Source organism: Triturus cristatus, chromosome 9 (assembly GCF_964204655.1).
Source record: "Triturus cristatus chromosome 9, aTriCri1.1, whole genome shotgun sequence".
Classification (NCBI taxonomy): Eukaryota; Metazoa; Chordata; class Amphibia; order Caudata; family Salamandridae; genus Triturus; species Triturus cristatus.
The window spans coordinates 717,028,471-717,605,186 of NC_140592.1; the positions used below are offsets into that span (position 1 = coordinate 717,028,471).

General features: G+C 44.5%; 1 protein-coding gene and 2 long non-coding RNA genes across 5 annotated transcripts; 2 read left to right on the top strand and 1 right to left on the bottom strand.

Moving 5' to 3' along the window:
* Window positions 1–35,808: 35,808 nt before the first annotated feature.
* On the bottom strand, window positions 35,809–232,812 carry LGALS12 (galectin 12). Of its 3 annotated transcripts, XM_085625901.1 has the most exons (10): window positions 232,627–232,753; window positions 231,942–232,017; window positions 183,552–183,668; window positions 148,400–148,610; window positions 111,439–111,558; window positions 100,282–100,320; window positions 92,370–92,396; window positions 73,583–73,671; window positions 62,415–62,580; window positions 35,809–39,720 (listed from the first exon to the last, which is right to left on the bottom strand). In XM_085625901.1, exons 3-10 carry the CDS (start codon window positions 183,590–183,592, stop codon window positions 39,574–39,576), a joined length of 840 nt encoding a protein of 279 aa, XP_085482027.1. In that variant the 5' UTR covers window positions 183,593–183,668; window positions 231,942–232,017; window positions 232,627–232,753; the 3' UTR covers window positions 35,809–39,573. The 3 variants fall into 3 exon arrangements, with proteins under 3 accessions (XP_085482027.1, XP_085482025.1, XP_085482026.1); XM_085625899.1 differs by lacking the exon at window positions 231,942–232,017 and having other exon boundaries at window positions 183,580–183,668; window positions 232,627–232,812; XM_085625900.1 differs by lacking the exon at window positions 231,942–232,017 and having other exon boundaries at window positions 232,627–232,804.
* On the top strand, window positions 184,442–312,717 carry LOC146798591 (uncharacterized). Its single transcript, XR_014968729.1, has 4 exons — window positions 184,442–184,550; window positions 189,670–189,738; window positions 293,607–293,694; window positions 312,601–312,717. It is a non-coding gene; the product is annotated as an uncharacterized LOC146798591 (long non-coding RNA).
* A 142-nt stretch (window positions 312,718–312,859) lies between these two features.
* On the top strand, window positions 312,860–464,334 carry LOC146798592 (uncharacterized). Its single transcript, XR_014968728.1, has 5 exons — window positions 312,860–312,987; window positions 333,448–333,576; window positions 372,817–372,939; window positions 455,862–455,958; window positions 462,984–464,334. It is a non-coding gene; the product is annotated as an uncharacterized LOC146798592 (long non-coding RNA).
* Window positions 464,335–576,716: the final 112,382 nt, after the last annotated feature.

Here is a 576,716-nt window from a genome sequence, read left to right on the forward strand (position 1 = left end):
TAAATCAAGGCATTGGCCATGAGAAGGAATATTTTTTCCCTGTGGTGGTTTCACCTTACAGGGAGATGTAAGCGATCCAGTGACTGTTACATTTTTTTTTTTAATGAATCACTGAACATATGCCTGCCCTTGTCTGCAGCTCACTGAAAAAGTTCTTGTTACTCAGCGGGGCTAAGGCTGACCCTGCAACGTCCATCACCTGTACACAGTTAGATCACCATGACGTGAGGCATACAGAAAGATGTCTCAAAAATAAGATAAACATGAAGTGAACATTTCTGGGGTATTTATTAAAGTTGGAGAGGCAAAGCAATGGTGTGACATTAGGAATATACATCATCCATTCAGTGGGGCTCCATTCACACTAAGGCCAATGACCATCTGTGAGATATGGGAGACTGAGGGGCCGCGCCTTACATTCTGCAGTGGGGGTCCCATCATTGTGCGTTTCGCCACTTGGTGTGGGCCATCGTGGCTTCCCAGAGAGTCAGGACAGGCCCGATGAGCAGGGGTTCCTCGGATTTCTCAGCATCATTTGCGAGAGGACCAGGGGCGGGGGATGGGGGGCTGGGATGACAGAAAGATGTGCACTGGGACCTTCACAAAGCAGATGCCCGAAATGTTAACAAAAATTAGCAGAGCTGCCTAGAAGCAGAGTCCACTTTGAACAGTTTTGTGACAGAGACAGATCCCTGGGCTGAATGTGTACTGCAGCAATACATCACACAGACCTGAAACTGAAGAATTGCAACTGGTCCTGTGAGAGGCACCCGTAGGGACCTGGGAGCCAGCATGCCCTTACCCTCTGCAGGCAACCATCATTTTATGCTGCATGCAATAACAACTAGTAAACTAGGGAGTGTCTGCTGCCCATCTCTGCATGCACCAAAGGAGGAGAGCAGACACACATGATACAAACATGTTAGGCAAAGCACAGCCACTAAGGAACGCTATGGATTTTACCATCGTCTAACTGGTAAGACTCCATCTCCATCATGATTAAAGGCTTAAAGGCAAGGCTCAAGAAGAATCCATTCAGCTGCCACGGCGTTGTCTCCCCACAGCATTGTTCCATGGGAAGTACACCTTATGGTACTATGACATAACTTGGATGCACCCCTTGTGGAGCAAAGCCTTGTGCTCTGCTAAAAAACAGCAAAGAAAGCAAGCCGCAGTCTTACCGGATGCTCAGTTTGTCGAGTGTGCTGAATGAAAAATAACAGGGCATATCATGAACAAGCATTCACAAACAGGTCTTGCTTGCATTTAGAGTCCCCAATGAAATGTTTCTTAAAAGCCTACTGCAATGGGGGGGGAAAAGACATATTGTTTTGTGTATAAGATGCATCTGTTTACCACAGAAAAGTGCATTTCCAGCTTCCTCCACACGTAGGTCACTACAGCACTGAACAGTGCTTGCAGGGCTGGTGGGGTTCCCCAGGAAGGCGATAATTCTCCAATGCTGGGGAGGGGGCAGGCAGCAGCGGATGCAAGGATAGTAGAAGGTCCAAGTTCACCGTTACACCTATCTGCGACATCTCGAACTATGGAATGGCACCATGTGGTTCCATGACTGATTATAGGTAGATACTTCTAACACAGGGATACCTTATACTTTATAGCATGCTCCCTGATTGGTGAATATTTCTCAGAAACACTCGCTTTGTCACACCGTATCATGTGTTTCCTTCTGTCTATGCAAGACCAACCTTTACATAGGTTGTACCATCATCCCATTTCCCATCACGAGTATTTACTCACCTGTTGCGGTACAACATGTTTCTTGGCATCACATCCACTTTTGCACTTGATAACTTTTAACTGGTATATTTACCTATCTCCTCCGCATGACATAACATGCAAATACAATCACTGGGATTGTTGCATTATCACGTTTGATGAGCTTGTCTAAGATACTGTATATGATTTTGCAGCCTTTAAGAAGTCCTGTGGATGAAACACGTGTCAGCTGCTTGTAAGATCTAATTGTCCACACTACAATATATATGGAACAATAAATGGAGAGGTCACATTGAACCAACAAACAACTATTCCACCTTTTTCTCATCAAGGAAGCTATTGATTGACAAGTGTGTGCTTCGATGCTATATTGAAACTTGTCCCGACTGTTTACACAGTACAGAAAAACGTCCCCTGGGTGATGTCACCACCTGAGCACCACAATTGGATTACCTAATTCTCCTTCGTGATCGTTAGCCTTTGTATATGTTACATTAGTACACTTATTCTAATTTCACAAACAATTGCACACTATTGATTGATGTGCAGATAATTGGCATAGCCACCACGATTGTGTATTATGAGGTGTGACTGCATGCCTCCTGGATATGCTGGCCATATACTGTAAATAGAGCCCTGCCAGTTCTTGCCCGTGAGGGAGTCACCACTGGGGGGGGGGGGGGGGGAGGAAGAAAGCCAGCTGGCTGTAGAATGTCTTGCATTTTCCAGGGAAGAAGGGCATGTACTTGCTGCAAGAAAAGGGCACAAGTGGGTGGGGGAAAAAAAAAAAAGAAATGACGGCGGGTGTAGAGCGATGAAACAGGGACAGTGTGGGAGATGAAACAGGGAGGGGTGGGAGTGAGGAATGAGAAGTAACAGACGGACCTCAAAACATAAGTTTTCATATAGAGTGCTTGAAGAAGAAGAAAAAAAAAGCAGCTTAAAAAACGGGAGCAGTGGAAGGACACGCGCAATTTGTCCTTGCTCCATGGGAGGGAAAAGCTCAAGACACAGCATGATACATGCATGCCATGACAAACAGAAAAGATGCAAATAAATGCAATGCTACAGCTAACCAATGGTAAGCTATGGGTGGGCTGTAGCCTACTAAACTGTAAACAAATGGTCCTGAAGACACAGCACATGCACCGTCTATGCGAGACCTGAAAATAAATGAACAAAATGCTTTTATCCAAAGTAATGTTTTTTGGGAATTTTGGAAAAAAAAGCCAGTGACGATGTAAGAAAAAACACAAGAGCAGACATGAAATAAGTATTGAACTGCATCCATTTTCACCATCCATAAGAACGCAAATGTAAGAGCCCGTTTATTAATAAGAAGTATTATATAAAGTTCTACATGTCGCCTATGGCACTTCTGATCATTAGCCAAAAGATAACACTGAGATTAGAATGTAAATCCATCTTCATTGCATCATGCAACCCACTATAGCAAGATTAAGTGGCTCTGAAAAAAAAGCTGCTGACTTTCAGCTGGGGAACCAGGTTTGAGTCTCAGTGCTGGATCAACATCCTATGACTCTGGGCAAATCACTGAATCTTCCTGTGTCTACACAAAATGAATGTCTCCTGTGTAAAGCGCTCCAAATACCTTTGGGTTGACAAAATCAAAACAAAAACAAAAGTCAGCGTCTTTCATGAAGCAGGCCAGGACAAAGGCATCTGACCTCACAAATCACTCATTGTGCTAGGTGGGAGGTCAACAAGGCAGTGGGAACACAGGGGAAGAAGCAAACACAGATGGTCAGAGGGAGCAGATGGGAGACTAGCTACAAAACATGCTCTCTGCAGCACGGCTCAACAAAAAGAAAAATATAGCTCCGAAAATCACGAGCAGTGCAAGGACACAATTACTTTGGCCAAGCTCTAGGCGAGGGCTCCATGCAAGAAAAAGGAAGTGCTGACAGCAGAGCTGACCAGCAGGAAGCAAGCAATCGAAAGTGGCTTTGAAGCCCACCAATGGTAAGTAATAGGTGGTGCTCAAGGCCACTAAGGGGCCGATTGCAAGTTTTAGCAGTGCAGGACCGTGCGGTACACCGCCGCCGTGCCCCCGCACTGCTAAGACTCACCACTGAATTACGACTTTAGAGTGGTCTGGTGAGTAGGCAGTGTGGAGGTACAGCAGCAGTGCCTTTGAAAAAGGCACTTCAATGGGACCGCACAAGGTTCCTGCATGGCATGGACTCGAAAGTCCATGCCATAAAGGAACTGTTGAGCATGCGGACCGGTGGGTGGGGGGACATGGTATTCCCCCCTGTGTGCATCCACATGTGGTGGAGGCACAGGGGGCCTGTAGGGCTCCCTTTATAGCCTCTCCTCAATGGTGTACATGGATTAGGAACCTCCATGACACCGCCGGCGGAGAGGAAACTCGTAATATGCTTGGCAGGACCCCGGCAGTCCCGCCAAGCATATGGCAGTCTCTGACCGCTGCAATACAGCCAGGGGAGGGCAGTACCCTGGAGGCGTCAGTAGTCCATCTGCCCAACTCGTAATGGGGCGGCTGGACTGCCACCGCAGTGCCCCCGCAAGTCAGGCAGTCCTCGGGCCACCAGACTTGTGATGGGCCTTAAGAGTAAACAACATGTCTCGAAGAAACTGTGCATGCGCTGTCTAGGTGAGACTTAAGAAGCACATATTGGGTCCATAGCCAATGAGCATTTCAGAATTCTGTGCAAGACACTAGGATTGGCTGAAGTGCCGACAATAAACAAGTCCTAGGTCACCTTACACATTACGATACTGCCCACTCCCTAACAACTCCCAGAGTATGTTCTGTTATCTGACTGGCTGTCATGCGAAGCAGGACATTGAAATCAAGGAATTTATGGAATTCTCAGAAAAGGACATTTTGTCTTAACCTGACAAAGTCTTATCAAGTGCCTTCTCTCGCATGCCGCTGCTTTATTACATTTGACTGTGTGTCCATCTTAAGTGAGGGGATGCCTCTCCGGAGACAGAGTGTAGCAAGTACTCTTTTTCAGTATCAGCACATAACTTCTGTCCAAGCACCGGCTGTACTCAGGAGTACCAACATCTGCAACCACCAAAGTACCTCTGTCGGCAGTTCTTCTTGAAGCTCTATTTTTGATGATCACATGAGGTCAGCAACAGCTGAGCTGTCCAGCCAGACCTAAAGGTCAAGTAAGGGAAAACTGTGGTACTTTAGGCACCTCCCGTATTAAATCTGCTTCTGTCTTGGACTGCATCAACACCCAAAATGCTCAGTATAAGGCTGTTGCTGCCCCTACTGCCACTGAGCTCCCCTTCTTTAAAATCATTGATCTGCTACATTTAATTACTTGAAATAGAATAGGAAATGTCTGAACACTGCAAGCTTTGTAACTTTTTGTGCTCAGACTCTGTCTATTTCTGACCACTAAGCAACTTGAATGACTAGAGAGGTCCAATATATGAGGCATTCCAAGTAAAAACACAAATAATCATTTATTAAACTTGGCTTTGTCTGCATCTTTTCTGACCTTGGCAAATCCCTTCGCGGAGATGCTGTCCTGTTAAACAGATCTCATATAAGAGGATTACAGTTTACGAAGAAACAATTTACGAAGGAATGGGATTAAAGGGGATGATTCAGATCTCCAAGCTGTCTTGACAAAGAAGACGAGCAAACTCAACCTATGTGCTCTGAAAAACAACTCGCGAATGGCATGCAGGAACTATCAGGAGGTGGGGTTGTTGTTGTTTTGAATCCTAACACAATCCAGAATTGGAAGATGTTCTGTTGACATTGTGCGTTAAAAACGTATCTAGGTAACCTCTAAATGTGAACATCATGCAGAATGCTGACAGCTAAATGAAAACTGGCATACATTTCCCATTTTCCTCAATGGCGCTACAATTGCTGACTTTCAGTGTTTTGTTGGGTGGATTGGACATAAATGTATTTATTTCGGATTTTTATGAGAGGCTTGATTTTCAAAGCGGTCAAGGACTCGGAAAAAACAGTGGCCATAATGGTCATTATAAATATCCCTGGCCACAAGACTTTTTTTTCTTTATTAAACACTTTTTTATTAACCCATTCGCTGCTAGGCCTTTTCCCCTCCTGTGCTAAGCCTTTTTCTGGCGATTTGGGGAAGTTCGAGCTTAGGCCCCTGCAACTTTTTGACCACATAAGGTATCCATGCCAAATTTACGGCCTTTTCTTCCAACATCATGGGGATTTTAAAGGTACCCAGGGTTTGTGGATTCCCCTGGAGGGAACCCAGAAATTAGACAAAATATAGCTACATTTTGGGTTTTTTGGGGGAAAAATGGGCTACAGATGAAAGTGTCAGTTTTTTCCCCTCAAAATGGTATCAACAAAGGATTTGTGGTATTGAAATCACCATCTTCCCAGCTTTCAGGGACAAGTAGACTTTTGTCAGAAAACCAAAATATTTTACAGTTTTTGCATTTTACTAGGACATAGTCTATTTTTTGTGCTTTCAACCTCCTTCCAGTTAATGGTAAAAATGGGTATGAAAGCAATGATGGATCCGGAAAACTATACATTTCTGAAAAGTAAACAAAATTCTGAATTCAGCAAGTGGTCCTTTGTGTTAATCCTTTAAGGTTTTCTTATAGAAACGTTTTCACCTGTAACTTCTAAGTATGACAGATTTTTTAAAGCAATATATTGTTACATCCGCTGGACACTTTTGGTTGTGGAGATATATAGGACTTGTAGGTTCACCAAGACCCAGAGGAACCCAGAGCCAATAATTGAGCTGCGTCTTGCAATGTTTTTTTATTGTGTACCGGGTATATAGCAATTAGTTTGTGAAAATATAAACAGAGAAAAATCAGTATGAAAGACACCTTTGTATTTCTGAAATGGGAACAAAATATAGAGTTTAGAAACAGTAGCTATTTGCACATCTCTGAAATTGTGGGTACCTAGTATACAAGCATGTGAATTATTGGACATTTTTCAAAGTGACTTCTTTTTTACACATTGTCTTACATTTGGAAGGCAGAAATGCATTGAAAGTCAATAGATAATACCAGTTGCTCTACAATTCTGTGTTCACCTAAGTCTCCCGAACAAAAAGGTACCTCACTTGTGTGGGTAGGTGTAGTGTTTGCAACAGAAAACGGCCCAAAACGTAACATGGACACACCACATCGTCACAGTGAAAACTGACTTTTTTTTTGCTAAGTACCTAGCTTATAGATTTTGAACCCTAGCTCTGCCAGCACCTAGGGAAACCAAGCAAACCTATACATTTTGAAAACTAGACACACATGGGAATCCAGGATGGGGTGACTTGTCTGGCTCTCACCGGGTTCGGTTACCAAGAATCCCTTGCAAACCTCAAACTTTGACAAAACAAAACACATTTTCCTCACATTTCTGTGGTGGAAAGTTCTGGAATCTGTGTGAATGCACAAAATTCCACCCACTCCGCATTCCCCAAAGTCTTCCAAGAATAATGGTACCTCACTTGTGTAGGTAGGCCTAGTGTCCGCGACAGGAAACGGCCCAGAACGCAACGTGGACACGCCACATTTTCACAGTGAAAATTGATCTTTTTTTGCAAAGTGCCTAGCTGTAGATTTTGAACCCTAGCTCTGCCGCCACCTAGGAAAAACTAAACATTTTTTTAAAACAGACACACAGGGGAATCCAGGATGGGGTGGCTTGACTGGCTTTCACCAGGTTCTGTTACCCAGAATCCCTTGCAAACCTCAAACTTTGTAAAAAAAAAAAAAAATTCCTCATATTTCTGTGGTGGAAAGTTCTGGAATCTGAATGGATCCAAAAAACTCCACCCACCCCGCATTCCCCAAAGTCTTCCAAGAAAAATGGTACCTCACTTATGTGGGTAGGCCTAGTGTCCGCGACAGGAAATGGCCCAGAATGCAACAGGAACACACTACATTTTCACAGTGAGAACGGACCTTTTTTTGCAAAGTGCCTAGCTGTATATTTTGAACCCTAGCTCTGCCGGAACCTAGAGAAACCTATCAGACCTATACATTTTTGAAAAACAGACACCCAGCGAAATCCAGAATGGGGGACTTGTCTGGCTCTCACCAGGTTCTGTTACCCAGAATCCCTTGCAAAATTCAAAATCTGTAAAAAACTAATTTTCCTCACATTTCTGTGATCGAAAGTTCTGGAATCTGTGTGGATCCACACATTTCTACCTACCCCGCATTCCCCAAAGTCTTCCAAGAAAAATGGTACCTAACTTGGGTAGGCCTAGTTCCCGCGACAAGAAACGGCCCAAAACGCAACATGGACACACCACATTTTCACAATGAAAACTGACCCTTTTTTTGCAAAGTGCCTAGCTGTAGATTTTAAACCCTAGCTGTGCCAGTACCTAGGGAAAGCTGGCAAACCTATAATTGTTTTTAAACTAGACACCCACGGGGAATACAGGATGGGGTGACTTGTCTTGCTCTCACCAGGTTCTGTTACCCAGAATCCCTTGCAAACCTCAAACTTTGTAAAAAAAAAAAAAAGAACACATTTTCCTCACATTTCTGTGATTAAGTTCTAGAATCTGCGTGGATCCACAAATTTCCTACCATTCCCTCAGGTCTCCCGATAAAAAATGGTACCTCAATCGCGTGGGTGGGTCAAGTACCAGGGACAGGCAAGGGCCCAAAATGAATTGAGGAGACATCAAAATTACCTGTTTTCCTACGTAGAATACCCTGCAAACCTTAAATCTAGCTGAAAAAAACCCACTTTTTTCTCAAACTTCTGCATGGGAAAGTTGTGGGATCACCGGGCTGACACAAATTTCCTAACACCCAGCGTTCCTCCAGGTCTCCCAATAAAAATGGTACCTCACTCGTGTGGGTGGGGAAAGTAACTCGCAACAGGCAAGGGGGGTCACCTGGGTTTTTGGCCTTGGCTCGGCGGCCATCTTGGGAAAATACCAAACCCACCCATTTCTGAATACTAGACACCCAGGGGAGTCGAGCGAGGTATGGCTTGCATGGATCACCAACGCTTTCCTACTCAGAATCCCCTGCAAACCTCAGATTTAGCTGGAAAAAAAAACAACTTTTCCACATATTTTTGGGTGGAATCACTGTGCCGGCACAAATGACCTACCCCACAGCGTTCCCCTCAGTCTCTCAAGTAAAATGATACTTCACTTGTGTAGGAGTCGAATGTGAATTGGCTAAAAACATATTTTTAAAAAAAATGTAGCACTTAGAATTCTTGGTGCTATACCCTTAATCCCTAAATTTTTGGCTCCTCCCAGTCACAGGCCCTTGCCTTACCAACACTAGTGAGGTATCATTTTACTCGGGTGACTGAGGGGAACGCTTAGGGGTTGGACATTTGTGCCTGCACAGTGATTCCACCCAAAAATATGTGGAAATGATTTTTCAGCTAAATTTGAGGTTTGCAGGGGATTCTTGGTAGGGAAACGTTGGGGAATGCACACCAGCCATACCTCATAGGACTCCCCAGGGTGTCTAGTTTTCAGAAATGTGAGTATTTGGTAGGTTTTCCTTGATAGCCACGAGCCCGGGGCCAAAAAACCAGGTGCTCCCCCCCCGCAAAACCAGGTAATTTGTCATAGGTAATTTTGAAGTCTCCACAGTACGATTTGGGCCATTTCCTGTTGCAGCCACTATGCCTACCCACACAAGTGAGATACCATTTTTATCAGAAGACCTGGGGAAACGCTAGGTGGTAGGAAATTTGTCTCAGCCCCGTGATCCTAAAACCTTCCCCCACAGAGAAGTGAGGAAAAAAGAATTTCAGCTAAATTTGAGACTTGATGGGGATTCTGGGTAGGGAAACGTTGGGGGATGGATGCCAGCCATTTCTCCCTGGACTCCCCTGGGTGTCTAGCTTTCAGAAATGTGTGGGTTTGGTAGGTTTCCCTAGATGGCTGCCGACTCCGGGACTGAAAACTCATGTGACCCCCTTGCAAAACCTCAAATTTAGCTGAAAAAAAATCACTTTTTCCATACATTTTTGAGTGGGATCACTGTGCCGGTACAAATGTCCTACCACCCAGCGTTCCCCTTGTTCTTCCGAGTAAAATGATACCTCACTTGTGTGGGTGGGCCAAAGGCCTGTGACTGGGAAGAGCCAAAAACATAGGGATAAAAAGGTATAGCACCGCGAGTTCTAAGCGCTACATTTAAAAAAAATAAATTTTCAGCTGATTCTCCATTGGACAGCCACACAAGTGAGGTATCATTTTACTCGGGAGAACAAGAGGAACGCTGGGTGGTGGGGCATTTGTGCCGGCACGGTGATCCCACCAAAAATGTATGGAAAATGTGATTTTTTCAGCTAAATTTGAGGTTTGCAGGGGTTTCTGGGTAGGGAAATGTTGGGGGACCACACAAGCCACCCCTCATTGGACTCCCCACGGTGTCTAGTTTTCAGAAATGTGTGGGTTTGGTAGGATTCTCTAGATGGCTGTTGGGCCCGATGCCAAAAACCCCAGTGCCCCCCTCTTGCAAAAGCTGGTAATTTTGATGTCTCCACAATACGTTTTGGGCCCTTGCCTGTTGTGGGTACTTGACCCACCCACACAAGTGAGGTATAATCTTTATTGGCAGACTTTGGGAAATGCGGGGTGGGTGGAATTTTGTGGATCCACGCAGATTCCTGAACTTTCCATCATAGGAATGTCAAGAAAATGTGTTTTTTCTGACAAAGTTTGAGGTTTGCAAGGGATTCTAGGTAAGAGAACCTGATGAGAGCCACACAAGTCACCCCATCCTGGTTTTTCCCTGGGTGTCTAGTTTTCAAAAATGTATAGACTTGCTAGGTTTCCATAGGTGCCAGCAGAGCTAGGGTTCAAAATCTACAGCTAGGCACTTTGCAAAAAAAAAGGTCAGTTTTCACTGTAAAATGTGGTGTGTTCATGTTGTGTTTTGCGCCGTTCCCTGTGGCGGGCACTAGGCATACCCACACAAGTGAAGTACCTTTTTTCCTCGGAAGACTTTGGGGAAAGCAGGGTGGGAGGAATTTTGTGGATCCATGAAGATTCCAGAACTTTCCATCAGCAACATGTGTTTTTTTTAACACAAGGTTTGAGGTTTGCAAGGTATTCTGGGTAACAGAACCGAGTGAGACCCACACAAGTCACCACATCCAGGACTCCCCTGGGTGTCTAGTTTTCGAAAATGTATTGTTTTGCTAGGCTCCCTTGGGTGCCAGCTGCGCTAGGACCCAAAATCCACAGGTAGGCACATTCCGAAATAAAGTCTGTGCCTAGTGGGATTTCTGCCACCCTGGGGAGGGGGGAAATCGGGGGCTATTGCCCCGATATGCTCCCAATGGGGAGAACGACTGTGGCTATTTTTTTGGGTAGGTGGGGATATTGTGATGTCCATTCTGGGCAGCCCCTATGTATAAAAAAGCCAGCATAATTGCTGGTGCCTACTGGGCTCTCTGCCCCCCCCCCCCGGGGACAGATCAGAGGCTACTGCCCCATCTGTCTCCTGGGGGGGGCAGAAAGATTGTGGCATTTTTGGGGGGGGCATTGGCATACTCATTCTGGGCAGCCCCCACCCCTAAATTGTGAAAACAAATGTACCCATGGTGCCTAATGGGCTTTCTGCCCAGCCAGGGGGCAGATCATGGGATACTGCCCCAATCCGCCTCATGGGGGAGCAGAAAGCCTGCTGTATTTTGGGGAGGGGTGGGGACATTGGCATGCCGATTCTGGGCAGCCCCCACCCCGAACTTTGGGGGAAAAAATCCCTGGTGCCTAGGGGGCTTTCGTCCCCCCTGGGAGGGCATATAAGGTGCCATTGCCCAATCTGACTCCTGGGGGCCAGAAAGACACTAGCATTTTTTAAGGGGGTGGAGTAATTGGCCTGCCAATTCAGGTCAGCCCCCACCGCTAACTATATAAAAACATAATCCCTGGTGCCTTGTGGGCTTTCTGCTTCCCGCCAGGGGGCAGATCAGGGGCTACTGCCCCCATCTGCCTCCTGAGGGGGGGCAGAAAGACTGGCATTGTTTGGGAGGTGGTGGGGGCATTGGCACGGCAATTCTGGGCAGCCACTGGCCCGAACTTTGGAGAATACAAATTCCTAGTGGGCTTTCTGCCCCCCCCCCCCCCCCGGGGAGGAGATAAGGGGCTATTGCCCCATCTGCCTCCCAGAGGGGGGGGGCAGAAAGACTGTAGCATTTTTTGGGTGGGGGCATGGTCATACCTATTCTGGGCAGACCCCACCCCTACATATATATATATAAAATAAAAATCCCTGGGGCATAGTGGGCTTTCTGCACCTCTTGGGGGGCCGATCAGGGGCTATTGCCCCCATCTGCCTCCTGGGTGGGGCAGAAAGTCTTATGCCTACTTTGGGGGGTAGTGTGGGGGCATTGGCATGCCCATTCTGGGCAGCCCCCACAACTGGCCAATAAAATCAAATCCCTGGCATCTAGGGTGCTTTCTGCCCCCCGGGGGGGGGCAGATTGGGGGCTCCTAATCACAGGCTGTCTGGCGTAATTTAATGGGGAGTAAAGGCCCTTGCCCAAGGGGCCGTACTCCCCTCCCTGGTGGCTAGATACCTACTTGGGGATCACCCTCCTGGGGCAGCAAAGATCCACTAGGGAAGGGTACCATTAGAAAGGGGAGATTCTCCTCTTTCCAACGATACCTCTCCCAAGTGTTTCAGTGCTCGGGGGGCTGAGATAGCCCCACAAGCACGAAACATTGAAACTGAAACTACATTTCATTTTCGTTTTCAATGTAATAACGACAGCGCGCCATGCGCACGATCATCATTACATTGAAAATCGTCACCAAAGGGCCAAAGGAGGTTGGGGAAGCTTTTCCCCACCTCCCGAGGACCCCCCGAAAAAGGAAATCCCTCTGCTGCTTGCAGCAGAGGGATTTAGTGCCCCTGTCCTCATGATGGAATGGTTCCGTCACGAGCACAGGAGCACTGGCGCATTTGACGGAACCATTCTGTCATGAGCACCGAACGGGTTACAGATGCTCATCCCTGGCCATAAGGCTGACTTACTCAAGCTCTCACCATAGACCACCTGCAGTCAAGGAGTGGCTGCTCCCGCTGGGAGAAAATGCAGTTGGTGTCACTGTATTCTAGAAGAAATGTGGTGCGCTTCTAAAAGGCAAGAGAAAGGGTCTGGAGTCTCCTCTGAGTGTTGGACTTCAGGTGCAATTTCAAAGTGGAAAGTCACAGAGCTTCTACAGATGGCGCCTCTATAGTCAGCACACGTCCTTGTGCGCTGAGATTCCAATACACACACGTCCCCAAAAATATAACACATACATATACAGTTATGGTTCAGCCACACTTCCTAATGAAAAGGCATTTTTTTTATTTGCCTATAACTTTGGGCCCCATAAATGGATCTGCACCAAATTTTGCACTACCTTTGTGTGTGAAGTCAAGGCTCTGAATGGCAAATTTTGTGAAATTCTAATGTGGGACAAAATAAGTTGAGGTTTGAGGGTGAAAAAGATTTGATTTCCAGTTGTAGTCTCCTTAGGCCATTTTGCTCTGACAGCAAAAGCCAGTGAACCAATTCGCTCCAAACTTAGCATGAATGTAGAACTTTACTTAGCAAGCATGCTTTTTGTGGTTCGGTGTAAATCCATTCAGTAGTTTTAGAGATATCAGTGTTAAAAAAAAAAAGTGCAATGTTGTGAGGATTAAGAATTGTTTATGTATTGGAGGCTAATCTTGTGATTTCATAAATCACAATTTCTGACCATCACATTTGAATTTGTCAAGACGTTATTGTCGTAACATTTTATGCCATATTGAAAATCATTTTTTTGGTCAAAATCACGATTTTAACATCAAGTCAACAGTACAGGTGAGACATCATGAACAGTGCTAGACACCAGAGGAGCAATAACGTAGACTGACAGGGGTGAAAAAGGGGGGGGGGGAGAACAGATTATGTGGCTACCATTTCGCATTTAAAAACAGGCGACATTTTGCCAAACTCATGTTTTTTGGAAAAACAGCAACAATTTCAGAATTTACAATTTTGAAAAACAAACATTTTATGTGAAAAACTGGTAAAACACTCCTGGTTGGATGAAAGCACTTTTTGCCCTTTTTTTACCTCACTGAGCCCACCGCTGCTCATCCCCCGTGGCCACGATCCCCTCTAGTGCCGCTTAACCACTTTCCAGCCCTCCCTAACACTACTTAGGGAAAGGAGCAATCCTGCTGACATAGTCAGTGACCTGCTTCCCTTCCCGCACAGCTACGCCCGGTAGCTGCTGCCTTTGACCCATGCAGGTCCGCGAGGTCTAGGGAGCATCTCTGCCTCGCTGCTGCTCTACCCTCTGTCTCTCTGCTTTTTCTCCTCAGATTTAATTTTCCTTAATTTCATTTTTCCTGCCTTTATGTTCACTTTCTTCTTTCTGCACTTTTTGTGCTCCTTTTCTCCTTCCCCCTACCACTGCTCTACCCCTGCGGCCAGACCCCCTCCAGTGCCAATTTCCCACTTCCCAGCTGTCCAGCCCTCCCCCTTATGCTACTTAATGGCGGCCCCTATGCGGTGAAAGAAGAAGTCTCACTGACCTGGTCAGTGAACTGCTTCCCTACTTGCATAGCTCTGCCTGGTAGCTGCTGCCCCTGACCGCTGCAGGTCCGCGAGTTCTAGGGAGCATCTCCGCTCTACTGCTGCTCTGTCCTTTGCTTTCTGCCTTTTCTCCTCTGATTTATTTTTCCTTAATTTTATTTGTTTGTGCCTTTCTGTTCACTTTCTTCTCTTTCTGCAGTTTTTGTGCCTTTTTTCTCCCTGTCCACGCCGCGGCTCGTCCCCCGCAACCCTGTCCCCCTCCAGTGCTGCTTTTCCACCTCCCAGCTGTCCAGCCCTCCACCTTACACAGACCATGACCAACTGGACTACCCTCACCTCGGACAACACCTCCAGGATCATGAAGAGCATCCACTCCGGAGCCCCCTCGGATCCCTGCCCTTACCACATTTTTAACAGTGTCTGCACCTCCATTGCTCCCGAACTCTGCTGCACCATTCAACTGATCCATCAAATCTGCAACTTTACCGGAAAACTAGAAGCATGCAGAGATCAACCCCCTGCTTAAGTAACCTTCTGTTGACCAGACGGACCTCAAGAACTACAGACCCATCTCTCTGCTCCCCTTCACAGCTAAAGTCATCGAGAAAGCCATCAACACCCAACTCTCCTGGACCTCTCCTAATTGGGCTTCAGAAGCAATAACAGCACTAGGACCGCTCTCCTCACCACTGCACATGACATCTGCACCCTCTCGACCGAGGCGGGACTGCAGCCTTCATCCTCCTTGACATTTCAGCCGCTTTCAACTCTGTCTCCCTGCACACCCTCTGCACAAGACTCCACAACACCGGCATCCGCGACAAAGCCTGGAATGGATCTGCTCCTTTCTCATCGACCGAATGTCCTGATGTAGCTCAGATTTCATCTGGATTCAGGCATCGCTCTGTTTTGTGTTTCAGACAGACTGCATTTAAAATAACACGCAGATTTTGGTGCAAGTGAAAACACATGAAACATGAAATGAGGCCTAGTCAAATGCTTTTTAAAAGTGGCACTTTTGGTGCATTTAAAGTGAAAGACATGAAATGAGGCCTGGTCAAAATGCTTTCAGTCTGAAATGCTTTAATTTAAAACCATGCTTAATTAATTAATCATGGATGTTTCATGTGTTGAGTTTAGACTTAACCCCACTATAGAATGTACATTAAATTTAGAGAATGTTTTTTTTTAACTTTTAAAAGTAGCAGATAATTGTGCTGAATTAACATGTGTTTTTGCAGTGTAGAAAACTCATGATTTCAGTTTCCTCTTTAGCTTTGAAGATAAGATCTACACTGCCAGTTCCCATCTCAAGAAACGTTGGCTTTGTTGCATATTTAGACAATACATATTCGGTTCATAAAACATCTTTTTGTAATGTATTAATTAATCAACCATGCACCAACACTACATGTGGGGCAAACGCATTTTGCATGAAAAGCTATTTAAAACATTAGAGCATGTTGCTATGAGTATGTATTAATTGTTTGCGCTTTGAAAATTTGCACTAGAGCATGTTTATGCTATGTTGTACATTGCACATTTTTGCATGATGGGCACAAGTAATAGAAAAGCTGCTTTTAACTAATAGCTTTTGCTAGGTAATAACTAATACAGGGTACTAGTATGGGTAGGTAAACATAATGGGTTTTATTTAATAAATGAATACTCTGTTGTGTTTGTTTTGCTTTTGGGCCCACCATAAAATGCCTTCCTGGGAATCCAGCATGGCTGAGAATTGTTAGCAGTGTGCTGAATGAGAGACGCATGCACAGAAGATTATGCCAGCTGCATGAACTGCCAAGTGCCTCAAGTGAAGACACATGGGTCAAGGCCACAGTGAACTGTACACTCCTGTCATTGTGCCAATGTACCAGTGTTAGTGGGAACGTGTCATCCCTGTGTGCTATGTGAAAGAGACAGGAAATTGAGTGATACATTTTGCTGCAAGATATGTTCTTACTGATACATGTTATGTATATTGTTCTTAGCATTAAGCCCCTATTGTTAGAACTGGTATGGGTTGGATTTGCAATGAGAACAGGATGGTGAGACCCTCATGTCATCTATGCTAACCAATCACAGTGCGAGTTTCTACTGAAACTGCAACATTATTAGTATAGTCAGCCAAGAATTAGAGTATAAATAATTACCCCTTAGGGGGCGTGTCGGACTAGAAGAGATAGGAGGAGAGAGGAGAGGGAGCAGATGAGACCAGACATCATATGGGTTAGGTACGTGAACGTCGCGGGTGCAGCATAGGAGGAGATTGCGTCCGAGGAGAGATAGAGGGAGGAGAGGGCAGAGAGGCATAGGCTAGCCTTGCACGTCATATTTATGGCAAGGCAGATCACATTCCTCTGTGGTTTTGTGAAGGGAGGGCAGCCTCTCTGGGTGAGAGAGAGATAAACAGATCAGGGCAGAGAGCGCAAGCAATAGAACACGTTTAGATTTAGATGCTAAAACTCTAACTTTATGCTTTGACTAACTAACTAGTTTTGAAAAGATTTGTCTTATGCATTTATTTCTCTTTATGGGAGATTTTTGCCAATTATTAATTAGCCTTGCAAAAGCTCACTCTTGAATTATATTTTCCTGAACTCTTTAAAGAATTCTGACTGACATTTTAAAAATAAATTGTTTATTGAATCGAATAGCATATAGACATACACATATATGCAATATGGATGATCATATCAACAAGAGCAACAATAAAAATGAACCAACCCTAAACCCACCCCCCCAACAATGTGGACTGCAGTACATTGACAGCACAGTAGCGCTCAGATATAAACATGAGTAGGTGGTCAGTGACCACTTATGACAGGGTCTGCATCATGAGGAGTAACCTTGCATTAAATGGTAGGAGTACAGTATAAATCATTCACGTCAAGTTCGGCTGAGTGCGTAAATAGGCAGTAAGGGGTGGCCAGAAATCTTTGGGGCGTGAGGTTTCAGGTAGAGCTTCAGCATATATCTCCAATTTGTCTCTGCAATAAAGCAAATCGCGAATCCAGTTTTTAACAGTGGGTGTAGTTTTCGCCCCCATCAAAGTGCTACAGACCGTTTCGCAAACAAAGTGCAAACAGCGTTTATCCGCCTATTACATGGCTTTAACTGTCTCACATAACCCAGCAGGCAGAGCTCCGGTTTGCAATGTACAGGTTCCAACACAACCTCTGTGAGAATATGCTTAATCTTAGACCAAAAAGCAGAGATTTCAGGACATATGCGAAAAATCAGCGTCAGCATGCCCACACCTCACACAATTAGCATGTTCACGCAAACCATACATATGAAGTTGCAATGGGGTATAATAAAATGGGTGCAAATATTTAAAATGCATCAACCGCAGATTGCAGTTCACCGTGAGGCGACCTGTTATCACACAGCAGTCTTTCCACATATCCAGTGTAAGTGCAGATCCCAGTGCATGTTGCAATCTGCAATAGGAAGGGTGCTCTTCAATCTCCCGCTCACGCAATGAAGCATTATATAATTTGGTGATGAGGCCTTTTCGTTCCTCCACACCCAGCCTAATCTGCAATGCTTGCAAGGCAACAGGTTCTGCCGGGTAGTCTCAATAAATAGTTTTAATAGCTTGCCGCACTCTAACATAAGTGAAGCCCAGCATGAACCCCCGATCTGTGGAACCCTGTATTTCATGCAAGGACTTGAATCGTCCGGGTGTGTAAAGCTCTCCTAGTCGGGATATACCTACAGTCGCCAGTTCCTTCAGGGCTGGTGTCTCCCTTGCCGCAGAAATGTCTGGGTGAGAGGCCAATGGTAACCGCTGGGCATATATATATGGAAGTCCTGCCCGTTTGGCAAGCATTTTCCAGGCCCAAGCAGTGCATAACACTGGGTTGATCTCAGTTCTGGGACCTCCCGATCCCCCAGAGAGGGTCGCTGCTTGCAAAGGTAAGGGTAGGACAGCATCAGATTCAATCGCAAGATGAGGCAAAAATTGTGGCGGATAATGCCAATAGTGCACAAATTGCGCCTGGGCGCATAAGTAATAGAGGCAAAAATCCGGAGCTTCAGACCCACGACGATCAAATGGTTGCACTAACACCTCCCAGCCACATCTGGGCTTCTTCCCGCCCCACATGAATTTAAGAAGAGCAGATTGTAACGTCTGGAATAGGGCTATATTCAGTTTGATGGGTATATAAACGAAAAAATATAAAAGCTTAGGTAGGAAGGTCATTTTAATAACTGCAAGCCGATCCGCAAGGGAGAGCGGCAAGCGCGCCCAACGCTCCGCTTGCTCAGTAATACGTGTAATGGCCCGGCCATAGTTTTCTGAGATCACGGGGGCGTGGCCTGATGCCGATGTAGGTGGAAGCGGACCTCAGAGCTCCTCCATGGCCTCCCTCCGCTGCCATTAATACTGTGAGCCTATGGGGAACCCCACATCCCCAATCATGCCAGGGAATACCTGGTGCCTTGACTGGAGTTCCCCCCGACGACGTGACTGCCTGTTTAGTGGCGCACAACGAGAATATTGTCCCCGCATCGGCGCCGGCCGCAGCGACCTAAAATGGCGGCCGCGACCTAGGGAAGACATCGCCGCGCACTGCAGCGACTGGTGAGCCGGGAGGTGCCGCTGTGGAGTGGTGGGGGGTCCTGCCTTTGACCCTGGTGTGGCGGCGGGCGGTGGCATTGGCGGCAGAGAGGGGCACAGGGAGAGCAGAGACCCGCGACCTGCCATGCTGGCTTGACCCTGAGATGGTGGCTGGATGCTGATACCGCAGACCGGACTGATTGCGGCGAAGGTAGGTGGGAGCCTGGCCTTGGGATCCTGCGGAGCGGGCTCACTGTCGGAGCTGCATGCTGCTGGCTGACTCCTGTGGGGACCTGAAGTGCTTGTGGGCCCCTTGCGGAAACACTGGGCACTGGCGGCGGGGTGTGCCTTCCCCCCCGCGGTGTGGACGACGCTGAGAGGTGGCAGCACCAGGTCACGAGTTATCTGACACTGAACTCGCCTGGGGCATCTTCCCTCCCCCCGGACTATATCGGTGGACCGGCCCCGTGTGAAGGTGGGCTGATTGGTGTGGGCTCCATCTGCAAGGACTGCCTGTCCCGATGGTGGGGGCGAGCTGCGGGCGTGAGGCTGGAGGTCCTGTTCTGGCTGTTCCTGCGGGGTCGCCTGACCTGTGGTGACCACTTGCAGGCAGGTGGGGTTCCCATGGGGGGAGTCTGTGTGGTGGCTGGGCCTTGGGGCTGCCCGTATGTGTTGCTCGATACCCGAGATCCACTACTGCATCAAGGGGGACGTGTGGAGGTGCGGCGAGCTGGAGAGCCTGCACGTGTTACTGACTGGCCCCTGGGTTGCACTCTCTGGGTGACGCCTCATCGCCCAGCCCCCTGACAGCGGCCGGAGAAGGACGGAAGCTGACCCCTGGATGCTACTGACCTGTTCAACCCCGAGGCGGAGGACGGCGGTCTAGAGTGCGGCTTTCCATGTGGGGGGTTCTCTGCCCTGGCTGTCCTGCTGGGCAAATCAGCGACACAACTTGGGCGCCGGCGGGACTGGAGGCGCCTTGTGGGTGGTGGTGGTTGGCGTGGCACCGGACAGACGACTGAGATGGGCCGTACGTCAAGGAGAAGGGGGTTCACTGCCCTCCAGGTGGAAGATGAGGGGCATCAGTCTGACGATGAGGAAGCCGAGACGCGACACTCTGGAACGGAGGCTCCTGGCGGCCCTACTCTGGTGGGCATAATGCAGGCTATCACTGCATCCCGAGAGGCCCTCGAAACAAAGATAGACACTATTGGGGTGGATCTCGCTTTGCTCAAGGACGATCATAAGAAGCTGAAGGAGTGGGTGAAAGCGACTGAGAAGACATTGGAGGAGGTACCAGATAGGGTGTCCGCCTTGCAACATTCCCTGAAGGAGATGGAGGGCAGGGGCAGGGTCCGGGTCTTGGAGCTCCGGGTGGAAGACAGCGAAGGATACTCTCGCAGAAATAATATCCGCTTAGTGGGGATTTCAGAGCGTGTGGATGATGCTGGTGGCTACTTGGAGGGCTGGCTCCGCTTGGAGGTGGCCCCGGAGGGACTATCTCCATTTTTTGCCCTTGAAAGGGCCCACAGGGTCCCAGCTAGACCTCCTAAACCGGGAGCACCCCCGAGGCTGATGGTGGCACGTTTGCTGCACTACCGAGCCAGAGACCACCTCCTGCAGCGAGCTCGAGAGAAGCAACATTTGCAAATTGACAACTCCAGGGTGATGCTTTTCCCGGACTACACCAGGGAAGTTCAGAGGTAACGTGCTTCCTTCGTTGCTCTCAAACGGAAATTGCAACAACTCCACATTAATTAAGCAATGCTCTTCCCAGCGCGGCTGCGGGTGGTGGATGGTTCCAGCACACTCTTTTTCACTACTCTGCAGGACGCGTGGCAATGGCTGGAAACCAGGCAGGCGAGATCGGGGCGGAGTTCGCCAACGAAAAATGCAGACCGTAGATCGCCTGAGGCTACAAGTCCGTCAAGGGCTCTCACACCACTGGACCGTCAGATGGAACGAGACAGAGCACTGCAGGCAGTGGTGGCGATCAGCCAGAGTGGAACTAGTCCGGCTTCTGCGTCCTCCAGCCGAGCACTGGAGGGTCCTGGGTCATCTCCGGCTGGAAGCGCGAATGGAGATTCTGGGACTGAATTACTGGAGATCACACCACAGACGGATTTATTCGGCTGAAACTGGAATTTGATGGCGGGGGGAAGACACCCTTGCGATGCAGCCCAGCTTTAACTGTTGGGGGGGGGGGGGGGGGGGGGGGGGGGGGGGGGGGGGACTGCCTTGAGGGAAGGGGAAAGTCGGCACCAATGGCTCACTGTTACAGGGGCCCCCAGGGAGCTCTTTAACACTGGGCGGGGGAGTCCCACGGGGTCAGCACACGTCTCACTACCCATTTTGGCACAGTTGATGGTTCTTTCAGTCTGGATGGGGGCTAGTTTCAGGGTAACTATCCTGGGGAGTGGGAGTTGGGGTGCAGGGAGGGGGGGGAAGAGGGTGGGACCAAGCATGTTGCCATGGGGGGGGGGGGGGTAGGGGTAGTAACATTTCTTCACTGCGTCATGGCTACCACCGTAGGTCTTAAATGCCGCTCTTGGAACATTAGGGGATGCATACCATGGCTCGCCGTCACAAAATACATGCTTACCTTACGAGGCGTTATGTTATGTTAATAGAAGATTGTAAAACGCACGGTCACCGGGAGGGTTCATGGCGCTGATCATTGAATGTGTCAAGGCGAGACCAGCTATGCGTAGGCTTGCTCAGGTTTTCGTGCATACTGATGACCATTGGTAAGGAGTTCCAAAATCTAGGGGCAAGGTAAAAGAACCTGCACCCTCCATGGCGTTTGAGTTTGATGACCGGGATAGTTAGTAGTTTAAGATGGGCAGACTGTAGGTTACGGAGTGGGACATGCTTTACAATCATATGGCTAATGAATTTGGGACTCCTGCAGTGCAAGGCCTTAAAAATTAGGCCTCCGGTCTTGAAAGCTGCACGTTGGGCAATAGGTAGCCAATGCAGTTTGGCTAGCAGGGGACTGGCCGATTGCCATTTAGGTTGTTTATAGATTAATCTCGCTGCCTGGTTCTGTACTATTGTAAGCGTTTAAGTAGGAACATAGGCAGACCGAGATAGATGGAGTAGGAAAAGTCAAAACGCGATAGTACGAGGGCTATCACAACCTGAATGAGAGCTGAGTGAGTCAGCAGTTGGGCGATTTTCCTCAATTGGAAAACACAGGCGGAAACTACTGTCCCCACTTGCCCACTAAGCGAGAGATCGGCATTTAAGGTGACTCCCAGACTTTTCATGGAAGGAGAGGGAGTGGGGGGCGGTCTTAGATCAGTCGGCCAATAGTGTGGGCCCCAGGCGATCTCGTTCTTCCCCGGCAAGACTAATTCTGTCTTGCCGGGGTTGAGCTTAAGGTGGGTGAGATTAATCCATCGCTGAATATGAAGCATAGTTGCTTGGAATTCAAGGGCAGAGTCCGGGGAGTCCAATGTAAAGACGAACTGAAGATCGTCCGCATAATTGAAGGTGGTTATCTTCCTTTTTTTTAAGGAGTTAATCAAAGGCTTTAAATAAAGATTAAATAAGTGAGGGAAAAGGGGCGAACCCTGAGGAACACCGCATGAGGTGGTGTACAATGGACGGAGCTGCTCTACAGTGTTTCCACTGCCAGAGTGAGGACTGGGGGCTTGATTTCTGCTACCTCCACAGTTGCTCGGGGTACGAGGCAGGGCTGCCCATTGTCCCCTTTATTATTTGCCCTGGCAATGGAGGCCATGGCCGCCCACGCTCGGGCAGGGCAGTATTTCCCGGGACTTTTGGTGGAGGGGCGAATGCAGCATATAGCACTATAAGCGGCCGATCGCCTCATGTTCCTGTCGGACACTGGAGACGCCTTACTGGGTGCGAGGGCCCCATTGGAGACCTTGGGGAGGGTGGCGGGACTCCGGGTGAATTGGACAAAGTCATATTTGTTTCCTGTTAGACCTGACAGGGTAGACCGCCCGAGGGCAGGTGATGTTCCATGGGAAGGCCGATGTTTGCCATACTTGGGGACTCGAATCTATCATGATCCAGGAGACCTTTTGGAGGGTAACGTGGGGCAGGCGGTGAGCGGGACGAGGGCCTGCTTTGCTTTTTGGGGGACTCTTTCCCTTTCAGTTGCCGGCAGGGTTGCATTGGTGAAGATGGTCATACTGCCCCGGTTCCTCTAATATTTTGGGACGCTTCCTGTTTGGATCCCAGGAAAATTTTTGCTCAGCTTAACACTTCGATTACTGGATTTATTTGGGGAGCTGGGAGGCGGAGGGTAGCTCTGACCACTCTCCAGAGGCCGAGGGAGGCCTCGCATTGCCAGACTCGGAGGCCTATTATCATGCTGTGCAGTTTCAATAGTTTACAAAGTGGGTGGCGGGCCATATTCGGCGCCCGGAGGAACAGGATGGGTCGGATCCGAGCTGGCGCCACTTGTCCTGTGTGCTGCTATGGGCCTCGTTGCGAGGTGCCTTACTGCAGCTGGATTTACACGCGGTGAGCAAGTGTTGGGCACGTCTGACCAGGAGAGCACGTCAAGACTCATATGCGCCCGAGATCCCGCTGCGGATGTGTGAGGTGTTGCCCCATGGGAGGGATTGGAGTCAGTTACTGGCCTGGGAGGAGGTGGGGGTTACGGCAATCGGTGACCTCTATGAAGACGGTAACCTTCTCCCTTTTAATGACCCTCGAGAGCGATCTCCCGTGAGGGGATTTCCTCTTCCACGCAGCCTTGACAGCGGCTATCAGACGGCACTGGGGAAGGGGACTCTTGGAGCCAGATATGTCTCTCGCGTGTCAATATGTGGTGATGGCCACGGGTACCTTTAAGGCAGTGAACTATCTCTACCGCCGGATCACCCGCGATCTGAGACAGCCACGATCTGAGACAGCCACGGACGGCGTTGCGCCTCAAATGGGAGGTGGATCTGGGGGAAGCCCATTGTAGACAAACCATGGGAGAGGATTGTGGAGCGGCCATGGAAATGTTCTCGGAATGCGCGCTTCCAGCTCATTCAATTCTATGTTTTTCATAGGGCCTACCTCACACCCATTAAAATTGCTGAATTCTTTGGGGTGGCGACCACTTGCCCCCGGTGCGCCCAGGTTGGGGTGAGATTTCTCCACGTGTTTTGGGAATGCCCGTGGGTGGGAGACCTCTGGAGAGGGGTGATGGCTGTCCTGCTGGCTGTGACGGAGAGGGAGATAGCTGTGACTCCAGGGGTCTGCTTGTTGCATTGGTTCCCCCACACTGTCAAAACTAAGGTTACTAACAGGTTCATTGACTAAGGGTTGGTCTTGGCTAAGAGAGATCTTACTTCCCACTGGAAAATGAGGCAGGTGCCTAGTCTAGTGCGCTGGAATAAAGAGCTGGTGAAATGGGCAGAAAGCGAGGGGAACAATAGGCTCTGTATGGCCCAGCATAATGGGAGTGAGAAATCATTGGGAATGGCCTGGGCATGGGTAGCACTCCTGGAACTGGTCAAGCAGTCGGCTTTGGAGGAGGAGGATACGCTTGATGGGAGGATTGTGGAACGGGCCCCTTGAACAACCTTGCCCACCTGTGGGAATGCAATGTGCACTGAGCCCCCTGCGAGTATGATAAGAGGCTTCCCCCGGTCTCTCTGATCCCCGTGCTGCCTCGACCTCCGAGGTAGCGAGACTGATAGGTGGTGTGGGAGATTTGCTTGCCTTCTGGATGCTGCAATATCTGGCGACATGCTTGGGTGGGTGAGCGATGTTGGGGGTGTTTGGAGTATGGGAGGGGAGGGAGGGGGTCAGGAGTTCTTCTTGTAGCTTCGCCTCATTGGACTGGGTCAAACATGCTGACGGACTGAGCTACATCACGAGTACTTGGTGGGGGCTGGGCATGACCTTGTGCCCTGCTTGTCATATTAGCTATAGTACTGTATGTTGACTTGCTCCCTTGTACATCCAGAGGACCACAGATTTGAATGTATGTTTACTGAAACTCAATAAAAATCTGTTAAAAGAAAAAAAAAAAATGTTTTCTGAGATCACCCTATCAGGGTCTCTATGCAGCCAGACCCCAAGATATCGTACCGGTTCCTGAGTCCACGTCAGAGGGAAATCTAGGTCTATATCCTTGGTACCAGCCGTCAGCAGGAACACCACTGACTTTGACCAATTAATGCCCAAGCCTGAGTAACGCTCAAATTTCACACATTCCCGCAAAAGAGCTGGGAAAAAAGTGGCGGGCTCTCGGACATATGACAACATATCATCGGCATAGAAGGAGACGACAAGTGGTCTTTGCCTGAATCTTAATGCTGTGGCCGCATGTAATTGTCTGAGCTTACATGCTAATGGCTCCAGGGCCAGCGAAAAACACATTGGTGACAGGGGGCATCCCTGCCTCGTGCCTCTTTCTATGGGAAACGCCGGGGAGACCCACCCATTAACACGCACTCGCGTGGCAGGAGCCATATAGAGGACCCGGAGCCATTGAAGAAAAAATGGAGGGAAGCCCATACGTGTTAAAAGTGTAAACATGAAGTTCCAATGAAGGGAATGGAACGCATTGCTGCATCAAGCAGCACAGCCACCGCTTGAAAGTAGGGTTCAAAGTAATGTAGCGTGGAGAATACGGTGCGCAAATTATGCGTAGTAGAGCGCGCAGCCACAAATCCGGATTGGTCTGGCAAAACTAAAAGAGGAATCAGGGGTTGCAGCCGGGTAGCGACCATCTTCGCCAGAATTTTGGCGTCAATGTTTATAATTGAAAGGGGCCTATACGATTCACATCTGTTTGGGGGTTTATCGTGTTTGAGTAAGGTTACCAGCAAAGCCTCTCTAAGAGTGGGCGGGAACTCCCCTTTATCATAAGCCTCTGCAAAGACTGCCAATAGTCGAGGCGCAATATCATCTACATACATTTTATAGAATTCGCTAGGGAATCCATCCATACCGGCCGCTTTGCATGTAGGCAGTGCCATAATAACAAGTTTGACATCCTCCTCATCGAAAGGCTGCACTAAATATTCTCCATGTGTCTTGGAAAGCCACCCCAATGCCACGTCATCCAGATAGGAGTCTACTTCGCCTGGCGGAGGGCCTTCTTTGGCTGCATATAGAGCAGTGTAAAATCTTAACATATCATCACTGAGCTCAGAATTCAAATAATGCGCTTCCCCTTCCTCATCCACTAGTTCCTTAATATACTCTTGGCTACAGGGTTCCGACAACCGCTGTGCTAATGAGCGACTGGGACGTCCCCCCTCACCATAATAATGAGCCGTCGTTCGACGAGAACGGTGCTGCAACTCCTGGTCAACAGTGTCATTATGTTCAGATACCAGATCTCTAATCTTAGCTAACAAATGCGGGGAGGGATTTGACTCATACTCACGTTCAAGTGTAGATATCTCAGACGCCAATTTATTGATCCTGCACCTGATATCTTTCAATACTCCAGATTGAGATCCAATACAGGCACCCCGTACCGTCACTTTGAAAGCCTCCCAAAGCAAGCCAGCTCTATCAACGGACCCCTCATTTTCATGGCAAAAAAATTACGAATAGCCTCACCAATAATCTGCTTGAAAACTGGGTCTGCAAGTTCAGTGGGTTGCAGTCTCCATGTAAAGGGTGGCCTTTCACACAGGGGTATCTGCAAGTCCAGAACCACTGGAGAGTGGTCTGATAGCGTGTGGGGCGCGTTTCTAACACAGACAGTCCATGCCCCAATCGCCTCAGAGACAAACCAGTAATCAAGACAGGACCAGGTCCCATGAACCGAGGAGACAAATGTGCTTTCTCGGTTTCCTGGATGCTGAAGCCGCCAAATATCCAGCAATGGGCCCGCATCCAGGATCCCAAGAATAGTCTCTGCAGCCTGCCTACAGTACTACCCGTTCTATCCAAGGATACATCCAAACACACATTGAAGTCTCCCCCCAGATAATCTCCATCGATGGGAATCCCAAGATGCGATGCCACACATCTGAGAAAAATAAAGGGTCATCTATACTTGGCCCATATACATTGACCAGTAAAACAGGCTTACTCCCCAGCTGACCATATAAAATCACCACTCGTTCCTGGTCATCTGCATCGGTCTTAAGCAGGGTGAAGGCTATTCCTTTTTTTATTAAGGTCATCACTCCCCGCGAGTAGGTTGAATAGGAGGACTCAAGCAGCCCACCTCGTACCTATATGTTGAGCCAAGGTCTTTGTTAAATGCGTCTCCTGGAGGAGGGCTACAATCGCTCACAATCTGTCCAACTGAGCAAAAACTGAGCGAATTTTTTTCGGTGAGTTGAGTCCACGCACATTCCAAGTGACAAACTTAATCACACCACTCAGACCGTGCATCGAAGAGTCAAAAAATATCCAATGACAGTGCCACCAATGAACATGTTAACAATAGCATGAATGAGTACTACACTAGTCCACCCAGTCCACCCCACCGAACCAAACCCCCCACTCACCTCAGCGTCCCCAACAGTGCCAAAGTCATCCCCATTCGTAAACACCCCTTCCCAACAAGAACAGATGCAATGACTATGCATTCGGGGTACACCCATATGTGGGGGGTGCAGAGTGCAACTTGCCTCTCAACCAGTGAGAGGTGGCCGAGCAGGTCCACATCTTCCACCCAACTGCGTCGTAATATCCTGTAACTGACCAATGGTATAATAACTACCAGAAATGCAGTAAATCATGCAATAAATCACTCTCGATACCTTAACATCTATATTGCATTCCCTGACCAAGTAGCAGTGCTTAACATAAAAATGAGGAACATATCAAATTACAATTCCATGGTTCAATCAGTCATCTAGGGACGCATGCGCTGCCGCCTGCCTGCGTTTCAGCTGTTTCGCATGTTCCATTGCAGCTTTGGGGTTGGACATTTTTTTGAAATCGCCATCCGGTCCTATCCGCAGACGTGCGGGATACAGCATGGCATATGGTACGTTCTCCGACTGTAGAAATTTCTTAACAGCGCTAAACTCCCTCCTAGCAGATTGTACTGCAGCAGTGAAGTCAGGAAAGAATGACAAGGCATTGCCATGATACTCAATAGTCCCTTTGTCTCTGGCAAGCTGCAAAATAGAGTCCCGATCCCTGTAGTTTAAGAGTCTTACTATGATAGGACGAGGAGTAGCTCCATGAGGCGGTCGTTCTGTGAGCGAGCGATGCGCACGCTCGACAATAAACAGAGGGGATAGATGCTCAGTCCCAATATATCTTTAAATAGGGTCTCCATGTATTGCTCCATTCTCCCCACATTGGTGGGTTCCGGCAGCCTCGTCAGGCGGATGTTATTACGCCGGGACCGCTCTTCAAAATACTCATTTTTAGCTTGGATAAGGGACAGCACCTTCTCCATGTTAAGTGTTTTGCCTGCAACTTCACTTAGGCCATCCTCTGTAGCTGAAACTCGCTGTTCAACCTCCCCCATGCGAGCATTTTGTTTTTCAAGTTGCGCAGAGGTGATCTAAACGATGGTTCACTGCCTCCATGGTGCTCTGTTAGCTTGAAGGCTATGCTGCATCGCCAGCAAGGTAACTTCTAATGTAGGAAGATTGTCACCCAGGGCATCCACCTCCGAGTCCGAGGCGGCTTTTGGCGAGGACTTGGATGGCTTCCTCGCCTCAAACGTTAGGTGGGGTTGCGTTTTGTCGGTTCTCCCCATGCAGACTATGTGTAGCATGCACCGTCATGTAAAGCAGAAGCGCAGCACAGCGTCTGGATGTCGCAGAGAGTCTCTTGGCAGGTTAGTATATCTATAGCAAGGAGACCTTACGCCTGCACTGAGAAGAACGAGCGCATCAGCAAAAGCTCAAGGTTATGGATGTGGAGTGAGGCCCAAATCCAGCATGAAGAAGCATGGCGAGGGTGTCAACACACACAGTATCAGAGTACCAGCAGGAAAAAGATGCCACTCTTGCAGCGCCTCTGCCCCACGTGAAGTGCAATCAGCGTCAGGACCTCTATGCACCCAGTTGATCCGCTCGACCGCAACAGGCCGCAAACCACACAGAAGCTGACGCTGCTGCCAATAGTCCCGCTCGATGCAGTCAATCACTGACCCCCAGGCCGTGCCGGCCCACCGATACCAGCAGCAGCGCGCGGAGTACAGTGCCCAGCCAGGTGCCGTGCCCCACTCACCACCACTAGCCGTGCGGAGCCTACGGGCCGTACTCGGGCGACAGGAGAAGCTTCAGGATGCCAGAAAGCCGTTGGAGGCGTCTACTCTCGCACCGCTGTGCACTGAATCTTAGCCTCCAGAAGAAAGGGGACAGCCAACCAGGAATCTCCGCAGGCTATGTCTCGCCACTTCCCACGCTCCAGGGACCAGACACGGCGGCAGGTTCCAGCCGTTATAACGGTGCCTCAGGTTAGGCGAAACGCCACGCGCGCCATTTTGTGAGCGTGCGCAGGGCAGCGTAATCCACTCCGTTCTTGGCTACAAAGGCAGCAAAGGTCCCCAAAGCGGCTCTCAGCAGCGCAGGGTGGGTGCACTTCGCCCCCAGTCCGGTCGTGGAAGCAAGTGCGGATCTTCTGGTGCAGATATTAGATGGATTTTAGCCTGCCTGGGCAGAGCAACACTAGGGCGCGGCCATCTTGCCGTGCGCCCTCTAACGCCCCCATTCTGACTGACATTTGATGCCTCATTCCCTTCCTTTATGGAATGCCTTGTATTCAGTCTGTAATATGTTCTATATTAATTCTATTTTTCAATTCTGTAACCCGATTGATATTTGACTAATGTATAAAGGGTCAGAGAACCTTAACTAGAAACTAAAAAATAAAACCCTTTAAAAATACTCACAATTCTCTGTATTGGCTTAAATCTTAATTGCATTTTGATTTTTCATGTTTATGTAAAGTCTCCTAAAGGTGATACACGGTGGCAAAGGTCCATTCACCTTGAAAGCGGTAAACTAGGTTTTGCATTGAGAAATTACCGTGAAATTACTGCTGGATCAGTCCCACGTTGTGGTCTAAGACCACGGCTGGAGGAAGATCCATCTCCTACCTCGCTGCAAAGACCAGGAACTCCCTGCCTCTGCACCTCAAGCAATCACCATGGCTTCCACAATTCCGGAAGGACCTCAAGGCCTGGCAATGTATCTGAACCGCAGGCCCAGCCTCCCTCCACCCAGTGCCTTGAGACCCTCTCAGGTGAGTAGTTGCACTTTACAAGACACGGATTGATTGAAAGTCCTAGTTGGATGTATGGGCTGGTGTTTTCAAGGCTTGGCTGCGACCGACCTGCCTGCACTGTCAGTTACGGTTTTTATTCCATGAGGATTGGGCTCAGAGCCTATCCAAAGGGTAGGCTTTGTGGCTAAAGCCCACAACACATGGCCTAAAGTCCTGTACACTGATGGTTGCCAGCCTCGAAGGTTAGAAGCATGGCCCCTATTCCATTCATAACAAACATATTGTGAGGTTTGACCAGTATGGTGCCTGTGCTATTCATCATGAAGCTATAGTGTTTTATAATTAATTTATTGGGCTTTGGGTCACCCACCCTTCAGCCATTGCCTTCATTTGCTCTGGAACCTTCAGCCATCAGCTTGAGACATTTTCTGCCACATTTTGGATCAACAGACACACAGATGGACGGAATGCAGAGCAAATCAAACATTCACCCCCAGTCAAGAGATATGGGTTAAACCCATCGTTCTTTTGCTCACTATGCCACCCCAGTTTGGACCCAGCCATATGCAAAATGGATCAACAGCAGGTGTATTTTACACTCACTGCTTTTATATTGGCTGTTTGGATGTGTCCTTCCTTCTTCATTAGAATGCATAAGGGACTATATTTCAAACCTGAAATGTGTTGGCTAACAACCGCCAAGCGAGTGTTGACAAAAAAATCTGAAAAATGGATGCTACAGAGAACAAAACAATAATTTTCTGTAGCATCAGTTTTTCCAATTCTTTTGTCTCTATTCTTCAATAAAACAGGTTTGACATTTGATGGCATCACACGCTTTATTTGAACACCATACAAATATCTAACCTATTGACTGGCACTGCTTGTTTACTTAGCACTCAATGTATAAATTTTGCTGTTTATAAGTGTTGTAATCAAGAAGGATTACTGGCATCTACTTTGATTTTAATGTATTGAGTACAGAGGCCCCACGGCTCAGTTAGCTCTGGCAGGATTTAAACTTGTGACTTGCAGGTGGTACAAAGAGGTTAGTGGCAAGCTCCAAACTCAAACAGCGTTGCCAAATATACTATGCAAGGTATGTATAGGCTGCTTGCCTCTAATGTATTTGAGGAGTGAGGGTTGTGCGATGGTGGCGTTGCAGAGAATGGTAATCTTGCCTTGACTGTATCTGAGGACCAGGGGCTGTGATAAGGGCTGTGTATGGGAGCTGCTTGAGTGTGGTAGAAGTTGTGCGGGAGATGGATTTCTGGACTCACCAGCCTTTGATGAGTTGCAAGCTGGAGGTTGTTACAGGAGCAGCGTATGCATACATCCTCTCTCTATTAAGTCTGTCAGGTTCAAGTTTAAATCAACTTTATTTGGTCATATTAAATATAGCATATATATATATATATGTATTACCTACTGGCGGTCGCCAGTAGGTAGTTATAGTTAGGACCACGTTTCCATAGGAAATCCGCAACATTCTATTTTGAATAACTTTGGCGCCGGTTGACGAATCCTCGCGAATTTTTCAAAATAGGTGGGGCGCTACGCTACGCTCCTACCCTGAAAGTCTCGGGGGGATTCGTCAAGCGGGGGCTGAGATAAAAGGGGGGTCCCAAAACGCATTTTTCCCCATGCATTTTTCCATAGGACCTTTAGACACAGCTACAGCCCGAACGGCTGAACAGAATTACTTGAAATTTGGCAGAGAGGTAGTCCTCAGGTCAAGGAAGTGCCTTTTGTAGGTTTGGTGTAAATCTGTTCAGTAGATTCTGAGAAAATAGCCTTTAAATCAATATATATATCTGAGCCAGCTTACGGTGCGCTTACGGTGCGCTTACCGTACGCGTACGGTGGCGTGCGCGAGCGCGATTCTGATTGGCCCTTAGATCTTAGTAAACATTCGAATCGGTCGAAACCAGGAAGCGGCGGCCGCCATTTTCTCTCTCGCACTCTGACAGGGGGTTGAAAAACAAAGTGCAAATCATGTAAAGGGGCTGTTTACACAGCTCCCAAGCACCTAGCCATGTCGAGGGAGTCCCCAACGATCCCCCTAGTTAAAAAAGGCAATTTTAATTTTTTCGAAAATTTCGCCGATTACGCTTACCGTACGCGTACGGTATGAAATAAATAATAAAAAAAAAAAATATCCACATTCTCCCTACCCCGTGTGCAAAAGGTGCCCGAAGGTCACCTTTTGTGCATGGCTCATCAGAGATAAACAAAACATATATTTTACCTGTCACAACGATGCTCATCATATGACCTCCATGTGCGCACGGTGCGCGAAGCGCATCGTGCGTTCATGGCCCATCTAGCGTAACGTGGGCACGCGGTGCGCGAAGCGCACAGTGCGCGCACGGACCGAACTGCGTTAAGTGGGCGCGCACGCCACAAATGGCGTAAAGTAACTTAGCATTTAAAAAACCGTACAAATTCACTGAAAAAACCATAGGTTTCACACACGTTATAGTTAGGAATTAGCATTTAAAAAACCTTGCAAATTCACTGAAAAAACCATAGGTTTCACACATGTTATAGTTAGCTGGACATTTTACTGATAAAAAACCAATGAAATTCCCCCGTTATAGTTACTGTAGGCAACTATAACTCACGCGACCGTAATCCTCTGCTGTCATATGTGTCTTTATGAAAAAAAAATATTTGTAATATATGTATAGCTAAAATTTAATGGAAGAACACATGGGCAAATAAGTGTCTAAATACAGTATTAGCATCAGCAGAGGATTACGGTCGCGTGAGTTATAGTTGCCTACAGTAACTATAACGGGGGAATTTCATTGGTTTTTTATCAGTAAAATGTCCAGCTAACTATAACATGTGTGAAACCTATGGTTTTTTCAGTGAATATAGATATATATATATCTATCTCCTTAGCTCGTATCACCTCGTAATTGCTTGCGCATGAATAACGAGTGCAGACCTCCAATGGTGCCAAATTATTTTCTTTTTCTTTTAGTCCCCTGCCATAACGAGTTTCGGCCGTTCAAGCGGCCTTGATCATATATAGATATATATATATATAGAATATCTTTCTACATCGAACGTTAAAACATAGGTATTTAAAGCAGCATCCCCGTGCCCCCCCTCCCCAAGATAAAATCTTTGTGCGTACAAAAGAGGAGTTGGCCAAACGGCTAGGGCTGTCGACCTCAAATCTGGAGAACCAGGTGCGAGTCTCAGTAAGGACGTGCAACATCCTGTGATTTGGGGCAAATCACTTAATATCCCTGTGTTTAATAAAAAAAATGAATGTGTCCTTATGTAACGCAGCTGGTGCTCGTGTAAAACGCTCTGATACCCGATACCTTCAAGTCAAGTTTGTGCGATATAAAACTGTGTTAAAAATATATATATATATATATAATTTCAAAGTTTCATTTCCTGGTATAATGGAACAAAAGTAAAGCATCTACAATTAAAATGCTAAAAATATATAGATTAAAATACAAGTCAGCAGTAAAATTATTCAGCGCAGAAGACAGGATTAAAATGAGTCTGTGGCCTCAGTGCACAGAAGTATCGTTCTTATGGGCAGATTTCCATGTGTTGGGCACCAACCTCAAAAATGAATAAACAGTGAAAGCAATCTCCTCTGAGGCCAAAGACAGTAAAAAGTGTAGAGATTTTGTGCAACGTTTCAATGAGTGCTTGATTAGAAAAGGTTTAAGGACCAAGGACCTGTGAGTAGAGTAAAAGGTGCAAAAGAACATTACATGTAAAGTGTTTTGAACTGACACATGATCGCATGGGCGGGGCACAAGGTTTACACAATCAGTCATTGCGCTGGGGGAAGGTGACCAGTCTGTGAAATATAAGGCAAAACCTGAGCAAAATGAAGCGCTGACAGTGCTGAGCGTTGTATGATAAAAATGGTTGCATGCGCCAATGGTGATCAAGATGCAAATAAACAACAGAGGGGCGTGCAGACACCCTGCCCCATCTTTCTTCCACACAGAACAAATAGCATGTATCCCTCAGTGTCTTTTTAGGTATTGCAGGCATGGATCCCAAAGGCTCTTCCAAGTCCCACCTGCAAAGGTCTTGTCAAGTCCCTAACGCCCCTCAGCAAGAATATCTAGGGACTGTGAAAGGGACAGGCAGTCCTTACTTAACAGTCTCTTTAGACAGAGGGCCTCATTAACCCAAATCCTGCGCCACAGGAAGAATGGGTGAGTCCTCAAAACATCCTCAAGGTGCATAAGCCCTAACTCCCTGTGTGTGATAAAAGAGGAAATAGACTGCAGTAAACTGAATTGGTGGCATGCGAACACTTCCAGTGGTTTGTAGTGGCGATAATGTGAGTGCCCCACACCCTTGCCTTGTAGATAGCCAGCCCAACATGTTTGGCACGATAAATGGGCAACATATGAGTGAGCAATCTTTTGCCCAGTTTGGCAGCAGAGAAAATACTGTATTAATACTCCTGGCAAGCTGATTATTTCTATCATCTATCTGCAGGGACCAGGACTCCCTACAGTTGAAGGTCTCGCCCAGATAGTTGAAATTAATAACATGTTTAATGGGGACTGCCTGACTCTTGAAGACTGCCTTGGGCCTGAACTATAACCACAAGACATTATTAAAAATGTGATAGTATTAATCTTCATATCCCCTCCCCCCAATAAAGGATGCAAAAACATCCAAAAGACGCTTCAGTGCTTCCAGAGTGAGACCCTTGAGGACGGCATTGTCAGCATACAATAGGGGTGGTATTGGGCAATTTCTAAATTGGGGCATGTCCCCCAGTCCTTAGAACTAAGCCCCTCTCCAGATGGTTTATGCAGAGGGAGAATAAGTATGGTGCAAGGACACATCCTTGTCTAATGCCCCTGCTAACCTTAAACGTTTCAGAGCACTCCCCACACAGCCCGAACGTAACAGCAGCACTGGAGTCACAATAAATTTCCCTAATGGTGTTGATGACTGCCCTATCAATGCCCAAGCCTTCCATGATACCCTACAGTTTTGAATGGGATACACGATTGAAGGCACTAGGCAAATCCATGAATCCCAGGTGGAGGGGGCCACGGTTGCCAATTGTATTTTTTCCTAGGAAGAGGCAACGATTAATACACTGGTCTTCTGTTACCATCCCTCTTGAACCCGTACTGAATATCCCATAAAGTGCCACGTCCTCGGCCTAGACCTCCAAATGAGATAGCAGGATGCGTCCCAGCACCTTCACAGTAGAGATCAGGAGGGAAATGGGGCAATAACAACTAGAGTCTGTCACAAAAAGCTAAGTGGAGAATGAGAAGTCACCTGTCTTTACATACTAGTTCGCCATTTTACAGAAGGGTCTGCAGTTAAACTTTCCCTCCCCTGCTACTCCCTTCCACAGGGTCAGAAATGTGTGGAGCGTGTCGATGCTTGAACCATAAACAGTAAAGCAGGAGTTGTATTGCAAGGGCGGAGGAGTGTACGCAGACACATGAACATTTACAGTGGTGCAACTAGGAGAGATAAATTGTGGCCCAACATTGTGGTAATGTTACACATAAGGAAAAATGTCACACATGAACACCTGATAGCCCTGTTTGTGGCCAACCACTATCGATGAAAGTAGCCTTCACATATCTCAAGGGACTGCAGATGAAGCTTGTGTAGAAACCGGTGTGCATGTCACATTAGCTTTCAGTGGGATGAAGGTCTCCAACAGAGACTTGGCCCGAGGAAGAAGTCCCCCCTTTAAAGGAAGTACATTTCTCAAACTAATGATTTGACCCAAAACATGTGGATTACAGTCCTACACCTCACAAATTCATAAAGAGAGCCTTTGTTTATAAGGAGAAAAATGAACATGGGTAAACACCACTTTATTTAACAGTATATTTGCACCTTTGTCCTGGTCCATTAGCAGAAATGCATTTGATCCAGTAAATGTAAGATCTAAGTAGTCCCATATATTGAAACAATAAACATTCACTTACACACAATTAGAGCACCATGTACACAAATGTACTTTTCATTCCCTTCATTAATGTCCTCAAGATATGCTTAATATGTTTATAGTTCTGTTCTACGAATTTTATTGCTTTCAAAGTTGTTAAAAATAGGATATCAAATTCAAAATATTTTCCAGTTCACGAACTGGTTATTCCAGCACTTTGGCCCACTTGAGTATTCGAATAAAAGTTCAGATTTCTCATTCATTCTCAGCTCATCATATGCAGATGGGAACATAGATGCAAACGAGTGTTTCACCGTTGCTTAGACACCGTTTTCCCGGGGAATTCGCGTTGGATGAGCAATTTCACTGAGTGTGATGTGCTGTTCACAGGTTTGACTCTTAGAAGGTTGCTCAGTAGATGGTTTCAGAAATCCAAGTGTACCATTGCAGGTAAGGCAGCACAATTAGTTAGGCACACTTTTACAGTCAAAACTGCTCAAAGTAGAGGATCAAAGAGACTAATGATGAGCACCAATCCTAGGTGTGCTACTCCTGGTAGACAAGGGCAAGACAGCTGAACTGCCAATTGTAGAATGTACACACATTATGGAGCGAAGAAATTACAACATAACACAACACACATGCAATGTCACTGCCACTAGAGTGAGGATCTGTAGAACTAACTCAAACTTTAATTTGTCTAATGGTATTATAATGAGTACCGCTGAATTAGGTGGAAATTAACAATTATTATTAGGCCGTAAAAACAATTGTGAGTTTTTTGTGGGCTGCATGCTTGTTCATTATTAGTAGAAATATTCGACTTAGCCTAAAACACAACACACATTGTGCATTAAAGGGACATTGGATTTCGAAGGCAAGTGGGCACGTTTACATAAAAAAATATAATGCTCATTTTACAATCTCATGGTAAAGGTTTACATTTCAATGTGAACCATTAGATACAGATTGCAACTCTACTGATCAGTAAATAGTATCAATGCAGGCAAGGAATCCTAGCAAAGTGGAGATATAAAGTCATTTTGAAAGAAAAGAAGACTTGGAGATACCCTGGTATGTCCACAAACAGGTTTGTGGATAGCAGCAAAATAGATTTATTTAGGAAGAAATGCTGACTTTTTTTGTCTGCTTGAAGTCACCATCCCCAAATATTTGTATGAAGAACAAAATACTAAACTGGAGCTCTGATTGCTTAGATCTTTGTTCAATAGCATTGTCACAAAAAAACATTAAAAAATAGATGACACTTTCTTGGATTGCAAAGTTTACATTTATGTTCCAGAACAATATCAATGAACCTCACTGAAGTCTACACACATCACACCACAAAACGGCAGATGCAGCAAAATGTTTTGCTCTAAGCGCATCATAGCCAATCAAATTCCAGGTCTATTCATGAAATTCTAATGCCTACGAATGTCTAAAATCTATGACCATCCCGATCCAGAGGTATATACTTTTGGTTTTTAAAGTTACCCTTCAAACACTATTACTATTTCACCAATCATGTTAAACACACACGACTATAGCCGCTCTGAGCTTATGAAATTTGCTGAAAGTAAGATCAGACGCTTTAGACCATGGGGAATGTCTGCATCCAGTCTGTTGTGCGGTTCTCCTGTATTACTTTGGAACCCATCTGAACTAATTTCGGCACCACTTTCATGGATCACAGAAAAGGGGAGATCTTTTCCTAACAAAGTTTCCCACAAATTTGACAAATGTCACCAACACTTGCTTTTCCTATGGACTAACTGACCTATTCATAGCATGAAATAATATTGATACCTCTCTAATACCACATTAGTGGAACATTACATATTGCGTACTAGGATGCGATATGTGATGTCAACTAATGACTATCAATTGTGATGCATTATGTAATGTACGATGTCTTAAACAGCATACATCGTGGTGGAGTTAAGAATGCAGAGCTAACCATCATTGGCAATTACCTGTATTTTTAGAGGTTTAGACCGTATACACATAGCATACCAAGTTTTTAGAGGAAATCGCAGTTTGAATATCACACTTTTTTTTATCTTCTAATGAAAGATTTGCACCAATTTACGTTTTTTTAGTGAATAAATGTACAGAGATTCGTACAAAAATATTTCAAAAATACATTAAAATCAGAAATTTTAAACACCACCTTAGGTGCACTCACAAAAACAAAATACATTCCTCCACGAGTTTCAAAAACAGTTGAAAACATGCCAAATTTTTAATTCTAGGAGACTGTTACGTCTGCTGGGAAGCAAAGAATGGCAATAGAATGCAAAACAAAAAGCAAAAACAAATCAAACTTATTAAAGAGATTCCTCTTTTTAAACTTATTTTTTTTTTCTAATCCAGTGGAGGTGGTCATCTGGATGTATGAAAGAGGAGGCAGCATGTACAAGAGTTCATTCATCACTCCACTTCTAGTGCAAAACTGGGTACCAGGTCCAGATTCTCGAAACTGCATGTCCGCCATAGTACTACAGAAGGGTCGTATGCCCCTTTCTGTAATTCAGACTGTGCTTCTTGACCCTGTCCTGCCTTCAATGAAGATAATTCCCTCATTATCATGGAGGCATGCCCTCGTACAAGAGTAAATCTGTGCGCATGCTCCTAGCACCGAAGCATCCACACAAGCAAAGAGGTCGTGGAAAGGTGCGCTGAATGCGCTCTATCCAGGCGGTAACAGACCTCCCACACGCTCTCCTGGGTGCTCTCTGAGAGGGCAGTGGTGTAGCTAGCTCTCTGGCCACCCGTGGTGGTCCCGGCGTTTGACGCATTGATGAGCGGGGGCGAGGAATTTGGGGTGCTTGATATTGCCTTCCAAGACGACAGGTAAGAGCAAGGGAGGCCACCATCCCCAAAACTCGTGCCGCCAGGGGCAGATCACCTCTTAGCTATGCCACTGTGAGAGGGGACAGAGAGGTTCCCACAAACCCTCTGAGGAAAGCCAGGTGGGGAGGACAAGCAGTAACAGCGCACATTTCACACTGATCTTTCTTGAAGGAAGGAAAGGCTGTGAGTATGGTACACCCACTGTGGCTGCAAAACCAGGTCTGTGTTCTCTTTGGTAACACAAATCCCGCAAGAAACATACTTGCATCTTTTCGATGAGGTGACTTCTCCAAGCTTAAGTTACAAATGATGGCTCGCACAGACATAACCCATAACGTAAATTGTAGTGCAACTCTTTAGATCACAGAATGGCAAAAACCAAGAATGTTTTGCACGCAAACTAGTTAGTGCTAGTAAAAAATGTCACAACTATTGCATTGGAGTAAGTCACTGCAGCCCCACAGAAGAGCTCCACTGCACCAACACCAATGAGGAAAGGCAGCGCTGTGACAAGTCAACCTGCTAGTTTAGAACAGCATTATCCCTGTAAAGTGAGTGTGACATATAAAGAAGAAATCTAGATCACAGAGCATGGGAAAAAAACGAACATATCACAGTGCGTGATGACATCAAGGTGTCAGTAGAATTGTAGAAAAACACCCTTCTACATGGTTCCCAACATTTACTTAAAGAAAAAAAAAACCTGCTGTCTGGGAAATTTACCAATCCAATCCCGTATTGATATTTATCAGAGAAAATGAATAAATGTCTTTCTCCCCAGCTGTGTTCCAAGCAGATGTTCACACTCAACAGACATCAGCACTGGGCACTGTACAACTGGACATCACCAGAAACCTGGAATCGGGAAACTTCTTTCAAGTCTAGGATCGAAGGGCTGTACTCGCCCAATGGAAGGCCATTTACGGCGATCTTGAAGGATTTGGCTTCACAGAGGAGCAAAATCTAAGAGAAAGGTTGGAAACAAGAGGAAAAAACAGTGTTATATGCTCTTTCATGCCACAGGTCAACATGTTAATGGTATGGGCTGCTGTTCTTATACTCCATTCTTGGAATGCTTATCTTTGTAATCCTAAGCAGTTCAGAGGCTGTATTACATAGGGTCCAGGGAGCAAAAGGGTCATATGTGACCACTTTCAACACCCCCAGGAGCACTTTAATATCACAGAAGGGCTGCAGACACTTGTACAGCCAGTTCTGTTCCACAGATCATGCCGGGACACACATAGAACCAGGGTGATACACATAGCTTCTTCACCTGCATCCATAATACAGCACGGGCACAAAGGCAAAGAGGCTGTCAAGAGGTGCACTGACTGTGTACCACAAATAGGTGGCACACAGTGCACCCCAGAGGGAGCAACTCTGGTTCCCAGTTTGAACCAGGCCATGTGCGTGCACTGTGAAAAATGGAGTGGCTGCTCCAAGCAGTCGCTCTGCCCCCAGAAATCACAAGTTTGCATCTTCCCTGGCAGCCGTGTATTGTCTGTAAAGGGGGGGGGGGGATGGAGGGTGGTCTGCACACCTCGATAAAGGTGAGCTGCAAAGCAAACTAGCATAGTGGTGGTTTACACTATGCAGGCCGAGGTGTTCAAAACTTATTTGGGACAAGTGTCAACAAAATACCAAACAATACAATGCATTAGCTTTGGAACCCAAAGACATCTTCAAGTAGCAGTGGTAAAGTAAAAGGTACTTACTTTCAGTAGTGATATTTCTGATGGAAACATACTCCCTTCTATAGATCCCTCACTTTACAAACACTCCCCAGCTGTCACACTGGTCCAGAAAGCTATTCTCTGGCTGCCATGTGGCTCAGGCTGCATTCACCTGCCAGACATATCATCGATGTGTGATAGGCGCCAACCTGTGTGCTGTGTTAATTCCACCACCCATTGAGGGGGGCATTGAGGAATCAAGCAAATAACTATGAAAGCAACAATATCAGCACAAATATGTCTATATACCTTGGGATCTTTTTATATATTGCACTGCTTCTTCGGGGAAGGAGAACAGGCAGTGAGGAATCTACAGGAAGAATATGTATCCATACTGATCGAAAGGAAAGTAATTCTTACTTTGGATAAATACATCTTCTGCAGACTCCTCAACCTAAGAATGAGTCCCAAAGCAATACCTTCCATGAGGTGAGAATGAGTGGAGCAAATCACCTAAGGAAATCAAACATAACTGCCCTGGCAAAGTGTCTGCTACTTCATGCTCGACTATGGGGTAGCAATGTTTAGCAAACGTATGCAGAGATGACCATGTGGCTGCCAAACAGATGTCAGTCACAAGATCACCGCTTGTGTGAGCTGGGAAGCAACCATTGGCATTGTGGAGTGGACTTAATGCCTTCTAGAGAGCTTCCTACATATGATGACCCCGCAAAATACGGTGTATTCTGTCACTTTCATGCTTTTCTTGGCTCTGACCATGTCCACAGAGAGCTGATCTTCCAGTCGGTCCTGTTAAGAGCAGTTAATATAAAATGAGAATGTATGCCTGCGATCCAGTCTATATAGTCTCTCATTCTCCTTGGTGTGCTGTGAAGAGGAAAGAGATGCATAAGAAAAATAGACTTGGCTAAAAAAACATGGGTGAAACCACTTAGACAATGAATCACAAATCGAACTTGTCTAGGTAAAAACAGTAAAAAGAGGATGAACTGAGAGGACCTAGAGTTCTCATACCCCTTGCGCAGAGGTTATTGCAAAAAACAATACAGTCTTCAAAGTAAGAAGTCGAATTGGACAACTGTGCATTGCTTTATGATGACATGAAGAATGCTCAGAAAACATCAAATTCCACTGTGGAATGAGTGGGAGGAATATCTGTCAGAAAATATACCACTTAAGATGATCTAAACAATGATGACCGATCAGGGAAACATACGAATGAAAGCTGACAAGTCTGTCAGCTAACTCTTACCTGTAGCCACTATCAACACATTTTGAGTAAGTGCGAAATGCAGGATGTCTGAAAGACGTGACGTAAAGGGATTAGAGTCTTCGTACTCGCACCACTGCTCAAATTTGTTCTAGTGATCGACAAATCTATTTCCTAACTAGTTTTCTTGCAGCTAAAATGACGAGCAGTTTCATAATGGAGTGAAAATGACTTTAGCTGGCTCTCCATGTGTGTAGCTGCAGCATTGGGGGGATTTGTGTGGAGAATGTAATTATTCTATTACGACAGCAGGTACACCCTTTTCAGGAGAGGAAGGTGCGGCTGAATACTTTGCTCCATCATGTTAGTGTACCAAACCCTCCTTACCCAATCTGGAGCCATCAGGACCAGCCTTGCTGGGTTCTCTCGCACCTTCCACAGGACTTTTGCTAGAAGCGGAATCAGTGAAAACATCAAAAGCAGGACCCGATACCAGAATAACTTGAAAGTTTCCCTTTGAGACCATTAAGAAGGAAGTGTAGAGCACTAAACTAAGGACATGCAAAGAGATCCACAGGTAGGCACTATAATCTGAAGATCTCACCTTGCACTTCCAACTTGAGGTCCTCCAGTGAGAAGAAACTGAGAATGCCTGCACTCCAGTTGAGACCTACTAGAAGGACCACTGCTGTGAAAAATCACCTTCACTGTATAACTGTCAAAGGCAAATCACATTCCAACAGAGTCCATGGCATTATGCTGACAAGTCTGTTGACATTGCCCCACAGAATCTGAATGGTTCTCCCAGATATTGAAGGAAGAAACGTCTTTGCAGCGAGACAGACTGCCTGCAGTTCTAGCACATTATGTGCGGATACTTCTGCACCGTGGACCAAAGGCATCCATGGTGTCATTCAGATGGGCACCCCTACCCAGCAGGCATCTGTGACCACAGCTGCTCATGGCTAGACGAGAGACCCTGTTTGGGAGTGGAGGAGTACATCCACTTACACAGGCCCAGACGAACTGACTAGCAGATCTGTGTCAGAGCCAAAAGGCACCTTTGGGGTTGGAGCTACTGATGTCACAGGCCCCACTGGCAGGCCATCATTCATTCACCACCTGGTATGTAGAACCAGCAGGTTTATGAGGCCATGTGGTCTAGCGGATATAAGACCTGTAAGACAAGGAGACAAAGTTGTTCCAGAAATCTCAGAATCAACTCTTGAATATCCATGGTCCTCTAAGGAGAAGGAACGGAGTTCATGTGGGCCGTATATAGTATGACCCATACCAAGGTCAACCTTAGCACTGGAGTCAGGCAGTCATTTTCAGCATTGATAGTAAAGCCTAAGTAATGGAAAAAAAATACATTGCGTCCAGAAGATGTTCCAGGATCAGTGGAAAGGACTCTGCATTCGCCAGCCAGTGCACCAAGCATGGAAACACCTTGACTACTGACAGTCAGAGTAGCCACTACATCTGTAAGCAATTTCGTGACTACTCGAGGTGTGGTCTGAAGCCGTAATGGCAAGTCCGCCAGATGACAAGCACTGGGACTCTATGGTGAAGGAAGGGAAGGGTGTAGCCCTTGTGAATCAACCGGATGAGCCAGCAGACTGTTGTGATCATTTCCGAATTAGTCTTTCCTTCTCCTTAGAGGATCATGGATATTCGAGAGTGGGAAAACCTCCCCTCAATGGAAGGTGAAAGTGTAATGGGAATGTTGGGCAGTTGGAAAGGTTTTGATGCAGCAGATATGATAGAGGACAGATGATGATCAGATCTGTTGCTGGCAGCTTTTAGATCCTCCCACCAAGAGAGCAGCGGTACATTTGAGGACATGTCTGGAACAGCTGGGAAAGTCCTCTCTACTGGTATGCAGACCCCTGGAACAGCCACAATCTTTCTGCATTGACAAATAAATTGCCTTGCAGAGGTGAGGCCAGGTCTTGTGTGCAGGATACAGCCCCTCTGTCCTGGATTGCTCCACAGAGGAGACAAACTTCTAACCGAAAAGCCCCTCCCTACTGAATGGAGAGTCCAAAAGGGTGTCCTGGACATCTCCAGAAAAGCCAAGAGAACATACCCTGGCATGGTTACCTAACAAGCGCGCAGGACCAATGGACCAATGGACTGGTCCATATTATCCAAGCTATAAATCAGTACTTGTTTTGAAGCATCCGACCCACACCTCAGGATCTGTTTTGAAGCATCCATCACTAACAAATTGAATAAGGGTAGCCTACAACTGCCAATAACCCACATAGCATGGACACAGGAGCCTAGAGGGCATGCATAATTTGCATAACAAAAGTAAGGCTTTCTAACAGTTTGGAGGATGAAGACTGAACCTCAAGTTTCTCTAGTAGTAAAGCCTCATTAAATCGGAGCAAGGGCTCAGCAGACCAGGATGCAGGTCACAACATGTTAGACCTTTGCTCCTCATAGGGTCAAAGCTAGTTAAAAGTTTCTGCCACTTTACACACCACTGAGGTAAAGGATGAAACTTCTTCTGTCAGTGGCCCAGAGTAGTAACAAATGTCTCCTTCTGAAGTGGGATCTAGAACATATGGGTTTTATAGGTCAAAATAAATGCCCACATCATATTACAACTGAAACTGAGGAAGTAGCTTGTCAGCCCCAGAATCATTTTCCATGTGGCCATATTCTTTATTGGGCAAAATTATGGTTTCATAATCAAACCTGAATAACTCCTCTGTGATGCAAAGAACCGGTAGAAATTCAAAGATGGCCGCCTTGAAAAGACCTGGGCAAGAGAGCATCTAGAAGGCCTCTTTCTATTGCATGGATACAGCGAGGGTGCTGGTTAACGAACAGAAGGGGCGTGGTTGACCGCGTCTATACGGAAACAAGGTTCCCCGGTGTTTACAAAGGACACAAGAGAAGTGCAGCACATCGGCAGAGGACTGACGAGGGGAAAGAGGAACGGGTGCCTCTTTGGAGTAGTAAGCGTTTATTTATTTCTTGATGCGTGAGTGGAATTAATGCTCTATATGCACGGAATTAAGTGCTTTGATCGCTCGAAAGGAGAGACTGTGCGGGGACGAATAAACCGCAAATATTGCGATTATTGGGTAGTTGTCTTTACAAATTTTCAACTACCGCCCGGAACACACTAGGATGTGAAAGGCAAGGAAATGAAATACGCAATAGGTCTCTGACGAAAAAAGCAATTCCATAATAAGTGTCTCTATGAGCATACAAACGAGTCTTTTGCTCGGAGTCATTGACCATTTTTTTATGCAGAGTGTGACTACAAGAGCACCCGCCCCCGCAGCCCCGGGTTTAGAAAATTTTTCGTAAACCCTTGTGAGTATGTCTATGTTAATTGTATGGATGGGCACACAGAAGGGGTGAGAGAGACCATAAAAATGGGGGATGACAGTTTTTTGTATTGTACAGAGCATGTTTTTATCAATAGCGTGGGGGTGTTATTCGGATCACTATCAGGACACATAAGCACAAAGGTGACTCGTTATACCCGCGAACCTGTTGCGGAAGGGTCTTGGTGCGAGTGTTTCCCCACAGTGTGGCTACTGGGTGTGCTGGGAAATGGGCTGCAGTGTGATAACATGGTTCACATATGAAGGATGCGTGGGACATAGAATGAGGTTTCATTTTTAGAATAAGAGGTTTGGAGGGAATGACTATCCACTGTTTTCCTCTTCCTCCTATAGATATGTTCCTCCTCTTGGAATTTCCTAAAAGAGCGAGACGGGTATATTGTCCCGAACGTCTAAGGTAATAAGTACTCGACAAGGGGTACACCATAGGGACCAACACCCTGATGAATGCCAGAGTGACCCGGCTGGGCACACGAATAGCTGGCAGAAACATGTTGGTTTTAGCAGGGGGATTATAGGGTCGTTACCTGCCCTGGATACCCCATTCCTTTTATTTTAACCCTGCCAGAGGTTGACATGAATAAAGTGCGAGAGTCAACCCCTAGACAGTTTTAAATTTCTTTCTGCTTTTCTTTTGGTCCCTTGACTTTGAGAGACTATCTGTTGTCTTTCTCCTTGAGAAGCACAAATTTGTGTTGATTCTAACTATTCTGTCTTTATACTCTACCCTCACCACCATCTTTCATCATTCACTCTAAAAAAATTGCGCTCCACCAAAGGTGTTGGTCTGCACCTTGGTGTATGATGCGGCCCAATGATGAAGCATGACACTTTCGGGTGTGTGAGGGCAGTATTATAAAATCTATTGATTTTCCCACTTTCTAGCATCCTTGACTGCAAGATTTGCTTTTTTCTGTTATTCTTTGTCTCTGTTAAGTGTGATTAAGTCTGTTTGAGGGAGTCAGAGACAGTGCTGTCCCTCGTCTCTTCTACTTTGTGGGTTGATGCAAAGTCTGGCACCTGGGGTGAAGTGAATGGCACCATGCAGACAGGAGATGGTGCGGAGGTCTGCTTTTTCTTTTAGATGCCTGTGGAGGCATGAAGATGGAAGGCATTGGACTTGGAGCAGAATGATTTACCAAGACCAAAGGACTGAATCTGCCCTTTGGGAGTTGCCCAGAAGGGGTCATCCTAAAGATGCAAGCCTGGTCTAAAATAAAACTTTGCCTCACTCCCCGATTCTATTCAGGGGCATCAGGCAACACAGATCACAGGTTGTATCATCATGGTCTGATCCAAGACACTATATGCAAATGTTGTGTGGGACCTGATAAAGACATCTTCTCTCAGCACTTACAGCATCATTTGAATTCTGAACACTTTGGAGGAGACATTTGACCTAGGTGGTGTCAAAACTTGACAAAATGTTGTTTAGAAGGCCCCAGAGAGCTGAGCTGATGAGGTGTGGGAAAAAAGGAATTCAGCGTGCAGGTTGTTGCATGTTTTAGGCCGGTGGCGTCACATACATAAGCCACATTGTGTTCCGTGTAGAGCTACAGCTGGGGAGAAGTTTTCCTACCTATTGGACACCTGCCATATATTTTAATAGTGAGGAATCTACAGGAAGATGTATCCATCAGAAATTGTGAGGACAAAAAGATGGGCTTGACGTAATCTTTACACACAGAAAACATTTACAGGTTTGCAATTTGGGCATGCAGAGCAAAAGCTAACCAGAGAAGCTCAACTCTGAATGCCATTAGGCCTTTGTGCTCCAGTCTAATCTCAGCCATACATTTACAACATAATGCTTTTAACATTGAGGGACTTAAAGAAAAAGCAGTTTTTAACGAAGCATTGTATAATTTATATAACAAAAGAGGGAGGGTATTCTCAGCTACAGTAATTAAAGTGGGATACTGCATACATACACCCTTCAAATAGAAAGCGATTACTCACACAGCCATCTTCATATTTACTCTGCACTTAGAAGGCTAACAAAGCATTCTTATTACTAGTCTTAAAATAAATAAGAACAAAAATAAGACTTCATATGGAAAAAATGGAATCTATACTGACATGATGCAAGCTAGCACATTACACCTACAAAATGAACTTGACTAACTTCTGCTTGATTCCTTTCAGCTTAGTTTCTCTCCTCTCTTTCTTCAGAGACCCCTATTTAATTTCCATCCTAATTTCGGAGTACAACCTCCTCCCTGTCCAATGCCTGTCTGCCTTAATCTCTTATGCAATTCTGCAATTGGGTGATACGGCATTTCATACATGACAATCTTTCTTTAAAACCCTATCCCTGCAACCTAACATTACCTAATCTCTACCAGTCTATCTCACCATCCATTCACCTGAAACCACATACACCCACCTCCTCCAATGATCACACCTAAGTGGTATTAATATAATCCATCACAAAGTATGGAGTAAATGCTTGCAATGTTTTCTCTTGAGAGCACATAACTAATAACCAACATTTAACTACTGGATTAACCACTAACTTTGGGTTCCGGAGTAGCGTGCTACTTGCTGTAAAGCAATTCAATGCCTTATCCGGAGTAATAAGTCCTATATAAGAAACATCTTACTTACCCTAGAAGCATCTGTTCAGGGCATGTAGTGCTGTAAATCCATATGCTGTACATACTCCTGCCAGCTAGTGTTGGGACCAGATGTGTCCAAGTTGTTTTTCTTCACAGAAAGTCTTTCGAGTCACAAGGTATTGCGACTCCTCCTCTCGCTGATTAATGCACATGTTCATCAACTCCATTGCTAGATTGTTTTCCCGCACGGCAGGTGAGGATGGAAGGTGAAGCAAAGCGATTTATAGAACGATGTACAAGTGAAGAAAGAGGAAATTGAAATATATAAATGTGGCTGTAATAGGAACAGGTGTGCGCAGAGGAGGGTTGGCGCATATGAATCTACAGCATTCCATGCCACTAACGGATGCTTACAGGGTAAGTAACATTTTCCATTCAAGGCATGTGTGGCTGTACATGTACATAAAGCAGTCCTCCCATAATTGCAGGGGCTAGCTTGTGGAAATTGCAGTGGTTTCAAAAAGTGTACGTAGAACTGCCTGGCTAACATTGGCTTGTTGTCAGTCCAGTACACCCACACAATGTTTAGTAAAAGTGTGCGGACAATGTAGCTGCTTTACAAATATCAGCTACAGGAATATTCCTAAGGAAAGCTATAGATGCTCCATTCATCCGAGTGGAGTGGGCTCTAGAGGAGGAAAGTTAATGTTCTTGTGGCTTTAGCATAGCATGTTTGTACGCATATAACAATCCAACTAGCAATATCTGATTTAGAAAGGACTTCTCCTTTATGTGATTTGGAGAAAGCAATAAAGAGTTGTGCTTTCCTAAAGGTTTTAGTTCTGTCAACATAATACATAAGGGCTCGCTTAACATCTAATGTCTGAAGAGCTCGTTCCACAACCGAATCAGGTTGAGGGGGAAAAACCAGGAAACTCGATGGATTGATTGAGGTGGGACTGCTAGACCACCTTTGGGAGCAACATGGGGTTGGTGCGAAGTACAACCCAATCTTTGTGTATTTGGAAGAAAAGTTCTTCTAAAGTCTGTGCTTGCTGGCAAGTCTAATTGAAGCGATGGGGGGCAGAAATGATACCCTCCAAGAGATAAACTGTAGGGGTTCACATTGAGGGCTCATTAGTCTTACGATTCCATGCCAGACTGGTAGGACCAGAGAAGGAATAACTCAAGACCTTCCATGAAAGCTTTAATGACTTGAATTCTGAAATGGCAAATGTGTTGCACGTTATGAAGGTAAGTGGGAAAAGTTGCTAGATGCAATTTTATGGATATGAAACCAAAACCACAAGTTTGCAGATGAAGCAGGTAGGTTACCATTTCTTGTAGTTTGACTGCTAGTGGGTCAATATGATTGGACCAACAATAGTAAACAAATCTCTTCCACTTAGGTGTGTAACATACCCGAGTATTAGGCCTGCGCGCCACTTTAAGAACGTCCATGCATTCTGGTGGAAGGTTAAGGTATGCAAACTCTAGGGCCTCAGGAGCCAGATCGAAAGGTTGAGAGACTTGGGATACGGGTGTCTGATTTCTCTATGGTTGTGTGTGAGAAGGTCCAGCTGTTGGGAAGTTTCTCATATGGGACTACTGAGAGTTCTATGAGGGTGGTGAATTATGGTTGGTGTGCCCATGTGGGAGCTTCCAGGACGAGGGTGAGAGAAGTCTGCCAAAGCTTTCAAACCACAATTGGAAGTAGGACGAGAGGAGCAAATGTGTAAGCAAATAACCCTGACCAACTCATCCATAGTGCATTGCCCTTCTATTGCAGGTATGGGAACCTGGAGGCAAAATTTGGGCATTTAGAGTTTTCTGCTAGGGCAGAAGAGGTCTAGGTCCGGTAGTCGTCAGTGCTGTAAGTACTTCAGAACGACTTGAGGATGGAGTTCCCACTTGTGGACTTATTGCCGCATCCTGCAAAGGAGGCCAGCAATGCCATTGTCCGCTCCTGGGAAATATTCCGCTAACAGATGGATCTTGTGTCTGAGTGCCCACCTCCAAATGCTCTGTGATAAGTGAGAGTGCTGAGGGGATCTGGTGCCCCATTGCTTCTGTAGGTAATACATGGCTGCCATGTTGTCCATTTTGATGAGGACTAGCTTGCCAGTGAGGTGGGGAAGAAAGGCTTTCAACGCAAGGTGAACAGCTAGTAGTTCCAGATCATTTGAGTGGAGATCTTTGTGATTCAATGTCCACTGGCCTGGAATGGTCAGGTCCTGCGAGTGCCGTCCCCACCCTGTAAGGGAAGCGTCCATTGTAATGGTTCTCTGTGAAACTGGGTTGAGAAAAGGCCGACCCTGTAACAGGTTGTTGGTGTTCCACCACTGCAGAGAGCGATAAGCTTGATGGCCCACCAACACTAGATCTTCCCAATGGCGCTGGACACCACTGGCGCGTAAAGCACTCCTGCAATGGATGCATGTCTAACCTGGCGTATGGTACTGAGGATACAGAAAGCCAGCATGCCAAGGAGACGCATGACTGTCCTGACTAATTTAGTGGCCAGTTTGAAACAGAGGGATGAGTGTCTGAAAAGATTGTTTTCTGATGGTATTTGGATAGGACATACCAACCTCAGAGTTAAGACTTGCCCTCAGATAAGATTGACTCTGGAGGAGTTGGAGGTGTGATTTAAAGGCGTTGATAGTAAAGCCTAATTTGTGAAGTATGTTGAGGGTGACATGAGCGTGCAACATTTTTGATGCGCGTTACCCTTGATGAGCCAGTAGTCTAGATAAGGGAAGATGTTATTGGATGCCTTGTCTGTGTAGAAGAGCGGCCCCCACCATGAGGCCTTTGGTAAAAACCATGGGTGCTGTTGTAACTCCGAAGTGGAGAAGTCTGAATTGATACTGCTGTTACCGGACTACAAATTTGAGGTACCGGCGGTGTGCCGGATGGGTTGGAATGTGGAAATAGGAGTCCTTGAGGTCGAGAGCGGCAATCAATTTGCCTTGTTGTGACAGTGGGACGGCATCCTGAAGAGTGACCATGTGAAGCGATCTGACAATGTATTGGTTTAAGGACCTAAGGTCCAGAATTGGTCAGAGTGACCCGTCCTTTTCAGGGGTTAGGAAGTATAATGAGTAAACTACCTTGCCCGGTTGATGGTGAGGGTGCGCTTGTACCTCTTCCCTGAGAAGCTATTGGTGTTGTGGGGAGAGTTTGTGTTTCTGAGGTAGAATGTTTGGTAGTGAGCTCCAGACAGTAACTATGTTGGACAACCCTGGACTAGTATTATGTGATCAGGGTAAAGGAGAGGCAAGTCAGTGCATAGCAGTTGTGGTAGCTCCTTTGGGAGAGCCACCTTTACCTCTTCATTTGGAGTAGTTATCTCTGTAAGAGCTACGAAAATAGCCTCTGGGAGAGGTATGTTGATGTTGGTATGAGGTGGAGGTTTCTGAGGAGTTGGTTTTGGAACTCCCACAACAGGCTGCATGGCGAAAGAACCCCCAGCAGTAGGGATTTGAAGGGCACCCATTGCGATCCAGGTGTCCTTTATTTTCTCTGATAATTGGTCATTCTGAGGGTCAAAGAGTTGAGCAAATGTTGCTGAACCTCCGGTTTGTAAATCGTAGAAATGGAGCTGTGCATGCCTTCACAACAGGACACTAAAGATAAACCCCCTAGCAATTGTGTCTGCCGAATCTAGGGTGCAGCAGATGGTGGTGTTAGTTTCTGAGGGGAAATAAATCTCTATCAAGAAACCCCTTTTCTTCGGCTTCTTTGGGAGATATTGAAGGAGTTCCTCCATTTCATCCAAGTAGGCATGAACCTACCGAGAAAGCAGCCCAATGGAATAGGTAATCCACCAATGGTTGGCTGGTTGCACAGCTACCCTTTTAACTGCGGTATCTATTCTTCTACTTTCTTCATCTGGTGGAGGGGCAGCACCAGTGGTTGTGAGTTGTCCATTTTACAGGCTGTAGCGACTACTTGGTAGTCCAGTAAAAGCTGTCCCCAGATGTAAAGAGGGTCGTTTGGGGATGCCTTATATTTCTTGTCAACCCTTGGTTGGCGTGTGACGGATTATGCCTTTAAGCATGGGGAGAAATTGTGCTAAGTGGTAACTGCAGAAAAAGGGTGTCAAAATGAAAATCCTTCCCAATGGTTCAGTATGTATTTGTACTTTGTGGAAGGAGGCAGTTCTACCAATCAGGTTGTGGTAAGAGGTGACAGCATTAGGAGGGGAGAGGATGGCAGGCTACAGACCAGGATCCGAGTTATTGGTGGGTCAGCATTGTAAGTGTCTCCGGGATCCTCATACATGTGTATATTGAAGTTAGCCCTTCACCCTGTCTCCCCTCTGCCTGCCCCCCCAGTCTGAATGAGGTCACCCCTGGTGTGTATACGGCAATGGGTCGCCTGGAGAAGTGGCTGAGGAGTGAGAGTCTTGTGGGGTTGGCAGGGTGGTAGAGGAGTAGAAAAAGGGAAAGGGCTTGTAGCCTTGTCACGTGTTTCCCCTGCTTTGGTGGAGGTGGCATGTCCAGGCCTTTGTCGAAGAACAGCTGCTGTTTGCATGACTGAGCAGCAGATCCAGAGGGCAGGTAAGAATTCAGCTTGTGTGAGTATGTATCCTAAGATGCTTTTGGTGGGCCTTGATCTCTTCTTGCAGCCTGTGAGTAATCGATTTGACAGTCCCAGATACGTAACTGGACTTGCCGGTCAGAGACAAAGGTCTAGGCTCAGAAAACTGTTTTGGCTTTCACATCGAAGAAGTCTACTCTGATGGTCGGCTCAGCTCTGACGAAGTACTCATCTAAGTGGTTTCTTCGGCAGCGAGCTGGCGCTGGACGTTAGATCCGAGGAAATTGGTCGGTGCCGACCATGGCCCAAAGGCAGTGGAGGCCCAGCAGCCGGCCTCTGGTGCTTTATAAAAGGTTGCTCAGAGTGGGATTGATATTGAGATGGGGGTACTGTACACATGGCTGGCTGCACTGGTGGAAGATCTTAGACTTCCAGCTCGGAGCCGGAGCGGTCAGCGGGGGAAGGTCCCTTCTTCCGTAACTGACGCTTATGAGTGGTGTTCCCCATGGTCCATGGTGTCATCTCCGCTCCTCCGCGATATCAAGCCCAATGATCGTGTGGAGATTTCTTTGAGCTGAAGGAGCAGCAAGCTTGGCAAGCAGCCTCATCGTGCTCGGGAGAGAGACACAAGTTGAAGACCTGATGGAGATCGGTGCAAGGATATTTTGCATGACAGTGAGGACTGTATCGAAAAGGCATCCGGTCCATCACAGTAAGGACATGGTGGGAGATATACACCGGATGGAAGAAGGCTCTGCAGGGCGAAGGCCCACATGGGCCTGAAGTTAGAAGAAGCTGCTGGGTCGATTCAGGAGTCGACGAACTAAACGGGAAGGGAAAAAGAAACATGACCGATAACAGCGGCAGAGGAAAGAATGGTGGAAACTGAAAACAGTTCAGCACAACTGTGTTGAACCACAGCACACGTCCAAACCAGACGGTAGAAAGAAACAATCTTTTAGATCTTTCACAAAGGAGTCTATGAACATGCCTATTACCTGCAAGAGGAAGAGTCACAATATCTTGAAACTCGAAAGACTCTTAGAAGAAAAACAACTTGCACACACCAGGCCCAGCACTAGATGGCAGGATTATCTACAGACACACAAGCCTCAAACATACAAGTACATATCTATTTCAGCAGCTTTCTTCCAGAAAAGAACAATGGCAGCAGTTGGAAGGGTACGAAAATAACAACCGAAGCTAAAGATTCTACGTGAATCACCTAGAACTTTAAAAAGCCGGCCTGTGTCTCACAAATAAGCCAAGGTCTTTTGTCCTACTTGGCGATTGTGAACACCCCTGCTCCCCCATTCCAAAACCTCAAAGGCTGTCTTACGACCCAATCATGGGAAATTCTGGCCCATTTTGACTGCTGGTGTTAGGACGCATGCCACGCCAGAGAAACTCCTACTAATATGATTCACACAAAAATTAGTAACATAGCTCTCCCTACAAGAGGAAAAGAATTAAATCCGAAGTCTGAATAGAATAGAGTCACTTTACTCCCCACCTCCTCAAAAATATTATACTTCCTTACATCACAGCTTTCTCTTGGTCAATATATTTAAAAAACTATTATCGGCGAATATTAGATTAATAAACTAGTCAGTGTCTTAATGAAATCGCTGCTTGAAATTATGTTCTCTGAGGAAATCAACCATAACTTGCTGAACACCGGTCTATAATGCCACCGTCTATTGGACACAATAGTTTTTGAGATGTTCCTATATTTTTGAAGCACCTTCAAATTAGCTTTTTCAATGGGGTTGAATTTTAAAACACCCCGTGCTGTCGCCAACTGCTCAGCTTAAAATGTCTTTTGGATCAGTTGTTTTTAGGTGCTTAGCTTGCCCGGTCAACCGCTCTGTTTTAATGGTAGTAAAAGTGTACTTCTAAACGTAAATGAAATACACTACAATTGAAGTAAAAAACGCAATGCAAGAATGTGAAAAAGCATTTGCTTACATATAGTGCTCAGGGGCACTACCAGAGCACGGAAAGTTTCATATTCTATCACGGTTCTCTTTAGTTTACTCATCTTATCATCCTTGGGCGCATGAAGTCTGAGTCAGCCAAACAATGGACTTCAAACCTATAACCGTCACGTGGCACGTATATCCTTGCATCAGACACATTAGGTCCAGCCAATGGATAGGGGTTGTGTGCCGACGTTCAAGAAACAGGTTCATTATCTGCATTAAGCAGATTACCTTCCTGAGCTACCTGCATGTATAACCGATCAAGTAAGGGAAGGGCTGATAATCGAGGCAGGGGAAGGGGGGATGGCATGGGGTACTTGGTGGTGCAGATATACTGAAGCTCAAAATCAAGAAATTCCATCAGCCCAGGCTGTGGGCCCGCTAGGAGCAACGAATCAAACAGCATCTGATGAGAGAAATAGGAGATAAAATGGGTAAAGGTGCTGGTAAAGCAGAGCTCTGTGGTTTGCCGATGTGTAACAGACCCACATACCTGGCATCCGTCCAAAGCACAAGCATGGAAAGGAGAGACTGCACTGAAAAAGCGAGCTAAAATATATCAATTCCACCCTACTCTGTGCCTCGAAAACAAAGGGGATATCATTCGGAAGGATGCATAAGCAAAGTAATCGTCATTGGTCTCTTTGCCCCTTAAAAATAACAGGAGCAAAATCTCGTCATTAGCTGGGCGTATGGTTCTCGTCAAACGGCGCATCTAAAATACATGTGAGTCACCTAAAGCATAAGGCTGCATTAGTTGCCACCAGACTCTGCCAACTGCACTCTGCCCACGAAAGCCCCACTTCAGTCCCAATCTGGAAAGTGTTCAGAGCCGTATTACCATCTGCAATCACCTACAACAGTGAGGCCTTACCTGGTCAACTCATTAAACCATGGAAAAACTACATCTAAAAGTCTACAAAAGACTGTTTAGGTTGCCTTATTACACCAGGGGATCTTTAGTGAGACTTGAATTTGGCCTGGAGGGCATTCAATGGGCTAGTAAGGGGACTTTTTTGTAAAATACTATTATAGAAGCATCTCAGCCATGCCCTGCACCTTGAAATTTGTTCTCCAGAACATATTTAAATCTAAAAATAGTCCTGGTTTACCTATTGAATGATGCAGCAGCCACTCTCCAAATAGATCTGTCTGCACTAAACAGTTCTTTACTTACTCACACAACAGTGAAAAGATATTGAAAAAACAGATAAAATTCCTCTTGAAAATCACAGACATGGAGATCTTCAAGTCCACACTGCCACTAAAGGCCCTGGCAGCCTTGCACAACAACGACTTCCATGCCGGCATCCAAGCACAACCATATCTTAACTGTACAATCGGAAAAGCCTGCCTAACCCAAATTTTGGCTGCGAGAATGCTGGTATTACAAATTAAAGACTTCAATCCAAACTGGCCTCTCCTCTCCAACATTGCTAACTGCAGGTTGTGTAGTTACAAATGTGAAACGTTCACACACTATGTTGCAGCCTGACGCTGCTCCACTTCCAGCAAATACTACTAAAGCCACTTTTTTAACTCACGGCATAAGAACATGCAACAATTCCATGAACTGGATTTTTAGCACAATGGTCCCTTTTGAACTGGCAAGAACAGGTAAATTCTTTAAAGCGGTGCAGGACCTTCTTAAAACAATACAGCAAAGGCCAGAGATGATTGCCGACTGACAACTTCTTGCACCATGGACAATATGTACTTTGTCTGACCATCGTGCAATTGAGTTTAACAATTACAACGCCTCTTATTTAACTGAGGTAGATCTGATGAGTCTACCTGTGTTAGATTGTTCCACAATTATTTATTAACATGCTTTACTCTAGCGTATCTGTAATTGATTTTAAACAGTCATATTATCTCAATGCTAATCAATGCAGATCCAGATCATGCGTTATATCCCTAGATACTATGCGTCCGCTATATTAGATGGTACGACAAGGACTCATCCACTTTTCCTTTTATTGCTTTTTGTATAACATGCTTTTAAATGTTTTTATATTGTTACGGTGGTAATTAACCACACAATAAATTTCTGACTGACGCCCTACTTCGTTATTTTTTTTCCCCCTTGAATAAAGCAATAATCCTGAAATGGCTCGTTTTATTTAGTAACAAGCTGGGTGGTGGATCTTCGGCAGGGCTGCAGTTCCTAGAGCTCTTTGAACAGCTTCACAGTCACGAGCTCCCCTCCTGCCTGGGGACGAGATTGTTCGTAAAACTGGTTAACTCATTTTGAGCTGTGAGAGACCCTAAAAGAGACGCCGGAGCAGGAGAAATACGTGAAAATGCAGATTCACCCCAGATGCATGGTGCTAAAACAGCAGTCATCATGGCCAGTTGATGAAAGGGGCTGGAGACAGTGCCAGTGTGAAGGAGCAAGGCTTCCTCCGACTGTGGGGCAAGAAGATCATGTCAGAGGAAGGAGCTTTCCATTGAAATGAACAAGGGACTAGGGGCCAGATGTACAACCGTGGAAATAAGACCTCGCAAATTGTGAGTTTTTTGCAACTCGCAATTTGCGTGGCGCTATTTCCAATGTACAACGGTGTATTTCACACTATTAGCGATTCCCAATGGGGTCGCAAATTGAGAGGCTCATGCAAATTAATGAGCCTCTCGCAATTTGAGACCCCATTGGGAATGGCAGGCACTCCGAGGTATGGTGGCCTGCTGGGCTCAGCAGACCACCATGTCTGGGACTGCTTTTAAATAAAGCAGTGTTTTTTTTTGTTTTTTTTAATGCAGCCCGTTTTCCTTAAAGGAAAACGGGATGCATTTAATAAAGTAAAATTTGAAACGTTTTTGTTTCATTTTTTAAGGGCAGGCAGTGGTCCCTGGAACCTCTGCTTGCCATTAAAAAATATTTTCCCCTGCATTTGAAAAGGGGAAGGGGTCCCCTGGGACACGGACGCAAAACATTCTTACATAGGGTTGCGCTCGCTATTAGGAAGGGAACGCCCCTTCCTAATAGCGACCCGCAAATAGTGTTTGCGCATTCAAAAACAGCATGGGGAATGTACAAACGGGTTCGCAAACCCGTTTGCGCATGCAAAAATGGTCGTACATCTGGCCCCAAATTAGTGCTAGAATGAACCTGTGTAACAAGGTTCAAGGCTTGCATCAAAGGACTGCCATCTTCACCACTACCAGGACATAACACCCCACCATGCACACAAGAAAAGTTGGGCCCCTGGTAAAATTCGGGTAATTTGGCTCTATTGACCCTATGGAACTTCCTGTTAGGTCTATAAACTAATGGATCTGGTAATGTCTCTAATGATACAAGTCTTTCCATCAGACTAACAGAAAAATTGGAAGATGCAGAAAGAAGGGTAGATCACCGAGTAAAACAGTACCTGCTAATACATGTGTGAATTGGGCAGGCCACTAACTCAAATTGAACAGGGCCTACTCGGCTGCTCATCCTTCTAACATCAAACATACTGAAAATCAGTACCACAGTAACTTCTAGGAAGTAATAATGTCTAGTTAGTTTTCTGTAGTGACACTGGTCACTTTATGGCCCCCAACCGCACTTAGCTACAATTGAAAACACACACATGGTAAAATCTGTTTACTGTGAAATAATGAATTACCATTTTTTTTTTAGTGTTAAGCAATGTATAAAAACTCATGTGGGAAGAAGGTGGGATCATGCGGGAAGATCAAAAAGGATGGTATTTAAGGACATAAAAAGTGCAAGCTGAGGTGATCTCGAAGAGGAGCTGGACAAGCATGAAAGAGGACAGAGCTTAGAACGAAGGAAAGGAAGAGGTGCGAAAAAAGCAAGAACAATCAGGAGAACACTGAGCAGCGAACACTGGAAAGTAGAATGAAAGGGTGATGAGGGTAGAGAATGAATTGAAGATAACAGAAGAAGCAAATGGGAAAGAAGAAAGAAAAATAGTGAGGAGGTGCATTTCAAAATATCCCGACTCTCCATCTACAATACCTTTCTCCTTTGTCTATTTTATAAAATTTTAGAAGAGGTAAAAGGAGGACAACATCTGAGCAATAGCACATGTGGTAATCAGCAGGGGCCAGAGGAGTGTGATAGTGCCCTCTCCCTATCCAAGTTTCAACTAGTCCGTCTTACAATAACACATAAATAGGTCTTTATATGGCCCAATATCGCCATCAAGCGGTTTTAGGACAAACTACGAGAGCAAAAGTCAATTGATTTGTAAATGCCACCAGAACTTCAAGATGACCATATCGGACAATTTTACGTACGTTACTGGTTACATATTTTTTATATTGAACGTATATTTTGGGGGGCAGTTTGGAAAAATGTGTTTTTCAAACAGGGTATTTTTATTGAACCACTAAGGGAAATACTGAACTAGAAAGTTTGGAGGCTGTAGAAAAGAAGTTAAACAATGAAATCGATTACACTGCATAGTTTTAGAAAAAAAAAAAAGATGCTTTACATTCTTAAAATCTAATTTTATCTGGGTAAGTGAAAAGACTGTCAGAGCTGTTCTCTGCAGGGTGCAGCTAACAATGGTCATTGATTGGAATTCGAATTCTCAGGTATGGTTTAAAGTTCATGAATAGATGATCAATAAACAATGTTAAAACTCTGCAGAGTCCTGTGCACCTTGCAAATGCACGGTCATGCTTAAAGACGGATTAAATGCGACAAAGATATTCAGGCTGAAAGTGGGCCTGCCATTGGATGAAATCCACACTTCACAACAATTATGTCATTACCACAATAGTGGGTACATTTTCACTGGTGAGACATAATCCCTGTGACATATGGACTTTCTAACACTGCATTTTGTCCAATTAAAGCTGCCACATGTAATACATGTATGCCATGCAAGGAAAATACAGGTAGCCCAATAGTACAGTATTTAGTGCAACTGTATTATGAAATGCACATTCACACATTTATAAGTACACTACAAATTGCAGTTTGTCACCACAATAGAGCAAACTGGAGAATAAAACTGCAGTTTACTTTTACCATATTACACAAGTGTGGCTCAATGGTTAGAGCGGCAGACCCTGATGCAGAGGTCTGGCCCGGGACCAGGGTTCAATTCCCCGCCTCGGCGGGTCTTGGGCTCAAAATTCCACGGACCTGACAATTCTCGCCTCGGTGCCTATTCCAATCATGGAGTCCCACTCTGCAACTCTGGGCAATAGCTTGCTTAATCTCCACAACGGCCCCCACAACGCTAAGGATGCCTGACCTCCACCTTGCGGGTGCCCAGGAGTGGACGCCTCACAGGGAAAGGCAGGATGGGTTCCACAGCGGTATTCGTACAAGCGCCTTGAGTAGTGCGCTATACAAGTATCAATTTACATATCCCCTTGAAAACCTGGTTTTGGTTGAATCATTTTTTGTACAACAAATTAACATGCTAAGGTATAAGCCCTAAATGCTTTAAGCACGGAATGTAATATACTGTTTATAACCTTTGTTGAGGGAGGGAAGGGGAATCGTGAAACATTAGAGGCTTCCGCTCTGGTGTACCATGCCCTCTCCAACACCCAACAATCATACTAAAATTGTATAATTCACTCTACTTATCTGCATGAATTACATAACACTAACATACACACAATATTCCCCTTGAAATGAGAGAAAATGTCTAAATGGCTGCTCCTAGTGTTCACCTACTCTAGCACCAAAACCAACGATTGTGTTGGTGCCTAGAAGTAAAGCTCGAAGCCTTCCACTGATTTATTAATCCTCTGAAATATGGATCATTACAAAAGATAAGTATTCTTCAGGGAACACGTTTCAAACAGCCCCGGATGGAGAAGTTACCTACAGAAGTGCCTGCAAGTGCTATTAGCACAAAAATGTGCCTCTTTCACCTCAAACCATGTTCTTTAAAAAGATACCAATAGCACAAGCAGAGGAACCTTATGATGGAGGGTCAGAAGGATTGTCAAAGGGGAAGAAGGCCATATGGACTTCTATGGAAAAAATACATGACAAATTTGAGAAGATGGACAGGAATGATGGTCTTTGGGTAAGGTGAAGCATCTCCAAGCCATGGTGAGACATTGAAAAAAGGTGGAGTGTACTGAGAGCAATACAACAACATTGAGGAGAGGCCCTAGGTACCTAGAAGAGGTCTCTGCACAGAATACCAAATTCTAGACATGTGGTCTCCCTTTTGTGGCAAGTCTGGAAGAAAAAGAGGAGCACCTTGAAAATGCAAAGCAATCAAGTAATTGAAGGATCCTGAGATGGTCTCACAACCTTCAAGAATAGAACAAGGGATTCTTGTGGCTGGAGGTGAATCGCATCATGCATGAGAGATGGCTGAACATAGACCGTGAAGTACCCACAAAAAGGCTAAAGGATGGAGAACAGCATGAGGGGTTGTGGTGCATGTACTTCATGGAGGAGGGCAGTTTTAAAGCCACCAGCAGTCAATAAAAATTCATTTTTCAAGCGTGAAATTATCCTGTTGTCTAGATCTCATCCCGGAGTCGCTTAGAAAGTGAAATCAAATGAAAGAGGAACATAAGGAGTTATGGGCACAGGGGCACAAGCCTATACTTTCATGGTCAGTGTGTGGCATAAGGCAAAAACGCTTTGTTCGTTCAACTGTAGGCACCTGACAGCTATGCGGAGAGCATGAAAGTTTACAGAGATGAGCGGCAGTAGTGAGATTTCATAGGAGCCCAAGGGGTACATTCATGTAAATAGGGGTGGATTTCACAGTCACGAACGTCTAGGTGAGAGAGTAACCCAGTTGTCTTGGCTCATAAGTCCAAATGTTGATGGAGTTGTCCAATGTAAATAACAGTGCTTGTTTGCTGTTTTCGCATTTTGACTTGCACGCACATCTCACCCCTGGGGTGACCAATGTAGGAGACATGGTTTTTGGTTGTAAAGCCAGGAGTTTGCTATTGTTTGTTTATGAATTTACTGGTAAATGTGCAATCTCAATTTGTTGTTTACATTGTGTTTTTAAAAAATGGCAATAAAAAGACTTCAATCATAATTTGGTAAACTACTTGAAATTGGTTCGATTGCTCTAATGCACCTAAAACACCATGAATATGGTAGCCACTAGTATTAGTGGCAGCAATGGGTCTGAAAACCACCATTCTAGAGCTTGGCCTCTGCCTTTTTTGTTCCTTTGATGTTTTTTGCAGATTTCCATAGAATGGGACTTCCATCTATGCACAGCACGTCCCATGGGCAAGGAGGCACTGACAAGAGGTGGAACATTTTTATGAACTATTTAGCATTCCACTTTTCTCTTGTGATTGTAAATGTGCCTGTGGTTTCAACAGAAACATGATATGAGGCAAGGTAGGCCACCTGTTCTTTGCCTCTATGGTCTGCAACTATGATGGCTATTGGTCGTGTTGGTTGGAAATTTATTATTGGTCTGGGTTGGCTTCAAGTGTCTGGCAACTGGTGTATTATGATGTGCCCGGTATTTGTATTTAGAAATCAATGTTTAGAAAAAAGGTTGCATTGTCCCATGTTAATCATAGCACTTATTAAAAGCGGTGCCCTGGTACATTAATATGGCCATTATCTTTACGCCCTACCTGGAATGTGCTGGTTAGTGACCACAATGGGATTTTACCACAGCTATAATGGCAGAATTGTTTGTAATTGCAAGAAAACACAATTTCCACCTCCTCTACTGCCTTGGCCTAATCGCTGAAGGAGGTAGCAGTCTAGTGGACTCATGAAATGGTTTCCAAGCCCATGACAATCTATCTTAAGTGTCTGAAGTCATTGGAAGAAGGTTAAATCACTTTCATCCCATTCTGCTAAACCAGTATTCTGTACAACATCCACAAATCGACAAACACGCGTACATGAGAATTAGCAGCTTTCAGCCCTTTCACCTCTCCTCACAGCGGTAAACAACGTTTACCACAAATCTTTTTCCCCGGAGGGAATCACAATGCGGTCGTTACAACGACCGCTTTGTGTTTCCGCATACCACTACTTCGTTGTTCCGACTTGCGGAGGGGCCGGAGGGGGGGGGGGGGGGGGGGGGAGGTGTTGGATTTACAATCCAACACCTTCCTTATTGTCAGCACAGACTGAAGTTGGAATAGTAAATTATACTATTCCAACATCCAGCGCCCCCACTCCGCAAGTCGTTGTTCCGACTTGAGGAGTAATGGTATGCGGAATCACAACGCGGTCGTTGTAACAACCACGTTGTGATTCCATGCGGGGAAAAGACTGCTCTATAACAAAATACATTCTTCACAGCTCCTACTTGAGTTTTTTTTCTTTATTTAGCCAGAGGTGGACAATTTCTTCCATGTAACCTTACCTCAAAAAATCGTTCCGGATAAAATGGGAAGAAGGTGAGCTGGAGTTGTTTGGGCTCCTCCCAAGTCTGACTCAGGAAGGAACTGCACGCTACGACCTGTTCACTAAAGCAGGCCGACAGCTTAAGGGGAACATGGTCCGCGTCTGTGGCTAAGACCAGGAGGAGCCTGTGAAAAGGAAATAAGACTGGTGAAAGAGAGACCTCTTACTAAAGGAATTTACTGGAAATATTTAGCTTCAAAGAGTTTTAAGAATAACTGTACAATTTAACGATTCTGATCTTAACAGAAAGCAGAAAGTACCAAAAGTAAAATAATGAGTATTGCAACCTATTAACAGTAAAGGTACAATTCGTACCCACTCGTTTCAACTTACTGGCAAACTACTACATGAGAAACTAAAAATCCTGTGAAATTCGAAGGCAGAAAATAGATGTGATTCTTTGATTAGTAAGACCTTGGTCAAAGACTTAAGCATAGTGTTCAATCTTTTAAGAAAAAAATCATATTCTTTAAAAAATGCCATGTGATGTTTATCTTAGAAGGCCAGCAATTATGTCAATGCCGCCGTGTGCGTACACACTGTACCACCCCTCCACGACAAATAAGTTATGACAACTGGGAAGTCAACGTTTTTCTGAAATAGAAGTGGGTACGGTGTGCATGTTGTTTGAAGTAGAATATGGAGTTAGCAACACTATACAACCCTTAACATGGCTTAAAGACCAATGTAGAAGGTGATTTGGTGGGTGCTACCGCACCGGACAAATTTTAAATGGAATAATTTACAAATAGTACATTATAAAGCACAATAGGCCAACCATTTTAAAAAAATTAAAAATTACCCGGTACAGGACTACTTTCCAGGAGGTGTAGGGGAGGTGACAGCGGGTGGCAGTCTCCCACAGGGACGTTCGTGGTAAATAGTGAATTATAAATCACACAAGATACGTAACGAAGGTCTAAATAACTCTGGATATTAGTGGTAAGAAGTAACTTTTAAAATACACTGGATATTTAACTTCAGTCCACACATTAACTTTTTGCTGTGTGGTTGAGGAGTCTTTCCTAATGAAGATTTGGGCAGTATCAGGGCACACATTACATTTTAAAAGCACAATGGACTGACAAGCCAGGTCCAAAGTTGCCAAGGTTTTAGTAGCAATCCACTGGGTGATTTAAGGATTCACTCTCAAGGACACTGGGTCATTTACTGGATATTCGTCCATATAAAGCATGGTGGGTAAGCGATACAGTAGAAAAACAATATTATTTAATTCATATTCTCAGGCATGGTTTCCTCAAAATATTTGGAAATGAAAGCAAAAGGTTGCCTTCCAAAGGAAGATTTGGCAAATTATTGGTCTGTCGTGCGTGGTAAAGCATAGGAGTAATATCATCTAAATCTTACTATGATTTATTGACCATTTACATCAGCGTTTGAGAGCGCAAAAAAAATCAAATTTAAAGTGCACATTTTAAAGCACGTTGCATCAGTAAGACTAGTTTTGCATGATAGGATGACAAGACCATGTTACTAGGACTTTCAGGTTCTCCACAGCTCCCATTAAAGCAGATATTTTCATCATAACATTGTGCCAGTAATGTCAATCTTGCTAGCGTTGTGTCTGGCAAGACTTCTATATGTTTATTTTTCCTCCATATTATTTGCAAGGCTGGCTTGGTTGAATGTAACACAAACTATCCTAATATTTGCTGCTGCGTTTAAAATTGATGCAGTGCGTGGTAAAAGTACAGGGACTAGAAAGCAGACTACCAAGCGGCTCGTGCAGATTCTATATGCTCGGATTGCCATGTTTTTTCTTAATTCACACAAACAAGACTGGGGAGAGGAGTTGGCCTAACGGCTAGAGCGGTCGACCCCGAATCTGGGGAACTGGGTTCGAGTATCGGCAGGGACGCTAAACATCCTGTGATTCTGGGCAAATCGCTTAATCTCCCTGTGCCTAACAAAAATGAATGTGTCATGTAATGCAACTGGTGCTATGTAAAGCGCTCTGATACCCGATTCGGGTCAAGATCACGCTATATAAAACTGTGCTAAAAAAAAAAAAAAAGGACAATTTCTATTCTCTGGACATTCGCTTTTCATAAATGAAGTAGTTAATTTCAGGAAATAGGACACTGTGCGTTCCAACTCGTGTGAAGGACAGTAGCTGTAAGTTTCTTCATATATCTTAAACAAGAAGAATTGTTCAAATACCGTGTATAATAAATAATACTGGGGTCGAGCATGGGCCGTCCCCTCAGTACTCCATAGAATTAGCATGCTGAAGAAAGGTATAGGACTCTCTGGTGTCAGTGGCAGAAAAGACACATGGACCAGTTGATGGAGGGGATGCAGAAACATGCAGGCTCTGACCCGAGGCCTGAAATCATAGTAAGATATGCAGCGAGGCATTAAACGAGTTAGGATATTAAAAAAACACGTGCAACCATGTGGTAAACAGCTGGTTAAAACTTGCCTATGTGTAATGCAATATGATTGGGCCTTTATTGCCCTAATCGGTTTTATTCTTGCTGAGCTGTTCATAATACTTACAATCATAACACTTATGATTTGTAGACATTGTTTTTAATAAATGATATCATGTAAAATACCAACTATCATTTGTGCCAACTATCATTTGTGCCTACTGCCTATGGTATACAGGATACACCATCTAAAGATGAGAGATTTTCTGACATGTTTGACTCCTAACACTGCTGCTCATTACAGGCCGGGTCTGGTGGCTTAATGGGTCCACCTGTGTCCAACCTCATGGTCACAGGTTGAAATCCGGGCGGGCCCACTCAGCCTTTCATCCTTCTGAGGTCAATAAAATGAGCACCATTGAGATGGGTGACAAATAAACAGCCGTTGTTCAATGCTACAAGGCCTACTGGTGAGAGTGCGCTTTACAAATTATTATTTTATGTTATCACAGCGAGTGTGTTAAGAGTTGACTGAACCTGGCAGAGCATAACCCTTGGTTAGGGGCGTGAAAGACACCGGACAGTTCTCCTTTTCTCTGAAAAGATCAGATACCTTAAGGAGCATAGGGTATATATCGGGTGTGACCACAATAATTTGGGGCAAAATTACACCAGCTGACACTTAACCCAGTAAAAAAATAGTCCTTTTCTGAACTACGCCAATATCTAAATCATGTGTTACCACGTAGTCCTAGTAAAGCAGATACTCAGGTTCAAAATTGCCCAAGTGAAGTCCATTTTGCCCAGTGTCATATGGTACACTGCAGCTGATATTGACACATCCACATAATCGCAGTAAAGCAAACCAGGACAGTGGCCAGATTACAAAACGTACATTTAAAACAAATTTCTCTTTAAAAAAAAATTAAAAACATACAGAATACTTGCTAACAAATCTATGCATGCAAATCCATCAGGATTCATGGGCTAAAATCAAATCCCTTATAAAAAAAATACATATTATTGTGAATGTGAGTTTGAGTAGTTGGCGGATTCTTTCTCCGAATCGCCCAGATTTTCTCGCAACACCTTCTTCGCTCTTTCTTCAATGTAATGTCCGAGTTACAGGACTTCTTTCTTACAGTACTGCAACTTGGTCAGGGATACTTTATGTCCATTTTCAGCTAAGTGGTTTAGCAAGGCAATGGCATCTTGTCTACAAACCTTCTGTGTATTTGACACCACCAATAGACCGTCAATTTACTGGACCAGGACTAGGTGATAGGGCTTTATCAGGGACTCTTTTTAAAGATCTGGTTGAAGATGGACAGACTCTCCGTATACCCTTGTAGGACGCGGTACCATGCCTAAACACAGCTGGCAAACGGAAAAGCGAGGAGGAACGGACTGCCCTCATGCAACAGTAAGAAAAAGAAGGCTTTGCACAAATCAAAGACATTAAACTACACAGCATGACATGGAATTTGAAATAAAATCACAGCTGGATTTGGTACTACAAGACAACAGGGAACAACAATGGTATTAATCCTTCTAAGGTCCTGCACTATTCTGTACTTTATATTGGGCTCCTGCAAGGTCATACTGGGTGAGTTACATTGACTCACCATAATCTCTTTCAGAATGCCTTGTTAAATCATTGAGTCAATCACAGAAGTAATCCCTGCCATGGTTTCAGGGTCAGATTATATTGCTGGATTCTTAGATACTCAGCATTGGGGTTCACTGTTATGCGGACAAGTTCAACACCTTTAATGAGAGCTATGTCCTTCCCTGAAATGTTCGAGACTTCAGGTAGCACAGTCTCTCTCAGTTCTGGGGGCAAATCAACTCTTGTCAAAATGGGGCACAGTCTGACATCTGAACTCAGACTAACAAATTTGAAGACAATGTCTTCATCAGGAGGCTGGAGCTCAAAACCCTTCAGGGTACAGTAAATGGAACAATTTAAATTTCACAAAAGATCTCATCCAAGCAGATTTATGGGACTCGAACCACACAACACAAATCACTGATGCTCCTCAAAGTACCCTATTTTAAATAGGTACAGCTTCAGTAACAGGGCTAGTCTATATCCCACCGGCTCCAAAAAAGATGTTCCTATGACCAAAATATTTGAGGAAATCGAAGTAGAAGGAGCAGGATTTCCCTCAGTTATTCTAACAGGAAACTTCAACGGAAAAAGCTCAAAAGCACTCCTAGAAAAATGGGATTATGGTGAACAAGTGGAAGCCCTGTCAATTCCATTACCATTATTTTCCTTAGGGATAAAAGCAGATAAATGTGGAAAAATACTACTCTCCTCTCTACCAGCTATAAATGGAGACATCCTAAATGGATGTATAGAAGGAGATATTCCAGTGACTTATACGAGAAAAGGCATCTTTAGTTCATCGATCTTAGACTACATGATCTGTAGCCAAGATTTATTTGGGAGAACCTTAAAATTAAGTAGCAAATTCACACAGGAAAGCGATCATGCAATACAATATCTCAATACAGGAATAATACTGCAACCAATCTCTACATGGTTCATTACGCACTTGCATAGTACTGCTGTTGTAAACCAGGCTAAAGGGCAGTTGATATGGAATTCAACAACAATGAATAACTTAAATTCTGCAATTATCACTACCCAAATACTTCAGAGTGTCAATTCTTCAGACCCCAATAACAGGAAATTAAAAAATGTTGGAAACCACATGCAGGAAATTGGAAAAGAAGGACCCAAGATCAAGGATCAATTACACTGAATAAATTAAATCGCCTGCAATTTTTACAATTCTCAGACACCAGACACAAAGAAATTAAAAACTTAAAGAACCTTCGTTGGAGGGAAAAAGAAAAAGAAAAAACGAAAGGCTCAACAGTTTCAAAACTGGCTTGATAATGAAATAGCAAAAAAAAAAAAAAAAAACAGTCGGGCATACTGGAGCTTAATTGCCAAAGAAACAGGAACAAAGAAAGCCCTGCAAGCCTCACCCGTTCTTTTATCTGAATGGGAAAAATATATTCATAATTTATACAAATCAAATATGAGGCAAGAAACCTATAGCCAAGCAATAAGCAAAAGAGGAAAAAAACTCCCAAGAAATCCTTGCCCCTGCAGTTCGGCAAATCGAATATCATATATCATATAAAGAACGCCAGATCTTCAGCTGCAATGGGTCCGGATTAGATCCAGATAAAAGTACTTCAATGCAACCCAGAAGATTGGAGCTAGTTTTTAGCCCCCCTATATTGTCATTGTTATGCTACCGGCGAAAACCCTAAATCATGGGGGAGCATCATGATCCCAATCTTTAGAAAGGGCTCTAGGTTGTTTCCCTGCAATTATCGTCAAAAAGCCTAGTTGGATGCCACAGGGAAGAGCTTTGCGGCAAGTGTCCTGGAACATCTGAAGGACTGGACTTTCTCGTGCGGAGTAATCTCCATAAATCAAGCAGGGTTTTGACCAAAACATTCCGTTGACAGACCAACACTCTGGAAAAAAACTAAAACAATTAGGAATGCCTAACAAACTTCTCAATATAATAGCACTTCACACAGCAGCATGGTGCCAAATACAAATGGGGAGCGAGAAGGGCCTTACTCGACCAATAGTAACACCGAATGGCCTAAGGCAAGGTTGTCTTTTAGCCCCCCTCCTATTTCCTTTATACATAAGTGATCTCCCGCATTGTATTGCACAAATCAATCATTTCCCCAAAAAATGTCATCTTATAAAATCCAAATTCTGATGTACGCAGACGACGTGGTCATTTTAGATCTTACACCAGTAGGCCTACAAAGGAACTTACAGGCTTTAACCAGATATACAGAAGAAAGTTTCCTAGTTCCAAATACATCCAAAACAAAAATAGTGCTGTTCAGAGGAAGAAAGCTATATACAAAATTCAACTGGCAACTAGGGGGAAAATCTTTAGAGATGGTCAATGAATATACTTACTTGGGGCGAATATTTACACAAACATTACAAAATACCCCGCATCTTCAGCACTTAGGTCTCAAAGCAAATGTACATGTTGGGGCACTTCAACGTTGATCTTCCTGTTCCGGACATAGGCACTTTCAGTCCCTTTTAGTTCTAAAATTCCAACTATATTATTGCACACATTAGAATGCATCCCAATAAAACAGTGGCAACAAATACAAATTAAATAGGGGAAAATACTTTGTAAAATGATCAAAGTCCATCAAGCAGTTCCTGCACAAGCTCTACGCCTTGAGCTCTCTTTAGTTAGCTCGTATTCTAGAGCTATCACTAACATCATAAGATGGGCCTACAATCTTATACATGCTGAACAAGGAACTTTAAGATTTTTATTGAAAACGAAAATGTTTGGGATTGAATCATCGCATCATATTTTTAGACAAAATTTAAATACAGCTTTAAATATATGGAACTGCCCAATCACACTTTTGAAATCTTGGACTCCTGCGCACTTGAGACTTTTTTTTAAAACACTTGACGCCGAGAATAATTTGCGATCTAGACATCAAGCACTGCTCTAAAACATTATGAACAATATTCAGAGTCAACAGAATATAAATATCAGCAAAGATATATCCGTTTCAACTTAGGGCATGGTGTTGTATTATCTTATTACAGCTTGGGATTCTCCCTTTAAAAGTAGTTACTTCTAGATGTAACCATATTGAAAATGCCACCAGTATTTGTGATTTATGTGACGGAGGAGTGCAAGACTTATCGCACGTTCGGTTTGAATGTCCAAACTCAACGCTAGTCGAGGCCAGACACCGGTATTTAAAACCTATTCAAATCAGATCTATTATTACAGTCGCAGGGCTCATTTTGCTTCTTAAATCGAAGCATAATGTATTTGTATGTCATAATTTGTTTACATTTTTACAGCGCTTTTTTTAAAATGTTTTGAAATAAGTAACCTATTAATGTTTTATAAAAAATATAGGTTTAAAATGTGTTGCTCTCTGAAGTGAACTAAATCAAATCAAATTTGACTTGACTAGGAACAGGGCTAGTCAGTTGTTTGTTGTCACACACTACAACTTGCATTCTTTTACCAAAGAGGGGTAGGTGTGGAACCTTTGCTGTCCTAACAGTATTGCGGGTTGCACCAGTATCAATCAAGAAGGATACAGGGTGGCCATTCTCCTAACCATTCGCAAACAGTCCACTACGGCCTACCTCGAAGGTTTAGCCAAGGGCGCACTCCACCCTTCCTTCACAGGCACCATCATTGCCGGGTCAGAACTATAATCCTCGCCCGCTTTTATCATAAGGTGCTGCTGGGACATACCCTCATTCACAAAAGGATTGTTTACATTGGGAACCTGATCTGCGTAAAATCTAGGAGCATGTGCATTCATATGTGGCATTGAGGCTTGTGGAATCTGCATTACCTGGGCTTGAAAGACATTAAAATTCTGTGGTCTCTGACTCTGTACATGCTGTATCTGAATGTAATTATTAGCCTGAGGTTGTACTGATCCACCATTCTGAACCTAGTTCTCATTTGTTATTCTGTCAGCATTAAGATGACACTCCCTCTTCCAATCCCTCAACTTGCTGCAAACGTGACAAGGATTTGTTTTCTTCAAAGTAGCCAAATCCATTCATGTATTACGATCAAGTTGGACACCACAACCTCACCCTGTTGAAACCCATTTCCACCTTGCATTATCGATACACTATTGATACACTCCCTGCATGGAACCAACATTCCTGACAAACTGTGATGTCTGATTTCTATGTGCTGCTTTCATCTGTGCCACCATCAACTTATCTTCCAATTTCTTCACCTTCATCTTCAATTCATTGCTACAATACTTTGAGTACCTCAAAATTCCTCAATTGACTTATTCTGCCAACAAATTAAATGCTGCTGAAACATCATGCTAATCACAGATCTCAATCCATGCACAAACCTGAACACAAAATGGCCTATATCTTTAGTCTCAATGATCTCAGTCCCGCTATACTGCTTAAACGCCTACAGTAGTCTCATTAAGGAGTGTATTGACTATTAGGTCATTCTATCAATCATGACCCAATCAATATCTTTAGGAGATACTTTTTTTGTTTTTTAAATGTAAATCACCTTATGATACTTTCTCATCACCACTGGTGACAGTCCCTTCGATACTGGATGTCTCATAGGTTCCTTTTCAGGCCATTTCACAGCAATTTTGCATTCAACCCATAAATCATTTGGGACCACAATCTCAAATAAGACATTCAAATCGATCCACAGGACCTTTGATATTTTCACAAATCAGTCAACCTGCCTGTATCATTCCACTGGATTCTACCTCAATTTCGGACTATTGTTTGTGAATGACACAAGATCACTTCTACTCCAGGGCACGTGGACATAACTTGCACCAGGCACTTCTCTCATGGGAAGAGTGTGTATATCCGCCTCTGCTCCAGACGGAGGCAGCACTAGCCTTACCTTCTTTGGTTCTTTCTTCTTTGTCCACCTGCCTTCCCATCTATCCAGCTCACTCCCCTTTTTGATATAGCCAATTAAGTCTCTGATCTGCAAGTTCATTTCCGACGGTCTTATGTTACTGAGATCACAGTCATTAAAACTTGACTGGTAACTTCTCTGTAAGGCCTTGGATTAATTCAAATCAACTTCAAAATTGGGAGCTAATTCGGCCACCTTTCATGAGCCTGTCCAGCACATCTGGTAATATCTTTACACATAAATAATCTAGTTTTAATTTAGCCACATCTACGATCTTCTCCCTCACTGGAGTTTGCACAGCCCTTCCACCTGTTCCCGAACCTTCACCTTCACTTGGGATATCTATTCCTTTGAACAAATCATCTAATTCTGGGTCACCGAGACCAGGGTGCTCTGCATGGGAATTAGGGATTATCTCTCTTCTAGCGGTACTAGGATTTGTAGTGACTGGTGAGTTCCAAATGAACGGGTCAAAACGTGGTGAACCGAAAGGTATTCCTGTCCTGGGGGTACTGTAATAAACACTTGAAGGTACATTTGTGTTGGGCATCTAAAAAGGTGACGGTCTTTGAGGAAACTTTCCAGTCGAGGAAAACCCTGTATGATTTAAGATAGGATCTGCACTTGCAAGACAAAGAGCATTCACATCTGTTGTGACCGAAGGGATTTTATGGATTTTTCTCATCATCGAGCCCACAGGATTACCACCTACGGTACCCATCTCACTAGGAACAGCCAAAGTATGTGTATTTACTGCCAACCTAGGTTTATATGAAGGAACTACAGTGAATGAACCTGCAAGGAAAAGACACAATAGAAATGGAAAAGCAGTATTGAATAAGAAAGAAATGCAGGCCTACTTAGGTCAACTTTAAATGTACAATTCAATGGCGCACATTTAATAGGTGCTCATACACGCACAACTACAAAAAATGAAACCTCAGTACATAAATTCAGCATTAGATTCATGTTGCACTTTATATAAATGCAATATAATTTGAAATACATCAAATTATTTTTTTTTTTTTAAAAGGTGAGAAATAAATAAATAATTCAAATGTGAAAACATTAGTACACACCTTTACATAAATCCTAATTTCTGAAGCAAATACATTGTGTGAAGATGGTTTAACAAGTTCCTAAAGACTACATTTCACATTAATAAGGTTAAGGCACACAGTGCATATGAATTTCTTGTTCTACAGTGAATACACTTCAGTACTGAGTTCAAGCGCAACAACAACATTAGGACACAGATAGTATATAGTGCCAAATGCACACAATATATATATATATATATATATATATATAAATATATATAATATTTAATATTTTGGGTATTTTGTGATATGTAAGGGTGTAGTCAGAATTGTGCTGCTCCATGTACGAACACAATTTCCCATAGACACAGAATAGGTAAAAGGCTCTTGATTTGCTTGTGGCAGCAGATGTTGGCTGACTGCTCCAAGCTTGCTCAGGCGCCTGCAATTGAAAATACTCTAGATATATTTAGGAAATGCTAGGAATAAACTTGGTTGTTTCATAAACACCGGCTCTAATTTGTGTGATGAAATACCACTGACTGGCTCGGCAAATTCTGCTCAGTTTACATAAGGTGTTCAGTTTTAATATATAGTTCTTTAACCAATTTTACGGACATTATACTGACAAATCCACTCTTTTGCCATCTTATTTTAAAGACTTTTTTTGGTAGAGAAACTGCTGTGTGAGTAAGATGTGCCTGGCACACTATTAAGAATTGGGATAGTTGAATACTGTAATTTTAGAACATCTAGAAATGTAATCCATTTAAGTGAAAACCATGCTTATCAACTCATCTGGCATCGTTTTTTCATATTTTTTGTGGTGGAACTAGGGCTGGCAAACTTCGCCCAAATTCACCTAAAAATCATCACACTTCCTGCCTCAACCATTTCTATTCCAGGCTTCCTACAGGTCCCGCCACTTTAAAAGTTAAATCAAAAACAGTGGGCAATGTCCAAGGTGCGGTGGACAGTACTAGTGGTACAAACGGCCTGCCTCAGCACTGGCTGTAGAAGACACCCGCTAAGAAAAGTTTTTGGTAACCTTCATATAATGCAAAATTTCCAAAGTATTGCATATGCTGCCATACTTCAAGAGTGGCAGAAAGGCAACCCAAGCTCTAGATATCAGTGGGTGACTCAGTGGCCCAAACCTTTCACACCATTTTTAGTACCACAATGTCTGATGACCAAAATGTCATGTCTATCTGCACTTACTCCTTGGGTTCGGGGTTAACCAGTCCACGAAGCGTAATCGTTTGACCTGGCCTCAGTCTCTCTGTGAGCCTGTAGGTGTATGGCACAGTCTGGCATAGGAGACAAAAAGTGGGGAAAAAAAGGTTAACACCAGCGGATGAGGTTAGAACACAGGGGCAACAAACAAGGTGAAGCCAAGGAGAGGAAATGTGGTCTGTGGAACCAGAAGACCAGAGTTCTAAACCAGGCTTCCCCAGTTAACTCCAACAATGATTGATCTAAGGAAAATCCCTTCATTTCCAAGTGCATCATTTCTCTCAACCTTTTAAAACAGGTTTTATACAAACAATACTTTAAGAACTGGGCAGACTTCATATAGGTAATTCTCTTGGTCTTTCAGCAGACCACGGGGCAAGCAGCAGTTACTGAGCCCACCCATGGTGGCTAAGGCCTATTACTCTGACTTGTTGCCCAACCGACTATGGATCCTGCTCAACTGGGCGAAGCATCCCTTCTGCACCCAACTTTCAGTTACGTAGCACGTTGGACGAGCAGTCAAGGCTCCTTCGGGGGGGTGGGGGGGGGGGGGAGAGCAGGTACAGATCAGTGAACACGACTCATACATCAAATTGCAAGCAACATGAACAATAAATCAATGTCCACTAAAAATACTTGTTTTTTAATTAAATAAGTATTTTAATTCTAATTCTGCACATGCAGAAGTAAACCACATTCAAATGCGTTAACACAATCCTCCTCGAGGACGGCTGTCTAGTAGTTATCAGAACACTTCCTGTCCCACTAATTTAGGTGCACCTAATCAGATGTTCTTCCCCATTTACTGATGGCCACATTTAGGGAATGTAATCTATTAGGTCATACTCAAGAGTTTTCCACTTGGACTCCTTTCAGAATTTTAGTCTAAAGAGTCTACGGGGGTCGCAGTACCGATCACAGTATGTCCCCATGAGCCCCAAATTCTCAGTTTATGGCTTACCTGCTCCGGCAGTATGGAACCCCTCAGCGGCGCAGCAAAGTCCGGATTGGCAAACTCGGGTGCATGAGGTCCCAAGCAGCACCCAGAAAGCTCTCCTTCGAACCACTTCCGGCTGGATCTAGCGATCAGGGTTGTTCCCGATTCAGTTATCGCAGGTAAATCACACTTCCCTTAAATGAGGGAGGATGTTGATCTCCTTGCCCTGACCGGGCTCCAGCAATGCCCTTTAAGCCTCGTACTTACTTTGGTGCAGTTCACTGTATGCGGGCTAAACCCTCCTTGGAGACAGCAGCAGTTTCTTGTTACCGGGCCACAGCCCGAACCGTTGGCCTAAGCATCTTTGTCAGCCCCTCCTGGCATATGGGGGTCATTGCCATAGCACTCACAAGTTTGGTCATGCTGAACTGGCATTGAAGTTCAAAATGGCCCCCTCTCCGGCACATGGGGCCACCTACCGCAAGGTCGTGCAGGCCTGGTGCCCTCCACACAACCCTTGCTCCTTGGCTCAGTACACAGCGGCCTCTCCGAGCACACAGGGGTGTGTGGGGTAGCCGAATCAATTCAGCAAACGTGCTATGGCCCGATCAGTGTAAGAGTAGCTTTCTCACACCATGCATAGGGAGCCTTTAGGATAGGGCTCCCCCGGACCTTCCTCCTTCCAACTATCTCCTCTACCCGTGGCACACTCTATCTTGGCGAGCAGGCAGGCACTGACGCTCCAGGCTAGGCGGCATTAGTTTCTCTCTGCAATGTCTCCTCACCCAACACAAGGACTAGCAGGCCTGGGCCTCCAGTCCAGGTCACAGGCAGAAGTCTTGCAGAGCTTCCCCTCCTCACACAGTTTGTCTGGTTGTTCAGCGGGATGACAAAGTTTGCGGTCCCAAACTCCCTTACTTATATTCCTTCTCCAGACACAAAACGTAATTTAGTGCCCGACTCTTTAAAGTTTTATGTTGGGATTCTTCTTCTTTGAAATAGACATCTTTCACCTTTCTCCTGAATTATTTGTCACAGCAGACAGGATTCCCAAGCGGATTGACCCACAACAAGATTCAGGAGAGTGACCAAAGTTCACATTGGCTGTCAGGCACAGTGATACGTGCATCAAAAGGTTAATCCTGGGCTTCTAGGCCTACTCATATGGATTCTCTCATCAGTCCCATCTCTCCCTTCCCGCGATGTGTCCAAGCCCCTTCCTTGTGATCTATCATTGTATCAAAGAGCCCTTTCAAATGCACAGAGAGTCTGTTTCTCCCATTCCTCAAGGAATGTCCGTCCCAGCTTACAGGAATGCACCAATACACAAATTCATCTAGGAAGACTACTCCACTCCTTATAAATTCCACCAGACAGAACTGGGCTTCCCACAATGGAACCCAAGGTTCTCTATGTAATGTACCAGTGCAGGCACACTTACACTCAGTGTACCTCCACAGCACACTTACTGCACAGCACTTATCCTCATGTAGTTTGCCACCATAAGCATAACTACATGCAGCAAACACATTGAGTCTGTGCACACTGTTTGATACTGCAGCCTTTCTGTATTGTACCAGTGTTTCATTTTAAAAACACACAGTGCCAGCATACACACATTTACCATGCATGCACTTTACCACACTTCACCCCTTGTGTAGTGTACTTTTGTGAGCACACATGCACTCAGCACGCTTCCCTCATACAAGCCCTCCTACAGCTACCTGATGTAGGCCAGGGGTGAGTTAACACACAGCAGTGGAACTTTCAGAAAAGGGAAGTGAGCCTGTAGGCCTCACTCCAGTGAGGCAGGGTAAAAAGGTCCTGTTCACTACTGCAGATCACTACACCGTATGCTGGCACCACCGCACTTGTGCTGCTTAGCATCTATTGAAGTTGGTAGCCTTCCACCACTATGAGGGCAATGCTTTGGGCGCACTTCTGAGTCCAACAAGATCACAATCCATGAGACAGGCCTAGGTCATGGCGCACACGCATGATCCATGTTCGCATATGACTAAAATCGGCATTAGTGATCCAGATAACAGTACGGTTGGGTAATCAGGGCAGGGGTACATGTCTCTTACCATGCAGAGGACGTTTCCGCCCCAACATCTTTTCATTTAATGTATAAATAGAAAGAACACGGTAGCCAGGCCAAAAATAGGTGCTCTCCGTACAGAAGGATAAAGAAATTGTACAGACAACTGGTGCTCAAGGACAGGGGTTCGCTACCACCCAGCCCAACATACAATCCACCACCAGAGGGTTAATGTAATACAAAATAAATGTCCAGCACACTCAAGGTTCAAAATGAAATTGAATGTCGAATCAAGGAGTCGTAAAGTATCCATAGTTTTTAATCCGATTAACCACTTCTTTCCTTCACACTTTAGTTGCTGTACATCAATTTGTATACAACAGTAATGGAATTTGCACAGCTAACACGTGCTTCGTTGTATGGCTTATCAGCTTCAGACTTCATCAGGGCCACGATTAATTTTGTATACTTTGGTTTTGCATCCTACTAACGTTAAATGTAATATTAAAAGAAGGTCGCCCGACGCTTAGAAGCTGGTATATAAATAGCACTTCAAAATGGCAAGACTTATCCATGCCGTACACACGCACTAGGAAAGAGCACTCTCCGTGACTTATACACACTGGCGTAATGGGATTTTCTTGGTACTTTGGCTGATCGCAAATTGCTTTACTTGCATAGTGGTGAGGGAGGTTTATTTTGCAGCTAGCTAACGTGGACATGATCACTTGAAGCTTTAGATTCCGGTACATGCCTTGTCATTTTTCTGATACCATTTGATTTGCTCCCTAACATGTTGAATAACTGAAATAAGGCTTGCTATTTTGACACTGTTTTTACTTCGAAAATACTTTTGAGCACAACTGTATAGTATACAATGTAATATGCATGGTATTTTAACTCTTTTTGTGCCTTTGATTGGTACATTGTACTGTATAACGTGTTGCTGCAGCATATGAATAGCTGCGTCTACACTGTACTAGAACAGTGCACGGTTTGGTTAAGCACTTACAGCCTTTGTTTTGATGTTTCATGAATATGTCTTATTGATTTGGATAACAGTGTGCACCAAGCAATTTATTAAATCTCTTGTGGCATTATTATTATTATTATGGAGATGGGTAAACATTATTGCTTAATATATATTTTGATGCACATGTTTTCCTTCATTGGTTTTCTCATTGGCCAAATCTCCGACTACAGTGTAGTGAGGGCTTACCTCATGTTGTGCAGGCTTCTGACGATAGATACAGCTCACATACATAATAGTATTGTTTAGTGGGAGTTACGAATACTTGGAGACACGTTTATGGCACTTCTTCAACGTGGTTAAAGCTGTGAATGAATGGACTTGCCATTTTGGTGCATGTTGCCAAATAATTTTTATAATAATTGATGAAGGGGAAATGTGACACTAACTTGTGAGCAACAATATACGAGTAATGGCATTTACGTTATGAATAATATTAGTACACCTCAAAAGCAGGTTAATAGATCCAGTTACACGACTAGAGATCATTTTTGCACCATAGGTTTTCCTAAAAGTAGACTCAGTTAACAATATTCTGCCTGTATGTAGGCATTTAGATTCTCATTTGTAGATACTTGGTTTGTATTAATTATGGTCTCTTTCGTTCTTCTCCTTTAGGAACCATTTTTTACATTGGCGTCTACGTGACGACTGTACCGGACTAGCGCAGCATAAGAAATTCGAAAGATTGCTCTACTACATTCCACGTCTTCATTATACTTCTTTTACTGCCTTCCCTTTCTGGGATGGCACAGTCAGGTCATCACAACTATTTGGGCAACTGCATTTGTGGTTGTTTGCAAAACTCTTTTTTTTGCACTTACATGATGTGGGTGGTCAATCAACGTTAAATATTTGATGTGATCTGTTACATAATATAATCAAACTATAAGTTTGTCTTTTTTTAACTCAACAATTAACAATATCATGCACACGTCGCCCTCCCTTGGACATGTGTCACGTTGGATTAATTGGCTTATATCTTTAAATAACAGTTTTGGATAGTGCACTGATAGATGGGTGTTAAGTTGTTGAGTATTTCCAGTTAATGTAGGTTATGGTTTATTATTCACAGCCCTGACGAAGTCGGAGGCTGATAAGCCATACGACAAAACATGTGTTGGCTGTGCTTAGTGTATTACTGATGTATACAGATTGATGTACAACTACATTGTTAAGGAAGGAAGTGGTGAATCGGATTAAAGACTACGGATACTTTACGACTCCTTGATTGGACGTTTAATTTCATTTTGAACCTTGAGTGCTTGGACAACTATTATGTATATTTTAATTTAATTAACAGGCTGAAATCGGTTTTCATTACGGATGATCAAAACAAACCTGAAAACACAATAAGTGTGTAGAGGTACACAAACAATTTCAAAATTCATGTCTTAACCTCTTGAGTGCCCATGACGAGATGGTCTAGTCATGGGCCGCGATTGCGCTGTGCCCATGACGAGCCTATCTCATCATGAACCCCGCCCGCTAATGAAAGGGCCGGCACAGGGCGGGGAAAGGGCGGGGCACTCAAGGGGTTAAGATCGAACTCCTAAAGGATGAATTTTTTGGCATTAGACCCCAAACATTATCAAGCACACAACCATTTTATTAGAAATCATTTTTTTAATTATAGTGCTTTCAAATCAGTGAAGCAGCAGTCCTTACAACATACGTTTTACAAATTCATTAAACAATATTTAGAATTCTTCTATCATGCTACTGCACTATAATTATGGCCATCATTGGATTAAGGTATTTGTCCCTTAAGCACAATGAAACTATACGTTTAGCACAAAAAATAGAAAACAAGCATTTGCAAAGTTAGTCTTGCGTTGCCAAAGCTTGCTGATTTCCAGTTCGGACATTGACAATGCGGAGTAAGCAGTGGCAAAGCCAAAAGCCATGGGCCCTATCCAGTTTTTTGTTTTTTATAACTTCATCTCACGTTGGGCGTATAGAGTATATAAAATAATCATCTATGATGGCTAAATGATATTTTCGATATTTCCAAGGTTACTGACACTTTGTATCTACATGTAATGTGAAGGCCATCTTGGAAGTATAGAAAATATACATCTTTATTCGATCAAAAATAAGACCATTCACATCAAAAACAATTCATGGAAATAAAAACAGTTAATTACAATATTTCTTTAAAAAACGTTCGGAAAATAAAGCAGACTTGCATTTCTTTCAGTAAAAATACAAATTACCCAAGAACATACCATGAGGCCAAATTAGGATGAATTAACAAATCTAATTTTCAGAAACAGTTTTAACCTTTTTTGACCTCTTCCACCAGGCAAAGAGCAGAAATCTCGAGATAGCAAACACAAGCCATCTTGTGGTGTCTGATCTAAAAATACGTATGGCTTCACAGAGGCGATTGAAAGATAGTATACGGCAAACTGGAGTTATCCAGGTTTCCCTAAGGTCAACATATGAGGGGCAACAAAAGAGGAAATGCTCAAGGGTCTCGGGAAGGGTGTGACATGTAGGGCACGATGGAGTAACAGACATTTCCCCAGGTACTTCTTGCATTTAAAGGGAGAGCTCCGTATCTAAATTGAGTGTACAGTGCTCGTGCCTGGGGTGGTTCAATATCATCCAAAAACATTTCATAGCCATACCCTCCTTTAAAATATAAAAAACTCAGAGTTAAAGTGCCATGGGCAGTATATTCTAAACTTTCCGAGTCCATGAACTCCCAATACCTTTTTTTTTTTAAAGAGGGGAACCATTGATTTTGTTGTGGACCCTGGCTCCTCCCAAAAATGCCCCAATCCTAGTTTTAAAAACCACTCCTTAATCTTGCTGAACCACTAAACCCCTCTCTTTGCAGGCTTTATCAAATTTATTCAAGAGGGTTTGAATCCCTCCAGGGGTTCTGGCAATGAATAGTGTGTTGTGTGCATAAAACAGACAGGGCACTACACTGCCTGCCAATTTCGGGGGGTCACCGCCACAATTATACAGTTCTCCTATTAAGCCATTAATATAAAGGGCAAATAATGTTGGGGCAAGGACGCAACCTTGGCGAACACCTTTCCGGACTGATGTATCATTTGTGAGGCTACCATCGGAGTTCCACCTGACGTTTGTATAAGCGTCATGGTGTAACCGAATCAGGGTTTTAAGTATGTAAGATGGTAGTCCTAGTTCACTCAGGGCTAGCCAGAGTTGGGACAGATCTATAGAATCAAAGGCCGTTTAAAGTCCATAAATACAACATACAAGTGGACTCCTCTAATGGTCACTTCCTTCCAAATTAGCAAAATGAATCTAAAAACTTGGTCAGTGGTACTTATGGAGGCCCTAAATCCTGCCTGTAAGTTTGACAAAACATTTTCCTCAATCCAGTTTTGGATTCTGGTTAGAATAAATGAACAGAAGATTTTTTGGGAGAAGTCTATAAGGCTGATGGGCCTATAGATTCCGGGGGCCCTTTGTCTCCCGTTTTATGGATTGGGATAATCTTGGCGCCCCTCCAGGACGCCGGGATTTCACCACCGGACATGATGGTGTTAAAAACTACTTGCAGCAGGGGTCCCCATATTGTAGATTCAGCCTTGTACATGTCTCCCGGGAGCTTGTCAAGGCCGGGGGCTTTCCCACTCTGTATGGAGTTTATGGCTAGGATGGTTTCGTCTAATGTGATTGTAGTCTCCTCGGTTGCCACTAGATCAGGAAGATTCATTTGTGAGCCTGGATCACATAGAACCCCCTGGCCTGCATATAACTGCCAAAAGTAATTCTCCCACACATGGGGCTGTATATAAAAGTCAGTTTCTATTTTCATATTAGGTTACCCTTTTGAAAGGAGATGCCAAAAGAGTTGACTATTCATTTGCTTTGAAGCTTCTAGGAGCATACACCAATTTTCAGACTCCGTCCCTTTTTGCCTTAGTTTGTGCCAGCTTGTATAGCTTCCTGCTGTTTTTATGTCTATGGGAGATTTCAACTTCACTGCAACAATTAGATCATCCTGGGCTTCTTTACAGGCCTTGTTAAACCGAGGAGCTGTTTTCCGCTTTGATCGATTACTTTGTTTATTAAAGAATGGTCTTATTTTTGTGGTCAATTGCAAAAATATGGTCATAATATCATCTGGCCCAGTAGTAGTGATACTCAGATATAAAAGGGTCTGCTCTACCTCTGAATATATTATCAAGGGCCATTTGACTCTTATGTTATTACTAGTAATTACCGGGGCCCTCTCAGACCAGGGGTGGCCATACAATAAAGCTAAACCAGTCAGCGTGAGAGTCAGAGCATTATGGTCACTATCTTCCCAGATTAATACAGCCATATCTTTAACACTAGACTACAGTTCAAGATCGACAAGAATATAGTCAATCCTGCTCTTGGTTGCCCCACTCTTGAACGTGTGGCATGCTTCTTTATCAGAGTCTGTCCGGCCGGTACAGGCTCGGACCCCAAATGCAATAGTAAATGATAAAACGTGTTGCCCCACCCTAGTACATTTCTTAATGGGTGGTATCTGGAGTTTTGCAATCCCCCTGGCTTTATCTCCATCTGAGATAGATAAGGTCCTGTATATAATCAATGGGTTCAAAAGTGGTGTTAAAATCACCTGCAATTATGAGTCGGTGATTCCCCATGGCTGAAGCAAGGTAATTAGTTAGTGTTGTTATTGTCCCATATAGCCTATGGGGACTGTTAAAACGGTTACAGATATTAAATAAACTAACTTGCACATTTCCCTTACCAAAAGATCATTCCAGCCCAAGAATTTCCTCTGAGCCGAGGTGTAGGACCTTGATTTTGCAGGCTAATGTGTTTTTAACCCAAATTAGGAGACCACCCGCTGGGCGGCCAACGGTTGACTGTTTGGCTTCAATACCATATGTGGTGTAACCCACCCTGTGGACACGTCCTACTGGCCAGGTTTCCTGCAGTAGGCATAGGTGGAAGTCATCCACTAGCTTGCACCAGTCGGGGTCAATTAGCTTGTGCTTTATGCCTGCTACATTCCAGGATAGAATTTTCAAATCCTGGGGTTCGAGTAGGGATTCCTGTGTATGTCCTAAGTTGTTAATGACTCCCACGGATTCCAATTGGTGATAGTGGTGGTTACTCTTAATTGCTGGGTCGCGTGGCACAGGATCGCTGTTAGTGTGTGACTTAGGTGTATCATCAGACTGCGTGACAGATGTATCCTCGGGGGTGATTGATAAAGAGGCTATGGGTAGTCAATCTTGGGAATCTAGATCACTCAGGAGATGGATTCTAATTCTAGTTTACCAGGGGGAGAGCCTCCAGATGCATAAGGGTCATCTTACTAGGCAGTTTAATGGCCAGGATATTCCTCCCTCTGCATTCGAGATGCCTGTAAAAGAACCAAAGTGGTAAAATGTCCATCTCTTGGCCCAACGTCTGATTTATTGGGTAGGGCCCCCAGCCAAGCAGCCGACTAGCTAAGATTGGAGATCTGCAATTTATAACAACACAGTCACCGGGAAGGGACTTGCATAGCGGGCCAACCCAACTAACTCGTCTCACAAATAAAATGTTGTGATAATTTGTGTTTGAAAAATATGTATTCTGTAAAAGCCAATGGCAGGCTTTATTCTTCAGCTGGGTATGTGATTCGGTTTGGTTTTCCTGCAGGGTAGGAACATTGGTGAGGATTGCCACATAGGGACAGCACTCTGGTGGGAGAGTCACCTTATCTCGATTATCTGATCCATTTTGTATGGGGCAGTAATGAGGGGGTTGGTTGGTTTGTACCTACACTATTCCAAATAGTGGTTTTGGGGGGAATTAGGCCTAGTTTTACTATGGGACATACATATTCTGCTCAAGTGTCTGGTATGAGCAGGCCCTTGGTGCTTCTGTGCTGTTACACTAGTAGTATTTTCACGAGTGCCATTGCTCACAGGGCAGGGTAGTTGCTCATTACGTGTTGCAGAACATCCCTGAACTAGGTTTGCGCTTCCCCCATGATCAGATCCCCCATCCGTCGCTTTTGTTTTTGCCCCAACCCCTGATGATATATCAAATAACCGAAGAATGCATTAGTTCCACAGTAGACTCCAGTTTGTCAAGTTTGGCTAAAGTCTTGGTGATTGTGTCTTCTAGAAAGGACATAAGCGCCACAGTGAGTTGCGTGGAGATTGTCTCGGTGTGAGAGGGTAGTGACAAATTAGAGCCATTCATGGTGGGTAATCCTTGTAAAAGTTCTGCGAGGGGTTCTGGGCTTGAGGCCTGAAGCTTTTTCTTAGATCTGGTCCGTGTGCACCGTATGGGCTCCATATGATTTACCTTTTTTTCCTTTTGCCTACCATGTCGCTCGCAGGGGAAATTACAGGTGTTGAGCAGGGCTGGTGGGGTGGAGATGAAACCACTGAGCTGCTCGTGGGTGCATAAATATTTTGACCAATGTCAATCATTTGGACGGCCCGAACGTCAACCAAAGCCGGAGGGTCAATGATAAGACCAGCCGAACCTCCTTCCACAGATCGCCGTTCTGCAACCTCAATCTCCTTGTCAATAACTTTTGCAGCTCGGAGTAAAAAACAGTCAAGTGTGGAGTTAGACATAGTTTTTGGCGTGGCTGCCTTCCCCTCATTGATTTCAGGTTTACCGCCATACCAGTTTGGTTAAATCACAGATAATGTTCTTACTTGTACAGGAGCAGGCCAGTAATGAACAAGCAAGTGGCCTGTGTCCGCAAAGTGGGAACCAAGAGACCTGGCCCTGCCCGCCTCTTTCTGCCGCAGACTGGCCCGCCCTTGGCCCGGGCATGCCCGGGGAGCTTGCGGCCGCCTTTGTAGCACCTCCTGCCGCTTGTCGATGTGGGCAGCCGGGCGCCGCAGTTGCAGGCAATCTAGTCCTTGTGGTCCCCCCTGGGACCAGAATGGCACAATCGGGCAGGAGCACAAGCAGGGGACAGCAGTCAAAGGTGAGTGCAGCAACAGAAGAAAGTATAGAAAATAGCATTCTTATAGGAACAGCCAGGTTTTGTCGATACCAATGCAAATCTATGAGAATTCCTGACCGCGGTAGTGGTGGGCAACGGGTAGGTAGACAGTAGCAGGGGAGGGGAGAGCGAGAAGGAGGAGGAGGAGGATATGGGGTAAGACACTGAGCAGCAGCAGTGCTCATTGTCCCTGGGAAAGAGCAATATGGACGAAAAGGGTGACAGGCGAATTGACGATAACTGCAGCGCCAGGGATTGAGGAGAGATGGTCGTGTGTCAAAGGTAAAGAGAAAGGGCGTGGGGAGAGATAGCCAGAAAGAGAGAGACAGGTAATTGCAGGACATGGCAGCTCATCAAGAGCTAAATTTCAAATAACCCAATAAAAATAGTTGCATGACAGCAGTGGAAAGATACACTCAACCAATCAAAATACAGACTGAACTAAATACTCCAGTAGTGGGTCAAACAAAAGGAAAGGAATGAAAGTCCCTAATCCCAAGTTTTTCAGAATCGTGTGTGGTATTTTCTACATGTGGTAAATAGCATTACAACAGGGTGAGCTATTTACCACACAAAGTAAATACCTCCTATTCAGAGTTTTCAACATGAAAATGAACACGTAGAATTTTTTTAACACTAAATTCCTAACGTTTTGCCTTCCCCACTACCTCAGTTATTTTTCCGCTATTCTATTTTCGGTTTGACCTGCTGGAATGTGTCAGGGGCAAACTGCGATAATTATCACACTACTCGTAATTCGTAAATCCTGTTTGGACAGGTATCAGAATTCAGACCTTTAATCCATAATGTGCTCGATCCAAAGCCTGTTCCTTCCCAAAGGAACATTGCTTGATCTTTTATTAATCTATTTAGGAAGGTACTGGACTATAGTACAATATCAAAATATGGAGGTAAAAACAATACACATTGTTTCCGATGTGGCACGAGAAGACACTGACTAAACAGAGCACTGGGCACAAATTATGGTACTACACACTTCTGCTCACTTTAGAAGGACATCTAGTAGTGACATGAGGCACTTCACCATTGCTGCCGACTTCAGCAGGACATCTAGAATTTTAAAGCAACAATACAAATTTTACAATACCATTAATGAACAGCGTGTGCCATGCCCAATTCCAATTAAATGCAAGTACGTGCCCATCATAATTAGGGGGGGCATGTTCTCTTTTTCAAATTGTATTATTTTAATTCATCTAGCGTATGCTTACTAAGCATGTGTTGTATTGTGGATGAGTAATTGGGTGAATGGATAAATGAATCAGTGGTTAAATAAATTAATGCATGAGTGCCAGTATGACTGACAGAATTCATGTATAATTAAGTTCTGCTAACATACTGAGGGTATAAACTTGCCAGTAACTTAATTTACACTTTGTTATAGGCTAGACCTTTTGGCGTTACAAACACTTTTTGTCATAGTGGCAGGAGCCAGAAATATGCAGAAGGGAATTGTCAGCAAGGACCAGTGCTGTTGCCTGCAGCATCAGGTAATCTATAAAAGTGAGAGAACCGGCTTGCTACCCATTGGCACTGGGCCATGTAAGCCGCGGGCCATGGCCATCCCCGCTCCTGTTGACACCACAATTCTGAACAGCACCACATGCTATCTGCATATGCTCAACCTCGTGGAGATATTCTTCTAGAATTGTGCCCATCTTTTCACCAGACACAGATAGAGTTGCACTGGTACCAGGGGATCCTCTGTGGCCATACTGGCCATTCTGAGAATGTCCAAGAAGACTTTTTACTTTGGACTTCATTTAATGTTATTTCATCAACAGCAGTATTATACCCTTTAATGGGAGAAGGCCAACCCTGGGGACTTCGGGTGGGCAAAGCCGGTCAGATAGAAGAGAACATACTGCAAAAATGCAAGAAGACTTTGGACTAGTTTAGGCTCGCTCAGTGCCATAGGTTTTTGGGCGTTACTGACTGTACAGTGTCTTGTAATAGGAAGGTGGGATGCTTGGCACTTGTTCAATGGCTATAACCTACAGATGCTTGGACCCAGCACAGCATGTACCTGCTGCATGTCAGTCCTAACATAGTTGATGTTGGATGCTTGTGCCTTTGCAGTCTGCATTATCTTCAACAGCTAAAATGACTGCTTTTCTTATGGACTGAAACTGCTGCACAACTAGAAGGGACGCTTCATGAAAAGCATCTGTGACATTCCGCCAGGAACAGTAGTCCCATCTCCAGCATCAAAACTAGATCGAAAGCTAAAAGTGCAGTTTTTAAAGCACTATTTTCAAAGTATTTCAAACAAAAGGTGGGTTTGGTTATGGATGCAGCACAAGACATGTGTTCTGCACTGTCCACTCGCATCTTTGAAAGGCTAATCTTGTGAGAATAAATGACAAATCAATGCAAGGAGATAGCACAAATGTTAAATTGATTCTAGTGTACCATGGGTGTGCAATTGAACACTAGCATCACTTTTTTCAGGACAGTAGGCTTTAAAGACTATTCATAAAAATTAAACAAACAACTTAGTGCTTGCACACACAGCAAGCTTCAAAATATACGACTGCAAGGACCTCACATGCGATGGTTGCATCTTGAATGGATGTCGCCTGTCCTTCTCTTTTAAAGTAAACTTTACAAATGTTCTTTCCAAAATGACTAACAAAATGGTTGAAACATAAAACCGCTCTTTCGCCCTCAAGTACTTAACCATTGAGCTTTTAATTGTAAAATGGTTTAGAATTCATAAATCCTTGATTCTTAACTCCATCAGCGCTCATATAAATTCAAACAACTTCTGTGAAATTATGATGGTTCATGCACTAAATTGTTGTGGCAATGTTAACACCCTGCAATGCTGGAGTGCATAAATTCCGAAAAATACATTCAAAATTGGTAAAGAAAGTAATACGAACAAGCCTAACAAAAGCTAAAGGGTCCTCTCTATTCTAAAAAAAAGAAATAACACAAACGGTTCATGGTTGTGTAAAAGGATTGTGTGTACGCAGGCTTCACACAAAGGATAACGCATATGAGAATGTTCAAGCCTGCCTAGAATAATCTCCACTCATATACAACTAGCACGGTGCCTCATGAGCTATTTAAATTGAAAATGGAATGCTTCCACATGTATTGTTAGTATAAATAAGGCTGTTGTGACCAGGCGTGTGTTCCGGTACGCACCTTAGTGCATTTGTTTGCTTGCACACATTCTTTTATATGTATGCATGTGTCTTTCATTTGGATGACCATAATCTGTGCAAGCTTATTCAATGGACATGAAGTTGAACCCGAGACCTTGAACGTAGCATTCGTTATGTTAGGAAATTTTTAAAGCGCACGTTTACCCAAGGGTGTCTTGGCGCTATCTAAGCAAAGAGAAAGCTAGAACAAAGTGCTTCAGTTATTAAGTAGCCAAGTCTTGATCTCCTTCCTGAATGCCAACAAAGAAGGAATGGCTCTGATGTGCGACGGCAAGCTATTCCGTAACTTGTCTGTAACATAGTTGATGCTCCTGCCACCCCAGTTTGCTTTTTTTTTATTTTAGGAACAGCTGGGCTATAGGAGTCGGCAGAGTGGACATCTCTGTTGGGGATGTACCATTTGAATGCTGACCTGAGAAATTCCAGACCCCTGTTACGCAGTCCTTTATGTGCAAGGCATAAGGCTTTAAATTTTGCCCGGCTGAGGATAGGAAGCCAGTGACGTTTATGAAGTCCCTGGGAGATAGTGTGATACTTAGAAAGCTTACATTACTGGGATAAACTTACTAACTGTACCTTCCCAAGGGATGACCATGATGCTCCCTCTGCCAATCAATCTGGGCTCCTCTAGATCTAGAGGCCATTCCTTTCCACAGGAGCTGTTAAACCTGTCACCCTTAGGGTGGTCTTCCTCCAAACCTTTTGCCTATTTGTCTCCAATTGTTGCTGAAATTCGGTTTTGTTGGCCTTAGGACTCACATTGCAACTGCTAACCAGTGATCAACTGCTTGTGCTCACTCCCCTAAACATGGTTTGATTGACATACACCTGATTGGCATAATTACTTATAAGTCCCTGGAAGAGTGGTAAATTATATACTCAGGGACTGTAAATTGAATGCTGCCAGTGGGCCTGCAGCACTTATTGTCGCACCCACTTAAGTGGCACCCTAAAACATGCCCCAGGCCTGCCATTGCAGCTTGAAGACAGTGTTACACTGCCATGTCGACTTGGCATTTGAACCTCCTTGCCAAGCCTTAAACTCTCCTTTTATTACACACAAGTCACCCCTAAGGGAAGCCCTAAGTAGCCAGACATTCTGTTTTCATAATTTATTGGTTATCACAGGATAACATTGGAGATTCCTTAATACATTTAAAAAGCTGTAATTTCTAAGTGGGGGCAGGTTATATCTCATGTTTGGAATCTATCAAATTATAATGATACACCCTCTTAATGGTAAAGGTTGACTTTATTACAATTTTGAAATGCCAGTTGGCATTTTCCTTCCCAAGGCTATTTGAGGATGCCACCTGTATCAGGTCACATGACTGGGTGTAGCTGACAGACTTTGTGAATGCCTCCCAGATAGCCACACAATAGAGGCATTAGGTGTGCCTCAATGGGCCAACTGCTGGCAGGATGGGGGTGCTGAGCACATCCCCACTTACACCAGAGTAGCCGGTGCTCTGCCTTCACACAAATGGCCTAACAACCCTGTATAGTCACTGCAGCCAGCCAGGGTAGGGTTGTCAGGAAATTCAATACACTTCAAACAACCTTTTCTGAAGCTTCTCCCACCTTCCAGAAAATGGGCATCATGGAATACAGATAGGGCCTTCAGACCTGCTCTTCAGTTCACTATTGGAAGTATGGAAGGCAGAGGATTGTCTGGTGCTTTGACCAGCTCTGCACTCTGCCAGACTGCTGCTGTACATGGAAGAACTGGTTTGCTGCCTGGAGCCTGCCTTGAACCTTCAGAGGCCAGCCCTCATCTTTATCTTCACCCTCACCCAGAATTGTCAGAAGTGACTCCAGGAGCTAGTTTACTGGGCTGGCCTCCCATTCAGAGCTAGAAAGTACAAAATAGGCCCTTGGGTCTCAGTACAGAAGAAAGAGTGCTGGGGTGTCCCTTTTACAGGATGGTTTCCATCACCCACCCGAAGGTGGCATGCTTCATCATAGAGTAACCCCCTCGTGTTGTGAACCTAGTCGCAAAGCGGTCTACAACCCTCTCTCTAAGAGGGACGCGCTCATGGAGGTTTTAGTTGTAAGAAAAGAGGTATACTAAAGCTGTAGGGCTCACACTCCAGTCAACCAACAACCCAGTTTCTCACAGAAGCACTGCCTGACCTTTTGTTAAACGATTTTACTAAAGTACTGGCCAGAATACATTACACACAACTTATTTTCCTTGCAAGATTTGTTTTCTTGGTGCAGAGTTGTCTTTAACATTTTACAAAATGGAGATAAAAGGAGAGTATATTGTTAATTATTCTGATGTGGCACGGGGAGATGTCGGACTACACAGGGCATTGTGAAAAAACATTGCTACCATGCCATTATGCTGACTTTAGAAAGATATCTCTACGCCGGTACAACAGCCAAGCTTCAGAAAAGACTTCAGCGTATCCAGAACGCCTCCGCCCGTCTCATCCTGGACGCCCCCAGACGCAGCCACATCTCGAGCCACCTGAGAGACGTGCACTGGCTCTCTGTCAACAAGAGGATCACGTTCAGACTCCTCACCCACGCACACAAATCCCTCCACGACCTGGGCCCAAGGTACCTCAATAACCGCCTGACCTTCTACACGCCCACCCGACAGCTACGATCCGCGAACCTCGCCCTCGCCGTCGTCCCTCGCATCCAGAGAGCCACCGCCGGAGGAAGATCCTTCTCCTACCTGGCGGCTAAGACATGGAACTCCCTGCCCGTCCACCTGCGGCTGACCCAGGACCACCTCGCCTTCAGGAAACAGCTCAAGACCTTGCTGTTCGAGCAGTAGCAGACCCCCTCCCCCAAGCGCCTTGAGACCCTTCCGGGTGAGTAGTGCGCGATATAAATTCCATGATTGATTGATTGATATCTAGTAATGACCTGCAGTACTACAATTTAAACTTACTTCAGAGGGACATCTAGCAATAACCTGAGGTACTACTTGCTTACTCCCGACTTCAGATTGCTACCTAGCAACGATCTGAAGTAATCCACCCTTTTGGCTGGCTTCAAAAGGATATAGAACAGCAATGTGAGGCACTGAACCATCCACTGGCTTTACTGGACCGCTAGCAATGACACAGTAATAAGCTTCAAGCTCATTTCAGAGACACACATACTAATGACCTATAGAACATCACCCTTGTGCGGTTAGCAGCACAAGGAGGAAAGAGCAGATAAACACATCAGGAAGGATGGAGACGTCTAATGTCATCAGCATAAATGCAGCCCGGCTACATGCAGAGCAGTATCCTTGTGTGTAATACTGCGCTGTCAAATTAAAAGATCTGGTGTTCTAACTGCTTTGTCAAATTAAGTGCCGATTGGCCTGCAAGTGGAGGTTGGCCCCGGCTTTACCCTCTCCTACTGCATGAGGGAAGAATGCCCAGCACCCGGCCAGGTTGGTTACAAAGCATGGCAATAGGCAGCCATGCACAGCAGGGGATGACAAAACAAATGATTTCAGAAAAAATAAAAAAAACACTTCTAAATTTACTGACAAATTGTTAAAAATTGAGCTATGCTTCAGGCTTAAATATGTAAAACCAGTGAAATGTGTCAGTTCTGGTGAACAATGCATGCAAAGTATGATATAACTCACTTTGTCCGTCAAGCTATCTGCACCACAACCAATGGCAAAAGAACAAAAGACAGACCATCTAGAGAATAACATGGAGGTGGGGGTCTGAATTGTGGCATGCAATGTGCATTGCTAACAGTAACTGGGTTAATTTTAGTGGATTTGTATCACAAACTTAACTCAGTTGTTAGCTGTGTATTTTCACTGAGATATAGAATATATATATATGTATATATATATATACATACATACACACACACACACACACAAACGTACTCCACTACTGCTTGCCAGAATCGCCACAAAGACTGGAGCACGGACCACAGTTCAGTGCAAGTAATTTTCTTTATTTCTCGGTTACCACACGTCAGCCATTACGGGTTTCAGCCCCCCGAAGGGCCTTGATCATATATATATATATATATATATATATATATATAAAATCCATGTAAGATTGGTGTAACCTGTCTGAATCCATCCATGCACCCTCAACTAGTTGATTCACAATCTCAATGTACTTATCCAACCAGTTATCAATTTGTTAATTCACTTGGACTGTACTCACTTCAAGTAATCAGACCGTAAAACCACACACACACACACACACACACACACACACACACGCACACACACGTTCACAAATTAATGAAGAATCACTTTCATCACTTATAAAACATTTGGCTCGATTTGCGTTGCCAGTGCTTCTTGGTTTGGGAAGATTGGCCTGAGAAAGACACCTAAACATGGTGTGGAGTGCACCGAGTGTAAACCAATCTTGACCAACAGGAACATAATGTCTCACCTCCGGGATGGGCATTTCCATGTTCCCGATTTGTAATGAAAGCAGACATACTTTCAAACAAATAACAGAATGCCCGCCCAAGAACACAAGCAAAGCTGCATTCAAAATCTTTTTAATACTTGTTAAGTGAAAACCTTCCAAGACAGATACCTGGTAGTAATAGTCTGCTCCTACTGCAGCTAGTAGACATTTGCAGTTTCAAAAGCACTGAGGGGAGGACAACGGAGAAGTAGATCACTCACCAGTGACTTGCTGTTGAAAAGAAATGGCTATGGAAAATAGAAAAAAATAAAAATGTTTTAGGCAGAAAATTAAAAAGTGTTGGAATTATAGGTTTGCAATATTACGGTAGACCTTCACAGAAGGCACTCCATAATCTGAAATGTGTAAAGTCACCAATAAAAGTTCTCATAGGTGCCCAACTGAAACAAATTTAAACAGCCATTTTATTCAGGGTCTTACAGGGTGCAGGCATTACCCCGGGGGCACTTCACATAGTAACTGTAATAAATATTTAGCGCGCATGATTACAGAGTACACACAAGTATATTTACACAGCTTAAGAAAATATCAATACTGAAGCAGACGAGAGTGCATGATAATGTGAGTCTTTAGTTAATTCCTGAAGTGCTGCAGAGAGAGCATGTTTAAGGAACAGCTCCTTCCACCGTCCTGGGACTCAGTAAGAGAAGACCGATTCAAGTGAGGCCACTGTGAGCTGAACCTGCACCCTTCAATGTACACAAATGGATCGGTGGGTTAACAGTGCTTAATTTGTGCCGGTGTTTGCTGGGGCTTGGCACTGGCACGCATTTCTTAACACAGGCACATTTTTATGACATTCCCCACAATGGCAGCACAGTCGGTCTAATTTTAAACAGAGCATATCAGTAGCAACTTAATTCAATATACATATAAAAAAAAATCATAATACTAGCGCACCCTCGCTATTGTTACAGCTGTGGGTGACTTGGAAAAGAACAACTGTCACCTTTGTAAGTGTGTTGGTTTGCAGGTATTGTTGCCACTGGCATTTCACAGCACTGGCAGAGACAGTGGATGGAGACAGCTGTAGTTTGAAAAATATCTTGGACTCTGGCACTTGTATTTTTTTTATCATTAACAAATTAAGCACCGATGCATCCATGATATCACCCTTACTGGCCCAGGTCTGGAGAGGTGACACCCATTCTCTTCATAGGGTGTCCAGATTGGGATTTCTAAAATTCCTACGGATGCTCTGCCTCCAGTTTTGCTATTGGAATTAAGAAATGTAGATGAGAGCATCTCATTTTGTTTTTAGGTCGAGCCTGAGCAGTGCATGCTCTGCATGCTGTAATCGAGTATAGACTTTCAAGCCCCACCCACATTTTTCATTGGCTTGTCATTGTCCTTTGTAAATGCTGGCTTCTGATTCCTTAATAGGCTTGTTAGTCCCTCCTTAGTACCACCTTGTCTTCATTTGTAACCTCCCATGAAGACTGGCCCATTACAGTATGTCTTATTTCGTCTGTAAGCATAATTTTCTTTACAAGTTTCTCCTGCTGGAGGCATGTAGGCACAACATACTTTCATGCAACATTCAGCATGCCACACTTTCATGTTATAAGCAGCCCGGGACAATGGCGGCCACTTCTTTGAAATTAAATAGGTCTTGCAATTTGAAGAGTTTGAGGTTATTGGCATTGTAAATGACAATGCCTTTTATTTATGTGTTAATTATCAAAACAGATACAAAAAAGGTATGGTCATTTACAATGCCAATAGCTTCAACTCTCGCAAATGCGAGACCTATTGCATAGCAAATGCTTGTTTTAATAATGGAAAGATGAATCTAAAGAGAAAAATCATCATAACATTTATATATCAATCCAGGTCATCAAATCAGATTGAAATGTTATTAGCAAACCACACAACGGCTTTGTTATATACCAGGCATTGAGACCAAAGACATATAGGAGAGTATCCCAGGCACAAAATGAACAAGCCAGGCCCCTCCAGCAACCCAAACCTCTTCAACACCAAAGGGGAAGCATGCAGCACTCCCCCCGGCACACAAGAGTATATTTAGGGCATGGAACCGTTGCCATGTGACCTGTTGGTCACCACCCAGAGTTTCATCATGACCCAGTGCTAGCAGAAATATCGAGAGATTAAGGAAGTTTACGAGCCATCCCCGGTCACTGGACTCGTATACTCTTAATGGTGTCCCGTTCATCCCTATGCTGACCTCAAATACCGCACTAGAGTATCGCGTGCCTCCATGGATTCTATGTCAGGACCGGAGGCTTCGGATTATGCTTATCTCTCTTCGCTTTATTATTTATCCAAAACAACAGCAGCCAGAGAGATTTGTGAATGTCAAAGTAAAACCATACAAAAAACTACAACTCCCTACAACCAGGGAGATAACCTAGTAATTAGTCCATCAACTATCTCTGTGACACTGTCTCAAAGTCCTCTGTCAGCTCTCTCTCCCCCTCTTTCTTCGCTGCTGCGCAGCCAGTTAAGTGCTCTTGTTTATTTCCGGTATTAACGAGTGATTATTTGTATTTATTTCAGGTTAATTACGCGTTTCACGTTATATTTGTGGGCTCTCAGAGACATTTCCTAACACGTTGTCAGGTTTGATCAATTTCAGAGCCCTCTCCGGCCGCGGGAGCGTTCTCGCTCCTTACGCGGCCGGCTCCCCTGTTGTTGCGGCATTGTTATGCGCCGCTAGGGGCGCTTGACCGCCTTGTCGTTCTCGCGTCGCGTCTCCTCAGAGGAGGAGCGCGAAGCGAGACCAACGGTCACAGCCATCCCCTGCTGCCTCACCTTGACGTCCGCATCGCGGATTGTATGCTTTTCCCGCATTAATTAATTACTACGCCCCAGTGGGGGTCTGTATTGCGGATTTATCCGCGTTGAACGCGCTGAATACCCAGCGCTGTAAGCACCTGCTAAACACCACACATCTCGCGGAGGGTGTTATTTTTAGATTCTGGGCATTTTTCTCCAAATTTATTTGGCTTAAATAAATATTCACAACGCGGTAGGGAGGCAGCCACCCGGTCAGGTTCTTTCGGAGGGTTTTTTTCCGCGTTGAGGGTCTGGTGCAGCCCTATTGTAACCCTCTGGGCTACCCTATCTTGCAGCCTTTGGACTGCGCTTAATCCTTTATCCTGCTAAGTTTGTAAGGGTTACGTACTTACCTTTAGAGCATGGCCACTCAGTCTGAATACTATGAAGAGGAGGTGCAGGAATACTTACCTTATAGCGACGACTTCTTTGACGCGGTTGATGATTCAATCTACTGGGTGGTTAATGAAGTAGTGGGTCCGATGGAGCAGCGTCTCTCGGACAGGATAGTCCAAGAATGCAATAGATTAGCGTCGGCACGTGGCAGTGTAGCGCAGACCCCTGGGCAGGTTCCCGATGGGACCCCTCCCCCCCCCTAAAAAGCAACGCCCTGATGGAGTAGATGCGGACGCCTTTGCACGCCTTAAGACGGCGTTTCTAGCAAAGACGGCGCCGGTGGCCCCCCTTCTCCCAACGACCGATCCACTTCAGGATACCCCAGAACCCCCATCCCCGGCGACAGATGACACTCAAGGGGATACAGATGATGAGGCGGGTTCTTCCCGTCCTTGGCGACCGGCCTCGGCGTCCACTTCGGCGGCGCTTGAGGAAGATGCAGATATGCTAAACCCAGATGAGATAATGCATCCCCGGTCTTCCGCTTGGGTCCCAGGGGATAAAGTTGTTAGGTTCCTTGCCAACCGTTTGCGTAAGCCACTGGAAAAAGAGGCACGGAGTTGTTTGAGGGCGGAATGCCCGCGTCCCTCCTTGCCAGACAAAATCGCGCTTACGCCGGAATTAGATTCCGAAATGGCTACGTTCCTGGCAAAATTTGTAAAGGATCCCCGTAAGGGTATCGACAGATCTTGGCGGTCTTGTCAAGATAAACTCCTTGATGCCGTCGGTCCTATGGCAAAAATCCTGGACATGGCGGAGGAGGCTAAAGTAACGGGCTCAACTATTTCGCCGGAAGTCTTGTCGAATTGGGCCCAACGAGCCATAATATTTTTAAGCAATGCAAATTGTGCTCTTTCAACGGAGCGTCGCCGCTCTTTGTTGATTAAGTTGGACCCCAAACTTGGGGATTTAGCTTCCTCAGAGGCAGGAGCGGTTGCTCAAGGGGGCCTGTTTGGAGAACCTTTCGTGAAGGAACTGGGGAAGTTTGTCTCTACATTTACCTCCTTAGACAAGGCCCAGTCGGGTATTAAGAAGGTGTTTACCCAGCGGGTTTTCCGCGGGGCCGGTCGAGGCAGGGGCCGCTCGTCCGGCCGCGGATTCCAGCAAAATCCTCAAAGGGGACAAGGCTCTGGCCGTGGTCAATACAACTCCACTGCAAACTATACCAATTTCTATCCAACGCGAGGACAGCGTTTCAGGGGCCGTGGAGGATACAAATCCAATGCTGGAGGCGGAGCTTCTAACGGTAAGTGTCCTCCCCGCATGTCAGCTGAAGATAGGGGGACGATTGGCAAGCTTCACTCAGGCTTGGGAAGAACTAACGTCCGATGCATGGATCCGGCAGACAATTCGAGGCCTTCATGTGGAACTTCTGGGCAACCCTCATCAGGCCACGCGACCGTGTCCCTTGCAGTTCACCCTTCAGGATGCACGGTTGATCGACGAGGAGGTCGCCGAATTGCTTTGCAAAGGCGCAATTTGTCGCACAACTTTGCATCCTCACGGTTTCCTCAGCAATATATTCCTTGTGGACAAAGCGGACGGAGGTCGTCATCCGGTAATCAACCTCAAGGACTTCAATGCATGGTTGGTGTACCGCCATTTCAAAATGGAGGGAATCCACCTCTTAAGAGATCTCCTGCGCCCTTCCGATTGGATGGCGCGTCTAGATTTAAAAGACGCTTACCTTGTGGTTCCCGTGCATCCGCCCCATCGACGATTCCTTCAGTTTCGCTGGGGGGGTTTGGTATACGAATTCACGGCCCTTCCATTCGGGCTTTCCTCGGCACCTTGGTGTTTCACCAAGCTGCTTCGTCCCGTGGTAGAGTTTCTCCGGGCGCGGGGTATACGCATGATCGTCTATTTGGACGACATCTTTCTGATGGCTCAGTCTCCCCAACTCCTGGTGACGCAGCTCCAACAAACAGTTTCCCTGCTCCAAGGCCTGGGGTTTGTTATCAACACAAAGAAATCGATACTTCACCCCTCTCAGGCAGTCACCTTCCTGGGGTTTGTGGTGGACTCCGTTCAAGCGACTCTGAGTCTTCCGTCTCGCAAGATGGCGAAAATTCGACACGAACTACGCCGTACGGTGTCCAAGCCCACCATTTCCTTGCGTCAGCTCGCCAGGATCGTAGGCCTCTTGTCCTCGATCCAAGCGATTTTTCCGGGCCCCTTGCACTATCGCGCTCTACAGCGTCAAAAGGCCTACCACCTCCGACGGGGTCACTCTTACGATTATGTGGTGCCCCTGTCGGCGGAAGCCAAAGAGGAGATCCTCTGGTGGCTCAATCATATGGAGGCATGGAACGGTCGGGCGATTTTCGGATCCGTTCCAGACTTGGTCATCGAGTCCGACGCCAGCAAATTGGGGTGGGGCGCTCGATGCGGAGATTTTTCCACCGGAGGTGTTTGGTCAGCAAACGAGCGGGATTTTCACATCAATTGCTTGGAACTGCTCGCTGGCTCTTTCGCGGTGCGTTGTTGGACCAAGGACAGGGTGCAGTCTTGTGTCCTCCTGAAGATGGACAACATTTCCGCGGTCCATTATGTCAATCGATTAGGGGGTCCCCGTTCTCGGGCGCTGGCCAATCTGGCAAAGGATTTTTGGAGCTACTGCCTCGAACATCATATTTCGGTGACGGCGGAATATCTCCCGGGCCAGCACAATCAAGTAGCGGATTGGCACTCTCGTCATCTCTACGACTCCAGCCTTTGGAAGCTGGATGTTCCGATCTTCCAGTGGTTGTACAACCTCTGGGGTCCGTTCTCAGCGGATCTTTTTGCCTCACGTCTGGACAATCAAGTGCCCAGGTTCTTCAGTTGGAGACCGGATCCACTGGCTCTTGCCACGGATGCCTTCCTCCAGGATTGGAGTCAGGAGAACGGATATGCGTTTCCACCGTTCGATGATCATGAGGACAACGGCCCAGATCCGGCGTCAATGTGCGCAGGTGGTCCTGATAACCCCCCTTTGGAGGTCTCAAGTCTGGTTTCCAGTTCTTCTGGAACTTTCCTGGGATTCTCCAATCCTACTCCCCCTATATCCTCAACTTCTTCAGAATCCGGAAGGGAACCCTCATCACCTGATCTCTCGGGGGACACTCCGACTCATGGCGTGGCGTCTTTCAGGCGACGATGGTCGTTGCCGGGACTTTCGGGTCAGGCTGAGGCCCTCCTGTCAAAGGCATGGGCGGACAGTACCACAAAACGTTATAGATCCTCGTGGTCACGTTGGGTTCGTTGGTGTCTTCGACGACGTCTGGATCCCGTGGTCGCAGGAATCGTTCCTCTCTTAAATTTTTTCGCCGATTTGGCGTCGGAGGGTTTGGCTTATCGCTCCATTAATGCTATCAGATCGGCGATTTCCGCCGGCCACGAGCCTCTAAACGGAGCACCTGTCGGAGAACATCCAATGGTCTGCAGACTTCTGCGGGGCGTGCGATTGTCGCTGCCCCCGGAGCCTCGCTACTCCGTCCTTTGGGACGTTAACAGGGTACTGAATTTGTTTCTTTCCTGGCAACCTAATCGGTATCTTTCTCTGAAAGAGTTGTCTTCTAAGCTTGCTATGCTTCTCTGCTTGATTTCCTGCAGGAGAGTTTCCGATGTTCGTGCGCTTGATGTGTCGGCGCGGGTTTTTTCCCCGGAAGGGGTAGTTTTTACGATTGGACGCAGAACCAAGTCCAACTCGCGAACAATAACATATCCGGCTTTCCGGGATTCTCCCAAACTTTGTGTGGTAGACTGTTTGAAGTCTTATGAGGATTTGACGCAGGAACTCCGCCCGCCAGGCGAACGACAACTCTTGATAGCTCTCAAGAAGCCACACAAAGCAGTCTCTTCTCCCACCATTGCTAGGTGGGTGCGTTGGGTTATGCAAGAGGCTGGCATTGATACTAAACAGTTTGGTGCCCATTCAGCCAGGGGCGCTATGGCCTCGAAGGCTTTCGCGCTCGGAGCGCGTTTGGAGGATTTAATGCGTGCAGCGGACTGGTCGTCCGACTCCACCTTTAAGAGGTTTTATTTTAAGCCGATTCTTAACGTGGCACAGTTAGTGGCAAGTAAGGTTTGAACTAGCATAATCCGAAGCCTCCGGTCCTGACAAAGAATCGGAATTTGCCTAGTGCTATGACGGTAAGTTCCAATTCTATTAAGGACACGGAGGCGAGGATTATCCCGCCCGGGGCACCCTTGGTGCGAACCCCCCCCGTATAGGGGTAAGTAAGTTTTTTTCCTGGATGTTTGACAGAAATGCTTGCTTTGCTTGCTGTATTTGGTTCTATGACCGTTGCTTGCGCTCCGGATGGTTCGTTCAGTTCTCACCTCCCTGTTTGGCTTCTTTCAGGAAATGATGGATCCAAACAAGACCAATGAGGAAGTGGTGTGACTTGCGCGAAGTAAGAGGAGGAGAGAGAGCTGACAGAGGACTTTGAGACAGTGTCACAGAGATAGTTGATGGACTAATTACTAGGTTATCTCCCTGGTTGTAGGGAGTTGTAGTTTTTTGTATGGTTTTACTTTGACATTCGCAAATCTCTCTGGCTGCTGTTGTTTTGGATAAATAATAAAGCGAAGAGAGATAAGCATAATCCTCGCCTCCGTGTCCTTAATAGAATTGGAACTTACCGTCATAGCACTAGGCAAATTCCGATTCTTGTTCACTTGCAGTCACGGGCCCACGATGGCTCATTCACTCCTAGTCAGTGGCCCTGGGCATTTGAAAAATGGCCCCGTTCAATTCCAGTCACACTTAAATGGCGCTCCTGATTCCACAGACATTCCACGCTGACTCAAGCCCACCCGCTGAAAATGATACATCCTTCCCTAACAATTCGCTTCCACTGCTCGTTTCACGAAAAGCGTAAATGCTCCTGATTCTAACAATGGCCGCGTTATAGTTTCTGAGCCATAGCTTACCTGGCAGATGGGATACTCGGTTTTGTCCGCTGTATAAGGCTAAATGCAGGGAGAGAAAAAGGTTTCACATTAACAAGGTTGTAGGGATGCATCGTTTAGAAAAACAATAAAAGCCAATAGTGCTTAGGAGGACTCCACAAAAGGGAGCTGAAACAACAGTGATCCGAGACGCTGTGATCTGGTGATAAGCTCACCTGAGGACCAACAACTAGACACCTTTCCATCTGTCAGAAGTCACAGCAATCCCCTCGCAGCCCTCCACCCCCAAAGCTACATACAGACCTCAACCAGCCCTATGCTCCGCCTTCGATTTAACAAACCTGGGCGAGCCTTCCCTGCAGAAGCAGGTGGTCAGTACCACTCTGTCTGGAATAGGAGGGCCCTCTTCATTTATTAGCCCTTTAGAATGTGATTTAAGGCAATACCACAGATCGGTTTACTTTTACGTTGAGATTTTGACTGCTGGAAGCATCCGAAATCTCCAGGTGAAACTAAGGAGAAATGAGAGCTCACCAGGGTAATCAGACACAGGAAATCCCTCAGTAATTGCTCATTTCTTACTGGACCAGCAGATGTTTTAAGAAATAACCCATCAGTTTTAAAGCACCCTCTGCAGAGTTCCTTATGTGTCGGATACGTTGCAGGAAACAATAAAAAAGTCAAGATAACCTTGGTGGTTAATGTTCCTGCTAAAGAGAGTGCCAGTTTTGACTCATCATAAAGTAGAACAGAGGATTAATATGCCTGCTGCAAAGAATGTGCACCATACAGATCCCAGAACTGTATTTTATGTGGATAGCTCAGTGGGTTACTGCTTTTGACACAGAGATCCTTTTGTTACTTGCAGTTCATATGTTACAATCCTAATGCAGTACAATGCAGCACAGTAACCTATGAACTATAATTTAAGAGCTGTATGCAACTATAAGGTATATGGGTTGGATTCTTATGTTTTGTCCTAGTCTAATGTTGCTAAGAAGTGTTATTTTGGATGGAAATACATTTTTATGAGTAAAGCCAATTCCATTCACAGTGGTACATTTTAAATCCCGAGTTTGTGCTACTCCAGTCCAAACACTATTAAAATATTCTGCCTACTTGTATGGATAATATGATTCCTACACCTTATAATCCCCATTGTTTTATGTAACATTTCATATAGACCGATTTACATACTTATGATTCATTGCCTCTGAATAATGTGTATATGATGTAAAGTTTTCTGGCACCCTACACTGGTATGAGTAACACTACAAAACACATGAAATGCATGTCAGAGAGGCACTATGGAGAGATGATTGGCACAGTTGGAAGATAACAGTCAGGCAATCTGCGGAGAAGGTCACTCAGGTCACCAAACAAGGTTGTTGCACCAGACGCCACCAGCGCTAAAGCCGGCCCGACCATCCGGGTCCTACTTGTAATCCAAGTAATTCTAACACAACACCCCCGCCTCAGAATTACTGGTACCCATCTCCCTCTAGCCCCATACCTGGAATGAGGGTCCAGAACAAGGGACTTAATAGAATGATTGAGCAGCGGTTAATCATCATCATCTGTACTACCAAAACGCAGTGCTGCGTTGTTTGGACTACTGCAAACTTTCAAAACCCCCGCAAATCCTTCCTCACAAACCCCTTCAGTACTATTTGCCAATTCATTGGAAAGCACTGGAGTGCGCTTCAACAGCGACTACAGTATGAACGCTGCAATCATTGCTGCCACATAAGGAGCATTTTTCCAACACGGATAACTGAGGGCAATTCTTTTTTTTTTCTTTCTATAAATTCTTTTTATTGAAATCAAGGTATGACATTTGAGAAAGGTTGTATACACATGCAATAGCAACAAATTTATGTTACAGGGGAGACACAGAGCAAAATAATTGCAAAACAATTCTATAGTAATCACATTTCTAACGTGTTCAGCCCCCGTGCAAAGGTTCCTTCCCTCGTCAACGGAAGCTCGCATATCCCTCCCCCATAGGTGTTCCACTTGTCCCAGACCTGCGTCCCCTTGGCAGGGCACCCCCTAGCTTCATATATGGTCTTTTCTGTGACAATGCACCAGTTCATATCTTTACCCTAATCACCTATGCGTGGCGGGATTCGAGACTTCCACAATCTAGCAATGTTCCGCTTTGCCACCATCAATCCCAAAGTTACCCATATTCGCTCCTTGGAGTTTAGGTCAGTCAGGCCCCAGGCATTTAAGATGGCCAGCTTTATATAACAATCAATCTTCTGCCCAAACACCCCTTCCACGAGTCTCACTACCGCCAACCAATACCTTTGGATAATCGTGCATTCCCATAGGATGTGGATAAAAGTACCCTCTTGCCCACATTGCCTAGGACAACCGTCATCTGAACTAAATCCCATTCGAACCAGTAAGGGACCAGACAGGTAGGATCTATGCAGGAGCTTTAGCTGTATTATGCGAAGCTTGGAGGAAATGGCCACCTCCCGAGGAGAGGCCACTGCTGCCAGCCACTCTTCGTCATCCAATCCAGCTAAGTCATGGTCCCATTTTTCCAGCAGCAGGACCAGGGGATCTGTTGTGGTGTTGATCAGCTTTTTGTAAATGAGTGATATGGCCTTCTCCGGCAGGTTACCATCTAGGACTCTATCCTTGAGTGGGGAGGACTCCGGGAGTGACTCTCCTCTGGGGAGTACAGCGAGCAAAGCATGCCTAATTTGCAGATACCTGTAGTAATCAGATCGTGCCAGTTCATTTTCCTGCTGCAGCTGGGTTAAAGGAATTATGTCGCCTGACTTCCACATGTCTCCCACTCTGGATATGCCTATAAGATCCCAACGATCAAAGCCCTTCGAGTGAATCAGCCTGCCCAATTGCTCACTGTGCCAGAGTGGTGTGGCTTGTGTGATCTTGCATTACCACCCCAAGCTTTTCATAGCTGCCTTCCACACTTGTCCCACATGTCCGGTTGGGCCGGTCACGGCTTGCTTCAACGAAAGCACGTATAGTGCCCCTTCAAAACTCTCCCGGCAGAAGCCAACTATTAATCTGTAAGGCAGGGTCACCCTGCGGTCTATACGTGCACAGGCTAATTGCTGCGAGGTGGCCCGCCCAATAATATTTCCTAATGTCCGGTAGGCCAATTCCCCCATAAAACCACCCCAGCGTGAGCTTATGCGTGGCAATCCAGGGGGGGGGGGGGGAGAGGGGGGGGGGGGGGGGGAGTGTTATCCTCCCAGAGCAGGTCCCGTAGGAGACAGTCAATTTCCTTGAAGTACTAGGATTTAACATAGTGTGGAGGGTTCTGCAAAGCGTATAGGAATCTAGGAAGGGACATCATCTTAAATAGGGCCGCTTGTCCCAGAAGGGACAGAGGGAGGGATTTCCAGTGCCGGATGTCAGACTTGAGACGTAACAGGGGCAGCAAGAGATTGTGCTCATAGAACCGGGACGAGTCCTTAGAGACCCAGATCCCCAGGTACCTGAAGACATCAGTACCCTCCACAAGCTGGAATCCTAGAGGGGGCGGAGGCATCACCCCATAGAGGACATAGAATACTGACTTGGTCCAGTTTATTTTGTAACCAGCGAATCTGCCAAACATCCGGAATATATTCAGGACCCTGTTTAGGGATGCAGCTGGTGATGCCAGGTAAAGTATGATATCGTCCGCATATAACGATATACGGTCTTCCCATCCAGAGGTCCACTTGAAGCTCCGGATAATGGGGTCTCTGTGGACCCACATTGCCAGTGGCTAGAGGATAAGGGCAAAGAGAAGCGGGGACAAGCGGCAACCCTGTCTGGTGCCCCTGCTGAGAATGAAGGTGGAAGATTTCCTGTTATTGAACACCATTTGGGCCAATGGCTGCTGGTAGAGGAGCCGAACCCATCCAATGAGAGAGGCAAGGACCTTTGGCAGGATTTTAGCGACGCCATTAAGCAACGAAACTGGTCTGTAGGAGGAGCGCTTGTTGCTCGGTTTGCCCTCCTTGTGGATAACGATCGTTGCAAGTCTCTGTGCAGCGGGTAGTAGCCCCACCTCTTTACTTTTGAGTAACATGTTGGTGAGATAGGGAGCGATCTTACCCGTGGTAAGTTTAAACAATTCGAAAGGCAAGCCGTTTGGGCCTGATGCTTTCCCTTCAAGCAAATCATGGATAGCTTCTTCAACCTCCGTGGCAGTGATGTCTAGATTGAGATCAAGCTGCTCGTCCTCGGTGAGCGATGGTAACAAAATATCACGCACAAAGGAGGTTGATTCCTCCTCTGTGTGTGGAGTTTGGGACTTTTAAATGGCCTGGTAGTACTGGCCGAAACTGAGGGCAATTCTTGTTTACTACAATTTCCAACCTACAGCATAGGACACCTTGTCGAAGCTGAATTGGACAAAATATATGCAGCATCAGCTAACATGAGTATGCTACCTGCACCTTTGGGTGCTTTGTCACTGGCCTCCAAAATATATCAACTGCCCATCACCCAAAAAACCCACCAAACAAAAACATTTCACTGGTATTGCTCCACAGTGCACAATGCTACATGCTCTAGAGCCACAGGCCAGGAATCCGATACTTTGTGGTGCAAGTACCTACCTCTTGGAATGACCTCCATAAAATGCATATTCACATTAGTACTCATCATTAAAACCATTCAAAACCCACCTAGTTACTATACACCATATATGATCCCCATTCTCCAAATAGGAGAGAAATCAAAATGCACCCACAAGTAATTTGGCTTATGCCTTACAAAAAGGTATCTTAACGCAGCCAAGGGAACTTGCAATGGAGTTCACTTTGGCCAACCTTAAAGTCAATTAACAGTAAACGTCCTCAACATGCCACCATAAATGTATCACATGTACACCACAAATGCTAACCTTGCTTAATTGCAATATGGAATAAGACAAAAGAACTCTGTGAAGCTTGAAAAAATTGCAAAGCTGGGTCTGGCATATTGTTTCTGGGACCTCCCTATGTTGTGTACAAAAAGCGATGGATGGAATGCTCGAATTAATCTCAGCCACTGGTAATTAATTGGGTCCCAAATATTAGGGTGAAACAACTGTTCTTAGGTTGCTTTAATTCAGGTTGGACTATTCCAACTGGAGCAGGGTCAAGACTCTTATTCATATGGGTGGGTTCAAACTGAGGTGGCATGCTGGGCGAAAAACGATGAATTGGGATGTGGACCAAGTGATTGCCAGTAGCTGAAATTGATTTAAGCATTCCATCCATTACCATATTGTTGTTGCAGTGGATGCCTCATGTCCTTCAGTAGCTGGCATCAACAAATTCACTGGAGGTGCTGTTACCAAGCCGTTGTGGATTAAAGCTTTGTTTTGCTGACAGGGATTTCACCCAAAGTGAACCTCCAATCTAAGTCAGGATGACTACTGCGACATTGCCCCAAACTATGAGATGACTGGTGCTGCAGGCCACATAATATAGTCAAGAGGCACAGGTGATTGCATTAATACCCACGTGAGAGAACAGTCTTCTGGCTCTCACTACCAAAGATTCATCAAGCACCTTGTCTATGCGGATGTGTGGGCTATGAGAGATACGCGTGTCTTGGGTGGTTGTATGCACACTTCACTATAACTGAGTAAACAGTTATGCGCCTGCGGGACAATGGGTGCACAACACATCGGTCCCTTTGAAGGTGGCTATTTGTCTATGTAGATGTGCTCCAGATTCACTCCTCAAATCGTATTTTTTATTGTTGGTGGAGGCACGCAAGTTCTTCCTTGAAACTGGGTATTCTTCTGCTCAGAACAGCTCACACCTCCATTCTTCCTATCTTGTTGGCAGTCAGTTTCTGGATCAAATTAACATCTTGACCAGTTTAAATTAGTCAGATCCCAGGGCTCATTGCAAAGTCGTCGTCAAGGAAAAACTTAATGAGAATAACATACCTCTCCGTAATTGGGAGAAAACTTTGAATTTGGGAAAAAAACCCGACCTTTGGTTGGTTTAGGCTTCCCGCAATGGGCCCCAAAGTAGGGTAATAACGGCCATCCTTAAGGCAGTCACTTTACATTGATCTCGATCATCAGATCCAAATACACCCAAGCTAGCTTCAGAGCCTGTGATAGGTTTCTGTCTCTTTATCAAGCTTCATTATGTTGTGTGTACTGTGAAAAATCAGCAATTGAACAACCATGCAGGAAGGGGACCACAGAAAGATACACACAAGACCCAGCTGTCTGATTGACTTGCATGGAAGTTGCATCAACCAATCGAAATAAACCAAGATGGACAACATACCTGGCACCCTCATGCTCTGTCCCTTTCCGCCTCCACACATTCTTTCAAGGGGAAGCACAACCGGAATTGGAATCCTGCCCCTTTTGTAACACACACATATGAACACAGTACCCTCTCATTTGCGCACCCAATCTTACAGGATGGGAGATCCAGGTGGGTCACAGATGAGAAGGCGTAAGTGATGAACCCCCGAGCTGCTGCAAGTGTCCATTGGCAATGTATGTGCTGAGCGGGTAGTAGTGCTGTGCGCTCGTGCCACAACACAAGAAAGGTTGTCTTCCTGCCCAGTTCGTAATTGTTTCTGTTTGTACTTTACTAGTGCAATTTCATAAAATGTGCATTCTCGGTGCCATTTATAGTAATCACAAAACGTCTATGGAGGGTAAGCTTGATGTGTGAGGATGCTGCTTGAATAAGTCACCTTGGTGATGTGTCAGGGTGGATACATATGGAAGTGTTTGAATATCTGAGCTTCAGGACTGCTGAACTTGCATGATTTGCTCAACAAGCCACAATCTTTCGACGGGCTGCGGGAATGTTTCTGTGAAAACCCACTTGTCAGCGGAACCTAGGTGCCAGATCAGCTAATTTTGACTAATGATCATCTATGCGCAAGCGGTGCCCATGTGTGATGGCCACTTGCATTATAGGTACCTTTGAACCAAAGCTGCATGTGTATTAGGCATGGCTACAAGGCAATATCGGCTTAATGTCCCAGAGGTTACAATGTGCCAGTGCTACTCAATATACCAGAGGTAACCAGGTGCACTATAAAGACAAATTTTAATTAAGGTGGGAGTTGGCATCCTCTCATTCGGATTTTATCTGAACGCTCTAGTTCTTTCAGCAAGAGTTCCTGACCATATTGCTAGACAGGAAGAGCGGATCTAAGAGGAACGCAGGCCATGCAGAGGAATGCATATGAGCTGTGCTCATTGACTAACAAGTTTTCAACTGAGACAAAGTTCTGAGTCACATGCCAGGATGTCAGCAGCTTCAACGGCCAGGATAGAAGAGGTGAAACGTGGCTGAACCATTTCATTCCCCTTCATCCTAATTGTTCGTAATGGGTTGCAAGGTGTACATTTGAGAATAGCAATTTAACTAGGATACAGTGCCAGTTTGGGTTTTGCGATGTCACACAAAATGTGATTTTGTGAATCGCAAGGTTTGCAATCACAATGATCATCAAGCCCTAGTGCACTCCAGGACCCCGGATAGAAACTACGAAGTCTTTAGTACAGGAAAGAGACTCACTCACACCTAACAAATCTATGGTGCTCTAACTTTTATTTCAAGGACTACATCAACCTAACTGCAGCATATTGAGACAGCAAACATTTTACACTGTGGGGAGTTGTAGGAAAATCAAGTTACTCGCAAAGCCCGAGGACCACAGACATTAGTCACCATCAAGTCACCTTTTCAGTCTTCATCTTATCTCTTGCAGTTAATGCAGAAAGCGCTCGAACAGAAGTCTCAAAGAAATTTCCAGGCAGAAAAGTTGGGAGTCCAGAAAGTTGTACGCTAACATCAATGATTTACTCAAAATGCCAAACCATTAAACCAGACACATTTTAATTGACATGGACTAAAAGGGCAGGGTAGCTGACATGCAGCCCCTTTTCTGTACTCAACTTCTCCCCTTCTCCCACTCTTAGTTTCTGTCCTAGGTAATTTGGTTTCTTTATGTGGAGCAACACCTGTGGTAGAGTAAAAGCTAACCGAATTGGATCCAAGCCTCTACCTACCATGACACTGAACACTGCCAGTTGCCCTCAGTAAGCCGCTTGGTGCATCAGTCTCTTCCATTTACCAGTTCATCCTGCAACTGACCACCATGCCATTCTCACCCTCTCTGGCTTGACTACACTTCTGATTTGCCTAAAACAATGCTGACCAATGCAGATCCAGGAGATCTGGGTTAAAGCCTGATTTTCAGAATACTCAAATAAAATAAATGTACATACAAGGATCCTGAAAGAAAATTATTTATGCAGCCAGTGGTCATCCTGAAAACCCTGCATGAATGTGGCTCTCCTTGATCCAGGCTGGGCACCTTTGGCCTAAAACATTGCATGTGCTAACGTTCAACCCCACCGCAGTATACTTTACATTACTTCAGTCATTAAAACTAAAAAGGGCCACGAAAGCTGTTCGCAAATTCTTTCCTTATATATTGCTATGCACTTAAATTACACAATTGCATCCAATATGTTGCCACATGATTATAAAGTCTAAATTGGCAATTTACTTAAATTCATCCTTTTCTTTCAAATGACTGAAGGAGGTAAAAAAAAAAAATCAACGAAAAGGAAAAAATACTTGTATGATTCAGTTATGCGCTACTGGATTCTTTGAGTAATTTGTGTAAACTAATGCATGCATGGTGGTTCAACTACCAAAAAGGGTGTGTGGAATCTTGTACTACTTTTTTTTTTTTTTTTTTTTTTTAATCACAGCTACCTGTACCCTTATACATAAACATACTAATTCATCAACTGCAAAATACCTATTTTCATCATAATGCCAATCAGATAGATTGTGATGAATTGTCTCCCAATAAATTCCTAGTGGAATATCTCATTCAACGTGTGCAGATAGTAGGATTCGCTCAAAATGCATAAGAAACCAACATCGTACAAAGCCTTGCTTGCCAGTGTTTCCCATCGTTACACTAGTGTAAAGTTAAATAGGTGTTGATCGTTACTGAAACCGAAACCAGGAGGTTTATCAAAATTGAATTGTTCTATCTAGCCATTTGTTTCAATGTGCTTCTATAGGTATGAATCTAGGTTGTTTATAAGCACTTTACGCATAACACTCACATATTTCGACTCTGAGTTAAATATATTTATTGTAGTAGTCACTTGTAAAGCGTCATTATTTTGTCATGCAAAACGTTCCCACGTAGATATGCCTTTACGTTGACTCCACATCCTTGAGCATAATTTAATATTGTGCTTTTGCAAGCCAGACAACTACCTTTCATCTAGCGCAAAGGAGATCCATGTAATTTAGAGTGATACAAATCCGCAATTTAGAGTGATACAAATCCGCAAAAGGATTTTTTGTGTGTTGGCGGTTCTGTCAATTTACAGATAAGATACAGGTTTATCTTGAAACAGGGAGGATAAAATCCAGAGTTTGTCATATTTTGAGCAATTTGAATGCAGCAACTTATTTCATCTTATGAATGTGGATAGTTGAACCACTGTGCATTCGTTTACAGGAATTACTCAAAGTCTTTGAGATTAACCCATAATAATACGTATTGAATTAAGTTGTTGATAAGCCATACAAGTATTTGTTCTGGTCTTTCTATTTTATCCTTTTTCTGTCAATTGAAAGTAAAAGTCTAAGCCAATTGCTAATTTCAACTTTATAATCATGTGGCAACCTATTAGATGCAATTGCAGATAATTAATGTCATCACGGATGATGCAATCAGATGGATGGCATCCTTCCTCACAGGATGCACACAAAGAATCCGCCTCTCCACCTTGAACACCATCTGCAGAGTACTCGCAAGGCTCTTCCCTCAGCCACACCCTCTTCAACATCTACATGACACTACTTGCAGACATCATCAGATAACAGAACACCAACATCTCCTACACCAACGACACCCAACTTGTCCTCTCAGTGAACCCCGCCCAGATGAAGACCAATTTCCACAATTGCATGAAGAACGTTGCAACATGGATGAGAGACAACTGCCCAGAACTCACAGACAAAATGGAAGCCCTGATCTTTGGCAGACATCGTCCTCTGGAATGACTACTTGTGTCCAGTGGAGCTTGGACCCACCCCCCCACCAAAAGACCATGCCGACAACCTCAGCATCATACTGGATAGCAAACTCTCCAAGAAACAGGCCAATGCCATCCAATCAGCCTGCTTCCACACGATTTACATCCTCTGAAAAATCTTCAGATGTCTCCCCTTCAGCACCAGGAAAACCGTAAAAACAGACCCTCATCACAAGCCGGCTCAACTACAGCAACACACTCAGCCTGCACAACCTCCAAACTCCTGCAAAAGACTCCAGGCAATCTAGAACTCAGCAGGCTGATCCTCAACCTGCCCAAGAGAACACATCACACAGCACCTAAAGGACCTCTACTGGCTCCCTGTCCAGAAAAGATGCCAGTTAAAGCTCCTGACCCATGCCTACAAAGCCCTCCACAACCAAGAACCACACTTCATGAACCACCGACTGACCATCCACCAACCTTCCAGAACCCTTCGCTCCTCACACCTTGCCCCGCATCCACCGCAACCGCACCAGAGTATGCCCAATCTCCCACCTCGAAGCCCAAGCTTGGAAAACCCTCCCTCTCCACCTCCACACTTCACCTTTGCTGAACCACTTCAAGAAGTGACTAAAGACATGACTCTTTGACTGAACTACAGCACGCACCTGTTATTGCCCGGGGTGATGAGCCACACTACACAAACACTAGTTAATTGCATGAAAAAGTGGGATGTGAAACACTTTTTGGTTGCAGTTTTATATAGTGCAACCTCGAATCGAAGGTATTGGAACTCTTTATATGTGGACCAGTTACATGACACAAAACTGAATACAGTTGAATTGCCTGAGTGATAATTGGCACATAGCAATATTGAATGTATTTGCATTCTATTACAGATATAAATGACTATGGAACTAAGAGTATTAAAATGAACTTTTAAGATGAGAAATTAATAAGAGTGAAAACGTTAAGTGCATAATAACATACAGGAGAAGAATTCATGAACAGTGTTTGCGCTCTTCATTTTAAAGACTGAAGAATTTATGCCCTGGGGCATGGAGGAAACAAATACAGGAGCACCACATTTAGAGCCAGTACCATATCACAATAACTCCATTATGTCTTAAAGAATTTAGTTTATACTTTACATTGCTGTTGATGAATCCGATAGCTTTCACCAGGACATCACCGAATATTCCAAGGGTATCCACTCTTTCCAGAGGTAGCCGGTGGGGGTACTCCATAAAGTGATGGCCATTGACACTCACCTTTGGGGAAAACAATAACGTCATTAGAAACAAACCCACTGTACATGATTTTATCAAAACCCCACCAAGGCCACCCTAGGTACTTAGGCGCAGGTACAGCAAATCAACCATCTCTACACTGCTTTAGAAATGTATTTATTTGCAAGGTATAGTGCACTACAAGTGTACAGGGCGAATGCCATTAAATGCAACATTAAGTTGTATTACCAAATGTATACCCAGGTTGCTGTGTCAGCCTTACACTACAAGGGATGAATTATTGCACTGATGTTTCATGACAGGTAGATAACAGGCCCGGAACTGTGAAACTACTTCCATATCCTTCCTTCTCAACTCCCTATCTTCCAGCAAAGAAGAATTGCTGCGTCACTGCTTTTCATTCAATCGTGGGTTTGTCCTGCTGTCCCACACCACTGCTCATTACTCTTCTTTTAATGACACAGCCTGCTGATGGTAGCATCCTGTACACCATGGATATTAATTCCAGGCTCTGCCTATACCCTGGATGCACAGACACTAGAGTAGTTCTACAAGTATGGAGGCTTTTGCTGTGCAACGTTTTAGTATTCACAGTCGCATTGGATGGTAGAACACACACATAGTTCATTAGCAGGCATAACAGAAGGGCAAAAAATCTCCTAACTTAGTACCAAATTAAATTAAGTAGGAAACAGACTTCTGCCGTACCGTTTTCCTAAACTGCCCACTCCGCATACCATCCACCCGTGCCAGTTGCTCACACTACCTAGCAATGTGAGCTTCTCGCAATGCCCACCCAAACCTGCATCTCTCACTTCCCACTATAGCCAGTTCCTTATACTGTCCACCCACGTCTGATTTTTAAAGAAGCATGAAATGGCAGCTCCTTGCACTGCTGACCAGTTCAGCATTCTTCACGGCCTTCTGTGCCAACCACTTCTACTGTGCAGTAGTATTCACTCCTTAGAGTGCATACCAGTTCCAGCTTCTCCCACTACCCATCCGTTTCAGCTAGTCACACTGAAACCTTTGTCAGCCATCACACAGCCCATTAGTGCTGGCTGCTAACATTGCCCAGCAGAGCCAACTAGATAAATGAATCTAGGTGCTCTCCTAAAAATAAATATTGAGTTAAAATATTCATAGCAATCTCCTCCTGCAGTTCTAGAAAGATTAATGTAGTACAAACACATTCTATGGACATCGTAAAGTAAACAGTGCAGGACTCATAGCAATGGTTTAAATGAAATAAGGTGCCATGCAGTATTATCATCAGGCCTGGCGTAGTCCGCAGACTTTTGCTACGTGGAACTCTGCAAAGTGACAAAAAAAACCTCTGTGGAGTTCTGCAAGTGGCGGAGTGCGGTACGAGCTGGCATTCGCACTGGTATTCCTACTAGAGCGGCAGATCGCGCTTGCAAACTTACCATTCTCGAGCAGGGAAAAAAATTCGGCAGCCCTACGTGGAACGGAGTTTTCTGAACTCCGCAAGCTCTGTGGAGCGCAGAAAACGGACGCAACAGGGACGCGGCAGTTACGGTTGAAGGACACACATGGCCCTCGTCCTTACAGCGCTATACACATGGTCCCATGAACTTTGAATACTGTGACTAAACTTTGAAAAATATGTTTTGAGATTTGGACAATACTTTGAAGTGGAGCTTCATCCCAACACCAGGTAAACCTCAGCGGGGAACAACTGGATTTAATTACGCCCTGAAGAAGCCCGAATCATGGGGGGGAAACACGTTGGCTGTTTTGCACAATTTGCATGTATATTGCCAAGCAATGAATAAAAATGAATTAAGAACATATTGAGATCGATATGCCTCTGTCATCGTGATTTCGCAGGCCTGTGGACTATTCCAAGGACTGTGTTTAAATGTCTATTCATGTGCCTCTCTTTTTGTGTTGAAGCGCAGAAAACACTGCAAACTTCGCAAATGGAGAGGAGTTCACCACCCAGGCCAAATTATGATCACAAATCACAAGAGGGCATGTGGATCAGTGAGAGGATAGAAGTGACCTATCTAGAGATATTATGCACCGTTTTCCTAATCTTTATTGGTTGAATGAAGAAATGCTGTACAACTAAACAAACGTAAGGGACTGATTAAGAGGCAATATGAAGGACTGCATTAGGAGTAACGTTTAAAGGTTCCATTTAGGATATATATCAATATTCACTGAAAACACCTGAAATTCATCAGTTCTAGTTATCTCATTTAATTATAACTTGCGCCCTAAAGTAACTATAAGTTGTGCCTCGCCATCACACAGTGTTGTTATCAATGATGTCATTTCAGATGTTGCAGTGATGTGATCAATGATGTTTTTGAACAGGTCATGAGCGATGTAATAGTGCAGGGAAATAGAGCAAGGCGAGGATGCGAGTTAATTACTTTAAAAGCATGAATTCTAATAATGTTAGAGAAGTAGAACTTTGGAATTTTAGTGGTTTTGTTAGTTTTAAAACTATCTTTTAACTGACTATTTTCACCAAATTTCAATGTCCCTTCAAACTTAGATTTTTTTCAGTGAATTTCTAAGTTTAAAAAAAAAAATCTTTCAATGTAAAGTAACATATTACAAGCCCTAACTAGAACGGCACTTTAACCTTTGTTGTTTTTCAGTGAATGTCCACTTTTTCTTTTTTTAGGTTTAAATCGGTTTGTTTTAAACAAGATATGATACAACAGTCTGCCAACAGGCCAGTGGTGACAATGAAGTAAAAGACTAAAACAAACAGCCTGGAGAGAGTAGAGAATGGGATACAAAGAAAACAGGGGAATAACAAGAGAGGGGACATGTACTCGACAGGGCCTAAGATATACCCTTAAACGTGATGTTGTATATGTGGAAGAGGTCCTAGGACAAAGAGTTGGAGATGTCAAATCAGCAGTGTGGGTCCGTTGTGTGAAGCAGAATAGGCAGAGGTAGACAGGGCCAGTCAGCTCACTAAATTCCGCAGCTAGAAATCTAATAATAGATCCCCATGTCTTATCAAATTGTGGCAGCGTGTTGGTTACAGTTAGTGTTTTTTTTTTACATTCCCTAGAATTCCCATGGTTTGTGAAGCCAATCCAATTCTGGCGGGATAGCATTAGTTCCCCACTGGGACAACAGCACCTGTTTGGCGGCTTCAAAGCATTAATGTGCTCACCTGCTTTGTGAATTCAGGGGGTAAGTCAATGCATTCAGGAGGCCCAGAAATATAGAAGTAGGGAACCTAGGTAAATCTGTGTCATGTATTTAATCAATATCAGCTAAGATCTCTGTCCAGAAGTGTTGTATTTTAGGACAACACTAAACTAAATGTGTGAGGGTGCCTACTTGGCCACATTGTCTCCAGCAATGAGGATCCCCACCCGGTTTCCACTGAGCTATTCTAGCCAGAGTATAGAACTGGTAATGGGTTATTTTAAGAAACATTTTTGTCTGTCGTGCTGCAGACTAAGACTCTGACCCTATGCACTATTCTGTGCCATTCCTTAGTTGTGAAATTACGTTTGCACTCCAATTCCCATCTAAGCTGTGCTGGTAATTTATTATGCATTATGGGGGTGAGCAGGAAGGCTTAAATATCAGAAGGAATGCATTTGTCTGACTAGCATGTGATAAGTCATTTCTCAAATATTGTAAGTGGGAGGCTAGTATGGGGTGAATGTGGGGTTGCAGGATCCAGTGACGGAGAGCAAGATATTACCAATAGGTGTTGGAAGGAAGGTCATAATTGGAGCAGAGTTGGGGGAAGTCGAACATCCCATCAGCATAAAAAAATCCCCTACCCTTTTACAATTTACCTCCGGCTATGCCGGGAGGGGAGGATCCGGCTAACCTATTAATGGGTTAGGGATGATATACGCAAATACATAGCGTTTCTTGAACTCTGTCCCACACTCCTACTGTGAGCCTGGGGACAGGTGAGATAAACCCCTGGTGGATGATGTCTCCATAGCTGCCAAGGTTTCACATTGCTTATGTTTGACATTTTCATAATTTCAGTGTAATTATGAGTGGCATTCAACGACTATGAGGGACACTTTTTTGCAAGCAAAATCAAGCAATGAAGACCAGGTAAACACCTAAATATCAGAAATTACACCCATTTGAGCAACGAGAAACTCTAAGATCTTAAAACTGCTGCAAAGCACCAGAAATGGAAGGGCACCTCAGTGCCTGCTGTTAGGCCATTCGATATTGCACGACACATTGGAGCAATCATTTTGCTGAAAAACAACAGCAAGGTGCCGCCATCAGGATCCACAAGGGCATGGTCTCTACTGGATCAGCGTGTCAGGATAAATGTTTATATTTATCAAGTTCTTCACTGAGAGAAACAGAGAGGGCATACGATTTGTTCACTCTGAGCCAGACAGGGAGACTCTGGTTCATTGAGAAACTTAAAAGTTTACAGTACAATACATTCAGTGGCATAATAGCCCCTTCAGCACCAGAGGTGCCCGGGCAATGGGCCCCTGGCCTAAGTGTTCCTGACTGGGTTCAGAGTGTGGGGGCCCCCTCCATGTACTATGCAGGGGGGCCCCTTCAAGTTTTGCTATGCCACTGGATATATTCCCAAATGTTTGCAGACCATCAGCAGTGAGTCGGGTTGCACTGCACTGCAGAAGCTGCTACAATTAATCAACTTTATAATGGACAGCCTCTGCACACAACAGCAGGTACACAGAGCTGAGCACAGCTGAGCAGCACAGTGACACAGGGTCTGATTTAGATATTGGCCGATTGGTTACTTTGCAACAGGGACGAATATCCAATCTGCTTTAATATAAATCCCATTGGATATAATGGGATTTGTATTTTGGTGGACAGGATATCCGTCCCCGTTGTGACGGAGTTACTGTGTGGCAAGATCTAAATCAGGCCCAATATCTGTGATAGTACTGTACACACTAAGGGTTCCTGTACAGTCAAGTCTATCAGTGCGGCGGCGGGGGTCAGGTGGGTTGACAGAGTGGCAGTGCCGGGGAAACTACTAAGGCTTGACACGCTCTTCTGCACAGCAAGAGGATCATGACCAGACTGCCGGTGAGAGACTGGAGCAGCAAATTAAAAAATAATAATAAAGCAACATGGTTTTGAGTCTTTGAATGATTTGGGGCCATACAGTGCAGCTATAGAACACAACACAAGTGGTCTCTGCACTCCACCTGAAGAGCATACACTGCAGCTCACAGTGCTTTAATAATATGGTGAGCTCTCCTGGGGTCAGATTTAATGACCCAAGAGAGTTATTGTTTTTTTTTTTTTAAATGCAGCCGAGGGGCTTCTGTGCTCTCTGCGGCACCCCACAAAAAAAAATGCTTGTTGTAAAAACACAAAATACTTGGTGAGGTAAAAAGCCCTTGCAGGGCATTATGGGGGTGCTACTTGAAAAATAAAGGAGCGGCTCCTGCCACTTATTTAATATTCCTTTTTAAAAAAAATAAAAAAAACACTTTATTTCAGTGCCTCGGCGCCCACCTAGACACCCACACCTTTTTTAATGTTGGGGGCGGGGGGGGGGATGGGGAGAGTCCTGAGGCCGCAGAGGGCCCTGCTGGCTCCATACCAGCACCCATACTGGTGCCAGCGGAGCTACTTTCCTTTTGGTCTTTGTAAATGTTTTAAGTGAGTGTCCACCCAGGGCACCCACACCACATGGTTGATAAACTGGAGCCGGAGGGGAAACACAGCACCTCCTCAGACCCAGCTGGCTCCTGAGCCACCTCTGTGACGGAGTTGCCGTTTAATTATTATTTTTTTTTTACATGTCATCCCAGTATTTGGGGGGTGTGAGGGGAGTCCCAAGGCCCCCATGGCAACAACCAGCACCCATAGAGGAGCTGGCGGGAGTGGGCTCACTAATTTTGCTCAGGATTTTTCACTGCTCCCGCCAGTCAGAAAGAAGTTGCGTTTCCTGCCTAGGAGAGTGCAGGCAGGGTATACCTGCACGCTCCCGGGAAGTTAACAGTAGTGACCCTTGTGAGGGGGTCTCCAGGACACTGCTAAATCAGGCCCCAGGGGATGGGGTTGTCAGTGCATATATACAGCTCAGAGAGGCGGATGCACCTCCCCAACCCGAATTATAAAGATAAGGCCCCGGGGGATAGGGTTCCCAGGGTCTCAAAGGCACAGGGAGGAGCCTGTGCACCCCCTCTCCCAAAATGTAACAGCGCAACTCGGCCCCTGTCCCAGTGCCCTGGCCCACCCTGTTTTTTATATAAAAAGAAGAGCCGCGGATCCATGGCACTGATGAAACAAATTGCGGTGTTTGGCCCCCAGAGACCCCCGTTCAGGCCTAGGCAGGCAGGGTCTCTCTACCCTGCTCCTTCATAGGTTTGTTTTTACGTTTATCTAGGATAGGGGACTGAGTCTCACAGTCCTATGATGGCTGCAGCCTCATCTTTCTTGATGTGGTGGCAACTAATCAGATCTTATCTAGACATCTGTTGGCTCTGCGAATCCTTCACTGTGAGATACAGACATACATTTTAAACCTTAATTTCTCAAAAACTACTGAAGAAATATAAACCATATCACCAAAAGCATGTTTTCCAGACTGAAATCTAGTTTTCTGCCAAATTCTTTTTTTTGTAAAACATTTTTTATTAATGAGAAAGAGACATCAGCAATACAATGACATGTCAGAGGGAGAAACACATTAGGCATCATCGGTACAGTAGGTGAATCACAGTATACAGATATAGAAAGTGGAAGGTCTAGGGTGAGGGGGGGCCATAAACAATAGGAGTCAGGGGAGGTTGACAGATTATCTCCTCGATAAGAGTTCCATAAGCCCCAAACTCGAGACCATTTTTTGGGACATCCACGGGACAAGTACACAGTTTTTTCTCTGAACATTGCCCAATCCAAGTCTTTTTCCCAATCCCGGACTATAGGTGGGAGCGACGCCCCCCCATCGCTGGGCAATATTTCTCTTGGTTAGCATTAGTCCCAACGTAACCCATTGTGTCAAGCAGACGTTTAAACCGGTCGGTTCCCAGATGTTTAACAGACACCTGCGGGCTTCCACACAGAGCTGTACGGACAAAACAGTATTGATGATATCATGAATGTCGCACCAGTAGGGTTGGATCAATTCACATTTCCAGACTGTATGGAAAAAGTTTCCCAACTGGCCGCATCCCCATCTACAAGCACCCCCGTCTGCCCTACCCATCCGTACCAAATGAGGCCCGTTACATATATTTTGCGAAGAAATTTTAGTTGAGCAAGTCAGACGAGCCGGCATCGCCACCACTCTAGGAGCGGAGATGGCCTCCTGCCACCCCTCGTCGTCTAACTCTATGCCTTCTCCAGTCCACTTCTCTCAGAGGGCCTGGAGAGGATCCGAGAGGTTATTGACCAGTTTTTTTTTATATATATCAGTGAAATGGTGCTGTCAGGGATATGGCCATCTAGTATTCTATCTTCCAGTGGGGACGATTCCGGCAGTGTGGCCCCGAGCTGTAGGTGTGTGCGAAGTGCGTGTCGAACCTGTATGTAGCGGAAGCGCTCTGACTCGGCCAATTTGTACTGTTGTTGCAATGTGGCAAATGACAATGTCCGATTTTACCCACAGATCACCTATATGTGTAATACCTATGAGATCCCATTTGTCAAAACGCTTACTTCTCCACAGATTGCCCAGTTGCTCAGAATCCCTTAGTGGTGATGCGAGTGTTAGTTTACGTCTCCAACCAAGGCGTTTGGTGGCCGCATGCCAAACGTTCACTGCATGTTTAGTGGGGCCCATAAGCGGATAGCGCCGGGGCTTAGAGTAAAGGGCTCTACTGAAGGTCCCTCCAGAGGGAAGCCATCTATCCATGTTATAGCCTGGGTCACTAGGTTGGGCATAAGTGCAGTGATTAATGGAGGACAGGTGAGACGCCCAATAGTACAATTTAATATTGGGGAGGCTGATGCCCCCATCATACCAGTTCAGGGAAAGCTTGCCAAGAGCGATGAGAGGCTTGCCATTCCACAATAGATTCCTTTGAAGGCTTTTGATTTCCCGGAAATATGACGCGGGCACCAGGTCCATGGAATTCTGGAGTGCGTACAAGAACCGGGGTAAAGACATAATCTTGAAGAGGGCAGTCTTCTCTAGTAAGGAAAGGGGGAGCGACTTCCATCTGTCTATATCTTTACACAGCAGGAGCAAAGGATGCCGGAGGTTGTGAGAATAACGGAGAGAGGGATCCAGCGAAAGGAAGACACCCAGATATTTAAAGCCATCGGTACACATTTGTATGGGACACCCACGTGGCAGGACCGGCGGCTCACCTACCACCACGAACAGGAGGGATTTCTCCAGTTTATGGAGTAGCCGGAGTATCTTCCAAAAATCGTGAGGATATCTAAAACCACTATCAAAGATATTCTCGGAGAGGTCAAGTACAGAAGGATATAGTCAGCGTAAAGGGAGATACGGTCTTCCCAGTCCGGAGACCAGCGCATGCCCCTCATCATAGGGTCCATACGTATCCAGGCTGCCAGTGGCTCCAGCGCCCAAGCGAACAGGAGAGGTATATAAAACAAAATAAGTAAAGAGAAAATAATCATAATAAACCACCACCACTATATGTACTACAGAATATCATAAAAAATGGCGATTACTACCCAATCACAAATTTAAAGGTCTCCACGTCCGCATACTCAAACTTGCCCCAATAGAGATATAGATGGTTGCTTATGAACAAAAAGCCAATACAATTCTTGGCTATGTACTCCCTCCAATAAATGTACATATCAGGAGGTGTAATTATACCCAGTAAAAGATAATTAAAAACAATTGCTCGAAAGACACCACAACATCTTGCCCTTCATGGTACACAACTTACTGAGTTTGAGTTTATAAACTCGAAATGGCGGGGGAGTGAGGACAGCCGCCCACACGCACTCTCTGGGAACAAGAAAATGCCAAAAAACGAGATTTAGATAGTTAAGTTTTAAAGCAGAAAGGTATGCATTACGAACAGAAACCTCAACTCTCAAGCGCTTGATCGTGTATTAGCGCCTGTATTATTGTGCCGTCTCGTAAGAACATGTATTTCTCTTCATCTAGGAAGTAACTTCGTTGCCCATATTTATATTATATATAAACAAAGGCTTTCATTTAGAAATGACGCAATGTTGATAAACAGCGCCATAATTTTCACAAAGATCTAAAAAATGGTTCCTCCGATATTATTTGCAGAGACTTCTTAAATCAATGGGAAATGGCAGACCTCTTATATTTTGGATTACAAAGCCTCAGTTGCTCATCCTCTGGCATAATGCGTTCTTAAGTATGTGTTGACAGCCTCACGCATTCTACTCCCAGGCTAACCCCCTTGGGGACTCCCTTACTGCTTTCTAGGGCTGCTGTCCGCCAACGTATTTCGCCTCCTTCACCGCCGTGCAGGGTGCTCAAAGCGGTGGATCCTCCTTGCTTTTGAGGACGTCCCGGTAACGCCTCTCAACGCGCGTCATCCCACATGATCCGTCACATGTAGCGGTATCACGTGGGAACACTAGACCGCGTAATGTAAAATAGAGAAACTTCTTCCCTCACCTGCCTGATCCCGCCTCAAGACCCCATGACAGCACCTCCTAACCAAAAGGGGGTGGTTTAAAAAGACATCTACGCAGGGAAATGTTTTTGAGATAAGTGTATTTAAATGAAATTTCATGCTTAAGATGTGTAATAACGTGGCAACTCATGATGAGGCAATGCGACTGAAAAGTCGAGTTTTTGTAAAATCGTACAGAATGCCATGTTGTCCATTGCCTCTCACACCACTCATCCAATCAACACTTAACAGTAAGAACTCTGCACAATAGTAGAGTAATTAAGCATTTGTCACACGTGCTGTGACACAAGTACCCAAGAAACTCATGAAACTGAAGTTGAGATATTGGGCAAAGGAGGGTCCCATAGAGATCCAAATAACGCGGCCCTCAATATGACCCAAATGAAGATCAGACAGAGTATTAAAGGTCTTGATATTTATTCATCCAAAGATTAGGGGATAAAACAGAGACCAGAATAGAGACAAACCCTGGCATTCCATCTCTAATGATTACATATCTCTAATAATCCATTAGGAGTAAAAAGGTGTGGATCATACAGGAACAATTTCCAAATGCAACTAGGAATTCAGGAGGCTATTCCAGGGAATATCATTTAGTCCCCTTGTTGAACTCCCGACTCGATAAATCCATTTCTGTTCCCGTAAGAAAAGGACTCTTTCAGGATCACCACTACTTAGGTTGATGTTCGGTTTGTCTAATACAGTCCAGATGAAGTCCTCCGCCGAGTGCTTCTTATCTTTGAAATGGTTAGTGTAGGAGAGTAGGGTCTGCTATCCTATGGTCACCCCAAATGTTTGCTTTTTGCTTCACTGGTTTTTGACATATTGAGGCTGTGGGCCTGCTAATCAGACCCCCAGCCTGCTGTTCTCTCTACTAAATTGACACTATGCACTATAGGTGCATAATCAATTGGAATTGGATCACCCTGTGAGCCCCTGTACCAGTGTACACTAGGTACCCAGGGCATTGCTGTATCTAAGGCCTACCAGGGGCTGAAGCATGTATTATGCCACCCCTGGCCTGGCCTAGATATTTGACACAACTGGCTGATCACTCAGCTGGGGTAAGTTGGTGTAACCACCCCTTACTTAGGTGTAGTATACCTATACCAAACCTTAAATGGGACACATGTTAACCTATAAGTCACTCCTATGGCAGGCCTTAACAATCCTGAAGGCAGAGTGCTTGGTTACATGTGAGATGGTGCTCTGGCATGAGCTGAGCCTGTCTGCAGTGGTCGGAACAACTTCCTTCTACCGTTTCCAGATATCGCCATACCATATACTCTTAGTGCATTATGAACCTCGCGGTTAAATGCTATCTTTGGTTTGGCTTTATCAAAACATGTCGAGTAAGGTGTCATACGAATTGGAATACTAACCCCTCGCCAATTCTGGCGACGGGGTTAGCATTCCACCCTTCTAGAGGGACACGACATGTACAGTACCTGAAACCCGGGTTAAATCAGACATAGCCTCAGCTCCACAAAATGGACGCTGCCACCACAGACACAAGTCTGCCCTCCTGCTGCGGGGAGTCCTTCTAGCTTGGGAGACGTGGACAAAGGGTTTCCTGCCAGGGGAGGTGTGAGCACCACCCCAGACAGGGTTTTGTGTATTGGTCAGGTAGGGCTTGAATGGAATCAGACATGCCTGAGGCTCACAAGGAGCCTCGGTGCATTTGCCAGTTCAAACCGGTCCTGGGGCACACCAGCCCCGGACCTGGGGCGAGCTGGACAAAGGATTGGGGGTGTAACCACCCCCCTTCCTGGTCCCACCCTTAGGGAGGGACCTAGCAGGTAGTCCGGCCCCTAGAATCCGCTTAAAGGTAGGAGCTGTGTCCTAAGACTTCAGACATCCTGGAATCAACTTACTACAAAGAAGAAGACGGGAACTTCGACGCTCTGCTGCACAGAGGACAGAAGGAAATCTCCCCTATGGTCAGGGAGTGACCATCTTGCTAACGCAAGCACCAAACAGCTACTCGACGTCTGCTTTGCCGCCGCCTCCTGCCGGAGCCCGAGCCCAGAGCCCGACAAGACCTGGACCTCCAGACCTCTCACAGCCCGATCCACAGTCCCTGTAAAGAAGGAACCCGTGGAGGCACCGAGACACGGGGAGCCAGCCATCTTGAAAGACCGACAAGCTGCAAGCGCGACAACAGAGGCTCCCTCCAAGTTGTGCTTTGGGTCCTGAGAAGCCCAACACCCGAGCAGCATCTGCACCCAAGGTGAGCCCTCCAGCATCTCCACGATCTGCGTGGGGCCCCTCTGCACTTTGCATCTGGACGCGCCTGCCCGGTCCCTGGCCCGTTGGCTAGTGGCCATTTTGGCGACCTTGTTTTGAAAACTACGATGCTGGTCTGGTTGCTCCAGACTGGCCCCTGCTTCCCTCCAAAGGAGCAGCCCCTCTGACCTTGCTGGTCAGAGTAATCAGCTTTCTTCATTCTTCACGACTTCTGCTTTTGCCAAGGCTTGTTTGCTTCCTTCGAGTCGCCGACACCGCCGACAGCGAGAGCCTGCGTGAGACAGCTCGTGAACCGACTCCTGGACGTCGTCGACCTTCAGGGACCACGTGGCTGCGGAGACAAGCTACACCTCATCATCTGTTTGCACCCGACATCGCCTGGTACCTACCTGGTGCCACGCCGGTCACTGGCTAGTGACTGAACACTGTCCCCTCTGCTTTCAGGTCTTCTACAACTCCGATCCACCCTTGGATCCACCGCATCTCTTCTGGACCGACCGCCTGCAGCATCTTTGTCATCAGGCTCCATTGAACAGATAGACGAAACCAGACGCACTTCGAGACCTATGCACCCGCTTCCTGTGTGTGAGGTAAAGCTGGCACTCCGATGCCCAAGTGTAGAGAAACATCTCTAGTGTCTGTGTTTTAAGTCTTAAGTTCGTAGTCCATTCAGAAGACCCTTCTAGCAGTAACTTTTGAACTTTTACGCACCCATTGAAAACCTATGGGAGCCCGCGTGTAACTTTCCTCACTGCACACGCGACCCGTGGACCTCTTGGTCACTAACTGAAGTTAGCTCCTTGTAGGCCCAGCGATTCTAGAGGCCCTAGGCCTTTTCCGTCCGTGGTACTTATACCACTATTTTAGTATGTGGTTTGATCGGCCACCAGGGCCTATCCATATAAAGTGCAACTTCTGTATATTGTAATACTTTCTTGTTTAACGATTTGTGCTCCTGTGCTCATAAAGAGTCTAGGGGATACTTTGAGTAATAAATACATATATATTTTGAATATATATCTGTGTGGTTTCCTTTCATTGGTATAAAGGGGGGTTACATATGGTAAAACAGCTTGCTTAACACGCTTTAACGAGTTTAGCCTCAAAGACTGCTTAGCCTACGCTACCACTAGGGCAGCTAGTCCGAAAAGGTTGACTTACAACCACACCATAAGGGTTGCTTGGCATGGTACAAGGTGGTCACTTTAACTAGTGAACAGCATATACCAGGCCAACTTCTCACAGTTAGTCAAATGACTTGTCTGTTGACATCTGAAGGTTGACCTATGCTCCATGATCCTTATCTTAACTCGTCTGGTTGTCATACCAAGGTATATTAGATCACAAGGACACTTCAGTAGATAGATTACATAGGCAGAGTTACAATTCTTATGGCTACGTTGTTCCCAAGGATAAGAAAGCCCCAGTTCTATACTTTTGGTGTTTGTGGTGAGATGGCAGACATCACACATCCCACATCTGGTATGCCCTGAGACTGGAGGAAGAAAACCTATCTGGTTCCCTCCATTTCGTCCACTTGCCTTTTTCTGGTAAGTCTCGGTCTAGTATGGACCAGAATATCCTTGATATTTTGGCTCCTCTTAGATGAGAACAGTGCCTTCTCCAAATCGAGTCCCTTAGAATTTAAAATTCTCCAATTCCGTAAGATGATTTTCTGAATGTTATTGAAGGATGTGTTAAAAGTAGTCACACACACTGTTCTTTCTGTAGGTGTTTTTACTTTGGACTCCAGGAGTACCTCACGATGGCAATTAGATGTCTTTCGAGCAATTGTTTTTAATTATCTTTTACTGGGTATAATTACACCTCACCGATATGTACATTCATTGGAGGGAGTACATAGCCAAGAATTGTATTGGCTTTTTGTTCATAAGCAACCATCTATATCTCTATTGAGGCAAGTTTGAGTATGCTGACGTGGAGACCTTTAAATTTGTGGTTGGGTAGTAATCGCCATTTTTTATGATATTCTGTAGTACATATAGGGGTGGTGGTTTATTATGATTATTTTCTCTTTACTTATATTTTGTTTTATATACCACTACAGGTTCCTCTCGAAAGGCGAGAGACCTCATTTGAGGTATTTTTTCCTTGTATTTCCCAAATTGGGAGTAGGAAGGTTTCACAACTGGGAACAACAGTGGTGAGAAGTCCTGAGGAAAGCCGGGTTATTTTTTAGTGCTGGCTGAAACATGTCGACATCCATGCAGAGTGGGGGGGGTTGGAACCTCATTATAAGCTCTCCAAACCCATCACCCACGTTTTTTGATTTTTCTAATTCCAAACTGGGCACCTAATATTAAAATTGGATTAAGGTTTTCCCAGTATTGGTTTTTAATCACTACCCATCACTGGTTCTGCACTTTCAACTCACCGTTGGTTCCACGTTATTTTGTACATTGTTTGTTTGTCTCCCCCCCCCCCCTATTGCTCCACCTCCAGGCGTTTGGCTGGCGTGGAGGTGTTGTAGCAGCCCTATGATGAAGCATGACACAGCTTGCTGTGTGTGAGGGCAGTTTTACAAATTTGGTGCATTTCCCACTCACTTATTGGTCTCTACGAATTTTGTTGTGTTTTTTTCCCTCTTCTTTTTGTGATATCCCATAGGTCGAGCATACAGTAACTGCACCCATTGTATGTATTTTGGGCCAAACCCCATTTTCTCCAATACTGCCCACAAATATGGCCATTCGATGGTGTCAAACGCCATGGCAGCGTCTAAAGAGACTATAGCCGCCGGTTCCAAAACGGAGGCCGCCCTGCCCAAAACCCCGTGAACCCTACGCAAGTTCAGTGCGGTATTGAGGTGAGGAATAAAGCCAGATTGATCTGGGTGGACCAAGGCCTCAACCACCGTCAAAAGCAGAGTGGCAAGGATCTTAGCCAGGATCTTAGGCTCCGTGTTCAACAGGGATATCGGCCGATAAGACCCGCAATCTGTTTTGGTCTTCCCCTCCTTGTGGATGGTGACTATAGTTGCCTTCCGTTGGTCTAAGGGCAGGAGTCCCAAGCGTCTCGATTCCTCAAACATAGTTCTTAAGTGCAGGGCCAATCGGTCCGGTTTAAGTTTGTACAGTTCAATCAGCAACCCATTAGGGCCAGAGGCTTTGCCCGGCTTAAGGGACTGCACTGCTGCCGCTATTTCGTCATTGGATATGTTACTCTCCATGAAGTCATGGTCTACCACCGACAATCTGGGTAAAACTATATCTGTGAGCATCTGGCGGGAATCGTCTTCGGAGAAGGGGGCAGCCGAGGCGTAGACTGCCTCAAAGTGGGACGCAAAACGGTCCACAACAGCTTGCGGATCCGTTAGGGACTCTCCCTCATGTCATTGAAGCTCAGGTACTAATCTACTTGCCCAGTCTCTTATCCAACCAGGCCAGCAGTTTCCCAGCCTTGTCGCCCACCTCGTACAACCGCCCCTGCGCCGCTCTCCCAGGGCCTTAGCCAGGTCCGTCGCCAATGCCCTATAGTCCTGTTGTTGGAGTTAGAGAAGGTGGAGCTTACCAGGTGTGACATCCGATTCCAAGTCTGCCTCTAGCCTCCCCACCTCCGCCTCCAGGGCCACCAGCTCCCTCTGCTGCTCTTTCTTCTTCCCGGAAATTAGGGAAAGGGCCTGGCCCCGAATCACTGTCTTAAAGGCCTCCCAGAACATCTGCGGGGAATCCACCGAGCCCTCATTCTCATTAAAATAGTCATCGATGGTGGCGAGGAGTTCGGGATGGATATGGGGATCTCGAAGATACCACGGATTAATAGGGGCCACTCGCCCCACCTGTTCATAATTAAGCGCCATATGAAGCCAAACTGGTGAGTGATCAGAGATCTCTCACTAGGTGATTTACCTCCCGGATATGGGTGATTTGGGATGCGGGGACCAAAAAATAGTCAATTCTAGATAGGCTCCCATGTGCCCCGGAGTGGAAGGTGTATTGAAGAGTGTCAGGGTGAAAGAACCTCCATCCATCCATCCATCCCTCCATCCATCCATCCATCCATCCATCCATCAGCCCCATGGAGTCTAGGAAATCGGGCAGCCAGCAATGTGAGCGAGGTCGCGTGGAGGATGAAGATCTAGGCCACCAGAAACCACCAAATTCAAATCTCCTCCCAACATCAGGAGTCCCTCCGGGATGTTCAACAGCGTACCCAGGTCCCTGAATGTGGTGGCCTGGGGGCACATAATCGAAAGGAAAGTGACAGGATGTCCCTCCCAGGTGCCAGAGACCCCAACATACCTCCCCCGTACATCTGACCAGGTTTTCTGCACTACAAGGGGGAAGGACTTTCTCATCAATATGCCAACCCCTCGGGAACCCAATGTGAGTTTTCTGACAAATTTGATGCAATTCTGTTTAGCTGTTTTGGCAGTAGCCATGTTTAATTATTTTCTTATTAAAAAAATGAAAAGGGGTGTTATGCCTAAGTGCATTGTGATGAGGAATTTTCGCACACGTCTAGCATGATCTTTATCAACAGACTATGGGCGCAGTTAAGTTTGGGAAAATCACATCTACGGCAAGTGAACTGTGTGAGAAGTTGGCCTGGTAGATGCTAGTTATAGTGGACACCTTGTACCAGTCCAAACGACCCTTATTGATGATTAGGTTAAAGACAACCTTTATTGAAAGCTATCTTACTGGTAGCTATGGAGAGCAGTCTTCAGGCTAAGTCTCGAAGGAATGTGAAGCAGCTTGGTTTACCAGATGAAATCCTCCTGAATGACCAAATGAAATAAGAACCACACAAGGTATATATATATATATATATATATATATATATATATATATACATACAAAATATATGTATTTATTACTAAACACTCTCTACTAACCTCTTTATGAGATTAGAGAACAAGGCACACAATATTACAGTACTAGAACAGTAAATAGCACAATACACAGTGGGCCCAGGGGGAGACCAAACCATATATTAAGAAAGTGGTACAAGAACCACAACTTGACTAGACGGTGCCTAGAACATGTAGAATCGCTGGGACCCAAAGTAACCGCCCAAGGTAGTGACACAGGGGACCCACGGGGGATGCTTGCAGTGAGAACACAGCCGCAAGCTACGTACAATCCTTTGGGAAAGTCGCGGTTGGAATTTTAAAGATTAAGGACGGTTAGGAGAGGACTTTGAGCAAACCCTTTCAAACTTAGAAGGTTCTAAGGCCAGCACCCAAGTGAGCACCGGAGTACTAGTGTTACCTAACCCAGGGAAGCCAGGTGCATAAGTGTCAAATGGTTTCGGGATTCTTCGTTGTTTTCAATAGCGTGATGCTGCAAAGTGCTGCTTTTGGGAAGAGGAGAAGTGTCCGGTGTGATCCAAGCCTGGATCGGAGAGGGGAAGAACCTGAAAGCAGAGAGGAAAGAGTCTGGGTCACTTGCCAGTGACACGACAGACGAATGCCCACCGATGTCTGGTGTTTCAGGTGCGATGAGGTGAAGCTCGACTCCGCAGCCTTGGGGATCAGGAGACTTCAACCAGAGTCCGCAGGCGAGCTGTCCCACGAAGGATGTCAAGTGCTGGGGGGTCAGTGTCCGGATTGGAGACCAACAAGCCTTGGCAACTGCACCCCACGCGGTCAGAGAAAAGATGCTTCGGTGTGGACCAGCAAGGTCCTGGGGACTCCCCAAGCGATGGAGAGTCAGGGCACATCTGGAGCAACCAGGTAATCCCACTTAAAGTTACAGTTCCCTTCTTAGGGACCCACAGATCGACGGACCAGGGATCGCGAAGGGACCTCGAGAGGAATCACAAAATACCAGCCCGCGGAACACTCAGAGTGTAGGCCAGTAATCTTCGGTGGAATCACTGCTCGGGGTCTGGACTACAAGTAGCCCAAAGCACAGCCTCAGAGATCGCCAAAAAGCATATGCTGCTGCAAATGTGCATGGTGTCCAGGGGTTCGGGTTGCACGGTCCCCACGAGGGCTGCGGGGCTCAGGTTTGCTGAGAGCACTAGTTGGCCTCGGGAAAGCTTAGGAACTCACCTCCTGTGTTGCATAATCTTCGGGAGTCCGTCAGGAGCTGCGTAGATGCAAACCGGTCAGATGCGTTTTAGGTGCCTGCCTTGCAGGGGAGTAACTCCTTTACTCCAAGGGAGAGTCATTCGTCATCCAACGTAGTATAGATAGTTGAAGTACTTGGTTTCTGTAGCAGAGTTTCGTCCAGGTAAATCCAAAGTCCTGTAGCCAGGGGTTCATACTTTATACCCAAGGAAGGTATGGGACAGACTCTGGGGACCCACCTATGGGAGGGTCAGGACAGGGGGTGGCTACACCCATGTCCTTTGTCTAGTTTCGCGCTAGAGCAGGGGCTGGTAGCCCCTACAACTGGTTTGAGCAGGACTATGCACAGGGACACCAAATGTGCCCCCAGTGCAGACAGTAAAGCACTCAGAGTGCACCCACCCAGCCCCAATATACTAAAGCCTGGCTGGGAGGTGGTCACACCTCCCTGTGACAAGAAAACTGTTGTCCAGCCGTCCCCTGACGGAATTATGTCCAGCAGCAGGAGGGCAGACTCTTGTCTGTGGCTGGCAGCATCCATTTTGTGATGCCAGGGTCTGTGAAGCTGGTACCGGGTGTACCGGTGCGGTCATATTTCTCCCTCTAGTAGGGTGGAATCAGATCTTCCATACCAGTTACTGGTGTGGAGGTATGATTCAAAGGTGTTTGACACCAAACACAACATGTTTCCATGCAGCCGTTTTAAAGTTAGCATTTACCGCGAGGTTATAATGCACTTAAGTATATATGGTATGGCTGCATCACAAACAACCCTGGAATAGAGGTTCCGAAGGCTGCAGAGGGGCTCTGCTCATGCATGGGCACCCTCTCACATAAAACCCAGTACCCTGCCTTCAGGGTTGATAAGGCCTGCCATAGGGGTGACTGATAGGTTTATATGTGCAGTGATATGGATAGATATAGTGAACCTATATCTAAGTAAGGGGAGCATGCGCCACCTTACACAGGCTGCTGTAGCAGACCTGTTGTGTCATTTTGAATGGTCTCCCAGGGGTGGCATAATACATGCTGCAGCCCCGGAGAAGCCTCTGGGGTACCTATGCGCCCTGGGTATATAGTATACCATATACTAGGGACTTATAAGGGTACCCCAGAATCCAATCTGGAGTGTACCTAAAGTACATGAACAACCAATTTAGGCAGAAAGCAGATAGACTGGGGTCCTGATTAGCAGGATCCTGGGGTCCTGATTAGCAGGATCCCAGTCAAACTAAGTCGAATACCAGCAAAACATCAGGCAAAAAGTGGGGGTAACCATGCGGTCAGATTCCACCTTCCTACAAACTGCCATTAGTGTACCAGCCCTTTCAGACCTGCCCCACACAGGGAGGAGTGGGGACCAGCACAAAAAGCAGGGAGGGGCCCTGGGGACATGTTGGAATTACAATAATTGTATGTGTGTGACAGAATATTGTACATTCATCATGAGTGCTCGCAACGTGCAGGTTGACATTGCGGAGACTCGGTCTTGTTCACAGTGGGAGAAGTTCTGTGTGCTGGCCACGGAGGCAGACAAGGTCAAGACGCCCGTGCAGAAGGACTTGCGGGCCACTGGCAAGAGAGGATGCTTCAGTAGCCGGTAGGGTCCCTGGCAAATCCACCTGATGTCTTACACACAGGAATGGCAGGAGTTTTTATCTGCAAGGTGAGGCAGAGGCCTGAGGTTTGGAGCAGGGAGGAGGATGTTGGTCAGTTAATTTTGGCATTAATTGGAAAAGGTTTACCCCGGCCATGATTTCACAGAAGCTGGCTGGAATTGCCTTCATGGACAAGCTGTTATGGGGTTAAGCGCCATTGGCGGGGGAGCTGGGGAGGAGGATGTTAGCGGGGTGGATGAGGGAATCGGGCCGTCAGCTGAGAGTAAGGAGACCACTGTCTAGGATCCTCTTTGTGACATGTTGAGGGCTCTGCCGGAGACTTGCATCAGGCCGGAGGAGACTGTGCTGTTTTCATTGCTGATGTCTTGGATGTTTTGTGGGGAGTTCAAGGTCTCAGAACTGTTGGGGAGGAAAGGGTCTACGGTTTTGGAAAAGGGAGGACGCGAGTGGTTCTGGTGGCAGTTTAGAGCTGCGCTTTCGACATTCGAAGATGGATCAACTATTTAAGGGGAAAACTGAGGTGCGGAGGACATTTCCAGTACTGGGTCTATGCGCGGTGCATTGGGCAGCGAAGCTCAGGTCCATTAGTGGGCCCCAGAAAGGGGTGGTGTTTTGCCACTCTGCTGGGGCTAGGGTGACTGGTTTCCAGTAGTTAAGGATGTTGCGCAAGGCATTGGTGAACTCACTCGTTCAAGACAAAAACGTATTAGTAGGCAGATTTTCCAAACAACTAAAAACCAAACTCCCATCCCATTGATGACTCTACCTAGGCCAAGGAGATCTCTGCAACTTCATGCCTTTAATTACCCTGCAAATCAAAACATCTTTCCCAATGGAAAAACCTCCTACTGGAGCATGCCCTGCAGCCACCGCTGACCTATAACAATTTATAGTTCTACAACTCAAATCCCTCTCAATCAAGGATAAAAATATTGAAAATTCTATGGAAGTTGCTTCCACGGTATCCACAGCTCTCTCCATGCACCAACAAACCCATTTCCTCCATGCTCCAACATAACGTTTCCTTATCCCAGAAGTCCAGGAAATCTTGAGCAACTCCAGAGCTGGTTATGAAAGTCCTTCAAAATGTTTTCCTCCCCTGAAACTTCCAAACAAGAAGGTTCAACGCCCCTTTCAAAACTAGAGGATGAACCTTTCCCCCTGGACCTATCAAAATGACTTCCGAAACTGGTACAAAAAAGGCTCTTCTGCTTATTCCAACAGCCATGGAAACCAAGGTTGAGCTGTCCAGAAAGGAGTGACCAGAACAATCTGAGATTTTTCTCTCCTCACCATCAACACTCTTTAAATCATCAAGAAAGGAGGAAACTCATACCAATGGAGTCGCTTCCAACCCTGCTGGAAAGCATCCTCTGCTTTTGCCTGGGGATATGGTCTCCAGCTGAAGTACTGGAGTAGCTGGTACGTCAACCTCGATGAACAGATCCACTACCAAAGGACCCCAAACATTCTGAATTCTCCTGAATAGATGGGCACTTCGCTTCCAAATAGCTAAAATCCCGGAGATGCCTTGAATTCCAATCTGCTGTCATATTGAACATACCCAGCAAATACTCTGCCTGTAAACCTATTTTTTTGCTCTAAACAAAAACTTAAAATCTCCTTTGCAATCTGAGTCCGATTCTATGACTTGCTGCCATGCAATCAATTTATATAACACAGCCCACACATTGTCCATTTTCAACAAAACATTGCAATTCTTCAAAGTTTTCACAAAGCTTTGTAAAGCTAAAAGACCTGCCTTCAACTGCAATCCATTTATAAGACCTTGACTCTCCACCCAAGACCATCTGCCATCTGTCTCCTGCCAAAAAGGATTGCATCTGTCTCCAAAATGAAATCTGGACATATCCCAAAAATTGTTCAGCCATTCAATTATTCCAAATTGTCTAGCCACCAATTCAACTCCTCATGAGCGCCAGACGGGAGCTGAACTTGGTCTCCATACCATAAACCCTTCCTTAGGCCTTCTGACTTCAACCTCTGTAAACCTCTAATGCAGAGGACCCGGAAATGCTGCCTAGATAGAAGAAGAAAACAAACCTATAACCTTTGCTAACGTCCTCAAAGAAATTAAACATTTGTTTTAGACCCTGCCTCACCTCTGCTTTTATTTTTACCATGGTCTTCTCTGGTAAACTGTACGTTGCCTGAATAATGTTCAGCTGAAAACCAATGAACTATCTCCTGACAAAGAACCAGCACTGATTTTTTCCAAACTGATTAAGAATCCCAGCGGCTCCAACAGAAAACAAGCTACAGACAACTGTACTCTCAACACCTCCTGATACAGAGACATAAGAAGGAAATCGTCCAGATACACAATTATACTATCCCTCTCCCTTCCTCAGAAAAGAAGCCACTGGCCTCAACACCTTCATTAAACACCAAAGAGCCAAAGCCAGCCTAAAGGGTAGGCAAGTAAACTGATACAGATTTCCCAACTATTTGAACTGTAGAAATCAGCGACTTTTTCCCGCTATTGGAATGGTAAAAAAGGTGTCCTTCAAATCCAGTTTTACCAACCAATCGTTCTGTTCCAGAATATCTCCAAAAAGATGGATATCTTCCATCTTGAAATGTCTAATTCAAAAACCAATTCAAAGTCCTCAAATTTATCACAAGGCACCAGGCCTGGTCTTTCTTCCTAAAGATGTGCTCACAAAACCTGCTTCCTTCATGGATATTCTCTGTATTGCTCCTTTCTTCAACATTTTTAAACTTCCAAATCCACCAACCTTTGTTAGACCACCAGCAAAACCATCTCCTTTGGCCCCACCTGTTGAACAGATAGCTCTCTCAACTTTATTATGTATCCTTTTACTGTCTGAAGTCCCATTGATAACCTGTTAAATAATTCCAATTGCTCAAACTCTTTTAAACAATCCTTTACTTTTCCTCTGAAAGAACCAGCAATCGTCCTCGTACTTACCTTGACCTCCTTGTGAGAGAAAAGTTCTTCCTCTGGACTGACTTCCCCCGATACCTCTTCCTCTCAGAGGATAGAATCCAGTGGCCGACTGGAATCCTCTAAAGGAAGCACATCCCTGAGACTGGTAATAGGACCTTGATTTAGAGCAGCGACAGAAACGTCCCTTTGCTCCGGCCCGGTCAAAAACACAACCTCCAAAAACACTACAACGAATTCTGCGCTTTATCTAGGCTTGTGAAGGTGAGATTCATTTTCCCACACCCTTTAGTAAGCCTTCACCAAACACGAAACCCTTTTGATCCTCAATAGGCTCCTTTCTAGCAATATCCAAGTTTAGGGCTAATGCACAAAGGATCGCTTTACCGCCATTATAGCTGCATTTATATTTCCCAGGAAACAAACTGCTCTTTGCGACAGACCTCTCAACAATTAGGTATCCACCGAAACTGACTAAGACCGTGCTTCCTCAGTTCTATCTAAAATCCTTGCAAGAAGACAAAGACATCCAGCAGTCTATCATGGCACTGTTTAAGTGCCCTCTCAAGACCCTTTCTGGGATCGAGACCCATCTTAAAAAGAAAACTAATCAGATCAGGAGCTAAATCTGGTGTCAAGCATGCCTTATTCTCAATCACAGGATGAGAGCACTCAGCCTTCATTTCTGCCCACGTCTTTCTCTAAAGGCCTCTTTATACAAAACTTGATAGAGTCTGAAACATGTGATAATGGCCACTAGTCTTCTCTTCTGGGGTGCCTAATGTCTGGATTAAACATATCAACACCCTGAGGGTCTTTAACAATTCCTTTCTCCTTCCTCACTTTCTCTTCTGATGTCCACATCCATATCCCAACCACCCTCCACAGTTGTCAAGAACAATCTCATCATCGCTATCCCCATCACGAGGATAGGAATCCTCCTCATCAGGTCTTGCCTGAACCTCATGTGAGCCACCAAGGACACCCTCTTTTGTGCCGCTTAGGACGCCTTCCTTCTGCGTGGTGCTTAGACCACCTTTCTGCCATGCTAATAAACTCATCTTTGCCTCATTCTCAATATTCTTCCTTCTCACCTTTTTCTTACCTGAACCCAAGGACTTACTATGTTCTTTCTCCTCTAAGGAATAATATTAATCCTCAAAGAAATCCGAAGATCTCCTTTTTTTTCTTTTTATAACTGAACCTAAACAATCCTTCACCGAAGACCTTACCTGCTCCTGTACTATCTCCCTTAATAAATCATCATTACCCTTATTTCCCGATGGAACTCCTTGACTCCATTATGTGATACTGGTTTTATCAAATTTCTTCAAATGAGAGGGCATTTAACTCTTTCGTATGAGAAGATATATATTTTTAAACCTATTGAAATGAAATCGGTCTTAAAAATACTAAAGCGCTGTCAAAGAACGACAATTTTTTACATGAATGCGTCCTCAGACACTGAACAGGTTCTAATTCTAGAATTTTAAGTGTGGCTGAAGTTTGGTTTAAAGTGCAGCAGTTTGGAGGAGCAATAAAAGGTTATGCATAATGCTAGCCTCTGGTCTTGACATTAAATTGCAAGCTACACATCCAAATTATGCAACTCCACCTCCTCAGGAGAAATAGAATTAGGGTGAAACACTGGAAAAATGACCTCCTGCTCCCTGTGGAATACAACATTAACATTTGGGACAAAAGATGGACCAGGACGGAGTACCAACCTGTCCTCAGACATTTTCAAGAAGGGATGCCTCACTGACAAGGAGCCCAACTCCCCCAATCTTCTCCCTTAAATAACTGCTACCAGGAAGAACTTCTTCAAAGTAAGCATTCTTCGCTCAAGTTTCTTCTAAGTGAGACCTCAAGAAGGGTAAGCCAGTCTAGACAACGGCTTCAGATTCAGTAACCGATTAAAAAAACCTCTGGATTCGACCATTCTCATACTGAAGATTACCTAAAGGGTTATTAAGAACCCAATGGCTCTCCGCTCTGTTTTAGTGCAGACACCTTTAACCCTGACCAAACTCACCCTGCACAAAATCCAACACCTTAACCACCTCAAAAGGCTGCGGGACTAAGTTTTTGGGCTTACACTATCTCTGAAATGAAGCCTAATGCCTTGCATAGCTAGAAAGTGTGGAAGCCCTCCTGGAACCCTGCATAGAAGAAGACACCCTCTCCAAGACCACCACCTTTATCAGCCCTGCCCTCTCACCCTTCAGGCCGTCATCCTGCAGGTTCTCATGATTTTCATCTGAAGACCTGGAAAGGCTAGGGGAGCTAGGGCTACATGATAAAGAAACCCCTTGCCCTTCCTCACTGATTGATCAAAAGGACCACGATGAGTGATGTCATGCTGGTGCTATCAATATCACTGTAGACTTCTTTAACCTCAATTTGATCAGAAACTTGAGAAGAAGATGGAAAGGGGGAAAGCATAGAATACACCCTTTGGAAAAGGGCAAGAAAGGGCACCCGCTCCCTCAGCCTTGAACAAAATAGAGGAAGCAGGGTATTATGCTCCGACGCAAACATATCTGCACTTGGGAGACCCCATTTCTGACACATCAAGAGAAATGCCTGCCTGCTCAGCCAGAACCTCAGCGAGGGAGGAATCTCCTTGCTTAGCTTGTTTGCTCCAACATTCGACTTCGTTTGAATGTAAATGGTCTTCAGATCGAAATTATCAAGCAGTCATCCAGGCAGGGTAGAATGGAGATACCCTCCTGATGTAGCACACCATGAGCAGTGCCAAAGCATTTGTAAACACCCTTGGCACCAACTTTAGGCTGAAGGGCGGCACTCAAAGCTCAAAATGTTAACTCAATGCTAACGGCAGGAACTTTTAAGGTCATTGCTATTTGGTGATAAGTTCATGTAAGTCTGTTAGGAAGAGGAAGTCATTTTCTGACACTAAAGAAATAGCCTCTTGCAAGGAGAGCATTTTGAAGGGAATGGTCTTCATCCAGAGATTCACTCCCTTAAGGCTAAGCAATGGCCTGTACTCTCAAATGGCTTCTGCACAAGAAAAAAGATGGAGTATAACCCTTGCCTCTTTGTGCCGGAGGAACTGCCACCACTGCCTTTTTTTTTTTCTTCAAAATAGCATGAACTCCAGACCACAAAGCATTTCTTTTTTACAAAATCTGTGGGGATTATAGTAGGGGTGGTACCAGAGTCTGGAGGCTCCTTGATTCGATCACATATTCTCTCCTGACAAAACCAAGTACCCAGTGATCCCAGATGGCCTGCTCCTATAGGTCATGAATGTTCAACTGCCTTCCTCTAACTGGAATCTACACAGCCAGAAGTGAAGACTGGTCAGGAATGGGTCTGACTGACTACAGCCAGCTTGCCGGAAGCCTGGATTTTGACAATTGTTTAGGATGAATCTCCTCCTTCTTTAATACCCACTAGAGCAGGGTTCTCCAAAGTCAGTCATGGCGGGCCGGATCCATGGCAGAATTTTTAAACACCTACATTTATCTAAATGGGTATATGGTAAAAATCTGGCATGGATCCAACCTTCTAAGACTGATTTTGGAGAGCCCTGCTCTAGTATCCATCTTTGAAAAGTCCCTAAAGTCTCTGTTTTAAGACTTATAAGACTCCGAGGACAACCTTGTGCAAGGAAGAGTGTACTTTGACTCCTTGAACAACTTTGTAATGATTGTGTCCAACCGGTAGCAAAAACCTTTGCTTCCTTCACAGAAATAGAGCTAGCCACAAAAGATTTCTCGATTAAGCGTTGTGATCCACCACATCAGATGGATCAAATCCACTTTGATATTTGGAAGAAAGACTTTTTCTTCAGCCAGAGAATACATTTTCAGATTTTCTGCAGGGAGAATCCTGGGCACAATGGACTGATATACCTCCTTCCAGTGCCTGAAGAACAGATTCTTGATCCTGAATGGCCAATGTCACCACTGACGGATTTGGCATACTGATCAAAGAAACCCTAGTTCTCTGGCTAGTCTGATGATACCTCAAATCTCAAATTGCTTCAGACATGGTCTAAAAATTGTGCCAGATTCCCTCTGGAAATGCTCATCCCAGATGACGAAGGACTCAGACCCCAGACATCAATTCCTGCAAAGTGTCAGGAAAATTAGCTTCATCGTGGGAAGACTTCGACTTTTTGGTCTTAATCTTAGGCCTGGCTGCCAAAGCCTTAGCAACCACCTCCTCATTAATGGTTGGAACCTGAAACAGAGTTATGAATGCTAGACTGCTAAGAGCTCCTTGGGTCTGTTTCTTAGGTCTCAGACTCCAAAGTAAACTCACCCCACAATGAGCAGATGAGAGCAAATGCCTTTTATCATTACTATTCATACTCTCCATAAACCCAACACAAGTATACAAACTTAGCACAGGCAAAGAGCCACTGTTAATAGCCAGCCTGCCTAAGAACTTTAAGTAATACCTCAAATCTACATGTGCTTAATTCATTATAAATTGAACCTTGGAATTGCTTTGTAACAGAGCATATGTAATTGATCATTAGGCAGATACATGATCATTGACACACCAGCAAACCCCCTTAAACATCAGAGTGAGAGGCTAGAAGCTTAAAGCTAGTTTATAAATGGGTCCCATTATTCATTTAACAAGAGCCATCATTTGCAATAGGTGCCTGACCACGTAGACACCAGCATTCAAAGTCTTCAAATGTAAGCATTAGGTCATGATCAACTCAATAACCATTTCTTAAGAAATCACAAACCGCTCCCCAGCTCTCACCGACTCTTCACTTCACTTGTTCCCCCTGTAGGCACTCTGCAATCACGGGCCGCCTGCCTCCTGCCGCCTCACCAGTTGGCTGAGCAAGGAAGGAAGCCCAAAGCATGGGTCTGCACGTCTTAGCCCCGAACTATGCCAGGGAGCACAAAGGACACAGATCCCTGGTCCGCATTCTCAGCCTCGCAAATCCTGAGCTTTCCAACTTATTAAACAATATTTAAATATAGGAACTCTAGAGTCACCACTAGGCAGTGACCCATCAAGTGTCTGCAGAGACAACTAAAACATGGAAGTGGTGAGGGAAGGAGGCGCTTTAGTATGATTTGGCTTGCAAGTGGCGTGTCATTGAGGCACAAATGCCTCAATATGCAACGACTTGTGGCGAAAAATGCCACAAGGACATAAGGTTAGTAAAAACGCAAAATAAAATGGTCAAACTCAGTCTAAAAGATATTTTTGTAAAAAGGTTTTTGAAAAATCACAGAGTGAACTTATTTAAAATAACTTGGACTAGAGTATGAGGCTACTTTGCATCAACATCCCCAAGGAGGATTTCACGGGATTGGCAGAGCCTCCTTGACTTTAGATCGGGAGCGGTGTCTGTTTGTCTCAGTGAGGCGAAGCGTGGAAGCTAATTTCATTGAAGGAACATCATTAAAGACTCCTTTCACTTAAAGGGGTAATGTTCTCAAATATTTTTTACAAAAGCAGTGTCTGTGGGCAGACCAAACAAAAAGACCAATATCGAGTTCAGGAAAACTCACCTACTAACTGAGGAGTATAATGGACATGAATATACTCCTCATTCCCGAAAAAACGCATCTGCTTTAGTTGTAAACATACAAGACAGAGTGATACAGTGTACAAGGTTTATATAGTGGATTAGCAAATAGACATTTACTCCTTAGCACTCCAGTAATGCTGCAGTAAAGGAGGATCTAGTGATATGTCAACCTACGAAAGATGTAGGTCCCCTCCCCAATATGATTAAAACATGTAAGAATACATAAATGAATTACAGAACACCATTATGTAAACATTTTAGTGATTAATTATTTTGTAGGAAAAAAGAAATGTAGCAGAGATCATGAAATTCTTCTTTTTAATTCGACGAGTGCAACTGAAAGTTTTGCAGTGAATCACATGTGAAATGCTGCATATATTAATCAAAATGTTCATGTATTATAACTGTGGTAAATAACAGTACAGCAATTTATATGTGGTTCAAAACTCTGTCGAACTCTGTCACCATCAATAGCCTTGAAAAGTCCCAGGCTTGCATACCATAAAGGAGGGGGAACAGGTTTCGGCTGAATTCCAAAAACGATTTTGCAATATCGACTATTACAAACTATTCAAAAGATGCCTTAGAAAGAATAAAATATTTCAGTTAATCCCGAAATCTCAATTTTATTTTATAACAAGACTGTACACGATGATCTTTCATAACTCATTTTTGTACGCCATTTCATTCAGTAACAGCCTCTACATGAGAAGCATTTTGTAAAACGCTGAAACATAACTGAAATTGCCCTGAAAACATAAGGGTGTGGAAAGTGTTTGCACAAAGGTTCCCAAAAGTGAGGCATCGATCTCCTGAGATCTGGCATATTTTCCGATAGTTCATGTATGCTTCTACTGCAGAACCAATCGATAGGTAAATGACAAGGCTCCTACATGTAAGAGGAGACCTGGCCAGTGTGAAATAAATATGCCTTACATTTCCATCCCCATACTTTCTACCAAAGACTTTATTTGCAACGTTGATGAAACATTACATTAGATCTTGCTAATCTAGTTCAAACCCTAGGTTCTTTGTCAATTTTTGAGGCCCCAATACTAGCTTTACTCTACTTCATAAATAAATGGTCAGAGTGGAAAATTGATTTTAAATTCACGTATGTAGAACCAAATTCAAGTACATTAAATATTCAAACGTCACTACAACGACAGATGATTTCTTGTGATTTAATTTGCATCACAGATTCTTGTGATGCAAATTAAATCACAAGAAATCATGTCTTTGCAGTGACGTTTGAATTATGTAATGTATTTGAATTTGGTTCTACATACATGAATTTAAAATCAATTTTCCACTGTGACTGTTCATTTGTGTACCATTGTTTACCCGGGTCAAGTGGTCCTACGGGTCACCCCATTTATAATACTCTTACTCTACTTCAAAAAAGAAATTCTGAAAGTTATAGAAAATTCTCAAAAGTGCAAGAAAAATGAGGAGAATGGAGGAGTCATCGCTCTAGATTCCACTAATCCCTCAAAATCTAAAAGTGTCTGAGTTCTTTAGTTCATTGAGGATGTCGCTTTACTCATTATACCCTGTACATTTTAAAAACTCTTCTTGCCCACCAGTGATACTAACACCAACAGCACTTACCGGTTTCAACTTCATTATTACAGATTTATCATCTGCCAAGCCAGCAAGGCGCACTATGCAGTTCGACTCATTTTAGATACAAATCACTAAAGGGACAATAAATACTTGTTTTCAGCACCAAGCATAGTGTGCTTTACAAATACACCTTATAACTTTAAGTGAAAGACTTTGGGAATGAAGTCTTTAGTATGGCATGCAAAAGCTATCGTCTGCAAATTTTTCCTGCCCTAACTTCGGACTTTCCTCCACTGAATTTGAGAATTGCTGTTTCCTGTCCCAGGAGTTACACGTTTTTACGAGTCAGTCAACAGCAGAAGCACAGCTTTGTTGAAAAGGAAGTTCACTAAAATTACGGCTTCGACCATGGTTTGGACTAACTACTGCCCCATACCTGCCTGTGGGGTAAGTGGCTTGTTGGGAGTTAATTGCAGTTTTAGGTCACAGGTGTTAACTCCTGCATGCCTAGTGTGTATTCTGCCAGCTGGCCCTCCTCTAGAGAATACCACTACACACGACATTGACTAGGTCATCGAATGTGCACTCACGCTCATGGAGGCCATGTGGTGAAAGTGATGGAACGGGTAGTGCAAACATTTTGTATATCTCCTCTATTTTGCATGAAAATACTAATTATATAATCTATTAATTATAATATTATTAAACGAGTTTGCATGTTTATTAACCAACATTATAAATATTCGAATTACACATGGGATTTGCAATTTGCAGGGCTAAATAACCCCTGATTATACGAAGCCCTTTTCACTGTATGTGCATGAGAGAGATGGATGTGCATTATCAGTTTTAGTGCAGATGCACGGCGACAAGCAGCGCCCTTGTGCATATTTTTCGGCTGTACTTGATCCTGTTGCCCGAGCATTACCAGGGTGTTTTCGCTCGGTTGCGGCGACAGCTGTGTCAATATGCCAAAGCGAGGGAATCGTGTTATCTCACAAACTGTTGGTATTAGTTCCCCATGCTGTGGATGCCCTGCTTAATCAGACAAAGACGCAGCATTTGACCAGTGCTCGTTTAACGGGATATGAGTTGACGCTTTTGGCTCCTCATATTACGTTAAAGAGGTGTGCAACATTAAATCCAGCCACATTGTTGCCATTTCCGGAAACTCAGTCTGAAGCACGAAAAACACATGACTGTATTCTTGTGACTGAGGAACAGACAAAGGGTCGTATTGATCTCCAGGATACGCCCTTTACAGATGTGGATGGAGAACTGTGGGTGGACGGATCATGCCTGAAGCTACCAGATGGTACGACTTCAGCAGCGTATGCAATTACCACATTACAAACAATAGTGGAGACAGCACGCATACCGCAGAAATCAGCTCAGGCAGCGGAACTGATGGCATTAATACGGGCATGTGAGCTCAGTACAGGATTGTGTGTGAATGTTTATACAGATAGCCGCTATGCCTTCGGAGTAGCGCACGATTTCGGCCTACTCTGGAGGGAGAGAGGGTTTCTAACGTGACATGGAGCACAGATAATGTATGGGGAGTTAGTTCACAACCTTTTGACTGCACTAACATATCCAAAGAAGATTGCTATAGTTAAATGTAGTGCCCATAAGAAGGTGGTTGATAAAGTGGGAGAAGGGAATGCTTTAGCAGACCGGGTGGCGCGAGAGACTGCGATGCAGCCTGGTGCTACTGCAATGTATGTTGTGAAATCGCAGACAGAGAAATGGCATGATGCCAGGAGAGAAGTGTTGGAGATACAGAAGACCGCTTCCGATAAGGAACGGGAGCAATGGTCCAATGATGGAGAATTAGATGATGAAGGGTGTTGGAGAAGTAAGCAGATGGATAAATGGAAGTTACCCACAGCTTTCGTACAACCTATGGTTCAGATGGCACATGGACTAGCGCATGTCGGAGCTTCCGCAATTGTCAAATTACTCACACGAGTTTGGGAGCATCCGGAGATCGATAGTACGGCAAAGAGGGTAGTGCAGACCTGCATGATTTGCCTGAGGTATAACCCAGGAAAGGGTACACGAACTCCAGCAGGAGGATTTGCGACACCCACTGCACCCTTTGAGGTTTTGCAGATGGATTACATTCAGCTTGAGCGCTGTAACAATCTGAAGTATGTTCTAGTAGTGGTTTGTGCCTTCAGTAAATGGGTTGAGGCGTACCCTACGAAAGACAATACTGCAATGACTACAGCGAAGATGCTATTGAAGGAGTTTTTCCCTCGATATGGTGTTTGCAGATTGCTGTGGAGTGATAATGGACCTCATTTTATAGCAGATGTTATCAAGTATGTCCTGAAAGGCCTAGGCATTACGCAGAAGTTCCATGCAGTGTTTCACCCTCAGTCTGCGGGATTGGTCGAGAAATATAACGGTACTCTGAAGCTTAAGATCGCTAAGATCCAAGCTTCAACTTCTTTGACTTGGCCAGATACTTTACCGCTGGCATTATTGTCAATTAGATCGATACCGCATTCTCGGACCGGTCTCACACCCTACGAGATCGTGTTTGGACGCCCAATGAATATTTGGGGTCCACCAAAACCGCAGTCAATGTATGATGTACCTTGTGTAATGATGAGTGATTATCTGGCACAGCTAACGGATAATTTGGTTTCTATTCATCAACAGGTTCGAGAAGCGCTCCCTGATCGGTCCACAGGTGAAGGTCATAACCTCCGACCTGGCGATCAGGTTATGATAAAGGTATTCGAAAGGAAGAACAGTCTGGAACCGAGATGGGTTGGTCCTGAGCAAGTCTTGCTCGCAACGAGGACAGCTGTGCGAGTTTCCAATCGGAAGAACTGGATCCACTCCTTGCACTGTCGCAAAGTGCCGCCTGGATTGGTGGACCCTGCTGTGTTGACCGACCATCGAGAAATCCTGACTGTGGAGAAAGGCCGTGCTGTGGAACCGAACGACACTGAGGAGCTCTTCCCGGACCAAGCGATCCCTGAAGGAGGGAGATATCATCTTCGACCGAGGAAGTGATTTTTCTTTTTCTGTACCCAGATACGTTGTCAGAACGGCCCTTAGGTTAGTGAAACGGAGAGCCAATGAGGCAAGGGGGTGGGGGGGGGGGGAATCAGCCCTGCATTAGTGTAGTGACACCCGTCTTGGCCCGCTGGTGAAGAAATCAACGGCTGCCTAAGGGGAAGAGTTCTGACAACCTTTTAGTTTCAGGAAGATACACTTTTTTCTGCAAGATGGAAAAGAAGAAGATTCTTTGTGCGACAAGTTTTATTTTCATTGTAGTTATTGTTGGTATAACCACATGGTTCGTTGAGGATGTGACTCCTGCCCGTGTGTTGCTTGTTTTGACCACTCCAGTGCCTGAGGAGCACTACTTCTATACCCTTCCGTAACAAGAATTGAAGCATCGTCAGTCTTATTTGAATAACACTTTTATCCAGATGTTGCATCATACCCATGTTGCTACGAATGCTACGAACTGTTGGATATGTGGTATGATGCCAGCTCATCAGAAGAAAGGAGGAACGCCATTCATACCTCTTCCTTTCTCTCATAATGGCTCTTGTAGAGCATGGTACACTTTGCTTTTTGCCACACGGAAACCCACAGTGGGACGATTACTTTTCAGACTTAATAGGGAATGTCATCAAGATAAAGATGGCTATCCACAAGCGAATGGGACAATATGGGAATGGGAAGAATATCGACCAGACAATGAATCGATCCCCTACATCTTCACGAACACCAGAGACACTATTGGGAATGAACAATTTGTGATTCAAGTGGCACAAGCTCAAGCGGACCTGTGTGTCCAGAGTGTGGGTTACATTCCTGTTGATGTTAGCGATTGCATTATTATATTGAATATAGATGGGCTAAATAATAGTACTTTCTTAGCCTCCCATAATACATACTTTGTATGTGGGAATAAGGGTTATTATCGTTTACCAGCCGGTTGGTCCGGAGTATGTTATGTAGCGTTTTTATTACCTCCTGTATTCTTAGCACCTGCATCCTATCATAAAGATTTGAAGTTGCTGAACAATGTAACAGAATAGGTATAAACGTACTCTATCTATTGATGATGTTGATCAAACTGATACTAGCTTACAGCAGTATATCGACTTTAACTTAGGATTGTTTTTCTTTGTTGGAGCTGCCCTAAATAGTAGGAAGGTTCGAAGGTTAACGAGAGTTGTAGAGGCTGTGACGAATCAAACCGCTGCTGCTCTTGGGAATCTTACGGAAGAATTACAAATTACTAGAATCGTTGCATTACAGAATCGTATGGTACTAGATGTTATGTTAGCTGATAGAGGCGGAGCATGTAAAATTATCGGAAGTAGTTGCTGTGTGTTTATTCCTGATCATACACCATCAGTTTACAACGCTATCAATAAATTGCATAAAATCGCAGCTGAGATTCATACAGAAAATGGTACTTGGACCTTTTCTGGATGGTTTTGGGCATTGATCACTACATAGGAATGGAAAGTTTTAACTGGTCTCTGCATTATTGTAGCAGTTCTGTTTTCCTGTTGCATCTGTGTCCAATGCGGTCCTTTACTCTGTTCTTTATGTGTGTCATTTTGCATTCCTGATAAGAAAGCTATTGCCAATGTCACCCACCAGAAATATTTAACCAAAGAGGTGGAAGAGATGATGAAAATTGATATCTATGATGATTATCCTAATAAGCCGAATGTCTTCAGTAAATGCTGAAAGGGTCGTCTGTTGAAAACTAAAACGGCGATATGATTAAGCATTCACTAAAGACATGAATTCTCTCTAGTTAAAACATGTTTCTTGTCTTATGTTGACTAATGTCTGGACTCCATCTTGTATTGTCATGTCTCTACGTGCTGTGCACGAGAAGAGTCCTACCTTCTCGTTAGTTGCTCTTGTAATCTGCCTAGTAACAGTCTATAAATAGCCCCTTTGTCCGTCTGGCGCATGCCCAGACTTGACCACATCTGTAATCAGTTAGTCCTTGCTTGACCATGTTTTCGCGGGCTCAGGACAGTGTCGTCTCCGCCCACATATTGATTTTGTATCGAAAATGCCCATAAAAGGTAAAGAACTTTGCCTCATGTTGTATCCAACCACTTATGAGCCCCTCTGTTGTGTATAAAAGGGGACCGCGTACGCAAGTTCTTTGTGCTACTCTAAGCAATACTGAAGAGTGTTGTATGGGTTGTAGGACCACCCTTAAGGGTTAATAAACTTTGTCTTTGTATTTGCAGCTTCCGTGCCAACTTCCTTCTAGCTTTTGTTACAGGAGAGCGAACCCTTGTATTCTGCGGGCCTAGCTGGGGCCTGTATTCTTCACCACGAGGCGCGGAGTGAGCTGCGCAGGCGCGAGAAAACTTCTAAACCTCGTAGCGACCTTTGTTCACCATGTACCCGAACAAGGACAGAGTGGGAAGTCAGCCAAGACAGGGAACAATCGACCTTACAATAAACCGGAACAAGCTGACTTTTGGACTAACCCATGACCTCACCCCTCGAACTGAACTGAGAACCTAAAATCTTACAACTGACTATCTTAACCAGCCAATCACGACTGTCCAAAAATATGAAATTGTATCTTCTTTACTTCAATTTATTATAAAAGAATAGTAGAATAGAGAGGTTTGTTTGTTCGTTCATCTGACTGTTGCGTTGCGTTTTCCTGAACCTTTGAGGGTCCGGATGCTGCCCGATCATCTGATGACTACGAACTTTTACTAAATCCACGGGCAATAATAAATGCTTGCACGTCTCTGGTCCTTTGCTGATCTTTGGGACTGTAGCGTGCTGAGCAAAGAACTTTGTGCTTTTGGACGATTTACTGCAATAATTGATTATGCAGAGCCAATGAATTAGAGGACTCCAAATTGCCAGATTAGGTAAATATGACGTTCTGTGATTTACAAAAATTGATAAAACTTTCTAAACTTGACGAGACTAATGTGAATTCAAAAAATTCTGAAATTTTAGATAAACAATTATTGATTAACGAGAAATTAGGAGTTTCATTTAAGAGATAGATTCTGAAGTCTTAAATGTGTTTTAGCTGGTTCTAAATCACAATCAACCAATCCAACTAATTTGGTCCATTGACCGAAGTGGGAGGAGTGCCTTGATGTTTAGGATTGAGGATCTGTAGGCGAAAGGGCGTTAATATATATTTTGTAAATGACTTTTCCTTCCCTATAGGTTATAAGGTGTTCCCCTCACATGTCCGGCGCTTGAATCACTCATCCCTCCTGTGTGTGCAGACTGGTGTGGAAGTAACGTGTGAGTGTTGGTGTTATGGGCCCCACCAATGACTGCATGTGTGAATGAGTTAGTGTGACGTCAGGTCTGCGACGCAGGGAGGATACCGGTACGAGTTGTATCCCCGTTGCTAGGGTTTTGCGCTGGATCAAAAGACAGCAGCTTTGCTTTCCCTTTGTATTGGTACAGATGAGATTGGCTGCGTTTAGATCTGCCTGTCCTTGGGATGTGGTCAAAAATTGTTGTGTTTGATAAACGCATAAGGGCGGGGCAATCCTCCTTTAGTACCGTTTATCACATTTGTTGCCCACTCCCTAATCCTGGTTTACAGGGAATCTTTCTCCCTATTGAATGTAGAATGTTGTCTACGAATGTGCAAAAATGTTTGCTAGTTTTGGTTAGAAGTGATGCAGGAAGGTTGACCTGGTTTCCGAGCAGTGGGGCAAGTCTCGGGTGAACCAGTAGTTCTACATGGGAGGGGGACTAATGAATCCAGGAAAAGAAGGATCACTGGGAATATCCCCTGGTAGGACAAAAAACAAGTTGCAAGTCAGAAAGTCACCAGATCGTATAGGGATATTTTAACAGACCTTCATTCCTGCTACTATCCAGTTACAATTTATTTGGAATTCCCATGACTTGTTGAATCCATCAAGGTGATATACACCCACCTGGATGATGAGGTCACCAATGGCGATGCATGCCACAAAAATAGGCTGCAGGTCAGAAAACCACAAGATCATTGTGAGATATTTTACCAGATCTGGATCCCTGCTACTTTCCAGTAGGTCTAAAGGGTTGCGGGCCAGTACAATCAGGCAAGTAGAGAATTTGGGCTGGACTGGGTGAGGGCAGATATGGTGTTTGTCTGCTGTCGGGGTTAGTTTTAAAAGCCAGTATAGTTGGTGCAATATTGTTAGCCAGTTCCGATGTGCCACATGTAAGCTCTTTGCACACTACACTTGAGTCTGTACTTGACATTGATACCTTGCCAAAAGTGGTGAATAAATAGAACTTTACACTTTCCATTTAAAGTGTTCAAACCCTTGCCAGACAAAATGTGCGGAATGCAGTAACACTCACCTTGACACAGCTCTTCTCAAACCGAAAAAGAAGCACAAAGTTATCTCCACCCTTTAAGGGCAGTTTAGTGCATTTCTTCTCATCCTGCCATCTCTCGCCCTCCAATGTGTTGCAGATAACATGAGGCGAAGAGCTGAAGCGAGGGTTAAAGTGAAAGGCAATGTCTGCCCTGGGTTGCACACTGCAGCCGCACTGGAAATCCACCTGAAACCTAGAATTAGAGAGCAGAGACAACAGGCAGATTACAGGAGGTAGGAGTAGATTGTGAAACAAAAGCATTCGCTTTCAGTACAAAGACCTACATGCAAAGTCCACAAACTTCAATTCCTAAGAACAGACCACATTCTGTCAAGGCTTAAGGAGGGCTTGACAGATTCTTGGAGAAGGGAGCGGGCAGAGGCCACAGCCAGTACTGCTGCCTCCTGAAATAAACAAAGTAGAACACTGTAGCATACCACATAAAAGCCAGAACAAACCGCAGCAAAGAGCTCTTCGCCATCATGAAGGAATTGTTCAACCCCACAGCCAATGAGAACAACATAATTTGCTCCCAAGAACTGTGACACCTGGTGGATTTGTTCCATGACAGGATCTCAGTCATCTATGAAAACTTTAAACCCCACACAGAGAGCATCAGCCTGCTCACACCCACAAACAAAAACCCCAAACACCTGCTCACCCAGTGGGTCCCTCTCACAACTCAAGCCACAATCTCAATCATGAACTCCATGCACTCGGCAGCACCCATGAACCTTGTCCCCACCATATCTTCAACCTCAGGAGCAAGACGATTGGCGAGGAGTTCAAGAAAGTCCTGAACACCATGATCATCATCTTGGCCTCCTTCCCTCAGGACTGGAAACATGCTGAAGTGGGAACCCTCCTGAAGAAAGCATCCGCCGAACCAGCAAAACTGTAGAACTACTGGCACATCTGTCTGCTCCAATTTTCCAGTGAAGGTTCTCGAAAAGGTAATCAACTAGCAACTCACTAAACACCTAGAGCACAACAACCTCCTAGACTCCTCTCATTTCGGATTTTAAGTCAACTACAGCACCAAGATAGGCTTGATCGCAGCCACCAACAACAGTGTCCTCCTGGACCACAGCAAAATGGCAGCCCTCAACCTCCTGGACCTGTCAGCTGCCTTTGACACGGTCTCCTATCACCTCCTGACCAACAGACTCCACCACATCTATATCCAGGGAGACACCTTCAAATGGATTACCTCATACCTCACCAGAAGACCCCAGAGGATCCATCTCACACTGTTCACCTTGGAACCCAAGAAGATAATCTATGGGGTCCCCTGAGGATCGTCTCTCAGCCCCTCCCTCTTCAACACGTACATTACTCCCCTGGCCAACACCGTCAGATCACACAAACTCAACATAATCTCCCAGCTAATTCTCTCACTGTCAGAAGACCCCCTCCACCACCAGAGCCAACTTCCAAAGATGCATGAAGAACATCACTGACTGGATGAAGGACAGCTGTCTCAAGCTCAACTTGGACAAGACAGAAGTCCTCATCTTCGGGAACACCACCTCGCCATGGGATGACACATTGTGGCCTGCTAAACTTGGACTCTTCCCTGCTCCGGAAGACCACAACCTCAGCATCCTTCTGGACAGCAAACTATCCATGAAGAAACAGGTAAACGCAGTCTCACCCGCCTTCTTCCACACCTTACACATGCTCTGCAAGATTTTCTGGTGGCTGTCAGTCAACACCAGAAGAACCGTCACACAGGCCCTTGTCACCAGTAGGCTGGGACTACGGGAACAAACTATGTAGGAATCACGTCACGCCTACTGATAGATACAAACAATACAAAACTCAGTGGCAAGACTTATCCTCGACCTCTTCTAATGGACCCACATCTCAACTCCCCTCAAGAAGCTAAACTGGTTCCTGATCCAGAAGAGATGCCAGTTCAAGATGTTGACTCACTCATACAAAACCCTGCACAATGCAAGACCTTCAACCAACCTGCCAGACACATACGATCCACTTCCTTCTTCCTTGGAGACATCCCCGAACAAACAGCAGAGGACGCTGCTTTTCAAACCTGGCAGCTAAGGCTTAGAACGATTTTCCCCTGCACCTCAGGACTGGCCCATGTCTCAAGGAGTTCGAAGAAGAGATCGAGACCTGGCTGTTTGTATGAACATATCACCACAAAGCAGTTAGGTACTCCAGTGCCTTGAGATGATTAAAGCCCTGATTTATTGTTGATATGACAGACACTGTTGTATCAGTGATCCCTAAAGTCCAGCCAAAGGACAGCCTTAAATGAGGTTCTGGGAAAGAAAACAGATGTGTTTGCAGCACTGACTCAATGCCTTCACTATAAAATACCTCCCTAATCTCTCCAAAAACACAGCAAAAAGACTTAAACACCGGTTACTCAAAACAACCTGAAAACATCTCAGACCCATACTTCTGCCCTAACAAGGGAACACTAACCAATGACCTCATTTTTTATGCATAAAGACGAGCTAAATGGAGGAATATATTATACTCCATATATTATACTTCATGCTGCGAATTACCTACACCAGGAAACCAGGAAATATCCCATGGTCTTAGACTATCTGTCTCTCCTTTGCCCTACTGCAGGGAGGATATTACCATATCTATATACAACAACAAGAACATTCTATTACAATTCTCGAATGAAAAACTGACATTAGTGGACATGATCCTCCCTATCCTCAAGAAAGTGGTGAACAAAAAGATCCATCTTCCCTCCCAAAATCACACTAGCGACCTAGACAAAGCACGCTCACCCTCTTTAATGCCCATATCTACTCCAACCTCACTCAGCCCACTCCCAGTCCCCAGTGATTACTACCCGCCTTCTATGCTACCATACCCATTCCAGAGCCCTCACCTCAGACAGGGCCAGAGAATCAATCCATGAATGGCCGAACCATCACATCGGCTCCCACGCCCCTAATAAGGCAAGCATAGATTCATTCATCACTCGACCCTTTCCCTCACATGAGCTCTCTCTTTCTTCTCCTGCGCTCTCCAGCAAGGCACCCCAGGTACTCCCACAGCACCCCTCTATGCCTGGAAGCCCTATTTATCCAAACCTTTATCCCCTCATCTATCTACCCTAAGGCCTTCCCAGGTCCCCAGACCACCCCTTAATCATCCCTACTACGCCCTCTCACCCAGCACCCATTTAATACTCAGTCAGGCCCCCAACAGAACCGCCCTGACTCACAAGTACCTCAGGCTCCCATCAATACCCTCTCTCCTCAGCTGAGCCTCTCATATTGCCTCTACCCTCACCTGGATCTCTCATGTGGCTTCCCCCCTCACCTGGATCACTCCTTTCAACCTATAACTACCTGTAGACATGCTATAAAGGAAACGCGCTTCATTGAGATCTCTCATAGCTTGCTCCATCTCAAGGAAGCTCTTCAGAGACTCACATCCATCACTGCAGAGCTATGGCTCACTCAAGACCCAATAGGACTTGGACTGACTCCCAAACAGATATGCTACCATCCCATGTCCCACACTCCCAATCTTGGCTCGAAAACAATACTCTTTTCTTAACGCCTCCGCCCGACCTAAGAGATTGAGCAAAGGTCTATCTGACAATGATATTACCGACCTCCTCCTCACTTACGCCCCATGAAAGTTACAATTAAGACTGGCCTTGATCAAATCCAACCCAACCAGGCTAACCCCTTCAGAGAACACAGCTACAAATAGAGCTGTAAACAAGGACAACCTCAAGTGCATTAACAGATCTCGGGAAGCCTCGCCTCACACCAATAACCAACTGAAGTGTATGCTCCTCAATGGCAGATCGGCATATAAACCCACGGCTGATATTTACAACCTCATCCACAACCTCATCCTCACAAATAAATTTGATATCGCTATCCTCACTGAAATTTGGTTAAACATGGTCATTTCACCGTATTATAGACCTGCTAGTCCCCCCCCCTAGTCATAGGATCATTTGACTAGACAGACCTAAGAAATATGGGGGAATAGCCTGCATCTACCGCAACACCCTATCTGTGTTTCAATCAGAAACAATCACCTTGCCTGCATGTGAATATCTGTGCATCAATATCACTTGCTATAATAAACCCAGTTGTAAACTACACGCCTTCTACCACCCTCCTGCTGATAATTTTCCTTTCATCGAACATCTCATCGAGGTCATCACAACCAACGATAACTCTCAAGTGTCCCGGATTTTCCTCGGAGAGTTTAACCTCCACTGGAATGACCAGAATGACCAGGCAGTGAATAGCTTGAAGTCCTTTATATCAGACCATGAGTTGACCCAAATCTATGACAGTCCGACTCACAACAACAGTGAGACATTGGACCTTATCTCAAAGTTGGATAACATCACTTTGGAGTCCATTAGCCCCTAAGACTGAACAGACCATTACCGCATCACCTTTCTCATCAATTTAAGGGTGACCAATACACAACAATAGAAAAGGAAATTGTGATATAAACCCGAACTAATTATCCAAGCACTGTAACACCTTGACTCCTCAGACCGACATAGATGATGTTGATGACCTCAAAGACTTCTAAAATACTTCCATATTGGAAGTCCTTGACTCGATTGCTCCCCTTCCACAAAAGAATATATCCACTAAAGTCTCTAAACCCTGGTACAATTACAACTTGAACTCCAAAAGACGCAATCTAAGATCAGCAGAAAGAGTTCGGATATCTTCTCCCTCCTAGAACTCCTAAAATGCTTAAGATCAGTGAGGAACACATACAACAGAAGGATAAGAAACCTGAAAGCCAAATTATGTAGAACTCAGCTTGACCAAGCCAGAAATCGGCCCAAAAAATTATTCGAAATCGAGCAACAATCACGCAATCTATCAACCCGCTTGACATTGAAGCCATCACTCTCAAACTGTGAAGAGTTGGCTTCCTTCTTCCTGGAAAAACTAAAAATGTTGAGAACGAATTACAATCGGCAAAGGAACAACTCCCGGCTGCCTCATTCATCTTTCCACACTCCCCCTAGCACAGTGAATGGAGCGATCCACTCAGGCAGGCCCCCAAAAACAATGCTTCCTGTCACACTTTCATGTCAATGAATGTTAGTGATATTTACAACATCCTTTCATCCTTTAACCCTTTTAATCAAATCATTGACCCTCTACCTCCAACTATCTCCAAATAGATCAAAGCTATTATTCTCTCCTTATGGTCTAAGATTGTAAATGCCCCGCTACATCAAGGCACCATCCCTGACTGTCTAAAAGTAGGACAGGTAATCTCCACTTTCAAAAAACCTAGTGCAGATTGCTCATATCCCAACAACTTCCGATCTATTTCCAACATCCTCACTCTAGCGAAGCTCCTGGAAAAATGTTTCCAGATCCAACTCTGCAACCACAGACAATTTTCAACTTCTTGCCCAACACCAATCAGGCTTCTATCATGGTCACACCACTGAATCAGGACACAATCACATGGTGGATGACATATCAAAAATCCTGGATTTAAATGAATCAGGTCTTCAGATACCACTCGGCTTATCGTCTACCTTTGACACTGTTAAATACGACAGTCTACTGACCCCACTTGAAGGAAGGATGGGCTTATCAGGGGTCGTATTGCAATGGTTTACTTCCTTCCTCCACAACAGATCCCAAAGAGTCAAGAAGGATGAATCCTTTTCTAAGCATTCCACAGTCACTCTGTGTTCCACAGAAATCCGCCCTCTCACCCATTCTCTTCAATCTATTCTTGGAAGCACTAGCAGACTCCTTAAAATCTGCTTCCATTCATTATCGCATGTATGCACAGGACACACAATTGTTTCTCAAAATCTCCTCCCCAGATGACACATGCCTCAACTCCACTTTACAAAACACTCCTCTTTGGCTCAATGACTATCATCTCAAGATCAACGCCAACAAAACGGAATTCCTACTCATCTCACCTCCAAACAACATTCCCATAATCGAACTTTGGATGAAACATCTTACAGCCCTCAACTGTTGTCCTCACATCATAGATCGATCCTTGGGAATTACATTAGACAACCACCTTTAATATGCAGGATCCCATCAGTACGGTCATCAAAGGAGCGAATTATCAGATGAGCATTCCACAGGAACTTAAACCTTACGTCCCACAGTAGGACCTCAAGCATGTGGTTCAAGCTCTTCTGTTGCCCAGACTGGACTACGGTAGTGCCACACTATGCAGCCTACCTAGATACAAGTTGGCCCCTTTTGGGGCTCCCTTAACGCGGCTGCCAGACTTGTCTCTGGAACAGAAAGAAACAAGCACATTTCTCTGGCTCTAAAATCCCTGAACTGGCTCCCTTATGAGGCAAGAACTCTAAAGATTGCATGCATGACTCGAAGCCCTACATTTCAATTCCCTTAGATATTTGGCTCCAAAGCTAGAAAAATCAGTGGGTTGCAGACCATCGCGAAGCACGAGCTCCCTGCTACTGAAACCCCAATGTTGCCATAAAAAGAAAACGGGATACAGAGCTTTCTCGGGTGTCGCACCTAAGATATGGAACTCTCTGCCACCAGATGTTATACTAATCTCATCTACCGCCTCCTTCAAAATAGAAGAAAATTCATTTCCGATGAACAAGTTTTTACCCTAAGCTATCACCTCTGTGTTTATTGATTGTAACCATACCTGTGACTCTTTTGTGATGCTTGACCTTTTCATTGCTCACTACCTTTGAGAACAAGCCTAGCAATGTGTGTATTCAATGATCTGTCCTTCATTCATATATGGGACTATTTTAGTTAGCTCAATTATACCCAACTTTCCCTTCATGTAAAGCGCTCCGATACCCACAAGGGTCATGTTCGCGCAATATATAAAACTTTATAAATAAAATAAATAACATTTTTAAAAAAGGAGCTGGGCCCAGTACCCGACTGCAAACCCAAGGTCAAGAATCTCAGCATATGGGTGGACAAAAAACTGTCTTTCGACACCCAAATTACTGCAGTGTCAGTAAAATGCTTCGCAATTCTTAAAATGCTGAGGAAAATACTGTGCTTCCTGTCTGATGCAGCAAGAAAGACAGTAGTTCATGTTTTGATAGTGTCAACACTGGACTACATTAATATTTTCTAACTTGGAGTGACAGGGCAGGATCAATAAAATACAAAGTGTGCAGAACGCTGAGGCCAGGCACATAGTGAATTTGCCAAAGCGTGCATCAATGGAGGCTGTATTTAAGCAGCTTTATTGGCTCCCTGTGAGACGAAGTTTCTAATTTAAAGCGTTGTGTTACTGTTACAAAGCCCTGAATAACAAAGGTCCACATTATTTGCAACTCTTTGTCAGACCTTGTGTACATCCAAGGAACCTTAGATCAGCAGTGGAGAAAATACGTATGGGTGACAGCTCATTTGGCAACCTGCCACCTAAATCGTGGAATGCTCTCCCGTTAGCAGTTTGTCAGGCCCAGTTGGAAGACCTGTTTAGGAAAAAAAATGTAAACTTTTTTTTACCTCAGGATGTAGGTGGGATTTCATAACTGCATTGAGGCTGGTGGAAGCCTATACCTAGTGCTGAGACACCTCAAATGAGGTAGCTGTGCGCTTTAGAAATTGTATTATTATTATTATTATTATTTAGTGACAGTAGCTGAGGTTTCAGCAAAGCAAATAGATCCTGGTAGACCAGAATTCCCCATGGCTTATTCTGATAACAGCACCAAATCAAAGACAGTCGAGTTATGGACAAAGACTGCTGGAGCACTGATATCTAATGTCTGATCCAAGGAATCGAAGAGAAGCAGTTGCCACAGTGACCCAAAGTGGCCGTCACCATGTGGCACTGACTAGAAGAACATTGCCCCAGCTGACAGTGAACCATCCACGGGATGGGTTGATGGGGACTCTGACAGTTTCAAGACACTTTTCACAGGCAGGTTACAATCTCCACCATATCAGGACGGGAGGAGACTTTCCATGTATTCCACCAGTCATTTCCCTGGTGGGCTGGAGCCTATGAAACCAGTTTTGAAAGCTCAGGGCCTCTCCTGAGCCACTTTTACTTTCCCCAGTTGCCCACAGTTACTTGCTGTAGGCGCGGGGAGGCATCAAGACCGCATTACAGAGAGGGAAGATAGAGAGAAAGCGATCCAAGAGAGGAGAGAAGGAGGAGAGTGAGAGAAGGTTGGATGAAGAGAGAGAAATTGTGCGAGGATACAAAGGGAGAGAGGCTGGTTTGAGCATTTTTGCCAGGGTTGCTGTTGGCTCCCCAATCCGGCCCTGCGAAGGACATACAAGAAAATGCTCATCAACAATGGGACTGCCTCAATTAATTCCAGAGTTATTTGGCTACTTCTATCGCCAGTGCAGAATATGGTAGGTGAGGAGTGAAGTGTAAAGAGGAGCTTTAGTATGAGAAAATGGCTAAAATGAAGGATTTAAAAATGGAAAGGATATTATTTGTAGGAATAAATTTAGCTTTTATGCCCGAAGATTCCTTAGTCTTGCATGCAAATTGTAGTGTATAGTGACCCCTCTCCCAAAAGGAAGAAGCGGGGACTGACACAAACAGAGCTACAAATAGGGATGGTGATCTGTACTGTTCGGAGGATGATGTGTTCACCACCTAGCAAGTGAAACAAATATATAGTGCCTCCAATGTGTTTTAGGAACAAGGAAACATTAGCCTTCACAACACACATCAGACTTTCATACAGCTTGAAGCAACAGAAATGTTGTCTTAACATGCCATGCCCACGAGTAATATTCATTGATAAATCTATAGCTTTATGTTTGTGGGGGTTGGAAGGAGTACTAAAGCCTCCACATAAATCCAAGTCACACTTCACAAGCTTACATACTGGAAAACATCCATAATATCTAATCTAGCCACTGTTGCCTCACGGAAGAGAAATTAAGAATAGGAATGTAGGTACACTTTAGCTTCAACAGGGACCCATCCCATACGTGGCCCTACAAGCAATCTTCCGCAAGAGTATTAGACTTTGCTAGATTGTGGATAATGCCCACGTTTGCCCCCACCCACAGTGGAGGATGTTTACTGTTCCCTCATTAGGCTACGAAGAGATGCAAATTTAGTACCAACTGGTTGATTTTGCAAGAGCAAATACTTTTTATTTGTGCCCCAGAAAAGTTATCTTCTTTCACACTCTGGTCAGCCTCTCATAATTGGAATTTGTGAAAACATACTTAAAATGTATTAGTATTACATTCAGATACACCCATGAAGAGAAATTATAATTACACGTGATCACAAATGTAGCCACTTTGAATCAAGTATGAATGTCGTTTTCGATTGCTTGAAGCTTCACGTGGCACTGTACTGGACACAAACCTTTCAAGGCCTTTGACAACCTAGAACCTATAATGCTTCCTGTTGTACATTGCACCTTTTCCAGCATCGTAACCACGCTTTCAAACGTGGCAAGCGAAGTGGGATTTTGTGAGAAGAGTGGAGATAGTATTGGGTATATAAAGGATATCTTCCCTCCAAGGCTATCCTAAAACTTTTTTGGGGGGGGGGGGGGGGAACAGCTCCCGACATTGCGAAATTGGATACGTTTTTGGTTACAACAAGTTTGTCATGTGGTCAGAATACATTGACTTGTATTGAGAGGGATATTGTGTGTGTATATATATATATATTCACTGAAAAAACCATAGGTTTCAGACATGTTCTAGTTAGCGGAAATTTTACTGATAAAAAACCAATGAAATTCCCCCGTTATAGTTAGTGCAGGCAACTATAACTCACGCGACCGCAATCCTCTGCTGATGCTAATACTGTATTTAGACACTTATTTGCCCATGTCTTCTTCCATAAATTTTTAGCTATACATATATTACAAATATTTTTTTTTCATAAAGACACATATGTCATCAGCAGAAGATTGCGGTCGCGTGAGTTATAGTTGCCTGCAGTAACTATAACGGGGGAATTTCATTGGTTTTTTATCAGTAAAATTTCCGCTAACTATAACATGTCTGAAACCTATGGTTTTTTCAGTGAATTTGCAAGGTTTTTTAAATGCTAATTCCTAACTATAACGTGTGTGAAACCTATGGTTTTTTCAGTGAATTTGTACGTTTTTTTAAATGCTAAGTTACTTTACGCCATTCGTGGCGTGCACGCCCACTTAACGCAGTTCGTTCCGTGCGCGCACGGTGCGCTTCGCGCACCGTGCGCGCACAGTGAGCACGCGGTGCGCTTCGCGCACCGCGCGCCCACTTTACGCAGTTAGTGCCGTACACGCAAGGTGGGCACGCAGTGCGCTACGCGCACCGCGTGCCCACGTTACGCACCGTGCGCACATGGAGGACATATTATGCGCTTCCTTGTGATAGGTAATCTGTTAAATTTAATTTGTAAGTGATGACAATAATATGCCATGCACAGAGAGTGTTTTTTTTTTTTTATTAAAATTTTTAGCGTAAGCGTAATCGGCGAAATTTTCAAAAAATAAAAATTTAGCGTTTTTGGCCTTGGGGGATCTTTGAGGACTCAACTAACATGGCTATGTGCATGGGCGCTGTCTAAACAGCCCCATTATATGTTTTTTGCCTTTGTTTACAGCCCCCCCCTCAGAGTGCGAGAGAGAAAATGGCGGCCGCCGCTTCCTGGTTTCGACCGATTCGAATGTTTACTTAGATGTAACAGCCAATCAGAATCGCGCTCGCGCACGCCACCGTACGCGTACGGTAAGCTTACGGTAAGCGTACCGTAAGCTGGCTCAGATATATATATTGATTTAAAGGCTATTTTCTCAGAATCTACTGAACAGATTTACACCAAACCTACAAAAGGCACTTCCTTGACCTGAGGACTACCTCTCTGCCAAATTTCTAGTAATTCTGTTCAGCCGTTCGGGCTGTAGCCCTGTCTAAAGGTCCTATGGAAAAATGCATGGGAAAAACGCGTTTTGGGACCCCCCTTTTATCTCATCCCCCGCTTGACAAATCCCCCCGAGACTTTCAGGGTAGGAGCGGAGCGTAGCGCCCCACCTATTTTGAGAAATTCGCGAGGATTCGTCGACCGGCGCCAAAGTTATTCAAAATAGAATGTTGCGGATTTCCTATGGAAACAGGGTCCTAACTATAACTACCTACTGGCGACCGCCAGTAGGTAATATATATATATATATATATATATATATATATAATAAACGGAGCATTGTGGTGGTGAAACTTCCACAGGAACGGGAAGTAGGGCAGTACTCTGTAAGACGGCCCCAGGTGCAAGAGACAAAGGAGAAGTCTGTGCAGGGGAATGGAAATGGAGAAGGACCTAGCACTGAACTTAATGCGAGCCATAACGAACCAAAAGTTTAAAAAGTTTAACAGCGTAAGAGCATTTACTATTTGTTGCTCCTTCATACTGCTTACATTGTTTAAAGCTAATGTATGGTTATATTGGTGCACATAACTGTCATCAGGATAGGAGATTATTGAACAATAAAAGGAAGGCGTTTGGTAGGTAGGACTGGGAAGTGGCCAAAAGCAACAATCATTGGCAAAGCCAATAGGTCTCGCCTTTGGGACTTAATGGCTTTGCCAATACTTTTCAGCCCCGCTGAATGCGGTTTGTCTGAAAGTTTTATCTCCGGATGCACAAACAAGATCACACACATGTTTGATGAGGGTTAAAATACAGGTAGAGACTGAATGCGAGACGGTTTTAGTAACTTTTGATCTATTCAAGCGAGAAATATTTTTTTGGGGTAAAATCTGTAGATTATGCATCAGATGATGAATTTGAGTGGTAAATTCATAATTATGTGAAATAAGCCAGGGTCGCAAAATTTTATGATTACAGTGGCCCCGACTATTGCTTGTGCTCAACACAATTCAAATATTTTTTAACTAAGTATTTATCCATTCATTTATTTTAAAACAAGAGCTCCTTGGGACGGCTTTGAAAATATTAGTTTAACCATCAACAAACGTTCTGCTCGATAAACCATACCATGCACATATGCAAATATTTGTGATTGTAGAAGTTAGCTTTGTATCATCTGTTTACCCAGCCTTGACAAAGGTCCGGGTTAGATCCGTTAGCCGCAGTGCTCGAGTGATATGGAACGTGTTAAGTGACATCTAAATACTACCCTAAGCTGAACCCAGGTATGATTGAGGAGTCTATGTGGTCATAACGAACAGACAGAAACAATGAAGCGGAAATGAGAACCTGTTACTTTAGCTGAAGTTGTAACTACAATTAATTTTGTAAAACTGTACTAAGAAAGCACATTGAAAGAAATATTGAATTTGATAGTTTAACAGTGATCTATGGAGGGGTGAGACCTGAATCCAAAAGCAGCCTAGCTAATTTAACATTTGGTTAAAAAAAATATATATATATATTTAAATAAACACTGCTACAGACTGTCTGACCCGCCATTATCAGAGAACTTGTTTTGACATACAATACTGAAATGCAAATCCCAGTTTCAATCCATAAAGGCATACACCCTCTTAAGGAAACACAAAAGAACCACCTCGAAATCCAACGTCCATTCTACTATGCCAAGAGATTTTGCCTAAGCAGCAAACTGTATATTAAAGTACAGGCTTTGGCGTCAGATAAACAGTCATGTGGTGTGAGTTTCCTGAGAGATGTGGCTAAAAGAAAACATGCACTAACAGTGTAACAATGATAATAAAAAGGGAAAATGGGACTGCCAGTGCTGGGATCTGAATCAATAAAGTAAAGCTGCACTCTTACCCTAAACATTCACCCCGGCGCTATAAAGGCCAAGTAAGCGGAGGATTCTTGTACATGGTGATAGCAGAATGTAGTAATGAAGATCAGGTAGCCGAAGTGTAGTTTAAGATAAATAAATTATCTTAGTTGCAGGTTGGTAAATCCATGTAAAGCAGCCTGCCAGCTACTCAGCCCATTCGCCAACTGTCCACTTCACCTCACAGGCCCCCAGTATTTGCCTATAGTCAAATGAATACATCAATGCGCGATTAGTTGTGGTTATACAGGGCTCAAAAAATCCACTTGCCTGCTCGCTATGGTGAGCCAGATTTAATCAGGATGAGCTAATCTTAGAGCCTACTCGCCCTTTCTGGCAAGTAGGAAGACAAACTGACTTTTGACCCCGGTCTCTGAAAGTGGAGCAAATGTGACAAGATAACAAGATTTAAAGACCTATTTATTGCTCACAAAGCGAATGAGCAATAAAATGCCTTTAAATCTTATCTTGGCACATTTGCTTAGCTTTCAGAGAGAGAGGTCAAGTGCATTACAGTTAGGTCGAGTAGATTGTTTAAGTTACTAGACCTGCAGGTCTAGTAAAATTTGTATGATTTTTCAAATTCTGTAATAGCATGAACCTTATTGTCCAGGCAAGGAAGCATCTAAAGAAAACTATATATTTTATCTACTGGCGGTAATAGTTGGGACCTATTTTCCATAGGAAATCCGCAAGATTCTATTCCCAATAAGTCTGGCGCCGGTTGATGAATCCTCGCGATATTTTCCAAACTTTTGGCCAGCTCCGCTCCTACCCTTAAAGTTTTGTGGTGATTCGTCACGCGGGGGCCGAGAAAAAACACGTTTTCCCCATGCAATTTCCCATAGGATCTGTTGTCGCAGCTACAGCCCGAACCGCTGAACGGAATGACACCAAATTTGGCAAAGAGGTGGTCCTCAGTTCAGACTCGTGCCTTTTGCATAAATGGTGTGAATCCGTTCAGTAGTTCCTGAGAAAATTAGAGTTAAAAGTACATATATATCTATGGCCGGGGAGGATCCGCGCACCCTCCCCGAACCGAGCGCGCACCCTCCCGATCGCGCGCTGAATGCTAATTGGCTATCGAGTGTCTGTCTACATTCGAAACCAGGAACTGTTGGCGGCCATTTTCTGCCTTGGTAGAAGCGAGGCTGAAGAAGCAAGGGGAATAAGTGTGTAAAACATATAAAGGGGGCAGAGTGGAAATACTCTGACCCTCTAGAGGTGCTTAGGACCCCCTGGGGACCCCTTTTTTTTTTTTAAACGGCGAAATGCACGCAGGGTGCGCGCATCCTACTGCATTGGTTGCACGGATTCTCTCGCGTTTGGTGCGTGTATCCAAGGAATTTTTTTTTTTAAAAAGACAAATCATTGGTTGTATTACAACTTTCTACACTGAAAGGTAGGGTGTATATTTCTGTTTGTTAAAGGCATGATTCCGATTGGTTAACAAAAACAGTTTGTAAGGATCATTATATATGATAAGCTGATATGTTGAAAAGACAATCACACTTGCTGTCTTGTTTAGCAACATTGTGTGCTGAACTTGTGACCTGTGTGCTCAGTGCAGTGTTCCATGACCTGTTTCTATGGTAACAGGCAGAAGGCAGATTGGGGGGAAGGGTTGAAATGTTTAACCAATAGAAATGTGTTTGCTTTTGAATTTGTGTGTGAAGGATTGTGATTTGATGCTTACATGTACATGTGTGGAAAATGAAAGGGAAACTTTTCCATTCTTTGTTTTTGCTGAGAGGTGCACAGTGCAGAGATTCTGTAAAAGAAAATCTGGTGAGTGACTGATATACTTCTTAATCTACAAAAAGGTGAGTTATTAAATTGTGAGGGGATGTATGTAGACTATTTTGATTTTAATCAGACTAATGTATTTCTCCTGCTAAAGTGTAGGGAGTACTTTTTTTCTCTATAATCTTATTGACAGTGTGTGTGCATGTAGAAACCATTCTGTGATGAGCATTTGTGTTTTTCATGTGTTTGCAGACAGATAACTGTGCTGTTTTTATATTTTGGTAGAATTAGAAACCAGTCATGGTTTATAAATTTGTGAAATTAGTTATGTTTCTATACTAAAATGTAGTACTCCTTCTAGATGAAGAAATGTGTTTTGGTATAGTGCAAGGGATAGCGTTGGTCTAGAATCACACAGTGAGTACGTGTGCATTTGGGAACCTCTGTGAGAGAAGCATTTGGTAACATCGTGTATTTGCTGACAGATAACTGTTATAAAACCGGTCATGTTGTCAAGTTTTAGTAGCATTAGAAGCCAGTCTTTGCTTATGCATTGATAAAATGAGTCATGCTTTGTCACTAATGTGCTGTACTTTAATATGTAGATTGTGTGCAGTCTCCTTATCTCTTGCACAGTAGTGAATGAGTTTTGGTAAGCTGCTAGGGATAGTGTCGCTTGTCTAGAATCACACTGAGTCTGTGTGCATTTGGGAACCACTGTGAGAGAAGTATGTGGTAATATTGTGCATTTGCTGACAGATAACTGTTTTAAAACCTGTCTTGTTGTCAAGTTTTAGTAGCATTAGAAGCCAGTTTTTGCTTATGCTTTGATTAAATGAGTCAGGCTTTGACACAATAGTGCAGTCCTGAAATATGTAGATTGTGTGCAGTTCCCTTATCACTTCCACAGTAGTGAATGATTTTTGGTAAACTCCTAGGTATAGTGGTTGTCGTCTAGAATCACACTGTCAGTCTGTGTGCATTTGGGAACCACTGTGAGAGAAGCATGTGGTAACATTGTGTATTTTCTGGCAGATAACTCTTAAAACCTGTCATGTTGTCAAGTTTTAGTAGCATTAGAAGCCAGTCTTTGCTTATGCGTTGATTAAATGAGTCATGCTTTGACACTAATGTGCTGTACTTACATATGTAGATTGTGTGCAGTACCCTTACCTCTTCTAGACTAGTGAATGAGTTTTGGTAAACTGCTAGGGATAGTGTTGCTTGTCTAAAATCACACTGAGTCTGTGGAAATTTGGGTAAGGATTGTGATCGAAGCATTTGGTAACATGGTGTATTTGGTGACAGATAACGGTTTTAAAATCGGTCATGTTGTCAAGTTTTAGTAGCTTTAGAAGCTATTCTTTGCTTATGCATTGATAAAATGAGTCAGGGTTTGACACTAAAGTGCAGTGCCATGTACTATTCTCTTCACTGTGCCAGAACTGAAAATGTAAAAGTTTTACCCAGGCACTGTCCTGTCTGATGATTTAGTCAGTTTCCAAGTACTCATGTTGTGAACCATACATTACCACATAGTCTGCTTCAAATATCTATGCAGTATGCATGCAGTCTAACATACTATAAACTTGTCTTTCACATCTTCAATTCCCTAGTCAGTATCCATACAGTCCAGCAAACACCCTGCCACTCCCTTTGCACTCCCCTAGTGACCCATTCAGTACTAAGTACTAATCCATTCCCTGCGCCAAAAGCCTACCACTTATAAATTCACCCAGGCACTCTCCTTGCTGTACTCTAATCATTCAGTCAGAACCCAAGTACTCATTCAATGCCCCAGGCCTTAGCACATGGACTGCTTCAAATGCCTATCCAGTATGCATGCAGTCCTCTAACCACCTACACAGTTGTCTTTCACACCTTCAATTCCCCAGTCAGTATTCATACACTTCTAGCAAACACCCTGTTACTCACCCAGTGGGTCTCCTTATGGTACTGTAATCATTCAGTCAGTTAGCATGTAGCCTTTTAGTGAGGTAGGCTTTAGGGCATGAACTGCTTCAAAGTAGTATGCACTATGCATGTAGTGTTTTAACGATCGTCACACTTGTGGTTCAGGGCTATAGTTTTAGTCAGTTTTTATATAAAATGTGTTTGTACAGTAATGGAATAGTATAAATTTGAAAGTTATTTATATACATTTATTTGGGATTCTTTTTTACAGATACAGAACAGGAGTGTTTCTCATCTGTTTGCACTCTTCTCGTGCAAGATTGTTTGGATGAGGGGTCCTTCGGTGTTTCATCATACTTGCCGTGCGAGTATTTCTTGTTAGGATCCCCTTGCAACAGAACTCTTTTGCAAATCTTGCACGTGACCAAGGTGGCATTGATCTTTGTTTGCCCCTCGGAAAAAGTAACAAATGTCAACACCACTGAGGGAAAACGTTGTGGCATGGTGCGTCCTCCAAAAATTCATCCTTAGATTCGGTGAATATTTTAAAGCGACAGCATTTACAGTTTTTGTAAGTTAAACTTATAAAATTCTGTTAGCTGTAAGCATTTTATATATCTGTGATTTGTATCTTGTGGTATTTTGTTGAGAATAGCATGTTGGTTTTTTTTCAACAATCTTTTTGATTGTTTTTTTTTTGCCCACTGTTAAGTGAGGAGTACGATTGAAATCACTATTTTTAGTGAAATTTAATATATTCTGAGAACAGCAAAAAAGGCAAACAAATTACGTTATGGAAATTACGCTGTGTTGTAAAAAATGTATTATTACATGTTATAATTTTTTTTTCCTTTTCTTTCACAGATCCAAATTTTAAAATAAGCAATTTATATGAATTTAGATTGGAATGAAAATCTGAAAAAAATGTATACCATTTTTTATTCCTATTACTGTGAAGGTAAGTTTAACTAAGTCTCAATATGCAGAATGAGGAGGTCTGCAAGAAGCTACAAAGTTGAAACACGTTTCTAAAAACACTGTTTATACCTATGTAGTTTTGAAATCTGACCATAATCAGATATCATGTGACCTGCAAAAAAAGATTTGAGGGGTTCCTAATATTTCCGATTGTAGCTATTGAAGGACCGCAATCATTTTAATCATTCTTCTTTGAACATCTTTGCAGACAAACCTCTGTGCTTACCTTCTATCATTCGCAAGGAATTTCAAAACCGGAAATAAGTCACTTTTTGTAACATAGTTATTGTGCAAGACACTCTTTCATATTTACAAAGAGAGGAAAAGGCACTCTGTGTACTTTTTATACTCCATGTAAATACAACCTCATTATGCACACCACTTTGCATTGAAAGGGTGTTCTATAAGTGCACTGAATACTCATAGAACAAGACATGTCTAGATTTATCATAAATCATAAATCTCGATGTATGTGAATGCTGCACCATTCTAAAATTGGTGAAGGAAAGCACAACAAGTAGAATTGTTTTCATTTCTCCACATTTTTATATCTTCAATGCATGCTGAAATGTTCAGCATACATTGAAGGAGAAAAATGCATTTTCCCATTGTTTTTGTGCAGGAAGGTGTGTCTTCCTGCACAAAGGCAAACAGCACATGACACAGATATCCTTGCACTATGGTGCAAGGGTGCCTGTGTCACCACATGGCTGCAGTTTAAGCAGCCGTGCAGAGAGAAGCATAGATTTGCAACATATTTATGTACATATGTTGCAGCCCTGTGCTTCGGAAGTACTACAGCACACTGTAGTTAAAGAGGTTACTGTGTGATGCTGCAGCACTCTCTCATAGTTCTGCACTTATACATTCACCATACGCTACTAATGCATTCATTCACTCAATTACGTACTACACATACATTCATCTAAACTTTCACACACTAACAAAGAAATGTAGCTCTTTTTTTTAAACCAGGAAAGTTAGACTTTTTTTTCTTCTTTTATATTTTTTGGGGGGGTTTTCTGAACAATGTCGTTTTTTGGGGTTTTTCTGCAAAAAAAATAAAAAAAAAAAAAAAGGAAGAAGAAGAAAGAAGGAACCAAACAATGAACTTCAGGAACAATAAAAAAAAAAAAAAACTAGCAAATGTGGCTTTCTTGCCGGCGGCATATCAGATCGATCGACTGCTCACCGTAGCACAAAGTCGCATTGCACTTAGTGCAGAGCACTTTTAAATATTGAAATTGAGGACGGATGTCCAAATTTTGGGCTGATGGATGCACTCTTGAAGTGCTCGGCTGCGATGAGGTGGAAGGCGCAGTAGCAGGAGTGTTTCTCATTTTCTCATCTGTTTGCACTCTTGTCATGCAAGATTGTTCGGATGAAGGGTCCTCAGGTGCTTCATCATACTAGCCATGCCGCACGAGTATTTCTTGTTAGGATCCCCTCGCGACAGCACTTTTGCAAATCTTGAACGTGACCAAGGTGGCATTGATCTTATTCTGCCCCGCGGGAAAAGTAAAAAATGTCTACACCACTGAAGAAAAAACGTTCTTTGCGTGGTAACTCCTCCAAAAATTCATCCTCAGATGTATGAGGAGATGCAGGTGATGCCTGCTGCCCTGAAGCCATTTTTAGTTGAAAAAAGTTAGAGCCAAGTGTAAACTTAGGCTAAAAAAATCTTCTTTACTGCAAAGAGATGCTCCTCCAAAGAAGGTCAAAGAAGAATGATTGAATTGGGTGGGGTCTTTCAATAGTTAGAACAGGAAGTGTAATGAACCAATCAAATCTTTTTTTGCAGGTCACATGGGATCCGCGCACCCTGCGCTTACGCAGCATGCACCCAGCGCGGATTTGCGAAATTGAATTTAAAAAAATGATAGGATTAGATGTAAAGATATATTAGTTTTAAGACTAGTTTACAGTTTGTCTTCGATTAATATTCACATGAAATACATATATGTTTTTTTAAATGTTAAAAATTTCGCGGGATCCGTGCACCTACCGCGTCAGATGCATAAGCCGCATCGCGGAAGCGCGTAAACGTCACGTTACGCACATCGAACGTGTCGCGTATAGGCTGGGAGTCGCATACCAGTCGCATTGCAATCGCGCACTAAACATGTACCCAACGCATACCATGCGCGGATGCTAGCGCGTAGGGATCGAGAACGGTGCACATAGGGTGCGCGGATTCAAAAACATGGAAAAAAATATATAAAATAAAGTTTTGAACATGTAGTTAAAAAAATATTTTAAAAAATATTTTTTTATATGTTTGAAAAACCCATTAAATTTATAATATTTAATTTTTAAAAGAATTAATTGAAAAAATAAGTTTAAAAAAATGGTGATCAAAAAAGTATTTTAAAAAAAAAAATTAATGAAATTGACACTGAATTTGAAAAATATAAAAATTCAATCAAAATCATAAAACATGATATCTTCAAAGATAAGTTAAAGATAGGAATTAACATTTAAAAAAACTTTGAAATTCACTGAAAAAACCAAAGGTTTCAGGGGCGTTATAGTTAGCTGGACATTTCCCTCATACAAAACCCTAGAAATTCCCCCGCAATGCACTGCTGATGACGTCACAAATTACATGACTCATGACATGGTCAGTGACATCACTGATGACATCTCAAATGACATCACTGATTACGTCATCCATGTGATAAATTAGTGCATCTTCTCACACCCTAATATAACCTTTGATACACCGACTCAAAATTTCAGACGGCCATTTTGAAAACTATAGATACTCCAATACCAATAACTACACACCCACTCATTGACTCTTAGGTCTACATACTTCTCCACTCACTCACCTGTACAGTCACTCATACTTACAGTCACTCCGTACAAGACTATAATATGCATTTATACACCTATATAGACACTCACACACCGCCAATCATCCATTGAGGTACTGACACACCTAGTCAGTCATGCAAATAATTAATCACAGTCCAATCTACTCACCTATACAGTTAAACACACTCAAGTTCACTTACTCATAAAAATACTAACAAATTCTGACGCTCTTATACGAATAATGATACAAGCACACACTCATCCATACAGCCACTCCCACAATCACACACTCTCACATATAGGTAGTTATATACTCTTACACACATATACACTGCATTTCACATATGTAGTTACTGACACGTACAACTGAGATATACATTCAATCACTAACACACCCTTACATACAGTCACCCAACCATACAGTCCATCACAGTTGCACTCTTAAAACCCATGCACACATAGCATCACCCACTCTCACATCTATGCACAGAGTCACACATACCCTACCCACACAAACACTCAGGCACCCATACAGATACTCAGACAACCAATCAATAACCCATATAGACACTCATAGCTATTCACAAAACCATGCAGCCACTTATACACCAACACACAGACACATACATTCACACAGTTTAGTCACTAGTCTGCAGTAAGATACATTTAGTGACTCACTTATAGAGTCAGTTACGCACCTAGAAAATCATCCATTCACACACTTATACACCCACTCATACACCCACTCATTCTTCCATTGGCCTTTCACTATAAATATATAAAACATATTTAAACATTACAGAAGCACAGTCACTGGATGACGTCATTTGAGATATCATCAGTGATGTCATTTGAGATATCATTTGAGATATCATTTGAGACGTCGTGAGTGACGTCGTGAGTGACGTCGTGAGTGACGTCGTGAGTGACGTCATCAGCAGTGCATTGCTGGGGCGAGAGTTATAGTTAGCTGAACTAACTATAACAGGGGAATTTCTAGGGTTTTGTACGAGGTAAATGTCCAGCTAACTAGAACGCCCCTGAAACCTATGTTTTTTTAGTGAATATATATACATATATACACACACACACACACACACACACACACACAGAAGTAGTTTTGACAGCATTGTTTAGAGTAGCATATGGGAAGGAAGTCATGCAATCACAGTGTGACCTACTGACTAAATCTATCTGGCTGGAAGAACAATAAATGACAGCGTGGGAATCTCAGTTAATGAAAAGAAACATCAAGGACATCACAGAGGTGTGTATACAATCTCCATCGCTAAAGTGCAGAGAAAGGAGAGGAGAGTTTGTCGAGGTAAAGTGACATTATATTAGCAGCAATCCTGAAGAAAATGACACTCCTTTGAATGAAGCTAAAGCGTTCATAATATTTGAGCCAATTTCCATTGGTCAGCCTCAAATGCAAAAAGCGGGCCGCCCCTACTCCAGATAATTAAAATACATTGCGATCCTATCCCTGGACCTCACACTACGACCCTAATTAAGCACAAGGTCGTTCGTAAGTATCGAAGCACCAGTTACATCACACAAGGTAAAGTTTTTTTTTTTTTTTTTAAAGCCACAGGACGATTAAATGATTTGCCCATAATCACAGGATGTTGAGACAACGCCGAGAATCTAACCTGGTTCCCCCAAGTTGGCAGCTCTACCATTTAGGTCACATCCTCTCTCAGCATAGGACGCCTCCAAAACAAACAAGCTCATCTGCAGCAGCAGCTATCCGTGTCCCGAGGGAAAAAGTACCGGCCCTTCGATAGTGAAAATACTGTGCGGATTCTGGTGTGGAGCATGACGGAGCAACTCAGGGTGGGGAGAGGCAATTAAAAGCTGCAATTTGCAATTAGTTTAACTCTGCTTAACAGAAATAGTAGAATGTATTCCTGTAATGAAAGGAGGTAAGCCCGTGCACGGGGCAGGTTACCCAAGGTAGATGGGTTGCCCTAATTTCAAACGGGTGGCACGCTAACGTGCATCACCACAGAAAGGAGCACAGGCGGATATCAAAAAACATTGAACATGTGTAACGAACAAGCAACGCCCTTCCCTGTTACACTGCCAGCAGGATAGACTCCAACATCAATGATAAGCTCAGAGGGACAAATATAAAGTTTTAAAAGATGTGGATGCCCAGACAGAGGCGCAACTAGAGCCAAATTTCGGGGGGGGCTGAGCAAAAATTTCGGGGGGGCTGAGCAAAAATTTCGGGGGGGGCTGAACTTTAAGCAATAGGCAGAGTGGAGCTGCAGGGGCTCTTAGAAGGACTGAAACAACAGCGAGGCCTCATTAACATGCAAATGGTCTTTTAAAGACCTGTGAAGTGCTCGGGTGCGGCTTCTTTTTTGTCCGGGAAGGTGTCTCATCCCGGGCTGCCACACACGACGGGGGGGGCTGAAGCCCCGTGAGTCCAATGGGTGTTGCGCGCCTGTGCCCAGAGCTAAATTACACAAAGCACTTCCATCTCCCCTTGCGTATAAAAAGAAATATGATCTTGCGTAATGCAACTGGAGTTCATTTAAAGCGCTCAAATACCTACTCGGCGCTTTGCCAATGTACAGGGGCAGAGAGGGCAACAACAGGAAGAGAACAAGCATTGGCATAGCCAATAGGTCTCGCCTTTGGGACCTTATAAGTGTTTAGCCATGCAACAGTTGCATAACTAAACACTTATAAGGTCCCAAAAGCGAGACCTTTTAGCTATGCCAAGTGGTCGTGCGGCCGCAAAAGTGAAAGTGATCGCGATCAAACATCAAAGCGGCCGTGGGGTCGCTAAAGTGAAAGTAATCGCGGTAAAAGTGGCACGCGCGTCCGTGCACATGCACTGTAGCCCTAGGCTGGCCTGGTAGCACTTTTTGGAGCCCTCTCAATAAGTCTCGCCAGACCAGTGCATGCGCTGGGTCAGGCGAGACCTAAAAAAGGAGGAATGCAAAAAAGGAGGAGGATTACGAAGTGGAAAAGGGCTAGAGAGTGCCTCTGTGAAACCCTCCTCCATATGGCTAACAGCAGTGCTGGGAGGGAAAAGAGGAACATTGACAGGGATATGGGAGACAACCTGAAAACACAATCATTTGGAAGACTTTAACACATAAAAAGTAGCACCAAAATCGGAAGAAGTGGAAGGACACGTGGTACTTGGTCCATGATCCAGTGGAGGGCCAAACACAAGAGGAAGACTTGACACACTATGCCCTGACAAAAGGGAATGACGAAAAAGAGATGCTGAAGCTATCCAATGCTAAACTAAAGGTGGGCTGGCAGCCCACTGAATGTAAACAAAATGTTTTGAATAGACCATGCATGCACCATCTATGTGAGGATTGCCAGAAGCCAAAAGCATAGACCATTGAAGGTTGAACACGTGAGAAAATGAGTCCCCCTGATCTAGCCTCCAAGACAGCTTCACTAGCCTGTCTAGGTTTAACTGAAGATTTGTCTAAGAACACAAAGGGATCTTTTGGTGAGTGAAAGTTATTTTCCCACCCCTCCTCCACCAGATCATTTAGAAGAAACAGTAACTGATTGGAGCCCTTTCCAGCTTTCAATTTCCTCTCCTGCCTACCTCCACCAGATGAGTTGTGAGCACAAGGCTTGCAGACCTGTTTGCCTTCAACCAGAATGTGAATGTACTATAAGGAATTATGATGGGGACCGGCCAGTCTAAACATAGCGACAGCCACAGAAAGGGACACCTACTCACACTTTGCAACAGCAATATGGTAAACACATGTGTAAATATCTATAGGAGTGAGTGGGACTCAATCAGGACGGAAGCTGAAGCACAGACCCCTTGACATAGGGAGACTAATCTGCAGAAGAGGCTAGAAGACCCAAGGAATAAAAGTGACACCACATAGGAGCCAATCTTTATCCAGTGGCATGACGAAGTGAATAACATGTAGTCTGTAGTATGAAAGATACTCGGGAAAAGTTGAAATACCAAATTAGCGCCCTTAGAAAGGGCTAGTCCACCCCCTCTTTACACATTTCCCTAGATCACTGAATAGCACGAGAAGAAAAAGTAAGTATACAAGGAAAGAGGATATGTTGGACATATTCCACATGCCGGACGATGGGCTGTGGGCATTGCTGGTGCGGCCCTATAAATGGAGCACTATCTGCAGGACCACAAGGAGGTAACACGGAAGGGAACACTGCAGATCGAACTGCACAGCAGCCGCCTGGAAGGCCTCCCCTTCTCTTCACTCAAGCAGCGCTTTGAGCCAGTGGTTGCTGGTGGGACCCACTGGCACTCATTTTTCCTCATCACATATTGACTGTGCGCAAGAAAGGGAAAAACGCACAAGCAGGAAGGAAAAGAGAAAAATAAAGATGTTAAAAACCTCCTATGGGGAGAAAGCTGGGACAATCAAGAATGGAGTAAGGAACAGCAGGGTCTGGTAGTGGATTAAAGTGGCCTGCTGTAAATTCAAGACGAAGCAGACTGGACATTTGGAGTGCTAATTGTTATAAGCACAGACAGAGCATAACTTTGGTCAATCACATTCATTCTTTTACAAATTAAGCACAGCATCAAACAATACCGATAAGTCGCCCCTGAGCACGCTCTATTCCTGGAACTACTTTCGTCTCCTTGGTCAGAGGACCTTTATTTGTTGCATGAGAGGGAGTAAACTAATTACAAATCCAACACCAGTGTAAGAAAGTGGTTAATCAATAAGACTAAGGCTACTAACGTAGTTGAAGGGTTGTATTACAAACTCAAAAAACAAACTTATATAAATGAGTCTCGGAAGCCTATTATAGAAATAGAGTAGTATTACAAGAATGAATCTTAACCTCCTTAAAGTTCAGTCAAAATATTAAGAAAACTTGGTGGCTGCAATACAAAAGACGAGGAAAAGACTCTGGAGGTTTATTTGCAGAATACGATCTTTTTGCCTAGTCATTAGTATTTCTAATACATCTCACTTATCGTACCTCATACTAACTTTAGGGAAACCCTAGTAAGTTATGGGAAGCAAGAAGCAGGTGTCAGCATCAAGGAGTCTTTCATAAAAGTACTCCAAGCCCACCAAGCATAAGCATGAAGCCAGGCAATAGGAGGAATCACATCAGAGGTCTGTACCTCAGAAAATCCTAAAGGATTCTGCTCTGTAATAATACAACATCTATTAACACACAAGCATTCAAGGTAATCAACGTCATCACTTTTCAGAACATTTCCATCATCCAAGGCAGAAATTCGCAACATTCAGCTCTTCCTCCACACTCTCGATGAAGCTCATTTGATTGTTTTTGAGTGTCCCTCTTCGCCATGAGAACTAGTTTCCCACCTCGCGAATACAATTTAACAATTTTATGCCAAGAAATTCCTCCTGTACTTTACTATCGCTACAACGTACAATGCCTGGTTCTAGCCAACGAAGCCTTGTATCTGCACCTGCAGAAGTGAGAACATTCAACCAAAGCAACTCTCACGTGAAAGTTAAACATTGACTTTCAGAAGCTTAGGGCCTGTGGTTACGCCAAGTTAACACAGAAGTGCACTCTGACATTTAAATATACGTGCACACAATTTCAAATGAATGCATGTATGAAATATTAAGCTGGATAACTTATGGTTACATAACAATTGTGTGTTACATTTAAATCATTTGCATAATTAGGACTAAGAGCTACATTTCTAATAAAATTATCAACATTAGTATGGATGAGTATGATATGTATTAGTATGATGGAGCAGGTAGTGCAAAATTTTGTATACCTCCTATTTTGCATGGAAATACTAATTAGATAGTCTATTAATTATAATATCAAACGAGTGCTGCATGTATATTAATCAACAACAAAAAAAATACACGTGGGATACTGCTATTTGCATGGCTAAATAACTCGCATGTAACTAAAATCTGTACGCATATTAACAGTATATGTGGTAATTGTATATTGCATGATATATTGCTTTGTGATGTTTGCATCTTCGTGGAGGATCGAAAAAGGTGAATGATGGCTTTAAATGTCGCTATATGCTAGATAAATACTAACACAGAAGGGGATTAGTAAGGGGTTAACATTAGAATCATCATTTCTATATATTAATTATTCTTTTGTGCTTGTATCGCTTAAGTTGACATCTGGGCCTAATCCAAAATGGCCGCTGACACCGTACACAGAAGTGGCCACCGTCTCGTGAAGAGCGGAGTCAATTGCGCATGTTCGGACGGTATCGTGAACTTCTTAGCAACCCTTACACATCATGTTCCCGGTCAAGGATAAGAATTTGGTGGTCTGCCAAGATAAGGGAACAATCAAGAATACAACAGACCGGAACAAGCCGATACTAATGTAGACTAGTGACCTCACAACTCGGACTGAACGGAGACTCTGGGAATAAGAATCGGACGATCCCAACCACCCAATCACCACTGTTCTGGACCTAAAAATGTATCTTCTTAACCTGATATTATTATATAAAGGGTAGCAGAATAGAGAGGGGAGGGACGCCTTTTCCTGATGGTCCAGATGCTGCCTGACCGCTTGATGACTGCAAACTTTCCCAAAATCCACAGGCTACAATAGATGCTTGCACGATTTCTGGTCCTTTGATAAAACGTGGGACTGCAATGTGCTGAGCAGAGGACTTTGAGCCTTGGCCTGCTTTATTCGGACAATTTACGACAAACTTGGCTATGCAGAGCCAATGAATTAGAGGACCCCAGATAGCCAGATTAGGTAAATATGATGTTCTGCGATTTACTTAAATTGATCTCGAAATTCTAAACTTTTGACCAAACAAGTGAAAATATAAATTATGAAACTATAAACAAATATTGATTAACAAGAAAATATGAGTTTGTGGTTTTTCATTAAGGAAAATAAGGATTCTGAGTCTTAAATGCGTTTTAGCTGGTTCTAAATCACCATCAACCAATCCAACTAATTGGTCCGTCGACCAAGTGGGTGGAATGCCTTGATGTTTAGGATTAGGGATCTATAGGCGACGAATGCTAATGTATATTTGTAAAATAACTCTTCTCTCCCTATAGGTTATAAGGTGTTCTCCCACATGTCCAGCGCAAGAATTGTATCATCCCTCCTGTGTGCAGACTCGTGAGAGAGACACGTATGAGTGTTGGTGTTATGGGCCCCACCAATGAATGCATGTGTAAATGAGTTAGTGTGACGGCGGGTCTGCGACGCAGGGAGGATGGTTGTGCTCTCACTCTTTCCCCGGATTTTGCGCTGGATCATTATATTTAAAATCATTTGCATAATTAGGACTAAGCTACATTTCTAATAAAACTATCAACATTAGTATGCACTCATTAAATGAAGAGTTATCATGGGCCATTTCATTAATACATTCAAGATCTCCCCCTAGTTTATTAAAAGTTAGAACACACAAAATTAAATAAGTATTCATCTGTATAAAAACAATATAAATAGTAACAAGTAAAGGAGGATCCCTTCTCCATTTTAGGGGCTACCCTCTGGGTAGGGATAAAGTAGTGATTCAAGTACCATGAACCCCCTTTGACCTATTGTGTATAAAGAAAGAATCAACCAACATTTGTGAAATCCTGACTCTTTCAAGAAGATTTTGAGTGTGCTTGAAGTGTACAGACTCAATTGGGAAGATGTGAACCAATTGTTGTGATTGATAGGGCCAAGTGAGGCAAAAGAGATTGGTGGATAAGGCGCCATGGCAGAGTATGGCAACTGGGAATGATGGAGAATTGAATGTGGAGAAGGATGTGTTGTTGAATGCAATCCCCGAGATATGTCTGGTTAAAATGGACTAATAACATTTCCAACTGTAAGCAGAATAGGGGAGAGGCGTGAGCTAATTATTTGGACATGCACAAGGATGTGTTTGAACGATACCCCATCGAAAGGAGATCGCTCTGTAAGCTGTGGGTACTGCCTTGATGCAGAGATGGTTACCAAACCTTTAAGAATCAATTGACCACTGTATGTATTGAACAACAGTCTAAGAAATGTGCAGAGGTAGTGACAGTCACAAACCTCTGTGTTCAGTCACAGGAAAAAAAGAAAGAGAATGCTCAATTAAAATTGATGTAGGCGAAATTGCAGAACATGCAGGCGGTGAAGAGGAGTAGGACAAGCCGTGCCAAAGTGGAGGAAGCCAAGGAGGTCAGGGAGGTGGGATAGCTAGAAGAGGAAGCAGGAGGGGCCCGGGGTCAGGAAGGTCTTGTTTGGATGAGGTCAGCTCTTACACTGGAAGCAAGATTGTCCAAACACTGCTTTCAATGTACCAAGACCTCTGTATCAACTTAGGTGCTACCAAGCAGTGCAGAAGCCCAACCACAAATTTTGTGAGAGAGGTTCTGACTGCAAATTGAATACATTTAATAGCAGTAGATCATAACAGCCCATATGCAGACGGCATCATCCGTGGTAAACATACCACTTGCCTTACTGATACTTGCACAAGTCACGTGGTCTAAAAACCTCTGAACTCCATTCTCTGGCTTGTCCATAGCTTCTGTTGGTATTTCCAGTCAATGAGTTACCTAGTACAATAGAGGTCCTGTGTCCATTTCTCTGGGATATATTAGTGATAAACTTTCTTACTTTCTCAGTCCCACTTCTCCGACTAACCGGTTAGACAGAGATATTTTCTGCAAACTCAACGTGTACAGGTTGTTGCAGGACCGTAGGTCTATCAAGAATGTGGTTATTCCCTGTGGTCCCTAAACTCGTTACCATTCGTTCCTGCATCCCAGCCAGTGCCCACTGATTCACCATGGTTGATTGTTGCTCTGCCGTTTTTTCCCATTCCCATACATGAGGGGGGAGTCAGTATCTCTTCTCGTTCAGAAGGTCTAAACTTTTGTGGACTAGACTCCCACAAGCATTTACATGATCTCTGCTAATATTCTCCCAGGGCCTAAAGAAAGATGTTGGTCTTCCTCCGGGGGGGGCTACGGTGATTGAGTATGCGGACCATTTACTGCTGGCACCTGTTACTCTAGATCAGTGCAAAGGAGACTCAGTTTATCGAATTGGAAACAAAGAACATAAGACTCTAAAGGAAAAATAATGTTTTTGCCTTTTCTGAGGAAGATATCTTGGTTATGAGTTTTTTACTGCAACTGTCATCAATCTTCTGAAAGAGTTCACACATTTCATAAGTTGTTCAACCCATAACGGTTTCCCAGGTATGCACCCTTTCTAGCAAGAGCCCTGGGCAGTAAAAATCACAATTCTCTTTATGATCTTTTGATTTGCTTCCTGCTATTTTGCGGTAAACTCTAGGTAGACTCTAGACTGCCAGACATGTTGCGTTCCATTTTTAACAAATCACTTCCTTCCACTTGAATGTGTGATTTGATAATGCACACATACGACCTGCTTGGAGACCTTATGTTGTGTGAATATTATCCTCAAACATGTAACATCCAACACTAACCAATAGTTTGATACCCAATGTAAAGGCCATTTCAGGTTCCCTGTACTTGGAACAGCCCGTCTTGTTCGACTCCAAATGGCCTTTAATGATGAGCTCAGGGAAGGCATCTGACAAAACCAGGACACTCTTTAGTGCAAACCCCCTACATGCTATAAAGTACCTTCATTCTCCTAAGTCAGTGTCCCACTCCCATCTATTCCCAACGAAGGATTAGGCTTGGGATGCCGGAGCCACCAATCTGCAGCCTCCTACCCTAGAAGAAGAGTTGCTGGACTGCTTTCTGGTAACAGAAGTAATCTGGACCAGAAAATAAGAGATGGGCCTATTCTAAATGAACGTTTGCAGAGAAGATGCCCAAAGCAAAGGAGCTACCTAGAATCCACAAGGATCTTGCAGAGACAGTTGACTCAAGAGTCAAACAACGTCTGAGCACTTAGTGGGTCAGGAGATTTGGTGCAGACATTTATGGTCTCAAGTTTGGTTTAGGCTGTACTGCCCCTTAAAATCAATACGGACAAAACCGACATTTTGGTATTCGGCCCTCAAACCTCTATTTGGGCTGCCACCTGGTGGCCTGCAATCTGCAGTCCACTTCCTGTTTCAGTTAAAATGGCTAAAAATCTGTGAGTCCTCTTTGATAAGGGCCTGTCTTTTGACCCCCAGGTGAACTGCAGTTAGTACTTGCTTTTACATTCTTAAAACTTTGAAGAAGGTGCTGCCGTACATTTCCTCGGAGCTACATCTGCCCACCATCATTGCACTAGTTACCTCCCCGTTAGTCTACTGCAATGCATTATACCTAGATGCCAGCATAGGTTCTCTGAACAAGCTTCAAGTGGTGCAAAACGCAGCGGCAAGACTTATTCTTAACATTCCGAAACACCAGTCCACCAGGGAATTAATCCATGCTTTGCACTGGCTTCCGATCAGGAAGCGCATCTCCTTCAAGGCTCTCAACTTGGTGTACAAACCTATTGTTGGAAATGGCCCTTTTTGCAGGGTTATCCCCAAACTTTTTGCTTTTTACGCCTATTTTTTTCCTGACTTGTTTGACTTGATTTTAGGACTCTGGGCACTTCACCACTGCTAATCAGTGAAAAAGTGCATATGCTCTCTGTGTAAATTGTGTTATGGATTGGTGTTTCCATGATTGGGCATTTGATTTACTTGTTAGTCCCTAGTAAAAGCACTGAGTGTGCCAGGGCATGTAAGCCAAATGCTACTAGGGGGCAAGCAGCACAGATTGTGCCACCCACGAGAGTAGCCCTAAAAAAGTAAACTCAGAGCTGCCATTCCAGAGTCTGCGCGCAGTTTGTAACTGCCATGTCGACTTGGCAAGTGCACCCACTTACCAGGCCCTAAACCTTCCCTTTTCTACATGTTAGTCAGCCCTAAGGTAGGCCCAAGGTACCAATGTGGGCAGGGTGCAGTGTATGTGAAAGGTGGGACATGCCCTGGTGTGGGTGGCATGTCCTGATAGTGAATTACAACCCATTTCGTTTTTCACTATTACAAGGCTACCGGTTCCCCAAAGGACAGAATGGAAAGTTGGTTTATAACATCTTCTAAACATAACTGGCCCTGGGAACTAGGTGGAAAAATAAAGTTTAGTATGCCTGAACTCGGAATCTAAAGATGCATCTTTTAGTGAAGGTGATTTTTACATTCTGCGTTTGAAAATACCACTTTTAGAAAGTAAGTATTTTCTTGCTCAGTCATCTCGTGTCCCTCCTTTGGAATGTGGATTGCCGGTCTGGGTTTTGGATGACAGAAGGCTGGGGAGCAGAAGGGCTCCAGATAGTCGAGGTAGGGTCAGGAAAGGGCTGAATAGACCTTGACTGCAATGGGGGAAAGGGGAGGAGATTTCCTTGCACCTCAAAGGGCCGTCTCCACCTCCTGCCAGGAATTCACACCAGAGAAGGCAGAACTGGTTCTGGCTGGGCACAGACACTCTCTGCCTAAGAGATCAAAGGATTTTGGGATATAAATATTGGGACCCAGACCCCTGAACTTTAGAACTCTTGTGGATCAAGAAGACTGCCAAGAAGAAGAGCTGGAGAAGCATTTCTAAAAGGTACTGTTTGCGGGTCTTCCCGCCATGGTAGCTGGCCCGCGACGCCGCGGTCAGTCAGAACAGTGTGGATTGGTTTGCTCACCACGACGTGATAGCTCCATCCGGCACTATCGACATCAAGGAACTATTTTTAAAGCATATTTTGATAAGTGAAGAAGATTTTGAAGTACTGTATTGTGGATTTTTATCGTTTTTGGTCGTCTTAAGTATATAAAAATATTGGATATTTTTCTAAACTAGTGTGGTGTCCTTTTGTAGGGCTTACACTGTATTACTGTTGGTTATGTGCAAATGCTTTACACACTGCATCTAAGATAAGCCTAAGACAATCAATTGATGGACGGAATGCAGAACAAATTAAAACATTCACCCCCAGTCAAGAGATCTGGGTTCAATCGATCATTCTTTTGCTCACCATGCCACCCCAGTTTAGACCTGGCCATATGCAAATCAGTCTTGACCCTGTGCCTCATGGGAACAGTCCAGCCCGAACTGCCAAACCAGGTCCTCCCTGGACCGGAAACAAGCATCCTAGGACCAGTTTAGGGGTTTCACCCCTCTTCAGCCAGGATAGCTCGATTCCAGTGGCACAGTGAGCCCAGGACCCACATCTGCGCATACCTAGCGCACTTAGGGTGAGAAAGCAAAAGACACACAATTGATGGACAGAATGCAGAACAAAATCAAAACATTCACCCCCAGTCAAGATATCTGGGTTAAATCCATCATTCTTTTGCTCACCATGCCTCACCAGTTTAGACCTGGCTATATGTAAATCAGTCTTGACCCTGGCTTGGCAGTTCGGGCTGGACTGTTCCCATGAGGCACAGGGTCAAGACTGATTTGCATATGGCAGGATCCAAACTGGAATGGGATGGTGAACAAAACAATGGATTTAGGCCCAGATCGCTGTACTGGGGTGAATGTATGATATTGTTCTGCATTCTGTCCATCAGCTGTTGTTTTTGCATTTGTCACCCAGAGTGGGGCAGGTATGCCCAGACGTGGGTTCCGTGCTCTCCATGCCACTGGAATCAAGTTATCCTGGCTGAAGAGGGGTGAAACCCCGAAACCGGTCCTAAGAAGCTTGTTTACAGTCCAGGGAGGACCTGGCTTGGCAGTTTGGGCTGGTCTGTTCCCATGAGGCACAGGGTCAAGACTGATTTACATATGGCTGGGTCCAAACTGGAATGGCATGGTGAGCAAAAAAACGATGGATTTAGTTCCAGATCGCTGTACTGGGGTGAATGTAGGATATTGTTCTGCATTCTGTCCATCAACTGTTGTTTTTGTCTAAGATAATCCTGACTGCTCATGCCAAGCTACCAAGAGGGTGAGCAGAGGTTATTTTAGGAGTAACTCCCTTATCCGGACTAGAGTGGTGGTTTCTACCTGGCTTTGGCACATGCCCTAGCCTGCCAAAAATCCCATTTCTAACACCTATGCATGGCAAAGGCTCACCACATCTCAAAACCTTGTTCCAATGGTACACACCTGGCAGAGCGTCGAGATCCTCTACTCACAAAAGACTAGCCTCTCCCAGATTCCGTAGGTCTAAATGAGGTGGCCGCTCATTCTCAGTGGTGGCGGCTAAACTCTGGAATTCTTTACCCCCTTCTATCACCACGGCTGACTCGCTCCAGACCTTCAGGAAGCTTCTGGAGACCTGGCTCTTTGCCTCTTAGCTGGTTGTTGGTAGTCTCGCTTTTGTTTTGCCCAGCGCCTTGACACCTTTTGGTTTTAGTGCGCTTTATAAATATCACCCTATCTTATCCCCTGACCATTTCAATTCTACCCAGAAAAGGGGACACATTTTCTCTTTTCATCAATGGTTCCTGGGGTTTATTCTGTTTGCTGGATTGTTCATCCTAATTCTAAATGTTTGATCCTGCTCTGTAAGACCGGTAATCAAAATATTAAAGAAATACTACATTTTAAAGATGGGTTGGAACATGACCCTACAACTTACTTCTCCAGCTACATGTGGAAGCCATTAGTTGCCCTTAGGAGCTATCCTCATTAGTGCAGCAAATCCAAGGTCCCCAGAACTCAAATATGGGAGACCCACTGCAGCCCAATCAGGCCTGCCTTTTCCTACGCAACTGAAGATGGACCTTTATTACTCCAAGCAAGTTCCATAGCACCTTTGCTACGCTACTGGGTGCCCTCATCATCCACAAACGTGGCCTACAAACAGTCAGTAAAGAGATAGGGGCCTATGAAGGTTGGTATCTGGGAGAGTCTGTTTTGGAGCCCAGCTCTTAACCGGCGCCTACAGCTCACCTGCCAGAACATGGACTTTAGAAAGCAGCTGTAACTGGTACAAGTCTTATTCAGAGAGTGCCCTATAGCACCCTTCACCAACAAATAGATCCTCGGTGGCCTCGTTTACTGGACACTCAAGTTTGGTGAAACATTTTGTGACCGTCACTTTTGTGAGTAAGGAATCTTAGTCCATTTTCAGATGGGAATAGGGACTTTCGGATTTTATTTTTTATGTTTAGCTACTTCTGAACAGCTTGTGCTCAAACCCACAGAAATATCCTTCCAGATGCCACAGACCCTTTAAAACTAGGACAAACAAATGAGTCTACTAGATATATTGTAACCGTGCGTCTTATGCCTTTAGTCACTAAATTATGTTGAATAAAGCACCTAAAGTGGTCTAGCGACTGGAGTAATCACCATCTCTGGCCCACGAGACAACATTCAAAAGACTTCGATATTAAAATGTCTGTGCCAAGCCACCTACAGAGCCTCTGGCTGGTCTACATCCTATGCAGCTGGGAGGGGGGGGGGGGGGGGGGGGAGAAACGGGGGCAGGATCACTCTCCCCATCTAAGGCGATGTGCTAGTAGATCATGGAGAAACAGTTCACCCGCTGAAACTCCTGGAGTTAATCACATCTCTGGACAAAAGTCTCCCCAGTTTGGGGTCACCTAGGGCATGCTACAGCACAGCTCCTATCCTCCTCTCGGACTCCCTTCGGACTCCCTCACATTCACAACACTTTCTTTTCAGAAAGATCTCGGACACTTTTCCTCTGCGTACAGACTCATTGTATTGATGCCTCATACAAAAAGACTGCCAGGGTCTCTAAGGAAGTCCCATGTGCAGGGCAGGACTGCAACATCAGTCCTAGCAAAGATCTTCAAACCAGACCCACATTTCAAGAGGTCGTGATTAGAATGGTGCCAAAGAGGCTCACGTAAGTAATGAAATCCCATCCTGCTCTGAAAGGAGTCAGTCCCCTTGCCTGCAATTTATTAAGGACAATGCCAGATAACAATAATGGCCAGCCTTGACTTGCCTTTACGCTCCCTCCTGTTATAGGAGACTTCTAGTTAACCCACTTATTATAGGCTCTGTACTGGAGCACTGCCAACTTCTTAATCAATAGAATTAAATCATAGGGCGCTTTTCCATACACTCACTCTCGAGGGGGAGCACTTACACAATACAGCCATCTTCACACTGCATACCTCTCCGCTTCATTTGGAACTGTTCCTTGCACAAGAATCTGCTTCCCGTGATAGACACCGCCAAAGATGGTTGTAATGTAAGGGAGAACCTGAAAAAGAAAAGAAGTCAGGAGGCTGAAACTTTAGCAGGACAATGTGAGTGGGTATAACTATGAGGAGCATCATGTGCTATGCAGTTTCCTAAATTTATTCTTTCAGTGAAGCCGTGGTATTTCTGCTAGGCACGACAACAACGCAGGTGGCCCAAAGAAAATTTAAAATGGAAGCAAGAAGGCATTGTGAGGAAGGTTGAAGCTGGAAGGAAGGAAAGGAGCGTGGTATGGGAGGAGTTCTTCCAGGTGGGCTGTTACAAGAGGAAATGAGGTACTGGTAGAAGGCCAAATCCCATGTGGGCTGTGACAAGAGGAAATAAGGTACTGGTAGACCCAAGAGCGGCTGACCTTGGATAAAAGCAAGAAATGCTAAGCACAGTCTTGGACTAGCCAGAAGTAAGGATAAACAGATTGAGAAGGGACCCAAACGCCATAATAATGTTCATGCTAACTTCCACACTGCACAATGAGTGTAAGCATTGCAAGAAATATAAACCCCCTTTTTTTTTTTTTAAAGTACCAAAACATTGTTGTCGCCTGAAGCGCACACGCATAACCACGGAGGAGCCAACAAGTGAGTGCTCAGTTCCAAAAACTGCATGGCAGGCAGATAAAAATGTTCCACGCTCTGATAAATTGTGCAACAGTGGTCAACATGGCCAATCACAATTCCTATGCCAAAAGACATAACAGCAAGTTTAATGTTTAATCAAACCTTTGTACTGCTAAACTTATTTATTTAGGAAGTGTTGTAAGTCACCTATTGGTCATTACAGAGCACTAATAATCGGATGTTCCGTATGACAGCCTTCAAAGGCTCAATACCTCGGCTTCTTGTTGGATCATGGGATGCTGCTCACGCACTTAGGACTCCAGCAGGTAACTTTTTTTTATTTTTTGAAATAAATTTTTTATTGAGCAGAGCATCAGGGACATGACAATAATTATAAGTAACAGGGAAACATCATTAGATCAACAGATACCGAACATGGATAAAACCAATACAATGAAAGCGTGAAATAAGTGCAGGAAGCATTTTGCATCAATAATTTAACAGCCTACCCATTTTTTTTTTTTATTATTTTTTTTTAGAGTATTAGCATTAATATACCAACTTTGTGGATATACAATTCATTCTTACTAAAATGCTAGAGTGTTAAAGAGCGAAAGTGCTAAGGTGCTAAATCTCCCAGTGAACCCCAGAGCACATTTCCCCCAGTTCCCCCGCCTTAAAATTTAAATACTGCATATTTTGTCGAATAAGACTACTAGTCTGTACGGGTTTCGAGAGTAACTAAATATTTCCAGATTGCAGCAAACTGTTTAGTAGCGCCCACCCGCCTCGCACAAGCTTCTTCAAAAATCCTGGTCCATTTCATTTTTTTTTAACCACTTCTCATATGTGGGTGCTTCCACTGACCTCCAATTCTGAAGAATTAGGGAGCGTGCAACGAGGGAGGAAATGGCTAAAAAGGTCTCCTCCACTTTTGTCAAATTTGCCCTAGATTTACTAATTCCGCAGAGGGCAACCTCAGCCTCTAGATCTAAACTCTTCTGAATTACCCGACTTAAGGCAGAGAAAATCTCACCCCAGAAAGGCCCTAACCTAGGGCACATTAAGAAAATATGTAGCCAGGCCCCTTCCCCTTCTGCCTGGCAGTGGAAACATCTATTCTCAACTTCTGGGTATTTTTTATTGAGGGCTTTGGGTGTATAGTATGCCAACCATCGGGACAAAGGCCATTCTTTTCAAATTGGCTGGCATCCGGGCCTTGCTCCCTAGCTGGCATATGACCTGCCAATCCTGACTTGACAAGGTACATTGAGTTTCCTGGGTTATCGTTTCTAAGTGCTTCTAGACCAATAAAGATTCACTTAGAGTGCTAAAAAGACGATGCCAATTCCCCACCCCTCTTAGCTTTGCTCCGAAAAGAGCACTCACCAATTTAGACGGCAAGTTAGGCCTATTTAGAAAATGCAAAATCTGTAAATATTAAAACAAAACTGGCTTGCTCCGGTCCCTACTTCTACTCTGTACCTCTTGCCAGGTAATTACTCTGTTCTGAATTGAAAAGCGCCCGAGCTCTTCTAGCCCACAGTCCTTCCAATTTCTAAGGTGACTAGATTGAATTTGGAGGCCCAAATGTATACATTCACCTAATTTTAGATAATAAAACCCAGAAGAACCAGCTTGCCTAAAAAAAGGATTGTAATCTAAAGGAGTAATCCTTCAGAGTCTTGCATCTAGTCCTCTTGGGAAGTTTAGAAGTTTTTAGAAATATTGGGATCTGCGAGCCAGCTTCCTGCACCATTTTATCCAAAAGGAAATTGTCTATTAAACCACTGAAACCAACAAACGGGCTGTTAAATCTAAAAAGGCTGCTTTGTGATATGTACGAACATGCGGTAATGATAACCGACCCTCATCAATGGCTAGTTGTACCGGCGGGAGTTTAACCCTCGGTGTCTTCTTACCCAAAACAAACTGTTTAACATTGTTTCCAGCTCTTTAAAATAACCGATATGGATTTTAATAGGTATATTAATAAAAAGGAAAACGAGTAGAGGGAGTATGGACATTTTGATAAGAGCTACAGAGCCTATCAAAGTTAAAGGCAGTAGCAACCAATTATCCAACAGTAATCTTAATATTATCCTGCATGGCTACGAAGTTCAGCTGGTATAGCGGTTGATATTGATCAGAGACATAAATCCCCAAATAACGTATTGGGTCCGACTTAGCGGCTTGGTGTTTAAGATTTACGGGAAGGAAATTCCTGTCAGAGCTTAAAACTAGAATTTCAGTTTTATTTTGGTTTATTTTATAACCCCCAATCAATTCAAATTGGCTAAATTCTGTAATGACCAATTCCAAATTCTGGCTCTTAGATAATGTCATCCGCAAACAACTTGACATAGCCTGTATTGGAGCATTGATTGCTACACTGTCACAAATTTGGATAGCTAGGGGTTCAATAAAAAACGTGAATAATAAAGGGGAGAGCGGACACCCTTGTATAGGCTCAGGCAGTGGAATTGTTTAGAAAGTGTGATAATATCAATTTCTAAAGTGCCACAGTACCCAAAGAATCTACAATATACCCTTCAGAATTTCAGGCTCCATTGCCAGGACAGTGTCTACAGCCTTCAAAATGCAAAGAATGATTGCCATTCAAGTAAACACAATGCTCACCCGGAAGGTAAGCATCATGTTAGTGTCTGTATTCACTTGCATTAGTACGTAAAGCATCTATTTAATGGCAAAGTGCACATTGCCCCAATATATAAAGCATTGTTATAGAAGAAGCCACACTTCCTCCCTACGTACAGCAGCACTGACATGTTGAAATCTCCATTGGTCTAGTCACGCAGGGTTCACCAAAGTTGGTCCTGGAGGGCCACATCCAAGCCAGGTTTTTAAGATCACTACATTTATCTAAATGGGGGAAATGCTAAAAATCTGGCATGGATCCGGTCCTCCAGGACCAACTTTGGGGAACCCTGGTCTAGTGCATAAAACACTGTTCTCTAAAGAGTCCATGATGTTCTGGTATGTCAAGCACCTCTTTCAAAAAGAATTTGCATTATACCTACCTACCTACCCACCCACCCACACACACACACACACACCTCTCCCCCCACCAATAGCTGTCCTCCGACCTACCCCTCCCTGTATTCCTAAAGCCTGCACGCAGAGGGTGAAGCAAGTCCTAGGGCAGGGGTCTCCAACCAGTAGCTTGTGAGCTACTGTAGCTCTCCAGCTACCTCGGAGTATCTCAACTGTGTGCAGCCCAGCTTTTAAAATTAGAAAGCTTCTGCTTGGTTGAAATATTATATACAACAGTAATAATAATATTAGTAGCTCTCAATGGGTTTCATTGAACATAAGTAGCTCTCAGTACAGAAAAGGTTAGAGACCCCTGTCCTAGGGGCCGGCAGCTCGGGTCTGTGGCTGGGCTGTTCATGCTCCGATAAACAGAGCTCTTCATGGCAGCTTGTTGGGTAGCTGGCAACACTTCCAGCAACACGTCCTTCCTTTTTGGCAGAGGTTATGTATGCCATTCTGCTGCAGCGAGGCCAAGTGTGCCACCCACTCCCAGCTGTCAAAGGAAAAAAGCTTTTAAGCAGGGGTGTGCAAACCTTGCATAATTACCTTTTGTTTAATTACGCAAACGTTTGGGGATATTATGCAAAACGCAAATCTGGCATTTATATCTAGATTTTAACGAGAAACGCGTATGTGCATTTTGGACGAGAGGACGCATTTTGAGCTCAAAATTTGCGCCGCTCTCGTGCTGTTCATTCGCACTGCTCCTGTGCTTCCGCGTTAAGATTTTTACCTGAAAAGGACATGAAATTAGTCAGTGTGGCATAATGGCATAAATTTGGGAATTTCACATTACATGCATTATGTGGAATGCCACAAAATACGAAGATTATACAGGTGTAATGAAAGTGTTGCCAGCCCTACTTTTAAGGTTTATGCCAGTGTGTATTTACATGCACTGTAGCTTGTTTCACATATGCTTTACCCTTCAGAGGACAAAAAATCCTCCTTAGAAGTGCCCTGCTGTTCATACTGCTGTCTCTCTGCAGCCACTTCGATTCCCACCAACCACTCCAAGTACCAAGTGGGTGGGTGCCTAGCCACACCTATCCGTTACCCCAAAGTGGGTACAGGCAATGACGCCTGGGTGATCCACATTGACTTTTTTGCTCCCTCCTACTGCCCATTTCTAGATGGGTCAGAACCAATCCCAAGCCCCAAACCATGGAAGGTGCCAAGTTAGCCTGCTAGAATGTCTCAACGTGGAAACAGCCATGACAGTGAGACAAGTGGTATTATAGAGTTTGGATGTGGGGCGGGGAGGTTTCACAAATCTCAAACCTACTCTTAAGGACTGAGGGACTGGGTAAGGCCCGAGGACACGCTGGGGCACGGAATAGGAAAACCGGGGCACAAAGAGAGAAAGAATGGTACCACCCCTATAGGCCATGAATTTTCACATAAATTTTCCTTAGGCAGGCCATTCTCCATACTATACTTAAATGAACAATATGGAAATTTGAGGCTCACCAGCAGAGTATGTATAGTAAAGTTGTTGCCACTTTAGATCTCCAAGATGCTCATCATAATGTTATGACAAAATCAAGTTGACAACATATGAAAACAGCAATGATATTTGCTGAACCATTCAGTGATTTTCCGGCAGAATTATGCTTTCTGTGAACACACAAACTCTGCTTACAGATTCCAAGATGGGACACGTTTTACTTACCTAGCATTTGGTGAGGGATTTTTCTTAGATGGCATGGATCCTGCTAAGGTAGAGACAAAAACCTGTCCTTCATACATTGGAGGACTAAACCTGCACACAAAGAAATGCCAGGCCCACAAATAAGGCTAATTTCTTGGAGGGTCGAGTCTTAGACCGGTGTGCAATTTTGGATTTAATCAAAACCTCTTCTTAGGCAGAAATTCTAAATTATGGGCCCTCACACCCTTCGGACTGAAGATTGCCCGTGACATCATTGCAGAAACCTAGAATTGTTCTTGCTATCACTTTAAGAACCATTCATCAGATAATGACAACTTTAGGAATTTGGCATCAGAATGTGATATCATTAAAGGAACCATTTCACGAATAAAACCTGTCATAGCTCTGAAATGCCTATTTTTAACAGCAAAATCTGCCCACATGCTTCAATATTGTGGCACGACTCCAGGAACCTGGGGCAAGACAGTGACAGAAGGCCAGGAACCCGAGCCTAGGTAGTTATATAACTCCAGAATTCCTCCTCAGGATTGTGACAAAATGGTTCCATGATGTGGCCTTTCTGGTCTTGCGTGCGCATGCGCCGTTGCTGCGAGGGTTATTGTATACAATAAAGGTCTTGGGGCCGGCCCATTACTTACCATTTGCTGGCTTGATTGTCATTCTTCTTACCTGCCTAATTGCCCACCATATCCCTCATGTCACTTTCTTTTATTTCTCAGGATCATGGATCAGGTACTAATTGATTTCATTTGATGAGTGTCCTTCCACAGCTTGCACAGTGATTCAAGGTACTTTTTTCCCCATTCTTATTTCCACTTCCATGCTACACCTGTGTGGTAGCTTTTAACTTTCATCTTACAGGTTTCGTTTGTCATTGCCTTAATTTGTTTCGTAATTCAGCACTTCCTTTTTGCAGCACCAAACAAATGGCATGGAATAGTGGCTTTTTAAAGGGCCTCAATTTTGGCCAGTGCTGAAGTTAATCAATTTCGCTTTAAAACCGGTGTCCTCCGTATCATATGTATTCCACCTCTTTCCATTGTGTACAAATTATGTGTCTATTTAAAGCATTTCAGTTTTCTGCAGCGCAGTAACTACTCCATTTTTCCTTAAAACCTGTGCCCAAGTCCACATTCTCATATGTATTTTACCAAAAACGCCTTCACGTGCCCTAGATTATTATACATTTAGGTGCAGAAGATGTAGCATAAAGGCCACAGCAACACTCAACTCCAATCTACCCCATCCCATTCCATCCTACACCACTCCACTCCAACCCACCACAATCTACTACAATCTGCTCCAATCTACCAAACACGAATCTACCCCACAGCAGCCCACTTCCCCCACCAACCTTTAGCTATGCTGAAAAGTAGCCACACTAGCATACAACATGGCTAAAACACATTGCCAAATCCAACAGCTTTCGCATAGGTGAGACCTATTGGCTTTGCCAACGCTTGTTAAAGAATTTCTTATGTCCAGATGTACATCAGAGACGCTGATGTGATTGTGTATCAATCTGCACCTCAGCAGAGAGGCTAGCTCTTACCTTTCGGATTCTAAACCATGCACAGACATCCATAAGCAAACCCGGCAACTTTACTGATTTAAGTGATCGTCTATTGCCTGCGTGCACAAACAAATGCCACAAGCATTGGCAAAGCCAATAGGTTTCTCCCATGTGATCTCTTTTGGCTTTGTCAATGTTTTGAAGCCATGTTGTACTGCAGCATGGCTGAACGTTAGGGGAAAAAAGCACTATGACACTGGCCGTGTCATAGCTTTTTTTTTTTTTAACCACACTAAACAATTGACAACGCCAAACAATGTTTTGCAGTTTTATATAACACAATCTTAGCCCTTGGGAACTGGAGAACGTACAAAATCACCAGTTACATTACACAAGGTCACGTTCATTTTCTAGATACTGGATGTTAATTGATTTGCCCAGAATCACAGGATGTTGAGCCAATGCTGGGAATCAAACTGGTTCCTCAGTTCCAAAGTGAGCAGCTCTGCTGTAATGTCCCATCTAACTCCAATAAATGATTAAGAAAATAAGGATGATATACAAATTATAGGACTAAAGCATGTAAACTCCAGCAGGCCGTTTCTAATGCATCAAAGAAGGCGGCCTATTGAGCATGAGGGCCCCCCCTTAAGCGGCGGCCTATTGAGCATGAGGGCCCCCCCTTAAGCAATCTGTCTGTGCCATCAGGAAGTGGGGAAGGAAGGCTTCAGTGAGCCTGGTTGAACAAAATGCCTCATGGGAGTCTCTGCTGTGACAGGACAGGCGAGTGGGTTGCTAAATACTTAGTCTTAGAGTCAATGAAAAGCTGTTCAACATCCCTGATGCATATTAGGCAAACACAAATATAGGAGGCGACGGAGGAAGCTCCAACACACATTCCTCTGATTTAACTGTTTGGGGCCAGTGATTGAGCACCACTGCAGAGTGGTTGCTCACCTTGTGCGACAGGGCGACCAAATGCCTTGTCATTCGCTCCCAGAAGCCTTCATGTACCATAGCACTATTTAGCACCCTTAAATTCATCGAAGCTATTGGGTGAAGCAAATCATGTGCAAGAAACATAAAACCCTCTGTTCACCTGTAACCCCCACCTCACCTTGAACAATCGCACTGCCGACATTGCAGATTATTCCTCATAAAACAAGCCACTTGGGACAGGGTGAGAGAGGGCAAACAATGCAGCAGGAGGAAGACAGGGGGCAGTAAGTTGCCAAACCGCGGGAGGAGGGCGAAAGCTTAATGGGAGAAGCAACATGAGGAGAGGGTGGTAGACAGTCTGCAAGTGCGGGAGAATAAGAATTAAGAAAAAAAATATATAGGCGTCAGCGGGTTCTAACGGAGAACGGGAGGAAAGCAGGGTAGGCTTTAAAAGAACAATGGCGACGGGGTTACAAAATAATGAATGTGGGGGGCGTTGAAGCGGGGGGGGGGGGGGGGAACAGGTTGCGAGCCTCGGCGGGAGGGTCAACATCAAGTGATTGGTGAGGAAGAAGGGAGGATATGGCGTAATCACTTGAGCAGCCGCCTTTGTAGCTGGGGAACTGGGTTCGAGTCTGGGCGGGAGGCTCAACATCCTGTGGTTCTGGGCAAATGACTTATTCTCTATTTGAGCCTAAAAATGAATGCATCTGTGTGTAATGCAGATGGTTTGTGTACAGCGGAGTGCGGGGACAAAAGTAACAAGCATTTGCAATGCAATAGGTCTCGCATTATTAAAGTTTCAGCTATTGGGGTTGCATTTTTTATTAATGCCAATAGATCAAACTTTAATAATGCGAGACCTATTGCATTGCAAATGCTTGTTGCATTGGTTTTTGTACATGAAGCCAGGTGCATCCAAAATGGATCTCAGTGGCATCTGTACTCAAGCTCTCCCATACACAGAGCCCTACTACTTCACATATGCAAACACACGGAATGCCAGTGTAAGGTTCTGGACATACACATATCTGGGAACCTATAAACAACTTTACATAAGTGGGGCTTGTAGGCCACACTCACAGTAACGCAGACAAAAGGTGAGATCACACTATCAATCTCAAAAACATGCTGCCACCACCACTTTATCTCTTATACCCCAGAACAGGGACAGGATTTACCAGCCCACTTACGAGTTACCATTTGGAAGGCCCTCCAGGTCATAGCAAAGGTGCAGGACCTTGCATAGCCAGGGACATGCTTAGGCATTTGAGCAAATGCTAGATTAGTGTGATACTAGGGTCAAAATAAGAGGCAAGAAAACAGATATACAAGCAGTCAGGGCAAAGGAACACGCCCATATACCATGCAGGGAACACTCGCGGCCCAACAATTTTCCACTTGAAAAACTGCACATATACCCACCAACTCCAGTGTATGCAATGCCCATAACGTTCTACACATGAAAAAAGGAGCATCATTCTCTTTTCTTCTAGTGTGTATAAAATTATGGTTGCTCTTATCCAGACAAATATATACACAAAACATTTATATCCCTAACACACACGTAGACAATTACTGGCATCTATTATCCACTTTTCAAACATAAAAAAGCAATGCTCTTACAAAACCTATCTGGAATTAAGAGTGATTTTGGGTTTCCCACATGGGCATACTTCTTACCTTTTTCTGCACAGCCATATTCGCATCGTAGACAACCACAGACAATTCATTCCCCTCAGAACGGGTGGTTCATGAATCACCCAGGCCTTCATACTGGCCTTAATACGTTACAATAACACTTTCAGTATCAGTACCATACTGAACATGAGCTAAAACTGGATCATTGGTCAAACAGGAACGAAGAAGAAAGATAAGAAGAAGGGGAAATGACGGCACAGAGAATGAGGATGAAAGAAAAAAAAAAATGACAAAGAGGATCAAAATACCAGATGACAACGAAGGTCAGCAAACCAATAAAACGGGTAGGGCGAAAGTGAAAGTGCGTAATGCGCGCGCTGTGTTCACGTGGGGACCGAACAGCAGAGAGACGAGCCTCGCTCGCCAAAGTGAAAGGTGGGGGGGGGGGGAGCGCGAGAAGAGACGCTGCGGGTGCACATGGGATGTCCGGGGGACAGGAGATGTGCACACCGCGTGGCTGTACGTGCGCGTACACAGGCTCCAATCCGCTCTCCCTGCGCTTGCTCATCTCCTGTCCCACTTCCGAGGCAAGTCAGCAACAATAGATCTCGCTGGCAACAGACGGCACTTTGCGCTGCGTTCGCCAGGCGAGATCTAAAAAAGCATGCAGTCGCCAAACACACTGGAGTGCAAAGAAAATAGTGCCATAAAAGGAGGAGGAAAAAGTTCCACTAATACGAAAACACACAAAGAGTAGGACGAACACAATAGGAAATAGCATGCTGCAACCAACAGAAAACAAAGAAAACAGAGTGACAAGCATACCAACAAATCAGAAGTAAGGGTGGGCTGTAAGCCCCTTTTAAGATTTGATAGGACTTACCTAGGCAGTAGATGCGCCATCTCTTGAAGACATGCAGGATATAATGTTTGGTCTTTACCGTCCGGCCATCGATTTTCACTCAAGTGCCGTTCTAAAATGCTTGCTACCATCTGGTTAAAGTGTGTTGTTTGTTCTGCCATTTGGTATCTTGCTCCCTCCCGCAGAGCATGGCCCTATTACTAGTAGGCTTCCACTTTCGGCCATTTCTATTTCTTTAAGCGCACTATTTTTTTTGTTGGTTTCTGTCCGAAATACGAGCGCACATATTTTCAGTTGCTCTGTTCCTCTTTATCGTCACATTTGCTGGGACAGATGTCACTCTGAGCTCCACTCACGTTTATTGTCACATTTAACACAAGGACTCGAGTTTTGAGTTGCTTCGTTCCCATTTTTCGTCACATTCGCTGTGACAAAAGTCGCTCCAAGTTGTGATCATTTTGGTTTTTACTTTCTTTTGAGCATAACGTTTTGTTTTTAAAATGTTGCCATGTGATATAAAAATCATTTGTTCATTTTGATCCTAATAATGCTCGATCCATTAGCAGATTTGGACCACCTGAGAAGGTTCTTCAGGGGAGGAGCGGGGCTACCAACCGGCACACTACGTATGCGCATACCTCTGTGCGTGGCTCATTACTTCAGCATGCGCAGCAGCCAATTCCTGTAATGAACGGTGGAATGCTAGACATTTTGAGGCTGCCTCAAACACCGGTACTGCGAAGGCAAAGTGGTTGAATGGGAGTCAGCTTATCCTGCTTAAAAACACATTGGTGAGGCATTATAAATGTAGCGCTTTACTTATCCCCAACCGCTCCGTTTTTTCAACCCTGTGTCTTCTCCCCCTCCCACCCACCTCATCTCCATATCTTCACTATCCCAGTTTCCACCCCGACCAGATTGACAAAGCCACTAGGTCTTCCATTGGAGAGATCTACTGGCTCTGCCAAGGTTTGTTTTTAAATACAAAAGACTTCACAAGTTCATCGCAAGAGCTGTGCAGGGGAAACTTAAAAACAAAAGCATGCTCCAGAGCATCCTCAAGAGGGCTGGCTACTCAGGACTAAAAGAAGCCTTAAGAGCCAATCAACTGCAGCTATAGAGGCTCAGAATCAATGAGGTTCCAAAGGCAGGGGTGCAGGTCCAGGTGCTTGAAGCAGGGTTTTACAGAGAGTCTCCCCACGAAATCTTGATTGTGAGCGAGTCTGGAGGATGCCTCTTGCCAGGGAACTCCTGTACCAGAAGCTAGTCTTCTTGTGGGTACTTATACTTTAAGAGTAGACAATATCCCCGGTGGTAGGAGGACCGACATGCCTCGTGTTTGAGAGGAGTGCAAAGGACACAATTAATATTGTTTCAGACCTCAAGCTAAACAAGAGGTGCTTGACTGGCTCCACTGCTGCTGTGAAAACAGCTCTCAGTTTAAACAGGAGTACGCCCTACTTTTTTTCATGTTCATGAATAAAATTTACATTGTCCAGAAGTAAACCCATGCCTCGCCGAAATTTGCAGGAGGTGATAAAATAAATAAAAAAAAAAGACCGATGATCCTCTCTCGTCCTGGATTACTTCTGTACCCAACCCTGTAAGCCGCTACTCCCCCCCCCCCCCCTCTCTGAAGCCACAAGGAGTGAGGAAGACAGACAGTTTTACATTTCAAGTATCCCGTTTCCTTAATGCACAATATTACATCTAAAAACCCCATAACCAGGGCTGCATACATTTGAAATTGTAAAACACTGGAGCTTCCCAATCCATGTACCCCGGGGTGCCTTATGAAAAACCACCAACCCCTTTCCGGCACATTTTTGCACACATGTATTCTGATGTCATGAATGGCCAAGGATTGTGTGAGGTCATCATTAGTGGCTTCGAAATCCGAAAGCTCCCATCTCTTTCGGGTCGCAGATTGTTGGCTAGAATGCACAAATTCCAGGGGAAATCAAAGCCGGGCGCTTGAGTGGCAGTCGAGCTCTTCTCTTTAGCCCTTTTTCACTGCAGCCTAAAGAGTAGATAAAAACCAAGGTAGATTTTTTCCCGCCATGGCTTTAGGTTGTGAACTAAATTGCATATGAATGACCTATTAAGCTTCAGTGTCTGTCAGAGTTTCATTTATTACACCTTTAGTGTATACACATACAGTTGACTCGAAGGGTTACTTTTTTCTGTTCTAAAATTTTGTATTTGCTTTTATAAAAAGAGAGTGCAGAAAGAAAACAAAAAAAGGCACATCATACATATATATCTTTTCCCCTTTCTTCTCTTTCCGCATGGATTTTTTATCTTTTGTTCTTTCTTGCTCTCATCTTTCTCGTTGATTTCCTTATTTATTTTTTTTAGGCTTAAATGCAGATCTCATTTTGTTGGCCCATCATCTTTCTATACCATTTCTTATTTTCTATGCCTCGAAGGATTATTACTGCTGGATATAGAATGGCGCTTCCTTGGTAAATAGGGATGTACCACTGCTTCAAGTGCTCATTTGCTAGAGAAACTGGTGTTGGGACTTGTTTTGTCTCAGGCTTTACACGAATCTAGCATGTGGGCACAAGCCTGAGCATGCCCCTGACAAAATGTGAGGCCCAGGAGAGGACCTGTGACCTGGAGGGAAACACCAAGAGGGTTCCACGGGTGAGGCGGCATCACCTGAAGTGAGCCCTTTCTGCTGGAGGATCTTAGTATCAGCCTAAAGAGCCGAACAACCTGTCTACCTGCTGAGAGAGTGAAGGAGTGTACTTGGCCCTGAAGGAGTAGAGACTGTCCAGGTGGAGAATATCTGTTTATTCCTAGTGCGAAGAGCCCCAGAGAGCACAGACGAACCAAGAGAGTGATCCAGGAGTGTCCGGTGCTGTAAAGGGGTCTTGTGAACGCTTTTTGCAGGTCACCCGTGATTTGTAACAAGACTGCACCAGAGGGTCTGTGTCTCTGAAGCACGGCAGTCCACCACAGGCTCAGGAGACTGGTGGCCACCTCGTATTGATATCGCCAGCACCAAAGCAAAGAAGCTTGACCAGTGTGGCATGGGCAAGTGCCCCCCACAAGGAATGCAGCCTGGAGCCAGCATGCAACTGCCACTGCTGAGCACCTGACTGCAACTGACCATGAGGGCCACTACTACTGGAGTAGGGCCAGGCCTCAGACTGTCCCATTTATCTTGCCTCGAATGAGGCCACTGTGAGAAGTTGGCCTGATGTATGATGTCACTAGTTCTAGTGTACACCTTATATCAGTCCAAACAACCCTTATGGTGATTGGTTGTAAAGTCAACCTTATAGACCAGCTATCCTAGTGGTAGCATGGACAAGAGCAGTCTTAGGCTAAACTCTGAATGGCATGTGAAGCCAGCTGTTATACCATTTGCAATCCCTTGAATACCAAATGAAAGGACACCACAACAGATCAAAATAAAGTGTATTTATTCTAGACAAACCCTCAGCACTCTTTATGAGATTCGAGGTAAGTACAACACAGTCTTATTTATGCATACATTAAGTCACACAGGTAAGTAATACAGTTAGGCCCTAGGGGCCACGCAAACCATATACTAAGTAAGTGGTATAAGGACCACTGTCACAGAAATAGGATAGGCCTAGGGAATCGCTGGGGCTACACTATACTACCAAAGGTTAGGAAGTGGGAGGCCCACGGGATTCAGGTGCAGAGTGGAAACACTCACGCGTAATGCGTATAATCGATAGAAATAGTACAGTTTTGAATTAGATAGATTTAGGACACTTCCGGAGTAGCTAGGAAGTCGAGACTGGAAAACTAGACACTAGGATAGTCACTACCCTGATGAGCACCGGAGTACCCAAGTTACCTAGCCCACAGGCTGCGGGTGCATAGGGGTGAAGTTGCGTCGGGTTTCGTCGTCGACTCCTATGGATGCCTGAAGAAAGATGCCGACAGGCAGTCAGTGAAGAGTGTCCGGTGGATCCCAAGGCTGGGATCAGGAAGAAAGGATACCTGCAAGCAGAGGGGACAGAGTCAAGGTCACTAGCCAGTGACCACGTGGAACCAGGAAGGAACCAGGCGATGTCGTGAAGATTGCAGGTGAAGGTGAAGCTTGTCGCTGCAGCCACGAGGACCAGGGAACGTCGAGGACGACCAGGACCAGGAGGCGAGCTGTCCCACGAAGGCTCTTGCTGTCGGCGGCGGCGAAGTTGGACTAGGACTCACCAAGCCTTGGCAAGCGGAACCCACGAGGAACGGAGGACTTGCTTCTGGTGCAGACCAGGAAGGTCTGGGGTGCTTCTTCTTTGCAGAGAAGCGGGAGCCAGTCTGGAGGAGCCAAACTAGCGCTGAAGATTTCAGGGTGCGTCGTCTCAAAGGCCACTAGCCAGCGGGCAAGCAACCGGACAGACGCGGCAAGCAGGAAAATGCAGAAGGGCCCCACGCAGGACTCGTAGAGTGTGGGGGGCTGGTCTTCGGTGCAGATGGTGCTTGGGGTTGGGGCTTCTCAATCCCCGGTGCACAACTTCGAGGGTGCCTCAGAAGCTGCGCTTGAAGATACTAGCCACTTTTCCCAGGTAGCCGGTCCCACGTCTCTCGTCGCCTCCACGGATCTCAGCACGGCTGTGGATGTGGATCAGGGTCGGAGAAGTCTGGAAGTCAAGGCTCTGGTCGGGCTCTGCAGTCGGTCCCTCGTAGAACTGGAGCAAAGCAAAGGGTAGTCTCTTGATGGTGCCTGTTTGCACAGGGTAGCCACTCCTTGGCCACAAGGGAGATTCTTCAGTCTTCTTCTTTCGTCGAATGTCGAAGGTCTAGAGTTTCTGTTAAAGTTGCAGGTTCAGGATAATCTAAAGTCTTGAGGCCCAACTCCCACTCTTATACTAATCTGGGGGGCTGGGATACCTGCTAGGTCACGCCTTATGGGTGGGACCTGGGAGGGGGGTGGTTACACCCCCTTCCCTTTGTCCAGTTTCGCGCCAGGACTGGGGCTGGAGTGCCCCAGCACCGGTTTGAACTGGACTATGCATGGGACACCTTGTGTGCCCCAGGCATGTCTCATTCCTTTCAGCCCTCCCTGCCCCAATACACTAAAGTCTGTCTGGGGAGGTGCTAGCACCTCCCCAAGCAGGAAACCTATTGTCCAAGCCTCCCTTGCCGGGATCACTCCCAGCAGCAGGAGGTCAGACTTGTGTCTGTGGCAGCAGCATCCATTTTGTGATGCCGAGGCTTTGGTTAGAGTTAAACAGCAAAGTAGGATTTTAACATGTCTCTCCCTCTAGAAGGGAGGAATAATATCCTCATCACCAGAAATGGTATGGGGGTATTATTCCAAAGTGTTAAGACACCTTACACGACATGTTTTGATAAAGCCAAACCATAGTTAGCATAACCGTTTAAGATTATAAGGCACTTTAAGAGTATATGGTAGGCTATATCATAGAACAGCTATAAGGACATGGTTCCGAAAGCTGCAGACAGGCTCAGCTCATGCTAGAGCACCATCTCACATGTTACCAAGCACTCTGCCTCCAGGATTGTTAAGGCCTGCCATAGGAGTGGCTGATAGGTACACGTGTCTATATATAAGGTAGATACAGATATACTATATCTAAGCAAGGGGTGATTACACGACCTTGCCCCAGCTGAGAGATCAGCCAGTTGTGTCTGATTGGAAGGCCAGATCAGGGGTGGCATAATACATGCTGCAGCCCCTGGGAGGCCTAGGGTACACCTATGCCCTGGGTACCTAGGGTACACTGTACAGGGTCCAATAAGGTGATCCTTACCAATTGTGTATGTACCTAGGGTACATGGAGTCCATTTTAAGGAGAGAGCAGACAGCCTGAGACCCTGAATGGCAGGATCTCAGGCCAACTAAGTCGAAAAACCAGCTAGACACTAGGCAAAAAGTTGGGGGTAACCATAGTCAGATATCCACCTTCCTACAGCCACCTCAGTTCCAAATGCGAAAGAAGAATCGAGCAGTGGAGGCGTGAGTGCAACCCGTGTCTGATGAACACCCAAGGTCACCCACAAGTAACCACCAGGTAAAACAGCATTTAGCCTGTTCCAACGGACAATAAACAAGCATGTGTGAGATTTCGACATGCACAGTTGAGACTATTTACAGACGGAACGACAAAAAAACATTGAACTGAGTAGCTCATGAAGCCGGTGACGGCTTTTGAACCATCTGTCTGACGAGTGTAATCTTGCTTGGTCGCTTAGTGGGTTGGAGGTAGTAACAGAGAGATTTTCACCATAATGGAAGGAGGCGCCATTACTGGGAAGGCGGGTATGTTGTAGCATCTCATAGCACAACAACAAAACACAACATAGTACAGGTCTGAAAATCATAAGCATTGAACTGTGTAGTGTTTAGTACTGCAGTGGCATTAAAGTACTTTCTCTTGCCATAAAAGAAAATAACTGGGCTGGATGATAAGTCATGGTGTATGATGGTTGAGTTCTGATTTCCTGCACCAACACTACCTCCCTGAAAAGGTCTAGGGCTACTCACTGTTGGTACCCTGACAGCCAAATGTGGAAATGCCAGTACGTGGCACAGTTAATTCAACTGCAGTAGGACAGACCCCAGGACACCAGTGGCTAATGACCTCAACCTCCACTGTTAGAGCCCAGTAGGTCCTGCCTGCCCTTCCCCAACCAGAAGAGGTGGTCACAGTTACTATCTTATCAAAAGCCATTGGATGTTTGCTGTCATTCCACTTCCTGTGAAGGACGTTCACTACATTGCATACGGGAGTATTTTACATTTGAAAAATTCACTCAATCATCACACATTCAATTATTTGTCATACATGCACTGTACACAGAAAGCAATCCTTTTCCTTTTTTTTTTTTTTTTTTAAACAGCACTCTTTTTACTATCTTTGTCAGGACTGGAGTGCGAGCCTGACCTTATGATGGCCACCTAGTTAATTTTTTGTTTTTGTTATTTTCAAACATCGGCTGGCCTTAACCTAAAAGTATCTGTACCGTTGGGTCCCGGGGCCTGTTCAGCCCTACTTCCTTATTAATGGGGCTTTTTTGCACCTAGGCTACTGCTTGGACTTTTATACCAACCTGCAGCTCCAGTCATGCTGCCCCATTGTGCTTCCTATGGGTGCTTGAGAGCAGGTCCCAGTTCCCAGCTCTTTTTCAGCTCACACTCGGCTGTACCGGTGATGTCGCCGCAGTGGGCTCCTGCCAGGCGCTTGTGAACAAGTCTCGGCACCTGGACTACCAGCTCTAATCCCAAACGTGCTAAACAGCTCTTCTGTTGCTGGCCGCTCTTGGTTTTCTGCTGGCTCAGCTCCCTTGCTCAGTGGCTCCACCTTACCATTACCACCGCCAATACCTTTACGATTGCATTCATCATTACCAACACCACCCTTGCCACCACCATTACAAGCACTAATATTACTACAACTACTATCAGCACCACCACTATTTCCCATGTCAACATTATCACTTCATCACCGTTACCACTGGCAATGGCGGTACCGCCATCATTAGCATCCCTTTACCCTTACAAGCATCAAACCATTAGCGCATCCATTTACTTGTGTATCTACAGAGTTTGTAAATAATTACATGTCTTGCATGCTTTATCGAATTAAAGCTGATCTATTGGCTTTGTTAATGTTTGTTAGATCTACTCTCAGGGAATGGCGAGGTAGAAGAGTAAAGGGTTACTTTGGAAAGCGGTGTGGGACACAGTTATTAAGAGTGTGCTAGCACATTTATGACACATTACATAGGGTTTCCAGGTGATAGTGTCGCTTTATAAAAGACTTTATTTACATCAAGATATTATGTGGAACAATTTATAGCGGTTAATCCCACTTCTGGAAACTCTGGCTACCCTTCCGTGGATACACCGCATCTTAAATGTATTCTCTGTTGGTTTTGTGGACATTCGCAGCATTGATGCACTTGCAATGGAGACGTGCACGAGGTCAGCCTGAAAGATTGCAGGTCAGTTTCACGCACTTTGTTCCTGGCCAAGAGTTGGCCGATTCCATGCGGTGACCCTTCCATCAGGAGATCGAATGGCTTCGATCACCACACCAGGGGAATGAAACCATTGAAAGCTGGCAAATAGGCATGGCAGCGGTCAGTTTCAGAGCTAGGGCCCCTGGCATCAAATTGTGGGGAGGACCAATTTACGAGGCAGCGTGGACTAAATTTTGTGATGAGTAAGGAAAAGTAAAGTGACACATTCTATGGCCCTGTTACTTTGCATTTTTTTTTTTTATTTAATACACCTTGGTGCAAAAGGGATTCCAATGCTCTTCAAAAATACAAAGGTTTCTTAAAGAAAAGTATGTACATTCACTTGACACTATCATTTATTGACCAACAAATAATAATTTGGTCTTGAACGGACACAGTTAAGCTGTCATTCGAAAAAAATACCTTATTGTATTCAGAAGGACACAAGATTACATAGGTGTAATAAATGGGATGTCTCTTACTGCGCTTTGCAAGTGTTCTTCAGTTATGGGTTTACACTGTCAGCATTACGGGTCTCTAGAAGCAGCTCTTTCCGTAAAAAAAAAAAAAATAAAATAAATAAACCAGACATGCAGAGAAGGTTTTGTGAGAATGAGCCAAAAGGTGAATGAATGGAACATTACTGGGCATTGATGAATAGGCGATTACACACATGGATGTAGGGCACAATGAACACTTGAGTGCATTCGTGGTAGCCAGAGTAGACCAATTCTACACTGAGTCACCTGTACCTGTGATGAACTGTTGGGAACTCGGCACCAATGCTCCCAGAGAAGCAGTATGTAATAGATCAGTTTTATTGGACTTTAAGGGTTAATAGAAAATCTCTCAAATTACACTTTTAGTTCAACAAAGCTTACTCTCCAGTTACATAAAGCAATCACTTTGCTAGATTAGAAACTGAAAACCTGGGTGGGGGTTAGCATCAGTCTTTATTAGAAACAAATAAATATCAATTATTAAAAACACAGAAAATGAGGACAGAGGCTATCCACACATCTGACGCGACAACTGTGTATCAAACATGCATCACAACACAATCTTTTTAACATAGAAAGCAGTACCAGGTAAATGTTGCTTGCTATAGACCTATACTCATAATATTGTCATTTTAACATATATGTTCTCAATGCAAAGACAGCATTCATTTTCTCGTCATTTTCTCAGTTCCACTGCCCCGAAATGTGTGCGACTATCTTGAGGACGGAAAATCTCTCCTGGAATTTATGCCCCCCAAAGATGTACAAAAAATTGAAAATATAATTTACACACACAATATTATATATTCAAGGCAATAAAAAAATATATATATCCTTAACAGCTACAGAGAAGATATGACGGTACATCGCATGCCATCACAAAGCATGCCAATTCCAATGCGCTTGTAACAACGCAAGTGCTGTTACAACGAGCTACCATTACAACGCATGCCATTACAAAGCAAAAGCATGCATGGTAACGGCACATACTTGGTAAAAAGTGGTTACGCTGGAGGTGGAGGGGTGGGGGGCAGAGGGGTGTGTGTGTGTTTAATACCCCCTAAAACTCCCAAATTACCCTTCGTACCCCAATGACCATACCCCCCCTAAAATTACCCTTCGTACCCCAATAACCATAGTCACCCTGAACCGTAAAATTACCCTTGGCACCCCAAAAACCATAGTCACCCTGAACCGTAAAATTACCCTTGGCACCCCAAAACCCATACCCACCCTGAACCCTAAAATTACCCTTGGCACCCCAAAATCCAAACCCACCCTAAACCCTATACTTACATGTAAAACACATATGCCTTTACCATTCATGCCTTTACAACGGAATTCATTGTAAAGGCAAGCGGGGTAAAGGAATATGCGTTGTAATGCCATGCGTTGTAATTGCATTGCGATGTGATGGTACTTGCGTTGTGATGGTACTTGCGTTGTACTAGTTTCGTTGTAATGGCTGATTCCCCACCAGAATATATGACGGTACATCCCATGCCATCACAAAGCGTGGTAAAGGCATATACGTTGTAATGGCATTGCAATGTGATGGTACTTGTGTTGCGATGGCATTAGTTGTACTAGTGTTGTTGTAATGGCCGTTTCCCCACCAAGAACGCCCACAACATGTAAAGAATTTCCACCATTTTCCATATTGACTTTACCCCATCACTCAGTCATCTTTAGGAAGCACTCAGATTTGCACAATCACTTATTAAACCCAACTGAAAGTTTAGACTTTCCACACTATTCAGTACTCTTTGGAGCATGTCTACATTTTATTCACCACCCAGTAATCTTTATTGCATGGTTAGATTTGCACCATCACTCAATCTTTCATGTGGGCATATGACGTGTTGGGCTGGGTATCCCGGGTAGCAACTGTGTTTGGCCGCTATACCTGCGAGTCCCTGTTGTGACCGCAGCAGTGATGAGGCCGTTATGACTTCTGGCAATCAGTAAACTTGCCATGCTGCAGTCGGTTAACTCCTCTATTCCTTTCCCTTCTGCAGAAGTAAAGTCGAACACTCTGATGGAAACCATACACTCATCCCCAGTTTTGAAACGGCCCTTGCACTCCTAGATCCTATTCAGTCTCTTCCGTCCTGGCAGCCCGCAGGTCAATTGCCAGATGCCATAAGCCCGCTCTGGAGTTCCACAATTCTTCCACCCATCACACGAGTTTGGTGGTTCAAGCATCGTTCCAAAAGCAGAAACCTACCTATGGCTCCTTAAGTCAAGGAATCCAAGAAGCTTGACACCTTGGGCACAAAGTTCTTGCTTCCAAAGGCTCGCCTCTCCACACAGTTTATGACAACTGCCTTTTAGGCTTTTATGGAGAACTGGTGAAACTCACATTTCCAGGATGCCAGAGTATGTAAAAAAGCCATTCACTGACCTCAGAAGTGGTGGCCAAAAGGGTTTCTGGAGTAGTTTTGACTCAGCGGGCAGGGTTGCTGAGGCTCTGAGCAAGGCTTCATTGCTATGTCCACATTCTTGGGTGTGTACAATTGGATTTTGAGGTGATCTCTAAACATTATTCATTGACATTCCCTTTAATGGCAAATGGCTATTGGGTGAGAAAGCAGAGTCCTACTTGGAATACTTCAAGAACTCGCATCTTAGGGCAGGTCTCAGGTCTGCCCGCGCACAGCGCCAGAGGGGCCCGTCTGGTGCCCCCCTTCACACCATGGGGGCTCTTGATTCGCCATCATCAGTGCTCCTTTTGAGCCACAGGCGGCACAAGCAAGCATCATCAGAAGATCCAGTCCCCACCATCCTCTGAAGGATCGGTCACCTCAAAATCCCTCGGGCTCCACCTCTCCCTCCCCAAAAACAAACACAATCTTCCAGTGGAGGTAGGACATCCCATTTTGTCACTTAATTGGAGGTGATCACGATGGACCACTGGGTAATCCAAGTGATCCACAGAGGATACGTCCCTTCCTTCCCTTGCACCCCATAAGGACACCCCCTTGCTTTAAAGCATACTCGCCGACTTAAGCCTCGATCACGGAGCCTTAAGACATTGCAATGCTTGTATCAGGAGCAGTGGTATTCCTGAAAGAGAGAGGCACAGGATTTTACTCCCTTTACGTCTTGATCCTCTAGAAGCATAGAGATCCGAGGCCAGTCCGGGATCTACATCATGTTAACCTGTTCACCCAGCGGGGCAAGTTCAAGATGCTGTCCCTGAGCAAGATTCTGTTGGCCTGGTGTTCTTACACGCTCAGGACACGAACTCCTATCTTCGGACACATTCCGCCCACTGGGGCCATTTTAGGTCCACAGTGGCACCGCAATATTATCAGTTTGCAGTTCCACCTTTCAGGTTTTTGACAGCACCTCATCTCTTTACGAAGGTGCTGGAGGCTGTGGTAGCTTCATTGCAGAGTTCAGGAGTCCATTTATTTTCTAAGCTTGGATGACTGTCTGGTGAAGGCAGAGTCCCTGAAGCTGGTTGAGAAACAATTCCAGTGCATGAAGGAAAGGCCAATATGTCTGCCATCGACTGCTAAATCTTTCCTTTAGACAATGCTCTTGTCATTTTATATATTAGAAAAACTATACTACAGAAAGCACTACAGAAATGGACACTGGAGTGGCATGTGAGATTTGTTTTGTAGTTAAGAAATACAAAAACTACTTAAATAAAAGATGGGCGTCTGTAAGTGCACACAGGCGGGCATTTTTAAATGGGTTTTATTACAATACAAACCACTTGAAGATTGCTGCCCAAGCACACACATGAGCAAGCATAGGCGGACATTTTTCAATTTTGTTTCAATAAAAAACATTAACAGATAGCATATGCACACTTGGACGCCTCTCTCACCATAGGTGCCCTTTTAGATATAAACAAAATTAAGAATAATGAATTATGCATGCAATACGAGCTTCTGACCAGATGCGAGCACCCAGTAACAGTGTTAGTGGAAGGCTCTCCCCAATGTAAAAAATAAATAAAAAAATATTAGCTAAAATGTAACTTTGCCTAAAAAAAAAAAAAAGGAGGATACACATCTACGGAAGTCCCCAGCACTGAAGTGAGCTACTTTTTGTGCGGATGTGCACCCAGTGAAATAACAGAATGCCATCACAGTCAGTGGCTGAACAACTGCTCATGCTGTATGCTTAAGTGGCTTTTTAGAATAATGAGATTGACCGATCGACAGACTATTGGAGGAAGAGGGCGGTCTGAAGACTCCTTTTGAAGTAGATTATAAATAATAACTTTACAAAAATCAAAAAGGTCTACGCTAACGCCAAACCTAGAAAGGAGTAAATGTGTACTGTACAATAAAACTAAGGTGTGTCATGAGAATCAAATAATGTTGCTATTTAAATGAGCACCACTCACTTTTTAATTAATTAAATATTTAGTACAGTATGCCTTAACAAACAAAATTTGCATTGTATAAAGAAGCATTGGCAAAACCAATATGCCTCACGTATACAAGAGCTATTTGTTTTTACAAATGTGTGTTTGCCATGCTGTACACCAGTGTGGTACTGTTCAGAATGGCTAAAAGTTAGTGGCATTGAGTGCCCTAGAGTGGAGTGGAGGGAGTAAAGTGTTGTAAACTGGATTTTTTGGAGTAAAGTGTCGTAGAGTGGAGTAAGGAGAGTAGAGTGTCGTAGAGTTGAGGGGAGTAGAGTTCAGTGGCAGAGTGGAATAGGGTGGAGTTGGTCGAGTTAGTGGGGTGATTTGGATTGAAGTAGATTGCGATAGAGTGGGTTGGATTGAGTAGAGTGGGGAGATTTGAGTGGGTGGACCGGATGGGGTGGATTGGAGTGGGGTGGACTGAAATGGGGTGTGTTGGATTAGATTGGTTTGGAGTCTACTGGATTGGGGCAGATTGGATTAGGGAAGGGTGGTTTGGAGTGGGATGAATTAAAGTGGAGTGGAGGGGGTGTATTGGACTGGACAGGAGAGGGATGACTGGATTGGAGTGGGGTGGATTGTATTGGAGTGGGGCGGGCAGAATGGGTTGAATTGAGTGGGGTGGAGTGAACTGGAGTGGATTGCAGTACATTGGGGTGGATTGGAGTGGAGTGGAGTAGATTAGATTGCAGTGGGATGGACTGGATTTGAGTGGGGTGGATAGATTGATTGGGGATGAGTTGGACTGGACTGGAGTGAGATGGATTGAATTGGGGCAGATTATTTTGGATTGGAGCGCGGGGCAGATTGTCTTGGATTGAAGCCGATTGCTTTGGATTATAGTGGGTGGATTGGAGTGGGCAGATTGTTTTAGAACGGCTTGGGGAAGATTAGAGTGGGGCAGATTGCTTTGGTTGGAGTGGGGCAGGATGTTTTGGAAATACAAAATAGCGGAGCACCACTCACCTGTAATTAGCTACTATTATGATAAACTAATATACATGCACAACTGATTTGCATTATCATAGTATTCATTACATTACATTGATTAAACAGTATGAAGTTACTATTAGATGAATCAACTTAAGTCATTCAGGCATGTGGTGTTTTTCTTTTTACTTGAAATCCGTACCACAAAAAAGTTGTACATCATATAACTCTAAATTCCATGATAAGTTAGTCACTCAATTATACATATGTTGCTCCAACATGTATGTGCATTGCTGTTAGTTTCGTCGTTTCACAAGCACAGGAGTTGTGGTAACCCTTTGTAAATTTATTTATGTCGGTTCATCATGGATGATCTCAGCCGAATCCATGTTTCGTCCTTATAGGACTTTAAGGCTATATTCGATGTAGTAGTTTCCAGCTCACAAGTACTGGTCACACTCATTTGTGCCAGAATGGATTGAAGGCAAATCCCGGAGAATGACTACAGTTGCCTTCCAACAAGGGGAGGATTAGAGTGGGACAGACTGTTTTGGATTGGAGCGGATTTTTTTAGATTGGAGTGGGGCAGATTGTTTTAGATTGGTTTGGAATGGGGCAGATTCTTTTAGGCTGGAGTGGGGCTGATTGCTTTGGATTGGAGTGGGGCAGATTGTTTTAGATTGGACTGGAATGGGGCAGATTCTTTTAGTCTGGAGTGGGGAAGATTGGAGTGGGGCAGGTTGCTTTGGATTGGAGTAGAGTAGATTGTTTTGGATTGGAGTGTGGCAGAGTGGACTGGGTTGAGAGTACTGGAGTGGATTTGTCTGGGGTGGACTGGGCTGGGCTGCACGATTATGTGTTAAAGCATCATTAAAAAAATTATACATAATAAAGAATCAATGTCACTTTGCAATAAGATAATCATCTTTGGAGAACAGCACCATCAAGCAAAAGTGAGAAAGGAAGAGTTGGCAAAATAAAAGAAAGTTAACTACAGAAAATTAATCTGAGCAATTTTGTTTGTCCTGTTAGGCAAATGTTTGCCAGTTACATGCCTTTTTTTTTTTCACAGGGCACTAAGTGTTAAAAACAACATAATAGTACCTCAATCACGTCTGGAGCAGCAGACGGGCACCGATTAAGTTGAATTAATTAGTGCTTGGACCCTGCTTCACAGAGAGGAACAGAAATTAGGTTAGGCCTGCCTTGACAAAATATGAGGCTGTAAAGAAGAATGCCACGCAAGTCAACAAATGGTAAGCAACGGGCGGGCTCCAAGCCCTTTTTTGGGTCTCGCCTAAGCAGCACATGCGCGGTCTCTGAGAAATACAGTCTCCTCTGTGGGCTTTGAGCATGCCCATTGTTTATCATTAGTTCTTTTGTGTGCCCTTTTAAAATCCTCGATTTTTAGTGTTGCATTGGGTGCGTTGGTCTTTCCTTTTGGTTTTGATTCCCTCTCGTGGTGGCGGCCCTATTACACATGCTTGTTCCCTCCTGTCTATTTAGGTTAGTTTGGGTGCACTTTTTTTTTTCTTCTTCTAGGTTCTTGTGTTGGAATGTCATGTTTTTGTGCTTTTGGAGTGAAACCCGCTCGCAGATCAGCTGACAGAAGGTAGTGTCTTATGCATGTGCAAACAAATTTTGTTGGAGTTTAACTATACGTCCGATTTCATTTTCACCATTGCAGGGTTTATTATTTTAATTTGGAGACTGCAAGCCTATTAACTAAAAGCCCCCTTTCATTTTCATCATAGCCGGTTTCATTACTTTAATTTGGAGGCTGCACACTTTTTAACTACACCCCGCTTATTGCAGCTCGTTCTAGCTTTCTTCCCTTCGCTTACCTCCCCCACACGAAGGCTCTATCAGCGTCACCATCTCATCGCCATCTCGGATTTAAAGTGTAGCTTAAACAAGAAGAAGCCGTTTTGACTGAATGTTTAGAATTATATTTACGATTAAATTTGAAACTATAAATTCCATACAGCCTGAGGGCTTACTTCAATGTTGATGTCTTGAGTTTAAAACACATTGCTATTTTATCACTGGAAAAAGAAATCTGTTTCCATCCATCCCTTGCTGATTCGAGACTCTGCTGCCACACCCACTCCAGCAGGAGTAGTGACTGGGTGGGGTAGTTAGGGGTTTTGGAAGTTGTGTTGCTGGAGTATCCCGAACATGCCAGATATCAGCTCCTGCAGCCATGTAGTAGCCAGGAAAAACAAACATGCAGATCCCAAAGTACAGGACTTGAATGCTGAAGGTGAGACCATGTGACAAAAAATTCTTGCTGCTTCTGGAGGAACTTGTGTCGTAAGGGAAGGGGAAGCACTTGCTATTGCAAACCAACACACTTCTTCATGTAACAAAGCGAGCGGGTGAGAGTGCAGCGCAAAACACTGCACTGTGCACAAAAGACGCAAAGCATCTGCTGCACTTGTCAGGAGAATGCAGGAACAGGCTTTTGCATTGCATGAATCTCAACGTGCATAGAGTAACAAGCTGTAAAGCACTGCACAGAGGGCACACCACTTCTATAACTAAGGGATTTTTTTTTTGCACTTTTTATTTAGCGCAAACTAGCTTAGGTACGTTAAGTGAGCCGAAGCCGGCACTGGTTTTGAAAGTCCTGTTAAATAACCTTCCTTCTATCCGGTTTTCCACACCCAGCCAATTAGCAAACACAATGGGGCTTTGGGTGGGCAGCCGACCATCAGGGAGGCTCGCACCCCCAGGGGTTTTTGGCCGGGTGGTGCGGTGCGGGCCCAATTGGGCTTCTTTTGGGCTCCATGTAAGGGGTTTATTATAAACAGCCATTTCCTGAACCGTGTCACCATTTTGGAAGGTGACACGGCGACCGTTTCTGCAGCTTCGAGAAAGGGTTTTTTCCTGAAGTTGTGGTGCTAGGTCCTCGTAGGGAGTTAGGCAGAAGTTTAGTGTGGAGTTAGAGCATCACTCTCGCACCGAGGGAATGGCGGTAACCAACGCGCGAGTCCAGGAAACCATGAGGCTGCTGGCGGAGGCCGGTAGCATGGACCTCGTCCGAGGCCATATCGGAACATCAAACAGAACAATCAGGGGGATGCCCAACTGACCCTCCTATACCTGGGCATAGAAACATCTAGAATATATAAACAAATGGTGTAGAGGGATAGATCATTTTTTGCACAAGAGTTTATTAATTACCTTGGCAAAAGGACTATTTCTTATGGCAAATTTTGATAATTATTTTTTACAGGCACAAATATCCATCGGTGAGCATCAAAACGAATGGTACACAAAATTAAACACATTCATTACAAAAATAAATTACGAAACAATACATATATACATACTCATGTGTAGAGTAACTCAATCCAAAATCCTTTCCCCTAAAAATATTTTATAAAAAATGTACACTTCTTGCTCCTAGTGATGCATTCGAAGGTCGTCCTATAGGCAAAACAAGGGTATTAGCACTCTATCTTAATTTGTAATGCCAACAAACTCGTGTATTAATTCCAAAAATGGGTGGACTCCTTCATCTATGTGTCGACGCGTTCACGTTTCAGCCTCCACTTTCTTTATTGCTTCCTCAGGACGGGGATATAATCTGTGTATTCATCCAAAACTTGGATGAATACACAGATTATATCCCCGTCCTGAGGAAGCCATAAAGAAAGTGGAGGCTGAAACGCGAACGCGTCGACACATAGATGAAGGAGGAGTCCACCCATTTTTGGAATTAATACACGAGTTTGTTGGCATTACAAATTAAGATAGAGTGCTAATACCCTTGTTTTGCCTATAGGACGACCTTCGAATGCATCACTAGGAGCAAGAAGTGTACATTTTTATAAAATATTTTTAGGGGAAAGGATTTTGGATTGAGTTACTCTACACATGAGTATGTATATATGTATTGTTTCGTAATTTATTTTTGTATTTTTGTAACGAATGCGTTTAGTTTTGTGTACCATTCGTTTTGATGCTCACCGACTGATATTTGTGCCTGTAAAAAAATATTTATCAAAAATTTGCCATAAGAAATAGGCCTTTTGCCAATGTAATTAATAGACTCTTGTGCAAAAAGCAAAAAATGATCTATCCCTCTATACCATTTGTTTATATATTCTACATATCGGAACATCAGCACGGCCGGTGCAGCGGGAGGGGGTCGTGGCCACAGCTATCCTGGCGTGTTCCCAGTCGAGTGGCTTGAGAAAGAAGGCTGGCAAGGTAAATGGTGGGGGCTGCGGACAGAAGGCGGCCCCAGCGAAGCGGGAGAAAAGGGGGAGGAGTGCCACAAGGCGGCCACCCCGGTCATTTATGGAGGGAAGGGGGGGGGGGCGGTGCACACAATTAAGCGCAATGAGGGCCTCGCGACAGACACTGCTGCGAGTGCCACAAGAAGGCATGAATCTTTCTGGGTGCCTGGGGAACAGGAGACAATGGGGGTGCTTCTGATTTGCTTGGGGGATGGGGGTCAAGGGGGGACACTCGAGGTAATTAGCCAGAGAAGGTTGGTGGGGGAGGACCTCTGGGAGTTACAGGTGGAGCCTGATGCAGGGGCAGGGGGGGGGTTCGGGAGAGAAAGGAGGTTGGGTAGGCAGGGGGTCACCAGGGAGAGGGAAGCTGGGGAGCCTCTGGCAGTTAGTGAGGAGGAGGGGCAGGTGGGGCCCAGGGCTGAGGCAGTTGTGGCGCTTGATATTGGTTAGACAGGGCTCCCTGGTTGGTTAGGTATAAGTGGTCAGCAGGGGGGGGGGGGTGGTGCAAGTGTTCCCAGGGGGTGGAGTTTTGACTGGGAAGAAGGTGTCCGGCCTGGGAGGCAGCAGGCTAGCTTCACTGCTAGAATTGAGCGAGGGGGAAGGATTCCTGCCAGCCCGGGCATACGGGCAAAAGGGTGAGGGGCGGCGGGCCCGGCAAAGAGGGGAGGGGGGACATTCGGCAGGTTCGGGGAGGGGTCGGTCAGGGGGGGTTGGGGGAGTTGCAGTGTGGTCCTCTCAGGCATGCATGGGTGTTCTTAGCTTGGGGGGCTACTGGCAGTGGCGCCCGGACCAGTGGCAGGCAGGGACTAACCTCAGCCTGCCGGACCTTCCATTTGCGTCACAGGAGCAACGAGCGCGGGACGCGCATACTTCGGGTGAAGCGCATGCGGCTCCTCAATACCGGGAGGAAGTGAAAGCAGGGCCCCAGGCAGCCAGCTGGAACACGGCAAGGGACCATGGTGGAAAAGATAATTGGAGGTCCAAATGGGTCATGTCAGGGCGATAGTCCAGTGGAGGGGGGGGGGGGTTAGTTCCCTCTAGGGCGGTGGTGACAGTGTGCAGGCAAAAAAGAAAAGCTGAGGCAGGTAACAATAGGAAAATTGATAACAGAGGCCAGGCACGGGGTGGCATGAAAGGAAATGGTCACATCTGGGCGACAGCCCAGTGGGACAGTGGTGTCCTCCAGGGCAGCGGTGGCTGAGGGCAGGCAAAAAAGAAAAGCTGAAGCAGAACGCACTATAGAAAAAGTATTACAGGAGGCAAGACACACGTGGGTCACAAGAGTAGAAGAAGAGGGGGAGTGGGAGGACATCCCATTAGATTATGATGAGGACAGTCTAGAGGAGGGGGAAATAGTGGACAAAGAAAAAGGGGGGGGGCAAGTAATTGTGTGCCTAGCGTGTTGCAGGATGTGGGACAAGATGCAGAGTGCACGGCTAAGCCTCAGACGACTCAACCCTCTGCGACACTGGTGAGGCGGCTGGATCCGGTGAGGACACCGACCTTGACGCCAGGTAAGAAAGGAGGGCGGGGTAGTCCTGTTAGACCAAAATGGAGGGTTTCCACGGGGACAGATGCCAGAGGTGACGAGGGGGACAGCGTGAAAAAAATATGCAAGGGACGATATGTTAGGGACACAGGGGTGGGTACAGAAGGGCAGGAGACAGAAAAGGAGGTGGAGAAGAAGGGCAATAAAGTTGGGGGACGAGGCACGACAAGGCGCAGAAGGACTTGGAAGCGGGGAAGGGTTCGGGGAGGGCAATGGCGAAGGGGGGAGGAGTCAGTTGACAGAGGGCAAAGAAAGTAAGGAGGTCAGATTGCTGAAAATGCCGTACATGAGGGGTGATGAAACCATTGGGAGCACACCTCATGTTAGCCACAAAGGAAAAAATATGGAAAGGTGAGCATGTTAAAGCTCCTCCATAGGGAATTGCGATCCAAGGAGGGATCGAAAGAGGAGCAGATAGAGTTATCCCAACAGCCAAGGGTGCCGATGACTATAGAGAACTGGATGGCAGCCTGCAAGTGTGTACTGCGAGAAATATCTGGATAGATCTGTGGCCTTGTTTAAATACATGGATGTAGTTAAGAGGGCGCAATTGACGTATGGGGGTTACGCATGGTCGCACTACGATGAGTTCCGTGCCAGGCTAGCATGGGACCCTGAGACAAACTGGGGGGGGGGGGGGGGGGGGAGGGGGGAGAGCGACACGGATTTGTACCAGCAGATGATGGGGGAAACAAAATTCGGGAAGACCATGTACACGTCTAGTGGGTTGCCTTTAGTCTATCGCCCCTTTTAAAGTTGTCCCACCCGAGGGGGGAATACACTCCGAAAATGGGACTATAACAAAGGCACCTGTGCCCGGTAATATTGCAGATTTCGGCACAAATGCTTGAAATGCGCAGGCAGACACCCATTGGTCCAGTGTTTAGGGCTGGGGTACGTAGGACAGGGCCAGGCAGGGGCTGCAACATCAGAATGCCAATAGCGGATAGCAGGTGATGGGAGGCAGGGGAGGTCGAGGGACACAGGGTTACATTGCAGAGGCTCATACACCTATTAAGCTGGATTGCTTAGATGCCTGGTTAGCACATTATCCACAGGAACAGGAAACGCGAATTCTGAGTGCGGGTTTCAGGAAAGGTTTTAAATTGGGATACGAGGGTCCAAGGTTGACAAGATGGGCAGAGAACCTGGAGTCAGCGGCGGAGCACAAATCAGTTGTTTGGAAGAAACTGCAAAAAGAGATACGGGAAGGGCGCATGGAGAGGCCATTTGCAGTTAGCCCTCCAAGGGACTTGATTATTTCTCCTGTGGGGGTGGTGCCAAAAAAAGGCGAGATGCCAGTATCGTCTGATTCTGCACTTGTCATGGCCGCAAGGGGGAGGGGGGTGTGTGTCTGTAAACAATTTCATTCCGGATGACTTGACGTCAGTGTCGTTCTCGGTGGACGTAGCCAGGACGCTGGTAGACAGGTTAGGAAAAGGGGGCGAGATGGCAAAATCTGACATCAAGGCCGCCTTCCGGATGTTGCCAATACACCCGGAGGATTTTCAGTTGCTGGGTATTCAAGTGGACAGGAACATCTTTGTGGATAAGGCTCTACCTATGGGGTGTTCAATATCATGTGCGCTGTTTGAAAAGTTCAGTACATTCCTGCAGTGGGTTTTCTCTTGGAAAACTGGAAAGAGAGGGTGACACTACCTTGACCACTTTTTCCTGGTGGGCCGGCCTGGTTCGACGGACTGCCAGCAGCAGCTGGACAGTTTCCAGAAGCTCATAGGGACACTGGGTGTCCCTTTAGCGGCAGAGAAGACACAAGGTTCAAGCATGGTGTAGTCATTTCTGGGGATTGAACTGGACTCCGTGGCTTTGGAGGCCAGGTTGCCGGGGGATAAAAAAACTGCACATGAGGTTGTTGATTGAGGAGATGTTGGCCAAAAAGAAAGTGACAGTAAGGATAGTAAAAATGTTACTGGGGCTTTTGAACTTCGCATGCAGAGTAGTGAGGGCGGGGTGGACATTCTGCAGGAGTCTGAGCAAGTCACTGGCAGGCATCACGCTGCCACACCATCACATGCGCCTGTTGGCAGGGACAAAGGAAGACTTAAGAATGTGGTGCAGGTTCCTGGAGGATTTCAATGGGATACCCATTTCCGCACCAAAGGAGTGGGAATGGGATGTTCAGATATTCTCAGATGCCGCCGGAGCATGCAGGTTCGGTCTGTACTGGCAGGGCAAATGGTGCGCGGAAGAGTGGTGGCCTCATTGGAAGAGCGGAGGATAGTACACAAAAAGGTCACATTCAGGGTAGACAACATGGCAGTGGTGCAAATGGTCAACAGGCAGTTTGCAAGGGATGAGCAGGTCCTAGAGTTATTGAGAGTTTTCATGTTGAGTTGCTTAAAGTACGACATTCAGTTCAGGGCAAAGCACGTCCCGGGGGTAGACAATGACATTGCGGATGCTTTGTCTCGTTTGTAGTGGGAGAGGTTCCATGGGCTGGCCACGAAGGTGGAATCTCACAAGACGCCGGTACCAGAAGGGATGTGGTCCGTAGGGGAAAAAGGATACGGAAACTGGTGGTAGGGTCATTAGCGCTTTCCACAAGGAGGGCTTACGGACACGTGTGGCAGGAATTTCTGCAGGGAGGTGCGAAGAGGAGGCCTGGGACGTGGGCCAGGGAAGAGGACGTCATTCAGTTCATTTTGGACTTGATTGAGAAGGGTTTGTCGAAGGTTACCATAGCGGCGAAGCTGGCAGGGACAGCGTTCATGGGCAAGTTAATGTGGGGTTATGCCCCAACAGCAGGCGAGCTGGGTAAGTGGTTGCTAGAGGGTTGGGCCAGGGAGTCAGGTAGGGGACAGCGAGTCAGGTTGCCGGTGACTAAGGGGATGTTGACCAGAATGATAGAGGTGTTTCCAAGTATATGCATCAGCCGTCTGGAGGCGGTTTTATTTGCAGCTTTAATATCTTGGTTGTACTGCTGGGCATTCAGAGTTTTGGAGTTGTTGGGAAGAAAAGGGGCCCCAGGTTTGCAATGGAAGGACATACAGGGATGCGAAAAGGGGAGCGACGCTGTCTTCATCTTCCTCAGGCACGAATAGGAAGACGGCTCAAAGGGCGGTGGGGAAGTCAGTGGTCCTTTGGGTAGTGAGGATACCCTAATATGCCCGGTGCAATGGGGGTGCGTTTTGCGGGGAGGGGCAAATAGGGAGGTGGGGGAGGTTTTTCACAGAACCTCGGGGAGTGAAGTGTCGGTGGCACAGCTGCTATGGGTCATGAGGCGTGCTTTAAAATCCCTAGGGGAGGTGCCAGAGGCGTTTGGAACTCATTCTTTCAGGATAGGGGTGACTTCGGACGCGGCGAAGATGGGCTGGGGCTCAGAGAGGCTGAAGCAGTTCGGACGTTGGTCATCAGACGGTTATAAACGCTATGTAAAAGCTGGGAGTGGGTTGGGAGGAATGGGGATATGTGATCTTTTCTCACGCATGTGTCGTTTCAGGTGCAGTAGCAGGGCCAGAGTCAGAGGTGCTATCAATCTGGATAGTCAGGCACTCTTTTGTGAAATGGGCTTACAGACATGAACAGCAGAAAGGAAAAGGCGTAGATCTAGGATTGGACCCGGCATAGTTTAAAGTCAGTTGGCATGGAAAAGGGGGCATTGGCACAAACTTTTCCCCATTTTAAATAAGTTACTTCTTCGCCATGTTTCTCCGGATGTGCTGATAATTCATTTGGGAGAGAACGATTTAGTGGTGTGTAAGGGTTTGTCTGTGTTGAAACAGATGAAACGGGATTTCAGGGAGATTAGGAGGCAGTGGTCAGGGTGCTTCGTAGCTTGGAGTGAATTTATTCCCAGAAGGCATTGGAGGGGGGCAGTGAGGCCTATTGCCATTGATATGGCCAGGAGAAAGGTTAATAGAGAAATTAGGGGTTTTTGCGGGAGTCAGGGCTTGGCAGAGTAGAGCACCCAGAGCTAAAGCATCAGCTGTGTATTATTTTAGGATGATTGGGTACATTTGCCTCGCTTCGGGATGGAGCTGTATTTGATACACATTAAGGAAGTCACAGTTGTGGCCCATGGTACCCTAGAAGTGGGGGTTAGTGGGTCATAAAAGTCGTAGGCACTGATTCTGAGTGGCGTCGGTAGCGATTTCTTCCAGTTTTACGGTTTCAATTTTATGGTTGGGGAGATGCAGGTAATGAGGTTAGGATATACTTAGTAGATAGATCTTTAGACAGGTAGAGAAAAGGTTACAGGGTTTAAAGGATTAACAGTTATTGATTGAGTAGATAGATCTTTAGACAGGTTGAGCAGAGGTTACAAGCTTTTAAAGGATGAAAGTTATTGATCAAGTTGGTCTGTTAAATAAATTGCAATTGTGTTTGGGGGAAACCTGGGGGGGGGGGGTGGACACGTAGATGTAGCATGTATAGATAGTTATAGTTTTGTGAGGCAAAGGCCAAGGTTATGTTTTGTAAGGTGCACCTCTCTTCAATAAAGAGGCCTATTTCCACACACCTGGTGAGTCAATTGTGGTCCGTTCTGCGCTCTGTGGCCCAATGGGGCTTTGGGGGCAGGGGGGGGGGGGTGGCCGACCATTAGGGAGGCTCGCACCCCCGGGGTTTTTGGGCCAGGTGGTGCAGTCTGGGCCCAATTGGACTCTTGTTGGGCTCCATGTAAGGCGTTTATAACCGGCCATTTCCTGAACCGTGTCACCATTTTGGAAGGGGACACGGCGGCCGTTTCTGCAGCTTAGGGAAAGGTTTTTTTTCCTGCACTACCACCCACCATTTAAGGGGGGTGGGGTCTAAGAGGGGGCCTAGTTATCCTGGGGTTGTAATTTTCTGGCCTTTTCATTGGGCAACAATATGTATTTTGGTTGTCGCTTGAAGCAGGTGCGTGGCATCGGGTAGCTATTTCTTCCAGTTTTACTGTTTCATTGAGTCAATTGTGGTCCGTTCTGTGTCCTGCGGCCCAATCACCCGTTTCCCATATGCTCTTGCTCTCCAGCTTTTCCACTTTTCTGTTGCCCGTTAGCATTTGTCTGTGTATTTGTCTGCTATTTCTCTTTTGGCTGTCTGCCCCCCCCCCCCCGTTTCTTTCTATGTATTCTCCCTCGTGGTGTTCTTCCTCTGTTAACCTCTGCATCTTATTTTTCTGTGCATTAGTCTGCTTCTTTTTTTATATCTTGTTCTATGTACTGTGCCTCACATCTTTACTTTTTCTGCCCCCTCATCTTCTGTCGTTCTTGTGTTTCCAGTAGCCAGCAGTCCACGCCTGTTGTCATAAACGCGAACACATTTAGGCCACAAGCCACTTCAGGTTATTCAATCCTCGCCCCTGCCATACATACAATACCAGAGTAAATATGCAGAATACGTGGCGAGCAGCTCGGCTGTCCTCAGTCGCTCTGAGGTTGTCATACCTAAAGCCTGAAGTCTAACAAACCATGCTAATGTTGCTCATGCAGACAATCTGGCTAAACTTTTCGTGGTCATGACAAAGATACGCATCTCAGTGTATACACAACTATAACCTAACTTTGGGGTTTGCAGCAGCGTGCTGATATGCGAAGAGGGCTTCTGCGACTCTTCAGGGACAGTGCGCGTGACATGAATGAACTTATATTTAACGTGTGTGAATGGGTGTTTCTTCCCCTTTTTATGGACAAAAAAATATCATACAAGTCCAAGGACAAGGAAACTCCTGAAAAAACAATGAAGTTGCTGTGCAGCAGACAAACCATGAACTGAATCAAAAATCCTAGTGCCTTCTTATGTTGCTATCTTATTACATTGCAATTCCGTCTGGCGAGATGGGCGGATACTATTGTCGCAAGATATTCATAGCTCAGGGCTCCTTTGTTTTGCTTTAGAAGCTGCTTTTAAAAGAAAACATTTCGTAAAGTAAAAGAAATGTAGAGTTTGATTTTGGATGACAGATTATTCTACATAAAATAACACCTTAATAAAGGAAATATGTAAGTGCAGTAGGAATGTATGAGAAAATCATGGATTTCCTGAGAAGTCTCAAACTTTAGAACATCAGAAACTCCCACACGTCTCACTTAAGGGGCAATGGGCAGGGCATTACCACATAATTCCAGGCAGTTTATGTTAGTCAGACATGACCTGTACTAAAGGAATCTCACCTCGGGGCTCTGAAAGGCCCTGGCTAATCAATGAAACATACAAGATTGAACGAGCTGTTGTCAGACCCTCTTTGAGGAACACTTGGGGATATTTGTTGCATCAGGACCTGCTTATAGACTGCATTTCAAAAAGAGAGATGCATCGTTTCTCTGATATCAGTGTTTAGACAAGTTATGTAGGGTATTCATTTATTTTCTATTTTGAAAGTGCCATTGTTTATTCATTTACGGCCCCCATCATGCTAGCTAGGAAAGATAGGGGTTGCGTTGTTGAATTTATCAAGTTGTTTTTATCCTTCGGCTAATCTGTGCACTAGTCTTAGTAATGTATAATTTGTGCCAGAGAATAAATTTTTTTTTTAAAAAAACCAAAACAAATTGCCTTCAAAGAATAAATATTGCACATCACAATCTTTTTTTTTATAGTAATGCAACCATTGCAACGCATAGCCAACACTGGAAATGTTAAACTACTAAAATTAATGTTTCAGGATTTCGTTCTGTGTTTATGAACCTTTAGACTGAACCCATTCCATCAAGTGCCACAGTAGCTTAGATGTTCACTGAGTTAGATTGAGGTTTGCCAATGAAAGAGATAATTTCAGTGACCCTCTGCAGACGTAAACTGTTTACGTCCAAAAAGAAATCTTATAAAATAGTGCAGGTTGTATCTTGTAATGGAACAACATGTGTGCATTGAGTTTCTTGTTTTTTTTGTTGTTTGAGCTGTAGTGTTTTGTGGCGCACGCACATAATGCAGACCACGCCTTTTATAATTAACAGCATTTATTCATCATCTCTTCATGGCACTGAAGCCTTTTTGACGAGAGGCGGAGAAGACTTTGCTGACTGAACTAACCCCGGGCGGAGCAGGCGTAGTGCCTATAGGCTGAGTTGGGGGGGGGGGGGGGGGGGGGGGGTTAACAAAAAACACTCAGTGGAATACCGCTTCCTCCCTTCTCCCAAAAGTAATTATAACGTAAGAAAAAAGGTACTTACCTGCCGTGGCTGCCACCGCCTAGCCATGGCCGGTCTCCTTCCTTGTCCTCACCGTCCTTCTCTGATAACCCCTATGTTGTACGTTTTGCGCGTCAGACCAATCACAACGCTGCATTGCAGTGTTGCGATTGGCTATGGGAGCCTAGGTGCTTCCCCTTTGCAGAGAAGAAGCCAGGAAGAGGACAGAGAGGACAGAGGAGAGGCAGCGGCCGGACGGCAGGTAAGTGAATTTTGGGCTTTTTTTTTTTTTTTTTCACAGTCTTCTTTATTTGGCCTCACAAGATTTCCAAAATGACATCCGAATATCAACTTTGAGACCTGTCGATACCCGCTTTGTCCATCGAATGCTACTAGTCAGGCCCAGTACCCAATGATGTAGTTGAGTATTTGTGGCACAGTGAACAAAAGGCCAACATAAGTACCAAGGGTCAAAGATGTACAGATACATTCCTGATATAAATCTTGTCCCACGCAGTGTGCAAGCATAGATAAAACGAGGTTGTGTTCTGACCCAAATTAAATTAACCAGCAGGAAATACAAGTTTCATATTTACATACAGGAGATAAACACCAATTCGTTTGTAATATATGGAAGCCTACAATTACTTTACAAAACCATCTCTCATATTTTCTTATTACATTGAAGACAGGGGCACCCTTATTTCCTTCAAATAATGAAATATTGTATTACTGTTGATTTCTTCATCCCATTGCTCATTCCAGAGGAAGCAGACAGTGTGAAAAAAAGTTGTCTGGAAGGATTATCAAATTCAAGCGTCACTAACAAAATAAAGCTCAGTTTTTTGGCTTAATTTATAGTGCTTTTTTCTCAAAATCCTTACATTCTCTTACAAGGAGACATTCTGGCAGCATATTCATTAATTCCACTGTTGGTGAACATGAACCCATCTGCCTGTGCTAATCGCAGAGCCGGCTCTGATTTGGAATTACTTCAACCTTCTTAAAAATAGGCTTATAATAAACAGTAGCTTATTGCTGCGTTGATTTTCACAGCACAGATTCTGTATTTTATCGACAAATCTAGGACCACAATATGAAGGAAAAAATTGTAATGAAAATGTTTCTTCTTCTCTGCATTTGTAATGGATTTAAATAACTACACAAGTAAATTCTTGTGGAGATTTCGAGAGGGAGCAAGAGACGAAACATACAAGAGATGTTTGGTGAAGAGGGACTGTGCAACCATACATTATACACAATAAAATACTCCCCATCATGGCTGAAAAGGGTAACACAGATCACAGAGTTTTGGGTCTTTATGATGGATGTTGACTTTAGGGGTGGCTTTACTAGTTGCCCTCAGTGACATGAAATATCCTTGTAGCGTACAGCAGGGGGTGCTTTACCTGAAACATTTTACAGTAAAGGGTATGCCCTGTGAAACCTAGTCGATTGACTCAAAATATTCACAGTAAAAAGAACTTGTGGGGTTAATTTTTTAATATCTTGATTTGGCATGCTAATCGTATTATATGTATGAATACTTTATATGCAGGTCAATTAGTCACAATGTTTATAAAATTACTTCACACGTTTGTGCGTCCAAAAGTTATTGGATTTCACGAACTCTCCTTAATAAATGCTTATTCAGCTGGCTGGGTGTCATACTCAGTTTCCATAAAATGTTGGTGATCCCTCAGACAGGTTGTTCCAAAGTCATCTCCCTGGTTACAAGGCAAAGTGATCATCTATGTACAATCGTGACTATAAGGAAAGTCTAAGTTGACCACTACTAGTGTTGTCACTAACACCGGTGCATGTGCCTTTGTCACACACCAAGTTACGCCTGACTGATCCTATTTGTCATTGCTTTGAGTCTGTGCAACTGCCACCCTACCTTGTAGGAAACCAGGAATGTCTCCCGCTGCTCATGGGCGTAGCATCAAGGGGGTAAATGTTTGGGGGGTTGCACTTAAAATGGAAGGATTGCTGTCTGCCGACTCCCATTCCTGGGACTACCTGGATTTTATCTGCAGTATTGGACCTTGCCACCACGCCTCGCGGCCCCCGCTTCGCGGGTGCCGCTCGAGGGATCGAGACTCTGCTGCCTGTTTGTTAAAGCGTCACCGGTGCTCTCACTCCACGCTGCCCGGTTTGCTGTATCGTTCCCGAGTCCATCGAGGGGGTGTACCTGGACACTCTGACAACCGTGAGTGCCCGGCGCATTCGGGACTGCGAGGACCAGGGTGCTGTGCGTGACGCTGACAAGCTGCACCTGGTCCTCTTCCCGAACTCCTCCCCCAACACCTTTCTCCCATTGCCTTATAAATCGCATTCCCTCTTACACGCGCCAGCGGGACGCGCCCGGGTCTTAGCACGGGGCTAAGACCGGGCAAAGAGCGGGCCGTTTGAGGCCGTTAGAGAACGGAAGAGACCGGACCGGGCCACCCCTCTAAAGCCCTCAATTCTCTGTGAACTGTGTACGTATTATTACATGTAATCTTATTTCACTTTTATCGCTTATTTATGCTTTTAAAAAATTGAGTATTTCTGATAAATACGTGCACTGAAGTTCCTACCCACTGTTACCGGTGTTTAGGAAACATGGTATTAACCAGAGGAAAAAAAACTAAAACTAAAGTAATGGGGGGTGGAGGCAAGCTCTCAGGCCCCATGGACGATTTTATAGTCAAGGCTAACACTTTTATCGACCAAAGTATTAGCTTAATAGAAGGTAGGGTGTCACTGGACTTAGCTCTGGCCAAGAGATCATCTATTGGTACCTTAAGGGATGCGAAAACCCCGGAAGCTCCTAGTATCACTGGGCACAGGTCGCCTTGTGAGGGTAGGCGTAGCTTGCCTAACAACGTTGACCTATCAGCCTCTCAATTATCTGATTTTCAGTTAAGTCTAGACCTAGAGAGGACACCAGAGATGATTCCCCAATTAACACCCGATGATCTGAGACAATCAAGAGGGAGGAGGGAGGGCGCGGTACGGAAGCGAAAAAACAACTCAAAAAATATGAGCACCCGAGAAATTGTTGATCAGTGTAGTGGGGAAGAGATTGTACCTCCAAGTGTAGAACAGTCAACTGATCCCATAATGATAAATCAGTCTACACGCAATACTTTAGAACTAATCAGTGAGGAAGTTCTTATGCACTCACCATCTAGCAAAATAAGAAATGATATTGAAAATTCACAATTGATCAATAATATCACAGCCCTCCTAAAATCTTCCCTCGCTCCACTTGAATTAAGACTAACTCAGATAGAGCACCAGCTATCGAACCTGATTAACATCATGAAACAAAAGCAAGCTCCTGGGGACCAAAGCAGAGAAGGAGCAATGATGCCCCCTCAAAAGCCAGCACACAGACAAAATAAAGCCCCTGAAACTTTATCCATAAAAGCAACATCTAAATTACCACCATATAAATTACGAAACATCAACAGAGTAGTGGAATCTACCCTAAATCCCACGATAACTTCGCCCCAGGGCAATGTCATGATAGAAAAAACTCCTGTCCCGATAATTTCGGGACCAAAAAAACTGTTGCCTAACACTAAAACTTTGTCCTCAAAAAAACAACCCTCCCCAAGAAACGCGACGCCTGATACCAATAGAGGTGACCTAAGGAAACCTCCTGAAACTAGTTTGGTTGTGGATTTGCCTCCAGAAGCAAGTCCTTTTGTAGTTGTAATGACAGGTGTCCCTAAAATAGACGACCCAAACGCAGAACCTACGTGGTCATTAAAAAATAAAGTCCAACACTGGTTAAATATGAATCGTCCTGTACCAGCAAATTGGACCTGTAGGATTGATGGTACGTAGGACCCCTTGGGTGGGAAATAGCAGAAAAACAATACCAGGAGACTGCATTTTGGTCACATTCGAGGACCCCCGTGTGGTAAATCATATTTGCTCCTGGGAGTTCTCGAATGTAAATGAGGAAATAGCAACTAGGAGACTCTCCTTTTTTTATCCTTCCGGCCTCTATAAAGGGATTCCAAACCATTTCGCTCGCCCTTGGGAAGTAACAGCTTTACGTCATGGGAAGCATTCCAATCACTGGCAATTAGCGGGTTCCCGCCACTATGACTACGATGGTCCCTGGCACCCATCGGGGCCACGACATTGGGGAGGAGGACGGGACGATTGGGGCATTCGTATGCCATATAGAGAGTCACCCCAAAGGGACGTTTGGTCAAATATCCCGATGGCAAATAGGTACAGTGTCCTTGAATCGGTCGATTGACCACTAGCGATGACAGAAATAACTAATCTTAAGGTATGTCATCCAATGCCTGAAGGAAAAACAATTTGCCCAACAAATGAACCTGTGACCGACCCAGAAATGATTAACTCCAAGATACATTATTCAGCACCTAAAGAAAAAATGACTCGTGCAGTCAACGAAGTGCCGACTAATATAGAATCGCAGCCCTTACCTATCCTCTTTTGGAACGTAGCGGGCCTTCGCTCCAAAATTGAAGATGGGACGGCTGCCACCTTCTTGGAGGTGGGAAAAATTATATGTCTTCAGGAGACATGGTCCACGACCGAGCTCCATCTTCCGGGCTACAAAACATTTTTTACCCCTGCTCTGGGTACCGGTATAGGTAGACCTAAGGGAGGGTTGATCACTTACATTGCAAATACAGTTAATTTTTTGAAAGTATCTGTAGTAGTGTCTAACCCAAATTTCCAGTTACTCTCCCTTGTGTTAAAAAATAAAGAGTCGATCCTCCTGCTTAATCTCTATAACAACTTAGAAGAGGACGAATTCTTGATTCTTCTTTCTAACATCAAGGAAAAGTTAACTCATAATCTAAGGATAGGAAAGGGGGCAGTCCATCTTCTATGGGGAGGAGATCTGAATTTACACCCATGCCCACATGTTGGAAAAAAACGCTGCGGGATTGTGGATGAAAATGATACTCCCCTCATGCATTTTTTTCATAGCAGGGGGGGGGACAGCTATGAATAATGCCCTATTAGACCTGGAACTCGTAATTGCTAACGAGTCAAGCCCAGGTTCAAATTCCCTGCAACCAACATACGTGGGTCGGGGCTACAAAACGACAGTTGACTATATCCTCTTGTCAACAGGATTGTTGCCCCGAGTCAGGTCCTTTGAGGTTTTGACAAATGATCTAAGTGATCACTCTGCCCTTAGGATGGAGTTTTTTGTAAATGCTTTTCAATCCCCAAATGTAGCCATAGCGAAGACCCTTGCACAAAATAACCTAGAGTTAGGAAGAAAAAATGGTTACACATTAAAATGGGGGAAAATAAACCCGGAAGAACTTACAGGAAAATTGGTCAAGGAAGCATATGTAAACATAACTAACTGTTTGGATTTAGGAATACCAGATGTAGAAGTCCTAAATAATTTCTCACAAATATTAGAGAAAATTAAGGGACTTCTCACAGTAACTTCAAACAATTTAAACCCAACTACTAAAGGGTGGTTTAACCACAGCTGCACTACGGCTTTAACTAAACTTAAGGAGGCCCTAAATAAAACTGTTAGGGATCAGGAGCAGATTAAATCCTTGAGACATCAATATCAATGGGCACGCAAGCAAAGAATTAAAGATTTAAAAGAGAAACTATGGAATGATTTACATTCCAGTGCCGTCTCTAAAAACAGCGACGCTTTTTGGCGAACTGTTAAAACCCCTTATTTACAAGACAAAGATAGCCCAAAGATAGAAGTTGCAATTGAAGAAGATATTTGGGTGTCCCATTTTTCTAAGATTTTTAAAAACACAGCAACACCGATAGAGACACAATCCTTACTCCCAACAGTCGTATACCCAATTCCTCTGCACTTCGATATTTCCGAAGTTATAGTGGCCTTGGTAGCAAGCAAAAGCGGGAAAGCCCCAGGCCCAGATGGGGTTCCAGTGGACCTTTTTAAATTCAATTTAGATCTCTGGTCCCCTATCCTCACGAGAGTATGCATAGCAGCCGTAAAGCTGGGTCTGCTAAAATCTTGGACAAAATCGATCATGGTCCCAATTTTTAAAAAGGGTGACCGTCAAGACGTGAAATGTTACCGTCCAATCTCTCTATTAGATTCGTTGGGAAAGGTCGTTGGCAGAGTCGTGTTAGAACGACTCAGGCTCTGGGCTGAGGAGGGAGATATCATCTCAGATCTTCAGTTTGGATTTCGGGAGGGTTTTGGGACGATAGAGCAGGCCCTTAATCTCAGCTTGATCGTGGGCAAATATCTCCAAGCAAAGAAGGACATGGTCTACATGGTCTACATGGTCTATGTGGACCTGTCTGCCGCGTTCGATTGCGTTTCACACGCAAAACTTTGGATGATCTTGGCCCACATGGGAGTGGACCCCCCTCTTTTAGATTTTCTAAGAGAGCTATATTCTAACGCATCAGCAAGGGTGCGTTTTGGCACGGGAGGAGAGTTGACGGCACCCTTTGCTGTAGAGCGTGGAGTCAGGCAGGGTTGTGTCCTGGCCCCCTTCCTCTTCTCTCTGTACACAAACGGACTAGAGGTGGAGATGCTGAGGGGGGCTCAGGACCTACCACGAGTAAAACAGCGCCTGATCCCCGCCCTGCTTTATGCAGACGATGCCGTCATTTTGGCACGCACGCCGCGAGAATTACAGAGGTCTTTGAATAGATATGTCGATTTCATGGGTGGGCTGGACCTACAAGTAAACGTTAAAAAAACGTTCGTCATGGTAGCAGGCAGCGGGAAAAAACGTATAAAGAACATCTTCCTCAAAGATCAAAAACTTGAGGTAACTACTCAGTACTGCTACCTGGGTATCATGATTGACGAAAGACTTAACTGGAGACCAGCAGTAGAGGCCAGATGTCATCTTTTTAAAAGAGCCATAACTTCCTTGATGAGTTTTTCTTATAGACTAGGGAAAAGGCCCCCAGTGGAATTACTAAAAATCTATATCGCCAAGTGTCAGGCGATTGCACTTTATGGGGCGGGAGTCTGGGGATATGCAGATGTTAGTGCCCTACAGGTGGCTGAAAACACCTTCCTTAGATTCCTTTTAGCAACACCGCGTAGTACTTCAACTTACGCTTCCCATCTGGAACTTGGAATTCCCTACTTAGAGGACTTAATCAGGATTCAACCACTAATGCTTTGGAGGCGCATTTGGACTTCCGACAAAAACATCTTAACCCAGGAAATTGTGGCAGACACAATGATCCTTGATCAATCATTAAAAATCAAATGGCTTCGGTACATTAGAAATTTCTTCAACGACCTCGGATTGGAGAAATATTACCTTGAACCCAAAAATATTATCGAAGTATCTAAGCGATCATTGAAACAATTGGCTCTGACACACTTAGAGTCATTAAGGTTGTCATCTGAGTCGACAAAATCCTCTGTTCTCCATGCCAATATGACTCAGCTTACGTTTTTTATCCAGCCCTATCTAACATTGGAGATTAGTACCTATGATAGAATGTTGTTGACAAGGTTCAGACTAGATCTTTTTCATAGATTAGTATCCTTTCCAGAGGGGAAAAATTGGGATCCAACTCTCCCTACCTGTCCTTGCGATGAGGAATCAATACAGTCGAACATACATACAATACTGTTCTGTAAATTCCATCATCCACACAGGAGGGTCTGGTTATTACCCCTATTAAAGCAATGGGGATTTAGACAATGTCGTCCCGCGATGCTACGTCTTCAACTGCTAGAATCTGAACTGGTCTGTTACCGCGTCCTTAACTTCTTAAAATGTATTATAAAGCATAGGAAAAATCTGTAAAATGAATGTTTAATGAACTCCCAGATACGGTTTTGAAACTGTAAGAACCTTCTTTTTTGTAAATATCTGACTTCGCATTTGTGTAAATGTTACTTTTTATCTTGATTTTCTGTTTATTGTAAATCTGTATTTTTTGAAATGAATCTTTTATGGTTGTACAATTTGTAATAACCGAATAAAGAAGTTTATATATATATAAAATGTATTCTGTTGTAAATTGTTGGGTACAAGTGCTTCCAGCTAGGTATGGTGAAGTCTGTAGGATTTCACCTGGGAGTTATACATGCCGATACTGACTAATACACACACATGCATGGACTCTCTCACATCACTGTTTTGAAGGCTGTAAAAAATGCGGATTAGTTTGAAATATGTTTTAAGTGCCCCAAACAATACACCCTCCTCTCTCTTTCCATTGCCCCTTAACCCGTTGTGTGCTCATGACGAGCTCAGCTCATCATGAGTCACAGTGGAGCTGTGCAAATGACGAGCTGAGCTCGTCATAACGGTCACGGCCCGCCCACGCGTGCTTAATTACCCGCCTGTGCGGGAGAATCAATGAGTGGGCGGGGTCGTGACGAGCTAAGCTTGTCATGAGCACAGCGGTGCCGCGCACCCCCCCCCCACACCGCGGGGGAATTACCCCCGCAGGAAAGGGGTTAAACCCCCCTCATGTCCTGCTTCTCATATAATGTGTTTTAACAAGATACCCCATCGTGATTATAGGAAAATGTGAAGCTCTCCCCAACCTAGCTGACCAAGCTACGCCCCTACCACCGCCCCTTGCCTGAGGCTTTCAAGTAATTTCCTTCAACTGCCCTGGAAGTAGCAAACTGGTACCGAACCCAAAATCAGACATAGCTATAATCTCACATTAGGAAGCTTGCAATTCAGCTTAGGGTGAAGCCTGGAGTTCCACCCCTGAACTGCATGAAGGACCTCACCTAGTGTCCTTTATCACCCACCAAGTTTGGCAAAAAAATCGGGACCCATTGTGAGTCTGCTAAATTATTAATGCTAGATGTTATCTGGTGAGGGGTCACGCCAATGTCCCTTTGTCTTTGGTATCTCAATGCCTAGTGGAGATAGTACTTGGAACCGGGCTGGTCCAAGGAAAGCTGCCTGCTCGTGGCTAAACACCAGCCTTTGTCCTAGAGGGTCCTCCCCACTGGTATGGAGAGAGTCCTCTATGCCCTATGGTGTCCCTGGATCACCCTTGACCCTGCCAGAAGTCAGGGCAAGGCGAGGCCAGAGCCTAGCAAAGCAGTCCCTTCTCTCTGATGGTTGCTATAAACTAAATAGAACCTTCCAAGGTGGTCCCCACCTCATGCATTCATACTCGTACTCATTCACAGACTTAGCCAAGGCAAACTGGATACCCAGTACTTCCATATTCCTGGGCACACTAGCTGTGGTTACCCTGAAAAGGCCTGAGGGACACTATATTTCCCTACATCCACACCAAGCATTAGACAGTCTACCTGCATTCTGCCTCTTATAACATAGGTAAGACTGCCCTACTCTCATCTCCTCATACTCCCGTTGGCTCCTGGGACTTGTGCACAAATTCACATATGGACAGCTAAAATCAAGCCTGATGCACACATTTATTTATGACTTAAGAACCCCACAAATAGTTACTACACAACACATCAGTCTATCTAGATGTGCGGATAACTAACTTAGCCACGGCTGGCAATCTATCAGAGTGCAACTTCAGCATGTCTAGGACTACAGCACCTCTACACTTCTATGAACCTCTGTACAAATTAATTTGGCCAAATTAATTTGGCCATTCTAACAGTGTTGTAGATGCACCAGAAGCCATATTATATATAGGGCGTAAAGTGCTGGTTTGCGACATGGCGCACCTTTAAGCAAATACGTCAGGCATAAAAGGACAGTTCACCCAATTACAATAAATGTGCTGTCCCCAAATCATGTGCTATCTCACACTACTCTGGGGGCAGAGCATTCAGTGAAATATGGGGCAGCTGCTTTAAAGTTGCTTCATCTTGCTCTGTGCAGGTGGCAGCCTGTCTGCACTTTAAAGAGGGGAGAGAAATCACCCTGCAGATGAGGGAAGCGAGTGGCTGCACCCGCCTTCAGTGGTATGTCTGGGGGTTCATGGAACCCACTTCACACCCTCCTGAGGGCTGCCTTCATGAGGCGTACTGACAGTGCACCACCTTTTTGTGGGCCATTGTGAGTGACAGCTTAAGTGCCAGTTTGCATGTGTGCCCACATCTATGTTACTGCGCTGCGGCAACAAATGATGGACAGAATGCTGAATGAATCAAATATTCACCCCCAGTCAAGAGATCTGGGTTGAATCCATCGTCCTTTTGCTCACTGTGCCACCCCACGCTGGCTGGGTCCAAACTGTTCTGGCTTCACACGCAGTGTCGATGTGGATAATTGGCGAGCAATAGCTAGCAATGTACTCTAATCCCTCAGAAGCTTTATTCTGTGTTCCGCTATGGGCACTTCAATACTTTGGACACCATTTAGAGGAAGACGTAAAAGGGTGGTGCCATTACTCCATCGAACCTGCAGTTCCCACCAAGCTTCCTTCACAGAATATCTGTGGTATTACTAGGACAGGCTTACAAAAGAAATGCATTCCCCTGCAGACAGACCATGAACGAAACCTAGACTTTGTCTGATATTTCAAGGGCACCAGGGGCCAAAAGGCAAGCAAGCAAAAGGGGGGGGGGGGGGGGGGGTCATTATTTTCACCCCTTGGGTGGTAAGAGAAAGGCATACTGGAAATGCGACAGCCACTTCAATCCCATGGGCGTGGAGACACGGCACCTGGTGCACTAATAATGGCTACACCGTGCTCAAGAAAATGTTCATATTCCCCCCTTTCCCACATAAGGTCATAGTGGCCAACGCTTTAATTTGATTCAGAACTCAAATTTAGCAATTCAGCATACCTGAGGTTCCTTCCCAAAAAGAATTCATAAACTTACAAAACTCGACCGTTAGGTTTATCTTTAATCTGAAAAAGTTTGGGCCTGTTTTGCCTACTACTGACAGTCCCTCCACTGGTTACTAGTCAAAACACAGTCACTTTAAAGGAGTTTGGCTAATACAAAAGGCCTACTACAGCTCCAAGCCCATCTTTCTGACAACAAATTTGACGTGCCACCAGCCAGTTCGAGAACTAAGGTCGGCCAACTCACAGTCCCTAGATTAAATTTACTGGAGAGGTAAGTAAGGCCTTTTGTGTTTAAGATCCCTGCTTGCTGAGCTCTTTGCAAATACCACGAGGAAATACAATCTGGTCAAATTACGTAAAGCTCTTGGAATCTGTTTTTTTCACTCGGTAAACTGATTCGGGTATCTATACACAGCCCTTTCTATAATCAAGCGCTTTACAAGAACAAATCAATGAAGACAAGCATACTTTAGTCCCCATTTTGGATAACTAGGAATAGGATTCCTGGATGAAGATACCGAATACTAAACAATCAGGGAAAAAACCCATTCCATTAAAGTCAAGTGCTTCATGGGACCACTTCCTGTGAGACAGTTTTCAACAAGGACATCGCACACTGCCTATGCTAGTTCGTCCCCCAGTGGTATGCCCACACACCTTGTTAAATCATCGCCCTGCCATCAGCCCTTTCCCATCCTCAGGCCCGGGAAACAGCTTCTTGCTTTTTAATTCTCTAGGGAATGTAAAACAGAAAAATCTGCATTTATGGAAATGAGCAAAAACATCGTACACAAATACGAAATAGAAAACTGAAGAGACTAAGTAAACATTCTGAATCAAGGACGAACTTAGACATGCGGTGAATATAAATAAACTTGGCAGCTATGCGGCCTTGCGCGGGTTAGAGATTAAACGAAGAAAGAGATAGCTTGGGAGCCGAGGAGGGTCGGAAGTTTGAACTTAGTTATCTCCACACTAACGCTGGTAGGAAAAGTTACAGTAAAACGACTATTTGAGGATATGCAAACATTTACAAACTCAAGGGGCGAATCCAGTGCGGTGTGTAACATGCGATACTTCCCAAACCAGTTTCTTGGGGGTGGAGCAGGTTATGGGCGGGCAACGACGTAATATCAACAACTAAAGAGCCCGCCTGGCACTCAATTTCTTTAGGAAGCGAAGTAAATTACTGAATACTTGGGTATCTTCGTTCCGAAGTCCACTTAAAACCTATCGTTCAATTAATGTCGCTACAATGGTGAAAGGTGCTGCTGAAAAGTGCCACCCCGCACGGACTGCAATTGTAAGGGTCTGTGCCTAAGTAAGAGCTCGCGCTACCTACCGGGTGGAAGACAGGCGGCTGCAGCAAAAAGCTGGCCGGGACAGGGACAGGGACAGGGACAGTCCCCATGGCTTTCTTGACGGTCGCCCACACAGCCCTCGGCTAGTGCCGCCGTGTTCCTCACGCGCGCACCGAGATGACCTGATGCACGGCTCAAGTTATCCGCAGCAGCTGCTGCAAGTCACATGAGCGGGTCACGTTGCTCAGAAGAGCATACTTAAATACAAAGAATAAAACAGCCTTTTGGGAAATGTGGTGTGCCTTTGCAGGCACCAACCGGTCCTAGTGCCGACTGCTGAGGAATGCTTGTAAACATTCAAGTTTAGAATAACTAAAACAACTCCGTGGTTTAACGCTTCTGCTGCAGAGCTCAGAGCCCGCAGTCTACATAGAGATTGTTCAATCAATGTAATTACTGTAGTCCTGGTTTCCCCACTAGTGGGCCATACACTTCCCTTGGGCGACACTTTTTCATTTGTGGGTCTGTTTGGTGTAACTTGCACACGAGCGGGCACATATGCTGTTCAATCAGTGCTTTAAATGGGCCGGTACTAAGTGCCAGCACTTTTTCATTTTGAGAAGGAGAGTACCGGCACTTCTCAAAAGAAATGTAATACTTTAAATTGGAGAGTACGGGCACTTCTCAGAAACAAGCAGGTACTCTGGTACAGAGTTCCTGCACTTTTCCATTTCAAGCACTGGCTGTTCTGCATGTTTAAAATATTGAATCGATGAAATACTTCTAAAACAATCTAGGACACCATTTACAAAGTCGTTTTACGATTGTAAACCCTGCATTTCGCAAAATCCCAGGGGCTGTGATAGATGGAGAGTTTTTTTTTTCAAATCACAAAAGCCCTTGTAAGAGTCTATCCAGCTTGTAAAAGGTCTTTTGCGACACGTCACAAAACATAAATAGAAGTGAAAGAGGCATCTCCCTTCTGTTTGTGATTCAAAAAGGGATGTATCAATGGTTTGTGAATGCAATTTGGGGTCACAAGCCAATGATAAGTTACCTATCCCCAATTTGGGGTGATAGTGATTCGTAAAAGGGGGGCTTCAGAAACTGAGCTGGCAGTGTTTTAAAAGGGTACCCTGATTTCTTCTCATATGGGATTTTGTTTAAAAAAAAAACTAAAAAAAACCTATCACTTGTGCTTTTAATGGCCAAGGTCTGCTTAGGTTTCGCCTGCACAGCTCTGGCGCTATGCTTGTTAGGTTTCGCCTGAACAGCGCTTGCACTGTACTTGTGAAATCCCTTGTGTTTAATACATCTTAAAAGGGGCTCTTATCAGTGCCCAATCACATATATATATGCAGCCCACTTGGGATTTATTTTACGAACTACCAGCCCCAGAATGCTTTAGTGCTGTATTACTCACCTGAGTGTGATTGTGTCACTGTAATAAAGGAGGGACAAACGCTGATGTTCGTGTAGCTGGCAGTCATTCAAATGCAGAAAGCCTTTGAGAAAGGGAGTTGTCCTGAAACGCGTCAGGCTCTGCTGATGCTGGGAGCATGGGTTTCTTCCCTAAACTGGAGTTTGCTTACAGTGAGTGCGTCCTGCCTTTGGGTACTTGTGGAACTGAATATACATATATATATATATATATATATATATATATATATATATATATATATAGCTTCTACTCCCTTTCACGCACTCGTTTTGCCGCTGCAGATAGGAGCTCGGACCACAATTTAGTGCTTAGAATTCGTTTATTGTCTGCTCACAAGCACAGCACAGCCATTACACGTTTCGAGCCCACAGGCCCTTGATCACATGACATTTAAAGCTTTTGCTGGTTGAACTTTTCCTCTCAGCACACATTGACAACGTTTTTGAAAGCTGTATAATTTCATTAATTTTGCGCAAACTGATTTGTTTTATTTTCCCAATGTCTTTTCCGATTTCCTGTTATCCTATTTATTTGAAACCTCGCTGTTTTTGTCAAATGCTCCAACTTAATTCATAATGAGCTATTTTTGTGTTGACGCAGGTCACTTTTTGGCTATCTTTTATGTTAAAAAGGCATACCTCCTATTTCCAAGCACGGGCAGTCCAACTATCCAGTTCACCAGACACATGGCACACTTTTGCACCTGAATATTTTTTTTCTCACCACATGCAGTCTTTGTGGCTAGCGAATTACTAACAGAGGTTCAAAGGTCTGTCATTTTGTGGCTCGTTTCACCTTTGTTCATTCTCTTGTGAGAATGGCTATAGCATTATCCTTGTACATTGCTGACAAACATTTTATTTTAAAATGTTTGTGGTTCACAGCATCCGCATTTGGAGCCGAATAAGTAGTTTATCCGATTATGTGGATCGTTTTAGCTGCAATGGCTTATTGTTGCTAAAATCCAGCATTTACATGCGCTCTGGCACTTAATCAAGTCTATTAATATTGATGCAGGTTTTAACGTGTGTTTGTCTTGTATTAGCAAATGTATTAATTTGCACATCTATGTTTTATATATATATATATATATATATATATATATATATATATTGGCTTATTTCTTAAGGACTTCTCTCGTTATGTTTCCTTATGGTGTGTAAACAGTGTGCCTTTGACGTAACATTGCTGTAATGATGAAATTACACATCCTGACTGCCCTGGGTTTGCATAATTTAGTAAACGCTGTCCCTGCCCTCGCTCCTGTCCTCCTCTCCCTGTCTCTCCATCTGGTGTAGATTACTGCAGCTCCCTTTCAGTGCAGGCTAACCTGCTCAGTCACCTGGAGCCCCCACAGACAGCTGTCTCACTGAGCTGATAGGAAGCTGCCATCCTGTGCTGGAGGGATGGGGAGAGGAGCCATTGACATACCTCTCACCCAGCACTCACATTCCTCTCAACCTCCACCCACACCTCTCACCCTCAACTCAAACTGCTCATCGTGCACTTATACTGTTGACATACCGCTCACCCTATAGTCACACACCTCTTACCTTGTACAGGGTAACATCTCTCACCCTGTACACTCACACAATTCTCATTCTGCACTGAACTCACATCAGTCACCATGCATTCAGGCACTTGCACCTTGCACTCAGACACATCAGTCTTCATTAATGCACCACTGACTCTGCACAGAGAGCCCTCACACCATTCTCCCTGCACTCATGCGTTGCTCCCACACCTCCAAAACCTAATGCATTTACCAATGCTTATTTAAAAAAAAATGTTTCTTGTCAGGGAAACCAAATGCAGAGACGGAGATCAGCTGTGCCTCGCAGGCCTCCATAATTACATTAGCAACCCGTGAAGGTGGTGTCTTGAACCGGTCAGTATAGTACACAATGTTGATATCTTTTACGATAATGATCGCTGTTTTAACCCACACTTTATTAAATTGTCATCCTGATGTTTCCTTTTGGTTAAATCTCTGAAAAGATATTTCTTTTAGTACCACTCAGATGCGGAAAGCTGTTGTCTAGACTTCAGTAGTATTGCATCTGGACTACTAACTTGTTTTTTTTTATTGGTCTTCCTAAATATCTTACAGCCAAATTCCAACTGCTTCAGAATATGGCTTCATGGCTCAACTTAGGCCTCTTGCATAAAACTAGTTTTCCCATCATCCGAAAACACCTTTATCTGCTTCTGATTTCCAAGTGCATCTCTTTCAAATGTCTCCAGCTCTGCTATTTCACTGTGACCTTCACAGGACAGGCACCTCTTTTCATTCATTCGCATTTGCTAGATTTGTTCTCACCCACTGCTTGCACCCAGCTTTTGCTTTCACCGAATGCTTGTATAAGTACACAGAGTCGCTCTACTTCCTTCCTGGCGTCCATAGCTTAGAACCAACTGCTTCTTTCTCAGAAATCTGAACAATCATCTTCTTTTTTTCCGTAAATTGTTTAAAAAAATGCTTAATGGATGCAGTAGACTGTATAGCCTGTGATACATATTTGGATCACTGCTGCACTGTACAAATCCTTGTCCATTGCTTTGTATTCCTTGCACCAGGAGGAGGTGCGCCTCCATCCATGACAGTCTAAAATCCAGAAGTGTCCACCACTTACTCTGGGGTGGTAGCTCTGCAAGTGGCTGGACGTCAACTACATCGTGTGAGCAGATTTGATGTCAGTCCCTCATATGTCCCTCGTATGTCCACCTGAGTGTCAGGCTAGGTCTGATGTTCCTGGCTGAAAAATGCAAGGCTAAGTGGAATGGCTATGGGACAAAGTCTGTGAGAACGTCCTGTTCCCTCATCATCGGTGAACTAGAATCAGATCTAGCGCTTTGAAACTCGTCTAAGGGTTGGTAGTTAATTCTGTTAATTTCCTGCCCATTGCTCATGCACGAGAGAGTGAGAATGCTAACTTGCAGAAACTAAATGTTGGTATTCTCTGAAACTGTGGTTTAGGTGAACCAGGCTAACTTATCCTCTGTCATCCATTTTTAACAAGATGTCCTACTACATGACAGGGCTAACCCTGCTGTTTCAGTCTCTGCTAGAATAAAGAATCCCTAGGCTGTAGGGAGCAAACTAGGGACTTCGCTGAATGTTCTGAATGAAATGTGATTTTCTCAAGGTGGAGTTTAGAGGTCTCAGGCTGATTAATATACTGTGTAGCAGTTGTGTCCCCATGTGCCCAACACTGAGCACATAACCCCCGCACTGCGCCCACTCCCGAGTACATGCAACATTCTCTCACTGCGTTCCTCATAATGAAATAAGCCAACATGCCATTGTGTCTTCTAGTGGACATTTGTTGGCCGCAGTTTTATTATGAATACATGTATATACTTGTCATACTTGTATACCATGGTCATAAATCATCCGTGGCGAACTGTCATATTCGCGTCATAAACCATATGCATTTTGTCATACATCATCCCTGCCGTAAATCATATGTATATTGTCCCTTAGCAAATTAGACTGACAGTTTGTTGGTTAGCTCATTTGCAGGCTTGCCTTGTTACTAGTCCCTTCTGGGTCGTTTGTCTTTTGTCCGGTTGCATTTGCGCTCTCTTTGCTCGGGGGGGGGGGGGGTCGGGGGGGGGGTAGAGTCTTTTGTGCCCTGCCATCCGGCGGAGGCTGGGTTGCGAGCGCCGTCTCAGATTGCTACCCCCTCTTGGTAGGCCAACTCAACCAGCTGTGAGGCATCCCAAAGTGAGTGGTCCTACGCACTGCCCTTAGGCCAACTCACCTAGCCATGAGGCAACCCAAGGTGAGTGATCCTATTCCGGCACACTGCCCCCCGGTGTGCCTCCGTACCAACCATTTTCCCCGTAGCTCTCCGCCACGCCCTCAGGGAGGCTTATGTCTTCCTTCGGCTGCCCCACGCTCTGCTTGCTCCTTGTCATCTGCCGTCTGCTAGGGCCATGGCGCCTCACAGGTTGTCCCAGAACACTCGCATGCCTTCTTCCAACAGGTGCACGCCGTCCTTGGCGTAGAACTCTGGGTGACCCGTGTGTATGAGCCCGTGTCAGATAGTTTCTAATTCGTTGGCTCTGCAAAATTTTGCTCACCGTGAGGTTCAACTTTTTCCTCGAGTTCTCAACTGCTTTATGCGATTCCGCCCCGCGCCACTCGCATCTGCTGATCAGCTCCAACAGATGATGGCAGTGCACCCGAAGGCCCTGGCTGTGGCCGTGAGGTCTCTTTGTATGTCGTGAAGGAGCGCTTTCCTCTTCCGTCTGGCCAAATCGTTCCCCCCCACCCAAATGGATGACCAGAATGTCCGGATGCCACGCCGATTCTGCCTGGAGGTCCGCGAGTGTCGCCGGCAGCTGCTCCCATTTCATTCCTGGTTGGCCAAACCACCTTATGCTTGTGTCTACTGGTCGTCCCTCCTGTCTGTGGCCCTCTTGCCACCACCATGACTGCATCCGTGGGATGACGTGGTCTCCTTCCAGTTGAGGCAAAGAGCACGTTGTCAGACCACTGCGTCTGCTTGTGAGAGACGCCCCGTCCCCCCCCTTTTGCGGCCAGGGGTCCTATAGTAACTGGGGTCTCACGTAGGTCCGGTAGGCCTGTGACCATCATCTGCCTAGCGCCTGTATCCCCGCCTCTGTCATTCCATGCTGTGCGGCTATCCTGAACGAGTGCCACCCAAAACTCGCAGGCGGCAACCCTGCTGTGCTGAGGGCGAGGCGGATGACTGCTGTGAATTGGAATTTGCTCAGCTGTGACCCGTCTCTGTGTTTGAAAAGGGGACCTTCACTCGCCGGTCGCACAGCCATGAATGCTAGCATGCAGCTCACTGCGCAGCAGTCCTGGTCCTCGATGCACTGTAGCTTTACTATCACCCCCTTGCCGGTCTGGTCTGTCTTTGACCTCCTCAGTAGTATCATTATCTCTTGTGTCCTGGGTGTCACATCGCTTGCCTGTAGGCAATGTGTGGCTGGCCCTGCCCTTGATGGTGCCACTAATTCGCTGAGGCGGAATGTCCCAAAGAATGCGGTGGAAAATGCAGCCTTAAACAGGATGTGCCTGAAGGGGTCCTTTGTTATGTCCCCCAGCATCCCCAACAGTAGGCCCAGTTTGCAGTAGTCTATCGGGCGCCTGGTGTCCTGCCTTGTGCCCTCTGAGCGTTTCCACCCTTTCATCACCGCTTTGATATAGTGAGAGACCACAGGGTCCTGCCCCGTCTCCAGTTTCGTGTGATGCGCTACTGCAGATAGGTGGGTCTGTGCCCATGACCTGGATTTCTTGCATCTGTATGCCCATAGGATGAATTGCTCAATTGCCCTGCGTGTGGCCCCAACGTTGCCCAGGGTTTTGTATGCCCCCCACCCGCATTATGGTTTCCACATACTTTATATATCTTTTGGCCGCTTTCGGGGTGAGGGCTTGGTTGACCAGGTCCGATAGATCTACCCTGCCAGATCCCATAGTTGCGCCGGCAAGGGGGTCATGCTCTGCTCCGCCCCGGGCACCAGCTCTCTGAATCTGTCCATCCGTGCTCTTGAAAGGGCGTCTGCTACCTCGTTCTCCACCCCTGGTACGTGGCGCCCTCTCAGGTCTATGTTCCCCTCCAGCTGCAATTTAACCAGTCGGCGCATTAATCGCAGTGTGTCTGGGCACCTGCCTGATCCTCTGTTAATCGCCTGTACTACTCCCTTGTTTTCAGAGCATAGTGTCAGCTTCATGTTCTGTATCTCCTGCCTCCACACTGTTAGTGCTACTATGATGGGGAACAATTCTAGGAATGTGATATTGATTATGCCCTGCCTACGTCAGCTGCTAGGCCATTGGCCCGCACACCATTTCTTACCTAAGATGGCCCCAAACCCTGTGCTGCCGGCAGCGTCCGTAAATAGCGCAATTTGTCTGCTAGTGACCCATCCTTCCCTCCAAATCAACAACCCGTTGAACTCTGCTAAGAATGTGTCCCACATCAAAAGGTCCTGTTTGACTTCTGCCCGAGTCTAACGTGATGGTGCTTGTGGGTCAGTCCACACGTTAGTTGGGTTAAGCGCCTAGCGAACACCTTCCCTGCTGGAATGACTCTGGCTGCGAAACTGAGTTTGCCTATGAGCCACTAGAGATCCCGCAGTGTCGCCTTCTCTCGCCGGCACAAGCCTCTGATTTCCCACCTTAAATCCACCAACTTCTCCGCGGGGAGCCTAGACGTCCCTGCAATGCCGTCAAGTTTCTATCCCCAAGAATGTTATCTTTGTGACGGGGCCTACCGTTTTCCCTGTTGCAAGGGGGATCCCTAACTCCTCTGCTAACCTCTTGAATGCAGCCAGGGTGTCGCCACACACGGTCGATGTCGCAGGGGCCTGTGAACGGGAAATCATCCAAGTAATGGAGTTTCCCACCCTGGGGAAGCCTGTCGTGTAGCGCCCATTCTATGAAGGTGCAAAAGATTTCAAAATAGGCACAGGATACCGAGCAGCCCATCAGCATGGTCTTATTAAAGTAAAGATCTCCTTCCCACTGGAACCCTAGTAGTTGGAAACTCGAGAGATGGACCGGGAGTAATCGAAATGCGCACTCGATGTCCACCTTCGCCATTAGGGCCCCGCGGCCCGCTGCTCTGACTAGGTCAATGGCGTCCTCCACCGTGGCATAACCCACTGAGAAGGCTTCTGTGCTAATTCCATCGTTTACCGATGTACCCACTGGGAAGGACAAGTGGTGAATTAGCCGGTATTGCCCTGGTCCTTTTTTGGGTACCACCCCCAGTGGCGAGATCACCAGCCCTTTGCCCATGTGGGCAGGGAGAGGGCCCTCGATTCTCCCCAAGAGCCTTTCTTTCTCTAATTTCTGCATGACTACCCCTGCATGTTGCATTGCTGATTTCAGGTTCTTGGGGCTGCCTGTGGGGAGGGGACTCCTAAATGGGATAGTAAAACCGTCCTCAAAACCTTGCACTAAAATGGCGGCGTCTGTTTTGTTGTGATATCTATTGGCTAGCTGGTGTAATCGGGGGATGCTGATGGGGGACCTACTAGCCTGTAATGTTGAACCTCTTGTGGCCCCTGGCTTTCCCCGTGGTTGCCTCACTGCTTCTTCTTCTCTTTCTTGTCTCCCTTGTGTTCCTTCTTGCGTCTGCACCCTTCTGCCGGGTGTCCCCCGCCACAGGATGAGCAGATATGCTGAAATTTGCATGACGCCCCGTAGGCACATTCCTTCACCTCGAATTTCCAGCAAATTGCCCCTGTCCCGCTGTTATATTGCGCTTTCCCTGTGCTAAATTGTCTTGACTTTTGGAAAGGCCTCCCTCTCCCCCTGTTGAAGGAACCCCGAAAGGACTGTTCGCTCTTCCCTGCCCATTTCTTGGCCTCCCTGGCTACCATCATCCTATGAATGATACCCAATACATCCTCCTCATTCCATTCCATCTCGGGTGGGTTTGCATCTCTAACCGGAAACCCTTATCGTATTCCAGCCATGCGTCGCCGGGAAATTGCCTCTGCGCGTTATGGATGTTGGCCTAATAAAGCCACAGGTCGGCTGCACAGCGCAGGAATTTCTCCACAATTATGCAAGCAATTATCCTGAATGTATCTAACCAATTGTCCAAATTCCTTTCCTTACGCTCTCTCCTCCTTTCCCTTTTGTTGTCGTCCTTCTTATCGCAGTTAGTCAGATCCAACCCCTCTTACTGTATCTCTAGCAGTGTAAAAATGTCGATAAACTCCTTCCTCCATAGTCTTTCTTTTACTGCTAGTGGTATGAGGCTTGACTCCCCCATGCTACTATGGGTGACCCTACTTCTCTTCCCACCTCCGGTGTGCCCTAGCCTCTTAAGCAGCCCAGGCGCGTCTGGCCTGGATCCATTAGTTGCCATGGTAGCCTGAAACCTCCTCCTCTGCTTGTATTCCTGCCACCCCCAGTCCTTGGATGCCTAACCCCTCAGCAATAGTGGAGCCATGGTTTTAAAACATTCTGCCACTATAGAACTAATATGCTCACCACTTGTCGTTGCATCCGTGGTACCACTGGTTGGTCCCGCCGCCGGGCTGGCTACAGGTGGCAGGTTCTTCTTCTGTGGCGGCTTCCTGTGTGCTGCTGCCTCCATAAGCTTGGCTGGCGCTCTCCTCCTTTTGGCTGCTGGAGCGCTGTTGTCTACCTGCTGCCGGTTGCTTGGCCCCTCCCCGGCGTCGTGCAACAGATGGGGCTGTAGCCACTCGTCCCCATGTACTGCTGTTGCCGCCCAGATCTTTTGCAGCAGCTCTTTGAGGTATTCCGGCTGCCTTTGCCCCCTTTGCCATGCCATCTTTGCTTGAATGTCCGCTTTTACCCAGCAGAGACCCATAGCTCGGGTGACTCGAGTTCTATGGCTCTGGTAAGGCGCACTTGCTTTCTCTTGTTGAGGGTTAGTGGCCGGGGTGGACACCCGGTCTCTTTCTCCCCGTCAGGTAATTCGCTAAGGAGGGAGCCGGGGGAGCACCCGCCCGGTCGACTCGATCGAGTGGCTCGGGCGGACCCGGGGTGGGCAGCCAGTCGGCTGCAGCAACGGCGCCTGGCTCCGCAAGGGGGAAACCGGGGTGGGCACCCGGTCGTCCTCTTCTCCAATTTAACGAGTTGATCCCTTCCAGAGCCCCAGGACCAAGGCTTCGCCGCCAAAATCGAACCGGGCAACAAAATTCCATCTTGCGCCGCTGCTGCTCCCCTGCTCCACGAAGATAGGAGCTTACCTGGGAGAGCAGCGCTTATATCCCCGAGTCTTTTCCGCCTCGCTTGCAGGTTCCCCCCATTGGGGGGTTTGTATTCCACCCGGGTCCCCATTGGTCGGGGGTGTCGGCGCCTTCCTGGCGGCCGCTACGGGGGGGGGGGTGCTTTTGCTTCTTGGCGCATCAGTGCACCCCAAACCAGTTTGTTCCGGGGCTCGGCGCCAGGTATAACGCCGGCCCCTATGGGGGCAGCCTCTGCGAAAATCCCCTGTATTACAGCAGTGAGAACATCCTTCAGTGTATTCTATTGCAAATGTTTCTCTTTGCTTGATTTCTATTGGGCATGAGCCTCAGAAACATGTACTGAGGTAGTGAATGTATGAACCTTTTGCTTAAAATCCTATAAAAGACTGTGATTATACAATGTAAGGAATAAGTCCTTTCCCCCATTCTTAGGAAACAAATCTCTGTCAGTTTTGTCTCTGAACTCCCCATAGTTCCCAATTCTCTGTATTTTAGGCTTAGCACTCTTACTGAAATTTTATCTGACTAACTGCAGTTTCTGCCTCTTGTACTTTAATAATTTTCAAACAAAAACTTTAAATTTAAGACAGTCATGTCCGTTGATCTTCAAGACTTCAATATAATTTAGAGACCATGCACTATTGAATTTCCATTACAGTGTAGTTGGGTCCACCGAGGAGCACAAAAGTCTGTATAGGGACTACACCTCTCCTGATCCGAGAAAAATCAGCACACAAAGGGGTAAAACAACGTGTGGGTTTGCACGCTGACACAAGTCACCAGTAAGGCCTACCAACCCATTCCAGTTCCAGCGGATTCTGTCTCTCTCTGTGCCTTGTTGCATTTTTCAAAGATATTCATCCAACTTAGAAAATATAAGGAAATATGCCTGCTGGTGCCTCAATGATGGCCAGTGCCTGAACGTCCAGCTTTTGCGTACCATTGGATATAGCCCTACCTCTTGTTATGAAGCTCCATGCAAGTCAGCAGCTACCCATCACTACTGCTGAAGTACTTTACATTACTACTGCCTGCAACATCCTATCTTCCTGGAGAAGATATAATGTAATCCTCCTCCAAAGCCATCAGGCATCCTTCCATGCAGGCTGATATCCTTATGCAAGATGGTTTACATTCCCCATGTCAAAACTTCAATAATCCGTCTGAACTGATCATGGAGTTTGCAGTCACGCAAGAGGTCAAGTATTATCACATTTGAAAAACACCTGTATTTACATTGGTTTCTAGAAACCATCTTAGTACCTATATCCATCAATGCATCTACTTTAATAACAGGTGTCCCATCCACACTCTAAGGGTCCGATTACGATGTGGCCCGTAAAGGTTATGACTGATGGTCGTAGCCTTCTGGGGTGCATCGTAATGGGCTGCTCAGTTTACATTTTGACCGCCTAATTATGATCTAGGTGGGCGGAAAGTGAACAGGCCTGTCATTCCAGCTGGCTTCCAAAAGGCTCCAGGAGCCCGTCCTTCAGACGGAAGCTACCCAGTAATCTCAAGGGATGGCCTATCCACCCTTGAGATGATGATGCACAGTTTACAACATGGTTTCCATGCCGGCCTGTCCGACATGAAAACCATGTCGGAAAGCGTGTTTAGGGGCCCACAGAAGGGCCCCCTTGGGTGTGCGGCCTCCAGTCAGGGACCGATGGGGCACCTGTGGTGCCCCCCGTTGATTCCCTTCACCCCGTGGCAGGCACTCCAAGGTGCTTGCCACGGGATGTAGGGATGAACCACACATCCCATTTCCCTAAGGGAGCATGCATCACGGCCAGTTTACGGCCATAATGAATGCTCCCATACTGAAATGTAGGAATGCGACCGATCCTAATTAGGCTGGCGGGACCGGCGACCGGGTGTCGGTCGGTCCCAGGACCGAGTCGGTGTCGGGTGGAAGGTTTACCACCGACATCAAAATTGGCTACTTAATCTGTAAGGGTCTAGCAATCTGCTAACCTAATGTATATATTGTGCTGCATACAACTGAGGGCCCATATCCTCAAATACGGCACACTTCCCTCGTCTGCATCACCATGCACCTTTAATAGGTTGTGCCTGTTGCAGAACAGGTCACTGCGCCTTATCACATTGTTGTGCTACCCCCAGTGCAGATGCAAACTTTGGTTGGGTCTGACTACCACCACAATGCAGGCCTGCCCGCAGTATTATGAGTGGGGCGGTTGGGCTGCCACAAGACCTCTGTGTCCGCCGGGGATTCAGGATCCCGCGTCAATCGCGCAATGTTCAGGGAGCTGCAAAATGCTGGTGGTGCTGCTGTGGCACGGCCGAGCATATTGTGAGTTACCTGTCCACAGCTCCTTTCATGGCGGTGAGTCCACCATAAAAAGGGTTGCACAGAGGCAACAAAAGGGGCCGTAAAAGGGCCCCCTTCCACTCCTGGGCTTGGGGGTGCATTCGGAGGGGCACAACATGTGCCCCTTTGGATTTGCACCACCAGTTCCTGCACTGTGTGGCATGCATGCTACACCTTGCAAAAATATACAGTCGGTGCTCTCACGGCGGCGGTCTGCATGTTTGTCTCTCTTGAGCCTAACAGACCACCACCATCAGACCGCTGCTGCAAGGCCCACCTGCACTCGTAATGCGGCAGGCAGGCTCTCGACGGCCTTGGCGCTCCTTCTGTCGGTGCGGTGATGGCGGGCCGACAGAAGGACTGTTAAACTCATAATAAGGCCCTTTATGTATAATATAGAATCCTCTTGCCTCCTTTTATCTTAAACTGAAACATTTACTTGAAACCGTGATATATATTTCGTGCTTTATTGTACATTTTATGAATGGATTGTGGCTCTTATAACATTATGCCAAATAAAGTTTATTTGAACTTGAACTATTTGGTAATAGGGCATGTACAAAAGGGATATTTGAGTTTTGATATTCACCATGTTTGGTGTATATTTGAGTGAATGGTTTGGGACTCATTTTTTTGAATGTCCCATCCATCATCCAGGTTTTACATTGGCTAAGTTTCTTACAGTTGTTTGCTGTGGAAAATATTAGGATTAATTTTTCATTATTTAGGTTTAGGTAAAAGGAAAGGCTCCCCATGTTGGTTAATTTTTAAATGTTCAGGTATGTGTATGTCTTGGTGTCTTTTAGGGGTATGTGGGGTATCACTGGTGGCATCTGTAGGTTTGCCAATTAAAAGGTTTAAAGTGGGGCTAGGTCGTAGATGCCCTGTTATATGTTCAGGGACTCTAGGTAGTATATCTTTCAGGATTGTTCTTGTGGCTTCTTGGGAGCTAGTGATTGCCTCTTTTATACTTGCAATATCCCTTTTATTTCTATTTCTGTCACATTTGAGGGGTGGTGTGGTCTCTTACATGAATTATAAAACATCTTTTGTAGTTGTCCTCCCATAGCATGTATTAGAATAATATTTAGTACATTTATAGTTTCTGATGACTCACTTTCTTAGCTGGAAGTGTGGCCCATATGATTTGGTAACTGTTTTCCTTTCTGTGAAGTGATACATTTGACGAGAAAGCAAAAGACACACAATAGATGGATGGAATGCAGAACAAATCCAAACATTCTCCCCCAGTCAAGAGATCTGGGTTAAATCCATCATTCTTTTGCTCACCATGCCACCCCAGTTTAGACCTGGCCATATGCAAATCATTGTTGACCCTGTGCCTCATGGGAACAGTCCAGCCCGAACTGCCAAGCCAGGGCCTCCCTGGAGCGGAAACAAGCATCCTAGGACCGGTTTCGGGGTTTCACCCCTCTTCAGCCAGGATAGCTTGATTCCAGTGGCGCAGTGAGCCCAGGACCTATGTCTAGGCATACCCGGCGCACATAGGGCGAGAAAGCAAAAGACACACACTTGATGGACGGAATGCAGAACAAATCAAAACATTCTCCCCCAGTCAAGAGATCTGGGTTAAATCCATCCTTCCTTTGCTCACCATGCCACCCCAGTTTAGACCTGGCCATATGCAAATCAGTCTTGACCCTGTGCCTCATGGGAACAGTCCAGCCCGAACTGCCAAACCATGTCCTCCCTGGTCCGGAAACAAGCATCCTAGGACCGGTTTCGGGGTTTCACCCCTCTTCAGCCAGGATAGCTTGATTCCAGTGGCACAGTGAGCCCGGGACCTACGTCTAGGCATACCCGGCACACTTAGGGCGAGAAAGCAAAAGACACAAAATTAATGGACGGAATGCAGAACAAATCAAAACATTCTCCCCCAGTCAAGAGATCTGGGTTAAATCCATCATTCTTTTGCTCACCATGCCACCTCAGTTTAGACCTGGCCATATGCAAATCAGTCTTGACCCTGTGCCTCATGGGAACAGTCCAGCTCTAACTCCCAAGCCAGCTCCTCCCTGGACTGGAAACAAGCATCCTAGGACCGGTTTCAGGGTTTCACCCCTCTTCAGCCAGGATAGCTTGATTCAAGTGGCACAGTGAGCCCAGGACCTACGTCTAGGCATACCCTGTGCACTTAGGGCGAGAAAGCAAAAGACACACAATTGATGGACGGAATGCAGAAGAAATCAAAACATTCTCCCCCAGTCAAGAGATCTGGGTTAAATCCATCATTCTTTTGCTCACCATGCCACCCCAGTTTAGACCCGGCCATATGCAAATCAGTCTTGACCCTGTGCCTCATGGGAACAGTCCAGCCCGATCTGCCAAGCCAGGTCCTCCCTGGACCAGAAACAAGCATCCTAGGACCGGTTTCAGGGTTTCACCCCTCTTCAGCCAGGATAGCTTGATTCCAGTGGCACACTGAGCCCGGAACCTACGTCTAGGCATACCCGGCGCACTTAGGGCGAGAAAGCAAAAGACACACAATTGATGGACAGAATGCAGAACAAATCAAAACATTCTCCCCCAGTCAAGAGATCTGGGTTAAATCCATCATTCTTTTGCTCACCAAGCCACCCCAGTTTAGACCTGGCCATATGCAAATCCGTCTTGACCCTGTGCCTCATGGGAACAGTCCAGCCCAAACTGCGAAGCCAGGTCCTCCCTGGACCGGAAACAAGCATCGTAGGACCGGTTTCGGGGTTTCGTCCCTCTTCAGCCAGGATAGCTTGATTCCAGTGGCACAGTTAGCCCAGGACCTACGTCTAGGCATACCCGGCGCACTTAGGGCAAGAAAGCAAAAGACACACAATTTATGGACGGAATGCAGAACAAATCAAAACATTCTCCCCCAGTCAAGAGATCTGGGTTAAATCCATCATTCTTTTGCTCACCATGCCACCCCAGTTTAGACCTGGCCATATGCAAATCAGTCTTGACCCTGTGCTTCATGGGAACAGTCCAGCCCGAACTCCCAAGCCAGGTCCTCCCTGGACCAGAAACAAGCATCCTAGGACCGGTTTCGGGGTTTCACCCCTCTTCAGCCAGGATAGCTTGATTCCAGTGGCACAGTGAGCCCAAGACCTACGTCTAGGCATACCCAGCGCACTTAGGGCGAGAAAGCAAAAGACACACAATTGATGGACGGAATGCAGAAGAAAGCAAAACATTCTCCCCCAGTCAAGAGATCTGGGTTAAATCCATCATTCCTTTGCTCACCATGCCATCCCAGTTTAGACCTGGCCATATGCAAATCAGTCTTGACCCTGTGCCTCATGGGAACAGTCCAGCCCAAACTGCCAAGCCAGGTCTTCCCTGGACCGGAAACAAGCATCCTAGGACCGGTTTCGGGGTTTCACCCCTCTTCAGCCAGGATAGCTTGATTCCAGTGGCACAGTGAGCCCAGGACCTACGTCTAGGCATACCCGGCGCACTTAGGGCGAGAAAGCAAAAGACACACAATTGATGGACGGAATGCAGAACAAATCAAAGCATTCTCCCCCAGTCAAGAGATCTGGGTTAAATCCATCATTCTTTTGCTCACCATGCACCCCAGTTTATGTGGTAAATGTGATACATTTGACAGCCTCTGTGATTGTATCTATAAGTAGTGTAATAGTATAAGTATATATTATATTTTAATTTTTTTATTAACATGTTAAATCATGTAATTACTTACATTTTGTATAAGTACATGTATTGGGGGTGTTTTAATGTGGAGCAGGTGCTTTCTTTTCTGTTGAATGGAAAAAAAAACATAAGTTACGTTTTTAATGGTACTATGTTGATAGTTTGTAGAGGTTAAGGCTGTTAGGTTTAATTTTGCTCTCTTTTTTGGGTGAGTTTATAATTAGATATTTATATATGTATACATACTTTCTTATATCTTTTTGTTGGTTTGTGATAGTTGTTATTTTCTGGCAGTTTATCTGCTTTCAAGTTGTAGATTTTTTCTTTTGGGAAGTCTATGTAAAAAGACTAATGTTGGAGAATGTGTTAATTTTTATTTCTTATTGTAAATTTTTTAAGTTTCATAACACTCACATTTTAGTCTAAATATAAGTGTTACTAACTTGGTTATGTAGTTGCTGAGATGTATAAATGGTTTCTTCACAATGGTTTATTGAGAGAATCTAGCAGAGTTTCCTAGTCTTGCAGCGTTTGTCATTTTTTTTTTTTTTTTTGTGAAAATTTTTATTGTGCAGAAAGAAAATTACAAGCACGGGCCTACAACCACCAGGGCCGGCCGCTAGTAGGTGAGAGATCACACAGTGCAATAAAAATGACTGGCCCACCGGGGACCCGCATAATACAGAAGAGCATACTGCACATAGAGGAAATCAGGATACACCCTTTTAACATAAATAACAACTTAAAACAAGGGCGAGGCAAGAAAACATAAGATGGGCGTCAGGCCACAGCAGGGGCACGTCCATATCCGACCACCCGATGGCAGTCAAAAACAGGGAAACCAGGAGGTAGGGTGGGGGGGGGAGAGACGGGCATACAAATCTATACTCATGTGCCAGATAAGTAAGGAACCATCAAGGATCAGGGGGACATGGCTACATCAGACGTTTCCATCAGGGGGGGAGCACAAATACTTCCACGATACACATTCCACTGCCCCCAGATTCTGTTCCAAGCCCCGGGCTTACCACGAGCCACATAAACAGTCTTTTCCCTAAACATGCACCAGTCCATGTTCTCCTTCCAGACAGACACGGTGGGGGCCCGCTGCGAACCCCAAAGCTGCGCTATGTCCCTCTTTGCTATCATGTTCCCCAGGGAACCCCACCGCGTCTGGGCAGCATTATAGTCATTGGGCTCCCACACATTCAAAACACAACGACGCACCTCCGGCAACAGCGCGACCCCGGTGACTCTCCCCATAACCTCATGCACCTGACGCCAGTATTCCATCACCTCGCGGCACTCCCACAGGATGTGAAGAAAGGTGGCACTGTGCCCACAGCCACGCTTACAGAGCCCGTCCTCAGAAAACCCCATCGAGACCAAACGGGGGCCTGTAACGTAAACGCGATGGAGGATCTTAAGCTGGACCAACCGGAGACGGGCCGGGATGGCCACCTCCTTAGGAGATGACAGCGCGGACTGCCAGTCCTCGTCGTCCAACTCAACTCCATCCCCCGTCCACGTCTCCCGTAGACGCACCAAGAGGTCAGCCCGGTTATTTATCAACTTTTTATATATCAAGGAGATAGTGCTATCGGGTACGTGACCATCGAGTATGCGGTCCTCGAGGGGCGAAGAAACAGGGACCGTGGACCCTTCCCCAAAGACCGAGAGCAGGGCATGCCGAACCTGGGCGTAGCGAAAAAACTCCCTCTCACTAAGATCATACTCGCTTCGGAGCGCCGCGAAGGTCTTGACCGCGCCCTTGACCCACATATCCCCCACTCTGCTAATACCGATCGTGTCCCAGTGCTCAAAGCCTTTCGTAGTCCAGAGGCTCCCCAGGCGGTCTGAGGCAAACAGGGGAGCAGCACACGTTAAACGCTCACCCCACCCCGTCGCAACATTCGCCGCCTTCCACACCCTTACCGCAATCTTGGTAGGGCCCGTGAGGGTACCACCAGCAGATCGGGAATAAAGCGCTCTGTTGTAATTACCGCCGGGAAGCAGGAATTTATCCATCTCATACGCCGGGTTCAGACCAGGAGCATACGTGGCATGGTTAATTGCCGACAGTTGAGAGGCCCAGTAATACCGTCTAATGTCAGGAAGCGCGATGCCCCCGTCGTACCAGGGGAGAGTAAGCTTTGCCAGAGCGATACGCGCCCGCCCGTCCCAGACCAGTCTCCTCTGCAAGCTCTCCACCTCCCGAAAGTAGGCCACCGGGATGACATCAAATGAGTTCTGTAGTGCGTAGAGAAATCTGGGAAGGGACATCATTTTGAACAGCGCCGCGCGACCAAGCGGAGACAGGGGCAACCTACACCAACGCGCCACATCCACCCTCAAACGTCGGAGTGGAGACAGGAGGTTCTGCTCATAGCGGACCACCGGGTCCAACGAAACATACACCCCCAGGTACTTAAAGCCGGATGAGGACATTTGGATAGGAAGTAGAGGCGGCAAGACGGGAGGGCCACCGGAGAGAGGGTACACACAAGATTTGGACCAGTTAATTGTCAAGCCCGAGTTTTTCCCAAAGGAGGTGAGGACATCAAAGAGAACATTGAGTGACTGTCGCGGCGAGGTGAGGTACAGAAGGATATCATCCGCGTACAGCGAGACCCGATCCTCGAAGCCCGGAGCCCACCGGATCCCCTTAATAGAGGGCTCCCAGCGGAGCCAGGCGGCGAGCGGCTCCAAGGCCAGAGCAAAAAGCAGAGGGGACAACGGGCACCCCTGCCTAGTGCCCCTCCCAAGAGCAAAGGGCCTGGAGGCCCGCCCATTGACAGCCACCTGAGCCATCGGTCCGGCATAAAGAAGCCTCACCCAGCTCCGAAATCCCTCCCCAAAACCAAACTTCTCCAAGACTGCCCAGAGGAAAGGCCACTCGATGGTATCAAAAGCCATGGTGGCGTCCAATGAGACCAATACGGCTGGTGCCGAAAAGTATTGCGCCCTAGCTAGGACACCGTGCAGACGCCGCAGATTAAGAGCGGTATTCCGGTGGGGGATGAAGCCGCTTTGATCCGGATGAATCAGATCACAGATAACGCTCAGCAAGCGGTTGGCGAGGACTTTAGCCAAAATTTTGGGTTCTGCGTTTAAGAGGGAGATAGGCCTATATGAAGCACAGCGGTCACGTGGTTTACCCTCCTTAGGAATCACGACTATCGTCGCCAGACGCTGGTCGGCGGGAAGGGAACCCCTCTCGTTCGACTCCTGAAACATACGACGAAGGAAGGGCGCGATTTTATCCGGGCGTAGTTTGTATAGTTCGATCGGCAGGCCATTAGGGCCCATGGCTTTGCCCGAGCGAAGGGAGCCAATCGCGGCAGCAATCTCGTCGACGGCCAAGGGGGCATCCAACCGCCCACGGTCCTCGACGGATAAGCCGGGCAGGACAATATCCCGTAGTAGGAGACGAGAGTCGTCTTCATCTCTGTCAGACACCGGGGAATACACCGTCCGGAGGTGGTCAGCAAAGCACTCCACAATCTCGCCAGGCTCAGTCACACACGCTCCACCTGCAGCCCGGAGCTCTGGGACCACACGATTCACTCTCTCCTTCCTATCCAGCCACGCAATCAATTTACCAGCCTTGTCCCCAGCATCATACAACCTACCCTGCTGCTCCCTATACATGGTCCGGGCAGCGTCTGTGACAAGGGACTTATATTCGAACTGTTTCAGGCTGAGGGCATGTAGCCCATCCGGCGAGACACCCGTCTCCAAGGCCGCCTCCAACCCCAAGATGTCGGTCTCCAGCTTCTCCACCTCCTCCGTCTTAACCTTCTTAGCCGCCACAATCTGGGATAGGGCATGCCCACGGATTACTGTCTTAAAGGCCTCCCACAGGGACACTGCGGACATCACCGACCCATCATTCTCAAGGAAGTATTGGTCAATCGACTTGACCAGACTAGAGCGGATCGTGGGGTTCCGCAGGTACCAAGGGTTAATGGGAGCGATCCGCCCAGCAGACCGCGTCCCAGTGTCAAAGAGCAACCACAGTGGGGAATGATCAGAGATACCCCGGGCCAAATGCTCAAGCCCTCGAATCCGAGCAGTCTGGGCCGCGGGCATAAGAAAGTAATCCAATCTGGAGAGACTCCCATGCGCCCCCGAATGAAAGGTGTACTGACACTGTGTAGGATGCATTAACCTCCAGCAATCAACCAGACCGAAGGTCTCCATGAATCCGCCAAGCCACCCCTGCGCAGCAGGGAGGGCCCTGGGCGGGTGGCGATCCCGGTCGCCCGAGACCACCGAATTGAAATCCCCACCCATAAGCAGAAGACTATCAGGAAGCTCAAGCAGCATTCGACCCAAATCTGAAAAGGTGGAGTTCTGGAGGCCCGGGGGGACATAGACAGAGACCAGGGAAAGGGACTGCCCCTCCCACCGCCCAGTCAGAGCCACATAGCGCCCTCTGTCGTCCGGGACTACCCTGGTGATCTCCAGCGGAAGTGAAGATCGCAGGAGAATGCCAACCCCTCTAGAGCCAGTGGTGAAACCAGAATGGGCAACGAGTCGGTACCCCCCCCTGTTCATGGCATGACAAACGTTACCCACCAGATGCGTCTCCTGTAAAAACACCACATCAGGTGACATACGTCGCAGGTACTGCAGCACAACACCCCGTTTGATACGGTCCCCCAATCCATTGACGTTCCATGACATCAACCTCAACCCGGCTCCCCCCATCCCCCCCAATCGATTAAGAGTCCCCCAGCAGTTAGCGCAACGCCCAAGACAAGAACAGAACAAAAGCCTCGCATGAAAAACAAAACACACAAATCAAAACCCCCCAACCCCCCCCAACTACCAACTCCCCCCACCCTGCACCCCTGCGACCCAAAAAACCACCCCAACTTGCAGTGTGCCTTTCGCCCCATAAACCCCATTCTACGGAAAGACCCCGGAGGAGGAGAGGGACCCGTCCCCAGCCGCCCCCCACATAGATCATAATGAAACAAGCCTTGCAGCTTTTGTTTCTGCCCGTTTGGAATCGCCTGCTGCCAGCCTACTTCTTGCGGAACCCGCTCCGCGGGTCCCGCTGCGTGAGGAGTGTTGACCGCAGCGCCTTGAAGGGGACACCGAGGGAAGTACTTGCACGGGGCTGCGAGCGAGTGCGTGAGCTCCTTGGGACTGCATTTCCCAGGAGCACCCGCCAGCCCTGATCAGCTACACCTGGGCCGCTCTCCCCGACCCCTCCTACCCTTCCACCGAGCCCTTATCATCTGCTCTCGCTGAGACGGCGAGTGGGACGCCTTGCTGCTTTTGTTTCTGCCCGTTTGGAATCGCCTGCTGCCAGCCTACTTCTTGCGGAACCCGCTCCGCGGGTCCCGCTGCGTGAGGAGTGTTGACCGCAGCGCCTTGAAGGGGACACCGAGGGAAGTACTTGCACGGGGCTGCGAGCGAGTGCGTGAGCTCCTTGGGACTGCATTTCCCAGGAGCACCCGCCAGCCCTGATCAGCTACACCTGGGCCGCTCTCCCCGACCCCTCCTACCCTTCCACCGAGCCCTTATCATCTGCTCTCGCTGAGACGGCGAGTGGGACGCCTTGCTGCTTTTGTTTCTGCCCGTTTGGAATCGCCTGCTGCCAGCCTACTTCTTGCGGAACCCGCTCCGCGGGTCCCGCTGCGTGAGGAGTGTTGACCGCAGCGCCTTGAAGGGGACACCGAGGGAAGTACTTGCACGGGGCTGCGAGCGAGTGCGTGAGCTCCTTGGGACTGCATTTCCCAGGAGCACCCGCCAGCCCTGATCAGCTACACCTGGGCCGCTCTCCCCGACCCCTCCTACCCTTCCACCGAGCCCTTATCATCTGCTCTCGCTGAGACGGCGAGTGGGACGCCTTGCTGCTTTTGTTTCTGCCCGTTTGGAATCGCCTGCTGCCAGCCTACTTCTTGCGGAACCCGCTCCGCGGGTCCCGCTGCGTGAGGAGTGTTGACCGCAGCGCCTTGAAGGGGACACCGAGGGAAGTACTTGCACGGGGCTGCGAGCGAGTGCGTGAGCTCCTTGGGACTGCATTTCCCAGGAGCACCCGCCAGCCCTGATCAGCTACACCTGGGCCGCTCTCCCCGACCCCTCCTACCCTTCCACCGAGCCCTTATCATCTGCTCTCGCTGAGACGGCGAGTGGGACGCCTTGCTGCTTTTGTTTCTGCCCGTTTGGAATCGCCTGCTGCCAGCCTACTTCTTGCGGAACCCGCTCCGCGGGTCCCGCTGCGTGAGGAGTGTTGACCGCAGCGCCTTGAAGGGGACACCGAGGGAAGTACTTGCACGGGGCTGCGAGCGAGTGCGTGAGCTCCTTGGGACTGCATTTCCCAGGAGCACCCGCCAGCCCTGATCAGCTACACCTGGGCCGCTCTCCCCGACCCCTCCTACCCCTTCCACCTATTGTGTTCATACTCCTTATCAAGCCACAAGTACTCCCGCAGCGCGGGAGAGCGCGCGGGAGAAGCCCGGGACAAGGGCGGGACCGTCTGTGGCCGTCCGGGGCCGAAGGAGGCCGGGCTGGGCCACCCCCCTTACCAGTGACATATAGTATCGCCTCCAGTAAGTGGCTTAGAAAAGTTGGATTTGTTTAGTGTTTAACATGGCAACGTCTACATCAACAAACTCTGTAAATAGCCATCAAATAACTCCTCCTGTAGAGTCTGGTCCACTGGCAATTGGCCCCTTAGATACATTTTTCTTTAATCGTTCACTGGTAATAGACAAAGAGTTGACCTTGGCAGAGAAGCGCGCAGTGTGTAGGCTGTCAATCGAAATACTTAAGAATTCAACGGATAAGTTTTCAAATCTAGCTTACCCCACCCTGGTAACTCCTCTGTCATCAGTGAACCTGCCAGTTGTAAACGACCATTTTGAGGTCCAGGCCCAAAAACCAAACAAGGATGTTGTGATAGAACTAAATAATCCTTGTGGCGGCAAAATCCTACCAGCACCGCTTACTGATTCTGACGCCCAGGTTACATTGGCCCAACCCAAAATCGGGTCCAAATGGAAACGACCAGCATCTGTAAGAAAATGTAAAAGGGTGGTCAAACCCCCTCAAAAACTCAGGAAGTTACACAAACTCGTGAACACAGGAGAGGTAGCTACTAACGAAACTCAAAGCACAGAAAGTGTTACACCTACTAATCTTGTCTCCTTGAACAGCCAGGACGGAGATGACAATCCTTGTACTGACTCCACTGTACCATGTAAAGATAAGGAGCAATCACTTGTAATTGTTCTCCCTGAACTGGAAAAATTGTTTAGATCACTACTCACCCCCATTGAGGATAGAATTGCAAAGCTTGTAGATAGGCTAAACCATTTTGAACAGACTACCTTAGACAATTTTTATTCCACAAAATCACTGATTAAAGCGAATAGGGTGGAAGTAAGCACAAACTCTCAGGTCCTAAACAACCCTGTTATTCAGGACAAGGGAAGAAATCCACGAAATAGCTCTCCTTTACCTCCCAAACTGAGCAAACCTACAGTTAAAGCCATTACAAAATCCTCAGACAGAACAGAGAGCGCAAACGTTGGCCCTGATTTACCTCAGTCGACCATAATACACCCTACACAGCCCACAATCCCCCCGACACAAAATCCACCAATCGCAACGAGTGCTGAGGCTACAGTGCGTCACCAAGCGGGAATAGTACCAACAAACGCGAACGTAACTAATAGCACGCAGAAAGCTCAGAATATTCCGGTGGGAGGGAATAGGGCTAACACAGGTTTGTTGGTAGGTAAAACTTCAGTACCGTCCCAAATAAATAACAAACAACAGGCGCTGAAGCCTGTCCCCCAATATGTCCCCCAAGTTCCCAAATCTATCCCACCGCCCGTGGCAAAACAACTCTACAGAAAACCACCAATTAATCTCACCCCAGACTCCTTTCCCGATGTAGCAGTTCTTATAAACGTCCCACCATTACCCCCAGGACAGAGAGAAACTTTCCAGATGCTCAAAAACAAGATCATGCACTGGCTAAAGGAAAACCGTCCTCTGCCTGGTGACATCGACGGGCTTATCATAGGGGTAAGGAGAATAGATTGGATGGGATATACATCGAAAACCTTGGGTGGGGATTGTATCGTGGTCAATTTCCAAGACCCAAGGGTGGCGGGATGGATAACAAGGCAGGGATGGGGAACAAATAAGGGAGGTATCGGAATTGTAGACCTTACCTTTTTTTACCCCCGACCGACTAGTGTAACGATTAGTTTACTCAATGAACCCCTTATTCCCCCTACTGTATCATGGCCAGTCAATCCCTTACCACCTCCTCCTGTAGGTCATAATCATACCACTTACACATATTACAACCCTCATGTAGGATGGCAGGAGCCGGGATGGGGATATTGACAAACCAGTACTGACAGTTTAGGAGGGAACACTAACGAGCCAGAAGGGCAATGTGATGTTCATGGTAATACAACTGTTACAAACTTACTGGTCAATTACATCGAGACGGGGGGTTTGGTCGAAGAAGGTGGTTTTAGACTGGGAACCCTAAATACAAATGCCAAGATAACATACCCAGCCAATACGACAGTGGATCCGACAGATGACCAAGAAAGGCAGACTAATTCTACTGAAAGCCCTATGTTAGCCCAAGTATTTCCATTGACTAACACCCGAGATGGGCTAGATGCTAGCATTGGTACGCTTTTATCTTGGAATGTCGCTGGGCTGGCAAGTAAATTGGATTCCCAATCCTGGGTGGATTTTATAAGTGAGTATGACATCTGTTGCTTCCAAGAAACCTGGGCTTGTGATCCCCTTTTCTGTCTTGGTTATTTGAACTATTGTATACCAGCGTCCCAAGGGAGGCTTAACTGTTTGGGTTAGACAGGACCTGCAGGTCAACATCAAAATGTTGGACCTGGGAAATTGTGATTTGCAATTATTAAGAATTTCCGTAGCAAAGGGTCAACTAATAGATTTGTACAATGTCTACGTGAGAGGTAGCAACGTAACCAATTTACCCACCATTGAGCTGTTGTCTACTGCCATTGAGACCAAGTCCCAGGAAAGTGTAACGATAATTGTAGGGGACCTCAACAGGACTTTTGAACCTCTGGACTGTACAAATGACCTCTTGGAGAGCGAAGAGGACAATCTCTGGGGAGTACCACCTCTATGCCTAAAACCTGTAAGGAGATGGGCAAAAGAGATCTTATCACTGAATGGAATTTGTATGGAACATGGCTTAAGAGCACTGAACGGGAGGACACCTGGGGACAAGGAGGGCAGCTACACTTTTGACAATGGCATCAACAGGAGCCGAATCGATTACATTTTGTGCAGTCTCCAACTGTGGAAAGGGGTTGTTGACATGACAGTTAGGCCCCGGGTTGAAAGTGACCACAACCCCCTCTGTGTGACTCATAGGTGGTGGAATACTGGTGCGGGTAACCCTCTAGTGATATACGATGAAACCCCTGTTATGAGTAATGATGAACGCAGGTTAAAATGGCCCAAGGTACTGGCAAACGAGGCCACTATGTCTTACATCAATAATGCTGTTGATTGTGCAATTTCCGCGATGGAAACAGCGGTTCCAGTGGTTCCAGGGGATAGTGGAATCACCGAAATCCACAATAAGTTATTCTCCCTCCTGAGACCATGCTTCTTCATTAAAAAAAGGAAAGGGAAGAAATCTAAAGAAGTGGGAAGGTGGTTTGATAGCCATTGTAGATCAGCACGATTAGCCCTGGGACAAGCCATAAGGAATAGGGACCGCGCCGCTGTGACAAAGAATAGGGAACTGTACAAGATGGCCATCTATCGTGCAAAAAAGAATTGGGATGAAGGCCACTGGACCGAACTAAAAGAGGCCTCTGATAGTAAAGACTCCAGGGCATTCTGGAAAATCATCAAGTGGGGTAGTGGAGCCGGTCCTGCGAAGCCAGACAACAATGTAGCAGAGGAAGCTTGGGTTGATTACTTCAGACCTCAGTACGCGGAAGTTAACCATCCTGTGGCAGCTGATAGTATAACACCGGTTTATGCAACCGACGATTTGTTCTCCCTTAGAGAAGTGGAAATTGCCATTGGTTCCGCGAAATGTGGGAGGGCGCCAGGTCCAGATGGCATTCCACCTGATATTTTTAAACACGATATGACCAGATGGGCGAGATATACCCTCCTTGTAGCGAATGCCCTAGCCAAGGGGGAAGTGGTCCCAGACCTCTGGAAAGGCGCAACCATTATCCCCATCCACAAGAAGGGAGATCGTTCACAGCCTGCAAACTATAGGCCCATAAGCTTAATAGCCACCATACAGAAAGTAGTTGGGAGAATGGTAACAAACCAGCTTATGGACTGGGTAGAAGACAACAACGCCCTTTCTCCATACCAAGCGGGATTCAGGCGAGCAACCAGTACCATCGATCAGGTCTTCCGCTTTACCATATTAAGGTGGAAGACCGTTGTACTGGGAAGGGGCTGCCTGTACGTCGCGTTCGTCGACCTGCGGACGGCGTTCGACCTAGTCCCCCGGTTTAAGTTATGGTTGGTTTTGCAAAAGTTGGGGATCCCTGCAGATCTGCTAACATTAATTATGCGACTGCACAAATCCAACTTCGCTAGAGTCCAGTGGGGTGGAAGTGGAGAGACAACAGAGGATTTCCCAGTGGAAAGGGGTGTTCGACAGGGCTGTTCCATGGCCCCTTTACTTTTCTCGTTATTTATTAACGGAATCGTTGAGAGGATGCTGAAGGCTAGTGTTGATGCCCCATCGTTAGCGGACACCAGGGTTCCGATCCTGATGTTCGCTGACGACACTCTTATCTTGTCTAAGACCCCCATGGAGCTGCAACGTGCATTAAACATTTTTGATGCTTTTTGCACTGAGCATGGGCTAGAGGTAAATGTGGGAAAAACAAAACTAATGGCTTTTTCCCCCGGACGCAGGAACTACCCCAAGGTAACCTTAAACAGCAGTAGGTTAGACATTGTCAAAGAATTTACGTACCTGGGTGTACAGATCGCAGAGGGCATTGGCTGGACGCATCATGTAGATAAAGTGGTCTTAAAGCACCAGCAGCTTTCTGGTGCTTTAAGGGGGGAACACCGCAAATCCAAAACAAAACCCATAAAACCCGCATTAATAGTGTATGACGCGAAGGTTTTGGGTGCCACATTATATGGCGCGGAGCTATGGGCCTGGGATGGTTTAGCGGCTCTTCAGACTTCAGAGAACAAGTTTATGCGAGGGATTACAAGACTCCCACAGAGTACCCCCTTAACCCCACTGTTTTTGGAGTTAGGTAGACGCACCATTGTAGATAGAGCCCGATTGCGCCCAGTCCTTTACTGGAGACGTCTCTGGACGACTCCAGAAATAAGACAATATGCGGAGGGTTTTCAATGGATTATCAAGGAAGATACCTTCCATAAGATAAAATGGCTAAAACATCTGAAGTCCATGTTAGTAAACTTAGGGTTTTCAAATCTTTGGAATAACCCTGAGGGAGAGATCTTCCCTAGAAAAGAAGCCCTTAAAGAACAATACTGGGATTGGGTTGGCGGTAAGATGCTGAATGACACCAGGGCCGACTCTATGACTGGTCGCTTCCTGGAGATAAAATTTTTTCCTGCCCTGGAAAATTACTGGGACAACATCACGGTACCAATGGACAGGAAACTTGTATTTCAGCTAAGATCAGGATCTATCCCCCTCAAGAAACTGACATCTGGCTGGCACAGACCCACCAATAACTTATGTCCAGCATGCGAAAATGCCGAGGAGAGCATAGGCCATTTTCTTTTCGTATGTCACGCTTATGTGAATCCGAGGAGAAAATGGCTCTCGCCGGTATGCAAAAACTTGGGGACACGAGACAGCACAGTGGCTCTAAGAATCCTACGTACAACAACTCAGGATTCGATAGTCATAGGGGTAGCTAAATACCTGGGTTGGGCATGGGCAATTAGAAGACGGTCCCTGGGGGGAAGCAGGTAACAAGGTATTCCTCTCAACAATGATTAATGTAATACTATTTGTAAATATGGTTTTTATATGCAAATGTTGTATGAGCTGTACTCTATGTTTAATGAATTTTTAATCCGTAATAATGTATTATTGTATAACTGTGTTGATTTTATGTGCTTTTATGAGAATTGTCTCGAATAAAGCTTATACAAAGAAAGACAAAGAAACAAAATGCAATAGAGAAGTCAAACCCAGCCGAACAGTACAGAATGGCAAAATCAAGGACCAAAGTCACTCCGAGGGAGACCCGCCACCCTCGGTACCAGGAGAGGGCCCAGGCCGGTCCCCGCGGCCCGGCAACGAGTCAAGCCAGTCACTCACAGTCACGGGAGAGTCAAAAAAGAGTGTCCGATCTTCGTGCTCCACTCTGAGCCTAGCAGGAAAAAGCATGGAGTACTTTAGACCCAGGTCGCGGAGGCGACGCTTTACCCCTTGGAAGCCCATCCTTTGCTTCTGGACAAGTTGGGTGAAGTCCGGGAAAAAGTTAATAGACGCATTCTCATGGCGGACCGGGCCATGGGCCCGCGAGGCCTGCAAAATCGCATCTCGGTCTCTGTAATAGAAAAGTTTGGCAACAATGGGCCTCGGGGGGGCCCCGGGCCGCGGCCGACCGCCCGGAACCCGATGGGCCCGCTCCACGGCAAAGAACTTACTCAGGCCGGCGGGGGCAAGATGCTTGAGGATGAGCTCTTCCACCAGGAGATCCACCGGGTGGTTGTCGGAGGACTCCGGGACGCCCACGACTCGGACGTTATTGCGGCGGGCCCGTCCCTCAAAGTCCTCCAGCCGCCGGGCCATCAGATCGTTGGCCGACTTGAGGTCGCCGAGAGTGGCCCGCTGGTCCGACACATCCGTAACCAGGGTGGACGTCCGCACCTCAAGCGATTGGACCCTCTCGTTGGTCTTCGAGAGATCCGCCCGAATCAGTGCGACATCAATAGCCACCGTGTCGATTTTACGGGCCAAGGCCTCGTATTGCGTAGCAATAGTCTCCTTGATGCCGTTAATGGCGCCCAATATGTCCTGCAGGGACGGATCCGAGGGCATGGTCGAGCCACCACCAGCCTCGTCCGAGGGGGCTCCAGCCGCTCCAGGGGACCCTCTTCCTTGAGTATAGCGATCCATGTTGTTCGTCTGGACCGGACCCCCGCGGAGAGATGTCTTAGTCTTACGCCCCTCGGGGCCTCCCCTGCCACCCATGAGAACCACGCTCACCAACGGGGACCGCCGGCCCAGCGTCAAAGGGGGGTGCCGGTCACTCAGTCAGAAGCCGCACCAGGTACCGTTGTGCGGCCTGGCGAAGAAACAAAAATCCACGGACACACTGGTGGCAAGCGGAGACAAGGGCATCCAGCGGAGATGAACACCCAGCCGCTCCAATCAGTGACGACCTCCAGCTCCTCAGGGATCCAAAAGTGAAACCGAAAGTAATGGAGCGGCCCCTGGCACAGATCCGCTGCCGCTGTTGTTCAATTACAACCCGGCTCCACAGGTCACCCTCTCACCGGGCACAGCCATCGATTGGGCCTCGAAAGTTCCAACCACCGTAAATCAGGATTCCCAGGTCCGATTTGATTTCTGAAAGAAGATCCACGCTCAGCCAGAATTCGCCTTCCAGATTCCGTCAACCAAGTCAGGATAATTTCAGGATAAATTCCGAGGAGCGGCAAGGGTCCGGGGAGCCCTGTGCTCACGCGACCATCTTGGATGCGCGCTAGGCTCCTCCTCCCGCGTTTGTCATTTTTTAAGTATTTAGTTGTTTAAATTAGTTTGCTTTTTATATTGTTGATGTAATTGTTTGTTTGATTTTATTGGTTAAAGTTGTTAATAGCATTATTTGATTGATTACTATAATATAGTTAGAATTCTACTTAGTAGATGAGTTCTTCCATGGTAAATGCTAATATAGGCTTCATTTGTATGTATAATATTTAGTTTGATAGTTTTGGGTGTATATATATATATATATATATATATATATATAGATATATATATAGATATATATTCTACACTGAAAAGACTATAGGTTTCAGGGGCATTATAGTTAGCTGGACATTTCACCCGTACAAAACCCTAGAAATTCCCCCGTTATAGTTAGTTCAGCTAACTATAACTCGCGCGCCCGCAATGCACTGCTGATGACGTCACATATTACATCACTCATGACATGGTCAGTGACATCACTCATGACATCACTCATGACATCACTCATGACATCATCCAGTGATTGTGTGTTTTTATGAAAATGAAATATATTTTATATATGTATATCTCAAGCTTGATGGAAGAATAAATGGGTAAATAAATGTGTAAATGGCTGATTTATTTTGTAAAATTGATTGTATAACGGACTGATTAAGTGTATCTTAGTGAAGACATGGGTTAGCGAGTAATGTTTAAATATGTAAATATCTGTATCAGTCTCTCACTTTGTGTATAATTGGCTGCATGGGTTGGTGAGTAGCTACATGAGTGTCTATATGGGTTATTAGTTGGTTTTTTAAATATTAGTACGAGTGTCTGAGTGTCTGTATGGTTCGGTTGGGGTATTACTTAGCGCATAGATGCATTAATTAGTGACTCACTGTTTGTATGTGTTGAAGACAGCATGTGTGCAGGACTGTATGGGTGGATGAGTGTGTGTATGGGTGTGTTAGTGAGTGAATGACTGTCTCAATAGTGTCTTTATGAGTAACTACATATGTTTTAAACTAGTATATGTGAGTGTTGGTGTATATAAGTGAGTATATGTGAGAGTGAGAGATTGGAAGAGTTCCTGTATAAAGATGTGTTTCTATAGGTGATTGTTTAAGAGATTAAGTATGTGTACGTTTCTGTAGAAGTAAGTGTAGTGGTGTGTGTATAATGGTATATGCAAGTAAATGGATGTTTGATTCTTTATTAGCATGAGTGACTATGTGTGTGAGTAACTCTATGAATGAGTGGTGGTGTGTAACAGGATGTATAGGTGTATGAGTACATATGATGAGTGACTACATGTATGAGTGACTATATAGGACTGTTGGTGAATGAGTGAATGTGTATGTAGATCTTGGAATTACTGAATAGGTTGTTGTAACTGGGATTGGTATGTCCATTTTTTTGAAAATTTTAGTTTCTATTTTTGAATGTGTGTATCAAAGGTTATATTAGGATGAGAGGATGTCTGCCACACTATCACAAGGATGATGTCATCAGTGATGTCATTTGAGATGTCATGAGTGATGTCATGAGAGATGTCACTGACCATGTCATGAGTGATGTAATATGTGACGTCATCAGCAGTGCATTGCGGGCGCACGAGTTATAGTTAGCTGAACTAACTATATCGGGGGAATCTCTATGGTTTTGTACGAATGAAATGTCCAGCTAACTATTACGCCCCTGAAACCTATGGTTTTTTCAGTGAACTTCTAAGGTTTTTTAAATGCTAATTCCTAACTATAACGTGCCTGAAACCTATGTTTTTTTCAGTTAATTTCAAAGGTTTTTTAAATGCTAATTTCCAACTTTAACGTAACTGAAACCTATGGTTTTTTAAGGGAATTTCAAAGCTTTTTAGGTCTCGGCTGAGACAGCGCTTTAGCACTGCTCTGGCGAGACTTATAGTAAGGGAGTTTTGGAAGTGCAAACAGTGGCTTTTCAGGCCTCCAAATACAGTGCATGTGCGCCGAGCGCGCGCACCATTTGGCAGCCTGAAAAGCACTGCCTGATCACTTGCTTTGATGTCCTCAGTGAGCCGCGCGGCCACTGAGGACATCAAAGTGCACACCATTTGCCACCTCCTTCTTGCTCGAGGCTGGCACAGTACCGAGGATAAAAAAAACGTGGCAGTAACAACTTTGTGCACTGCTCCCTGATAAGCCGGGCACGTTTTTTCAGAAACTACCAAGAAAACTGCCTGTTCCGCACCTTACCGGCAGTCACCTTCTGGCTCCGATTTGATGCCCCAGTTGTACCGCACCTATAATATAGTAGGGTAAAGAGGTCGACTCAAAGATTGCTAGTTCCTCGTTTTGTTTTCTTCATTTTTACGCATCACAGTCTTGCTTAATTAATTTCGTTCACCAACAGGGGTTTTTCCCATTGGTGAAACCCCATCTTCACTCCTCTAAAGTTACTGTTTGCTCTACTTGCTATCCTATCTATCGTAAGCACAGGAGTGGGCCATGAGGCCCAGAAAGCCGTGAGGCGGCGGCCTAGCCTCTTCGCCTCCAGAGGCCAGCAGTTGGGAGATAACGTGTTCCTTTGAGTGTGCACAAATGGTCCGGTCTGCACATACTGCGTGACCGGAGCAGGGCTCTTCAAAGGCCGACATTATGTAACAGGCAGATACGATCTATTTATATCTCCTCCCCCCGCCCATGTTCTGACCTCTCAATGACTTCACAGAGCATCAGCCTCGGCCACGCGAGGACGGGGGGCCGAGCGGCAGCATCCAGACAAGAAGCAGCGATAAAACATAGTGAACACCCCTGGGTAGCATGCAGGCAGCATCACTAGCAAGCAGAGAAATCTGCCGCAATTGGAAAACAAATGCAGCCCTTTCGCTGGACTCTCACCCAGGGGAATGTTACACAGACACAAAGGGTAGGGCACCGAGGCCACCAGACACGACTGACTCGCTGACAATTACTGACGAGCCAAGATTTAGAGCGGAATGCGAACAGTGGATGGCACATCTTTGAAAACACATTATGTGACCTCCAAAGAAAGCACTCACCGAATTAGTTACGGTATTTTTTAATGCTAATTGTACAATAACTTGTAAATGGGACGTATTCAGTCACTTACAGAATGTCGTGATATTTATAATATAACGGAGAGCACCTTAAAACTAGCATCACGTTTTTCGACATTAAAAGCAAAGCTGAGAAGGCCAACTGAGGTTTGGACATATAAAAGAAGGTCCACGAACACATCTGTCCCGGTCATGCTCCCTGCAAAGCTTTCAAGCGGCCCTAAACCAGCAGGAATAGACCATACACCGACTTGAAGTTGTACAACTTTGGGAAAGATATGTCCCAGCGGGTTTGTGTAACAAATCAGCTACCCAAGAACATCTATTGAGTGCAGCAGCGACAGAAATAAGAGAAGGATTTAACAAAACCGATGATTGAGAAAGGTGATCTCATAGGTCATGCTGGTTGCTTGTCTGGGCTTATGTTACACTGAGGACATTTAAAAGCTCTATGAAAAGGAGGGGATATTGGAGAGTCTTAAGTGACCTAGAGGGTGACGATGGGAGACTCCGCTGCCATCAAGCTCGACAGGAGACTAAGCTTTCACCTGTACATTGACGAACAAAACAAGTGAAATAGTACCAACAAGCATTTACAATGCAATGGTCTCGGCATTGGTAAAGTTAGAGCTATTGGCATTGCTCATGACATTATTTTTGTTTATGTTTTTGTTATTAAAACATTTAAAGAAACGGCATTGTTATTTACAATGTCAATAGCTTAATCACTCTCAAATGCGAGACCTATTGCATTTGCACCCACACACAGAGCCACCTACACACACACTGATTAAGCTATTGACATTGTAAATAACAATGCCGTTTCTTTACATGTTTTAAAAAAACATAAACAAAAATAATGTCATGAGCAATGCCAATAGCTCCAACTTTAACAATGCCGAGACCGTTGCATTGTAAATGCTTGTAAGTTGTATAATGAAGAGCCAGCGCTAGAACAGTTCCTGGAACCTACCCAGACAAGCATTGGCCGCATGGAAAGTGAAAGTGATCGCAGGGACCCGCTCTGTGGTGGGGGAGAGGCAGAGCGAGGCGCTTGGGAGAGCAAGCGCTGTAAGGCTTAATGATCCATGAAAGCCACATGGCGGCTGCGTGCGTGACAAGGCCTGTTTTGCATGGGTTGTTCCAGTCAACTAACGCACTTAACTTAACTCCTCTCCTGAAACAAAGCTAGTGGGAGGCAGGTGCCTGTTGGTGAATGGTCCAGCGATTACAACGCGTGTTCTTCAGTACCAGTATCAATGCTGTCTGTGTTCTCTTGCTTCTGTTCGTGTGATTTCACTTTCACTTGAATCTGTGCTTCAAGATCTGATTTATTTGTCCTGTTATTCCGGAAATTTCATCCGTGTGATTGTTCTGTTGCTTTTTATTCACTACTACAACAAAACAGACCTGGTAACAGCAAGGCACACCTTTAAATTGATTAATTTCATAGGATCATTAATAGGGTAATGTAAACATCTATTACTCCTCCATTGGTAGTTCTAATCATGAACTATCATTATATCCCTGGTGCCATACAACTTAATATTTAATAATTCCCAATCGGTGAAAATACCCAACCATGTGTATAGTCACTCAACCAAAATCTATAGTGCACAAACACAAAAAGTGATGGAAAAATGAGAAAGTATCTCACGTGCGCAACACCAAGAGAGCTGCTGGTAGGTTCTCACCAGTTTGCTCACTATTTCATCATCGATATCGATATGTGATTTTTTTTTTAAACATAAATAGTTTTTGTGCAGACCAAGACCCGTGTATGATCCTGGAACGAGTTTCCACGAGGACGAAGAAACCCTACGAGAGGGGGTGTAAGCAACGGATGTGCTTATAATAAGGAGAGGAAGAATAATCAACTCCAACTCCCTGAACTAATTGAGAGCTGGTATGCGGGCCCGTGGCTCTCATTAGTCACTCTTCTTTTGAAAAGGAAAAGAAAAAGGACCAGTGAAAGTGAACGCAGACCTTTCATGCCCTGACGAATTTGCCGTAAATTTGATAAGGCAATGAAACATGTTGGCCAGTCCTAAAGGTGGTTACTTGACATGACCGTGCTTTTAAATTTTGGGATGACTCACACAATGGAATAAAGAAAATGGAATTGTATATGTGAGCCATACCTAATTTTACTTAAGACTACACGGGTCTTGGTCTGCACAAAAACTATTTATGTTTAAAAAAAATTCACATAATTCCTTTGTTTTGGACATTATTATTTTCAATGAGAAAGATATCGATGATGAAATAGTGAGCAAACTGGTGAGAACCTACCAGCAGCTCTCTTGGTGATTGGGAATTAATAAATATTAAGTTGTATGGCACCAGGGATATAATGATAGTTCATGATTAGAACTACCAATGGAGGAGTAATAGATGTTTACATTACCCTATTAATGATCCTATGAAATTAATCAATTTAAAGGTGTGCCTTGCTGTTACCAGGTCTGTTTTGTTGTAGTACAGATTGAGTGGAGGGCGACCTGGTATACATTTTCCCTCTGTAACTCCTTTTTTGAATATAAGCTTTTTATTCACTCCCAAGTGTATCGCCTGGTATTATTTACATTTTGTATGAATTAATGTGTGTTGGTTGGTAGATATCTTTTACATGCCAGCAAGGAAGCAGCGAAAGATGACACCCGGAAACATCACCCAGCTATTTTGTTCTGTGGCTTAAAAAGTAAACTTTCGCTAACTCACTGCAAGGAAGGCTCACTCTCGCATTTTTAGTTACCCCCCTGCGCATTCCCAGGTGGTCAAAGGGCATTAGGTGAGATGGTGAGGCTCGCTCTGGAGAACTATTAAGATTGACAACCACAAGGGGAATCTTAAATGCAGTAAATGATTATGAAGGCGGCCATAAATGGCCCAACAGCGCCCTTATGTGGACATTTTCGGCGATGTTGTTGTGCCTTATGCACTCGTGTTGGTTTGATTTCTGCTTGTAACAGCCAAGTCACGAAAGTGAAAGTGATCGGACGGAGGCAGAGGGGAAAGCAGGGGAAATAAAACCAAGCAACTTAATGACCCGTGGCGGAGGAGCCAGATGGCGGCTGCACGCCTGCATGCTCACATGCACGCAAGCTTGAGGCCAGCAAAAAGCCTCTGGTAGCACTTTGAAAACCCCCTTACTAAAAGTCGAGCAAGCAGCGCATGCGCTGCTCTAGGCTCGACCTAAAAACAAACTGTGGGCTCTAGGATGTATTTATTTTTACAAGTTAAGCATTGACCAATGGCCAAGTGCGATGTTATCTTTGTATTTCTTAACAACCCACCATTTACCCTTTCATGGTTTACCAAGGTGCAAGTGCAGGAAAGAAGTAGATTGACAGCAAAAGGGTTAACAAAAAAACAAAAAACAAAAAGCACTGGCAAAGTCACCAAATCTGCCTTGCATTTTGGGTTTGAATAATGTATTAAAAATCCTGCTGCAGTGGAAATAGAAAAATAATCAAAAAATTTCTTATTCATACAGAGCATCTGTGAGATAATACATTTAATATTTTATGATTCAGTGTACTTTTGAGATGTAAAATATTCTCTCATGCATCGTAATGCAAGCACCCCATATAAGGTGGAATGATACATCATACAAATAATCCCTAGAGGTTCAAGATAAATAACCCTCAGGGCAAAGTCAATAGGTTTTGAGCCAGGTATGCTGTTAAGAACAACCTTTTTACTCTGAGCAACCAATTTCATAATGTATTTATCAAGTTCCACACTGCTTTCAAAATGTTGTCACTTTCAGTCATTTCTAATTCAATTATTCATTAATATATTAAAGTCATAAATGTGACTGATGAAAAATAAAGCAGACTTCATGCATACCAAACTGTCTGGGCCCAGATTTTCTAAGCCTTTGCGTTGTCCTTGGGTCGCGCAAGGCGATGTAAGGGGCAATTTGCACTGCCTTGCATGACTTTGTAAAGAAATGTAACACAACATTGCAGCTTGCGTTACACTGCATTGCCCTTCCTAGTGGTAGGTGCTCCATGGCTGGAGCATGAGCCTTCCCATGCATCCACGAGTGCAATTTGATGCAATCTCAAATTTTCTGAAATCAGTAAATTTAGGATTAGGCCAACATGAAACTCAACCTGACCATTGGATCATGACAGAGAGGAATAACTACAAAACTATCTTATAGGGAAGGAAACATTGCCTATTGCACTCTATATCCTCATCAAGATTACCCCCCGCCCCCACCTATCTGGCTGAGAAGCTCATCATCTCTGGAGGTTCTCTGCACATCCACAGCTAAGACTACATCATACTGAAGGCAAAGAAAAACAAACATTTGCAATGCAAGAGGTCTCGCATTTATGCGCGTTTAAGCTATTGGCATTGTAAATGACAATGCCTTTTATGTATGTTTTAAAAACGAAAACCAAAATAAAAGGCATTGTTATTTGCAATGTCAATAGCTCAGACTCATGTAAATGCGAGACCTATTGCATTGCAAATGCTTGTTTAAATGCTAGTTTCTAACTATGCCTACAGAGGTAGGACATGTGAAGAAAGAAGAAACAACACACAGAAAGAAGAAAAAGAAATGCAGAAAGAAGCAACAGAAGTCCTCAAAGACGAAGGAAAGTGCAGGAAGAAGGAAGACGTGCAGAAAGAACAAACAGTGGAGCAGTAAGAGGCCTTTGTTGCAAAATCATCCTCTACCCTCAACTTTTTCAGATGGGTACTGGTGGTAACTGACTCTGACTAACCAGTCCTAGAGCCAGTGCTAAGCTAAAAGACACTTAGAATACAGCTAAAATACCTACATACACTAGGGAACACTATGCGTTGGGGTACCCCTGTTATTAGCATGACCTCCTCTGTAAGCCCCTAGTATATAATAGGGCAGGGGGATTAAAATTACCTCTTAAAACGCACCAAAGGGTGCGTTTGCACACTGGTGAAGGGAGGTGGGTAGCTGAGCTGACTTGTGCAAACACGCCCTGTGGCCGTTTTATTTTGGAGGATAAAGTCCCCTTGAATCCTGAGTGTCCCTTGGGTACAACTAGCCCATCAGGTATCTCTAGTTAGCACCAAAGAGCTGTGTTGTAGAAAAAATGCGCACGGCCTGGACCACCTCTCTGCATCGCAGTGCAGTAGCGCTTACTGGAAGCAATAGGTGGACTAGTTGGCCCCCATGGACCCTCAGTATTGAACGGGAATTATTTCCCCAACTTAAAACGCGCCATAGGGCGTGTTTGCACACGTCACTTCAGGCCCCGTCCCCTCCCTTCCCCACTGTGTAAACACGCCCTGTGGCCGTTTTAATTTGGGAGATTAACTCCCCTTGAATCCTGAGGGTCCCTTGGGGCAAATTAGCCCACTAGGTACGTCCAGTAAGCACCATTGCAGAGAGGTGTAAAAAGAGGAACAGCCTGCACCACCTCTCATCAACGCAGCGCAGTGGCGCTTACTGGAAGCACCTGGTGGGCTACTTGGCCCCCAGGGTCCCTCAGGATTGAAGGGGAATTATTTCCCCAACCTAAAACGCGCCCCAGGGCGTGTTTGCACACGTCACCTCAGGCCCCGTCCCCTCCCTTCACCATTGGGTAAATGCGCTCTGTGGCCGTTCTAACTTGAGAGATTAAGTCCCCTTGAATCTTAAGGGTCCCTAGGGTTAAACTAGCCCACTAGGTACCTCCAGTAAGTGCCACAGAGCTGTGTTCCAGAAAGGTGTAAAAAGGGGCATGGCCTCTGAACACCTGTCTGCAACGCAGCTCCCTCGCGCATACTGGAGATACCTGTTGGGTTAGTTGGCCCTCAGGGACCCTTAGTATTGAAAGAGAGTTAATCCCCCAACTTAAAACGCGCCGCGAGGCTCCCGCCCTGCCATAGCAAACTACAGTGTCCCGGAGGTGGGCACCCCGGGACACTGCAGGAGCCAGCCCTGGGGGGTGGCGGTCCCCAGAGCCATCACAGGCTCCAGGAGGGAGGCCGCGCAGCCCCCTCTCACAATCTACAGAGCCCCGGGGAGGTGGTGATCCCCGGGGCGTGTGGGGAGCTTGAGCCCCCCACACAGGGTATTTAAAAAAACATTAAGCCCCGGGGTTGGGGGTCTCTGGGGCCGTGGGGGGGGGCGTGAGCCCCCGCCATTCATTTCTTAAAGCCCCGGGGGTGGCGGTCCCTGCCTGAGAGCACCCCGCAACTAATTTAAAGAAGCCCTGGGGGTTGCGGTCCCCGGGGCTGGGGGTGCCTGAGAGCCCTCCCACCTAATTTAGAGAAACCCGGGGGTGGTGGTCCCTGGGGCTGGGGGGGCCTGAGAGCCCCCCCACACCTAATTTAAAGAAGCCCGGGGGGGGGGTGGCTCCTGGGGCTGGGGGTCTTGAGAGCCCCCCACCTAATTTAAAGAAGCCCCGGTGGTGCTAGTCCCCGGGTCTGGGGGGGCCTGAGATGGCTGCCAACACGTCCTGGTTTGGAGTGTTGACAGCCAATTAGCATACAGCTCGTGCTCGGCAGGGTACGCAGATCCACCGCGCCCATAGATATATATGTGATTTTACTTTTGATTTTCTCAGGAACTACTGAACGGCTTTACACCATTTACCCAAAAGGCACGACTTTGAACCAAGGGCTACCTTTTTGCCAAATTTGGTGTAATTCCGTTCAGCAGTTCAGGCTGTAGCTGCGACTAAAGGTTCCTATGGAAAATTGCATGGGGAAAACACGTTTTGGGACCCCCCTTTTTCTCGGCCTCCGCTTGACGAATTAATCCGAGACTTTCAGGATAGGAGCGGACCGGAGCTCGCAAAAGTTTTGAAAATTTCGCGAAGATTCGTCAATCGGCGCCAAAGTTATTGGGAATAAAATGTTGCGGATTTCCTATGGAAAATAGGTCCTAACTATAACTATCTACTGGTGACCGCCAGTAGATAATATATATACAATATACCGGCTGGTACTTCGGAAGGAGGATTCGATATATATATATATATATATATATATATATATATATATATATATATATCCAAAACGACAGTCCCCGTTCTGGAGCCAAAGACCCTTCAAGGCGGCCTCACACACTGGGCACGGAGCAGCCCAGCAAAACAACCCCTGTAATCGCAAAGACGTGAGGCCCAATACTGCAACAGAGGTTTAATATCCAAGTTTGGCAGCGCCTGCTTCCATATTCCGACGTTTCGGCATACAAGCCTTGTTCACAGATGGAAGTGACAAACACTCAGGTGCGCTCGGGCGTGCTCTTAAACAGATTAGATCACGTGACTGTATTAACTTTACTTCAAATCCCACAGTGCAGTGTGCCAGTTCGTAAAATAGCTGGAAGTCCTCAGATGTTATTAGCCTTGTTGGTAATTTCCATAAAGCACACGCACTGATGTCAGTGTGGAATATTATTTAAAGGCAGTCAAATGAATTGGTAAAGTTACACAATGTTCTCATTTAAGTGATGACTTGAAATTAAAACACCATAAAGCAGCACGATCATGGCAGGATATCATCCTGCCTGAATCCTTTCCTCGCGCCATCCCTTTTTTCGCTCCATTAGCCTTTACCTTTGTAGGTAGGGTGCACGAGTGGGTCAGGCCCCTCAATACAACTCCAAAACAACAGTCCCCGTTCTGGAGCCCAAGACCCTTCAAGGCGGCCTCACACACTGGGCACGGAGCAGCCCAGCAAAACAACCCCTGTAAACGCAAAGACGTGAGGCCCAATACTGCAACAGAGGTTTAATATCCAAGTTTGGCAGCGCCTGCTTCCATATTCCGACGTTTCGGCATACAAGCCTTGTTCACAGATGGAAGTGACAAACACTCAGGTGCGCTCGGGCGTGCTCTTAAACAGATTAGATCACGTGACTGTATTAACTTTACTTCAAATCCCACAGTGCAGTGTGCCAGTTCGTAAAATAGCTGGAAGTCCTCAGATGTTATTAGCCTTGTTGGTAATTTCCATAAAGCACACTCACTGATGTCAGTGTGGAATATTATTTAAAGGCAGTCAAATGAATTGGTAAAGTTACACAATGTTCTCATTTAAGTGATGACTTGAAATTAAAACACCATAAAGCAGCACGATCATGGCAGGATATCATCCTGCCTGAATCCTTTCCTCGCGCCATCCCTTTTTTCGCTCCATTAGCCTTTAAGTGTTTAAGAGCACGCCCGAGCGCACCTGAGTGTTTGTCACTTCTATATATATATATATATATATATATATATATATATATATATATATATATATTCACTGAAAAAACCATAGGTTTCACACACGTTATAGTTAGGAATTAGCATTTAAAAAACCTTGCAAATTCACTGAAAAAACCATAGGTTTCACACATGTTATAGTTAGCGGAAATTTTACTGATAAAAAACCAGTGAAATTGCCCCGTTATAGTTAGTGCTGGCAACTATAACTCACGCGACCGCAATCCTCTGCTGATGCTAATACTGTATTTAGACACTTATTTGCCCATGTCTTCTTCCATACATTTTTAGCTATACATATATTACAAATATTTTTTTTTCATAAAGACACATATGTCATCAGCAGCAGATTGCGGTCGCGTGAGTTATAGTTGCCAGCACTAACTATAACGGGGCAATTTCACTGGTTTTTTATCAGTAAAATTTCCGCTAACTATAACATGTGTGAAACCTATGGTTTTTTCAGTGAATTTGCAAGGTTTTTTAAATGCTAATTCCTAACTATAACGTGTGTGAAACCTATGGTTTTTTCAGTGAATTTGTACGGTTTTTTAAATGCTAAGTTACTTTACGCCATTCGAGGCGTGCGCGCCCACTTAACGCAGTTCGTTCCGTGCACGGTTTTTATCAACTTTAATAAGCCCTGTACATTTGGTGGCCTTCGGCCACCAAAAGCACAGGGGGTGGGGTCAATGTGGATAGTGTTTTTTTTATTTCGATTTTATAATTTCATGTTGCCAAAATTTAGTTTTTTTTACCTATTAATAAGCCCTGTACATTTGGTGGCCTACGGCCACCAAAAGCACAGGGGGTGGGGTAAGTGTGGATATTTTTTTTTTAATTTTTTTTTACCGTACGCTTACGGTAAGCGTACGGTAAGCGTACTCGGCGAAATTGCCGAAAAAAAAATAAAACCGTTTTTGCTCTTGGGGGATGTTTGGGGACTCCCTCAACATGACTATGTGGGAGGGAGTTGTCAAAACAGCCCCGTAACATGTTTTTGGCCATCTTGTTTGATAAACAACACTCAGTGCGAGAGACAAAATGGCGGCCGCCGCTTCCTGGTTTCGGCCGATTCGAATGTTTACTAAGATCTAAGAGCCAATCAGAATCGCGCACGCCACCGTACGCTTACGGTAAGCGTACGGTAAGCGTACCGTAAGCGGGCTCAGATATATATATTGATTTAAAGGCTATTTTCTCAGAATCTACTGAACAGATTTACACCAAACCTACAAAAGGCACTTCCTTGACCTAGGGACTACCTCTCTGCCAAATTTCTAGTAATTCTGTTCAGCCGTTCGGGCTGTAGCTCGTTCTAAAGGTCCTATGGAAAAATGCATGGGAAAAACGCGTTTTGGGACCCCCCTTTTATCTCAGCCCCCGCTTGACGAATCCCCCCGAGACTTTCAGGGTAGGAGCGGAGCGTAGCGCCCCACCTATTTTGAGAAATTCGCGAGGATTCATCGACCGGCGCCAAAGTTATTCAAAATAGAATGTTGAGGTTTTCCTATGGAAAAGGGGTCCTAACTATAACTACCTACTGGCGACCGCCAGTAGGTAATATATATATATATATTCACTGAAAAAACCATAGGTTTCAGGGGCGTTATAGTTAGCTGGACTTTTCACTCATACAAAACCATTGAAATTCCCCCGTTATAGTTAGTTCAGCTAACTATAACTCGCGTGCCCGCAATGCACTGCTGATGATGTCACATATTAAATCACTCATGACATGGTCAGTGACATCATTCATGACATCACTGATGACATCTCAAATGACATCACTGATGACATCACTGATGACATGTTCCAGTGGATGTGTGTTTTTCTGAAAATTACATATGTTTTATATATGTATATCTCAAGGTCGAGGGAAGAATAAATGGGTATATAAGTGTCTAAATGGATGATTTGTTTTTGAAAAATTGATTGTATAACTGACTGATTAAGTGTATCATAGTGAATACATGGCTTAGTGAGTAATGTTTAAATATGTAAATATCTGTATCAGTCTCTCACTTTGTGTATAAGTGGCTGCATGGGTTGGTGAGTAGCTACATGAGTGTCTATATAGGTCATTAGTTGTTCTTTTGAGTATCAGTATGAGTGTCTGAGTGTCTGTATGGTTTGGTGGGGGTATTACGTAGTGCATAGGTGCATGAATGAGTGACTCACTGTTTGTATGTGTTGAAGACAGCATGTGTGCATGGGTGGATGAGTGTGTGCATGGGTGAGTTAGTGAGTGAATGACTGTCTCAATAGTGTCTTTATGAGTAACTACATATGTTTTAAACTAGTATATGTGACTATTGGTGTATATAAGTGATTATATGTGAGAGATTGGAAGAGTTCCTGTATGAATAAGTATGTGTTTCTATAAGTGATTGTTTAAAAGACTAAGTATGTGTAAGTTTCTGTAGAAGTAAGTGTGGTGGTGTGTGTATAACTGTATATGCAGGTAAATGGATGTTTGATTCTTTATTAGCATGAGTGACTGTGTGTGAGTAACTCTATGGATGAGTGGCGTTGTGTAACAGGATGTATAGGTGCATGAGTACATATGATGAGTGAGTACATGTATGAGTGACTGTATAGGACTGTTGGTGAATGAGTGGATGTGTATCTTAGAATTACTGAATAGGTTGTTGTAACTGGTATTGGTATGTCCAATGTTTTGAAAATGTTAGTTTCTATTTTTGAATGTGTGTATCAAAGGTTATATTAGGGGGAGAGGAGGTCTGCCACTCTATCACAAGGATGATGTCATGAGTGATGTCATCAGTGATGTCATTTGAGATGTCATCAGTGATGTCATGAGTGATGTCACTGACCATGTCATGAGTGATGTAATATGTGATGTCATCAGCAGTGCATTGCGGGCACGCGAGTTATAGTTAGCTGAACTAACTATAACGGGGGAATTTCAATGGTTTTGTATGAGTGAAAAGTCCAGCTAACTATAACGCCCCTGAAACCTATGGTTTTTTCAGTGAATTTCTAAGGTTTTTTAAATGCTAATTCCTAACTATAACGTGCCTGAAACCTATGGCTTTTTCAGTGAATTTCAAAGGGTTTTTTAAATGCTAATTTCTAACTATGCCTACAGAGATAGGACATGTGAAAAAAGAAAAAGCACACAAAAAGAAAAAAAAGAAATGCAGAAAGAAGCAACAGAAGTCCTCAAAGACGAAAGTGCAGGAAGAAGGATAACGTGCAGAAAGAACAAACAGAAGAGCAGAAACAAGCCTTGTTGCAAAATCATCCTGTACCCTCAACTTTTTCAGATGGATACTGGTGGTAACTGTGTCTGGCTAACCAGTCCTAGAGCAAGTGCTATGTTAAAAGACACTCAGAATACAGTGAAAACACCTACATACACTAGGGAACACTATGCGTTGCGGTCCCCCTGTGATTAGCATGACCTCCTCTGTAAGCCCCTAGTATATAATAGGGCAGGGGATTAAAACTACCTCTTAAAACGCGCCACAGGGCGTGTTTGCACACATCACCTCAGGCCCCGTCCCCTCCCTTCCCCACTGTGTAAACATGCCCTGTGGCCATCTTAAGTTGGGAGATTAAGTCCCCTTGAATCCTGAGGGTCCCTAGGGTCCAACTAGACCACTAGGTATCTCCAGTAAGCGCCATAGAGCTGCGTTGCAGAGAGATGTAAAAAGGGCCACGGCCTGGACCACCTCTCTGCAACGCAGCGAAGTGGTGCTTACTGGAAGCACCTGGTGGGCTAGTTGGCCCCCAGGGTCCCTCAGGATTGAAGTGGAATTATTTCCCCAACTTAAAACGCGCCACAGGGCGTGTTTGCACACGATAACTCAGGCCCCGTCCCCTCCCTTCACCACTGTGTAAACACGCCCTGTGGCTGTTTTTAGTTGGGAGATTAAGTCCCCTTGAATCCTAAGGGTCCCTAGGGGCAAAATAGCCCACTAGGTATGTCCAGTAAGCGCCATTGCAGAGAGGTGTAAAAAGGGGCACGGTCTGCACCACCTCTCTGCAACGCAGAGCAGTGGCGCTTACTGGAAGCACCTGGTGGGCTAGTTGGCCCCCAGGGTCCTTCAGGATTGAAAGGGAATTATTTCCTCATCTTAAAACGCGCCACAGGGCGTGTTTGCACACGTCACCTCAGGCCCCGTCCCCTCCCTTCACCACTGTGTAAATGCGCTCTGTGGCCGTTCTAAGTTGAGAGATTAAGTCCCCTTGAATCCTAAGGGTCCCTAGGATCAAATTAGTCCACTAGGTATCTCCAGTAAGCGCCACAGAGCTGCGTTGCATAGAGGTGTAAAAAGGGGCGTGGCCTCAGAACACCTGTCTGCAACGCAGCTCCCTGGTGCATACTGGAGATACCTGTTGGGCTAGTTGGCCCTCAGGAACCCTCAGTATTGAAAGGGAATTAATTCCCCAACTTACAAATGGCCAGGGGGTGCATTTGCAGAGTGCTGCAAGGAGGGGGTGTGACATCCGGCACGATGCCGGTCTTTTATTTATTTTACTTTTTTAAGAAGGAGGGCTGTGTGGCCCCCCTTCTTTTTCTAATTTATTGGCCCTGGGGGCCCCATTGGGGACCCCATCCCCCAGGGCCTGCACCCTAATTTTTTTGTTGAAAAAAATAAATTTGGAAGGGAGCCGCTTGGCTCCCCTGCCAAGGCCTTAATCGGCCCCGGGGACCCCAACCCCCGGGTCATGGCCTTTTTTTTTTTTTAATTCTTTAGGAGGGGGGATGCGTTGCCCCCTTCCTCAGGCCACTTATGGCCCCGGTGACCCCATCCCCCGGGGCCGGCCTTTGTTTTTTAATATTTTTTAAAAATATATATTTATAGAAACACCTAGGACATGCTGGACAAACCGTATGTACCTATCACCATGACGATTTGCGTGATATTCATTAAAAGGTGACTATGCATACAATGAATCCACGTGAAATGTATTTACACCGCTAGTGAAGCTCTGACGTGTCTGACGCCCTACTGTGCCTAATCCCGGCGCCCCCGCCGGTGGGTACTCTCCAAGTAGACACCCTTGTCGTTTATTTATACAAACATGGGTAGCTATTGATGGGCACATTTAATACACACGCACACCAAGCCATTCAAAGGGGATTCGACAAAAATTCGACCAAACTATGCAAGAAACCCCCCTCACGGTTAATAAAACACACATCCACCGCCGGATGTGTAATATTTTTTATGTTACTCTCTTGAAAGGAGACAAACCTCACTTGAGAGTCATAGCGTGCTCCTGGCTGAGGCCAATGCTGTGTTACACCCACCAGTGCCCGCCGAGTGCCACACACCTCTGTGTTGTATTCCACCAGCTAGTGCATATGCTATGACACTCTCTAGCCCATGTGCACTGTAACACCACCCCGTGAATATGTCATGCCACACTTGCCTTCGCACGGATTATATTACCCCATCTAACGTGCCTTTCTCGATGCCTATGTTATAACGCATTCAGCATTCCGTCCATCATTTGTTTGTTGTAATGCTTTTCGCCCTAAGTGGGATGGGTATTCCCAGACGTGGGACCCGTGCTCACTACGCCACTGGAGTCAAGCTATCCTGGCTGATGACGGCTGATAGCCAGAAACCGGTCCTAGGATGCTTGATTCCGGTCCAGGGAAGACATGGCTTGGCAGTTCGGGCTGGACTGTTCCCATGAGGCACAGGGTCAAGACTGATTTGCATATGGCCATGTCTGAACTGGGGTGGTGTAGTGGGCAAAAGAACGATGGATTTAACCCAGATCTCTTGACTGGGGGAGAATGTATGCATTGTCAGCATTCCGTCCATCATTTGTTTGTTGTTATGTTATAACGCACAGCGCTATGCCATACATATTACAATCTGGGATCCATATCTTTGTCACAGTGCATATGCAACGTTACACTCCCCAGCACATATTTTATATTACAACTTTAGAGACTTGTTAGGTTACACAACACTGCCCTGTGCATATTACACTCCAAGGCGCATATCGCATAGCACGCGCTAGTGCCTGTGCTATCTCGCGCTCTCCAACGAATCTGTCATTGCGCACAATGTATTGCATATTATATTTCACGCCCGGTTCATCTTATATCACACTTTTTGGTGCATAGTTTATACTATATCTAGTTTTCATTTTCAATCATGCTCTCAGGACTATGTTCAATATAACACTGCGTCCACCTACCCTTTTCACGGGCATTACATTTTGCGATGGGGGGTGGAGGGTCAGGGGGTGTTTCTGCCAAGTGAGCCCAGAGTCACAGTCACAAACGTCATCTTCTTCCTGACGAAAAGTGAGATTATGCTGCATACTTGTTCATATTTTAAGTAGTTCGCACAGACACACATTTTAAAAACAATAAAGTTCCTAATACCCACCTTCTCTGAACAGTTAACTTGCTGCCCCATCCAAATCCTCCCTATCCTCTGTTGTCTGAATCCATGGACTAGCCTCCTCCCTCCTGCCATGCATGGTCTGATGTGCTGCCACTGCCCTCCATTTAGCATGATGTACCAGTCCACTCCTCCTGCCCTCCATTGCCCAATTCTATGGCCCATCATTGACCTCCTGCTTAGCCTCTGTGCTTAGCTTGCTGCCCCTATTCTCCTTCCCCCTGCCATTCGATGTCTTTGTGCATGCCCCTGCTCCATCCTTTTTGCCCACCATGTTCCATGGACCTGCCACTCCTATCTACTCTGAGTGTTCTGTTAAGCTGCCACTCCCCTCCCACCTGCATAGCACTGTCAGATGACTGTAACCTGTCCCTGCCACCTCCACCCTTCCTGTCCACATGCCATGCCCCTATCCCCTTCCTCCTGTCTTCCATGGTCCATTTTACTGCCACACCCTTCTGCCCTCCCTGGTCTGTTGTGCTGCAACTGCTCCTCCTGCCTGCCCCACGCGGTCTGTTGTGAGGCCCCTTCCCCTGAACTCTCTTGTCTGTGTCCAGGTCCTGCCCCTCCCTTCCATCCTCCATGGTCCTTTGTGCATGCCCCTGCACCCTCCTTCTTGCCCATCATAGCCATTGTGCTGCCACTAACCCTCCCGCTTGCCATGCATGGCTTCTGTGCTGCCACGGCCCCTGCCACCTTCCCTGTGTGGTCAGCTAGCTGCTCCTGACCCCCTCCCACCTTCCCTCCATGGTCTGTGTGTATGCCATCATAGTCTCACTGTTGCTCTCCATGGTGTGTCTTGTTTCTAGTGCCCATCCTGCCTGACCTCCATGGCCATCTTGTTGCTCCTGCCCTGCCCCCTTGCCCCCAGCCCTCTGTTTCCATGTGCAGACCCCTATTCCCTCCCTCCTGGCTTGTCTGTTCCATTGTAATGCCCCTGATCCGTCCCTCCTGCCCTTTATGGTCTGTTATGCTGCAGCTTTCTCTCCTGTCTGTCCATTATGGTCAGCTAGCTACCATTGCCTCTTTCCCCTCTGTTCTCTGTTGTCCATGTGCATGGTCCTGTCCCCTCCTTATTGCTTTCTATGGATTGTTGTGCTGCACTCCCGTCCCGCATGCCCTGTGTGGTGTATTGTGCTGCTGCAAACCCTGATGCCTGCCCTGTAGGGTCAGTTTGGTGCACCTCTCCATGTCCCTCCTGTCTTCTGTTATCCGAGTCCAAGTCCCTACCCCAATTCCTCCTGCCTACCATGATCCAATGTACCATACTTGCGAACATTTTGAACTTGGTAAGAGGGAGATTTTGAAATAAAACTGGGGCATTGATTTTCCCCTTTGAGTTACATTGAATAAGAGGAGATTGTAGACAGGAGACAGATCAAATAAAGCCCATTTAAGCTTAAAAACATTGGACGTTTCCTGGCTGAAACGGGTCTGTTGGCATGTATGGTTGTACTACCACTGCCTCTTCCTTCTGGCCAAAATGGTCTATTATATTGCCACAGACTCTCTTGCCAGTCCTGTATTGTTGGTTTGTTGCCCCTGCCCCCCTTTCCACTGCCCTCCATAGTCTGTTGTGCTGCCACTGCCCTTCCTGCCTGCCCAGTTTGGTCAAATTATTGCCTCTGCACTCTCCTACCTGCCTTCAATTTTCAGAGTCCGTGCCCCTGGCCTCTGCCTCTCAACAGTATCCCAATGAACAACTAGATTGCTAACATTCTATATTTATTACAAAAGTGTGGAACGCCTGACGTCATCTTGATGTAATCAAAACTGTAATACCTAGAGCATTTCCTTTAGAAATTACATATATGAGAGGGCCTTATTTGCATCAAAATTATGGTTAGTGCTCTAAAAAACTAAAATGAGGACATATTTTCTGAGTTTTCAAATAGCGACAAAGAACTTTTAAATTATTTGTAATCTTTATGTTTTTTTATCCAGTTGACCACTTGATTAAATGTTGCACCTAGGGGAGAGGATGTGGTGTTACTTCCAGAGCTGCAGACTTTGCAACTGGGGAACCAGGTTGGAGTTTCTTCTTCAGCTCAACATTCTGTCATTCTGGTCAAATCACTTAATCTCCCCATGTCTACAACCAAAATGAATTTGATCTTCTGTGATGTAACCAATGCTCATGGTAAAGCACTCCAAAACCTGACAAGTCTGCACTATATAAAACTGCAAATACACAAAAAATAAGTGTTTTGCACACTTCTGTCATTGGGCTACACGTGGGCTACATCTGGGTGATATTTGTGCTGCATTTGGGCTCTTTTGTCTCTGGTGGCCATCTTGGGAGATTTATTTGTTATGAAGTTTCCTAATTTCCTCATTTACTGCAGTCTCCTCAGTAGGAAATGCTTTCAGTTTTTTACTTTGATTCCATCAAGATTGTATTCAGATATGTCACACATTTGCCATAAAATTCTGAATGTTAGCACTCTAGTTGCTCATTAGATCAATGTAGTAAAGCTACTGCTCACCATGGAAGTCTGCTGCTGGTATTAAAAGTGCATGTTTCAGTCTGCATATCAGAATTCTTTTATGAAATAGAAGAGGATTTAAAACGTCACTCAAAATGTGCCCTAATTTTTCTTTCTTCGGCACTAATCATAATTTCTATGGCAAAATGAACCCCCTCATTGAGTTCCTTTTTAAATTAAATGTTTTAAATGTTACCAGTTTATTCCAATCAAGATGGCTACAGGTGTGCCATACTTTTGTCATAAGTAAGACAGTAAGCGCTCTAGTTGTTCTTAAGAACACTCTGGGACATTCTGTCATTGGGCTATACTTGGGCCACATCTGGGTGATATTTGGGCTACATTTGGGCTCTTTTGTCTCTGGTGGCCATCTTGGGAGATTTATTTGTTATGAAGTTTACTAATTTCCTCATTTACTGCAGTCTCCTCAGTAGGAAATACTTTCAGTTTTTTACTTTGGTTCCATCAAGAAGGCATTCAGATGTGTCACACATTTGCCATAAATTCTGAATGTTAGCACTCTAGTTGCTCATTAGATCACTGTAGTAAAGCTACTGCTCACCAGGGAAGTCTGCTGCTGGTATTCAAAGTGCATGTTTCAGTCTGCATGTCAGAATTGTTTTATGAAATAGAAGAGGATTTGAGAAGTCAAAATGTGCCCTAATTTTTCTTTCTGCAGCACTAATCATAATTTCTACGGCAAAATGAACCCCATTATTTTGTTCCTTTGTAAATTAAATGTTTTAAGTGTTACCACTTTATTCCAATCAAGATGGCTTCAGGTGTTCCAAACTTTTGTCATAAGTAAGACTGTTAGCGCTCCAGTTGTTCGTAAGAACACTCTGGGACATTCTGTAATTGGGCTATACTTGGGCTACATCTGGGTGATATTTGGGCTACATTTGGGCTCTTTTGTCTTTGGTGGCCATCTTGGGAGATTTATTTGTTATGAAGTTTACTAATTTCCTCATTTACTGCAGTCTCCTCAGTAGGAAATGCTTTCAGTTTTTTACTTTGGTTCCATCAAGAAGGCATTCAGATGTGTCACACATTTGCAATAAATTCTGAATGTTAGCACTCTAGTTGCTCATTAGATCACTGTAGTAAAGCTACTGCTCACCAGGGAAGCCTGCTGCTGGTATTCAAAGTGCATGTTTCAGTCTGCATGTCAGAATTTTTTTAGGAAATAGAAGAGGATTTAAGAAGTCAAAACGTGCCCTAATTTTTCTTTCTGCAGCACTAGTCATAAATTCTATGGCAAAATGAGCCCCCTCATTTTGTTCCTTTGTAAATTTAATGTTTTAAGTGTTACCACTTTATTCCAATCAAGATGGCTTCAGGTGTGCCATACGTTTGTCATAAGTAAGACAGTTAGCGCTCTAGTTGTTCGTTAGAACACTCTGGGACATTCTGTCATTGGGCTATACTTAGGCTACATCTGGGTGATATTTGGGCTACATTTGGGCTCTTTTGTCTCTGGTGGCCATTTTGGGAGACTTACTTGTTATGAAGTTTCCTAATTTCCTCATTTACTACAGTCTCCTCAGTAGGAAATACTTTCAGTTTTTTACTTTGATTCCATCAAGAAGGCAGTCAGATGTGTCACACATTTGCCATAAATTCAGAATGTTAGCACTCTAGTTGCTTATTAGATCACTGTAGTAAAGCTACTGCTCACCAGGGAAGTCTGCTGCTGGTATTGAAAGTGCATGTTTCAGTCTGCATGTCAGAATCTTTTAATGAAATAGAAGAGGATTTGAGAAGTCACTCAAAATGTGCCCTAATTTTTCTTTCTGCAGCACTAATCATACTTTCTATGGCAAAATGAACCCCCTCATTTTGTTCCTTTTTAGATTAAATGTTTTAAGAGTTACCACTTTATTCCAATCAAGATGGTTTCAGGTGTGCAATACGTTTGTCATAAGTAGAACTGTTAGCGCTCTAGTTGTTCTTTAGAACACTCTGGGAAGCTGCAGTAGAACACAAAGGAATCAACTGACAGTCTCTGCCCTTGTTGGATGTACATGTTTTACTGAGAATGTCAGACTTCATTCTCACATGACTGAGAAAGCTAATGTGAATTTACAGAAAATATGCTCTCAGTTTAGCTTATAGATCACCTTCCAAACCTCTGTGGGAAAAGCACGAGAAAATAGTTTTCTCTCAAACATGATTCATGATATCACAGCAGAAGGCTTTTTCACATGGCAAAATCACCTTAGAACACACCACAATTCCTAAAATGAGTATGGTACTATCAACAAATGATTTATAATGTAACTAAAGTCTTAAAACCTTCTATTAAATGCAATGCTTTTTAATGAGGTGCTATCATGTATATTGGTCCCAAGATGGCTGCTAACAGTTCTTGGATGAAGTACTGACAGCCAATCAGATCTCACGATGAGATGTGTGGTTAGGCTCCGCCCAGATATCACTAACTTTTTTACCCTAATTTTCTCAGGAACTACTAAACGGATTTACACCATTTAAGCAAAAGGCACATGTCTGAACTGAGGACTACCTCTTTGCCAAATTTGGTGTAATTCCGTTCAGCAGTTCGGGCTGTAGCTGCGTCAACAAGTCCTATGGGAAAATGCATGGGGAAAACGTGTTTTGGGACCCCCCTTTTTTCTCGGCCCCCGCTTGACGAATCACCGTGAAATTTTCAGGATAGGAGCGGACCGGAGCTGGCCAAAAGTTTGAAATATTTAGCGAAGATTCGTCAATCGGCGCCAACGTTATTCCAAATAGAATGTTGCGGATATATATATTAAAAAAAGTCTCCAAAAAATGGGAGCCCACAACTCTACAGGGCGGTATCGGCAAACGGGTATGGAGCAACCCGTAATTAAATTCCATCACAACAACAAGTAGCCATGTCCAGTTCCAAACAGCATGCTTTTATTTCTCAAATTGCTTGGCAGCGCGCTCAATCCTTTCGCGTTTCAGCTTCTAAATAAGCCGTGTTCACAGGTGAAGAGCGATAGGCAAATGAAAGTCAATACGCCTTTCCTTGCTTTTAAATCTGGTGCCGGGAAACGCGTAAGGATTGAGCGCGCTGCCTAGAAATTTGAGAAATAAAAGCATGCTGTTTGGAACTGGGCACGGCTACTTGTTGTTGTGTTAGATATATATATATATATATATACTACTCTTGCACTCTAGCATTCACTTAGGCAGTATCCATGTACTCATCCACTCACTCAGGCACTACCCATGCTCTCATCCAATGACCCAGGCATTACTCTTGCACTCATCAAATGACCCAGAAATTACCCTTCCACCAAGCCCTCCACTCCGGCACTACTACTCATCCATTCACAAAGGCAGTACCCATACACTCATGCTGTGCAGTCAACCCTGGGGGGAGAGCAAATTGTGCATTGCATGTACCATGATGCAAAGGAAAAAACTTTTCCGGGTTATGATGTAGTGTATGGCCGTACCCTTTTCCCTGCCCAAACTGTTTTTCATGACCTCCTCTACCATTTAGCACACATTCCTAATGTTTCTGTTTGTAAAAATTGCATTTCGGCCCATTAAGTACTTTTTCCGGCCCAACCGGAGATTACAGCTCGAGCCGAAGAGTACGACCCAAGCCGGAGAGTACGGTCCGAGTGCGGAAAGTACGGTCCGGGTCCGGAGAGTACGCTTCAGGCATGGAGAGTACGGTCCGGGTGCGGAAATTCCGGCCTGAGTGCAGCCGTAAAGTTGGGAGTCGTAAGTGCATTCTGTGAATACCAAAAATCGTAAGTGCCTTCTGTGTGAATACCAAAAGTAATACATTTAGGATTTTGTCTCAGTTAAGTTCTGTGAATTGGCCCGCAGCGTCACGTGTTACAGCATGGTGGAAGGCCTTTTGCAAAACTTGAATGGTCACATGTTACTTATTACAAAATATGGGTGTTAAACCGGTACTAATGGTGCACAAACCTCTCTACTTTCTGTGTCTCTCTTAGAACTTTCTGCATTTCTCTTGCTTCTTTCTACACCTTTCTTTCTCTTTCTGCACCTCACTGTCTTCTTTCTGCGCTTCACTTGCCTTTTTCTGCACCTCTGTTACTTTTTTCTGCAGATCTCTTGCCTCTTTCTGCAGCTCTCTTGCATCTTTCTGCACCTCTTGCTTTGTTCAGCAGATCTCTTGCCTCTTTCTGTACCTCTTTTGCTTCTTTCTGCACCTCTCTTTCCTCTTTCTGTACTTCCTTTGCCTCTTTCTGCACTTCTCCAGCCTCTTTCTGTATCTCTCTTGCCTCTTTCTGCACCTAAGTGCATCTTTTTGCACTTATCTTGCCTCTTTCTATTCCTCTCTTGCCTCTTTCTGCACCTCACTTGCCACTTTCTGCACTTCTTTTGCCTCTTTCAGTACCACTCTTGCCTCTTTCTGCACCTCTGTTGGTTCATTCTGCACTGCTCTTGCTTCTTTCTGCACCTCTGTCGCAAATGTATGCATTCCTCTTGCCTCTTTCAGCACCCCTCCTCTGTCTTTCTGTACCTCTCTTGCGTCTGTCTGCACACCTGTTGCCTCTTTCTGCACCCTTTTGCCTGTTTCTGTAACTCTCTTGCCTCTTTCTGAAGTTCTTTTGCCTCCTTCTGTACCTCTGTTGCTTGTTTCTGCACTTGTCTTGCCTCTTTCTGCACCCCTCTAGCATCTTTCTGCACCTCTGTTGGTTCTTGCTGCACTGCTCTTGCCTCTTTCTTTACCCCCATTCCCTCTTTCTGCACCTTTCCTGCCTGTTTCTGCACCTTTTTTGCCTTTCTGCACCTCTGTTGCTTCTTTCTGCACTTCTGTTGCTTCTTTCTGCACTACTGTTGCCTCTTTCTACACCCCTCTTGCCTCTTTCAGCACCTCTATTGCTTCTTTCTGCACTTCTGTAGCTTCTTTCTACACCCCTCTTGCCTCTTTCTGTACTTCTCTTGCGTCTTTGTGTACCTCTCCTTCTTCTTTCTGTGCCTCACTTGCCTTTTCTGCAGTTCTTTTGTTTCTTTCTGTACCTCTTTTGCTTCTTTCTGCAGATCTCTTGCCTCTTTCTGCATCTCTCTTGCCTCTTTCTGCACCCCTCTTGTCTCTTTCAGCACCTCACTTGCCTCTTTCTGCAAGTCTCTTGCTTCTTTCTACACCTCTCTTGCCTCATTCTGCTCCTCTCTTGCCTTTGTGCATTCCTCTTGCCTGTTTCTGTACTTTCCTTGCATCTTTCTGCACCCCTCTTGCCTCTTTTTGAACTCCTATTTTCTCTTTCTGCATCCCTCGTGCCTCTTTCTGCAGTTCTCTTGACATTTTCTGCACCCCTCCTGCCACTTTCTTTACCTCACTTGCCTCTTTCTGCACTTCTCTTGCTTATCTCTACACCTCTGTTGCTTCTTTCAGCAATTCTCTTGCATCTTTCTGCACTTCTCTTGCTTGTTTCTGCACCTCTCTTGCGTCTTTCTGCACCCCTCTTTCTGCATTCCACTTTTCTCTTTCTGCACCCCTCCTACATCTTTCTGCACCCCTATTCCCTCTTTCTGCATGCACCTTTCCTGCCTGTTTCTGCACCTCTCTCGCCTCTTTCAGCACCTCTGTTGCTTCTTTCTGCACTTCTCTTCCTTATTTCTTCACCCCTCCTTTCTGTACCTCTCTTGCCTCATTGTGCACCCCTCTTGCCTCTTTTTCCACCTCTGTTGGTTCTTTCTGCACTGCTCTTGCTTCTTTCTGCACATCATCTGCCTCCTTCTGCACTTCTCTTGCTTCTTTCTACACCTCTGTTGCTTCTTTCTGCACATCACCTGCCTCTTTCTGTACCTCTCTTGCCTCTTTGTGCACATCTCTTGCCTCTTTCGGCACCTCTGTTGCTTCTTTCTGCACTTCTCTTGCCTCTTTCTGCACCTCTGAATTAGAGGTAGTTTTAATCCCCCTGCCCTATTATGTACAAGGGCCTTACAGGGGAGGTAATGCCAATCACAGTGGTACCCCAACCCATAGTGTACCCTAGTGTATGTAGGTGTTTTCACTGTATTCTAAGTGTCTTTCAACATAACACTGGCTCCAGGCCTGGTTAGACAGAGTCAGTTACCACCAGTACCAGTCACCAAAAATGTGGGGGCACAGGATGATTTTGCAACAAGGCCTCTTTTTGCACCTCTGTTGGTTCTTTCTGCATATCTCTTGCTTCTTTTTGCACCTTTCTTCGTATTTCTGAAGTTCTGTTGCCTCTTTCTGTATTTCTCTTGCTTCTTTCTGTGCTTTTCTTCCTCTTTCTGCACATGTCCTACCTCTGTAGGCATAGTTAGAAAATAACATTTAAAAAAAACTTTGAAATTCACTGAAAAAAACATAGTTTTTAGGGACATTATAGTTAGAAATTAGCATGTAAAAAAACCTTACAAATTCACTGAAAAAACCACACATTTTCAGGGATGTTATAGATGGAAATTAGCATTTAAAAACCTTTGAAATTCACTGAAAAAAACACAGGTTTCAGGGACGTTATAGTTAGTTGGACATTTCACTCATACAAAACCAGAGAAATTCAGCCATTATAGTTAGTTGAGCTAACTATTTTTCGCGCCCCTGCAATGCACTGCTGATGACGTCACCTATTACATCATTCATGACATGAACAGTGACATTACTGACGACATCACTGATGACATCTCAAAAAGTCTTAGAGGTGGGACTATCCTTATCCTGTTCTTCCTCATTGGAGCAGAGATCCTTCTCGAGGTCCCCCCCTTTTGGCTATAGCTCTAAACTAATGTCCCTAATTTGAACAAAGCTCTTAGATCATTCATCTTCAGAGCTCGGAGAATTGTCAGGTCGGGATTCTGAGCAGATTCCATTGTGCACTAACTTTTACCTTGAGATGGGACAATTCTTTTTAACTGTACAAACTTTTTACCCTTTTCCTAACTCACATAGAATTTTTACAGTTTTACTAATGGACTAGGAATCTACACAGGGCCCTATAAAGCCAATTTCCAAAAATTGAAAAAAACTCTGAAAAAATACTTTTGATGCTGAAGTTAATTTTGTGGATTTCGCATGCACAATTAACCTATGACCAGTGGTCCTACAAAAAACATGTTCTGGATAGGGCCTTTCTGATGCCACTTGTATTTTGGATATTGGACCTCAAACAATTTTGTCTCTTCAAGAATGGTTTCATTCACTATGACGGATGTTTCATATTTTTGGTTTGCTTGTTTCATTTACATCCTGTTTTAGTTCATTCGATTTTGTTTAATAAAATCACAACTCACAAAGTAAAAGACTGGTGTCATATTCCTGAAGTCGAACATTTAATTTGTTTCCTTCCATCATATTTTACAATGAGGAAAAAACAAATGTTTGTGTAATCATAAATGAATAGTAATTAGGTAATGTTTGTCTCAAGTTCGCAACCATGACAACAAAATAAAATACCTAGAACTCATCAACTAGTAATTTTTTACATTTGCCAGAGATTTGTCTGTCAATTTGTTCACAACCATGAAAATCCATACAACACAAATACTCAGTGCCAAATTACACATTGCAAATTCCAGATCTTGTTAATATGGAAGAAGGGGATAGAAGAAAAACAAAATTCAATAGGTAAATCACTGTACATTTATGTAATCAGCTAAAGCTATATCGTCTGGCTCACATAAGGAATCCCATATCAATAATACAAATATTCAAAATCATGGCAGGACTACATTTGGTAGACACAGTATCATTCCAATACACTGTCCCAGTAGCTGCGAGAATGTCTCAACCAATGTTTAAGTAGTGTGCTACAATAGGTTTGTCCTACAATGATATAACCCATCAAGAGCCTCATACACATTACACTAATTGAGGATTTAGGCAATGTGAAGGCATTTTAGTAAGCTCTGGCTCTACTACCATGTGTGGTTTGAGCAATTGATGGCCCACATATTGGCTTTGTGCCAACACACGACAGAGAATAAGTTCAATGCAATCTTCTAAACTTTCATACAATCGCAGAGCAAGTTGTTTTGGTGCAAGATACGTACAAGTCTGCGTGTCTTTCCCAGGATCAACCCCTGGTCTCTTTGCACTTTGCAACAGCACCATATGACTGCAAATGTCACAACTTGAAATGTCCAAATGAAGATGACATGGTGAAGATACCTAAAACAGATCAAAACAAAACTGATGAGTAACGAAACATGACAAAATTGACACCTTACAAAGTCATCTTTTTGAGGGCACCATTTCAAAAACACAATCAGAGATAAACAATCAAAATGAACACAAAATTCAATGTGTCAAAACCTTGAACAACAAAGACCTGTGGCCTAGATTTCCCTGAACTTTCCTTTCCTAAAAAATGTCCAGCACATACTTTTTTCTTCATTACAACAATAGTTGGTTTAACAGTTAATGTGATAATATATAAAGAGATACTTACACTCATATGAAGATGTTGTCAATGGTATCCTGATGTAAGTCAACTCCTTCTTCCTCACCACTATCATCTTCATTTGGCATTTCCAGAGATTCACCTGGTGGCTCTTCATAGTCTCCATCCTCTATGTAGTAAGGGATATCGCAGGCCTATGTTGTGCAGCTTGCTGCAGGCCATGGTGATTTGGCACACCACCTTCTCGAGTGAGTAGAGGAGGGCTCTGCCAGTCTTGTCCAGACAGCAAAATCTGTTTTTTAGGAACCCAAAAGCCTGCTCCATTGGTCTCTGAGTTCTTCCATGGGCTTCATTGAAGCCGACTTCCCCTGGAGTTGTTGAATTCCTCAGCAGTGCCAACAACCATAGTCAGTTAGGATAAGCTAAGTCATCGATTGAATGTAAGTGCTTTTGATTCAGGTTCACTTGTTCCATGGTGTGTTGTGGGATTAAAGCAATATGTGTGCCATAAATTCTCCAACCACATGTGGTAGGTGACCCAAAGCATAAAAATCGTCCTTCACATTTGCAAAATTCTCATGTTGTGGAAACTGGATGAAGCTATTGATGTGTCTCATCTCTGGAGAAAAAACTTCTTGTAGCACACCACTGAAAGTTGGTTGTGACATTCCACCAGATACTCCCACAGTGTATTGGAATTATCCTGTGGCCAAAAATGTAAGTACTGCAATGAGTTTGATGATTTTTGTAATAGATGTAGGATTTCTGTTGTGAACCAGAAGATCAGGCTCAAACTGATGCCATGAATCAAGTAAGTTGATTCAGGTTCACTTGTTCCATGGTGTGTTGTGGGATTAACGCAATATGTGTGCCATCAATTCTCCAACCACATGTGGTAGGTGACCCGAAGCATAGAAATCGTCCTTCACATTTGCAAAATCCTCATGTTGTGGAAACTGGATGAAGCTGTTGATGTGTCTCATCACTGGAGAAAGAACGTCTTGTAGCACACCACTGAAAGTTGGTTGTGACATTCCACCAGATACTCCCAAAGTGTATTGAAATTATCCTGTGGCCAAAAAATTAAGTACTGCAATGAGTTTGATGATTTTTGTAATAGATGTGGGAATCAAGTAAGTTTGCATATTCAATCTGAACTTTTTGATATTGTCCCTTTCTTCCATGATGGCAATATGTGGAAATGGGCAGTACACTTGGGGCTGTCATCTCCTCACTCTCCCAGGTTTCAAATGTCTGCATTAGAAGAAATGGGTACATTTTAAAAAATTTGCCACATAAATTATATTTTATTATTAACACAAATGAAATGTTATGTAAAAAATAGATATGGTTTCACAGCATATTATAAGCTACTATTTTTGTTGGTCATTTTTACTTCACAAATGTCATTTTGTAGCTGTCAATATTTAGAATATGAAAGAGTATGTAAATAATATATTTCTAATGTATAATTTACACTTTATTTATTTTTAAATTCTTTCAACCTAAATACCGTCAACGGAGGTACACACAACATCGTGCAACTATCGCATTAAACCACAATTACGCACTACACATAATTGTTCGAAGTTTCAATATGTAAACAGTAGCCACCATTTTGGGTGGTAGTGACTCACTTAACAGTCACAAACACACTATTTGACATTTTAAAATGGATGCCGCCTGACCTCGCCGTTAAGACATTTATACTGAGACATCCACGGCGGAAGTTGACCGCGTAGTGGCTGTGGAACACAACTGTCACAGACATAGGATAATGTGTGTGAAAACAACATATGAATGCCAATGGTACACCCATCTCTGCTGAAGATCGCATACACGTACACGGCGGTTTAAAAAAAGCTCACTTGCCTCCTAACACTGCAGCCATCAAGACCTTCTCCGCTTTTGCTTCTGTTTGTGACATCTGGGAGCAACTAGGACAGGTCAAGCAAGTGAGAGCGCCCCTCCCTTCTTGCTAGAGGAGTTGGAGTTGCTAGCACAGGACATCTTTTCCCTGTATGGCTAGCTCTATGGCTCACCAGAGGAATAGGTACATGTTTGAAATGTATAGTGTGAATCTGTCTAACTGTTTTTTTTCCTATTAACACAAGCGACAAAGTATCTTTCAGTTCCCGAATGAAGTGCAGTTATTGATGTTAAGTGTCATATATTTTGTTCCTTTCATAGGACAATGATGTTGGGGATTTGTAAGCACTTCACAATGTTAAAAAACAACAACAATAGTACGTGTTGAGTGTTTAAAGGCTTAAATTCTATTTGGTCTGTATGTAGAGATATACCTATGTATATGTTTGAATTACATGTGAAATGCAGAAATCTCACATCATGTAAAAACACATATTATAGGCCCTTATTATGGCTTTGGCGGTCTTAAGACTGCTATCGCGTTGGCGTCGGAGTCACCACCGCTGAATAAGATGTCCACCCACCGTATCATGATGATGGCAGTTTGCAGAACGTAAGACCGCCAGAGCACCGCCAACATCGCCAGCCATTCGCCGACTGCCTCCATGGTAATCTAGGGATAGCATCTGTCATAGGGCGGTACAGACAAGTTCATCGCCGTCCAAAATATGAGTTGGTTTTGTGATGAGCCGATCGTGGCGGTGGGACCACCAGCTTCGAGTCGTCGGAAACTAAGAATTTGGGGTGCATACTCGCCATTTCCTTTTCTCTATTGCAGTCTCTGATGTGGATCCCTACCTCCAGGACCCCCCTTTATAGCAGCAGCTGACACTGAAGAAAATTACCCTTTTGGCGCAGAAATCCAGGTAAGTCCAATTTGTATATTTACCCATTGACCAAGACTGGGCACATATCGTCGAGACTCCAGCAATGGGTAGTAGGTATTTGTTTTCAAGTGTCATGCATATGTGCACATTTGACATTTGTGCAGTCAAAATATACACACATGCATTGACAAATCTAAAGAAAAATTAACCGCCGTAAAAAAAACGCTGCCAGGCTATTGGGAACATTGTAATGCTGCAGGCAACTGCTGCCGCGGCAGTCTTCTTTCAACCACCACTACGGTGGTACGGCGTTCGGACAGCAGAACTTGTAATCAGGCCCATAGTCTTTACAAGTGTACATATATATGTTTTCTGTACAAACCAAATGAATATGATGTGTATCATGACCACTAATCTTCCTCCTTCCCAGATCAGGGGCTCAAAAACAGTTGATTGAGAGCTACCAGTAGCACTCAGACCCCTTCAGAGTTGCACACAGCCTTGAGGTCAGTTATTAGATGTCCAAAAGGTCCTTTTTTCATATGAAAGTTAAGGGAAGGCTGTGTTCATATGACATCATGATCATCAGGCTGCAGACAGCAGGGCCTGACATTTCAAAGTGTTTAATGTCCAAACTGCAGGCCCCTTATTTCTAGTGCCCATTATTCACTGTGCCATAAGTATTCATGCAAGATGCAGTCCTTTTTTACATGTGAGAAATTTTAAAGTGCAGATAAATTTTCCATGATATGAAGTGTTTGGTAGAGTATTTCTCTGCATTTTAAGTTCCCCCAATTCAAAAGGACATACAATTGCATGTTTGGGTCATCCATGTAACTGTGCCACATATGGCAAAAACTGTGTCCTGTGATACAAGTACATACCACACAGACTCTGTCACCCGTACAATTATATCTCAATCATACGTACACATGTTAATGCATCCCAAAAGAGCACGCTCTCACCGACCCACATGGTAGCCCTTTCATAGTGCCCTCACTGAGAAACATTTTTTGTTACAGCCAGGATTTTTCCTATCAACATAAAGGGTGACTCATGTCCAACGCACAGGAAGATTCCTTGAAGGTGTTAGTTTCATACAATGTGTATGATGATGTGCTTTGTCTATTTGTTGGATAGGAGCCCACCTGATTCCTGTTCACTACCAAATAACTTTTCTGAGCAGATACAAGGCTACCTAAACAGCACATATACATCAGGTTGTTTGATATCATGAGGGGCAGTTGTACCAAACAGAACAATAGTCTTTATGTTGTCAGCTGTGATGCTGCTTCACTATTGTGGATGATGTAATGGAAGTCCTATTACAGGTGAGATAGCATAATATGCATTTATGATACAGTGGATGTACCAAACATCACATTGGTAAGTTGTTATTCTACACAAACAAAAAGGAGCATGTGAGCCAAAATGATCAGTCACATCAGAATTAATGACTACATTTTAGATTCAAAACATAGCCCAATTGTGTTTTGCAATACTGTTTCAAACATTTTAAAAGTGGCGGAGTGGAATGATGTCTTACCCCTTCACAAATATGTGTGTAAGCCAGGCTGTTCTTGGACAAATAACTGTGAAAGGCATACAAGTTTATTTCAAATACAGTCAGGAATATGTATACATTGGTGATAGAGTGACACATGCCCAAACCATTTCTCAATATCATTTGTTATGTTCAGATAATAAACCAATGATGGAGAAAAATGGAATACTTAAAGGGATTTTGGCAGATGGAATGCTCTGTCACATATATGTAGGAGTATCCCATCTGGAAAACTCCAAATCAGGCCCACCTCATGACTCATTAGGCACATGTAGAAATGCATCAACATGTAATATGTCGTATATTGTGATTTAGATTTGAATCTTTCAAGTAAAAATATATATATGAATCAGTGTATGTAATGATTTCTTTGATGGTGTACCAATTTTTGCCTGAAGTGAAAGCTAGCATATTTTGTGAAACAATTTGACTATGGTAAACAAACTTCAAATAACTAGAAATATTTAGGAGTCAAATGTGAAAATGTTTTTGGTCTGTACTGAGGTGCATAAGAAATTCTTCAAGGCCTATGTATTTACTTCTGCTGTAGAAGTCATTTGTCAATCCACCCAAATGCCTTTTTCTTAATGTCTTCAACAGCATAGGTATCTACACAGTACATGATACATTGTTTAGCTACTTCTGTGCAGAATCCATTTCATATCATATACTTTAGTTATGTGAAGTAAGTATTACCACTGTGAAATGCCCAAACAAAGGAAACAGACTTTCGGTTGATACAAATATAAGCACAATATTGCAGTATTTGTTGACACATTAATTCCTATTTACCTTTTTGAGAATTTAAATAATGCATATGTTTTGGGCCTTGTGAAAACACTGTTCAAAGATATCTTTGGTTGATATCCTTTCTGGTGATATAAGTTCACTATTTTAAACAACAAAGTCCAAGCATTCAAAGGTGTTAAACAGTTCATGGCGAGACATTAAAATGGATGAGAGACAAGATCATACATGATGTAGAAGTTAAAATGGAGAATGACAAAATTGTGACCAAAGGGTTTCTGAAAATGTTGCGTACATGCATTAGCTTATGCTAATGTAGAATCAAAGTTTGAGAGCCTTGAAGCAGGTGAAATATGAAAAATTGGAAACTGTTTTGTGATCAAAGTTCATGATCATTTCTGTTTACACAGATTGAACACAACTATTGAAGTACAACAAATGACAGTGAGGCCCTGTAGCTGCTAGCACCTAACCTGCTATCCCCAAAAAACAGTAAATAGAGGGAAGCTCCCCAAAAGTATGTGTGCACCCAATCATAAACACCCACTATCAAGGTGCGGTCCTCAACTGGACTATACAATGTTCAATATAAAAAGCAATCGGTGCACCACCATGTAACAATTCCATAAAGTGCAAGTTCTCTATCCAGAGTCGTGTTCTTCAAACTCTTCTTTTATTTCAAATCACAATTGGTGCTAGTGTGACTATCGTTGGAATGTACACATTGGTTTCTTTCCTGGTCTATTCTTAATAAAAGGGCTTATAATGTTTTTAGCATGTATATATCCTGTGTTTTAGAATAAATTTCATTTTTAGCCTTCTATGCGTCACATTCTTTCTTGGGTTTCACAAGATACTCTATTAAGGAGAGGGCACATTTGGTTGACTGATAGTGTCCAGTTTTTAATGTTAGGTCACACTAAACGGTATATGTGTTTGTCTTGGTGGGTCTCTGTCTCCTGCTATATGGGACACGATTGGCTTGAAACATGGTTTTGACAATATAAATTATATAATGTTGGTATTACCACAGTATAGCTGTGTTTGTTTGTTTGTCATATTGTAAACGGTGTTTTTAAGTATATTTATATATGTATGTATTTGTTACTCAACAGCCGTGAAGAAGGCAATTTGTAATGGATGAAACACGTTGACTGATCTACTCTACATGTTGTATGTCACACTAGAACCAATTGGGATTCAAAATAAAAGGAGCATATGAAGAACATGACTCTGGAAACCGATCTTGTACTTTATGGAATTGTTACATAGTGGTGCACCAATTGTTGAACATTGAATACAACTATTGTTATAAGCAGATGGAGGCGACATTGGCCACTGAGGCAGGTAAAGCAGCTGTGCCCTTTTGTTCAAGGGCTGACACCATGACACCGAGAGACCCAGTGGCACGGATGGTGAGGGGAATGCCATGGAGGCGGCCAGCTCTACAACATCCTCTTTGGATGCCTTCATGAGCAAGCACTCCCTAGTGGTGGTGGATCCAACAGGAACTCTACCAACTGCATCCTTTTCCTGCCACCCAGAGTACCATCCCCAACCTCCCACTTGCTCCCCCCCAGTTGGCTAAACCCACCCCCCCTAAAAGTGGTGGTGTCTCCTTCTCTCCAGGCACCTCACCCCCGGCCCCTGTCCGATGGCTGCGCCGAGTGAGCAGCTATTGACCTCCTCCAGAACATCTCTGAAGGTCAGACTGCACTACTGACTGCCATCCAGGGGCTCAGCTGCCATATGCAACAAATGGTAGCATACCTGGAAGTCATTCACAGTGCTATGTCTGGCCTACAGAGGTCTCTTCAAGATTTAGTCTCTTCACTGACCGCAACCTTGCAACCATCCCAACCTTGTGCCCCACCTCCCGCCGCATACCAATTCAATTCCCTATTCTCAGACCTGCCCCAAGCACATTACCACCTTTGCACACACCCACTCAAACAGACACAAGCAGCACACCCACACAGAAACTAAAACACCACAAAAAACACATGCACATAACGAAACATACAGACACCATACCCACCACACACACATGCACCATCACATCCACAGACACTTGATGCACCATCACACCCACATGCCCTGCCACCACCACCAGTACATTCACAGACACTGCACCCACCACCACACCCACATGCACCACCACATCCACCAGCACATCCACAGACATCGCACCCACCACCACACCCACATGCACCCCCCACCAACAGCACACCCACAAACATCGCAGCAACCACAACACCCACATGCACCAGCACTAGCACATCCACAGACTGCAAATAGTGTCCCGGTGCTACGAGAGCACACCTCCACAATTCTCCAAGGAGAACCAGAGCAAACCATACTCAGTAGGTGTACTGCTCGATTTTCCCGGCCCTATTGTGTTGACGGGTGATTAGGGTGACTTCAGTCTCTTAACATTCAAGCCTAAGGGTTAGAGTAGTGAATGGAGCCTATTTACTAGGCACTTCGACATGATCCTGTGTTCTTCCCCATAGATCAGGGCTTGCACACATATCCTAGGGGATAGATTCGTTAGTATTAGGGATAACCTGCCCTGTAGTGAGGGTATTTCATGGAGCAGTGCTGAATTCAGGCCTGGTAGGCCTCAAACGGGAGAGACTCCATCTTTCTTTCTGCTCCGGCAGCTTGAGATGCTTCTAGGTTAAGGGGGATGTTTTAGTTATGAGGTGTTATTCGCTTGGAGAGAACCGGTTCAGACCGGCCCTTATCGAAGGATTGTATTTTTCTTCATGCCGAAGACACTACATCAGGCCGGCCGGCTGGGAAAGTGTCCTTGGTACGGGGAGGTACAAGAATTTGGTGGGCGGCAGGTTACGGGCCGGAATTTTCCATGAGGAAATGCACCTCTATATTAGTGAAAGTCTGAGGCAGTTACGGTGCACTTACTTCAGTCCGTAGGCGGCATCTAGCCGCTAGCAGTAAAGCTACTACTTATTCCAGGGAAGACAGATGACAAACTTGAAGGCGGAGAAAAACCGAGAGACAGATACTCTTCTAGCAGAATAGCCAGAGAGGAGAGAGTAGCCGATGAGGAAGAGGTCCCAGTGACTCGGAGAAGGGAGAAGGGAACAGATCCGCGACTGCGGAGGTGTGACTTCCAGGCGAGCCGAGGCACAGACGAGAAGGGAACCTAGATGACCATTGAGTGCAGGCTACACACGACTAAGGTGATGTCGACCCCTTTCTTATTAGAGTGTACAACCTAATCTTTCACTTTTCTTTGCAGGTTATGTGTTACACAGTAATGTTATGTGATTGCGTATATAATGAATAATAAAGTACTCAGTTTGTAGTGAATCAACATGTGCTGCGTGTTCTTGTATAAGAGGGTAGCCTATTCTTCTAGTCAGCTGTGACTTGACATGAACGGATGTTAACCCTGATCAGGTAAGTGGTAACTGAATAAGGGAGAGAGGAGTCCCTCGAACCAGAGAACAGGTTGTGCTCAAACTGGCAGTTCTTGTGTGATCTGATAAATAGTAAAACTGATTCCCTTGTTGTATGTTATGGTAATCATAGGATGAACTTGTACTGAGGCTGCCGTCTGGGCAGGAAGTCCTGGGTCCGTCTGGGACCGCGAGGCTGAGGCTGCCGCCTGGGTAGGAAGTCCTGGGTCCGTCTGGGACCGCGAGGCTGAGGCTGCCGTCTGGGTAGGAAGTCCTGGGTCCGTCTGGGACCGCGAGGCTGAGGCTGCCGTCTGGGTAGGAAGTCCTGGGTCCGTCTGGGACCGCGAGGCTGAGGCTGCCGTCTGGGTAGGAAGTCCTGGGTCCGTCTGGGACCGCGAGGCTGAGGCTGCCGTCTGGGTAGGAAGTCCTGGGTCCATCTGGGACCGCGAGGCTGAGGCTGCCGTCTGGGTAGGAAGTCCTGGGTCCGTCTGGGACCGCGAGGCTGAGGCTGCCGTCTGGGTAGGAAGTCCTGGGTCCGTCTGGGATCGCGAGGCCGCCACTTGTATTATAAGAGGTCTAGATATATACATATATATATATATATGTATATATATATATGTGTATATATATATATATATATATATATATATATATATATATATATATATGAGTAGGAATCCCCTGTCCTTAGGTGGTATATATATATCTGTGGTTACTTGTTGTGAATAGGCCCTAGGGAGAGGGTAACGTTCTGGCTGGGTTAGAGAGGCTCTGATGAGTGGGTTCTATCTGATCCGAAAACCCAAGCAGAACATTTGGCGTCACGAACCGTTTTCGAAACCTGTGTGCGTCGTGTTGTCTCGTGTTTGCTTTCGGCGTGTGCGTGGTTTTGTTTGTATATTATTTGTGGTATAATTGTGTGTATAGTTTTTCTTCTTCTTTCTTTTCTTTTTCTTTCTTTTCTTCTTTCTTTTTCACGATGTTTTCTAGACAGTCAAAATCTACTTTTAAGTTGCCCGTTGATATTCCCGGATGGGATTCAACGCCTTATGAAGCCTTAGCCCGTGAGTGGGCTGATTCTACTGGTTTGAGTGAGAATTGGAATTCTTCTTTGGAGCTGGCGGAGCCGGCTAATGTGATTACTTGTTTACAGAAGGCACCCATCTCGAAGGGTGAGGAGATTCCCATTTTGGGGCGCAGAGGTTGGATTGTTCTGTCTGCGTACAGGATTCTGCATGAGAGGTTGTTGAAGCTACAGATATCTCTTAAGGATGTGGAAGCGCACTTTGTTGAGATTCAGAATTCTCATACTTTGTTGCGGTGTCAAAATAAGTTGCTTGCTGACAAACTTGAGACTTACCAAACTATTGCCGAGAGGGCGGCTGTGCGAATTGCTCGTTATAAATACAAGAATCGGCGCGGTCGGGTTTCGACGCGAAAGGTGCGTCTGGTCGTGGCGAAAGCCGGACTGGATTGGAATCCTGATGAATGGGATGGTAATATCTGGAACTCGAGTGATTCTTGTTCCTCGGGTGAGGAATCTGTCAAGCGCGAGTCCTCTCGCTCCGGCCGTGCTTGTAAATCTGCTTCTTGCGCCTCTGATGTTGCACCCCGTGATTGCGCTCGTCCTTCGAGCGGGGTTGATGCTTCTTCCACTGATTGTTCCTCTACGTGTACTGGTCGAGCTCCTTGTGATGCTCATCCCGCGGTCTCGGCGCATCCAGTTTTTCGTCGGAAGTTGCAGCAGTCTCCCGCTGCTCCGCAGGGTGTTTCTTTAGACTCTTTAGAGGACTTTACTCAACAAGAAATTAGTGATATTTTGCAGCGATTTCGGCAGCGAGCTGGTGAGACCTTGCTCACATGGATGGTGCGCCTTTATGAACTGGGCGCTGCTGGCATTATGTTAGATAATGGCGATTGTTTGAAGTTTTGTTCCTTGAGTTCGGATTCTACTGTACAGGATCATTTTCGTAACTATAATGGTGGTGGTCAAATTTCTTTACTTCAATTGGCGACTGAGGGTTGTAATCAAAAGTATCCTACTGAGTCTGATTGGCCTGTGAATGACAAACCGTGGTATACTTTGCGCGACGCTGCACAACGTCTCAAAGAGAAGGTGATGAAAACGGCAATTTTTCTGGGTACTGCTGACAGGTTGCTTGATGGTTTGTTGACATCTTCTGTGCGGAATCGTATCATTCGTTCTTCCCCTGTTGCCTATAAGCAGGTCATGATGACTTTATTGATTAATCAGACTGGTAACGTGTTATCTACGGTACTGGAATCAGTACGCCAACTCGGTGAGTTGGGTGAGTGGTTTAAACCTGAACGTCAGTCCCGGCCTGACACTCGTACTCCTGGTGACAATAAACTTACTAGACGTGATATCTTTTCTGGTCTTCTGGCCGATGGTGTGGGGAGGGAGGACATTGATGGTGAGACTACTGCTCGTTTGTGGGAGTTGTTTCGCAAACGTGGCTTGGATCGGAAGGAGGGTGCCCGGCGTGTTCGGACGACTGAGTGTGATCGTGGTGGTTCTGACGGTAGCGGTGATGACGACCGCCGTGGGCGCTCTGTTCGTCGTGATGATCGACGTTATGTACGTGATATGTCCCCCTGTCGTGAGAGAGACAGAGAGAGAGAAGAGGAAAGAGAGAGGGAGAAAGATGATTATGTTTACAGCAGACGTAGAGATGATAGGGATCAATCCCCTGAGTTGAGGAGGAGAGAGGATCGTCATAGTTTGGCCGATCGAAACCAGCAGTGCAATGCAGAAGACACGAATCCATTTCGTACTGGGAATGGATATGAACAGGAGGTACCGATACCTAAGAAACGTGAGAGTCTTTATCCTGATTTATCCTGGTACACAGAATGCAGTAAGCATGACTAGGAAATAGGTCAAGCTCCAGTACACAGATGGGCTCACAGAGATAATAGACCCTATGTAGATATTGAAATTTATTGGAGACATCGTAATATCCAAAGGGCCCGAGCATTGGTAGATACAGGAGCGGAGGCCACTCTTATTCATGGAAAATCAAAGAAGTTTACAGGTCAGCCTTTTACAATTACCGGATTAGGTGGAAAGGAAACTCCTGCCGTTCAAACTTTACTTGAAATGAGAATAGGTAGAATCCCTAGAAAAGAATACTCTGTACTAGTGGTGCCACTCTTGGAATTCATAATTGGAATTGATATTTTGAAAGGAATGACTTTGCATTTAGATGATGGATGTTACCAATTTGGAACTACGCATTATATATCGTCCAGGCCTATACGGGTTGGTCGTTTACGAATGCCCCCCATAAAAGTTCCTCAGGCGACAAAAGTGGTTTGTCAGAAGCAGTATCGTATTCCAGGTGGTCATGAGGAGATTAGTACCACTATTCAGGAGTTGGTGGATGCAGGTGTTATAGCCCCAGTTACTTCTGCTTGGAATAATCCTGTTTGGCCTGTACGTAAGAGTGATAATTCTTGGCGTATGACTGTTGATTATCGAGAATTGAACAAACACACACCCTCTTTGACCGTTGCAGTACCGGATGTCATTACTCTAATTGAAAGAATCCAAAAACATCCAGGTACATGGTATGCGTCCATTGATATTGCTAATGCTTTCTTTTCGATTCCGATTGCCCCTGAGTGTCAGGAACAGTTCAGTTTTACGTGGAATGGGCGTCAGATGACGTTTAGAAGTCTTCCTCAGGGCTATGTGCATAGTCCTACGATATGTCACCGGCTGGTGGCAGAGCATTTGGCTGAGGTACCGGTTCATCCACAAATTCAGATGTGTCATTATATTGATGATGTTTTGATCCAAGGCGAAACACAAGAGGAAGTTCAGACCCAATTGGACAGAGTCATTGAGTGCCTGCGTGAGAAAGGTTGGGAAATCAATCCGGATAAATTACAAGGCCCGTCCCAGGCTGTAAAATTTTTGGGTATTAATTGGCATGAAGGGCACCGTGAAGTGATCCCTCAGGTTAAACAGAAAATTCTTGATTTTGCAGTTCCGAGGAATAGGAAAGAAGCCCAAAGCTTCATTGGTTTGTTTGGTTTTTGGCGTCAGCATATTCCTCATTTGAGTCAAATATTGGCCCCCTTGTACCGTGTCACTCGTAAAATGAATGCATTTGAATGGGATAAACTACAGCAAGATGCGTTCAACCTAGCAAAAGAGGCAATTCAACATGCTTTGGATTTATGGCCCGTACGTGATGGTGAGGTGGATTTGAATGTGTCTGTACAGGGCCTTTATGCGAATTGGAGTTTGTGGCAGAAGCAAGGCAGGAGTAGAGTGCCGTTGGGTTTCTGGACCAAAAAGTTACCTGATGCTGGTGAGCGTTATACACCTTTTGAGAAACAGTTACTTGCATGTTATTGGGCTCTGGTGGATACCGAGCAACTGACTTTGGGACATGATATAGTTTTGCGACCTGAAATTCCTATCATGCAGTGGGTTATGAGTTCGCCGAAAACTCACCGAATTGGACATGCTCAAGAGGCGAGTGTGATTAAATGGAAATGGTATATACAAGACAGGGCACGTGTGGGACAGAAAGGAGTTGCATCTTTACATGAGCAGGTGGCGCGAGCGCCATCGACTGAGACTGAGAGTGAATGTTCCGTACCTTTAGTACAGGAGTCTCCTGTCAAGTGGGGTAGACCTTTTGATGATTTGTCCGCAGAGGACAGAAACCATGTCTGGTTTACGGATGGTTCAGCAAGGTTCATAGGGACGAAACGGCACTGGAAAGCGGTGTCCTATAATCCGATCACACAAAAACTGCTAAGCACAACTGGTGAAGGTAAGAGCAGTCAATTTGCTGAACTTTATGCTGTTTATCAAGTTCTGAAACAAGAGTTACCTGGCACATGTCATATTTTCACCGATTCTTGGTCTACTGCCAATGGACTGGCAGTTTGGTTACCGACTTGGCATTCCCATAATTGGAAATTGCATTCAAAAGAATTGTGGGGAAAAGAATTATGGCAGGAGATTTGGGAGATGCTCCCACAGAGTACTGTTACAATCTTCCATGTGGATGCTCACACCCCGATAGATTCTCTTGACAAATTTTTTCATAACATTGCAGATGAGAAATCTAAAATTGCTGAGGCAGTGGTGGACAGGCAAGATTCTGATATTGCGGGATTGGCGAAATGGGCCCACCAGAAGGCAGGACATTTTGGAGAGAAAGCCACTAGCAGGTGGGCTGCTGATCGAGGAATTTATATTCCCCTAGATTTGATCAAGAATGTTATTTTACATTGTCCCATTTGTCAGCATATCAGACAGCGCAAAGTGCCCCAAATTGTTAAAGGTCATTTACATCGCGGGAAACTGCCCGCTCAAATTTGGCAGATTGATTACATCGGTCCACTTCCCATGAGTAGGAATTGTCAATATGTTTGCACTATTGTTGATACATACAGTGGCCTGTTGGTAGCCCTTCCCTGTAAGCAAGCTACCCAATTGAATACCATTAAAACATTGGAATTGATTATGATGTATTATGGTGTGCCATTCCAAATTCAATCTGATAATGCATCCCATTTTCGTGGAAGATTGGTACAGGAATTCTGTGTGGAAAACAATATTGACTGGGTATTTCATATCCCATACTATCCGCAGGCCTCGGGTCTTGTGGAGAGATTGAATGGTCTGCTGAAGGAGCAGCTGCGTAAATTGACAGATGACAAGTATAAGAATTGGCGAGACTTTTTGCCCCAAGCGCTATTAATTTTGAATAATCGTCCTTTTCTAAATGCTGAATCTCCACTTATGCGTTTGTTTCCTCCGAATGTTAATGCTCAGCCAAATGAAATCAGAGAGACTGTGATGTACTGGGAAATTACTCCCGGAGCTTTGGCTCCATGTAGAGCGACCCCAGGGTCGGCAGGTTTAGACTTGCATGCCATGGATGACACCGTTATAAAAGGTAAAGATCGGGTCATCATCGCGACCGGTGTTGGTGTTCATATACCACCCGGGAATTTTGGATTAATCGCCCCTAGATCGGGGCTGGCTGTAAAAGGCATTCAGGTGCTTGGAGGGGTCATTGACAGTGATTATCAGGGAGAGATTAAGGTGCTCCTGCTGAATAGCAGTGAGGCTGACTTGCTGATCCATCAAACTGACCGAGTGGCTCAATTACTCATAATGCCTGTCTTCAGTGGTGGGATGGTAAAAGGCACTGCCCCAACTTTGCTAACTGTACGAGGCCAGAAAGGTTTTGGCTCCACAGATAACCCTGGGGCCAGGGTTTGGGTGCAGTCGCCTAAGAATCCCCCTGAACAAGCAGAGGTCATCGCCACCGGTCATGACAATACCATTTTAGTTATGAGACCAGGGAAAGATAGCTGGGAAGCGGTCCCGGCTGACAAATGTTACTTACGAGAATGAATAATGCCTGTATTTGATTCTCTTTCAGATCATTCTTTGGACTGTTGCTGCAGGATGTGTCGTCGTCGGACTATTTTCGGGTTGGTTCGACGAGAGAGGAGGGATCCCGTCAACCCGGGATGAGCTACGCACCCGAGTGTCGCGTTCCCTCGCTGCGTGGGATTCGTCATCGAACTTTTGGACCTTACTGGCGAAAAGGGTGACTGATGCCCCTCACTTCTGTTTGACGCCGATGAGATCTGTACACGACATCTTGGCGACCTGTCTGGTTGCTGTCCCTGCTTCGCTGGAAACTTTGACTCATATTTTCAACATTTCAAAGGCTCGCCCCAATGTTCTTCTGGGCGATTTTGCCACCCATGCGTATTGCCCCTTATGTACTGAACTACCAGACCAGATACCCCCCGTCCAGTCCCAAATAGTTACCTATAATATCACACAAGGAGATATGTGTTTTTTCCTTACGTGTAATCCTAGTGCAATTTCTGAATGTCTGCGTCTAAAATTGAAAGGTGCTACTTCCTTTACCCTTCATGAGCGAACTTTGTGCTTTCAAAGGACACCGAAAACATGTGCTTCGGTCCAGAACAATATGACTTGCAAGAGTTTGGTAGTTACCCCTAGTCATTATCGCACGATGTTACTACCTGCCGGATGGCTTTTCTCATGTGGTAATACTTCCTGGCCATATGTCCCCGCAAATATTTCTGGAGGCCCTTGTGCCATTACGAGACTCAGTTTACTGATGTTCTCGTCACATCCGAATGCCAATTCTCGTGTGATTCGAGATACAGTGATGTTACAGGAGGATTGTGACTCGTCTTTGCATTTATATTCCAAGTCTGAATACCTTAGCCTGCCTATTTCAATTATTGGTGTTCCTGCTTTGGCGGTTTATAATGCTAAATCTATTGAGAAAATGGCCTGCTGGATGGTAAAATCCATTAATCATACTTCTACAGTCCTGTCTGACATGCTGTTAGACGCCCAGGGTGAACGCAGAGCCATCTTGCAAAATCGAGCGGCCATTGATTATCTTTTGCTTAAACATGGACACGATTGTTCTGATTTTGAGGGTCTTTGTTGTTTTAACTTGTCTGATCACACACAATCCATTCGCGCTCACATTGACAAGCTACATGACTTGACAGAGGAAGTTAGAAAACACATTGACCAGGGCTGGTTTGACTGGCTCTTTAATTGGTTACCTGATTTGTATCTGTTACGTCAAATATTGGGAGGTATTCTGATTACCATCGCTGTTATGATTTCTATCTGTTGCTTTATTCAGTGTATTCCTTCACTACTTCAATTCTGCACATTTGGTACTAGACATAGATCAGTTAGCTTTGTTTCATATTATTCTTCCACAGATGTTAGTTCTGTTTAATGAATGTATAATAGACTGAAGTCAAGGGTGAAATGTACTGCTCGATTTTCCCGGCCCTATTGTGTTGACGGGTGATTAGGGTGACTTCAGTCTCTTAACATTCAAGCCTAAGGGTTAGAGTAGTGAATGGAGCCTATTTACTAGGCACTTCGACATGATCCTGTGTTCTTCCCCATAGATCAGGGCTTGCACACATATCCTAGGGGATAGATTCGTTAGTATTAGGGATAACCTGCCCTGTAGTGAGGGTATTTCATGGAGCCGTGCTGAATTCAGGCCTGGTAGGCCTCAAACGGGAGAGACTCCATCTTTCTTTCTGCTCCGGCAGCTTGAGATGCTTCTAGGTTAAGGGGGATGTTTTAGTTATGAGGTGTTATTCGCTTGGAGAGAACCGGTTCAGACCGGCCCTTATCGAAGGATTGTATTTTTCTTCATGCCGAAGACACTACATCAGGCCGGCCGGCTGGGAAAGTGTCCTTGGTACGGGGAGGTACAAGAATTTGGTGGGCGGCAGGTTACGGGCCGGAATTTTCCATGAGGAAATGCACCTCTATATTAGTGAAAGTCTGAGGCAGTTACGGTGCACTTACTTCAGTCCGTAGGCGGCATCTAGCCGTTAGCAGTAAAGCTACTACTTATTCCAGGGAAGACAGATGACAAACTTGAAGGCGGAGAAAAACCGAGAGACAGATACTCTTCTAGCAGAATAGCCAGAGAGGAGAGAGTAGCCGATGAGGAAGAGGTCCCAGTGTCTCGGAGAAGGGAGAAGGGAACAGATCCGCGACTGCGGAGGTGTGACTTCCAGGCGAGCCGAGGCACAGACGAGAAGGGAACCTAGATGACCATTGAGTGCAGGCTACACACGACTAAGGTGATGTCGACCCCTTTCTTATTAGAGTGTACAACCTAATCTTTCACTTTTCTTTGCAGGTTATGTGTTACACAGTAATGTTATGTGATTGCGTATATAATGAATAATAAAGTACTCAGTTTGTAGTGAATCAACATGTGCTGCGTGTTCTTGTATAAGAGGGTAGCCTATTCTTCTAGTCAGCTGTGACTTGACCTGAACGGATGTTAACCCTGATCAGGTAAGTGGTAACTGAATAAGGGAGAGAGGAGTCCCTCGAACCAGAGAACAGGTTGTGCTCAAACTGGCAGTTCTTGTGTGATCTGATAAATAGTAAAACTGATTCCCTTGTTGTATGTTATGGTAATCATAGGATGAACTTGTACTGAGGCTGCCGTCTGGGCAGGAAGTCCTGGGTCCGTCTGGGACCGCGAGGCTGAGGCTGCCGCCTGGGTAGGAAGTCCTGGGTCCGTCTGGGACCGCGAGGCTGAGGCTGCCGTCTGGGTAGGAAGTCCTGGGTCCGTCTGGGACCGCGAGGCTGAGGCTGCCGTCTGGGTAGGAAGTCCTGGGTCCGTCTGGGACCGCGAGGCTGAGGCTGCCGTCTGGGTAGGAAGTCCTGGGTCCGTCTGGGACCGCGAGGCTGAGGCTGCCGTCTGGGTAGGAAGTCCTGGGTCCGTCTGGGACCGCGAGGCTGAGGCTGCCGTCTGGGTAGGAAGTCCTGGGTCCGTCTGGGACCGCGAGGCTGAGGCTGCCGTCTGGGTAGGAAGTCCTGGGTCCGTCTGGGACCGCGAGGCTGAGGCTGCCGTCTGGGTAGGAAGTCCTGGGTCCGTCTGGGATCGCGAGGCCGCCACTTGTATTATAAGAGGTCTAGATATATACATATATATATATATGTATATATATATATGTGTATATATATATATATATATATATGAGTAGGAATCCCCTGTCCTTAGGTGGTATATATATATATCTGTGGTTACTTGTTGTGAATAGGCCCTAGGGAGAGGGTAACGTTCTGGCTGGGTTAGAGAGGCTCTGATGAGCGGGTTCTATCTGATCCGAAAACCCAAGCAGAACAGTAGGCTGACCTGAAAAGCCCATTTTAAGAGACATCCTGACCTGGGGCTCCTTTCCAATTTTATGGAGCTGCAAAGGGAGGCTATTCCAGGCAAGTGCTGCTAAGAAGGAAAAAGAAAACTCTTCACTTCCTAATTTTTTTTCTTAATAAAACGCAGCCCTGCCTCAGTGGATCAAAGAGTCCTAGCAGGACGATGGTGGGTCAGTATATTTGAAAGGAATAGAGTGTCAAAACCATAAAAAGTTCTATGTGCCAGGACCAGGGGTTTCAAGAGAACGCTCTCCTTGAACAAGGTCAATTGATGATCTAACTGAATTCCCAGATTGTGAACCGCTGTAGCCAGAGGAGGGAGAAGGCAAAAAGGTCCACCAGCAGTCCAGCCCCCACTGAGGTGAAAGAGAACCAAGGGCCAGATGTATGTAGCTTTTTTGAGGTTGCTAATGGCCCAATTCACAGAATTAGGTTGTTTGCGACTGCATATATATTTTTTTTAATGTCCAAATGCCCAATCTGTGATTTGTTAACCTATTACAGAATCACAAAATGGCTTCGCAATTCAGTATTGGGAAGGGGTGTTTAGAGCTTCCCTTTCTAATAGCGACTCACAGTGGTATGTGTGAATGTTTTGCGACCAAAATACGGTCACAAAACATTCACATTTTTTCTAATCTCTTAAAAAATGAAAAAAAACCTCATCCCGTTTTCTTTTAAGGAAAATGGGCTGTAATTCAGAGAAAAAAGATTGCTTTGTTTAAAAGCAATCACAGACATGGTTGTCTGCTGATCCTAGACGCCACCATTCCTATGATTTTAGTGATTCCCAATGGGTGGCAAACCGAGACCTACTTCATGAATATTAATGAGGTAGGTCTATTTGCAACCCTTTGGGAATCGCAAAATGTGTGAACACACATTAGGACCGGTGTTTGTGATTCCCAAATAGAAAATCACAAAAATTCACTATTTAGTAATCACAAATTCAAATCTATGTACATCTGGCCCTAAATGGCAAATGTTTGGTCTTATCTGCTTTACATAGAAGGTTAATAGCCAACATCCACTCAAAAGCAGCCCCAGACACCTCTTAAAAATGTCTTGAGTCTTCTCCATTGATAGATACGACCACGTGTCATCAGCATTGAAAACTATACTCACAACAAAGGATTCCACCAGAGAGGCTTACTGATATTAAATAAAGTGGGGTTTAAAGCCGAGCACTGCAGCCCCCAAATTTGAGGACTCAGTTATTAAAAGAAAACTCTTTCAGCACTGCAGAGGGGCCCGATTGCAAATGGCAGGTGCTGGACACTAGAAAAATAAACAAATAAATGCAATTATTTTGAAATATGGGCCGTAAGATGTTCATAGAGCAAAGAAGGAACTTGTGGGGTGTGGGGAGCAACAGAAAGTGGGTGGTAGGTGAGGAAATAAAGGAGGTGCTTAAATAAAAAAAAGCAAGGGAGGGTTAGGGAAAGCAATTAGTGAGATGGATAAGAAAGCACCACTGAGCTGGGTGAGGGATCAGTGCATAGGGGGAAACAGAACATGAGGGAGAGGGCTAGAAAATGTACTGTCATATGGAGTGCTGAAAGAAAAAGAAAAACAGAAGTTCCCTGAATGAGAGCAGTGAAAGGATACATGTCAGCCAATCTAAAGGATGGTAAAGAGGATACATTTCAGGGGAGGGAAAACACAAGAAAAGGAAGGTAACCCACCGAATAAAAAGCAATCAAATGAGAGTAACAAGAAAAAAAAGCCAACTAATGGTAAGCAATGGGCAAACTCTATGGCCACTGTAAGTTTTTGGTACGGTCCATTATTCTTCCACAGACACCTAAAAGTGCCTTAGCTGAAAGACCTAAAAAATACTGGAGTGATATGTTCAAATTTCAGTGCCCAAGAGAAGATCCTTATGTCAGACTGAGACACACAAAGCCTGGTGAAAAAATTGAAAAGAAGTGGTTAAACCAGGAAGTAAAACATATCAACCATCTATGAGACATAGCGCTTAGGTGGAAATATGAAAATCAAAGATACAAAGTGAAGGTTTAATATTTTTCAACAAATGATGATTACACATCCAGGAAAACACATGCTGATTTATATTTTGCTGAACAATAGAGTTAGAAAAGCAAAGAAGCTTGAGATGAATTGGAAAAAGAAAAAGTGCATGTGCATGATAACATATGTGTGCATGCATCATTTCTTGTGTGCATGCAAGGTGAATGAAGTTGGTGCCAATCTCTTTTACTTTTCATTTATTGTTCTATGGTGGCAGATGCCACTTGAGTCTGTAAATAAAATATATATAATTTTGTGCAAAAGCACTCTTTGAAATGTCGAGCAGCCTAAAAGTAAATGACAGTTGACAGGCCCATCAAAAGGTTTTTTAAAAAAACGTATTTAATGGGCTGCAAGGATGGGGAAGTAACACAGGAGTGGCTGGGTGATAGAAATGGGGAGTAGGCGAAGAGCAGGTTGGCAACAGAGGTGCATGAAAGAACATTTTGTACAGTGGAGCAGCCAGGCAGAAAATTACATTGGATGTGCTGTGAGGGGTATGGGAGCAATTGAGGTGTGGATATAGGAGAAGCAAAAGTAGGAGATCATGTATTTGAGGATTAGAAAGCAGCACATAAGAGAGAGCAGGAAAGACATGCAGCTTCATGGAGTTCTTAATAAAATGTGAAAAAGGTAGTTCCTACAATCTGAGCAGTGGAAGAATACAAGTCAGCTGCTGAAAAGGTTGGTAAAGAAGGTATGCTCCACAGGAAGGAAGAGGAACGCATTCCATTGAATGGGAAGCTAGCAAATGACAGTGACTAAAATGCCTCTGCAAGATTTTGGTAAGGCTCTCAAGAGGCATTCACCCACAGACAGAAAGCTGACCTAAAAATAACATGCTGTGCAGACTGATAGTCCTCTAAAGTGCCTAAATCCCTCCTCACAGTCAACTTACGGTATGTAATAAGCCACGTGGGAGTACCTTACATTTCACAGACTATCTCTATATGCCAGATTACCATCATTTAATTTGAAGGCCGTCCCTTCACAGATAATTTGAAAAGACTGCAGAGTAATTAAAATGGTGTAGACATTTAAACTTAAGTGACCATAACATAAAAAACTGCGTAAAAAGGAGAATCCAATTTAATACCACTTAGCAATAAACTCCAATGTCTCACCAGATAAAGCCAAAGTTTTTAGACATAATTAGTTTTTTTGAACCAGGACCCAACATTGGAAAATAGTAAGGAAAAAGGTGTGGGTGATTAGGACACAAGAGAATCAGGGATTAACTGATCTTACTCACATCAACTATCTTAATTATAACTTAAGTTCCCTTAGTGTAATTATTATCTAAATGCTTTCACTATTAATAATTGTGATTTTCCTAGCCTTAGTGTCAGAAAAGCTAGATTTTATTAAAGACACGGAGGCAAGTATTATGCTTACTTTTCTTGCTTTAAATTCAACAGCAGCCAAGAAGAAAAATGACATAACTCAAAAAACCTTGGGGACCAAAAGTAAGCCAATACATCAAAATAGAAAGACCAATCCGACATCGAGCACTGTGATAATTATCTTGACTGAGAGCAACAAATCCTCTTTTTTTGCTAAGAGTCAGTCTACATGAGTTCCAGCAAGCTACAACCGAACAAAAGCATAAGACAGCAGAAAAGTCACCAAATTCTTGAAAAAATCCAAAAGAAGCATAGTAACGAAGATCCGAACAGATGGCTTATGAGGTGTTGAGACAGAATATCAAGTAGGAAATGTCGCCTTACACAAATATCGAGTTGGAAATATTTTGATTCAGAAATATCAATAGCAAGAATATCGTGGTCAAGATTATCAAATCTGAGGTAAGAATTTTTTTTTTTTGAAAAATAGACGTCATTAATATTGATTGCAACAATATAGTTGTTTGAAATATCGATTTTTTAAATTAGTGTTATGTATTTCAGTTTATATTTTAAATGTATGTGATGTATGTGTTTTTTGTAAGAGTATTGTTTATGTTTTTTAATATATGTGTTACATTTTCAGTAGTTATCAATTTTATTTTAATTAAATTTTGTGTTTTTTAGTTCCGTAGCAGGTTGTGGGTTTATAGGGGAATAGGGTGGGAAGTAATTTAATTACAATAAATTAATGATTACTTTTTCATCTATTTAATGTAGATTTTATTGTGTGACTTGTATGAAGTAATTTAATTAAGGTAATTCTGTAATTTCATTTAGGTGTGGGTTTATAGGGGTAGAACATTATTTTTGATTAATTAATAATTAGTTGTTAATTTATATTAATTGATTGAAAATTAATTATGGAAATACTGTAATTCATTTTTGGTGTGGGTTGAGGGGTTTATAGGGGGTAAAGGGTGGGAAGTAATGTATGTTTAATGAATTAATAATTAGTTCTTAAGTTATATTACCTAATTAATTGATAATTAATTATTGTAATTGTGTGATTCTGTTTGGGTGTGGGTTGTGGGGTTTATGGGGTAAATGGTGGGAAGTAATTTATTTTTATTTAATTAATAATTAGTTCTTAATGAATTGAAAATTAAATATGGAATTTGTGTAATTAATTTTAGGTGTAGGATATGGGGTTTATAGGGGTATAGTGTGGGAAGTAATTTATGTTTAATTAATTAATAATCGGTTGATCATTAATGTTGATGAATTAATTGATATTTAATTAGGGTTTTTGTGGACCGCATCCTGAATCCAGTGGACATGCAAATGCTCAGCGGGAGGCTTCAATTATAGAAGCTTGAGTACTAAGGGATACATTCCTACAGGCATCTATAGTAAGGGAGGACCCATGGGCACGCTATCAGGAAGCAGGAACACAAGATCCTAATGCCCGGCCTGCAGATGACCATTTCCTACCAGTTCTCCATCTCCCACCTGAAGCCTGTCCTCTGGTACTGGTTTTGGCCAATGTACTCCCACTCCGGGGCAACCAGCAGGAATCTACCACGCAGTTAATGGACAAATAGCTACATTGGCCCTCCCACAATCTTATGAACCCAGGCATACGGAATCGCCGGCTGGCCAATAAGATCATCATGGCTAGATGAGTGGGGTGGGTGGGGAACTCACTAAAGACCACTGCAGGGGACTACGTTGTGATAAATTTGAATAGCCCACATGTGGGTTATCGACTCCAGGATAACCTCTACAGGTCCCCACTTAGAAGTACCCAAATCATCCCATTACCACTGGAGCATTTTTATAATCGGGCTTTACTTTCTGGAGAAGGAAAGAGTGGTAGGCTAAGGTCAGGTCCTCTATCTACGAGACATGTGGGGGGCCCGATTATCCCACAGGGGGTAAGGTTATAAAATAGATTTGCCCCCCTTTCTGATCTGGAATCATGTGATTGACTACTATTGCCCATTGGGAGAATAGATACAGCAGCTAGTTTACCACATGGCCCGCATGTAATCCCCATGTCTCCTTCGCCGCAGGTTATAGTGGATAAAAATAGGGCTACCCTCGCATCCTGGAATGTGGCTGGCATTGCCTTTAAAGCAGGTAATGAACAATGGTACAATTTATGGCAATTCTTGGAGATCATCTGCTTCCAGGAAACATGGGCTAAGGATCCGGTTTTCTTTCCTGGTTTTCGCACCTTCCATACTCCTGCAGTTCACTCAATGTCAGGCAGAGCGAAGGGGGTCTACGAACCTTGATATCGAACACCTTTTCCCCACAGGTAAGGCAGGTTAGCTCCCCAAATATACATTGAGCCCAGAAATTAAGGTTCCTAGATTCTGATTAACTTCTGTCGAAATGAATTCGGGAGGAATATGTAGGAAATTTAAACAAGGAGCTAGGGAAAATTAAGTTATGTAAAAAAAAGGTCCTCCCCACATCATTTGGGTGGGGGACTTTAATATTCACCTTTGTAAACATAATGACTCTAAGGTGTGTGGTTTCGTTGACTCTCAGGATGACCCCCTCATACATTTCACTTCCTATATTCAAGCAATCTGGGAATAATTAATAACACAAAAGCAGGACATATAGGCAAAACATTCAGGAGGGGTAGACAGGAGTCAACAATTGACTTTATCTTACTTGCCTCTATAATAAGCAGAAAAGTGGACCACTTAGACAACCTGTTTACATGTTATAGTGACCATCCATTTTATTCATTTCTTTAAATTTTCCCTGTTAAGGGGAAAAACATCAACAGGTAGCAGATAACATAGTGTTAAGTAGGAAAAATGGGCACAGGTTGAGCAGCTGAACCTAGGCCATGAAGTAATAGCTCAAGCAAGGGAAGATATTATACATTGCTTGGTAGAGGGGACTTCTCCCTCCCTTTTAGTTACCCAGTTTACAGTACTTTTAATGAAATTAAAACTGGCACTTACTCGTACCAAGCCTGTAAATCCTAATCGAACCCAAGGATGGTTTGATCATGCATGCTCCATAGCAAGGAGTGCTCTTATCAAGGCCATAAAAGCCCACCACAGAGACCCAGTAGAGATAAAACTCCTGCATAGTAGTTACAATCATGCCAGGAAAAGAAGAGAAAAGGAGATTACAGAGAAGGCCTGGAACGATCTAGAACAATTTGCTATCTTGGGCAGCAGCAGGGAGTTATGGAGAGTCATAAATGCCCCTTATTATAAAGACTCTAAGGATACCAATCAAATCTCTTCCTGCAGAACTATGACATGTGGGTACCCTTATTAACAAATGTTTTTAACAGTATAGTAACAGAAGGTCCTCCATCATCTTGGAACAAGTGTGATTGTCCCCATTTATAAGAAAGGGGATAGGGGCATTCTTAAGAATTACCGTCCAATTTCCCTCTGGATAGCACTGCGAAGCTCATAGGCCGCTTCTATTAACCAGATTCGAGGACTGGGCTGAAGAAAATAATATACTGATAAAAGCGCAATATGGATTCCAGAAGGGAAAGGGGACGGCGGACCAAAGCCTAAATTTGTCACTCTATATAGAAAAATATACCAAAGTGAAGGGGGGGGAATCTACATGCCTTTTATGGACCTGTCGGCGGTCTTTGATTGTGTCTCCCACCATAAGTTGTTGCCAATGTTGAAGGGGATGGAAGTCGATCCCCTAATAATCTGCTTTATTAGCCAGCTATACGCCAACGCTACTGCCTCTGTTCGGTATGGCGCAAATGGGGAAGTTGGGAGCCAGCCCTCTAGATATGACAAAAAATTATTTTCGAGATAAAACAAAGGCAGCGACAACATATGGGGTGGGAGGTTGGGGGTTGGAAAATTTGCATCTGCTCCAGAGAATAGAAGATAACTTTTTTTTAAATCTGGCCTCTTTTCTCCATTCACTCTCAAACTACATTTTACACCTCAAATTGGGGTTACCCCATTTGCTTGACACTATTAGAATGGCCCCAATCCTGCTGTGGCTTTCGATTTGGCGGAGGTCCACAGTCAATTTAACGCAATGCTTTATTGCCAGCTGCATGAAATTGGAGCACTACAACAGGATCGGTTGGCTCAATTTTGTAGAGGCTGAACTGACTGCAATTGGGCAGGGCAACTTTTTTAATGACCCCTCACTGTGTAGGAAGGTATCTAAGCGGCAAACTACAGAAAGGTATCTTCAGAGGGCTAATTTTCTCTGGAGGGAAAAGCATTGGCAACAAACGTTGATAATTGCGTATGAATTAACTTTACCAAGAGCAGGGGATGGATTTTCATACCTTTTGTCCATTACCCTTGCTCACCATAGATTTATTCTACTGCGGTTTCGACGGAATTACATCCCTCTGATGCTAGCTCTTCCAGTGAGAAATTTTAAACATTCAGATTTGCCCCCCTGTCTGTGTGACAACCACCTGCCCCAATCGGATCTACATGTAGTACTATTCTGCAAGTTTTACCACACTGAAAGGAAAGCTTTTATCCTACCGCTTTTAAGGCGCTATAACTTCATACAGTGCAGGGTGGCATTGAATTTTTTAAAAACACTCTCTGACCCCTTTGTCTGCTTTTCTGTAGCATGTTTTTTGTGGGCTTGTGTGAGAACGAGGAGGAATCGGGCCTTGTTGACATAATTTGCTGTATCAATGAGAATAATTTGGCCTTAGTTAAGTGATGGGGGTCTATGAACCAAAAATGTACAAAGACTACGATTGCCCTCACTCATGGCTTTTTAATATTACTTTTCTGTACAGAGCTAATTTTATGAAATTGGCAAACATTTTATATCGATCTTATTTGTTTTAATCGTTTTTACATGGTTTTATAATATTGTGATACGGTTTACTTGATGAAATGATGCTTTTAAGATTTGTTTTAAAAAGAGATTGAATAAAGACTATGAATCTGAATCTGATGTAAGTAATTTAAAAAAAAAAAAATTGATGTGGGTTGTGAATCGTATGGTGTTATAGGGTAGGAAATAAAAAAAGTAAATTCATGTAATAATGAATGTTTTTGATTCTAAATAATTTCTAATTAAAAATCTTTTTTTTTTAAAATTATTTTTTATTTTATTTAATATAATATTTGTAGGTATTTATCATATGCATTTAACATAATATGTTTTTTAATGTGTAATATTACATATATTTGTATTTTAATTTCTAATATATTTATATATTTTTGTATTTATTATGTTTGTTTTTACTTTTCGAATTGACTGGAGTGAGAATATTAATTGTTACCCCTTTGCAATTTAATATTTTCCCTACTGTTGCATTGATTGGAGTGGGAATAGTCAATTTTATCCTGCCACTATCTAACATTTTCCCTACTGTTGCACTCACTGCAGTGGGAATAGTAAGTTTTAGCCCTCCGCTATCCAACACTTTCCCTACTGTTCCACTCACTGGAGTGGGAATAGTAAGTTTTACTCCTCCACTATTCAGCACTTTCCCTACTGTTGCACTCATTGGAGTGGGAATAGTAAGTTTTACCCCTCCGCTATTCAGCACTTTCCCTACTTTTGCGCTCATTGGAGTGGGAATAGTAGGGCAGGAGCAAGATGGAGTCAGCGTGAGTGTTCGCTGCTCGGCTGATCACGCCAGACGCGTAGTGGATCGATTAGGCGCCCTGCGATGCGATGCTAACAACGAAGCTCGCACGAATGCAGAGGCTGCCAGCGAGAGGCTTTCGACAATCCGGCCCACAAAGTGCCACAGAGACAGCGGCTTTCTTCTTTGCCACTCCGGCGGACCTCCGAACGTTGCCTGCCTGGTGCTGGATCCCACTCCTGACCTGGATTTTGTTTCTCACCGCCTTTACGAGCCCGGATCTTCATTTGCATGCACCAGCTGCCTTACCATCACGTAGACTCGGCGGATCTAATCGGCGGACGCGGCCACATCTGGGCAGCACCTCCAGCATGCACAGCCGTGGGGCCAGGAGAGGGGGCAAAACAAAGACAGTGGCCATCCCTGAGTCCAGAGAGTCTAGAGAGCTCAGGGACGTTGCATCCACTGAGGGAACTGCAAAACCACGGATGGAGGTTAGTGGCAAAAAAACATTGGGGAAAGCTGTGGGAGGCGGACAGTCTAAAGATCCCAAAGACTCAAAAGATCTAGCAGCAATACAGCCGACCTTAGCAAAAAAAAATTTGGGCTCTAAAACCCAGCCCTCGGGTGCCAATTCTAAAACCCTTGTGTACCCGCCTCCCCCTGAGAACGCCCCCCTGGCCCTCCTGTCCACGCAAACACATGCACCCGGTCTGCAGCTGGCTGCTGGCCCAGCACCCAACCACCTCCAAGAGACAGACCTGGTAACGGCAGCGGCAGCTCCTGAACAAGGGCCGCACACTGATGTCAATACCCCAGCTGGACCGACGGAATCGCAAAACATTGGTGCTGGCTCTTATGCGGTCAATCCCGGCACCCCCTTCACAGCCCCTGAGGCCAGCATGGCTTTCTTAGCAAACTTCATTCAGAGCCTGGAAGCAGCCGCTGGCGCACAAGCTCCTTGGACACCAGAAATCGGGCCTGAAAATTTTTTCTCTGTCTCTGACGGTGCAGTCACCTCTTCGGAGGAGGGGTTTGATTTTAGTAAGGATGATAGTGACGTCTCAACCAGAGACACTGGTACTGTTCAACGGTTAAAGAAAACCAAAAACCAAAGCGAGCGGCGCAGTCAACTGAAGTGGGACTACTCGGATTCACAAATGTCTTACCCCCTGGACGAGGACGAACCTAACACAACACAGCGGGGAAAAGCAAAAAGCCTGCCAATGGACACTGCTGAGCCCTCCTTATCTTCTATCTTAGCTTCTATCAAAGAGTTCCAGGAGGAGGTCCGGGCAGACAGCCTCGCAGCCAAAGGCGCTGCCAAGAAGCTGCAGGGAGGTATACGGCGACTGAACAAAACCTGTACAGACATAAGCGATCGTGTCTCTATAGTCGAGGCACGCACCGAACATCTTGAAACCGAATCCACGGCAGCCAAACTGCAGAGTGAGTCCAACACTGCTTGTTTGACAGATTTGATGTCTAAGATGGAGGAGCAAGAGGATTGCCAACGCAGAAACAATGTTCGCCTGCTTGAAATCCTGGAGGGGAAGGAAGAGGATGACCCCAGGCGATTTATTGTAAAACTTTTACAGGAATCCTTCCCTGATCAACCAGGCTGGGACTGGGACCGAGAAGTGCAGAGAGCTCACCGCTTTCCCTTTAATCTAGGACTGCAGGGCGATGGCAGCAGCACAGCCGGTGGACAGCCAAGGGTCTTTATGGTTTACTTTGGCAATTTCCTCCTGAGGCAGCTAGTATATGACCAGGCTCGCCCAAATTCCCAAAAAGGGGCCAATGGCATAACATTTTTCGCAAAACCTGACTTTTGCCACCAGACAATAGAGCGGAGGTGGCGCCTAAGGCAACTAATTACCCTATTTCAGCAGCTTGGTGCGGAGGTCTACCTTATGAACCCCGCCAGACTCAAAGTAATATTCAACGGGGGTGCAAAAATCTTTCTGTCTGAGGTTAAGGCCAGTGAATATTTAGACAAAATGAAAACTAAGAAAAGCCTCAGATAAAACGGTCATCATAATGTAGGATTTATCTGGTTTTTCAGGCGTGGTCAGCAGCCGGGACTCATGACTGACTACCCTCATTCAGGTTATCCCTGATTGCTCAGAAGAGGGGGGAGGTGGGGTGGGAGGAGGGGGGTGGCTGGGAATCCAAACCAAACTCAAAAGAACCAAGGACACCTTTTTGTTGTTGTTGTTTGCATGCACTTTTACATTCACTTATGGAGACATTGGACGAGATTAAAGATTCCACTAGGCGAAGCATATTCGAAGGCTCGAGTAATTTCTGCTTTAAACTTTTTAGTAATACCTAGATGGCTAAAATAGATTAGCTCAGGTTTATGTCTGCCAACATCTGTGGGCTAAACGACCTTTTAAAAAGACAAAATGTAGCACAAGGCCTGCGCTTTCTGGGGGGCAACATCTTTTGCCTCCAGGAGACGCACATAGAGGGTTCACAGAGACACTTACTAGACTCACTGGGGTTCAAGGTTGCGGGGGCCACTACACAGGGCTCCTAAATAAAAGGGGTAGGAATTTTGGTAGACAGGAGTCTCTCACTTAAAAATCCATGAGTTAAAGCTGACCCATTGGGCAGATGGGTAATCACCGAATGCCAACTATCTCCTAATCTCCCTTTCACCCTTTGCTCATTGTAAGGGAGCAATACAGATGACCCAGGGATCATCAACTTGGTTTCAGGGGAGCTAGCACACTGGCCTACCCCAATCATCCTCTGTGGCGACCTTAACATACATTTGCCCTGGAAAACGGACAACAAATGGAGGTATAAAGGCAGAAAGCCCTTAGTATATCAAGCAGTAACCAACTTAGTTCAGACCCATGGGCTAAGTGACATTTGGGCTAGCCTAAATCCCGCACAACCTGGCTACACCTACTTTTCTGCTCCTCATCATACATTTCTCAGATTAGATTATTTTTTTATCTCTTCCTTTTTACTTAATAAATGCACCATAGACATCGCACCTCGCTTTATGTCAGACCACAATCCTCTCATCTTAAATATCAAGGGATTAGGGAACTGGAAGGAGGCCCCTAGATGGAGTGTTGAGAAAGCCCTTTTACTAGATGCAGGCTATCTGTTACATATGCAAGGTTGGATACAGGAGTTCCTGGAAATAAATATTGGAACCGCTTCAACTATGATTGTCTGGGATACTCTTAAAGTGGGTGTTCGGGGTGAAACTCTGAGGTTTTCAACTAGGAAAAACAGGAGGGAGAAGCTGCTAATTTGTGACCTCCAGGAAAAACTAAGGCAAGCAGAAACGAAACTGGTCCTATTGGTCAACTCTGGTCAGGATATTGAGAATGTCCAAAAAGAAGTAATTCTTGCGAAGGCAGCAATCGGGGCTGTTTTCGCAGAACAAACCGCAGCAAAATGGGCGAATACGCGAGAAAAGAATTACGAGTGTAGTTACTGCATTGGGCATCACCTAGCCGTTAAAACCAGGCAACAGTTCACTAGTAGCGAAATACATGCAATTAAACTTGCAACAGGGATTGAGACTAACGACCCCAGTGCAATACAAAAAGGATTTCAAGAATTCTACACTAAATTATACACAGAAGAGAACGGCCAGGGAGCTACCTCAATAGGAAGCGAGATAACTAGTTACCTGAACAAGGCTGACTTAGAACAACTTACCCCTGATAGTAGGGAGCAGCTGGATCTCACCCCTACCTGGGATGATATCCTGGAAGCCCTCACCAGTCTACCAGATGGGAAAGCCGCAGGAATGGACGGCATTCCTGTGGAGTTCTATAAAGTCTTTGCCCCTCAAATAAAATCCATTTAAACTAACGTAGTGACCTCAATCTTTTACGGGGCTTCCCCTCCTGCTTCCTGGTCTCATGCCAAAATATCCATATTCCTAAATATAAAGACAAATCGCCATTAGATATGGGCTCATACAGACCGATTACACTTATTAACTGCGACTCTAAGGTTTTCTCCAAAATAATGGCAATCAGAATATCCTCCGTGGTTGAATCACTAGTCTCAGAATGGCAACACGGTTTCATTCCAAAAAAAGGCACCACAGAGCATGTCAGGTGGGCTACTACCCTGTTTGATGCAGATCAGGCAGCAGGAGACCCAATGTCACTAATACTACTAGATGCCGAAAAGCATTTGATCGGGTCTCCTGGCAATTCCTGTGGGCTGTCATGGACAAGATGGGTTTTGGGCCTAAACTCACACAGGCTGTACGGGCTCTATACCAACAGCCGACAGCCTGTGTTTCCATCAATGGGCGGTTTACTGAGCAATTCAACATCCCCCGGGGTATTAGGCAAGGTTGTCCCTGCTCCCCCCTGCTATTTGCCATTTATATAGACCCATTCATTAAAAAAATGTAAAGGAACCCTGCTATCTCGGCAACAAGTATGCAAGGTATCAACACCAAAGTTATGGCCTATGCCGATGATCTGGCCATAACTTCCCCTGAGTCTAAGAAAAGGTTTTCCCCAAAAAACAGGATTGTTAGGCTCAAGAGGGGGGAAAAAAACAAGAATTAAAGTGAAGTGACCTCTTTGACGTCCTATATTTCTTTCTATTACTGGCAAATGCTCTCATTAAGTTTTAACAAACATGCGCACCTACAGTGAATAATCCTTTTGTTAGTGTGTTGTATGTGGCATGAGTGTCTGTATGCAAGATTAGTATGCAAGATCTGAATGTAGGGAATCAATTAGCCTTTCGAGGGGCTAAGTATTCTGTGTCTTGGCCATTTTAAAAATGTCCAATTGTAACAATTTGTTTTTCAGTATATTTGAGAATTATTGGAAATTATAACACTGTAAATGAAATGTTCACAATCACCGTTTTGATACAAAAAATGCTTTTGCTTACTAAATGAAAAATAAACAAGGATAAAAAGTAAATATTCTCGTGTGTGTATACATTGTATCTTGGAGGACATCACTGTAGGTGCGCATGTTTGTTAAAACTTAATGAGAGCATTTGCCAGTAATAGAAAGAAATATAGGCCGTCAAAGAGGTCACTTCACTTTAATTCTCATAACTTCCCCTGAGCCTGAGAATGCCATTCTGACACTGGAAACGGAGGCACAAACATTTGGGGAAATCTAGGGATATGCACTGAACAAAACAAAAACCCAAATAATAATAAATAAGGAAATCACCTGGACCGACGCTCGGGTAGTTCCAAAGGCAAAATACCTGAGGGTCTTAATTTTCGCTAATATTGACGAAATTGTAGCAGAGAACCTATCCCCTCTTGCAATAGAAACCAAGAAAGCCCTTAAGGTAATTGACAACTTACACCTGACACTTGTTGGCAGATGTAATGCAATTAAAATGACCTATTTCCCGAAACTGCTCTACTTCTTTTGCACCATACCACTTGAATTTAGCAAAGCTAATCTACAGAAATTTCAGTAAATATTTACGCAGTTTATCTGGGCCTACTCACAACCTAGGCGGGCTCTAAAACAACTGTCTCTTCCTAGAGAACGGGGCGGCTGGGCCTTCCCTAACGTTGTGCTATATTACTGGGCTTCGGTCCTGCAGTATAGTACTGAATTATTAAGAGAACACTCTCTCCCCCCTCCATCTGGGCTTCCCTCACCATTCCAGCTTCTATTGGGTGAAGAATATCGCGGCTGCCTCTTCCGACAGATAACCTTTGGATACTACAAACGTGTGAGATTCAAGACCTTAATGAACTCCTTCAAGGTCTTCCGTAATATCCGCAGATTTTTCGGGCTGGGGAGATTTAATTATTACTCTCCTATTACTGCAAACAGCAATCTTCCTGCCATCTTCGATAGGTCCTATCTTTTAGAATGGCATAAGGCAGGTATCACGAAATTGGGAGACCTAATCACCAGTGAAGGAGTTAAATCCTTTACTGACCTGCAAAACAAACACGGTCTGAGCAGTCAAGAGGCCTTTAAATACTTTTTCATACGGCAATTTCTCTCCAGAAAAGTTGGGGGCACCACAGGGTTTGCTGAAATAGAACTCGTCAATACCCTGTGGGATACTGCGACTTCTTGGATAGGTCATATATATAATGCACTAAACAGACAAACTTCAGACGATCTACCAAGAATCGCGGACAAGTGGTTTACTAAGCTTGCGGCTCCACACAGCATATTTTTTAACTCATTAGTACTTTCTAAAAAACTTCTTGCTGTAAGCCAAATTACAGGCACAACACCTCACAATCCTCTTTTTCCTGTATATTACCCCCAGCAAAATTGCCAAATGCGGAGTCGGCAAAGAGACGCCATGTCCTCGGTGCTCGGAGTTTGGAGCCGACTCAGTTCACATGTTTGCAACCTGTCCTAAGCTCTCCTCAGTCCTCTTTAAGGTACAGGAATTTCTGGGGAAAGTCACCTCCCAGGCCATGGTACTAACCCCTACAGTCATCTTGCTTGGGACCCAAACCGAAACGAATAGAGGCAAAGGCGGGTCATTAATTTTGGTCGCCATGGCAGTCTGGAGGATCTGTGTAGCGTCAGTTTGGCTAGACACTGATCCCCCACCTTTTTCGCAATGGCTGGCTAGGCTAGCTGCAACTTACCATTTAGAAAAAGCCATCTATGCCAAGAAAGGTTCTAAAGGGCGAAAGAAGGGCCTAGACATCTGGGAAGCATTCACTACCTGGCTGGAGCAGCCAGGGTAACCAGGCCTGAGATTTCTTTTTTTCTTCCCTGTTTTCTTGCGCTTTTCTTTTTGGTTTTTTTCTCCCTTTTGTTTTTTTCCTCTCCATAGTGCAATCAATTCCTGATCTTCTGTTCATCTTTTGTGTCCTTGAATCGATAGCTTATCGATGTGGGGGGCGGGGGGTGTTTTGAATGTCATACCTCTGTATTATTTTGCTTAAACTTTAAATAAAAAAAGAAAGTAAAAAAAAAGGAGTGGGAATAGTAATTTTACCCCTACTCAATCCAACACTTTCCCGACTCTTTCACTCACTGGAGTGGGAATAGTAAGTTTTACCTCTCCACTATCCAACACTTTTCCTACTGTTGCACTCATTGGAGTGGGAATAGTAATTTTTGCCCCTCTGCTATCCAACACTTTCCCTATTGTTACACTCACTGGAGTGGAAATAGTAAGTTTTACCCCTCCACTATTCAGCTCCTTCTCTACTGTTGCACTCATTGTAGTGGAAATAGTAAGTTTTACCCCTCCGCTATTCAGCACTTTCCCTACTGTTGCACTCATTGGAGTGGGAATAGTAATTTTAACCCTACGCAATCCAACACTTTCCCTACTGTTGCACTCACTGGAGTGGGAATAGTAAGTTTTACCTCTCCACTATACAACACTTTCCCTACTGTTGCAGTCATTGGAGTGGAAATAGTAATTTTTACGCCTCTTCTATCCAACACTTTCCCTACTGTTACACTCACTGGAGTAGGAATGGTAAGTTTTACCCCTCCGCTATCCAACACTTTCTCTACTGTTGCACTCACTGGAGTGGGAATAGTCATTTTTACCTCTCCGCTATCCAACACTTACCCTACTGTTGCACTGACCGGAGAGGTAAATTTAAGTTTAAAGATTTAAAGATTTTAATTAATGTAATGTTTTAATTTATAATAGAATGGGTTATTTTTAATAGATTTTATGTTATTGGTATATATATTATGTATATCTATGTATGTATGTATATGTATATTTTGAGACAATTTTAAAATGATAAAATAAATTTAAATTAATAGAATAGTTTATTAATTGTTTTAAAGTAAATATGTATATATATATATATATATATATATAATATTAATATTTTCATGCACGAAATCTTAGCAGCACCCACTGTGGCGGATTGAATGAAACTACCTCTACCACAAGGCATTGGGGCTTGAGAGCCCAATGGGGCGGGTCCAAGAGGTATTTAACCATGGCTGCCGGGACATTTGTTGCATTGCCAGTGACCAAGGGCTAAGGTTGCCCGAAACGCGTATGGCATATTTACCGAAGGTGTGAGCATGACTTTTCTGCAGCCCGCAATAAAGAAGGTGAAATCTTCCATGTGTGCAGGCGTTCTCACAAAGGTGAACTTTTCTGTGTGGTGATTTGAATTGCGGTGTGCCTCGTCGCGAGAACGCCCCGCCGCTTAATAGCGGACCTGCAGTGCCTGAAGTTTTGAGTGCTGTGAGGACATGGAAGTCCATGATTGTGGGACTTGGAGATGGCAGCAAAGTTGATGGCTTTCCCTGAAGTAAACCCACTTGGGTAAAGACATTTTCATGCACGAAATCTTAGCAGCACCCACTGTGGCGGATTGAATGAAACTACCTCTACCACAAGGCACTGGGGCTTGAGAGCCCACTGGGGCGGGTCCAAGAGGTATTTAACCATGGCTGCCGGGACATTTGTTGCATTGCCAGTGACCAAGGGCTAAGGTTGCCCGAAACGCGTATGGCATATTTACCGAAGGTGTGAGCATGACTTTTCTGCAGCCCGCAATAAAGAAGGTGAAATCTTCCATGTGTGCAGGCGTTCTCACAAAGGTGAACTTTTCTGTGTGGTGATATATTAATATGTATGTGTGTTTAATTTTTTTATTACATTTATTTGTTATATTTGTTAAAATGGATATTAAATCCGCTTTTTTAAAACATTATTTTTAGTGTTTAATATTTTTAATATTTATTTTGTTATATATATATGTATATCGATATTTTCTACAATTATATTTTTAACATCAAGATTTTTTTTCTCAATATGTTTGGAATTACCAGTTTAAGCATAGGGAGTCGATATTTTTGAATTCTATATTTTTTACTTCCATATTTTTTACATCGATATTTTGTCAGTGAACCGGCTTATGTGAAGGTCTCCACCAAACAGAATCCGAAGGAAGAGGATCTCCCACACAGTTAGGTTGAGGTTATGGTATACTGGTTGAAGGCATCGGGACTGCAGGAGGAAAACAGGGAGAGTTAGTAAAAGTGTGGTGGGATAATACTCACCTCTGTGTCTTTAATGAAATCTAGCCTTTCTGACACACATGCTAGGAAAATCTCAATCATATTACAAGACCGGAGGTTCATATTATGCTTGTTCAAAGCATAGAAATTACAGATTCAGATGGATGAGCAATTGGTTTACTGTAAAATGTCCTCAACGTATTAGCATTTGACCATTCTGCAGATTTGAGAATGTCTTGCAATCCCGCACCTGCCCAAAAAGGCTTAGAGACCTTAGCCCCAACTGGCTGAATAGGCACCAAAGGAATCAGTATTGATATCAGCTCAGGACATAACCCACCTAACCCAGTGAGCCAGGGTAGGAGAAGAGACAGGTTTGTGGGGTTTCTGGAAGGAAATTAGCAATTGGTGTGCAGAAGGCAACCACAGATCTGCAGTCTGTGAAACGTATGGCTTCAGACAATTTCCAACACATACCTTTGGTTGCAAAGCCAAAATGGGATAATGAACAGACATCAAATTGGTCATAATGTGCTTCTTAACCTGAATATAAGCACAAAGGGCCGAGCAGCAATAAGAGGACACATCAAGAGCTTTAACATCAGAAATATGTTTCAGACAAACCAAGCACAATATCATAGGCAGTTTAGCAGATAAATGTTTGACAGAGAGCTAGTATCTGGCCATGAAACAAACATGTTCAAAACCAAATTAACATCCTACATGATAATATAGTTGGGACGAGGAGGATCAGCAAAATGTACTCCCTTTAACAGAAGACATACCAAAGAATGCTCTCCAATAGTTCTTCCACCCGCTCTAATGTGTGCCTCCGAAATCACCGACCTGTAAGCATTGATGGTACGATAATCTTTCACCTGGGAAGCTAAAGAAGCTAGGCAGTTAACCACTAAGATTACATTTTCTGAAAGGGGATCTGAATCCCTCTCCATACATCAAGTACACCAGGCCAACTAAGCTGATTTGTAAATTCTTGCATGGCCATGGGACCCAGATTGCTGGATGAGGCAGATAGCCTCTTCTGAAATTCTTGGGGTTCTTCAGGAAGCCCCCAAATCCTCCAAGCTATGAGGGAAAGAGAGCCCTCTGGAATAAGATTGTAAAGAAACCCTTGAGGATTGAGGAGCAGATTGGGGAAGGATGATATCCGTACTGAAAAGTTCAAAGCCAGTTCCAGAAGTGTTGGGTACCAGGGCTGAGCTTGAAATAGGGATGACCGCTGCCTGTGAGCTTGAGCTAGGGCTCGTGTAATAAACAGAAAAGGAGGAAAAGCATAGAGAAGAATCTGAGGCCAGGATTGGAGAAACTTGTATGTGGCTAGCGCTAAATGATCTGGTCTCCAACTGAAGGAGAGAGGCTGAGAATTTTAGCAAGAAGCAAAGAAATCTATGGACATGACGCCCAAGATTGAAGTAAGTTGACTGAACACATATGGGTGCAGATGCCAATCCCTTGAATCTTGGAGATGTTTGGTGTACCAGTCCGCTACCAAATTCAGCTTTCCCGGAAGATATCCCACCCTGACAAAAATATTTTTGACGGCAGAATTCCCATAGACTCTCAGCTAGTACTGCTAGTGGTTTGGATCTTGTACCCCCGAGATGGTTTATATACCTGACCGCCGATAGGTTGTACATCCGTAGAAGAACTTTACATCTTGCCCTGTCTTCTATAAAGGACTGGATAGCAAAGGAACCTGCAAGCATCTCTAAACAACTGATGTGCAATGAGGACACCTGAAGAGACCATGTACCTCCAGTTGATAGTTTACCACATCTTGTGCCCCATAATGTCTGACTTGCATCTTATTCTAAGACAAGATCTGTAGCAGCAGAGAACATAGTTTTTCTGTTCCATATGTCTAAATGACACCAAAGAAGTTCTTCTTTGGACTCTGAATCGAGGCATACGGGATCCGATTAAGCCAGACCTTTGTGACAATGACGAATCTGAAATCTCTAAATGGCCTGATAATGAAGAGGATCGGGAAAGATGGCTTTGATAAATGATGCTAGCAGGCCCACTAGACAAGCCAGAGATCTGAGGGAACAGTGGATTAGAAAAAGATCAAGGCGAATCTCTTTTTTAATTAGGCTGACCTTCACTTGGGGTAGTTGGAGAATCGATAAGGAAGTGTCTAATACAAACACCAGAAATTCCAGGCGTTGAGAAGGAATGAGTAATGACTTTTGAAAATTGATGAGGAAACAGAGTCTTGAGAGAAGATCCTGACACAGATGCAAATGAGCGAGAAGACAAGTTTTGTCTTGTACCATGAGTAAAAAATCATCTAGGTAAATGATGAGTCTGACTCCCTGAGCCCTAAGGAAGGCCACCAAAAGTTTGAGAATCTTGGTAAAACACCAAGGGGCTGAAGAGAGACCAAAAGGGATAGTTTTTAAATGGAAAAACTGTTTCCCCCATTGAAACTGGAGATACTTCCTGTAAGACGAGTGAACTGGAACTGCCAAAAAAGCATCCTGGAGATCCAGACACACCAACTAATCGTTCAGAAAGTCCCTAAGTTAGAGATAAGTCTCTGTTAGACTTGCCATTTTTTGGCGTGTTTCCCCTGTCTTCTTGCTTTCTGACCTCCCGATTTTGACACTGGTTTAGTGTCTCTGTGCACTTTGTCACTGCTGCTCAGTGTTAAAGTGAAAAGTGCTCCTGTTGTAAATTGTTTTATGGATTGGTGTTTCAATGATTGGCTGATTTGATGTACTCGTCAGTCCCTAGTAAAGTGCACCATGTGTGCCCTGGGCCTGTAAATCAAATACTGCTAGCTGGCTTGCAGCACTGGTTGTGCCACCCTCACAAGCAGCCTGTAAATATAACTTTGGCCTGCAGTTGCTGCTTCTGCCTTGGGCAGTGCAAGGACTGGACTTTCGATAAACTTCTTTATTGAGTTTCTCCAAGGGCTTGAGGTAGAGCCTGTCCCCTGTTCAAGAAGTCTCAGGAACAGCAAAGACTTCAAGCTCTTCCGCCATCAGCTCTGGAGACTGTGTGTTTTGTCCTTTCACAGGAAAATACATACTGATTTAAGGTATGTTCACCTCTTTGGATTGGACTGCTCTTCTTCTTTTTTCAAACATTCACGATACTTTGTATTTATCTTTTATCTTTTTTCTTTCATTTCTCTTTTTTCTTTCTATTTTTAAAAAAAAATTTATACTTTATATTTTTTCTCATTATTCATAAATATTTTCTGACTTCTTTTTGATGTTCATAAAACCTGATGAGGTTCATTTATTGGGTGTTTAGGAAAACCTAACAGGCTGACAATTCTCTAATAGCCTAAAAAAAAAACATTAATTCTCGTTCCCCAAAAAACTTTGTTTGTATAAATGTTTTTATCGTGATGTAAATGTGTCCAATGTCGATTTGTGCAATTCCATGGGCACTTTTTAATGTTGTTGAAAATTTGTCTTGTCTGTATGATTTTCATACTATATGGTCATTTGTTCATGTTGTAAGTCCTGTGTTTTATGATTCATTGGTAATATTTATGTTGTTTTATCATGTTACAGCCCTGATGAAGTTCCCCTTGAGGGAATGAAACGCGTTGGCTGACCAATCTTTTTACCTACAAAATTTAAATGAAAATTAAAGTGGACACTTAGTTTAAAGAACTTTTCGGACTTTCTCATTCGTGCACCCCCATTTCTCATTTTCTATTGACGTTTGATCTGGAGCACAGTAGCGCCACTCAGCGGCTGGCGTTTTGGGTAGATTGCACGACAACTATTACATTTATCTCAAGAACTGGTGTGAGGTGCGGCAAGAAGGGCCCGCCGTTGTTTCAGTTGGAATACTGTGTGTTTTGTGCTGCAACAGAAGAAAAGCAACCCAACGCCGTCTACGTTGCCGACTCCATGTCCTGAAGGCACCACAGAGGGCACTGCCACACCGCAACCCTGGTCTCACCGACGATGCCCCCGGATGCTGCCATGGAGCCGCTGCTTACACTGCGACCTGTGTGCATCGCACTCTGCACCGCCTCACCTCACACCGTCGCCCTGGTATCCCCGATGACTCTGCTCCAAGCCGACAACACCGCCACTACTTGCACCGTGTTTGAGGGCACCGCTCGTAAGTTACACAATGCACCGTCCCCATCCTGCACTGCAGCCTTGGCCTACCGACGCTGGTTATGGGTATGATTTCACCTATTTAGAAAAAGAAAAGAAGAAATTCATATGAGGTACAATTGTCTCATTGATCCCAAATGTCTGTCTCTAAAACACCCAATAGAAGTGAAAAAGTGTAGGAAAGGAACGAGGGAGCCTCACGGTAGCACCACCATGGAGGTTTAAGCAGGAAGGTACTCGCCTGCTGCCTCAAGGTCTCATCATCAGCAGCCCTCGTTCCGAAAACAAATTGAGTGTAAGGGAAGAGAAATAGGTAACAACCTAGAGAGTGCTAAGGTGTGTGTAAAGAAAGGTATAGTGCCAAATTGTGTGCACCAAGGAATCCCCACAACTTATATATAAAAGTGAACTAGTACACACTGGCTTACAATTTTATTCCGTGCTGTGTGTCTACTTCAATTTAAAATGCCGACATGTTTCATTGCCTTTGGGTACACTCATGGCAATTTCATCAGGGCGTGGGGTTTTTTTCTCAACCCTGCATTTCCGCCTGTCTTTTCGTAAAAACTTCTGTAAGAGACAAAGGGTAGAGAGACAAACAACAACACGAAACGACATCAATTGGCAAATGGGCAAAGAATATTATTCCCCTCGTAGCGTATAGGCCATGTCATTTACCGGAATTTGACCCAGGACGGGTATACCTTTACCCTGGAGCTCTGGTATGCGATAAACTGCATTCGTTCTGGGCTCTTCTGGACGGCTCCTACTGTGAGCCTGTAACACATAATCATGGATCGTGAGTCTGTTATTATGGATTTGGGCATATCGTAACTCACTGTCCGTATATCCTTCGGTTTTGCGCCTCATTTTACTAGTATCAATGGCGCCTCCCTGTCTTACAGTTTTCCAGTCTCCCCAATGTGTTACGGCGTCTCAAATTGCGGCTGTAATGAGACGCTGTATCTTCGCTACTCAAACCATCATCATTGTGTTTTCGGAGGTTGTATTTAAAATAAGGGCTGGGAAAGGGACCCCCTCGAGATATTGCAGACCCTCCCGTCTCGCACTCTGTAGCCCCAAAATCACCACTCATGCTTCCAGCTAATTAAAAAGTTCCAGCTGATTAAAGAATTCACAGAGTCCCTGCTTTACTAGTATCTCTTGCTGCAGCACCCACCTTAGTCACTTGTGCGTCCGGCGTTAGCTCAGTAACCACATGCTCAATAGTTTGTCTTAAATATAAGACTAAGGGTATAGATGCTTGACTGGTCTTTCACCTTGGGAACAGGTCACTTGTTGTATGAAACGTTTGAGTGGGGGATGACCTGTTCTCTGCCCCTATAGCTCCAATTTGTGTTGTGGCTACCGACGCTGGTGCCAATGACTCCAGCTCATCAGCCGACGACAGCGATTCAGCATCGATGACGACGCTTCTTGCACCGTGACCTGCCAGCACCGCAACGAGCACCGCATCACTCCACACTGCAGCCCTGGCCTCACAGGCGCCGCTGGATGACCGTCACAGAGCCGCTACCTGTACCGCGACGTGAGGGCACTGCACGCCGCACCGCTACATTTCACACCGCAGCACCCGACGCCTGCCAACGCAGGTGCTCCTGTCTTCAACGATTAGGAGTTCGATCTGCAACGCGTGTGAATTCAAGGGCCCAACGACTCCAGCACTGACTTCCGGAACAGACGCCTGCGGACGCCGTGCTTTGAGAGCTCAACAAGAGGTCTGTATTTCCCTGTATTTCTAAAGGTACTGTTTTGTGGGTTTTCCCGACACCGTAGCTAGCCCGCGACGCCGCAGTCAGCCAGAACTGTTTGGATTTATTTATCATGACGCTGTGATAGCCCCAGATGGAGAAATCGACTTCAAGGAACTTTGTTTCAAGTCTATTTTGACTACTGAAGATTGCTAAGTACAGTATTGTAGATTTTTATCAGTTTTGGTCTTTTCTTAAGTATATAAATATATTGGATATTTTTCTAAACTGGTGTGGTGTTCTTTTGTAGTGCTTACACTGTGTGACTGTTGGTTATGTGCACATGCTTTACACGCTACCAAGGGGGTGAGCAGTGGTTATTTTAGGAGTGTATCTTCCTTATCCTGACTAGAAGGAAGGGTCCCTACTTGGACATGGTGCAAACCATTGCCAACTAGAGACCCTCATTTCTAACAGTCTCCATTTTGAAGTGATAGTAAAGCACAAAGTTGTTAAATACCTTAAAATTGATGACTGGACAAACCATTTTGTTCTTTTAGAAAACCAGGAAAATGGTGCTGAGGAAACCTGAAGTATCAAAAGAAGTTTGTTCGATATCCTGTTTTGAAATAAGTGACTTCACATCTTCCTGGACTAGAAGGAATTGCTCCTGTGAAAAATGAAGAGAGGTGGGCAGATGAAGCTTTACTGGAATCTGGTAAAGATCCATGTGATATCCCTGAATGATTTGAATTACTTCAGGAGTAGAAGTTAGGCTTGTAGTCTTAATAATAGTCTAGGAAGCCTTGATTGTAGGAGCCTCTGTGGAAGGATGGACCTCTTGACGGATAAAGGCCTGCAAAGCGACTCCTTCCTTTGCCAGTCCTGCCAAAAGCCAGAGAAGAAAATATCTTCTTCAGAGGAAATTGAGCTTTGTCAGTGGTAGCGAATGTGAACACATACTTTCCCATCTCCTTGATAAAGGAGTCATTGAAATGAAGCTAATTGACTTGAGGACCCTCTTCCTTAGATGCCAGGCTAGTCAAGTTATGGTCAATCTTGAGCAGAAGCCTTTTCTGTCCCTCCTGTTAGCTATATTCATTGGTATTGCCCAACATACAAATAGCTCACTGAGCCCAATTTGAAAGGGTATCTGGGTCCACTTGTTCGCCCTCCATGTTTGCCTCCTTAGCTGAATCAACCAGATCCAAAATCCTGTCCTGACAGTTCGACCAGGCCCTATCAACCCCCTTCTTGTCAAACTTGATACAAAACAACAACATATTGGGATCAATGAAAGGCGTATCGGCTACTTTATTGGGAAGGGTGAGGGCATTCAGATTTAAGTATATTTCTGGGGCATGACGCAAATAGAAGGAGACATAAACGTGTTCTGAAGGGAACCACTCAGTAGAATTGGAGTGGTGGATTAAAGTAGGGTCTAACATAGGTTCACCTAAATGATCTACCAGATCATTCGACACTGGGTGAAAACACCACCATTAGAAGGAGAAATGTTGTGCCTTTTCTCCAGAGGCCCATTAGAAAGGACAGACGCAATGTTCCAATTAGACCCATCATCATTTATGACATCATCATCATCATCATTGCCAGTGTCCTGCAAACTTACAATATTTAGGGGAGAAGAGGGAAGCCCTGAAAAAGAAACCTCTGGGGTGGGAGGACCAGCAAATTGCGATACACCTTTAAACTACACAGAGCCAGGTGCTGCACATTTCTTTTTTTAGAAGGAACATCAGCAGAACTATGCAATATCTGTGAGATGGAAGCCTCAAGAGACATAGAAACATCAAGCATAGATACAGATACTGCTTGTTGCACCAAGTCCTTAATGAAGAATTACAAATGATCTTTCAGTGTCTGCGATTCCTCATCTTCAGACATAATGCTTTAAAAAATGGCCAAAAAACAGAAGTGAAAAGGGGAAAGTAATAAAAGGGAAGGAAAGGGAATTAAAGGGTTAACCATGACAGAGGATTCTGCTCTAAAGGGGAAGGGCCTAGCAGCTGACGCATGCCAAAGGTGGGGAAATACGCAGAAAAAGACACAGGCTAGGGGAGGACACGCATCGAGCGGTGAGCTCCAGACGCGTATACGAGGTCGGTAGCTTAACTGAAAGGCACAAGCTAATAAAAGCTTAAAAGTGGTGCCGATATCCAAAGGAATATCCTTGGGGGTGGGAGCACGAAGCCAGGGCTAACACACTGAAAGAAGGAAGCACTCAACAAGAAGAACTGCCCCACTGAGAGGAAAAATGGCCGTTATGATTACGTTCCATGGAGCATCTGACAAAGGGAGCGAGCGAACTACAAGGACCACAAGTAAATACTGTTAGTGCAATAAAAATACAGTAATAACAATGAGTAAAAAATATAAAATAGCCCTTAAAAATATGCTGTACGACTTGGCGTTACTTGATGTGTGTAGACACGGGTTTGCAGCCAGTCAAGGTTTCACGTTCCATAGCAAAAAGTATGGACACTTCTCTAGGTTAGACTATTTCTTTGCTGATAGGGTTGTAGCAGACGCAATAACAACATTAAGTATCTTACCTGGCCATATCTCTGACCATGCTGCGGTCACTATGTCACTAAAAGGATATGGTGGATTGCCTAGTCCAAGATGGATGCTAAAAAGAGCTATTGTTTCAGACTTAGAGGTTGGTGAGGAGTTAAAGCGAGCAAGTACAGCCTATTTTCTTGACAATATTGGGTCAGCTTCCCCAGATGTAGTTTGAGAGCCTTCAAGGCATATATTAGAGAGGTGCTAAAAAATTTGACTCACCTCAAAACAAAGACTGAGAGACTAAGTATCAAACAAATGGAGGACAGAGTGGGAGTTTTAGAGGCTGGTCTTCTGCGGCTTGGATCTCAGCCAAATGCTGGAAAGGAGCAGCTACAGAGACATTTAGAAGAGGCTAGACAAAACTTCAGTATTAAATTAGATCAGAAGTGTAGGGAGCAATGGCAAGCTGGTTGTATGAATAATTTTGAATATGGGGAGAAAGCATGGGCACTACTAGCATGGAAAGCTAGAGCAGATAGATCAAGGAATTTTATCCGATAGTTGGTAGTAAACCCCAGGGGCGATGTTTCGGATAAGACTGAAGAAATGCAAGCTTGCCTTATATCCCTATTTTCCGAATTATATACGGAGGACGCTTGCCCCGATCAAGACTTACTTAAAGCTTGGCTGAGGAAAGTGCAATTGCCAAGATTGACAATGGAGAGTAGGGAGGGGCTTGATGCCCCTATTACCAAGGAAGAGATTTGTTCATGTCTATCTCATAATAGGAATGGCAAGACCGCCGGCCCTGATGCCCTGCCGGCCGACGTATATAAACTTCTAACAGAACAACTGGTTCTAGTTCCGGAGAGTTTGTTTAATTCAATCGATCGTCAGGGTGGACGTATCACCAGAACATGGAAGGAGGCCACAATAGTTATGATTCTAAAACCTTCTAAAGATCCTAGCAGGGCCAATTCCTATCGACCAATCTCCCTGATGAATGCAACTATAAAGATTTTATGAGCATTTTAGCGGGAGATTGGCAAAGCTTGCTCCGCAGCTGATACACTTAGATCAGAAGGGATTTATCCCCAAGAGACAGATACAGGAGTTGACACAACAACTCATTGGTACGATAGATCTTTCCACAACCCGCTCGGCTCCCTTGGACGTGATCGCTATAGACATGGCCAAGGCATTTGATTGGGTGTGTTGGATGTACCTGTGAGAGGTCTTGAGAGTCATGGGATTTGGCCTGGGTTTTATATATGCCCTCCAAATGTTGTATGAGGATGCATCAGCCAAGACTCTCCTTAATGGTATATTGACTCCTAGTTTCAGTATATCAAGAGGTACACAGCAGGGTTGTCCCCTGTCATCCCTCTTGTTTGATATCTATATGGAGCCTTTGGCACAACTCTTAAGAGCAGATGGACATGTCGTCACTTTTAGCTCCCCTTTTTACAGCAGCAAGGTTGTGCTATATGCAGACGATCTGTTGATTTTTATGGCATATCCCTCTACAACTATCCCAAGAGTAGAACATTTGGTAGCAGAATTTGGTGACTTCTCTGGGTATTTAGTGAATGCCTCCAAAACTGAAGTGATGTGTTGGAATATCAAAGGTTGGGGTGGGAGGACCAGCTTGGTATCTAGGGATTTCAATTGTAAATCAGGTGGATGAAATCCCCCAGGGTAATCTGCAGAGGGTAGCTAGAGAGAAAGATCATTTCCTAGCTAGGTGGAAACACTTGCCGCTAACAATTTATGGACAAGTTGATCTAATAAAGATGGTGGTCCTTCCTAAATTGACGTATCTCTTCAATTCTACCTTTCTAGCGTTTCCAAAATCTAACATTGATAAAATCCAGGGCAAGTTAGTTAGTTTTATTTGGACACATAAGGGGGCCAGGTTGGCCTGGAAAAACTTAGATGTAGGCTTGATAAGGGAAGCTTGGCTCTCCCCGATTTTAACTTGAACTGCGCAGTGTTTCAGTTTAAAAATGTGCGATTGCTGTTAGGGAAACTGTAGTGAAGCAATTCATCCAAGGAAGACACCGAAGCAGGAACAGTTAACACGTAGTTAATTGGAGCATACCAGAGGGAGCAGACACCAACCAATAGCATCCCCAACAACTGACATAGAACTTCACTGTTGCAAAGTCCTCCTATGCCCTGGGCACCCCCCCCCCCAACTTTTTGCTGAATGGTACTGGTGGTAACTGACTCTGACTGACCCTGGGCTATGCCTAACCAGGCCCAGGGTCAGTGCAATTCTGAAAGACACACATTTAGAATACAGTGAAAACACCTACATACACTAGGGTACACTAAGGGTTGGGGTACACCTGTGGTTGGTATTATCTACCCTATCAGCCCCTATTGAATATTAGGGCAGGGGGATTAAAACTACCTAGAAGTCCCTAGTCCACAATAGGGCATGGCAGTTTGAAGGCCAGCAGCTTTACTGCAATTGCATGTGTGCACTGCTGAAGCCTGAGGTCAGGTTTAAAAGTAGCCCTGGATGGCAGGACTGCTTTTAAAAAGTAAATATTGCTCAAACTCGACTTTGGGGTTTGGGGCACTTAAACATGGATGACCTACAATGTTTTGGAATATTAGAAACCCCCAGGGTCTCCCCAAGGTGTCCCAGGTGTGGGGCGTCAGGTATTTGTAAGGTAGACCCTTATAAAATGTGCTTTCTCTGCCCTGGGGTAAGTGAAATTTCACATTTCAGTCCCCACATTGTGATAAAATGCTGCCCAAATTAGACTTTGATGCTAGGAGCCCTGTGGAGGGGGGATCTGCAATATTTCTATAGATTCAGAACCCCTAAAGTGTCCCCTAGTTGTCCCAGGATGTGGGGGTCATGTAGATATAAGCAAAGTACTTATAAAATATGTTTTTGTAAGTCCTGGTGCTGGAAAAATGGCCCAAGTCATTTTTCCCGTTGCAAATCCCCTGCCAGAGAGGTTAACATAGCAGGAAGTTATTAATTAATATCTCTTGATAGGAGAGGGCTAGAAGTCCCATTCAAAGACTTCCCAGAATGGTATTAGTAAACTCAAGAATATGGTATTTTTGAATTTCTCCTAAAGTGTACATACAAGAAGTTATACGACTTTCTTGTTAGTAAATCCAAATTCAGCCTTCTAGTGGTCTGTCCTGATTGGTCAGAGTTAAGTGGATTAGCCAGGCTGCCTTGAAGAGCCCCTGGGGTTAACCTGCTCTGCTGGAAGGCCAGTGTGCTGCTACTCAGGAATGCCAGAGCAGGGGGAGGAGTTGTAAACCATAGTCTTCAAAGGGAAGTGGAGGCCTTAGTGTCATTTACAACTCTAAACTCTTCACCTCAGCCAGAGCCAGGCTTATGGAAGGAATGAACAGATGCAAGTAAGCCATCCTAGGGGTCTGTTTAGCCAGCTCTTACCTCCCTGCTGGAAAATCAGCAATTATGAATTGGGAGGATTTGGTGCACTCTGGGACAAAATAATGCCACACTCTACAGGATGTGGTCATATTTTTGGGGAGTTGGCCTGCTCCCATTGGTCAGCAGTGGCCTCCTGCTTGACCCAGAGAACTGGGAATAAGTATCTGAGCGGGGTAGAGTCTCTCGGATCTGCTGCTTGAAACTTAAGGAAGCAAGACGTTGACATGCTGAGAAGCTGGGGTGCAAAGTTCTAAGGCCTGGCTGTTGCAGGGATTCTGCACATACACAGAACTATGTGCAGGAAACCAGGACCTCGGTGTATTGTGGTGTACCAAAATCCCACTCCTACTAGCAATAGTGTCTCATTCGTTCTCCGTACTACAGCGAAACTACCAATGATTAGACAACCTAGAACATGCCACTCCGTTCCTCTCAGGAGTACTGGGAACAAGAACACTCTTTTGTTCAAGCACTCATACTTGTCCACAACGTGAGTAATCAGAGACACTGTATAGTTCAAAATGTTTATTTTAACTAACATGCACTACACAAGCCAATACTAGCAGCAAAATACATAAAAACAATATAATCAGCATTGTTACAATTCCATATAATACGAACAGGGATATCATGTTATGACAGTGGAACAAGGACTCCAGCGCCTTACCACCCTCCCCGTGCAAGAAGCTAGTTAATTATAATTTTAGAAGACCTCTGGGCTTTGTCAGGGGGACACCATACCTCCAAGTCTAGATGCAAAGGTTTACATCTCCGGACAAGCACAGCTCTTCTGTTCTGGATAGATTTTCTCTAAGTGCCTAAACATGCATCCTGTGCAATATTAAAAGGCACTGAAATTCAGTAGTGCAGCTGTGTTCTATGTTGTGTATAATGTGTGTGGGACTGACCAAAGCATATTAACAGGGATATTGTTTTCTGACCTTGAACATTATGTGCAGACGAGAAGCATAGAGCACAGCGAGATGTGTGAAAGGCAGATGGTTCTCTTGTGAAAACGCGCAAGCAAAGTATTTACGAAAACAGAGCCATGTAGTAACGTGTGCAAAAGCGGCAGAATGGCGGCCAAGCATATACAAACTGATGCTAATTTAGCAATGTCCGTTGTTAATCCCATATCTTCACTACATGTCCTCTGAAGCATGTGCCAGATGAAACTACAGCCCTGTGGATTACCTTGCTGCAAAAGAACTAAAGAGTGGACTCCCTGCAAGCTACAGGTTAACAGAGCTCACCTGGACCATTACCACCAAGGATCCTCAACCTAGAGAACACCAGTGGATTTGTAAGGGTTTTGTCCAAGTGGATAGTGGCAACTGAAGTCCTCAACTTTCAAGGACCATCTTGGAGCTTCCAGACCCTTGGAGGAAGAAGTTCAAGAAGTTTGGAGAACTTTGGAGCAACTTAAAAAAAAAGCTCCATAGAGGGACCGACTCAACCTGGCTAGCCAATCCGCCTGCCTTCAACCGCGAGCCGGCCAAGCCATCCAGGTTCGTCCCGCTAAAAGATGCGTAGGTCCCACTTCCAGAGTTTAACCGGAAGTAGAAGAAATCGAAGGCCGGCGAACCCTCACTGAATCCGGCCTGGTGAAGAGCATCGAGGGACCCCGCGAGAAAAAGCCCCGTAAAAGTTTCTAAGTCCGAACGAAGAAAAGGTGACCAGAAGCTTCCTTGAAAGCCAAGCCGCCTGCCTTCAACCGCGTGTCGGCCTGGATCCTGGGTTTGCCCCGCTGAAACGCTCCGGAGGTTGGATTTCCATAAGTTTGATCAGGAGCTCATCGCAAGGCTATCCGGCGAACCCTCACCAAATCCGGACACGCTGAGAGCTTCGAGGGACTCCGGGAAGAAAAGCTTCTAAGTCCGAAAATAAAAACTGTGACCGGGACCTACCACGAGTGGTAGCCGCTCAGGGCTCCATCACGGTCGGCCTGAAACTTTGACTTTGAGCCGGTCTATCGCGACCAGATATCCCAATAAGGCGCTATATGTTTCTAAGTGCTATATAATGCTAAATCTTTGAAAATTCATATTTCCGGTTCCCTACATTAGATGTTTGTCGTTTTGGTGTTATTTTATAGATACAAATATTTCCTATTTGTAGAAATTGGTGTTGGATTTTTATTATGTGTTGTGTCTTAAATATTTACTGAATTGGTGTTTTTAAATGCTTTACATACCTGTCTTTGAAGTTAATCCTGTCTGCTCGCAGCCACGTTACCAAGGGTTGAGCAGGGGAATAATTTTCTAAGACCTATTCTGAGTCCTATTATGTGTTAGTGGCCTTATTGCCAGTAGCAGACCTACATTTGCCCCTACCAATAACCCACTTTCCAACACCCACACATGTCATAAACCCCACATTCCACAGAAGACCTGACACGAGAGGTGAGGGGTGAAGAAAGACAAAGCCACAGTATAATACAACCCCCTTCTTTCAATGAAACAAGCGCAGGACCACAAGACAAACGCAAGAGGAATCCCACACAGTACACCACCCACCACCCACATCCAACAGATGAATGTAGAACAAAAACAACAGAAAAATAAATCAGCGAGTAACAATATCATTGAGCCACTTAGGACAACTCACCGGCCTCTTGCCTCTCTCCAACTTTGCGTAAGGCAACACTTTAAGGCCATCCCTTCCAACATCACCTTGTGGAAGCACCTGGGACTCTTTAGAATTCAAGTCTGACAAAGACAAGTCTGAATCCGCACTTTCCAGCAGGGAACTACCTCCACCCCTTTGCAATAGCGCCATCCTTCTCATGTTCCAGACTTGCTCATGATCTATTTTCAACCAATTATGACCCACCTGTTTGACCGTGTAAGGACCGCAGAACTTAGATAAAGCAGCATTAACGCCACCCGGTGTGACTTTGACCCAGTCTCCCACACTAAAGAGACCTTACTTGGGGCAAAGGAAGGAATTCTTGGTAGTTGAGTTACTTCCACTTCTTTACATCCATGAAGGACACAACTTAGTGGAAGGATTCCTGCCTCTCATCATTTCAAAAGGTGTCTTGCCTGTTGCCACATTGGGTGTGGTGCGGTAAGTCCACAAGATGTCTTTAATCGCACTTTGCACATTCTGCCCCACCCTGCTGGCTAATTCCATGGTACCCTTCACTAATCTATTTATCCTTTCAACTTGGCCATTGCTCTGTGGGTTGTAAAGGGAGGTACAGATAAGTTTTACCCCCACATGAGCTAAAAAGGTTTCCATTTCAGATGAAGTAAGCTGGTTACCATTGTCGGTGATAAGTTTAAGTGGCACACCTTTTCTTCTAAAAATCTCCTCCAATAAGGCAATGGTGGTTTTGGTACTAATGTTTCTCAAAAATACTACTTCAAACCACGTGATTTGGCATCTACCAAAACAGTGGCAAACCGTTCTTGTTCATACAAAAATGTAAAAGGACCAATGAAATCTAAGCGGACCTTTTCCCAGATGGAGTCAGCTTCAGCCATATGTAATAGTGTTTCCTTGACAGATCCACCTACTTTCAACCTTTTCTCAGACTTTTTTTACATGACATACAGTTCTCAACCCACCTCTTAACATCAGAATCCATTTTAGGCCACCACAAATTATCCTTAACCCTTTTGAGAGTGAAGGTTTGTCCCATGTAGCCCTCATGTGCTAAGGCAATAAATGTATGTCTCAGAATCACAGGAGGAATAAATCTCGCACCCCTGACAATAATGTGATCAGGATTAACATACAATTCTTCCACCACTTTAGAATAAGGTCTAACATCATCACAATATGTACTCTCCCTCTTGACGCCTCATTGATCATTCTGGTTACAGCTTTAAGTTCTTGATCTGTGTCTAAAGATTCCAACCACTCACGTTTTGAGATTGCACTGTGCACATCAGTTAAGATTTCATCAACGCTTGCCACAACTTCCTCTGTGATTACTTTGCCCCCTGCACACATTTTGTCCAGTAACTTGGAGAGGCAATCAGCCACTTTTTTCTTCCAGCCAGGCAAATATTTATCTGTGAAATCACATTCTTGTAACTTGACAGCTTATCTTGCGAGGCGAGTTGAACAATTTTTAAAACCATTGGGTGCTAGCACCTTCAATAGAGGTTTGTGATCAGTCCCTAGAATCACTCTTGAACCCCAAATAAAAGTGTGAAAATGAGAAGTGGCCCATACAGCTGCCAATGCCTTCCACTCTATGACTGAGTAATTCCTCTTGGTGTTTAAAAGGGAGCGGGACGCAAAGGCCACTGTTCTTTTGACACCTCCATGTACCTGTTACAGGACAGCACCCACACTAACTGCGCTTGCGTCCACAGTGAGTATGGTCTTCAAATTGCACTTAAATGGAGCCAAATTTTTTGCATTGGAAATATCTTCCTTAATACCAGATTATTCATTTTCTTGAGAGATTCCCCACTCAAACTTCTGCCCTTTCCTAAGTAAAGCTCAGAAGGGTTCAGATTTAGTGGCAAAATCCTTTACAAATTTAGCATAGTATTCTACCATTCCCATGAAGTAGCATAGCATATATTTATCAATGGGTGTTTGAGCATTGACAATGGCACTCACAAGGTTGAGTTTCGTTCTCACTCCTTCACTGAAAATGCGGTACCCAAGGTATTCAACTTCACCCACCAAAAACTTGCACTTCTCTCTGCGCAAAGTGAGACTAGCCTCCAACAACTTGCCAAGAACTATACGTTACGTGTCATTATGAGAGTCAATACTATCTCCGAATATCAGGATGTCATCTTGAAAGAAAATGACATTACTTACACCCACCAGAACTTTGCAGATAAGTCTCTGAAACACGCTCGCAGAGGATAACAGTCCAAGGAGCAAAATGGTAAATTTAAAAACACCTTCGGCTGTAACAAAGGCAGTAAGGTGCTTAGAGTCAGGATGTAGCATTACCTCATGGTAAGCACTTTTGAGGTCTAATTTTGAAAATAAAATTCCCCCAGCCAATAAAAAAACTAACTCTGTGATATTGAGTAGGGGAAAGCGATCCATTACTACATTCTGATTTAGGCTGCGAAGGTAAACACAGAATCTCAAGGGCCCATCAGCCATTTTTGTGATAACCACGGGAGATAACCATTGTGTGGCTTTAACGGGCCCCATGACACCATCGGTCTTTAAAATGATTTTGTGGGTATAATCTTTGGCCACTCCCAACTTACTATTGAACACTGGTGCAAATTCTTCTAATAACTTGTTCATATCATCCTCATTCACTACCATGACCTGTTCTGCCGCTCTGGGATTTACTACAATGTGTATGTCATACTTATCAGACTAACCCAATATAGATGGACCTTCAGTAACAACATAAATTTTCCCCTTCGTGTGACCTTCGTGAAACAGGATATCAGCATCAAAATACCCCATTACACCAATGTTGGCTCCTTGATAACCCTTCAGTACAACATTAGTATTATTCAACATTTTACCAGGCCACACAGTGTCGAATAAATGTTTTGAAATGATGGTGTACAGAGACCCAGAGTCTACCATCAGAGTCACCAACTCCCCATCCACCACAAAATCCGCTTTGGGACGTGAACGTCTCCTTGAATCATCCGAAACATCTTGTTCCATTTGATTAGTCAGCTCCGAATTCACCATTAAAATTCTGTGTTCCGTGAGATCCTCTGATTCTTTAACCATAGCCACCTTTGCTTTGTTGGCTTAGCACATGCGAGCAAAATGGCCCTTCCTTCCACACAAACGGCAATCTTTCCCAACGCGAAACAAAATTTTGAGTCTGCGATGTGGAAGTGATAGAGATCAGGGTGCATAAAATATCCTTACTTCCACGGATAGAGTAATTTCACAGTTACACGCACATACACTCATCAAACACTAGGGCCCATTTCACTAACATACGCTCAAATACTCTACCATCACTGAACCTGTGGAAAGAAAACTCCTAAACACCCCGCATCTATATCGAGGTCGATAAGACCTGGTTATTGTAACTGCCCTGAAACATAATCTAAACAATCTATACAACAATAATCAAAATAGAGTACTCAATAATTGACAAGAAATAATAACCAACACCGTATTCAAAGTTATGGTACTTTATCTAAAATTAGTCAAAGAAAGTAAATCAGAATAAATCATCATTCTCATAATTACCTATTCTAGCTAAATGTCAGAATGGGTCAGGACAGGTCTCTCAGTAAAAGTCTCTTGAGTCGCCGTCCTTTCAGCATCGATCCTCACCAACGCAGGTTTGGGAAGAAAATGGCAAAGTGGCGAAGTGGCGAAGTGGCGAAGTGGCGAAGTGGCGAAGTGGCGAAGTGGCGAAGAGGCGAAGTGGCGAAGTGGCAAATACCCTCTCTAGGCTAACAATTTTTATAGTGTTCTGAACAAAGGAAAGAAACAAAAGTATTCATCGCGTCCGCTGAACCTCTGAGCAAAGCGAGAAGGAAAGGATGTAGCATCGCTACATTTGAAAAATCTCCGCTCAGGAAAATCACAAAAATAAAAAGACAGAACAGGAACCAAAAAATAAATGTATCCTTTAACATCCACATTTCCTCAGCGATGACACAATGAGCTCAGAGTTCTTTCTTTAAGGCTCCTTTGTCTTCCAAGGCTGTTCCGATTCATCTGGAAACTCGCCCAGAACTGCTGCTGTCCTCACGGAAAGTTTTAACCAGGCAAGGACTGTGGACAGATGACTCGCATCCATATTCAGCAAGGCCTTTTCCATCACAAACTCTTACTCGAGACTAGGCTGCAAACGGCGGCCATGTTTGGTCAGGCCACAATAGGCCACAATAGACCATCTTAATTAAAAGAGACAAAAACAACGTTACCACAGCATAGTGATTAAACAGTGTTAACCCCACTAATACCCTTATGTGTATGTAATTATCTAGCCTCTGCAACACAGAAAAGCATTAATTCAAAAGCGTTTTGTGCTTTAAAATAAACAGCACTCAGCAACATTTAAACATGGAAACATGCACGTTATTATTAGTTAGCACACATACGCGTTCCCACATGTAATTCTCTCTTGTTAAAACACACATGTTGATCAGTATAAAACACTTACACAAAACAAATAATTAATAATTAATGATTAGTGTTAGTTCGACAAATAGACAAACCAGAGCTTTAAAAAAAAACCCGATTAATTTTCAAACAGAAAATTCTGCTCTAGCAATCCCCCCTTTGGTGATTTTATCACCAAATAACCCAAAAAACACACACAAAAAAAAAAAAATTGAAATTTTAATCCCATTTTAGGAGAAATCGAAAATGTCTTTTTCTCCTTACACAACACTACACACCAGTCACTCTTTCATCATCCTTCTTTGTTTCTAAGTAGACACTCTCCCTCAATTCTTCTAATTCAATTTCTTGTGGTTCTCTTTTCAACCTTTTATTTCTCTTTTCATTATTCCTTTTAATTAATCTCTTTCACCCTCCCCTGTTTTTACAACACAAACACATTAATCTAAGTATCAATAAAGCAACAATTATACAAGATAAAGGAAACAATATCTTACCTATAATAGTACTATCTATTTTTGCAATAAATCACCTTATTAGCTAATTTTGTCCAGATACTTTCAGCTTCAAGTGGTACTAATTCTTCATGCAAATCAGTAATATTTTTGATATAGACCTTCAGGTCTTTGCTTTCGTCTGGAAAGTAAGTGCAACAATGTTGAACTTTCAGCATTCCACAGACTCCACCCTCCTTGGCTAATAGAATATCAAGGGCAAGTCGATTTTGCATTGACATGGCACGTACGGCAATCAACTCCGTATTTACCAAAAGAAACCCTCCAGCGGTATTTGTCGACAAGCGATCCACCACTGTTGACAGTTTCCGAATCCTATGAGCATTTAAAGAAATTCCCACTGCTGGAATTAAAGCTCCAAAAATGTCACCTACTATTTCAGACCAAGTTTCTCTCTTGAAACGCATTAGTAAATTAATATGTTCTATATCTTCTATTCTATCTATATGAAAGATCTTTGGAAAGACCAGGCCCACATAACACGTGCCATACCAATGGTCAGGCAACTTGTAATAAGCCTTGTTCCCACAAACATAATACACTCCTGGAAAAATTGTATCTTCTCCACCTCTGAAACCCCATCCTGTTGCAATGAAGTATGTATCATGACATTCACTAGTCCCAACAAAGTATGTATCATATTGAGACTTCCTTCTTGTAATGCATAGCTTACCCTTCTGTGGTGCATCTAGAGCTAAAGTTGGACTAGCCCCATTTCTCAATTCCTTTCCCATCTTAATGTCCCAAATTGTCTCACTCACTTTATATTTCCCTGCTTTCTCATGCATGCTCAATCTCCTTTCCTCTACCATATTTAGGAAAGCTTTCTCCTCTTCTTTCAGACTGCAAGTTAAATTGTTCTTAAAAATGTAATCTAATGTTAATTCTTCTTTTTCAATAAAAATCTCACCAAAAATGTTAGCTTCTTTAGCTGGATTCAGCTCTTTGTTCATTGGCAAGTGCCCAAAAATACTATCTTTGTTAGACATCTTATAATCTATTTTCCCTAGCAAATAAAAAACACTACTCAACACACTACAAGAAATTCCATACGTAGCTGGTAAATGATGATAAGTAACACCCTCTGAAACGGATGCAGGCAATTGCATACAGACGTAGCAATCCCTAACTTCCATTGTCTTCACATATTCGTATAATAGCTTCGAAAAAACATTACTAGAAAAATCATTAATTGACCTATCTTTATGTACGTAAGTATTACTAATTCTAGTCGGAACTACTTTTTGTGAACTCTTCTCTGCAAAAGTCACATTCTCAGTGTGTATTCCTAAAGTGTCTAATGTAACCCTAAAGGTAACTAATAAAGCTAAAACACCCCATAATAGCATTAATAATCCAGTACAGCAGCAGCACATTCTACACCATCTTCTTAAGAAGGCACATCTACTTTGATTATTCTCTGTGTTAGCCATTTTACTACTTTGACCGTGTCTTTTGACTTAGCCTCTTCTACTCCACTACTTGAGACTCTAAAATTCTGGATTACTTCAAACAATCAATTCAGTTTCTTCTTTTTTTCCACTTTTCTCCAAGTGATTTCTTTTGTTCACTCAGTTTGGATATTCATCATTTTTCACTCCAACCTCTTCGACATCAAATTGTATTAGATCTCCAACAATATCCTCAGTATCTGACTTTTCATCAATGTCAGTCAAGATAACTTTCAGGATTTCACCAGTATCTTCTTCAACCACTTCTCGTACGGTCTCCTCTGGATTTCCTTGACTTTCTGTCTCTTCACCTTCAGACAGTGCCACGTACGTCCGCTCCGGCGACCTATACTTTTGGTTGGGTTTTCTTATTCTCTTGATCCCTTCTGGTTCTTGTTCTTTTGACTCTTTTCTCTTTTCACCTTTTACTGGATTCTGACTCGATACTTCATTCACTTGTTCAGCTTTCGAAGTATTCGCTCTTATCAGTCTGTATCTCAGCCTCTTTATTCTGTTGTTAGGCCAAAGATCCCCTCTCACAACCTTTTTCGGTCTTGTTTCTGTATTATTTCTCTCTCCAATCCAAGTTCTCTTTCTCAGAACTCGACTCTCTGATTTCTCATTTTCACTTTCATCCGATTCTGTTTCAAATGCCTCTTGTTCTTCAGCAGTTCTCTTTCGCTCCACAGTCTTTTTCACCACTGTTTGAGACTTCCCTACTTCTGTCCCTCCTCGGGTCTCCGACACGCAATCTTCTTGCTGTCTACTTGTCCCTTCACCTAGCTTATCAAGAATGTTCCGTACACCTCCTCGGGGGTCTTCCGCAATCTGTCCCTCTCTATCTTCTTCTGACCCTGCTTCTTCAGGTACAATCTCAAGTGGTTCTTCGATCTCCTCCTCTTCTGATTCAGGAGTAGTCTCTGTGGAATTGCTCTTTTCTTTTCTTTTTTCTTCACTGCTTTTCAGAACTTCAGGCTCTTTCACAGAATCTGATCTTTTCCCCAAGACTTTCAATGGTTCTCTTGAAGACTTCTCTGACTCTTTTACCGGTTCTGTTTCTTCATCATCACTAGAATCTGACTCTTCAAAATACTCTTTACCAGTTCCGCCTTTCGGGTTTGGAACTCTCAGAGTATGACTCGCATGCACCCAATTTTTCACACCAGCACACTTTACTGCAGTTGTCGTAGTTAGAATGACTTGTCTCGGTCTTCCCCACCTTGGAACCAAGCAATTTCTTCTTCTGTGCACTTTAATCCTCACCCAGTCCCCTGGACTCAGATCATGAGCTTGCTTCTTCCCAAGTGTGGTAGCTTCTTCTCCAACCTGGTGAAACACAGAATGAACTGCGTCAGCCAGGCCTTTACAGTAATCCAAAATCATGTCATCAGTTATTGTCATCAACTTATTTGCAGGTACATATGCATGTCGCATTGCACGTCCCATTATGATTTCATGCGGACTTAAACCAGTAGTTCTATCTGGAGTAGATCTAATAGTCATTAGCACTAGAGGCAAGACATCTGGCCATTTCATGCCAGTGGCTAAACACATCTTACCAATCCTGTTCTTGATTGTGCCATTAATCTGCTCAAGCACACCAGAAGCCTCTGGTCTGTATGCACAATGTAGCTTCTGCTGTATGCTTAATGCTTCACAAATCAAACTCATGAGTTCATTATAGAAGTGTCCACCTCTATCAGACTCAATCGTTACTGGAAATCCGTACCTAGGAATCAACTCTCTTAACAGTAACTTTGCCACTGTTATCCCATCATTTCTCCTAGTTGGATAGGCCTCCACCCATCTTGAAAACAAACAGACTACCACTAGAACATACCTCAGTCTGTTCACTTGGGGCATTTCAATGAAATCAATCTGCATTCTTGTAAAAGGACCTCCTTCTCTGCCTATTGTTCCCAGACTCACCACTGTCTTTTTCCCAGTGTTAAATTGCTGGCAAATCAAACATCTCTGACAGATGCTCTCTGCAATTGTCCTAAACTTTGCATTGTACCAGGTCTGCTTAAACGACCTGATCATCGCATCCCTTCCCAAATGTCCCTGTCCATGATACATTCTTGCCATTGACGACAGCATGGAGTTCGGCATTACTGGTCTGCCATCTCTATAGACCCAAACATGGTCTGTTTCTCTTGGGGCACAACCTGCCTTAATCCAATCTTTCTTCTCTTCCTTTCCTGCCTCATCCTGTAACTGTTTCACTTCATCCCACGTCTCTAAGACATTAGTAAACATCACAGAACAAAAAGACATTTCACCTTCTCGTTCCCGATTAATGGACTGGTTGTTTTTCGCGCAATATTGCGCAATGTCATTGGCATAACGATTTCCAACTGTCACAAAATCATCTCCTTGTCCATGAGCAGCACACTTCACAACTGCTAACTCTTTAGGCAACTGTATTGCTTCAAGTAATTTCCCAATCATTTCAGCATTCTTTATTGGAGTCCCACTCGACGTCAAGAAACCTCTTTGTAGCCAAAGCTGGCCAAAATCATGCACAACTCCAAATCCATACTGACTATCAGTCATCACAGTCGTCCTCAAATCTTTCCCAATTTCACAAGCTTTTGTCAATGCCACTAATTCCGCAACTTGTGCAGATTTCATTCCTTTCAATGGTGATGCTTCCATAATCTCTGAAACCTTACACACTGCATATGCTGCACATAGCACACCCTCATCATTCCTCAGGCATGATCCATCCACAAACAACACATGATCACTCTCATGCAAGGGAAGATCCCTTATGTCTGGTCTCGGTTTTGTACAGTAATCAAGCACATCCAAACAATTGTGATCATCTTCTGTTTTCACACCCACATTTTCAATATCCGGCAACAATGTCGCTGGATTCACATTCACACATCTTTCAAGAGTCACATTTGACGCTCCCAGAATCACTTTCTCATATTTAGTCAGCCGACTATGTGGCATGTACTGGGTTCTGCTTCTTGTCAAAAGAATTGCCACATTATGAGGTACGAATACCCTTACAGGATATCCCATTATGATTCCCTCACTTTGTTCCAGGCTTCTGCATGTTGCAGCCACAGATTTCAAACAACCTGGTAAACCTACAGCTACAGGGTCAAGTGTCGATGAGAAGTACGCAATAGGCCTCCTCAGCTGTCCATGCTTCTGAATTAACACTGAAAGTGCACATCCATTCCTCTCACTGCAGTACAATTCAAACTCCTTTTCGTAGTCAGGCATACCCAAAGCAGGGGCTTCACACATTCTGCTTTTCAGCTCTTCAAATGCTGCCATTTGTTCTGCATCTAGTTCTAATGATTTTTTCAATAACTGATTGAATATCGAAGGACTCTCCGTATACCCCTGTGGGATACGACACCATGCTAAAATACGCTGGCCAAACCTAAATGCAAAAATCGGCTGGCTGTCATGATGCAATGGAATTGAAAAGAACGCATGACACAAATCAATCACTGTATACCACTCAGCATCATGTGGAATCTGATACAAAATCACTGATGGATTTGGCACAATAGGACAACATGCCACCACAATTTGATTAACTTTTCTCAAATCCTGCACAATCCTAAATTTCCCATTTGGCTTTTTCAACCCCATTATCGGTGAATTACACGGGCTACTCAGTAGTTCTCTCAGAACTCCCTGTTGAATCATTTTCTCAATTATAGGAGTTATTCCTTCAATTATTTCTGGTGTCATTTTATACTGAGGAATGTTAGGATACGTAATTCCCTCTTTCACTGAAATTTTCACAGGATCTACATTATTCATCAATCCTACATCCTCTCCAGTAAAATCCCAAACTGCCCTTTTACTGTGTCTCTCAGCTCTTGAGGCAAATCCTCCGGATTAAACACAGCAAATGCACCAACCATTTCACTTTCTCTATTTCCTAGAGTCATTCGGTACAAAACATCCTCATCTGGTGTCTCAAAAGCTATTCCATCCGGTGTACAGAAAATCGTGCAGTTCATTTTGCACAACAGATCCCTACCTAGCAGGTTCACTGGACTAGTGTCACAGACGATAAATCTGTGCATGTCTGAAAATTTCCCTATTTGTACTCTTACCGGTTCAGTAAGACGTGTCCTGATTTGTGTATTAGCTACACCAACTACTTGGATTGCTTCATCCGAGAGAGGAAGATTTCTAATATCTGTTGACCTGACAGTTGATCTTGTCGCACCTGTGTCTACCAAAAAAGTAACACTTTCGTCATTTATTTTCCCATCTACAAATGGTCCTGCCTGGTCTATTTCTAGAGTTGCACCAAGTATGCACTCTTCCTCCTCTCTTCGGCACCGTCAATAATCACCCTCAGACTCACTCCCTTCATTCTTTAACAAGTACTGCTGTACCTGGTTAGAACGCCTTGGTTTGTTTACCTGTTCATCATTGTAGAATCCTGAATCCTGATTATACTTTTGTGACCCTCTATTCTGCGGCAAGGGCAGTTTTGGCTCTTGACTCTGCTGTCTCACAACTTTCTGTTGTTGCTGCTGTTGATTATTTCCTTCGTTCTGCACCTGTTGATTTAAGGATTTTCCCTCATTATTCACTACTGGTGGATTGGTACATTCAGATCTCCAATGTCCCAGTTGGCCACAGTTGTGACATGGGAACTTTTTTTTAGCTTCCTCAAGATTTCCCTTTCCTTTTCCTGCATATCTATGTCTATTCCCTGCATTATTTCCTGCACTATTCGCCTGCTCCACCAACTGTGCTTCCTGTCTTTACGCAACCTTCACTTGTGCCCACATTGCTTTCTCTTTCAGCTTTCTCTGTTTTGCTTCAATTTCATCACTGAAGTATTTCGCATGTCTCAGAATCTCATCTATTTTCTTACTCTGCCAATCCACTGTGTGTTCACGAATTCTCTCACTAATCTCAGGTCTCAGGCCATATACAAATCTGTATACAAAATGACTCAAATCTTTGTCACCCAGTTGTTCATCTCCACTGAATTGTTTAAAAGCCAGTATCAGCCTCTCGTAAAAAGCATGAACTGATTCTTTTGCTTCCTGTTGTGTTCGATCTATTTTAACCCAGTCTGTCTCTTTTGGAGGTACCTTACTCTTCAGGTATACCATCACCTGTTCATACTTTCTCATTACCTCTGGATCTGGTGCTCCTGTTCTCGGATCTCTTGGATATTCCTCAGTAGGCCAACTCACAACTATTTTACACTCAGTCCACAAGTCTGCTGGAACAATTATATCAAACAGACTATTCAGGTCAATCCACAGCACTTTTGACAATTTCACAAACCTATCTACCTGCCTATACCACTCGACGGGCTTTTCTCTCAATCGAGGGAAATCATTCGTAAATGATAAAATATCCTGTCTGGTCCATGGAACATGTACATATCCTCCTCCAGGTATTTCTCTCATAGGATAATTATCCACTGGTTTCTCCTTTTCTCTCACAGGAAATGCTGAATAAGTCCTATCCTCTGATTCTTCTCTTTTCTTGTACCACCTATCCTTCCACTTTTCTACATCTCCCCTTCTTCGCAATAATGCGACCATTTCTTTAATCTGTCCTGGTCTACCAGCACCATTCAGATTTTCAATGTCTTTGTCTGTGAAATCCATCCTGTAAGTTTTCTGCAAAGCTTTCACTTTATCGATGTCAACTCCCTGTTCATTCGCTATTGCTCTTAACCTGTCATGTGTATTTCTCGCTCTCCAGGTAATGTTTTTACACATAAACAACAGCTCACCTTCATGATGATTTTTAAGAATCTCTGTTGGAACTGTCCCTGCAACAAGCTCTTCTAATTCTACACGTAACCTAGCCACATCAATTGCTTGTGAATCTTTATCCCTCTTTTGAAGAACTTTCATCCAATCATTCAAATCTTCAGCTGTAATTTCAGTAGTTTTTCTCACTGGAACCACTTTCTTTTGCGGTTCTAAAATCGGCATCCCTGAACAACTAGCTTCACTAGCATCCAGTCCTTCACTACATGTGTCATGTCTGGATTGTCTCAGATCACTACTCTCCGTCCTTCTTCCTGAATCTCCTGAGGGACCAGCTGAACTTGTTAACTTATTCCCAACATATGGAATCACCAAACCGTTTTCACCTGTTCTCTGGTTATCAAACACAGGCATTATCGGACCTATAGTTACAGGTACCGTAACAGCTTCCAGATTCTTTGTTAACTCCCTAATCTTTTCAGTTAACTCTGATGTAGTTCTGGCTAATTCTCTTGTATTCCCGTTACCACATCGATTCTCTCTCTCCCTGAAAGGATTACCACTTCTTAACTCAGGTGTCACATTTTCTGTCTCAGTGATACACACTGTATCTCTTATCGGAGAAACAATTGGTGTACTCTCTTCTGGTTCTGGTCTATATGGAGGTGGTCTCTTGTAAATCATGTCATTCAAGACCTCATCCTCATACTCATTAACTCCATATCTTCTCACTTCTGACTCAGGAACCCTTTCTGCTCCCCCTTCAACTGTTCTCATCGGATATAATCCCTCTGACATACTAGCATCTCGCCATCTTTTCATTCGATCATGATGAGTTTCACGATCATGTCTCCTCCCGAACATATACCTGTAATGTCCTCCAGACCTCTGCTTTTCTCGCTCATGTACTTCCTCTTCCCATTCCACTAAAGCCTCAAACTGTGTCGGCCTTGGTTTTGGGTCAAGACATAACATCTTTTCCCGTAAATTTCTCAACACGGCCAGATTAAATGAACCATGTTCTGGAAATGCTAGAACACCATCCTCTTTGGTATATCTAACCCAGTTCTCCAACCATATACAGGTATGATACCCATATCTTGCAGCCATGAAGGATGCAGGTGTTTTCGCTGGAGGTAACAATTCACCCTCTCTTGTCTTAACATCTTTATCCTTGTCAAAGCACGTTTTGATTCTTCCAAAAAATGTTTTCTTCTTTTTCTCTTCTTGGTAATACATTTTAGCGTTTACCAAACTTTCTAATCCCTTCCGTATTATAAATATACAATATGATTTTTAAGCCAATAACAGCGCGACTCACACTAACGCACCAATCCTGGAGCGTCTACGTCACTAGAATAGCTCTTCCAATCCTTGCGCGGCTCACACCAACACACCAATCCTAGCGCGAGCACTATTCTGATCCACTATCCAATCAGAGCGCGGTCTCTATGACGTCAGCAGCCGCTGCAGTCTCTGTCTCCTGTCTCCTGTCACTCGTCTACCCCTCCTTTACAAAATCTCTCAGTAGACTTCGTGTCAAAACTTCTACAAAATCTATTAGTTACAACATATAAACATCTCCATTTTCTGCTTCGCTAACCACAGAATAGTAAAGAAAATCTATTTCACAAGAATCAACGGACTCTCATACATTCATTAACTGTTTCCTCTAGGACTTGTCCAAAGAGTCTTACAATCAACTAAATGTATATGCATTCACGCACATTCATACAAGAAAATATAGTACATACACACAGAATCCTGCTTCCCGAGAACAGCGAACAATCTGTCCCACTACAGAATTATAACACACGTCAACCAAGCATCTTACCTCTGCCCAGTTCCTCAAACAAGCTCAGAGAATACCTATTACTTCTCCCGCGATAAGCTTTAACGGTGAACCTTACGGATCCCTGGGACTTAAGACCAGAGTTTCACAGATAACCTTCGCTACCATACGTACGCACTCCTTATATACCAGAAATATATCTAATAGTAACATACGACAATGTCACTGATTCCGAACCCAGACAATGTGACGCGCAACTTCAATTGTCACACGTTTTTTCTACAATCCCGTCTTTCCAGAGAGCAGCATATACTTCCCTCTGCCCTACTACGGAACTGCTACTAGCTCCCAAATTCCAGAAGCACTACATATAACTCAACAAAACAACTCCAACATATAGTATTAGTACATATACCAACATCAATCAATAATCAATAATCAATAAGCTAATGTACAAGCAATCTAATCAGATCAAGACAATCATCAATAACCATCCTAACTCTGCTACCAGGAAATTGATAGAGATCAGGGTGCATAAAATATCCTTACTTCCACGGATAGAGTAATTTCACAGTTACACGCACATACACTCATCACACACTAGGGCCCATTTCACTAACATACGCTCAAATACTCTACCATCACTGAACCTGTGGAAAGAAAACTCCTAAACACCCCGCATCTATATCGAGGTCGATAAGACCTGGTTATTGTAACTGCCCTGAAACATAATCTAAACAATCTATACAACAATAATCAAAATAGAGTACTCAATAATTGACAAGAAATAATAACCAACACCGTATTCAAAGTTATGGTACTTTATCTAAAATTAGTCAAAGAAAGTAAATCAGAATAAATCATCATTCTCATAATTACCTATTCTAGCTAAATGTCAGAATGGGTCAGGACAGGTCTCTCAGTAAAAGTCTCTTGAGTCGCCGTCCTTTCAGCATCGATCCTCACCAACGCAGGTTTGGGAAGAAAATGGCAAAGTGGCGAAGTGGCGAAGTGGCGAAGTGGCGAAGAGGCGAAGTGGCGAAGTGGCAAAGACCCTCTCTAGGCTAACAATTTTTATAGTGTTCTGAACAAAGGAAAGAAACAAAAGTATTCATCGCGTCCGCTGAACCTCTGAGCAAAGCGAGAAGGAAAGGATGTAGCATCGCTACATTTGAAAAATCTCCGCTCAGGAAAATCACAAAAATAAAAAGACAGAACAGGAACCAAAAAATAAATGTATCCTTTAACATCCACATTTCCTCAGCGATGACACAATGAGCTCAGAGTTCTTTCTTTAAGGCTCCTTTGTCTTCCAAGGCTGTTCCGATTCATCTGGAAACTCGCCCAGAACTGCTGCTGTCCTCACGGAAAGTTTTAACCAGGCAAGGACTGTGGACAGATGACTCGCATCCATATTCAGCAAGGCCTTTTCCATCACAAACTCTTACTCAAGACTAGGCTGCAAACGGCGGCCATGTTTGGTCAGGCCACAATAGGCCACAATAGACCATCTTAATTAAAAGAGACAAAAACAACGTTACCACAGCATAGTGATTAAACAGTGTTAACCCCACTAATACCCTTATGTGTATGTAATTATCTAGCCTCTGCAACACAGAAAAGCATTAATTCAAAAGCGTTTTGTGCTTTAAAATAAACAGCACTCAGCAACGTTTAAACATGTAAACATGCACGTTATTATTAGTTAGCACACATACGCGTTCCCACATGTAATTCTCTCTTGTTAAAACACACATGTTGATCAGTATAAAACACTTACACAAAACAAATAATTAATAATTAATGATTAGTGTTAGTTCGACAAATAGACAAACCAGAGCTTTAAAAAAAAACCCGATTAATTTTCAAACAGAAAATTCTGCTCTAGCAGAAGTTGCTGCCACATCGATAGCAAAAACGTGTGTTGGGTCTAGCCTGCGCAGAAACTGTGGTTCTTGAAGGGGGGTTACGAGTAAATGAAGTAGTGGTTGCTTTCCTCTTGACAAAATTAATTGAATCTGATTCACAGTCCACCTCCGTTACATCAATGTGTTCCCTAATACTAATTTTTTGCATTTCCTTCATGCACTTTTGCGATTGTTCTACAACTTTAGCGATTTTTATGGCTTCCTTTAAAGTGGGATCAGCAGCTGCCCACAGTCGTTCTTGCATCTTCTTATTGCTGCATTGTGCAATTAATTGCTCTCTTATGAGTTCCTCAGACATGGGACCAAATTTGCACTTTATAGCAAGTTCTCTCAGCCGCGCCACAAATTCGTCTATAGATTCATTTGGTCTCTGCTGTTGGGTGTAGAATTTGTGGCGTTGCATTACAATATTCAAAGTTTTAGAAAAGCGTTTGTGAATCCGCAATTTAACCTCCTTATACACATCCTCCTTGACATCTCCATTGTCTTCATGTATCTGAGGTAAGTATTTAACAACATGCTGTCCCACAGTGCCAAGACATCCAATTAACAGAACTTTCTTTCTTATAGGTGAGAAATTAGACCCCCCTAAAGCAACAATGTAATTTTAAAATGTTTCGCTCCAATCTTCCCATTCAATGGGTGGATCACTTAGTAGCATGAGAAAGGATGGGGGAGCCACAACAGCTTGATTGATACTTATTGTGAACAAAGCTGGAAATAAAGTTTGAAGAACAAACAACAAAAAATCTTCACTGTTTTACAGAGTTATTGTAAGGAAGAACATCAGAGAGAAAGTGAGTACCATTAGTGGCCACACAATAGCAGTGTTCACAAATGAACAATGTACCTCTCTGCAGACTCGGGCTTTATGGTAATGCCGAGTGAGAGGAACTTGTGAGAGGCGAGAGAGGAGCTGGAGGCAGAGAAGACTACTGCAGAGGCAAGTAAATGGAGGTATTTACTGGATGTGGGCACAGGAGGAACTGAATATGCAGAGAAGAGAGACACAACGTCAGCACTTGCTAAAAAATACTGCGCATCGGGGGACAAAGTCAGTTCACTACGCTCACAAGTGGAGACAGAGGGTATGAGTTAGGGCCGTGCTAGGAAAGTAGTGCGAGCCATCTGGAGGCGACACAATGAGTGCGTGAGGTAGGCAGCGCGAGGAGAAGCGCGTTCGAGAGACGCGCACAATGAAGGCAGTCTGAATTTTAAAAGCAAAACATAATAATTGAAGCGCAGTGAAAGCGAAGGTTGAGCAGGGCAGCACTTGGGTGAAAAATACTTTAAAAGTAAGGCAATCCTACCACACCAATGACAGCATTGGAGAAACGAAGGAAGGATGCTGGGTTCCTTTCACAGGCTCCAGGCTCCAATGAAAACTGATGACTCAATGATGGTGTCTGGCACATCCCAGCCTGTCGCCAAAATGTAGTGAAGTGATTCATCCAAGGAAGACACCTAACACGTAGTTTATTGGAGCATAGGACCTCCATGCCAGAGGGAGCAGACACCAGCCGACAACATCCCCAACAACTGACATAGAACCCCACATGTGTCATAAAGCCCACATTCCACAGAAGACCTGAACCGAGAGGTAAGGGGTGAAGAAAGACTAAGACACAGTAAAACAGAAACCTGAAAATTGTACTTGGGGGAAGCTCTTGGGTAAAATGGTGAGAGAACTGAGTGAAGAGGGATTCTTACATAAGTTCGGTGCGCTTAGATTTTTTAGGAAAGTTTGTTTAAAAGTTTTGAGGTCTGCATTGAAGTCTCCCATTAAGGAGGGCGGGAATTACTACCTGGGCTGATCTGATGACAACTGAGGGGTTGCATCCCTGGGAAGTCTTAAAAGCGAAAGTTGGAAATAGCCTGTCCAGGTTTAAATTCATGCATGTCCTCCTGGTTCATGGCCTCAAAGCAGGAGCTAGGGGTGATTAGGATGTAGAGCTTTCCCTTCAGGATGTAAGACCTCAGAGTAAGGAGATTGCAGCTTGGTAGTGGACACTCTTGACCTCAGATGAGAAAAACTTAACGCCTCCTTATTCAGTGTGGAGAGGAGCATTTCAAGAGATGGATCTTCAACCGGTTTAGAATAGCTCTTTGAGGCTTTTGTATTCAGTTGTCAAATCAGGGAATTTAAAGAGGAACCATTTCTTTACTATCAATCGGCTCTATTGGACACCATCTAAAATTACCAAGTTTGCCCCCTTGCCCCCTTCCAAGTGTAAATGGTGTGGCTGCATGGAAGCTAATGACGTCCATGTTTTCTTCCACTGCCCGGGTTAAAGGAATATTGGAGAGAAAAGAACTTATCCTGAGAGATATCTTTGGTGTGGGGATTGTTATGAACTCAATGCTGGTCCTTCTGGGAGTCGATTTGATAACGTGTGACTTCCTGCGTTGGCAGCAGAGAGGTCTACTATTTTATTTGATACTCATTGCAAGTTTGTAAGATGTGGATTGATCCGCTGCCCTGAAGGTGGATGACTGGGTTAGGGCAGTTGTTTGTATGTGGCGTGCAGATCTGGGGTAAAAAAATGGGCCCTCCCTCTGATCTATGGGCTGATTTCTTGAAGTGGTGCAGGGACCAAGGAATTGGTCAAGTATTCCAATGATTACACCAAGGCACCTGCAGAGGTGATGGTCTTGTCTTGATATGTCGCGACCCTGGGCTAATGCCATAGCCGCAGGGCGGACAGATAGAGCAGGTTGAGATTTGCAGATGCCCCTGGTGGTCTGAGGATAAAAAAAATACTGCCAACAAATCGAATATATATAATTAAAGAAATGAGCAGAGTACATGCGATCAGCAAGAAAAGAGGATTTGTTTCTCTCAGTCAAGAAAATTACCACAGTGCTCGGTGTCTGATTGGTCATTCTATTGTGATGTATTGGTGTAGTTTTGGTCCCAGGGTTTTATGGGTAATGTTGTTCTTCTTGGCGGCTGTTGAAGTTAAAGCGAGAAAAGTAAGCATTATATTAGCCTCCGGTCTTGTAATAAAATCTTATTTTTACCTTAATCCATTCAAATCCACTACTATGTACGGACATGACAATATCAAAAGTAGCTGCTGGAGGGCGCTCCAATATTAGGAAACAGAGTAAGAACTCAAAAAGGACCAAACCTTTCAATTCTTGGTAACTCTTCTATGTAACAATGAAAGCTGATGTGCCTTGAAGCATGACCTGTCCTGGCATTGTTTGCATGTTACAAATAAAATAAACGCAAAATACAGCATGCGGTATGGGCTCAGATTTATTCAAACCACCTCTGACCCACTCACTGTCATTTCTCTTCAAGAGAAGCTACACAGAGTGCACTTTATATCTCTTGGGGGCATATTATCAAGGGCCGACGATAAATATCATAAAGCGCGTTTAGCGCTTGCATATTTATAACCGGCTATCTCTGGAAATTATCGCCCGGTTAGCGCGTTATCAACAACGCGCATCGCCGATGCGATAAAAATTCTAGAGATAGTGTGGATTTCGCCATTTTCCATGGTGGAGAATGCCGAAATATCCTAGATGATAGGGCCTGTGGTCTTAGCCACAAAATCCACCCCCCATGTTAGGTATGCCTTAGTCAGGAATTTAACAGACGTTAAATTCCTGCGTTAAGGCATACTTAACGTGATTTTAAATATCGCTAACCCTCGTTGTCAATATGACGAAGCTGGGTTAGCGATATTTTCCCAAGGAAGTCTTGTCAGGCATGCCTCCTTTGCATCTCATTAGCGATGCGATGGGAGGCGTGCTGACAAGGGGCGCTATTGCAAGGAAACACGCGCTAGCATGTCCTTGTTGATAATGCGATAACATTATTGCCGCTTTTCGCTCGAAAACAGGCTCTAACGCGGCGATAGTATTATCGCCACCCCTTGTTGATATTCCCCACAGTGTTTTCTCTTTTCCAAATGTGGTTTAAGAAGCCACCGCTTTAGTAGTAAGCAACTTGTCCTTAAATGATGAACTGAGAACATTGTACAACAAAGATTGTAGCGGCAGATAAATTGCACTGGACCTAAATGTGAACCGGTATAATGCAAACAAAACAAAAAAATATATACATATATATGTGTATCTCAATCAGTATTAGTAGTAACAATGGACTCCTGCCTAAAAGTCAATGCTTCTACGCATTTTTAGAAGATTATTTACTCAAGATTAACTGCGATATTAAGCATTGGCATATTCAGTGTGTCTAGCTAAATTTTTAGTTCTGCTGCACCGAAAAAAATTGCTTTCTATATAAAATGCATCTGCAAGCTAAAAAAAGAATGTATGATTGTTCTATGTACTTTTGTGATACAAAACGGTCCGTCCTACATTTCAAATTAAGCCCTCTGTAGGAGGTGGAATGATACATCATGTAGTCAATATCATGAGGTGAGAGGGGTATACTGCTCTGAGCGGAGACAAAGTCGTAGACAGGATCCTAAAATAAGTGCCCAAAATGCTGAGCAACAAAACCGGAATGAGTATGTAAATTGCACAGTATATAAAGACAAACCACTATAAGAAAAATCTGAAGTAAAAACAGTTCATTAGAGCGAAAATTCCAAGAGCTAAATGTAAATATATAGAGCAAATCTTTAGGCCATATTTTCAGTTTTATGTACTATTTACTGCTATTTTAATAGAACAGTGGGTCAGATTTATAAGCCCCATGTGCCACATTTATGTCGCCGTTGCGTCACTTCTGTGACTCAGCGGCGTTGTAAACCATGCACCACGTTGCTCCTTATTTACAACGGGACGCATCAAGGGAGATGCGTCACGTTGTAAAGCCCTGCGCCACATGAAACCTGTGTCAGGTTTCATGTAGGCGTTCATGCGCAGGGTAGGCGTTCCGTCGCAGGAACGCCTCGTAAAAGTGACGCAGTGAAATCTGCAAGATTTCACGGAGTCACTTTCCCAAGGCCGCTGCGACAAATCCTTACGCCTGCTTGAGGCAGGCATAAGGAGGGGCGCACCACGTTAGGTATGGGCGGCGCTTGCGACACGACTCCAGCAATGCGCCACCCTTATGCCACAGGATGCGACACACATCGCCTTATCCTTCCGCCACGGTGTGCCGCATTGTAAATGCGACGCATTCCTGGTGGCGCAATGAGATAATTGCATGTCGCATCTTTTCTGGCGCATCCCTGCTGATTTGCAGAGATGCGCCAGAACTTGTAAATCTGCCCCTCTGTATCGTTTTTGCTTCTTCAGCGAGCTGAATGTTTCTGCAGAAAGTCTGATTCAGTCATGAATAGAGAAGTTAAAGTTTGTTTATGCAAGACTGGAATCTTATCCAACACTCTTCAGTCGCAACCTTATAACAGCAAGATGTTCAGTTGAAAGCAAATTAGAACAGTACGGGGAAGATTTACCAAATCTCCATGCAACGCAGCAATTCTGAAAGACACACATTTAGAATACAGTGAAAACACATACATACACTAGGGTACACTAAGGGTTGGGGTACACCTGTCGTTGGTATGACCTACCCTATCAGCCCCTATTGAATATTAGGGCAGGGGGATTAAAACTACCTAGAAGTCCCTAGTCCACAATAGGGCATGGCAGTTTGGAGGCCAGCAGCTTTACTGCAATTGCATGTGTGCACTGCTGAAGCCTGAGGTCAGGTTTAAAAGTAGCCCTGGATGGCAGGACTGCTTTTAAAAAGTAAATATTGCTCAAACTTGACTTTGGGGTTTGGGGTACTTGAACATGGATGACCTACAATGTTTTGGAATATTAGAAACCCCCAGGGTCTCCCCAAGGTGTCCCAGGTGTGGGGCGTCAGGTATTTGTAAGGTAGACCCTTATAAAATGAGCTTTCTCTGCCCTGGGGTAAGTGAAATTTCACATTTCAGTCCCCACATTGTGATAAAATGCTGCCCAAATTAGACTTTGATGCTAGGAGCCCTGTGGAGGGGGGATCTGCAATATTTCTAGAGATTCAGAACCCCTAAAGTGTCCCCTAGTTGTCCCAGGATGTGGGGTTCATGTAGATATAAGCAAAGTACTTATAAAATATGTTTTTGTAAGTCCTGGTGCTGGAAAAATGGCCCAAGTCATTTTTCCCATTGCAAATCCCCTGCCAGATAGGTTAACATAGCAGGAAGTTATTAATTAATATCTCTTGATAGGAGAGGGCTAGAAGTCCCATTCAAAGACTTCCCAGAATGGTATTAGTAAACTCAAGAATATGGTATTTTTGAATTTCTCCTAAAGTGTACATACAAGAAGTTATAAGACTTTCTTGTTTGTAAGTCCAAATTCAGCCTTCTAGTGGTCTGTCCTGATTGGTCAGAGTTAAGTGGATTAGCCAGGCTGCCTTGAAGAGGTGATAAAGAGCCCCTGGGGTTAACCAGCTCTGCTGGAAGGCCAGTGTGCTGCTACACAGGAATGCCAGAGCAGGGGAGGAGTCGTAAACCATGGTCTTCAAAGGGAAGTGGAGGCCTTAGTGTAATTTACAACTCTAAACTCTTCACCTCAGCCAGAGCCAGGCTTATGGAAGGAATGAACAGATGCAAGGGGGAGTGTATATGGAAAGTAAGCCATCCTAGGGGTCTGTTTAGCCAGTTCTTACCTCCCTGCTGGAAAATCAGCCATTATGAATTTGGAGGATTTGGTGCACTCTGGGACAAAATAATGCCACACTCTACAGGATGGGGTCATATTTTTGGGGAGTTGGCCTGCTCCCATTGGTCAGCAGTGGCCTCCTGCTTGACCCAGAGAACTGGGAATAAGTATCTGAGCGGGGTAGAGCCTCTCAGATCTGCTGCTTGAAACTTAAGGAAGCAAGACGTTGACATGCTGAGAAGCTGGGGTGCAAAGTTCTAAGGCCTGGCTGTTGCAGGGATTCTGCACATACACAGAACTATGTGCAGGAAACCAGGACCTCGGTGTATTGTGGTGTACCAAAATCCCACTCCGACTAGCAATAGTGTCTCATTCGTTCTCCGTACTACAGCGAAACTACCAATGGTTAGACAACCTAGAACATGCCACTCCGTTCCTCTCAGGAGTACTGGGAACAAGAACACTCTTTCGTTCAAGCACTCATACTTGTCCACAACGTGAGTAATCAGAGACACTGTATAGTTCAAAATGTTTATTTTACCTAACATGCAGTACACAAGCCAATACTAGCAGCAAAATGCATAAAAACAATATAATCAGCATAGTTACAATTCCATATAATACGTACAGGGATATCATGTTATGACAGTGGAACAAGGTCTCCAGCGCCTTACCACCCTCCCCATGCAAGAAGCTAGTTAGTTATAATATTAGAAGACCTCTGGGCTTTGTCAGGGGGACACCATACCTCCAAGTCTAGATGCAAAGGTTTACATCTCCGGACAAGCACAGCTCTTCTGTTCTGGATAGATTTTCTCCAAGTGCCTAAACATGCATCTTGTGCAATATTAAAAGGCACTGAAATTCAGTAGTGCAGCTGTGTTCTATGTTGTGTATAATGTGTGTGGGACTGACCAAAGCAGATTAACAGGGATATTGTTTTCTGACCTTGAACATTATGTGCAGACGAGAAGGACAGAGCACAGCGAGATGTGTAAAAGGCAGATGGTTCTCTTGTGAAAACGCGCAAGCAAAGTATTTACGAAAACAGAGCCATGTAGTAACATGTGCAAAAGTGGCAGAATGGCGGCCAAGCATATACAAACTGATGCTAATTTAGCAATGTCCGTTGTTAATCCCATATCTTCACTACATGTCCTCTGAAGACTGTGCCAGATGAAACTACAGCCCTGTGGATTACCTTGCTGCAAAAGAACTAAAGAGTGGACTCCCTGCAAGCTACAGGTTAACAGAGCTCACCTGGACCATCACCACCAAGGATCCTCAACCTGGAGAACACCAGTGGATTTGTAAGCGTTTTGTCCAAGTGGATTGTGGCAACTGAAGTCCTCAACTTTCAAGGACCATCTTGGAGCTTCCAGACTCTTGGAGTGAGTTTGAGACACTTTTGGACCCCTTGATGAACTTCAGGAAGAAGTTCAAGAAGTTTGGAGAACTTTGGAGCAACTTTAAAAAAAAGCTCTATAGAGGGACCGACTCAACCTGGCCAGCCAAGCCGCCTGCCTTCAACCACGAGCCAGCCAAGCCATCCAGGTTCGTCCCGCTAAAAGATGCGTAGGACCCACTTCCAGAGTTTGACTGGGAGTAGAAGAAATCCAAGGCCGGCGAACCCTCACTGAATCCGGCCTGGTGAAGAGCATCGAGGGACCCCGCGAAAAAAAGCCCCGTAAAAGTTTCTAAGTCCGAACGAAGAAAAGGTGACCAGAAGCTTCCTTGAAAGCCAAGCCGCCTGCCTTCAACCGCGTGTCGGCCTGGATTCTGGGTTTGCCCCGCTGAAACACTATTGAACACTGGTGCAAATTCTTCTAATAACTTGTTCACATCATCCTCACTCACTACCATGACCTGTTCTGCCACTCTGGGATTTACTACAATGTGTATGTCATACTTATCAGACTAACCCAATATAGGTGGACCTTCAGTAGCAACATAAATTTTCCCCTTCGTGTGACGTTCGTGAAACAGGATATCAGCATCAAAATACCCCATTACACCAATGTTGGCTCCTTGATAACCCTTCAGTACAACATTAGTATTATTCAACATTTTACCAGGCCACACAGTGTCGAATAAATGTTTTGAAATGATGGTGTACAGAGACCCAGAGTCTACCATCAGAGTCACCACCTCCCCATCCACCACAAAATCCGCTTTGGGACGTGAACATCTCTTTGAATCATCCGAAACATCTTGTTCCAATTGATTAGTCAGGTCCGAATTCACCATTAAAATTCTGTGTTCCGTGAGATCCTCTGATTCTTTAACCATAGCCACCTTTGCTTTGTTGGCTTAGCTCATGCGAGCAAAATGGCCCTTCCTTCCACACAAACGGCAATCTTTCCCAACGCGAAACAAGATTTTGAGTCTGCGATGTGGAAGTTGCTGCCACATCGATAGCAAAAACGTGTGTTGGGTCTAGCCTGCACAGAAACTGTGGTTCTTTGAAGGGGGGTTACAAATAAATGAAGTAGTGGTTGCTTTCCTCTTGACAAAATTAATTGAATCTGATTTACAGTCCACCTCCGTTACATCAATGTGTTCCCTATTGCTAATTTTTTGCATTTCCTTCATGCACTTTTGCGATTGTTCTACAACTTTAGCGATTTTTATGGCTTCCTTTAAAGTGTGATCAGCAGCTGCCCACAGTCGTTCTTGCATCTTCTTATTGCTGCATTGTACGATTAATTGGTCTCTTATGAGTTCCTCAGACATGGGACCAAATTTGCACTTTATAGCAAGTTCTATCAGCCGCGCCACTAATTCGTCTATAGATTCATTTGGTCTCTGCTGTTGGGTGTAGAATTTGTGGCGTTGCATTACAATATTCAAAGTTTTAGCAAAGCGTTTGTGAATCCGCAATTTAACCTCCTTATACACATCCTCCTTGACATCTCCATTGTCTTCATGTATCTGAGGTAAGTATTTAACAACATGCCGTCCCACAGTGCCAAGACATCCAATTAACAGAACTTTCTTTCTTATAGGTGAGAAATTAGACCCCCCTAAAGCAACAATGTAATTTTAAAATGTTTCGATCCAATCTTCCCATTCAATGGGTGGATCACTTTGTAGCATGAGAAAGGATGGGGGAGCCACAACAGCTTGATTGATACTCATTGTGAACAAAGCTGGAAATAAAGTTTGAAGAACAAACAACAAAAAAATCTTCACTGTCTTACACAGTTATTGTAAGGAAGAACATCAGAGAGAAAGTGAGTACCATTAGTGGCCACACAATGGCAGTGTTGACAAATGAACAATGTACCTCTCTGCAGACTCGGGCTTTATGGTAATGCCGAGTGAAAGGAACTCGTGAGAGGCGAGAGAGGAGCTGGAGGCAGAGAGGAGTACTGCAGAGGCAAGTGAATGGAGGTATTTACTGGATGTGGGTACAGGAGGAACTGAATATGCAGAGAAGAGAGACACAACGTCAGCACTTGCTAAAAAATACTGCGCATCGGGGGACAAAGTCAGTTCACTACGCTCACAAGTGGAGACAGAGGGTATGAGTTAGGGCCGTGCTAGGAAAGTAGCGCGAGCCCTCTGGAGGCGACACAATGAGTGCGTGAGGTAGGCAGCGCGAGGAGAAGCGCGTTCGAGAGACGCGCACAATGAAGGCAGTCTGAATTTTAAAAGCAAAAAATAATAATTGAAGCGGAGTGGAAGCGAAGGTTGAGCAGGGCAGCACTTGGGTGAAAAATACTTTAAAAGTAAGGCAATCCTACCACACCAATGGCAGCATTGGAGAAACAAAGGCAGGATGCTGGGTTCCTTTCACAGGCTCCAGGCTCCAATGACAACTGATGACTCAATGATGGTGTCTGGCACATCCCAGCCTGTCGCCAAAATGTAGTGAAGTGATTCATCCAAGGAAGACACCGAAGCAGGAACAGTTAACACGTAGTTTATTGGAGCATAGGAACTCCATGCCAGAGGGAGCAGACACCAGCCGACAACATCCCCAACAACTGACATAGAACCCCACATGTGTCATTAAGCCCACATTCCACAGAAGACCTGAACTGAGAGGTAAGGGGTGAAGAAAGACTAAGACACAGTATAACAGAAACCTGACAATTGTACTTGGGGGAAGCTCTTGGGTAAAATGGTGAGAGAACTGAGTGAAGAGGGATTCTTACATAAGTTCGGTGCGCTTAGATTTTTTAGGAAAGTTTGTTTAAAAGTTTTGTGGTCTGCACTGAATGGGATTCTCCTCGTTCCCCGGTATGCTTGAAAGACGGCTTAAGTCTCCCATTAAGGAGGGCGGGAATTACTACCTGGGCTGATCTGATGACAACTGAGGGGTTGCATCCCTGGGAAGTTTTAAAAGCGAAAGTTGGAAATAGCCTGTCCAGGTTTAAATTCATGCATGTCCTCCTGGTTCATGGCCTCAAAGCAGGAGCTAGGGGTGATTAGGATGTAGAGCTTTCCCTTCAGGATGTAAGACCTCAGAGTAAGGAGAATGCAGCTTGGTAGTGGACACTCTTGACCTCAGATGAGAAAAACTTAACGCTTCCTTATTCAGTGTGGAGAGGAGCATTTGAAGAGATGGATCTTCAACCGGTTTGGAATAGGCTTTTGTATTCAGTTGTCAAATCAGGGAATTTAAAGAGGAACCATTTCTTTACTATCAATCGGCTCTATTGGACACCATCTAAAATTACCAAGTTTGGCCCCTTCCAAGTGTAAATGGTGTGGCTGCGTGGAAGCTAATGACGTCCATGTTTTCTTCCACTGCCCGGGTTAAAGGAATATTGGAGAGAATAGAACTTATCCTGAGAGATATCTTTGGTGTGGGGATTGTTATGAACTCAATGCTGGTCCTTCTGGAAGTCGATTTGATAACGTGTGACTTCCTGCGTTGGCAGCAGAGAGGTCTACTCTTTTATTTGATACTCATTGCAAGAAGAGAAGTTTGTAAGATGTGGATTGATCCGCTGCCCTGAAGGTGGATGACTGGGTTAGAGCAGTTGTTTGTATGTGGCGTTCAGATCTGGGGTAAAAAATGGCCCATCCCTCTGATCTATGGGCCGATTTCTTGAAGTGGTGCAGGGACCAAGGAACTGGTCAAGTATTCCAATGATTACACCAAGGCACCTGCAAAGGTAATGGTCTTGTCTTGATATGTCGCGACCCTGGGCGAATGCCATAGCCGCAGGGCGGATAGATAGAGCAGGTTGAGATTTGCAGATGCCCCTGGTGGTCTGAGGATAAAAAAAATACTGCCAACAAATCGAATATATATAATTAAAGAAATGAGCAGAGTACATGCGATCAGCAAGAAAAGAGGATTTGTTTCTCTCAGTCCAAAAAATTACCACAGTGCTCGGTGTCTGATTGGTCATTCTATTGTGATGTATTGGTGTAGTTTTGGTCCCAGGGTTTTCTGGGTAATGTTGTTCTTCTTGGCGGCTGTTGAAGTTAAAGCGAGAAAAGTAAGCATAATATTAGCCTCCGGTCTTGCAATAAAATCTTTTTTTACCATAATCCATTCAAATCCACTAGTATGTACGGACATGACAATATCAAAAGTAGCCGCTGGAGGGCGCTCCAATATTAGGAAACAGAGTAAGAACTCAAAAAGGACCAAACCTTTCAATTCTTGGTAACACTTCTATGTAACAATGAAAGCTGATGCGCCTTGAAGCATGACCTGTCCTGGCATTGGTTGCATGTTACAAATAAAATAAACGCAAAATACAGCATGCGGTATGGGCTTAGATTTATTCAAACCACCTCTGACCCACTCACTGTCATTTCTCTTCAAGAGAAGCTACACAGAGGGCACTTTATATCTCTTGGGGGCATATTATCAAGTGCCGACGATAAATATCGTAAAGCGCGCTTAGCGCTTGCATATTTATCACCGGCTATCTCTGGAAATTATCGCCCGGTTAGCGTGTTATCAACAACGCGCATCGCCGAGGCGATAAAAATTCCAGAGATAGTGTGGGTATCGCCGTTTTCCATGGTGGAAAACGGCATAATATCCTAGATGATAGGGCCTGTGGTCTTAGCCACACAATCCACCCCCCATGTTAGGTATGCCTTAGTCAGAAATTTAACAGACGTTAAATTCCTGCGTTAAGGCATACTTAACGTGATTTTAAATATCGCTAACCCTCGTTGTCAATATGACGAAGCTGAGTTAGCGATATTTTCCCAAGGAAGTCTTGTCAGGCACGCCTCCTTTGCATCTCATAAGCGATGCGATGGGAGGTGTGCTGACAAGGGGCGCTATTGCAAGGAAACACGCGCTAGCGTGTCCTTGTTGATAATGCGATAATATTATCGCCGCTTTTCACCCGAAAACAGGCTCTAAAGCGGCGATAATATTATCGCCAGCCCTTGTTGATATGCCCCACAGTGTTTTCTCTTTTCCAAATGTGGTTTAAGAAGCCACCGCTTTAGTAGTAAGCAACTTGTCCTTAAATGATGAACTGAGAACATTGTACAAGAAAGATTGTAGCGGCAGATAAATTGCACTGGACCTAAATGTGAACCAGTATAATGCAAACAAAACAAAAAAATATATACATATATATATATATGTATCTCAATCAGTATTAGTGGTAACAATGGACTCTTGCCTAAAAGTCAATGCTTCTACGCATTTTTAGAAGATTATTTACTCAAGATTAACTGCGATATTAAGCATTGGCATATTCAGTGTGTCTAGCTAAATTTTTAGTTGTGCTGCACCGAAAAAAATGCTTTCTATATAAAATGCACCTGCAAGCTAAAAAAAGAATGTATGATTGTTCTATGTACTTTTGTGATACAAAACGGTCCGTCCTACATTTCAAATTAAACCCTCTGTAGGAGGTGGAATGATACATCATGTAGTCAATATCATGAGGTGAGAGGGGTATACTCCTCTGAGCGGAGATAAAGCCGTAGACAGGATCCTAAAATAAGTGCCGAAAATGCTGAGCAACAAAACCGGAATGAGTATGTAAATTGCACTGTATATAAAGACAAACCACTATAAGAAAAATCTGAAGTAAAAACAGTTCAGTAGAGCGAAAATTCCAAGAGCGAAATGTAAATATATAGAGCAAATCTTTAGGCCATATATTCAGTTTTATGTACTATTTACTGCTATTTTAATAGAACTGTGGGTCAGATTTATAAGCCCCATGTGCCACATTTACGTCGCCGTTGCGTCACTTCTGTGACGCAGCGGCGGTGTAAACCATGCGCCACGTTGGTCCTTATTTACAACGGGACGCATCAAGGGAGATGCGCCACATGAAACCTGTGTCAGGTTTCATGTGGGCGTTCATGCGCAGGGTAGGCGTTCCGTCGCAGGAACGCCTCGTAAAAATGACGCAGTGAAATCTGCAAGATTTCACAGAGTCACTTTCCCAAGGCCGCTGCGACAAATCCTTACGCCTGCTTGAGGCAGGCATAAGGAGGGGCGCACCACGTTAGGTATGGGCGGCCCTTGTGCATTGCTGGAGCCGTGTCACGCTTGCGACACGACTCCAGCAATGTGCCACCCTTATGCCACAGGATGCGACACGCATCGCCCTATCCTTCTGCCATGGTGCGCCGCATTGTAAATGCCACGCATTCCTGGTGGCGCAAGGAGATAATTGCGTGTCGCATCTTTTCTGGCGCATCCCTGCTGATTTGCAGAGATGCGCCAGAACTTGTAAATCTGCCCCTCTGTGTCGTTTTTTGCTTCTTCAGCGAGCTGAATGTTTCTGCAGAAAGTCTGATTCAGTCATGAATAGAGAAGTTAAAGTTTGTTTATGCAAGACTGGAATCTTATCCAACACTCTTCAGTCGCAACCTTATAACAGCAAGATGTTCAGTTGAAAGCAAATTAGAACAGTAGGGGGAAGATTTACCAAATTTCCATGCAACGCAGCGCAGCGCAGCCTCCCGCAACAGGGAAGGAGCAGGAGAGCACCATATCTTCAAAGATATGACTCTCTTCTCCCCTTTCCCTTGCGCCGGCGCTGATTACAGCTGCCGTGCGCCGCACATCAGCTTAGCGCCATAGCGCAAAGGTGTGTGTATGAGTCTAGCATAGGTTTTGTACAGGAAGGGTACTCTTCCTGTACAAAATACTATGCCTAGACAGACACGAGGGAAAGCTCCTCCAACTTTGTATGCATTCTGCACACTGCAGCACGCGTGCAAAGTCCGAAAACGAAGGAGAAATGAAAGCATTTCTCCTTCTTTGCGCCTAGTTGAAAAGGGCGCAGTTTTCTCATGCTAAATCCAATCTACTGTATTTAGTAAATTGAGTTTAGCGTGAGAAACCTTGGGTGGTTGCATGGAAACGCCCATGCACCATCCTTGGTACGCCCCCATGGCGCAAAGTAATGCAAAGCAGCGCTATGCGCTGCTTTGCATTACTTTTAACTTATTTCCAGCGCTAAACAAGTTTAGCGCTAGAAAGTAAATTAGGAAAAAAAAAATTTGCACCGTTTTGCGTTACTTTTGTGATGCAAACACAGCGCAAAATCTTAGTAAATTTCCCCCTCCATGTTTCAAGGCATCTTGTTAACTGCTTGCATTATCTGGCAGGTATAAGGTCAATGTACTCCATGCTATGGTGTGGTGGATACACACGGATCTGCCTACATATTATAGACACTCAAAGGTGTATTGGTTGAGAACAGGTTTAGTTGCTAACAGTGACGACTGGTCCATTAGGGCCTGATGGGTGGAGCTCTGACACTTTCTACCTTCCACTGAAGGGCGTAATTAGCCAAGCTACGGGTCTGAATCCAAGCCGCCATCTTAGCTGGTTGCTTTGCCCATGCACATTAGTCCTACTTCCATGTACTGTGTCACAGCAAATATTAAAAATAAATCCCAAATTCTTGCCTGACTGGAGGACGGTACTTGCACTAGCCCTCCCTCAAGCAAAGACTTCCTTCTTTCTCTCCCTCCTCTGTAGGTTGGCCGAGGATTCTGGGTCCAGGCTGTAGAAGATGTCCCTCATCACACCTTCCACCAGCTCGGGATCAAGTGCTGTTACCATGCCTCCAGCTCCTTAGCTGCAGTAGAGGAGAACTGCTTGGTGAGCCGGCGGCCTTCAGAGCTTAAGTTGGAGGGTGAAGTGAATGAAGAAGAGCTTGTGTGTTTTTGTGTGTGTGCATAAGCGACTGATGGATGTGAGTGTATGTCTTTTATGCCTTTGTGTGTTTGTGGGGTGGGTGATTTTGCAAAATCTGGCTTTCTCTGATATAATAGCAACTCTCCCTTGATATATTGTGGAAATTCTTGTTAACCTTCTGTATATCTCTGACTTAACGGAATCCGTCCTTGTTAATTTTGTCTGCACTCTTATGTACCCTTGGCTATTCCTTAGCTGGCAAAAAGGTAGCCCATACCCATATTCTGGGCATTGTCACATTCTAGCTATGCCAATCATAATATAACAATAGCCACAGATTTTTGACTTATTGTGGACAATCTTGCCAATATTTTGGAGCTACCTGGTTTAATATTGACTCCTTCATAACATAATTTCAACATTCATGATACCTTTCTGGCCATTCTTGACATGCATAATGCCTGTCTTTGACCTATTATGACCTTTTTAGAGCACTTTGGAGATATCTGGAATAACAGTGGCTAACCTTGGGCATTCCTGAGATCCCTCTCGCTATCCCTGGCATACCAGTGACACATTCTTAACGTATTGTGGCAATTCTTGAGAGTTATCTCGCTATCCTTGTCTTAATTTCTCTCCCATGTTTACACATAATTTTAGTTATTCCTAGCAGCATGTTGGTGAAAATCCATGGCATTTGATATACATCTTTGGTATTCGATGATGATGATGATGATGATAAAAAGGATCATAAATGAGCATGAAAGGTGGACTTTGTCCTTGTGTGACATTGGTACATGTGCGTGCTTGGTGAAAATGAGAAGGTACATTTTAGAGAATCATATATTTAAGACAAATTTAAATCTGATATATCGGGACAAAAACATACATTTTTTCCCTAAAAATGTACATTTGTTTGGGGGTATTCATACTATTTATCCAAAATTAGATATTTCAGGGTGAAAATAAATATGTGTGTTTTCAGAAATCCTCGAGCTGATGTTTGGGCCAAAATAATTGCATCTCTGAAAAATATTTAAGCATGATATCTGAAGCATACTTCATGCTGAGTTCATGAAACATTTCTGGTTTTCTTTTTTTTGTAGTGCTATGGCAATTTTATGATTTCTGAGGACACATTATATCATTTATATTTATAAAGCTTTAAATGATATTGCTACTGCTGTCTGGGACCTATGCATCAAAGACAGGTGTATGAGCTTGTAGGACATCTAACTCTACTGCCTATGGTCTGTGGTTGTGGTGTGAGAGTTGCATAACTTATGAATTCTTCACTGTAACTCTTCCAAATAGACTTAAAATCATAACACAATGCTAAGAGGCTACTTTAAAGAATTAGGACGGAAAAATGAAGTTGACATTTGAGAGGCAGATTTGCTTTATGGCCTGTACTTCATCTACACCCTTAACCAATTTTTAGGGAAATTGTGCTGGAAATCCACTGTTTGAAGGCTTCTTTTTTAGGCTTTTTAGAAGCAAAGAGCTGGAACAACTCTGGGTAAGGTAATGCTCGCCTTGCACACCTCGACAGAATTTGCATATGTTCATAGTGCTCCTTCAGAACCTTTGTATTTGCAGACAGTTATATGAGAACTGATCTGTAAAATACTTTTTTTCAAACATTTCTTGTGTAATAACGCTCTTTGTCCTTCTACCAGCAGTAAGGATGTAGGATTCGCTCAATCCAAATAGAGGCAAGTATTTACATTTCCCCACTTTTTTCAAAATTTTCCAGTCTGCATTCCTCTTTAGATTTCTGGCTAGCTTATAATGGGGAACTAATTTCTGGCAAATATTTTCTGACTTTGCAGACTATGCTTTGCAAATAGTACACAGGACTTTTAAATTGAATTCTGTGTTCACTAGGAGTGCTTTAGAGCTGTTCTGATCTGGGCCAACATGTGAAGTTTCCTGCACATTTTGGCTGTCTGGTTTTGTAACACTGGAACCTGTAAATTACTTTCTTGGATGATGTTGCAGCACTATTGTGAGCTTCACCAGGTCATCAATTTGGAATTGTGGGAGAAAGCATAGCTGTATTCCATAGCCATGACCGCTGTTGTTGCGGGGATTCTGCACATACACAGAACTTTGCGCAGGAAAACAGGACCTCAGTGTATAGGGGCTGAACCTTCCTACCACCTTAGTACCCAGAATCCCAAAACCGACTAGCTAAAGTGTCTCATTTGTTCTCCTACATAATCATGAAACTACGAATGATTAGACAACTCAGAACACAACACTCCCAACTCTCTCAGGAATCGCAGTAGCAGAAAATACCCTTTTGCTCACTCACTCGTACTTGTCCACACTAAGAATTGTCAGAGTCACTGTTATAGTTCAAAATGTTTATTTTAGCTACCGTGCTCTATAATGCAGTATACGAGCCACTACCAGCAGCGAAATGCATAAACCAAAAACAGTTAGCACTTTTACAGTTCCATAGAATATAAAGGGGGATGTCATCATATACCAACAGTGGAAAAAGGACTATAAGGCCTAACCACCCTCCCCTTGGTAAGGTGAAGTTTATTATATAACGGAAGATCTCTGGGATTTGTCAGCAGACCTCATACCTTCGTGCCTAGATGGAAGTTTTACATCATAGGAACAGCATGGCTCTTCTCTCTGGAAAGGTCCCTCTCCAAGTATGTATTGAACAACATGCATCCCCGTAATATCAAAGCACGAGTTTCCAACAGCGCAGCTGTGTTACCATGTTATGTCTAGGTGCTAGGGACTGACCAGAACAGAATAACAAGGGGCATTGTTTATCCACCTGCACATCGTGTTCAGACTAAACTCCAGGAACAGGCAGAGAACGCGGAAAGCAGACAGTGCTCATGTGAAAGGCACAGAGTCTTGCAAAATAAAGTCATGTAGTAATGTGCGCAAAAGCAGCATCATGGCAGCAGTGCTCATGCTAACTTAGCAATGTCGACAATGACCCTAATGGCCATATAACACCCTCCCCTTGATAAGGTCATAGCATGTAGACAAAAGACCAAAACAGAGTTCAAAGGTAAGCAGAACTCAGGAACGCTTAAAAAAAACAAATTGGAAAAATACAGAAAAAAAAAGTTTTAGTATGTCGTTTAAAATTTAGTTTTTTCACGGAAAACATGATTAAGAAGGAGGTGGCAAATCCCACCAAGTACGTGAACTTAAAAATGCAATTCGTTCCAAAAGGCTATCCCTATTGTTAGTAGAAAAAAGGGATGCCATCCAGTCAAGTAGGCCGAAGGAACAGACGTGTGTCCTCGTAATCCGATGCTTACAAGAGCATACCCGGGCAACATGCGTGATATTCGATGAAACTCTGTCACAAGAGGTTCTGCGCAGCTGCACAGATATTCCATTCAGCCAAGACTCCAAGTGCAGCCACACGCACCATACGGCCATACCCAGAACAGACCTGTTCATGGGCCACTAAGGAACCCATTAACTGGTCATAATCTGGGTGAACATGACGTATTGGAGAGGCATAAATCCAAAGCCCAATAGAAAGGGCACCGCTGACAGTAGAACACTGGTTGCACGTAAGTAAAGTAGACAAAGCGAAAAGTAAGTCCATAACTCACGCTGAGCGTTGCTAATGGCAAGCATCCAGAAAGTTGGTGCATTTGGTCACAGTACAGTTGCTATTGGCCTGGTCTATGCATTACCACAAGATGAGCAGCCATTGTGTAGCAGGAGCAGAAGATTCAGGCTGCCACCAGCTAGTGCCAGTAATAATGCGAACCCTCCAAGACGCTAGAAGAAATAGAATGAATTAAAGCCGGTATTACTCCAAATATTGTCTGAAAAGAAGTCACAAGGCCAGATTCCACAGGCTTAAAAAAATGAGCAAGGCATTTGGTATCAGACGCATTAAATATTTGATGTGTAAGCTCCCCAAAGTGAAGTGGGAGGTTCGTATTCAGAAGTGGCTGAATCTCGCTAGATGTTCTAGCCACCTGCAATTCGAAGGTCTCTCGGGCCGAAGTGAGAGGCAATTCTTGTTGAAACAATAGTGCTATGAGTCTGCTTAATTTGTTGAAATCTGTATACAAAGTTGGAATGGAAGGCTAAAGGGAACTATCTACTTTGCCATGCGGGGGCAGAAAAAGCACATTGCTACAACAAGTAACACGTTGTGAAACTGTTACTATATACAGGATTCCTGCCCGTAAACCACAGCAGTCGTGGTTATTCAAAATAACATAACTGCTGTTAGAAAGAAATGTTAAAGCGGGAATTATTGCTGGGATGGGAGTTCCTTTAAAAAAACAAGCAAGATTAGGTGCGGCACATTACAAGTGCTGTGTAACTTAACGTGTTTACAAACTAGGGAATGTCCCACTGTGGAATTGCAGTCCTCCCCTGTTAGGAAAACTTCCTTATCCTCCCGTTGACATCTGTAGGTGAAAGGTAGGGACCATAATTCATGGAGAAACGTACTACCCAAGAGTTCAAAGCGGCCAATTGGGAAATGTTTCATGCAAGATTTAAACTGAAACAGCGAAAAAGGGAATTAACCATACAGCTGAATACATCTCCGCTACAGAAAATGGCAAGTGCTCTAAGTATTCAATGTTTAATAGTATATAAGTAGCGTCTTTAATGGACATAAATCTCTGTTTATCAATTAGATTGAATGGTAAAAACAAAGCAGAAGCATTAAAATAATCCCAAGGTACTTTTCCCATTTTCAGAGTCTGCAACGTCCATGCAAACTGCCTCACAGACCGTAATTGTTTTTGACCATGATATAACACAGATACATCACTTTGGACAATATCAATAACAAATGAAACAATAGTATCCAAGGTATAAATGCATGAAGACAGTGTATTAATACTATTGTCGACCACTGCAAGGACTTTTTCTAACTTTGCTTTGTCAATTTGGCGCAGACGAGGCACTGCCTCAATCTGCAAAAGTTTCCATACTTCATTGTAAGCTGCATATATAAACCTCTTTATTCTAGGAATCCGAGGACCTAAGATAAAATCAGCCAAATTGATGTCGCTCGACAAGAGTGACAGGTGTTGTTTTACTGACGACAAAGTTGAGTGTTTCAACCATTGTTGGCACAATTTACCCACCGAATATGTGGTGACCGAATGTAAATGTGGAAAACGAGGATCTGGTCTAGTCCGTATGAAACCAGGCGTTGCATTATAAAAACGCAGTTGGCATGCATTTGAATTGGTTTGCCTCACCAACCATCCGGACAGGTCAACATCAAAGACATTGAAAGTATCATTTCGCAACAAAGCTTGTAATACATCAATCGTATAATTAGTTTGTGTACGCTAATTGCCATATTCTTCTAAAGACAGAATGGATGGAATATTAACATTTTTGGCAGTTGCAGGGCCTAAGCAAGTAGTTTGGTGCACTGTATCATTTAAAAATAATATTTGAGTTGGGATTAGGCAGGCAAGATGCAAAGCTTCAGTTCCCTGAACTTACCAAGCCTTAGTGCCCCAAATTGATTTCAAATCAGCCGTATCTCTCCAGTGATGATAACCCTGTGTGGCCAATTCAGTTCTAAAGGAATTGGAATAGATTAATTTAGTATGGGTTTGAATAAATTTGGATTGAAATGACAATTGCAATTTAAAGAAATAGGATTCTGGATTGGACGTGTTATAATCTGTGAAATAAGTGAACTTATCCCTGAGGGTTTTAGAACTCCCCCGGAAGGGAGTTGGAGAATGTTGATATTGTGTGTAATTAAAAACTGGTCTTAACATGTTTGTTTTCTGTAAGAAATGATGCCATAGTGTTGATAACAGAATAAATCAGCATAATTTGTAGAATTGTAATATACATCTTCAGCATCAAAAGCTGCATAATACTTTAAATCAGGAAACAATGAATGTACTGCTTGTACATCCCAATCATCAAAATGTATGTCAGGTGTTACCACATCTCCTAAAGAAACAAAAAACACGTACGGAATCCTAAGGACTTCCGTCGGGCCATGAATTTCGATTGCTACTTTATGCCAAATGATGCTATCTGCATCTGGGAAAGCTGAAATGTTCAGAAGAGTTTCAACACGCTATGATATGAGATGATGTATGAGGGGCGAGAATTCCATCGACCAACTTCACAGGAGAGCGCTCTGGCAAATAAATACCATTGATGAGCAAGAAAAATACTGTCACAAATCCAATTGACATGAAGAGTAAAATCAGGATAAGTACCAACCAGATGTAGGTCCAGGGTAGGACCAGGTAAGTCTTTTTGAACCAAGAGATGAAAAATACTTGTCTTTGTTGGTGGAAGTGCCAACACGGAAGGCGAGGAGGAAGAGTCATAAGAGAAGCTTGTACGGTCCCCAAAATAACCGCTTGCACCCATGTTCATTAAAGGTGGTAGGGCAGCATCAGTTAGGTCTTGTAGAGCACTGTTAGGCACTCCACTGTGGGACTCATTCGTAGGGTAAGTATATTCAACTTCTGCGTTGGAAGAGGATGGAGGTAGAAATGGCAAAAATGTCAATAGTGGTTTCCATCTCACCCTCAGCGATACGGAGATTAGTCAAAGAGGTTGAATGCACCGGATTCACAGAGATAGCATTGCATGAAACTGCAGGAGTTACACTATTTCGAATCGGCCAGTGTAGTTTGACATTATCCACTGAAATGCATCTGTTTTCTTTGTGACCAGGCAAATGTGGTAGAATTACTGTACGAGTACCCTTTAATCCAAGCATATGGAACCGGTGCATGATAAGAGGGACGAAATTCATTTTTGCTCTCCAGCTTTTCTCGTACCTGATCTCCAATCTTAGGGAGCCAACTGGCAACCGGAATCAGCAGAGCCGTGTCATAGGAAGAGGGCAAATGTTCAGTTGTGTAGCTGTCACAGGTCTTTTGTAGGCCCTGTAACATAGTAGAATGTTTATCTACGTCAAATGTTGCGCAAGCCGCCACAACATCTAGACCATCAACGTCTGGCCCAAACATTTTAATGCCAAGGAGCATTTCGTATAGGGTCTGCCCACCCAGGGATCTTCTAGGGAGATTATTGAGTGCATGTTGAACTCCATACAAATGGTCCAGCCAGTTCCTGCCAGTACCTAAAACCCTAGCTGTCAAAGATTGCTTTAAGTCACGGTTCATTCCCTCCACTATAGAATTACCCTCAGGCCTGTATGGAGATGAAAACTGCACCAGCACCCCCATTGACCTCATCGCGTCCTTGTATGCCTTAGAGGTGAACACTGGACCTTGGTCAGAATGGAAGCTGCCACAGGCAAACATCCCGACAAAGACACGCAAATCTCTAATGACATTTTAAGCGTCAGCACTGCGTTGTGGCCAAACCCATAGGAATCTAGTGCAAGAATCAACAGCAACATACATTTATTTATATGCAGTATCATAAGACAATGGACCGCAATGATCAAGATATACACAGCCAAATGGCTGATTGGAAATACATAGCTGTGTGTGTTAGGCGTGAGACCGTAGACGGATTGATGTGCTGACAAATGTCACACGAAAGTACATAATTACGGGTCTGTTTATCAGTCAGTCAGTCAAAAATCTTTATTTCAGCCACTAGGGCCATAAAAGCACATAGAGTAAAAACAGTACATTATATACAAAATATAGCAGCATCGTATGAGATATCTATTTTTGAATAGCACTGTATGTGAACATTCATGCCTGAGATCTTAAATTAACAAAGCCAACTCTTCTAAACGCCCTCAGACAGAGGGTTGTGCAATCTACACACAATGCATGTCCTCTACATTAGCTGTGCGGTGGAGAATAATAAAGTGCATATGGACAAAGGACAGTTTCATTCAAGTATTTAAGGGAGCTCATAAATGATATGTTATATAAGAAGCTGTCCAAATGTAAGAAAGACGTAGCTATTTCTTTTAACAAGCAATATCTATACCAAGGTAAAAATGATGGAATAAAATTCTAAAAATTATAAAACACCTTTAGCATTGAGTAATTTAGAAAAATGATGAATCAGCGGGGCAATGGTTACATTCAATCAATTTAGGAGAGAGGGTACCTGTCCCAGAGTCCCTAATAGATAGAATTAGACTGTGGTTGGCCTATGGGGTCTTCATTAAAATGGCTCTACGGGTACACCATATAGAGTACAAGTAACGCGAGATGGAGAACACAAAAGGTGCGTCGGTGTCGTACTTAAAAAGCCTAAGGACCTCAGAGCAGTGTCTAGACCCCAGGTTCCTACGCAACTGTAACAACCAGCGAGACCATGACCTCCTGTTAGCAGGGCAGAAGAAAAGTACGCGCATTTCAGTTTCCTCTACGTCCTCACATGCTGGACAATCCAGGTGGCGGGTGCCCGACCACTTGTTGGTAAAAGATCGGAGCGGGAGCACCCCATGTCTGATTTGGAGGAAGAGCTTCTTCGCTAGAATCAGCTGAATGCAATCTAGTGCCGGTTCTTGCCTGTATTGCAGTTTTACTTCCATTAATCTAAGAGTTAGGCACCCAGGATTGGTCCCCCTCCATAGCCGGGCCAGTTTATGTTCTCTATATGTCTCAAGGAGGGCCTGTCTGGGGGTCATGGGACAGGTTTCTTCAGCAGAGGTCCACAAGTTTGCCCTCCCCAGGACCTGGCAGGCGTTCCTAATATAAGCCAGCCAAGGTAGTTTCCCTGTACCTTGTGGGCTTATAACATATCTTAACTCGTCTCTGTATGAGGCTAGTTCGGGTCTAATCCAGAGGCATCACCAATATAGGAGGGGTCCAGAGGAGACTACGTCTGCAATAAAACTCCTCCCGAGGTCCATTCTTAGGGGTATTAGGGGAGAACTAGAGGGGAGACCCAAGAGTTGCCTTGCAAAAAAGTTCTCTATAAGTGATAGAGGAGTATTTGGACAATGACCCCATAGTTCTGCTCCATACAGGGCAGCGTCCCTTGCCTGTACCTTGTAGAGTTCAACCGCAGGATCTATCAATCTATAACCAATGACAGTGAAGGGTTTCTGTAGTGCGCACTAAGTCGTGAATTTCCCTATGGCCATACCAGCCTGAAAGCACCTGATCTCGTCTGATCTCAGAAGTTAAGACATAGAGCTATATTTAAGACAGCAGGAGGCGAGATGGATGAGCCGGTGCAGAGCAGTAAGCTCGGGTTTGAATAGTGATCATGAGCTACATTCTTTTTTAATTTGAGGGAGTAAAAACCCGTTTTTATGAGTAAAAGTTGAACTGCTGGAATTTTGGTTGGAAGAAGGTGGCATGGTTGAATTGCGCATAGGATAATACATGAGATGCTTATATTAGTAGATTGATCTAGGAAAGTTGATAGCTCAATAGGAACAGTGAGAATAGAATCAAGATCAAGGGTGAAGGTAGTGAGTTTGAGTCTTGAGGACGCCGAATAGAATTTTTAATCTGGAATTATCCAGGAAAACTGGTTTAATAATTAAGAACCACAAAAACCCCTCCTTTTTTCAGAGAATTTTTCGGAGATAAAATAATATTTTTCGAAAAGTTGTAGAATTGTTTTTTGTATAGGCAAGGATTTTTGTTGAGGATTCTTTGACACGTTTGCTTGGGTTTTAAGAGAGGATCGTTTATAGCGTAATAGAAAGGATGATGACATAATGAATTGGCAGGGTGATGAGTTTGATCCTTGAGGAGGGCTAAACCGAACTGGATTGGAAAAAGGGTAATAGTTCTGATTAGAACAATCAGCAAAGAATAAACATTAGAGTTAGAATTTTTCGAATTGGATTGGAGCTTTTCATTCAGGGATATGCAATGTTATGCAGTATTCGGTTGACGTACCAGAGAGGGAACTGATTTATGCTAATTAGGGGTTAGAATGGAGTGATTCCATTGGTTAAAAATCGCTTTTCAACACTAGCGTTGTTTGGATAATGGTGGTGAATGGACCAGAGAGGGAACTGATTTATGATAACCAGGGTTTAGAATGGAGTAATTGCATTGGTTAAAAATCATTTTCCAACACCAGCGTTGATTGGTTAATGGAGGCTTTTTAAGACAGTACTTCGGGCATGAACTGCACCGACGGGATTTATTGAGCCCCGGGCAGAAGAGAAGGTCTTTGAGATATAACGCTCTTGGTGAGTTGCGTGAAAGGACGTTATTGTTGTCATAAGGGATATTGAGCAGACGTTAGAGGATATTATATGGCATTATATGAAAGCCTAATATGTGGCGTTTTTTTATTATTTTAGCTACGATTATATTCGGAAGTTGTTGGCAATTTGGATGTATTTTGCCTTTTATTAGAGGCATTTAACTTACGTTGAGAAAGGTACGTTGTTCTTATTTCATGATGACTGTCTTGTGTTTTAAAAAAAAAATAAGATTGGTTATAATTTCTGAGACAAGGACTGTTTTTCACATATCGTATCGATATCCATGATCGCTTTTGGTGGGTATAGATCACCTAGGGCTGTGGTTGCATGGGGAAGTCATGGAGAGAGAGAAGTTCAAAATACACATTTTGATAACACTGGTGGGAAGATGGATCCAATAGTTGAAGAAACGTGGATGCAACAAGAAAAAGCTGGGGGTTATAATTTCAGGACTCATATGGTCCAAGAATTGTCTGTAAAATTGGCATATGTGCATCCTCTTGAACTCTGAATCAGTAAATCTGAGGTTTGATATTAAAAGTTGTTGGAGGTTGAACAGCTTCAAGTGAATTAGGAAGTAGAAGATGTATAGTCGATAGGTGTTGCCTAGTGTAATATAAATTTTGGGTTCAACAAACGTTGTTGTGATATAGTAAAATCAAGTGAGAATAGAGTGAATTCATGTATTTGAAAAAGAAAAATTGTTTTTTGTATTGTTCATATTATTTTGTAAAAACTTGTTTTTCTGTTTCTTTTGTACTCTTTATAGCCCTGAGGAAGTCCTAAGGGTAGGACGAAACACGTTGGCTTAACAAGGGCTAAGAGGTTGATAAAGCTTTGTGAAATGTATTTGGAAGACCAATATTTTGTGAATTATTGAATCATCATCAATTGAAGATACCACGTTTGTGATAAATAAAGAAATTTAGAAGACAGAAGATTAGAGTTCATGGACTTTTTTATGGTGTTCCTGCCTCACAATATTTGATGTTCACAGGATCTATCACTTTATGAGTACAACTCTGATATACCTTTGCAATGCCCCTGGTGGACTGGGCCAACTTTAGGCTAGCTTTCTTTATTTGTGCCCCCATTCCTTTTTTTCAGTTAATGTGATCCCCAAGTACTCGAAGATAGACACCCTCTCAAGGGCCAAAAGACACTGAATGCATCGAGAACCCTTTGCATGCCCATGGGGGATTTCGAAAGCAAAAGGGTATCAGCTGCGAACATTAGGGCAGGTATTTTACGGTTCGCTAGCCTAGGTGCATCAATACCTTTTCAGCCAGCAAGGACTCTATTAGGCCATTAATAAAAAGGGAAAATGATAAAACACCTTTAGCAATGAGTAATTTACAAAAATGATAAATCAGTGGGGCGCAGCGGGAGTCCTGAGCAGGATTTATAGCGCCTCCTGGCGCATTGATGGTCTCTTGCGGCTCCTGCCGCGAAGACAGCTGGGGGTGGGAGTCCCCGTGACGGACGGGTAGGGCAAAAGCGGTGTAGCAATGAAGGGCTCCTTGTTTATATAATCCATGCCACCAATAACGTTGCTGTAAAACAGAGACAGTCGCAGACACCCCGGCATTTGCAGAAGCCATGCCTTCATGTGTGGCAATGAACAAAGGAAGTCTGCGGTCCATGTTGGGAATCAGCCGATCCTGAACTGATGGAATTTTAGCATAAGGAACTTGTTTGGGCGATAAATGATAAGAATACTTTGATTGGAAGCCCTGCAGATAAGCAGTTCCATCCAAAATGTCATTATCTATCTTAGTCGTGGACCTTGTAACTGCTGCAACGGAATATGTGGCTACTGCAGATTTGGCCGCCTCATCAGCCAAAGAATTACCAACAGCATGTGCTCCCACACGCTGATGGCCAAGAGTATGGATAACTTGTGTGAGTAGCAGACGTTTTTAAGTTCTGCCACTCAAACCCAAAGCGTTATATGCTTTATTGCACTGCCTTTAGAGTCTCAATAGTCAGTTTGAGATCAAAAGAATAAGTTATCTTTAAAAGACTGAACACAGTAGTAAGAATCGCATACAATAAGAGTATTCACGTTAGGATCAGCAAACTCGAGGGCTAGAACAAGAGCACACAGCTCTTCCAATTGCGCTATGCAGTCTCCAGGTGCCTGTGAATGCACTATGGAAGACTTAAATTCTCCATTTACAATTGAACTAGCTACAATAGCGCAAGCCGCTGAATAAGCATGTTTGGAACCAATGGCCGGTTGAGCCGAGCCATCGGTATAAATGATACATTTGTACTCATCTAAAGGAAGCAACGACAACGGAGGAGGAAGAACAGGTTCATACTGTAAAAACTCCTGTGTCTGAAGAACAGGATCAAAGATAAACATGACATCAGCCTATGTCAAAGAAGTTGCCCATTGTATACAACGGGGATGTAGTGCCTTAGAGTTGGGTACACTTGCCTTAGTCACTGCTTCTAAAGCAGGGAGAGGCGTGACCAAAAGAATGCATTTTCCCTGCGCCAACGAGCGTTCTTTCAGAATCGCCATTTGGACCGCCATCAACATTTTTTCAAAATTTGAAAATCGCATTTCAGCCGCAGTGTACAAATGTATTTTGTTTGCAATAGGTACTGTGTCTCCCTCACTAAACGTCAAGTAAGTGAAATCCACTGTCCCCGGTACTATACGTATCACCAGGATTGTGGTATTATTACCCGTCAACAAGTAGTTAGTCTCAAGCAGATCTGATTGCAAAGATTGCAGAATAGTGGTATGTTTCGGAAGCCAGCTGCCAGAAGAATTTGTTGGTTATATCAACGCATAGAGCGGTTCGATACGCTGGGCATAATTGGAGATGTAAGTCCTCCCGAAATTCAAAAATCCCAGCAAAGAATGAAGTTTCTTCAGTGTAGGAGGAGGTTGCAACTGTGCACACTTCTCCAGAAAGTGGGGGGCTAACCCCCTACCTTCATTATTGAGCTTGTAGCCTGAACAGAGCACAACAAAACAAGCGATGTGTGATTTTGCACAATTGAATTTGTATCCATAGTCGGCAAACAACAGAATAATTTGGTCGACCCAGACAAGATGCGGCATCAGTTCATCGTTCATCAGATAAATATCATCCAAGTACGACAACCCATCTGGATCAATGCTGGGCAATAAAGACACAACACTTGCAGCAAAAGCCCCGGGGCTGTTCTTATACCCCATAGGGTAGCACGTACATTTTTTCTGATTTCTGACCCTGGTAAATGCTGTCAAGTCACGGCTCTCAGGAGCCAAGTTATGACTTTAGAAACCATTGGATATACCCAGACTAGTTTTGCTTTTTTTACGAATAAGGCTGTTCACTAGCACACAGCTGTGTGTGATCTGTACTGCAAATGAACAACAATGACTATTCAAATTTCGATAATCTAATAAAATGCGATATGTATCAGGTTTTGATATTGTAAAAAGAGGATTATTCATTGGTGATACACAGGATTCAATCACTCCTTGATGCTTCTGTTGTTGCTGCCCCTGTTTTTTTTATTTCTCCAGTTCTTTTTAGGAAACAATGGGCACCCATCCTTATCAGTCTGAACATTTTGTTGAGTTTGAGCTTGAATTTGTGTTTGAGTAAAAGGTTTAATTCCCAGACTATTGCGCCCTAAGGTTTTATAAGCTTTACCAATAATCTTTGGCAATTCACGCTGTTTGTCAACGTCTGCCAAAGACTCCAAGCGTTGCGCCACTTGCAAGCTTACTGCAGCACCCTTAACATTAACAAGGATCATATTGCAAACAATACCGAACACTCCCACCATTCTCATTCCCAACTCCAGGGCCGCCTCACCCCATGATCATCCTGAACACGTTTTATCACAGAAGGGAGAACGGTTATTGAGGGAGTGCCAAAGCACATTAAATATACTGATGCAAACACTGTACCCCAAGTGTTACAATCAGCCAATTAGGTAAGAAGGCGTTTAGGTAAGGTCATGGTCAGAATCCTGTGCTCCTCCACAGGTGTCGTGTTTGGAAAAACAGCTTCAAGTTGCCCACATTTTTCAGCAAGCCAATAAGGAAGTTTGTCCTTATTTTGCGGAAGCTTGCTCATCACAGAATTAATCATGACTGGACTGATGATTACAAAAGGGGGTGGTGATGGACGGAGCATCAGAACCAATCAAACACTCACACCCTGTCAACAGATCTGGGTTTGATCCATCACCGTTCTTTAGCCCACTCTGCCACCCCAGTTCAGACATGGCCATATGCAAATCAGTCTGACCCTGTTTCTCATGGGAACAGTCCAGCCCGAACTGCCAAGCCATGCCTTCCCTGGACCAGAAGCAAGCTTCCTAGGACCGGTTTCTGGCATTTCAGCCGTCTTCAGCCAGGCTTGCTTGAATCCAGTGGCAAAGTGAGCAAGGGACTCAACGTCTGAGCATACCCTGCCAACTTATGGCGAACAAAGCGGTACAAAAGGGGGTGGTGATGGACGGAGCATCAGAACCAATCAAACACTCACACCCAGTCAACAGATCTGGGTTTGATCCATCACCGTTCTTTAGCCCACTCTGCCACCCCAGTTCAGACATGGCCATATGCAAATCAGTCTGACCCTGTCCTCATGGGAACAGTCCAGCCCGAACTGCCAAGCCATGCCTTCCCTGGACCGGAAGCAAGCTTCCTAGGACCGGTTTCTGGCATTTCAGCCGTCTTCAGCCAGGCTTGCTTGAATCCAGTGGCAACGTGAGCAAGGGACTCAACGTCTGAGCATACCCTCCCAACCTATGGCGAACAAAGCGGTACAAAAGGGGGTGGTGATGGACGGAGCATCAGAACCAATCGAACACTCACACCCAGTCAACAGATCTGGGTTTGATCCATCACCGTTCTTTAGCCCACTCTGCCACCCCAGTACAGACATGGCCATATGCTGATAATTACACCACCAGGTCTCGGTGGTTGCGCAGCAAGGCCAGGTAGTCCCACCTGGAAGTTGCGTGACATGGACTGAATTACAGCTCTATGTACACGTATCCCCTGTGGAAGGGCAGTGGCAGTATATTCGTGAAATAAATTATCTGTCCCACCGACTGCCGGAAAGGTGACCCAAGAATAAAAACCTCAAAGGGGTGAGCTGCATCCGCTTCAAAAACTAAAATAAGCGCAACACCAGCAGCAGGGACTCCATATTGAGTCAAATAAGCCTTCACTGGTGCGCGGTTAGGAGGTGGTATGGCAACCGCCATAATCAATAGTAGAGAATAACAACCTATATGTGTCAGTGCAATAACGGGTTAAAAAGAATGAGAAAGACCTTTTAAAATTCAAGTTTGAAAAACCTATAAAATATTACAATTTAGGAGGCTACACAGTCACAACCGTCTCCGGAAACAGAAGTGAGGGGTTTGTGGACAAGCACAAGCACTACTCAGGAGTCTCACAGAAAAGTACCAGACCAAACGTTGCAGGTGCTATGTTGCGGGGATTGTGCACATACACAGAACTATGCACAGGAAAACAGGACCTCGGTGTATAGGGGCTGAACCTTCCTACCAGGTGAGTACTCAAAATCCCAAAACCGACTAGCTATAGTGTATCATTTGTTCTCCTACATAATCATGAAGCTACAAATGATTAGACAACCCAGAACACAAAATCCCGACTCTCTCAGGAATCGCGGTAGCAAGACACACCCTTTCGTTCACTCACTCATAGTCCACAATAAGAATTGTCATAGTCACTGTTATAGTTCAAAATGTTTATTTGAACTATTGTGCTCTATAATTCAGTATATGAGCCACTACCAGCAGAGAAATGCATAAACCTAAAACAGTAAGCATTATTACAATTTCATAGAATATAAAGGGGGATGTCATCATATGCCGACAGTGGAAAAAGGACTATAAGGCCTAAACACCCTCCCCTTGGTAAGGTCAAGTTTATTATATAAAGGAAGATCTCTGGGCTTTGTCATCAGACCCCATACCTTAGTGCCTAGATGAAAGTTTTACATCATAGGAAGAGCATAGCTCTTCTCCCTGGAAAGGTCCCTCTCCAAGTGTGTATTGAACAACATGCATCTCCATAATATCAAAGCAACAGTTTCCCGCAGCGCAGCTCTGTTAGCATGTTTTTTCTAGGTGCTAGGGACTGCCCAGAACAGAATAATGAGGGGCATTGTTTATCCACCTTGCACATCGTGTTCAGACTAAACTCCAGGAACAGGCAGAGAACGCAGAAAGAAGACAGTTCTCATGTGAAAGGCACAAACAGAGTCTTGCAAAATAAAGTCATGTAGTAACGTGCACAAAAGCAGCATAATGGCAGCAGAGCTAATGCTAACTTAGCTATGTTGACAATGACCCTAATGTCCATATAACACTGTGTTGACTGTATAAGTGAGCAAGAGTTTGTTGTAGTTGAAGAACATTCCCAGGTCCTGACTTTGAGTGGATCATCTAGTTATTGGTGTGTTACACGGAGGTACTAAGTGAGGCACAAACACAGATAGTACTGTTAAGTGTGTCCACCCACACAGAACACGGACAGGCCTTTTGCTAAGGACATGAGATCACATCGGCTGAACCATATAACACTCCTTTGATGGGGATAACACAGAATACAATATTTTAATATATTGCGCTCACGCAGTACTACAATGATAATGACAGTGAGTCACACTTTAATCTGTCCATCAATAGAATCTCTGGGGCAAACCTCCTAACTGAGCCATATTTTGAAAGACATGGTACAGTTCTGCTCTGTACTTGAACTGGTGCACTGTGGCTGCCCAATACCAACACATTCACCCTTGTGTCATGTCACAGTGGTGCCTGAGTGAAGGTCAGGATAGTTTTAGTGCAGAAAGGGATACTTTCATGCACAAAAACTATCCTTTGAAGGTTTTTCATCTTTGTATGATGGCTGCAGAATGCAGTGCACATGCTAATAGGAACTTATGAGGAAAAATAAAGATATTTCTCTTTGTTACGCCAGCCTTGGGTAGACGCACCATTTCAGCACACACCTGTATTTACAAGTCTTTGTAAATATGGATTGGCAGCAAAATGCATAGAAGGATGTACACGAACCCCCATGCTCTACCCATGTAATGCTCACCTGACACAAGGCAATGCTAGAAAGCACTATGCGTAGCTTTACATTACATTACACGAATCAGGCTTTGCATGGCTGTGTAAATCCCAAAATACATTTTGCATCGAGACAACACCACAACAGTGATGAAACCCTATACAAAATCTTAGTAAATCTGGTTGCCTGTGTTACAACTCTGTTTATTCAGACAAACTCGCTCTTCCAGTAAACTCATGGTCTAGGCATGAGGAAATGCTGGTCTGACTCTGTTTTTTTTCCGAATGGATTTATGTAGCCTCTGCTTACATAAAGAAATTCATCCACCATTACTGAGGAAGCAGCGATAGGCAGAATATGCACAAGATCAACAGTAGGCAAGAAAGGATACTTCCTGTAGTATATTGCATGTTACCGTTCATGAAGCTGATTCCACAGACCCAATCCAAATAATTTGGCTGAGGTTGAAGAGGAAGGATTGCATCCATGTCAGGAATGACCCAGATACAGCTGCCCGTTTTTTAGTCTATCCATTACAAATGCGCAGTCCATCATATCGTAGTGAGTAGGTTCAGGCCCGATTCACATAACTAACTTAAGACAAAATCCTAAACTTACTACCATTTTGGTATTCACAGAAGGCACTTACTCATTTCGGTATTCACAGAAGTTAGGAGTCCTAACTTTATTCTGTGAATACCAAAAGTCTTAAAGTTAGGATTTTTCTCAGTTTAGGAGTAGTAAAGTTAGGACTCCTAACTTTAGGACTCCTAAATGCCTTGAACACCGAAAGTCTTAAAGTGACAAATTTTCTCAGTTTAGTTCCTAAACTGAAAAAATCCTAACTTTAAGACTTTCGGTATTCACAGAAGGCATTTAGGAGTCCTATGTGAATAACGTCTGTTCTCTTTGTGCAATTTATTTATTGGCAGATGTAGTAGAGTACTCGCACTAAAGTACATCAATTGAACCACAAGATGTCGCCCGAACATTAAGAAGCGAAGGCGTTCTGGCGATTAAATTAAAACAAAGGTTTACATTACATTCTCGTTCAACTTTAATTGCCTCAAAAACCTTAATTTCACAAGCTGTGGGTAACATGGGCTCTAATCACGGCAAAGAAAATGGGTTCCCAATCTCTTGATTTGGTAGTAAAAATAAAACAACCAGAACTGAGATACATATGGCACCTTACACTCCTGCGCCGCAGTGCCTTTGCACTGATAGCTATGCTTTCAAGCAGCAATTAAGATCATGGAACTCACTCAGAAACAGAGTATCAAAGTTTGGAGGTTTCTTCACTACAGGAGATCTTTGCGTGTCATCTGCCAAATAATATATTGACCTGATCTGCTCTTTCTGGACTAATGAACTGGTTCACTTAAAGCAATTATTGCAGAAGATGAACTTAAAGTATTTTTTGATTTAATCACGTTTCAGTATTTCTCTTTTGGATTAAGTACCCAGAACAACATATATATTTTTTCTTTCCTAGCTATTGATGAACTGACACACAGCTGCTCTATAAATTTAGCACGTGAAATGACGTTTTCTGATTTAGCAACAAATAAGAAAATTGCTGTGTGGAACATTTTTCTTAACATTTCATATTTTCAGAAATTGTTTTTCGAATTCAAACATGCCGTCTCATTTGAAATGTGTGCAATGCTGCTTCAGCATTTTTAGGTGTAAAGTTAGCCAAGACCTTTATATATATAAGGGCCAGATTGTTTATGTTTATGTTATAGTCTCTTGTGAGGCTATGTATTGTTGGGAGGCATCGCCAACATCATTCATGAGCAGTATGTCAAAAGAGAGTTAATAGTATCTACAGTAAGAACATGACATTACGAGGTAGGAGTAGTTATTTATGCCCCCTTGGGCTAGATTGGAAATCCTGTACCTTTTATGCTGATTTTTCCCGTTACTCCGGCCATTGCGGTCATCTACATATAGTTGTGACACATAGGTAACACATTGACTTAAGCAATTTAACGACGTGCAAGGATGTCTCGTTCTATATGATGATTTGTGCGTACTAAGGGGCAGATATACAAGCCCCTTGTGACACTTTTGCGCCACCGTTGCGTCCCTTTTGGTGACCAGCAGCGGCATAAACAATGCGGGCAATTTACAACGTGACGTATCTAGGGAGATGCATCACGTTGTAAAGCCCTGCATCACATTGTACCTGTGTCAGGTATAATGTATGCAGGGTGGGCGTTCCCATGCAGGAACACCTCATAAAAGTGACATAGTGAAATCTTGTAGATTTCACTGCGCCGCTTCTAGGACACCACTGCGTCACAACCTCACACCTGCTTGAAGCAGGCACAAGGAGTGACACAGTACAATAAGTATAGGCCTAAACATGCATTGCTGGAGTTGCATCGTGCTTGCAACACGACTCTAGCAATGCATGACTTTTGGGCCAACAGATGGGTCAGAATTTCTGACGCATCTGTCAATCGTTGCGGCATGGTGCGCCGTATTTTAAATAGGGTGCATCAATGGTGGCGCAAGGTTATCGCAGGCTGGTGCAAGGAAACTGACGCTTGTCTACAGATGCGTCAGTTTCTTGCAAATCTGTCCCTGAGAATAGATGGTTACTCTGCCAGCGCATTTGAATGTAATATATTTGGAGTTTTTCATCAAGTTTTAATATCGACATTCAATTTGCCTGTTTTCTATGTCTACTTTGTTGTAAATGTACACTTTAAAAACATGCTGGGAACAAGCCTACCACACCCGTGAACAAGGAGTGGTTAACATCGAAATGTGTGGGGTTTATTGGCATCTGAATGAATAAACTATTATGAATATGACTGGAGTTTGACAATTCTTTGGCTGGTGGTGAGATGTGTTTCTGAGAACTGTGCGTGGATTTTGGAAGTGGCTGTATGTGAGGGTTTCTCAACCCTAACGCGCACGGGTGCCACTCTTGGGTCCTGGCCATCTGATGATTCGTTGACGTATATATATATATATTGAAAACAACCTTTTCCTCCTTCCAAGAAAAGTCTGCACTCCAGGACGTAAGTTTTAGTTGCTTTATTCCAAACAGCGCCCATCCAGGGAACTCATTTTGGCTGCATAGTCAGCCTTTGTCAACCATTGAGCGCCATATTGCTTATTACTTTTCAAGTGATACCAATTAGAAATACTTTGTGAGTTCATAATTTAAAGCCAATTTAAATTCACTTATCGCTTGACAATATGGTCTATATTCCGATTTTTCATCTCTCCATTCGGGTGCCTATTCCTACAAATACCACAATGCATTTAATCAGCTGCTTCATTGCAAACAGCGCCCATCAATGTTTGGAATAAAGCAGCTAAAACGTACGTGCCGGAGTGCAGACTTTTCTTGGAAGGAGGAAAAGGTTGTTTTCAATGTTGAAAGAGAGTTCTTGCAGTGCGCCTTATTTCTGCACCACCAGCGGTCATGATGCATATCAGAAACCACAAATCAGGAGGATATATATATATATATATATATATCCACTGACAAAAGCAAAGGTTACATGGGTGTTATAGTTAGGAAATGGAATTAAAAAAGTTAGAAATTCACTGAAAAAAACGGAGGTTACAGGGAAGTTATAGTTAAGCTCATGTTTGACTCGTACAAAATCAGTGAAATTCAGCCGTTATAGTTAGTGAGCTAACCATACCTCACGCCCGCAATGCACTGCTTATGACCTCACATATTACTCATGACATGGTCAGTGACATCACTGATGACATCTCAAATGACGTTACTGATGACATCACTGATGGCATCATCCACAGAATCGCGGATCCACTATGTCCCTATATATAGAACTGGAAATGTCTTCAAATTTCTCCTCAACTACCAAATGGATTTACACCAAATCACAAAAAGCACTTCCATGGACCAACATCTACCTTCCTGCCAAATTTGGTGTAATTCCGTACAGCAGTTCGGGCTGTAGCCGTGTATAAAGGTTTCATGGGAATTAACATGGGGAAAATGTGCTTTTAAGCAACCCCTGGTTCTTGGCCCTAGGTTGACGGATCACCCCAAAACTTTCAACACAGCAGCAGAAGTGAGCGTCATACCAGTTTTCAGAATTTCATGAAGATTCGTCAAACAATGCCAAAGTTAATGGCAAATGAAAAATGCTCTTCCTATGGAAACAAGGTAGAACCAACTGGTGACCTGCCATTAGGTGTTACATACATATGTGTAGGTGGTTATAGTTAGGACCTAGTTTACATTGGAAAAATTTTTTTTTACTTGGCTATAACTTTGGCATAGTTTGACCAATCTTCATGAAATTTTCCCCAAAAAGTGTCAACGTAGGTTTTGGCTGTCATGGAAAGTTCGGGGGTGATCCGTTCAATGGGGACCTAGAAATAGGGGCGCAAAAAAGGGTGCATTTGTAATGTTAATTCCCATAGGAACTTCTTGTTGAAACCACAGCCCAAACCGCTGGACGGAATTAACCAAACGTAGCATGAAGGCAGATGTTGTTACGCAGATTGTGCTTTTTGTTATTTGGTGTAAATCTGTCCAGTAGTTTTTTAGAAATTTAAGCAGAAAATTATAGATATATCTCTGCCCGTGGATATTTCGCAGTGGTTTTGCGATGAATTACGAATGCGTGTGCCAACAGGAAAGCTCTGATTGGCTGGACGCAACCTAAACAGAAAGTTACAGCCACTATTTTATCGTCTGGGAACGATTCCTAGGGCTGAAATTTTGTGTGAAAGCTAACTTAAGGGGTCGGGTGGAGATACTCTAAACCCATGTTTGAGAAATGGGTGTGTTAGTGAAGCAAGTTATTTTTTTTTATTGCAGGCGATATTCGCAATGATGATACGACCATCAGTGCAGCCCCCCATGTACCATCATGGGGACGTAGTAAATATCACAATGACACCGTGAATAATGGTGAAAATATATATATATATATTTGTACACACTAGCCGGTTACTCTCACACACATGTACACACTCACAAACTCACTCAAACACTTATACACCTATTCACATATCCACTCACAAACTTCGACATCCAGTCACATACCCCCTTAGATAATGATGCACTCACATACCCATTCAGGTACCTATGCACCAACTTCCATACTCAGTAGGGGAGTCGCACCCATGTGCAGACCCACTCAGAGATTCAAGCACCTACTTAGAAACTCAGTCATAGACAAATGTGTACAGTCTCATACCTACTTAGAGACTCTTACACCCACTCATAGACCCATAAAGTCACTCACACACTCAATAGTAACACATATTATGAATAACAAAATTTCAGATCCAATCAGCAGGACTTGTGTGAGTTTTCTTAATTCTAAATTCTTCTTTAAAAGGGAAACGAAGTAGCCAACGTGTTTTGTCCCTAAGGACTTCTTCAGGGTATGAATGAGGGTTCCAATGGAAGAAAGAGCGAACACTGAGCCGCAGACACATTAATGGTGCGGCATCCACATCTCAAGGCTGGTGGATCAGAAGAAGAAATACATAAGAATCCCACCGGATCTCACAACGCTTCTAATGATAAGGCGAGATACTGGAGAGCGCCGAGGCTCAGGCAGGCGAACCGCTGGGCCAGCCAATGATGGCCCGAAAGATAGAGATAGGACGCTGAGGTTCAATAAGTCATGAAAATCTAATACTAACGGGGACTGCAGACCCCTCCTGGCCTGACACATTGACTCGTTGGCTACTTCATTTCCTTTTAAAAGAAGAAAAAAGAAAACTCACACAAGACCTGCTGATTGGATCTGACATTTTGTTATTCATATTATGCGTTACTATTAAGTGGAGTGCCGGACCATTGTGTTTGTTTAAAGAATTTTGTGGAGTTTTCCATAGGGGGCGTAGGGGTATTGCGCCTGAGGTCCTTGGCACCCGTAAGAAGAATTACCTTAATCCAACTAGTGGCTAGGTGAAGTCGTTATTGCCTCATACCCTGTGTGTTCTGTGATAATCTATTCACTCACACACTCAGTCACAGACCCTCTCAGAGACCCTCTCAGAGACCCTCTCAGAGACTTATGGACTCAGTCACTCACTCACTCATAAACTCATAAACTCACTGATAAACTCACTCAGATATACACGCACCCACTCTCTCATCCAGTCATGGCTTATGCATCCACTCACAGACCACCCAGACACTCACACACCCAGTCAAAGACCCACTCAGACACTCATCCATGCACTCATTCACTACCCTACTCAGAGATGTATGCTCTCATTCACAGACCCATTGAAACACTAATACATCCACTCACAGATCCACTCAGACAGTCATATATCTACTCACGAACCCACTCAGACACTCACACACCCATACAGTCCCTCATAGAGCCACTCATAGACCCACTCAGAGATTTATGCACCCAGTTAGTTATACACTCGGAGACTCATGTACCTATGCACAGTTGCACTCACAGACCCACACACCAACTGACAGAACCACTCAGATACTCATGGTGCCAATCATACAGACCCACTGAGAGATTTATGCACGCACTCACAGATCCACTCCGACACTCATGCTCCAACTTACTCACCCATCCAGATTACCCCTTAGACACTCCTGTATCCACGCACAGATCCAATCTTACAAACAGACTGACAAATGCACAAAGGCACTCATGCACCTACTCACAGATTGAGTGAGAGACCAATCACAGACCCATTGTGACACTGATGCACCCTTCTGTGCCTCTGCTGCTGTTCGTGTAACTGATGCTACAACAGACGCTGCAGTGCCATGCCACGCTACTCATCTCACACTCAGCGCTCGACTCGCACACTTTCTAGAACACGAACGCGGAGCGTTTGGAGCGCTGAACCATGGCGAACGCGTGGAAGAGCCCCATATCCAATATGGGACCCAGCACCCTAACGAGTGCCAAGGACATCGGTGGCTGGCCGGTCACGGAAGGAAGCACATGCTAGGTTTTGGTGCCCAAGCGGGTAGGAACCCTAAGGGAAGGGGAAGGAAATGTAAGGTGAGCAATCAGGAAAAGGGAGGTGCAGGGGCCCAAGCCCCAGACTTGTGGTAGCACTCCATGCCCCGCTGGAGTACTCCCCTACCAGCCCTATCAGCCCTACCAGCCACAGCCTTAGGAGGGGGCTAAACTACATGTAGATTTCTGTTACAGACAAGTGGTCAGTAGCATTGGTGCCAACCTGGCGTTTGGAAAGAATGGAAATGTTTAAAAAGTGAAAGGAAAAGGAAAAGACCCGAGGATTGAGGTATAAACAGCGTTTCAGTATGAATCACGGTCATATTATTATAAAAGTCAATTTTATTAACTATTGTTATAGAAATATTTACGCCAGATACTAGTATGAAAGCCTGTTAAGGGTGGTGGAGACAAAACAGTGGAGCAATACATTGGTTGGAGAGAAGCCTGAGTTCCACACCCCCAACTTAACCGATAAACAACCATATAAATACTTGGGTTACCGAAGGGGGTCCAGAAGGATGGCACCACAAAAGCCATAAGCATGTAAAGTGTGAAAAGACCTCGACACCTGGATCAACGATTCCTCAGTTGTAAACGGGTCTCTAGCGGAGAGTATGGGTAGCCCAGAGGGAAACAAAAAGAGGTCATCAAAGAGAAATACAAGGACGAAAACTGTAATTGCTAATACCCAACCGGAGGGAAAGTGGGGGCGCTAGTGTCAAAATCAATAAAGGACTCTGTGGGCAAGCACTGTAAGAGGATAGTGAAAACCCCAGACTTTAACAAAGAACAGTTAAATTAACATGAGGTTACTGGGTACTGTGCCCCAAAATCAGATGTTTCACTTTTTAATCAAATTAACTTAATCAGAATTGAACAGAATTTGGAACCTAGGCTATCTTCATCACCTCAGATTTTCTCCATGATCGGAGACGAACCTCAACCTGAGGGAACTGCCTCAAATGGAATAAGGAGTGACCAGTGAGATGATTCAGACCTGGCTATACAGTCTACGACGCATAAGAGCACGAGGCAATCTGTAAATCAAGGAACTGAGTCCATAGAAGTGTCACCGCGCAACACTACATTAGGCATTCATATATCAGCAACACCCTCGGCCTCAATGTTGGATATAATGTTGATGTTGCAAAAAAACTTGCAAGTGTATTTAGAAGTGACCATGTTAAATAATAACATACTAAAAACCCATGAGATAAAATTTCAGAAAATTGTGGGGGAATTGCAAGGGATTAGGGGCTTAATGCTATCAGTTTAAGACCGGTCCCCAACACCCCGATTCAGGGTTGTGCCAGGGACCTCGAGCAAGTGATTAAATTGCAGAAGGTGTAATTTTCTAGCTGCCCGATGTTGATTAAGAGTTGGGGAGAACAGACTTGGTATAGTGCAATAACCCATGGAGAAACACCAGAAGGCTGGTGCAACAACAGAGGAAGTTAAGATCCACATGCATCAAAATAGCCAATAGTGAATCCTTAATTGCGATTTTTAAGGAATTGCAATTAAAGATTCGCTATTAGCTATGCAGGTAGGAATCGCAAATAAAATAGCGATTCCTACAAATTCCTTAATTGCGACTTGTAAATTGCGAGTCGCAATTAAGGAATTGCTTCCCATTCATTCCTATGGACCTAGTGGCCCATAGGAATAAATAGGAATTACATGCGCAATTAGCCAGTACCCATTAGGTACTCGAAAATTGCGCATGCAATTTCAAGGGTGCAAGGGTGCTAAAAGGACACCCTGTTGCACCCCTGAAATTATAATTTATCCACATGTTGCACACACACATGCCCCAAGCGGCTAACACAATTAAGCCCAAGTTGGAAAATTCTGCACGACCATCTAAATTCACAAACTTCTGCAGTCTAATCCATTGGCCATGATTAGATCAATTGCAATCCTTATTGCAATATATGTCCAGTGTACCTGACCACCAATAAGGAACAGATTTCCAACCCCGCTTGTTTACTCCCGGTCTATTAATCTATATTTCTCTCTCTGACGTGTGTCACTTGTTCTCACCTTCAGTGTCTGAAAACTGAGAATTTAACCGCAAATCATATTATAAAAAAGTTTATATTTCTTCCCCTAAATATAACCCATTTGGTCAAGTTTGAAAATGTACAATGCTTCTGTTTGCCTTAGCAATCGCTCTTGATTGGCTCCTCTCAAGCTTTTCAGTAAAGCATCCATTGCAAAGTAGTGAGGCATTGAATGTAAATACTGGAACATTCTAATAGATGGTGTTCTACTGTGTATGTTGGATCTTTCTTATTTACTGCCCTCATGTGTTGCAGAATTCGCATATGGACCTGAAGCACAGTGCTGCCTTTATATCTGAGTCCACATACACAACTCAGGACATAAATAGCATACTCGGTTTTATGGTTCAATCAAAGCATCACTGAATGGTGACTGATATTCTTTTGTAGTGATTCGTATGCTGCAAGCCTTAAACTTGCTGCATTTACTGAAAACCCTTCTTTCCTGCAGCCAATTTGTCTGTTCTGCCAATTCTATTAGCTAATGCATCCGTCATAGAGAATTCCCTCCTGTAAGTAATGGATGGAAACCTATACAATAAAGATCCTAAGAGGACCTTCTTTCACCTAATGCCAGTGTCTTTTTTTGATAGCCCTAATCAGCGTTATGGTCTTTTTACCCTTATCCTATTTCATATTGCTAAAAAGTATGGATTCCCTACTTCTTAAATCCACTTATTTTGCCATTTTCTCCAGACTCTGTCAACTTCTCTCCAAGAATCTGTATATTGTTTCCTCCTGACATCTCATCAACTGTCTCAAAATGCTTAAGTTAATTTTTACTTTCAGCATTTCCCCATAAGTGATGCTGGCCTTGAGATGCTTCAGATGGAAGCTGCTTGCGTCAAGCGTGGAATTCCCTGCTTCATGGTATAACTTAATCTCAATCCTTCCTGCTTCTATGTATACCTTCAAATCAAGGATGCATACTTCCCTTTCACTGATGTGTGCGGTAAAGTATAAGTTAATGCTATTGCAATTAATTGCCTCCGCAAATGCCTTTGCTGTCTCACAGGAACCCCTCCATACTATCGATATGTCAACGATGAAGTTTAGCCAGCTAATTACATGATTCCTCCACACATCCCCATGGCCAATGATCAGCATTTGCTCCTCACACCAGCCCATGTGTAAGCATGTGTAGCTGGGGGAAAAGCAGGTGCCCATTGCTGCACCACACGTCCACCTGAAAACCTTGTTAAAGAGGAAAAACATATTTCAAGCACCACCTTGTCATACTGATTAATATTTTAGTATGGTCATACAATTGAAGTGGTCTTCTTCTAGGAAAATATTCCATGGCATACAGTCCATCAAAATGCTTAATACTTGTATATAGAGCAGACACATCTAATGAGATTAAGAGGAATATGCAAAAAAGAAGCAGAGAACTCTGGTTGTTCTCAAGTTTAGGTGGAAAACAGCACCTCTCTAAAGCACCCTCAATACCGGCGACACTCTAAATTTGCTCACCTCAAATGTCTGCTTTTCCCTCCTATTTAAGCGTAGGATTAGCACTGTGCCATCCATGCCGAGATAGAAAGGGGCAAAGTCTCTTGCAATCTCTACAGCAAAGATTTTAAGCATAGGACTAGCACAGCACTATCCATGCTGAGCTGTAAAATGGCAAAAGCCTCTTAATACTCCAGGCGCAGTATTACAGCTATGACTTGGTAAAATACCAAGCAAGCTAACCTGAAATGAATAAAAGCAACCCCTGACATGTGTTTTGCTCTCATTAGAGCTCTTCAGAGAGGTATAGCTATGTCCAGACACAAGGGAGCAACCAGTATAAGTCAAAACAATACCCTTTCAGGCTTAGAGTGACGCATAAATTATACATAGGGCTCTCGGTTTTATGGTATTTTTTTTTTTAGCATTTCCATCAGTATTTATCCATATTTATCTTATGCCCACTTTATCTGTATTTATCCTTATACATTTTGTGTTTTGCGGGTAAATGAAGTTGTAAAATTGTACATTTCCATATTTATTGAACTGGTTGACTTGCACTCATACTTTGATATCTGTCTGTTTTAGCTATTTCAGCTGCCAAATATTATGTAACAAAACATCCACTGGTAAACATTAGCATTATATCACAAATGTATTATTTAATGAAATTGCATTCTGTTGTTTTAATTTCCCTTGCTGTCCATCTGCTGTTTGCCTATAATTCATGAAAGACAGCACAGAGTCCCTTTAAAGAAGCCCAATTTTCTGTATTTATCCACTTTTAAAAATAAATGCAGACAGAAAACACATCTATATTTATCTGTAAAAAATGTTTTCACAAAAAAACAAGGATTACAGAGATGTTATAGTTAGGAAATGGCATTTCAAAACCATAGAAATTCACTGAAAAAAACAAATGTTACAGGGACGTTATAGTTAGGACATTGAATTATGAAAACCTTAGAAATTCACTGAAAAAAAACAAAGGTTACAGGGACATTATAGTTAGGCTATTTTACACACACAAAACCATAGAAATTTAGCAGTTACAGTTACCTTAGCTTACTATATACTTATGTTCCTGCCATGCACTGCTTATGACCTCACATATTACATCACTCATGACATGGTCAGTGACATCAATGATGACATCACTGATGACATCTTAAATGACAACACTGATTACATCATCCAGTGAGTCTAAGCATTTTGTAAAAGTTTCTGAGACTTAAAGACATGTACTTAGCTACTGCATAAGTTAAATTACTATTCTGTCTTTACTACTGAGTGATACTATTTCTAACATATGTCATTTGATCCATAATCCTATTTTTAAAGCGGGTGTACTGTGTATCAGTGAACTAGCCTCTACAGTAACACATGTCCCCTGCTGATGTATGTGAATAATAGTGCTTTGCAACAGTTTAAGCTGTTCATTGAGACTTTGCTCCACAGTGATGGCTGAGTATATTTCTGTTTTATATCATACTGACCAGTTTCCTTAGACTGCTTCCCTATATGTTGATTGACTGTAGTTGTAGACTGTAATAAATTCAGCTGTTCACAAAGATCTTTCTCTATACTGATGGCTCAGTGGAGTAGACATCTACAACAGACTCACCTCTCTGCTCACACCTTTCTCCAGGATGAAGAATAATTTTACTAGTGGTTGTAATACATTGGCCTGTCCGATAAGACCGCTCTACTGGTTGTATGTTGTAGCGGTTTGTGTAAATCGGACATATACACTAAAACCTCTTTCCAAGTTCAGGTATGGCCCGCTGTGGTTTGCAATAGACTAGGCTATACGGTTAGAGATCTTACTCTAGTCATTAGCGTTTAGAGTAGAGGTTCAGAAGAGACAGGACTATCCACTGAGAATGTGGTGCAAGCATGATGCAAAGATCTCATAAATATGCCCCCAAAATTTTCACTTTTTTAATTAATTTTATGGATCCACAGACCACTGCAAATTTGAGAAGGGAGCCCATACGAGTACTCTATGGTTACTGGTTCCTGTGCTGAAATCGCAGTAGGTCCTCGGATTTGATAAAATGTTAAAAAATATATAAATATCATATACAGGTCCTACAAATTTTAACATTTAAATCAGGGAAACCAGAGCCGTACATTAATTTTTGGAAGCATATCTGTGTTTCACAGCATACTTATTTATTTTAAGAGTTTGGTGAATCTGGGGATCCACCATGATGCCATTGTGGTCCAGTCCAGGAATATACCCAAACATCATTAGCCCCTCACTTACTCGTACTTGAACGTGTTCCCACTACTCCAAGCAAATCATCTTTAGTACCGTCTCTGTTACATGCCGAAATTTGTTTAAAAATGCTTTTGATACTATCACAATGTTTGTTTTACAAATGTTTTACACCTACTCTGCTTTTGTTTTTTGTAAAGCTTTCTGATACCCTAATCTGGGTCTTGTTCTCGCCATAGAAAACTCTAAAAATAAAAAATACATAGCCACACACTTACATACACAGCCACTCATACACCCACACACAGACAGTGATGCAGTTATACAAATTGTAATAGGATATGTTTGTATTAAATGTGTTGTTGTTTTGTATTGAATGTGTTCTTTTGGTTGGATACAAATCTGCAGAACTGCTGCAGATCTGTTTGCAACATGGCTAGCCTACTCCTTATTTGGCCGAGGATCTGCTGCAGATCCACAAATCCCAGTGAGAAATTAGAAAAAAAGATTGAAAACAAAAAGAAACAGTGTTTGGTAAAAGGGCTGGCTCTGAAAAGAACCTTTGTGTTTATGGTGTGAAGATTATATACGTATAGACCTGGATGCAGGCTTTTAAGTTGTTGAGGATCACCCTGTTGACTGTGAAATTGACTCCTTCTATTCGATAGATTCTGTCCCTGTCGAAGCATAAGTTGTTATGGTTTATAGAGCCCATGTTGTGGTTCCAGAGAAATGCAAAAACAGTCTTATTGATATGGTTTCCTCTATCTCGGGTTAGAATTGGGTTGACCACTGCCACATCTGTCCTTCACAGATGTTGGAGAACACGAAGGCAGTACATAGGAAAAGTGACAATAATTTAGCAAAGGTATCCTTCATTTGGATTCCTACCACACTAATTGTGCCTATGTCATTGCCACCAAAGTGCACAATCATGAAGTCAGGATGTTGGCAATCCACAATGCTTTCAACCAAAGGCAGCAATTGATGCCACTTTAACCCTCTCTTGCCAATCCAAGTAATGTCTATATTAGCTAAACCTAACAATGCTGCTCTTTCCAACACTCTCTCTGGCCCAAACCGAAAAACTATGGCCCAGAATCCAGATTCTGACCATTTTGGAGACAAGCAGCCTGGCAGTGACTTACACGCTCAGTACACACACTAATAAAACCATTCACACACCCATTTACACATCTGTACATTCACTTACATAGTTATTCACCCAACCATACAGGCACTGTCACACCCACACAAACACCTATACAGCCACATTCATGTACCCAGCATGCAGACAGTCAGTTACACCTGCACTTACAAACCCATACACCCAATTATATGATGAGTCACCCACCCATACAGCCACTCATATACCTATTTACAAAACCATACGGCCACTCACACACCCAGACAGAGAGCAACAGAGACACTTACACATCCACTCACACACACACACAATACTTATGTATCTACCACTAAGAGACCCACTTGAACACACAGTTACACATCCAAACACCCACTAACACATCTAGTTACCAATCAATTAGTCACTTACATACCCATATAGAAACCCATACAGTCACTAACACACCAAATTGGGCTTCTTTACAGTAAACAGGGGAGGGGTTAAAAAAGCGACCATTTAGAAGTGGTATAACAAAAATAAAAGATGTAAGGAAGTCCGTAATTTGCTAAGTACTGGAATATGAGTGAGAGCACAGTGAGAAGGGTAGCAATTATTGGTACTTTTGCTTCTGAGAGTGGAGGAGGATTGCCATATTTTAGTCTTGAGATCTGCAGTGGAAAACAGATAGTAACAGATAATAAAATAAAAGTTGCATGACACAAAGAGATTTTACAGGTATGTTAATTAGGTTGTACTATAAAAAAGTTTATTTAAAAAACCTATGAGTGTATATAAGCTGAAAGAAAATGTGTAGCTTCTAGACACTACAATAAAAGGCAAAATTGAAGGGGGGTTAGATGAGAACTTTAAATACGAATATAATGAGCAGCACAAGAGGAATAAGAAGTGTTATACTGAAATTATAGTTATTTTATGAAGCCAGTATAAATAAATGTGTTTGAAATTAAATCTGAGTGGTTGCTTATAGTATGTAATTTAATAGTATATAATTTGCACCCACTCACATGTAAAAACCAATTATGATTTGCTACTTCTATGTGTGCTGCACAATGCAGCACACATATCGCCATTTGTGATTGTTTAGGTGCAGGAAGGGATACCTTCCTGCACATAAACAATCATTCCCCCAAATGAGGGAACCCTTGACCTATTGTGGCAAGAGTGCCTTTGTAGGCGCTGGACAGCTTATTTTAGCACCAGCGCTAGGGGAATCGCAGGGGTGCACTGTATCTTTGTAAATACAATGCATTTTCAGAATGGCAAAGCGTGGTGATAGCAAGTTTTGCTTAACACCATGTTCGCTGTCATTCTATTGTACATATGCCCTCTACTATTATAAATAGTGTCAACCTCCCTTACCGGTTTGTGACCCAGTCTTCTTGCATAGCTGAAAACAGACTCAATAGATCTGTAAAATTGATGAGCTCTTGATTTACACAACACTTCCCAGCTCAAGCTAGTGTCAATAGAATCCCCAAATACGTAAAGCTCTCGCCTTTAGCTATACCCACACCTCCGAGCTTAAATGTCTTTGTTTTGGTACTTTTTGGCCCAAGTTTCATAATTAGGACTTACAAAGGTGTGTTTGTCATTTATAAAGGAGTAAAATCCACGCAATAGTGTTTCAAGACCATTTGCGATTATGGAAATAGGACCGCATTGTTCGCCTAATGAAAGACCGGGACGATGAGATTCTCCAACTGCGGCAAGTGCTTCCCTATTGGATGGTAGCAACAAGGGAGGTTCCCGTTTTTTAATATGGGAATCACTATTGCCCACTTCCAGGATAGAACTAACTGACCTCTTATGGCAGCCCTGATCTCATTTGTTAGTAGAGGAGTCCAAAGTTAACTATTTTCATTTAACAGATCCATAGGGATGCCATCTTGACCCAGGGGTTTTCCAAAGGGGCTTATATTGATTGCATCAGTAACATCATTCACCTAGATGGATTGGCTAGGTAAAAAAGCAGCCCTCTGGTCAAAGGTTATGGCTACTCGATTGGTCAGCGGAGAAACACCATTAAATGGATCAAATATAGAGGAAAGGTGTTCTACCCAGGTTTGAACTGTAACATGAGATTCAATCATAGGTTTGTGATAACCCCCCAAAAAAGTTGAACTACTATTTTCAGAAGACTGTACTATCCTTTAAATGTTCTACTTTCTCCAACTTCTCCCAGGATTCCGACCTGACCTCTGCTTTTCTAAAATCTAGTATTTCTTTGGAAGCCCGCCTGTGGGATCACTGACACAATATTGAAGCAAGCAACATCGTTTGACACAAATATTGTTCCAAAAATATCTTTTACCAAAACATGGTGTCCTTATACTTATAATGGTATGTGCAAACATATCGGAAACAAATATTGTTGACACTAATAATGTCAAATAATATACAAAATATTGATTTTTTTCATATAACTAGAGTATAAATTAGGAAATGACAAATATTTTAATATATAAATGTAATATAATGTAAATTAAATTCCACTAATATTTAATACACAAACATATATATATATATATTCACTGAAAAAACTATAGGTTTCAGAGACGTTATAGTTAGAAATTAGCATTTAAAAAAGCTTTGAATTTCACTGAAAAAGCCATAGGTTTCAGAGACGTTATAGTTAGAAATTAGTATTTAAAAAACCTTAGAAATTCACAGAAAAAAAACATAGGTTTCAGGAGTGTTATAATTAGCTGGACATTTGACTCATACAAAACCATAGAAATTCCTCCGTTATAGTTAGTTCTGCTAACTATAACTCGCACGCCCACAATACACTGCTGATGATGTCACATATTACATCATTCATGACATGGTCAGTGACATCACTGATGACATTACTGATGATATCTCAAATGACATCACTGATGACATCACATAACAGTACCTTTTTTTATACTGATTTTCTACAGTTTTTTAACTGTTTATTTATAAATATTTTATTCATTCATCTGAAAATAAAAAAAATTAAAACTGAAATATTGTTTACTTTTTTGTTGTATTTTTATTTTAATATATTTATATTATTCTCTTTTTTATTTTTATTTTCCAATTTTTTTTCGGAGTCGCGCACCCAAAGCGTACACATCACGGTGGGTGCGCGGATTCTAGCCGCCATTTTAGAAACATCGTGAAGGATCCTCGTACGGTGTGCGATGGCTGCGTGTTTTTCAGTTACATCACATACATTTAATATTACGTGATGTGCGCGATTGGTATGCGACCAGTCCGCGACTCCTGCTCCCGCGCATTCGTGACACATGCGCATTACGGTATGCGACGCTAGCGCAGTGGCGGGTCCCGCGTGACGTCATATACGTGCTGGGTCGCACTGGGTGCGTGACTCCCATGAATGTTCTTTATGTTTGAAAATGATATGTATGTGTGTTTAATGTACATATTAGGGCAAGAGACTATCTAAGATATTCATGAAAATAACGTATTTGTACTTATAAAACTTATATTATTTTAAAATATATTTCTGCGAAGTCGCATCGGGTTCATGCTTCGTGAGCGCAGAGTGCGCGAATCCCATGTGACCTCAAAAAAAAATATTTCATTGGTTCATAACATTTCCCACTGTAACTATTGAAGGACCCCACCCATTTAATCAATCTTGTTGGAGCATCTTTAGAGAGACATCTCTTTTCCTACAAGAACCCTTTTTGCTTGTTTTTTTGGTGTTTTTCAAAAAATATCAAACAAAATGGCATCTGGACAGCAGCAGCAGCAGGAGGAAGTATCTTCTGAAGAAGAATTCTTGCAGGAGGCACCATGTCCACAGAGGCCAGAATCTGTCGTGTGGAAATTCTTCACTTTTCCACCTGGAGAGAAGAAAGTATATGCGAGAAAGGTGACGTGCAAAATTTGTGACCGAGGCCTGTCAAGAGGCAGTGAAAAAAAATACTCTTATGGCACTGCTTCTATGTACAAGCATCTCCGGACCACACATCCTCTCAATCTTACTCGGGAGGAAATGAGGCGAGCTGCTTTGAACCCCTCACCTGCTGTGGCAAGTACATACGGAGCATCCTCAGGAACACCTGCAATGGACATTAGGCCAGAATTCGCCTTTCTCGAGCAACACTGTGTGAAGTGTAAGAAACTTATATGCTTCGGTGAGGAGTCGGTGGGTGGAGTTTGTGCTGTGCAACGCAACCATCATTGTTAATTTTTTTTTGTTTTTGGAATGATAAATAATTACAAATGTTTCCTGTTTTATTCATTCTTTTTTTTGTTCATTTTTTTAAAGAAAACAAAAACAAAAACAAAAATTGTTCCCCCCAAAAAAAATACAAAAGAAAAAAGAGGAAAACAATTCTTATCAGAACTACCTTATCTGGTTAAAGAAAGAACTATAACTGCAAGGTAATGTGTGAAAGTTTGGTTGAATATATGCATACAGCATAATTGACTGAAAGAATGCATTAGTAGTGTATGGTGAATTTATAGGTGAAGATTTATGAGGAAGTACTGCAGCATGACCCTGCAAGCTCTTTAGCTGCACTGCACTGTGACACTTCCGAAGCACAGGGATGTGACATATGTACATGAATATGTTGCAACTCTGTGCTTCCCTCTGCACTGCTGCACAAACTGCAGCCATGCGGTGACACAGGCACCCTTACACCATGGTGCAAGGATGTCTGTGTCGTGTGGAGATTGTTTTTGTGCAGGAAGGGACACCTTCCTGCACAAAAACAACGAGTAAAGGCATTTTCCTCTTTCAATGTATGCTGTGGAATGCAGCATGCATTGAAAGAGGAAAAAATGAGGAGAAATGAAAACAATTCTCCTCGTTGCGTCTTGCTACACCAACTCTAGGATGGCGCAGCATTCACACAGATCCCCAGATTTACGATTTCTCATAAATCTGGAGATGTGTCTTGTTCTATGGGTGTTGCGTGGGAACACCCAGAGCAACACCTATGGGACGCCCCTTAAGCGCAAAGTTCTGAGTATGAAGGGGTCGTATTTACTAGGAGAGGAAAAACCACGCAGGGTGGCTTTTCCTCTCCTTGTAAATATGAAGGAGTGCTTGGCGCCATCACTATGATACAAAAAGTGACGTAATGGTGGCGCAGGGTGCTTGTAAATCTGCCCCATAAGTGCTTAGGTATTGGCAGACTGATACAATAAGAACATAGTGCTGGATGGGTGATTGAAGAATTGCATGAGACTGACAGGAGATATCCTACGCTGCATGGGTACTACTTCAGTATTTAATGGAGTGGACCAATAGTATGTATCTGCTTAGAGATTTGTAGGGATTATGCACAGAATATTTTATGTGTACTTGTGTTGGTGCCTAGGTCATTTTATAAGAATACCACTAGTAACTGGAATGATGACAGTGCTGCAAACAGAGCGAACACTTAATTTATAAGTGCTTACGTATTGGTGGAGTGATAGGATAAGTAGATAGTGGTAGATAAGTGATTAACGAAGTGCATGGGACAGACTGGACAATTCCTACACTACATGAGTTCTAACTGGGTATTTAGAAGAATGTATCAACAGTATGTAGCTAGCTAGAGGTCTGCTTGGATAGTGCACAAAATATTATAGATGTACTTGTGTTAGTAGCTAGGCCATTCCATAGGTTCATGACTAGTAACTAGATTAATTACAGTTTTACAAACAGAGTGTATAGTGAATTTATAAGTGCTTAGGTATTGGTGGATTAATAGGATAAGTAGCTAGTGCTGAATGGGTGATTGGAGAAATGCATGGGACAGACAGGAGGATTCCTAGGTTGCATGGGTAGTACTTTACTAAGTAGCTGGTTAGAGGTTTATATATATAGTGCACAGCTGAATGTAGTTGTGCATTGATAGTGTTTGGATTACTTAATCTTACCTTGACAGAAGTACATATCAAAAAATGCTAAACATTTTTTCAGTTATTATAAGTGCTTAGGTATTGGTGGAGTAATAGGATAAGTAGCTAGTGCTGGATGGGTGATTGGAGAAATGCATGGGACAAACAGGAAGATTCCTACACTGCAGAGGTACTAACTGGATATTTAGAAGAGCGTATCAATAGTATGTAGCTGGTTAAATGTCTGCATGCATAGTGTACAAAATATTGTACCTGCACTTGTATTAGTGGCTAGGCCATTCTTTAAGTATATGACTAATAACTGGAGTAATTTCAGTGCTGCAAAGAGAGTGCATGCTCAATTTATAAGTGCTTAGGTATTGGTGAAGTGATAGGATACGTAGATAGTACTGGATGGATGAATGGAGAACAGCATGGGACAGACAGAAGGATTCCTAGATTGCATAGGTACTAACTGAGTATTTAAAAGACTGTATCAGTGCTATATACCTGATTAGAGGTCTGCATGCATAGTGCACAGAATATTGTAACTGTACTAGTATTGGTGTGTCTATGGTTTCGAGAATGGTAGTCTGTATTTTAGGGTGTGAGGAGGAGCATCAGATGATCACGTAGATGATGTCATCAGTGATGTCATTTGAGATGTCATCAGTGATGTCATCAGTGATGTCACTGACCATGTCATGAGTGATGTAATATGTGAAGTCATCAGCAGTGCATTGCGGGGGCGCGAGTTATAGTTAGCACAACTAACTATAACGGCCGAATTTCTCTTGTTTTGTACAATTGAAATGTCCAACTAACTATGACGTCCATGAAACCTGTGGTTTTTTCAGTGAATTTCTGAGGTTTTTTAAATGCTAATTTCTAACTATAATGTCCCTGAAACTTGTGTTTTTTTCAGTGAATTTTATATATATGTATTTAATCTCCTCTCACTCTTACAAGGAAGAAATCAGCACTCAGGTTGTAGTTTGGAAGTATTTCATCTGCAAAGGACGTGATCCATTCATTTCGGCTCGTCCGAACCTTGATAACGATACAAGACGTCATTGTAGCATCCTTATTCAAATGTACAAATGCCTCAAGTTGCAAACATTAACAAAGGACTACATATTACTTTAATCCAAAAAGCTGGTGGCCATATTGGCCTGGTCACGATGTGAAAATTCAGGAATTGATACAATAAAGAAAAGAAAACAAGTGTTAATATGCACACAATGTCATTTCAGCATATCTTGCCCCGTGACCGCCATACCTGGATGTTCGTCATTGTGACTTATTCATAATAAACATACTTAGATTTGCAAACATCAACATAAACAATGGACTACACATTACTTTAAAGTGAAAGGCTATCGGCCATATTAATCTGGGCACGTTGCGTATTATAATGGTTCTTACACAAAAGAAAATGAAAAAAAGGGGTGTTAATATACACACACTATTCCTAAATGAAGTTCTAGCGATTATAGTTCCATTCCATTCACAGTTCATTTGAGATGTCATGAGTGATGTAACTGACCATGTCATGAATGATGTAATGTCTGAAGTCATTAGAAATACATTGCGGGGGCGTAAGTTATAGTTAGCTCAGGTAACTATAACTGCTGAATTTCACTGGTTGTGTAAGAGTGACATATGAGTCTAACTATACCGTCCCTGTAATCTTTGTTTTTGTCAGCAAATTTCTAGTTTTTTTTTTAACTTTAAGTAAGATGCAGATCAAAATGGATGGTGGGGGGTTGGAAGCAGGGCCTGGCATTGTGCTGCCCCACCCAAGCTTGCTGCTCCTGCCTTCTCTCCTCCTAGCCATCCATTGTCCAAGTCCATGTCCCTGCTCCCTTATTACAGCCCTGTGTGGCAGTTGTTCTGCCACTGGCCTTCCCGCCTTCTCTGAACAGTCAGCTTGCTGCCCCATACACCTCCTCCCTATCCTCTGTTGTCTGAATCCATGGACCAGCCTCCTCCCTCCTGCTATGCATGGTCTGATGTGCTGCCACTGCCCTCCATTTAGCATGATGTACCAGTCCACTCCTCCTGCCCTCCATTGCCCAATTCTATGCCCCATCATTGACCTCCTGCTTAGCCTCTGTACTTAACTTGCTGCCCCTATTCTCCTTCCCCCTGCCCTCCGATGTCTTTGTGCATGCCCCTGCTCCATCCTTTTTGCTCACCATGTTCGATGGACCTGCCACTCCTATCTACTCTGAGTGTTCTGTTGAGCTGGCACTCCCCTCCCACATGCCTAGCATTGTCAGATGACTGTAACCTGTCCCTGCCACCTCCACCCTGCCTGTCCACATTCCATGCTCTTCTTCCCTTCCTCCTGTCCTTCATGGTCCATTTTACTGCCACACCCTTCTGTCCTCCCTGGTCTGTTGTGCTGCAACTGCTCCTCCTGCCTGTCCCACGTGGTCTGTTGTGAGGCCCCTTCCCCTGAACTCTCTTGTCTGTGCCCAGGTCCTGACCCTCCCTTCTATCCTCCATGGTCCTTTGTGCATGCCCCTGCACCCTCCTTCTTGCCCAGCATAGCCATTGTGCTGCCACTAACCCTCCCGCTTGCCATGTATGGTCTTCTGTGCTGCCACGGCCCCTCCCACCTTCCCTGTGTGGTCAGCTAGCTGCCCCTGACCCCCTCCCACCTTCCCTCCATGGTCTGTGTGTATGCCATCATAGTCTCACTGTTGCTCTCCATGGTATGTCTTGCTTCTAGTGCCCATCCTGCCTGACCTCCATGGTCATCTTGCTGCTCCTGCCCTGCCCCCTTGCCCCCAGCCCTCTGTTTCCATGTGCAGACCCCTATTCCCTCCCTCCTGGCTTGTCTGTTCCATTGTAATGCCCCTGATCCGTCCCTCCTGCCCTTTATGGTCTGTTATGCTACAGCTTTCTCTCCTGTCTGTCCATTATGGTCAGCTAGCTACCATTGCCTCTTTCCCCTCTGTTCTCTGTTGTCCATGTGCATGGTTCTGTCCCCTCCCTATTGCTTTCTATGGATTGTTGTGCTGCACTCCCGTTCCGCATGCCCTGTGTGGTGTATTGTGCTGCTGCAAACCCTGATGCCTGCCCTGTAGGGTCAGTTTGGTGCACCTCTCCATGTCCCTCCTGTCCTCTGTTATCCGAGTCCATGTCCCTACCCCAATTCCTCCCGCCTACCATGATCCAATGTGCCATACTTGCTAACATTTTGAACTTGGTAAGAGGGAGATTTTGAAAATAAACTGGGGTATTGATTTTACCCTTTGACTTACATTGAAAAAGAGGAGATTGTAGACAGGAGACAGATCAAATAAAGCCCATTTGGACTTAAAAACATTGGACGTTTCCTGGCTGAATCGGGTCTGTTGGCATGTATGGTTGTACTACCACTGCCTCTTCCTTCTGCCCACAATGGTCTATTATATTGCCATAGCCTCTCTTGCCAGTCCTGTATTGTTGGTTTGTTGCCTCTGCCCCCCTTTCCACTGCCCTCCATAGTCTGTTGTGCTGCCACTGCCATTCCTGCCTGCCCAGTGTGGTTAAATTGTTGCCTCTGCACGCTCCTACCTGCCTTCAATTTTCAGAGTCCGTGTCCCTGGCCTCTGCCTCTCAACAGTGTCCTAATGAACAACTAGATTACTAACATTCTATATTTATTACAAAAGTGTGGAACGCCTGACGTCATCTTGATGTAATCAAAACTGTAATACCTAGAGCATTTCCTTTAGAAATTACATATATGAGAGGGTCTTATTTGCCTCAAAAGTATGGTTAGTGCTCTAAAAAACTAAAATGAGGACATTTTTTCTGAGTTTTCAAATAGCGACAAAGCACTTTTAAATTATTTGTTATCTTTATGTTTTTTATCCAGTTGACCACTTGATTAAATGTTGCACTTAGGGGAGAGGATGTGGTGTTACTTCCAGAGCTGCAGACTTTGCAACTGGGGAACCAGGTTGGAGTTTCTGCTTCAGCTCGACATTCTGTGATTCTGGTCAAATCACTTAATCTCCCCATGTCTACAACCAAAATGAATTTGTTCTTGTGTGATGTAACCAATGCTCAAGTAAAGCACTCCAATACCTGACAGGTCTGCACTATATAAAACTGCAAAAACACAAAAAATAAAAAGTGTTTTGCACACTTGTGTCATTGGGCTACATGTCGGCTACATCTGGGTGATATTTGTGCTACATTTGGGCTCGTTTGTCTCTGGTGGCCATCTTGGGAGATTTATTAGTTATGAAGTTTCCTAATTTCCTCATTTACTGCAGTCTCCTCATAGGAAATGCTTTCAGTTTTTTACTTTGATTCCATCAAGAAGGTATTCAGATATGTCACACATTTGCCATAAATTCTGAATGTTAGCACTCTAGTTGCTCATTAGATCACTGTAGTAAAGCTACTGCTCACCACGGAAGTCTGCTGCTGGTATTAAAAGTGCATGTTTCAGTCTGCATGTCAGAATTTTTTAATGAAATAGAAGTGGATTTGTGAAGTCACTCAAAATGTGCCCTAATTTTCCTTTCTTCAGCACTAATCATAATTTCTATGGTAAAATGAACCCCCTCATTGTGTTCCTTTTTAAATTAAATGTTTTAAGTGTTACCAGTTTATTCCAAACAAGATGGCTTCAGGTGTGCCATACTTTTGTCATAAGTAAGACAGTAAGCGCTCTATTTGTTCTTAAGAACACTCTGGAACATTCTGTCATTGAGCTATACGTGGGCTACATCTGAATGATATTTGTGCTACATTTGGGCTCTTTTGTCTCTGATGGCCATCTTGGGAGACTTATTTGTTATGAAGTTTCCTAATTTCCTCATTTACTGCAGTCTCCTCAGTAGAAAATACTTTCAGTTTTTTACTTTCGTTCCATCAAGAAGGCATTCTGATGTGTCACACATTTGCCAAAAATTCTAAATGTTAGCACTCTAGTTGCTCATTAGATCACTGTAGTAAAGCTACTGCTCACTAGGGAAGTCTGCCCCTGGTATTCAAATTGCATGTTTCAGTCTGCATGTCAAAATGTTTTAATGGAATAGAAGAGGATTTGAGAAGTCAAAATGTGCCCTAATTTTTCTTTCGTCAGCACTAATCATAATAATTTCTATGGCAAAATAAACCCCCTCATTTTGTTCCTTTGCAAATTAAATTTCTTTAAGTGTTACCACTTTATTTCACTCAAGATGACTTCAGGTGTGCCATACTTTTGTCATAAGTAAGACTGTTAGCGCTCTAGTTGTTCTTTAGAACACTCTGGGACATTCTGCCATTGGGCTATACTTGGGCTACATCTGGGTGATATTTGTGCTACATTTGGGCTCTTTTGTCTCTGGTGGCCATCTTGGGAGACTTATTTGTTATGAAGTTTCCTAATTTCCTCATTTACTACAGTCTCCTCAGTAGGAAATACTTTCAGTTTTTTACTTTGATTCCATCAAGAAGGCATTCAGATGTGTCACACATTTGCTATAAATTCAGAATGTTAGCACTCTAGTTGCTCATTAGATCACTGTAGTAAAGCTACTGCTCACCAAGGAAGTCTGCTGCTGCTTTCCTAAGTGCATGTTTCACTCTGCATGTCAGAATCTTTTAATGAAATAGAAGAGGATTTGAGAAGTGACTCAAAATGTGCCCTAATTTGTCTTTCTGCAGCACTAATCATACTTTCTATGGCAAAATGAACCCCCTAATTGTGTTTCTTTTTAAATTAATTGTTTTAAGAGATACCACTTTATTCCAATCAAGATGGCTTCAAGTGTGCAATACGTTTGTCATAAGTAAATGTAAATGTAAATGTATGTGTCTTGTAAAGCGCACTGCTGCCCTGAGGCGTCCTGGCGCTGTAGACCGCTGGGGAACCCGTCCTGGCTATCCCTGTGAGATGGTCCCTCCAGGGTATCTCCAAGGTGAAACCAGGCATCCCCGGCGAATGTGGGGGGCCGTTGTGGAGATGAGGCAAGCTAATGCCCAGAGTCACCGAGTGTGATCCCTGGTTAGAGTAGGCACCGAAGCGAGAATTATCGAGTCCGCTGGCCCTGGTCCACGACCCTGCCGCGTCGGGGATTGAACCCTGGTCCCAGGCCGTCCTCTGCTTCTGGGTCTGCTTCCTCTAACCAGTGAGCCACACTTCTCCATAAGTAGGACTGTTACTGCTCTAGTTGTTCTTTAGAACACTCTGGGAAGCTGCAGTAGAACACAAAGGAATCAACTGACAGTCTCTGCCCTTGTTGGATGTACATGTTTTACTGAGAATGTCAGACTTCATTTTCACATGACTGAGAAAGATAATGTGATTTTACAGAAAATATGCTCTCAGTTTAGCTTATAGATCACCTTTCAAAGCTCTGTGGGAAAAGCATGAAAAAATAGTTTTCTCTCAAACGTGATTCATGATATCCCAGCAGAAGGCTTTTCCACATGGTAAAATTACCTTAGAACAGACTACAATTCCTAAAATGAGTAAGGTACCATCAACCATTGATTTATAATTTAACTAAAGTCTTAAAACCTTCTATTAACTGCAAAGCTTTTTAATGAGGTGCTATCATGTATATTGGTCCCAAGATGGCTGCCAACACTTCTTGAATGAAGTGCTGACAGCCAATCAGATCTCATGATGAGATGTGTGGTTAGGCTCCGCCCAGATATATATATTTCTTTTCCATTAATATTTTTAAAACTACTGAACGGATTTAACACAAATCCAATTGGTCACACACTGCTCGTCCTATCAGCGTGTTATCCCAAAGCATTATGGTCCATGAAGTAAGCATCAGCAAGTGCGCCTCTGCCAGAGTATTAAGAAAAATTAAAGTTGCGTTGGCCATCCCTGAACACGTGTTTCGAGGTTATTACCTCTCGTCAGCAGGGAATAGGCATGTGTGTAGGGTTGCTGCGTAGGCTGCCAAAAATTGTTCTCAGGTCCAGTACCACTCGTGGCATTCAGGTGCGTAACCATGAGCTCGTCAGCCCCACCGGCTCAAGAGAGCCTGAATATTAACACAAGTCCAATTGGTCGCACACTGCTCGTCCTATCAGCGTGTTACCCCAAAGCATTATGGTCCATGAAGTAAGCATCAGCGAGTGCGCCTCTGCCAGAGTATTAAGCAAAATTAAAGTCGCGTTGGCCATCCCTGGACACGTGTTTCGAGGTTATTACCTCTCCTCAGCAGGGAATAGGCATGTGTGTAGTGTTGCTGCGTAGGCTGCCAAAAATTGTTCTCAGGTCCAGTACCACTCGTGGCATTCAGGTGCGTAAACATGAGCTCGTCAGCCCCACTGGCTCAAGAGAGCCTGAATATTAACACAAATCCAATTGGTCGCACACTGCTCGTCCTATCAGCGTGTTACCCCAAAGCATTGTGGTCCATGAAGTAAGCATATGCAGCAACCCTACACACATGTCTATTCCCTACTGACGAGAGGTAATAACCTCGAAACACGTGTCCAGGGATGGCCAACACAACTTTAATTTTGCTTAATACTCTGGCAGATGCGCACTCGCTGATGCTTACTTCATGGACCATAATGCTTTGGGGTAACACGCTGATAGGACGAGCAGTGTGCGACCAATTGGATTTGTGTTAATATTCAGGCTCTCTTGAGCCGGTGGGGCTGACGAGCTCATGGTTACGCACCTGGAGTACACGCTGATCCCTTACCCGAGATCACATTCTAAACCGACCTTGATCTAAACCGTACGTACTCATCCGGTTTTTGGCTTACCGCCGTTCATTTTCTCACCGGGAGTTATTCACCTCCTCACGCCGAGATCTGGCCACCTGGGCCTATTCGACACAAATGTTAATATCCTCAAACAGCCCTGATGAGTCACAATAGCTACACGTTGTGACGGAACACGTGTCGGTTGATTTGTTTTCATGTTGTATTGGTCTGAATTCACACGTATAAAGAAATTTTGCTCATAATACGCCTGATGTCGACCTTTGTGATTTCATAACAAGGAACTTCAGATATCTTTTGCTTTTTGATGGGCACACCCAGAACGTAATAATTTTTCATACGTGTGCACAGGACTTCATTTACATTTTGTTGATGTGGGCCATGACCCACACATTTGCAGGGGTTATTTCCTTGGGTTTGTTCCCCCTGACCTGGTAGCACCGGAAACATTTGATCTCTGTGACACCAACGTCGCACACGCTTGAGCGCCAACCTTCCTCAACTTCAACCAAACCCTCACCACTGCTACTATTATTCTTGATATTGTTAATCACTTTATTGTTCGAACAATTCACTCCCAGCATTTGACTCTCCTTCTCTAAAATTATTTTCTCATCAAAATTCACTCCACTTATCCTGTTTCCATATATCCTTCCTCTTCTTTCTGTCCCCCATCCCATCGCGTGTCTGACCATGTCCCCCCCAATACCCCCCTCACTCCATCTGATCCTGCTTTCTCCAGACATGGACCCAACTCATGGAACATCTTATACCCGTCTAATCATTCTAAAAATGCCAAGAAGAACTTCAAACATAAACTACTGATTCGTCACCCTGAAACTTTAATAGTTGATATCTACCACAACCTGTTCTCTCCAATGAAAACAAACTTTATTTTCTTCTCCAAATGCCCCTATAAATGGAAAAACATTTTCCTTCTCCACCTTACAATCACGAAATCAATCAAAATTCCGTATGGATTCAAAATGTCAACAACACCATCCCCTGCCTTTCTTGGTGAAATTGACATTTCCATATTTAAAACTGGTATCATTCTTATTCAAGCATCCGAATACCACCGTAACATTTTCGATAACCATTTCAGTTCCTTGTCCTACCAACTGTCTCAACTAGCTCTTTAACCTTCATTACCCCAACTGCCTGATGCCCAACATCTCGCCACCCGGGTCCAGACCCTCCCACCCCTATCTATCTTTACCTCTCTCACCATCTCTGACATGGCCCCAATCCTCGTTGGTCCTCCCTTCCCTACTCCCCAAAGTACTCTGGATCCCTCCCCATCTCGTACCATTTATTGCTACCCTCCTTCTCACTCCATCCTTCCTGACTCAACCCCTTACTCTTTCCTGAGTCACCAGCCCTTTCCCAGGCCCCTGCCGGTACTTTCCCCTTTGTCTAATCCTTTTCCGCCCCTTCCACTCAGACCATCAATCCTTCTCCACCCCCTTCCACTCAGACCATACATCTGTCCCCACCTGCTCCTACCTCCTTCCCAGTCTCTCACGTTAACTCTCTACCTATGGTCTTACCCCCTCTAAGGACCCTGCTGGTACTCTCCTCTTTGTTAAATCCGTCTCCTCCCCCTTCTACTCCGCCCATCAACCCTTCCCCTCCTGCCCTGACCACCTTCCCTGACTCTACCCTAAACTCTATACCTATTATCTTACCCCCTCTGGAGGAGTCCCTCTCACTCTCCGCTATATCCTACACCTCGTCCTCTCCTCTTTCCTTCGACCGACTCCCCCCTGACCTGTCCATAAGCCCAGAATCTCCCTCTATCACCTCCCATACTCACACACCTTCCTCTGGAACATGGCCTGTAGGATTTCCTGAATCTCACCCAAACACCTCCCGTACTCACACACCTCCCCCTGGAACACCTCTTGTAGGATTGACTTCCCCGGTCAACACTCTTCCTCACCCCCTTCCCCCTTTTCTTCTGCTTTCCTCCCCAATCTTATTGCTCAGTCTCTTTTCAACTTTGAATCCAAACTCTCAGCTATGACTATTAAACTAACTCGTCTTAGAGGGGATTTCAACTCCCTCAATGCCAGGACCTTCCCCAATCACACTGAAACCTTGTGCCCTTGCTCCCATAACTTTTACCAACACACTCGATGGTTGACTACACCCCTTTCCAGTTGAACTCATAGACCACTCCGCACTGTCAGCTATCTCTCCATTTCTGACCTAATCAACCTTTATAACTCCTACCTACCTAATCCTCTGATAACTAATCCCCCCTCCCTTACTCCAACATCCCAGTTATTTTGCGCATTAATAGAGTCCCTGCCTCACCCAACTCACCTAGACCTCCATCACAATTTACCACCATTCACTCGCTTAAGCCCGCCAATGACAACCCAAATCACCTTTCTTGCATGCTTGACAACTGCAGGTCGGCTGTCCGACATGCGACTGAATTATCAGAAACCATCCTCAGCGAGGCTATTGACATCGCCTTCCTCACCGAAAAATGGCTCAATGACCACTCAACGGCTATTCTTGACTTACTCACCCTTCCCGGCTACCCCATCATTAGACAAGACAGACCCGTCAGAAAAGGGGGTGGACTAGCCATAATCCATAAAAATGAATTTCAACTCTCCCTTTTACAGAACGCTGGTGAGTTAACTTTTGAATACCTTGGCGTTGAACTCACGGTCAAAGGCTCCTCTCTGATTAGATTACATAACATCTACCACCCTCCCGGTGAACCTCTCCTCTTTGCAGATGAACTATCCGATCTTCTCACACACTCCTCCCTTTCAGACGTGAAAAATCTCTTTTTAGGAGACTTTAACATCCACTGGAATAATTTATTTGATCCCACGGTCATGCGCCTCATCAACCTTTTACAGTTGAATGACCTCGAGCAATTATGCCACAATCCAACCCATATCAAAGGGGCCACACTTGACGCGATCATTGCCAACACTGACTTGGCCTCCCTTTCCAACATCATCTCTATTGACTGGTCTGACCATCACCTCATTCTGTTTAAGTTCGCAACCAGTGCCCTACCCCCCACTATAACAAATAACATACCCATGAAGTGAAGCAGTAACCTTAAGCAGATCCCTCCTGGTGAACATGAGTCTAAACTCCAAGCTCGACTCCATCTCACCCCATTATCCCAAAATGCTGCCGAGGTCACCGAACATTTCAAGAAGACCGTTAGTGACGTCCTGGACCAAGTTGTCCCTCTTAAACTCAAACAACAAAGAAAAATTCAATCCAAATCATGGTTCAATCCTGAACTGAATAACGAAAGACGACAACTTAGACTGTCAGAAAGAACATGGAGACAACACCCTTCTCCCTGCCACCTTGCCCTCCTCAGATATGCTAAATCTACTTTTTCCCTGGCATCTCCTTCTTTGCTTGGGGGCTTACTTGATATCTCCTGCTGCTCCTGACACTCCAGGTCTCCCTCCCGCCGCCGCTGCTGGTCATCTTGCGGCCGCCGAGAGGAGGGAGACTACATTTCCCAGCGTGCCCTGCTCTAATCACGACTCAGCTGACACCGCGCACGGAGGTGCTTAAATTCCTGGCAGCCCCCGCGTCGCGGAATCGCGCCGGGCGAAGCCCGGGCAAAGGTCGGGCCCTCTTAAGCCCTCAGAAGCCAGAGGAGGCCGGGCTGGGCCGGCCCCTATCGACCATTTATGGTGGACTTCATACCGGAGAGGTTGCTAAGTACTTTTCTTTGTCTATTTTTAAAACAGTTCTTGATAATCGTGACATTGATACTGTTTTAGCAATTCACTTCATAGTTGTCATTCCATATGGTCCATCTTTTAATACTACCCCATTGCACCATCACGTTGTAAGATGTCTAAAGGTCAGACCTCAACAAGGAAGTCCCTGGCAGGGGGTAGTCTGATAGGCACTATTGATCAATTCCTGAAGAAGTCTACTAACAAGATAGACCGCGACATAGCCATCGCGGAAAAACGCCTTTCTATTGAATTGATCTCAAATAAACGATCCTCCTTGGGTTCAATTCAGTTATCCACTACTCCCCCAACATTACATATAGTGAATACCGATATGGAAGATCCAGGGATCCCTCCACTTCTCCAAGATAGCCCAGTTCTAATACCACCCTCTCAGGGGGTTACTATAACCACAACAAATCTTGAACATTCCTTTAACTCCTTGAGGGAGGTTTACCCCCCTTTGCTAGCTCCGGTCAATAAAACTGGCCTTAACCTTCAACCAAAGGACAAACTCCCACAGAGAGTAAAGGGGGCAACGTTCAAACGTAAGAGGGGAGGGGACACACACGCAGGTAAAAAGGCAAAAATATTTAAACCATCAACAAACTTATCCAAGAAGCAACCTCCTAGGGAAACATCTTTTGGCCCCTATAAACCACTCTCTGAGGGCTCTTCTCTAGAAGGGTTTAGGGAAGTTATGGAACATCTTCTAAAATCCCTCCTGTTGCCTCTCATGGAGTGAGTCAAGAGGCTGGGTGACCAAATGACCCAATTACTTGAAGTCTACCACTCACATGAAGAGGCCTTAAAACAAGTAAATGCTCAGATAAATCAAACAGTACCCCAGCGCTCTCCACCAATCTCTACTACATTCCATGGGGAATGCCCTCTACCAAAATCACGGCTTGTCCATCCGGCCCCTGCAAGCACAGAGTTGCCTCGAAACCCTGTAAGAGAGAACACCACAACAGGTCCCCCAATCATCCCAAACACTAAAAACATAGTATCGCCGAGGGCACCCCCAAAGCATATGACCCAAAACAATAGCGGACTTTATACTGACTTACCTCCAGAAGCAGCAAATTATGTTATTATTCTGACTGGAGTTCCTGGGTTGGCTGAGGGTAAGACAGAACCCCATGCCAACCTTAAAAATAAAGTTATATACTGGCTGCGAACTAACAGACCCCTGCCATCACACATAAATGGTGACATAGTGTCTGTTAGATGATGCAATTGGGTAGGTCCCCGCCCAAAAGACATTGAGGGGGACGTGGTGATAATTAATTTCAGGGACCATAGAGTCGTCAATCACATCACTGACTGGTTTCTAGGGAGAGGAGATGGTGGTATCTCATCCCGCGATTTGAGCTATTTTTACCCTAAAGCTCTGCTGACCCATCCCAATTTGCCTCCAATTTCTGAAAGCTCTAATACTTTACAATCCCCATTTTGGGACAGCCAAAATAGCATAAGGAGACCCCATATAATCATTCCTCCCCCCCCTTTCCACCTAGACGTACTCATAGGCCGCCCTTTCATTATTATGGCAACTACCAACACATAAATCACAATGAGCTATGGAGTATTCCATTACGTAACCAATTCGAACCACTGTCAAGCCTCGAGGACCTGGATTGACAGCTGAAGGTTACTCCATGCCCTCTGAAACCCGGTCCTCTACCTGGGATCTATGCATACCAACACTGGCGTGGGCATGACCCCTCTCCTGACAGCTTCAACACTATCACCGCAGTTAGCAAAGCTATCAAACCAATTGAAAGAGGAAGGTCCTTTCCCACGCCCAATGGGTCACTAATTCAACAAATTCCACCTCCACTGGAAATGAGGGTACAGGGGGATTCTTTACAACCAATTCCCCTTCCCACTCTCATGGCTGGGGAATCTTTTGATACTGTCCTACACAAGGCACCAAATCCATCTGCCTCCTCATACTTATTATTGTCCTGGAATGTGGCAGGGCTGATAAATAAACTTGGCCAACAGTCTTGGCGGGACTTGGTGGAGAACTACACCATCATATGTCTTCAGGAAACTTGGGCCATAGATCCGGCACACCTACTGAGGTATCGGACCTTCCACTCACCAGCTCTACCCTCCTCACACGGTAGAAACAGTGGGGGTCTATGCATATATCTTAGCATACAGAGTGGGCTTACTGTCTTAAACCAACTCCTGGCTGAAAACTATCAGATTTTAATTCTTAGATGGGGCATTTCTGTTAACATGATTTTAATTAATTTTTATAATAATGTGTCCACTATCAACCTGGATAGCGTTATAAACAATCTCCTAAGTGATGTCTCTTCTACCAAGGAAAGAATAGGTGGAGAGTTTTTTCTGGTCTGGGTGGGCGATTTTAACTGTAATATTTGTCAGGACGGACCCAAGGGCTTGTGCGGCCTCCGTAACCCTACTGACGAGAACCCGAGCCACTTTGTTCATTCTAGACAGGGTGACATCCTAAATAATTTTTTGTCCTATTTTAACCTCACATATATAAATGAGCTATGCTCGCCGCTCCAACAGTTCCAGCCAACCTTCCATGGTAAAGGGTGTAATTCTATCATTGATTTTACCCTCCTTTCTAGAACGTATGCCCACTTAATAACTTCATCAGGATACGTTAGATGTCATTCACGGAGACCACTATCCAATTTCTTTCTCCATAAAAAAGACAGAACCAGAGCGGATACGGAAGGAAATCAACCCCACTTACCAACTCCCGATCACCCTTGCGCGCAAAAACGGTTACACCCTCAAATGGGACAAGGTTGATCCCGTGGGCCTTTTAACTAAACTGTTATCGAAGACGAGGAAGGAAATATTCATCTGCCTCTCCCCCAGTGTCGACCCATTAATAATTTTGGATTCTTTTTCAAAAATCCAATTAGCCTTAAAACACTTATTGACCAGATATCATCGCCCGGAATCGAGCTGCCACTCTGGCTGGTTCGATCATAAGTGTACCACTGCACTAAAAAATTTGAAGACGGTCCTCCACGCTACTCCTAGATCCCCTCCTGAGATTAGAGAAGCCAGACAACTTTATCGTCTGGCAATAAAAAACAGGGAGAAATCACTGAAAAAAGAAGCATGGCAGGCCTTCATTTCAGCCTAAAAAAATAGGGACTCTAGTGCATTCTGGAAAGTGGGCAACGTTCCTGTTTTTCGTGATAAAAACAATACCGTCGCGATAGATATCGCCATAAATGGTGAAGCCTGGGTCACTCACTTTGAACAGCTATACGATAACGAAACCCCTTCCCTATTAGTACCTCCCGTTCCTACCATTACTCTCGGAAATGTGGAAAGTCCTTGTATGGGTGCTATTCCTTTGGGAATTTCATTTACCTACGCCGAGGTTAAAATGGCAATCAGCGAGTGTCCCTTAGGAAAGGCGCCCGGCCCAGACGGTATACCATCCGATGTTTTTAAACGCGAAATCGACCTCTGGGCACCACTTTTAACCAATGTCATGAATAGCGCATGCCAAGTGGGGATATTACCAACATGGACTGAGGCCATAGTGGTTCCGATATTCAAGAAGGGAAATAGACAAGATCCAACCTGTTATCGGCCTATTTCCTTTCTTGACGCACTAATGAAGGTGGCCGGTCGCATTGTCTTAAAGAGAATCCAACTGTGGGCTGAGGAAGCTAACATCATATCCAGCCTCCAGTATGGTTTCCGCACCGGCATAGGAACAGTAGAGCAGAGATTAAATTTGTATTTTTTAATTTCTAAGTACACCCAGGCCAGGAAGGGGAACCTTTTTATTACTTTCATTGATTTGAGCTCTGCGTTCGATTGCGTGGATCATAACCAACTTTGGTCCACGCTGTCGAACCTGGGCTTCGACCAACCAATTTTAAATTTTATCAAGGAATTATACAGGGGCGCTGGGGCCAGGGTGCGCTTTGGTAAACAAGGTGAGTGCTCGTCCAAATTTTCCATCAAGAGGGGAGTAAGACAGGGGGCATTCTTGCACCCCTGTTATTTACTCTATACATAAACTCTATTGGCGAGCACCTCAAGGGACTCCCTTTCGATTTCCCTTCCTCCCAGGGCCACCCTGTCCCCATACTACTATATGCCACCGACGCGGCTATCATGTCGCAAACCAGGCTGGGGCTTCGGCGAGCTGTCAACAAATGTAATACCTATATGATTGATAAGGGGCTAAAAGTCAACACTTCTAAGACGTATATCATGGCCTGTGGGCACGGTTTCAAGAAAGTACCCTGTTCTATATACCTTGAGGATAAGAGGTTGGAGACCACCGATAAATTTCCCTATCTTGGAATAACCTTTGACAGGAAATGCACCTGGCATACAGCGGTAAAAGCGAGAAAATTAGCCTTCTCGAGAGCGGTTGGCGCACTGCATAACTTTGCGGCTAAACTTGGTGGCAGACCAGTCAAAGAACTAATTACACTATATCAGGCAAAGGGTACATCCACGGCCATCTATGGATCGGGTCTCTGGGGTATTGAAAACATAACACCTATTCAATTAATTGAAAATCAATACCTCAGATATCTGCTGGGAGCCCCAAAATCCTCAGCCACTTATTGTACCCACACTGAATTAGGTATCCCTTTTATTTCTGACACTATTAAAATTGCACCTATTCTTTTATGGCACAAGGTGTGGGTTACCCCGGAGACAGCTTTTAACCGCAACTTAATTATTGACTGTCTCACCTTGGATGGAGTCAGACATATTAAATGGTTGTCCCACATGCAAGACCTGTTGACTGAGTGTGGCCATCCCGAGTTTTTCTCTACTCCATCTACTATGGAATCGATTTCTAGAAAATCACTGAAACAACTGGCCATGAAACATCTAGCTAACAAAAGATGGTCTATAGAAAAACTAAAAAACACTGCGTTGACATACCAGGAAATTACCATCAAACCTGGGCCGCAAATGTACCTCGTTGGTGACCTAACCTGTTTCTCAAGAATGTTGCTAACACGCTTTAGATTTGGTACTTTCTTCCATATTGTTACTTTTCCATCTTGCAATAATTGGTCGAGGGACTTGCCATCCTGCCCCTGTGATGATTCATTGCCCCAATCTAATTTGCACTGTCTCTTATTTTGTAAATTTTATTCTGTTCCACGAAGGACTATTTTGAGACCAATCCTTAAAGAGTGGGGCCTCCGCTGTTGTAGAGCTGCTTATGTGAGATTGCAACAGCTAGAGAACCACTCAGTGGCTCACGCTACATCCAGCTTTTTAAAACTCCTGATAAAATTCAGAAAGTCTATGTAATGCACTTTATTCATGTACACATCAGTTTTTATATGGTTTTTATTATATCTGTTTTTTCCAAATATGTTATGCTCGATCTGTATCAACACTGTTTTTTAATCCTGTTTTTTACCTTGGTGATTTTTTTTTTTTTGGTGTGTGTCTGTTTTTTAATTTGTATGCTTTTATGAATTCAATACAGCATATCGAATAAAGCTTTGAAATTTGAATTTGAATTTACTTCTAAGAAGCACATTTTCAATTAAAAGGCTTCCTTCTTTCGAGCCCAACTTAATCGTGCCAAAAACAGGCCCAGAGAACTGTTTAACATTGTTAGAAAACAAACATCATTTGCCCATCCAGGGATGACGGTGTCAATCGAGAGATGTGAGGAAATTGCCAACTTCCTCTTGGAAAAAATTCCCAAAATTGACCAATCCTTCCCTCCAATCCAGTACCCGCTCAACCCCCAATTTGCCTCTGATGCTGCCATAGAAATACCTTCTTGGTCGGCACCACCCCTACCACCCAATACTACCAACCACCTACCCTTTCCAACCTCACCCAATATCATCCTTCCTAACTTACAACTGAAAAATAACACCTCCTGGCATGATTTCCATACTATGACCGAGCTCGAAGTCTTTAATATCATAGCTAAACTAAAGCCGACTTCGCACACCAAAGACCCGCTCCCTTCTACCCTAGTTCAAAATCTTAACCACATCATTGCTCCTTACTGGACCAAAATCATTAATACCTCCCTTGCCACTGGATGTGTCCCTGACTCCCTCCAACTCGGACAAATCACTCCCATTCTTCAAAACCTCACTGCTGACCCCAATGATCCTAGCAATCTCCGCCCTATCTCTAATCTCCCTCTTCTTGCTAAAGCCCTTGAAAAAATGTGCTGTGCTCCAACTGGACAAACACATAGGCAATTTCAACTTACTTGACTCCCTTCAATCTGGTTTCAGGAAAGGCTGCAGTACAGAAACCGCTATGCTGAACATTGTGGATGACATCCACTGATCCCTAGATAATGGTGAGGCTTGCCTTCTTATACTCCTTAACCTCTCTGCATCGTTTGATACAGTTAACCCTTCTTCCTTACTTAATTCGCTTAAAACTCGCTTTGGCCTCAATGGTGTGGTCCTCAAATAGTTCTCTTCCTTCCTCAAACACAGAACTCAACAAATCAAAATCAAAGCCTGCCTCTCTAACCCTACACCTGTCTCCTTGGGCGTCCCACAGGGCTCTATCCTCTCCCTCTCTCTCTTCAACCTCTTTATGGAACCCCTTACCCTCATTCTGAAACAAGCTGGAATCAACTAGCACCTCTATGCTAACGATACCCAACTCTACCACAAAATTGAATCCCTCTCTGATATTCTTCATTTAAACAATACCCTGAGTAAGATCCAATCCTGGTTCTACTCCAACCATCTTAAACTGAACCCTAATAAAACTGAAATTATTCTCTTCTCACGAAAAAACAATCAGCTTCCCATCCAAAGTTGGATCAGGGATCTAAATGCCCTCAATTGTTCTCTCTCCCTATCTGACTCAGCAAAATCCCTACGTTTCACTCTTGACAAAAACCTGACTCTTAAACACCACATAAAAACTCGGCAAAAGGAGCACTCTTCACTCTCCGACACCTTAAGAAAATCAAATCCTTCATTCCTTTAGATGACTTCAAATCGGTTGTACAATCTCTAGTTCCATCGAAATTGGACTATGGCAACGCTATCCTCTCGTGAACCCCCAAAGTACACCTAGCCCCACTTAGAGGTGTGCTCAACTTGGCGTCTAGACTCACCACTGATTGTAAATGATTTGACCACATCTCCCCAGCCCTTAAAGCCCTAAATTGGTTCCCCGTTGAAGGAAGATGCTTTTATAAGACTGCATGCATCACGCACAAAGCTCTTCACCAACAAACCCCTTTATACCTAACAAACAAACTCAATAAGGCGGGCTGTACCAGACTATTGAGAAGCACCAATGCGCTCCTCCTCATCCCCCCGCTTTTAAAAAAGAAATCCACCCAATCTCGCTCCTTCTCCGGGAACGCCCCGAACATCTGGAATGCCCTCCCGCATGACCTGCCCTGTAACCCCTCCTACCTCAACTTTAAAAAAGACCTGAAACATCACCTTCTCTACCTTACTGGGGTCTTTAATCTCTCCTTTGACCGTACTTTCTATTTCCCCTGCATCGGTCATTTTCAGTTTCTTTCCTAACCCTTTCTTCACTCTCCATCTTCACATATTATCCTCTCTTCTCTGACCTTAACTGCTACACCCATGTATCTTATTTATATGTTCATTACCCGCCAACAACCTGGAATTCCTACTCCCCCTTTTCTTAACCCTTTCGCTGCCAGGCCTTTTCCCCCTCCTGTGCCAAGCCTTTTTTTGGCTATTTGGGGTAGTGTGTGCTTAGGCCCCTGTAACTTTTTGACCACATTAGGTATCCACGCCAAATTTGCATCCTTTTCTTCCAACATCATGGGGATTCTAAAGGTACTCAGGGTTTGTGGATTCTCCTAGAGGGGTTACAGAAATGAGCCAAAATACAGCAAAATTTTGTTTTTTTTCGGAAAAATGGGAAAAACGGGCTGCAAATGAAAGCATCTGGGTTTTTCCCTGTAAATGTTATCAAAAAAGGGTTTGTGGGGTTAAAAATCACCATTTTCCCAGCTTTTCGGGGATACCAGACTTTTGTCAGAAACCCAACATTTTTTACACAGTTTTGGCATTTTTCTGGGACATAGCCTATTTATGCTATTGTTTGTGCTTTTGACCTCCTTCCAGTTAATGGCAGAAATGGGTACAAAAGCAATAATGGATCCTGGAAAGCTATACATTTTCAAAAAGAAGACAAAATTCTGAATTCAGCAAGGGGTCATTTGTGTAGATCCATCAAGGTTTTCTTATAGAAACTAACAGTTAAATATAGGATAAATTGAAAATTAGTTGAAAAAAACAGCATTTTGTGTCAACGTTTTCACCTGTAACTTCGTCTAATTATGACAGATCTTTGAAAGCAATATACCATTTCATCCGCTGGACATTACTGGTTGTGGGGATATATAGGACTTGTAGGTTCACCAAGAACCCGACGAACCCAGAGCCAAAAACTGAGCAGCAACTTGCAATGGTTTTTTATTATGTACCGGGTATATAGTAATTATTCTGTAAAAATGTGTACATGTAAAAATCGGTATGAAAGACACCTATGTATTTCTGAAATGGGAACAAAATATAGAGTTTAGAAACAATAGATATTTGCACATTTCTGAAATTGGGAATACTCATACTAGCATGAGAATTATCAGTCATTTTTTAGAATGACTTCTTTTTTACACAATATCTTTCATTTGGAAGGCAGAAATGCATCAAAAGTCAATAGATAATGACAGTTCCTTTACAAATCTGAATTACCCTAAGTCTCCCGATAAAAATGGTACCTCACTTGTGTGGGTAGGCATAGTGCCCGCGACAGGAAACGGCGCAAAACGCAACGTGGTCACAACTCAATATCGCAGTGAAAATTTACCCTTTTTTGGCAAAGTGCCTAGCTCTAGTTTTTGAACCCTAGCTCTGCGGGCACCTTGGGAAACCTAGCAAACCTATACATTTTTGAAAACTAGATACCCAGGGGAATCCAGGATGGGGTGACTTGACTGCCTCGCACCAGGGTCTGTTACCCAGAATCCCTTGCAAACCTAAAAAATTGTCAAAAAAAACACATTGTCCCCACATTTCTGTGGTGCAAAGTTCCGGAATCTGCGTGGATCCACAAATTTCCACCCACCCCGCGTTCCCCAAAGTCTTACAAGAAAAACGGTACCTCACTTGTGTGGGTCGGCCTAGTGCCCGCGACAGGAAACGGCACAAAACGCAATGTGGTCACACCTCAATTTCGCAGTGAAAAATGACCCTTTTTTGGCAAAGTGCCTAGCTCTAGTTTTTGAACCCTAGCTCTGTGGGCACCTTGGGAAACCTAGCAAACCTATACATTTTTGACAACTAGACACCCAGGGGAATCCAGGATGGGGTGACTTGACTGCCTCCCACCAGGGTCTGTTACCCAGAATCCCTTGCAAAACTTAAAAATTGTCAAAAAAAACACATTTTCCCCACATTTCTGTGGTGGAAAGTTCCTGAATCTGCGTGGATCCACAAATTTCCACCAACCCCGCGTTTCCCAAAGTCTTACGAGAAAAACGGTACCTCACTTGTGTGGGTCGGCCTAGTGCCCGCGACAGGAAACGGAGCAAAACGCAACGTGGTCACACCTCAATTTCGCAGTGAAAAATGACCCTTTTTTGGCAAAATGTCTAGCTGTAGTTTTTGAACCCTAGCTGTGCGGGCACCTTGGGAAACGTAGCTAACCTATACATTTTTGAAAACTAGACACCCAGGGGAATCCAGGATGGGGTGACTTGACTGCCTCCCACCAGGGTCTGTTACCCAGAATCCCTTGCAAACCTAAAAAATTGTCAAAAAAAACACATTTTCCCCATATTTCTGTGGTGGAAAATTCCGGAATCTGCGTGGATCCACAAATTTCTACCCACCCCTCGTTCCCCAAAGTCTTACGAGAAAAACGGTACCTCACTTGTGTGGGTCGGCCTAGTGCCCGCGACAGGAAACGGCGCAAAACGCAACGTGGTTACACCTCAATTTCGCAGTGAAAAATGACCCTTTTTTGGCAAAATGTCTAGCTGTAGTTTTTGAACCCTAGCTCTGCGGGCACCTTGGGAAACCTAGCAAACCTATACATTTTTGAAAACTAGACACCAAGGGGAATCCAGGATGGGGTGACTTGACTGCCTCCCACCAGGGTCTGTTACCCAGACGCCCTTGCAAACCTAAAAAATTGTCAAAAAAAACACATTTTCCCCACATTTCTGTGGTGGAAAGTTCCGGAATCTGTGTGGATCCACAAATTTCCACCCACCCCTCGTTCCCCAAAGTCTTACGAGAAAAACGGTACCTCACTTGTGTGGGTCGGCCTAGTGCCCGGGACAGGAAACGGCGCAAAACGCAACGTGGTCACAACTCAATTTCGCAGTGAAAAATGACCCTTTTTTGGCAAAATGTCTAGCTGTAGTTTTTGAACCCTAGCTCTGCGGGCACCTTGGGAAACCTAGCAAACCTATACATTTTTGAAAACTAGACACCAAGAGGAATCCAGGATGGGGTGACTTGACTGCCTCCCACCAGGGTCTGTTACCCAGAATCCCTTGCAAACCTAAAAAATTGTCAAAAAAAACACATTTTCCCCACATTTCTGTGGTGGAAAGTTCCGGAATCTGTGTGGATCCACAAATTTCCACCCACCCCTCGTTCCCCAAAGTCTTACGAGAAAAACGGTACCTCACTTGTGTGGGTCGGCCTAGTGCCCAGGACAGGAAACGGCGCAAAACGCAACGTGGTCACACCTCAATTTCGCTGTGAAAAATGACCCTTTTTTGGCAAAATGTCTAGCTGTAGTTTTTGAACCCTAGCTCTGCGGGCACCTTGGGAAACCTAGCAAACCTATACATTTTTGAAAACTAGACACCAAGGGGAATCCAGGATGGGGTGACTTGACTGCCTCCCACCAGGGTCTGTTACCCAGAATCCCTTGCAAACCTAAAAAATTGTCAAAAAAAACACATTTTCCCCACATTTCTGTGGTGTAAAGTTCCAGAATCTGCGTGGATACACAAATTTCCACCCACCCCACGTTCCCCAAAGTCTTACGAGAAAAATGGTACCTCATTTGCGTGGGTAGGCCTAGTGTCCGCGTCAGGCAAGGGCCCAAAACCAATTGAGGAGACATCAAAATTACCTATCACAAAACAACCTGGTTTTGCAAAGGGGGTCCCATGAGTTTTTGGCCCCGGGCTTGGCGGCTATCTAGGGAAACCTACCAAACCCCCACATTTCTGAAAACTAGACACCCGGGGGATTCCAGGGAGGTATGGCTTGCGTGGATCCCCCAACGTTTCCTTACCCAGAATGCCCTGCAAACCTCAAATTTAGCTGAAAAAATCACCTTTTTCACACATTTTTGTGTGGGAAAGTTGTGGCATCAACGGGCTGACACAAATTTCCTACCACCCAGCGTTCCTCCGGGTCTCCCGATAAAAACGGTGTCTCACTCGTGTGGGAGGCCCAAGTACCCGCGACAGGCAAGGGTCCAAAACATAGTGAGGCGACATGAAAATTGCCTATCTCCAAACGACCTGGTTTTGCAAGGGGGTCACTTGGGTTTTTGGCACGGTGCTCGGCAGCCACCTGGGGAAACCTACCAAACCCACACATTTCTGAAAACTAGACACCCGGGGGATTCCAGGGAGGTATGGCTTGCATGGATCCCCCAACGTTTCCTTACCCAGAATGCCCTGCAAACCTCAAATTTAGCTGAAAAATCACCTTTTTCACACATTTTTGTGTGGGAAAGTTGTGGCATCACTGGGCTGACACAAATTCCCTACCACCCAGCATTCCCCCGGGTCTCCCGATAAAAACGGTGCCTCACTCGTGTGGGAGGCCCAAGTACCCGCGACAGGCAAGGACCCAAAACGTAGTGCGGCGACATGAAAATTGCCTATCTCAAAACGACCTGGTTTTGCAAGGGGGGTCACTTGGGTTTTTGGCCCGGTGCTCGGCGGCCACCTAGGGAAACCTACCAAACCCACACATTTCTGAAAACTAGACACCCGGGGGATTCCAGGGAGGTATGGCTTGCGTGCATCCCCCAACGTTTCCTTACCCAGAATGCCCTGCAAACCTCAAATTTAGCAGAAAAAATCACCTTTTTCACACATTTTTGTGTGGGAAAGTTGTGGCATCACCGGGCTGACACAAATTTCCTACCACCCAGCATTCCTCCGGGTCTCCCAATAAAAATGGTGCCTCACTCGTGTGGGAGGCCCAAGTACCCGCGACAGGCAAGGGCCCAAAACGTAGTGAGGAGACATGAAAGTTGTCTATCTCCAAACGACCTAGTTTTGCAAGGGGGGTCACTTGGGTTTTTGGCCCGGTGCTCGGCGGTCACCTAGGGAAACCTACCAAACCCACACATTTCTGAAAACTAGACACCCGGGGGATTCCAGGGAGGTATGGCTTGCATGGATCCCCCAACGTTTCCTTACCCAGAATGCCCTGCAAACCTCAAATTTAGTAGAAAAAATCACCTATTTCACACATTTTTGTGTGGGAAAGTTGTGGCATCACCGGGCTGACACAAATTTCCTACCACCCAGCGTTCCCCCGGGTCTCCCGATAAAAACGGTGCCTCACTTGTGTGGGATGCCCAAGTACCCGCGACAGGCAAGGGTCCAAAACATATTGAGGCGACATGAAATTTGCCTATCTCCAAACGACCTGGTTTTGCAAGGGGGGTCACTTGGGTTTTTGGCCCGGTGCTCGGCGGCCACCTAGGGAAACCTACCAAACCCACACATTTCTGAAAACTAGACACCGGGGGATTCCAGGGAGGTATGGCTTGCGTGGATCCCTCAACGTTTCCTTACCCAGAATGCCCTGCAAACCTCAAATTTAGCTGAAAAAATCACCTTTTTCACACATTTTTGTGTGGGAAAGTTGTGGCATCACTGGGCTGACACAAATTCCCTACCACCCTGCGTTCCCCCGGGTTTCCCGATAAAAACGGTGCCTCACTCGTGTGGGAGGCCCAAGTACCCGCAACAGGCAAGGACCCAAAACGTAGTGCGGCGACATGAAAATTGCCTATCTCAAAACGACCTGGTTTTGCAAGGGGGGTCACTTGGGTTTTTGGCCCGGTGCTCGGCGGCCACCTAGGGAAACCTACCAAACCCACACATTTCTGAAAACTAGATACCCGGGGGATTCCAGGGAGGTATGGCTTGCGTGGATCCCCCAACGTTTTCTTACCCAGAATGCCCTGCAAACCTCAAATTTAGCAGAAAAAATCACCTTTTTCACACATTTTTGTGTGGGAATGTTGTGGCATCACTGGGCTGACACAAATTTCCTACCACCCAGCGTTCCCCCGGGTCTCCCGATAAAAACGGTGCCTCACTCGTGTGGGAGGCCCAAGTACCCGCGATAGGCAAGGACCCAAAACGTAGTGAGGCGACATGAAAATTGCCTATCTCAAAACGACCCCTCTGTCTTACTTTATTTTGCCCCCCCTGGGAACACCAATGCTGTTCAAAGGAAGACGAGAAAACGAAAGTAGCACTTCACTGGCAAACTCTGTGATGCTGGTGTATTTGGATGTAAAATAAAAAAAAAACAATCTGGCCACTTTGCAACCCCTCTGTCTTACTTTATTTTGCCCCCCCTGGGAACAACAATACTGTTCAAAGGAAGACGAGAAAACGAAAGTAGCACTTCACTGGCAAACTCTGATGCTGGTGTACTTGGATGCAAATAAAATCAATCTGGCCACTTTGCAACCCCTCTGTCTTACTTTATTTCAGCCCCCCTGGGAACAACAATACTGTTCAAAGGAAGACGAGAAAACGAAAGTAGCACTTCACTGGCAAACTCTGATGCTGGTGTACTTGGATGCAATTAAAATCAATCTGGCCACTTTGCAACCCCTCTGTCTTACTTTATTTCGCCCCCCCCTGGGAACAACAATGCTGTTCAAAGTTAGACGAGAAAACGAAAGTAGCACTTCACTGGCAAACTCTGTGATGCTGGTGTATTTGGATGCAAATAAAATCAATCTGGGCACTTTGCAACCCCTCTGTCTTACTTTATTTAGCCCCCCACCCCCCCCACGCTAGCAGCACCCATCGATCGCTAAAATTCCCCCTCCCCAGCCCCAAAACTCACCTTTACTCTCCGACGGGCAGGAAGCAAATGGCTTCCTGCGCCTCGGAGAGCAAAGGGGACACCTCCAATGACGTCAGCGCGCCTCGCGCGCTGTCATTCATTGATGACGCGGGGGATGGGGGCGGGGGAGGCAAGGGAAGGTCTTCCCCTGCCTTCCCAGTTAAAAAAAAAAAGATCGAACACTCACGGGTTACGCCAGCGCTTCCCCCGTGGGTGGGTGTCATGACGAGATGGTCTCGTCATGGGACCAGCGCGACTGTGCTCCATGACGAGACCATCTCGTCATGGGCACAGAAGGGGTTAATATTGAATTGTACCAGCATGTTTTGTTACGCTGAAAAATTGCCAAAGTTATTTTTGACCACTTATAAATTTATACAAGATGTGTGCGCTTGTTTTATTTGTTCTTTCTGAACAACTGTTTTCCTCGATTTCTTCTGTTCATGTAAAGCGCACTGATACCCCCTGGTCTAGCCAGCGCTATATGAAACCTTTCAAATAAATAAACTAATACAGCCTTTGATGTATGCACTCATACACCCATACAGCCACTCACACCAGTCAGTCACTCATAAAGCTACTCACACACAGCTACCCACTCACCTATAGAGTCAATCACAAAGCCATTTACTCACCTATACAGTTATATACACACCCACTAATTTTTTCATACAGATACTAAAACATACTTGTGCACTTATACAATCACTGACACAAGCACACACTCACACATATGGCCACTCTCTCAATCACTCAGTCACACACACACTCACTCATATACTCCAATGCTCGCCTATACAGCCTTTCACATATGCATTTACTCATCCATATACCACTGACTAATCCATTGACTCACCGACACAGCCATAAACACACTCACTCACCCATATAGCCCCTTACACACACACTCACTAACTCATAGAGCCACTGACCCACCCACCCACTCACTCATCCATACAGGCAGTTACACAACCCCTCACACACCCACTTAGACATTGAGACACTCATACATGTAATCGCTCACCCATACACAAACTCACGTACCCACTCATACTCCTATACAACCACTTAGACACCAACTGACAGACAGACACAGACATTCACACAACAAGTCCCTCACCCATGCATTCACTGAGACAACTTATCACTTACTTATAGAGTCATTCACGTACCCGCTGAATCATCCTTACAGGTACTCATACACCCACTGATTCACCAATACATCTTTGCATATATATTTAACACTCATAAACTTTTAAAAAACAATCACAGTCACTGGATGATGGCATCAATGATGTCATTTGAAATATCATCAGTGATGTCATGAGTGATGTCACTGACCATGTCATGAGTGATGTAATATGTGAATTCATAAGCAGTGCATTGCAGGGGTGTGAGTTATAGTTGGTTCAGCGAACTAAAACTGCTGAATTTCTCTGGTTTTGTACGAGTGACATGTCCAGGTAACCTTTGTTTTTTTCAGTGAATATATATGTATTCACTGAAAAAACCATAGGTTTCAGGGGCGTGATAGTTAGCTGGACATTTCCCTCGTACAAAACCATTGAAATTCCCTCCCCCGTTATAGTTAGTTCAGCTAACTATAACTTGTGCCCCTGCAATGCACTGCTGATGACGTCACATATTACATCACTCATGACATGGTCAGTGACATCACTGATGACATCACTGATGACATCTCAAATGACATCACTGATGACATCACTGATGACATCATTCAGTGTCTGTCTGTTTCTGTAAAGTTACATTTTGTTTCATATATATGGCAAGCTGTATTGGGGAATGAGTGGGTGTATAAGTGTCTGTATGGAGGATTTAGTAGGTGTGTGACTGACTGTATAAGTGAATGATTAAACGTATCTTACTGAATGCATGGGTTAGTGACTAAACTGTGTGAATGTCTGTATGCGTCTGTCTGTTGGTGTCTAAGCGGATGCATGGTTTTGTGAATATGTACATGAATGTCTATCTAAGTTATTGATTGGTTGTCTGAGTATCTGTGTGGGTGCCTGAGTGTTTGTGTGGGTGGGATGTGTGTGACTGTGCATAGATGTGTCAGTGGGTGATTCATTGGGTGCATGGTATCAACACTATGTCTGTAATGGACTGTATGGGTGGGTGAATATGTGTATGGGTGTGTTAGTGTGTGAATATATCTTTCATTAGTACATGTGTAATTTACTACATATGTGAACGGCAGTATATATGTATGTTGAGGTACAGAAATGACTATAACTGAGAGTGTGTGATAGTGCAAGTGGCTGTATGGATGAGTGTGTGCTTGTATCATTGTTTGTATTAGACCATAAGAATGTACTAGTATTTGTATGAGGAATTGAACTTGTGTGTGTATAACTGTATAGGTGTGTAAATGGCAGTGTAATTAATTATTTGCATGACTGAGTATGTGTGTGAGTACCTCTATGGATGAGTAGCAGTGTGTGAGTGTCTATATAGGTGTATGAGTGCATATGATAGTCCTGGACTGGGTGACCATAAGAGTGACTATACGGGTGAGGGAGTGGATGGGTGTTTAGACCTAAGACTCTGTGATGGGGTATGTACTTATTGGTGTTGAAGTGTCTATGGTTTTGAGAGTGGCAGTATGTAATTTAGAGTGGGTGTATCAAAGGTTATATTAGATTGTGAGAAGATGCATCAAATGATCACATGAATGACGTCATCAGTGATGTCATTTGAGATGTCATCAGTGATGTCACTGACCATGTCATGAGTGATGTAATATGTGACGTCATCAACAGTGCATTGCGGGGGCGCGAGTTATAGTTAGCTGAACTAACTATAACGGGGGAATTTCAATGGTTATGTACGAGGGAAATGTCCAGCTAACTATAACGCCCCTGAAACCTATGGTTTTTTCAGTGAATTTCTAAGGTTTTTTAAATACTAATTCCTAACTATAACGTGCCTGAAACCTATGGTTTTTTCAGTGAATTTCAAAGGTTTTTGAAATGCTAATTCCTAACTATAACATACCTGAAACCTATGGTTTTTTAAGTGAATTTCATAGGATTTCTAAATCTTGATTTTTCAATGTATCAATTACTTGATTTTTTTTATATTGTTTTTCACCATTTTAAAATGAATTTTTTTTAAAAAAATTTGTACATTTTTTTAAACAATTTTTTATATTTTTTAAACTATATTTTTAATACTTTGTTATTATTAATTTTTTTCAAAAAAAATAGCCTCTATCACTAATTTTTATTATCCCCGGGGACCCCATCCCCCGGGGCTTATAAAAACATTGGGGACCATGGGGGGAGCCCCAACGCCCCCATGGTCCCAGCTGGCTCCCCGCGTCCTTCGGAAGCCGGCATTGCTTTTCCACATGGGGAGCTGCTGACATGCAGCTCCCTGTGTGGAAAAGCAATATGGTTTGGATTTTGAAAGAGAGAGCATGTTTCCCTGCTCTCTCTTTCAAAATCCAAACAAAGTTTGCTGTGGGAGGGCAGGAGACTCCCGCCCTCTCATAGCAAACAACAGTGTCCTGGGGGTGGGCACCCCAGGACACTGTAGGAGCCGGCCCTGGGTGCTGGCGGTCCCCAGGGCCCTCAAGGGCTCCAGGAGGTGGGCCACGCAGCCCCCCTCCCTCAATCAATAAAGCCCCGGGGGGAGGTGGTCCCCGGGGCTTGGGAGGGCCGTTCAGCCCCCCCACCCATTTTATTTTCTAGCCCCGGGGAGTAGCGGTCCCCGGGGCTGGTGGACCCCCAATAATTTTTTACGCATTTTTCCCCCGGGATTTGGCCCCCTGGGGGCTAATTATTAAGGAAGCGCGGATGCCCGTGCTTCGTTTTTTTTTTTACGGCCGGATCCGCGCACCCTGCGTGCATTTTGCCGTTTAAAAAAAAAGGGGCCCTGGGAGTCCTTCTGGGACCCCCTAATTAACTCTAGAGTGTCAGAGTATTTCTACCCTGCCCCCTTTATATCTTTCGCACACTTATTTCCCTTACTTCTTCAACCTCGCTTCTACCGAGGCACAAAATGGCTGCCAACAGTTCCTGGTTTCGAATGTTCACAGACACTTGACAGCCAATTAGCAATCAGCACATGATCGGGAGGGTGCGCGCACGGTGCACAGAAGGTGTGCTTAGGGTGCGCATAGGGTTCGCGGATCCTCCGAGGCCATAGATATATATGTACTTTTAACTCTAATTTTCTCAGGAACTACTGAACGGATTTACACCATTTAAGCAAAAGGCACGAGTCTGAACTGAGAACTACCTTTTTGCCAAATTTGGTGTAATTCTGTTCAGCAGTTCGGGCTGTAGCTGCGGCTAAATGTCCTATGGGAAAATGCATGGGGAAAACACGTTTTGGGACCCCCCTTTTTTGTCGGCCCCAGCTTGACGAATCAACTCAAAACTTTGAGGATAGGAGCGGACAACTAGCCCACCAGCAACCTCCAGTATGTGCCAGGGGGCAGCGTTGCAGAGAGGTGTTCTGAGGCCACGCCCCTTTTGACACCTCTCTGCAACGCAGCTCTGTGGTGCTTAATGGAGGTAGCTGGTGGGCTAGTTGCACCTCAGGGACCCTCAGCATTCAAGAGGAGGTAATCCCCCAACTTAAAATGTGCCACAGGGCGCGTTTGCACAGTGGTGAAGGGAGGGGGTGGGGCCTGAGGTGACATGTGTGCAAACACGCCCTGTGGTGCGTTTTAAGTTGAGGAATTAATACCTCTTCAATCCTGAGGGTCCCTGGGGGACAACTAGCCCATCAGGTACCTCCAGTAAGCGCCGTGGAGCTGCATTGCAGAGTGTTGTAAAAAGGGGCGTGGCCTCTGAACACCTCTCTGCAACGCCGCTCTCTGGCGCATACTGGAGGTACCTGGTGGGCTAGTTGGCCCCCAGGGACCCTCAGGATTGAGGAGGAATTAATTCTCCAACTTAAAACGCACCACAGGGCGTGTTTGCAGACATGTCACCTCAGGCCACGCCCCCTTCTTCACCCTTGTGCAAATGCGCTCCGTGGCACGTTTTAAGTTGGGGGATTAATTTGCTTTCAATACTGAGGGTCCCTGAGGGCCAACTAGCCCAACAGGTATCTACAGTATGTGCCAGGGAGCTGTGTTGCAGACAGGTCTTCAGAGGACACGCCCCTTTTTACACCTCTCTGCAACGCAGCTCTCTGGCGCTTACTGGAGGTACCTAGTGGGCTAGTTTGAGCCTAGGGACCCTTAGGATTCAAGGGGACTTAATCTCTCAACTTGGAATGGCCACGGGGCGCGTTTACACAGTGGTGAAAGAGGGGACGGGGCCTGAGGTGACGTGTGCAAACACGCCCTGTGGCACATTTTAAGTTGGGGAAATAATTCCCCTTCAATCCTGACGGACCCTGGGGGCCAACTAGCCCACCAGGTGCTTCCAGTAAGCCCCACTGCGCGGCATTACAGAGAGGTGGTGCAGGCTGTGCCCCTTTTTACACCTTACTGGAGGTACCTAGTGGGCTAATTTGCCCCTAGGGACCCTAAGGATTCAAGGGGGCTTAATCTCCCAACTTAAAATAGCCACGGGGCGTGTTTACACAGTGGGAAGGGAGGGGATGGGGCCTGAGGTGACGTGTGCAAACACGCCACATGGCGCATTTTATTTTGGGGAAATAATTCCCTTCAATCCTGAGGGCCCATGGGGGTCAACTAGTCCACCAGGTGCTTCCAGTAAGCGCCGCTGCACTGCATTGCAGAGAGGTGGTCCAGGCCGTGCCCATTTTTACACCTCTCTGCAACGCAGCTCTGTGGCAATAACTGGAGATACCTGGTGGGCTAGTTGTACCCAAGGGACACTCAGGATTCAAGGGGACTTTATCCACCAACTTAAAACATGCCACAGGGCGTCTCTGCACAGTGGTAAAGGGAGGGGCGGGGCTAGAGGTGACATGTGCAAACACGCCCTGTGGCGTTTTTTAGGTTGGGGAATTAAGTCCCCTTCAATCCTGAGGGCCCCTGGGGGCCAACTAGGCCACCAGGTACCTCCAGTAAGCGCCACAGGCCTGCGTTGCAGAGAGGTGGTCCAGGCCATGCCCCTTTTTACACCTCTGTGCAATGCAGCTCTGTGGCACTTACTGGAGGTACCTAGTGGGCTAGTTGGACCCCAGGTACCCGCAGGATTCAAGGGGACTTAATCTCCCAACTTAAAATGGCCACAGGGCGTGTTTGCACACATGTTACCTCAGGACCACCCTCCCTTCACCACTGAGATAGTTTTAATCCCCCTGCCCTATTATGTACTAGGGACTTACAGAGGAGGTCATGCTAATCACAGGGGTACTCCAACGCATAGTGTTCCCTAGTGTATGTAGGTGTTTTCACTGTATTCTAAGTGTCTTTTAGCATAGCACTGGCTCTAGGCCTGGTTAGTCAGAGTCAGTTACCACCAGTACCCGTCTGAAAATTTCTGGGTACAGGATGATTTTGCAACAAGGCCTCTTTCTGCTCCTCTGTTGGTTCTTTCTGAACATGTTTAGCTTCTCCTGCACTTTTCTTTGTCTTTGTGGACTTTTGTTGCCTCTTTCTGCATTTGTTTTGCTTCTTTCTGTGCGTTTTTTCTTCTTTCTTCAGATTTCCAACCTCTGTAGGCATAGTTAGAAACTAGCATTTAAAGAACCTTATAAATTCACTTAAAAAACCATAGGTTTCAGGCACGTTATAGTTAGAAATTAGCATTTAAAAACCTTTGAAATTCACTGAAAAAAACATAGGTTTCAGAGACGTTATAGTTAGGAATTAGCATTTAAAAAACCTTTGAAATTCACTGAAAAAAACATAGGTTTCAGAGACGTTATAGTTAGGAATTAGCATTTAAAAAACCTTACAAACTCACTGAAAAAACCATAGGTTTTAGAGAAAGTTATAGTTAGCTGGACATTTCACTCGTACAAAACCCATGAAATTCCCCCGTTATAGTTAGTTCATCTAACTATAACTCCCGCCCCCGCAATGCACTGCTGATGACGTCACATATTACATCACTCATGACATGGTCAGTGTCATCACTGATGACATCACTGATCAGTTATCATATAGGCGAGTTGCTAGCTCCTCATCCAAGTTGTGGCCCCCAGGGAAACGGGTTTCTAACTCAAGTATCCATTTGGATTCCTTCTTCCTGAGTGTCAGTTCCCTGTTGCTGCCTCTGTGTCCCATGTTAATTTTTTTCTATGGCAAAGTAACGAAGAAGAGAGCAGTTAGATTGATGCTGCTCCTGAAAGTGTCTTGCAATGGGGTAGTGCAGATCTTTATTGGTAATAGCCCTAAGGTGTACTAGGACCCTCTTTTTCACCATACAAGTGGTACTGCCCACATATTTAAGTCTGCAAGGACACTCTAAAATGTAAATGACAAAATAGAGGGGGTCATATGGAACGAGTATACCCTCATTATCCTGGACGTGAATTCACTTTACGCTATCATAGATCATGCCCAGGGGATTGATGCATGCCTTCATTTCTTGAGGGCCAAAAACATTGAATATCTTGAACATACACGTATGCTGGGAGAAATGATGATGATTTGCTTAACTAATAACATCTTTATGTTTAATAGTGAGCTCTAAAAGCAGGTGCGGGGCACGGCGATGGGTATGTGATTCGCACCGAGCTCCGCTAACCTCTTCCTAAGTAAGTGGGAAGAGGAAATCCGCAATGACACACAATTACAACTGGACTTTGCAAAAGTAGTGGTGTGGCTGAGGTATATTGACGATCTATTAATTGTATGGAAAGGCAGTGAAATCCAAGCTACCAAGTTTATTGAGAAATTAAACAACAATCCATACAACATTGTCATCAGCCAGAACATCAGCAAAAGCAGCATCGACTTTCTAGACGTAAGAGTAGAAATTCAGGAAGGGAAAATCGTGACCAGTCTGTTTCGTAAAGAGACAGCTGGCAATAGTCTCCTCCATGCCCTCAGTGGCCACCCAGATGCTCCTTTGGGCTATTACCAATAAAAATCTGCACTACCCCAGTGCACCCGTCGCTTTGCGCAGCCGTAAAATAGGCGACTGTGCATGTTCCTGCCGGATCATACACGCTAATAGTCTGCCCGCTCTGTCAGCCTCAGCATGAGTGCATGCAGCGTGTGACGCATAATTTAGACAGCGTAGATGTTCCATCCCCTTGGCATGTTGAGCCCTCTGTGCATCAAGGTCGAGCTGCGCATCAGCACCCTGCGCTATGTCAACCTCAAGCTGAGTCAGTGAGTCTTCAATTCACTTTACCTCGGCATCCAGCTGCTTCCTAATGCTCCAGCTCAGTCCCATACAACAACCCTGACCTCCGCCTTGCATGCATCCCACAGAATGCCCACATCTGTGACTGACCCCGCATTGTGGTTAAAGTAGGCGTCTATTGCTGTATGTACTGCTGCTCTAAATGGTGGATCTTCTAGTGCCAGAGGCTGGAGCCTCCATAGATAAGCGGTTGGTGTCATTCATATTTTACTTCCACCCACTACGGCATATATCATGGGGAAATGGGTCAGTCTACTTCTGCCACTGGCTAACTGCACTTTGAGTGACTGCAGTTTGCTCTTTCAGAAAGAGCACATCCACACATAAGGTAGTTCCCCTGAGTGCCAGTACTTTTGATTTTTTTATTATTACTTTAGTGTTGCTTTTGATGTTTAGAGCATGATGTGATTGCAGGAATCTTTCTAGGAGCTCATTTTTTAATGTAAGCACAGAGCTCATTCCTGGTTTGTCAGTTCCCATCTCCTAGTAATGCTGCTGTAAATTATTTTTGTAGTAGTCTTTGTTTTTTGGACTGCTGCTATCTCACAGCATATCAAATGTTGTCCATTTGAAACTATTCTTTATAAATTTTTCCTCTTTTTAGTTTGCACACAAAGAAGTGAATTTATAACTGTGCTCCTGTATGCCATGCTTCTATATATTTTAATTGTGGAGTACAGTTATACAAAACAAGACTAAAACTACAAAATTCCAATGTACAGAAGCTGAGATATTGAATTCTAAAAGAATAAATGCAGTAAAACACTTAGAAGCAAGTAGCTCTAAAAGGTTACTTTAGGTCTTGCTCGATGGGGGCACAGTCAAAGTTTGGGCCGATCTCGTGGAAGCGCAGGCTGGCTAGATGACCTATGCAGCCACGGTGAACAAAGTACCTTTCCTAGTCGCAAGCAAAGGTATGCGTGGATCTTCTCCACTCAGTGAAGCCAGTTCATCAGTTGTGAAGATGGGTGCCAGAACCGAGAGGCATCAAGCAATGTGACCGATTCTGCCACGAGGTAGAGGCGATGCATTGATCTCAACCAGCTGCAGCAATGGTGATACGCTGCTTGATGCGTTGATCTCTGGAGGCAAAGAGCTGGTTCCGATGCAGTGATTTTACGCCTGCAACCGGGTCGATGCACCCATTCTGTTACACACAGAAAGGAAATGCAATGAAATCCAATTTGTAAGTATCCCGGTCACTTCCAGTGAGCCAGGCACAGGAGCAGGGGGAGAGAATTTGATATCCCTAAACCTCAAGCAACAGGAGGCAAGCAAACAAGCCCTTGGAGATCTGTGGAGGGAAGGCAGAGTCCCGCTCTCACTCAGCAGAGTCAGATAGCAGCAGGCAGCAGGGCAACAAACAACAGAAAAGCAGGCCTTCCAGATCAGCAGTCCATTTGACTCCTTTAAGCAGCACTGCATTCTTTCTGACAGAAGTTCACTTCTCACCCAGCCCTTCAGTACCTTACCAGCATAGTCCAGGAAATCCACTCATGTTTGTGTAGGCAGTTTGTGATTAGCCCTGAACCTAATTTTCTGACTAAAATCATCTTCATGGCAGTGTAGTTGGTTTGGTTTGCCACCTCTAATGTAGGGAGGGTATCCCTCCCCACTATGGGCATGTGCCACCAAAGCCTACCCCCCTTCAGAAGTGATCTGGGACCCAGTGCACTTTTCTAGCTACTTCATAGTCCATCAGCCATCTATTTATGTCATCCCCCACATTGTAACTGGGCACCTTTTCTTTTGGAATATGAAATTTGTATTCCTACGAGGATAGTGCAGATATGCTGCCACCATTGCTGTTGCTGGAGAATTTTAGGGCTCTGAAGTCCAGCTCTCTGGGGTTGAGCTCATGGCTTAGTTTCCTTTCCTTTAGAGCCAGCCTCTTCTCTTCTAAAGCCTGCTCTTTCTCAAATGTCTTCCTTGCATGCTCCAATTTTAGCTTTATTTTCTTTCTCCTGTCTACTCAATCTCCTCTGTGGTCAGGCTGCTGGTTGAGGCAATGCTCTCTTCCTTGGTGGGGCCCACTACTCTTGGCAGGTTGTTGGCCTCCTGCTAGGTCTAGATCCTCCTAATTTGGTTCCTCATCCTCATCCAAAATCTCACACTCCTCTGGGACAACAGGCCCTGCAACCCTTGCTTCCATGTAGGCCCTCAGTGCCTTTTGCAACTCCACCTTTCTGGTGAAGCCCTATATAGAGACCTGAAACTCCTGGCAGAAAATCCTGAGCTGGGCCACTTTTAACTCTCCAGTTTGCGAGCTCAAACTCCAATTGTGCAGGTGCAGATGCAGGGGCAGGTACAGCTGATGGCTCACCAGTGAGAGACATGATTTTAGGTAAAAAATGGCAATCAGGCAGAATAGAAAAAATAATAATGCCAATTAGCAAAGGACAGAGCAATAGTGCTTATCAAGGAGAATGGGTTCGAATTGGTCTTAATTATAGAGTTGTATTGAATGCTGAATTACTATAAAGTATTTTACAGACACAAGTTCTATACTTAACGCTGATCACCAGTGTTAGAAATGGGGTCTCTGATCGTCAGGTTTGTACCCTGTCCATGTAGGGACCACCACTCTGTTCAGGGCAAGCTAGAGACATACCCTAAATTAACCTGTGCTCACCCTCTGGTAGCTTGGCACAGAGTAGTGAGGCTTAACTTAAGATGCAATGTTTAAAGTATTTGTGCAACACTTAATTTCCAGTAACTCAAGGAAAACACTGCAGAAAGACTCCACACAGGTTTAGAAAGATAGAGAATATTTATCTGACAAAAAAAGACCAACAACTCCAATATGTAGAAGTCGAGATATGATTTTTTAAAGACTAAATGTGAAAACAGTGCTTAGAAGTCACTAGTGGTCAAGAGGTCATTTGAGGTCATGAGGGACCAGTGCAAATTCAAAGTTCAGGTCCACCGCGATGGAGAGGAGGCCGGTTACAGAACCCAGACAGGTCCCACTGAAGAAATAACTTAGATGGATCGTTTGTTGACGTTGAGAGTCCACTGCATCATTGTTGAGCCACGCAAAGGGGGTTATCTGTCATTGCCAAGCTCTGTTGAAGATAATGCAGTGCATCATCATTCAGCCATGCAGAGCGTCTTTATCGAGCAGTGCAGGCTGTGGATCCTTCGGCCTCTAGCAGCCTCTGCATAGAAGGGAGCCGCGGCAGAACTTCTCATACAGTTGAGGTAATGTGTCAGTTTTTGCAGAAATCAGCTGCAGAACCCACTTCTGATGCCCAGGACTGGAGGGGGGCACCTCAGGGTAGGACTCACAGATGGCAGAGCGCAGCAGCAAAAAACCTGGACTGCAGGAAGTCTTTTGTGTTCCTGAGACCTCCGAAAACTGTTAGCAATCCAGCAATTCCTTATAGTCACTCTAGGTTCAAGTGAGATGGGTCCAGCCCTTCTCCTCAGCAGGGCAGAGATCACAAGGCAGCAGGACAGCTCAACACAGCAGAGAATCAGTTCCTCAGAACAGTCAGTCACAGCAAAGTGTCAGCCCTTCAGCACAGAAGTCTTTACTCCAGGAGAGTTCTTCCCAGGTCCAGTAGTGTACTGATTTGATAGGGTCAAAACCCTGTTACTTATTCCCAAATGTGCCTTTAATGTAGGAGTTCTCTGAATTGCACAGAAACTCCCCTTTTCCACCCAGTCCTGTCTGCCATGCTATCTATTGGAGGTAATCAGCCCTGTGTGTGAGAACAGGACCCAGACTATTCAAATGTAAGTGTGAACAACCTATCCCTCTTCCTGCCCTGTAGCGATATTAGAATGCAGATGAATGCTGATGAGTCCTTTGTCAACCCAGCCCTTCCTGTGTTTTTGTCTGTTTAGAGGGAATTCACAAAGTGTAGCTGTCACCCAGCCCAAACATGTATTGGAGACAGGCTACAGGCAGTGGCACAAGGGTAAAATTAGGAGCAGAGAAATGTTCTCTTTCTAAAAGGGACATTTCTAAAATGGTAATGTCAAATCCCACTTTGACACTAAAGAGGATTTATAACCACCATTCCAAATATATGAAACATGATGTAGCTACTCCTTTCTGATCGGGAATTACGGGTTAAAAGGTGTTTCAAGGAATCCTCAATGCTAGCTTATGAGAGGACTAGGCCTCACATCAGTGAAAAATGAATTTAGATGTTTGTCATTGCCAGGACATGTAAAACTTAAGAGTACATTGAGGGAAGCTGGCTCTGTGTATACCATTCTAAAGTGAGGTATAGTGTGTACAGTGTAACCACAAAGGGAGGCAGAGTTAAAGCTAGATAGCACCTCACTCTCTATTTGTGGTAGTGTGGTCGAGCAGTAAAGCTTTATCAGAGGACAGGGTTAAGCATTTGTTGTATACACTCAGTCGGCAAATTAATTCACACACTCAAAGACTGAACTTCAGACCAATTGTTTTTGTATAAAAATATTCTTTTAGTTATTTTATTTCCTAGAATCAAACAAGCCTGGCCCAGGTAAGTGATACGTACTTTGCATTAAATATGCAGTTTAAATACAGTATGGATTGTTATGGTATATATATATAGTTCCATTTCGTACATCAAATGCATCTCATCCCCCAGAGATTGGCCCAGATTTACCCCCACAGATGTGTTGTGTGTGGGAGATGTGGGGAACACGTGCCCCTTTTTTTAATGTTGTCTGGAGCTGCCCGTGGGTAGTGATTTTTTGGGACAAGATGCGACTGGGGTCGCACCGGAGGCACCAGTCAAAACTGTCAACTATGTGTATTCCTTTAAAAAAAGCATTTTTAATGCAATAGGTCTCGCATTTGCGAGAGTTTAAGCTATTGACATTGTAAATGACAAGGCCATTTATTTCTTTTGCTGACCAACACATAAATAAAAGGCATTGTAATTTACAATGCCGATAGCTCAAACTCTTGTAAATGCGAGATCTATTCAAAGAAGCAGCCGCCATTGTCCCACGTCTTGGAAAGTGAAAGCAAGCATGGGGCACTGAATGTTGCAGGAAAGCATGTCGTGCCTGCAGTAGGAGAAACTCAATAAGGAAATAGTGCTTACAGACTAAAAAAGATGTACCATGTAACAACTGAAGTAAAAGGGAAAGCCTCATGGGAGGTTACAAATGAAAACAAGGAGGGACTAACGAGCCTATTAATGAATCAGAAGCCGGCATTTACGAAGGGCAATGACACAAGCCAATGACAAAAATGGACGGAGACTGGGTGGGGCTTCAATTCCGTACTCCAATACAGCATGCCGCAGAGCAGTGCATGCGCTGCCCAGGCTCGACCTAAAAAAGGGCATAAACTTAGGTTTGCACATGTTAGCGCTGGCAGCCCGTGTTGGCAAGACGTCACATAGCCATTCATTCGGTGGCATGGTAGCCCTCTGAGTTTGGGAAGTGGCAAAGACATTTATAGAAGTAGGCGTTTGCAGAAGAACAACATAATAAGTTGATAAAACGTAACGAGAAATCCACGGAAGGCCTGGTGGAATGGGTTGAAATGTTGACTAAAAGACTTGATCCTCTGAATAACAGGTCTCCTCGATCAAGGAGGAGAGGCCGATTGAGGGCTGGCTAAGGTGCCATCTTGTAATACCCTAGGATCTTTTCAGTAGTATATTGGGCTGCATACAAGGAGCATTCAGTTTATTTGCGGGGATTCTTTTTGCGGAAGCATCTCATTACTGTGCAATATATTTGATTGGGACTCCTGGGGGGGGGGGGGGGGTTACTTACTTTGCTTGAATAAGTACTGCTACTGTCATAGAAAATCAAATAAACAGAATTAAAAAAGAAAGATTTTTTTTCAGCCCTTCCCAAATCTCTGCAAGCCACTTATGTGTACCTTTCCTTTCTTACATTCTCCTGTTTGTGTCCATTCCCACCCTGATCCTCGAGATCCCCACACCTGTTGTCACTCTTTTCGATTCATGCCATTTTTTTGTAACTAGTTATCTGAAACAGCAGCGTAGTGAGGCCATATGGCCTGATAAACTGTATCTTGCCAAACTCTTTATTTGCTTTATTGGCTTCTCCTGTTCGCATGTATGCAGGAAAACCCCCCTACAGCGCTCTAAGGGAATATCAGGGCAGTACTGAGGTGTGGGATGTATGGGCTGCTAAGAGAACCAGGAGACAAAGAAAGAAATGATGAAAATATCGAAAAAGGGCGGAGTGCAGCAAATAGAATGAGTGCAAGAGAGAGAGAGAAAAAAAGATGGAAGATAGAAACTGGAAAGAAGAAAGTGGAGAAAGAAATGTTGGAAGGAAAGAAAGGTAGAAGGAAAGATGGAAGAAAAGAAGGGTGGAAGAAAGGGAGGTTGAAAAGAACAAATGTAGGAATGATTGATGGCAGAAGAAAGCATGGATGGATGGAAGGGCCCAAGGATGCTTAAGTTGAAAGGATGGATGGATGGGTGAAAGGAAATATGGATGAAGGATTGAAAGGATGGATATGGGCGGATGAATTAAGTGATGTTTGAATAAAATGGTGAAAGATTGGATAGATGGAATAATGAAGCATGGAAGGATGAAAACAAATGGCTTTGTGCGTGAAAAGATGAACAGTTGGATGGATGGAATAGTGACTGAAGAATAAAAGGATGGAAATATAGATGTATGGATGGAGGCCATGGTGTAAGGGAGAATGGACAGATAGATGGACACAAGGGCGAACAAAACTATTCTTGGTAGGATTTACTTGTAACGCCCACTCGGTGTCATTAGAGGTTTGGTTCTAAGCTGTGGGCATATGAATTTTCCGACACTCCCTTGTTCTGAAAACTCGTACGTCTGAAGCAACAAAAAGCGACCACGGAAACTTTATACAACACTGAACATGTAAATAAATATCAATGCTCTCTCTCCCTCATCACTCTTCCTTTCCCTGTCCACTGTGATCCTATCATTTCCTCTCACAAGTTATGTCCCTGTACCAGATTTAAGTAATCGGTGCCTGAACAATACACTCGTATAAAACTTTCAAAAACCATAATCCTCACACTGTGCAGCAGCTTATAAATAGTGATTTTTTTATTTCGTTATATTTCAGCAAACAACACAGGGAACAACCAGATAAGAGAGCTTTGTGTGCACATGTGACTGTAAGCTGCTGCTGTGAGTGTCTAGGGAAATATTTACAAGCCCTCACCATCATCGGAGCGTCACTTCTTTTGACGCTTCGGTGGCGAAGCGCCATTTTGCATATTTAAAAGGTGGTGTTAAGCCGCTTTGTGTGGCTTAACGCCACCTTGTAAGCATGCCCCTTTCTGCTGCAGTCCTCTATGGCAAAGTGGCGTGCATTTGGTGTTGCTGTCGGCGTTCCACCACAACACCCATTGCTTTTTGACGCTGCCCCAGATTCACAAGCCTGAAGTATTGCCAAAAACTAATGCCATGGAATGCCAGTCGTTACAATAGCCATATGAGGAGAAACTATTAATTTCTCTTCTTTTTTTGCTCTTTAAATGTTTGCTGCATTTTGCAGCACATATAGAAGGTACAAGTCGCCATTATTGATTGTTATCAATTGTCTCTGCAGGGCAGGCACCATTCCAACATGGCGACATGGTGCCTGCGCTGGCACTAGGCAGCTTTTTTTGCGTCACTGCTAAGGGAAACACAGGGGTGTGCCTTATTATTGTGAATACGGCGCAACCCTGCGTTTTGATAATATCAGAGCATGGCGCTGCCAAATTTGTTGCAGCTCCACGCTCCGACATTTTATTTTAAATATGTCCCATAGTTTCTTACCTGACTGACTATGGTGGAGCTAAACTCTGACATGTCAAACGTCCACCCATCATTGCAGGGCTCCACACTCATCACAGTCTTATTGGTGGTCATGGCATTGGGGGCCAAGAGATCCCACTGCAGCAAACTGAACCGCAGGCACTGCTCTGGTTCACCATTGCTGTCCCGTGGGATGGACACCTTCAGAAGGTCTTCAGTGCTCAGGCTCTGGGTGAAGTTGAGGACCCAGGTTGCATTATAAGCCTGGTAGATATGGCAGTGGTGCTCATGGACTATCGCCAAGAAATTCTGTATAAGGGTATGGACTGGAGTCATAGTAACGGGAATAGAAAGCAGTGCAACGTGGATGATCTGGAAACGTTCCATTCCGCCAATGTGGTCCAGAAGGTCACCAAAAGCCATGGCTACAAAATAAATGATTGGTGGCTCTTTGACCAGGAAAACCTTGCTAGATGACTCAGATGACAAAACCATGAAAACTCAAAAGACTGATGAGCAGTTGTGCAGCCCAATTAAATCAAGGTATGATAGTAACTCAGGATGGCCTCAGGGCTCCAAGCAGGAGCTTTTGCACAGCAGCATGCCAACTTACTACTCCATCTTCAAGTACACTTGTATCGGTAAGACTATAAGGGAAGTATTGTCTCATGGTTTTCAGTAGATTTGATGGTTCTCATGCAGCGCAACTGAAAGAGCTCTTGAACCCCTGGATACTGATTAGGGCTGAGACCAGGTCCTCTTCCAGAATCACTTACCGCTCACAGACAAATATTCTCTGGTGTTTCCTACCTCATCAGCTCAAATCTCCTAGAGGAGGCAGAGCATCTACAGTGTGCATAACCCACTAGGCACAGGTTTCAGCAGTGAACCTAGCTTTCCATGTCACAAAGCATGCACCTTGACCACCACATCATAAAATCTGATTACAAGTCAACCCTTGCTCTCCATGGGCACTTAGAATGTTTAGTGACGGTGTTATTAGATGTTATCACTGGTAAAGGTTATGTTGGACATTGCTAAACCACTAAAAAAAATAAATTTTAACAGTCCCCCAAAGAGAGTTTGAAGGTTGAGTCACATTTTGAGTTAATGTTTTGCTCTTCTCAAGGGTCTTCATGTTACTACAGAAATGCAGTTAGGCATTAGCTTTCTTAATGTAGGGTAAAGTACAACAGGCAAAGGAGCATTTTAATTTCCAAAAACAGATACAAAGACTGCAGAATAGGTGAACTGAATTCTAAACATCATAATGTCAGAATCGCTGAGTCATTCACAGATTCGTCTAAATGTATTTTGGCGGTGAACACCCTAAATATCGATTCAGAAATATCGACTGCCCAGAATATCGAATTCAAAATATAGAGTGGACAGAATATCGAATTATCAAAATATAGATACGTCAGAATATCGAAATTGGGGTACGAAATATCGATTTCCATAATATATAATTTAAAAATATAGAATTCCATAATATCGAAATTTTAAAATATAGATTACCATAATATCGAATTTAAAATATAGATATCTATAATATTGATTTTGTTTTAGTGTTATGTATGGTAGTATATGTGTTAAAATTATGTATTATTTTTGTAATGTATGTTCAATTTCTTTAAACTAATGAATGTTATGTAATTTAATTTTTGCGTAATTTAATTCCGTAGCGGGTTGGCGGTTCATAGGGGAATAGGGTGGGAAGTAATTAAATTATGGTTAATTAAATATTAATTATATTTATATGTTTTGATAATTAATTGATTGATACTTAATTATTAATTGGTAATTAATTTTTATTAATTGGTAATTAATTTATATTAATTGATTAATTGATAATTATGTTAATTGTATTTGTTATTATTAGGAGCGGGTTGTGGGTTTGTATGGGAATTGGGTGGGAAGTAATTTAATTGTAATAACGTAAATAATTATTTTTGTATTCATGTGTATTGATAATTAATTGATAATTAATTATTAATTGGTAATTCATTTGTATTAATGGGTAAATAATTTGTATGAATTGCTAATCAATTTTTATTAATTGCAAAATTATTTTTATTAATTGATTAATTGATAATAATGTTAATTGTATTTTTTATTATTGGGAGTGGGTTGTGGGTTTATAGGGGAATTGGGTGGGAAGTAAATTAATTGTAATAAAGTAAATATAATTTTTTTTATGTGTATTGATAATTGATAATTAATTAATAATTGGTAATTAATTTGTATTATTTGGCAATTAATTTTTATTAATTGCTAATTAATTTTTTTCAATGGTAATTAATTGTTATTAATTGGTAATTATGTTTAATTAACTTTTTATTGGTATTGATAATTAATGTAATATTATTTTAAAATGAAATCATTACTTTCCCTACTTTTGCACTCTCAGGAGTGGGAATAGTATTTTTTACCCTCCCGCTATCCAACTCTTTCCCTACTGTTGCACTCACTGGAGTGGGAATAGTAATTTTTACCCTCCTGCTATCCAACGCTTTCCCTACTGTTACACTCTTTGGAGTGGGAATAGTAATTTTTACCCCTACACTATCCAGCGTTTTCCCTACTGTTGCATTCACTGGAGTGGGAATAGTAATTTTTCCCTTCCCGCTATCCAACACTTTCCCTACTGTTGCACTCTCTGGAGTGGGAATAGTACATTTTATCCTCCCGCTATCCAACGCTTTACCTACTGTTGCACTCTTTGGAGTGGGAATAGTAATTTTTACCCCTACGCTATCCAACGTTTTCCCTACTGTTGCACTCACTGGAGTGGGAATAGTAATTTTTACCCCTACGCTATCCAACGCTTTCCCTACTGTTGCACTCATTGGAGTGGGAATAGTAATTTTTCTCTTCCTGCTATCCAATGCTTTCTGTACTGTTGCACTCTCTGGAGTGGGAATAGTAATTTTTACCCCTACTCTATCCAATGCTTTCCCTACTGTTGGAGTCACTGGAGTGGGAATAGTCATTTTTCCCTTCCCGCTATCCAACGATTTCCCTACTGTTGCACTCACTGGAGTGGGAATAGCAATTTTTCCATTCCCGCTATCCAACGCTTTCCCTACTGTTGCACTCTCTGGAGTGGGAATAGTAATTTTTACCCTCCCACTATCCAACGCTTTCCCTACTGTTGCACTCTCTGGAGTGGGAATAGTAATTTTTACCCCTACGCTATCCAACGCTTTCCCTACTCTTGCACTCACTGGAGTGGGAATAGTAATTTTTACGCCTACGCTATCCTACGTTTTCCCCACTGTTGCACTCACTGGAGTGGGAATAGTAATTTTTACGCTCTCACTATCCAACAAAAGCTCTACTTCTTTTACATTACTTTTATTATGTTTACATTTTAAGCTTTTTTATATTATATTATATATGTTTTATTTAATTGTTTTTAATATTTAATTACTTTTATATAATTTTTAATACATTTAAAAAATTCGATATTTTAGCTAACTATATTTTAACATTCTATATTTTGGAATCGATATTTTACTGTTTGTAGATATGGAGTCGATATTCTGTCCTTCTATATTTTGGCGTCGATATTTTGGGCATTCTATATTATGTCCCTCGATATTTAGTCACTGAACCTATTTTGGCATCTTAGACTTGGTACACATTTTGAGATTTGTGTTCATTTGGGAATGCCACTCTAGACAGGCAACGCAATTAGGGGGGTGAAAAGCTTCAATTACACCGTCAAAATGAAATCCCTCATAAACCCTCATTATTGGCTTAGGCATAGTTTGTGGGGTTTCCTATTTTTTTCCCTGTGTATTCCCTGACACAGTTTGTCCATGATGGTGGCAATATATCCTCTAAAAATTGGATTGTTATTAGTGACTAAAGGTAAAACCTTAACATCTTAAAAAAGGCCCGCGTACGTCCTGATTTTACCGTGAAAAGCCACATGCAGAAATCCTCGAAAAAGTTGGGTAGCAATTGTTGTAATCAGAGGATTTAGAAGACGCCTACAATTCAAAAACTCAGAAAATTCGCACTACCCTAAGGAAAACAGGTGAGGAAGAGGTAACTGCTGGTATGGTCATTCACTGGCTCATTACACATATGCATTATGGGCAATATCCACACAGGTCCATAAGTATCTGAAAGAGAAAATGTAAACATACAACTTAATTATCCCTCTGAAAAGCAAGGTCCATGTGAACACTAGACCTGGTCCATACCTGAGCAACACCAACCTTCCCCACTCAGTTTGTGTTCTTTCTGCTTATTTGCAGGATTCAGGTATCAGCTTCTCTTGGTACTGACTCCTTTTTGAGCAGTGCTTTGCTCTTTTGTTGTCTTTGATTCATGGAAAGGGCCATTTTTCGAATTCTAATTGGCTAAAAAGGAAATCCAAATACATTTGACGACAATCTTTATGTTATGTACCACAGTTCTCACTCGCTGGACCTACTAAGGTTTACATCTTTTTTCTTCTTCTAGTGGAACTCAGCTCAGGTCACTGAGATCAGTATCCCGATAAGACCAAGAGTGAGGGGACCTCTAGACCTTCAAATGAGATGGAAGATATCACACAGAGGTAAGAGGAATTAGGTCTCTGAGTCAACAGAGATATCAGTGCAGTGTGATGGTCATCCCCCTTTTTGCCAGTACAACTAACCATCTGTTCAGGAGGACACCATTTGCTCACACACGCCTGTGAGAATATTAAAAGCAGTTTCAAAACTTGTGAACATGCTATAACCTGCTGTCTGGATGGGGATTTCACACCTGGCATTTCATCAGATGAGTGTTCGTTCTCATGTGCCTGTTAGTAGAAGGCTCCAAGCATTCTGGGGTTGATCATACTTTTTGTTTAAGTTTATAGATTAAGTTTATTGAAGAAAGTAAGAACAATAATATTTTACACTACAATGAGTCAACAGTGCAATAATTACATTAATATATCTATTTATATTGTAATACAATATTTATATAACAAAAATATAAAAAGCAAAAAGAGAAAGGGAGAGAGTAAGAAAGGTTCAACATGAACATCATATATAATAAAGAATAGACTTAATATAAAATGAGGAAAATAGTAACAGCATAGAGTAAATCTGACAATAAAACAGCAGAATGATATACATATTAGTACAGGAATCAATCAAGTAGATAAAGAAACCAAGAAGGGTTAGAGACTTCTTCAATTAAGGGGCAATGTAGGTTAGTGTTTAAAGCACAGGAATCTAGCAAACCAGTTACTGGTGACCAAAGAATGTGCCTTTTGTTAGGAAGAGACAGTGGGGTGGTATATGTTCTGTCTATTCCATGATTATAACAAATGCCATACCGCATGTTTGAAAATAAATATATAAAGAACATTTTTCCAATTTGTGTGTTATTTTCTGGAACGCAACTACAATTAATGAATCTACAATTTACACATTGAAAGCAAACCGTTCCAATTGTCCGAAAGACTCACTAAAAGAAAATGTGTGACAGTGAAAGATGTATTTGTTTGAAAAAATGATTATTGTCCAGACCTTTAACCAGAATTGATAAGTGGCAGGGTATTCTAATAATATGCATTTTAAATCTGGGGCAAAGATGTTACATGACCAGCAGGATGTTGGAATGGTGGGATTACACCTGTGTAAACCAACTGGAGTGACCGTGAGTAGGTTGTAGATGTAAAATAGAGTTTGAGTTGTGTTGGAAGCACAAGAGGTGTTATGGATCTTGAGCCATATTTTTATTCCATAAAGAAGGAGGGAATTAGGTATGTAATCACTGCTCCATTGTAACGCCAACAGTGTTTTAGAAGAGGAAGTTAGGATACTATAAATATGGATGTTGTGGGGAGGTTGACAGCAAGGATTCTAGAGGGGTAGTAGTAGACATAGATGTGATGGTTAAACGAAGGAAAGAATAGGATCTGGAAATGCCCAAGATCAGGGAATTAAAGTTGTTTTTATTAGAGGTAGGACACTTAAAGATTGATGGAACTTGAGAAACGGAGTTAAACATCATCATGGATTAGTTAGTGAGTCCATTTTAAACCTTTTGCTCATCAAGGTTTCCAAAAGACAGTTCTATTATTGATTTTCATTAGATTATTGTACCAAATCGAGGAGAAAATTAATTGATCAATGACTGAACAAGTAGATAATCTATCAGGCGTAATAGTGTATAAGAATTTTTAAGAATAGGGAGGGAGACACATGGAAGAAGGACGTTGAGTAAATTATAAGAATTCTGAAGAAGAAAAGAGTAGAATAAAAGATAACTCAAAATCTGTCCATGAGGGAGAATTATTTGTGTACCAATCTGTTTGGTAAAAGGCAGATTGTTTCAAAAAGGAAAGCAGCATGATATTATTAGAAATTTGGAAAATGCCCTCCTCCTTGGTGTTTATAACGTTGTAATCTGTTGAGAGACATACAAGGCTTTTTATTATTCCATAAAAAAGAACTTAAAATAGCATATATGTTTTTAAAAACAGAAGACATTTTATATATGGGGATTGCATAAAGATAGAAGGGAATGATAGGAACCAACATCATCTCTTGATAGAATCGCCCTGCATGGCATTGAGTGGCCTCATAAATCATGAGTAAGGTGACGCAGTGCAAATTGCTGCATCACCTTACTCCGTGCCCTGGAGGCGTTCCAGGGGCATTGCAGTGGGCTTTCCCACCAACACCCATAGAATTTGACACTTCCCCAGATTTACAAAGTGATGTAAACCTGCAGAAGCATCGAGGACTCCCTCCCTCTGCACCTCCTTCCAGAGTTCTGCACCCTCCCAACTGGAGCGGTACCCCTGGAAGATGAACTGGTCAGGACACTGGTTACAGACGTCCTTCCCTCCAGGTCAGGCAGATCCTGAACCTGGCCTCCCAACCTTGGATCTAAACCCTTTGGCTGAATACTTGCCTGGCATGCCAGGACTTCTGGGGACTCACCCAGTATCCCCCCGAGGGTAACACATGACTCATGTGTCGTGTGACAGTCTGCCTGGCGCAGGTCTCCCGACCCCTGTCCATCTGACAGTGCGCGAAGATCCCCCAGGACAGAAGTGGTGTTACCATGGTCACTTCTAGGAGACTCAGCCCTTCTGGCCGGTCCCATACCCACTGGTTCGTCCACTGGGGAACACATCCCCATGTCACCCCTCAATCCGGACTTCTGTACCCTCCCAACTGGAGCGGCACCGCCAGACACCAGAACCACTGGAGCTCTATTTACAGACACTCCAGGTTCTCCAGACATTAGGAGATCCTCCTCAAATGGTCTAACAGGACAGTCTAGGCCCCCAACCTGGTGTGCCCCTCGGGAACCATCCAGGTCCTGAGACTAGGTTTAGGGCACCTGGGGACACTCAGTCCCACACTCACTCCTACTCCATTGAGACAGGACGTGAGCCCCTACACCCCTCCCACTACACTGGGACCTAGCTGGGCTACTCTGAACCTCTTCCCAAATACAAGACTGGAAGCTACCTCAGCCACTACTTTCAGGATCACTCCCCAATGCCTCTTCAGAACCTCGGGCACTTTCCCAGAGGTCTGCTTCTCGTGTAAACTCCCATAGATCAGAAAACCCACACTCCAACAGGTGTTGGCGCAACCCCGGCAAACAACAACTGAGCATGTGCTCTCTGATAACCAGTTCGAACAGTCCTTCAAAATCCTGTTCCGTGTTAACCCTTACCCAATCAGCCAGTGCATCATTACATTCATTCGCAAAAACCCCCAAGACTGGTGAGGCTGTTTCTTACTGTTCCTGAACTTCATTCAACCTGTACTCCTCTTCTCGGGAACAAGATATCATATTTTGGGAACTGGGAATGGGACTTCCTGCACTGGACTCTATATTGCTGCCACCACTGGATCCCACCCTTCCTGGGCATTCCAGAAAACTACAATGCACTCAGGGGATAATCTACCCTACAGAGCTAATTTCTCCCTGGCGAAGGCCCTCTCACCCTCCGCCATCCTCTCCTGCGTTAGGACCCTCTCAGTCTCTAGTTTTTGCTCTTCAAGGCCCAAAGTCTTGAGACTCAACTCCTGAGCCAGTAATGCCCTTTTCTCCTCTAAGGCTAACTTCCTATGCTCCAACTCCAATTTCTGAGCTTCCATATGCTCATAGCTCTCCTGCTGGAGTTTCTCTAAAGCCAGCTGATGCTCCCTTTCTTCCCTCCTATCTACCCACTCCCTTGGGGACAGGGAAAGGGATGGGGCGGTGCCCCTGGCACTGGACCCAGCTAGGGACTCCCTATCTATGGGGTCCTCACTATCTACTGGCGTCCCTGTCCTGTCATATTCTTCCTCCTCTTCAGACTCCTCAGGGCCACCCTCAAACCCACCACCCTCTTGGCGTGCAGCCAGGGCCCTCTTCTCCCCATTGCGCTCACGGTCTCGATCATCCTTTTGCCATTGGATCAGATTTTCCCGAAGTTTTGACGGGGTGTCTGACCCACTCACTGCCATGTCTCTCTCCTCACAGAACTCCACCAACTCCCACATACTGTATCTAAACAGACCATAAAAATTAAAGGCCAACTCCATTTTGGAAGGACGCTCAGAGACACGTGCAACACAGGAGACCTAGGTGTCTGAGCTGAAGCAAGAGTACACAATAAAAAAATGACAGTTTTAGGAGAAGAATTAAAATAAAACTCAGAAACAATAATCACTAACACGTGATTATCTAAATGCAGAGTTCGTAGTGCAACCAGTGTTGCTGTGGTACTGCGCAAATGCAAGTCCTATCCTCACCGCTGACAACCAATGTTAGAAATGGTATCTCTGGTTGGCTAAGGCTTGCGCCAAAGCTAGGCAGAGACCACCACTCTAGTCAGGGCAAGGGAGTTACACGCCGACGATAACCCCTGCTCACCCCCTTCGTAGGTTGGCACGAGCAGTCAGGCTTATCCCGGAGGCAATGTGTAAAGCGTTTGCGCAACACACACAAGCAGCAGCAACACACTAGGCACACCACAAAAGGAACTCCACACAAGGTTATATCAAAAATAGCCTTTGTATTATCATAAAACACATTAGATGGTAATCACACAATATACACTGTGCCAACTGACACTGGGCAATATTTACAGGGGATTATATACACATGACAGGGCCACATGGACCACTGTCAGAATCATCACTTAGTAGAAATAGTAAAAATAAGATTTATCCTAAACGTAGAACACAACCAGTAATTGTAGCACAAATAGTAAGTGTAGCACAACCAGTAACTAGTGGCACAATAATGACCTCAGCATTATCATATTAGGCATAAACCATATTAGGATCACACCTTATGCACCAACCTCAAACGTACATTATGTAAGAATCATGAGGCATAACACAGATTAGGAGAAATCATTGCACAATAGATATCACAGTCATAAATACATGCGGCAGTACCCAGCATAACACGGTGTGCCCCAAGCGGGGGTGCAACACACTGAACTGGCCCTAGGCCCTAGGCCAACTGGCCTCTCACAGTGACTCAAATTCCCAATGTCCAGAATGTCAGGGCTGGCTGCAAAAATAGCAAAGCAAAGTGCGTATTCGCACCACCTAAACGTGGCAGCTGAGCATGGGCACCAGCGTGCCTCCTGAGCCCTCTCTCTGGGACTCTATCACCAACAATGCCCTCTGTTGCAGCTGCCCACTGTCTGGCGGGGCAGCTGTGGAACCAGCGCAGGCACTAAGGAGGCCTCAGTACAACCACCAGGGGCGAGCACCGACAATATGCCCCAACACCACCCCCAACAAGTTAGAACCGAGCCCCCGCTGCAAGTCTGGCAAAGAATGCGGCAATCTCGGTATTGAGCATGCAATTCCACCTTGGCACCTCAACTCTGCTTAGATGGTGGGAGTTACAAGATGCCCCCCTCCTAAGCTGGCACCGGTACCACACACCCGTAATGGTGTGCGTGTGACCCGGCCGACACAACTATCAAATCAGCTGGACACAGCCCGCCTGCAGCGCTCCCCTCCGCAAGTCCGTTACATGGGGTCACGAGGCTGGCGCTGTAGTCCTGTGCTGGCGGCTCACAGGGAAATCTCTCTCTCCTCTCAGCTCTCTCCCGGCCTCGCAGATCTCTTCCGCCTCCTCAGCTGGTATCACGGGGCTCTTCCTCGCTCTCGGGAGCCCTGTTGGGAGACGCCGGCTTCTTCCTTTTCATACTGCCTCCATTTGCCACAGCGCAGGGTGGGCTCCCGAGCGGCGCGTCTCTACCGGGCTGCTCTCAGTCCCCACCCGCAACTAGGCTTCGACTACCTGACTTCCGGGTTGACGCGGTCAGCGCGGCGGCACTCAGTGTTCTCGGTGGCAGCGCCCGTTCTCTTCCCGGGCCATAGCGGTGATTCCTTTTCGGTCTTGGCGGCGATGCGTGGTGGGCACCCGCTCGTCACTTAAATAATCAAAGCGGGGTAGGCACCCGAAAAATAAATAATAAAGCGGGGTGGGCTCCCACTAAATGAGCACAAAAGCAGCAAAGTATTCACAAATGGGGCAGAGTAAAGGGCAGCGTGGGGGAATCCCACACGCACAGGCCACCAGCGCTCCTTTAAATAAAATAAAAGCGCCCCCAAGGCGCTAGAAGTGAAGGCCAAAGTCCAGGGTCAAAACGAAGCGCTTTTCCCAGAATCAAAGCAAGGTTCGGGGGGGGGGCAAAGGCTTGGCTCAGGCAGGCCAGCTCACAGGGCCCTCCAGCAGGGAGGCAGTCCCTAGTGGCGGTTCTTCCTGGAGCCCAGCAGCAGCAGGCCCCCCCCAAGTCAGGAACAGCACCCAAGAGCACAACAGAACATTTTCCTGGGGTCACAGCCCCTATATTTATACTAGCATTTCCCTTTGTGTGTAGGCACAGGGCTGGGGGAAAACCAGATGCAACTGGTTCGGAGGGATTTGGAGCACTCTGTTTACTCAGCTCCTCTTCCCTTTTGTCCGGTGGGGGCTCAGTGATCAGACGCACCACAGGGGGCGGAGCCAGCATTGTGAAGGGAAGGCACAGTACTTTTCAGGTCCCAGGTGCAACTCCTGCCTCCCATCTAGATGCAGATCTCTCTATTCACCACTGGGCTGACTCACCCTGACTCCTGGAGTCACCCACACCCCTCAGCGCCTGTCACTCACAAGCCAGACATGCACTCCACATCAGGCAGGCAGACACATAGCACACAGAAATGCCAACTTCTAAAAGTGGCACTTTTCCACCAGTCACCATAAATCTACGCACACCGTTGCGCAGCATTTATTCTCACAAACTCATACATACTAAACTCGGCCCTGCACTCCTCTCATACCAGGAATTACCATGGAGACACATATCCCCCATGCATTCCTATAGGAGGGCAGGCCAATCTCACCACACGTAAGCAGAGAGCGCACGCACTTTACACTGGGCCACAGTGCTAAAGTGCGCAGAGGCCAAAAAATACCAATATCAGGTCACAGAAAAGGCAAAAAGTTTAGGGGTAAACCTGCTAAAAGGGAAAAGTCCAACAGGTCCTATTTGGGACAAGAATGTGGGTACCTGATTTAGATTGTGAAGGTACAGTGGCAGATGAAAAACCTTTTGACATCAATAAACGTTTGCCTGTCTTACAGGACCTGAACGAATCCAGAGCCCTGCAAAGCAATGTGCAGTTAAAGAGGACTGAGGACTGCCACTGGGGAAGTCAAGTCAGTCACGGCAAGACCTGTCTGGATTCCTCAATTTGGGGATCAGGTCAGAGAAAAGATAGTGGACAAAAAGGAACGTGGGCCATCATACAGAAAGCCTGTACCTGTGCTGGCCATCGAAGGAATAAGAACTGTACTTCTGCCGCCTCTTGCCGGAAAAAAGGAGAAAAGATTATTCTCCATTGACCTGATCAAACCACACTATGTGGTCAATACTGCATAGTAGGTCTCATGAACTCCTGAGTAGCCGACGCCCTCCTCTCGCTACTATACAGGAAGTTCAGACGGAAAGGCTCATCACGTTCAAAGAGTCTCCTATATGGAATGATGGACTAAACAACAATGCCATGGAACTCATTCCCCTTGAACAAGGAATACAAAATCAAAATGAAAGACACATTTCAAATCAACCTAACACTGATGTCTACATAAATAGGCCTCAAAAAGCACAATCTACAAGTTTATAACAAATCCTGCTGAGCTACCTAAAATAGATCGAATTGCATCTGGTTATTTCATCGACTTTGATACCTTTTCATTGAATCCACGTGAACCTGAAACCACGCCAGCCCCAATAGCTCGTAAACAACAAATTTAAGACTTCTACATTTTTCTTAAAAATACTTACCTGGTGTCACCTTGGATAGAACTTTGGATAATCACTGGGATACTTTTCTTTCTCTTCTGATTAGTCTTAGTAATTGTCTTCTGCTTACTTGTTAGTGAAACTTACCTTTGCCAGAGCTCTGCAGCATCAAAAGTGAACTTGCTCCTGAAACCTCATGTTTCATCACATCGTGAACAAAGAGACTTGCCATCAGTGAACATTACAGCAGTTCCTATACCTGATGGTATAGTATGGGACAAGGTTGATTATGATATATTTGGACGGACAGAACTTTTAAAAATACCACATTTGTTTAAAATTTCCTTAAATGATGTCATTACCTCCAGTACATTTTCCGATGAGTGGGATTCTGAAACTGTACATAATATGTTGTCTGATTTAGAACTATCTGCCTCATTTTCTGGCAATGAAATGTTAGAAGACACATCAGACTTTAACATAATGAATTGTTACCAACATTATGGTCATCATTTTTTACACAAATCCAGTACCCCTAGAAATATTTTCACATATCACCAATGGGAACATTGCCCAACACTGGCGAAAAGTAGTTTGAAAACTTTTGCACAATTTTTTTTATATTTTTCAGTTTTTAATATTTCAGACCAGACCTCATATTACTATAAGGTTGCACCTACACCTGCACAGAAAAAAATAAAGACAAACACCAAACAGATTTAATCTGCTTCCTTTATTACCCAACTGTCTGAACAGGGTTTCGACTTATGGAAAGAAACTATAGACTTAAAATCAGTCTGGGGTTCTAGAGACTGGAAAGTCTATGGAACAGAAGCACTATTTAGAGCATGCCTTCTTCCACAGCAGATTATATTTCTACATGAGACTGTCCAACAGACTTCCTGCCTTGGTATAGCCAAGAACAAGGATTTGAACAGACCTCAAATTCCAACACCATCACTAAGAGGGGCTACATTAGATGACATTTTTCAATGCAATAGATCTGACCCCAATTGGAAGGGATGGTTGGTTTGGCCCAAACACACTAATAGGTGTCAGGAAACATTCAGGGGTACCACCGAATCAATCAATCAATCAGTGACACTTATAAAGCGCGCTACATACCCGTAGGGTCTCAAGGCGCTGGGGGGGGGGGTGTCGCTACTGCTCGAACAGCCAGGTCTTCAGCTTCTTTCTGAAGGAGAGGTGGTCTTGGGTCAGGCGCAGGTCGGACGGGAGGGAGTTCCAGGTCTTGGCGGCCAGGTAGGAGAAGGACCTTCCTCCTGTAGTCGCTCTTCGGATGCGGGGGACGGCGGCGAGGGCGTGGTTGGCTGATCGGAGGTGGCGTCTGGGAGCGTAGAAGTTGACCCGGCTGTTGAGGTAGCTCGGGCCTTGGTCGTGCAGGGCTTTGTGTGCGTGGGTGAGGAGGCGGAAGGTGATTCTCTTGTTGACGGGGAGCCAGTGAAGGTCTCTCAGATGTCCGGAGATGTGGCTGGATCGTGGGATGTCGAGGATGAGTCTGGCTGAGGCGTTTTGGATCCGCTGGAGTCTCTTCTGGAGCTTGGCGGTGGTACCGGCGTAGAGGGCGTTACCGTAGTCCAGTCGGCTGGTGACGAGGGCCTGGGTGACGGTCTTCCTGGTCTCTGTGGGGATCCACCAGAAGATCTTCCGAAGGGTTCCGTATCCATAGGCAAGACCCACACTATGTACAAAGAGAACATCTGGGGGTGGTAACATCTTACAGTGTTGGAAAGTTATGCTTCAATTGGCTAAGAACCTCAACACTAACACAGGTGAAACAACACTTATCCTTACTCACAGAAGATGTCGACCCAAGGGATTTTTTACTAGGTCCTAGAAAGCCATGCCAGAAACGTTTCTATTATGCAGTCTATAATGAAATCCGGGAAATCTACCAACAAGAAGCAGCGGAGAAATTACAAGAAATAGATAAGATAAATTTAGAAAAAGCATTAGACGTAGTTGACAATGGTATGACTACAGTAACGTCCAGGATTTATTCACTGGGCAACATTGTATCTTCTGCTATTAAAATACTAGTACATAATTTGTCCATACTACAGCATGGACAACCACAATTACGTTCTATTATGTTATTAAGCTGGACGCTGCAATTATTGCTCGCTCGTTAAGTGCCTTGGCGTTTTATCATCAGTACATCCTTGTTTTCTGCATACAATCTAACAGTAAAACAGATGAAAATGGCACAAAGATGAGCAAAATATACAATGCTGCGTATTGAAAAACTGGATAGGTTATCCTTTACTGTGGCAGAATCACCGTCCACAGAGTGGTTAATCCATGGCCATTTAACATTACCGGTCACGACTTTCCAGTTTCAGTACTGTCTAGAACAACAGCAGACAGGCAGGCAGATATAAAGAAATGAGTAGGGAATATATCAAGGAATCTTGGGAATTACCTACAGATTTCGATGCAGGAGTGGGGATCGAGAAGTGTTTTTAAGCGGTACAAATTGTGAGAGCGCTTTGAGTGGATCTCTCATATGCCAGGATATTATGTTACACGGGGCCTGCAATAGTTCAGTAGCAAACCCATCCTGCCACCTGAGGGGTACCCCAGCAGTTGTGATTACTCCGATATTCAAACTACTTTCAAATGGGAGTTACTTGATGCTGAACGCTAAAGGTTGTTGTGGCATGGTTCTGGGCATCACATATCTAGTAACTGTGAACTCCAGGGTTACTTGCTGTATGCAAGTATTGTTTCCACCGACACATGCAGTCAGGGAGGCGCCGATCTGGTCTTCGCTAAATGTTTCTCTTATACGGTTTGATACTCTGAGCAGAATGAAAGCCATGCTTCTACAGAAAACCGTGCCCTTAACCAACGCCTGGGAGACTTTTGATCTTACTCACTCACATGCGAACTGTCCCTTCCATTTCACAGAAATGGTAAATCGTATCTTTGACATGTCTGATATGAGGGTAGGTTTGGGACGGTTCTCGCAGTTATACCAAACTTTATACACTCCGTATTCGGAAGCATTTTTGGAGAATGATCCTGTTCCTAATAGCAGGTATCCTGATTGTAATTTTTCAGCTACGCAATAGATGTCCCAGTCACCAAGGAGATGGAAAAAGCGTGTTAGCAACTCACAACACCAGACATGTATAATTTGCCACCATCCTTTTGGTCTTCTTACAAATCATGTCTCTGTTCCTAATTAATTGTGATCATGTCTTGCTATGTGCTGTTCTTACAAATCATGTCTCTGTTCCTACTTAATTGTGATCATGTCTTGCTATGTGCTTAGCTTACGTATATTTAATCATGTTTAGTCCTTGTTTGTTCTATCCAAAGCCCAAGTATTTTATTTGTTGCCCATGCATTGCCAATGCTTGTTTGAGAGAATCCTCTCGCAAAGCGCATACGTAACCTAACAGCCAACGCCCTGCTGTTGGGTATAAATAACCACACCCAATGCGTCATGAGCGCTTGGCTTTTTGTTTAATCGCTGAGAGAACAGGCATCCCGTCGTCAAGGAAACTCTCCCGACGCTTTCAGGACTTCCCTGCGTGCATTTCAAGGCCGTATTGGACTTCGGACCTTGCGTAAAACAGAAGACATCTCCACTACGTTTCCAAGCTAAGTACAGATTAGCTTGTTTGTTTAAACTGCGTGTTGACAGATTTATGGCACTTAGTTTCAAGGATAGAATTACCGCGCTTCAGTCAAACAGAGTTAGTTATTCTGCTTGAGTGTTTATTGAACGGTTTGTGGACATTTTCCTCTTTTAAGAAACCTTCTGGGCACATTTGGATATTTGAAATGTACTGCATATGAACGGAATATTGGAGGTGCATTAACTTGATCCCTCACATTGGATTTTAGTTTGTATTTAAAGAGAGTTATGCAAAAGGCTTCCTCTCTACCAAGATTACAAGACTTTGGGTATTAAGACTTTGAGAACTTTTCATACTTGTCAAGCTGGAATATGACAAAACCATTATAACTCTCTGGTTACAAACTCCAAGGTATTGAACTCATGTAAAGGAAATTGGTCATTCATGTAAATCAGAAATACATTTGTTTAATGCATATATGACCTGTTTTTCTATAGTTTAATCTAGATACCAATATAGAAAACCTAAAAAACCCAGTTCAGTCTCAGCTAAGCTCTAAAGGTTAAAGAGTGAAATCTGAGTGTGACAACCAATACATTTGAGGTAAATCTATTTGCAAGAATTATTGATGTTAAATTAGAATATAAGTTGTAAACAAATAAAAATTACTAAGCTTCCTACTTGGTTGCAGGTTGACAATAAGGCGCAACACATCCTGGTGAGAATTCAGATCCTGGCTGGTCCAGACAGTTGCTGTCTTCTTGTCTTCTCTCTTTTTGTCTTCCCAATTCCCCTTCCCTCCTGGAACATCTGCCAGAGCTCCTGTTTCCATTCAGTAGCGCTGAGAGTTGTTCCAAAAAGACTGGAGAACTATCATTACCCCTGCAAACATCCCTAGACTTCGGGTGAGTGGCTGGATTCTAAAACTAACATAAAGCCAAGCCACAAAATCTTAGTTTGCCTGGGCGATGGATATCTCAGAAGATAAAGGCGTTTACATACAAGAATTGTCAAAAGCCTTCAAGGCTTTACAACATGAGGTAGTGGTTCTTAAACAAACTAACCATAATATACAGTGTGAACTTCAACGGTACAAACCACGAGGGTCACATTGGGAGGATGTTTCAGTTCGACCTAAACAGGTTCTCCAAGCACCATGTTTTCACTTTACACCACGTCCTCCAGATACCACTACATCAAGCCCATCTGATACATCTACATTTAGTAACCAGCCAATTAATGTTTCAGTTACCCCCCCGTTCCTGTTCCCTTGGTACCTCCTGAGCGGTTCTTTGGGGATCAGTCAAAATTTAGTATATTTATGAACCAGTGCCAATTGCATTTTCTATGTCGCCCTTTAGCTTTCCCTGATGAATCTACTAAACTTGCATTTATCCTCTCATACCTGTGTAGTACAGCTGCAACCTGGTCGATACCATATGTGGAAAGAGATGATCCTATTTTACATAATCTTCAAAGATTCAATATACTATGCAAAAGCTTTTGTGCCAAACATAGTGGCAATGAGCTTTTGAGTTTAAAACAGGGGAAAACAGGATCTATCATCATACATTACCAGCTTTAATAGACTCATTGCAGAAACGGAATAGCCAGCGGAAAAAGAACGTCACTGTTCTATCGTGGCCTCCAAGATAAACTAAAAGATATCATTGCACAAATTGTTGACCCTCCCACAGATTGCATGGACTTTATTGATTTAGTGGTTCATCCAGATCATCGTTTAGGTGAACGTCAAGGTGAAAATACTCGTGGGGATTTTACACGTGTAGTGGTAGTTAAAACCGAGAAGAAAGAAGTACCCATATCAGACTCTCCAGAACCAATGCAAATTGGGGGAATCAGGGGACCTCTGTCAAAAGTGGAGAAAGACCATAGACGTTGACTCAATCTATGTTTGTATTGTGGTTGTTCGGGACACTTCACTAGAGAATACCTAATCAAATACAATACCCGTAAGGCAATAGGTGTCACTGACACTCCACAATCCCACCCAATAGACTCTCACTCGGGAAACTTCCTGGCCCGATAAGGTTTGAGACCCCCTTATCAGATGCTTCGGGCGACATGGTCTCATACCATTATTTGGCTAATGGTATTAATACAGACACTCCCGTTCATCTAACTCTGATAGTTACCTTGCTCTTTTCTAACCAGGTGAGGAAAGTAATGCCTATCTTATTGGATTCTGGGACTACTGGGAATTTTTTAGATATCGGGTTAGCCAACACCTTAAATATTCCCACCGTTAAAAAAGATATGCCAGAACCTGTGAGAACTGTTGATGGTTCTGAACTGTCTTCGGGTTTAATTCTCCATCAGACAGAACCCTTGACTATGATTTGTGCAGATGGTCATTCGGAACACATTCAGTTTGATTTAATTGACACTCCTGTGTTTGGAGCAATCCTGGGCATCCCTTGGCTTCAGGTGCATAACCCAAAAATTGATTGGGTAAAACGTACAGTTACTCTTGACTCTACCCATCGTTGGCAGGCTTGCTACACCAACAGGCAACAACCTGTACTACATTTACACTGTGCTTCCACACTAGAAAGAGAAATTACAGAATCCGTGACTACAAAGACTGACACGATACCAATACCCATCCAGTATAAAGATTTCCAAGATGTCTTTTCTGAAATGCAAGCTACTCAATTACCACCTCATCGGTCCTACGACTGTCAAATTGATTTGATCCCAGGGGCCACCCTACCATGCCGTCGAGTTTATGCTCTGTCAGAACCTGAAACCTTATACTTGAAAGAATACCTTGATGATCTATTGTTGAAAGGTTTCATATGCCATTCTACTTCCCCAGTATGCTCTCCACTCTTCTTCGTACCCAAAAAGAACAAAGAATTGCGCGCCTGTAATGACTACCGTGCAATAAACAAGGTCACTGTAAGGAACAAGTATCCCCTTCCTCTAATACCCGTCTTATTGGATCAATAAAAAAATCAACAATTTTTACTAAACTAGATTTACAAGGAGCGTACCATTTAATTAGAGTCAAGTCCGGAGATGAATGGAAGACCGTCTTCTGGACTAAATTTGGCCTGTTTGAGTACACCGTGATGCCCTTTGGACTCTGCAATGCTCCTGCAGCATTTACATTTTTTATCAACGAGGTATTGCAGGACTTTTTGGATGTCTTTGTCATCTGTTACATCGATGATATCCTTATTTATTCCTCTTCTACTGAGGAGCATGTTGGCCATGTCCGGGCTGTATTACAGAGAATGCGAGAACATCATTTGTTTGCCAAATTAGACAAATGCGTCTTTCACGCCACCAACATCAAATTCTTAGGCTATGTGATTTCACCAGAAGGTATTGCCATGCATACTTCCAAGGTGCAAGCCATCTTGTGCTGGGATGCTCCAGGTTCTGTAACGGACATTGAGCGGTTCCTAGGTTTTGCCAATTTCTACCAGCGTTTTCTTCCCCAGTTCTCTTCCATAGTCTCTCCAATTACTCGACTATTAACAAAAGGAGTTAAGTTCGATTGGAACCCAGAGGCTGAACATGCATTTCAGGTACTTAAGACAGGCTTTACAGAGGCCCCCATTTTGCATCATCAAGACCCCTCACAACCATTCTTTGGGGAAGCAGATGCCTCCCAATTTGCTGTTGGGGGAGTTCCTTCGCAAAGAGACCCCGATTCTGGCCACCTCCATCCTGTAGCCTTTTTCTCTAAAAAACTCCTAGCTGCTGAACAAAATTATACTGTGCCTGAACGGGAGCTATTGACTATTAAACTGGCCTTTCAGGAGTGGCAGCATTATCTATTGGGAGCCCGTCACACGATCACCATTTATTCTGACCACCGTATCCTCCAGTTTTATCAGATTGTGAAAGCATTAACATCACGACAATTACGGTGGTTATCATTCTTTAACAAGTTCGATTTCATAATCACCTACAGACCCGGTAAAGAACAACAAAAGGCAGACACCTTATCACGATTAAGTTACCCTAATGCTGACAAACAAATACAATCCTCTACTCCCATCATTCCTGAACACAAAATCAATGCTTTGTGCGATTCTAACGACTTTCTCACTCTTATACAGCAAGCACTAAAGACTGCCCCCATACCACCTGATACCATTAAAAAGGAAGAGCTGGTATACTTTAAAGACCGTTTATAGGTACCTACTGAACCTTTACGCAATACGGTTTTATACTGGAATCACGATACCGTTCTCGCTGGTCACCCTGGTTTTAAGAAGACCTTGGAACTATGTGAACGAACCTTTTGGTGGCCTACATTATCTGATGATGCCAGACATTATGTCAATCTTGTCCCACCTGCATACTATCCAAAGCTTCCCATGTTGCCCCTGCCGGTTTACTACACCTATGCCCATACCACCCTTGCCCTGACATACCCTAAGTACGGATTTTGTCACCGACTTACCAAAATCAAATGGTCATTCCATTATATGGGTGGTCGTTGATTATTTGACCAAAATGGCTCATTTTTACCCATTGAAACAAATGCCCTCTGCTAAAGAACTAACCACGTCATTCATACAACATATTGTAAGGGCACATGGCCTTCCAACCACCATAGTTTCCGACCAGGAACCGCAATTCGTCTCTAAATTTTGGCAAGCCCTTTGCTCTTCCCTTAACATTGATGTTCGTTTGTCCTCTGCTTACCTCAAACGGACGGTCAAACAGAGCGATTAAATTAGACCAGGGAACAAACTTTGCGTTGTTTAATTTCTACCTGAACAACAGAATGGGATAAGGCTCTACCTTTAGTGGAATTCGTTTATAATAATACCATACACACAGCTACAGGAGTTTCTCCTTTTTTCTGTCTCTTGGGTTATCATCCCCGCATGCTTCCTATACACACACCGGTTCATTCAAAGTTGCCAGCAGTACAGGACCATCATGATAATTTGGTAAATATACAGACATAGGTAAAACAACACCTCCAAACATATCAGCAACAAATGAAAATGCAAGCAGACAAACATAGATGACCAGCTCCCTCTTACATCATAGGAGATCAGGTGTGGCTCTCTGCAAAGAATCTTAGGTTGAGTGGTTCCCGCAAATTGCATCCACGATATCTAGGACTCTTCCCGGTCAAAAGGCTTGTTAGCCCAGTTAGTATAGAATTGGATCTTCCCGCTGATTTCCAAATCCATCCAGTGTTTCATGTATCCCTAGTAAAACCATTCTCTAACAATACTCGAGCAGGTCCTCCACTTCTTCCTGTAAAGGTTCATAATCACTTGGAGTTGGAGGTAGCCACTGTGCTTGATTCTGCTTGTATTCGAGGAACACTGCATTACCTTCTGGCATGGAAAGGTTATGGTCCTGAAGAGAATTCATGGGAACCAGCATCTTCCGTGCATGCCCCACGATTGGTCAGACAATTCCATCAACAGAATTCCTCTAAGCCACGTCCAGTATTGGAACCTTTGGGTGGGAGGACTGTTAGGAACTCACAACACCAGGCATGTATATTTTGCCGCCATCCTTTTGGTGTTCTTACAAATCATGTCTCTGTTCTTACTTAATTGTGATCATTTCTTGCTATGTGCTTAGCTTATGTATATTTAATCATGTTTAGTCCTTGTTTGTTCTATCCAAAGCCCATGTGTTTTACTTTTTGCTCATGCATTGCCAATGCTTGTTTGAGAGAATCCTCTAGCAAAGCGCATACGTAATGTAACAGCCAACGCCCTGCTGTTGGGTATAAATAACCACACCCAATGCGTTACGAGCGCTTGGCTTTTTGTTTCATCGCTGAGAGAACAGGTGTCCTGTTGTCAAGGAAACACTCCCGACGCTTTCAGGACTTCCCTGCACGTATTTCAAGGCCGTATTGGACTTCGGAGCTCACATAAAACAGAAGACATCTCCACTACGTTTCCAAGCTAAGTACAGATTAGCTTGTTTGTTTAAACTGCGTGTTGACAGATTAATGGCACTTAGTTTCAAGGATAGAATTACCGTGCTTCAGTCAAACAGAGTTAATTATTCTGCGCAAGTGTTTATGAACGGTTTGTGAACATTTTCCTCTTTTAAGGAACCTTCTGGGCACATTTGGATATTTGAAATGTACAGCATTTGAATGGAATATTGCAGGTGCATTAACTTGATCCCTCACATTGGATTTTAGTTCGTATTTAAAGAGAGTTATGCAAAAGGCTTCCTCTCTACCAAGATTACAAGACTTTGGGGATTAAGACTTTGAGAACTTTTCATACTTGTCAAGTTGGAATATGACAAAACCATTGTAACTCTCTGGTTACAAACTCCAAGGTATTGAACTCATGTAAAGGAAATTGGTAATTCATGTAAATCAGAAATACATTTGTTTAATGCATATATGACCTGTTTTTCTATAGTTTAATCTAGGTACTAACAGAGAAAACCTCAAAAACCTAGTTCAGTCTCAGCTAAGCTCTAAAGGTTAAAGAGTGACATCTGAGTGTGACAGCCAATACATTTGAGGTAAATCTAATTGCAAGAATTATTGATGTTAAATTAGAATATAAGTTGTAAACAAATAAAAATTACTAAGCTTCCTACTTGGTTACAGGTTGACAATAAGGCGTAACACATCCCGGTGACAATTCAGATCCTGGCTGGTCCAGACGGTTGCTGTCTCTTTTCTTCTCTCTCTTTGTCTTCCCAATTCCCCTTCCCTCCTGGAACATCTGCCAGAGCTCTTGTTTCCATTCAGTAGCGCTGAGAGTTGTTCCAAGAGGACTGGAGAACTATCATCGCCCCTGCAAACATCCCTGGACTTCAGGTGAGTGGCTGGAGTCTAACACTAACAAAGCGCTCCTGGAGCACAAATACCGTGATCGCATGGTACAAAATCTGGACACACCTCGCCTAAGGGAACTGAGTGCATCTAGGTTCCTGTCAATAAGACCAATCTGGATGGACTGCATCTTACCTGTTCTCCGATGCCTGTTCTGCAGAGAAGAATGCGTGTTGGATCTCTGTGTGACACTTCCATCAGTTGCACAACCGGACGATGATCCACTACTGGACTAGATAACGGCTCATGTTCTGCAGTGTCCACACCGTATTCCAATGTTGATGGTGGCATTCTTAGACCCTCCACATGAAATATCTGCTCCTGTCGTAATGGATACCGGCTCCTCTACTGACAATAAGGCCTTGGCTGGATCACAGGCTGCCCCAGCATTGACTGTAGGCAGTATGGAAGATCATCTGTGCTCAATTGATGTACTCTGCGAAGTGTTACAGGGACCGCTGTCTGCCTAGGCAGGCCACAGCAATGTTGCGTCTACCAGCCAGGACCCATAAACATTTGGCTCATTGTGTGCTGGGAACAAATTCGGTTTTGTATACAAGAACTAAATTTGGAACTCCAAAACAAATTGACACTTTTTATGACCTGAATGGCTTTCCGATGTTTGTAGTTGTTTGAACTATATATATGGACATATTAGAGCTATGGCGTGAGTGACAGTTTTTCTGTTTAGCACTTTTTAGAATTTTTAAACATTTTAAACATTTTTTAGCAGAACTATGGTTTTTACTACATATGTTTGCATACCAGTACCTAGACAGGTAGTACGTTAGAATTAGATTATGTCATCCAGTCAGATGAGGAATGGGTGTTATATTCCATATAGGTACCCCAATATAGACTCGGGTAACATCCCAACCTTTCACCTACATTCATCTCTACATTACATACATAACGGGCTGTTAGGACTGACCCATTACCTAGTTTTAGTACTGCTTAGAGAACATGGGGTTTTCCCTGAAACAATAGCCTCATACATTATGCATGAGGATCATTTGATTCATGGAAACTCAGCAGGACTATCATCTCCTGCATAATAACTATGTAGAAGGTTCATTCCTGACGTCATCCTAAGTCTGACAGTGGCACAGCAAGGTAGAACCCCCGGTGGTACCTTCAGGTATATAAACATCACATCTTGCTGAGATAGAAAGAGGAGATCAGGACTCCCATGTCGACACACTGACGTGAGACGCTGAAGCACCCTACATGCAGATACTCCAGCTTGCAGTGGTTTGACATCCCTTGCGGGGTTGTCCAACCTGAGACAAAGACGGGGTCCCACAGTCTCTCACTTCAGGTACTGGGGATTGACTTTATCCTAGAGGGATTCTTGGCTTGACACCTACATACATGCTAGGTACACTTAGGTACATCTAGTTAGGGTAGCATTGGAGGAGTACGCATTTTATTGTCATGCATTTTATATACTTGCCTGTATTCATGAATATAGCAGAATGGTAGAAATCTACCATCCTTTTACTTTCTTAGTGCTTCTAGTCATTTATATCTGTTACTGTCTGATGATTGTTACAGCACATCTATTTTACACTAGAATAACGACAGCTCAATAAATACTTATTGAAAACGTCCCTATTGTTTATTCTGTGTATCTCTCTGAGACAAAGTGAGCATGAGTGACTGAGTGAAAAGTAGTACACTGTTTCCACGGTCCTGAGGGATCAGTGTTGTCATGTCCGATGGTTGCCAAGAACGATTCCCTCCTTGGTAAGAGGAGTTTCTAGTGGCACTGTGAGCTAGCTGGTATACAGGCTAACATACCCGGTGGGGATGCTCAGAATAAGTCTGGCACCAATCCGACAGTGAATGTTGTCTAAACGCGCAGATCCTGTATAGGTTTTAAAGGAGCTACACGACAACATGTGATAATTCTAAACAGCAACAAAAAGGTAAACAATGGAGGCTCTGCACCCCTGGAGACCTCTGAAAGACAATGCGATTTTCAAAATTGCACTAAAATTTGGAATCCAGACAGGTATCAGGCATCTGATAAACTTTCTCCTCATTCTTTCAGGAATCGTCTGAGCAACAGTGCGATAGAGGAGGGTGATCAGACCGCAGAAAAGAAGAGTATGCAAAACCACAGACGGTAAGAACTCGCCTCCTGAACAGAAGGTGGGCTGTGACTCTCCTCAACAGCACAGCAGAAGTCACCATTGTACGCCAGACGTTAAATGCACCATTAAAGCAATATTCGCAGATAATTTAACTACATCTTATGACATTCTCTTTGCGGAGGTCAATTGGCCCCCAACTTTTGTTCTAGCGTTCCCCCAGGTGAGAGTGTAATTCTCTCTTCTTTTTTGCACCTCGTCCCAGATGAAGTCAAACAAGCTTAAGCATCTGAATAGACCCTTGCATTGGCCCCTGCACTTTACTGTAACCAGACTGATTGGGATAAAATATCATCATACCCTATCACTCGCATAAGGTCCACACCTCAAGTGCAACCAAAGTATCCTAGTAAACGAGATCCTAAAGCACCTATTAATGAAATTATTTCCCAACTGAAGTTCCAGGGAGTAATTAAACCCTGCGTCTCTCAAATGACTAATCCTCTTTTTCCTGATCTGAAGCCTGATAATTCCTATTCCAAAGTCTTATTTATAGCATAGTCCGTATAAAATACTAAACCACTTTGGATAGTTCCAATAGTTTTGTCAGTCACAATTTGGCTCCTGAGAGCCATGGCTGGTCCGTCTTTGGCACCTTAGGTTTTCAAATGAGCCATGCACGACTTCCTACGGGCTGCAAGTATAGCCCTGGAGTTTCTGAAGCACAAATTGTGTTGATTCTTCATGAAATTGACCAGGATGCTATGTCCTATGTAGATGATATCTATCTGAATGACGATTAATTAAACATGCATAATATTGGGTTCTACTGAACATGGTTACAAATTTAAGTTTAAGAAATCAGAAATAGCATTTCTTAGTGTCCTTTTCTTAGGGTGTGAACTTACGAATGAGGGAAAAAGTCTTGTCCCTCATTTTCTGGAGAAGCGTGCACAATTGCACATCCAAGTTCACTCAAAAAATTGCAGTACCTGCTGGGATTTTTTAATGTTGGCAAAGCATATATACCTGTTCATGCACAACATATTAAATCCCTTTATGCTTAAATATGCCCTGATTTTTCCACTTCCTGCTGGACATCGGAACACAATGAAACACTCAGATCATTCCAATCTGACTTGCTTGTGACACGCTACTCACATACATGTGTCAATACCTTGAACTTGGTCATCTGCGTGTTGCCTGGTGCAATTGGATTTGCTTATGTCACCTTTAACAGAGATGAAATTGTACCTATAGCATATAAATCACATTATATTCCATAGCGGAAATGTGTTTTTCGTCTACTGAAAAAAAACTGACTGCAGTGCAGATGGCCATCCTAAAGGAACTGCCACTTGCTCAGGGAATTAATTATAGTACTTTCTCCGGTGCCAGCCTGAGAGGCTGTCGCCAAAGCTAGTGTAGCATAGGCCTGGGCAGTGAACTTTGCTCCCTTCGCGGAGTTTGCTGTGTTTTTTGCACTCCGCAGAGCTTGCGCAGTGCAGAAAACTCCGCTTAGCGATGTGCAGAGGAGTTTTTACCCGCTCATGATCGCGAATGGTAAGTTCGCGAGCGCGAGCTGCCGCTCAGGTCTACCTAAGCGGCAGGAATACCAGCACAAACTGCAGTCCGCACTGCACTCCGCCACTCGTGGAACTTCGCTGAGTTTTTTTGTAACTTCACAGAGTTCCGCGTAGCAAAACTCAGCAAACAACGCCCAGGCCTAGTGTAGCGTCCCTAACGCGAAGACCCTCTATCCTCATTGGATACAATATTCTACGTCCTTAATAGCCGTGGATGTAGATTTCGTCTTTGACCCTTCCTACAAACAGCCACATTTTTGGAATATGAACATGTTTATCCTTTGCCTTCTTCAGTTCTACCTCTTGATCAACATAAAACTGTCATTTATACTGATGGTTTGGCACAACCTGCTATATGTTCTAAACAGCAGTATTCTCCTGCATGCACCATTATAATTGGTATTATGTTGGATGGCAGTTTTCACCCCCAAACCTCTTGCACACATTATCTTGAGTCTGCACTGTGCAGTTGGCTGAACTGAAGGCTTTACTTCTTGCACTTGAAAATACCGATACTGAACTCCCGATGCTTATTGGGTGTGATTCGTATTATTCGTTAGAGTCTTTTAATGATGATTTACATTTTTAGTGACAAAATGACATTCAAGACCTTAAGGGTAGCACAATAAGTACAACTGCTTGAGGATAATGTGGCCAATCTTAAGAATAGATTGACACTTACTCATGTTATACATACATTAAGTCATCAATGGGGGAGCACACCCTGTAGGGAATTATCTGGCTGATGAAGCAGCTAAATTAGCAGTAGCCACAGCTGGGACCGCAATGGTAACCCACTTTAAAACTTGTATCAATAATGATATTTTGGCTGCTGTGAATGCTTTCAAGAACGCCACCCCTTAACTGAAAGGCTTTCCTTCTACATATTCTTATCATTTAAATGACCAGAATGTTCCTTTTGTCACTATTCTAGATGTTTCCGATCTTGTGATTCCCAACATGGGCCGCAGACATGATTTGATTGTAGCCGTTCATGAAGGTGTAGCTTCCGCTTACGTGGGAGGGGCTGCCACTATATCACTCTTTCAGCACCGTTATTAGTGGCAGGGTTTACACCGGCAAACTAGAAAATATGTTCTCTGTTGTGACATCTGCCAGTATATTCAAATGTTCCACTGTGCCTCGAACCCTACAGACACATCTCTTTGTTTCCAACAAGCCCTTTGACTGTATTTACTTAGCTCATTGTAATCCACTGATTTCAAATGTGTTTTGTTTGCAGTTGATTCTTCCTCTAGATTCCTCCAGATAGGGCCACATCACTAGGCTGACGCTCGCACCGTTATTAAAGACTTGCAAGTCTTCATTGGTACTTATACCTGCTGTACGTTCCATTCGGACCAAGGTCCAGTTTTTTCTTCTAAAGCATACCATGATTCGATGAAGTCCACGAGTGTACAAGTGCATTATTCTTTACAACATAGGCCTGAGGACAATTCTGTTGTGGAAAGAATGAACTGTGACTTAAAGCAGTCCTTAACGTCAAGGGTATTAGGTACAGCGCGTGGTTGGTTGAACCATCTCTTTGGGGTTCAACAAGCATTAAATAACCTCCCCAAAAAATCTCTGGGTTGGTGAACCACGTACAAAGTGCTTTTTGGCATCAACATACATGTTCCAGACCTTAACGGTCCAGACATTGTGGTGGCTGCCATATTTGTTGACGTAAATAACCATTGTGTTGTCTCACAGGACCTACAAATGTTCTGTGACACTCAATCTCACAAACAGTTGCCTACATCTCACTCTTCAAGTGCTGAAGATCAACTTCCAGTTTCCAAATGGCTTCCAAAGGTTGGAGACCTTGTTTGACAAAAGATGGTAATCAAAAAGGAATTTACCCTAAGTACCGTGCTCCTGTTCTGGTCCTTGACATCCAAGGTACACAAACTGTGATTTTGCCACCACTTCCAGCATACAAAGACAAATGCTTTGTCTCCATTGAACATGTCAAGCTTCACCATGTGGCTGATTCTCCATAGAATGCCATGAAGTGTGCATGCCCTTCCACAAGACTTTCATTTACAGCCCGTGAGCACAGCGGATGCTGATTCTTCTCGGCTGCGGGGGTGGGGGAGGCTGAGTCCTACACTGACACCTTCACTCATACACTACCTGTTTCTACTGTTCCGTTTTCTACAACAGATGCCGTTCATACAGATCCACCTTTGGCGAATCCTTCTGAATAGGATGTCTCAGCATCTGATGGGAATGGAGATCTTGTCTGATCTTTGGGGCTTGTGACTTGGGCGTTGACAAATCATCGTGTGCGGAATCAGATTCCTTTATGGAGCCTTTATCCTTTGAAATGGCGAGTGCCACAATTGATTTCTCCAAAGCACCATAATTTGATTATTTTTCCAAATTGACATTTTCTTCTATTCATTTTCAGTAACTCCCATTCCTAAACTATGCTTTGAGTGTGTTTACCTTTTCGTTATATTTATTTCTCTTAGTATTCTCTTTAGTACTATTTACCTTATCAAAGGGAGGGTGTCATGTGTTCTCTGCGTGACCCAGTGTAGTTTTTCCTATGTTAGTTAAATTGTGCATGTTGTAGGCCGCCTTTTCTTGTGCACATGCTACTATATAAACACGCCTGCTTTTAAGCCACATTGTACTTTCACACGGAACCTGCATATGTTTTCGCGTTCTGTTTTTTTCCTGCCATTTTGTCTGAACAGCACAGACAATGTCAAAAAGCAATGCCTCTTGTTATTTTCTGTGGACAGGCACTAGCACCTAAACATAACACGAGAATTCAGCTTCTGTTTATGAGCACATATGTCTTGTCATATAGCTGAGCACAGGACTTTAAGTAGACACACTGAGAGAGGGTTCTGAGACAAGACTGATGCGTCAGCTGAGATGTAGAACGTTCATCTATGAATGCCAAGGTATTGGGTTTGCCACTAATCGCAGAGACCTTTGATATATAATCGTTTAGCTTCAGTAGAAGGGAGGGGGGTTTAGGATATTCTGTCTTGTAACATGACAGGGCTTTTTACGATATGTGGCTTATTGGCCATGCTAACAGTATTTTCAGTATGCATTTGTTTTCTAATTGTGACAAGAAGCTGCATTTTAGGACACAATAGTTTGAATAAATATTCTAAACTTCTTTCGTGCCTCTTGCTTATTTTATTGTGGATGAGTTCGAGTGAAAGAGTGAAAGGGTGTGTCCAGTTACCTCGATCCCTAAGAGGATCGAGAGTATTGTGTTCTGGGGTGCCAATTCAATTGTTTCTCTGGTAATGTTAGGCTCATAGATACTGAGGTGGTATGATGACTCAGTCCCTACATGCCGATGATCTGTGATACCAAGCATAGTTCTGTTCCTGAGCAGAATCCCTGCAACAATCTTTAACGGGTGCCAGAGCTTAGGAGAGAGTAACTTTCTAGTATGGGACTCAGGCAGCTTTGGGGAGAGCTGAGCCACTCTGCTCTGCCGGTGGTAGGTGACTTTTTTTGTTGAACGCTGCTCTCCAAGTGGAGCGTGGAGTGGCAAAACTTCATGAACTCCACCGGCGTAGCAGAGCTTGCTGTCCACCCCTAGTCCTAGGTTACAGTTACCATGGCATCTGGACAGCTTTAGGCTAGTCCAGATACCACAAACATCAGCATCAACTAGTGCATAATGAAATAAGACACATACAAAAAGCACTTTCAATTGTGGATTTCAGTACCAGATAGTCGCAATCACAAATACATTCCCTTCAAAATTGCCATTCTGACTGCAAACGTGAAAATCAAGGCACTACATTTCATTGGGTGGAAATCAGAAAACGTTATCCTTAACTTTTTTATTTTCCCTATTCTATCCTCTCTTCTTTTAGATGGTAATCACTGAATCTATTTAAGTAAGAAAAATGATAGGATGCATGATACAGTAGGAATGAAGAGAGGTAAAGAGAATGGTATATCAAGAGCGGTGTAGTAGAAGAATAAAAGAAGCAGAGAATTAGGTATGCATGGTAAGGTGAGAAGTAAGGTGATGGAACAAAGGTGACACAGTCAAAAGGTAAGAGACAGGGAGATAGTACGAGGATGAGGTGGGTAGAGATAGGCATGTAGAAAGGTAATGTTCTAGAGTGAGGTAGATGGGCAGTGAAAACTAGGAATAGATAGAAGTAAGATTATAACAGGGTATGTAGTGGGATACACTGAGTGGTGAAGACGAGAAAAAGGTGCGGTTGAAAGAGTAAGAAATAATTAGAGGCAAAAAAAGGTAGAGGTAGACAGGCAAAGTGGTTTAGGAGTTAGAGTGGGGAGGTTAAAAGGGAGAAAGTGATGAGGTGTAGAGAGAAATGATGGGCAGTAGAGAGACATGGTGTAGCAGAGAAAAAGAGAATCGGTTACTACAGAGAGACATAGCGGAAGAGAGACATACAGGTGACATAGAAAGTTATATAAAGTTAGGTAGCGATAGAGAGGTATGGTACAGAGAGTGAGTTGAAATAGAGAAGGAGATGCAGAGAGAAATGAGAATTAGACAGATGCAGAAAATGGAAGAAAAGAGAGGTAGACAAACAGAGGTAGAGAGAAAGGAGTAAGATATTATGAGAGATGAGGCAGAGGAAAGGAAGGTAGAAAGATGGAGAGAAGTTGGAGAGGTGAGGCAAAGAACAAATTGTGAAGTAAAATGAGAGGTTAGATAGTGAGGGAAACAGAAAGGAGACAGAGAGAAAGTGAGAGAAAGGTGAGGAGGAGGTGAAGAGAGATGGGGGATAAGTGTGGTAAAAGGAGGTGAGATAGAGACTAGTGAGGTAGAGACGGAGCTGACAGAGGAGGAAAGATGAGGGGTTGAGAGGTAGAGGGATAGAGAGGTGAGATAAAAAGAGAGATGAAGGTGAGAGAAAGATTAAATGGATGCAAGAGAGGAGGGTGTGATGGAAATACAACAGTGAAGTGTAAAGAGATGTGTGAGATAGAGATAGCTTTGAGGCAGGCAGAGTAGTCGAAGAGAAAAGATCTGAGGTCCCAGCTTAGTGGTGTGAAGGGAGGTTGTGAGATAGAGTTAGAGGGAGGTGGGGTAGAGAGAAGTGTACTGAGTTAGAGGAGTAGAAGACAGAGATGAGGTATAGATAGAGTGATAGAGGGGGAAGATACATAGGGATGTAAAGAGAGAGGTATGAAATAAGAAGAGGGATATGGGGCAGAAATATTTTTATATTTAGTTGACGCAAACTGCCTGAGAGCATATGGATTATGGTTGAGAACGCGCGGCTTGCAAACTAAACGTCAGGAAGCGGGCGTGCCGAGCAGTCAAATTTAAAAGGAACCTGTTTTTATACACAGTATTTACAGCATTGTTTCTGATTAACCTGATCACTTTACCGAAGGAACCCTTTGGAGATGAGAGTCCTGGGAAATCGCCAACTTTGCCCATACCTTAAAATTACATTGACAACTTGGGTCAGATTACACTTAGTGCCTTGTGGTGCAATGGGAGTATGCATCCAATTTGTGGGTATTACAGAAGGGTTACAGATGCTCGTGTAGATGCTTCTGCAATACTGATAACGCTGATGCACAGGTAGCATCAGCACTACCTTGTGAGGACGTTCCCTAATAAGCATGAGGTCATTGCCCACGCTAATAAGTAAACCACTTTGCCTCTGCGCCTACTGAATATTACAGAGGCAGGCACAATTGCAAACAGGTCTTTAGGAGAGACACTTACAGTGCACTACAAATAGTGGCGCATTGTTGGTATGCTTCCTGAGGGCAGCCCTCCAGAAGGGGTAAAGAGGTACTATGGATCCCCCAGGCATTTCCCTTGAGGCGGTTGCAGTTGCTTGCATCACCCACCTGCAGGAGGCTCTCTGTCCTCTCTTTAAAGTGCAGACGCCTGCCACCTGCACCGTGAAACACAGAGTGGCTCATAAGCAGTGGCTCCATCTCTTGCTTAATGTGCTGCCCCAGGGCAACATATTCATGATAACAGTGTATCCTGTGTCAGTCTCTGTCAGGTACACTTATTAAAAGATGGGCTTAATGGACACGTCGAGAGACTACCTGGTCTGTAATCGGAACCCAGATATATGCAGAAGTGAAATATTCATTTGCTGAACCATTCAAACTTCAAAAATTTAATATTTCTAAATTGTTCAACAATTTTAGAGCTCTAGAGAAAGACTGATGTAGTAAGTTATATGGCAGTAACAACGCTGTAGTCTTCTGGAGATTGTATGATAGGTTTATTATCATAGGCATAGGTAAAGCATGCACCGCTCTCGCTGACCAGACACCAACTGCCGGGTCTCGAATCTAACACACATTCGAGGCAGGTGCTTTAGAATACATTAAGAATTCCAATACAAGAATAGGAACGGACACAAAGGAAGGGCTAATTCAAGAGAGGACGATTCGTGAATACATAAAGGAAAATACATATTTACAACACATCTTCTTCCGTTAAAATTACACAAATGAAATTGCCATAGACCCATCTGGACCTTTTATACATTAGCTTAAATAATCATTCAAATACACAGGAGGTCTACGAGATCTCACAATCCTAGTGCTTTCAGATTGACAAGAAGTAGAACTATTACCTCCTTGAGATTGCAAATCACAGATGTTAGGAGCATCATTACCACTAGCATCACCACCACTAGCATCACCACCACCATCATCCATCAGACGAACAACAACAGGAAAAGAGTTACTAACCTCCGGGTTAGATAGCAAGTAACCACTACTGTGTTGATCAACTTGCTTGTTGGACACACTAGAAGATGTAGATTTACTATACAGTGCTACTCTGCGAAGATTCCACTTCTCACCATTGTCAAGTACAACATAATGTGGAAATATCTTTTTAACCACATGCGGCCCTCTAAATTTTGAAAGACCTTTTGTTACTCTGCCTGATTTAACTTTAACTAAATCCCCTGCAGAAATTATTTTGGAGACATAACCACTTGTTTGTGAATTAACTTTTTTTTCTTGACAATCTTTAATCCAAGAGGGTGCAAGTTTAGTGCCTGGACGTCTGCCCCGCATTAGCTCAAACGGAGATTTACAATCTTCTTTATGGACAGTGGTCCGGTAGGCCCATACCATATCCTTGACTAATTCACTGGCCAACCCTCCCGAGGCACAAGACATTTGAATAATTCCTTTAACAACTCTGTTAGCCCTCTCACAGACACCATTGGCTTGTGGGTTGTAAAGAGAAGTACGATGGTGACTCACTCCACACCCAGATAAAAACAATCGCATTTTCTGAGAAGTAAGTTGAGTCCTATTATCTGTGATTAATACTGAAGGGTAACCCTCATTAAGGAATATGCTTTTAAAAAATTGAATTGTGCAATCTGTGGTTATGTCTTTGACAAATTCCACTGCCAACCATTTTGAATACATATCAACCACCACTATGGCAAAGCGTTGACACACTGGTAATTCATCCATTGGACCAATGAAATCAAGACATATACTATGCCATGGTAAATTTGGAGTGACAATATGATTCTGAGGCGTACTAGAACCAACTTTAAGTCTCTTCTCACTATCTCTACAAACGGTGCAATTTTCAACCCAAGATGCTACTTGAGCATCCATGGCTGGCCACCAAAAATCTGCTTTAAGTCTCCGTTGTGTGAGAGTTTGTCCTAAATGCCCTTCATGAGCTATTTGCATAAGTTTCTTCCTCAAATTACATGGTGGGATGTACCTGTCACCCCTCATTAAAATACTATCTCCACATGTTGATAGTTCATCCAAAACTTTAAGATATGGACGTACTAAAGGTTGGACACAGCTTTCTCGCCTTGATCCCAATTTGACTAACTGAATAACGTTATTAAGGATTACTTTTTTTCCCATTGCATCTAACCATTCATCCTTAGTAAAAGTTCCATCACTTAGAGCAACTACATCATTAATGATGGCAACAGCACCATCAGAATCTACATCTGTTACCTCATTTGTGGTGTTCTCCACTCTGATTGAGAGTCTTGAAAGACAATCAGCTTGTATGTTACGCCACCCTTGAATGTAAGAGATGTCATACTGATATTCCTGAAGTCTGGACGCTAATCTTGCTAGTCTTGGTGATCCTTTCCCAGCGCCACCTGGCAACAATACTTTTAACAAAGGTTTGTGACCAGTTTTAAGTTGAAATTTTGTACCCCACAAATATGTTCTAAAGTACTGCACTCCCCACGCAGCGGCCAATGCTTCTTTCTCTATAACTGAGTAGTTCAACTCAGAAGATGAAAGGGTGCGTGAAGCAAAAGCGATAGTCTTCTCACCTTTATGATGTTTTTGCAATAACACTGCTCCTATGCCTGTGGCACTAGCATCAACCATCAACACTGAAGTGCGCTTGATATCAAAAGGAGTTAGAAATTTAGAATCACACAATTCTTTTTTTATCAAATTAAAACATTCAGTGTAGTTGTCTTCCCAACAAAATGTCACCCCCTTTTTAAGCAACAATCTCAACGACAAACGTATATTAAAACGTGTATTTGCTAATATCTCTTATTTTTTGCCATAAAATTTGCTGCTACATGTGCCCACACACTTTTTGTACATTCTAAAATGCATTTGATGAACTGTATTTGCATTATACTTTTATGGATATTTCACCCAAAAAAGTTTTAATTGATTGTTGAGGAGCATCTGTAGAAAAGTGTTCCTTTTTGCATGGTTTCCCAACCCCTTTGTGCCTGATGTTGATGCTCATTGACTAAGTGTGCCCTGGGTTCCTGCCAACCTTGTACCCAGGGCCTATGTTCTTTCCCTAAATCTGTTCTGTTGCACACCCAAATTGGCAACTTTCTGGCCACATGTATGTCCCTTGTAAAAGGTACCATGGGTACCAAGGGCACGGTGACCAAGAAAGGCCTCAAAGGGCTGCAGCACATATTGTGCCACCCTTAGAGGCAGGCTGCGTGTTCTGGTGCGGAACATAGTGAAGAGCCGACATGGCAAACATCCCTGTGTGCCATTCCTACAATCCACTGCCTATGGTATTGGTCAGCCACCCCTCTAGCTGGGTGCACTATGCCACTGGTGAGGGTACAGGTGCATGAGCCCTGTACCCCAACAGTGTCTAAACCATTCGTAGACATTGTAAGTGCAGTAAAGCCATAAAGAGTATATGGTCCGGGAGTTTGTCATTACGAACTCCACAGCACCATAATGGCTTTACAGAAAACTGTGAAGTTTGATATAAAACTTCTCAGCACATTAAAGTGCATTTTTCATTTTTTCTGAAAAATGACCTGACTCTAGTGTCTTGGCTCACTGGCTGCTCACCAGCTGCCACCCCAGACATGTTTCTGGACCCCTGGGTTGAGAGCCTCCCACTCTCGTGGTCCTGAAACAAAGCACAACCTGGGCAGAGGTGCCAAGCCTCCCTCCGCAGGATGGGCAGTGTCCACAAAGGGAAAGCTTCAAAGACTTGCCACCTTTGTGAGCTGCCCCAGCCATTTGCTGCTCCCAGCAACTGGCCCCTACCAGTTCTGACCCCCACTTTGGGCGAGAGAATCAGCTGGAAAACCAAGGTAGGAGGAGAGGCGTGCCCACCTTTGCCAACCCCACCCCTTTGGTGGGGAAGGCGAGGTGAAGTACTACTCTCAGTCCCCGCCATCTTGAAGATGGGGACCCAGCCAATCAGAGTCAGACTTATGACTCCCTCCCACTGGAGGGTGGCATAATAGGGGGTGTACCAACCCCAAGGAAGACACCCCTGCACCCAACGACCCAACCAACAGTGTACTGGCATTCCACAAAATCCCAATTTACCTCTCCAACCGGTGGTCGCCTTCAAGAGAGCTTAGTGCCCAACCCTCAGTGTTTGTTGAAACTGGAGAATCACCATTGACAGTAACAGGGCACACAACGCCGAAACAGCACCCGGCCGCCCTAGTGCTGCTGGGGGTGCATCTTGGATGCTAACTTGAACCCCCCTTTGCCCTGTGCTAAACTCCAGGAGCTTTGCTCCCTCAACCTGAGCAGCCACCAATCGGAGGCCACCTATCCCCCATTGGATAACATTGGGCCTCAGCACCCTGGGGGAACCCTTGTTACCCCCTCCCCAGAAAACAATCTCCCAAAACTAAGTACTTACCTGTAAACTGATAACGTAATTTCCTCCCATAGGATTGCATTGACTGCTTTTCTGTGAAAAATGTCTTAAGTGTGTAGTTGGAAAATTGCATGAAAACTTAGGAAACTGTGTGCTTACAAAAACTGATTTACTTACCTTTTATTTAGGAAATATCCCTGTGTGATATCTAGGCATATCACACTGAGTAGAAAACATAATCTGAAAAGTAAACTAAAAAGTAATCATATAGTAATTGCAAAGTAAGTGAAAAGTAATTTTACTGTTTCTGAATAATTGACATGCCTGTATCCAAACCAATTACATACAACTGCATTCAACTGTGTTATTGCTGCAAAGTATTATTTCACTTACCTGCACCAAACCTGGCTTGGTTCTAGAAATAAAATACAACAAAATAATATTTTTGTACAAAACCCATTGTTCAGAATTCAGTCTTTGAGTGTGTGACATCATTTCTTGCCTGAGTGTGTACAATAAATGCTTAGCACTACCCTCAGATAAAGCCTTTCTGCTCGCCCACACTACCACAAATAAAGAGTAAGGTATTATCTACTTTTTCCTCTGTAAGCCTTTGGGTATCCTCTGGACTCTGTGCATATACAGAGCCAGCTTCCTACAGCATCCGTTTCAAATTTCAGTTAATCAGATAGTACTTCATGGGCCACAAAATTTGCACAAGGAGGACTGGAAGATTTAAAATTTACCCCTGAATCCTAAATGTGCCTTGCCTCTGACAATCAGCTTACACATCTGAGCTTCCATTGCTTCTTTTGGATTATTGATGGTGTTGCAGCATTCCTGAAAGGTTTTGCAGTATCTTAGGAGTGTGGTTATATGTAGGGTCATACTGTTTTGATTCTCTGTTGTCAAGAGTTGTGGTGTTTGCAGTTTTTGAGGATTTGACATGCTTTGAACTCCAGTGTCAAACTTCGGTCCAAAAGTGCCTTGTGTCGAAGTTAAAAATTGAAGGGCCTTTTTCGTGTAGATCATTTATACTTATGAAGAATAATGTGCTTCCTGGGAAGAGTTGAACTTTGGACATTGGATTCTTCGTAATTCAAGATCCCAGGTTAGATAGAGATATATTGAAGTGGTATTTGACATGTCTGCTAATGTTAAGGTGGTGGACTGTGAGGTGCACCACACCAAGATAGGAACTTATTAAACTTCTATTGTGAGATTGTATTAACTGAGATTGGGGTTGAGTTGACCCTTTGTGCAAATGAGTGAACCACACTAATCAAGCTGAGTTCCTACTGTTTGAGAACTTGCTTTATTGTGTTTTATTCTCCTTTCCCCTAGAGTGATTGCCAACTTTGATTTCTTTATTTAAACAGACAATAGTTGTTTTTTTAAAAAGTTTTTTCTTATGCAAAGTTGATCCAGAAGAAGTGAGGGTCGCTGTGTGGTGCGGCAAGTTATGTCTTACATGCTGTGCTGGGATTGCTTGTTCTGCTTGAGTGCTGCAATGGGATTTGTCATCACGTCATTGGGTGTTGTGCTGCAATCAATTGTTTTAGTGGGGTCATCCTAAGATTGGGTGTTTGAGTCGCTAAGTAGTGCACTGTGATGTGTTGGAAACCGCCGGTCATTACAATTTGACGTCTGTATTGTTTTGAGTAAGATGAATAGATGAAAATATTTCAGAAAATAAGATCTATGTTTAGAAATGATGTAATCATGCCTGTCCATGCTAGGGAGGAAGCTGCTCAGAGGGCACATCTGCATGCAATATGGCTTCTAATGCAACTATGACTTGTGTTTTCATCTAGAAGGGAATCAGATTTCAATGAAAATTTGGTACATGCATTGTCCCCTGTATGGCACCTTAAATGTGAGGAAAATTGAATATTTGAGGCATATGTTGTATGAGCTGAATCTCCAGCCAAGACCTGCACAATTAGAAGTGTTAAATGCACGAGAAAATGCTGCTCATGAGACGGAGAGGGAGAAGTACATAACCCAAATGAGAAATAAAGTCTGTCGTTGAATGGAAGCGAGATGGAATGCAAAACAGCAGGGGTGGAGAGAAAATGTAATTGTGGAAATATTTATTTTATCCTATGATGGCAAGGGAAGAAATCAAGAGTGGGAGGTAAGAAAGACAAGAGGGAGGCAAGGATGAGAGTGACAGTCAAACGAATGATGAGTTTTTGGATGATTTGCTAAATTTCTGACCACCTCTTTACAAGGCTGTCCCTCCACCTGTAGTGCATTCTCTGAACCAAGTGGTGACCGGAAAGGAGTAGACCTTGGAGCCAGTGCAAGTTCATATGCTGAACTGGATCTCCAAGAGGGAGGTTTACACATGGCCACACTGATCTTTAGGTGCAGTTACTGCACCTCATGGTATTACCTCAGCTTGTGTGTCTGTTGTCATGTCAGCCATGGGTACCACTATGGTTGCTGCCAATCTAGATTTAGGAGCACAACCTAAGGCAGGGGAGATTGCCCCTAGTTGTATATATGTTGTTGCTACTGTTGTAGCTTTAGGATCACAACTTCAGACAGAAGAGACCCTTCTTAGGAAGCTTAATGTTATAAAATCAAGAGCAGAAATGAGGAGCTGGCAAAGGGAAATCTTGACCTTCATTTCAGATATGTGTATAAAGAAACAGAGCTTAAGTTCTTGAGCAGGGAAGTTTCAAGGTATGCTTGAGAGGCTCTTGAAAAAATGGAAAGGCTGACTACAGAATTTAGAGCTGATTTGAATAAAATAATTTTAGAATGTTCATGGCTAAAGAAAATTTGATTACCAGGTTTGAAAATGCACATTAAGGGGTTAGTGGAAGGCATCAGAGAGTGGGGGGATACACATAAATGCAAGGTCCGATGGGCAAAACGGGAGAGTAAAAAGAAAGAGGTGTAAAGGGGCCGGGCAAAACAGGGGCTGGAGAGTAGACATTGAGAAGGGTGCATAGAGGTGGGTATGCTCATGTACTATGGAGTTGTGGTTTTCTCTTTACATCCACAAATCAGATTCCAAAATTGTGGGACAATCCCAACCACTGGTATAAAAATAATAATTCGATTTGTATAGCGTAGCTAATCACCCATGAGGGTCTCTAGGCGCTGTTCATAGGCACAGGGAGATTAAATGATTATCCCAGAATCACAGGCTGTTGAGGCGGCACTGAGACTCAAACCTAGTGTGGTGGATAGGATCATGAAGATTTTGAAAGTTCTTTGGGAAGCCATGAATACCTTCTTTGGTCCCTAAAGGTTTGTGGGAAGAATGTAAGGTGGTTGTGGGTTGGCCAAATGCAAAGTGACAGAAAGATGCTAGAACAAATGTGCCTCCCCCTTCTGTTATGGACAAGCAGAGCCAGTTGATTAATTCTTTTAGAATCTTTCAAAAGAAGGTCGATTTGCTCACGATAAGCAGAACTACCTAAGAGACCAAAGAATCCCTGCATGCTTACTATGAGAGATTGATGCAAGTTTTCGGAAAGAATAGTTGCATTGACAATTCTGAAAGGGAAAATCTTTGTGGGTTCTTATGGGTTCAGTTGGTCCATTGTTTGCATCCAGAAATTAGCCCTGACATACAGCAGAATGTGATTTGCCTGCAGCCAAAGTCCCTGGACGCGATTCTCTGTTATGCAAAATATTGCAGCCACAATTTAGATGCAAAGCAGAATAAGATTAAGGAGAAATTTATGTTGGCATAGATTAAATTGACTCAGAGAGGATTTCAGAATGGTCTGTATGTGGCAGATTCATGATATAACTCTGTTTCCACTGTTGGTGCAGGAAAGTAGAATCACAATAAAGCCTAATACAGAGTATCTAGAAATACCCCTATACAATCTCACACTTTGAGGCAGTGGGAGGAATTATGCATGCAATTCAATCTATGCTAGAGCAAGGCATCTTGAAAGAAATATTAGGAACCTGACAAAGATGTATCATATGTTCTTCCATGTTGTCCCATAGTCCTAAATCCTGTCATGATACTTCTACAAATGTCATGCAATTCCGAGGGGTTGTCAGTCATTGATATATGTCAAACATTCTTTCACATTCCCTTACATGATGATAGTCAGTTCTGTTTCACCTTTTTATTAGGGAAAACTCTGGCATGCTGAGCCCCACAGGGGTATACAGAGGGCCCCTCAATCTTCAATCAGAAACTGGAGAAGAATATGGAGACTCTACAGTTGCCATGCAACTCGGTTTCAGTCTAATACATTGCTTACCTGTGACAGCGTCAGTAACGCAAGAGGCATGCAAGCCAAACACAATTGCATTGCTGAATTACTTGGCTGATATTGCCAGAGGGAGGTTCTCTATCTGGGACTTTATATTGAGAAAGGAGCTAGGAAAGTGTCCCAATAATGTATCTTTAAAATCCTGAGAATGAACCAGCCTACGACACACAGAGATGTTTCTGAGAATGACGGGATACAATCAACCATGGATTCCCAACTTCTGCCTAGTGCCTAAGGTACACATTCATCAAAGTAGTCTTTTGCGATTCCTTAATTGCGATTATAAAGGATTCACAATTAAGGAATTGCAAACGCCTATGCATGTAGGAATCGCTATTGAAATAGCGATTCCAAAACATTCCTTAATTGCGACTCGCAAATTGCGAGTCTCAATTAAGGAATGGCTTCCCATTCATTCCTATGGGCCTGCAGGCTCATAGGAATGAATGAGAAATTGCAAATTGCAAATTATGCATGCAATTTCAAGGGTGTCAAAAGGACACCCTGTTGCACCCCTGAAATTGTGATGTGCCCCCATGTTGCGCACACACATGCCCAAAGGGCATGTATGTGTTCAACCTGAAACTTTGAAGAATGCACTTTGGTGCATTTTTCAAATTTTCAGCTAACTACCATCAGGTGAAAATATTGGGTATTTAGCGGTCCATAATAGCGAAATTTATGATTCCTTAACTGCAATCACAAATTTTAGATTTTTTTTGCATTTGGGATGCATCATTCTGCGAATCTGCCCCTTTCCAAGTGCAATGTCCAATGATGCATGTGCCCCTTAGTCTCTACTGAGACTTATACATATTCATGAATCTTATACGCTATTCTGGGACAACAAATGCATACGTGCCTTCTTAGAGCTCAGAAAGAAGCTCTGCTGCACAGCAGATCTTGGAATGCCTGATTATTATAAGAACTTTGTATTGTACTATCACAAATATGAAGGGTGAGCATTGTCTGTTTTAACATAGACCCACAGGGAGGCAAAACAGCCAGTGGCTTACTTCTCTGCCACACTTGATCCAGTGGCAGCAGTGCTTCCTGGAAGTCAAAAAGCAGTAGCTGCTTTGAGTGTTAGTATCCAACAGTGTGAAGACATTGTTATGGCCTACTCGTTTATTGGGATGGGTCAATATTTAGTTCAGATTTTACTGACCCACACTCAAACACAGCACATGATAAACAGCAGACTTACCAAATATGAACAAGAGATTTTGGTACCAGAAAATGTATCTTTCGGAAGATATAATGTACAAAACCCTACTACTCCCCTGCCACTTCCAGACAGTGACTTTGATGATGATTGGATCTACCATTCGTGTTTAGATGTTACTGAATGTACACCAAGCCAAGACCCAATTTTCGAGAGGCTACCTTGCAAAAGCAAATTTTACCTTGTTTGTGGACAACTCTTGTTTAAGAGCTGGATGAAGAATTCGGAGAGTGGTTTAGGCTGTGTGCACTCTAGAAGGTGTTGTGGAAGCCTTTTATTTGAACAATGTATCTTCCACACAGGTAGCTGAGTTGATTGCCCTCACCCGAATATTTTATGTTTCCAACAGCCTGTGTGTTGCCATTTATACTGACAGTTAATATAGTTTTGGCATGGTCCAAGATTTCGGACAGCTGTGGTCACACAGGGTTTCTTACTTCCTCTAGTTCTCTAGTGCAAATCCGGAAATATGTCATGGATTTGTGAAAAGCATTGCAGTTTCCTAGAAAAATATCTGTGGTAAAATGTGCAGCACACAGGAGCGGTTTGAAATTTGTAACTGCCGAAAACCCCTATGTGAATGAAATTAAAGGTATTGCACTCTTGAGTCTTGGCATTTAATAAGGAGGAACCATGTATATCTGACAATGGCACTGTTGAATACAAGTAATACTTGGGAGCAGATAAAAGTATTACAAGATGATACTCCCGAGACAGAAAAGGAAAAGTGGGTGAGGTCTAGATGTATAAAGGATCAGGATGAGCTTCAGCATTCAAGGCTTGGGAGAAATGTTTCACGTGTTGCTATACTTTCACCTTTGGCCAGGCATTTCCATGGTTCCTCCCATATAGAAAGAGACGCTACGATCTGCACCTTCAAAATGCACTGGTATGGTTCTAATTTCTGTATTATTGCTGAGATCTTATGTCACAGTTGCGTTAATTGACAGAAGTTAAATGACAGCACGAGAAAAGTTGTAAACATGAGTCACATTGGGAGGTCAGATGTTCACTTTAACCAAATGCATCTTGTAGGGTTGCCCTTCTGCAATGGGTTCCACAAACATTTGGTGGTGGTCTGTCTTTTCTCTTGTTCGGGTGAAGTATATTGACCAGAAGGTGTGACAACCTTACTGTGGTCAAATTATTACTGAGGGAATTGATTCTAAGGTTCGACCTACCAGTTTCTCTGGAGTCAGATTGATGCAGTCACTTCAATAACAAAGTGATGAAGTTGTTGTGTGTAACATTGGGGATTTTTTTTTGTTGCAGAGTTTTATATAGCGCAAACTTGACCTGAATGCAATCAGGTATCAAAGCGCTTTACATAGCACCAGTTACGTTACATGAGGACACACATTCATTTTTTTTGTTGTTGTTGTTAGGCACGGGGAGATTAAGTGATTTGCCCAGAATCACAGGATGTTCAGCGTCATTACCGAGACTCGATCCCAGTTCCCCAGGTCCGCGGTCGAGCGCCCTAGCCCTTACGCCAACTCCTCTCCCCAAAGATTTAATTGTAGTTACAGACCAGAAGCTTCTGGTGTTGTGAAGCAGATTAAGGGCACTCTGAAATCTAGGATGACCAAGGTTTGCATGTCTATCTCTTTGAAATGTCCTGTTACAAGCATACCAACAGCTACGCTTGTGAATATAAAGGATGATATGATTCTGATTACTGTAAAGGATTGGCGATGTCATACATTCTGTCTCTCATCAGGTTGACTTGGTGACCGAGCTTCCAAGACAAGAACTGTGTCATGGGTAAAGTACAGGACATTGGTTTCTAGTGAAGAAACATGCCAGGGAATCTTGTCTCAAGCACTACTGTCAAGGGCCCTACCTAGTGATCCTAGTGACGAACACTGCTATCAAGTCTGGAGGTCTGCAGAACTGGATCCATGCTTCCCACACCAAGAGAGTTACACAAGTCAGTGAAGAAGTGGTGACAACAACCACTGAATCACAGAGTAAAACACAAGCACAGAATGAACGTTCAAAGGGGAAGATTATACACAAGGGATTCAGAGCCAAGTTGTGACAAGTGCATAGCATGTAGTGAATGAGCCAAGAGTATCCACAGTAAATCAAGCAACTGAAACCGAAAGGGTGCAACAAGAACTGGAAGAAAGTGCGAGCACTCTGGCGGTAGGTCGCTATGGAAAGAAAGGTGGCCAGAAATGGTGATATTCTGATACTTGTTGTGTTGGAAGAACGCATCCCAGAAATGATCAGAGAAGAAATAGAGCCAATCGGACACAGTGCTAGTGATAGTTAGCAACCAGAAGTCAGAAGAACACAGTGACAAAGAGTGCCAAATCAAAGATACTCATCTCCTGAGTGAAAATATTTTGCTGAAAGTGAACCAGATCTGAGAGTTCATGAAACTGAGAATCATCAAAGAGTTTTTGAAACACCCGCATGAATAGGGCTACCACAAGTAAAGATTGGTTGAAATTTTGCTAATTGTCATGTCCAGACATCAATTCCATGTGTCGTACTATAAGTATCTACTAAAGATATTAGGCAAAAACAACAGTTGATGGTCAGAATGCAGAACAATGTCATACATTCACCCCAGTACAGAGATCTGGGCCTAAATCCATCAATTTTTTTGCTCACCATGCCATTCCAGTTTGAACCCAGCCATATGCAAATCAGTCTTGACCCTGTGCCTCATGGGAACAGTTCAGCCCGAACTGCCAAGCCAGGTCCTTCCTGGACTGGAAACAAGCATCCTAGGACCGGTTTCGGGGTTTCACCTCTCTTCAGCCAGGATAGCTTGAGTCCAGTGGCATGGAGAGCACGGGACCCACGTCTGGGCATACCCATCCCACTCGGGTGACAAATGCAAAAACAACAGTTGATGGACAGAATGCAGAACAATGTCATACATTCACCCCAGTACAGAGATCTGGGCCTAAATCCATCGTTTTTTTGCTCACCGTGCCATTCCAGTTTGAACCCAGCCATATGCGAATCAGTCTTGACCCTGTGCCTCATGGGAACAGTCCAGGCCGAACTGCCAAGCCAGGTCCTTCCTAGACTGGAAATAAGCATCCTAGGACCGGTTTTGGGGTTTCACCCCTCTTAAGCCAAGATAGCTTGATTCCAGTGGCATGGAGAACACGGGTCCTACGTCTGGGCATACTCGTCCCACTCAGGGTGACAAATGCAAAAACAACAGTTGATGGACAGAATGCAGAACAATGTCATACATTCACCCCAGTAGAGAGATCTGGGCCTAAATCCATCGTTTTTTGCTCAACATGCCATTCCCGTTTGAACACAGCCATATGCAAATCACTCTTGACCCTGTGCCTCATGGGAACAGTCCAGCCCGAGCTGCCAAGCCAGGACCTTCCTGGACTGGAAACAAGCATCCTAGGACTGGTTTCGGGGTTTCACCCCTCTTCAGCCAGGATAGCTTGATTCCAGTGGCATGGAGAGCACGGGACCCACATCTGGGCATACCCGTCCCACTCGGGGTGACAAATGAAAAAACTACAGTTGATGGACAGAATGCAGAACAATGTCATACATTCACCCCAGTACAGGGATCTGCGCCTAAATCTATAGTTTTTTTTCTCACCATGCCATTCCAGTTTGAACCCAGCCATATGCAAATCAGTCTTGACCCTGTGCCTCATGGGAACAGTCCAGCCCGAGTTGCCAAGCCAGGACCTTCCTGGACTGGAAACAAGCATCCTAGGACCGGTTTCGTGGTTTCACCCCTCTTCAGCCAGGATAGCTTGATTCCAGTGGCATGGAGAGCACTGGACCCACGCCTGGGCATACCCGTCCCACTTGGGGTGACAAATGCAAAAGCAACAGTTGATGGACAGAATGCAGAACAATGTCATACATTCACCCCAGTACAGAGATCTGGGCCTAAATACATCGTTTTTTTGCTCACCATGCCATTCCAGTTTGAAGCCAGCCATATGCAAATCAGTCTTGATCCTGTGCCTCATGGGAACAGTCTAGCCCGAGCTGCCAAGCCAGGACCTTCCTGGGCTGGAAACAAGCATCCTAGGACCGGTTTCGGGGTTTCATCCCTCTTCAGCCAGGATAGCTTGATTCCAGTGGCATGGAGGGCACGGGACCCACATCTGGGCATACCCGTCCCACTCGGGGTGACAAATGCAAAAATAACAGTTGATGGACAGAATGCAGAACAATGTCATACATTCACCCCAGTACCGAGATCTGGGCCTAAATACATGTTTTTTTGCTCACCATGCCATTCCAGTTTGAACCCAGCCATATGCAAATCAGTCTTGACCCTGTGCCTCATGGAAACAGTGCAGCCTGAGCTGCCAAGCCAGGACCTTCCTGGACTGGAATCAAGCATCCTAGGACCGGTTTCGGGGTTTCACCCCTCTTCAGCCAGGATAGCTTGATTCTAGTGGCATGGAGAGCACGGGACCCACGTCTGGGCACACCTGTCCCACTCGGGGTGACAAATGCAAAAACAACTGTTGATGGACAGAATGCAGAACAATGTCATACATTCACCCCAGTACAAAGATCTTATCCTAAATCCATCGTTTGTTTGCTCACCATGCCATTCCAGTTTGAACCCAGCCATATGCAAAACAGTCTTGACCCTGTTCCTCATGGGAAAAGTCCAGCCCGAACTGCCAAGCCAAGTCCTTCTTGGACTGGAAACAAGCATCCTAGGACCGGTTTCGGGGTTTCACCCCTCTTCAGCCAGTATAGCTTGATTACAGTGGCATGGAGAGCACGGGACCCACGTCTGGGCATACCCATCAGACTCGGGGTGACAAATACAAAAACAACAGTTGATGGACAGAATGCAGAACAATGTCATACATTCACCCCAGTACAAAGATCTTATCCTAAATCCATTGTTTGTTTGCTCACCATGCCATTCCAGTTTGAACCCAGCCATATGCAAAACAGTCTTGACCCTGTTCCTCATGGGAACAGTCCAGCCCGAACTGCCAAGCCAGTTCCTTCCTGGACTGGAAACAAGCATCCTAGGACCGGTTTAGGGGCTTCACCCCTCTTCAGCCAGGATAGCTTGATTCCAGTGGCATGGAGAGCACGGGACCCACATCTGGGCATACCCGTCCCACTCGGTGTGAGAAATGCAAAAACATAAAAGATATTAGGTGCACATAGTAATCCAGAAGAAGTATAGAATTTCACTTTAGTATACCCAGTTGAAAATTGCATGTTCGAAATTCAAAAGCTAAGGAACTAACAAACATAGACTAAAAACAAGCTTAAAGTTTTGATGATTTGCACAAGTAGAATCAACTAGTATATTTTTGATTTTTCTTCTTCTTTTTGCTCTGACTTGTGAGAAACAGTGGTGCCAAGAACACCCAAACGTTTTTGAGTTCAAACAATTGTAGTGTTATGTGCCACATTCTTACTAACGATTGGCTTACTTGTGAGTCTCAACTCTTCTGCATGCTTCAATTGACACCAAAACTGATCACACACGATTTAAATGAATAACATAAATTTAATATGATGATATTAATCAAGGATGGGTGCGTAGGGAACTTTTCTGAAAATGCTTAGACTGTGGCATAAGTATTCCAAGGTTATGGGGACTCACAACTGTTATATTTGTATTTATCTCCCTTCCTTTTCTGTAGGTGGCATTACTTACCATCATTTGCCCCATATCTAAGCATTATCTTGTAGTATAGTTATAAATATGCTTTATCATCAAGAACATCTGGAATATTATTTCTCAAAATATGACCTCAAAATATAACTAAGGGCTTGATTTACATCTTGACGGAATCTGCCCACCGTTGTTTTTCTGTCGGATTCCCCGCCCACCTACTAGGCAGTCCGTCAGCTCTCTTTAGATGCAGGTAGGTCAAAGGGTGAAGGACAGTCAGAGTGCCGCTGACTCCTCCAGATTTGTTCACCCGCTTCAACTGCGCCATAGGCAAAAGCAGCTGTCGGAGGGAGAACAGCAACTTTTTCTACTGGACCAACCACAATGTGCCTTCCCGTGGACGTAACTGTGGCGGGTAAACCTTCACACCTAAGTTGGCGGTGTTGAAGGTATATAAGTTAGAAACCTTAATTTTCTTTTTATTCCTACCTCTGTTGCTGACATGAACCCTATTGTCCCAGTCCTGCCATTGCTGCTGCTACATGACCACATAGCTAACCATCCCTGTCATCGAAGGTAAGCTTCTTTTTTACTTGTTTCTGTTTGAATTGTCTGTTTACATTAGCTCTGGACTCATGCATTTTGAAATCTTGCATACAAGAAGTGTATTGAACTAATTTGTAATGTTGGGGTTTAGGTAATTTAAAGAAGTACACCTGTATAAGATTTGTAAAGTTTGTGCAAGCGGCCTTCCTGATAATGGATACTTACACAAAAATTGACATTAATAAAAAAACAAAAGTGACCATACGGATGTGTTTAAGTAATATTCCTATACTACAAAATCATAAACATTTGCATTACACATTATTCTGATAACATAAAAGTAATATAATGTAGAGATTGTACTAGAAAAGATGCAGCGTTCTGTTTAAAAATCTTTAAAATCAATGTTAGATCTAAGCTTAAATCACTAAATATTTATTAATGTAACATTCCCCCTTGTCTAGTATATTATCTGTATTATACTCAATTGCAATTTTCACATTTTAGTTAAGGTGTAATGCATATGTGTTTATTTTACTCACTTGCCAAGTTAAGATAAACACACCTGTATTAACACTTAAAAGCAAAAAACTGCTTCTTTTGGTGTAAGTGTCCATTATCATGATAAATGCTTGCACCAAATGTACTATGTCCATCACATATTTATATCACTAAAGTTTGCCCTGTACAAGAATGGCACCCTAACAAAAGTTTGTCTTTGCTATCAAAAATGTAAGTAATAATATGTATCAGACATGTTCGTCATTACTATTGTTCATAATCAATGACTTGTAAAGGAATGAAAATAGCAGAACAAGCTCTGCAAAAATAAAGTATTTGTATTCATAAATGAGACACTTCTCTCAAAACAAATTCAGGAAAAAATAATGTAAGAGGGACAAACCCTATAAACAGCAACAGCCTGTGTCATTGCTGCCCAGAATTTGCCTCCTAAACACACTGCCAAAGGGTAATCTCCTCAGGAAGGAGCATCTAGTGGGCACAGAGCAGGCACCTCAAGGATCTGGAGGGGTGTGTTTGAGAGGGGTGGGAGGGGTGGGTTTGGGTTTGAACGGGGTGGGGTGGGGCGGGTATAGGAGGGGTAGGTGGGTTGGTTTTGGAAGGAGTGGTAGGGTGGGTTTGGGAGGGGTGAGTTTGGTTGTGGAAGGGGTGGTGTGGTTGGGTTTGGATTTGAAAGGGGTGGGACAGCTAGGTTTGTGTTTGGGAGGGGCTGGTTTGGATTTGGAAGGGGTCAAGGTCATCGCAAAAAGAAAAGCATACCTAGGATAAAGGGAGGAGGGGTGAGAAAGGACTGGGGTTTGGAGGTAGAGGGAGCTGGAGTGTGTGATGTGCATGTGTCTGTATGTTGTGCAGTTGCATTTGGGCCTGGTGTATGTGGGTGTGCTGGTGGCTGTGGGTGTGCTGGTGGTTGTGGGGAAGATGGTGGTCGGGATGCTAGTGGATGTGGTGGTGTGGGTGTGATGGTGGTTGTGGCAGGATGGTGGTTGTGCTGAGTGTGGTGGTTGTTGTATGTGTGGAGGAGGTTGTGGCGGTTGTAATGGCTGTGGTGGGTGTTGGTATAGTGTTGATAGTGTCTGTATGTTGCTTGTGTTTTTGCTTGTGCGTGGGAAACAGCAGGTGCGGACGGCGGGACACACAGTGCCATTAATAGGTAAGGCAAGAAACAGGGTTCCGGAATGAAAAGCCTGCGACCAGCCAGCATGCTCCAACCATTAAAGAGGCCGTCTTCAGGGATGCAGCGACTTGAGCTTGCCCAACATTACACCACCCCACCATGAACCTCCCAAATGCCTTGGGTTTAACAGTATAACGGCGTAGAAGACAAGGAGCATGAACATGATATGCAGGTTCCCAAGTACGATCCTCTGGACCATATCCTTTCCAATGCATCAGACAGTAAAGTCAATAACAAATTCATTTAGAATCCATTATTGTTTCCAGTTCAAATTCAGGTTCATCGGCTACAATTTTGACTGAGGGTTTAGAGGGAAGAACAGTTTCCAGCACAACAAGTTTTAAGAAATGACACATGAAATACTGGATGTATTTGAATTTGTGGCAGATATTATCTAATTTCATGGCAATGTCATTGATCTTCTTAACAATTGGGTAAGGGCCTATAAACCAAGAAGGAGAACGTGCACCACCCCGTAACTGACTGTCCGGACGTGCCGGTTGTGTAGTAGCAGTTGATCCCTTGATCTCAAATTCCAAATAGGAATGTATGGTTGCACACTGTTTTGTAGGTAAGAAAGCTCTTTTCCATGAAGAGACCTATGGGCCGAACATACAAGTTTAAAGAGTGCATGCTTACTTACAGGCAACCAATGGAGAGATCTGAGAGTGGGTTCCGAAGGAGAACAAGATGGTAGGTTACACACCAACCATGCTGCTGTGTTTTGTATCACCTGGAGCTTAGAAAAGAGACCCTCATTTATTGCAACCATTAACGAATTTTCCAATCCAGGCGGCTCACAATGAGTTTCTGGATAACTGATTTCCTAGTCTGCAAGGATAGCCACTGAAAAGTTTTTCTGAGCATATGCATTAGGCCAAAACAGGTTTCAGAAATAAAGTTCACGTGTTCTTTCATAGACAGGTTTTCATCAATTAGAACAATACGTTTTTACTACTTGTTTTGGACTGGGAGTGATGCCCAGATCTGTAGGCCACCAGTCATTTGACCAAAATGAATGAGCTTTCTCCAAAAGCAGTATTTCTGTTTTTTCGGTGTTCATTTGAAGTTGATTAACAGTCATCCATGCGGCACTCTTAGTCATACATTCCCTGAATCTTAATTTTGTAGATTTAGGATTGGGCTCCATGGTGATAACAAGCTGGGTGTCATCTGCGTATGAGATGACCCCAAAGCCACACAATATTATCACTATGGATAAGGGAGCCACATAAATGCCCTGTGGCACACCCTTGACCAACCATAATTCTGAAATTGAATGAGTACAACTGTATTGACCAGGCTTGATCATTCATTAAACTTTCTAACTAACCACATGCCTTGCCTCCGATTCCAATCTCACTCATTCTTTGAGCTAAGGTTTCATGGGAGATGGTATTGAAAGCTGCGGACAGGTCAACTAAAACCAGCATGGCAGAGTTCCCCCCCATCCAGAGCAAGTTTGATATAATCCAGAGCCTCCATTAGTTCTGTTTTTGTACAGTAAGATGCTTGGAATCCTGACTATGAAGGGTCCAACAAAGAATGAGATTCTAAAAAAGTAATAATTTGTTGTTAACTAAGGTCTCCAAACCTTTTCCCAGAAAGGGCAGCAATGATAAAGGTCTATAGCTGGCCAGCTCCTAAGGGTCAGCTGTAATCTTTTTCAAAATTCGTCTGACATGGGTGCTTTTCCACTTAGCTGGAAAAAATTCTAGACTCTGGGAAAGGGTGAGCAGATTGGTGAATAAGGGGAGGAGATCAGCGGGCAGACCAGTCATAATGTGTGGCAGAGCAGAGTCATATGGTGAGTGGTGACCCCTATTTGATCTTTTTCATCAAGATCAGTATTTGTTCAGGGGTAACCAGATTAAAGGTATCAAAGAGAATAAGATCAGTGGTATTTGAAAGATTAGTCAGAGTTAATCTTTGCCGGTTCCTACCATTAGGAAAGGACTTGTAGAGCTTGGGGATTTGTTTCCTCAGACAAGTTAGCAAGATTATCGCTGAGAACCTGCGAGGCTGGAATTGGTGAAGCACCGTTTATAGGATTAATGAATTCCTTCACTATTCTGTAGAGTTCTCTTGGTGAATTCCCTGCATTATTAATCTTGTCTATTATATGAGACTCTCGTTCTTCTTTAATTTTTGAATGTTTTTTTCCTAAAACAGTTCTAGAGTTGGCTTTGTCTCCAGGGGTTTTATTAGTTCTCCACTTGCGTTCCTATTTCCTGCAGGCTGTTTTCTCCCTTTTTAGGTATTAGGGGTACCAGGGCGAAAATATGTTCTTCTTATTCCTACTGAGATGAGTGGAGCGATGGTGTCTAAGGTATGGGGGTGAGCTTTCTCGAAATTGTTGAAGGCTAAATTGACATCATCATAGCTCCTCAAGGTAGGGAGAGAGAAGGCCGCAGTGAAGAGAAAGGGTACAAACTCCCTCCAGGATCTTGCCAGTCTAGGGGCTCTTACATTCAAGACCTCAGATTTCACAGTGTCCAGATAGAAATTGATAGTATGATGGTCAGTTCAGATCTGTGGAATGGGGAATCTGCCTGTAGGAATGGTGAGTTAGTGAAAATAAGGTCTAGCATGTGTCCTGCAATGTGTGTAGAATCTGCCACATTTTCGGAAAGACCCAGCGACTTGATATCTGAAAGTAGTTCTATCATGTCTGGATCTGAACTGATCTCAGCGTAGTGGTTGAAATCACCAACCAGCATGAAATTGTCTAATGCAAGGACATGGGGAGCCAGCCTAGTGCTGAATTCTTTCTTTGTACCTAGCAGATGATAGACCAATGCCCCTCCCCAGGCAGACTTTGACAGAGTCTTCAGTTTAAATATGAGCACCTCTGCCCAGTTTGCACTACATGATTCCAGTAGCTCCACTTTTACAGTACTACGAAAGGCAATTGCCGCACCCCCACCCACTCTGACCTGCCTATCAAGTCTGAGTAGACTATATTCATGGAGGAATACCATTCAGATACATAAAGTGCTGCATGGTAGAACCAGGTTTCTGTAATGACACATAGGTCAGGTCTTGCTGTGTCCAGAAGGTCCCATAGTTCCATTGCATGTTTAGGGATGTAGCCAGCATTCAAGTAAAGGAATTGCAGCCTTGAGGCGGGGTACCCTAGTGTTTGGGGCCGAGCCTTGCTATTTTGTATGTAGACTTTCTTCTCAATTTTGTTGTTAGATAGGAGTATATGCCTGTCCTGAGAGGGGGCTAGAGAGCCCCTAAAGTTGTAATATATACACACGAGGGGATTGTCCTGGGCTAGGGGTAATTCCTCAGTGCATGATGGAATGATTGTTCGACTCCTTATCTCCTTTAAATGTGCACTGGTGTATGATATAAGTGTCATACTCTTACCAGCTATGGGTAGGAAGCAGGGTTTCTAGCAGCTGGCAGCATCATAGGCGTGGACGGGTGCAGACGAGCATGCCTTCGGTGCTCCCGCTGCACACATCTGCTGTGCATCGGAGTGAGAACGCTACTTAACTATCCTTCCATCAGCCCGATAAGCAGGCAGGAATACGGAGTAGTCCCTCTACCCCATAACAAAGTGGCGGCCGCTAATGTCTTTCAAGTTCTGCATTATGTCTGGTATGGGTTTTCCCTCTGCACAATCGGTGCACGCCGTGATTGAACCCGGAACCCCACCTTCAATCAGTATTGTGTACTGGATTAGCGGGTCTGTGTCAAGCACTAAAGTTTAAAAGCATTAGGTTTAAAAGGCATTACAAGCATTAAAATATGTGTAAAATATGTTTAAAATATTAGTTAATTACAGCAAAAAGGTTTTTGCAGTCAAACAACCTTTGCGGGTACCTCATTTAAAAAGGTACTTTCAGAAATTACTGCTCCTACAAAACTTCTGGGCATATTATAGAAGGGCATTCAGTTTCACGTTCTCTAACCTCATGTCCTAGGTGAAATAATGCATCAGCCTTCCCATGCTGTCTGCCTGCTTGAAATTGGGTTACGTAATCATAATCATTAAAGAATTGGGCCTATCGCAATTGCCTCATGTACAAAGTCTTAGCAGATTTCAGGAATTTTAAGTTTCAATGGTCTGTAGTTACTGTAACAGTATGTAATGTGCCCATAAGATAATGTTGTTATTTCTCAAATGCCCTTTAATGCTAACAGTCCCTTGTCACCTACAGAGTAGTTTACTTCCGCTGGAGTGAACCTTTGTGGAAGAAAAGCTGCAGGGTAAAGCTGACCCGTTTCCTAAACTTTATTTTTCATTTTTTCTTTATTTTATACGTTTTATATAGTGCTAGCTGGACCCAAAATTATCATAGTGTTTTACATAAAAATAGGCTGGACATACCATGCAAGACCCTAGATTCAAGAGCATGTATAAATAGAGACAAAGGCAGTAAGGGTGGTTACAGTAGGTGGACAATTAGAACAGCATGAGTTAAAGGAGTAAATGACATATGAGGCAGCTGAAACAATCATCCAACCAACTGTGACAAAGGGTCTGGTCATAGAGAAAGTGAGGTATTGGAACACAGTTCAGATAGCGTGCGTGTTAAAGTATTTGTTGCGGAGAAGTAGTTTCAACTCACTTTTGAAGCAAGAGAAGGAAGGGTTGCATCGGAGATATCTCGGAAGTGAGTTCCGTATCCTGGGTGTATTTCCACAGAAAGCGCAAATTTGGGTGGATTTCCTTTTCAGTTTGGGAGGTATGAGAAGAAGTGAAGGGGAGCTTCTCAGAGTTCTGGTTCTTCCTGTAATGTAATGTAAGGAGTACTTTTATAGCGCTTCTATCACTCCAGGGAGTATCTTGGCGCTCACCCAACCCAGATGGAGGAGTGGGAGGAAAAGGAGACAATTCACGCTAAACACTACATATTTACACCAGTGCTGTACAAGCTGCATTGGTCAGGGAGAACACCCAGGTTTTTACTGCCTTCCTGAACTGAGTTTCATGGGACAAGGATCGTAAGGAGAGTGGGAGCTTGTTCCAGGCCTTGGCACCCAACACAAAGAGCGATTTACCACCTTTAGTTGCTAACTTAAATCTGGGGATTATGAGCAGATTCTGACCCGCAGACCTTAGGCAACGTATCGGGTGATATCGTCTAAAACCATTACATAGATATTTTGGTCCTTGATGTTGAAGAGCCCTGAAGGTAATTAACAGGATCTTAAAAAGAATCCTTTTACCGATTGGTAGCCAATGGAGCACATTAAGGGCTGCTGAGGCTGATGACTTGCGGGGCCAACGTAGAACTAGGCGGGCCGCTGCATGTTGGACCATTTGTAATCTATAAAATATAGATTTATTAGCTCCAGCATATAAGCTATTGCAGTAGTCTAACCTGGAAGTGATTAGGGCCACCGCAACCGTTTTCCTAGCTGGCAACGGAAGAAGATCAAAAAACTTCCTTAAAGCTTTTATTATATGGAAGCATGTACCAGCTACGGCAACCGCTTGTTGTTTAAAGGACAGTTGGTTATCAAACTTAATGCCCAAATTTCGGGCAGATGTAATGGTGTTAGGAGTGGCTTCTGCATCATCAGGCCAACAGATTTTAGGGGAAAACACATTTTGCTTTCCAAATGGCAGGATTTCAGTTTTTCCGGCATTACATTTAAGGTGATTATTAGTCATCCAGTTAAAAGTTGCTGCCAAGCACTCCTTAAGATTTTCCTCAGCGCCAGACCGCTCACTGTCCAGTACTAGGATAAGCTGAGTGTCGTCAGCATATGAGATTGTACTAATCTGAAAGGATGCAATTAGTTTTACCAGGGGAACCATATACAAATTAAAAAGTATAGGGCTTAGACTCGATCCCTGGGGGACACAAGAGCTGAGGACCTTAGCTTCAGATTGATAATGACCCAGCACTGTGATTTGGCGTCTGTTTCTAAGGAAGTTTCTAAGCCAAGCCAGAACCACCCCACCTACTCCTGCGGCAGCCAACCGGTCTATTAAGATGTTATGTGAGACCGTATCGAAGGCTGCCGACAGGTCAAGTAGGATTAAAACCGCCTTCTTTCCCTGGTCGATGGCCATGCGAAGGGTCTCTGATGTAAACAGCAGGGCAGACTCGGTAGAATGTTTTGACCGAAACCCTGACTGATTTGGATGTAAAATATTATTTTCTTCCAGGAAGCTCGTAAGTTGGTTATTAACGAACTTCTCTGTCAGTTTGGACATCACTGGAAGCAAGGAGATCGGGCGTAAGTTGGATAGGGTGGTTGAATCGGCTAGTGCCTTTTTCTGGAGAGGCTTGACAGCGGCCAACTTCTAGTCATTGGGGATATCAGCCGTGGCTAAAGATGAATTGATGATACCATTAATGATAGGATTAATTGCTACTACTAGGGTCTGTAGGACCAAAGGGGGGCATGGATCAAAGGGGGATCCAGATTTACTGGCAAGAATAGCCTTAGAGGTATCTTCAAGGGAAACAGGGACAAACGTTTCCATACAAATTGGGAACTTCTCCCCCTCTGTTCTTCCAACATCTCCTGAAATAGAGGGCACTGGAGGGAAAGTCCTCACGATGTCAAGGATTTGTAAGTTTGTTGTGTAGGTATTTGGGGGTATGTTTGTGGAGGGCTTTCTGGGTGATGCTAGTAGTCTTGTAATTACATCTTCCTTCGATGGGACGCCAGTTGAGGATCTTGAGGGCTGGTGTGTTCAAACCATTTAAAACCTGTTAGGAGCCGGGGTGCCATGTTGAGAACTGTTCTTAGGGGGGCGAGGTGAATGTTTGGTGTCCCCTTGAAGATGGCATTCCCATAGTCAAGTTTAGAGAGGACAAGAGATTGTACAACCTTCTTAAGATCATCTCAGGGAATTCATTGTTTGATCTTTGGGTGTTTTAGTGTGTAAAGCGCACTTTTAGCTGAGTTGCGGATGTGATTCTTCATTGACATGTTTTTGTCCAGGGTGATGCCAGATGACTTTACAGAATTGGACAGAGTCAGAGAGCAATTTAGGGCACCCAGGTTCTTGTGCCATTCTTGGGATGGTACAGGGTTATTTTTAGGGGAGAACAGTAGTAGTTCAATGTTGTTGGGGTTCAACTTTAGGTTATTTGAATTGAACCAAGTCTGTATCTTGTTTAGTGTGGCTTTGAGAAGTAGGATGTCATTGGGTGATTTGATTTTATAGCAGAATTGAGTGTCATCAGCATATAGGTGATATTTGACCCCTGCTTGCTTCAGGAGGAATGTAAAGGGTTCCAAGAAGATATTGAAAAGGGAAGGGGAGAGAATTGAGCTGTGGGGAACACCAAGAGTAGCTAGTGTGGGTTTAGAGAGACAGGTGTTAATTTTTATTTGTTGTAAGCGGTGTTGTAGGGAAGATGTGAACCATTTTAGCACTGTGCTCGAGTGAATTTTCAGTGTCTCAAATAATGCTGGGTGATTTACGGTCTCAAAGGCCGCTGATAAGTCAAGTAGGATAAATAGGCATGTGTTACCTTCGTCTAAGGCTCTGTGGATGTCACCTGAGATATTAAGCATATCAGTTTCTATGCTACAGCCTTGCCTGATTCCTGATTGGAAAGTTTCATGGAGGTTGAATTCATCTATATGTTGGTTAAGTTGTTATAGGACACACTTCTCCATTGTTTTGGCTAGGAAAGGGAGGTTGGACATAGGTCTGAGGTTGTTGAAATATTTAGGGTCAGCCTCTGGTTTTTTGAGTATAGGAGTGATTTGTCCTAGTTGGAGTGAAGTAGGTACACAGTCTGAAGTGAGAAATGTATTGATGATTTTTGTCTAGAACAGGGCAATGATGTGGTTGACGTTTTTTACTATTGTGGATGAGAGGGGATCTGTAGTGTGGGAAGTGGACTTTAAGTTTGCAATTATATTGAAGACTTCATTTTCTGTCATGAGTTTGAAGTCAGACCAATACGCATAATTTTTCAGTTGAGTGAGATCATAGTTGACATTGGTTTTATTCGGGCCATTTGGTCAATAGTTAGCTCTGATGGTGTGGTCACCGTGAGGGGAAGTGAGTGAGTGGGGAAGGTTGGGAAGGCTGGCAGGTTTGTGATTTGGACGAAGGATTGCTCAATTTTCGCGTCTTTGTCAGTGAAGAAGCTGGCAATTTCTTCACAGCATTCTTTGGTAGATGATATCACATGAGAGGAGGTGAGAATAGTCCATCGTTTAATAATGTTGAAGAGTTCCGTGGGTCTATTCTTAACATGTTCAAGTTGGTTGTGGAAAAAAGAGGCTTTTTCTCTAAAAATGTGCTTCTTACAGGAAAGGTGTGCGGTTCATAGTAGTGCTAGGTGCATTGTTGAGGGTTTCTGTCTCCATATCCTTTCTGCCTGTTTGAGTTGTTTCTTCTCGTTGTTCAGATCAGAGTGGAACCGAGTTTTTGATTGGATTCTTCTTGATTGTTTTAGTTTGAGCTATGCCACTTGGTCAAGAACTTCAGTCATCACTGTGTTATAGTGGGCAGTGTTGTCATCAACGGTATGAGCGAGGGGCTGACACTATAATTAGACAAAAATCCTGGATTCCAGTCAATTAGTGGGACTTTATTGATGCTCCTAGCCCAGTCCTTAGGTTTGTATGTTGGGTTGGGTGGGATCTGAGGTGGGTATCGATATTAAACAGTATGAGATGGTGGTCGGATCAGTCAATGGGTGAGATGGATCTATGTGAGACATGCTCATTTTTTATGATAATCGCATCGAGAGTGGAGCCTTTAATATGAGTTGGTTCATTACAGATTTGCTTAAGGTCGTTTATTTCAAGAAGGTTTGTGAGGTTCCAGACTGTGGTGTCTTCTGAGTTGTTCCAGTAAATATTTAAGTCGCCAAAGAACATGTCCTTCATGTCAGTTAGGGAGAACAGTGTTGCTAGGTCAGTTAACTATACCTATTTCTTTTTGATAGGACCCTACCTAACCCTACCTGAGATGCATCCGCCTCTACTATAAATGGTTGAGATGTGTCCAGGTGTTACAGAATTGGTGCACTAACAAAAGCCTTTTATAACTGTTGAAAAGCCCGTCCAGCTGCCCAGGAGCAATCAAAAACTACTCTGTTCATCAATAACTGTGCTATTGGAACCGCCACAGTAGAAAAGTGATTTATAAATTGCCAATAAAAATTAACAAATCCCAGTGACTGTGAGTGTTTCTAAAATGTTTATGAGTGTTAAATATATATACTCCAAGGTGTATTGATGAATCTGTGGGTATATAAGTGCCTGTATGGATCATTTAGTGGGTGCATGACTGACTATATCAGTTAGTGATCATACGTGTCAAAGTGATTGTTTGGATGAGTGACTAATCTGTGTGAATGTCTGTATCAGTCTGTCAGTTGGTGTGTAAGGGGCTGAATGGGTTGGTGAGTAGGTACATGAGTGGCTATATGGGTTATTGATTGGTTGTCTGAGTACCTGTATGGGTGTATGAGTAACTGTGTGGGTGGGTGACAAGGTGTGTGACTTCCTACATGGATAAGTGAGTGGGTGAATCACTGGCTGTATGGGTTCATGAGTGCATCTGAGAGGGGCTGTATGGGTGAGTGAGTGTGCGTATCACTATGTCGGTGAGTGAATGGATGTGTCAGTGGTGTATGGGTGAGTAACTGCATATACGAAAGGCAGTATAGGTGAGTGTTGGATTATATAAGTCACTGTATGTGTGAGTGAGTGATTGTGAGAGTGGCTGTATGGGTGAATATGTGCTTGTATCAGTGACTGTATAGGTGAATAAGTATGTGCTAGTATCTGTATGAATAAGTGGGTTGGTGTGTGTATAACTATATAGGTGAGTAAGTGGCTGTGTGATTGACTCTATGGGTGAGTGAGTAGGTGTGTGAGTAGCTCTATGGGTGACAGAGTTTGTGAGTGGCTGTGTGGCTATATGAGTAGATATATCAGTGGTTTTATTAGTGAATGAGCTGGTGTACAAGTGGCTGTGTTGGTGAGCCAGTGGATGTGTGTGAAGACCTATGAATCAGTGAGTGGGTATGGAAGTACTGTTATGAGTATGTCAATGGTTTCAAAAATGGTAGTGTGAAAGTTGGAGTGGGTATATGGAAGGTTACATGGGGTGAGTGCCTGTGTCAGAGATTTTATAGATGATGTCATCAGTGATGTCATTTGAGGTGTCATTAGTGATGTCACTGACCATGTCATGAGTGATATAATATGTGAGGTCATAAGTAGTGCATTGCGGGCATGAGTTATAGTTAGCTTGCTGAATTTCTCTGGTTGTGTACAAGTGAAATATCAGCCTAACTATAACGGCCCTGTAACCTTTGTTTTTTTCTGTGAATTTCTAATGTTCTTTAAATGCTCATTCCTAACTATAATTTACCTGTAACCTTTGGTTTTTCCACTGAATTTGCATGTTTTTTTAAGTAGCAATGGTCTTTGCAGAATGGTGTGGAAAGGGGCAGGGCTCTGACCAGCTCTTAGAAATTCCGCTGAGTAGGACTTATAAAAAGTACCAGGAGAGCCTCTTGGTCCCCAAGGTCCTTTAGTATCCAAGAAAACTTTATTCCCTAACCAGTAGTGTGCCAGGAGATGTGTTCACAGAGTGGGGCATAAAGGGGGTGTGGCATCTGAAGACCTCTTAGCAAACTGACTGTGTGGAACTTGCAGGAGGTAACAAGAGGGATACTTAGCCCCCAAATACCTCCAATAGCCAAGGAGACTTCATCCTCCAACTACTACTATGCCAGGAAGCCAATTTTCAAAGTGATGGAGAAAGGACGTTCTTGATGATTGCACATACAGTGCCTGTATGATTCTATGAGTGCCATTGCCAAGGAGAGATTGCGAATACCGGGTGTTTTTAACAAAGTGTGGTAAAACACATATATAGACACATTTTACATTAAGATTCAGTGTAGCTATTTAGTAAGATACTAATTTAAATTTCCCCTTTGTACTCATTTGTCAAAATAACTAAATCAAAAATGCATTTTCCTTCTTCACAGCAACACCAGAGGCGGCAATGACATCAGCAGTCATGAATACAAATGACGAAGTGAAAAACAGATAAATAGACATTGTAATGTGGTGCAGGTTCCCATTGAATGGGGGGGTCTCAGGTCTCTTGAGGGAAGTTGTGGGCCCTACCATGCCTGTAGATTTCTGCTAGGAAATGACCTGGAACAGTCCTTGTGGAAGGATGTGGAGCTCAGGTCTCACTTGGAGATCCTTGGGTTGCCAGAGTGGGCATGCATGACCACTTGGTCCATGGTACCTGGTAAGGTTGATAAGAAGGACCTGGAGCCTGAAACAGTAGCCCAGCTGCCTGCCAAGAGAAAGGGCAAGGGGTACAGGAAACCCAGCCCTGAGCTTCCCATGGAGGAAGCTGACCTTGATGGGGATGTCCCGGTACCTACAGTGGAGGAAGTAGCTGAACTGGGGGACTTATCTGAGCTGACCAATTGGCAGAAAGAAGGTGGTCCCACCAGGGACAAATTATGCAGGGAGCAGAAGGAATGCCCTTTTCTAGAGGGTTTGCAGCAGTAGGCTGCAAAACAGGCAGCTAGTGATCGGTCTGGATCACACTGGATCTACTGGGAGAATGGTCTCCTATACAATAAGGTCGCTGAGCCTTGGTCAGCCCATGTGCTGGTGGTACCCCAGCACTTCAGAACCTTTCACTGGGTCTGGCTAATGAAGTGCCTTTGGCAGGACATTTGGGGCAGGACAAGACCTTTGACAGGATTGTCACCTACTTCTTTTGGCCCAAATGCGAAGGCAATCAGATGCACATTGCAGGTCTTGCCAGACTTGCCAGGCAAGTGGTAATAGTGGGAGGAAGTGTAAGGCTCCTCTCCAACCTTTTCCGGTTTTTGGCACCCCTTTTGAAAGGGTTGGGATGGACACTGTGGGGCCATTGGACACCAAGACAGCCATGGGCAACAGGTATATCCTGGCATTCATGGACCATGCCACCCGGTCCCTGGAGGCTATCCCTCTCAGGATAACGACAGCACCAGTGGTGGGCCAGGCATTAATGGGGATCTTTTTCCGCATGGGGTTCATCAGAGAGGTGGTATCTGACTGGTGTACCAATTTTATATCGATGTATATGACATCCCTGTGAGAAGAGTGTGGTGTAACTTACAAGTTCAACACTCCTTACCACCCCCAAGATAATGGGTTGCTAGAAAGGTTCAACCAACCCCTAAAAGGCATGATCAAGGTCTAACAGAACCCATGAGGCATAAGTGAGATGTCCTCTTGCCATGCCTTCTCTTTGTATACAGGGAGGTACCACAGAAGTCTTTAGGGTTCAGTCCCTTTGAGCTTCTGCATGAGTTCCTGTGAGAGGACCCCTCAGCTTGGTGAAGGAAGGCTGTGAGACAGCTCCCAGGAAAACTCCCCAGGGTGTATTTAGCTAAATTCTGACCTTCAGGAACCAAACTTCCAGCTTCAGGAAACTCGCTCAGGCAAACCTGGAATCAAGCCAGGAGGAGGTGAAACGCTGGCATGACCAGAATGCCACTCTGGTAGAGTTTCAGCCTGTCCAGAAAGTGTGGGTAATGGCTTCAGTAGAACCTTGTGCTCTACAAGACAAGTAGACTGGGCCTTTTGAGGTGGTGGAGCGCAAAAGTAATGTCATCTACTTGGTGAATTTGCATGACTCTGCTTTTGCTGGTTTAGTGTCTCTGCACACTTTCTCACTGCCGTTCAGTGTTAAAGTGCAAGTGCTCCTATTGTAAATTATGTTATGGGTTGGTGTTTCCATGATTGGCATGTTTGATTTACTGGTAAGTCCCTAGTAAGGTGTACTGAGAGTGCCAGGGCCTGTAAATCAAATGCTACTAGAGAACCTGCAGAACTGATTGTGGCACCCACATAAGTAGCCCTGTAAAGGAATGTCCAACCTGCCACTGCAAGCAGTTTTTACTGCCCTGTCGTCTTGGCAATTGCACCCACTTGCCATGCCCTAGCCTTCCCTTTTATTATATGTAAGTCACCCCTAAGGTAGGCCCATGGTACCCCAATGGGCAGGGTGCAGTGTATGTAGAAGGTAGGACATGCACTGGTGTGTGTGATATGCTCTGGTTTGTTTGAGTTTCTCCAAGGGCTTGAGGTGGACCTTGCCCCCTGTTCAAGAAGTCTCAGGAACAACAAAGACTTCTCTTTCCTCTGGGTACCCGCTCTGGTCCCATGTGTCTCAGTTGCCACAGAGGGTAAATGCAACACAAAGCCACCACCAAGGCCGCTGCATTGGTTCCGTGACTTGAAGGCACCGTCGAGGGCACCGCCACACTTCACACCACAAACCTGGTCTCACCGACGATGATCGCCGCCGCCACAGAGCTGCTGCTTGTACGGCAACCTGTGGGCACTGCACTCCATACCGCCTCGCTTCACTCTGCCGCCCTCATCTCACCGCCGTTGCCAGCTGACACAGCTGCCATGGTCTGCACCGTGGTCTGGGGGCACCACTCGTAAGCTGCACAAAGCACCGCCCCATCCTACACTGCAGCTGCAGCACATCAACGCCACCCCCATTGACTACCGATCTTCAATAGCTGCCGAAGCTTGCACCATGACTGTCAGCACCTCGACGACCACTGCCTCGCTTCGCACATCATTCGTGGTCTCACCGATGCCGCTGGATGACTGCCACCGAGCTGCTGCCTGCACCGCAGGCTGAGGGCACCGCACGCCACACAGCTCTGCAACCTCAATGACTGCCACCACCAGCCCACATCGCCATGGTCAGGCGGAACAAAAGGTACTGTTTACAAGTCTTCTCACACCGACGCCGGTCCCCACTGACGTGGTTTACCAAAACTGTTGCTTTTGGTTGTTTTCAGCACCTCTGTAGCACCGGTTGGGACTACCAACTTCAAGAAACTGCATTTTTAAAATTATTCTTGCAAAGTGCATCTTCTCATTCTGGTATGTTGGATTTTCATTGTTTGGTCTTGTTTTACACAGCTAAATATTGGATTTCTTTTTAACTGGTGTGGTGTCCTTTTGTAGTGTTTTCACTGTATTACTGTATGTTATGTGCAAATGCTTTACACACTGCCTCTGAGATAAGCCTCACTGCTCTTGCCAAGCTACGAAGGGGATGAGCAGGGGTTATTTCAGTAGTGTATCCCCTTATCCTGACTAGGAAGAAGGGTCCCTACTTGGACAGGGTACCAATCTGCCAACTAGAGACCCCAATTTCTAACAGTTGTCTTATTATAATGTGCTTGAAAATACACATCAGCATTGTTCTATGTAATAAAAAAATAAACTGAAACTGAAAAAGCCTTCTAGCTTGTACTATTTATAAAAAAAATAAGTTAATCAGAATTGCATGTTAAACATGTACCTGTTTCTCTGATGAGCCATATAGCTGGCTGTACAGGGACAGAACCTCCTAAGTCAGTAACTCCAGCTCCTCGGGCAAGAAGGCTGGGGCCCTGTCACCTGCTTTTCCAGGCACCATGGCTCCCATTGGTCAGAAACAGCAGCAAAAGTGAAGGAAGTGTTGTTGGCTGCAATGTTAGGAGACAAGTGAGTTTTTTCTGCAATGCCAGTTATATGTACATGACGTACACGATTCACAACAGACACATTCTTTGGCTGCCATATCTTGCTTTCACACATGTTAGCCTATGGCTTGGTTTTTCGTGGTGTTTCACACCCGGTCAACTTCCACCGCAGACGTCTAATTCCACATACTCTGACGGCGAGGTCGGAGGCCTACCATTTTAGAAGTAGAAATAGTGTTTTGTCAATGTTAAGTGCGTCACCACCACCATTCAAAATAGTGGTTAGTTTACTTACTTATACAAAATGCTAATGTTGCTAATTTATTTAAATTAATTTATAATAAAGTGTGTTACTGTGGTAAAATGCGTTAGTTGCACGGTTTTGTTTACAATTCTTTTGACGGAAGTTTTGATAGCTAAAATTAAACAACAAAAGTGTAAATATTACATTTGATAAGTTTTTTTTACACATGCAAAAAAAATTATAACACACATACCATTTTTTATTTTACATAAAAAATAAATATGAATATTTTGAATGATTCTGTAATAATAAAAATGTATTTATTTAGCAAAGTAGATAAAATGTCTGTTTGAATTTAAAAATACGTTTGCAAACATTTACATTTCATTTTGTTTAAATGCAGACATATGAACCCAGGGGCACTGGGGAGACAGCAGCCTCAAATGTTCAGACATTTTCCAGACCTTGCCACCATGGAAGAACAGTATATTATTAAAAAATTGAGATTGATTAGGCAAACCATACTTGATTTATGTCATCAGCTGGAGCCAGATCTTGTGCCTCACAATAGGAATCCCACAACAATAACACCAATAGTGAAATTCATGCCAGTTCTAATTTTGTGGCCACAGGATCATTCCTTTGGCACTATCTGGTGGAATGTCACAAACAACTTTCAGTGGTGTGCTACAAGAAGTTCTTTCTTCAATGATGGGACGCATCAACAGTCTCATCCACAGTTCTCACCAAATGAGGATTTTGCCAATGTAAAGGGAGATTCTTTTGGTTTGGGTCAGCTACCAAATGTGGCTGGAGCAATTGATGGCCTTAGCGCCGACACATGCCGGAGAACAAATCTACTGCAATCAAAAAAACTTCCATTTAATCGATGTGCAAGTTGTCTGCTTACCAGATTTGTACATCACAAGCATTTGTATGCATTTTACAGTACCAACCAGTGATTCCTTTGTACTATGGAACAGCAGGATACCCATGCAGATGTCACAACTTGGACCTGAGAGGGCCTGGCTTGTTGGTAAGTACAATCTATCAATATATTATTTGGTTAATCTCAAGTTGCATAATCTAAAAGACTGTTTTTTTTAGTTTTGGCCAGTTGTATTTTTTTCATATAGGACACTCAGCTTATCCTAACCATCCATGGTTGTTATCACCGCTGAGGAATCCAACAACGCCACTGGAACTTCGCTTCAATAAGGCCCGTAGAAGAACACAGAAGCCATTGAAAGGGCCATTTGGGCTCCTAAAGGCTAGATCTCGATGTCTGAATAACACTGGTGGAGCCCTCCAGTACACGCCCAATAAGGTGTGCCAAATCCCCATGGCCTGCTGCATGTTGCACAACAGTCCTATGTGCTGTGAAGTTCCTAAGGCTACTTCATACAAAATCTGAACAAATATATAATAAAAGGAGTGACACTGGAGATAGAAAAATAGAAAATTATTTATTACAATGTATTTTTTTTTATATATAGGCATATATAGGCATTTTTTTTAAAACATATAAATCACAGAACATGAGCTGTAATACATTCTAACTATGATCATTCATCCAAACAATCAACCTTCATACTCTAATTCTTATTGTGATATGTATGATAGAATGTCAGCATCCTAAACTCATTAGATGTCTGACACACATAAAAAAGGGGGATGATTACAGCACTAAGGGCCATATGTAGGTGGCATACACTTTACCGATTCTTAAATACCAAATTTTACCGATTCGGTATTTAAGAATCGGTAAAGTGTATGTAGGTAATAATTCGGTAAATGTTACCGAATCGGAGTAATTCGGTAATTACCGAATCGGTATTTACCGATTCGGTAATGAGGCATACCTTCCCATTGATTGAATCAATGGGAAGGTATGCCTCATTACCGAATCGGTAAATACCGATTCGGTAATGGGGGGAGCACATTCAAGGGTGGCAGGGTGTCACATTGACACCCTGTTGCACCCCTGATTCGTCCATGTGTGCACATGTGGCGCACATACATGCCCTAGGGGCATGTATGTCTGCCACATTGCACACTTCACAGTGCACAAAAATGCATTTTCACGCCTATTCGTCATTTACCACCAACTATTAGTTGGTGGTAAATAACGAATCCCCACACCCACCACACAGTCCCCCTACATCTCATTTCTGTATTCGGTATTTACCGAATCGGTAAAATTACCGATTCGGTAATTTTACCGATTCGGTAAATTACCGAATACAGAAATTATCCCCCTACATAGCAAAAGCCTAAATACCAGTCGGTAACGGTATATTTACCGAAAATCGGCCGTTACCGACCGGTATTGGGCTACCTACATGAGGCCCCAAATCTCATGGATTTCTATATCTGAAGGGTGGTTTCCAAGATGTCTCAACGCGCGTTTCGGCAGATAAACTGCCTTCCTCAGGAGAGCCACCTCCAAAGTACTTCTTCGAAGTCCAAGATGATCAAAGGTCTAACCAGGTTAGGCACTAGACTCACTGGATGGCATGTATTGGAAGTACACTCCCCTGCAGTGTGCTTAATGCGATGATAAATGCTACAGGCAGGTCCCAAAAGGGTGTTGACTTTCAGGGAAAGGGATACTGATCATATCTATTGAGTGGGTGCAAAGAGCATATATATAGAAGGACTGCTGATCCCACCGACCGCAGGACTATAGAAAAATTTAACAGCAGGATAAATCTCGTCATATATGTAGAAGATAACCGGATGCGAGATGTTTTAAAAGCGATGATGTAATCGTATATTGCAACCATTAAAGTATCCGGGAGCGGACGTCCAAGCTTCTCCACTCCTGTAGCTTGTCAAAACGAACCTACTAGTGCCGTGAACAACAGTCCTATGACAGAACATCCCTTACATTGCAGAGGATGGAGACTTTGAAGAGCCACCGGATGAGGATGTTGAAATGCCAAATGAAGATGATAGTGGTGAAGGGGAAGGAACTGACTTACATTAAGATGTAATTGACAACTTCTTCACATGAGTGTGAGTCTATATTTGCAGTTTTTGAAAATAAATGTTAAACCAACTTTTCATCTAATGAGGATGACATTTTTTAGAAATGGCAAAGATGTTTGTTGATCAGAATTTTGACACTTTAAGTACTGTGTTAATTTATATTGTTTGATTGCTCTTAGAAAATCTGTCCTCAAAATGGTTAATTTGTTATGTGCACGTTCTGTAATGTAATCAACTAATTTCTTTTGTTATTATTCTGTTTTAGGTTCCTTTACCATGTCATCTTCATTTTGACATTTTAACATTGTGACATTTGCAGTTACATGCTGCTGCTGTTAAGATTGCATTGGACTTGTTTTCGGTTGCGTGTTGCCACCAAGACAATTTGTGCTGCTTGCATTGCTCTAACCTCATGTTGTAGACCATCCAAAGCATACTAATCTCCCTTCACATAGGCTAAGTCCACAATTTGTGTTAATTGTATGTAGTTGTTGAGGTGTCTCATCCTTGAAGGAAGAAATTCTTGCAGCACATCACTTTAAGTTGGATGTGACATTCTACCAGATTCTGCAACAGTGTATTGAAATGATCATAGGACCGCAAATGGAAGTATTGCCATTATTTTCACAAATTATGTTATTGATGTGAGTTTCGTGTTGTGGGGTTGAAGACCTGGCTGCAGCTGATGACAGCCATCAATCAGAGTTTGCCTATTTGATCTTTTTTAATTGATTATCTCCCGATCTTCCATGATGGTAAGATCTGGAACTGTCAAATAAAATATGGCATGAATGATTGGGCTTATGCCTAGGGTATGACATATTAGGAAAATATTATGAAACATTTCTTCATAACAATTAAATCATATCTTAGATTTTAAATTGTGTTTTTAATCTATTTTTTCTCCTTTTTAAGCATTAAAAACATTTACCCACATAAATTTATTTATGAATAAACAATCTTTTTTCTTGAAACTTTTGAAAACGTATGATGGGAGTAAAAAGCGTTTATAAATAAAAAAACAATACACTAGTCGTTGACTTTGTTATTTTCTATTGTGTTCTATAAAACTAAATAAATTAGAACAGGATGAAAATAAAAAAGCAAACACAAGTTTGCATTATCAATAATGGTGAATGAAATTATTGTTGAAAAGACAATATTTTTGAAGCCCAATGTCCAAGATACAACTAGCATCAGAAAGGTAAATGTGTCCAGAAATAAGTCCATAGAGGGAATGGTAGTCACACACAGGAGGAAGTTAGGTTGCGTCTCTTTATGGTGGAGGTCTTGCCATCATCTCCTGCTGGCCCGAATGAATGTGGGGGCTGGTGGATCCACAGTTGCAGGGATAGTGTTCGGTGCCAGCGTTTCCTCTTGTGGTAGAGCCTCCCTTTCTGTGGCTGAGGCAGATGTAATTGGGGGACCACAGAAAGGGGAAGATGTTGCTGGAAAAGTCCTTCACATATGGGTGAAAATATCATGCAGCACCCCATTCAGGGAGCCTAAATTAGAGTTCAGATTCTCCATCTGTACATTGTGCTCCCTTTGCAATTGCTTGATCTCCCGGAACTCTGTCAGAAACTGGCCCATCATGACTTGAGACTGATGGAGGGATCCCAAGACTTAGTTGATGGTGGCCTAGATGACACTGAACCCAGTGGCCTCACTTTGCAGGCCCACAGATTCCCTCACATGACCCACCACCCCAACTTCCCTGTGCCCTTGAACCAGTGTGGGCCATCCCACTGGTTGCTGCCTGAACTGGAGGTAGTGATGGTGGTGCTTCACAGCAGCAGACAGGAATGGGGGGCACAAGATTGGGGTGATGTTGGTTTAGACACAGTAAGTGAAGGTATTCATAGGATGAGGTGTGGTAACAGCTGGGGTGGGAGGTGCAGGTGTGGGCTGAGTGAGACTCATTGGAACTATCTGCCCAGCCAGGCCAGATGGACCAGACTGGGTAAACTGGACTTGCAGGAGTCTTCACAAAAGGCTTGATCCTGATCTGGAGTGGAGGTATCTGCATTGGTAGATTGCTGACCACGTACTCTGGCTGTTGAAAGTATTATGAAATAATGACAAATACAACTTTTTATACTCTTCATTATACATCAAAATATTCTGAAGCTACAATAGGAAGAAACCTAAAAGTAAAAAAGCTACGATTATGATGCTTGTACCTTGCAGTGGTATGATAATAGGTTACACAAAACTACTTCAAAACAACAGGTGAAAATGTGTCCTGGAATGCAAAATAGATAATATATACCAAACATTTCACACAACACAGTAGAGAGGCGAAATGTGAAAGAAACAATTCCAAGGCCTAGTAGCTAATATTCTGGCATTTACACAACTTAGAAAAATATGTACCATAAGTCATCATATGAACATTGCAGAGTGCATTTTCTCAGAAATTACCACTTATATTCAGCACACCGAATTTCATACCTTAGGATTTTGAGAAAATACGCTTTGATTTGTGAAACAAATTACATCAATTTCATCAGAAAACAGGAATAGGACAATATACAACATTGACCCCAAAAACATTTCAAAACATAGTATGAAATAGAGATTGATAAATACTTGACACTTTAACACGTGAAAATGTGTTAGGAAAGCGAGTATGAGCATAATAACATTGCAATATTATTTTGAAAAAACAAAAACAAGGCATCATTGTAGTTGTAGTCATTTCAATTAAATCTTAGCAACGCTTGCAAATGTGTAAGTTAAATATACCCAGTAAAATTATGCTGTAAAAAAGGCCAGACACCTACAATGTTACAAATATATATGCAATCTGTCATTTGGTGTAAAAACACTTACAAGCAACATTACATCGTGAAATGTTGAAACATTATGGAGATTGAAGCCTTTAATCTTATTAACTACAAAATTGCTTTCAAACAATCAAGCAAGTCTACAAGAGAATTGATAAAAGTACATATATGGTTACATGTTTCCAAAAATGTCAAAACACATTAGCAACAGCTAAATGTAAATCAAAATGTTGGTTTAGTAACACATTGAAAAGTGTGACTTACCAGTGTCCATTCCACCAGGTACTCCTGTCAAACCTTCCGGATGTAAGATCTGCAAGACTTTCAACTCGAAGGGAAATAGTTATAAGGGAGGCTGGGAGAACCACCACCAGCCCTGTGGGCCTCCAGGTGGCACCTGGATTCAAGTGAACACACTCTCCCTCGCAGTGCATTCCATCTCTTCCTAATTCCCTCCTGTGTGTGCAGGTTGTTTTCTACAGCATTCATTCTCTCAATTATTCTGGCTCACATTTGCCTTTTTTGAGATATGATTGTATTTTGTACTTGGGCATCCACCATGATTGACAATTCTCCCTCTGTAAAACAGGGTATTCTCCTCCCTGCCATTATCAATACACAAAAATGAAATAAATGTTATGACCCAAAAAACATGAATGAAAGAAGAAATAAGGGACAAGAAACAGACAAAGCTACAAACTAACCCTGACTTAATTGGCAAAAGTTCAACCTGATAATGTTGTGGTGCAGTGGAACGGCAAAGAATCATGGTCTGAAATAGAGTGTATCTTATAGTGTGGTATGCAGATGAATACAATTATCCAACACACATCAGATATGTGATGTTAGCATCCATCTTACAGCCACAGGAATAGTCCAATGTTGAATTCTTCCTGCAACGGTATCACTGCATTGGCAATCAACCACTAGAACACCACCAGCACAACTGTCATATCTAAACACGCTCTGTGCAATCCCACCACCTTGATGGCGATGTAGTAATGCTAGCCAGCAGAAGAGTCTGCTATGTCGACAACGATGAACCATTTACGCGACAGATAACAGTCTGCTGCCGGGACAGCGGTTCAGTCAGCACACATCTAAATACGGTGGGGTGAGTCCGTCAGCTTAGTGGAGTACTTGTAAACTCTGCAGCGGAGGGGCGATGGGAGTCCCGCCAAGATCTAAATCAGGCCCTAAGTCTTTGAATCCATGTGCAGGGGCAACGTCTGTGGAACAAATGCTTCATTATATGAGACCTATCACAAAAACAAAAGTTACCAACCTCACAACTTTCAAGGATTCATGGACATTGAATAGGGCTGAGAAGGAAGTTTTAGAAGAATTAAACAAGGGGAAATTGAAGGTTGAGAAAGGACTAAAGAAAGGAGAAATGAATGGTTGGGAGAAAGAAGAAGAAGGATGCAGGGAACTAGGAGTGCATTCACAACTCAGTTTGGATCTGAAAAGGAAAGGGAGTTTATTTATTGTAAGAGAGAAAGGTCTGGTTCAAAACCCAGAGGTGGTGGACTTGAGTTGTTGTACAAAGACTTTTCAGTCTATGGTTTTTATCAGTGGAAGAGCTGGTTTTTAGAGGAGTTTATTTTGTGTGAGGAAGGAATGCTTACTTTCAGCTTCTGCTGAATTGGGTAGGTGTTTGCTACCTAGCTTTAGTGCTTTCCAAAGTGTTTCATGTAGCTGACATAGATGATAGGGGATTAGTAGTAGCTCAGGTAAGGGCTAAGAGTTGTGCTTCATGCGAATAGATGATATATATGGCGCTATGATACCTTTTTAAGTATAGTTTTAAAAAGATTTGAAGATCAAAACCTTGTCTACCCTGGTCGATTGTTTGGCTACTATCACAGCTGGTGCTTATCGGAACCTTAAAGCCACTTTAAAAGACTGAGAAGGGAGGTTGAAAGTAGGGATCCGGATAGAGGAAAATAAGGGAAAAAAACTCAAGGATAAAGTTTAGATCCTTGTTTGGAGGCTGTTTACACCTAGGATGCTTATAATCCATTTTTACATGTAAGAGTTCGTTTGATGTTAATCCATCCTGATCGCAAATCATCACATCATGAGCCTCCAACATTATGCCTTAACATAGGTGTTTGACGTAAGAATTCCTCTTGAATTGTAACACAATAGTGGATAGTGGCCATCCAAACACAAACATCCACCTATGCCTTCATTATAACTGTGAGTGGCTATCACTGATTTCCACATGGGACGGATAACTTACTATTCTAAACCCCACTTCAGAAGCAATGTCCTATGTTAAACCTTTTACTAAGGAGATACATTTATGGCATATATAGGACAAGATTTACAAAGGACCTCCTCACTCATGGCATCGGCCCCACAGTCATGGGAGAATCGCCGCACTCAGGGGGGAAGCTCTACAATGAGGGGCGCCACCCCATGTAAGGGGCGTGGCGCCTTTAGTGGCATCAAAGAGCCATAGAAAGCGTAGGAACCCCTTCCGGGTCGCGTGACCCGGAAGGGGAAGGACACAAGCAAAGTGACCGGATGTGCGCAGGCACGAAGAGTCTTGGTTCGACCCAGGAAGCAATTCGTTTATGGTGGGGGGTTTAAAAGTGGAAGGGGCGTGATCTTCGCCCTCTTTGTCCGCGATCCTGTTAGGTGGTCGGAGGTCGCGTCGGAGTTGCGGAGGTCGCGTCGGAGTTACGAAGTGTACGGCGACATAGGCAACGAGAAAGGCGGCCGGAGCCCGATCGGCAGGTAAGCGGGCCTCACAGTGTGCAGCATAATGTGGGTGATATCGTGTGCGAGTAAGGGACACGCGGGGCACGACTTGGGGCAAATGGGAGGCGATAGTTAGTGGGCATGAGGAAGCGTGCTCGTTTTTTAAAAAAAAAGATCAAAGATGCGCTAGCAAGAGCGAGCGAAAGCAAATGAATAGAGATAGATTTCAGCGAGCCCATCGTAAGTCGGGGGCAGCGCTCGATGAATATGCAAGTACCGCAAGGTTTAAAAGAGCGAAAAACGCTTCTTTACCCATAGCGGAGATAAGGGTCCCGGGTGGCGGCAATCAAGGGGAGATTAGAGTAGCGCGCTGCGGAGGTTGAGAGACCAGTTCTGGTGGCTTAGTGCACTAATGCGCCCACTGTAGGGTCATGTATGCGACCTCATGGTCACGGGTTCATATCCCGACAGATCCATTTGTCCTTCAGAGGTTGAAAAATGAGAAATGGGGAATAACATTTCAACTAAATGAAAGCAGGCATTGGAAGCAAAGGCACAGGGGTGAGCCATGTAATGATGTGAGCAGCTAACGGCTGGACATGCTTCAGCACGAAGGATAAACATTAACGATGGGAGGTCACAGGGTTAGCTGGCAGAACGCAACCTAGTCAGTAGTAGGTGGGGCAAATAAAGGGACGCAACGAAGGGTGATAAATGCATGTCAGCGAAAGAAAGGGTGCGAACAGAAAGTGAGGAATTCCTTGGAACCCAATACACGGGGGAATGAATAGTAAGAACATATGGTAACAAAATTTTGTCTCTTAAGTGCAGAATGCCTCCACGACGGGCGCAGAAAGGGAAAGGAGCTAAAGCGGCAAAGGACGAGTACCTGGCGTTGACTGAGCTGTTGGAGTTTACCAAAGAGAGGGGAGTCGATTGGGCGCTAAAGACTCTGAAAGAAGGGGCCGGTACAGGTACACAAGAACAAGCAGTGCGAGGCAAGCGGACGAGGCGTACACCGGAGAGGTTCAAAGATGCGCCAATGGACAAACGCAATAGAACAAAAGACGCTCAAGACACATCCTCAGGTGAGGTAGAAGTTGTCGAAACAACAAGTTTGGGATCGAATGCTGCACAAGTAGGGACCGCGAAAGGGGGAGACGACAGTACAAACAATGTGGCACAGGGGGCGAAGATACCGGCATTAATGGTGGAAGCGCCCAAAGAGCAATTGATCCCTCAAAATACACCATCAGTGATTGCACAGCCAGGCAGTGGAATAGCGCAGGTATGGGTTCACTCAGGGGGCGTAGCGCAATCCCCAGGCGTAATAGCAGCAACGTCACAGGGACAGGCACTGAGTAATTGCGCAGTAGGTTCAATGATTCCCGCAATGTCTTATCCGGGGGGGTCAGGGCTAGTAGCTATGGGGCAATCCCCAATGGTAGTAACAACGCCCGCACAAGGACAAATGCTCAGCAATGGCGCAGGAGCCACAGCAGGACCCTTCCCAGGCGCATTGGGGACAGGCGTGACTGGGCAACCAGCGTTAGCATACAGCCCTCTAATGTATGGATCGGCGTCCATGGCGTTATCGCCTTCGGCCGGGATCACATGGCATGTGCCGATAGAGACCAAAGAAAAGATTTTGAAAGGTGAATATATAGACGTTTTTGATCTCATAAATGCCGGGGTGGTGCCAGGAAAAAGCAGAGCAGGAAAGGAAGGCGACTATAGGCAGAAGAAGGTATGGGTAGATTGGTCTATAAAAAATTGGATTACGGGCTTTGCAATTTACGCGGCTATTATTGCTGAGAAGTGCCCAGCAGTAGCTCCACAATTAATTAGCTACATATCCTTAATACATGGAGCGGCGTCCGAATTCCCAGGGACAGGATGGCTCCAATACGATACCAAGTTCAGGCAGATGAAAGCAGTACACCCAGGGTTGGCATGGGATCAACGGGAAATTAATGTATGGCACACAGTATTTTATTCAACATTAGCAGGGACTAAGTCCAATCAAACCTTTCCCAACCAGTCCTTTCGTGGGGACAAGGGTGCGGGAGACAAAAAACAGGCCTGCTGGCAGTTTAACAAGAATGAATGCAATCGGGGCACATCATGCAGATTCAAACACTGTTGCGCCTTCTGTGGAGTGCCAGGACACGCAGAAATTAAATGTTATAAGAAATTGGGAAAGCCAAAAGAACAACCTGCCCCCGCACAACCTAAAGGTCGGCCCCCACAGGCCCCCTAAAGGCTTGCCGACACCTATCAAATTGCACGTGCTATCCTACCTCCTTAGCAAATATGACAAATTACAAGATGCACAGTTTTTACATGATGGATTTTGTCTTGGATTTCGCATCCCATCTACGGCCACACCAACCGCCAATCCCCCACGCAACCAACGCTCCGTGCTTCAAAACATAGAGGTGACTAAGTAAAAAATCGCAAATGAGGTGGCGTTGGGGAGGGTGGCGGGACCATTCAAGCAATTACCTAAGCCAGACCTGGTATGTTCGCCATTGGGGTTGATTCCAAAGAAGGAGGTAGGGAAATTCAGTCTAATTCACAACTTATCAAGCCCCCCAGGGTTATCCGTCAATGACAAACTTGACCCAGACCTCTGCACAGTGCGTTACACCACTTTTGACACCGCAATTCAGAAATTGCAGAGGCTAGGCGAGGGAGCACTGATGGCTAAAGCAGACATTGAGGCAGCCTTTCGCCTACTGCCGGTACATCCAGAAGACACCAAGTTCTTAGGTTTCACTTTCAGAGAGGAGTATTTCTTTGATCTGTGCATGCCAATGGGGTGTTCGATCGCGCGCGCTGTATTTGAGACGTTTAGCAGGTTCCTGGAATGGGCGGTACAGCAATTCTTAACCTCAGTTAATTCTTACGAGGTGGTGCACTATTTGGACGATTTTTTATTCATGGGACCACAGGGCTCGCTAGCATGCAGGAAGGCCCTGCTGGGCTTCCAGCATTTGGCAAAAGCTTTGGGAGTACCATTGGCGGCAGAGAAGACAGAAGGGCCAACTACACGCCTAACATTCCTAGGCATAGAGATAGACACTCGAGAAGGGGTATGCAGGCTCCCGCAAGAGAAAGTGGTAGCTTTCAAGGCGGCTATTGAAACTTGCTTGTTGGCACGGAAAGTGACGTTACATCAATTGCAGGTATTAGTGGGACAGTTGAACTTTGCGCTGCGAGTCATACCAATGGGCAGGACCTTTTCGAGGAGCATAGCAAGGGCAATGTCAGGGCTGCGCGCAAAACACCATCATACAAGATTATCAACTGAGGTGAAGAAGGACTTAGCTATTTGGAAAGACTTCCTAGAAAATTTCAATGGCACAGTGTTCTGGAAAGCGCCGAGTCGCCCCAATGGGGAATTGGAATTGTTCACAGATGCAGCCGGGAGTGTGGGTTTCAGAGCTATCTTAGGCCGCAAATGGTGCATGCAACACTGGCCGGAAGAATGGGCATTGTCAGGTCTCACAAGGAATATTACCTTTCTGGAATTGTTCCCAATCATTGTGGCTTTGCATCTGTGGGGGGGCAGTTTGGTGAACAAACATATTGTGTTTTGGTCAGACAGCATGTCAGTAGTGATGGCAATTAACAATCAAAGAGCAAAGTGCACCTGGGTTCTGCGCTTGCTGAAGGAGCTGGTGATGCAATGTTTGCGCCTGAATGTACACTTTACTGCCAGACACGTGCCAGGGATAGACAATTCAGTCGCTGATGCCTTGTCCCGTTTTAAGTTGACAGAGTTTCGCACCCGATGGCCGCAAGCAGACATAGAGATGACGGAATTCTCGGCCGGACTATGGAAGCTTGGTGTCCCACAGCCCCCGATTTGATAACAGCTTCTCTGGCTCCCAAGACAAAGAGTATGTATGAGAGGTCATGGCAGGAATATCAGGTTTTTGTCAAAAGAGCAGAAAGATTAGATGATTTTGCACTGTTAAGTGTCTTAGAATTCATAGTGCACCAGAAAGAGAGTGGGAAATCTCCAGCAATGATGAGAAGACAATTGTCAGCAATAGCATTTTATGCTGGGTTGAGCGGTGTGGCAGACCCGACGAAAGACCCAAGGGTGAGGAGAGCGATAAAGGGTTGGGAGCGATTGACACCAGGGGCAAAAGATGCTAGGAGACCGATAGATGCAAGCAGATTAACCAGCTTGCTGGGAATGTTACCCAGAATTTGCTTCACACCATATGAGACACAATTATTTAGTGTGGCATATTCGCTGGCCTTTTTTGGGGCGTTCAGGGTATCCGAGTTACTGGCGGCCTCAAAAACAGACAAGGAAGGGGGCATACGAGTTGAGGATGTTATTCTGACAGACGATTCTTTGCAAGTCAGGGTGCGGAGATCAAAAACAGACCCACTAGGGAAAGGGTGTTGGATCCAGTTAAGGCCTATGGCAGGGGCGACATGTTGCCCAGTGAACCTTACAAGGACCTTCCTGCGCATCAGGCAAAATGGGGGCGACAGCAGATTGCTAATACATGCCGATGGGTTACCCCTCACAAGATTTCAGTTTACTAGAGTGTGCAAGTTAGCGCTGGTAGGACTAGGGGTAGACACGGCGCATTATACCTCTCATTCATTCCGCATCGGCGCAGCCACAACAGCAGCGGCATTAGGCCTTCCAGAGGAGATCATTAAGAGGTTGGGCCGATGGAAGTCGACATGCTTTGAACGATATATACGCCCTCAGCTAATATAGGTAGGCTGATTGTTCACCCCTGTTACGGCACTTCACGTTGATTATGTCCATCTTCAATTTGCTCTAGGTACACCTACTCAGAGGTCGCAAATATGCTGGTGTGGTCATTCCTTTATACGCAGGGCAGGGCTCATGTTCAACGATTCTCAAGAAGAGAGAGATCAGAAGTCGAAAAGAACTGACCACCATTGGGTGGGGGTAGGCGGACAACGTTTAAGGGGCGTCCCCAAAGACCTGCAGGGAGCCATGGCTAGAGGCATGCCGGTCCCAGATATTTTAGTAATACACTCAGGGGGCAATGATATGATCCCGGCAGGGAGGAGGGGAGTCAAGGAGACTTTGTTCTCAGTCCTGGCAGAAGTTAAGAACATGTTTCCCAAAACAATTTTATTTTGGTCCGAGATCATACCACGACAACGTTGGGCGGAAAGGGCGCCACCGAAGGCGATAAATAAATCGGTGAGGAGGCTGAATCAGTCTGTAGCGGGAATTTTAAAGGGATCCAGCATACGTAACATCAGACACAAGTTGATACAACCTGCAAGGTTAGACCTATACGCAGAAGATGGAGTACACCTTTCCAAGGCTGGTAACGTGTTGTTCATACAGACTATCTTAGGAGCTATCGAGGAGGTACTGGATTTAGCAGGGGGGAGGGCGAGCCCGCCAGTGAACGTCTCGCCCTGTGGCGGGGCCCTGGCCAAGAGAAATGACATGGACTCCGTTTTGCGGTGACTTTTTAGTACCAGAACAGGTCTTGAAGTCTATCAGGGCTCCGGGCTGGCGAGAGAGAGAGGGCTGACCTGCTGGTGGCTCCGTACTCTCTGGCTCTACCCCAGGAAGCCAGCGGTTGTCACAAGAGGTGGCAGACTATTTACCTGCGGCTCTGTTGACCGGGGGGCAGTCAGCTTAAGGAGAGCAGGCTATCTTGGTTGGGGCCTACTGGCACAGCCCAAAGACAAAACCTAAATATGTACAATCTTACAGTCAGTTGGAGTGCTGTGGTGTGTTGAAAAATGTATTATAAGATGTTCACGAGTAATTAAAATGGCCAATGAGTACATGGCCGGATCTGTATTAATAAAAGTTACACTGTGAAGACCAAGAATGACTCAGGTGTTTCTATATGGGGAAGAAAGGAGGGAAGGTGGGTCAGTGCACTTTGTATGCCAGCTATGAGGGGCGCCACCCCATGTAAGGGGCGTGGCGCCTTTAGTGGCATCAAAGAGCCCTAGAAAGCGTAGGAACCCCTTCCGGGTCGCGTGACCCGGAAGGGGAAGGACACAAGCAAAGTGACCGGATGTGCGCAGGCACGAAGAGTCTTGGTTCGACCCAGGAAGCAATTCGTTTATGGTGGGGGGTTTAAAAGTGGAAGGGGCGTGATCTTCGCCCTCTTTGTCCGCGATCCTGTTAGGTGGTCGGAGGTCGCATCGGAGTTGCCCACCCACCCATCCCTGAAAGCGTGGTGTTAGTTAGGCGGGTTCCGGGGTCCTGGCCAAGAGAAATGACATGGACTCCGTTTTGCGGTGACTTTTTAGTACCAGAACAGGTCTTGAAGTCTATCAGGGCTCCGGGCTGGCGAGAGAGAGAGGGCTGACCTGCTGGTGGCTCCGTACTCTCTGGCTCTACCCCAGGAAGCCAGCGGTTGTCACAAGAGGTGGCAGACTATTTACCTGCGGCTCTGTTGACCGGGGGGCGGTCAGCTTGAGGAGAGCAGGCTATCTTGGTTGGGGCCTACTGGCACAGCCCAAAGACAAAACCTAAATATGTACAATCTTACAGTCAGTTGGAGTGCTGTGGTGTGTTGAAAAATTTATTATAAGATGTTCACGAGTAATTAAAATGGCCAATGAGTACATGGCCGGATCTGTATTAATAAAAGTTACACTGTGAAGACCAAGAATGACTCAGGTGTTTCTATATGGGGAAGAAAGGAGGGAAGGTGGGTCAGTGCACTTTGTATGCCAGCTATGAGAATTCTCCTTGTGGAGATTCAATCAATCAATTAATCAGGATTTATAAAGCGTGACAAATCACCCGTAATGGTCTCAAGGCACTGGAATTGCAAGCTACTTCGCGGTGCTCTGTTCATTCAAACAGCCATATCTAAAGTCCTTTTCTGAATTTCCAGAGTGATGCGGAGTTTCTGAGGTGCAGGGGAAGGTAATTCCGGGCTTTGGCCGCCAGGCCAGATTCTGCCCTGAGCACAAGAGACTCCCCGACAACAGCGGGGCCTCCGCCATGAGTGTGAAGGCCCTTTGTGAATCAGGTCCATAGTGTTTGACTATAACGCTACTAATGGCACACAGGCACACATTCCCCAGAGAAACACAAACACACAAAAACACTCAATCCACAGACACACATAAATATATTCACCGCACAGATGCAGACATATTCACCACTTACACACACACAAACCAACACATGTGCAATTTTTTTTTCATTCAAGCTTGTACTGCAAGTGTTGATGCTGCGCCTCATCTTCTCCTGTAGGTGCTTTACCTGTTTGTGAGCGTGTGTTTGCATTCATCAGGTGTGGCCTGGCAAGGGCATGACAGGACCCAGGGCAAGCAAGGAAATGGTCCCTTTGTCCCCAGTTGCAATTTTATTTAAACATACTTGGGTTGTGCAATCCGGGCCATGGTGCCACTGCACCTCCTGCACTATCGATATCTATAGGGAAGACCAGGGGAGTGGGCACAACCTATAGTCCTTTCCGCAGCCAATATGTGGGGAGAGCTTGCACCTCTACTGCTTAGTGTTTAAAAAAAATGCAGATTTGATGGGCTGCTGAGGTGTGCTTCGCATTGGGAAGGACTGTCGCTATTCACCAGTATCCTCTACTCCGCATCGGATGCTAAACTCGAACCCCGGGCACGAGGCGATTGCACAAATGGCCCTCCCTGTGCATGCCAGTGAATGCCATATCTATAGCACTCCTACGCTGCTCCGGGTGTAACCAGAAGAGCCAATCAGACACGACACCACTGTTGACAGACGGATGAAAGAGTTACTTACACGTTATCTCTACTGTCCGTCCTTGCTCTCTGTGCCACAGGTCATAAACACGTCAAAGTTTAGTCTCGAGGCCCAGAGGGATTATGAGTTGGAGGGTGGGGGCGAGGGGGTTGACACTGGGTTCAAGAGATGATAGAAATAATTCTTAATATGCTGCACATTTGTGCCTGACTAAGCACTCTGGATATCATTCCTAGAGCAGGTCCCTGCAGTTTAGGAGGGGGTGGTGGGCAGAGGGAGAGGCCTCCGAGGGGCTGCCTTTCAAGCCCCAAGGGCAATTGAAAGCTGTGAGGAATGGGAAACTACGAAGCCCCTCTGTACAATCTGCAGAGGGGCCCACCTTTTTCCATGACGCCACTGCCCTAGAGAAGCAGTTGTAAACAGTGGATTGGTTGGATTTTTTGTTTATTGTAGCGCTTCCTCGTCTTGGTCAGAGATTCGCGGAGGGAGTCCTTAGGTTATGCTATGGTCGAGGATACTGATGACATGGTGTATGGTAGTTTCAGATTTCGGTATGACGTCACTATTATGAGTTTTTCCCTGAGGAGTTTCAAATATCGAATATGTGTAAATGTGAAGGACATCTAACATGGGCTTCAATTGGAATTCCATAGAGCATATTATCAAGCACATTATCGCCGCTTTAGCGGCAGTTTTCTGCCGCTAAAGCGGCGATAATTTTATCGCCTGGATTGATAATATTCCCCTAAATTTGGTGTTTGCGCACTGATATGTTTTTCGCTCATTCCAGGTGACTTTTTCACTGCCGATAGGTAAGCACGGGGCATATCAGCAACACCCGGCGATAATTATCGCTCAGCGCTCTTAGCCTGAGGATAATTATCGCCGGGTAACGTGGATTTTTATCGCTGAGATAGCGTGCTATTAGCAACGCTTATCTCCTCAGCGATAAAAATCCTCACACTAACTGCCTAACATGAGATTATCGCTGGAAACCCAGCGATAATCTCACGCAATGTGGAGTTAGCTTGCTGATAGGAACTCACAAACTTAGCCATGATATCCACCCTCCATAGGATATCATGGCTAAGTCAGTCCTGAAGCAGGCGTAAGGAAAGTAGCGATAACAGGGGTTATCGCTACTTTTCCTGACGCGATGCTTCATAGCGTGGGGCTTGATGATAGGAGAAATGTCGCTTAGCGACATTTCTCCTGTCATGTTAGGTCAGGAACGCCCACTTTGCATCTCATTAGAAATGCAAAGCTGGGCGTAAAGAATCCCCACGCTAAAGCAAGGTTTCACGCGTTAGTGTGGCCTTGCTAATTAGGCGATAAAATTATCGCCGCTTTTCGGCCGAAAACGGCTGCAAAAGCGGCGATAATTTTTTACCGACCTGCTTATAAATATGCCCCCACGTTTCTTTCTCCTGGCGAAATGTGTACAGGAAAATTACTAGGGAGTGCTGTGTTGTCATATTCACTTTAATCCAGGTTCGAATTTAAACTGATGTATATGTCAGAATCAGGATTACTGCAATTCTTGTATGGAGGGTCTAACGAAGCCATTCAATGCCACTACTTTTAGCAGGTGCAAAAACAACATTTGCACTTGTACAATCAGGTGTGTTTTGGCACCCAATTAGCACAAGTGTCTGCAAGATTAGATCACGGCAACACAATTTATCAGGATTTACCCATACAAGCAATCCATAGATTCCGGTGGATCCTCAAAGTGGTGGCCACTATATTTTTTTAACCAAAACTATGAGATTATGTACAATCGGAGATGGCTTCTTTGCATTGGCTGCCAGCACCTGAAAGGGTTCAATTCAATCACCCTGATTGGCCCACGAGATCAGGGAATCTCTCCCTTGAGAGCACATTTTAAATAGTTCTATTGGTGCACCACCTCTGCTTAAAATCACCGTCCTATCTCTGTATGCAAACTTAAAAAAAAATCTAGGCTAGAAAGCCGAGTGTTTTCCTACTTGCAGCTAGATTGTGGAAATCTCTCCCTCTTCAGATCCATTCAAATCCCAGCCTTTTCAGATTCACGACGGTGGTGAAAAGGTGGTTAAATCTTCACAACGCTACAAAAACATCATTGGTATCAGCCTCTTAGAGCTAAGTCTGGACGAAAGGTGCACTTTAGAAAATCGCATATGCAAATACAAAATTCAAAACTTTGCACTAGTAAAAGGGAACAACGTGCAAACGGTAATTGTAACCATTTTGAAAGCATTGCTCTGCTTTGTGCACAACTTTGGATGGGGCAATTACCACCAGGTTCAACTTAAAATGCACTGCTTGTGCAAACACAAAAGTGAGGGTAAGTTTAACTCTGTCTCTAAGGGTTGCTAGTGTTAAAGCAGGTGCAATTGTATTGTGCAGGCTTTAGCACTGGCTTCTGAATCAACATAGGTAAAGATTTAGGCGTGCCTCTGACGTGATCAATGTCACGTTTTGCACCTCCTCTGGACAAATATGCACTGTAATTGGTCACAGCACATTCATGACAATTACCTCACAACCCAACCGCACTTATCCAATCACTCCTACTCAGGCCCAGATTAAAATTGACTGAGCGATAACTCCAGGTGGAATTCAACCATCTGCAATTCAGAAGGTCTTCGGGCCCCGAATTATTGGGTCTACAAACCCTGGACCTGCAAATTCCATGCCTTGGAGCCAGTGGCGGCTCGCATAGGGTGTGCTGTGGGGAGGGGTGGGCGGGGGAGGAGCAGGCTGGGGGGGGTAGAAAACTCGGACATGCGATGGAACGGAGGAACGTAGGGGCATATTAGCAATGCTTTGCGATAACTATCCCAAAGCGCGCTTAGCGCCCATTTTTTTAACGCCGGCTATCGCAGGTTTTTATCGCGGAGATATCACGTTATTAGCAATACGTATCGCCAGAGCGATAAAAATTCCTGCAATATCGGGAAATCGCCTTTTTGCAGGGAACATCGCTGGTTTTCCAGCAGTGTTTCCTGCAAAACCGCAATAACCTTGCTGATACGACCCTGTGGTCGTATCAGCATTATCCACCCCCTATGTTAGGGATAGCAAAGTCAGGATTTTAGCAGACGTTAGATTTTGGCAAAAACCGCCGTTTTCGTCAAAATCTAACGTCTGCTGAAATCCTGTGGGCTGCCTTGTAAATATCACGATGTGAACATCAGCGATATTTTACAAGGTAGTCCATTGGGGTATGCCCAGTGACGCCCACTTTGCATCTCATTAGAGATGCAAAGTGAGGCGCCGGGAAAACGTGTGCTAACATGCAATTATGCATGTTAGCACACTCTTGTAAATAGGACGATAGTTTTATCACCGCTTTTTTGGCTTTTTAAGCCCAAAAAGCGGAGATAAAGCCCTTGTTAATATGCCCCGTAATAATTACTTGCCTCCAATCTGTAGTATGTCTGTGTTTGCTACCCCCCACCCTACCCCTTCCCCTCCCCACCGCCACGCAGCACGCCCTATGCGAGCCGTCACTGCTTGGAGCCTCTAGGCAGCTTTTCAAGCTGGAGGGGAGGAACTGCAAACAGAAGCCACCACCCAACCCCTGTAACAGCACATGGGAACAGATAATACTCTCATCAGACAAACTTCACCGAAAATGTGAGACAGAGTTTTCTCCCACACTTGGGTTGCTTTAGTTGAACCAACTGGAGCAATGCACCCGATAACAAAGATTGTGACAGAGAAGCCAAGGACTAATAGTGAACTGCCTACACTATGGACAGGTAGACAATGAGGTATTCAACTAAGAATGATCAAAGTTGCGTCCCCTTATTTCCATTTCAACTGCAATGTATAGCTAACACAGTAAACAACCACATTGCCACTATTATGTCTAAGATGGAATGTTTTCACAGGCGCTCTGCTGCTGTCCACATGCACTCACTCATAATAACACACTGATGATTTCACTCCCTGGGTTATCAAGTACCCACTTGCATCAGCTCACGCAACACTCATACAAACTGACATATGCCCGTCATTCATCCATTCACTGTCTCACCAAACACCCACTCACACCAGCTCACCCATCACTCGTACTCACAACAATGTTCTTATGTACTCTCTTGCTCTCACATCAAGCATCCACTCACTCTTGCACTCACTCACACCCACCACTTTTGCATTTACTCAGCTGCTTCACCAAGCAGTCACTTATACTAGCTCATCAATGAACCTCACTTACAGCAACACACTCATACACTCACACTGTTTCAGTAATCCCTCAGTCATAGCAGCTAACCCAAGACTGTCACTCATGCACTGACATCAACACAGTCTCACTAACCACATAATCACACCAGCTCGCTTTAGGACTTAACTGCACACTGTTGGAATTGCCACTTTCTGGTTGGCTGAGGCGGTGCCCTAGCCAAGCAGAACCTACTACTCCCATAAGGGGTAGGTGATTACACTCACTGTATAACCTGCACTCACCCTTGGGTAGCTTGGCACTGAGCAGCCAGGCTTATCACAGAGGCAATGTGTAAAGCATTGACACAGCACTCTTACACAATAGATACACTTAGTATCACAAAAGGGACTTCATACGTGGTGTATGTAAATTAACTCTGTATTCAACACACACATTCATTAACACAACATGAACATCATGTATTTCTGGGCATAAATCACATTTGGAAATATTACTGGCAGTACTGGGCCCAACCATGTTAAAATGACTTCAGTAGTATGCACACTTTGGAAAGATCCTACTTTACCGCCAGTACCCTTATGAGGTGCAGTCAGAACTAGGCCCACCCTGGCAATATTACAATTCAATATCACACAGTTAAAGGGTGCACCTCAGATAACAATGATATCAAAAATGTGTACACACAGATAATTACAACACTTTTAAACAGTACCGTTGGCCAAGGACGAACGTGTAAAAACCAATGTAAAACCTAGTATTATTTTTGGCAAGGGATCAACGTGCAAAGCAAAACTGCCATGCAGTGTATAATAACAGGATGTCCTCATGCAGTGACTCCCACACACTCATTCAGCACTGATTTGCGGTGCAATGAATATCAGGCAGGTCCATTTGGCGTGCCCTCACACACAGCACTGTAATGCCGTGCAACTGATGTCCGGCAGGTCAATGGATAATACAAATGCAGACCTCCACCTTTCAGCTAACCCCGACCACTCTATGCACACTTGTTGGAGATAAAGAAACCCTTCCCCTGCTACTAGGCCAATTGCTGCTGAAGTCACACTTAGACAGGGTCCCAAGGAAGAAGGTATGGGTAGGTAGGAGGGCTAATTAGATGGCAGTTGACAAATGGGGGTTTGGCCACCAACTGTGAAGTTAACCCATGATATGCCAGGCAGAAGTGGGCTGAGGGCGATAGTTATTCAATCAAAGGGTTCCACAATTTGCCTTCTGGCTAAACTAAATTCCGCAAAGCACAGGGGGGTCATACAGTCTCTTGACCCACTTTTGATCACTCTCGGAAATGTTCCTCAGCCCAATGAATTACTCTCAACACCCAAGCCCAATCTGGGCAATACTAGCTGGCAACCCAAAGTCATTGGGACGGGTGAGGAGAGGATAGCTGATCTGATGCACTGAGGGCACAAACAGAACTATCGACGAATGGGGGATGAACAGGGAAGCCTCTCAGATGAAGGAGACACCCCATCAGACACACATCAATCAAAGTAGCACCCAGGCAATCCAGGCACAATGGAACATGAATCTGCTCCTCTGTACCTCCCTGGAAATGAGGCACAACATCTTCTGCGCGTTGATATGAGTCGCACCAGAAAATTCCAGTCACACACAATGAAGAGTCACAAACTCAGTACCTCCTTGGAAATAAGGCACAACGTCTGGTGCGCATATATCCATGTCTCATCAGACAGTTCCGGGTACACACAATAAAGAGTTGCAAATTCTGTACCTCCCAGGAAATGAGAACCATGTCTGGTTTGCATTGATAGGGGTTGCACAAGACACTACCAGTCACACACAACAAAGAGTTGCAAGTTCCGTGCCGCTGTGGAAATTAGGCACCACGTCTGGTGCACATTGATAGGGGTCGCACCAGACACTACCGGTCACACACAACAAAAAGTTGCAAATTCCACACACAATGAAGAGTTTCCAATTCTGTACCTTCCTGTACATGAGGCACAACACCTTGTGTGCCTTGATATGGGTCACACCAGACAATTCCTGTCTCACACACAGGTGAAAGTTTAACAGTGCTGTAAAGCATAGAATGAGGTACTACTACAGGTCCACCCGCCCTCCGAGGGTCGAAATATGTGAATCGGACACTGCACGCAATGAGCATGCAGACGGCGTCTCGCATGAGAGAGATTCCTCGCAATCGACGAAGCGGGCCATGCGCGGTCCTGCAGCCGGTAAATCCGCTCACCACTAACAAAGCGCTTATGTGTGTTGAGGCCCCCATGATACAGGGGCCACAGTCCATAGATACCGGCAGTACTTTTGGGGCTTCGCACAAAGCAATCCAGTCTCCAGGCACAATACTTGGTTCCACGCTCAGGCCGCGCTACCAGTTGGGATCCAGCAGACGATGTGGGCACTTAAGAGAGCACCACTCTCCAGGTGTCACAGATAGATAGTGTGGGTACCTCGCAGGAAGTCTTTATGTCCCTGAGACTACCACAACAGAACAAGGGGCAATCCAACAAGCACTTAGAGAGCACACTTCAGGGTGTCATACAGCAGCAGGTAGTCAGGTCTACATTAGGGGTAACTTATGGGTAAAAAAAGAGGAGTTCAAGGCTTGGCAAGTGGTTTTAAATGCCAAGTCGAAGTGGCAATAAGCTGCACACACAGGTCTTGCAATGGTAGGCCTGGGGCAGGTTTGAAAGGCTGCTTGTGTGGGACAGCACAGTCAGTACTGCAGGCCCACTAGTAGCAGTTAGGTTCCAGGCCCTGGGTATATGGTATGCCGCTTTACAAGGAACTTATAAGTAAACTAAATATGCCTATCATGTATAGCGCCCAAAGTCACCATGTTTAGGGGAGACATTTTCATATCAAGTTTATGGCACAGTGCCATTCGTTGAACACATTCTTCATATTAAATACAGCATGGTGTGTGCATTGCGATGCCTAGAGTCCCAGCTAATAAAACGGTTTAGAACAAAACAGCTGCAGGTATTGAATGCAGATGAAAAACTGTATGTACATTTATAAATCAGGAAGAATTTGTTTATGATAAGTGCTGCTATCTGAGTTTCCTCACTAAGAGAGCATCAGAATCAAAAGAGCAAAGAAGGTAGCAGAGAAAAATAACGGTCGTGATTTGTTTATGTGTACATTCACTGACAATAACCTTAAAGGCAGAGTCAGATAGAGTGAAATGTATAAATGTTACAAAGTTTCAGGAATATTATTGGCACTGAACTAATTAGAGGCACTATGTCTGTATAAAAGATTAAGGGAAATTGGTTAATGGACACACCAAGGTATATGTCATATGAAGAATGTGTTCAACGAATGGCAATGTGCCATAAACTTGATAGAAAAAGTTGATTATAATTGCACTCAGCAGAAATAACATAGCAAGTATATGCATTAAATATGATGGCCAGATATTTATGCTACTCTAATATGATAAGGAAATTATAAAATGAGAGAGTGGTAGAATGACTGATACCAATATATGAAAAACATATATATATATATTTATTCACTGAAAAAAACCATAGGTTTCAGGGGTGTTATAGTTAGCTGGACTTTTCACTCGTACAAAACCATTGAAATTCCCCCGTTATAGTTAGTTCAGCTAACTATAACTCGCGCGCCCGCAATGCACTGCTGATGACGTCACATATTACATCACTCATGACATGGTCAGTGACATCACTGATGACATCACTGATGACATCACTGATGACATCATCCAGTGAATGTGTGTTTTTCTGAAAATTACATATGTTTTATTTATGTATATCTCAAGGTCGATGGAAGAATAAATGGGTATATAAGTGTCTAAATGGATGATTTGTTTTTGAAAAATTGATTGTATAACTGACTGATTAAGTGTATCTTAGTGAATACATGGCTTACCGAGTAATGTTTAAATATGTAAATATCTGTATCAGTCTCTCACTTTATGTATGAGTGGCTGCATGGGTTGGTAAGTAGCTACATGAGTGTTTATATAGGTTATTAGTTGGTTTTTTGAGTATCAGTATGAGTGTCTGAGTGTTTGTATGGTTCGGTGGGGGGTATTATGTAGTGCATAGGTGCATGAATGAGTGACTCACTGTTTGTATGTGTGGAAGACAGCATGTGTGCAGGACTGTATGGGTGGATGAGTGTGTGCATGGGTGTGTTAGTGAGTGAATGACTGTCTCAATAGTGTCTTTATGAGTAACTGCATATGTTTTAAACTAGTATATGTGACTATTGGTGTAAAAAAGTGAGTATATGTGAGAGTGAGAGATTGAAAGAGTTCCTCTATGAATAAGTATGTGTTTCTATAAGTGATTGTTGAAAAGACTAAGTATGTGTAAGTTTCTGGAGAAGTAAGTGTGGTGGTATGTGTATAACTGTATATGCAAGTAAATGGATGTTTGATTCTTTATTAGCATGAGTGACTATGTGTGTGAGTAACTCTATGGATGAGTGGCGTTGTGTAACAGGATGTATAGGTGTATGAGTACATATGATGAGTGAGTACATGTATGAGTGACTGTATAGGACTGTTGGTGAATGAGTGAATGTGTATGTGGATCTTAGAATTACTGAATAGGTTGTTGTAACTGATATTGGTATGTCCATTGTTTTGAAAATTTTAGTTTCTATTTTTAAATGTGTGTATCAAAGGTTATATTAGGGGGAGAGGAGGTCTGCCTCTCAATCACAAGGATGATGTCATCAGTGATGTCATTTGAGATGTCATCAGTGATTTCATGAGTGATGTCACTGACCATGTCATGAGTGATGTAATATGTGACATCATCAGCAGTGCATTGCGGGCGCGCGAGTTATAGTTAGCTGAACTAACTATAACGGGGGAATTTCAATGGTTTTGTACGAGTGAAAAGTCCAGCTAACTATAACGCCCCTGAAACCTATGGTTTTTTCAGTGAATTTCTAAGGTTTTTCAAATGCTAATTCCTAACTATAACGTGCCTGAAACCTTTGGTTTTTTCAGTGAATTTCAAAGGTTTTTTAAATGCTAATTTCTAACTACGCCTACAGAGATAGGACATGTGAAGAAAGAAGAAAAAACGCACAGAAAGAAAAAAAAGAAATGCAGAAAGAAGCAACAGAAGTCCTCAAAGACGAAGAAAAGTGTAGGAAGAAGGATAACGTGCAGAAAGAACAAACAGAAGAGCAGAAAGAAGCCTTGTTGCAAAATCATCCTGTACCCTCAACTTTTTCAGTCGGATACTGGTGGTAACTGAGTCTGACTAACCAGTCCTAGAGCCAGTGCTATGTTAAAAGATATTCAGAATACAGTGAAAACACCTACATACACTAGGGAACACTATGCGTTGGGGTCCCCCTGTGATCAGCATGACCTCCTCTGTAAGCCCCTAGTATATAATAGGGCAGGGGATTAAAACTACCTCTTAAAACGCGCCACAGGGCGTGTTTGCACACGTCACCTCAGGCCCCGTCCCCTCACTTCCCCACTGTATGAACATGCCCTGTGGCCATTTTGAGTTGGGAGATTAAGTCCCCTTGAATCCTGAGGATCCCTAGGGGCAAAATAGCCCACTAGGTACGTCCAGTAAGCGCCATTGCAGACAGGTGTAAAAAGAGGCACGGCCTAGACCACCTCTCTGCAACGCAGCGCAGTGGCACTTACTGGAAGCACCTGGTGGGCTAGTTGGCCCCCAGGGTCCCTCGGGATTGAAGGGGAATTATTTCCCCAACTTAAAATGCACCACAGGGCTTGTTTGCACACGTTAACTCAGGACCCGTCCCCTCCCTTCACCACTGTGTAAACACGCCCTGTGGCCGTTTTTAGTTGGGAGATTAAGTTCATTTGAATCCTGAGGGTCCCTAGGGTCCATCTAGCCCACTAGGTACCTCCAGTAAGCGCCACAGAGCTGCGTTGCAGAGAGGTGTAAAAAGTGGCACGGCCTGGACCACCTCTCTGCAACGCAGCTCAGTGGCGCTTACTGGAAGCACCTGGTGGGCTAGTTAGCCCTCCAGGGGCCCTCAGGATTGAAGGGGAATTATTTCCCCAACTTAAAACGCGCCATAGGGCGTGTTTGCACACGTCACCTCAGGCCCCGTCCCCTCCCTTACCACTGTGTAAACACGCCCAGTGGCCGTTTTTTAAGTTGGGAGATTAAGTCCCCTTAAATCCTGAGGATCCCTAGGGGCAAAATAGCCCACTAGGTACGTCCAGTAAGCGCCATTGCAGACACGTGTAAAAAGAGGCACGGCCTGCACCACCTCTCTGCAACGCAGAGCAGTGACGCTTACTGGAAGCACCTGGTGGGCTAGTTGGCCCCCAGGGTCCCTCAGGATTGAAAGGGAATTATTTCCCCAACTTAAAACGCGCCATAGGGCGTGTTTGCACACGTCACCTCAGGCCCCATCCCCTCCCTTCACCACTGTGTAAACGCACCTTGTGGCCGTTCTAAGTTGAGAGATTAAGTCCCCTTGAATCCTAAGGGTCCCTAGGGTCAACCTAGCCCACTAGGTACCTCCAGTAAGCGCCACAAAGCTGCGTTGCATAGAGGTGTAAAAAGGGGCGTGGCCTCAGAACACCTGTCTGCAACGCAGCTCCCTGGCGCATACTGGAGATACCTGTTGGGCTAGTTGGCCCTCAGGGACCCTCAGTATTGAAGGGGAATTAATTCCCCAACTCACAACTGGCCAGCGGGCGCGTTTGCAGAGTGCTGCAAGGAGGGGGCATGGACTCCGGTGCGATGCCGGTCTTTTATTTATTTTATTTTTTTAAGAAGGAGGGCTGTGTGGCCCCCCCCTTCTTTTTCTAACTTACTGGCCCTGGGGACCCCATCCCCCAGGGCCTGCACCCTAATCTTTTTTGTTGAAAAAAATTAATTTGGCCCTCCCAAGGCCTTAACCGGCCCCGGGAACCCCAACCCCCGGGTCATGGTCTTTTTTTAAATTTTTTATTCTTTAGGAGGGGAGCTGCGTTGCCCCCCTCCTCAGGCCACTTATGGCCTTGGGGACCCTATCCCCCGGGGCCGGCCTTTGTTTTTTATTATTTAAAAAATATATATATTTATAGAAACACCTAGGACATGCTGGACAAAACGTATTTACCTATCACCATGACGATTTGCGTGATATTAATTAAAAGGCGACTATTCATAGAATGAATCCACATGGAATGTATTTACACTGCTAGTGAAGCTCTGACGTGTCTGACGCCCTACCGTGCCTAATCCCGGAGCCCCCGCCGGTGGGTACTCTCCAAGTAGACACCCTTGTTGTTTATTTATACAAACATGGGTAGCTATTGACGGGCACATTTAATATACACGCACACCAAGCCATTCAAAGGGGATTCAACACAAATTCGACCAAACTATGTAAGAAACCCCCTCACGGTTAATAGAACACACATCCACCGCCGGATGTGTAATACTTTTTATTTTACTCTCTGGAAAGGAGACGAACCTCACTTGAGAGTCACAGCGTGCTCCTGGCTGAGCCCAATGCTGTGTTACACCCACCAGTGCCCGCCGAGTGCCTCACACCTCTGTGTTGTATTCCACCAGCTAGTGCGTATGCTATGACACTCTCTAGCCCATGTGCACGGTAACACCACCCCGTGAATATGTCATGCCACACTTGCGTTCGAACGGGTTATATTGCCCATCTCACGTGCCTTCCTCGATGCCTATGATATAACGCACAGCGCTATGCCATGCATAATACAATCTGGGATCCATATCTTTGTCACAGTGCATATGCAACGTTACACTCCCCAGCACATATTTTATATTACAACTTTAGAGACTAGTTAGGTTACACAACACTGCCCTGTGCATATTACACTCCAAGGCGCATATCGCATAGCATGCGCTAGTGCCTGTGCTATCTCGCGCTCTCCAATGAATCTGTCATTGCGCACAATGTATTGCATATTATATTTCACGCCCGGTTCATCTTATATCACACTTTTTGGTCATAGTTTATACCATATACTATATCTAGTTTTCATTTTCAATCGTGCTCTCAGGACTATGTTGTATATAACACTGCATCCACCTACCCTTTTCACGGGCATTACATTTTGCGATGGGGGGTGGAGGGTCAGGGGGTGTTTCTGCCAAGTGAGCCCGGAGTCACAGTCACAAACGTCCTCTTCTTCCTGAATAAAAGTGAGATTATGCTGCATATTTGTTCATATTTTAAGTAGTTCGCACAGACACGCATTGTAAAAACAATAAAGTTCCTAATACCCACCTTCTCTGAACAGTTAGCTTGCTGCCCCATCCACCTCCTCCCTATCCTCTGTTGTGTGAATCTATGGACTAGCCTCCTCCCTCCTGCCATGCATGGTCTGATGTGCTGCCACTGCCCTCCATTTAGCATGATGTACCAGTCCACTTCTCCTGCCCTCCATTGCCCAATTCTATGGCCCATCATTGACCTCCTGCTTAGCCTCTGTGCTTAGCTTGCTGCCCCTATTCTCCTTCCCCTGCCCTCCGATGTCTTTGTGCATGCCCCTGCTCCATCCTTTTTGCCCACCATGTTCCATGGACCTGCCACTCCTATCTACTCTGAGTGTTCTGTTGAGCTGCCACTCTCCTCCCACCTGCCTAGCATTGTCAGATGACTGTAACCTGTCCCTGCCACCTCCACCCTGCCTGTCCACATGCCATGCCCCTATCCCCTTCCTCCTGTCCTCCATGGTCCATTTTACTGCCACACCCTTCTGCCCTCCCTGGTCTGTTGTGCTGCAACTGCTCCTCTTGCCTGCCCCGCGCGGTCTGTTGTGAGGCCCCTTCCCCTGAACTCTCTTGTCTGTGCCCAGGTCCTGACCCTCCCTTCTATCCTCCATGGTCCTTTGTGCATACCTTCCTTCTTCCCCATCATAGCCATTGTGCTGCCACTAACCCTCCTGCTTGCCATGCATGGTCTTCTGTGCTGCCATGGCCCTTCCCACCTTCCCTGTGTGGTCAGCTAGCTGCCCCTGACCCCCTCCCACCTTCCCTCCATGGTCTGTGTGTATGCCATCATAGTCTCATTGTTGCTCTCCATGGTGTGTCTTTTTTCTAGTGCCCAACCTCCATGGTCATCTTGCTGCTCCTGCCCTGCCCCCTTGCCCCCAGCCCTCTGTTTCCATGTGCAGACCCCTATTCCCTCCCTCCTGGCTTGTCTGTTCCATTGTAATGCCCCTGATCCGTCCCTCCTGCCCTTTATGGTCTGTTATGCTGCAGCTTTCTCTCCTGTATGTCCATTATGGTCAGCTAGCTACCCTTGCCTCTTTCCCCTCTGTTCTCTGTTGTCCATGTGCATGGTCCTGTCCCCTCCCTATTGCTTTCTATGGATTGTTGTGCTGCACTCCCATCCCGCATGCGCTGTGTGGTGTATTGTGCTGCTGCAAACCCTGATGCCTGCCCTGTAGGGTCAGTTTGGTGCACCTCTCCATGTCCCTCCTGTCCTCTGTTATCCGAGTCCATGTCCCTACCCCAATTCGTCCTGCCTACCATGATGCAATGTACCATACGTGCGAACATTTTGAACTTGGTAAGAGGGAGAATTTGAAAAAAAACTGGGGTATTGATTTTCCCCTTTGAGTTACATTGAAAAAGAGGAGATTGTAGACAGGAGACAGATCAAATAAAGCCCATTTGAGCTTAAAAATATTGGACGTTTCCTGGCTGAAACAGGTCTGTTGGCATGTATGGTTGTACTACCACTGCCTCTTCCTTCTGCCCACAATGGTCTATTATACTGCCACAGCCTCTCTTGCCAGTCCTGTATTGTTGGTTTGTTGCCCCTGCCCCCCTTTCAACTGCCCTCCATAGTCTGTTGTGCTGCCACTGCCCTTCCTGCCTGCCCAGTGTGGTCAAATTGTTGCATCTGCACTCTCCTACCTGCCTTCAATTTTCAGAGTCTGTGCCCCTGGCCTCTGCCTCTCAACAGTATCCCAATGAACCACTAGATTGCTAACATTCTATATTTATTACAAAAGTGTGGAACGCCTGATGTCATCTTGATGTAATCAAAACTGTAATATCTAGAGTATTTCCTTTAGAAATTACATATATAAGAGGGTCTTATTTGCATTAAAATTATGGTTAGTGCTCTAAAAAACTAAAATGAGGACATATTTTCTGAGTTTTCAAATAGCAACAAAGAACTTTTAAATTATTTGTGATCTTTATGTTTTTTTATCCAGTTGACCACTTGATTAAATGTTGCACCTAGGGGAGAGGATGTGGTGTTACTTCCAGAGCTGCAGACTTTGCAACTGGGGAACCAGGTTGGAGTTTCTGCTTCAGCTCAACATTCTGTGATTCTGGTCAAATCACTTAATCTCCCCATGTCTACAACCAAAATGAATTTGATCTTGTGTGATGTAACCAATGCTCATGTAAAGCACTCCAATACCTGACAAGTCTGCACTATATAAAACTGCAAATACACAAAAAATAAGTGTTTTGCACACTTCTGTCATTGGGCTACATGTGGGCTACATCTGGGTGATATTTGTGCTGCATTTGGGCTCTTTTGTCTCTGGTGGCCATCTTGGGAGATTTATTTGTTATGAAGTTTCCTAATTTCCTCATTCACTGCAGTCTCCTCAGTAGGAAATGCTTTCAGTTTTTTACTTTGATTCCATCAAGAAGGTATTCAGATATGTCACACATTTGCCATAAATTCTGAATGTTAGCACTCTAGTTGCTCATTAGATCACTGTAGTAAAGCTACTGCTCACCACGGATGTCTGCTGCTTGTATTAAAAGTGCATGTTTCAGTCTACATATCAGATTTTTTTAATGAAATAGAAGAGGATTTGAGAAGTCACTCAAAATGTGCCCTAATTTTTCTTTCTTCAGCACTAATCATAATTTCAATGGCAAAATGAACCCCCTCATTGTGTTCCTTTTTAAATTAAATGTTTTAAGTGTTACCAGTTTATTCCAATCAAGATGGCTTCAGGTGTGCCATACGTTTGTCATAAGTTAGACAGTAAGCGCTCTAGTTGTTCTTAAGAACACTCTGGGACATTCTGTCATTGGGCTATACTTGGGCTACATCTGGGTGATATTTGGGCTACATTTGGGCTCTTTTGTCTCTGGTGGCCATCTTGGGAGATTTATTTGTTATGAAGTTTCCTAATTTCCTCATTTACTGCAGTCTCCTCAGTGGGAATACTTTCAGTTTTTTATTTTGGTTCCATCAAGAAGGCATTCAGATGTGTCACACATTTGCCATAAATTCTGAATGTTAGCACTCTAGTTGCTCATTAGATCACTGTAGTAAAACTACTGCTCACCAGGGAAGTCTGCTGCTGGTATTCAAAGTGCATGTTTCAGTCTGCATGTCAGAATTTTTTTATGAAATAGAATAGGATTTGAGAAGTCAAAATGTGGCCTCATTTTTCTTTCTGCAGAACTAATCATAATTTATATGGCAAAATGAACCCCTCATTTTGTTCCTATGCAAATTAAATGTTTTACGTGTTACCACTTTATTCCAATCAAGATGGCTTCAGGTGTACCATACTTTTGTCATAAGTAAGACTGTTAGCGCTCTAGTTGTTCTTTAGTTGTTCGTTAGAACACTCTGGGACATTCTGTCATTGGGCTATACTTGGGCTACATCTGGGTGATATTTGGGCTACATTTGGGCTCTTTTGTCTCTGGTGGCCATCTTGGGAGATTTATTTGTTATGAAGTTTCCTAATTTCCTGCAGTATCCTCAGTAGGAAATACTTTCAGTTTTTTACTTTGGTTCCATCAAGAAGGCCTTCAGATGTGTCACACATTTGCCATAAATTATGAATGTTAGCACTCTAGTTGCTCATTAGATCACTGTAGTAAAGCTACTGCTCACCAGGGAAGTTTGCTGCTGGTATTCAAAGTGCATATTTCAGTCTGCATGTCAGAATTTTTTTATGAAATAGAAGAGGATTTGAGAAGTCAAAATGTGCCCTAATTCTAATTTTCTTTCTGAAGCACTAATCATAATTTCTATGGCAAAATGAACCCCCTCATTTTGTTCCTTTGTAAATTAAATGTTTTAAGTGTTACCACTTTATTCCAATCAAGATGGCTTCAGGTGTGCCATACTTTTGTCATAAGTAAGATTGTTAGCGCTCTAGTTGTTCGTTAGAACACTCTGGGACATATCGCGGCTATTTACAGTGCTCGGATAAAGTGCTGTATATCGGAATACTAAAAAACGACGCACACGCAGTTGACCGTTGCGTATTAGACTGTTAAAAGCGCACGCTAGCTACGAAACTAATGTCCTTAAATAACGGCACCGTTTTTTATGCACATTCTTTTAGACGCGCCTTATCACAACCACAAGGCACAGTTAAACAGCACTTTATCAGAGCACTGTAAATAGCCGCGATCACCACCATTCCACATTAAAATCACACAAACGCTGAATTCTAATTTTGGGTATAACCAACCCTTAAGTTCACAGCATGTTCACCGAACACTAATGACACTCACAGTGTTAATTTTGCTCCAATAATTCCGTGGTCCTTGTATATTGAGCAGCGCTCGTTATGATTTATTCTAGATATTCCCCAGATGAAGGCCTACCAGGCCGAAAAGCATTGGGATATTAAAAGTCATGGTGTATAATTGATGCATTATGGGAAATGAAGACTAATTCCCAGATGAAAAGTAAAACTACAATAAATAACGAACTAAAAAACAACCACAAAAAAGAGTTTAAACTTTATTGAACCTGACAAGATTTCACATTGAGAGATTTGAATCAGTGCCCAGGCGACATACCCCACGTTCATGGGGATGCAATTTAATCGAAAGTGTCTGGAGTGCAATGCTAAAAATATTTATATATATGACATGTTGAAGTAAGATTTGATTTTTTTGTAATATTGTTAGAACTACATATCCCACCGCGCACCATTATGAGCAAAGTGGGTTTGTCTCTATATATTGCAATGAATGTAGGACTCACCCAACCAAAATCAAGACTTCATAGTCGAAACGCGTTGGTGTTGGTGGTGTGAATAAAGAATTTAAATATTGAACTCCTGGAGTGCTGCATATTTTTCTTGTTGTCAATAAATTATATGGGCTTGATTCCTCCCTGGATGCTGGCACCAGCTGTGTGCGCGTTGTGTTATGGATTGAACGCGTAGACCGTCCTTTTAACCTTGTTTTGCACTTTGGTGTGCCAATAAATATTTTGTGAAAACTGACCTCTGCTGTGGTGCTGTTAATTATCGCTGTGGAAGAAACGAGCTTGAGCGGAGATTTAATCATATATATATTCACTGAAAAAACCATAGGTTTCACACATGTTATAGTTAGCGGAAATTTTACTGATAAAAAACCAATGAAATTCCCCCGTTATAGTTAGTGCAGGCAACTATAACTCACGCGACCGCAATCCTCTGCTGATGCTAATACTGTATTTAGACACTTATTTGCCCATGTCTTCTTCCATAAATTTTTAGCTATACATATATTACAAATATTTTTTTTTCATAAAGACACATATGTCATCAGCAGAAGTTTGAGGTCGCGTGAGTTATAGTTGCCTGCACTAACTATAACGGGGGAATTTCATTGGTTTTTTATCAGTAAAATTTCCGCTAACTATAACATGTGTGAAACCTATGGTTTTTTCAGTGAATTTGCAAGGTTTTTTAAATGCTAATTCCTAACTATAACGTTTGTGAAACCTATGGTTTTTTCAGTGAATTTGTACGGTTTTTTAAATGCTAAGTTACTTTACGCCATTCGTGGCGTGCGCGCCCACTTAACGCAGTTCGTTCCGTGCGCGCACCGTGCGCGCACAGTGAGCACGCGGTGCGCTTCGCGCACCGCGCGCCCACTTTATGCAGTTAGTGCCGTGCACGCACGGTGGGCACGCGGTGCGCGTGCCCACGTTACGCTAGATGGGCCATGTACGCACGATGCGCTTCGCGCACCATGCGCACAAGGAGGACATATGATGCGCTTCGTTGTGAAAGGTAATATTTTAATTTTTCACAGCGATGATATGCCATGCACAAATGGTGCCCTTCGGGCACCATTTGCACATGGGGTGGGGAGAGTATGGATAATTTTTTTTTTTTTTAATTTTTTACCGTACGTGTACGGTAAGCGTAATCGGCGAAATTAGCGAAAAAATTAAAATTCCGTTTTTGGCCTTGGGGGATCTTTGGGGACTCCCCCAACATGGCTAGGTGCTTAAGAGCTGTCTAAACAGCCCCTTTACATGTTTTTGTCCTTTGTTTTTTAATCCCCACTCAGAGTGCGAGAGAGAAAATGGCGGCCGCCGCTTCCTGGTTTCGACCGATTCGAATGTTTACTAAGATCTAACAGCCAATCAGAATCGCGCTCGCGCACGTCACCGTACGCGTACGGTAAGCGCACCGTAAGCGCACCGTAAGCTGGCTCAGATATATATATTGATTTAAAGGCTATTTTCTCAGAATCTACTGAACAGATTTACACCAAACCTACAAAAGGCACTTCCTTGACCTGTAGACTACCTCTCTGCCAAATTTCAAGGAATTCTGTTCAGCCGTTCGGGCTGTAGCTGTGTCTAAAGGTCCTATGGAAAAATGCATGGGAAAAACGCGTTTTGGGACCCCCCTTTTATCTCAGCCCCCGCTTGACGATTCCCCCCTAGACTTTCAGGGTAGGAGCGGAGCGTAGCGCCCCACCTATTTTGAAAATTTCGCGAGGATTCGTCGACCGGCGCCAAAGTTATTCAAAATAGAATGTTGCGGTTTTCCTATGGAAACAGGGTCCTAACTATAACTACCTACTGGCGACCGCCAGTAGGTAATATCTCTCTCTCTATATATATATACATCCCGGGTGAATATATATATTCACCCAGGATGCAGTGGGAGTGCATTCTGGGTCCTGTGGTTTGCCGATGCAGCCACAGTGGTTGGTCACGGTAATTCAACCCACCTGGATTGCACCAATGGGACAAACGATATGAACTATTTCAAAGCTGACTGGTTGTTAGGGCCGATGTTGCAGCAGGCATTTGAGAAAGGCACTACGTCCGAAACACGTCATGCCATGCTGGAATAAAGTTCTTACCTACAAATCCCGCTGTGTTTCCTCTGGTTCTTCGTATCGTAGGAACCCTTCTGGCATATATATATATATATATATATATATTGGGCCGAAACGCGTCTTGACATAGAGAAAATAAAATAATGCTTAACACAGTTGGTCTACGCTGGTGATTTCCGTGCGTAAGCGGGTGAACGTCGCGAGTTGCTGAGATATATATATATATATATATATATATATATATATATATATATATTGGTTTCTGAAGCAAGCATAGACCGTGGAGATGTATCGGGTCAGAGTAAATACTGCAGCTCATATGCAACACCTAACTTCCATGTCACTGGTGCAATGCCTATGCAAATGTACAATGACCTTACTGTAAAGTTAAATAAATTAATAGGGCGTAAACTGCAGTTTTAGGGCAGAGAACATGCACTGAGTCGCAATATCAAACTGCACAGAATCATTATACGTGCAAATTAGTATCATTAAAAGATTATTTTTTTTGTTCTGTAGTTTTACATAGGATGAACTTGACCTGACGGTATTAGGTGTCAGAGCTCTTTACATGAGCACCAGTTTCGTTACATAACATACACACATTCATTTCATGGGAGATTATGCGATTTGCCCAGAATCACATTGCCAAGACTCAAACCCGGTTCCCCAGATTTGAGATCGACCGCCCTATCCATTAGCCTACATCCTCTACCAAAATTAGGGGAGAATATGCAGAGAATGAAAATGTTATATATCAGAACTTGGTGTGGTACTTGATCCCAATCCATACTGTGCTGAAAAAACATTGCTACGATGTTTTGCTTTTTGATGCATTTTCTCCAGTGACAATCACTGGTTTGCTTATCTACAGCGAAACACATCAGTATAGGCATAAAAACAATCTTTAATTTCTTTGCAGCTTTATATAGCGCAAACTTGCTCAAGGACATTTGAGCACTTTACACGAGGACCAGCTCAACGGAGATCATCATTTAAAATAAACGGCATGCTCTCAAAGTGTAGGTCAGCAGTCAGACAGACCACTGAAATTGGTGAATCTATACTAATACATGAAACTAATATCTGCTTTCTGACTGCATCCTGGCTTTAGGACCAGTCATCTCCCATTATTGACCTCTTCACTCATGCAGGTTTCTCAATCATTTATCATGACCAGAAGGGCCACCTTGGAGGAGGAATCGCCACCATACTCAGAAAATGATTACCCCACCTTTAATATTTTGGAGTCGGACTCTCATCCAAAGTCTCTATTTCTATCAAATTCCTCGACATCGATCACACCCAAAGAGAAAAGAAACAATTCTTTGAAGAGTTAACCGACTTAATAGTGCTAAACTCCCTGAATGAATCCACAGACTTTATTCTTGGAGACTGAAATCCACACTTGAATGATATTGAAGATACAACAATTTAAGCGCTATCCACCCTCCTTGAAACAAATGGCCTTAAACAGTTCTGAAAATAGCATACTCATAACAAAGGTGTGATCCTTGACACAATCATCGTCATCCATAATTCCTTATCCTTCCACTCTATCCTACCCTTTTATTAGACTGACGACTATCTAATTCTATTTGCACTCAATAACATCCAACCAAAGTGCCCAAGCGAAACTAATCGACCAGAGCACTAGGTGAGGAATTACACCAAATCCCGAAATTGGAATTAGAATCCCTAATCTGCTCCCAAATTCTCCCTCCTCCAAACCTCATTTCAACCAATGACCTTACCTCCCATTGCAAAAATAAAATTGTAGAAGTTCTTAACATTGTTGCCCCATTTAAACAAAAAAATAGAAGCATCGCCTCTAGATCCTGGTTCAATAAAGACCTTAATATGGGAGACAACAACCTAGACTTACTGAAAGAATTCAGAGACAACAACCCTTACTGAATCATCTGTCCCTCATCTGAGCTGAATGCCTAAAATACAAGAAACAGATCTACAGAGAGAAATATTCTTTCTTTCAAGCTCAACTAGACTGCTCTAGAAACAGACCTAAAGACCTTTTCAGCATTGTTAAACAACAAACCTCCGCCTTCCCTCAGCATGCATCTAAAGCCTCTTTTGAGTGTTGTGAGGAGTTTGACAAATCCTTTGCAGAAAAAATAGCACATTTCAAACTCTCTTTTCACCCCTCCACTTTCCTACTACCCCTACCGCTGCCTGCCCTTCTGTCAAAGATAATCCCAAACCTACCACATCGCTGACTAGTGAAGGCCTCTTTAAACCCTCAGCGACTAGCCAGAACGCCAACAATAATGTACAACTAAACAATAATGCATCCTGGACCAAGTTTGAAGTTTGATAATGTTTCTGGAGAAGAGGTCATCAAAATTCTTTCATGCCTAAAACCATCATCTCAACTCTCGGGTCCTCTTCCCTCATCTCTAGTCAAAAATCTTAGACATATCATCTCCCCCACATGGACTAGAATCATTACCTCCTCATTATCCAGCAGCTCTATGCTGGCCTCCCTTAAACTTGGCCAAGCCTCCACCCTCATCGAAAAACCAGAAGCCGACCCTAACGACCTAAACCACTATGAACCCATAACTAACCTCCTTCTTCGTGCCAAAACTACTGAAAAATGTGTACTATCACAATTAAACAACCACGTTGATAAATTCAACCTACATGACACCTTCCCATCTGGGTTCAGGAAAAGAGTACATAGACTGCAATCCTGAACATAATCACCTTAAATTATTTCTTCTCAACAAATACCTGAATACTCCCTCCTAAAACACTTGCCCTACTGCCTTACTTTCTCCCTCCGACCTATTTTAACCCGACAATCACTATGGTGCCGATCACGATCCTGCAAAAACCGGGTACGAACCGTCGGACGGAGCATAATCTCCGCCCGACGCGTACCCGGTCGTCAATTTTTACAAACAAGGAATTACGATTCGCACGGGTACACCATTACCGTACGATTCGTAAAAAAGCCCGACCGAACAAAAAACACCTACCAATGCGATCCGGGAAAGCGCCGACCTGACGTCGGGACGCACGCAGCCAGCCATTCACGACCCAGGAATCACGATTCGCACCGACGTCACCCCGCACGGTGAATATTTTGCGGCAGCCAAAAACTGCCGTGAAATCAGGACGACGCGAACAAGGACCACCAGTACGCGACGGACAGACGACGCCGCGAACAAGGAGGACCAGTACGCGACGGACAGACATGGACCCGAACCTACGAGTCATCCCTGCCCTCATAGCAGTACACCTCCTCTACAGGTTACGACGCAGACGCAGCAGAAGGTCAGAATAACTAAGGGAGGGGGGAAAGTGGGGTGGGGTGGGGGTGGCACGACCAGGGCAGGCCACAAAACAACCACATAAGTCACACACCACACATGGGCTGGACATACCTGACTCCCATGCCCTGGTCACCACGAGGGGGTGGGGGCGTGTCCTGATAAGCCAGCGACCGCCACAACGGAAGTCCGTCACCACGCGAACCGGCAACACAACCAGACAGGTACGTCCCGTACCCACGCCTGAAGAGCGTGGGTACGAGTCGGACCACGCCCACACACGTCACCCCAACAATGGCGGGACGGATCGCACCCACGTGGCAAAGGCCTGGGTACGGGCCGCACAAACATCACATAGCGTGGGGACGGATATGTACGGACCCTACCCCCACCCCGTATGCAAGGAGCGTACCCCCCACCCCAACAGTGAAAGTACGACCCGTACCCCCACCCGCGTATGCATGGAGCGTACCCCCACCCCAACAGTGTAAGTTCGACCCGTACCCTCACCCGTGTATGCATGCAGCGTACCCCCCATGCCAACAGTGTAAGTACGACTCGAACCCCCACCCACGAATGCAAGGAGCGTACCCCCCAGCCCAACAGTGTAAGTACGACCCGTACCCCCACCCGCGTATGCAAGGAGCGTACCCCCCATGCCAACAGTGTCAGTCCGACCCGTACCCCCACCCGCGGACGTACGGAGCGTACCCCCACCCCAACAGTGTAAGTCCGACCCGTACCCTCACCCGCGTATGCATGGAGCGTACCCCCCATGCCAACAGTGTAAGTACGACTCGAACCCCCACCCACGAATGCAAGGAGCGTACCCCCCAGCCCAACAGTGTAAGTACGACCCGTACCCCCACCCGCGTATGCAAGGAGCGTACCCCCCATGCCAACAGTGTCAGTACGACCCGTACCCCCACCCGCGGACGTACGGAGCGTACCCCCACCCCAACAGTGTAAGTCCGACCCGTACCCTCACCCGCAAATGCAAGGAGCGTACCCCCCAGCCCAACAGTGTCAGTACGACCCGTACCCCCACCCGCGGACGTACGGAGCGTACCCCCACCCCAACAATGTAAGTCCGACCCGTACCCTCACCCGCGTATGCATGGAGCGTACCCCCCATGCCAACAGTGTAAGTACGACTAGAACCCCCACCCACGAATGCAAGGAGCGTACCCCCCAGCCCAACAGTGTAAGTACGACCCGTACCCCCACCCGCGAATGCAAGGAGCGTACCCCCCAGCCCAACAGTGTAAGTACGACCCGTACCCCCACCCGCAAATGCAAGGAGCGTACCCCCAGCCCAACAGTGCAAGTACGACCCGTACCCCCACCCGCATATGCAAGGAGCGTACCCCCCATGCCAACAGTGCAAGTACGACCCGTACCCCCACCCGCGTATGCAAGGAGCGTACCCCCCATGCCAACAGTGTAAGAACGACCTGTACCCACACCCGCGGACGTATGGAGCGTACCCCCACCACACCAGTGTCAGTAGACTCGTACCCTCACCTCGAATGCATTGTGCGTACCCCCACCGTGTATGTGCCAAGCGCACATATCCAGAAATCGGAGGTGTGTGTGCAGAGTCCACCCAGCAGTGCCCTGACACAGGAGGGGTGGGTGCGGAGTCCTCCCAGCAGTGCCCTGAGACAGGAGGGGTGGGTGTCTATCACTCCCAGCAGTGCCCTGAGACAGGAGGGGTGGGTGTGGAGTCCTCCCAGCAGTGCCCAGAGACAGGAGGGGTGTGTGCAGAGTCCTCCCAGCAGTGCCCTGAGACAGGAGGGGTGGGTGCCCATCACTCCCAGCAGTGCCCTGAGACTGGAGGGGTGTAACACATGTGTGTGAGGCCAGAATTATCCACACGCATACTGGCTACAAGGGAACATGTCCCCATGAACTCATGTCAACAGACTCCACACACAAGTACAGTGATCACCAAGGATGCCACGATTGTCGCAGGTGGAGACATGGCCCTGCATGCATGGCCAAAGTAGAAGGGCTCCGTCACACACACAGCTCATGTAGACACAGCTCTGCGCTAAACATTGGGAACACCCTGCAGGGAAGAAAGCTGGGTACACAGAGGAAGGAATACACCCTGGGACAAGTGCACCATGCAGTAACTGCTTACATGAACAAAGAAAGTTAGCCAACACCTTGTGATGGCACACAGATCACAGGGTCCCACCAATGAGCAGTACACTACTACATATCCCACACACCCAAACCCTTACACACCACCCAAAACCATGTAGCAGCCCCACCAACACCAATACCAGCATAGCAGTAGTGTGATAATGAAAACAAAATTAAGCTTTATTCAGCATGAGCACAATGTCCGTGGATCGCAGGCAGTTCAATCTTCACAAAGCCCATAGGGCAGTCAATGATTCTCAGCTGGATGGGGGACACAGTGGGATGCGTGTCCCCTACCTTGCCTGCACAGTCAAATGGCATCGTCTTCCACACTGGTGAGGGCATCAGGGGGGGGGGAAGCAACAGGCACCGCAGGGACATCAGGGCAAAGGGGCGGCGTTGTGGGTGCAGGGATGGAGGACTCCACCACAGGGGGTGGGTCAGTGCCAAAGGCGGAGGCCAGGATGGCACTACACACCTTTGCAAGGTCCTCCAGGGAGTCCCCTGCACCCGAAGGGACCTCAGGCCCCAAGGAGGGGGGGGGGGTCAGAGGGATGGGTCGCAGCGCCACCGGGGGAGGGTGGAGACAGGGGGGGAGACTCAACCACCCTGACCGGGGACCTCCTTGACCGCTTGCGTGGTGGTGTAACTGTGGGGCTCAGGGACAGAGCGGCCATGAAGGAGTCCTTGGGGGAGATGTGGCCAGGAGAGCTGAGGGGAGGGGATTTGGAGGGAGTGGACTGGGTGGAATGCGGACTCCCACTATGGCTGCGTGTCACACGTTTGCCCCCCGACCCAGTGGGTGTGCCTACCTCACCCTGTGTGTGCGTGTCAGGAGGAGTGCGGTGGACCTTCCCTGCTGGTGTGGTGCCCGTGTCCGTTGATGTGGGTGCATGCCGACGTCTGGGTGTACGTGGGACAGGCATGGGAGTGGGAAGTGTGGATGGGGCAGGGGTAGGTGGGGGGAGGTCGCGCTGCAGGAGACCCACTGCTGCAGTCAGTGTGGAGTCGATGGACCTCAGCAAGTTGCGTTGGTCAGCCTGCGATGAATGAATGCCCTCCAAGAAAGCCTCGATGTTGGTGAGGGTTTTGCCGTGGGCATGGAGGACATTAAGGATCGCAGCCTGACCAACCTGCAGTTGCCGCTGGATGTCCACAGACTCTGCATTGGCGGCAGCAGTGGAGACAGGGGCAGGGGGTGCGGTGCCTGGCAGGAAGGAGACATGCTGTGACCGGGCACGCTGGGAAGGGACACGAGCAAGTGGGAGGCGGCTGGTGGAAACTGAGGGGGCGGTGCGAGGTGTTGTTCCGCTGTCAGCTGCTGGTGCAGCCTCCGCCCACTCGGAGACATCGTCCCCGGACCTGTCAGCTTCGTAGTCTGATGTGCCAGTCGACAGGTCCTCGGCCACACTCTCCTCCGCCTCTGTCCCACTCGATGTGCCAGACCCGATGTCACGGCTGGCACTGGTGCTCGGTCCCTCCGCCTGGTCTGTGTCCATGTCTCCCTCTGTGTCCCCCGACGATGCTGTGGGCAGGGTGGAGAGACAGAAATTATTCAGACACCTGTACACATCTGTCACATGAGTCCAATCTACATAGGTAACATTGCATGGCCTGAAAAGGAAGATCCCTAACATCTACTGAACAGGGTACCGATGTAGGGCATGAAACACACAGTTGGTTGAGCCACCATGCCACTGAAATACCATGGAGAGCATGAGACATAGCTAAACACAGGAAAAGGAGTCTGACATAGCACCCAGGCCCTGGGGACAATCCAGCACTGCATCTGCACCACACAGCGTTGGCGAAAATACCGATGACCAGGGACCATTACCATGAACTTGAGACACATGCTGCATAGGTAATGCTGAAAACATGCACAACATGACTCTGTCACTGCACATTGCGTGTGTGTCCAGGCACATCACACACTGCCCAGACCCAGCAAGTGGTAATCAGGATTTAACACATAGGCATTGCCCGCCCCAACAAGACCCTACACGAGGCAAATTGTTGAGACACAGGTGGCACCAACATCTCATAGTCTGGGTGATACACACAGGGGCAGGCAAAAAGCAAGATTGGACGCCAAACAGCCAAGGTGCGCCTGTACAAATAATGAGGTACCAGTGCCCATCCTCAGATGAGTATAACAAGACACACAGGCACTGGCAACTGTGAGTATGAAGAAGGACAATCAGGTCAGGCTGCACAGTGGACACCTGTACAAATTAGCACGTCTATATACATGGTGACAGGGGACAATGGCACAGAGCACAACTTACGCTGTAGACACTGACAGTGGCCACGTTTATGATGACACATACACCACTGAGAAAAAGGTGCCCCAGGGGACAGTAGTGGGCACGCAACTACATGCTACTGAATGGTAATGACTGCAACACACGTCACCATCCCTGCACTATGTGTATCGCACACTCATGCACATCATGTCACAGGCCACTACATAGGACATGCGCGCTGTAAGGCATGACACATGAGAGACCAACTCCCATGTCTGGAGTCAGCATCAGTGCCAACTGACATGGAACCCACATGCAGTGAACTTGACAGTGCACAGGCAAGGTCCCACAACCTGTTACACACCACCCCCACACATGATGCTACAGACATTGTTCCCGTGGACAAAGCGCCAGCCTACATTACCCTGTGAAGGAGTGACTACACACAGACCAGGGAACACATTGCAAGGAGGGGAAGGGTGGCAGGGGCACAGCGCTATACTGGGGCAAACAGGATCTGCACAGCACCTTTAAACCCTGCCAGTGGATTCATGCTACTGTGCCCTTACAAATGCCGGTGACACACAACAAACACACATGTACCTACCCCCTTCCGGCTGCTGCATCGCCTGTAAGCGCCTCTCCAGGTCTGGAAAGACCACCGGCAGCACACGCCTGTGGAGGTGGCTCAGACGGCGGCGGCCGCGGTTCTTGTGGCTCTCAGGTGAGTCCCCCAGCAGGAGCCGTGCAATCCTCCGCGTCCAGCACCGGATATCCTGCCAGCGTTTCCTCACCTGGGGCAGGCTCCGCCTCCGACCATCCACACCCCTCACGGCACTGACGGCGGTCAGCCAGATCTGCTCCTTGGCAGTGGCGCCTACCTGTGAGGAGGAACAAGTGACACCACATCAATACACCAGCCACATGTCACAGAGAGACATATGGGTACAAATTAGCTGGTTACAACAAGGCATGTCATGCAGCCAACGCATTGCACCTTTGTCATAGGGACATCATCCCCTGGTGAGGGAAAAAGCACTACGTGCCACAGTGGGTACACAGGTGGAATGATGACAATGTCACAATCAATGATCAAGGCTCACACTGTGCATCACACCCACCCCTCCTGTCTCAGGGCACTGCTGGGAGGACTCTGCACCCACCCCTCCTGTGTCAGGGCACTGCTGGGAGGACTCCACACCCACCCCTCCTGTCTCAGGGCACTGCTGGGAGTGATAGGCACCCACCCCTCCTGTGTCAGGGCACTGCTGGGAGGACTCTGCACCCACCCCTCCTGTCTCAGGGCACTGCTGGGAGGACTCCACACCCACCCCTCCTGTCTCAGGGCACTGCTGGGAGTGATAGGCACCCACCCCTCCTGTGTCAGGGCACTGCTGGGAGGACTCTGCACCCACCCCTCCTGTGTCAGGGCACTGCTGGGAGGACTCCACACCCACCCCTCCTGTCTCAGGGCACTGCTGGGAGTGATAGGCACCCACCCCTCCTGTGTCAGGGCACTGCTGGGAGGACTCTGCACCCACCCCTCCTGTGTCAGGGCACTGCTGGGAGGACTCCACACCCACCCCTCCTGTCTCAGGGCACTGCTGGGAGTGATAGGCACCCACCCCTCCTGTGTCAGGGCACTGCTGGGAGGACTCTGCACCCACCCCTCCTGTGTCAGGGCACTGCTGGGAGGACTCCACACCCACCCCTCCTGTCTCAGGGCACTGCTGGGAGTGATGGGCACCCACCCCTCCTGTGTCAGGGCACTGCTGGGAGGACTCTGCACCCACCCCTCCTGTGTCAGGGCACTGCTGGGAGGACTCCACACCCACCCCTCCTGTCTCAGGGCACTGCTGGGAGTGATGGGCACCCACCCCTCCTGTCTCAGGGCACTGCTGGGAGGACTCCACACCCACCCCTCCTGTCTCAGGGCAATGCTGTGAGTGATAGGCCCCCACCCCTCCTGTCTCAGGGCACTGCTGGGAGACATCAGGCACCCCCCCCCTGGGACCCCCCCGACAGTACATGGCATGTGTGTTACACCTGGACGCAATGGCAGAAGTCACAGTCACCACATAGGGACAGTCTGTGGCAGTGGCCTATGCACTCACCTGATAACCTGGTCGCCCATACAGCATGGAGTACTGTGGGAGGATCACATCCAGCAGAGCCATGTTCTCCTCCAGGGTGAATGGCTGTGTCCTCTCCACAGCCCTTGACATGGTTCCAGGGAATCAGTAGCAGCAGCTGGGTCGACGAATGCAAAGATGTGCAGGCAAGTGCTCCCTCATGGGACCTGGCTGCCTTATATGTGCCCTTCTGCCCAGTCTCATGCACAGGAGTACAGAGAGATTGGTCACTCACATTTGCATCCTATGTTTCCACCAATCCCTTCAAACCTAGCAGTCTGTGGGTTCTCTATCGGTTTCATTCTCCTGCATGATGTCAGCCCCACAAACACATTGCAACAAAGTAGACAAATCCCAACTGACTTCTGCTGTGCACCTTCCAGAACAATTTCGAATTTTGAACTTGGTCTCCATGACAACCAGCATGCATGTAGGCCTTAATACTTGTCCCCTATGTAATTTGGAGCATCACACACAGGTACGGTGCGTGTGGGGGCCCTAGGGCACCCCAAATGCATGGCAACGGCCCGTACATGCATGCCTACGCTCTCCATCACTTTTGGTCTGCACGCGTATGCGTACTCGTAGTGATAGTGAGCGTAGATGTGAGTGTACGGTCCGTACCACTACGGGTACGCATACGCGTGCAGACCCATAGTGATAGTGAGCGTAGATGCGAGTGTACGGTCCGTACCACTACGGGTACGCATACGCGTGCAGACCCATAGTGATAGAGAGCGTAGATGCGAGTGTACGGCCCTATCACTATGGGTCTGCACACGTATGCGTACCCGTAGTGGTACGGACCGAACACTCGCATCTACGCTCACCATCACTATGGGTCTGCACGCGTATGCGTACCCGTAGTGGTACGGACCGTACACTCACATCTACGCTCTCTATCACTATGGGTCTGCACGCGTATGCGTACCCGTAGTGGTACGGACCGTACACTCACATCTACGCTCACTATCACTGTGGGTCTGCACGCGTATGCGTACCCGTAGTGGTACGGACCGTACACTCACATCTACGCTCTCTATCACTATGGGTCTGCACGCGTATGCGTACCCGTAGTGGTACGGACCGTACACTCACATCTACGCTCACTATCACTATGGGTCTGCACGCGTATGCGTACCCGTAGTGGTACGGACCGTACACTCACATCTACGCTCACTATCACTATGGGTCTGCACGCGTATGCGTACCCGTAGTGGTACGGACCGTACACTCACATCTACGCTCTCTATCACTACGAGTACGCATACGCGTGCAGACCCATAGTGATGGAGAGCGTAGATGCGAGTGTACGGTCCGTACCACTACGAGTACGCATACGCGTGCAGACCCATAGTGATGGCGAGCGTAGATGCGAGTGTACGGTCCGTACCACTACGGGTACGCATACGCGTGCAGACCCATAGTGATGGAGAGCGTAGATGCGAGTGTACGGTCCGTACCACTACGAGTACGCATACGCGTGCAGACCCATAGTGATGGCGAGCGTAGATGCGAGTGTACGGTCCGTACCACTACGGGTACGCATACGCGTGCAGACCCATAGTGATAGGGCCGTACACTCGCATCTACGCTCTCTATCACTATGGGTCTGCACGCGTATGCGTACTCGTAGTGGTACGGACCGTACACTCGCATCTACGCTCGCCATCACGATGGGTACACATACGGCAGCACTCCCACAGTGATTTGGGAACATGCACAGGCCCTCTCAGCAGCAGTACGGCGGATTTTACACATCACTGTGGTGATAGGTGACACACATGTAGGAATAGGGCGGACATACTTGTCCATGGATGGACATACTTGTCCAGGAATGGACATCAAGGCATCGTCTGTGCATTACCACATGTGTGGGGCACAGGTGTCACAGGCTGTGATGTGGAACATGCCTCCTGAGTGGAGAAGGCACCAGATGTATGATGAGATGTGTACATGTGTACTGTGTGAGGGTGCAATGTGTGCCAGGCATGCCCTTGACTCCTTTGACATGTGTGCATGTGGGACTGCGCACTTGGGGTGAGCGTCACTGGCATGGCACGGACACCAACACACGGAAGTGTCCCATGATGCCCGGTACAGGGGTCATGACACATGACTTATCACTACCCACAGTGCACAATGTGACTATGCCATATACGTGTCCGGGATTTACATCAGGTTGATGTTGTAGCACCCTCAAAAGCTGCAGCCGTTGCAGCAACCAACATGTGGCTGTGTGTAGATTGTCATTGCACACTGTTCCCAACACCATGCCACATGTGTTATCGGATGTGAGGTGCACATGTATGCAAGGGACACGGAGTAGCGTGACAAGGCCATGTCAGCAAACTCACAAGGAATGTGTGGGGAGTCATGACATGTGCACCTTCATGGCAAGGTTTGTGGGCTGGACTAGTGTAATGTCATGTGACCTGTGGCTCAAGTGTTCCGCTGCCAGTCTCTGCAATCGGCATCACACTTCTGCTGATGTGTGGGTGTATGTCACTCCTGTCTTGCGTCGGGCAGTGCACTTGCACTGGGACACAGCTATTTCCATGGCGTGGCATGGGGAGGTTCTCAATCACCGTGTGTAGCTGGGTCTTGGAAGGAGTGTCACCTTGCATCCATACGTGTCCTGGGCATGTAGCACATGCCTGACTCCCTATGTGGCATGTGTGTATTGCCAGATTTACATGTGCTCAGTAGACATGAGTTGTTCTCGTAGTGCACTCACTCTTCCTTGTCACTTCCAAATTACTGCAGAGCGCCTCCTGTTGCCCGAAGAATTCCAGACTTGGCCACCATGCAGGAGAATGACAGGATCCGGCTCTACCGCTTCACCCAACCGTTGATTCTGGAGCTGACGGCGAGACTGGCACCACACCTGCAACCGCAGCACAGGTATCCTACGGCACTGACACCCCAGCTGAAGGTAATGGCTGCCCTACATTTCCTTGCCACGGGTACCTTCCAAAATACCATAGCTCATGTTGGTGGCATGTCCCAGAGCATGTTCAGCGGTGTGCTGCATGATTTCTTGGAGGCCATGTTGATTCACCTGGATGACTTCATCAAGTTCCCAACCCCTGAACAGATGACTGAGGTCAAGCGTGGTTTCTATGCCCTGAGAGGGATGCCCCATGTCATTGGGTCCATAGATGGGACACATGTAGGTTTGGTACCACCACACGCACGGGAGGTGGCGTACCGCAATCGGAAGCACTACCACTCCATCAATGCCCTTGTGGTGTGTCTGTCCAACATGGTGATTTCACATGTCTGTGCTCGTTTCCCAGGATCAGCACACGATGCCTACATCATGAGGCGTAGCGGGATGCCTGATATGATGATGCAGCTGCGCAACGAACGGGCATGTGTTGTTGGTGGGTACAGTCTGTCTGTCCTGTATTCTGTTTGGCCGAGCAGCACTACCGCTTCGCCAGTTCTAACGATATCCATGTGCTTTCCATTTAGGGGACGCTGGCTATCCCAACATGCCTTGGCTGCTGACACCTCTCCGCAACCCCATCACGCCGGCCCAGCTCCGCTACAACACCGCCCATGGCCGGACAAGGCGAGTGATAGAGAGGACGTTTGGCATGCTGAAGAGCCGATTCAGGTGCCTCCACAAGACCGGCGGCGCACTCCCATATGCCCCGGCGAAGGTCTGCAAGATCTTCATGGTCTGCTGCATGCTGCACAACATGGCAGTTGAAAGAGCTGTGCCACTCATCCTGAATCAACATGACGAGGACCATCCACCCGTGGAGGACGAAGGGCTTGGCAATGGGGCTAGTGATGTGGAGGATGTGGAGCCGCAAGAGGACATCCGGACTCGGCTCATACGCGACTTCTTTGCTTAGTGGTGAGTACCAGTGTCTGAGTGTGCACGCCTTGGTCCCCGTGTGGCATGTGTTGTGATGCGTGTCTCCACCTGCATGTATGGCACGTGAGTCAGAGGTGTGTGTGGGTGTGTCACTGGAGTGATGGTGGCAGTGATGGTAGTATTTCCCCACTCATAATTGTGACCTGGCATGTTGTCATCCATACATGTGTCGAGTCAATGCACATGCAAGTGGCTGTGCTTTTTGTGGCTGACTTCTTGTGTGTCTCTCTTCCCCAGGTACCTGCGCATGCCGTCTTCTGGTTGCATTGTTGTGGCACTGCTATTCCTCATGGACATGGCATCGTGGGCTGACTCAGCGTTACAGGCACGGACACGTTTGGAAGTCTCCATGGGGTAAGGGATGCATCTGGGGTGTATTGGGTGTGGCAGTTGTTCACGATGTGTGCACACTGCCCAGGTCGGGGTTTGGTTCCTCTGCAGACATGTGGCATCCCCATGGGACACGACATGCAGCTGGGTACACCTGAATAGATGGGCTGCCTGGTTGTCAGTCATCAGTGATGGGATAGTGGATTGTGATGAAGGCATCAATGTGTGTGACACTGCCCTCGGACACATACGGTTAACATTGTCTTGACATGGCGTGGGACTTCCACATCAGCGGATGTATGGTGTATGGCAGTCTCTCCGTGAGCAGCTGTGGGTATTTAGCTGTTAGCCGACACTTGTGTGCCAGTTCCATGGCTATCACGCATTTGTGCTGCAGAAGGGGGGTGCCAGTGTTGGAGCAACATGTTACTCCACATGATGTGTTCATGTGTACTTCAAGTTGCCTCTGCAATCCCAAAAACATGACTATTAAAGGTGTCCCTATGCCTCCAAGGTGCCTCTTCTCAGTCAATGCTGGTGTGTTGGCACGGTGCATCCTGCATGTCTGGCATGGTATTCCCTGATTGTGGCTATGTGTCAATGTGTCGAGTGGCAAGATGCAAGCTGTGTGTGTGTGCTGAGACTGTGTATTGGGCATGATGTCCATGACTGTGTGGGTATTGTGACATGTGCCATCCCCATGCATCCAACGTTGTCCATGACCCCATTCTCTGCATCCACCGGACTCAAGCTTGCAGGACATGGTTCTGCCACCTGTCTACACGTACCTGGGTGCCACCCAGGACACGGGCCAGGATCCCTGACCTCTGCGCATGACTGTTGCTGTACTCAATGTGTCTGTCAGCACGGTTGTTCGGCCACCCCCTCAGCTGGTTCTGACCATCACGGGTGTGTATGGTGCTCCATGTCTGTCTTGCCTAAAAAACTGTGACCCATGTGTCCTGTGCCAGACTCAGGCCCCAGGGTGTGGATGGTTGAAGTGAACAGATGACTCAGGCATGTTTAGACTGTACAAGACACATGTTAGGTAATAATGCTACCAGCAGCCATCTACTCTCAATAGTGTGATTTATTATTGGGGGGGGGGGGCCAAAGTGAGGGGCTTTCCGGGATTAGGGAATCCAAAGTTCAGTAGGGGAGTTGGTGTCCTTGCCATTGGAAATCCTCAGAGTCCATGCCACAGTCTTTGTCAACATTGGTCAGCCAGTGACCAGCAGGGCCATGTGGCAGAGAATGTCTCTTGATGCTGTGATGCTGTTGCTCCAGTGGGCCAGGTGCCAGGCCAGGTGTCCTGGGAGATGGTGATGTAGCAGCCACCCTCACGGTCCTTTCCGTGGACGACCCGGCTTCCTGCGGGGAACCTCAGCAGCAGGCCGTGACGACGTCTGGGATGCTCCGTCGGATGTTTCCTCCTCCTCCTCATGATCCCTCCCTGTGGGTGGTGATGTTCTCCGCCTTCTGGCACAGGGAGGGTCGGCCATGGTGTCGGCCATCCGACGGAGTTCAGCGTGAATCCCCTGGGACGCCGTCACTTGCTCAGCCTGTCTGTCCTCCATCCTCCGTTGGTGTAGCTGTAGACAGGCTATTAGCTCCGCATGTTGCTGGGCCTGCTGGACCTTGATCCCCTCGAGGACGGACACAACCTGGGCCATGCCCGTGGTGTCCTGCCGGTATGAGTCCAGGATGTTACGGACATGGGAAAATACCGGATCCCCAGCCAACTGGTCAGGCTCGCGCCTCCGCCGTCCTCCACTCCCACCACCCCTGCCCACTTGCGTCTGGCCTGCACTTGTGGGCACATCGGGTCTCCGGGACCCCTGAGGGGTGGCATTGGCGTTGTCGCCTGCCTCCTCCTGGGTGCCCGGGACACCGTGTCCCTCCTGGCGAGCCTGGCTGCATTGTGGTGTTGGGGCAGGGATCCTGGGTGTCTCCTGGGATGTGGCAGGAGTGGGGGTGGTGGTTGGCACGGTTGTACCTGACGCAGGTGCTGCAGGTGGTTGGACACCAGAGGGGCCAGGTCGGTCGGGGTCGTCCGCAGAGTGGTGAGAGTGGTCGCTGCCGGTGGGATCGGTCTCCTGCAGATCCGGGTCCTGTGAGTGTTCCCCCCCAGTGTTGGGGGGTGCAGCACGACGTTGACCTGTGTGTGAGAGAGACAATGTTAATTTGGATCCATGCAACATCCATGTTTCATCCGTTACAAAGTTGGCACATTTCCTCTTGGAATTAGGATCTGTCTTGCATTCCACTCACAGTGCACTTGTGCATGTGTGTGTCCCTTGGGCACCAATTTGGCCCCTTTAACTATGTGTGGCACAGTCTTACTTGCTGCGTCAAGTGTGACTGCAGTCAGCAGTGGAGTGTGCATGTGTGCCGAGCTATGCATTTGCGCCTTCCTTGTAGCACTGTACATGTGCACATGGAGTGGATCCACACACTTATATGATGCAGGTGGCTGTCCTTGTGCTCGTGTACAGGTTGTAACATGGCCCTGCGTTTTGCCATGATGAAGAGGGGGGGTTCTGGCACTGGCCACCCTTGTCTACATGCACGCAGTCCACCTGCTGACGAGCAGACATTCCCACACACCAAAGGACTGATTTGCTCTCCCTGTGTCTCCCTCCTTCTCTGTCCCCCTCTCCCTCCCTCTCTGTCCCCCTCTCCCTCCCTCTGTGTGTCAGCCTCCTCCCTCTGTCCATCTTCCTGTGTCTCCCTCCCTCTCTGTCCCCCTCTCCCTCCCTCTCTGTCCCCCTCTCCCTCCCTCTGTGTGTCAGCCTCCTCCCTCTGTCCGTCTCCCTCCCTCTCAGTCCCACTCTCCCTCCCTCTGTGTCCCCCTCTCCCTCCCTCCGTGTGTCAGCCTCCTCCCTCTGTCCGTCTCCCTCCCTCTCAGTCCCCCTCTCCCTCCCTCTGTGTCCCCCTCTCCCTCCCTCCGTGTGTCACCCTCTGTCACCTTGGCCCAGCTTCCTGGGCACACACTGTTAGCAGATCTTTGAGTGGCCCTTGGCCTGTTGATGTGAGTTTGTTTCTGATCTCCAGGCACCCATTTTGTCTGCTGTGTGTCTGTGCGCTGCTGCTGTGGTGGTGTGTGCTGCCACTCTTTCACACTGTTGGCTGTTCATTAGCTGCTGGCATGTGCAAAACAGTGCCTTCACCCCCATGTGTTGATGCAAGGCGTCCGCCATTTGCTGGCAAGTCATTCCTGTGTTGGGACACAGTGTTTGTCTGGCTGTGACCTAGGCCATATGGGCAGAGGGCATTGTTGTCTGCTTTGGAGTCGCACTATGTGATTCTTGGTGCCCAGCCTCCCGCCATCCGGGTTACCGTGTCATGTGTTGTTGTCTTCTGTGGCCTGTGACTTGACATTGTCCAGCTGGGTGCATGGGGCATGGTGGCAGCAGTGGCATGTGCCTGCTCATGGAGTGTGGTTGAGTAATGCGATGGCTTGTGGTGGTTGCGTGCCTGTTATTAATTTTGGTTGTGGTTGCAGTTCCCCCCATGTGAGGTGCGTTGTTTGTGTACTCACCCGGGTCTCGGAGTCCTTCTACTCCTTCAACTGCCTCCACCGGCAGTATGGCCATCACCCTCTCCTCCCAGGGATGGTACTGTACGGCTCTGCGGGAGGGCCCTCCTCCGGTGGCGTTGGCCTGGTCGTGTTCCTCCTGTCTCTTGGCTCTGACCCTCCTCCGCAGATCGTACCACCTGTTCTGGCAATCCTGCTTGGTCCTCCTGGTGTCCGCAACAGCATTCACAGCATCGACGATGGTCTGCCACATGGCTGTTTTGGCTGCCTGGCTGGTGCTTCTGACCAATGTTCCAAAGATCTGTGGCTCGACTCTGAGGATTTGATCAACAAGGACCTCCAACTCTCGGTGACTGAACTTTGGATTCTTGGTAGTGGGCATGGTGAGGGGTATGGGTGGGGATGGTGTGGGTGTGGGGGGGGTGTGGATGTTGGGGGGGGGTGTGGATGGTTGTGTGTGTGTGTGAATGTGATGAGAGGGTGTTTGTGAGGGTGGTCGTGTGAAGGTGTGCAAGTGTAAGATGTGGTGTCGCTTGTAGTCTGGTTCTGTGGTGTCTGGCAGCAGTGGGTCTGTTGCAAAGGCTCATGGTTTGTGTGTGTGGGCCCTTTTCATTGGTCCATGGGTGGGTGTGGCAGTGTTTGAATTTTGGGTGGGTGTGTTATAAGGAGTGGTGGTGTATTGGGCCTCTGTTTGTTTTTGACAGTTGCAGGTCAGTGATTGTGTTATTTTAGTGGTTGTTGGCCATGTTTAGTGGCTGTGTGCCTTTCGAATGGTGTATTGTTGAGTTGTTTTGTTTTGTCCTTGTTGTGTACGTGCGTTTTGAGCGTGTGTACGGTGTGTACATGGGCCATTTGGTTGTACGATTTTGTCCTTGTGTGTGGCTTTGTAAGACTCGTACATGCGGTTGTGATGTTGGGGCATGGGGTGCGCTCCGTACTTAGGAGGTTGTGTTGGGGGTGCGCCAGGAACGTACTGGGGTGGGGGTACGACTGGAACGTACTGGGGTGTGGGTAGACGGGGCGATGACACGTCCTGGGGTGGGGGTGTGGCTCGCACGTACTGGGGTGTAGGTACACGGGGGGTACGACACGTACTGGGGTGGGGGTACGACTGGAACGTACTGGGGTGTGGGTAGACGGGGCTATGACACGTCCTGGGGTGGGGGTGTGGCTCGCACGTACTGGGGTGTAGGTACACGGGGGGTACGACACGTACAGGGGTGGGGGGGTGTACATGGACGGTGGTACGACACGTACTGGGGTGGGGGGGTGTACATTGACGGTGGTACGACACGTACTGGGGTGGGGGGGTGTACATTGACGGTGGTACGGCACGTACTGGGGTGGGGGGGTGTACATTGACGGTGGTACGACACGTACTGGGGTGGGGGTACGACTGGTACGTACTGGGGTGTGGGTAGACGGGGCTATGACACGTCCTGGGGTGGGGGTGTGGCTCGCACGTACTGGGGTGTAGGTACACGGGGGGTACGACACGTACTGGGGTGGGGGTACGACTGGAACGTACTTGGGTGTGGGTAGACGGGGCTATGACACGTCCTGGGGTGGGGGTGTGGCTCGCACGTACTGGGGTGTAGGTACACGGGGGTACGACACGTACAGGGGTGGGGGGGTGTACATGGACGGTGGTACGACACGTACTGGGGTGGGGGGGTGTACATTGACGGTGGTACGACACGTACTGGGGTGGGGGGGTGTACATTGACGGTGGTACGGCACGTACTGGGGTGGGGGGGTGTACATTGACGGTGGTACGACACGTACTGGGGTGGGGGTACGACTGGTACGTACTGGGGTGTGGGTAGACGGGGCTATGACACGTCCTGGGGTGGGGGTGTGGCTCACACGTACTGGGGTGTAGGTACACGGGGGGTACGACACGTACTGGGGTGGGGGTACGACTGGAACGTACTGGGGTGTGGGTAGACGGGGCTATGACACGTCCTGGGGTGGGGGTGTGGCTCGCACGTACTGGGGTGTAGGTACACGGGGGGTACGACACGTACAGGGGTGGGGGGGTGTACATGGACGGTGGTACGACACGTACTGGGGTGGGGGGGTGTACATTGACGGTGGTACGACACGTACTGGGGTGGGGGTACGACTGGAACGTACTGGGGTGTGGGTAGACGGGGCTATGACACGTCCTGGGGTGGGGGTTCGACTGGAACGTACTGGGGTGTACCTAGACGGGTGGGGGTATACATATACGGGGGGTACGTGTCGGACGTACGGGGGCTGGGGGGAGTGTTGGGCGCGTATGCGGGCACATGTCTCCATGGTTGCTGTAGGAGTTCGGTGCGGACGGTGTTTTTTCCATACGGTTGTAACCTCGGACGCACGGGATGGATCGTGATTCCTAGGTCGGACTTTGTTTTTCACGTTTGTAAGGTAAATCGTCCGAGGACGTGTCGGACACATTTTCCGACCCGGGGACGTGTGGGGAATGATTCCCAGTGCGGTTCGTATGGACTTTTTACCATGCGAATCGTGATTGCCAGTTCGTACGGCACTTGTACGATTCGTACGGTAAAAAGACCCGATACGAGTCGCACGGGGGAATTTTTTACCGGATCGTGATCGGCACCTATGTCTGTAAATAATGGATCAGTCACTCCTTCTAATACTGGAAAAAGCTACCATCTCTACCTCCGGAAATTATTAATCTTCTACTCCACCGTTTATTGTATTCTGCAACCGTTTACATTGTATTGCCCTGTATGCATACTATTTTCTCTGCTTTGCTTGTAAATTGTATGCCTATCCAAAGTTTGCAAAGCTCTCAGATACCCCTGGGTCAGGTTCACGCTACATTAAACTCGAAAAATAAAATAAATAAACAAATAATGCACAGTTTTGTAGGAGAAGCTGATCAGATGATTTATCCAAGATAACAGGATGTTGAGTCGAGGCTGGACAGGAACCCAGCTCCCCAATTCCGAAGTCTTTAACTCTGGCTGTTAGGCCACATCTCCTGCCCCTGTCTGCTAAGAACAGATGTACAAGGCCCCAATCACCTCCTCAAACCAATTTACAGTTCTTAATCTGGCTCTTATGTACAACTGGGTCAAAATGCTAATGGACCTTTAGGCCTGCCCATATCTTCCATGTAAGAGTGGAAACACAATGTGCACTCTTGTAAAACAAAACAAAATAGCACTTCCCGTGACTTTAATAAATAGTGCATGAGCAAAACAGTGTGCCAATCACTCATTTTGGGCCGAATGGCTTTTTTATGCAGAAAAGGAGTATGGGTGACACAAATGTCTGCTCTTGATTAGCGAGACTTGTGGGCAAACTGGCACAGAATTGATGGACAAGAAAAGCAGTGTTTTCCCCACATTTATTTATTTATGTATTTATTTAGACGGTTTTGTATAGCGCGAACAAGACCCTTGTGGGTATCAGAGCGCTTTACAGGGCAAATATACGTGAGTGACATATACAGAAAATACAATGAATTATGTGAATACTGTACTGGTAACTATTAGAGATAAACACATATCTACAAGAGTATTTGTTTTTAAAAGTAAAGTAAAATATCACGAATCCCTCCTAGGTCTCTCTCTCTCTCTTTCTCTCTCTCTCTCTCTCGCACACACACACCCCTACACACACACCCACACACTACCACAGATTCAGTTTTAATGTATTCAAAACTTAAAAACCTGACCCTGAAACACGTCCCCAAGATACATAAAGGGAAAGCAACAGACCTACATTTTAAGTGGAACAAACAACTGAGCTAGTGCGAAAATGCATAAGACCTTTAGGAATGTTAAGAATGTTCAAAGATGTAATCGTGAACTGCACAAAGGCTGCATTAAAAATGAATCCATTTACTGTGCCGTATTCTACCTACCCAATGTCCTTAACATATTTTGATATTTACCTTGTTGGCCCCATGCCTGCACTTACTACTTCACTATTTAATCGGATTACTTGATTCCCGACAGAACCTCACAAGCCCCAAATTACCTGATGTGTGGAATCGTGGAATGGGGAAGTAACAGCAAAATGGAGCAAAGCAATATTTTTGCATTTAAATCCAGCCTTGTCACTAGCAGAGGAATTAACCTCAATTGTAGCAATAACTTGTATATCTAGTCGGTCGGGCTAGGGGTGGGTTATGCCTTGGCCTAATCTATTGCAAAAAAAATAATTTCGTTTTATGCACTAACAGAGGGCAACATTGCTCAAATTCGCTGAATGCTTCATTGGAGGATTGCACGGTGCCACAAGCACAGGTTTATGGATGCAGAGCAGTGATGAATTCAAGTGTGAAGGTTTTGTCGGATGCTTTGTGGGACTATGGTCTAAAATTACCTGTAGGTGTAATTCTATTCCTTGCCTAATAAAGCTGGGGGGAATGCATGGCCAATCACATGCAGGTCACTTACTGGTAATCTTCATTACTTCGATTATCCTTCCTTGTCCCAGTAATTAGTTACATGAGGAGGTCACACCTCCTCCAGTCACCATGTGACCAACCATAAACCAAACATTACCTCCTCAATTCTACCTCTTCCAGTGAGAAATTGCAACTTGGTATCCCAAAAATAACACATTTCAAACTCTCTCTTCACCCCTCCACTATCCCAAAAATAAAACACAAGACTCCATTGTAATGTATCACATTTATTTTAATGAAAACAAGCTAGATCTATAGGATATGTTAAATTGGAAAAAAGCAGCCTGGAGAACCTTAGAATTAAATATCCGATAATTCTGTTTTACAAATGTTGAAGGCACTGCCCATGTTGCTGATCAACACATATCTTGAATGAAAGCGTATCCTGCTTCTAGCCAAGAGTGGAGTGCTACTGAACAGATTCTGTTAAAGAAGTTCTTGCAATTCATAAATTAATTGGATTACTGGTTTCTTCAATTTGCACGCAAACAAGCAGTATGTTTAGTTACTTTTTTGCAAGCCCCAAAATTGACAAAGAGACTCATACTGACTGTGGTCTGCAGAATAAGCAAGATAGATCTGAGCTGCTGGAGTGACATCTAGAAAATGATATGCTTCTGTCACACCTCCCTAGCCTTGGTATGCTACAATCCAAGGCAAGAGATGGCGAGGCGGTGGACGGCGTCGCCGTGTCTCACTAAAACTACATTTCCCATGATCCTACTGGCTTGGGTCATGCACGCGCTGGAATGGCGTGCATACCCGGAAGCCACATAAGCTGGGCGGAGGTGCTGGAGCGGTGCTTCGTATTCTGAGGATGTCAGATGCTGGAGCCAGAGTTCTAAATCCTGCAGAGGGGTTTTGGTCAGGAGTATTGACGCTATAAGGGCGGTAAGGGTGACGCTGTCACCATTCTTGAGAGTGCATTTCTCTGATGCTAAGATACTATTCCCCGTGAGGCTTGTTGGGGGGTTTCACAATGTCAACACCCAGGTGGGGGTGCCCAAAGTGTTTTAACAAGGTTCTAGTGGATTCTATGTGCGTTAACATCAGTTACAACAAGTATTAGACTTTTGCTACGTGACATTGCGTGGTGTAACCACGGACATATGGGGGCTGTGAGTTAACAGTCGCTGATGATAAAGCAGGAGCTGTGATCCCATTATATATATATGTTCTAAAGACTTGATGATCTCAGTTAAACCTTTTTGTGGTTCTTTGTTTCTTTTCTTAGCATGGGATAGTGGTGTGTGTGTATCAACTACTCAACCCCCCCTGTGATGCAAGTTTCTTCAAACTTGTGGTGGGTAAAGAGCGCGCATGAGTGTGTGTGTGATAGTCTACACAGGGTACGTGTTCTTACGTATTGAATGGTGTTTCTTTTTATGTTTAGAGAGCATTGAACTGAGAAGGGCTTATGCACAAGAATGTTCACACAACGCCAAGTTATTTTTCTTTACAGGTAGTTATTACACGATGTATATGTATAAGAGATTGTTGGAGCGATAAGAGATTGGAGTTGGACTATTTTCTCATTGTGGTTTTTTGTGTTGTAGGTCTCCCTCTCTGCTGTCCTCATCCTTTCCTTCCCTCACTTAATCACTCCAACCCTCTGCGCTGTGATAGCATTCAGAGAGTGGCGCGATTGAGAGGTGGACTCATTTGAGCAACGTGCCGATCCTGGGAGTTTGGAATAAAAACCTTGACAGCTTCGTCTTCGGCTAAGGAAAGAGCCGGAGAAAATAAATAATAATTTCCTGGTCCTGGTGAAAAGAGGGAGACACTTTAGAACAAAACCTGGGTCCCAAGCATAGCACTAGGCTGTCAGAAAAACATATGCAGCTAGGGAGCTCTAATTGACAAATATTTGCCCCTTGTTCCCCATTGCATGTGGTGATGAAGACCATCAAAATGGAAAATCTTGAAGGACAAGAACTTTAAACAAACCTTCTCAAAGACTTAAAACATAGAAACTGCAAGGCCTTCCAAACTAAAGGTAAGTCCCACGGAGATACAGCACATATTTAGAGATAAATTATGAAGGGAAAACCTTTCAGCAATCAATTGTCCTTTTGCTCCATTTCCGAGTGACAACCACTACAGGAGCTCCTAATGCCCCTATTGTTGCTCACTGGACCTCTAGAGGTGGAAACTGACAATTCCTGGTCAAAATCATTCTGGAGAAATAGCAGGATTTAATAAGACTCAGAAGAATAAAGATTAACGATTTATCTGTACACCATGAAGGAAAACAATACCAGTGGCGGTTAGAGGATTGCTGAGAGGAACACTATTTAGAGTCCTGAATTAAAACTGCAGCAGAAAAAGAGAAACCCAAACATTGTAGAACACTCCTTTTAGCTTCCAGGCCAACATATGGAGATGTTGAATGGACACCTGGGATAGAAAATGATACTATGGTGATCAATGGTCTTGAGGAAGAATCCACTCTGGTGCTTGAGCTATTTTCACTAAGGGCAAATCTTCCCATTCTGGGCCAGAACAGGATAATTAAAATCAAGTCTGTCTTTTCTTTGAGGAGATGAGACAATAATTTGGCAGTCAGAGGAATTTGAGGAAAAACATATAGGAAAATGAGGTCAATGCATACACCCCAATGCCCCTCCTCTGTAATCTAGGAGAGGTAGTATTGAAGAATAGTATTGTGTGATCTGGCAAATAGATCTACTTTCTGAGACCCCAGTAGTCTGCAAACCTGTAGAAAGAACAGAAATGCTAAGTTGAAATCCTGGAAGGGAGGAAGAATGCTGCTTAAGTGATACACTCTTACATTTAGAATCCTGTGATGTATTTTTTTGTGCCAAACTCCATATCTGAACTGCTAAAGCAGCTAGATATGGTGATCCTCTTCCTGACTGTTTTGTTATCTATGGTTATGCTAGAGAGCTTTTGGTCTAGATTAACACTGATTGGAGTTGAAACTTACAAAAAGAGCTAAAGTAGAGCTCTGTGAATTACTGCCAGCTCTCTCCAATTTGAGGAGTGGCTTAGCTCTGACTGGGACCACCAACTCTGAAGTGAAAGGAACCTCAGAACTTCTCACTAACCTATCTTGCTGAGGTCTGTGGCAACAATCACAGGAGATGGGAGAGACAGTGTAATTTCTCTCTCTAGGTTTTTAGGAATGAACCACCACTGTAGACAGCCCCTAGATGAATAAGACACTGAAATCATCAAGACATAGTTCTAAGAGTAAGGTGGACAAAACTGGAGATATTATTTGATGAGCAGACCCAAGTGTGGGTGATCCAAAAGAACCATGAAATCATAGGATTCCTACGGAAAAAGATAAATAGAATCAAAAACAATTGGTGAGATCCCAGCTATCAGAAGTTCAATACAGATCCCTTCCAATGTAGGACTTACCATATCACCCTGTACACGCAGCCAGTCTTAG

Bases quoted from the DNA above. Each gene is read 5' to 3' on its own strand.
- LGALS12 (XM_085625899.1), bottom strand. From the start codon at position 232,695: ATGGGGACTGTCCCTGTCCCTGTCCCTGTCCCGGCCAGCTTTTTGCTG. The intron at 62,581-73,582 runs GTAAGTGCAGAT...TCCTTTTCACAG, and splicing joins GTTAACCCCGAACCCAAGGA to GCTCCTCCTGGTCTTAGCCA. The intron at 39,721-62,414 runs GTAAGGTTACAT...CCTTTCTCTTAG, and splicing joins ATCCGGAACGATTTTTTGAG to ATTTTGCTCCTCTGTGAAGC.